The sequence below is a fragment of the Ranitomeya variabilis genome, chromosome 6 (genome assembly GCF_051348905.1).
Source record: "Ranitomeya variabilis isolate aRanVar5 chromosome 6, aRanVar5.hap1, whole genome shotgun sequence".
NCBI classification, from domain to species: domain Eukaryota; kingdom Metazoa; phylum Chordata; class Amphibia; order Anura; family Dendrobatidae; genus Ranitomeya; species Ranitomeya variabilis.
In genome coordinates this window covers 522,458,406-523,035,121 of record NC_135237.1, presented here as the reverse complement: position 1 = coordinate 523,035,121, position 576,716 = coordinate 522,458,406, and the positions used below count along the sequence as shown (strand labels likewise).

Sequence of the window (576,716 nt, the reverse complement as noted above, 5' to 3'; positions counted from 1 at the left end):
GAGTTGAAGACTTGTTTCTGCTCACATTTAAGTTCTTGGCCATTGGTTGTCACAATGGGGATTCAGATAATAAGGTACAGAAGGGTTTGTCTGGAGAAGCTTTTTTACTGAAGTTATATGGCTTGTCAGACATAACTAAGCATTTCATGGTCCAACAGCTGATGAAGGGATGGAAACGTGAGTTAATTTCAATTGATAGGTGGAGTCCAGTGTCTCTTTCTTTGTTCGGCAGGTTGCGGTGTGAGTTAAATGTAGTTGTAGAGACCGTTTTCGAAGAAGCACATTTTAAGACTGTTTTTAGCATTTTTTTGTGCTGTGATGAAAGTTTGAAAATTAATTACAGCTATTAAACCTAAGGCTGATGGTTTGATATTGTCTAATGTGGTTGGAATCAGTTGCTGGGGTCCTTATCATATTTGTCGTGTTTTAATTTAAACAAAATTTTAGCTTGAGTCCATTTTTGAAGCATGTATTAAAAATCTGGATTTCCACCCGATGGAATTTGGAACCCACGTTTTCAACATTGAGGCTGCAACATTGGCTATTGTCTAGGGTTTGTGTTCTGTCTTCATACACGTTGATACGGTGTGTGATCCGACATACGGCATAAACCACTTCTGTCTCCCAAATAAGCAGACTGTTCTCTGTAGTCTAACCTGTTTATTGGTAAACATGAGCGCGGTAAAACTATAAGAATACAAATGATATGGGTAAGTATTGGGCAAATAATAACATGACTGCAACTAACAGGGAAAGCATACAGGATGATGCAACTTCTACATATAACTACATACAACAGGTGACTGATAATCACATTTCCTGTGTACTGGCTGCTATACAGTTTATCACACTCTGTACAACACTACATTGCAAGAACAGGGATAATGATCTTACCGGATAAACTTAACCAGGATGGCAAGTAAGGTATTTCCAGCACAGCAGATAAACACGTGTGTCTCGGAAGAACACAGAGGGAAAATGGAGGTTCCTCTTCCCAAAATGCCTTGGTGCAACCCACAATGCAACACTCTAATTATTACTAAAAAAAACACAGGTTATAAATTTAACCACCACTGGGTGGTGCTATAACACAGCAAAACCAAAACACTAATAGTAGTGAAACTTTTTAATGGATAATTGGAACCATACTGTCCTATTAGAATGGACAGAACAGTTTGGCTGAAGACAGAGTCAAGAAGTTGGGGAGCTGGAAATCTGACTGTTTTAGGTCATATATCTGCTGTGAAATTTTGATATCTTAAACATGATAATTAATTTGCTTTGTCTGCAATTTTGTTTCAGGTACTTGCATGGTGCAGGTATGGATGGTTGACCATTTGTTTAGTTTTTTTGGATAACAGTTGGTATGTCCCTGCAGGTTGAGTTTGGGCCTGAGGTAGTCTGAGATTCACTGAAGGGGTGTCAGGGACTTATTATGGGTTCATATGTTGTCCAAAGTGGTAGCTGTCAGCAGAGATTGCAGAAATCAGTTTGTGCTAGTTTTACACTCCTTAGCAAGTTAAAAGTTAATGGCCGCACTTTACACATAAAACAGGATACTGCACATTTTTATCAGTTATTTCACAGTATGGTCTTATTGTAGTTGGATTTGGTACCCAGGAAGGTGTGGCGTAGAGCATGGGATCTCAAAATGGTTGAAAGACAAAGGAGGCTTCAGAATATTAGTCTCTCATGACAAGTTTGGCAAATTGGCTGTTTAATCGCTCACCATTGGAAACTTGAAGGAGATAATTGGAGTTTGATATTGAGCAATGTGGTTCGCTTGAATCCTACCAGTCTGATTATTTTCTTCTGTCTTTTGCACGTAGTTGAAAAAACTGTTGTTTTTGTTGTGTTGGGATGGTTGGAATGTGCTATAGGCTTAAGTCACCTGCTCCATGGCGATGTTTGTCCATGCTTGTATGAAGTTCTGTGGTCATCATGAACCATGTATATCAGCTGCTAGGCATTCAGGCAACAAAATTTTCTGGATACTTGTTGAGCCAGTCATGGAAAGTGAAATGTTGACATAAGAAACAAAGCTGTGACCATAGCCACTTACCACAACATAAACCTATGTGTTAACCAGGAAAGTGAATCATCAGAACATGGTATTTTTACTGGTCAGGTTATACCCCTGCAGTCTAGGCAGCCACTAAGTGAATAGTGAAGGGGCTTGAGGCTACAGGGATTGGGTTAAAATTCAGAGAAAACAATTTTTTAATAGTAGTAGTAATATTTTTAAGGAGGGATCTCGGGCTATTCAACGGCGGTCTACCTACTTCCAAATTGGAAGAAAGATGGACGCTTTCATTCCACCCATTTTTTTGTTTGGTAATGTTTTCAGAGTTGTTTTCCTTCTGCATTATACGGTTTTTTTCACATGATATCTTTCCTATGTCAAAGCTTTGTCAGTGTTTGTCCATTCCTCTTTGGAGTTCTCCAGTCTACTATGTAACATAGGTTAGGCATTCAGACTTCAAGATGGATAAAGGTTAAGTCAGGCATGCAAGGTTAAAGGGAATCTGTCACCAGTTTTTTCTACCTCATCTGACAGCAGCATTATGATACAATCAGAGATCATAGATGTAAAGTTGCTCAAAATGCTAACCTCGCCCACCAAGGGCTGGACTGGCCCACCAGAGAACTGGAGGATTCTCCGGTGGGCCCAGGCACTGACACTTGCTGACATACTGGCCAGCAGCTTCCTAGGGCCCACACTGCTCCAGGGGTCCCCAGTTAGTGGAGTGTCACTAATAGCAGCACATCACACAGCTGGTATGGGGGCCCTTGGTGCCAGCGGAGCAGCAGCGAGTGACAGGAGGCAGATGCCAGCTGCTGTGGCTAAAGCTGGTCCCCGCTGCTAAAGAAAAATCAATATTCACTCTTCCCCACGCCCCCATGGGTGTGGAGTGGGATGAATATTCATTTCACTTTAATAGCGGCCAGTGTTTGCCGCAGTCTGCACAGTGAACATAAGTCATGTGTGCCAGCACTGTGCATACTGACAGCTCTCCCTGTTTTCTTACTGGGTGGAGCAGTGACAGAAAAAGTCATCAAAATGCAAGAGCGCTCTGTTACTTACAAATAGTGTGCCGCTGTCTGCAGCAGGCGAGTGTGTCAGCTGTGTTATCAATGACGCCCGCACTGCTATCTGACTAGCTCTGGGAGGAGCCGCAAGCAGGACTTCCTCCCAGTGTGACATCACCATTACTCGCGGCTCCGCTCACAGCTACTCAGAGAGCAGTGCGGGCATCACTGATACCACAGCTGACGCGTTCGCCTGCTGCAGACTGCGGCTCATGATTGGTAAGTAACAGAGAGCTATTGCATCCAGATGGCTTTTTATTAGTGAGGAGCGAATATAATCGTTACTCGAGATTTCTCGAGCATGCTCGGGGGTCTTCCGAGTATTTTTTAGTGCTCGGAGATTTAGTTTTTCTTGCCGCAGCTGAATGATTTACATCTGTTAGCCAGCATAAGTACATGTGGGGGTTGCCAGGTTGCTAGGGAATAATACTCGGAGGACACCCGAGCATGCTCGAGAAATCTCGAGTAAGGACTATATTCGCTCATCACTACTTTTTATGTCACTGCTCTTCCCTGCATTGAACAAGCAGGGGAGAGTGGAGCAGGCCTTGGGGGCAGCCGTTCAGTGTTAGTTTTGTTTGTGTTCTCTTCTCCCCGGCTGTACAACACAGCTCAGGTAATGAGCTGTGCTGTCATCCATAATATAACTCCCTGCTACAGCTACAAAGGTTGAAGAAGGGCCCCTGCCAGCCTAATAGTGAGTAAGTGTAAATAGGGGCCTTTAAGGCCCCGTCTCACTTAGCGAGATCGCTAGCGAGATCGCTGCCGAGTCACAAGTTTTGTGACGCAACAGCGACCTCAGTAGCGATCTCGCTATGTGTGACACGTAGCAGCGACCAGGCCCCTGCTGTGAGATCGCTGGTCGTGTCGGAATGGCCTGGGCCTTTTTTTGGTCGTTGAGGTCCCGCTGGGTAGCACACATTGCTGTGTTTGACACCTTACCAACGACCTCGTTGACGACTCAGACACTGAATCGTCATAATAGCTCCCATGTGACATCGTTGTACAGGTCGCTGGTGAGATGTCAAACAGTGAGATCGCAGCAGCGATCGTTGGGAAGATCTCACTGTTTGACATCTCACCAGCGACCACATAGCGACGCAGCAACGATCCCTGACAGGTCGTATCGTTGTCGGGATCGCTTTAGCGTCGCTAAGTGAGACGGGGCCTTTAGTCTGTGGGAGGGGCTAAGTTACTTAATGATGAATGAGAGCCCCATTACCTCATCTCTCCCTGCACACCTGACTGACTGCATCCTTTCCCTCTATATCACCCCTGACTGAGCCCCCTCCCACTATATGACCCCTGACTGAGCCCCCTCCCCTGTATCACCCTGACTGCACCCCCTCCCCCGTATCTCCCTGACTGAGCTCCCTCCCCCTGTATCACTCCTGCTGAACCCCTTCGCCCCGGAATCACCCTGGCTGGGCCCCTCTACACCTGTATTACCCCTGACTGAGCCCTCTCCCACTATATGGCCCCTGACTGAGCCCCCTCCCTTGTATTACCCCTGACCGAGCCCCTTCCCTTGTATCACCCCTGACTGCACCCCCTCCCTTGTATCACCCCTGACTGAACCCCCACCCTCTGTATCACCCCTGCTGAATACCCTCGCCCTGGAATCACCCTGACTGAGCCCCTCTATCCCTGTATTACCTCCAACTACACCACCTCCTTCTGTATCACCCCTGACTTAGCCCTCCCTGTATTACCCCTGCTGAACCTCTCTCTCTGTATCACCCCTGACTGCACCCTCTCCTCCTGTATCACCTCTGAATGCTTCCCCTCCCCCTGTATCACCCCTGACTGACTAAACCCCCTCTCCCTGTTTCACCCCTGACTGACTAAACCCCCTCTCCCTGTACCTTCACTAACTGCGCCACCTCCTCTTGTATCACCCCTGACTGACTGTGTCCCCTCCCCCTGTATCACCCCTGATTGAGCCCCTCTCCCCCTTTATCACCCCTGAGTAAAGCCTTTCTTTTCCTACTACTAACAAAATGAGGCCCTTCATAAAACGTTATGGCCTTATAGGGTGCAGAGAGATTTCTGTAAAAAGTGTATTGGGGGATGTGAGGGAAAGCTCTTTCAATATTACTCCAATGCCATACATAAGTGATCTAGGACCCCCACCACTATAAGAGGGCACATTCACATAATGCATTTGATGCAGAAATCAAACAGCAAATTAATAGCAGAAATATCCACCCAGACATTGTGCAGATATTGCTGCATTTACTACTACACAATGTCGCACCTTTACCACTGACCTGATTCTTTGTATTGCAAAGGATGAAATCGGTGGTGAATATCCACAGCATAAAGTGACACATTGTTCATGTTAAATCTGCATTGGTCAATTCCCGACGTGGATTTTCTCAGAGTATAGTTGAGATGTCATAAAATCCCCTCCTCTACACTGGTGCTATAACACATTGGATTAGTGGCTAATAAACATCAGGGGACATTTATCATTGAGTTTGAACCAAAATGTGGGTTCCAACCCCTGCTATATTATTAACACTTGTACTACCTCATGTTATGCCCTGATATTAGCGTGCTTTACTGCACAATTAGTGGTCTGGTATTATTTCTATTTAGCTATATAGTGGGGCACAAGAATGATTTTCTCTGGTGGGCCCAATGTACTCCAGACCGACGCTGTGCCCACCCCAGGCTCTCTGTGTACATTGCATATTGACAGTGAGCTGCTAATCAGTGCTGGGAGCGTGGCTGGACCAGGTAGCACCTGATCTCTAGTCCAGGCAGTGATGATCTCCTGCTGACAAAACACATCCACCTATCTTTCTATCTATCCATCCATCTATCCCAACAATGTTTTAATACACTGCAACTAGTAAGGGTCACAAGGTTAGTTGCAGATTTTTCCAGTTTCGTTTGGCAAAATTTTCAAACCCAATGTCCCTGGAGCATATCCAGAATCAAAATAGAAGTTGTTGGAGCCTCCTGTACATGTTTCTTTATTTACCTCCTGTGATATATGGGCTGTTTTACTGCACTGGGCTGCATTTCAACACATTATCAGTTACCGATTGCTGCAGATCCTCTTGGTATAATTCCATTAATGAAGTCATGTAATCCTATTAATACTTACACTTCCTATATTTGGAATGCAGCATTAAGAGGATTTGCAGACTCATTTTTCCCACATTATTATCTCCTCTCCGGATAGAAAACGATTATTCTTCAATCATCCTTGAATCAGGGAGTGTTACACAAAGTGGTTTATCAGAATTTTGCTAGCAGTTACAATCAATGATGATCCCATGGTCCGGTCTGGGAAAATAAAACATGTTAAATGTTTGTCTCTGTGCTAAGATAACTTAGGATTCTCACTTGCAGTCCTATGTAATACCTCTAATATTCGTCTTGTGTCAAATTACACATTCTGTAAGGAACACTAAAATCACATTTCTAATATAATTACCATCCACTAGAGATGAGCAAATTTATTTGAGTGGAATTGAATTCTCCTTGAATTTCACTAAAATTCATATAATATAAAATTGTATGATTACTAAATCTGATTTTTAAGAAAGATCATTTTGCAAAAAAAATCCATTGTAATTTTTTTAACCTCTTCATGACCGGATCTTTTTTCGGTTTGGCATTTTCGTTTTTTGCTCCCCTCCTTCCCAGAGCCATAACTTTTTTATATTTTCCGTCAATATGGCAATGTGAGGGATTATTTTTTGCAGGATGAGTTGTACTTTTGAACAATACCATTGGTTTTACCATGTCATGTACTAGAAAACAGGACAAAATTCCGAGTGCGGTGAAATTGCAAAAAAGTGCAATCCCACACTTGTTTTTTGCTTGGCTTTTTTAGTAGGTTCCCTAAATGCTAAAACTGACCTGCCGTTATGATTTTTCAGGTCATTATGAGTTCGTTGACACCAAACATGTCTAGGTTCTTTTTTATCTATGTGGTGAAAAAAAATTCCAAAGTTTGCTAAAAAAAAAAAAAAAAAGCGCCATTTTCCGATACCCGCAGCGTCTCCACTTTTCATGATCTCGGATGTGCTGAGTGCTTATTTTCTGTGTGTAATTATACCACTTTTGTGAAGATACGATCTTTTGATCGCCCGTTATTGCATTTAAATGCAGCGACCAAAAAAAGTAATTCTGGCACTTTGATTTTTTTTGTTACTACGCCGTTTAGCGATCAGGTTCTTTTTTTATTGATAGATTGGGCGATTATGAACGCAGGGATACCAAATATGTGTAGGTTTGATTTTTTTTTATTGTTTTATTTTGAATGGGGCGAAAGGGGGGTGATTTAAACTTTCATATTTTTTTTATTTTTTTTGTATTTGTAAAAACTTTTGTTTAAAAATGTTCGCATGGTTCAATAGCCTCCATAGGAAGCTAGAAGCTGCCATAACTTGATCGGCTCTGCTACATAGGAGCAATGCTCAGATCGCCCCTATGTAGCTGAATTACAGCATTGCTATGAGCGCCGACCACAGGGTTGGCGCTCATAGCATTCCGTCATCAACAACCATAGCGATCTCAAGGAGACCTCTGGTTGTCATGCCGATGCACCACTGACCCCCGATCACGTGACAGTGGTCAGCAGTTCGCGTATTTCCGGCCCGATGGCATTAAATGCTGCTGTCAGAGTTTGACAGCGGCATTAACTAGTTAATAGGCACAGTCTTATCTTGTGCAAGGGTCATAGTAAAATCCATTGTGCAAATTGGACTGCATGCTGGAACGCATAAGGTCATATGATTAAGCACGGTATAAAGCCAGTGGGATAAGCTGGCGGCGTATGCACCCAACCACTAAGGACTGTATGTCTCTTATTTCACAGCATTCATAAGAGGAAATGTACATTCACTACAAAAGTGTTGACATGCATTACTATGCATGATCAATTTATAAATAATATTGCAAACAAAGTGCAAGCGCATATGTATAAATAATAATAATTAATAAATAAATACTGTATTGATGATTGGATATGAAATGTCGAGACAGGTCTCACATGTTGTTGCTTATTGGAGTTCCTGTTGTCCTTTTTACCATAGAACAATTCATCCTTAAAGGAGTCTTTTGCCCTTTTTTTAGCTACGTCTGATAAGCCGGCAGCTATACCTTCTATTTTCAAATCGATGTGCTAAAACCTCATATTGGGCATCAAAGGTTTTCTCTTGGCCCTGAAAAATTGGCCTATGGGGATCCCCCGAATAGTAGAAGCAGGATGTGAGGATTCTGCTTGAAGGAGTGAATTTGTGGCTGTTTGCTTTCTTTATGTATCAGTACTGATATATCCGTCTGTAGAGACAGGTATTTGCACATGCACTTTATATCCATCACTTAATTATACTTAGGTATGCTAATTGATTAATATGTTGAACATATATATGATTGTCATATGTACACATATACAAGCATTTATATTTCTTACACCTACACACAGTACATCAGTATTAATGTTTATCATAAATATTTATGTATATCTATCACATTATAGGTGCTCTGTCTAGGACACGCCCATTTGCATTCGCACTTTATTCAATTGTTTTTTCGTCTTACACATTTGGGTATTTTTTTTTATTTAGGCCCATGTTGATACAGTACTCAGTTCACAATCTTACCAGCTTCCGCCATCATCTTCACAAGGTCTTTTGCTTTTGTCCTTGGATTGATATGCACATGTCGGACCAAAGCACGTTCATCTCTGGGACACAGAACTCGTCTCCTTTCTGAGCAGTATGATGGCTGGACTTTCCCATCTTGTTTGTACTTGCGTATAATTGTTTGTACAGATGAACAAGGCGTCTTCAGGTATCTTGAAATTGTACCCAAGGTTCAGCCAGACTTGTGCAAGTCCACAATTCTCACCCTGATATCTTGGGGAGCGACCAGCCCCGGCCCTTCCTCTTTGCTTCTGCGCATGCAAAAGTTCTGCTCACAATGCAACACAAAAGCCGATCACATGACATGCTGCGCATTCAGCTTAATTCCAGAGCATTGGGGACAGGCGCCATGGGAGGAGGAGGTGGGTAGGCAATGTGTGAGGAGGAGACTGCTGAGCCTGTTGGGGGGAGTCTAGTCGGTGGAGGCTGCTGAGGGGAGTTTTGTGGTGGGCTGCAGAGGGGAGTCTGGTAAAGTAAGTTTAGTATGGGGAGTCTTGTGGTGGGCTGCTGAGGGGAGTCTGGTAAAGTAAGTTTAGTACGGGGAGTCTGATGAAGGGAGGCTGGTGAGGGGAGGCTGGGGAGGAGAGGCTGAGGAGGAGATTAAGGTAAGGGTAGGCTGCTGAGGGGATTCTGCTGAATGCATTCTGGTGAGGGGATTCAGTTGATGAGAGTCTGGCGAAGGGAATCTGCTGAGAGGAGTTTGCTGAGTGGAGCCTGCTGATGTGAGTTTGGTGAGGGGAAGCAGCTGAGGGGATTCTGGTGAGGGGAGGCTGCTGTGTGGAGGTTGCTGAGGAAAGGCTGTTGAGGGGAGCCTGTTGAGGGTAGGCTGAGGACAAGGAGAGACTGAGGACCACCAGGGTTAGTTGACAAGGAGCAGGGGCGCCAATTGCATTTCAACAAGGTGCAAATCTCCAAAGACAGGTAGAATGAACAAGAGTAGTTGACAAATATGGTGATCCCCTGTTTAGTCTTGACTACTTGATTTTTTTATATTATCACTTTTTGAGTTATGTTTTGGGGTGTATTTATATTCTAGAATTTATAGGTTCTTAACCCCTTCATGACCTTGGGATTTTTCGTTTTTCCGTGTTCGTTTTTCACTCCCCTCCTTCCCAGAGCCATAACTTTTTTATTTTTCCGTCAATTTGGCCATGTGAGGGCTTATTTTTTGCGGGACGAGTTGTACTTTTGAACGACATCATTGGTTTTACCATGTTGTGTACTAGAAAATGGGAAAAAAATTCCAAGTGCAGTGAAATTGCAAAAAAGTGCAATCCCACACTTGTTTTTTGCTTGGCTTTTTTGCTAAGTTCACTAAATGCTAAAACTGACCTGCCATTATGATTTTCCAGGTCACTACGAGTTCATAGACACCTAACATGACTAGGTTATTTTTTACCTAAGTGGTGAAAAAAAATTCCAAACTTTGCTAAAAAAAAAAAAAAAAAAAAAATTGCGCCATTTTCCGATACTTGTAGCGTCTCCATTTTTCATGATCTGGGGTCGGTTGAGGGCTTATTTTTTGCGTGCCGAGCTGGCATTTTTAATGATTCCAATTCGGTGCAGATATGTTCTTTTGATCGCCCGTTATTGCATTTTAATGCAATGTCGCGGCGACCAAAAAAACGTAATTCTGGCGTTTCGATTTTTTTCTCATTACGCCGTTTAGCGATCGGGTTAATGCTTTTTTTTATTGATAGGTCGGGCGATTCTGAACGTGGCGATACCAAATATGTGTAGGTTTGATTTTTTTTTTTTATTGATTTATTTTGATTGGGGCGAAAGGGGGGTGATTTAAACTTTTATATTTTTTTTTATTTTTTTCACATTTTTTGTAACTTTTTTTTTTACTTTTGCCATGCTTCAATAGCCTCCATGGGAGGCTAGAAGCAGGCACAGCACAGCGCCTCTGCTACATAGCAGCGATCTGCTGTTCGCTGCTATGTAGCAGAAAATCAGGTGTGCTGTGAGCGCCGACCACAGGGTGGCGCTCACAGCTGCCGGGGATCAGTAACCATAGAGGTCTCAAGGACCTCTATGGTTACAATGGAGAAGCATCGCCGACCTCCGATCATGTGACGGGGGTCTGCGATGCGCTCATATCCGGCCGCCCGGCCGGATGCGGTAGTTAAATGCCACTGTCTGCGTTTGACAGCGGCATTTAACTAGTTAATAGCGGCGGATGAATCGCGATTTCACCCGCCGCTATTGCGGGCACATGTCAGCTGTTCAAAACAGCTGACATGTCCCGGCTTTGATGCGGGCTCACCGCGGAGCCCTGCATCAAAGCAGGGGAGCTGACCTCGGACGTACTATCCCGTCCGAGGTCAGTAAGGGGTTAATGAATACCAATAAAGATATTAGTTAGATATTTTGTGGTTATAAATATTGTGAGGCTGCTGAGTTCAGGTCAAAAGAGCTGTGGCAAGTCAATGCACTGCATTTCGAGTGCAGACGGATATTCACCAACAGCTGAATGAGCCATAAAGGGGTTGTCCGGTCTAAATCCACAAACCTGCAGTCCATCTGTGCCACTCTGACTGCGGACTTGTGAATCCTCACATCATACGCACTGCTTGAATCCGCCGGTGTCAGAGCCAGAAACGTCGGTCACGTGGCTGCAAGGATGTGAAATGCTGTGTCCCAGCCAGAATCTGATATATACTTGCATTGAGCAAGGCTGCGCTCCTCTAGTCGGATTCTGACTGGGCGTCTGCATATCACACTCTTGCAGCCACGTGTTGTGAATTAGACTTTTTGGCTCCCTCTTTTGGTCACTAGTGATATGACACTTTGTTATTCCTTCCCTTGCTTGGCACCCACCTGGCCTCGTTAGTCCAGGGGTGTCGCTATTTGAACTTCCTGGATTTTCAGTCTGGTGCCTGGCATCGTTGTAATCAGATCCTTTTGTTTGCTCCTTCCTGCTGGTCCTGGTTCTATGCAAAATTAAGCTAAGTCCTGCTTTCTTGTTTTTGGTTATTTACTGTGCTCCTATTTTCGTCCAGCTTGTACTAAATGTGATTTCGGATACTGCTGGAAGCTCTAGGGGGCGGATGTTCTCCCCCCGTGCTGTTAGACGGTTCGGGGGTTCTTGAATATTCCGCGTGGAGTTTTTGAGAGGGTTTTTGCTGACCATATAAGTCATCTTTCTATATTCTGCTGTTAGTTAGTGGGCCTCTCTTTGCTAAAACCTAGTTCATTTCTTGCGTTTGTCTTTTCTTCTTACCTCACCGTTATTATTTGTTGGGGGCTTCTATCCAACTTTTTGGGGTATTTCCTCTGGAGGCAAGAAAGGTCTTTCTTTTCCCTGCTAGGGTTAGTTAGTTCTCCGGCTGGCGCGAGACGTCTAGAATCAACGTAGGTACGTTCCCCGGCTGCTGTTATTTGTGTGCTAGGTTCAGGTATATGGTCAGCCCAGTTACCACTGCCCTATGAGCTGGGTTTTATGTTTGCAGACTTCGCTATTTGTCTTGAGACCCCCTGCCATTGGGGTCACAACAGCCACGTGACCACCTGTTATGACCCCAATGGCGAGGGTCTCAGAGGTACGTGGAAGTCTGCAGAATACAAAAATCCAGCTCATAGGGCAGTGGTAACTGGGTTGACCATATATCTACTCCTAACGCCAACACTAGAAGTAGCCGGGGATCATTCCTACGTTGATTCTAGATGACACGCTCCAGCCGGAGAATCTAGCTACCCCTAGTAGAGGAAAACAAAAGACCTTTCTTGCCTCCAGAGAAGGGGACCCCAAAGCTGGATAGAAGCTCCCCACAAATAATAACGGTGAGGTAAGAGGAAATGACAAACACAGAAATGAACCAGGTTTAGCACAGAGAGGCCCGCTTACTGATAGCAGAATAAAGAAAGGTAACTTATATGGTCAACAAAAACCCTATCAAAATCCACACTGGAAATTCAAGAACCCCCGAACCGTCTAACGGTCCGGGGGGAGAACACCAGCCCCCTAGAGCTTCCAGCAAAGGTCAGGATATAGATTTGGAACAAGCTGGACAAAAATACAAAACCAAAACAAATAGCAAAAAGCAAAAGGCAAACTTAGCTGATATAACTGGAACCAGGATCAGTAGACAAGAGCACAGCAGACTAGCTCTGATAACTACGTTGCCAGGCATTGAACTGAAGGTCTAGGGAGCTTATATAGCAACACCCCTAACTAACGACCCAGGTGCGGATAAAAGGAATGACAGAAAAACCAGAGTCAAAAAACTAGTAACCACTAGAGGGAGCAAAAAGCAAATTCACAACAGTACCCCCCCCCTTAGTGAGGGGTCACCGAACCCTCACCACGACCACCAGGGCGATCAGGATGAGCGGCATGAAAGGCACGAACTAAATCGGCCGCATGAACATCAGAGGCGACCACCCAGGAATTATCCTCCTGACCATAGCCCTTCCACTTGACCAGGTACTGAAGCCTCCGCCTGGAGAGGCGAGAATCCAAGATCTTCTCCACCACGTACTCCAACTCGCCCTCAACCAACACCGGAGCAGGAGGCTCAGCAGAAGGAACTACAGGCACAATGTACCGCCGCAACAAGGACCTATGAAATACATTGTGAATAGCAAACGACACAGGAAGATCCAGACGAAAAGATACAGGATTAAGGATTTCCAATATCTTGTAAGGCCCAATAAAACGAGGTTTAAATTTGGGAGAGGAGACCTTCATAGGAACAAAGCGGGAAGAAAGCCATACCAAATCCCCAACGCGTAGTCGGGGACCCACACCGCGGCGGCGGTTGGCAAAGCGCTGAGCCCTCTCCTGTGACAACTTCAAGTTGTCCACCACATGATTCCAGATCCGCTGCAACCTATCTACCACAGAATCCACCCCAGGACAGTCAGAAGGCTCCACATGACCCGAAGAAAAGCGAGGATGGAAACCAGAGTTGCAGAAAAAAGGCGAAACCAAGGTGGCGGAACTAGCCCGATTATTAAGGGCAAACTCAGCCAACGGCAAGAATGTCACCCAATCGTCCTGATCAGCAGAGACAAAACACCTCAAATAAGCCTCCAAAGTCTGATTGGTTCGCTCCGTCTGTCCATTAGTCTGAGGATGGAAAGCAGACGAAAACGACAAATCAATGCCCATCCTACTACAAAAGGATCGCCAGAACCTAGAAACGAACTGGGATCCTCTGTCTGACACAATATTCTCAGGGATGCCGTGCAAACGAACCACGTTCTGGAAAAACACAGGAACCAGATCGGAAGAGGAAGGCAGCTTAGGCAAAGGAACCAAATGGACCATCTTGGAGAAGCGATCACATATCACCCAGATAACGGACATGCCCTGAGATAGCGGAAGATCAGAAATGAAATCCATGGAGATATGTGTCCAAGGTCTCTTCGGGACAGGCAAGGGCAAGAGCAAACCGCTGGCACGAGAACAGCAAGGCTTAGCTCGAGCACAAGTCCCACAGGACTGCACAAATGACCGCACATCCCTTGACAAGGAAGGCCACCAAAAGGACCTGGCCACCAGATCTCTGGTGCCAAAAATTCCCGGGTGACCTGCCAACACCGAGGAATGAACCTTGGAAATGACTCTGCTGGTCCATTTATCCGGGACAAACAGTCTGTCAGGTGGACAAGACTCAGGCCTATCAGCCTGAAATCTCTGCAACACACGTCGCAGATCCGGAGAAATAGCTGACAAGATAACTCCATCTTTAAGAATACCAACAGGATCAGCGACTCCAGGAGCATCAGGCACAAAGCTCCTAGAAAGAGCATCGGCCTTCACATTCTTTGAACCTGGTAAATACGAGACAACAAAATCAAAGCGGGAGAAAAACAATGACCAGCGGGCCTGTCTCGGATTAAGGCGTTTAGCAGACTCGAGATACATCAGATTTTTGTGATCAGTCAAGACCACCACACGATGCTTAGCACCCTCGAGCCAATGACGCCACTCCTCAAATGCCCATTTCATGGCCAACAACTCCCGATTGCCCACATCATAATTTCGCTCGGCAGGCGAAAACTTCCTGGAGAAAAAGGCACAAGGTTTCATAACAGAGCAACCAGGGCCTCTCTGCGACAATACGGCCCCTGCTCCAATCTCTGAAGCATCCACCTCAACCTGAAAGGGAAGTGAGACATCGGGCTGGCACAAAACAGGCGCCGAAGTAAACCGGCGCTTCAACTCCTGGAAAGCCTCCACGGCAGCAGGAGCCCAGTTAGCTACATCGGAGCCCTTCTTGGTCATATCCATCAACGGTTTCACAATGCTAGAAAAATTAGCGATAAAACGACGGTAGAAGTTAGCGAAACCCAAGAACTTCTGAAGACTCTTAACCGACGAGGGCTGAGTCCAATCAAGAATAGCTCGGACCTTGACTGGGTCCATCTCCACAGCAGAAGGGGAAAAAATGAACCCCAAAAAGGGAACCTTCTGTACACCAAAGAGACACTTTGAGCCCTTGACAAACAAAGAATTTTCACGCAAAATTTTAAAGACCAACCTGACCTGCTCCACATGTGAATCCCAATCATCAGAAAAAACCAAAATATCATCCAGATAAACAATCAAAAATTTATCCAGATACTTCCGGAAAATGTCATGCATAAAGGACTGAAAAACTGAAGGCGCATTGGAGAGCCCAAAAGGCATCACCAAGTACTCAAAATGACCTTCGGGCGTATTGAATGCGGTTTTCCATTCATCACCTTGCTTAATGCGCACAAGGTTGTACGCACCACGAAGGTCTATCTTGGTGAACCACTTGGCACCTTTAATCCGGGCAAACAAGTCAGACAACAGCGGTAAAGGATACTGAAATTTGACAGTGATCTTATTTAAAAGCCGATAATCAATACAAGGTCTCAAAGATCCGTCCTTTTTTGCCACAAAAAAGAATCCCGCACCAAGGGGGGAAGAAGACGGACGAATATGTCCTTTCTCCAGAGACTCCCTGATATATGAACGCATAGCGGTATGTTCAGGTACCGACAGATTAAACAGTCTTCCCTTAGGAAACTTACTGCCTGGGATCAAATCTATAGCACAGTCACAGTCCCTATGAGGAGGCAGTGCACTGGACTCAGACTCACTGAAGACATCCTGATAATCAGACAAATACTCCGGAACTTCCGAAGGCGTAGAAGAAGCAATAGACACAGGCAGGGAATCCCCATGAATACCACGACAGCCCCAACTTGAGACTGACATAGCCTTCCAGTCCAGGACTGGATTATGGGTCTGTAACCATGGCAGCCCTAAAACAACCAAATCATGCATTTTATGTAAAACCAGGAAACGTATCACCTCGCGGTGTTCAGGAGTCATGCACATGATAACCTGTGTCCAATACTGCGGTTTATTTGCTGCCAATGGCGTAGCATCAATACCCCTAAGAGTAATAGGATTTTCTAATGGTTCAAGAGTAAAACCACAGTGCTTAGCAAATGACAGATCCATAAGACTCAGGGCAGCACCTGAATCTACAAACGCCATGACAGGATAAGACGACAGTGAGCAAATCAAAGTTACAGACAGAATAAATTTAGGTTGCAAATTACCAACGGTGACAGGACTAACAACCTTAGCTATACGTTTAGAGCATGCTGAGATAACATGTGTAGAATCACCACAGTAGTAGCACAAGCCATTCCGGCGTCTATGAATTTTCCGCTCATTTCTAGTCAGGATTCTATCACATTGCATTAAATCAGGTGTCTGTTCAGACAACACCATGAGGGAATTTGCGGTTTTTCTATCACATTGCACCGAATTAGGTGTCTGTTCAGACAACACCATGAGGGAATTTGCGGTTTTGCGCTCCCGCAACCGCCGGTCAATTTGAATAGCCAGTGCCATAGTATCACTGAGACCTGTGGGAATGGGAAAACCCACCATAACATTCTTAATGGCTTCAGATAGGCCATTTCTAAAATTAGCGGCCAGTGCACACTCGTTCCAATGTGTCAGCACGGACCATTTCCGAAATTTTTGGCAATACACTTCAGCCTCGTCCTGCCCCTGAGACATAGCCAGCAAGGCCTTTTCTGCCTGAATCTCAAGATTGGGTTCCTCATAAAGTAAACCGAGCGCCAGAAAAAACGCATCAATATCAGCCAATGCCGGATCTCCTGGCGCCAGCGAAAAAGCCCAATCCTGAGGGTCGCCCCGTAAGAACGAAATAACTATTTTTACTTGCTGAGCAGAGTCTCCAGATGAACAGGGTCTCAGGGACAAAAACAATTTACAATTATTCACAAAATTCCTAAACTTAAACCTGTCTCCGGAAAACAGTTCAGGAATCGGTATTTTAGGTTCTGACCTAGGATTTCTGATAACATAGTCTTGTATGCCCTGCACACGAGTAGCCAGCTGGTCCACACTTGTAATCAAGGTCTGGACATTCATGTCTGCAGCAAGCATAGCCACTCTGAGGTAAAGGGGAAGAAGAAAGAAAAAAAAAAAAACTCAGAATCTTCTTTCTTATAATCCCTCTTCTGCAACGCATTAAACATTTAATACTGGCCTGGCAAACTGTTATGACCCCAATGGCGAGGGTCTCAGAGGTACGTGGAAGTCTGCAGAATACAAAAATCCAGCTCATAGGGCAGTGGTAACTGGGTTGACCATATATCTACTCCTAACGCCAACACTAGAAGTAGCCGGGGATCATTCCTACGTTGATTCTAGATGACACGCTCCAGCCGGAGAATCTAGCTACCCCTAGTAGAGGAAAACAAAAGACCTTTCTTGCCTCCAGAGAAGGGGACCCCAAAGCTGGATAGAAGCCCCCCACAAATAATAACGGTGAGGTAAGAGGAAATGACAAACACAGAAATGAACCAGGTTTAGCACAGAGAGGCCCGCTTACTGATAGCAGAATAAAGAAAGGTAACTTATATGGTCAACAAAAACCCTATCAAAATCCACACTGGAAATTCAAGAACCCCCGAACCGTCTAACGGTCCGGGGGGAGAACACCAGCCCCCTAGAGCTTCCAGCAAAGGTCAGGATATAGATTTGGAACAAGCTGGACAAAAATACAAAACCAAAACAAATAGCAAAAAGCAAAAGGCAAACTTAGCTGATATAACTGGAACCAGGATCAGTAGACAAGAGCACAGCAGACTAGCTCTGATAACTACGTTGCCAGGCATTGAACTGAAGGTCTAGGGAGCTTATATAGCAACACCCCTAACTAACGACCCAGGTGCGGATAAAAGGAATGACAGAAAAACCAGAGTCAAAAAACTAGTAACCACTAGAGGGAGCAAAAAGCAAATTCACAACAACCACCGTTCCCTGTTCTGATAATGGTGAATCCTCACAGCGCACAGTGTGTACAATGTGAGGATTCACAAGTCTGCAGTCAGTGACATAGAGGGACTGCAAGCTTGTGTATTTAGACCGGATAACCCCTTTAAGGCTCATTGCAGTGATTTATTACCTGTGATCAGGGGACTCTGTGCTGGTGCTGCAGGATCACGTTTCTCAGCCACACACAGCAGCGACCAGCCCCCGAGAGCTCCCCCCAAGCACAGTCACTAATCACTGCTTGTAATCTGTGACAGGGCAGCCTCCTGCATTACTGTCTTGTTATGCTGAGCTTGTGTACTATAGAGAAAATAGGTACAATAAATATCTAAGTACAGTATAATACATAAGGGTAAACTTTATATACACACATACTGTATAGTACAGCCAGGTGTATACTATATACAGTATATACTCTATGTTTTAGATAAAGGTATGTATTGTACTGTTTATGCTGTATTTGTGTGTTATATATAGATATATACTAATATTTTTGGTCTAGGCAGCAAAATCACTTTTCCCTTGAACTGGTTTTGAAAAATTCAACCAGTGTGTAAAACATTGGGGCATTGTAGCCAGTTTCAAGTGTAAGGAGGTGGTGGAGACCCTCATATGCTTCCCCCTTCTTTGGTCTACTAATTGTGTGCGGTTCTATAATGTTTATCAATGTAAATGTGTTCATGTAATGTTGCTGTAATATGAATGTCTTTGATGTGTGTCCTGTACAGGATTAGGGATAGAATAGGAACTAGCAGTAGTATAGGATAAAAGTGGGGTTAGAATAGAGGGGGTATATTAGAGATAGGAATTAGGAGTGTTAGTTTAGGTAAAGGCAGCCTAGGCGTTTTCTAGAGGGGAGGAGTTAACAGGGCAGTTTAGTTAGAGCCCAGGCAGCATTGCCCAGGGCAAGGAGTGCAGTCAAGATGCAGCAGTGAGAAAGGACAGTCTGCTAGCCATGGGGATAAGGCTGCTACATCAGGAAGGGGCCCCAGACCAAGCATTGTGCTGGCGGTCACCAACTAGAATAGAGACCAACCCGAAGAGGATCCGTGGTCTATGACTGGGGCAGAGGAAGCTGAGACAGCAAACTTGGCCCTTTTCCTATTGAAGCAGGACCAGGGAATGGTAGGAAGCTGATGGGCCTGGAGCACGGACGGGACAGAGATTGTCCAGAAGTGGGACAGAGATTGTCCAGAAGCCAGGCAGGGATTGCAGGAAGAAGAAGAGATTTCAGGAAAAACAGGGAAAGCTGAGGAAATGCCACTCTGTGCATATTGTGCTGCACGTGTGATGGATACCTTACTGCTCAGTAAAGTTAAACTGTTGAAAAAGGACATTGTCTCTGAACTAGTTTGTGGAGCTCGTGGATCAGGAGCCAGAGTGACAGAAGCTGAAGGCACTCTGACAGTAAACATGAGTGCTCTGCTGCGCATGCTGCACATGCAGCAAAAGGGACATTGCATTTCATCTGTAGGGCACCAGGGAGTGGGAACACTACAGCCCTTTGCCACGACTACCACCTGGCCACCTCACACAAGCACCACTCTAACTTTGGTGGAGTCTAAAGGAGACACAAATATTTTGACAGTATGGGACCTAAAATTCCTAGTGGCAGCCCTCTGAAGTCTCACAAAGCCTTGCCAGCATGTGGAGTGTGGCAGTCCAGCACATAGTGACATTGCACACCAGTAAACCACAGAAATAGTCAATTTATGGAACAAAAAAAATTGGTAACCTGGTGCAGGCAAAGCGGTTTTGAAAAAGTTCAAACCGCTGTAATTTCACAAAATGCACGTTAAACTGTATGGATGTTGATACAGTACATTTTTTCTTAAAAAACAATTTGGTCAACTTCATCATCCATATATGTAGCAATGGCCTGCAAAGTCCTAAATCCTGCCTTGAGTTCGTATTCAGCCACTATCTTTGCTCCAGCAGTTGACCCTAGGCTAAATGTAGACTGTATCACATAGAAAGAGAAAAAGAACAAGATTAGCCCTAGAAGGACTTTTAGTATGATGGTTCAGCATCAGCACCAGTATCACCACTAGACAACTCTAATTAATGAAACTGTGCACACAGGCCTGGACAACTACTCTCTCTCTCCAATTACAATTGCCCCTGAGCTGTGCAAGGGCATCAATATGCCAAGCATGGCAGCACCAGTCCACTTATAACCTCTGATGAGGTAATGCGGCCAGCCAATCACAGTGACTGGTGGGCAATCCCCGAATGTTTATTCGTGTAACAGGCACTAAACATGCGTGGTGGGATTCAAGCTTTACATCCAGCACCAGACAATGCTTGTCGAGTTCCGAGCACAACCGAGCATCCAGATACTAAGGTATCAATGAGCACGTTCACTCATCATTAGTAAGTAAGAATAATGGAGTGAACATGTAGGAGGGAGAATGGCTGCCAAAGATAAGACTACTCAAGGTATGTTTGTAGTCTGTATCCATAGTAAGTCTGCATAGGAGCTGTATACAAAAATTAAGGAATGATTTTTAAATAAAACTGTTTGCAAGGGTAATTTTTTTTAGATTTTAGATGCAAAGAAACAAAAGAAAATAGTAAAAAAGGTAATCATCATACCTTGCAAATAATTAATTAAATTAGCTTTCTACTATTTATTTCAAGAGAATCTTTGCAAAACTGATCTACACATGATTGTTCCTTTAATATTAGAGCATAAATGTATTTTTAAAAATGCCAATTATTTTCTGAATTATTGCTTTATATACTCAGGTCCTTATAAATGATTGCTTCCAAATGAACACTTGGGTTCAGTCCTAGTTCACAGTAAGTTCAGCTCCTCTGCTCGCAGCAAATGTTGGATCACCTACAGCACAATCAAGATTATTCGCCCAAATTAATTTCCCATTTTAAAAAGGCAAAGAGTCAATTTTCTTTAGATTTCATCTTGCCGCTTAGGGTTTTGGCATCAGCAATGCATTTGTTTTCCTCTTTTATTAGGTTGCTCTCGAAGAAAGTTTCTAATTTTATTTTTAACACAGGGAGTATAGATAACTTGTGCGAACTTAATCACACAGCACAGTATCATGTTTATCCATAAAATCATGAGGGTTAAGTAGCCCTCTCGGTTTACCTAAGTGATGACATAAGGCTTTATCTCTGGAGAACTTTTACTTTTTTATGAACTAAAGCCGACAAGCACTTTATTAATGTTAATTGAAGAGCGCCAACATATTCTGTAGCACATGCACCTCAGTCACTGTCCAATGAGCTTCTGCCACCAATCTATTTCCTCTGTCACATATACGTTTCACTATCTGCTTTTATTTTGTAGCAAAAAAATGCAGAATATGTATTTATTTTATGAAATAACCCCTTCACCCCCTGCCAATTTTCACCTTCATGAACAGGCAAAATTTAACAATACTGACCAAGTGTCACTTTATGTGATTCCGAGAATGTTTTCCGTGATATTTTGTACTTTATGATAGTGGTAAAATGTGTTCAATATGACTTGGGTTTCTTTGTGAAAATATCGGAAATTTGGGAAAAATGTAGAAAATGTTGTAATTTTCAAACTTTCAATTTTTATATCCTTAAACCAGTTAGCCATGCTGTATAAAATAATTTCTGAATAACATTTTCCATTTGTCAACTTTACATCTTCATCATTTTTTAAATATTATTTTTCTTTTAACCCCTTCATGACCCAGCCTATTTTGACCTTAATGACCTGGCCGTTTTTTGCAATTCTGACCAGTGTCCCTTTATGAGGTAATAACTCAGGAACGCTTCAACGGATCCTAGCGATTCTGAGATTGTTTTTTCGTGACATATTGGGCTTCATGATAGTGGTAAATTTAGGTCGATAATTTTTGCGTTTATTTGTGAAAAAAATGGAAATTTGGCGAAAATTTTGAAAATTTCGCAATTTTCAAATTTTTAATTTTTATTCTGTTAAACGAGAGAGTTATGTGACACAAAACAGTTAATAAATAACATAACCCACATGTCTACTTTACATCAGCACAATTTTGGAAACTAAATTTTTTTTAGCTAGGAAGTTATAAGGGTTAAAATTTGACCAGCGATTTCTCATTTTTTACAACAAAATTTACAAAACCATTTTTTTTAGGGACCACATTTGAAGTCAGTTTGGGGGGTCTATATGGCTGAAAATACCCAAAAGTGACACCATTCTAAAAACTGCACCCCTCAAGGTACTCAAAACCACATTCAAGAAGTTTATTACCCCTTCAGGTGCTTTACAGCAGCAGAAGCAACATGGAAGGAAAAAATGAACATTTAACTTTTTAGTTACAAAAATGATCTTTTAGCAACAATTTTTTATTTTCCCAAGGGTAAAAAGAGAAACTGGACCCCAAAAGTTATTGTACAATTTGTCCTGAGTACGCTGATACCTCATATGTGGGGGGAACCACTGTTTGGGCACACGACAGGGCTCGGAAGGGAAAGAGCGCCATTTTACTTTTTGAATGAAAAATTAGCTCCAATCGTTAGCGGACACCATGTCGCGTTTGGAGAGCCCCTGTGTGCCTAAACATTGGAGCTCCCCCACAAGTGACCCCATTTTGGAAACTAGACCCCCAAAGGAACTTATCTAGATGCATAGTGAGCACTTTGAACCCCCAGGTGCTTCACAAATTGATCCATAAATAATGAAAAAGTACTTTTTTTTCACAAAAAAATTCTTTTAGCCTCAATTTGTTCATTTCCACATGAGCAACAGGATAAAATGGATCCTAAAATTTATTGGGCAATTTCTCCTGAGCACACTAATACCTCACATGTGGGGGTAAACCACTGTTTGGGCACACGGCAGGGCTCGGAAGGGAAGGAGCGCCATTTTACTTTTTGAATGAAAAATTAGCTCCAATCGTTAGTGGACATCATGTCGCGTTTGGAGAGCCCCTGTGTGCCTAAACATTGGAGCTCCCCCACATGTGACCCCATTTTGGAAACTAGACCCCCCAATGAACTTATCTAGATGCATAGTGAGCACTTTGAACCCCAAGGTGCTTCACAAATTGATCCGTAAAAATGAAAAAGTCCTTTTTTTTCACAAAAAAAATTTTTTGGCCTCAATTTGTTCATTTCCACATGGGCAGCAGGATAAAATGGATCCTAAAATTTATTGGGCAATTTCTCCTGAGTACACTGATACCTCACATGTGGGGGTAAACCACTGTTTGGGCACACGGCAGGGCTCAGAAGGGAAGGAGCGCCATTTTACTTTTTGAATGAAAAATTAGCTCCAATCGTTAGCGGACACCATGTTGCTTTTGGAGAGACCCCGTGTGCCTAAACATTGGAGCTCCCCCACATGTGACCCCATTTTGGAAACTAGACCCCCAAGGAACTTATCTAGATATGTGGTGAGCACTTTGAACCCCAAAGTGCTTCACAGAAGTTTACAATGCAGAGCCGTGAAAATAAAAAATCATTTTTCTTTCCTCACAAATGATGTTTTAGCAAGCAACTTTTTATTTTCACAAGGGTAAAAGAAGAAATTGGACTCCAATGGTTGTTGCCCAGTTTGTCCCGAGTATGCTGGTACCCCATATGTGGGTGTAAACCACTGTTTTGGCATACATCGGGGCTCGGAAGGGAAGTAGTGACGTTTTGAAATGCAGACTTTGATGGAATGGTCTGCAGGCGTCACGTTGCATTTTCAGAGCCCCTGATGTGCCTAAACAGTAGAAACCCCCCACAAGTGACCCTATTTTGGAAACTAGACCCCCAAAGGAACTTATCTAGATATGTGGTAGCACTTTGAACCCCCAAGTGCTTCACAGAAGTTTACAACGCAAAGCCGTGAAAATAAAAAATCTTTTTTCTTTCCTCAAAAATTATTTTTTAGCCCGCAATTTTTTATTTTCACAAGAGTAACAGGAGAAATTGGACCCCAATAATTGTTGTCCAGTTTGTCCTGAGTACGCTGATACCCCATATGTGGGGGGGAACCACTGTTTTGGTACACGTCAGGGCTCGGAAGGGAAGTAGTGACGTTTTGGAATGCAGACTTTGATGGAATGGTCTGCAGGCATCATGTTACGTTTGCAGAGCCCCTGATGTGCCTAAACAGTAGAAACCCCCCACAAGTGACCCCATTTTGGAAACTAGACCCCCCAAGGAACTTATCTAGATATGGGGTGAGCACTTTGAACCCCCAAGTGCTTCACAGAAGTTTACAACGCAGAGCCGTGAAAATAAAAAATCATTTTTCTTTCCTCAAAAATGATGTTTTAGCAAGCAACTTTTTATTTTCACAAGGGTAAAAGAAGAAATTGGACCCCAATGGTTGTTGCCCAGTTTGTCCCGAGTATGCTGGTACCCCATATGTGGGGGTAAACCACTGTTTTGGCACACGTCGGGGCTCGGAAGGGAAGTAGTGACGTTTTGGAATGCAGACTTTGATGGAATGGTCTGCAGGCATCATGTTACATTTGCAGAGCCCCTGATGTGCCTAAACAGTAGAACCCCCCACAAGTGACCCCATTTTGGAAAATAGACCCCCAAGGAACTTATCTAGATATGTGGTGAGCACTTTGAACCGCCAAGTGCTTCACAGAAGTTTACAACGCAGAGCCGTGAAAATAAAAAATCATTTTTCTTTCCTCAAAAATGATGTTTTAGCAAGCAACTTTTCATTTTCACAAGGGTAAAAGAAGAAATTGGACCCCAATGGTTGTTGCCCAGTTAGTCCCGAGTATGCTGGTACCCCATATGTGGGGGTAAACCACTGTTTTGGCACACATCGGGGCTCGGAAGGGAAGTAGTGACGTTTTGAAATGCAGACTTTGATGGAATGGTCTGCAGGCGTCACGTTGCATTTTCAGAGCCCCTGATGTGCTTAAACAGTAGAAACCCCCCACAAGTGACCCTATTTTGGAAACTAGACCCCCAAGGGAACTTATCTAGATATGTGATATTAAACAAACAAAGGAGTTCTATACGAAATTTAAAATACGTGTTTTATTACAACAATTTTAAAAGACATAATAGTTCAAAAATTAACAATACAATCATGGAAGAAAGGAGACCCTAGTGCAAAAACATCCAAGTCACAGGCAAAAGAAAGTAAAAAACACCATGGTATAAATATATAAACGGGCACCAGTATTAGCACATAAAGATATAATATAGGTATTTATATAGTACTAATGTCCATGTGGACATATATCTACCAAAAAAAGGCAGGTTATAGTGCAAGTCTGATGCAAAGTTTCTTACCCATGATGAAGTAGTTGTTTGCCTGGGACTCTGAATACTCTGAATAAAGGGGGTATTCAGAGTCCCAGGCAAACAACTACTTCATCATGGGTAAGAAACTTTGCATCAGACTTGCACTATAACCTGCCTTTTTTTGGTAGATATATGTCCACATGGACATTAGTACTATATAAATACCTATATTATATCTTTATGTGCTAATACTGGTGCCCATTTATATATTTATACCATGGTGTTTTTTACTTTCTTTTGCCTGTGACTTGGATGTTTTTGCACTAGGGTCTCCTTTCTTCCATGATTGTATTGTTAATTTTTGGACTATTATGTCTTTTAAAATTGTTGTAATAAAACACGTATTTTAAATTTCGTATAGAACTCCTTTGTTTGTTTAATATTGAATATCCGGAGTATACGTTACCGTCCCTTTATATATACATGGGTAGAGGTAATTATCTGTCTACACATGCACACGTTGTGTGTGGGATCCATGTTGTTTCTGTTGGTTTATTTTCATTATCTAGATATGTGGTAGCACTTTGAACCCCCAAGTGCTTCACAGAAGTTTACAACGCAAAGCCGTGAAAATAAAAAATAATTTTTATTTCCTCAAAAATGATGTTTTAGCAAGCAATTTTTTATTTTCACAAGGGTAACAGGAGAAATTGGACCCCAATAATTGTTGCCCAGTTTGTCCCGAGTATGCTGGTACCCCATATGTAAGGGTAAACCACTGTTTGGGCGCACGTCGGGGCTCGGAAGCGAGGGAGCACCATTTGACTTTTTGAACGCAAGATTGGCTGGAATCAATGCTAGCGCCATGTTGCGTTTGGAGACCCCTGATGTGCCTAAACAGTGGAAACCCCTCAATTCTAACTCCAACACTAACCCCAACACACCCCTAACCCTAATCCCAACTCTAGCCATAACCCTAACCCCAACACACCCCTAACCACAACCCTAACCCCAACACACCCCTAACCCTAATCCCAACCCTAATCCTAACCCTAATCCCAACCCTAACCACAACCCTAACCCCAACACACCCATAACCATAACCCTAACCACAAGCCTAATCTTAACCCTATTTCCAACCCTAGCCCTAATTCCAACCCTAACTCTAATTTCAACCCTAACCCTAAGGCTATGTGCCCACGTTGCGGATTCGTGTGAGATTTTTCCGCACCATTTTTGAAAAATCCGCAGGTAAAAGACAATGAGTTTTACCTGCGGATTTACTGCGGATTTCCAGTGTTTTTTGTGCGGTTTTCACCTGCGGATTCCTATTGAGGAACAGGTGTAAAACGCTGCGTAATCCGCACAAAGAATTGACATGCTCGGAAAATACAACGCAGCGTTCCCGCGCTGTATTTTCCGCACCATGGGCACAGCGGATTTGGTTTTCCATAGGTTTACATGGAACTGTAAACCTAATGGAACACTGCTACGAATCCGCAGCGGCCAATCCACTGCGGATACGCAGCCAAATCCGCACCGTGTGCACATAGCCTAATTCTAAGGCTATGTGCACATGCTGCGGAAAATGCTGCGGATCTGCAGTGTTTCCGCAGCTGCGGGTGCACAGCAGTTTCCCATGAGTTTATAGTTCAATGTAAACCTATGGGAAACAAAAAACGCTGTGCCCATGCTGCGGAAAAAAATGCGCGGAAATGCAGCGGTTTACATTCTGCAGCATGTAACTTCTTTCTGCGGATTCCGCAGCGGTTTTACACCTGCTCCAATAGAAAACCGCAGTTGTAAAACCGCAGTGAAATCCGCAGAAAAAACACGGTGAATCCGCGGTAAATCCGCAGCAGTTTTGCACTGTGGATTTATCAGATCCGCTGCGGAAAAATCCGCAGAGGACCAGAATACGTGTGCACATACCCTAACTGTAACCCTAGTTCTAACCCTAACCCTAACCCTAGTTGTAACCCTAACCCTAACCCTAGTTCTAAACCTAACCCTAGCCCTAACCCTAGTTCTAACCCTAACCCTAACCCTAGATCTAACCCTAATCCTAACCCTAGTTCTAACCCTAACCCTAACCCTAGTTCTAACTTTAGTGGGGGAAAAAATTAAAAAAAAAATATTTTCTTTATTTTATTGTTGTCCCTACCTATGGGGGGATAAAGGGGGGGTTCATTTACTATTTTTTTATTTTGATCACTGTGATAGGTTTTATCACAGTGATCAAAATGTACATTGAACGAATCTGCCAGCCGGCAGATTCGGCGGGCGCACTGCGCATGCACCCGCCATTTTGGAAGATGGCGGCGCCCAGGGAGTCTCGGTAAGTATGAAGGGGGGGAGATCGGAGCATGGGGGGGGGATCGGGGCACCGGGGGGTGGATGGCAGCACGGGGGGAGCGGACAGGAGGACGGGGGAGCGGACAGGAGGACGGAGGGGAGCGGACCACCGAACGGAGGACTGGGGAGTAGATTGGGGGCGGTGGGGGGGGCAGACCAGTATTTCCAGCCATGGCCGATGATATTGCAGCATCGGCCATGGCTGGATTGTAATATTTCACCATTTTCATAGGTGAAATATTACAAATTGCTCTGATTGGCTGTTGCACTTTCAACAGCCAATCAGAGCAATCGTAGCCACGGGGGGGTGAAGCCACCCCCCCTGGGCTAAAGTACTACTCCCCCTGTCCCTGCAGATCGGGTGAAATTGGAGTTAACCCTTTCACCCGATCTGCAGGGACACGATCATTCTGTGACACAGCATATGCGTCACAGGTCGGATTGGCACCGACTTTCATGATGCATACGCTGTGTCACAGGTCGGGAAGGGGTTAAGGGCTCTACAAATGTGATATGATGCCCGCAGACCAGTCTATCAAAGTCTTTTTCCAAAACATCACTCCTTGCTTTCCAAGCCCTACCATGCACCCAAACAGTAGTTTTACCCCACATATGGGGTATCGGCGAACTCATGAGAAACTGCACAATACTTTTTGGGGTCCATTTTCTCCTGATAACCTTGTGAAATTAAAAAAAATGGGACTAAAACAACATTTTTGTGGGAAAAATGTGATTTTCTATTTTCACAGCTCAACATTATAAACTTCTGTGAAGCACCTGTTCAAAAAGTTAAACAGTGCTCCTTCCTTTATAAGCACTGCCATGCACCCAAACATTAGTTTTCCCCCTCATATGAGTTATCAGCATACTCAGGAGAAGTTGCACAACAAATTTTGGGGTCCATTTTCTCCTGTTACCCTTTTGAAAATAAAAAAATCGGGCTACAGTAACATTTTTGTGAAAAAAGGAAATGTTAATTTTTTTTCTTCCTACATTGCCTTAATTCTTTTGAGTGAGACACCTGAACGGTTAATTAACTTCTTAAATATGGTTTTGAGCACTTAGGGGGGCACAGTTTTTTTTAGAAAGGTGTCACTTTTGGATATTTTCTGTCATGTAGGCCCCTTGAAGTCACTTCAAATGTGATGTGGTCCCTAAAAAAAGAGCTTTTGCAATTTTTGTTGGAAAAATGAGAAATTGGTAATAAACTTTTATCCTTCCTAACTTGGCCTCTCTAGAATGATATAGCAGTATTGAGTTTGTGCAGAGGTGGGGAAAGGTGGACAGTGTGCTGGAAGAGTGATGAGGCAAAGATTTCTTTTTGTTATATTCAACAGAGATGCTTCATGGATAGAAAAAAAGCATCATGACAGCCAGGGACAAATAGAGGAGAAAAAGGACAATTAATAACTGATCAGAGATACATGACTTGTGAGTCATACATTATACCATAGCTCCCAACTGTCCCACATCCTGGTACATTAGAGCATTTGTCCCGGCTTCTATACTCACTTCTCTCCAAAGTCTTCATTGCTCCATAGATCCTCCTCATTGGGGGTGGGACCATTCTGTTAAGTGCATAAATTATATTATTAACTTCTCCTGTTTTCCAGTCTCCCAGGACACTAACTTACATCTCCATGTTCACATACAGCAACCGTTCACAATGGTGCACATAGGAGAATTTGGTAATCTTGACATGTATTGCAGGCACTGACCCCAGAAACAGATTATACATGTACATTGTATACAACAGTATTTTTCTTTGCACTTGTATACTGAGGTGAAGAAAAACTCAGGTTTTTTTTGTTCCTATAAAAGTGCTAAAAATAATAAAAAGCAATTACAAAAATGTCTTTTTTTGTGAGTCTCCCTGCTAATTAAACCCACAACCCACAAGCTTCAACATTACAAGCAGGAGCTAAACAATTTGAGACACGGGTTCTGGTGATGTAATGAGGAGAATTTTGTGTATTTGTTCTGTATTGCAGGCTCTGACTCCACATGCAGATTACATGGAGATAAATATGTACATAGCAATGGATTTTTATGTCTCTATACTAGAGGGAGAATAAAAGATTATTTTCATCCTATAAAATTACTAAAACAAATAAGGAAAACATTTTAATGTAATTTTTTTATTAATTATTTTTTTTTTTATAATAATAAACATCACAAATGTTCACACAACATGGACTTATTTGCTGTTGTTGTAATCGTAACGACCCGCACAAAACAGCGATCAGATTATTTTCTGGGATCGATAATTGGCGTAAAAAACAGCGTGATTGATATTTTTGTCCTGGAAACTGTGGAGAGGCCTGAATTTGGGTTTATGCCCTGAAGTCTCAGGCGTCTGTGGAATTTCCCTCACTGCCATCGCCCCTCTGATATTTTCTCCTGCCAGAGTAGAAATAAATTGTAAATTGGTGTGGATTGGGGTGTGGCAAGAGGCAAGGCCAAACTTTGCCATGGTGTGCTATGCGCAAAATTTGTCTCTCTTTCTGTCAAAAGTTGGGAGGTATGATTATAAGCATATATGATTTTCAGAGCATCGGTGTAGAGCTCGTGTCTACTGTAATAGTAGATACCGTACTTAATTTTGCAGGACAACAATTGTGTTATCTACAAAACCGCTTGGCCATTGCAATGTCATGTCATTTTGCAAGTGAAACAGATGTTGTTCTGCAAATTTAACAATCACGTATCATTCAATTATCAACATGTCCACACCAGGACTGCAACACGGTCTCTTTATCTATATCTCTAGTCATCTGATAAAAGTCCGCTGTCACTTTATGTGATTGTAAACTTCTGAATCCTGACAGCATGTGTGCACCCTTTCAGGATTGCCCTGTATTGCCTGTTTGAGCAGGCGGTCATGTGCATGCATATGATCATATGTCGACTAGAGGTGCTTGGCCTCTCTCAATTCACTTGTATTGAATACGGATAAGCATATCTAGTTGGTATGTGGCCAAAAGTATGCAAGGCACATAATTGCATTCACATGACTGCATGCTCCTTATGGTAATACAGGAGAATCCTGACAGTTTTGGCAGCACATGCTGGAAGGACTCAGAAATCTGCAGTCACATAGAGTGCCTGATGTCTTTTATCAGAAAACTGGCAACCCCTGTAAGTTTTAGATGGAAGGCGCCAAACTGAATCTCCATGTGGGTGCATTAAAGCCTAGATACACCTTTGTCCTACTGATCATACATTTATCTGTGAACCCATGGATAAGTGTTAGATCTTTATGAGAAAACCCTGTTTAAATATTTTATTCCTTTTCTAAAGTAGTAATGAATTTATGTTATGGCCCAGTTGTCACCTCTCTGCTGTCCAGAATCCCGAAGTGTCTGTCAGCCATATCCTCCTTCACCTCTCGCTTCCTAAATCTCAATGTAGACAAAACCAAACTCATCATCTTTCCCAGATCTCGCGTATCTCCCCTACCTGATCTGTGTATTATGGTAAACGGCATCACGCTCTCTCCTGCACCTGAAATCCGCTGCTTTGGGGTAACTCTCGACTCTGCCCTGTCCTTCAAACCGCACGTCCAAACTCTTTCCACCTCCTGTCACCTCCAACTCAAAAATATTGCCAGAATCCGTCCCTTCCTCAGCCCACAATCTACCAAAACTCTTGTGCATGCCCTCATCATCTCCTGCCTCGATTACTGCAACACCCTCGTCTGTGGCCTCCCCGCTAACTCTCTTGCACCACTCCAGTCTGTCCTCAACTCTGCTGCCCGGCTAATCCACCTCTCTCCTCGCTACTCCCCTGTTTTTCCCCTCTGCAAATCCCTCTACTGGCTCCCAATTCCCCAACGAATCCAGTTCAAACTACTAACAGTGATCTACAAAGCCATCCACAACCTGTCCCCTTTCTATATCTCTGAACTAATCTCCCAATATCTTCCCTCGTGTAATCTTTGATCCTCCCAAGACCTCCTACTCTCCTCCACACTTATCGTTCCTCACACAACCGTCTCCAAGATTTCTCCCGAATCTCCCCTGTCCTCTGGAATTCCACGCCTCAACACGTCCGATTATCCACCACCCTCGGATCCTTCAGACGGAACTTGAAAACCCATCTCTTCAGGAAAGCCTACAGCCTGCAATAACCATTCTGCCACCTAACCACCACCAGAGCTGCTGCACGCCGACCTTTTGTCCCTTCCCCATTACCCCGTAGAATGTAAGTCCGCAAGGAAATGATCTTCTCCCCTCTGTACCAGTCTGTCATTGTAAATTTGTTTACTGTAAATGATAGCTATAACCCTGTATGTAAGCCCTTTCTCATGTACAGCACCATGGAATTAAAGGTGCTATATAAATAAATAATAATGTTTTGCATGTACACTTCTGTTCTTACTTAGAGTAACCATTTTTATGCTTTTTTATGCTTTTTTATAAAGTGCATGCACTTTACATGTCTGAAGATTAGTGGGGTCTTGATTCTGAGACACCCACAGACCTCTCAAAAGATGTCAGAGAAGTGTGCAGCTCGAGAGGCAGGAGCACACATACACACAGATTGGAGTATGAACACAATATAACATGTACAACTTTCTATTGTTTCTGAACCCCGCTCGTTATGTGCACTTCTGCATTCTGAGCTGCACACTACTCTGCTGCCTTCTTAGCGATCACTGAGGGTCTCAGAAACCTGGACTCCCACTCATTTTTAGGCACGTAAAGTGCCTGCAAGATATAATAAAGTAATGAATAAAACAAGTTTAGCTACTTTTTCACTATGTAGGAATCCTCATAGTATGGCTTGTGTCGGGCATCAGGTGTGCGCCTTGATACCTGCATGTCTTCTCTCTCCCACTATGCTTATAATAGATTTACAAGCTTTAGTACAAATGTTGTGTCACAGATAGATGTGCGCCCTGAGAGAGGAGGAGAATTCCTCTGTGCTATACTCCATCTGCTGAGAGCTTTCTTGGCAGCAGACTCCACAGAAGAATAATATTGGAGGAGGAGGTTTAGAAAAAGCTGGGAAGCCATGATGAGTCTTCCCAGACATCGTTTTGCATCTATTAAAAATGTTTCCTCTTTGAATTCTTGCCATTTTCAACACATTTAAAGTGAATAACTATTTATCTTTTCGGTATGAAAATATTATTAATATTTTTGAACCTTTTTATAGTTGAAGTGTTCATGTGTCCACAGCTGTGCGCCTTTTCATACGGCTTCACAGGTCATGTAACATACATATTCAAAAAGACATTAAATACAGTTCCAACTATTAACTACTTGAAGATCTATGATGAGGTTTACATCCCAAATTGTCCAGTATTGAAAGAATGAAAACAGGCAAGATAAAAATACATTTAGGTTTGAAATCCTGCAGAAACAAATAAATAGCACTGGAAAAAAATATTTTTAAGAATGATCGATTATTATAGTAAGATATAGTGACTGTGTCATTGTTTCTAAAAGATCTGTCTGATTTGAGAAAAAAAAGAAAATTTCATATACACTATTGGTAAATTTGGGTTTGATAGCGACAGGTCCTCTTTTCAGGATCCTCATCTCTCAACCGGAATGGAGAGTAGTTACATAATAGTTGCTTAGTTACAGTTGAAACTAAAAGTTTCCTACACTATACTGTATGAAAAGACACATATGCAGGTTTTTCTCAATATCTGACATGAAATCAGAATAAATCTTTCCCGTTTTATGTCAATTAGCATTACCATAATTATTCATATTTGCCAAATGCCAGAATAATGAGAGAGAATGTTTTAAGGAATTTTTATTACTTACTGCAAAGTCAAAAGTCAACATACATTTCATTAGTATTTTGTACCATTTTTCTTAAACTGAATGACTTGGGTCATACGTTTGGCATCTCCTTCCACAAGCTTCTCAGAATAGTTGTAGGAATTTGGGCCCATTCCTCCTGACAAAACTGGTGTAACTGTTCTAGGTTTGTAGGTGTCAGTGCTCACACCTGGCTTTCAGCTTTGCCCATAAATTTTCAATAGGATTGAGTTCAGGGCTTTGTGATTGCCACTCCAAAAACATTGACTTTGTTATCCTTAAGCCACTTTGTTACCATTTTGGCAGTATGCTATTGGAAAGACCCATTTCTGCCCAAGCTTTAACTTCCTGGCTAATGTCTTGAGATGTTGCTTCAGTATTGCCACATGATCTTCTTTTCTCATTATGCCATCTATTTAGTGATGTGCACCAGTCCCTCTTGCAGCAAAACAATCCCACAACATGATGCTGCGACCCCCATGTTTCACAGTTGGGATGGTGTTCTTAGGCTTCCAAGCTTCTCCCTTTTTCCTCCAAACATAATAATGGTCATTATGCCCAAAAAGTTAAATTTTAGTTGTATCAGACCGCAGGACGTGTCTCCAAAGATTATGGTTTATGTTCCTGTGTGCATTTGCAAACATTAATCTGGCTTTTCATGTTTCTTTTCGAGTAGTAATGGCTTATTCCTGGCAGAGTGGCCTTTCAGCCCATGTTCATATTGTACTCGTTTCACTGTGGATATTAACACAATTGTACCAGCTTCCGCCATCATCTTCACAAGGTCTTGTGCTTTTGTCCTTGGGTTGATATGCACATGTTGGACCAAAGCACGTTCATTTCTGGGACACAGAACTCATCTACTTCCTGAGCAGTATGATGGCTGGACATTCCCCATCTTGTTAATACTTGCATATAATTGTTTGTAAAGATACAAGGTACCTTCAGGTATCTTGAAATTGTACCCAAAGATGAGACATACTTTTGCAAGTCCACAATTCTCTTCCTGATATCTTGGCTGCTTTCTTTAGACTTTCCCATGATGCTGCACAGAGAAGCAGTGTGTTTCAGGTGTGCATTAGAATGCATTCACAGGTGTGTCTTTAATTAACTCAGATGTTGCAAAAAAAAACTAATCCTAATTTACCTAAAACGGGAAAGCTTTATTCTGATTTCAAGTCAAATATTGAAAAAAACATGCATATGTTTCTTTTCATATAGTGTATGTAAACTTCTGGTTTCAACTGTACATCCTCACTTTGGAGGACTTGTCCTGTCCTTTATTACACAGACAACCCCATTTATTGGAATTAACATTTTGTAACACTTCTATCTCCATTCATCAACACGAATACACCAGAAATGTGGCATAAATCGCCTTAAAAATCAGAAACATTTTTATGCATCGAAGAGGTGCCAAACATTTTTACCACTTTAAACGTTTTCATGCGAGTTTTGCCCACTTCTGTCAATATGGATAGAGCTGGGGAAGGACTGGAACATGTAGCCACAGCTCGTCTAATTCATGACTTTCTATACAGTGGCATGTAAAAGTCTGAGCACCCATGGGCAAAATTACTGTTATTGTAATTTGTGAACAGTTTAGCAAGTTGAAGAGGAAATGCTCTCTAAAAGGCCTAAAATTAAAGATAAGAGTCAGTAGCAGGCGGATTCTTTAAGAGCACTGGAAGGGTAGCCCCAGTGGGGGAAGGGTGCACAGTCCCCCCGCAATTCCAGCCAAACACCTCCAAAGTAGGACAGAAACAGGAAAAGGGTAAAACTCAGTCAAAGGAGCACTGAAAGGAAACTCTGACACCAGAATGGGGTTAAGCCACAACGCATTTCAACGGAAGTAGCGTCTTCATCAAGTGGACATCTGATGTTTACCTGATGAAGACGGTGCTTCCGTTGAAACATGTTGTGGCTTAACCCTATTCTCGTGTCAGAGTTTACTTTCACTCCTTTGACTGAGTTTTACCCTTTTCCTAAAGTTAAAGATGACACATTTCTTTTGTAGTTTAGGTAAATATATATATATATATATATATATATATATATCTCCTGTATATGTATTCATCTTTTACATTTTAAACCGGTTGATATGCGATGTGCCGACACAATGGAATTCCACTCTGCACATGTTGCAGGGACTGTGGAAGCAGCGTTGAGCCCTGGTGCAATATGTCATTTTGCATAGCTTGGGTCAACGCAGTACGGACGTGTTGCAAATCATGCATGTGGAATGGGCACTTATGAAGGACCTCTGCACAGTTCTGCACAGTTTCTATTAAGATGGTTAGCACTAACGATGCCATCATCAGCATCACTATTTCGGTCCTCTACTTCCTGGAGCACACTTTGAATAGTCTGCAGGAGGAGGTGGTGGAAACACAGGAAGAGGAAAAAGCAGAGGATATGGAAGGGATAACAATATCTCTAAGTTCTGGACTGTAGTCATACAGGTGGGTGCCATGGGAAGGTGGATTACAATGATCGAGGGAGGCTCATGGTAACAGAAAAAATGTTAATGAAGGTGCAGGAGCCAATAAACAACTGGAGGAGGACAAGAAGAAAGAGATGACGGGCGCGCAAAAGTCATGAGATGAAGAGGATAATGATCCCCTCTCTGTTGTCCATGGTTAGAGGGAGGGGATGGAGAAAGCAAGCTTGAGTGTTACCCCACCATCAACACACCATGGAGTTGGACCTCATGTAAGGGCCTGACAATTGAGTGCCTTCTTGCTGTACTATCTGCAACATGATGCCCGTATTGTTGCAAGAGTATTAGTACAGTACAAGAGTAAATTTTGCAAGATGCTCCCCCCAGAAAGGGACGCACGCATGCTGGAGTATTGAAACATATTTATGTACAATCTGGTTTTCTCCAAGACAGCAGTGAGGCACACAGTGTGCATCTCAGTTATATACTTCCAACCCTGGGAACGCTGAGTCGTCAATACAAAAACACTTACAACAGCAGCAGTGTAAGTGGCATAACCAATTTCTGTGAGTCATTTCACACATTTTTAGACCAGCCTGTGCACCAGCAGGACAGAGTACAAGTCTAACATTTTGTGAACGAATGGAGAAGATGGTGGGTGCAGGAGTATCTTGAGCTCAATATCCATGCCATCAGGGGGGGGGGGGGGGGGGTTTGGACACTTTTGCATTTTTAGGCTTCAAAAATGGAAGAGTGGCCTGAGCTTGACTGTCATGCCTTTTCTCACAACATGTCTTCAGCACTGCTGGTGGTGTCCTGACAGTTAAGCGCATCTGGCTGTTCCCTCAAAGTGTTGACCACCTAACTTTCACCAAGATGAACAAGTCATTGATCTCCAATGACTTTTGCATTCCAGTCGCAGACTGGGCAGACCAGGCAATTGTGTAGTCTTTAGTGTGCTGCATTTATCTCGCATTATTGCAGTCTGTGGCACCTTTGTCATGGCTTCTGTGCCTGCTGTTGCTACTGCTGCTGATTAGGGTTGAGCGACTTTTATTTTTATAGGATCGGGTCGGGTTTCACGAAACCCGACTTTCTCAAAAGTCGGGTCGAGTGAAATCGGCCGATCCTATAAAAAAGTCGGGGTCGGGGTCGGCCGAAACATGAAACCCAATGCAGTGCAATGGGATACTATGGTTCCCAGGGTCTGAAGGAGAGGAAACTCTCCTTCAATCCCTGGGATCCATATTAATGTGTAAAATAAAGAATCAAAATAAAAAATATTGATATACTCACCCTCGGACGCGCCCTGGTACTAACCGGCAGCCTTCCTTCCTAAGAATGAGCGCGTGAATGACCTGCGGTGACGTCGCGGCTTGTGATTGGTCGCGAGCGGTCACATGGGCGGTCACGCGACCAATCACAAGCCACGACGTCATCTAAGGTCCTTCACGCGCTCATTCTTAGAAAGGAAGGCTGCCGGAAAGAAGCAGGGCGCGTCCGAGGGTGAGTATATTCCTATTAGGTATATACTCACCCTCGGACGCGCCCTGCTTCTTTCCGGCAGCCTTCCTTCCTAAGAATGAGCGCGTGAAGGACCTTAGATGACGTCGTGGCTTGTGATTGGTCGCGTGACCGCCCATGTGACCGCTCGCGACCAGTCACAAGCCGCGACGTCACCGCAGGTCATTCACACGCTCATTCTTAGGAAGGAAGGCTGCCGGTTAGTACCAGGGCGCGTCCGAGGGTGAGTATATCAATATTTTTTATTTTGATTCTTTATTTAACACTTAAATATGGATTCCAATACCGATTCCCGATATCGCAAACATATCAGAACTCGGTATCGGAATTCCAATACCAGATTCAGAAGATCGCCGACCTCATGGCCGACCCCACACAGGGGTCGGGTCGGGTTTCATGAAACCCGACTTTGCCATAAGTCGGCGACTTCTGAAAATGGCCGACCCGTTTCGCTCAACCCTACTGCTGATGTTACTAACAATTTTTTGAAAAGTGGAGACTCCTAGTTGTGTCTCCATCTGGTTGGTTGCCTGTAGTGGAAGTGGTGTCAGAGCTCCATTATACTATTTCTACTCTGGGGAAATTGATGCTACTTAGTGATATCTTCCCTAATTTTTGGAAATGTTTGGACTCCAATTACGGTCTCCTTCATGTATGTTGTCTGTAGCAGTAGGGCTCCCAGACCAGCAGGTCTGCAATTACTATCAGTCAACTACTTAGTTACTATCTTTAAATTTTGCAAGCAATAGTAGTTTATGAAGCTGATATTTGAGCCATCTGATTGTGGCTGAGCATAAAATCAGTTTGAGCAGTAGTATGAGATATCAGGGCTCCCTGCAAAGCAGGCCTACACCGCTCCCTCACCCACCTCTTAATTTGAACTTAAATTCAAAGCTGCAAATGCTGGCCCAGATCCTAGCTCATAAACGGCCCATTCCATACTGCTGTTGTGTCATTATGACATTTTTACTGTGGGTCAATTGATGACACATTTCCTTGCATCTGTCACTAATTTTTCTAAATGTTTGGACTCCAAGTTGTGTCTCCTTCATGTGTGTTGCCTGAATTTGGAAGGGCTCTTAGAGCACCAGGCCTACACCTGTCAATCATCCACCTGTTACTGATCAGTGTTTACGCTAGAAAAGATGGTCCAAGCCTTGTCCTGGCCTTGTCACAGGCATCCATGCTGAGCAATTATACTATTTGTACTCTGGGACATTTGGGCGCTTGGAGAGTTGTGACGCGGGGGGAAATAATGGTTATTGGGGGCCACCTCTGAGGACTCTACTGTGTGATGTTAAGGAGGAGGAAGAGAAGGAGCACATGCTCTTTCTGGCCCTCATCTACAAGGCATACTGCTGTGAGGCTGCCAAAGACAGGAAGTTGAGTAGCCGGTCCAGTAACAGAAGTTGTCAGTTGCCTTTGTATAGGAAGAGCCGGTGTTTGTTCAGAAGAGTTTTCAGTAACATTACCACCTATCCTATGTACACCTCGAACACCAAGCCTATTCCCCCTTCCACTATGACTTTGCTTTTTCCTACTCATGTTGGATGTACCCTTCCTCTCTTTTAACCAGCTGTTTCCCAACCCTAGGCCAAAATCTGTCAGTCACCTATCAGTAAATTAACAATTTGTATTTATTTGCTGAGAAAGTGTAGCTGGACTACAGATTTAGCACAAAAGATTAATTTGTTGAGATGTGGACTGATGTCTGGACCATGCAATTATCACAAAGGATTTAGATGCTGAAATGTGGACTCCTGGATGGACAACATAATTTGCAAATAGGAATTAGATTCTGAATTGCAGATTCCTGGCTTCACTATACTATTAGCCCAAACTATTTAGATTCTGAAATGTGGACTTCTGGCTGACCACACTATTAGCACAGACTATTTACATTATCAAATGTGTACTCCTGCCTGGACCACACTATTAGCACAAAGGATTTAGATTCTGAAATGTGGCCTGGTGTTTGGACAACAGCATTAGCACAAATGATTTAGATTATGAAATGTGGCCTGGCACCTGCACCATAGTATTAACACAAATGATTTAGATTAGGAAATGTGGCCTCCTGCCTGCACCACGCTATTAGCACAAATTATTTAGATTCTGAAATGGAGCCTGGTGTATGGCTCATATTCTTAGAAGAAACAATTTAATTTAGGAAGTGTGGACTCCTCGCTGGACCACACTATTAGCACAATCAATATAGATTCGGAAATGTGGCTTGATTTCTGCAGCACAGTATTAGTACAAACTATTTTGATTATGAAAGTGCCCTGGTGTCTGCACCACAGTATTAGCACAAACGATTTACAGTAGATTCTGAAATGCGGCCTTGTGTCAGCACCATAGTATTAACACAAATGATTTAGATTACGAAATGTGGTCTCCTGCCTGTACCACACTGTTAGCACAAATGATTTACATGCTAGAAGGTCAATTTCACACAGGATTCTATCTAGCTGCACTAGCTGAAAATAAACCACCAAATAACTATCTGACTACTTGCAGCAGCAGGATCATCCTCTCTGCGCTGTTACACTGACAAAATGGCACCAAAACAACATGTCCGCTTTTTATATGGAGAGGGACATGTTACTTTGGCAGCCAATGACAGAAGCCCTTGTGTCTGAACGTAGTGGATGTTTTTTCTGCGCCCTGATTGGCTGCCAGAATCTCCATCCATTAAGTTAAAAAAAAAAACTACAGTCCACTGATGTTACTCCCCCTCTCCCATCTCTCCCCACCTTTTCCCCTCATCAAACATGTCACTCCGTTCCTCCTGCTCATCTTACAGCATCACAATCCTAGCCAAAGTCCTAACAAAAGCTTAGTTTAAATGTGATCATTTACCGAAATGTGGCCGAAAATTGCTGACTTTGAGGTAAAATGCTCGGGAATCCAAACACAGGGCCGTATTTGCCATTAGGCACTCGAGGGCACGTGCCTAGGGCGGGGACAATGCTGGGGGGCGGCACCTGAGCAAGTTTAAAAAAAAAAAAATAATTTTTTTTTTGAAAGTCCGGGGTCGCCCCACCCACCCACCTCAGTCCCAGCTGCTGCGGGGGGAGGGGGTCTCGGGCGCAGGGCCGCCATCGGGGCATTACAGCCCTGACTACTGTATGGGGCAGAAATGGATGCTGTACCTTTAAGCAGTAGCAGGCCCAAGTGTATCATGGTCCTGACGCCGGTCATGTGACACGCTGCGCGCTCTTAATGTAGGAGCACTGGAGCAGACTGGACATGTGAGAGCCCTCAGGGATACTCTGCAGGTGACGGCACAGACAGTAAGGAGTTAACTGCTGTCAGCCCGAGGATTTCCTGTCTCCTCGGTAACAAGGAACCTTTCTGTGTCATCTGCGGGGGAAGTGTTTCAGTGCTGCACTTCTTGTGCTCTGCCAGTACTGTCCCCCATGTGGTGAGAAGGTGACTGTGGGGTTTGTACAGGGAGCATCAGGGGGGTCTGGTGATATTGGGGGGTCTCACTTCTGTGCTTGTCTGCCCCCCCAGATGTTGCCTGTCAGAGGGGGACCCTGCTAAGGTCCACGGCTGCTGTCTGCAGGTAAGAGCCCTTCCGTCCTGTCTCAGCTGCTGTGGAACTATAAGTCTCAGCATGCACATACAGGGGAGACACAGATTGTGGTGATTTACACTTTTCAAGCTGGAAGACATTTTGCTTTTTTGTAGAGTAGCAGGACATGTTTGTGGGAGAAGATACTGAAGTCAGCGGTGAGCAGGGAGAGGAGGCGGGCAGTGTGTGAGGACTCAGAGGAAGCTGCAGAGAGGAGTGAGGTGAGAGAGGAGACGGGAGTCTGCTGATGTGAGTGAGGAGAGGGGAGGCTGCTAAGGGGAGGAGATGAGAGGCTGGAAAGGAGAGGAGATGAGAGGCTGGAAAGGAGAGGAGATGAGAGGCTGAAAAGGAGAGGAGATGAGAGGCTGGTGAGAGGAGGCTGCTGAGGAGAGGAGATGAGAGGCTGGTGAGATGAGAGGCTGCTGATGTGAGTGAGGAGAGGGGAGGCTGCTAAGGGTAAGGATATGAGAGGCTGGTGAGGGGAGGCTGCTGAGGAGAGGGGATGAGAGGCTGGAGAGGGGAGGCTAATGAGGAGATGAGAGGCTGGTCTCATGCTATATATGGGGAGGCTGTGTGGGGCTCATGCAGTATATGGGGAGGCTGTGTGGGGCTCATGCAGTATATGGGGAGGCTGTGGGGTTCATGCAGTGTATATGGGGAGGCTGTGTGGGGCTCATGCTGTATATAAGGGGCTGTGGGGGGTTTAAAGATATATAGGGGGGTGTCAGCATACTTAATTCTGCTCAATACTAAGTGATACAATTAATATTAATTAATATTGAGTAGAATTATTTTCATGCTATTGGTTCGGCCTCCACAACAGTCATGGTCTTTCATCTGGCCCCTCAGGAAAATAAATTGCCCACCCCTGATCTAGAGACATGGAGTGAGAAGCCCACAGACGATAGCACCAGATTAGTCCGTTCTCTCACTAAATTACCCATCCAGCTCTTCACACTATTCTCTGTGAAACGTCCGAGCATTGCAGAGATAAACTTCCCTGTTTGCAGTCTGAGTGATACTGCACGTGGTTTTGGTAATATGAATCAACTGACAGGTTCCCCTTAAAAATCTGTCAGCCAAACCTTGCAACCGTGGCAGAATCAACTGACCATGTACAGTGTATGAGATCCACCAGATTCTCACATGACAACTAATGGAAAGATTTGCTAAGGCTACTTTCACATCAGCGATTTTCTCCGTTCGCGGCAGATACTGCAGTTTTTCCGCATCTGTCGTGTAACATATCACTTACGGGCCAGCAACTCTGCGTTCGGCCTCATTCATTCCCTATGGGACTTGCGGACATGTGCGGCACTTGAGGTGAGACAAAAAAAAACACTGCTAGCAGCATTTTTTTCCCTCTTGCTGCAAGTACCGCATTTGCCGGATTGCAGCAAAACCGCAAGTGCCATAGGGAATGAATGAGGCCAAACACAGTGTTGCCATAAGTGATCCGTTACGGATGCGGAAAAACTGCCGGATCTGCCGCAAATGTCAAAAATCGCTGATGTGAAAGTAGCCTAAGTCACTGCCGATAGTGTCTGCATTAGTCATAGTCGCCAATGGGGGAGGCAGCATGAAAAGTGCCTAGGGCAGCAGAAACTCTAAATACGGCCCTGTCCAAACACGAATCCGAATATGCTAGGTTCATGCCGAATTTGAGATTGTTGAATGTTTTCTGAACAAGTTCGCTCATCTCTACACCTCACCAATACCAAAGCTGCTGCAATCCCCGAAACTGTCTCCTATCCCATTATCCTGTAGAACCGGGGTCCTCAACCTGCAGCTCAGGAGCCACATGTGGCTCACGGTCCCATGAATTGTGGCTCGCGGCTGTCTGCCAGCTTGGAGCATTAGCTCCAGTTCTAGCAAACAGGTATGAAGAGCACATCTGAAAATGGTGAATTTGAAATTTGTGAGCAGCCCTGAACAGAAGAGCAGATCTGGGTACACATCTACTAGTCTTAGGGGTTTGAGATGATTTAAGTATGGTACGCTGGAGACAGGATGACACTACCTGTCAGAGGAGGTGTTTGAAGCTGGGTGTGACAGTGTCTTGGGAGTGCTTTATAAGAGAATACTGAATGGGGGTATTGTAGGAACCCCTAGATCTTTGTATACTGCTTTGGGGTGACAGATTTTTGTGGAAAAGCTTTGGTTACCATTATGCCTGTAATGGGGCTTTGGTTGCCACTATTGTGAGGGGGTGGGAGCTGAATGTGGCTCGCGACCCTCTCTCAAGGCTGGATGTGGCTCGTGACCCTCTCTAAGAGCTGAATGTGGCCCTCAAGGTCAGAAACGTTGGGGATCTCTGCTGTAGAATGTAAGGCTGCATGGGTAGTGTCCTCTTCCCTCTGTACCTGTCTGTCAATATTAGTTTGCTCATTGTAATTTCTATTTGTGTTTTGCATGCAGCCTTTCCTCATGTCCAGCACCATGGAATCAATGGTGCTCTAAAAATAAATAATAATAATAAACCCTCTCCTCATGTTCCACCCAATCTTCACCCTTGCCCTCCTTGCCGATGTACCCACAGCAGAAAACTGCAGCAGTTGGCACCTGTGTTTCTTCATCTGACTCATCAGAGATGTGCTGCGGTGGTCCGCTGACCGATTGAGCTACCCCTCACATGTACTCATCTTCCAACAGAACAAGTGATTGGCCATCAGTACACTCAATCTCTTCGAATTGTGGGGCAGAGCCAGATGGATAGCCCACAAAACCACAGCCAGCAGAGTCATTTCAAAGCAGAAGTGACTGCTGCAGGATTTGGTACTCAGACTGCTTTCCTAATTTGCAAGGGAGTGAGGTGGAAGACAGATGCACATGGGGCTCAGGTGCAAAATCTGTGAAACCCCTTAGCTCTTACTATGACCATTTTACAGTCATATTAAAGCACCAAAGTTTGGTTCCCCTTTGACTTTCTTTGGATTCAAGTTCAGGGGCAAGTTCGAACTGAAACCGAACTTTTAACTCTAGTTCTGCTGATCCCGCGAACCAAAACATCCACGGGTTCAATCATCACTATTTACTAATATACTTTATTTACCAATTCTGAAACGAGTGACCGTTTTCGAACTCCTTTCCTGATGCTGGACTCTCCAATACCACATTCTATACTTCCTTATTATAAGATTTCTGTCCAGTAACTTCAGACACTTATATTTTTAGGAATAGTCAGGTCATTTAGAAAAATTGATATTTATATATGGCCTTCTCAGCCCAGGACGTTTACATGACATTTAAGAAAACTTTCTTGGCAGCTTCTCAGCCACCTGTTCTGTATAGTCTATCTGAAATCCCCTGTGTACGTGTACAGTGCTTGTTACTACAGTACGAGAAAGTGAATGTCATATAGATTTTATTAGAAAAAGGATTTTATGCATCCATTTCATTACTCTGTAATATAATCACTAAGGCTACGTTCACATTTGCGTTGTGCGCCGCTGCGTCGGCGACGCAACGCACAACGCAAACAAAAACGCAACAAAACGCACGCTAAAACGCTGCGTTTTGCGACGCATGCGTCCTTTTTCGCCGAAAGTTGGACGCAAAAAAAATGCAACTTGCTGCGTTCTCTGCGCCCAACGCTTGCGGCCCAAAAAACGCATGCGTCGCAAAACGCAGCACAACGCATGTCCATGCGTCCCCATGTTAAATATAGGGGCGCATGACGCATGCGGCGATGCTGCGGCGCCCGACACTGCGGCGCCGAACGCTAATGTGAACGTAGACTAAGAAAGACAATAAACATACAATATTAAATATTAAGTGTAATGCAACAATCAAGATTGTATTTTTTATTCATATGTAACAAACAATGTGATTTTTCACAACACACAATGTAGACCACTACATAGAAAATATATTATGCAGTGAAGTCAAACTCTTTCTTAAAGCAAACCTGTCAGCAGAATTTTGCTAAGTAAACTACAGACACTATGAGGTTGGCAATGTTAAACTGAATAAAATGATACCTAGGGTGAAGAAATCCATATTTTGTTGAAGGAGTGAAACTTGTTTCTGAATATGTAAACCTCATTAATTTGTAGGAGACCTATTGATTGCTTCTCTGGCGTAGTTCTGAGGAGTTCCTTGCATGTATGTAATGTTTAGCTACAGTTCCTTGCGAAAGTATTCGGCCCCCTGGAACTATTCAACCTTTTCCCACATATCATGCTTCAAACATAAAGATACCAAATGTAAATTTTGGGTGAAGACTCAGCAACAAGTGGAACACAATTGTGAAGTTGAACAAAATGTATTGGTTATTTTAAATTTTTGTGGAAATTCAAAAACTGAAAAGTGGGGCGTGCAATATTATTTGACCCCTTTACTTTCAGTGCAGCAAACTCACTGCAGAAGTTCACTGTGGATCTGAATGATCCAATGTTGTACTAAATGCCTAATGATGATAAATATAATCCACCTGTGTGTAATCAAGTCTCCGTATAACTGCACCTGCTCTGTGATAGTCTCAGGGTTCTGTTGGAAGCACAGAGAGCATCATGAAGACCAAGGAACACAACAGGCAGGTCCGTGATACTGTTGTGGAGAAGTTTAAAGCCGGATTTGGATACAAAATGATTTCCAAAACTGTAAACATCCCAAGGAGCACTGTGCAAGCGATCATATTGAAATGGAAGGAGTATCATACCACTACAAATCTACCAAGACCCGGCCGTCCCTCTAAACGTTCATCTCAAACAAGGAGAAGACTGATCAGAGATGCAACCAAGAGGCCCATGATTACTCTGGAAGAACTGCAGAGATCTACAGCTGAGGTGGGACAGTATGCACAAATCTGGCCTTTATGGAAGAGTGGCAAGAAGATAGCCATTTCTCAAAGATATCCATAAAAAGTGTTGTTTAAAGTTTGCAACAAGCCACCTGGGAGACTCACCAAACATGTGGAAGGAGGTGCTCTGGTCAGATGAAACCAAAATCGAAGTTTTTGGCAACAATGCCAAAAGATATGTTTGGCGTAAAGGCAACACAGCTCATCACCCTGAACACACCATCCCCACTGTCAAACATGGTGGTGGCAGCATCATGGTTTGGGCCTGCTTTTCTTCAGAAGGAACAGGGAAGATGGTTAAAATTGATGGGAAGATAGATGGAGCCAAATACAGGGCCATTCTTGAAGAAAACCTGTTGGAGTCTGCAAAACACCTGAGACTGGGACGGGGATTTGTCTTCCCACAAGACAATGATCCCAAACATAAAGCAAAATCTACAATGGAATGGTTCACAAATAAACGTATCCAGGTGTTAGAATGGCCAAGTCAGAGTCCAGACCTCAATCCAATCGAGAATCTGTGGAAAGAGCTGAAAACTGCTGTTCACAAACGATCTCCATCAAACCTCACTGAGCTCGAGCTGTTTGCCAAGGAAGAATGGGCAAGAATTTCAGTCTCTCGCTGTACAAAACTGATAGAGACATACCCCAAGGGACTGCAGCTGTAACCGCAGCAAAAGGTGGAGCAACAAAGTATTAAGTTAAAGGGGCCGAATAATATTGCACGCCCCACTTTTCAGTTTTTGATTTTCCACAAAAAATTTAAAATAACCAATAAATTTTGTTCAACTTCACAATTGTGTTCCACTTGTTGTTGATTCTTCACCAAAAATGTACATTTAGTATCTTTATGTTTGAAGCATGATACAGTGGGGCAAAAAAGTATTTAGTCAGTCAGCAATAGTGCAAGTTCCACCACTTAAAAAGATGAGAGGCGTCTGTAATTTACATCATAGGTAGACCTCAACTATGGGAGACAAACTGAGACAAAAAAATCCAGAAAATCACATTGTCTGTTTTTTTTATCATTTTATTTGCATATTATGGTGGAAAATAAGTATTTGGTCAGAAACAAACAATCAAGATTTCTGGCTCTCACAGACCTGTAACTTCTTCTTTAAGAGTCTCCTCTTTCCTCCACTCATTACCTGTAGTGATGGCACCTGTTTAAACTTGTTATCAGTATAAAAAGACACCTGTGCACACCCTCAAACAGTCTGACTCCAAACTCCACTATGGTGAAGACCAAAGAGCTGTCAAAGGACACCAGAAACAAAATTGTAGCCCTGCACCAGGCTGGGAAGACTGAATCTGCAATAGCCAACCAGCTTGGAGTGAAGAAATCAACAGTGGGAGCAATAATTAGAAAATGGAAGACATTCAAGACCACTGATAATCTCCCTCGATCTGGGGCTCCACGCAAAATCCCACCCCGTGGGGTCAGAATGATCACAAGAACGGTGAGCAAAAATTCCAGAGCCACGCGGGGGGACCTAGTGAATGAACTGCAGAGAGCTGGGACCAATGTAACAAGGCCTACCATAAGTAACACACTACGCCACCATGGACTCAGATCCTGTAGTGCCAGACGTGTCCCACTGCTTAAGCCAGTACATGTCCGGGCCCGTCTGAAGTTTGCTAGAGAGCATTTGGATGATCCAGAGGAGTTTTGGGAGAATGTCCTATGGTCTGATGAAACCAAACTGGAACTGTTTGGTAGAAACACAACTTGTCGTGTTTGGAGGAAAAAGAATACTGAGTTGCATCCATCAAACACCATACCTACTGTAAAGCATGGTGGTGGAAACATCATGCTTTGGGGCTGTTTCTCTGCAAAGGGGCCAGGACGACTGTTCCGGGTACATGAAAGAATGAATGGGGCCATGTATCGTGAGATTTTGAGTGCAAACCTCCTTCCATCAGCAAGGGCATTGAAGATGAAACGTGGCTGGGTCTTTCAACATGACAATGATCCAAAGCACACCGCCAGGGCAATGAAGGAGTGGCTTCGTAAGAAGCATTTCAAGGTCCTGGAGTGGCCTAGCCAGTCTCCAGATCTCAACCCTATAGAAAACCTTTGGAGGGAGTTGAAAGTCCGTGTTGCCAAGCGAAAAGCCAAAAACATCACTGCTCTAGAGGAGATCTACATGGAGGAATGGGCCAACATGCCAACAACAGTGTGTGGCAACCTTGTGAAGACTTACAGAAAACGTTTGACCTCTGTCATTGCCAACAAAGGATATATTACAAAGTATTGAGATGAAATTTTGTTTCTGACCAAATACTTATTTTCCACCATAATATGCAAATAAAATGATAAAAAAACAGACAATGTGATTTTCTGGATTTTTTTGTCTCAGTTTGTCTCCCATAGTTGAGGTCTACCTATGATGTAAATTACAGACGCCTCTCATCTTTTTAAGTGGTGGAACTTGCACTATTGCTGACTGACTAAATACTTTTTTGCCCCACTGTATGTGGGAAAAGGTTGAAAAGTTCCAGGGGGCCGAATACTTTTGCAAGGCACTGTATGTGTATCGATGAATTTGTCTGCTTAATGATGGTTGGTCCACAATATGTTGAATTATTTTTAATATCCTATATTTTGGGGTTAATTATAATTTTTCTGACCGGTGGCCGTGCTTTATATATCTTATATGTTTATCAGACTGGTGGTCACATATGTGTACACACTTTAGCCTCTGGTTATACATAGGGTAGGTTTGACTAGGGCCAGCCACTGTTGAGAGGGAGCACCACTTATCATAGCCCTAGGATGCCAACTTCTGCGGCTGAGGCAGGGATTGCTTTCAGCGTTAGACTTTAATCCATTCTAGAAAACAAGTCCCTGGTTGCCGACATCCCTAGATTGGTGGACCATCCTATTTTTTCCACATTATCCTTCATTTTTATTGAAACTACAGCACACAGCCTAATAAGTGATACATCTCTGGAATCAGGATATTTTGCCCTATGTTATATTGCTCTCATATTAAATAGCAAAAACCAGCTGACTGATTTCCTTTAACACTATAAATGCTGCACATGTCTGATAGTTAGTAGGGTTGAGCGACTTTCATTTTTTAAAGATCGAGTCGGGTTTTGTGAAACCTGACTTTGTCCAGAGTCGAGTCGAGTGCAGTCGGCCGATTATCGCTAAAAGTCGGGGATCGACCGAAACATGAAACCCAATGCAAGTCAATGGGGAAGCATAGTCGGCAGTGAGTGGAGGCCAGGAAAACACCTACAGTGCCCATTTTAATGCCAAAAACATCCATTCTTGTTTCTGAAGCTTGTCAATCTTAATTAACTTTATAATAATAGTTGTTCAATGGAACTTGGGGGTCATTTGGCAAAAGTTGTGGGGGGTAGGGCTGGTTCAAGGTTTTAGTGGGCCCAGGAATCGTGGACTACGTCACGGCAGTGGAGCAGGGAGAGGTAAGTATTTCAACGTTGCAAGTGCTGTGATCCTGAGCAAGCAGGGGGGCACACTTGTTTGCATTGGCACTGGCACAGGGCCCCTCAAAGTACAGCGGTGTGTTTGCACGGCGGGGGCGCCTCCCACCAGCAGCGACACTTTTGCGTACTCTGAGGGGCCCTGTGCCAGTGACGTCGCCAACGAGTATGCCCCCCCCACCTGATGAAGGAACCTGCACTTTCATCTGCACCTTCCTCTTTGTCCCTGTGTAAGGTGGTATAACATGCGGGAAGGGGAACCTTACTTTCAGCAGGGTCAGATTCTGGCTGTGTAGAGTGCAAGGGGAATGTAGTGGTCTAGGTCAATGTACCAGCAGACTCATCTAGCAGTGGCTGGGCAATGGGCAGGATGAGGAGGAAACAGATATAGGGCCAAAGAATAAAGTAGGCTAAATGCAGTTCAAAGTTGGTAACAGGACTAAACAGGCGGCATTGCTTTGTTCAGTGGAGTAGCAAACCCAGGAGCAGCAGACACTGTTTTAAGGGCCCAAACACACTAATAGGCCAAATGCAGTTTAATATCTGATACTTTAGGCCAAAAGCCTAAGACTGAAGCTCAGCTTTATACAGTGGAGGACAACACCAGGGAGGGGCAGACACCGTTAGTAGGCCCTAACCACCAATTTTTAAAAACACAGCACTTAATGAGAGCCAGAAGGTTGAAGCTCAGCTTTATTCAGTTGAGGACAAACACCAGGCAGGGGCAGACAGCGTTAGTAGGCCGTAACCAAAGTTGAAGGCCAAATGCAGTTTTTATTTTCTGATACTATAGGCCGAAAGCCAGAAGGTGGAAGCTCCAATTTAGACAGTGGAGGACAATTTGAATTAGGGACTGCAGACAGACTTAGTAGGCTGTCCCCTGTGGACCAAGCATCCACCACATTAACCCATTGCGCCTTAATGGACACGTAATCTTCCGTGGCCATGCCTACAGGTCCATGCGTCTGTTGTCAGGTGCACCTTTGTACTCACAGATTGCCAGAGTGCATGGACAATGCAGTCTTTTACATGCTGGTGGAGGGTTGGGATGGCTTTTCTCGCAAAAGAAGTGTTGACTGGTTAGCTTGTAGCGTGGTACAGCGTAGTCTATCATGGCCTTATAAATAGTAAATAAAATATATAACTAGGCTCTATGAACTTTTAAATAGGTTCCAGGGGTACACGGGCAGCATTGGTGTGGTCAGTGGAGGAGTATTGGAAGTAGGGGCCGCAGACAGGCTAACGAAGGCCTAAAATAACAAACAATAGGCAGGCATGGCAGTTTTAAATCGGTTACATGGATACACAGGAGGCAGCATTGTGGTCAGTGGAGGAGTATTGCAGGTAGGGGCCGCAGACAGGCTATCAAAGGCCTAAAATAACAAACAATAGGCAGGCATGGCAGTTTTAAATCGGTTACATGGATACACAGGCAGGCAGCATTGTGGTCAGTGGAGGAATATTGCAAGTAGGGGCCGCAGACAGGCTGTCAAAGGCCTAAAATAACAAACAATAGGCAGGCATGGCAGTTTAAAATCGGTTACATGGATACACAGGCAGGCACTCCAGGCAGCATTGTGGTCAGTGGAGGAGTATTGCAAGTAGGGGCCGCAGACAGGCTATCAAAGGTCTAAAATAACAAACAATAGGCAGGCATGGCAGTTTAAAATCGGTTACATGGATACACAGGCAGGCACTCCAGGCAGCATTGTGGTCAGTGGAGGAGTATTGCAAGTAGGGGCCGCAGACAGGCTATCAAAGGCCTAAAATAACAAACAATAGGCAGGCATGGCAGTTTAAAATCGGTTACATGGATACACAGGCAGGCACTCCAGGCAGCATTGTGGTCAGTGGAGGAGTATTGCAAGTAGGGGCTGCAGACAGGCTATCAAAGGCCTAAAATAACAAACAATAGGCAGGCATGGCAGTTTTAAATCGGTTACATGGATACACAGGCAGGCACTCCAGGCAGCATTGTGGTCAGTGGAGGAGTATTGCAAGTAGGGGCCGCAGACAGGCTATCAAAGGCCTAAAATAACAAACAATAGGCAGGCATGGCAGTTTTAAATCGGTTACATGGATACACAGGCAGGCAGCATTGTGGTCAGTGGAGGAGTATTGCAAGTAGGGGCCGCAGACAGGCTGTCAAAGGCCTAAAATAACAAACAATAGGCAGGCATGGCAGTTTAAAATCGGTTACATGGATACACAGGCAGGCACTCCAGGCAGCATTGTGGTCAGTGGAGGAGTATTGCAAGTAGGGGCCGCAGACAGGCTATCAAAGGCCTAAAATAACAAACAATAGGCAGGCATGGCAGTTTAAAATCGGTTACATGGATACACAGGCAGGCACTCCAGGCAGCATTGTGGTCAGTGGAGGAGTATTGCAAGAAGTGTCTGACACAGTTAGTACTCCCAAAAAATAAATAGATGTTAATGTCTCACAAAACAACTATAAATAAAAAAAAGGGTGGCATGCTTAGGTACAGGGGTGGGCTCATCTGCAGAGTTTATGACAAAGTAATTTGGCAGTAAATTAGTATTTACTGGTGTCAATATAGGACACTGACCCAGACTACTGTAACTATCATCATAGATGTCAACAAATTGGTATTGATTGTCAGTGCCAGGCATTGAATGATGTCAGCGCATAGACTAAACATTGGTGGAGCTGTGCGAGATAATTTGGCACGTGGTAGAGCACAGTTTGAGCTGGGGGGGGGACTCTCTTGTGGCCGGCGGTACCGCCCCAGGGCCCCTCATGTTACAACGGTGTGTCTGACGTTGGGTGCGCACCACCACCGCCAGAGACACTACATTGTACTATGAGGGACCCAGTGGCAGTGCCGTCGACCAAAAGCGAGCACACACACCTCTTCTGACAAACAGCACTGTAACTAACGGGTGCTTGCGCCAAGTGTCGAGAGTGAGACAACGGCCCCGTGGGGGGAGTTTTCCCATTGGGGGATGTGTAAACATGTCGTATGCTGGTCAAACAGCTGCTGCAAATTAAGAGATTTTAACACTCAGTAAGACCAGTCCACAAGCAAGACCTTTTTATAGGAAAGCTAGGTGTCAGCCGGGAAAGGTGGGGCAAAATAATTTGAAATCCAGGAGTGGTTCATTTTAATGAAGGTGAGATCATCCACATTTTGGGTAGCCAGACGAGTCCTTTTTTCGGTTAATATTGAACCAGCAGCACTGAATACTCTTTCTGATAGCACACTAGCTGCTGGGCAAGCAAGCTCCTGCAAAGCATATTCTGCCAATTCAGGCCAGGTGTCTAATTTGGATGCCCAGTAATCAAATGGGAATGACGGTTGAGGGAGAACATCAATAAGGGCTGAAAAATAGTTAGTAACCATACTGGACAAATGTTGTCTCCTGTCACTTTGAATAGATGCTGCAGTACCTGTCCTGTCTGCGGTCATTGCAAAATCACTCCACAACCTGGTCAGAAAACCCCTCTGTCCAACGCCACTTCTGATCTGTGCACCTCTAACACCTCTGCCCTGTAGCCCCCTGCAGCTCGTGTGAGAACCATCACCGGCGCTGTGTGCTGGGAATGCCTGAATGAAACGGTCTACAAGAGTAGCTTGTTTGGTTGCTAATATTTGTTCGAGGTTCTCATGTGGCATAATATTTTGCAATTTGCCTTTATAGCGAGGGTCAAGGATGCAGGCCAACCAGTAATCGTCATCGCTCATCATTTTAATAATGCGTGGGTCCTTTTTGAGGATACGTAAGGCATAATCCGCCATGTGGGCCAAAGTTCCAAAAGCGAGCACACACACCTCTTCTGACAAACAGCACTGTAACTAACGGGTGCTTGCGCCAAGTGTCGAGAGTGAGACAACGGCCCCGTGGGGGGAGTTTTCCCATTGGGGGATGTGTAAACATGTCGTATGCTGGTCAAACAGCTGCTGCAAATTAAGAGATTTTAACACTCAGTAAGACCAGTCCACAAGCAAGACCTTTTTATAGGAAAGCTAGGTGTCAGCCGGGAAAGGTGGGGCAAAATAATTTGAAATCCAGGAGTGGTTCATTTTAATGAAGGTGAGATCATCCACATTTTGGGTAGCCAGACGAGTCCTTTTTTCGGTTAATATTGAACCAGCAGCACTGAATACTCTTTCTGATAGCACACTAGCTGCTGGGCAAGCAAGCTCCTGCAAAGCATATTCTGCCAATTCAGGCCAGGTGTCTAATTTGGATGCCCAGTAATCAAATGGGAATGACGGTTGAGGGAGAACATCAATAAGGGCTGAAAAATAGTTAGTAACCATACTGGACAAATGTTGTCTCCTGTCACTTTGAATAGATGCTGCAGTACCTGTCCTGTCTGCGGTCATTGCAAAATCACTCCACAACCTGGTCAGAAAACCCCTCTGTCCAACGCCACTTCTGATCTGTGCACCTCTAACACCTCTGCCCTGTAGCCCCCTGCAGCTCGTGTGAGAACCATCACCGGCGCTGTGTGCTGGGAATGCCTGAATGAAACGGTCTACAAGAGTAGCTTGTTTGGTTGCTAATATTTGTTCGAGGTTCTCATGTGGCATAATATTTTGCAATTTGCCTTTATAGCGAGGGTCAAGGATGCAGGCCAACCAGTAATCGTCATCGCTCATCATTTTAATAATGCGTGGGTCCTTTTTGAGGATACGTAAGGCATAATCCGCCATGTGGGCCAAAGTTCCAGTTGGCAAATCTGTGGTTGTGCTGGTTTGAGGGGCAGTTACAGGCAAATCTACGTCACTTGTCTCCCTTACAAAAACAGAACCCGGCCTTGCAACGCCATTAATTTCTGTTGGCCCAGGAGAAGCTTCCTCATTAAAAAAGTACTCATCCCCATCATCCTCCTCGTCCTCCTCCTCCTCTTCGCCCGCTTCCTCGTCCTCTACACGGCCCTGACCAGACAATGGCTGACTGTCATCAAGGCTTTCCTCTTCCTCGGCTGCAGACGCCTGCTCCTTTATGTGCGTCAAACTTTGCATCAGCAGACGCATTAGGGGGATGCTCATGCTTATTATTGCGTTGTCTGCACTAACCAGCCGTGTGCATTCCTCAAAACACTGAAGGACTTGACACAGGTCTTGTAGCTTCGACCACTGCACACCTGACAACTCCATGTCTGCCATCCAACTGCCTGCCCGTGTATCCTCCCACAAATACATAACAGCACGCCTCTGTTCGCACACTCTCTGAAGCATGTGCAGTGTGGAGTTCCACCTTGTTGCAACGTCGATGATTAGGCGATGCTGAGGAAGGTTCAAAGAACGCTGATAGTTCTGCATACGGCTGTAGTGTACAGGCGAACGGCGGATATGCGAGCAAAGTCTGCGCACTTTGAGGAGCAGGATCGGGTAACCCCGGATAACTTTTCAGGAAGCACTGCACCACCAGGTTTAAGGTGTGAGCCAGGCAAGGAATGTGTTTCAGTTGGGAAAGGGCTATGGCAGCCATGAAATTCCTTCCGTTATCACTCACTAACTTGCCTGCCTCAAGATGTACAGTGCCCAGCCATGACTGAGTTTCTTTCTGCAAGAACTCGGACAGAACTTCCGCGGTGTGTCTGTTGTCGCCCAAACACTTCATTGCCAATACAGCCTGCTGACGCTTGCCACTAGCTGTCCCATAATGGCACACCTGGTGTGCAACAGTGGCAGCTGCGGATGGAGTGGATGTGCGACTGCGGTCTGTGGACGAGCTCTCGCTTCTGCAGGAGGACGAGGAAGAGGAGGAGGGGGGGCGAACGGCTACAGCCAACTCTTTCCTTGACCGTGGGCTAGGCAGAACTGTCCCAATATTGCTGTCCCTTGTGGAGCCTGCATCCACCACATTCACCCAGTGTGCCGTGATGGACACGTAACGTCCCTGGCCATGCCTACTGGTCCATGCATCTGTTGTCAGGTGCACCTTTGTAGTCACAGACTGCCTGAGTGCATGGACGATGCGGTCTTTAACATGCTGTTGGAGGGCTGGGATGGCTTTTCTAGAAAAGAAGTGCCGACTGGGTAGCTCGTAGCGTGGTACAGCGTAGTCCATCAGCGCTTTGAAAGCTTCGCTTTCAACTAACCGGTAGGGCATCATCTCTAATGAGATTAGTCTAGCAATGTGGGCGTTCAAACCCTGTGTACGCGGATGCGAGGATGAGTACTTCCTTTTCCTAACAAGAGTCTCATGTAGGGTGAGCTGGACTGGAGAGCTGGAGATCGTGGAACTAGCGGTGGTGCCGGTGGACATGGGTGAGTGAGAGAGGGTTGGAGATGGTATTCTTGCAGGTGCCCTACATGCAGTGTTTCTTACTACTAACCTGGTGATTCCCTGACTGCTTTGGCCTGGCGACGAAAGCTGCACAGATACTGCAGGTGGTGTGGGAAATGGTCGGCTTAAAGGGAGGGAAGGGATGTAGCTTTGCTGACTAGCTTCATTGGCCGAGGGTGCTGCAACCTTTAGGGACGTTTGGTAGTTAGTCCAGGCTTGCAAATGCATGGTGGATAAATGTCTATGCATGCAACTTGTATTTAGACTTTTAAGATTCTGACCTCTGCTTAAGGTAGTTGAACATTTTTGACAGATGACTTTGCGCTGATCATTTGGATGTTGTTTAAAAAAATGCCAGACTGCACTCTTTCTACTATCGGATACCTTTTCAGGCATTGCAGACTGAGCTTCTTTAACCGGATGGCCACACTGTCCTCCAACTGGTTTAGGTTTTGCCACGCGTTTTTGGCCAGATACGGGCCCGGTAGATGGAACCTGTTGTGATGTTGATGCCTGCTGCGGCTCCTCCTCCTCCACTTCAGAACTACTGCCGCCTGCACCCTGTTCCCCCAATGGCTGCCAATCGGGGTCCACAACTGGGTTATCTATGACCTCCTCTTCTATGTTGTGTGCAACTTCGTCTGTGTCACCGTGTAAGCCGGTGGTATTGCGTTCGTGACGGAGCACCATAGTCTCCGCTGGTTTTGATTCTGCCTCAGTACACTGCGAGGGCAATGTTCTGGTCTGAGTCAAAGGAACAGCATAGTAATCTGGCTGTGGCTGTGCATCTGTGCACTCCATGTCCGATTCAACTTCTAATGGGCATAGCCTGTTAACTGTTTCACTGTGTAACCCAGGAACGGTATGTGTAAAGAGCTCCATGGAGTAACCTGTTGTGTCGACTGACGCATCCTTCACTGTTGTTTTTAGTGAAGGACACAAGGAAGCGACTTGTTCCTGACCGGGAGCATCCACTGACGATGCACTGCTCTGACATTTGGCACTTTCCGAGGAGGAGGCGAAAGAGTTAGAGGCAGAGTCAGCAATGAAAGCCAATATTTGTTCCTCCTGCTCCGGCTTCAAAAGTGGTTTTCCTACTCCCAGAAAAGAGAGTGTTCGAGGCCTTGTGTAGCCAGACAACGAACCTGGCTCAACAACTCGAGACTTAGGTGCTGTACTGCTTTTACCATGACCACCTGATGCTCCACCACCACTACCATCATTACCAGCTGACAATGACCGCCCACGGCCACGACCTCTTCCACTAGACTTCCTCATTGTTTGCAAAACGTAACCAAAGTAACGCTATTTGTTACTGTAAAACAACTTATCAGGTGAACTCAAACTTCTGTAGGATTTATATATACCTTTATAGGTGCCTGACACTGAAAGGAAAATCAGGCCCAATGTTACACACTAGGTTTTGTGTGCCCCAATAATTTGAGACAGATGGCACACACAGGACCAGCACTCAAGCAGAAATGCCAATCTTAATCTCCCACTATTTTTTTTTTTTTCTGGGAGAATTTACCCTAAAAAAAAAAAAATGGCCAAGTATTACACAGTGATTTCGGTGGCACACAATGAGAGACAGATACCACACACAGCAATGGCACGGAGGCAGACTTGCCAATATTTATCTCCCACTAATTTGTTTTTGGAAAAGGGAGAATGTACCCCCCCCCCCAAAAAAAAAGGCCAAGTATTACACAGTGTTTTCGGTGCCACACAATGAGAGACAGATGCCACACACAGCAATGGCACGGAGGCAGACTTGCCAATATTTATCTCCCACTCATTTTTTTTTGGAAAAGGGAGAATGTACCCCCCCCCAAAAAAAAAATGGCCAAGTATTACACAGTGTTTTCGGTGCCACACAATGACAGACAGATGCCACACACAGCAATGGCACGGAGGCAGACTTGCCAATATTTATCTCCCACTAATTTTTTTTGGGGAAAAGGGAGAATTTAGCAAAAAAATGGCCAAGTATTACACAGTGTTTTCAGTGGCACACAATGAGAGACAGATACCACACACAGCAATGGCACGGAGGCAGACTTGCCAATATTTATCTCCCACTAATTTTTTTTTTGGAAAAGGGAGAATGTACCCCAAAAAAAAAAAAAAAAATGGCCAAGTATTACACAGTGTTTTCGGTGCCACACAATGACAGACAGATGCCACACACAGCAATGGCACGGAGGCAGACTTGCCAATATTTATCTCCCACTAATTTTTTTTTTGGAAAAGGGAGAATTTAGCAAAAAAATGGCCAAGTATTACACAGTGTTTTCGGTGGCACACAATGAGAGACAGATACCACACACAGCAATGGCACGGAGGCAGACTTGCCAATATTTATCTCCCTGCAGTTATCTCAGAAAAGTATGGCAGGCAGCTATAAAAAGGACTGCTGCACACAAAAGTGTGGACAAACACACAAGATAGCTGTGCAGAAAGGAAGGAAAAACAGGATTTGTGCTTTGAAAAAAGCAGTTGGTTTGCACAGCGGCGTACACACAGGCACAGCAACACAGCTATCAGGGTCAGGGAGCCTTCTAGGGCAGCCCAATGAGCTACAGCCCTGAGGAAAAAATAATGTAGCTTCCACTGTCCCTGCAATCAAAAGGTGGTGCTGGACAGTGGAAATCGCTACAGCACAAGCGGTTTGTAGCTTTATGTACCCTGCCTATCACTATCCCTGCTTCCGAAGAAGCTGCAGCAACCTCTCCCTACGCTCAGATCAGCAGCAGTAAGATGGCGGTCGGCGGGAACGCCCCTTTATAGCCCCTGTGACGCCGCAGAAAGCAAGCCAATCACTGCAATGCCCTTCTCTAAGATGGTGGGGAGATCTATGTCATCACGCTGCCCACACTCTGCGTCCACCTTCATTGGCTGAGAAATGGCGCTTTTAGCGTCATTGAAACGCGACTTTGGCGCGAAAGTCGCGTACCGCATGGCAGACCCCACACAGGGATCGGCTCGGTTTCATGAGACGCCGACTTTGCCAAAAGTCGTCGACTTATGAAAATGAACGATCCGTTTCGCTCAACCCTAATAGTTAGTATTGTTTGTTGGATTCTGCAAAATTAGATTGATCAATCCGAAACCTATGAGCCTATGTCCAGACAGGTTGATTTACTCTGTTGTGCCGCACAGACTCCCTTCTAATGTAATTTTCTCTCATCAGTTACTAATAACTGGAAAACTTCTGATTTATGTAGCTGCTATCATAAATTTTTACACTGCTTTACTTTTCTAAATTTATTAGTGACATTTATTTTATGATAAACGTCTGCCGTCATTTGATTCCATGTAAAAAAATATATATTTTATGATTTTCATAGCCATAAAATAAAAAGATTAATTAAAGACAACCGTTGACAGGGTGATTGTGGGAGATTTAAAGGTTTCTATATAGTAAGAACATAAATCAAAAGCTACTAAAAAAAGATAAAAACATACAGAAAAAAACTAAAGCTAAACCTTTTCCTATACTTTTCTTTAGAAAAAACATAAAGATAAGGCCGGCGTCACACTACCGTGGAATACGGGCTAGTGCTATGCGAGAAAACATCACAGCACTCGGCCCAGTGTTAATCTACGGGGCAGCTCACATCAGAGTTTATTTTCTCAGGCGTATTCAGCGTGCGTGTAAAATTGCAGCATGCAGCGATTGTACGCGTATGTCATCCGTAATGCATTAAGGCAAAATAAAGATCGACTTTTATTTTTTCCACCTGGACTGGACGCTGTTCTCTTTCATTTTTGGTATGTATTTTCCAGTTGTGTTCATTGGACTCTGAAGGTGCATCCTTATTTTTGAAGTTCTGTCGGCTGCTGCTTTGTATTTACTTGCATTACACTCATGCGAATCTTGACAGGGAGACTCGGACCGATATTTCATAAGTTTAGAGTGACTCTGGCCTAATGGTCATAGTTTCATCTGGAATGGTCCAGACTTTAGAGATATTAAGTAAATATTCTAAATAAGAAACGAAAATCAATATAAACAACAACTCCAATAGTGCTGTTTTTAGTCACTTCCCTGCAAATATAAATTAAAAAATTATGAAAAAGTGGCATGTGCCCTACATGGTACCAATAAAAACCACAGGTTACCTCGCAAAATAACATATGATCATTGCTCTAGCAATATGTATGGCTTCTAGAAAACACTTTTTTTTCTTTTTCTTCATTTTGTAAAAGTAGTAAAACCAGGGCTGCCACTAGAAATTTCGGGGCCCCATACTGGCAAAATTTTCGGGACCCCCTTGAGACTCCGCCCAGGCTCCACCCCAGCCCCGCCTCCACGCTCCACCCCTCAAACTGTCCACTTCTCACCAATCACACATTGAGGGTACGTGTCCACCTTCAGGATGGCCGGCGGTTGCGTCGGAGCGGCAAACCCGCTCGGCGCTAAGCCCCGCCCCATACTGTGACGCGATGATGCCGGATGTGTTCATTGCACACATCCGGGATCATCGCACCCCACACCTAGGGCCCTGTGTTATAGCTTGCGGTGGCGCAGCTGCCGCAAGGAACACGGACATGCTGCGATCTTAAAAGAAGCGCCGCATGTCCGGAGTCGCAGGGCCGCCGGGTGCGTGCTACCACGCATAGTGGAGACGGGATTTCATAAAATCCCCTTCACTATGCTGGAACATCTGGACGCTGTGTGTTTGACGCTGTGGCCCCACGCAGCGTCAAACACGCAGCGTTTACTTAACGTGGACACATACCCTAACAGTTCCCATCACCAGATCACAAATATAGCCGGCAGCTTTTGTTTTGGCCAAAAGATTTTGTAAGCCGCCACCATAACACGGTAGACTCTTTTGGTGAGGCCCTACTCTGCTGTAACCTATTAAATATTTGTTAAAATATGCAATACAATTTAGGTATATTTTTGTTTATTTTTCAATTTTTAAAATGACCAATAATATCACATAAAAAGAACAAATACCGCTACACCATGACCAGATGACATATTACCACCACAGTGATCGAATAATATCACATACAAGGGACAAATACCGCTACACCATGACCAGACCGCATATTACCACCACAGTGATCGAATAATATCACATACAAGGAACAAATACCGCAACACCATGCCCAGACCACATATTAAAACCACATAGTTACTGAATACTATAATTCTGATCAGTAATAAAAAAAAAGCACCACACTATCACCATAAGTGCCATTATACACAGGAGATCTGTACTTAGTATGCAGTGTCTGTGTACAGATAATACAGTGATCTCTAGTGAAATTATATACAGGAGCTCTGTATATAGTATACAGTGTATAGTGTCAGTGTATAGGTAACACTGACTTACCAGTGACGTCTCTAGGTGAAGTCCTTCATCTTTCATCCAGCACAGACCGCCATCATGTCTTCCAGCCAGGACTCGTTTCTGCAGGAAATAACACAGTTATCTCGAGCTCCGCTTGTAGAACACATTACTTAATTTTTCCCAACTTCTACATTACACCGCATAAAGAAAAAGAGGCGACATAGTGTCACTCTACACAGTAACAGGACCGCCCCCTCATTTAAAACAGTGTCCTCAAAAAATAAATACATCACTGCAGTAATAATATCCCTTAATTAGTCCCTATGGTAATAATATTCCCCATCCTGGCCCCCGTGTGTCTCATTCCTGGCGTCAGCCATATGTTCTCCCATCCTGCCCTCATGAGTATCCATCCTGCCCCATATGATCTCCCCATCCTGCCCCATCTGTCTCCATCGTATCCATCTTGCCCCATGATCCTGCACAATCTGTCTCCAATTCTGCCCCCAGTGTCTCCAATCATGCCTCCTGTGTCTCCAATCCTTCCCCATCTGTCTCCAGTCATGCCCCCATGTCTTTCATCATACCCAATATCTCCATTCTGCCCCTGTGTCCAGCATCTCTGCCCCTGTGTCCAGCATCTCTGCCCGTGTCCAGCATCTCTGCCCCCTGTGTCCAGCATCTCTGTCCCTGTGTCCAGCATCTCTGCCCCTGTGTCCAGCATCTCTGCCCCTGTGTCCAGCATCTCTGCCCCTGTGTCCAGCATTCTGCCCCCTGTGTCCAGCATTCTGCCCCCTGTGTCCAGCATTCTGCCCCGTGTCCAGCATCCTGCAAATTGTCCAGCATACTGCCCCTTTGTCCAGCATTCTACCCCCTGTGTCCAGCATCTCTGCCCCTGTGTCCAGCATCTCTGCCCCCTGTGTCCAGCATCTCTGCCCCCTGTGTCCAGCATATCTGCCCCCTGTGTCCATCATCTCTGCCCCCTGTGTCCAGCATCTCTGCCCGTGTCCAGCATCTCTGCCCCCTGTGTCCAGCATCTCTGCCCCTGTGTCCAGCATCTCTGCCCCTCTGTCCAGCATCTCTGCCCCTGTGTCCAGCATCTCTGCCCCTGTGTCCAGCATCTCTGCCCGTGTCCAGCATCTCTGCCCCCTGTGTCCAGCATCTCTGTCCCTGTGTCCAGCATCTCTGCCCCTGTGTCCAGCATCTCTGCCCCTGTGTCCAGCATCTCTGCCCCTGTGTCCAGCATTCTGCCCCCTGTGTCCAGCATTCTGCCCCCTGTGTCCAGCATTCTGCCCCGTGTCCAGCATCCTGCAAATTGTCCAGCATACTGCCCCTTTGTCCAGCATTCTGCCCCCTGTGTCCAGCATTCTGCCCCCTTGTCCAGCATACTGCCCCCTGTGTCCAGCATCTCTGCTCCTGTGTCCAGCATCTCTGCCCTCTGTGTCCAGCATCTCTGCCCCCTGTGTCCAGCATATCTGCCCCCTGTGTCCATCATCTCTGCCCCCTGTGTCCAGCATCTCTGCCCCTGTGTCCAGCATCTCTGCCCCCTGTGTCCAGCATCTCTGCCCCTGTGTCCAGCATCTCTGCCCCTGTGTCCAGCATCTCTGCCCCTGTGTCCAGCATTCTGCCCCGTGTCCAGCATCTCTGCCCCTGTGTCCAGCATCTCTGCCCCCTGTGTCCAGCATCTCTGCCCCCTGTGTCCAGCATCTCTGCCCCCTGTGTCCAGCATCTCTGCCCCCTGTGTCCAGCATCTCTGCCCCCTGTGTCCAGCATTCTGCCCCCTGTGTCCAGCATCTCTGCCCCCTGTGTCCAGTATCTCTGCCCCTGTGTCCAGCATACTGCCCGTGTCCAGCTTTCTGCCCCAGCGTGTCCAGCGTTCTGCCCTGGGCCCCAGCGTGTTCAGCGTTCTGCCCCGGGCCCCGGACCCCACCCCCCTGGGATCGCCGCTCTCAAAAAAAAACAAAAACGAGTTCTTACCTGACCGTGCGCTCCTGTGGCAGGGAACCTCACTTCCTCCACGCAGGTGAAGGACGCACTCGCCGGCGGCTGACAATGACGTCAGACGCCGGCGAAATGCGACTGCGCACTGCGGCCGCTCAAGTCAGCTGCCAGCCTCCGACTGGCTGGCGGCGGCTGTTAACTATTGACGTGCGGGCACGGGCGGGCCCGCACGTCAATAGTGTCCCGCAGGCCCGCAGCGCCGGCAGGGGGGGGCCCGCAGCGCCGACAGGTGGGGGGCCCGCAGCGCCGGCAGGGGGGGCCTGCAGCGCCGGCAGGGGGGGCCCGGTGAGCAGATTAGATGGGGCCCGATGCGGGCCCCCTCTGCTCACCGGGCCCCATACGCCAGTCATGGCTGTCATGCCCTGATGGCGGCCCTGAGTAAAACATAGAAGCAAACAAATAAATTGTGGTACCAATGCTGAGTAACAACTGTTTTTTTTTTTTTTTACCGATGTGCATATAGTGTCCCCTAGTTCATGAATAGTCGCGGTTTCTCAGGATTCAATACAAAGCTGTTGTATGGTACAACACAGAAGAAAGAAAAGAGCACAAAAGTCCCAGAATTTATTCAAAATGATACATAATACAGACAGATCAATAGCAACGATAATTTAAAGACAAAGTTGAATAGCTGATGCCACAAGTGGAACCACAATATATGTAAGTGGATGGGAGAGCAAAGAATGGCAACAAAGCAGAAAAAAAGTGCAAGTGCAAAAAAAATTTTCCACATAGAAACCGCTGAGGGAAAAACAATACTGCTCAGAGTCTCTTGCACATATCTGCAATATATGTAAAGATTAATAATAATATGTAAAAATTATATGACAAGAAAGACAGAGAGCAATAAGAGTAATCCTATCGAGTTTAAACAGACGATTCCAAAAATATAGTGTATGTCACTTTAAGGGAATAGTAGTATCACTGAGAGTGCCAAATAAAGCCCTTACCCATAGTCTCCGCTAGCAGTAACCTGTGTGCGCAGCCCCAATATGCGTTTCGCCTTGGCTTCCTTGGGTTTTTCCTTCAGCGGTTTCTATGTGGGAAATTTTTTTGGCACTGGCACTTTTTTCTGATTTGTTGCCATTCTTTGCACCCCCATTCACTTAAATATATGATGGTTCCAGTGAGTTACACTTGTGGCGTCAGCTATGACACTTTGTCTTTCAATTATTGTTACTATTAGTGTTGAGCGATACTGTCCGATACTTGAAAGTATCGGTATCGGAAAGTATCGGCCGATACCGGCAAAGTATCGGATCCGATCCGATACCGATACCCGATACCAATACAAGTCAATGGGACTCAAGTATCGGACGGTATTCCTGATGGTTCTCAGGGTCTGAAGGAGAGGAAACTCTCCCTCAGGCCCTGGGAACCATATTAATGTGTAAAATAAAGAATTAAAATAAAAAATATTGCTATACTCACCTCTCCGACGCAGCCTGAACCTCAGCGAGGGAACCGGCAGCGTTGTTTGCTTAAAATTCGCGCTTTTCTTTCCTTACGTGAAGTCCCGGCTTGTGATTGGTCGCGTGCCGCCCATGTGACCGCAACGCAACCAATCACAGCAAGCCGTGACGTAATTTCAGGTCATTCAGTATTTTAAAATTACGCTCCGGCTTTGTGATTGGTTGCGTCGCAGTCACATGGGCGACGCAACCAATCACAGCAAGCCGTGACGTAATTTCAGGTCCTTAAGGATTTTAAAATTACGTCCCGGCTTTGTGATTGGTTGCGTCGCAGTCACATGGGCGACGCAACCAATCACAAGCCGTGACGTCACGGGAGGCTGGACACGCGCGCATTTTAAAATGCGCGCGAGTCCAGCCTCCCGTGACGTCCCGGCTTGTGATTGGTTGCGTCGCTGTCAACCAATCACAAGCCGGGAAGCCATTTTAAAATGCGCGCGTGTCCAGCCTCCCGGCTTGTGATTGGTTGACAGCGACGCAACCAATCACAAGCCGGGACGTCACGGGAGGCTGGACTCGCGCGCATTTTAAAATGCGCGCGTGTCCAGCCTCCCGGCTTGTGATTGGTTGACAGCGACGCAACCAATCACAAGCCGGGACGTCACGGGAGGCTGGACTCGCGCGCATTTTAAAATGCGCGCGTGTCCAGCCTCCCGTGACGTCACGGCTTGTGATTGGTTGCGTCGCCCATGTGACTGCGACGCAACCAATCACAAAGCCGGGACGTAATTTTAAAATCCTTAAGGACCTGAAATTACGTCACGGCTTGCTGTGATTGGTTGCGTCGCCCATGTGACTGCGACGCAACCAATCACAAAGCCGGAGCGTAATTTTAAAATACTGAATGACCTGAAATTACGTCACGGCTTGCTGTGATTGGTTGCGTTGCGGTCACATGGGCGGCACGCGACCAATCACAAGCCGGGACCTCACGTAAGGAAAGAAAAGCGCGAATTTTAAACAAAGAACGCTGCCGCTTCCCTCGGTAAGGTGCAGGCTGCGTCGGAGAGGTGAGTATAGCAATATTTTTTATTTTAATTCTCTCTTTTACACATTTTTACATTAATGTTGTTTCGATACCGATACCCGATACCACAAAAGTATCGGATCTCGGTATCAGAATTCCGATACAGCAAATATCGGCCGATACCCGATACTTGCGGTATCGGAATGCTCAACACTAGTTACTATTAATCTGTCTGTATTATGTGTCATTTTGAATAAATTCTGATATTAATTTTATCTGTGAGTTTTGTGCTCTTTTCTTTCTTCTGTGTTGTACTGCTGTTTTTGAGCGTCCCTTGCTATTGTAGCTCCCCTCACCACTTGGTTTAGGGTGATGTGGAATAAGAAGATGGTTTCTGCTCTGAAGTTGGTGTTTCTAAAGCTGTTGCATGGTGTAGCATCAAAAAATCAGCACATCAGCTGGATGGCCAACATTCAGAAGTGGACTCCTCAAATAAACCATGAATTTTTGTAAGGCACAAGCTTTCATGTCACGCTACAGGAGAGAGAGGAACCCACTGACCATAAGAGCTTACACTCTACAGGAGAGAGAGAGGACCCCACTGACCATAAGAGCTTACACTCTACAGGAGAGAGAGAGGACCCCACTGACCATAAGAGCTTACACTCTACAGGAGAGAGAGAGGACCCCACTGACCATAAGAGCTTACACTCTACAGGAGAGAGAGAGAGGACCCCACTGACCATAAGAGCTTACACTCTACAGGAGAGAGAGAGGACCCCACTGACCATAAGAGCTTACACTCTACAGGAGAGAGAGAGGACCCCACTGACCATAAGAGCTTACACTCTACAGGAGAGAGAGAGAGGACCCCACTGACTATAAGAGCTTACACTATACAGGAGAGAGAGAGAGGGCCCCACTGACCATAAGAGCTTACACTCTACAGGAGAGAGAGAGGACCCCGCTGTCCATAAGAGCTTACACTCTACAGGAGAGAGAGGGGACCCCGCTGTCCATAAGAGCTTACATTCTACAGGAGAGAGAGAGGACCCTGCTGACCATAAGAGCTTACACTCTACAGGAGAAAGAGAGGACCCCACTGACCATAACAGCTTACACTCTACAAGAGAAAGAGGACCCCGCTGACCATAAGAGCTTACACTATACAGGAGAGAGAGAGAGGACCCCACTGACCATAAGAGCTTGTACTCTACAGCAGGGGTGGGGAACCTTTTTTCTGCCAGGGCCATTTGGATATTTATACCATCTTTCGCTGGCCTTAAAAAATGATCAATTTGAAATTTATTCTGTCATATTTGGTCATACTATTAAATACCTCATCCCTAATGTGATGGCTGGAGCTGCTCTCTTTGGTGAGATGTGTGATGTTAGGTGGTATTGATGATGCTATTACTCGCTGCTGCTTTTCCAGGTTTGCATTGGTTCGGAGTCAACTATAAAGAACTCACAGCAGTAAGTGCTGAACACAGGAGACACTGGGGACACATATATCACAAGGGGGCTAAGTGCATATAGAAAAAACAGGACATGACGAGCTGTGCATGCCGCTGCTGTCATCATGAGTGGTGGAGACATTGTACAGGAGAGAGAGACTTACCCAGTGACCCTGGAGATGGAAAATGACTCTGCCGTTCAAACTGTGCTCTCCTAGGAACTGCTGACCTGTGATGGCCCCGGTACTGACCACCACTGCACAGGGTGTGATAATCCGCTAGATGTCATAGCTGCACAGCATTATGGGGAGACCTACGTGGCAAGTGATACTTCAGCAGTGTGGGAAATGGTATTGGGCAAGTTTTTCTTTTGTTTTTCCCTTGTGAACCATGAATTAAATCTCATAATGTTCGAATTCACATGATACCACAAATTTCTAGAAGTTCGATACAAACTTGATCCTCAACGGATCGATCCCCTAATCTCTAGGATGTAAAACAAAAGTTGCTTCTATAAATGGTTACAGCACCAAAGTATTACAAAATCCTACTGCCTAGATATTTTTGTCACGTACTGTACTTTTTATGTCTCCACTTGTGATGAGCGAGTGTACTCATTGCTCGGGTACATGTGGGGGTTGCCTGGTTGCTAGGGAATTCCCACATGTAATCAAGCTGGCTAATAGCTGTAAATCATTCAGCTGCGGTGATGAAAACTAAATCTCCGAACACTAACAAATACTTGGAGACCACCCAAGCGTGCTCGGGAAAACCCGAGCAACGAGTTTACGCGCTCATCTCTAGTCTCCACCTGCTGTTCCTTTGCTTCCATCTCAGGTCATGCATCCAATATGCTGGCGATGATCCTGCATGATTAAGATCAGAATTCCATTACCTGGATCATCCTCTTGTACATAGGAGGAGTTATTCCTGCTATTGAGTTTTGCTCATGTGACAAGAGATGAGCAATTTGACTTGCGCTACCCTGGTTCAGAGTCCAGTTTGATCCTCCATAGATATTATCTTCCATTTCTGCACCTGATATGTCATGACCATCTTGGGCCCTGTGTAGCCGAATATGTTGGGCCACCTTTGCCAAGCTGAGGAAGTCATGAACAGAGGTGAAGACCAGCTGCTAGGAAGGACTAAAATGGAAGACAGACCAGTGCGACACAAATCTAATTGCTCTAATGATAACCATTTTTAGCAAAAATACTTTTATAAAACAAAGATTTAAGCAAAAGATCCTTAGGATCCTACTTGGCGTTTATCCACCAAGAAGAATGTGAAACTGCCACGGAATAGGACCTCTATATTTCTTAGCATGGACCCACTGGTAATCATCTGATCACCTCAGGTCTGGTATTTGTAGCTTTGGGCAGGCACATGTTTATCCTTTAGCAGCCACTATAGGACAAATATGGTATTAAATGAAATTAATGGTCTCTTTTAGTCCTCCAAAGAAAGAAGACTACTTTGGTTCTTCATTCTAAACAAAAGAGGGGTGTCCTAAATAGGGGACCCCACTTTATGACATCTACGTGCCGGGACACTGGAATCATTCTACTATAAATCAGTATACATACTATTTTTACTAATCTTAATGTAAAATCTATATGGCGATGCTGTAATTAATTGAGCTTTGCCTTTCAGTGACTTGTCACAACTGCATGTTGTATATCAGAGGACACTCTTTGGGTAAAATTAACAAAGAGCACTTCATGTACCTTCACAAGAGCTCTATCACCGGCCGAAGTGTCAAAGCTATTTTCAGATTCTCAGTTACACGCTCGCTGTATCTCATTGTGATAACAGGGAAATAGAGGCCACTGATATATAGCACCTGTATACGGGGCGCTATGTGCGGCTGCATGGTAGATATCAGTCACACTCACTAAGGCAGTGCCAGCAATTCTGGGAAAATCACTTACAGCCAACGTTGCACCGTAGCCCTGTACAAGGATCTGACCCGGCTGCATGAAATATTTGGGTTTATTTTTGTTACTATGTTTTAGAGATAGTAAAAATGTAGAGAAAAATGTGGGTTGTACAAACATTTTTTACTTTACTAGACCCTACTAACATCATTTTTTTGCACAAACATCAGTAGGTTTTCTTGCTAAACACAACTTGGATCTAGTAACATTGCAGATCTCACTATTAAATGTTGTCAGCGTCCGACAGCTTGATATGAAAGGTTAATGAAGCATTAGCATCCCTTTCCGTGGGTAATTAAAACATTTTGCATAGTGATACAATTATGATCATGTCAACATCACCTCTATAACATGTAAGCAGAACTAATTTGGTCATTTTGGATTTTGGGCCTTTTATTACTATGTACGTAACAAGGGAGCTAAATAATCTGTCTCTATTCGTCTCACCCTGATCCATTTTTATCTGTTTTTTAAATGAAAGCCGAAATCATATAATTTTAGGGGAGTCTTGTGCTATTCTTCTGTCTGTACTGAAAGAATATAAGAACACTAAAACCTCCACAGGGTCAATGCCGCCTCTACGAGCCTGACTATTAATAAAGAGATAAAAAGTTCCTAATTCTGCCACAAAATCATAGTTAAAAATTAACAGTTTTTGTTGTTAAAATAAATTAATACTACAAGTGAAAATAATAAGCTTTGTAATATATTAAGAATAATCCACTTCTTTCTCCTTGTAGACTGATATTTCATTCTCAAATATCTCAATTTATGGGTAAAATTTGTCTTCAGTGAATACAGACTTAGATTTTCCCATTACTGAGATAGGAGATGACAGTTGGTGCTTACACCGCGTTCCAAATTATTCTATAAATTGGATGCAAGTGTCATAAATATGTATTCAAATCACTAGCCTTCGGCTATCAACACCTTCGACCTGGGACAGCTCATAGAATCCCACAGTATGCAGTACCATCTCTACGCCGATGACACGCAGATCTACCTATCCGGACCTGACCTCACCTCCTTACTTACCAAAATCCCGCACTGTCTGTCTGCTATCTCGGCCTTCTTTTCTGCTCGCTTTCTAAAACTGAACATGGATAAAACAGAATTCATCATCTTTCCCCCATCTCACTCTACCCCTCCACCAGACCTATCCATCAATGTCAATGGCTGCTCACTTTCCCCAGTCTCACACGCCCGGTACCTCGGGGTGATCCTCAACTCTGCCCTCTCTTTCAAGCCACATATCCAAGCCCTTGCCTCCTCCTGCTGTCTCAAACTCAACAATATTTCCCGGATCCGCACATTCCTTGACTGCGACACCACAAAAACACTAGTGCATGCCCTTATCATCTCCCACCTTGACTACTGCAAACTCCTACTTTCTGGCCTCCTCTCTAGAACTCTGGCACCACTCCAATCCATCGTACACTCTGCTGCCCGACTAATCTACCTGTCTCCCCGCTATTCCCCAGTCTCTCCCCTATGTCAAGCCCTTCACTGGCTTCCTATCCCCCAGAGACTCCAGTTCAAAACCCTTTCAATGACATACAAAGCTATCCACAACCTGTCTCCTCCATACATCTGTGACATGGTCTCCCGGTACTTACCTACACGCAACCTCCAATCCTCTCAAGACCTCCTTCTCTACTCCCCTCTCATCTCTTCTTCCCACAACCGCATACAAGACTTCTCCCGTGCTTCCCTCATACTCTGGTACTCTCTACCCCAACACATCAGACTCTCGCCTACTATTGAAACCTTCAAAAAGAATCTGAAGACTCACCTCTTCCGACAAGCCTACAGCCTGCAGTGATCCTCAACCTACTGAACCGCCGCCCAACCAGCTCTACCCTCTCCTAGTGTATCCTCACCCATCCCCTGCAGACTGTGAGCCCTCGCGGGCAGGGTCCTCCCTTCTTATGTACCCGTGTGCCTTGTTTTTTGCTCATGTTTAATGTATTTGTCTATATTTGCCCCATTTTTCACATGTAAAGCACCATGGAATAAATGGCGCTATAAAAATGTATAATAATAATAGTGGGCAGATTTGCAGTACTCTGCCAAGGCAACTTTTCCGTCGTCAAAGCCGTGCTATGCAGCAACTTAACAGGGCAGTTCTGGCTGCAGCCAACACCGGGACCAGCTGATCAGTAGGGGTACTAGGTTTCGCATCCCCATCGATCAGACATTGATGACTTATCCTAAGGACAGGTCATCAATGTTAAAGTACTGGACAACTTCTTTAAGTATTGTGTATGGTTTATTTTGTATAGGTCCAGCCTATACTAATTTCGGTTATTACATTTAAAGCAGTCTTATGCTTAGACATCATGTTGCATATTTCGCTATTGTTGGTAACTACTTCCATCCAAAGGAACATTTTGAAGATTCTGCTTATGTCTCTAAAAAATATGAAGTACAACATTGCGTTTCTTCAGAAACATCTGTGATTATAAAAATCTACATGATGCCCCAGCTGTGATGTTCCCCAGGTTCAAGGTCAAACCTGACGTAAAGGGCATTAATCATGTAGGGAAGTCATCATTAAAATGCGTATCTAGTCATCTGTTCAAGATTTAATGGAAAGAGGGTAATGGGTATTCTAGAAAAGCACTAAACAGTTTGTTAGATTTTTCTTACCCTATTATAATATTGATATTGTTTTTTTGTCTGCCTGAGTCTTTATTTAGAATTGAGAGTCCTCAGTGGTTGATACCTTTTAATGGCTAACTGAAAAGATGGTAACAAATTGCAAGCACGTATGCAGTCTCGAAAGTTTGCAATTTGTTACCATCTTTTCAGGTAGCCATTAAAAGGTATCAACCACTGAGGACTCTCAATTCTAAATATTTTTCTATCTACTGGCTAACACGGTACCAAGATATATTTCTTTCCTGAGTCTTTATTGAAATTAGTGACATATTATGTAATAGTATCAGAGTCCTCAGGCCACAGATAGAAATTAAATGGGCCGTATACTCCTTATACCCACTTCACACGTCCGTTTTTCATGTCCATATGTGGTTCGTTTTTAAGGACCACAAAAAGACACACGCACACCCATTGTATTCAATGGTGGGGCACACATGGCAGATTTTTCTCACGGACCGCGTGTCCGTGTGAAAAACCCGCAGACATTTCCATTTGTTTATCAGCAGCATGGGCCACAAAATGTCCCACACACGTGCACACTGATGACACACAGATTACTTAGGATCTCCCTATAAATTCTAACCAGCAAATGCTAAACAGACTGCTGTGGGCTGATATTAATAGCCAAGAAAGGCGCCATGTTGGCTACCAAGATAAGACCACAGATGCCCCAAAAATGGCGCATCCATATGATGCTCCAAATCTGGCACTTAACCTCGCTCCTCCCACTTTCCCTGGTGCGATGGCAAGTGGGGTGATAGGTGATAGTATTGGGGTTGATGTCACCTTTGTATTGTCAGCTGACATCACACCATGGGGTTAGTAATGGATGCTTTTTCTTAAATGCATGTATTTTGGGCAAAATTGAAAAATTTTGGGCAAAATTGAAATTTTTTTAACGATATCCAATTGCAAAAACAATTTTTATTGTTTTTGCAATTGGATATCGTTAAAAATTTTGCACTGTTTGGCTTTTACAGGCTCTTTGTTACTTTTCATTTCTGCCTTTTCCTGAGCTCCTTCTCTATTTCTACAGCACATTTGTGCAGATTGTTGGAGCGTGCTTATAGCTGTGCTCACAGTACAGAGAGCAGTGCTGTGAGCGATGACTGCAATCATTTCCTTCATCGCCACATGCATAAAAGCTGGCGGCTGCTGGGATGACATAAGTACTTTTTTCTTCCAGTAGCTGCACTTTCCAGTGGAGTGGACTTTTAATGCTACTTACCTGCACATTAATGCTATGTCTGTAGGTAAATTGCATTTTCTAAGGTGACAGGTTCCCTTAAATTTATTTTGCCACAAGCAACATGCAGGGAAACAAAAAATGCTGGTGCAACGCTTTTAACGAAACCCAATTGTAAAATAATTTTTCTCTCTAAAACATGCTTTTTCAAAAAAAGTCCCAAAGGTATTCATGTCATTTTAAAGGCGCAGTCTATGACACAGCGAATGGGGCAGCCAGTGCAATGGTAAAATATGGCATAGCCGCCATAGTAAGGGTACGCTCACACTGGCGAGTAGTCAGCATATAACTCAGAGGAATGCTTTCTGATATTTCATGTATGGAGCAGCACTGAGTAGCGTATTTTTTCATGCTGCAATTGGCAGTGTATTTCGGATGGCACGCACCCATACAAGTCTATGGGTGCATGTAAAACATCAGACATCAGACAAACATGCAAACATTGGACTGAACTTGGATGTCATCCAAGCGCAGTCTGATATATGTCAACTAACATAATGGAGAACATTAATAAATGTAGTTCTCCGTCTTCTCTGCACCTGATCCGATTCTTGCACATGACAGAATTAGATCACAGTAAATTGACACTCGGTTCACACTAGCAGCAGAGTTTGATCTGAGGGTCATCTCGCATTAGAGAATCATCGCATGCTATACACTAGTGTGAGCATACCCTTAAATGGACGATACGCACAATACCTAGGTGGCAACAGGGATAATAAAAAGATGCACAGAAGATGCAATACCAGCAGGCACAAGTACCAGTAAAGTAGGCACAGTACTGGAATGTTCCCGTAGCGGCACAACAGGCACAGTCCCATTATGGTGGACAGGAGCAAGAACTATATGGCAAAAATCAGAAAACATTTAAGTCATAAATGGAAGAAGCTTTGATAATGATCTGGACCAGATGTAGAGGAATAAAAGTTGAAGACACAGTGGATATAGATGGTGAGCCTTTAACTGTTTTGAGTGTATGGGGATCTAAGTTTTGATGTAGGAGTCCTGTGATGTCTATGTGCACCCAAAAGAAATGAAAAGAATGGAAACCAAATGAAGGAGTCCAGAGAAGACTTTTAAAAACAATATCAGTGCTACTGCTGTACCTTCTCCAAAATGTTGATATGAAAAGCATGTGCCCCATAACCAGGGCCGTCATCAGGGCATTTCTGCCCTTATTGGTGTATGGGGCCAGGTGAGCAGAGGCCCCCTCTCTTCTGCTCACCGGGCCCCAGTGGCAGGTTTCTGCCTGTTCAGTGTCTGAACGTGCGACCCTGAGGCAAACATTTTGAAATCTATACCAAGGTCTAGCACCACAATTGATTTAATTCTGACTTCCTGGCCCATTTTATGGTCATCTATGGACTATCATTAATGCTGTACTCTAGGTAACAGCTGATTACAAATGGTACGGACTGGAATGTCTAGGAGAAATATTAATGACCCAACCATATTGTAGAAGCTCTAGTGCTGCAGTTCACGTATCTCCATTACTCTGATTAGGTAATCTGCAGTGTTTCCTTTTTGGAACAGATCACAGGGCAGGGACAAGCGAGAACCAAAATACATTTACAATTCAATAATGTTTTTAATTTACGTTTTATAGCCGCTGTAACCCACCGGGCTTAGATTTCAATCATAATATCTATTCCATATGTGGGACATGCACTTTTTAACCATGGGATCTCAAATCATTAAACACAGACATTTACCTAACACTTATTTAATATTTTTCACACGTGCATGATGCCAGCAGGTTATTAGGCTGCATATCAGTATCTTCAATTAAATTAATTAATTTACATCTAGTAGTGATATCACTGCAAATATTAGAGACTCCACTATGAAATCATTTGTATGTTGCTATGACAGAAGCTCTAGGCATGTAGTGGATGTCGAAATTATTTCCTCAAGGTATTCATCTCCTCAGGTCCTTAGGCTGACTACAATTTCAAGACTTTTTGAAAGTGATTTGCTGATAAAAACAATGAATATTTACAGTACAGGTCAAAAGTTTGGACACACCTTCTCATTTAAAGATTTTTCTGTACTTTCATGACTATGAAAATTGTACATTCACACTGAAGGCATCAAAAGTATCAATTAACAAGTGTGACAAAGAAAAGGTGAACAGATGGACTCTACATGCCTGGTTCCCACCGTGAAGCATGGAGGAGGTGTGATGGTGTGGGGGTGCTTTGCTGGTGACACTGTTGGGGATTTATTCAAAATTGAAGGGATACGGAACCAGCATGGCTACCACAGCATCTTGCAGCTGCATGCTATTCCGTCCTGTTTGCATTTAGTTGGACCATCATTTATTTTTCAACAGGACAATGACCCCAAACACAACTCCAGGCTGTGTAAGGGCTATTTGACCAAGATGGAGAGTAATGGGGTGCTACGCCAGATGGCCTGTTCTCCACAGTCACCAGACCTGAACCCAATCGAGATGGTTTGGGGTGAGCTGGACCGCAGAGTGAAGGCAAAAGGACCAACAAGTGCTAAATATCTCTGAGAACTCCTTCAAGATTGTTGGAAAACCATTCCTGGTGACTACCTCCTCTTGAAGTTCCCAAGAGAATGCCAAGATTGTGCAAAGCAGTCATCAAAGCAAAAGGTGGCTACTTTGAAGAACCTAGAATATAAGACATATTTTCAGTTGTTTCACACTTTTTTGTTAAGTATATAATTCCACATGTGTTAATTCATAGTTTTGATGCCTTCAGTGTGAATATACAATTTTCTTAGTCATGAAAATACAGAAACATCTTTAAATGAGAAGGTGTGTCCAAACTTTTCATCTGTACTGTAGTTTCAGCAGATTTACTCTCTACTTTGGAATTGTAGCACCAAGAAAGAAAAATTGTGACGTTATGGAAATCACAGGATAGATAGATGTGATAATGAAATTATGAAAAATGTTGTGAATTCTGCTTTTGGGTTCCCTCCGGTGGTAGTAGGTGGTAATGCAGTTGTCCCTGGGTTGCAGTCCTGGTCAGGTGTGTCTGCTGATTGCAGTTCTGACTGGGGTATTTAGGTGTGCAGGATTCATTAGTCCTTGCCAGTTGTCAATTGTTGTTGGGAGGTGTAGGACCTCTGACTGGTTCCTCCTGCCTTTCTGCCAAATCAGCAAAGATAAGTGTCTGTTTTTTTTTCCTGTGGCACACATGTTGTGTGCTTCACAATTCAGTGCTATTCTTTGTGTTTTCTTGTCCAGCTTAGATTGTGTCAGTATTTTCTCAGTCTTGTTGGATTCTCTGGAGTGGCAGATATACATTCCATGTCTTTAGTTAGATTGTGGAACTTTTTGTATTATCTGTTGTGGATATTTTTGGAAGGGTTTTAATACTGACCGCCTAGTAATCTGTCCTATCCTTTCCTATTTAGCTAGAGTGGCCTCTTTTGCTAAATCCTGTTTTCTACCTGCGTGTGTCAATTCTTCTCCTACTCACAGCCATTATTCGTGGGGGGCTGCCTATCCTTTGGGGGGCTGCTCTGAGGCAAGATAGCATTCCTATTTCCATCTATAGGGGTATTTAGTCCTCCGGCTGTGTCGAGGTGTCTAGGGTTTGTTAGGCACACCCCACGGCTACTTCTAGTTGCGGTGTTAGTTCAGGATTTGCGGTCAGTACAGGTCCCACCGACTCCAGAGAAAGTTTTCATGCGGCTCCAAGGTCACCAGATCATAACAGTACAACTGGCCCATAAGCCCATAATGAGTTAAATGCATCTCAGAAGAAGGGAAGAAAGGTGTTGAGCCATTTTTTTTTCTGCAGTCTGTTCTGTCTTTTCTTCCCTCTTTATTTAAGAGTGGCTGAGGAGTCTTGTGCCAGCATGGATGTTCAGGAATTAGCTTCTCGTGTAGACCAGCTTGCTGCTAGGGTACAGGGTATTTCTGATTATATTGTTCAGACTCCTGCTTTAGAGCCGAAGATTCCTACCCCTGATTAGTTTTTTGGTGATAGGTCCAAATTTTGGGGTTTTAAAAACAATTGTAAACTGTTTTTTGCTCTGAGACCGCGATCCTCCGGTGATTCCATTCAGCAGGTTAAAATTGTCATCTCTCTGCTGCGTGGCGATCCACAGGATTGGGCATTTTCCCTGGAATCTGGGAATCCGGCCTTGCTTAATGTAGATTCCTTTTTTCAGGCTTTAGGATTATTATATGATGAACCTAATTCTGTGGATCAAGCGGAGAAAACCTTGTTGGCCCTGTCTCAGGGTCAAGAGGCGGCAGAATTGTATTGTCAGAAATTTAGAAAATGGTCTGTGTTGACAAAATGGAATGATGATGCTTTGGCGGCAATTTTCAGAAAGGGTCTTTCTGAATCCGTTAAAGATGTTATGGTGGGGTTTCCCACGCCTTCCGGTCTGAGTGATTCTATGTCTCTGGCCATTCAGATTGATCGGCGCTTGCGGGAGCGTCAAACTGTGCGCGCTGTGGCGTCGCCCTTAGAGCAAAGTCCTGAGCCAATGCAGTGTGATAGGATTTTGTCTAGAACGGAACGACAAGGATTCAGACGTCAGAATAGGTTGTGTTATTATTGTGGCGACGCTTCTCATGTCATTTCAGTCTGCCCTAAGCGGACAAAAAGGATCGCTAGTTCATTTACTATCAGTACTGTACAACCTAAATTTCTGTTATCGGTGTCCTTGATCTGCTCATTGTCATCATTTTCTGTCATGGCGTTTGTGGATGCAGGCGCCGCCTTGAACTTAATGGATTTTGAGTTTGCCAGGCGTTGAGGTTTTCCCCTGCAGCCTTTGCAGAACCCTATTCCTTTAAGGGGGATTGATGCTACACCTTTGGCTAAAAATAAGCCCCAGTTTTGGACACAGGTGACCATGCACATGGCGCCAGCCCATCAGGAAGATTGTCGATTTCTGGTGTTGCATAATTTGCATTATGTTATCGTGCTGGTTTTCCCATGGTTGCAGGTACATAATCCTGTGTTGGATTGGAAATCTATGTCTGTGACTAGTTGGGGTTGTCAGGGGGTTCATAATGATGTTCCTTTGATGTCAATCTCCTCTTCTTCCTCTTCTGAAATTCCAGAGTTTTTGTCTGATTTTCAGGATGTATTCGATGAGCCCAAGTCCAGTTCCCTTCCACCTCACAGGGACTGTGATTGTGCGATTAACTTGATTCCAGGCAGTAAGTTTCCTAAAGGCCGACTTTTCAACCTGTCTGTGCCTGAACATACCGCCATGCGGAGTTATGTTAAGGAGTCTTTGGAGAAAGGGCATATTCGGCCATCTTATTCACCGTTGGGAGCAGGGGTTTTTTTGTTGCTAAGAAGGATGGCTCCTTGAGACATTGTATTGATTATCGCTTCTTGAAAAGATCACGGTCAAGTTTCAATACCCTTTACCTTTGCTTTCTGATTTGTTTGCTAGGATTAAGGGGGCTAGTTGGTTTACGAAGATTGACCTTCGGGGAGCATATAATCTTGTTCGTATTAAGCAGGGTGATGAATGGAAAACTGCGTTTAATATGCCCGAAGGCCATTTTGAATACCTTGTGATGCCATTCGGGCTCACTAACGCTCCATCTGTTTTTCAATCCTTCATGCATGATATCTTCCAGACTTATATTGATAAATTTTTGATTGTATATTTGGACGATATTTTGATTTTTTCCGATGATTGGAAGTCTCATGTGGAACAGGTCAGGATGGTATTTCAGATCCTTCGTGACAATGCTTTGTTTGTGAAGGGGTCTAAGTGTCTCTTTGGGGTGCAGAAGGTTTCTTTTTTGGGCTTTATTTTTTCTCCCTCATCTATGGAGATGGATCCGGTTAAGGTTCAGGCAATTCATGATTGGATTCAACCCACATCCGTGAAGAGCCTTCAGAAATTTTTGGGTTGTGCAAATTTTTATCGCCGGTTCATTGCTAACTTCTCCAGCGTGGTTAAACCCTTGACTGATTTGACGAAAAAAGGCGCTGATGTGGCGAATTGGTCCTCTGCGGCTGTCTCTGCCTTTCAGGAGCTTAAACGCCGATTTACTTCTGATCCGGTGTTGCGCCAACCAGATGTTTCTCTTCCGTTTCAGGTTGAGATTGATGCTTCTGAGATTGGGGCAGGGGCCGTTTTGTCTCAGAGGGATTCCGTTGGTTCTTTGATGAAACCGTGTGCCTTCTTCTCCCGCAAGTTTTCGCCTGCTGAACGCAATTATGATGTCGGCAATCGGGAGTTGTTGGCTATGAAGTGGGCGTTTGAGGAGTGGCGACATTGGTTTGAGGGAGCTAAGCACCGTATTGTGGTCCTGACTAGTGTTGAGCATTCCGATACCGCAAGTATCGGGTATCGGCTGATACTTGCGGGTATCGGAATTCCGATACCGAGATCCGATACTTTTGTGGTATCGGGTATCGGTATCGAAACAACATTAATGTAAAAATGTGTAAAAGAGAGAATTAAAATAAAAAATATTGCTATACTCACCTCTCCGACGCAGCCTGCACCTTACCGAGGGAAGCGGCAGCGTTCTTTGTTTAAAATTTGCGCTTTTCTTTCCTTACGTGAAGTCCCGGCTTGTGATTGGTTGCGTGCCGCCCATGTGACCGCAACGCAACCAACCACAGCAAGCTGTGACGTAATTTCAGGTCATTCAGTATTTTAAAATTACGCTCCGGCTATGTGATTGGTTGCGTCGCAGTCACATGGGCGACGCAACCAATCACAGCAAGCCGTGACGTAATTTCAGGTCATTCAGTATTTTAAAATTACGCTCCGGCTATGTGATTGGTTGCGTCGCAGTCACATGGACGACGCAACCAATCACAAGCCGGGACGTCACGGGAGGCTGGACTCGCGCGAATTTTAAAATGCGCGCGTGTCCAGCCTCCCGTGACGTCCCGGCTTGTGATTGGTTGCGTCGCTGTCAACCAATCACAAGCCGGGAAGCCATTTTAAAATGCGCGCGTGTCCAGCCTCCCGGCTTGTGATTGGTTGACAGCGACGCAACCAATCACAAGCCGGGACGTCACGGGAGGCTGGACACGCGCGCATTTTAAAATTCGCGCGAGTCCAGCCTCCCGTGACGTCCCGGCTTGTGATTGGTTGCGTCGTCCATGTGACTGCGACGCAACCAATCACATAGCCGGAGCGTAATTTTAAAATACTGAATGACCTGAAATTACGTCACGGCTTGCTGTGATTGGTTGCGTCGCCCATGTGACTGCGACGCAACCAATCACATAGCCGGAGCGTAATTTTAAAATACTGAATGACCTGAAATTACGTCACGGCTTGCTGTGATTGGTTGCGTTGCGGTCACATGGGCGGCACGCAACCAATCACAAGCCGGGACTTCACGTAAGGAAAGAAAAGCGCGAATTTTAAGCAAACAACGCTGCCGGTTCCCTCGGAGAGGTGAGTATAGCAATATTTTTTATTTTAATTCTTTATTTTACACATTAATATGGTTCCCAGGGCCTGAAGGAGAGTTTCCTCTCCTTCAGACCCTGGGAACCATCAGGATACCGTCCGATACTTGAGTCCCATTGACTTGTATTGGTATCGGGTATCGGTATCGGATTGGATTTGATACTTTGCCGGTATCGGCCCATACTTTCCGATACCGATACTTTCAAGTATCGGACGGTATCGCTCAACACTAGTCCTGACCGATCATAAGAATTTGATTTACCTCGAGTCTGCCAAACAGCTGAGTCCTAGACATGCTCGATGGTCCTTGTTTTTTTTCTCGTTTTGATTTTGTGGTTTCGTATCTTCCGGGTTCTAAGAATATTAAGGCTGGTGCCCTTTTTAGGAGTTTTTTGCCTGATTCTCCTGAGGTCCTTGAACCGGTCGGCATTCTGAAAGAAGGGGCGGTCCTTGCTTCCATTTCCCCTGATTTACGGCGGGTTCTTCAGGAATTTCAGGCTGATAGACCTGATCGCTGTCCTGTGGGGAAATTGTTTGTTCCTGACTGATGGACTAGTAGAGTGATTTCTGAGGTTCACTGTTCTGTGTTGGCTGGTCATCCTGGTATTTTTGGTACCAGAGATTTGGTTGGTAGGTCCTTTTGGTGGCCTTCGTTGTCACGTGATGTGCGTTCTTTTGTGCAGTCCTGTGGGACTTGTGCGTGGGCCAAGCCTTGTTGTTCCCGTGCTAGTGGGTTACTTTTACCATTGCCGGTCCCTGAGAGGCCCTGGACGCATATTTCTATGGATTTTATTTCTGATCTTCCGGTTTCCCAGAGGATGTCGGTTATCTGGGTTGTTTGTGACCGGTTTTCTAAGATGATTCATTTGGTGCCTTTGCCTAAATTGCCTTCCTCTTCAGAGTTGGTTCCGTTGTTTTTTCAGCATGTGGTTCGTTTGCATGGTATTCCAGAGAATATTGTGTCCGACAGAGGTTCCCAGTTTGTTTCTAGGTTTTGGCGGGCCTTTTGTGCTAGGCTGGGCATTGATTTGTCTTTTTCTTCTGCATTTCATCCTCAGACAAATGGCCAGACCGAGCGAACTAATCAGACTTTGGAGACTTATTTGAGATGCTTTGTGTCTGCCGATCAGGATGATTGGGTGGCCTTTTTGCCATTGGCCGAGTTTGCCCTTAATAATCGGGCTAGTTCGGCTACTTTGGTTTCGCCTTTTTTTTGTAATTTTGGTTTTCATCCTCGTTTTTCTTCTGGGCAGGGTGAGCCTTCTGACTGTCCTGGTGTGGATTCTGTGGTTGACAGGTTGCAGCAGATTTGGGCTCATGTGGTGGACAATTTGGTGTTGTCTCAGGAGGAGGCTCAACGTTTTGCTAACCGTCGTCGGTGTGTTGGTTCCCGGCTTCGGGTTGGGGACTTGGTTTGGTTGTCTTCCCGTCATGTTCCTATGAAGGTCTCTTCCCCTAAGTTTAAGCCTCAGTTTATTGGTCCTTATAGGATTTCTGAGATTATTAATCCGGTGTCTTTTCGATTGGCGCTTCCGGCCTCTTTTGCTATCCATAATGTCTTCCATAGATCTTTATTGCGGAAATATGTGGTGCCCGTTGTTCCCTTTGTTGATCCTCCAGCCCCTGTTTTGGTTGATGGGGAGTTGGAGTATGTGGTTGAGAAGATTTTGGATTCTCGTTTTTCGAGGCGGAGGCTTCAGTACCTTGTCAAATGGAAGGGTTATGGCCAGGAGGATAATTCCTGGGTTTTTGCTTCTGATGTCCATGCTGCTGATCTGGTCCGTGCCTTTCATCTGGCTCGTCCTGATCGGCCTGGGGGCGCTGGTGAGGGTTCAGTGACCCCTCCTCAAGGGGAGGGTACTGTTGTGAATTCTGCTTTTGGGTTCCCTCCGGTGGTAGTAGGTGGTAATGCAGTTGTCCCTGGGTTGCAGTCCTGGTCAGGTGTGTCTGCTGATTGCAGTTCTGACTGGGGTATTTAGGTGTGCAGGATTCATTAGTCCTTGCCAGTTGTCAATTGTTGTTGGGAGGTGTAGGACCTCTGCCTGGTTCCTCCTGCCTTTCTGCCAAATCAGCAAAGATAAGTGTCTGTTTTTTTTTTCCTGTGGCACACATGTTGTGTGCTTCACAATTCAGTGCTATTCTTTGTGTTTTCTTGTCCAGCTTAGATTGTGTCAGTATTTTCTCAGTCTTGTTGGATTCTCTGGAGTGGCAGAAATACATTCCATGTCTTTAGTTAGATTGTGGAACTTTTTGTATTATCTGTTGTGGATATTTTTGGAAGGGTTTTAATACTGACCGCCTAGTAATCTGTCCTATCCTTTCCTATTTAGCTAGAGTGGCCTCTTTTGCTAAATCCTGTTTTCTACCTGCGTGTGTCTATTCTTCTCCTACTCACAGTCATTATTCGTGGGGGGCTGCCTATCCTTTGGGGGTCTGCTCTGAGGCAAGATAGCATTCCTATTTCCATCTATAGGGGTATTTAGTCCTCTGGCTGTGTCGAGGTGTCTAGGGTTTGTTAGGCACACCCCCCGGCTACTTCTAGTTGCGGTGTTAGTTCAGGATTTGCAGTCAGTACAGGTCCCACCGGCTCCAGAGAAAGTTTTCATGCGGCTCCAAGGTCACCAGATCATAACAGAAAAATGGATATATTACGAGAAGCTGAAGGGACTCACTAGATGAGGTGGATCCTCTAAGCCCAAGTTCCAGGAGGGGACATGGTACACAGGCATTGGTACAGCAGGTTGATGAGTAGAAGGGCTGGAAACCATAGGTAGACAGGTGGAATGCTGGAAAGCGTAGGCAGGCTGCGAACGTCAGGAAACTTCAGCCAAGCAAAAAACATCAGGAAACTGCAGGCAAGCAGAGGTCATCAGGAAACTGCAGGAAAGCAGAGGACGTCGGGAAACTGTAGGCAAGCAGAGGATGTCAGAAAACTGCAGGCAAGCATGTGGAGCGCAAGGAACCACAGACATAAGGCAGTTAGCACTCTGGAGTAGCAGTAAAGTCGGCAACCAAGGTAGCCACACACAGCCTGGAAGACATCTTGAAAACTGCAGGTGGACATAGAGAGGAGTTCTAGGAGGCCCGAGAAAAGGTAGCAGACAGAGCTTCGCAGTCACTAGAAGCTGCAGACAAGAAGGAACAGGCACTAGAAGCTGCTGGTCCACAGGAGATGAACTGCAGCCCACAGGCAGGTGTCTGTGCACACTCAAACTACAAGACAAGTCACAGATTCAATACCAAGGCCTGCAGGTACTGCAAAAAAGTGTACATTTTATAATAATGGGAGTTAATGGATTATGTGCACCTATAAGGAATAGTTACATAGTTACACACATTTGGCAAAATATCAGTAAATCATTTTTATAATTTGTTTTCGCATTTTTTTCAGCTCTACTTATATTTCTGATTCTTTTTCTCTAACAGATACTAACACCAAGAGACCTTTCGAGCTTCCAAGGGATTGGTATGATTTCTCCATCCAAAGCTTAAATTCCATTGAGTGTTCTCATCAGGGAGAAGTTTACTTATCCATCTGGAAGCACTGACATCACGTTGCATCTCTCAGTTCATTCATAAATCGGACTTCTACCCTAAATAATCAGATTTTCTTGTGTTCTTTTTTATTTTTTGCTCAGAATGCTCCAAAATTTACTTGCTCTTGATGTAGCTAGTGATTTATAACTGTTCTTCCAACTATACGCTAGTCATTCAGTCACCCGGGTTCTTACTAGCGTACACAGACTCATCTCTGAGGTCATTTACTTTGTCAATTTACTCAAATTCTCTATTCTACACCGAGTGACAAATTCTAGTTACCGTATATGGTATAAAATATACAAGTAATGATGTACCAGTATACTGAGAGCAGCTATATGTGCTGTATAAAATATCAAACATTTATCAAATCAAAATATTTTATTCTTTCACAATTGTTCTAATTTTAATCAATTTTTAATAATTTTTCAGATCTCCTAAATATTTTTTGGGCAGTTGCCATTTGGTTTCTTAGTCTTTTTATTTTAGAAAACTTTGCAAAAAAATTTAAAATCCCTATACAGTGTTTTTTTTGTGTACCCGTTTTAGTTGATGTGCCATTTTTGAGTTTTTTGCCTTCTTCATTTTTTTACTGACATGATTCCCCTAATATAGACTACAAAATCAACGATGCGTTTGGCTTTGCTAAAGGGTTGGAGTCTTATCGCACCACACTTTTTCCTATATTATTTCAGATTCATGCCTAACTATCGAAAAGAAAAAATGTCTTTGATGCCTCGCTTGTAGAGATCCGATATGCCACTGCTGAGAAATCAATTAATATACAAATAAGCCAGGAAGTGCAAATGCCCCCAACGCAGGCTAATTTCCGTGTGGCTTCCGTGCTTGTTTTCTCAGCTCTGACTATCCAAAATATGGCCATTGCACCTGTTTTTTTTTTCTTTTGTTTTAGGAATGACTTCACTCTTTTTACTCTTCTCCATTTGCTTTATGTGAAACTTTAAAACATGTCACACAATCCCTTTAAGAACAATTGGTGAAGAATGACTATTTGAAAGTAAAGAAACTTGTAAATTGTAAATCTTTGTAGAATTTTTTTTCGCAAAACTAGGATTTTTGGCCACTTGCTGTTGGGTTCCTATTGCTGAGAAAACCCATCTGACTTCTAAGATGACATCACCTTGTGAAGGTTCAGAATTGATTTATTACAACGCATCCATCTTCTATGTCCTCAGATGCTGAGAGTAGTCTGTTGGTCTGGAGGACTACGTTTTCCTGTAGAAAGCAGAATAATATGCAGTATCATTGCTAGCATGTACTCCATTCCCAGATGTTGATATTCTCATCTGTCACTTTCTGCTAGAGTTTGTGTATGGGCCATCCTTTCGGAGTGTTAATCTATCTTTTTATAACTTTACCACATGTTACATTGATACAACATCCCCACCATCACTATGAGTTACAATGCAAATATTAATGTAATAAGTAGTAAATAGTGTTGAGCGATACCTTCCGATATGGGAAAGTATCGGTATCGGAAAGTATCAGCCGATACCGTCAAAGTATCGAATCTAATCCGATACCGATACCCGATCCCAATGCAAGTCAATGGGACGAAAATATCGGAATTAAAATAAACCCTTTCTTTCCTTGTAGGTTAATTCTACATGAAGGAAAACAACTAAGAATAATGTAGGATGTATTGGGGGAGGTGGCGGAGACATTAAAGGCACAGAGGTTTAGCCCAAACAAATAGAATAGCAGGATTTCTTTTTTTTTTTTATGACGTTCGGCGTTAGAAAGGTTTTGACTATGTTATTTTTTTTTTTTTTTGTCAGATATTGATGTTTCACTACTTCCACGCCCTTCACCTTCTTTTTTACTTCTCCCACACTTTCTTCCTCATTATCCTCATCATCAGCTTCTTTGACATCAACTATCTTCACCTTATTCATCTTCTTCTTCTTCTACCTATAATTTTTTTTTTTACATTGTTCATATTCTTTTTATTTAACTATTATCTTCTTCATATTCAACTTCTTCATCATATTCTTATTTGTGACAGGCATTCCCGTAGTTGTTATCTATAAAAGTTTGAAGATTACACCTTCCGTTCTGCCTGTCACAAAAGAGTTACATTTGTCCGCGTTCAGTTTGACCTGCAGCATCAGGCTTTATCCAGGGGCACCACGAGGAGGAACGGACTCACCCCCATACACTGCTTAGTCTTCTTCTGCTTATAATTTAGATAATATCTTTTGCTCTGATATTTAGTGTTATGCTTAATGTTCTTCTGCTCTTTGTTCTGCAGCCTCTTGTTCTTCTGCTTCTCGGTCTCCCATGTCGTCGTCGTCTCCAGGGTCGTCGTCTCCGGGGTCGTCGTCATCGGGGTGGTCTTCAGGGTCATCGTCTCCAGGGTCGTCGTCATCTCAGTGGTCGTCGTCTCTGGTGTCGTCGTCATCTTAGGGGTGGTCTTCCGGGTCGTCGTCTTTAGGGTCTTGAACTTGGAAATGTAGCAGAAGGTACAAGAAGGCTGAGAAAATGCCGAGAAACAGCTGATGGAACTGGAACTCGGATGGCTACCCGAAGGTCCAAGAGCCAATGGAACTACCGAGGACCAGCTGACGTTACTGGAACCCGGTTACTAAGCAGGAGGTACCCGTGCCTGAAAGCACTACCAAGGACCACCTGACGTTGGTGGAACTCAGATACCCAGAAGGAGGCACCTAAGCCAAAGGCTCTGCCCGGAACCAGCTGACGGTACTGGAACCAGGATGGGGAGCAGAAGGTACAAGAGCAAAAGACACTGCCGAGTACCAGCTGACGGTACTGGAACCCGGATGGGTAGCCGAAGGTCCAAGAGCCAATGGAACTACCGAGGACCAGCTGACATTACTGGAACCCGGTTACTAAGCAGGAGGTACCCGTGCCTGAAAGCACTACCAAGGACCACCTGACGTTGGTGGAACTCGGATACCCAGAAGGAGGCACCTAAGCCAAAGGCTCTGCCCGGAACCAGCTGACGGTACTGGAACCAGGATGGGGAGCAGAAGGTACAAGAGCAAAAGACACTGCCGAGAACCAGCTGACGGTACTGGAACCCGGATGGGTAGCCAAAGGTCCAAGAGCCAATGGAACTACCGAGGACCAGCTGACGTTACTGGAACCCGGTTACTAAGCAGGAGGTACCCGTGCCTGAAAGCACTACCAAGGACCACCTGACGTTGGTGGAACTCGGATACCCAGAAGGAGGCACCTAAGCCAAAGGCTCTGCCCGGAACCAGCTGACAGTGCTGGAACCAGGATGGGGACCTATTCAAGCTTATCCTCCTAGAGCCCCAACTAGCGGTGTTGGAGCAAAGGGTCAGCAGGGGGAGCAGAGTGTAGGCCGAAGCCTGCACTGGCAGCAGCTTTGTGTCTGCGTGGCTGTTGCAGGACACGTTGCCGGCTACACAGCAGGGGAACAGCTGGCGGTGCTAAACCCCACTGACACATTGGCGGGTGTTTTTCTCTGTGCAGCCAGCACTTCGGGGCACCAACTGGCGGTGTTAGAGCTCAGGCTCTGCAGGGGGAGCAGAGTGTAGGCCGAAGCCTAATTGAACCAATTTTAAAGGTAACCTTTAACCCCCCCTCAGGTGTTACAAACTAGAAGAGCCACGCCTTATGCAGCAGTAGTGCTGCACAAGTCAAAGGTTGCTCTTTTAATTTTGTTCCTTGCACAAGCTGAATGAAACACGTACAACATTTTGGCCCTTATACAGTCAATCTGTCTTGAAGGCGGGAGTTCCCTTCGTAATGAGACGCAGCACAGCTGGCAAAAATACCACCTTGGTGCTTGGTGCGGCCTCCTGAGCATCGCATTTTGATGTACAGGAGTCTGTGTTGTTGCGTTATCCCTTGGCCATGCGCTGCCCGTCTTCTGACATCATTTCATGTCGGCTGGTGCGGTTCGCGATGCCCATGAATCCCAGCCCCGCAGTGTCTTTACAGTGTTTCACACTGCGGGGCTGGGATTCATGGCCTGGCGCAGTACATATGTTCGCCTCTCGCTCGTGTCCTTACACCTGCTACAGACTGTGCGGCGTCAGCTGATCCCTTATCGCATGCCACGGCCATGAAGCCGCACAGTCTGAAGAAGGCGGAAGGAGCTGAGTGACAGCCTGGCGAAGATATGCACTGCTCATGCCCGTCAATCACACCCTCGCAGTCAAAATAAATAAGACACCGAGGGGCGTTGTGTCGGGCAGGGCGGCCGCAGAGGCGCAGCCAGCCAAACAATGATGTCAGAAGAAGGGCTGTGCTACCAAGGGGGTCGTTGCGTGTCATTACAAAGGAAAGTCACACCTCAGGGACATTTTAATGGTCTCAGGGGACACATTGTAGACGTGTTCTGTTCCACATGTGCAAGGAGAATAAGTTTATGAGCCACCTTGCACACATGCAGCATTACTGCTGTACAAGGTGGCAGAAAAACATACAAACACCTGGGGGTGGGGCGACAGGATCCCTTCAATTTCAGTTTTTGTGTCTGCGTGGCTTTTGCAGGACACGATGCCGGCTACACAGCAGGGGAACAGCTGGCGGTGCTGAACCCCACTGACACATTGGCTGGTGTTTTTCTCTGTGCAGCTAGCAGTACCGGGCACCAACTGGCGGTGTTAGAGCCCAGGGTCAGCAGGAGGAGAGGGAACAGAGTGTAGGCCGAAGCCTGCACTGGCGGCAGCTTTGTGTCTGCGTGGCTGTTGCAGGACACGTTGCCGGCTACACAGCAGGGGAACAGCTGGCGGTGCTGAACCCCACTGACACATTGGCGAGGTGTTTTTCTCTGTGCAGCCAGCACTTCGGGGCACCAACTGGCGGTGTTGGAGCCCAGGCTCTGCAGGGGGAGCAGAGTGTAGGCCGAAGCCTAATTGAACCAATTTCAAAGGTAACCTTAAACCCCCCCTCAGGTGTTCCAAACTAGAAGAGCCACAGCTTATGCAGCAGTAGTGCTGCACAAGTCAAAGGTTGCTCTTTTAATTTTTCTCCTTGCACACGCTGAAAGGAACACGTATAACATTTAGGCCTTTACACAGTCAAACTGATTTTGAGGCGTGAGTTCCCTTCGTAAAGAGACGCAGTACAGCTGGCAAAAATGCCACCTTGGTGCTTGGCGCGGCCTCCTGAGCATCGTTATTTGTTGCACAGGAGTCTGCGCTGTCGTGTTATCCCTTGGCCTTGCGCTGTTAGCGCTGCCCATCCTCTGACATCATGTAATGTCGGCGGTTGCGGTTTGCGATGACCATGAATCCCAGCCCCGCAGTGTCTTAACATTATTAAAACACTGCGGGGCTGGGATTCATGGCCTGGCGCAGTACATATGTTCGCCGCTCGCTTGGGTTCTTACACCCGCTTCAGACTATGCGGCGTCAGCTGATCCCTTATCGCATGCCATGGCCATGAAGACGCACAGTCCGAAGAAGGCGGAAGGAGAAGAGGGACAGGCGAAGAAATGCACCGTTCATGCCCATCAATCACACCCTCGCAGTCCAAATAAATAAGACACCGAGGGGCGTTGTGTGGGGCAAGGCGGCCGCAGATGCGCAGGCAGCCAAACAATGATGCCAGAAGACGGGCAGCGCTACCAAGGAGCTTGTTGCGTGTCAATACAAAGGAAAATCACACCTGAGGGACGTTTTAATGGTCGCAGAGGACTTATTTTAGACATGTTCAGTTCAACATGGGCAAGGAGAATAAGTTTCTGAGCCACCTTGCACACATGCAGCATTACTGTCGTACAAGGTGGCTGTAAAACTTAGAAACACCTGGGGGAGGGGGGACAGGTTTCCTTCAATTTCAGTTCTTGTGTCTGCGTGGCTGTTGCAGGACACGTTGCTGGCTGCACAGCAGGGGAACAGCTGGCGGTGCTGAACCCCACTGACACATTGGCTGGTGTTTTTCTCTGTGCAGCTAGCACATCTGGGCCCCAACTGGCGGTGTTAGAGCCCAGGGTCAGCAGGAGGAGGAGAGGGAGCAGAGTGTAGGCCGAAGCCTGCACTGGAGCAAGTTGAAAGGGAACCTTTAACCCCCCCCCCAGGCGTTTGTAGCTGAAAGAGCCATCGTGTACAGTACTAATGCTGGAAAAGGTAAACTTAGCTCTTTTAATTATGGTCCTTGCACATGCTGAACCTAACACTTATGAAAAGTGTCCCCTCCTACCGTGATACCGTCCGGTAGGTGGAACTTTCCTTTGTGATGTGATGCAGTACAGCCGTCATTCTTACCCCCTTGGCGCCGTGCGCCGCCTCCTCAGCGTTGTTTGAATCAGTCCCGGAGCCTGCGCTGTTAGGTTAGCCCTTGGCCATGCACACATTTTGCGCTGCCCGTCTTCTGACATCATTTGGTGTCAGACTGGCTGTGCCTGTGCGGCTGCGCTGGCCGAGATCCCGCCTCGCAGTGTCGTCTAATGTAATCCCACCGCGGGCCTGGGATCCGTGGCCATGCGCAGTGCATATCCTCACCTCTCACTCCCCTCCCTACGGCTTCTTCAGACTGTGCGGTGTCACGGCCGTGGCATGCTATTAGGGATCAGCTGACACCGCACAGTCTGAAGAAGCCGTAGGGAGATGAGTGAGAGGTGGAGGTTCAGATATGCACTGCGCATGTCCGTGGATCTCAGGCCCCCAGTGGGATTAAATCAGAAGACACTACGAGGCGGGATCTCGTCCAGCGCGGCCGCACAGGCTCAGCCAGCCTGACACCAAATGATGTCAGAAGACGGGCAGCGCAAAATGTGTGCATGGCCAAGGGCTAACCTAACAGCGCAGGCTCCGGGACTGATTCAAACAACGCTGAGGAGGCGGCGCACGGCGCCAAGGGGGTAAGAATGACGGCTGTGCTGCGTCACATCACAAAGGAAAGTTCCACCTACCGGACGGTATCACGGTAGGAGGGGACACATTTCATAAGTGTTAGGTTCAGCATGTGCAAGGAACACCACAAAAAGAGGCACTTTTTCCCTTTGCATCATTACTGCTGCACAAGGTGGCTCCTTCAGTAACAAACGCCTGGGGGGGGGGACAGGTTCCCTTAAATTTAACTTGTTGTGCCTGCGTGGCGGTCGCAGTACACGTTGCCGTATACACAGCAGGGGAACAGCTGGCGGTGCTGAACCCCACTAACACATTGGCGAGGTGTTTGGCTCTGTGCGGACAGCACTTCTGGACAGCAACTAGCGGTGTTGGAGCCCAGGGACAAGAGGAGGAGGAGGAGGTGGGGGAGATAGGAGGGATTGCCACACACACAGCAGGGGAACAGCTGACGTTACTGAACCCCAATAACAGAGGATGGACTGTTGACTGTGCGTACAGCACTTCTGGACAGCAACTAGCGGTGTTGGAGCCCAGGGACAGGAGGAGGAGGAGGAGGTGGAGGAGATAGGAGGGATTGCCACACACACAGCTGGGGAACAGCGGACGTTACTGAACCCCAATAACAGAGGAGGGACTGTTGGGACTGTGCGTACAGCACTATCAGGCAACAACTAGCAGTGTTGGAGCCCAGGGACAGGAGGAGGAGGAGGAGGAGGTGGGGGAGATAGGAGGGATTGCCACACACACAGCAGGGGAACAGCTGACGTTACTGAACCCCAATAACAGAGGAGGGACTGTTGGGACTGTGCGTACAGCACTTCTGGACAGCAACTAGCGCTGTTGGAGCACAGGGACAGGAGGAGGAGGAGGTGGAGGAGATAGGAGGGATTGCCACACACACAGCAGGGGAACAGCTGATGTTACTGAACCCCAATAACAGAGGAGGGACTGTTGACTGTGCGTACAGCACTTCTGGACAGCAACTAGCGGTGTTGGAGCCCAGGGACAGGAGGAGGAGGAGGAGGTGGGGGAGATAGGAGGGATTGCCACACACACAGCAGGGGAACAGCTGACATTACTGAACTCCAATAACAGAGGAGGGACTGTTGGGACTGTGCGTACAGCACTACCAGGCAACAACTAGCGGTGTTGTAGCCCAGGGACAGCAGGAGAAGCAGAGGAACACAATGTAGGCCGAAGCCTGATTGGAGAAAGTCGAAAGGGAACCTTTAAACCCCCCCAAGGCGTTTGTAGCTGAAAGAGCCAGCTTGTGCAGCACAAAAGATGCAAAAGGAAAAGGTGGCTCTTTTCATTATGCTCCTTGCAAACACAGAACTAAACACTTATAAAATGTGTCCCCTGAAACCGTGAGACCGTCCCGGAGGTGGGACTTTCCTTCGTAATATGACGCAGCACACCTGTCATTCCTACACCCTTGGCGCCGTGCCCCGGCTCCTCAGCGTTGTTTGAATCTGTCACGGAGCCTTCGCTGTTATGTTATCCCTTGGCCAGGCACACTTAGCGCTGCCCATCTTCTGACATCATTTGGTGTCAGGCTGGCTGCGCCTGTGTGGCCGCGCTGGATGAGATCCCGCCTCGCAGTGTCGTCTAATGTAATCCCACCGCGGGCCTGGGATCCGTGGCCATGCGCAGTGCATATCCTCGCCTCTCACTCCCCTCCCTACGGCTTCTTCAGACTGTGCGGCGTCACGGCCGTGGCATGCTATTAGGGATCAGTTGATGGCGCACAGTCTGAAGAAGGCGTAGGGAGATGAGTGAGAGGCGGAGGTTCAGATATGCACTGCACATGTCCATGGATCTCAGGCCCCCAGTGGGATGAAATCAGAAGACAATGCGAGGCGGGCTCTCGGCCAGCGCGGCCGCACAGGCGCAGCCAGCCTGACACCAATTGATGTCAGAAGATGGGCAGCGCTAAGTGTGCCTGGCCAAGGGATAACATAACAGCGCAGGCTCCGGGACAGATTTAAACAACGCTGAGGAGCCGGGGCACGGCGCCAAGGGGGTAGGAATGACAGCTGTGATGCGTCATATTACGAAGGAAAGTCCCACCTCCGGGACGGTTTTACGGTATTAGTGGACACATTTTATAAGTGTTAAGTTCTGCGTGTGCAAGGAGCTAAACAAAAATAGCTACCTTTTCCTTGTGCAGCATTACTGCTGCACAAGGTGGCTCTTTCAGTAACAAACGCCTTGGGGGGGGGACAGGTTCCCTTACATTTCAGTTGTTGTGTCAGCGTTGCGGTCGCAGGACACATTGCCGGCTACACAGCTGGGGATCAGCTGACGTTACTGAAACCCAATAACACTGGGTCGTATGTTTTGACTGTGCAGACGGCACTTCTGAGCCTCAACTGGCGGTGTTGGAGCCCAGGAATTTAAGTTCAGGTGGTAGAAAGATGAACACAACAGGAGACCTGGATAACGTAGACAGTCACCTAATTATTTAATCAGGAAGAGGAGTGGCAAATTCCTGCGAGATCCAGGCCTTGTTCATTTTCAGGAAAGTAAGCCGGTCAACGTTATCGGAGGATAGTCGCATGCGACGGTCAGTTAGTACACCACCTGCAGCACTAAAGACGCGTTCCGATAATACACTAGCCGCAGGGCAAGCCAGCACCTCCAATGCATACTGGCTTAGCTCTGGCCATGTATCCAGCTTTGAGACCCAAAACTTGAAAGGTGAAGAGCCGTCTGGGAGTACAGCAAGAGGGCAAGACATGAGTCTGTCACCATCTGACGGAACCGTTGCCTCCTGCTGACTGGAGCCGTCTGTGATGGTGTTGACTTTTGTGGCGGGCACAGAAAACTGTGCCACAGTTGGGCCATACTGCTCTTGCCTTGGGCAGAGGCACTGCTTCTGCTCCCTCTTTGTGCAGAGCCTCCACCACTGCCTGGACGCACTGAGCTGCTTTGTAATGCACTAGCAGCACTTCTCTCACTTGGAATGGAGAAGATGATGGAATTCACCAGTGTGTCTTGGTACTCCCGCATTTTTCGCTCCCAGTTCAATGGTGTGATGAGGCTTTCTATGTTGTCCCGGTAGCGAGGATCGAGGAGGGTGAACACCCAATATTCAGACATGTTGAGAATGTGGGCGATGCGGCAGTCATTTCTCAGGCACTGCAGCATGTAATCCACCATGTGCTGCAGACTGCCAACTGCCCAAGAAACGCTGTCCCCTGCTGGAGGCGTGATCTCTGCCCGCTCGTCATCACCCCACCCTTGCTGTACACACTGAGTACTGGACAATTGTGCAACTCCCTCCTCTGGATGGATGTCTTCCTCCTCCATTGACTCCGCCTCATCCTCCTCACAAACTGTCCCCTGCCTACGTGTTTGTGAGGAACCACGTGGCGCTGACTGTCCAGAAGATGATGGAAATGCTGAATCCTCATCCTCCACCTCTTCCACAACATCATCCCTTAGCGCTTGCAGTGATTTTTCAAGCAGGCAGATAAGGGGGACAGTCATGCTGACTAGTGCATCATCTGCACTCGCCATCCGCGTGGAATAATCGAAGGGACGCAAAACCTGGCAGACGTCATTCATAGTGGCCCACTCTGTGGTTGTGAAGTCTGAACGGCGCGGAGTGCGACTTCTTTGCGCAAGATGCAGCTGGTACTCCATTACAGCTTGCTGCTGCTCACACAACCGCTCCAACATATGTAACGTGGAATTCCACCTGGTAGGTAGGTCACATATGATGCGATGTTCCGGCAGGTGGTGTCGGTGCTGCAGAGCTGCAATGCGCGCTTTTGCCGTGCTGGAACGCCGCAAGTGAGCACACTCTAGGCGGACCTTGTGCAGCAGTGCATCAAGATCCGGATAGTCCCTCAAAAAACTCTGCATGACCAAATTGAGCACATGTGCCAGACATGGGATGTGAGTGAGGTTGCCGAGGCCCAGAGCTGCCACCAGATTTCGGCCATTATCACACACTACCATGCCTGGCTGGAGATTTGTTGGCACAAACCACACATCGCTCTCCTGCTTGATGGCATTCCAGAGCTCCTGCGCTGTGTGGCTTCGATTCCCCAAAGAAATTAATTTCAAGACGGCCTGTTGATGTTTGGCCACGGCTGTGCTCATGTCGGTCGTAACAGGTAAACGTTCATCACGGGTCCATGTGGAGGTGGACTGTGACGGCTCCTGCAGCGATGATTCTGAGGAACTGGTGTAAGAGGAGGAGTCAATGCGTACAGAATGGATTCCTGCAATCCTTGGAGTGGGCAGGACACGTCCTGCGCCACTCGCATGATCTGTACCCGGCTCAACGACATTAACCCAATGGGCAGTGAGGGAAAGGTATCGCCCCTGTCCATGTTGACTGGTCCATGCATCGGTGGTGAGGTGGACCTTGCTACTGACGGCATTCAGTAGCGCGTGTTTTATGTGTCCCTCCACATGCTTGTGCAGGGCAGGGACGGCTTGCCTGCTGAAGTAAAAGCGGCTGGGCACATTGTACTGTGGGACTGCCAATGACATCAAGTCACCGAAGCTGTCAGTCTCCACCAGCCTGAATGACAGCATTTCCAGTGACAGAAGTTTGGCAATGCCTGCAGTCAGAGCCTGTGCTCGTGGGTGGTTTGACGAGAAAGGCCGCCTTTTCTCCCATGCCTGTACTACCGATGGCTGTACACTGGGCTGGGAGTGTGTGGATGACTGGGAACGTGGTGCTGCGGGTGGAATTACAGCGGGTCTCTGGACAACAGGGCCAGAGGTTCTTCCTCGGCGATCCTGGGAGGAAGCCGAACCAGCTGCGTGTGAGCTGAAGGAAGAGGCAACACGAGCTGAAGAGGTGGTAGCTGCCGCTGTTGGTTGGCCTAGCTCTTCAGTGTGTTTTTCTAACAACGCCGCGTGCCTGGTCCTCACATGTTTCCACATGTTGGAGGTATTGAGGCTGCTGACATTTCGACCTCTTTTGACTTTGTGATGACACACCTTGCATTTGACATAGCAAATGTCATCTGCAACTGTGTCAAAAAAGGCCCAGGCACTGCAAGTCTTGGGAGCGCCCTTTTTGGCTTTTGGAGGAGACATGCTCCTTACGGGTGCCAAAGCGGAGGCTGCAGGATCCGCAGTCTTCCCCTTCCCTCTAACTCTTTGGGCCGTACGGGGAATCTCTTCCTCAGAGCTGCTCTCACCACCTTCCTGTCCCTCACGCCAAGATGGGTCAAGGACCTCATCATCTACACTACCCTCTGCCCCCAACTGCTCCTCCTGGGTAGTCTCAGCAGCAGAGCACGCACCAGAAAGTGGCACCTGAGTGTCATCATCAGCGGATGCGGCCTGCGATGTGGTGACCGGAAGCACTGGCCCACCCGCCTCTTCAGAGGAAGAGAGAAAAAGCTGTTGGGCATCACTGCACCCTGCCTCTTCTTCCATTTCTCCAATGCTGCTTGGCTGGCCCCCTGTTTCCAAGCCAAGAGATTCAGAGAACAGAAGTAGAGACGGCTCCTGTCCTGGGCTCTCTGTCTGCCTGGGCAATTTGGCAGGTGGTGAAGAGACAGATGGCTGCTCTCCAGTGCTCTGTGTCTGAGAGGATGTGGCACTAATTGAAGTTGATGCATTAGCTGCCATCCATCCGACAACGGCTTCAATTTGTTCTTCACGCAGCAGCGGTGTACGGCGCTCTGCGACAAAGCTGCGCATGAAGGACTGTTCCCTGGTGAAAGTGGGTGCTGATGAGTCACCGGTGCCCGCAGCAGGCACAGAATCCCCACGTCCTCTCCCTGCTCCGCGCCCACACCCACGTGCCTTACTCACTGCCTTCTTCATCTTGGTTGACTGATAAAGATAAGCAGAAAAGTACTAACGGCTTTGTGTGCTTATTCCTGAACAGCTCCTAACAGGTATAAGAAACACTAATTTTATAAAGTGTGGACTAGACTTTAATATGAGCTAATGTGGCCTACACAAATGTTAAGTGGTGTCACTGGTGTGTTTGGTGAACTTTATTATTTATTTATTTTTTGGGGACTGAACTGACAACAGAGAGAGCTGCAGTCACACGGAGACCATGCAGACAGCCGTTGCCGCTGCAAAGCCCTGTGATATATGTGATGCAGTAACCCCTGTAACAGGTAGGGGGCGGTGCATGATCTCCCCAGTATGCGCTTGGAGCCGTGATGGTGAAGAGAGAAAGTTTGGCAGGATTGTAAATGGCCAATATGTGTGTTGCAGAGGAGGTTACTCTGCACTGTCAATCTGATGTGTTGTGGTTATGCTGGGACCTGTAGTCCCTCAAGAGTTTGTGTTATGTGTATAGTTCTCATGGGAGATTGGCAGGGCTAGTCATGAGAGATGGGAGGGTCAGACTAGCAACACACACACTCCCACCCAGGGGAGTGGTTACCAGTATGTAACGTGACCAGGGTGTGGGTCAGTGTTCGTTGTGAGCTCACTGTGTGTGGGGCTGAGAGGTGTGTCCGGTAGGTCCTGTGTGGTTCCTGTGTATGGACCTGACCGGTGAAGGTGCTGGATTGTCCTAGGAATGACTAGGGTCCTGTAAGCACCTGAGACCGAGGAACCTGGTGTACGGTCGGTGCTGGATTGTCCTAGGAATGACTAAGGTCCTGCAAGCACCTGAGACCGTGAGACTTGGCTTCGGGTGGCCTAGGTATTGGACGTTCCCGGCTGGGGAAGGACGTCCTGAAGAGTACCCGGACTAGGCCACCAGGCGGGGTCCTGGCTACCTGGGTGTTGGGAGGTCCTGCGCAGAGGACTGGATCCCTGAATAGCACGAGGTGAGGACCGGGATCTGCGGAGCCAGGGACAGTTACTGTGTGGGGAAGCTGGAGTCCTTCGGTGAGGTCTGGACTGACTACTGGGTGCCGACCAGGCAAGTTGGGGATCCCCATTAGGCAGCTTACCCAGAAGAGTGTTAACGGAGTGTGGGGAAGCTGGAGTCCTTCGGTGAGGTCTGGACTGACTACTGTGTATTGACCAGGCAAGTTGGTGATCCCCGTTAGGCAGCTTACCCAGAAGAGTGTTATCGGAGTGTGGGGAAGCTGGAGTCCTTCGGTGAGGTCTGGACTGACTACTGTGTATTGACCAGGCAAGTTGGTGATCCCCGTTAGGCAGCTTACCCAGAAGAGGTTAACGGAGTCGGCATGAGGAGCAGGAGCTCCCGTCAGGTACCAAAGAGATTGTTGGTGCCTGTTGTGTTCTATGAGATACAAGTAATGAACTGTGCATTACCCGGTTTATGGCACTTTAATAAACCGTATGGACTGTTTTGTTTATAAAACCCGTGCCGTGTGCTTGAATACCGCGGCCAAGTGAGTGTTCCCCAACACACTCAGTAAGAGAAACCTTACAGCCCAAAAACCCTCCTCTACTTTATCCTATGTAGTGTTTTTCCAGAAGTTAGCTGGAGACGGGTGGAAAGACACTAATAGGAATTTTTTGAAAAAATGAGCAGCAGACTACACTACTTGAAAAAAAAAAAAAAAAAAACAGTATGAGGCAATGAACCACCCTCCCTGAACTGAATACAACCAGCTATGGATGGCCTATGGCTGCACTCAGACTAGAGAGTGGGCTGCACTCACACACACACACACAGACCTTGCAGATCGCTGTGAAAACAGCGCTACAAGGCAAAAGCAAGGTGAATAGTAGGTGAACACAGCGGTTGCTAAATTAGCCTTTGAAAAGCACAAAGAAGCAAATCGCTATCTCTAAACTGGCCCTCAGTCAGCAAACAGCGTCCTGTCACTAACTGAATTCACAGCAGAGTGAGCGCAAAATGGCGCCAGCGACTTTTAAACTGCATCATGACATCATTTCAGCAGCCAATCACAGCCATGCCAGTAGTTTCATGCCCTCCATGCTGAACAGGATGTGCCCACACTTGGAATCATTCTCATTGGCTGAATTTGTGCAGTTTGAATCTGGGAACTTCCGATTCCGGTATCCGATACGCGGCAAGTATCGGATCTCGGTATCGGAATTCCGATACCGCTAAGTATCGGCCGATACCCGATACTTGCGGTATCGGAATGCTCAACACTAGTAGTAAATTATGTTTAGCATCATTCTAAACAAATAGTTAGCTATTCAAAAATGAGTCAGGCTGTTGTTTATAGTGGGTGTTGTACCATGTTGTCTTCCGTAAGATTGAAAGTCTAGCTGTGACGCTGAGTCACTTCTCACGGACAAACTGAGTGGCAGGGTAGTCAAGGAGGCCAAGGTCAAAAGCCCAGAGGGTATGTCATAGAAAGGGGGAAGAGACAAAGGTGTAGTCAGGTAACAGTCCGAGGTTAGAATACCCAGAGGAAAGCGAATAGCTGGACAATCACCTGGGGCAAAGAACACCTGAAGGCAGCCGAGAACCTCTCAATTTCAGATTGGACGGCCGAGCTGTCAGTCAAAAAACCAACAGCTTAGCACACCCCAGCACCAGACTTGCTGACTGAGCTGTCAATGAAAGTACTGACAGATTCAGCATGCCCGTAAACCAGATTGAAAGGGTCAGTAACTACATCCCAGACACATTCAAGGGTGGAATCGTGACATTAGCATCATGGTTGATCTTTTGGCCCAAACTGTGCTTTCTTCAATTCTGCAAGCAGAGGTGCTTTTTGCACCATTGGAGGAGAAATAAATTCTACAAAAAACATGGAGTCAAAAATCCACGAAGTATAATAAACAGTAATGTTTGCTAGAAATCACAAAAAAATTCAAAAGACATGTGTAAATAGTGGTAAAATCAGAGATGAAGACTCAGGTATGAAAAGGGGGATGAAGTCCACACACACAAAATAAGGGGGTCAGCAAAAGTGGAAATTGTGTAGTACTTACACTGATTACAACCCCCAGAAGAAGCCCATGTAAAACCCGTGTCAGGGTTGTGGGTGCATGGTCCAACACAGGGAGCAATGGGTAAGTTAATTGGTCTTATACACTGATTGTTTACTCTTTGACCTTTTACTCCTTTATTTGTGATCACCTTATTTTTTTACTATTGTTGATGGCTCCTTTCATAGTGTAAATATAGGAAAACTGACAGAACAGCAATCTAGTCTGGACTGGTGCATAACCAAAAAAAGTCTTACATAGCAAATAGATAATGGCTGCACTCAATTTTACTGTACTAAAGCAAGGAAATGTGCGATACATGAAATGTGAATAGCATACTGGCTTGTGAGATCTATGAAAAAACATGAGATGCTTAGCACAAGATTTGGCCCAAAATTGTGAGCCCATCCACCAAACGTCAAGGTAATCTCAGATCGGATGGGTACCTGACCTGTCTGCCTAGTGTGAACACTTACCTATGGCTAATAACATGGTAAAGCCTGCATATATAGGAAGGTTAGAACCAACTGTGTTTGGATGTAATTAAAATCACAGCATGGTGAAGGGCTGGGTGTTCAAGTCAGAAAAAATAGTACATAGTAAATATAGGAAAACTGACTGAACAGCAATCTAGTCTTAACTGGTGCATAACCACTAGTGTTGAGCGATACCTTCTGATACTTGAAAGTATCGGTATCAGATAGTATCGGCCGATGCCCGAAAAATATCGGATATCGCCGATACCGATACCCGATACCAATACAAGTCAATGGGACTCAAGTATCGGAAGGTATCCTGGATGGTTCCCAGGGTCTGAAGGAGAGGAAACTCTCCTTCAGGCCCTGGGATCCATATTCATGTAAAAATTAAAGAATTAAAATAAAAAATATGGATATACTCAGCCCTCCGGCGGCCCCTGGACCTTACCGATTGTAACCGGCAGCCTCCGTTCCTAAGAATGAGCAGTTTAGGACCTTCAATGACATCGCGGCTTGTGATTGGTCGCGTGCCGCTCATGTGACCGCTCACGCGACCAATCACAGGCCGCGACGTCATCGCAGGCCCTAAACTCCTCAATGAGGAGTTTAGGACCTGCGATGACGTCGCGGCTTTTTTGCGTGTTTTTTTTTCCGTTTGGATGATATTGATTTTATAGCATTGGAGGAGAGCAGTGGAACTGAAGCTTTACAGATCCAGCGATCCGAACGGTTTCAGAGCAGCACTTGAAAAATATATAGCAAACAGCTTGTTAGTGCTGAACTTCTTGCGAAGGAGACCAGCCACCCCTGAAAGCAGAGGCGTATGAAGGGGGAACATGCAGGGCATCTGTCCTCAAGGTGACAGCTGGCAGACAGAAGGTGCAGCGTTCCGGCTCCTAGTGCCCAATCTAGGCACAGGAACTGTTTGCAAAACCTGAAGCTGGATTTGGTTTTGGAAATTATAAGGTGCAAAAAGACAATGCTGCCAATTCCCTCTCATTCCATTGCTGCTGGACACAATGTTGCCTAACTCCGGTTTCAGGTTTTGGAAATGGTTCCTATGCCTAGATGGGGGTGTAATAGGATTCTCCAATTAAAACAAAGAAAAGCCTACTGGATTTACAAATTACAGACACTGGAACCTCTTTGTCTCAAAGGGGAGTATGAGAGCTTTTATTGATGTGTTATACTTAAGGTCATTTATTTGGTGTTCCATTGCGCTTATGTCACTTTCTTTTACACCTTTTATACTTTGCTTTGTTACAGGTTCCTTAGGGGTCCACAAGGTATTTGCATTTATGTTCGCTATGTTCTGTGTCCTTCTTTATGTCTTTGTTCCTTATGCTATCTGTCACTTGCATGTTAAACCTTTTCTCTCCTTTTTCTACTTTCCTTTTGTCTGATCACTGTGTTTCTTGCTTGTCTCTCTCGACAGTTTCTCTTTCACTAACCTGCTTTCTACTGCACATGTCTCCTTTCTCTGCTCGACTTTCTCTGGTTGTCTCCGGCCATTCCTAACACGATGCATGTGCACTGACTACCACACATGTAATTCACTCCTATTGCCCACTGGGATCGTACATCAACACTTCTGCCCATCTATTCTGTTCTTAAGCCAACACTTCTGCTCTGTGGACAAATACCAGCGTGCTTGGTCATGCCATTCTCACCGCACCAGGCTTTTCTGACGAGCACCGACAAACACAGTGAAAAGTAATGGCATGCTCATTATGGCATTTATCACATTGGCTCTATCTGTTTATAGCCATAGCTTTGTTATGGTATTGTTCCTGTATTTGGTCATCCCTTTTCTTCCCTTTCTCAAATACCAGTGGTTCCCCCATTTGGGCTTCATTACAATTAGGCTGCGTGATCATCAATTTTCCCTTTGTATTACAGAATCTTAGTCACTGGAATGAAGCAAAAGCCACTTCAAAATTTTATCCTTCATCTACATTGATTTAGCAAGTATTTAAAATGGATTGTTAATTTTTCATTTTTTGCTACCATGTTGGTATAATTTTTTGTTTATTGATCCAGTGAAACTATTCTCGTTTCTCATATTTATTTTGTTCTTTGATTGTATTACATGCAGATAACCTTGAGAAAGGCTTTGACGAGCCGAAACATTAGTCACTAAATCTTCCCTCACTGGTCACTCAAATCAACATATTTTGCAAACAATCTCACTCTTTTGCTTCAATATTGTGCCAAAGTTTTCCTCTACTTATTTATTATATGAATTTTCTGCGGAGTACAAAATTTTGGTTGTGCAAGTCCCTATTCCTGTATACCAAATAACTCGCTCAATATAGAGCTACTGGCACCGGTAAGGGTCATGACCGAGAAGTTTGCAGAATACTTGTCAGGATATGAAGTTCAGGTGCGGACTGATAACAACCCCCTCGCTCATCTGGAGAATGCGAAGCTGGGTGTGCTGTAGCAAAGGTGGGTTGAAAGGATGTCCAAATATCAGTACAAACTCTCATAGCAGTCAAGAGCTCAGAATACACATGAGGATGCGTTGTTCCAAGTCACCCCACTGGGTCCCAAGGACAGCACAGATGAAGAACTTGAGGGCAATGAGACTCCAGACTTTATGAGGTTCACAGCCGCTATCGTGGCTGTCCAAGAAGCGGAAGGAGAGCACAAGCCCGCTCAGTTATTGGGGTGCCCAAGAGATAAATGGGTCCAGCTGCAGCAGTCTGATCCTGAACTTCCAAAGATAAGGAAGAGGGTCATCCTGGAACAACGGCCTGACCAAGAGTTAAGAAAGTCTTTGCCAGTCAGCACCTTGCAGATTCTGGGGCAGTGGGAAAGGCTCTTCCTGAAGAATGTCTTGCTGTACTGGAGAATTCAACTGCCCCAAGAATTTGATGTCACCTGGCAAGTGGTGATTCTGGAGGGGATGGTAGACAGTCTGGCCAAAGATACTCATGAAAGAGGCGCCCACTTTGTTACCGAGAAAACTTTCCGATGGTCATGTACTAGCCTCAACTGTGCCAGACGGTAGAAGAAATCTGTCAAAAATTCTGCCAGTCTGGAATAACAAATCCTCCATAACAGAGGGCCACCGTTTAGGCCGTAAGGACATCTGCTCCGTTGGAAATTCTTATGGTAGATTATTTGATGATTGGGACATCTTACAAAGGTTATGAGTACAGCTTGGTGATGATTGACCACTTCACCAAATTTGCTGTGGTCACACCTGGGACCAGACATCAGAATCGGCGGCCAGGGCAATCTGTCTTGACTTGATTTGTGTGTATGAATGCCAAAGAGGCATTGATAAGCACCAAACCATGCCCTACCACCTGAAAGGAAATGTAGCTTGGGAATGCTTTAATAGAACCCTGTTGCAGATGCTGCAGACTCTGGAAGAGGATCAGAAGATGAGGTTCACTTTTGAGCTAGTGTGCGTGTACAATACTTGGGTTTGTGCAACCACTAGGTATATAACTTACTTGCTACTATTTGGACAAAGAGGACGGGAGATTACCGATTTGGAGATGGATCACAAAGACACTTACCCAGGAAGCAGCCAAGAAAACCTGGATCTGAGGGCACTGACATTGACTTCAGCTGATGAGGCGATTAGTCAAACAAAAGTTCAGAGATGTGGAGTACCCATACAAGACTGAGACACAAGAGAACCTCTTCGGGTATGAGATCGGGTGTTGATATGGCATAAGAGGCTCTGTAATAATTATAGGGGATAACTCAGGAGACTCTTTGCATGGAACAAGACAACTACAGGACACAGTTTTATAAGTGGTAAAGTCTATATTATCAAACGGTGATTCAAACAGGTGCAGAGAGAAACTCAAGTCCACAATACTTGGTGCGAATAATAAATGCAGCTTAGCAGTCTATAGGAAACTTCAGAGGAAAATGCAATCAAGCAGAAAGTCTATGAAGCACAGTTATTCTTGAGGAAACTTGACACGAATAAATCCTTGTCTTAGTCCAAACACAGATAGATATGCTTATAAGGCAGTTCAAATCATATCTTTAGCTCAACCAGGGAGGCCTGGTTAATAGTCTCAGGTTATTGCAGAGCAGCACAGCTTACATGTCCAGCAAATGCAGATGAAGTAAACACGAGCAGCAGAAGAAGGAGGATTACTGGAAACTTGTGCATGCAGCAGGAACCCAGAGCAGAGCAGCAGGATCACCACACAGGTTCACAGGAGCAGGTGTATAGCTAGGGAGTAATCAGAGGTCAGGAGCTGGATGCAAGGCAGAATACTCTAGCACAGACTGAAGGCTGGGGTGGAGTTTTATAGCAGGAAGACACAGTGCACATGAGACCAAAGACGCCATCTTCGAAAAGGGCACTAATGCACAAAAGGTAATAAAACTGTTCAGAGTCCTGACATTACTCCCTCCTTAGAAGCGGCCTCAGGACGATCCTGGACCTGGTTTCTCAGGGAATCTCTGATGAAAACGAGAAATCTTCTGTTGGGCATTGATGTTTTCCACAGGTTCCCAAGAGTCTTCCTCAGGGGGATATCCCTGCCATCTTATCAGATATTGGAGCCGATTCCTGCGAATCCTGGAATCAATAATTTCCTCCACCGCAAATTGTTCTTGCCCATCAATCACCACAGGCTGCAGAGGTGGCACAACACGTCCCTGGAAGGTATTAGGAGATACAGGCTTTAGTAAAGATACATGAAAAACTGGGTGTACCTTCATTGTCCTAGGCAGCTTCAGCCGGCAGGCCACAGAGCTCACAATACCGTTGATCTTGAAAGGGCCAATTAATTTCTGTCCAAGTTTTTGTGAAGGAACGTTTAACTTCAGATTCTTAGTTGCTAACCACACAGAATCTCCTACCTTAAACATGGGTGCCGGTTTACGGAATCTATCAGCCGATCTCTTATAACGTTCTTGAGCTGTGGTCAGGGATTCCTTCAGAACCTCCAGATTTTGTCTCATCGCAGTCAGCCTTTCCTCCACTGCCGGAACCAGAGAATTAATTGGAGACCTAGGTAAAATACACAGATGATAACCCAGATTGGCAAAGAAAGGTGTAAATTTAGTGGAGGCGCTCTGAGAATTATTATATGAAAATTCGGCTAACGGCAGCAACTCCAACCAATCATCCTGGAGATGGCTGACATAGCATCTTAGATATTGTTCCAGCGTCTGGTTGGTACGCTCAGTCTGACCATTTGTCTGGGGATGGTAAGCAGAAGAGAGACAGGCATTAATATTGAGTGCAGAGCAAAACCCCTTCCAGAATCTTGAAGTGAACTGTACTCCACGGTCAGAGATGATCTCATCCGGAAACCCCATGCAACCGAAAGACATTCTGTATAACCAAGTTCACTGTATCTTTAGCTGAGGGGAGGCCGGTGCACGGAACGAAATGAGCAGCTTTAGTCAGGCGATCAACTACCACCATGATTTTATGCCCCTCGATGTAGGCAGCTCCACAATAAAGTCCATTGATATAGAACCCCAAGGGCGGGACGGAACAGGTAATGTTGTAGAAGACCCGTAGGTGCCACATGAGGAGTCTTGTAACGGGCACATACCTCGCAAGAGAGAACATAGTCCTTGGTATCCTTCAGGCAAGTTGGCCACCAGAAGAATCGGCTCAGGAACTCTTGTGTCTTCTGTACCCCCCTGTGACCAGCCAACTTGGAGTCATGTACCAACTTGAGGATCTGCAGACGGACGACCTCAGGGATGTAGATACGTCGATCTCTGAACCACATGCCAACCTTAAAGACAAGATTAATATCCACAGGTGGGTTGGCCAGAAATACATCACATTACACAAGTCCTGATCGTGGATAACTCCGATGAAATTGGCATCAGATAGAATGGTCTTGGACGGGGCTCCAGGTACGGAATCCGCAGCATGGATTCGGGATAAAGCATCAGCCTTCCCATTACGAGAACCTGGACGGTACGAGATAACAAAGTTAAATTGATTTAAAAATAAGTTCCAACGAGCCTGACGAGGAGAAAGACATCTAGCGGATCTAAGGAACTCTAAATTGCGGTCAGTTAGCACTATGATCTGTTGTGCAGCTCCTTGCAGATGATGCCTCCATTCTTTGAAAGCCGCAATAATAGCCAGCAATTCCTTGTCTCCCACATCGTAATTCTTCTCTGCTGAGGTTAGTCTACAGGAAAATAAAGCACAAGGATGTAGTAGACCCTTCTCTCTAGTTCTTTGGGAGAGAATAGCCCCTAAAGCATTATCAGAAGCGTCCACCTCCACAATGAAAGGATGTGTTGGATCTGGGTGTATCAACAGCGGTGCTGATGTGAAACAGATCTTAAGCCGATCAAAAGCTTCTTGAGCCTGTGATGACCACTTAAAGGGCTTTTCCTTCTTTGTCAAGGAAGTAATGGGACGGACAATATCAGAGAAATTTTGAATGAAGCGTCTGTTGAAATTTGCAAAACCAATAAAACGTTGGACCTCCTTAACGTTCTTGGGTCGGACCGGCCAGTCAAGGATAGCCTGAATCTTACCAGATTCCATGTTCAGCCCCTGGGGAGAGATGATATAACCTAAGAACTATATCTCAGAAAGATGGAACTCGCATTTCTCCGGCTTAATATACAGATGGTTCTCTTTCAGACGTCTTAAAACAGTTTGGACATGTTCTTCATGTTCCTGTAGAGAGTCAGAAAAGATCAGTATATCGTCCAAATAGATCACTACAAACTGGTCCAACAAATCTCTGAAAATGTCATTAGCAAGGTGTTGAAATGTTGCAGGGGCGTTACAAAGCCCGAAGGGCATCACAAGAGATTCAAAGTGTCCTTACCGGCATCTGAATGCTGTCTTCCACTCATCCCCTGGACGAATATGCACCAAATTATAAGCCCCACGAAGATCCAGTTTAGAGAACACCTTAGCATGGCGGACTCTTTCCAGTAATTCGGGAATCAGAGGCAAAGGGTAACGGTTTCGTACGGTTACCTTATTGAGTTCCTGATAGTCAACACAGGGTCTCAGGGACCCATCCTTCTTCTTTACAAAAAAGATAGGTGCCCCTGCTGGTGAAGAAGAAGGACGTATGAAGCCTTTGGCCAGATTTTCATCAATATACTCCTTTAAGGCTTGAAGCTCAGGTGCCACCAAAGGGTATACGTTACCAAAAGGAATAGCTGCCCCAGGAAGCAGTTCAATGGGACAGTCATAATGCCTGTGTGAAGGAAGCAGATCTGCATTCTTCTTGTCGCAGATGTCAGAGAACTCTTTATATGCTGGAGGTAAAGAAAATACCTGTACATGTGGTTCCGTAGCCGTGGACTCAGGGACAGCTTCTGTTAGTGCTGAGTTGCTCCTTGTTGGGAAGATAATCTCCTTGGTCTCCCAGTTGATAATTGGGTTCTGAGAACGCAACCAAGGAATGCCTAAAATCACAGGAAAATGAGGAGAAGAAATTAGCAAGAAAGAAAGTTGCTCCTGATGATTAGGCTCCAACAAAATTTCAAGGGGTACGGTCTCCTGATCCACAGGCCCAGAGATTAAAGGTGACCCATCCACTATTTCCATGGTAATTGGAGAGGCTCTTTGCTGAATTTCAATACCATGTTTCTTGCCAAATGTGATATCCATGAAATTGCCACCTGCACCAGAGTCAATCATAGCTGCACTGGAAATCCACTGTCCTGAACACAGGATCTTAATAGGGAGAGAACAGTGAGAGTTCTTTTCCTTCAGCTCCTTGGGGGGTGAAGTCATAGAAAGTGAATGGAATTCAGCGTTTAAAGGCAGGCTACATTCAGAGATGTCAGATTCATCATCACAGTTGTCATACTCCCCAATTGCTGCTAGCACCTTGTTAGGCCGTCGAGGACACTTAGGACAATTGATCAAGAAGTGGTCAGACTGGCTGCAGTAGAAACATAGACTTTCACGAAGGTGATGCTCCCGGCGCTCATTGATCTCGCGCCTCTGAATGGAATCTATTTTCATGGGCACCTCCTCCACCTCCCGAGAGGTTTTACCTGCAAGCTCTTTGGAAGGAAGGGAAAAGTTAGAAACACTGTTATATGCAGCAAATTTCTCCTGCCTACGCTCAGTAAGGCGAATGTCTATGCGAACACAATGCTGTATAAATGTCTCTAGCTCTTGTGGTGACTCAGAGCGGGCTAGTTCATCTTTTACAATACTAGACAGACCCCTTTTAAAAATAGGCAATTGTGTATAACTGTCCCAATTGGTATCTACCGCTAATCTTCTGAATTCAGTGGCATACTCAATAACAGAACGTTTAGCCTGGCGTAAAGAAAGCAAAGCAGACTCAGCAGTTGCACGGCGATTAGGGTCATCAAACATTAATGCCATAGCGGCCAAGAAATCATCCAAGTTATTTAACTGTGGGTCACGAGACTCAATCATCGGATTCGCCCAGGCGAGCGCTCGTGAGGTCAGTAGCATTATTACACACAATACTTTGGATCTATCAGTAGGAAAACAGTCAGCATGCACATCAAAATATAGCATACATTGATTCACAAAGCCACGAAATTTGTCGCGATCACCATTAAATCTGAATGAGGGCAACTTAGGTGGGCTAGCTGGCGGCGGTTGCCCAGAGGGTAAAGTCACTTGTGCAGCTATTTGTGTGCTTATGTCCTGAAAAGCCTGTCCATACTGGGACTCTATGCCAGCAAGTTTGTTTTCCTGGGCTGCCATGCGGTTGCTTAAGTCCTGCAAAGTTTGTCCAAACACTTGTTGATTGTGTTCAAAGCTTCCAAACTTCTTTTGCAGACCTTCCACATCTTTGTGCAGTGATCTAATTATGGAAAACACCTGCTCTAATCTGCTTTCTGCAGTCATTGTTCCAGCAGTCTCCTTTTTTTATGGCTAGACTATCCTGTAATAATTATAGGGGATAACTCAGGAGACACTTTTTGCGTGGAACAAGACAACTACAGGACACAGTTTTATAAGTGGTAAAGTCTGTATTATCACACGGTGATTCAAACAGGTGCAGAGAGAAACTCAAGTCCACAACACTTGGTGCAAATAATAAACGCAGCTTAGCAGTCTATAGGAAACTTCAGAGGAAAATGCAATCAAGCAGAAAGTCTATGAAGCACAGTTATTCTTGAGGAAACTTGACACGAATAAATCCTTGTCTTAGTCCAAACACAGATAGATATGCTTATAAGGCAGTTCAAATCATATCTTTAGCTCAACCAGGGAGGCCTGGTTAATGGTCTCAGGTTATTGCAGAGCAGCACAGCTTACATGTCCAGCAAATGCAGATGAAGTAAACACGAGCAGCAGAAGAAGGAGGATTACTGGAAACTTGTGCATGTGGAGCGCCCCCACACCGCCGCAGGGCCGAGGGGTACCCGGAGCCGGGCCTCTGGGTCTCAGTCCTGGGGTTGTCACGGTGGCTAGACCCGGTCCGTGGCCCTGTCTGTCAGTGGGGGACGTCCGGTGCAATAAGTGGTGTTGTAACGGTGCAGTTGTGAGGTGCAGGTCGCGGTAAATAACAAGGACACCAGGTTGCAGTCTCTTTACCTCTTTACTGAAGGTTTTTGGAGACCTCAGTCCAGAGCGCTGTTAACTGGGTTGTCAGAGACCGGCCGGTCCAAAGGCACATCAGGAGTTCTCTTTACAGGTGGGAATCAGTGTCTACCTGCTAGCGCTGGGTGTTGTAGTTCTTCCCTGCTGAGCTCCCGGGATAGTCCTCACAACTGTTTCTGTCTGTCTCTATTGTTCGTTCTCTTCGTCCTCCAGGTGATATGGTAGGACGCACCCGTATGACGGGGTAGGCCTGGAGTTCTTCCGGGACCCTAGAGTCGCCCCTCTCCCACAGCTGCCTCCGTTGTCTGCTTAGGTGTTAAGTGAGACAGCCAACCTGTAATTAGCTGTCCGGCCGTGGTTTGCAGTGTACTTAAAGTCTCTTACTTGCTCGGCGTTCCGGCCACCGACTGTTTGCGCCTCAGAAGGATGTTGCCTCAGTCTAACAGCACGACTCCTTCTGGTCCCAATACTTCTTTACTGTATTCCCGTTGTGCACTGGTTAGTTCTGCTCTGAGGAGTCTGCCAGGATCCCATCCCTGACAGGTCCTCTCACTAGCTCTTCCCAGCTACTTCTCCCTGTCTTCCTGTCCAACCCCCAGTTTTACCAGAGTTGTGAGGAGTGGCCTACTAGATAGGACCACCCCCCCTGGTGGCCGGAGTATGAAGTGTGGTGTGAGTGTACCTGGTCAGAGAAACTCCTTAGTGCAATCAGATGTACCATAGCTCCCCATAGTGGCGGAGCCACAGTACTGCAACAACCAGGACTCTGGGGTGCTGCACTCCCCCCCGGTTAAATCCAGTACTCCGGGACTGGGAAAACAAGAACAATAATACATGTTAACAGGAAACACACAAATTTTTGAAATAGCATAACAATTGAACGTAACTATGCTTCCCTTTACGGGAGGTGAGGATTCTTGAACGTTGCAAAAGTTAGGTCATGCACAGTTTATGACTCTCAGTTCAGTGGTTGAAACAGCGGGGACCCCGGGTTAACAAAGGGGTCCCCCTTATGAAAGTTTTTGAGCAATTCACCGTCCATTACTCTAGTGTCCATTTAAAAACCTGTAACAAAAAGATATGCATACAAACATTTTCAATTAAATAGCAGCCCTTATCAATACCTCCAAGTTTTGTAGCGGAGGGGAGTTTGATTTTGAGTGCTGCGTGTGGACCTTCGCAGCGCAGGGGTTGCTATTGGCCTAACAGGACCCGCTATGCTTGCTACCGCTGGTGTAGTGCACTGTCTTCTAGCTACACTTCTAGTGAGTCTGGGTAGCACTGGCAGGTTGGGGCTCTCAGAGCTGCTGCTATCAACAGTGGGTACAGCAGATTCACTGACAGCAGAGGGAGGATTTGCTGGTTCAGCGGTCGGCATGGTGTCATCAGGTAAGGCTTGTTGAGGTAGCGGGGCCGGCTGATCTGATACCACCATTGTTTCTGGTGGGTCCGGCTGTTGGAACATTAGAACAGGCACCGCGATGGCTTGGTTTATCTGAGTCCAGGATTGGGGAAAGTCACCAAGGACGGTATGGAACATTTTCTCCTTTTCCACCGGCGGGGAGATTTCTGGGGCCGTGCCCCTCTCTTTCAACTTATCGGGGCAGACCTTAAGGTGATCCCTGGATACCGCTGTCGAGGTCTCCCCTCTGTCCTTGCTGATGAGACAGACCTTTGTGTTGTCGAAGTCGGATGGCAGGATGGTATACGGTTCCGCTTCCCATTGGTCATCGAGCTTATGTAATCTCCTCTTTCGTTTAAGTACTGGCTCACCAGGTGACAGGGGAATCGCAGGAGCGTGTTGATTGTAGTCCTTTTCTTGTTTCTGCCTAGCCTGGGCGAGACTTCTCTCTACACACTCCTGTACTTCGCGGTATCTTCGCTGCCTTTCTGTATCCCAATCTGCCTCCGGCGAGGTATCTTCGGGTACTACGACCCCCATGTCCAGATCAACGGGTAACCGACTAGACCTTCCTCGCATCAGGTAAGCTGGAGTACAGTTGGTGGAACTTACTGGGATGTGGTTGTACATATCCACCAGGTCAGGCAACTTTGTCGGCCACAGGTTCCGTTCCTCCACAGGCAAGGTCTTCAATAAATCGATCACTACCTGGTTCATCTTCTCGCACATCCCGTTGGTTTGAGGGTGGTACGGGGTGGTTCTGATCTTCTTACACCCGTACAGCTGGCAGAATTCTTGGAACACTTCTGCTTCAAAGGCAGGTCCCTGGTCGGTCAGTACCTTCTCTGGGTAGCCATGGGGTCTACAAAAGTGCTGCTGGAAGGCCCTGGCGGCAGTCCTGGCCGTTAGATCTTTAACAGGCACAACCACCAAAAACCTGGAGTAGTGGTCCACGATGGTAAGGGCGTAGATATAGCCCGACCGGCTAGGTGTCAGCTTCACATGATCCAGCGCGACCAGTTCAAGTGGCCGTTTGGTGATGATAGGCCGCAGGGGAGCCCGTTGACTGTCACGGTCCTTTCTGCGCAGACTACATGGACCACACTCCCGACACCACTTCTCAATGGTTCTCTTCATGCCAATCCAATAGAACCTCCCTCGGAGTAGCTTCTCCAGCTTCCTCCATCCGAAGTGTCCGGCTCCATCATGGTAGGCTCCCAGAACCATGGGCGCATCTCGCCTTGGCACCACTATCTGCCACACCAATTCATGAGTACGTGGGTCGATGCTCCTCCTACACAGCTTGCCATCATGGATAAACAGCTTGCTTCTCCCCTTCCACAGCTGTTGGGTTTCTTGTGGATCATCTGGGCCAGGGTGCAACCCAGCCTGCGTCAAGAGCTCCTTCACCTGACGGACCGCGGGATCACTATCCTGGGTTTCTGCCCATCCGTGGTGGGGCAGGGGATTCAGCGTGGCATCCGGTTGGTTCTTGTGCCTGTTCTTCACATGGTGAGAGTTCTGAGTGGCTTTGGGGCGATGGAAGGCAGGCAGCTCCACCTCTTCAAGTGCCTCTGGGTCTTCTCCCACTTATGGTAAATTGGGCATTCGGGACAGAGCATCGGCATTGGCATTCTGGTGTCCTGCCCGGTATTTGATGATGAAATCATAGTTGGACAGCCGGGCCATCCACCGCTGTTCCAAAGCCCCGAGTTTGGCAGTACCCAGATGCGTTAGCGGATTGTTGTCCGTGAAGACGGTGAATTTCGCGGAGGCCAGGTAGTGCTTAAACCTCTCTGTCACTGCCCAGACAAGGGCAAGGAATTCCAGTTTGAAGGAACTGTAGTTGTCAGGGTTCCTTTCCGTGGGACGGAGTTTCCTGCTGGCGTAAGCGATCACTCTTTCCTTGCCTTTCTGGACTTGAGACAGCACGGCTCCTAGTCCCACATTACTGGCATCTGTGTACAGCACAAACGGTTGGTCGTATTCGGGGTAAGCCAGTACCTCTTCTCCCGTCAGTGCCGACTTCAAACAGGTGAAGGACTCCTCCAGCTCTTCGTTCCAATCAAAGGGGTTGTTCCTCCCCTTGGTCTTCTTTGGTTGGCCCACCAACAGGTTTTGCAAGGGTGCGGCCTTCTTGGTGAAGTCCTTAATGAACCTCCGGTAATAGCCTACCAGCCCGAGGAACTGCCGGACTTCGTGGAGGTCACTGGGCTTTGGCCAGTCCTTAATCACTGTGACCTTGTCGGGGTCTGGGGCCACTCCTTCTGCGCTCACCACATGGCCCAGGTACTGCACTTTAGGTTTCAGCAGATGACACTTGGACGGTTTCACCTTTAAGCCGAAGTTGGATAGGGCTTCAAACACCTCGGCCAGGTGCTTCAGGTGGTCTTCGTAGGTCTTAGAGAAGACAATGACATCATCCAAATATAGCAGCATGGTTTCAAAGTTCAGGTGTCCCAGGCAGCACTCCATCATCCTCTGGAACGTTCCGGGAGCATTGCACAATCCGAAGGGCATGTAGTTGAACTCACAGAGACCCATTGGCGTCGTGAAGGCCGTCTTCTCTTTGTCCGCCTCCGCTACAGGAACCTGCCAGTACCCACTGGTGAGATCTAAGGTAGAGAAGTAATTAGCAGATTTTAAGGCAGCCAGAGACTCCTCTATCCTAGGCAGTGGGTATGCGTCCTTATGTGTAATGCGATTCAACTGCCTGTAATCAACGCACATCCTCATTGTACCATCTTTCTTTTTAACAAGGACTAACGGAGCTGCCCAGGGGCTACAGCTGTCTCTCACCACCCCAGCCTCCTTCATTTCCCGCAACATGTCCTTGGCACACTGGTAATGAGCTGGGGGTACAGGGCGATATCTCTCTTTTATGGGTCGGTGATCTCCCGTGGGGATGTGATGTTGGATCCCTTTCACCTGCCCAAAATCTGAGGGGTGTTTGCTGAATATCTGCTCGTACTCGTGTACCACCCTGTAGGCCCCCTGTTTTTGATGGGATGGGGTAGAGTCAGTGCCCACATGCAATTCCCGACACCAGTCCTTCGAGGGCTCTGCAGAACCTTTGTTCTCCACCAAGTTTGACGGGACCAAGGGTTCAGGTGTCTGTATCACATTATTATTGACAGTGAACAATTTGGCGAGCGTGGTATACTTGGTGAGGTGAACCTCTTCCTCCCCACAATTGAGGACACGTACGGGCACTCTCCCCTGACGGACGTCGACCACCCCCCGGGCTGTCAGAACAGTAAGCCTATGGTCTGAATATACGGGTTCTACCAAGGCCTGGTAGTCCCTACCCCTGAGGCCTATGGCTGCTCGACACCATATTAACATTTCACTCTTGGGGGGTATCGCGATGGGGTTTGAATCACTCACAGTGACACGACCAATCTCACCACCAGTCAGCTCTACCTGCTGTCTCTGCATCAGAGCTCTGATTTCCTTCTGCAGGGCACGTTGCTCACTGTGGCCAGCGGTTTCTGCCACCTGTTGCAACAAAACAATCACTTCTGCAAGACAATTTTCTATAACATTAGTACCAAGAGTCATCATGGGATTACATTCTCGACGATCAATATCAACAATCACAATCCCTTGGGCTTTCAATTCCACCCGCCCCACTTTGATGGTGACCTCCTTATACCCCACTTGTGGCAACGGCTGACCATTACTGGTGATTATGGTGAAATCATCGTCAGGGCCACGAGTAATATCAGCATCCTCCCAATACCGTTTGTAGAGCACGTAAGGTATAGTCGTCACCTGAGAACCGGTGTCCAGCAAAGCATTCAAGGGGATTCCATCAATCACTACAGGGAGAACTGGTCGTCCTCCAATATACTTGGTTCTCCAATGCTGCGGGCCTGACCGTCCTACTCCTGGTGGTTGGCCCTTTGCCCCAGGGGTTGCTCATTTAAAGGACAGTACCTTGCAAGATGGCCCACCTGGTGACAGCGGCGGCAGATGGGTCGTCCATCCTGGTGGAAGCGATCGTCGGGCCGGCTCCTGGTCGGCGGAGTCCTCCTCTGTCGCATCCAAGGGACATCCTCCGGGCTGGAAGCCAACTGGATCTTCTCTTTGGGGGCCTCCTGTAGGGACTGCACCGTCCGGGCCAGGGCAGCAACGCTCTTGGTTAGCTCTTGCATCTGGAGACGGAGTCCTGCAGGGGAGTCGTCCTCGAAGCTCTGGGCGTCGGCCTCCGCGGCAACTGGGGTATCCGATGCCACCTCCTGGTGGTATGTGAGAGCGGAGCGCCTGGGTGGTACTGCGCGGCTGGGCTGTCGCTCCTGCAATGCCTGGATAGCTTTATCTTTAAACTGCGCAAAAGTCAAGTCTGGATTTTGCATGGCCAGGAAGTGCAATTGGCCCCGCTGGTGACTGCACAGGAGCCCCTCAATGAACCGCTCCTTCAGGATTTTATCCTCATCCTGCATGCTGCCGGGGTCACTCTGCTTAATGGCCCGCATCGCTTCCTGGAGATTAAGGGCATAGTCCCGTAAGCTATCCTGTGGCCTTTGTTTGCATCCATAAAAAGTCAGTTTAATTTCTGTAGCAGTGCGAGTATCAAAGGTGGCTTTAAGCTTGGCAAAAATCTGTTGTGCAGTTTCTTTATCCTCAGCGGGCCAGGATTTCAATTCTCTCAGAGCCGCCCCAAAGAGTTGGCCGGCTATCATATGGACCTTCTGAGGCTCGGTTAGGGGATAGAACTCGAGCAGGCTGCAGAGCCCCTCTTTAAAGTCAGTGAACGTATGCGACTCCCCAGAGTATCGCGGAAGCCAAGCCGCTCCGGGCAGGTATGGCACAGAGAAGGGCATTATGGCTTTTGTGTTAGCGGCAGCGTCCGGCTGGTTGGGAGGAACAGCGGGTTCTGCGGCTACCGGTGGTGGTATTAGGGCCGCGGCTCCGTCCACTGCGGGGACCGGAGCTGCCCCTGCGTCCGCGGCTGCGACCGCCACCTCCTCTCCTCCCGACTCAGACATGGCTGTCCCTTCCTCCCCCGAACCTGCTGGAGGTCGGAGTTCCTCTTCCGGGATTGGCGCCTTACCGCGCTTTCCGTTCCGCGCTTCTTTCGGCTGATTCCGCCCACGTAGCTAAGGCTCCTCCCTCCGTGCGCGGCAATGGCGAATTTTGGCGGTAAATGGCAATACACAGTCTTTTCAATAAAGTACAATTCAAGCGCACTAAATCACAGTTCTAAGGCACACATGACCTGATTCTTCAGGCTTAAGTAGATCCTGTTCGTGACGCCAAATTGGAGCGCCCCCACACTGCCGCAAGGCCGAGGGGTACCCGGAGCCGGGCCTCTGGGTCTCAGTCCTGGGGTTGTCACGGTGGCTAGACCCGGTCCGTGGCCCTGTCTGTCAGTGGGGGACGTCCGGTGCAATAAGTGGTGTTGTAACGGTGCAGTTGTGAGGTGCAGGTCGGGGTAAATAACAAGGACACCAGGTTGCAGTCTCTTTACCTCTTTACTGAAGGTTTTTGGAGACCTCAGTCCAGAGCGCTGTTAACTGGGTTGTCAGAGACCGGCCGGTCCAAAGGCACATCAGGAGTTCTCTTTACAGGTGGGAATCAGTGTCTACCTGCTAGCGCTGGGTGTTGTAGTTCTTCCCTGCTGAGCTCCCGGGATAGTCCTCACAACTGTTTCTGTCTGTCTCTATTGTTCGTTCTCTTCGTCCTCCAGGTGATATGGTAGGACGCACCCGTATGACGGGGTAGGCCTGGAGTTCTTCCGGGACCCTAGAGTCGCCCCTCTCCCACAGCTGCCTCCGTTGTCTGCTTAGGTGTTAAGTGAGACAGCCAACCTGTAATTAGCTGTCCGGCCGTGGTTTGCAGTGTACTTAAAGTCTCTTACTTGCTCGGCGTTCCGGCCACCGACTGTTTGCGCCTCAGAAGGATGTTGCCTCGGTCTAACAGCACGACTCCTTCTGGTCCCAATACTTCTTTACTGTATTCCCGTTGTGCACTGGTTAGTTCTGCTCTGAGGAGTCTGCCAGGATCCCATCCCTGACAGGTCCTCTCACTAGCTCTTCCCAGCTACTTCTCCCTGTCTTCCTGTCCAACCCCCAGTTTTACCAGAGTTGTGAGGAGTGGCCTACTAGATAGGACCACCCCCCCTGGTGGCCGGAGTATGAAGTGTGGTGTGAGTGTACCTGGTCAGAGAAACTCCTTAGTGCAATCAGACGTACCATAGCTCCCCATAGTGGCGGAGCCACAGTACTGCAACAACCAGGACTCTGGGGTGCTGCACATGCAGCAGGAACCCAGAGCAGAGAAGCAGGATCACCACACAGGTTCACAGGAGCAGGTGTATAGCCAGGGAGTAATCAGAGGTCAGGAGCTGGATGCAAGGCAGAATATTCTAGCACAGACTGAAGGCTGGGGTGGAGTTTTATAGCAGGAAGACAGTGCACATGAGACCAAAGACGCCATCTTGGAAAAGGGCAGTAATGCACAAAAGGTAATAAAACTGTTCAGAGTCCTGACAGGCTCAGAAGTAAACCAGATCATTGATTGAAGGCAGTACCTTACCAAATCATATTATGAAGTGCAGCCTGAAGATGCATACAGAGCCCCGATATGAGTGCTGCCTAGGAACATGCTCCGTCCATGCCTTTCTAAGATGGAGATGGGCAAGAAGACAAATCCTCTTGAAGACTCACATGAAGCCAAAACGGGGACCATGGCTGAGCTGGAGTAAGGGGGGGGGGGGTTGCTGTGCCAATGGAAACACAAGAGTCAACACCCTCATCTCTAAGGCAAAGAATAGGTCAGAGGAAGATTCACTCAGTACGGTGACTGAAACCCCAGATCTGCAGGTAGAACCCTCATCAGACAAAATACGTAGAGCAGATCAAACCAATGCTGGCATCCTTCCTAATTGATATGGGCAGGAAGAGTTTGTCTTATCACAAATCCAACCATAGAATCAGGATTGTGCACAGCTCTTGCTATATCTTGGATTGTCCATGAAGAACAACTGATCAACTAGAGACTCTCCTTGCCCAGGGACTGGCGAGATAAAAGGAGGGTGGAATGTAGGAGAATGGCGCATAGGAGACAAAGGGTTGCTGAACCATGTGATCTCCAGAGTTGAACAAAATCCTATTAACTATTCCCAAGGAGAACCGTTGCAGAAGGGACAGATTTGGCAATCCCCCAGATCAAGTGACAGTGATAAAACCAGCCTTTGATATAAAAGGTCAGCACACCAAAAAGGAGGACACTTGGTGCCGAGAGAGGTGACAGACACTCTCCCTGCAGCTTCAGCAGTTGAGGTAGTACCAGTCAGGCCCGGACCTAGATAATAAAAGTCAAGCACCAAAGAGCAGAGCTATATCGGTCAAGGTCCAGACTGTACACATTGACGATCAAGCTCAGAAGACCAGAGCTACACCGGTCAAGGTTCCCAACCTAGATGGTGCTGGTCAACAGTCCAGGACCAGCCCTCACCAATGCAGAGTGTGGAGACACTCATCGACAATTAAGCACCGAAAAGGACTTGAGAACCACCGGCCAGAACCTCCAGGCCAATTATCGAAGGAAACTTGTTAGATGGGCCATCACTTCCTGCACAGACTTATCGTGCTGAGAGTGTAAGGGCTGCAGACCAGACATGTTCCGGCTGAAGCTAGAGTGGCCCAGAAAGCAATGATAGACTTTGTTAGGAAAATGTGCAGCTAGTGAGAAGAAGCCGTGGCCCTTGTCAAAGTCTAGAAGCCACAGAAGCTTCTAGAGACTGTTCCTGCCAAATATTGGGTTTGCCCTCACCCTATTAGAAGTAGTTTGGACTGTAATTTAGGAGCTAATCCTGGAGTGCCATTTTGCAAACAAGTATACCTTTGTTATATAATTGCTTGTCAAATACTCTGTAAATATTGTCTTTTTGATCTGCCAAATTCAGTATCGCTGCTACCATTTCATATTATTAATCCAAGAAATAAATTGTTGTTCCATCTAGTTCTACTGTTGCATGTAGTCACCTGCTTACATTTATAAGAGGGATCATTGAGTCTTTGGGCAGGTACAGATAACCGTTTTCTCCACATCCCAAAAAATCAGTCTGATTATGCTAATCACACTTTGATCAGAGTTTGATCAGAGTGTGATCTGATTTTCTTGGAGGTGGAGAGAAAAAAAAAAGTTTCTCCACTTTCTTTACAATTTTAAAGAATTGGGCCACAAATGGGATGTCGCTCAGATATCATCCAAGGGCTGTTCTATTAGTTTTTCCACGGACCCATAGAATTGAATGGACAAGTGATGCCTGATGTTTGGAGCATGTTGTGCATGCTGCAATATTTTGTGCACGGCCCTATAGAATATCATGGAGACGAGTGCTATCCATCAAAATGACGGATAGCGCTCATCTGAGTTATTTGGAAGTCTGAAAGAGCCCTTTGTGTGAGTGACTATTTTCTATACAGGTCAGGAGAGGAATACAGGAGATTTGGTGTTAGCTGAAGGTGGCATTACATTTTTGGTTAGAGGTTTTTTTTCATTGATATGGTTAAAGCAATGATGTGAACTACTCTAAAGGTCTTTTTCCATCTTGTGGAAAAATATTAACAACAAAAAAATTAAAGGGGTTGTCCACCTTTGAGGATATTTTTTTACCTAAATGTATTATGCAGGGCTTAAAATCGCTCTTGCAATTGAGTTTCAGTACTAATTTTGCACTATTTGACTTGTAGAGGCTGTTTGTTTCCATTGATATGCAATTTTATTGTAGTCTGTAGTGATAAATCCACTAAGAGGAGCTCAGAAAAAAGACAGATAAATGAGATTTAGAAACTCTCCCATCAGACCTTCATAGCGGGCTGCTGAAGGATTCTCTGTCACTTCTCTGCGGCCAGCAATACACAGTGCAACACGGAGACTATAGAAGGCAAACAGTGCAACATCTTTTAAGGTAGCAGAATTAAATAATGATTTTTAGCCTAAATTACATGCATTTATGTAAAGAAAAACCTTTATTAACAATATTTTTATTTTATGTTAAAGAAGTTGATTTATGACTGTGATCTAGGTCCTCAACATCAGATCAATGGGGCTCTGACATTCAAATCCCATCAATATCATAATCCTGAAAAACCCCTTTAAAGAAGTTATATGAGATTAGAAAACGTTTGACTGCTTTTTTTTTTTTTCAAAAACAACGCCCCTCTTGTATATAGTTTAAATCTGGTATTTCAGCTAAGTCCTATTTGTTGGAATGGCTCCAGACATAGTAAATGGACAAGACTCGACATTTTCCAGAGAAGTGAGCAGCACGGACTGTACGTCTTCGTCATCTGCTACATTCGAATTAAAACATATAGCAAGTGATAGGAATTATGAGTCCGTGTCCTAGGATGATTTTAGAAATGTTTACATTTATTCCGGTACAAGATATACATTGTTTCAGTGTAAAAGTTCTACATTAAACTATGGGTTGCAGAAATGCTTATTCCTTCCAGAGGAAGTGAACCCAAAGCCAACAAGATGTTTGCAAAGGCACGACTTGTCTCTGTAGACCTGCCAAGACTCATGGATCTAATTTATATCAAGGCTTAAACTATAGGATTGGCGCAAGAAAAGGAAAAATATGATTTGTTACCTCGTTTTTATACGTACGTTACAAAGTCTTAACACCTAATGTAGGACAAGGTAATGAAGGTTATATGCTACGAAAACAGGGCGCAGTATGGAATTAATACATAATGAATATGTGCAACGCTCTCCTCCAAATCTCACCTGATAGATTTCATTTTTAAATACAGCAATTATTTTTTCACATCAGAAGGACATGTGCGAACCACCAGCCTGTAAAAAATGTCTGACTGTTAGACACAGAACATTGCTACGTAGATGCATCAATACCAAATTACCAGTCAGTATCAGCCTATAGAGAGGACACCAACTTAAAGGGAACAGCAGGTTTGTGACCAAAAATTCAACAATATTGCTATGCTGGAAAGGGATTGTCTAGGACTATTTATTTTTTTTAAATATGATTATGCTAACAGAGGCAACACCTGCCTGTTCTTCACCGACTGCTCCTGCCAGCGATTATGCTGCCTAACTACAATAGATCATCTCTTCTTCTTCAGAATCAGCTGAATCGCCAGCAGGAGCGGTCTGTGATCGATCTGTGCCAGCAGAGATCAGGCAAGTAGGTAGCAGCTACCTGCCTGTCAGTTCTTAGGCCCACAGTAAAAATAATTAAATAGTCCTGAATAACTACTTTAACATTTCCAACAATCTGGCTGTTCTAGTAATAAAAATAGTACAGGGCTTTTTGCTACCTAACAGATGAGTTCAGCAGCAATGGGGGCATGTGCAATGCTCAGCTGTACATGTACAATGAACCAAGGTGTCCTGGCCTTGGCTTCACATGCGCAATATGCATGCGCTCACTGCTTCTAATTCTAGCATGGACAGTTTTTACATAAGTACCATATAGAAAAATGCCATCAATATAGCAGATGCATACATAAAGTAATCTAATAATCTAGATTGCTATGAAATTGATATCTGTGGAAGCTCTAATATGAATAACTCAAGAGTCAAGTTCATGTTTATCAGGTAGACAACCGGGATTATAATTAAAGTCTTCAGACTAGCACACTCAGTGACTCACTTTCGAAATAGATAATTAAAATATGTTGAGTATTTCCTCATGATGGTATCTGCTGAAATGGAAAACTCAATCAAGTAAAACATAACACTGTTCATCTGTGTGAGACGTCAAAAAACATATTCGCTTGAATGCAAGTTTCTAAGTAGGAATTAACTTGAATTTTGTGATTGTGCCGATTTAATCTGATGATTGTTCTGAAAACTTTACTTCTTTATTGCAAAACAATTTCCAGATGGACTTTTAAAAAATATGTATGTAGAAAAACTGAGGAACAAAAAAGTTCAGTAGGTTCTTATCTGATGACCAGAGACAGGAGATGCTTACCTGGTTCGGTTAGGTAATACCGAACAATTAAAGTAACCCAGAAATGTCAGCTGCAGCAGTCTTGGTTTTTCCCTAATGAAAAATTCTTCAAAAATATAATAATAGTGGTTGATAATAAACCACATCATTACCAATCCTGTCTTGTGGAATCTTCCTTTGGATCTTCAGAAGGAGTAGCTCCTGCTTTGGTGGGCTTGGTCTATCCATCTACAGTATTTACCCCTTGGGATCCTCTATCAAAGACCTTTCACTCAGCCAAACCAGTCCTCCTGCTTTGTAATGATGAGGTTTGACCTCTTGTGCTTCAAGACCCTTTGAAAAGTCAATATTAAGTTTTAGGATTAGTATTACTACCTCGAATAGTTGGCACTAGAGTTCAATTCCCAGGAGAGCCTATAATGACCTATAATTCACCCTATGTCAATTTGGCCCTCTCTGCAAGGAAAATCTTTAATCCTTAGACCCCCGGAATCTAGGCTTGATCCTATATATCTGATAGGTTTCAAAACTGTAAGTCCAGAAATATAAGTTTATATGCAAAGTTTTGTATCAGAACCATCTCTGGTGCCTAATGGAACTTTAAGAGGTTTTCTCATCTTCTAAAATAGGTAAAAGTGCTTGTAAAAACAAACAACTTAACAAGTTGCCTCTTGAGAATGGAGTGATTTTTACACTGTTATTTACTACATAGGTTTTTGGCCACAGCCGCAGTGTATCAGAGGTGCCCGCTCTCCTGGGTAGACAGCACAGTGCTTACAAGCTCTTTAGGATCCCTGTGCTTCTCTGATGCAGTAAAAGCAAAGCTTCCTTTTGTAGCAGAATTGTAGATAGCACAGTGCCGCTGGTCCGGATTCTCAATCATCAGGAGCACATCACGCAACAGCATGGTAGACTGGGAAAGAGTGTGCTCTTGAAAATGCATAATGAAACAATCCCTTTAAGGCCAGAGTCACACTAGCGTATAGCATCGGATGCGATATGTTAATGACCCTCGGCTCCAGCTCTGCTGTGAGTGTGAGCAGAGTGTCAGTGCTCTGTGCTCCGATCCTCTCGCATGCCATGGATCAGAGCACAGCTACGGAGATGGAGAAAGCAATTTCTCCATATCCTCTGCTGCCGGCGTTGATGGACATTGCACTGAACTCGGGAGATTTGTATGGGTGCGAGTGAGCCGAGTCTCGCTGCCCATCACAGCATGCTGCAACTGTTCTCTCATACCAGATCGGCATGAGAAAATAATCACAGATCTGAGGTCCCCATAGTATAACACTCGACTGAATGCCATGTGATGCTTTATCCCAAAGCACTCGACCATGTTATACAGTAGTGACTCCGGCCTTATATTCCTTCTACCAAAGACAAGAAAGACATTAGTAATACCATAAGTAACATTCAACATGCACCAGCAGGGGGATGCGTCATTGCACCCACCCATCAGCATGACTGCGATGTGATCGCGGGGCGCCGATGGGTTATCATGACCGCTGGGGGTCTGCTGAAGACATCCATGCCTGTCATTCTGATACTCCTGTGAAAGCCAGCATTTAGCTGGCATTCATAGGCAATTGTGATTTTCTCTATACAGTAGTAAAAAGTTAAAAAATGTAAAAAAAAATATGAATATAAAAAAAACCCACATAAGTACAAATCACCCCCTTTTGCCACATTAAAAATAAAACAATTAAAAAAATTTAAAATACAAATTAAAATAAATAACAAAAATCCTGTATTCGTAAAGGTCCGATCTATCAAAATATGAAGTAAATTAATCCGATCGATAAAAATTAAACTTGAGAATTAAATTTTTGTTGGCCACCGCAACATTGCAATTGCAAGCAATAAAAAGTGATCAAGATTCAAGACATTGTATGTACCACAGAATGGTATTAGTAAAAATGTCAGCTTGAGGCACAAAAAAATTAGCTCTCACCCAGCCCCAGATCTCGAAAATTTTAAACGATATGCATCTCGGAAAATGGCAACAAAAGCAAATTATTGGTTACCTACAAATTTCCGAATATTATTTCAGAACTTAAATAAAGACAAACTATACATGTTTGGTATCTGTGCACTCATCCTGATGTGGAGAAGTATATTGCCAGATCAGTTTAACCTTATAGTGCACATGGTATGTAAAAAAAATGAAACAATTGTGGACTTGAACTTTTTTTGCAGTTGCAAATCACTTGAAATTTTTTCCTGCTTTTTAGCGCATCACATGAAAAAATGAATGATGTGTTTCAAAATTAAAATTCATTTCACAAAAGAGAAAGCCCTCATACGGCTATGTTGAAATACAAAACAATTATGGTTCTTGGAAAAAAAGTAGAAAAAAAACAAAAAGGAACAAAAGGAAAATCACTCGGTGGGAAGGAGATAAGGGCTAAAAATGGTTTGTGCCACTTTTTGTCAAGAGCCATTTATATTTTTGTGCCGTTTAACCTGTATGAGGGCTTGGTTTTGCATACCAAATTGTACTTTTCAATGGCATTTTTGGGGGTACATACACCGCTTACATTTTTTAGCTGTGGGTGCAATTGGAACGCCAATTTTTTAATTTTTTTTACAGACATGACAATGGAGGATGTGCTATTTTACATATTTAACTTTATTTTTTATTTATTCTTAACTAACGGAGGCATAGTTTGATTGAAATGTTTATTTTTTTCTTATTAAAGCACCATTCCAGCCTTCCGTGGAAGGGTGCTTTAAATGTAATTCCTCGTCCCCTGTCTTTTACTCACCTGCCGTCACCTTCATCTTTTCCAGCGTCGCTCCCATCGGTCTTCGATGAAAAGTGACCTGCCGGCAGCTCCAGTGTTTCCAGAGGTCACTTTTCAATACATCTCTAAGAGAGCCTCGTTCTGGGTCTCATAGACTTGCATTTATCTCTTGTGACGTAACTTCTGACTTCCGGTAAGGTACGGAGCTGCTTCAGTAAAAGGTGGAGCCGCTGGAGCTGAGCACAAGAATGGGGGCAGGGTACTTACATTTAAAGTGCCACTTCAGCGCTGGGGAAAAAAAAAGAGTTGGAGTGATGCTTTAATATTTTTCAAACATTAACATTGTTTGAAAATTTCAAGTTCCCTTCAAATCATAGTATCCTATAAAGCCTGGGGTTGGGCTTCCCAGGAATTTCAACTTGACAACAATGACGACCTTCAGCAGGTCCCAGGCTGCCATGTTGTCAACCCATCGGCACCCTGTAATCATGTCCTGTGAGGCTGATGGGCAGCTAATCGTATGCCTGGACACAACTGCATCTTAAATGCCATTGTCTGTGACTAACAGCGGCAGATTAACAGGCAGCAGGCAGATGCCAGCAGTGTGCAGCTCCTGAGCCCGCTTCACACATCACTGCCTACTCCATGACTAATATTTCCATCATGGAGCATAATGGGGTTGACATTCCTAGGATTAAAAATAAGAGAGATTGCTTCTCTTTCTAAAATTAGCGCCCCTGTCATCTACTGACTGTTTCTGGAATTGCAATTCAGTCTCATCCATTTGAATAAAACTTGATTGATATACTAGAAATAACCCATAAATCAGAGAGGAGTAGTTTTTGAAAAAACAAAACAGTACACCTTTTTTATGTGCTTGATAATATATGTTAGGGTGCAATTACTTGTTTCTGGTTATTTAATGCAGTTTTTGAAGCCAAAACGAGGAGTAGATTAAAACAAATATGAAAAGTATCTGCCAAAAAAAGGCCACGAAAGAAATATTAGATCTTACAAGATTAGGATGACATGAAACCGGCTGCGTAGGTCGACCTCCATTACATCTGATGACGGATTACTTTACGCTCTTCTTCTGTAGCCCACCATCATGCTCTCCTTCTTCAGATAAATAAATGAAATATGTCATTGTGTCTCTGCCCACATTACATCTATATTCTCATTTTTCAAGAAACCCTCCCTCATCTCTGTCTGACTCCACGAGGTTCAATCATTGATGTAACCTCTCTAGAGATGATACTACATCCAAAAATATACAAAATGTCACAGCCTGATAGACAGGTACAGCTGTTAGGGCCGATTTCTCCGAGCTTCATCTGATATCTCCAGGAGAATATACAGTAAGTTTTAATGTCTTAACACAAAACAATAATCCACAAAGGGAATTAACCAAATGTCCATCAAGTGATTTCTCCAGTTATTTGCTAATCATTAATTCATCCCTTTACATCCAGGTCATCACTTAGTGAAAATGCATTTTATTCTTTTAAGTTGTATTTAGACTACTTCATTATACATTAATGGATATTTTCATGAAGGAATTATTAATTTTACTCTTCTGATTTTAAGTTTCAGCTAATATTTTCTACTTGACAAGCATTACTCTAACAACTAAGAATTAACTTTTACGAGGGATCGTCCAGAACCAGAACCATTATTATTGGAACCTAAAATGTACATTGTGCACTCCTTTCTAAATCCAGTGATCAGCCTATTGTTAAAGGGAATCTGTCAGCAGATTTTTGCTATTTAATCTGAGAACAGCATAATGCAGGGGCTCAGACCGTGATTCCAGCGATGTGTCACTTACTAGGCTGTTTATTGTAGTTTTGTGACACTAGTCATTTCTCCCACCGAGAGTCAGAATAGTCAAGGAGACCAAGATCAGAAGCCAGGAGAGTATGTTATAAACAGAAGGAAGAGACAAAAGCGTAGTCAGTAGTAACATTCCGAGGTCAGAATACAAAGAGGATAACAGATCAGAGCAGAAGGGGCTAAACAGATGGATGGTCAGAACAAGGCCCAAGGTCAGGCAATGAAAGATTGAGCACACATAATTCAAGGCACAGAGAGAACAAACCTCACTTAGCTGAATGTACATCTGGCAGAGGTCTGGGAGAAACAGCACACTTAAGTAGCATGGCAATCACCTGGGTTAAGGAACACTTGGAGACAACCAGCACCTCCCAGTCTCAGACTGGCTAGTCGAGCTGTCAATTAACACACTGACAGCTTAGCATGACCCTGCACAAGACTGGATGACTGAGCTGTCAATCAAAGCACTGTCAGCTTCAGCACGCCCCTGTACCAGATTGGATGGCTGAATTGTCAATAACTGCACCAAGGCTCAATAAAATCCCTATTTTATAAGCAAGAGACTATCACCAGAGGACTAGTTGTCTTGTGCCATGTGGTCCTCCTGCTCTGTGCAACCCTGCTCACCTCTACCAGCTTTCTGCCAGTGCACAGTGCACACAGAGAGCTGCCAATCAGTGGTGTGAATGGGGTTATAAAGCAACCAGCATTCAGAGAACTGATAGAACTGCAGCAGAGAAAACAGTGATTTAATTATAACTGCAGCAAGCAGTTGAGTAAGTGATAAATCCATGGAATCAGGGTATCTGCCTCTACAACATGCTGCTCTTATATAAAGAAATGAGCAGGAGTATAAGCCGGTATAATTGTTGCAATGTGTAGGAGTACATTCAAACTGGTCATTTCACAGACATATCCCAAGAAAAAAACAAAATAAGCATATACCCTATAGTAAGTAAATAAGTGCATACTAATAGTGCATGTAAATAACATAGGGTACTTAGTAAACACTAATTTGATTTAAAAAAACAACATAAAAGCCATCCCACCACGACAAGGTGTACCCATTCGACAGGACCATCTTGATTGGGTACACCTTGTCGTGGTGGGATGCCTTTTATGCTTTTTTGATCAAAATAGTGTATCCTATGTTATTGACATGCACTATTACTATTTACTTATTTACTTGCTATAGGGTATATGCTCATTTTTTTTTTTGTGCTTTCTTTGATTACATAGCAAAAACAGATTACCTTTAAGGTACCCTTCTACCCAGTAGAGATTGTGCAAAAAGGAATACCCCTATAAATTCACTTTGTAACATTAACATACATAGCTAACAATGGAAGTAGTGTAACCCTCACGTATTTTGTGTCTGTCTAGCAGAAACCTCAGGAAAAAGGATTTTGGGGGTTTTTCTGCTTGCCTACATCCTGCTGTGTGTCATCCATGTAGATGAGTACTTGGTTCATTGTAGGCTTCTGTGTGTGGGTGGAATAATTCTTAAGATTTCTTAGATGTGGACAGATCCTAACACTTTTATTCTCCGGTACTCAATATACCATAATGCCAAATTAAACTTTTTGACTACTAGTTGGCCAAGCTTACAAAATGAAAACATTGAGCTAAAAGTATTCCTATAAAAGCCGTATAGTTCCGATATGCAGGCTCAGAGACTTGATGAAGCACAGCTACTCTATGGGAATGTGTTGTTAATTAGTGTCAGCAGGTCGCTCACTTTACCAAAATTGCTGACGAAGTCGATTGCCAAGGTACATGTGACAATTACGTCTTTCTCCAACTTCTTACAAGTAATTTCCTGTCTGCAGGATCTTGGGACCTTATTACAAGTTGTCATAATTGATGACGAACAATATAAAAGTAGTAAAGAACTAGTAAAGGAATATGTCGTCTTCTTCTGGCTGTAAACTTGGAAGCAATGGAGAACACAAGGATTCTTCATTTTCATTGGGTTTAGAAAAAAATACTAAGATGTCCCGGGCTGTTCCTTAAATTGTAGCAACAATTATATATTGCTTGATGGGGATAAGTCCATTCTTTTGGGCTGAAAAAAATAAACAAATGTGGTTAAAAAGAAAAAAAATACTAATAAAGTTCAATGATGTTAGGTGCCCGCACCTGTCACGAATACGGCAGCTTGACTTCTAGTCCTGCGAAAGTTTCTTGTGTCGAAATATCATAAGTGTTGTGTGTGAAAGAGGATTTGTCATATCAGTAGCTAAGACTTACCCTCCTCTGTCTCTTCATCAGCTGTGATAAAGAAGGGGGCTGTCAGTCACAGCCAGTTAGCCAGCCCCCTTCATGCATAGCTCATGTGGTCATGAAACGCTAGAAACGCTTTTTTTTGGGTTGTACACAAGCCGGAAGTGGAGCACTTGGGATCTAGGAGCAGGGTAATACTGGGGCAATCAGGGAATATATTACAATGTTATATAACTTACTTTTGTAAGTGCATTTATTCAGGTGGGAGACACTTAGGCTATGTGCCTACCTTGCAGAATGTTTGCAGAATTTTCCTGATCAAAACCGGACTCCTTTCGCAGGAAATCCACTCGCTTTTTTTGTGCGTCGTTCTAACGTTTTTCTCGCGTTTTTTTCCGGAGCATCCCAATACAATTATATAGTGGCAAAATTGCTGAATTCCGCAAAATTAATGAACATGCTGCATTTTTTTTTCAATGATGCATTTTTTGCGGAAAAAACGCACCATGGGCGCAACAATGCGGAATTCCACAAATAATAATGGGATGCATTTAGTAAGCGTTTTTAAGCGTTTTCACAGCGAAAAAAAGTGGAAAAAATGCAACGTGTGCACATAGCCTTAAGCTTTGTCAACTAAAGGAGTGAGCATGTTTGTCAAAATCACAGTCATATAGTAAGGGAGACAGTAGACATAAGACATGCAGAGGAATCCATCATCCTGAACTGTTGATCCAAAAGATTAAAAAAATACAACAGTCATTTTCCTCTTCTTAATGAAAATTGTTCTTTCCTTTCAACATGCACAGACCAACTCAGCATCAGCAGAAATATGTCTGGGTATATTTGCTATTTGTATGCATCCAATCATTATAGTTGCTTTGAAGGCAGCTGCCTGGCACTGGTTGTTATATACTTCCACTTATCTTGCTCTATTATCACAGAATTATTTTCCAGGTACATTACACTATATCATTGCAACTATCCCAGTTCTTGAGCATAAAAAGAAGCCAAGGATTGTTTTTTTTTATGTTGATGTTGTGCTTTATTTCATCTTTATTCAAAAAGTTAGGCAGAGTTTAGCAGAAGTGTGTGACCTCCACAGTTTGACATATTTATTGGACTTTAAACCTGAAATTGGTGTTTTTTTAATGTAGAGGCAGCAACTATTTTCCCATCCTAAGACCATAACCTTACATGTACAGTATCTACTCTAAATTAAAGGGGTGTCTGGTTGAAAATAAGTTATCACCTGTCTGCTAGATAGATTATAATTGACTGATCTTATCCCTGACTGGGGTGCAGAGGTGCAGTTCGGATTGCCAACTGCCCCTTCATTCATTCTCTATGGAACTGCTGGAAATAGTCACTTAGAGCCCCATAGGGAATGAATGGTGGATAGGTGATTTTTCAGTGGACAATGTCTTTAACTGCAGGGAAAACGGAGCTACCTTTAAAGAAACTAAAAAATTGTCTCCAGGTTTTTGGCACGTAATCTGAGGGCAGCAAAATGTAGAGCCAGAGACTCTGATTCCAGTGATGTGTTACTTACTGGGCTGCTTACTGTAATTATGCTAAAATCTTTGTTTTATCAGCAGATTATCACTAGAAAACTGGTAAACCTGCTGCCAGGAAGTCCTCCATATTCATAAGCTCTGTATCACCCCGCCCCAATACTGATTAGCAGCTTTCTGCCTATGGACAGTGCACGTAGAAATATAACAATCAGCATTCAGAGAACAGCAGATAAAATAATAATTTTAATCAAAACTACAGCAGGCAGCGAAGTAAATGATACATCACTAGAATCAGGGTTTCCACCTCTTCATCATGGTGCTCTCTGATGGGGTAGACAGAACCTGGAAAAGTGAAAGCTCACTGAAAAAAAAAATTCAACGGCTCCAGTAAAATTCTAATTCATGTACAATGAGCTCTTTAGTGCTAAAATATTGTCTTGCTCTGATATCAAGGTTTCGGATATTTTTTAAATTTTACTTTTTACTTTTACTCTTTGTAAATCATGTTTCTGGTTTATTACTGTGCAGCCATATGGTGCACTCCTCGATCTATAATGCCTGTATTGTACTGGGATCACTGACATGACTTCCTCTTTGTGGGGTGGCAGCATTATATAAACTTAGCACTGTGACCAGATGTCTGATATTGTTCTAGTTTTCGTGAAATTCATCCACCGTGTCTACTATGAAACTCTTGTCTTGTCATGTCTGGTGAGAGCCGGCATTGTATCCTGTCTCATCTACAAACAAGAATCTGCTGTTTGCATCTCAAATATATCTATATGCCCCGAGAAGTTCCTTTATTCTACAAGACTCCAGCCTACTTATAAAAGGATAATGGGTTGTGTATACAGCTGCAAACATAAATCAGATGAACTTTTTGTACAGCAAAATAAATAATATTTGTACATGATAAAATTGAGAAAAAAAAATGGTTGCGTTTGCAAAGATTGCTCTACAGTTCATACAGCTCTCAATTTATGCTACACCCCATACAGCCTTGTTTATGGATTTTGCACAAAATAGTAGGTCTATTATGCAATTGCATCAGTGCTTTGATCCTCTTAATATATTGCACTTATCATATTATATGGCACTGTGTGCTTACAATTGCTCATTTTGCCTTTCTACCCAGCTAATTCTTCTCTTTTTCATTAAGTCTATGACCTCACGTGATTAAAAACAGACTAGCTGAATCCTACTAAGCTCTATGTAGAAACAGGAGGTCATTTTTCCCTGTGTAACTCATGAGTCACTGCAAAAGTCGCTGGTGGGGGGGAGGAGGAAGCAGCTGGGTCAAAAGCTGAACAGGAGAATGATTTTTGCTTGTAAAAGAGATTTCCTGTTTGTACACAGTGCAGAGATTTACTGGGTAGAAAGGCAAAATGAGCAATTGTATGCAGTACTCTATAATATGATGATTGCAATATATTAACCCCATCCTGACATTGGACATACCGGTACATCCTATTTTGAAGTGACTGTACCGGTACCTTCTTTTGCGGGAGAACAATAACCGAGTCAAAAAATATGGTGATTGAGTGAAGATGGCTGCTATCACCGACAGCTAGCCATCTTGCTTCAATGCCCAGGGCGGTTTTGTCGCCACCCGCGTCTGAGATCATTGCGATTGACCAGTCACATGCGATCACTGCAAGGACCACCAGTGATGTAGCGGTGGTCCCACCTGAGCGATCGTTGCGATTGGTCTCTCTGCGCAGATCGACCAATCACAGCGAAATAGTTACATTTAAAATGTTGCTACCGCTCAGCATGTCTCCACTCCAGTCAGGAACACCATGCTGAGCAGTTGCCTTACCTCCATCCTGCTGTTAGCCTGCCGGGATTTGTAGTCGACTTGCTGCTTGTGCTCTGTAGCACCTGCTGCTCTCCAATGCCTCCTGCTGCCGTTTTCTATATGTGATTCACTTTTGTGATTACCACAGTATCTTCTCCTAAATTTCACATCCCCTCCCCCTTCCTGCTTGTCAAGCTCCATTTTTGTGCCAAAAGGTCAGGAACGCAGAATTTTTTTGTACCACTTCAGCATGTGTGTTTCGTGAGCTGAGCACTGATCAGTGACTTACATCACTGATCGGCATCTGTGTTTCATTTTTGGCGCCCATGCTCATTTTTTGGACAGAAAGGTGTTCTGTTATTTTTACTCTTGCACCACTTCAGTGTGCGCAGTGTGTTAACTGAGCCCTTATCAGTGACGTTCATCACTGATCGGTATCTGTGTTTCATTTTTGGCGCCCATGCTCATTTTTTGGACAGAAAGGTGTTCTGTTATTTTTACTCTTGCACCACTTCAGTGTGCGCAGTGTGTTAACTGAGCCCTTATCAGTGACGTTCATCACTGATCGGTATCTGTGTTTCATTTTTGGCGCCCATGCTCATTTTTTGGACAGAGCGGTGTTTGTTCTGTTACTTTTACTCTCGCACCAATTCAGTGTGTGCAGTGTGTGAACTCAGCACTTATCAGTGATGTTCATCACTGATCGGTATCTGTGTTCAATTTTTGTAGCAGATTTTTTTTTTGTGAAAAAAATATAATTAGCTGATAGGGTTAAACATAGGAACAGCAGAATCTAGGAAAATATATTGTAGTAATTAGCTTATACTGCAGTATTTTTTACTAACATATATCATTCCAATTAGTATCAGTTAGTTGTGGGTGCTCAGTAATTATTTGGTGAATGCTATTGCAGCAATTATTATACTGTACGACAGTAATTTTTTATTAGTAAGTTAGTTGCGAGCTCTCAGTAATTATTTTTACAAACGCTCGATTAGTATATTTATTTTTAAAAATGTTCATATTCTCATTTTTTATTTTTTTTCTATTCTATCTTTGCTTCTATTATTTTTCGATTCTTTGTTTTTAATTTTTTTCTATTCTTCTTTTTCTATTTTATTCTCCTTTTCATTTTCTCTTCTAATCCAATAAAGTTTATTCTACTCAAATAAAGTGTACACCAAACATATCTGAATAAAATTTTGTTACACAATACATTGAAAACACTAGACTTACACAGACACACATACCTACGGCCCCCATGAAAAAAATTAAATGCCCTGCTCTTCCCAAAAGGCAGAGTTAGCCGAAGAGGCATATTCCTTCCTTGCCTCTGACACAGATAGTAAGGGAGATGATGCCACCTTCCTCTATTTTTCCTCCTCTTCCACCTCCTCTAGTGATAACGAACCCCCTCGCAGATGTACCAGGACTACAAATGAGCCAGTGCCACCTGTTGGTGACCCCCAATGGACCTCACATCCTGAAGATTATGAACTACAAATTACTGATTTTGTGGCATGATCAAGAATCCAATTTGCTACAGCTAGCCTCATAGAAATCGATTTTTTTTTCAAAGTCTTTTTCTCTGAGGATATTGTAAATCTCATGGTGGTCCAGGCAAATTTGTACACCCAATAATTTTGTTCCCAAAACCCCACTATATAATTTTCTAATGGGACCTCTGTACATTTAGTAGAAAGGATGATGTTTTGGGGCCTTCACATGGGGATAGTGAAGAAGGCAGAAGTTCGGCAATATTCGAGTTCTGATATCTTATACAACACTTCAGTTTTCCACATGGTTATGTCCTGGACACGCTTTGAGGCCAACTACAAATTTTTATATTACAATGATAATGCATAGTGTTTACCCGAGATGACATCAACTTTGACAGACTATTCAAAGTTAGGTCGGACATTAATCACTTCAGCAACAAATTTGCTGAGGTGCACATTCCCGTAAAGAGACATCTGAGTAGATAAGTCCGTATTACACTTCAACGGGAGGCTCAAAATTCCAGCAATACCTGCCTAGTAGGAGGGCCTGGTACTGAATTAAAAAGTACAAGCTGTGCGAGAGTACCTCACGATACACCGACAGATTTAGGGTTTATGAAGGGAAAGACACCAGGATTCAATCCCCTGAATGACCCCCTATCCTGGGAATGACTGGGTTATCACCTCAAAGTAGATAATTTCTATACCAGCACCACACTCTCCAAATCCTTCTCTGCCAGACCTACCACAGTATAAGGTACAATGCGTAGAGACCAGAGAGGCCTCCCAAGGTCAATAATTGGGCAGCTGCTCAGAAAAGGTAAGAGCAGAGCCCAATGTAGCAACAAACTGCTAGTGGTCAAGTGTAAGAACAAGAAGGAAAAGATTTTCTTGATCACAAATCATGGTGGTGGAAGCACCTTCATCATAATACAAGGTACCTATACACAGATCCCCAAGCCAGGATGTGTCCTAGGGTACAATTTGAACAAGGGGGGAGTTGATCTCACTGATCAAGTCATCCAGCCCTACATTGCCATGGGAGGTCCCCAGTACCTCTTGAACTAAAGGTGCCCGTATTGTACCAGGGCAACATTTCCCAGGTAAGGTTTCTCAATCTGCAAAGACAGAAAGGTCGCAAAAAAAGTGTTAAGTGTGTTACAAAAGAGGAATAAGAAGGGACATAACTTGGCAATGTGACACCTGCACCAAAAAACCTGGCCTGTGCATAAAAGACTGTTTCCATCGGTCACTGCATTTATCTCCGATTTACTCTAATTTATTGCACAACCTCATGTCCTCAACACAAGTCACATATACCAACCTGATGTCCTCTACACAACTCACATATACCAACCTGATGTCCTCTACACAACTCACATATACCAACCTGATGTCCTCTACACAAGTCACATATACCAACCTGATGTCCTCTACACAACTCACATATACCAACCTGATGTCCTCTACACAACTCACATATACCAACCTGATGTCCTCTACACAACTCACATATACCAACCTGATGTCCTCTACACAAGTCACATATACCAACCTGATGTCCTCTACACAACTCACATATACCAACCTGATGTCCTCTACACAACTCACATATACCAACCTGATGTCCTCTACACAACTCACATATACCAACCTGATGTCCTCTACACAAGTCACATATACCAACCTGATGTCCTCTACACAACTCACATATACCAACCTGATGTCCTCTACACAACTCACATATACCAACCTGATGTCCTCTACACAACTCACATATACCAACCTGATGTCCTCTACACAACTCACATATACCAACCTGATGTCCTCTACACACAGGGCCGGCGTTAGGGGCAGGCAGACTAGGCAGCTGCCTAGGGGCCCCCAGCCAGGGTTGGACATACTGCTGATGGCACTGCTCCGGGGTGCAGAGGTGGAGGGGGGGCCCTGGAGGTAGGCCCGGTATCATGCAGGATCGGGCCCCTCTCACTCCCTCCTGTAATCATGGAACGCCGGGGAGAGAGCGGGGCGCGAAGTGCAGGAGATCAAAAAGGGGGCGTGTCATGCAAGGAGGGATGCTGGCCAATGAACGCTTTCCTTACCTCACAGTGACCAGACTGAGGAGAGCGCTCACTGGCTGCCGTCTGTCCTCCTGCATGGCGTGTCCTAATGGTGAGTGCTCACCTACAGTCAGGGGCCCCACAGCACAGCACATAGAGCCATCATGGAGGAAGAGCAGGACTTAGTGTGTGTCTTCTGCTCCCTCCACTGTTCTAATCAGAGCAGGCTGCACCTCACAGAGAAGAGATGGGGGAGGAGGCTCAGTGCACGGGACAACACACAACGCGGCAGCACCAGGGGGCTGATATCAGTCCTGCCTGCTCTGTGCCCCTTCCCCCACAGTAGTGGGTTCTGCAGCCCTCTCCTGCTGAACTATGTGACCTCATCCAGGGCTCCTCTGATCACCTGTGAGCTGATATCACACATTGGTATGTGTGTATGTATATGCTTGTATGTGTGTGTGTCTATGTGTATGTTTCTATCTGTGTGTATCTGTGTATATATGTACGGTATATGTGTGTATGTATGGTATATTTGTATGGCTGTGTGTATGCATGTACAGTATGTGTATGTATGCACAGTATATGTATGTGTATCTGTGTATGTGCAATAAATTTGTATGTATATATGGTATATGTATGTTTATGTGCATGTACATACAGTATGTATATGTGTGCGGTATGTTTATACTATATGTGTATATACTGTGTGTATGTACGGTACATGTATGTGTATCTGTATGTACGGTATATGTGTGCATCTGTGTATGCACGGTGTATCTCTGTACGGTATGTGTATGTATGTACGGTATACTGTATTTATGTGTATATGTGTGTATGTATGGTATATGTATGTACGGTATGTGCATACAATATGTGTACATAACTGTATGTGTGTATGTACAGTACGTGTATATATATGTACGGTATGTGTGTGAATGTACGGTATATGCATGTGTATGTACGCTATGTGTATGTATGACAGTATATGTATGTGTATCTGTGTGTATGTATGGTATATGTATGTGTTTGCATATACTGTATTTATATGTGTATCTGTATGTATGTATGGTATATGTAGAGCAGATACCAGACATATCGTGGTTATGTAATCTACTAGATGGTGGCCCGATTCGAACGCATCGGGTATTCTAGAATATGTATGTATGTGTGTATATAGCAGCCACATAGTATATACTGTAGCAGACACGCAGTGTATAATACAGGCCACACAGTATATAACAGTGGCCACGCAGTGTATAACACAGCCCACATAGTATATAACACTGCCCTCGTAGTATGTAGCAGCCACGCAGTATATAACAGCCCACGTAATATATAGCACAGCCCACGTAGTATATAACAGCCCACGCAGTATATAAAACTGGCCACGTAGTATATAGCAGCGACACAGTATATAACATAGCCCACGTAGTATATAGCAGTGTGGGCACCATATCCATGTTAAAAAAAATAATTAAAATAAAAAAACGTTATATACTCACCTCCGGCGTCCAGCGAAGCTGTCCCGATGCACGCGCTGCTGCCACCAGCTTCCGTTCCCGGGATGCATTGCGAAATTACCCAGATGACTTAGCGGTCTTGCGAGACCGCTAAGTCTTCTGGGTACTTTCGCAATGCATCTCTGGGAACGGAAGCTGGCGGCAGCCGCGCGCACTGGCGGATGACGGAAGGTGAGAATAGCAGGTTTTTTGTTTTTTTTATTATTTTTAACATTAGATCTTTTTACTATTTCTGTGTGATGTGCAATATGTTAGTATTTGGGGCCCCATTTTAAACTTTTGCCTAGGGCCCCACTTTGCCTAAAACCGGCCCTGTCTACACAACTCACATATACCAACCTGATGTACTCTACACAGCTTACATATGCCAAACTGATAAGTTTACTCTTAATGAGCAGTTGTTATACCTTTTGCCCTCATTACCTCCTGCAGCACAACTATTGTGCTAATATCACCTGCCTCTACTTTTCCCTCTCCCTGCCTGGAGTATACCCCTGTTACAGTAAAGTTAACTTTAACCCTTGCTCTGCCTCCTGTCCATTACTGCATCCCGCAACCTGCTCACGCTCACACTGTTGAGTAGCCAGCGTATAACTCAGACCAGTCCTATCTGATGGAGCAGTGCCAAATAGCGTTTATTTTTTCATGCCGAGAAGGAGGGTGCGCATCTATTCAAGTCAATGGGTGCGTGCAAAGCATCAGACTGCACTCGAATGTCATGCGAGTGCAGTCCAATATATGCCTACTTACAGACTAGGGAAGATGGAGAAATTAAGTTCTCTATCTTCTCCGTACTTGTGATCCAATTCTCGCAAGCGAGAGAATTGGTTCACAGTAAAATGACACTCGGCTCAGCAGAGTTTGAGCCGAGTGTCATGTCATATAGCATCTGATCCTCTCGCAGGAGAGAATCATTGGATGCCACTCGCCAATGTGAGAGAGATCTAATTTTGATTTTCACAAAGTGTGCAAGATTAGTTTTTATAGCAGCAATTTGCATTCACTCTGGATTGTTATTAAGACTGAATGACGAATTGAACAAAAACCTGAAAAAAAAAAAGAACTGTTCCTTGCCATTAAAAGTAACTTCATGACAAAAACCCTATATTCACTAAATTTCAGCCCTGCCACAAAATGACTTGCATACACCTTTTCAGTGATCTTCTTTTTAGCCCAGAAGAAAGTGTTCATGAGGACAAGGCAGCTAATATCACTCTGTCTCGCCGGCTGAATTATAAGGGTAATAGACTGGTTGTTTTAAAAGGGTTTGGTGCTTGAAATCATAGATTTCTTTTGCTAAACAGGGATAGCAACAAAAAAATGTGCAGTGATTGTTGCGTTGCATATAAAGGGCTTTAGGCTATGTGCACACGCTGCAGATTTTGCTGCGGATCCGCAGCAGATCTACAGCAGTTTTCCATGCGTTCACAGTACCATGTAAACCTATGGAAAACAAAATCCGCAGTGCACATGCTGCGGAAAAAAATGCTCGGAAACGCAGCGGTTTATATTCCGCAGCATGTCAATCCTTTGTGCGGAGAAAAAATCGCATTCTTGCATTGAATATGGATCACTGTTCAGGAATTTTTCTGCGTATCTCGGCCGTAAAAAAACGGACTGTATTTTGATACATTAGGTCTGACCCCGGCCTTACAGTCAAAAAGAGCATTGCTGCTTTCTAAGATTGCTTGTAAATGAACCATTTATCAAATCATTAAGAACCTTAAAGAGAGAGGCTCCATTCTCGCTTCAGTCTGTCCAAGAAAGTCCAGAAAGTGCTGTGACCATTTCCTAAAGAGGACCCAGCTGCGGAACCGATTCATCACCAGTACAGAGCTTGCATAGGAATGGCAGCGAACAACTGTCATCTGCACACGATGAGGCAAAGGTTTGGTGATAAGGAGTGCTGCAAAGAAAACATTTCCGTCCAAGAAAAACATCAAGGACAGACTGACAGTCTACAGGAAGAACAGGGATTAGAATGCAGAGGAGTGGGGTAAGGTTATTTTCTCTGATGAAGCCCATTCTTTGGGACATCTGGAAGAATGATTGGAAAAGAAAAGGTGAGCACTACCACAAGTCCTGTGTCATGCCAATAGTAAAGTATCCTTACTCCTGAGACCATGTGAGGGCTGTCCCACACGTCCAGATAATTCCGGTACCGGAAAAAATCGGTACCGGAATTATCCGTGTCCGTGTGCCCCTGCGTTTCTGGTGAACATCAGTGTGGCACACGTGTGCTGCCCGTGTGCCCACTGGGTACCACACGCACCATGCTGGGTACCACACGCACTACCAGCATCTGGTGCTGAATCCGCGATTCATATGTTCCCTGCAGCAGCGTTTGCTGCAGAGAAAATAGGAATAATAGTGTTTAAAATAAAGATCTATGTGTCCCCCGCCCTCCCACCCCCTGTGCGCCCCCCCCCCCCCCCCCCGCTGTTCTGAAAATACTCACCCGCTCCCTCGTTGGCTGTCGCTGCTTCCTGGTCTGGCCCCATCTTCTGTATGTGGTCACGTGGGGCCGCTCATTTACAGTCATGAATAGGCGGCTCCACCCCTATGGGAGGTGGAGCCACCTATTCATGACTCTAATCGGCGGCCCCACGTGACCGCATACAGTAGAAGGGGCGGCCAGCACAGAACACTGCGAGGGAGGCGGGTGAGTATTTTCAGAACAGCGGGGGGGCGCACAGGGGGTGGGAGGGCGCGGGCACATAGATCTTTCTTTTAAACACTATTATTCATATCTTCTATGCAGCAAACGCTGCTGCAGGGAAGATATGAATGGCGGCTTCAGCACCATGTGGGGGGGACAGCGCTTACTGTAGCGCTGTCTCCTGCACGCCACACGGACTGCACACGGAGAAGGTCCGTGTGTGGTCCATGTTTTACATGGACCCATTGACTTTAATGGGTCCGTGTAATACGTGCGCTCCCACGAACACTGACATGTCTCCGTGTTTGGCACACGGAGACACGGTCCGCAAAAAATCAATGACATCTGCACAGATACATTGATTTTTATGGGTCTACGTGTGTCAGTGTCTCCGGTACGTGAGGAAACTCACCTCACGTACTGGAGACACTGACGTGTGAAACCGGCCTAAGGTTGTTTTTCATCCATGAAGGGGGCGCACTCACAATTTTGCCAAAGAACACTGCCATGAATAAAAATTGGTATCTAAATATCCACCAAGACCAACTCCTCATAATGATCAAGGAGCAATGTTGTGATGAACAACACTTTTTACAGAATGATGGAGACTATGTCACAAGAGAAAAATGATAATAAGTGACTTGGTAAACAAAATATTGATATTTTTGGATAAATGGTCAAGGAGCTCCCCAGATCAATCCCATGGAGAACCTGTGGTCAGTCCTCAGAAAGTGGATCGAGAAACCAAAACCGAGAAACTGTGATAAATAGTATTGAGCGATACCTTCCGATATTCAAAAGTATCGGTATCGGATTGGATCAGCCGATATCCAAAAAATATCAGATATCGCCGATACCGATACCCGATACCAATACAAGTCAATGGGACACAAATATCGGAAGCTATCCTGGATGGTTCCCAGGGTCTGAAGGAGAGGAAACTCTCCTTCAGGCCCTGGGATCCATATTCATGTAAAAAATAAAGAATAAAAATAAAAAATATGGATATACTCACCCCTCCGACGGACCCTGGCTCTCACCGTTGCAAGCGTCTGCCTCCGTTCCTAAGAATGCAGTGAGTGAAGGACCTTCGATGACGTCGCAGTCACATGAGCGGTCACGCGACCAATCACAAGATCTCGACGTCATCGCAGGTCCTACACTCACTGCATTCTTAGGAATGGAGGCTGCCGGTTGCACCGCTGATGTCCAGGGTCCGTCGGAGGGGTGAGTATATCCATATTTTTTATTTTTATTCTTTATTTTTTACATGAATATGGATCCCAGGGCCTGAAGGAGAGTCTCCTCTCCTCCAGACCCTGGGAACCATATGCACCGCACACGCCTGGGAACTTATAGGAACTTCTGATTCCGATTTCCGATATCACAAAAATATCGGAACTCGGTATCGGAATTCCGATACAGCGAATATCGGCCAATACCCGATATTTGCAGTATCAGAATGCTCAACACTAGTGATAAACGAAAAGCACTGAGCAAGAATGTGAATTGTAAAATTCTAGAAAATTAACGGTCAACGTTGTAAATATTGAGTTTTTGTATAAACGTCATGTATTTGTCAATAAGAATGTAAAAACTTAACAAATGTTTATAATTGTACTTCAGTTACCACAGACGCCTCTGGTTTATAGATCTGATAACACTAAAGCAGCAAATGTTTTAGAAGCCAAAATCTGTCAGTCATCTTTGGTCAAAACTGTCTACAGTGGCTTGCGAAAGTATTTACCCTTTTGGCATTTTTTCATGTTTTGCTAACTCACAACCTGGAATTTCACTGTTTTTTTTCAGGGTTTGCATCACTTTATTTAAGGAAGATTATTACCACTGTGAACATTAGGTTTTATTTTTAATGTGAAACAAACAACAAATAGGACAAAATAACTAAAAACTTTAGTGTGCATAACTAGTACCCTTCTAAAGTCAGTACTTTGTAGAGCCTCCTTTTGTGCCAATTACGTAAGAGAACCATCACTTGTACATGACTACATCTCCCCTTGAGAAATCAAAATGCGAAACGTGCATTGGGGCAGTGCTGGTTGGCTCAACTAATCCTCCCTCACCATGGGTAAGCAATATTTCATTTAACTAACCTCCCTTTGTCTCACTCTGTGTTTATAACCACTTGGCCAGCTTTATAATCTACTAGCTGAAGAGCCCAGCGTTGCCTGGGCATAGTAACTAACTGCCATCCCACTCTTTCCCTCGAAGCTCCACTCTATATCTACAGTCCCGCTGTCTCTCTCCACAGCCCCTGTCTCCACTGGCCATCCCGCTCTCTCCCTCAGCAGCCCCGCTTTCGCTCCACTGCTTCGCTGTCTCCCTCCACAGCCCCTTTCTCCACTGGCCGTCACATTCTCTCCTTTCGCAGCCCCACTCTCTAATCACTGCCCCGCATTCTCCCTCCACAGCCCTGCTCTCTCCCTTTGCAGCACCGCTCTCCACTTGCCATCCCACTCTCCAGTTGCCGTCCTGCTCTCTCCCTCCACAGCCCCTATCTCCACTGGCCATCCTGCTCTCTACCTCTGCAGCCCCGCTCCCCACTCGCCATCCCGCTCTATCCCTCGAAGCTCCACTCTACATCCACCATCCCGCTGTCTCCCTCCGCAGCCCCTGTCTCCACTGGCCGTCACATTCTCTCCTTCTGCAGCCCCACTCTCTAATCACTGTCCCGCATTCTCCCTCCACAGCCCTGCTCTCTCCCTCAGCAGCCCCGATCTCTACTAGCCGTCCCGCTCTCTTCCTCTGCAGCACCGCTAACCACTCACCATCCCGTTCTCCAGTCGCTGTCCTGCTCTCTCCCGCCACAGCCCCTATCTCCACTGGCCATCCCGCTCTCTCCCTCCACAGCCCCACTCCCCACTCGCCATCCCTCTCTCTCCCTCCACAGCCTCGCTCTCCACTTGCCATCCCGCTCTCTCCCTCGAAGCTCCACTCTTCATCCACCGTCCCGCTGTCTCCCTCCGCAGCCCCTGTCTACACTGGCCATCCAGCTCTCTCCCTCAGCAGCCCCACTTTCACTCCACTGTTCCGCAGTCTCCCTCCACAGCCCCTGTCTCCACTAGCTGTCACATTCTCTCCTTCCACAGCCCCACTCTCTAATCACTGTCCCACATTCTCCCTCCACAGCCCTGCTCTCTGCCTCGGCAGCCCCGGTCTCCACTGGCCGTCCCGCTCTCTCCCTCTGCAGCACCGCTCTCCACTCACCATCCCGCTCTCCAGTCGCTGTCCTGCTCTCTCCCTCCACAGCCCGTCTCCATTGGCCATCCCGCTCTTTTCCTTAACAGCCCCGCTCTCCACCCATCATCACGCTCTCTCCTTTCGCAGCCTTCTCTCCACCTGCCGTCCCGATCTCTCCCTCTGCAGCCTTGCTCTCCATGCACCATCATGTTCTATCCCTCTGCAGCCCCGCTCTCCATCCATGTCCCTCTCTCCCTCAATAGCCCCGCTGTCTTCCTCCACAGCCCCACTCTCTCCCTTCACAGCCTCACTCTCCACGTTCCATCCTGCTCTATCCCTCCGCACCCCTGCTCTCCATCCATGTCCCGCTCTTTCCCTCACAGCTCTGCTCTCCACCTGCATCCGCGCGTTTTCCCTATGCAACCTCACTCTCCACCCCCAGTGGGTGGGGCTATGTGGAGTGGGTGTGGCTTGATATAGACACACACATACATACACTCAGCTTTATATATAGATGACTGGGTGCTTTTGTGTTTTGCACATTGTGTGCTGCTTTATGCACAGGATTTCTGTGTAGCTCCCCATCTTCTTTCTTCCATTGTGGACTCATTTTATATCTAAGGGTAATAATTATTTTATGAATTGTTTTGATAAATGATCTTTTTTAACTTTTTGGTGGTTCACAGTTACTTTTTCTTTCTTTCTGATCCAATTGATTATGTTTTGGAGTGCTCCACCTTCTGATCTCTTACTAATAATGTACTAAAGGGGTATGCTAAACTCTAGGCCCATCCATAATTATAATTCTGTGCTATTTGAATTTTGTCTTATTGAACGTGTGACTATAGCCTTACAGTTCTAAGCTCACTGGTAACTTATTCTACAGTCAGCTATGTACAGTGACACATAAAGGCTGAAGAAGTCAAAAGGTTCAAATTGAAACCCTACTGCAAGAATGTTTTTAACCAAAAGTACATGCATTTGAGTAAAAGCTATAATGTCTATAACTTTTAAAACTATAATTGTTGTGTTTATGGAGAATTAAAATAATCGATAAACCTTACATTCCCCAATGTGGTTATGCAATATTATGTACAACAGTGGGTGAAGAATTTCTTTGTTCCTCACATAAGTCTTGTTTGATGTGGTTTAATTAATATTGTTCAAGGACGGAAAGGATGAATATGATTTGTAGGAATTGGCTGCCACAAATACATTTATTTTGCACGCTTCCTATAAACATTGATGCACTACAGCTGAAATGCATTATAGGACCAAACAGATCAAACACTCGGGAATTACAAATCTGTTTTGCACTACTAACATTGTCATGTCTTGGCTTTACAGCTTAAGACTGGCAGAAAATCTAATATGATTATCACAAAATTCTGTGGTGGAACTCATTATAGTCACCAAGGCCACAATGGATTTGACATGGAATTGTGGTTTGTTAATTAGCAATTTTAATCTTTAAAGTATTTGCACCAGTTTATACATAATGATCCACTGGAAGCTTCTAGCATAGTGTTCTTGTTACCAAAGTAACTTGCCATTACCGCTTTCCTAAATCCCAAAGCAAGAAATGTATTTCTTTTTTAGGGGGTTGCCTCACTACAGACATTAAAGGGATTTCCTGGTCTGCTCTTATAGTTGAAAAGGAACCTGTCAACTTGGATTTGCAGTGCAATTTGTTTGCAGTATGTCATAGCGCTGAACAGATTTATATATAGTTTTGTGGAGAAAGATTGAGAATAACTTAAATTTTAAGCTCTTGCTTTGCAGATAGGTCAAGTGGGCGGTCCAAATCAGTGACTGACAATCACGGACTAGAACTGCCCACTGGACCTGAGTGCCCACAAAGATCAGAGATTTAATTGCATAAAATACAAGATATAGTGAGTGTTTTCCCACAAAACTTTATATTAATGTATTCATGCTCTATGACATGGTGCTGACAGACTGCACTGTATTTACAACCTGATGGGTTCCCTTTAAAAAAGGTGAGCCAACCTTGTAAAAGAAAAAAATAAGACAACCCGACGGGAGGTGACAATGTTCTGAACATCAATCACCGGACCCTGCAGCCAATCCTTGGTCTCCACGGTCAGAACGCTTCATTACTTCCAGTCTGGCAGAAAACAGAATGAAAGCTCGGGAACAGGAGGAGGATTCCAGTGGTGAGTACTGATCCTTTTTTTCTTCAATAAGGATGACTGTGCTATAATAACTTTAATAAGAGAGAGTGCTCGGTTGTATTCAGAACTACCATCTGTTAGACATTTATGACATATTTAATGGATATACCAATAATGGCTCTCAAGAGACATCCCCTTTAAGGAGCAGCAAGCTCTTAGTGCCTAAGGAAAATCTGACTATAAATAATAAATTCATACCATAGACAGTTACCCCATAAGTGTGCTAGTCTTAGTTTCTTAATAGTGTCATCTGCAATGCCCGCATGAGATTGCCAACAGCAGTGCCTCCACAATAATGCCAGACTCAATATTTATTCATATCCATAGTTCTGTCCTTACCAGTGTAAGAGGAAGAACAAGATCAGGTATACCTTTCTCACACCGGTTCTCAACTACCGGGACTGTCACTAATGTTGCAGGGGGGAAGATTTTCAGACAAGGACCGACCCTTGCATGTGACTGCGGTAGACGGACCGTGTTATAAAGCGCTGAGCTTGGGAAAAGGGTCAGAGTCCAGGCAGGAAAGCTAAGTGGACAGTCGGGTGCAGTGTCTGCTGTGAAAGCAGAGCATCACTTGAGCGCAGACTAACTTAACAGATCCCCTGCGTACTGGTCCACTGTAGGTGGACGACAGACTGGAAGTTCCCTGCTATCCTCCATGCCAGGAAGTGACTCACAGTTGAAACCAGAGACTGTGACATGCGTGCAGTGCAGTGAGAAGCAGGTGATTAGGCCAGAGCCTCTTAGCCAAGTACCTGTATACACCGCGGAGCAAAGCCTTGTTCCAGAGGTTCTTTGTACTGGATTGAGCACAGTGTTTGGCGTTTGTGAGTGCGGGAACTCCCCGCACCCTTCAAAGACTCTTCACCTGCTCCATGGATTAGAACCCTGTCCTCTACAGACACCTCCGAGTTGGAGAACCGAGATGGTGCAATAAAAAAGACTACAGACTGATAAGTATTATTGCCTTTGTTTCCTCCTACCGAGCTATTGTTCATTCTTTCCCTACCCCGTCCTAACTCCCAGTTCTGCCCTTCTCCCTAATACACCTCCCGTGTCCTGCCTCTCCCTGCGCAGAGTATACGTGTTTTTAATAAACCTGTTAATTCTTGATCTGACTCCTGTCCATGACGACATCTCATGTTCCTGCGATTTCTACACCAGCGCTAGACCCAATGTCCTAAAAAAATTGGCAGCCGCAATCCACCCATAAAAGTGCCAGATACAAAGCTTAGAGAAAACAAGCCTTATAGGGTCTTATCCGATGGACAAATTTGCAAAGGTAAGGGGTAAACTGCTCACCATTTGGGGTTACAACCAAGGAATTAAGGATTGACAGCAGTGCCCTCAGGTCAAGAGATCCCGCCATATACGGCAAGTAGTGGGAGGATAAGAGTAGCGGTCTGCGCTGCTGATGTAATTCAAGAATCCAGAAGATGTTGTACAGGACTGACCATGCGATTTGTTCCCTACTTCTTTATCAAGAGAACCAAAATCTGAATTGAATTGTGGTTCTCCAAATGAAGAAGTTGGCCAAACATTGAAACGCGTTTAGAATACATAAGCAATGCAGAATACTTCTCCTATCCTCCCATTGCTAGACCCAGAGATTTATAATAATGGCAGCCACAGTCCTCGAATTACAAGACCTAGACCCAAAGCTTTATGCCAGTCTAGTCTTAACAATATCAGACCTAATGTTCTGTAACATAGCCCACCCAAAACAGAGCAAGACCAAAAGCCCTGTATTAGCGCCAACCACAAATCACCCATAACAGTGCCAGACCCAAAGCCGTTGAACAGTCCTACCCACAGCCCACCAAGAACAGTGCCGTACACATTACAGTAAAATGCTTAATGCTCTCCTAGTGCCTGGTAGCAAATATGGAAACTACTTCTTAGTTCTTACAGATGGAAAATAAATTATTAGTTTTCACCTAAATGATGATGAGGATCGTGTGGTGGATTTTTCGTACATCTAATTCTTTGCTTCTCAGAAATCTGCATTAACATCGGTAGTATAACATGTCATGTTCCAGCTTACAAATCTGCAGAGCCGGTCCATTTACACTACTGATTTTCTTTGTAGTGTGTGAATGAGATTTCTTGAAATCCTGTTCCCAAGGCTGCTGCCATTACATGCACCAGATTCTCTCTACACAAATCTGCAGCAGAAAATTCGGTGCATATCTGGATACCTGCACACATGATGGGTTTCTTCCAAAATGTGCGCTAAGACCTGAAATTGTTATATGTGGGTTTTATCCTATGCATTGCAATTGGTGAAATCCTAAATTAAAAGCCACAGGAAGAATTGACATTCTGATTTCCAGATCTGACCACATCGCACAGGACACTAGAAGAGAGGTAGTTTAATAGCTCAGGGTCAAGAGCCCGGAACATGAAGTCACATAGACAAAAGGAAAAGTTTAGACATATAGGTAGCAAAGCAAGAGGTAAGAAACAAGATGTCAAATAGACACCAAAGAGACGCATTGGTCAAACATGGGATGTAGGAAGAGAGAAGGTCATGACACCAAACGATTGGTCAATGACAGTGACTATGCCACAGCGTTTCAGAGTCAAACATGCCTGGCTGAAAACATGCAGCCAATGTCTGATACATGCAGCCCGTAGATTGCTCGCTATGTGTCAGGTTCCCTATAACGTGTCTTAAATACAGAAATAAAAGAGTTTAAAGGGTTAAAGGGAGTCTGTCAGTAGGATCAGCCCTTTTAAGCCGTCTATATGGGCATGTACAGTGGGGAAAATAAGTATTTGATACACTGCCGACTTGGCAAGTCTTCCCACCTACAAAGAATGGAGAAGTCTGTAATTTTCATCGTAGATACACTTCAACTGTGAGAGACAGAATCTAGAAATAAAAACCAGAAAATCCCATTTTATGATTTTTAAATAATTAAATTGCACTTTATTGCGTGAAATAAGTATTTGATGCAATAGAAAAATAGAACTTGATTGCAATTACATAAGTCAGATGTTTTCTGTAGTTCTTTACCAAGTTTGCACACACTGCAGCAGGGATTTTGTCCACTTTTCCATACAGATCTTCTCCAGATCTTTCAAGTTCCGGGGCTGTCACTGGGCAACATCGAGTCTCAGCTTCCTCCAAAGATTTTCTGTTGGGTTCAGGTCTTGAAGTGTACCTACGATAAAAATGACATACCTGTCCATTCTTTGTAGGTGGGAAAACTACTTTGTAGGTGGCGCAAATACCTATTTTCCCCACTGTAGGTCATAGGAAGCTTTATAAAATGATACTTTGATATCCAATGTTTTATTCTAGAGAAATCCACATTTTGCTTAATATGTAAATTTACTTGTAAGATCTAAGGGCCGGACATAGATCTCCCTGAAAATCTGTATTCATAGCTTATTTTAACTAAAAGGAGGCCATTCTAGGACCTTGAAATTCTTCTTCAGGAGCCACTCCTTTGTTGCCCTTACTGTGTGCTTTGGATCATTTTCATGCTGGAAGACCCAGCCATGACCCATCCTCAATGCTCTTACTGAGGGAAGGAAGTTGTTGGCTAAAATCTTGCGACACATGACCCCATCTATCCTGACTTGAATACGAGGCAGTCTTCCTGTCACCTTTTCAGAATAGCACCCCCAAAGTATGATGTTTCCACCACCATGCTTCACAGTTGAGATGGTGTTCTTGGGGTTGTACTCATACTTCTTCTTCTTCCAAACACTGCAAGTGGTGTTAATACCAAAAAGTTCTATTTTGGTCTCATCTAACCACATGACCTTTTTCAATACCTCCTCTGGATCATCCAGATGGTCATTGACAAACTTCAAACGGGCATGGACATGTGCTGGCATGAGCAGGGGGACTTTGGTGCCCTGCAAGAGTTTATTCCATGATGGCTTAGTGTGTTACTAATGGGTTACCTCAACAGGGCAGACAAAGTATGCCTACGCTGAAGCTGCAGTGTGAAGACCAGAAGAGGATGTCATCCTTTGAAGATGGGAGGTCCCGGACCGCGACGCCCACCGGATCGGACTGCCCACCCAGGTGAGTATAATCTAACCTCTTTTTCTCATCTTTTAGGTTACATCGGGGGCTTATCTACAGCATTACAGAATGCTGTAGATAAGCCCCTGTTGACGGTGAGCTTACCTCACCCTCGATTTTGGGGGTGACAGGTTCCCTGTAACAGCTCATTTACTTATAAAGAAAAACATAAATTTCTCTGGAATTAGACATCCGATAACAGATATCAAGGTATCATTTTATTTATCTTCCTATAATCTATATGCCCATATAGGCAGGGTTGATCTTACTGACAGATTGCCTGTAAACAATGGGGAGGCGGGTTATGTCAATGCCGTCCCAATGCTATACTATTTACGGCCACTTATAAAAACATTTTCTTTTCTATCTAAAATATCTTCCACCCGGAGGTATTATATATAATGATTCCTAATAGTACAGTGGTTACATGGGTTTTTTTAATTGACAAATAAATTGAGTTAAATTTAAAAAGCTGCTGGTTTTCATTTTATCCCTCAGTGGCAAAATATTTTTTACCATCGTCTGTTATTCCTATTTTACATTCCTCTTTACGGGTATGTCTTTTGTTCATATATATTGAAATATGACTGTCTGTGTTTCCGGTGTCTTTGAGGCTGGCAATACACGTTAGATGGCTGTCGGCTGATCGATGCTTCGGTTCACCGCTCGGCCTTACAATCATCTCAGCCAACTCTCCCATACAGAGTACAGATTTTACATTGATTGTAATAGTAAAAAAAAGGTTGGCTTTGGATGAAGCCTATATACAAAGTGAAGGACTTATCTTGCCGAAATCTATATCTAACTTTTTGCCATAAGATTTTGCCTACTATCGAGGATAGCAACATAAAGTAAATAATAAATAAGAGTAAATAGTAAATAAGAAAGCAAATAAAAAAATGGAACTAAAAAATAAATACCAGAAAATAACTAATGTAAACCATCATTTGTAAATGCTAATTATTACATGATTCCATGCAGGCATCTCACTTTAACACAAGTCAACAGCAATGAATGTAAAAAATGACTATTGTCCGCAGCACAGAAGGTCATACAAGGATGTTTATAGCAACTAGATATGAGAAATGATTCTATACATTGCCAGCAAGAGATCTGTGCTGTCAGAAACAAAGAACGCCTTGCTGCTACATTCCACAGACGCTCATTTGGAAATTATTAATGTCCTGGAAGAATTATTAAGAGACTCAAAAATTAAAAGAACTGATATTTCCATGTAAAGGTACAAAAGGAGATCCTCACCTTTATTGGCTGGGTTTGTGGTCAGGGGTCTCAGAGTAATTAACTGAACCTCCAGTGCTCACCGCTGGTTTACAGTTTGTGTTTTTAAAACATCTGGATTTTGTGGATTTTGTAGAATTTATAAGATCTACAATAAAAGCTTTGCATGTTCAGGTTATAGTTGTCCTCTTCTGTCAAATCAGTAAAAATTCAATTTAATCATTTTTATCTAAAAGTTTCTTCAGCTCTTGGCTCCCAAGGGTAGAAACAGGACAACATGGACATTACTCTCTTATATTGTGTGACTCATTTTTGGATAGCTCCTCACAATCTCTGTTCCAGTTAATTCCAAAAGTGGGTTTGAGTTCGGGACTCTGTACAACCGGCTAAGCTCCTCCACCCAAAACTCCCCCTCATGTGTGTATGGACCTTGTGCACTGGGCACAGTCATGAGGAAGAGAAAAGGACCTTCCCCAAACTGTTCCCACAAAGTTAGAAGCAATAATTGCCCAAAATGTCTTGTGCCAAATTATTAAGATTTCCCTTCACTGGAACGAAGCGGCCGAGGCCAACCCCTGAAAAAAACAACCCAATAGCATTATCCATCCTCCGCCAAAAAACACTATGCAGTCAGACAGATAACATTCTCCTGGCAGTCTTCAAACCCAGACTCATCCATCAGTTGACGGAGAAGATTAATCCGTCACTCCACAGAACACGTTTCCATTGCTCCAGAGTCCAGTGGAAGTGTTTTTAACCATAACTCCATGCTTGACATTGTGCTTGGTGATGTAAGGCAGCATGCAGCTGCTAGGTCATGGAAATCTATGTTACGAATTCACTAGCACACACTTTTTTTCTGCTGATGTTAATACCCGAAGAGGTCTGGACTGTGCAGTTATAGAGTCAGCAGAGGGTTGTTGACTTTTCTGCTCCTCAGCACTCCGTGACCCTGCTCTGTAACTTTATGTGTTCTCCACTACGTGGTTGAGTTGCTGCCGTTCCTTTCACTTTTCAATAATTCCACGCTCAGGTGTCAGTGGGTATCAATTAACACTTTACTACCAGCCTTTTAGTCTATATTATATATGTAGATTGGAAAAAGGTATGGTTCGCTTGCTAAACTGGAAGAAAAAGAAGTTTAATCTGACAGTTTAGTGTTTTGTACTGTGACCTTACAGCACTCGGATCTGGGATCACCCTGAAGAAACACGGGGGCACACTATTATTTTCTCCCGTTTTTGGTACTCTTCTAACTAATAGAACTTTAATCACAGAATAATTCTTGGTTGAGCACAATGTGGTGCCGCAAGGACTTTCTGTGATTTGGGGACTTTAACCATCACATGACTTTCCACCACAGTCTGTGCACCCCAAGACCCATGTCTATCACCTTTCTGTTTACATGAAGCACAATCTGTCAGTGCAGAACATCACAGCAGGGCCTGAGAGCATGACATGTGCCTAGAGTCTACTCCTCTGCGAACACGTGGGGCAAGTCCTCACAATGGCTGATACATCGTTATACACTGACGGAGCACTAAATAATAGTAAACTGGATGAGTTACGCAACATCACTTCTGGGTCACCAATCCATTCATTAAGAAACAATATCATCCACACATGGGTGCAGCAGGAGAGCCTTGTTCTGCTTTCTTAAATTACACTTAGTGGGGGGGACCCTAATTGTATGAGCTCCCACCAGCCATTCACCTCAGTCTTTGAACAATGGGGTTACACCCCTCTCTCACGGGTATAGCCATAGTGGCTGTAGGGGTTACAGCCCTGAGCCTTGAGGGATCAAATGAAATGGCTAATAAAAATAAAGACCCGTGATCATTGGAGCATCTAAGATTTTGCATTGGGGTCCACAAGATTCAAGCTATTCCACTGCTGTTCTTAATTTGATTGGACATCAAGGCTGAATTGTCCCCAATGCATTGGAGTAACTTCCTGTCACGATTCCACCAATCACAATGTCCAAGCGACGCTGTGAGTGACAGCTCTGCTGCCCTATGGGATTGACGGCTGGCTGAGCCGTTATGATTGTGCGTAATGGCTCTGCTGACCAATCTGAAGCAGCGGTGTTTGGGTATTAATTGACGGCTCTGCCATCATGTCTGGCTGGGTCTGTGGGATCTCCTCCAGGTGTCATCTGTTCTGAGTGATTACAGGGCTTTTTAGTACTCTGAAAATTGCCAGACCTTTGACAATTGTAGCTTTGCTCAAGTGGTGTGTGTGCTTGTCCAGTATTTGAATTTTTTTTCTAATCTCCATTGCCGACCTAGAATTTACCTTTTTACCTTCCTTTTGACTTAGGCCGGCGTCACACTGGCGAGTTTTACGGATGTATGAGTGCAGAAAATACACCCGTAAAATACGCATAACACACGGCCCAATGATTCCCTATGTCCCAGCTCCTATCTGCCGTATTTTACTGATCCGTATTATACGGTCTTGTACGGCCGTACAAAATCGCAGCATGCTGCGTTTGTCACCGTATTGCGCAAAAAAATCGCCAATGAAAGTCTATGGGGGCGAGAAAAATATGGATTACACACGGACCAGCAGTGTGACTTGCGAGATATACGCAGCAGTGTTCTATAGAAAAGCCGGTAATTCAATTGTTGAGTTTTTATTTTTCCTTTGTTACAGAACGAGGGTCATCAGCTGGATTACCAGTATAATAAAATATTACAACACCCTGTGTCTTTATTTCATTAAAATACTTTATAAAAATGTGTGTGTTTTATTAACCATTTCGTACTATTGGATTAATAATGGATAGGTGACATAATTGACGCCTCTCCATTATTAATCTGGCTTAATGTCACCTTACAATAGCAAGGTGACATTAACCCTTCATTACCCCATATCCCACCGCTACACGGGAGTGGGAAGAGAGAGGCCAAGTGCCAGAATAGGCGCATCTTCCAGATGTGCCTTTTCTGGGGTGGCTGGGGGCAGATGTTTGTAGCCAGGGGGGCTAATAACCATGGACCCTCTCTAGGCTATTAATATCTGCCCTCAGTCACTGGCTTTACTACTCTGGCGGAGAAAATTGCGCGGGAGCCCACTCCAATTTTTCCCGCCATTTAGCCCTTTATTTTACAAGCTACAGTGCCCACATTTTGCACATACACATTACTAACATTAGTAGTGTGGAATATGCAAAAGAAAAAGGGATATGAGATGGTTTACTGTATGTAAACCATGTCTCATATCCTGTCGGGTTTGTGAAGGAGAAGGAAAAAGCCGGCAATTGAATTACTGGCTTTTCACATATATCGCGCTGAATTAAATATAAATACAGAATATATATATATATATACCGTATTTTCCGGCGTATAAGACGACTTTTTAACCCCTAAAAATTGTCCCAAAAGTTGGGGGTCATCTTATACGCCAGGTACGGCTTGTGCAGGGAGCGATCCTGGATGTTCCCAGGGTCTAAAGGAGAGGAAACTCTCCTTCAGGCCCTGGGATCCATATTCATGTAAAAAATAAAGAATAAAAATAAAAAATATGTATATACTCACCCCTCCGAGAAGCCTGGCTGTCACCGCTGCAAGCGTCTGCCTCCGTTCCTAAGAATTGCAGAGCGTGAAGGACCTTCGATGACGTCACGGTCAGGTGACCGGTCACATGAGCGGTCACGGACCAATCACAGGACTGCGACGTCATCGAGGGTCCTTCATGCTCTGCAATTCTTAGGAACGGAGGCAGACGCTTGCAGCGGTGACAGCCAGGCTTCTCGGAGGGGTGAGTATATACATATATTTTTTATTTTTATTCTTTATTTTTAACATGAATATGGATCCCAGGGCCTGAAGGAGAGTCTCCTCTCCTTCAGACCCTGGGAACCACACGCCATATAAGATGACTGGGCGTATAAGATGACCCCTGTCTTATACAGTGGGCATATCCCAAATTCCATATTTTATATGGAAAAGTTGGGGGTCGTCTTATACGCCCAGTTGTCTTATACACCAGAAAATACGGTATATGTGTCTCAATGACATATATATATATATATATATATATATATATATATATATATATATATATATACACTCACCGGCCACTTTATTAGGTACACCTGTCCAACTTCTTGTTAACACTTAATTTCTAATCAGCCAATCACATGGCGGCAACTCAGTGCATTTAGGCATGTAGACATGGTCAAGACAATCTCCTGCAGTTCAAACCGAGCATCAGTATGGGGAAGAAAGGTGATTTGAGTGCCTTTGAACGTGGCATGGTTGTTGGTGCCAGAAGGGCTGGTCTGAGTATTTCAGAAACTGCTGATCTACTGGGATTTTCACGCACAACCATCTCTAGGGTTTACAGAGAATGGTCCGAAAAAGAAAAAAAATCCAGTGAGCGGCAGCTCTGTGGGCGGAAATGCCTTGTTGATGCCAGAGGTCAGAGGAGAATGGGCAGACTGGTTCAAGCTGATAGAAAGGCAACAGTGACTCAAATCGCCACCCGTTACAACCAAGGTAGGCCTAAGAGCATCTCTGAACGCACAGTGCGTCGAACTTTGAGGCAGATGGGCTACAGCAGCAGAAGACCACACCGGGTACCACTCCTTTCAGCTAAGAACAGGAAACGGAGGCTACAATTTGTACAAGCTCATCGAAATTGGACAGTAGAAGATTGGAAAAACGTTGCTTGGTCTGATGAGTCTCGAGTTCTGCTGCGACATTCGGATGGTAGGGTCAGAATTTGGCGTAAACAACATGAAAGCATGGATCCATCCTGCCTTGTATGGAGCATCTTTGGGATGTGCAGCCGACAAATCTGCGGCAACTGTGTGATGCCATCATGTCAATATGGACCAAAATCTCTGAGGAATGCTTCCAGCACCTTGGTGAATATATGCCACGAAGAATTGAGGCAGTTCTGAAGGCAAAAGGGGGTCCAACCCGTTACTAGCATGGTGTACCTAATAAAGTGGCCGGTGAGTGTATATATATATATATATATATGTGTATATACTTTATATATGTTTTAACGAACATTTGAGCACATAAATCCATTAGATGTCGGTTTTGCAAGCCTGCGAGAAAATATCGCAGTACGGATGCCATACGGATTACATACGGAGGATGCCATGCGCAAAATACGCTGACACACCCTGCCTACGGATGACATACGGATCACTATTTTGGGGACTTTTCTGCGTATTACGGCCGTAAAAAACGGACCGTATTTACATACGCTGAGTGTGACGCCGGCCTTACCTGTTTGTCCTGATCCACTACCTTCCTGATACTTTGACCTTGGACTGTTATCTTTTGTTTATTTCCTTTATCTATTATGAGCTCTCTTTGTACTGACCCCGGACCTCTTGATTACTCTGCCTCACAGGTAGCCTCACACTTCCTCTGTGTCTGGATCTTATGTCTGGAACAGTCCTTGAAGTAATGTGATTGGGCCACCAATTCTGCTGGACTGCTCTGTATCAGGACTACAAGGCTGCCGAGAACTTCCCTCTATTTTCTCTGTCTCCCAGAGCCCCCAGTTCTCTGTTGCTCTGGCCTTCTCTCGGGGTCTCATGGACATTATTATTATTTCTACCTCATTGAGCACCATTTCAGGTTCCACCCTATCAAGCATTGGTTGAGTCTATGTGTAGTTCTCCATACTTTGCTGTATCCTTTCTGTATCACTACAAGTGACTCCTCATTCTCTCCATGTTGTCCATCATACAGTGGCATGTAAAAGTTGGGGCACCCATGATCAAAATTACTGTTACTGTGAATAGTTAATCAGATGAAATGATTTCTAAAAGGCCTAAAGTTAAAGTTAACACATTTCCTTTGTATTTTAGGCAACAAACAAAAATAATTTCATCTTTTACATTATAAAAAATTAAAAAGGAAAATGGATACTGCAAAAGTTCGAGCACCTTAGTAGCACTCTCTTTTGAAAGTATCACAGCTTGTAAACACTTTTTGTAGCCAGACAAGAGTCCTTCAACAATTATTTGAGGGATTTTCATCCATTCTTCCTTGGAAAATTCTTCAAGTTCTGTGAGATTCCTGGGTCGTCTTGCATGTACTGCTATTTTGAGGTTTAGCCACAGATTTTCAATGATGTTCAGATAAAGGTACCGTCACATTAAGCGACGCTGCAGCGATAGCGACAGCGATGCCGATCGCTGCAGCGTCGCTGTTTGGTCGCTGGAGAGCTGTCACACAGACCGCTCTCCAGCGACCAACGATGCCGAGGTCCCCGGGTAACCAGGGTAAGCATCGGGTTGCTAAGCGCAGGGCCGCGCTTAGTAACCCGATGTTTACCCTGGTTACCAGCGTAAAAGTTAAAAAAACAAACAGCACATACTCACCAGCGCGTCCCCCAGCCTCTGCTTCCTGACACTGACTGAGCTCCGGCCCTAACAGCACAGCGGTGACGTCACCGCTGTGCTTTCACTTTCAGTTTAGGGCCGGCGCTCAGTCAGTGTCAGGAAGCAGAGGCTGGGGGACGCGCTGGTGAGTATGTGCTGTTTGTTTTTTTAACTTTTACGCTGGTAACCAGGGTAAACATCGGGTTACTAAGCGCGGCCCTGCGCTTAGTAACCCGATGTTTACCCTGGTTACCAGTGTAAAATATCGCTGGTATCCTTGCTTTTGCTGTCAAACACGGCGATACACGGCGACCTAGCGACCAAATAAAGTGCAGACCTTCTAGCAGCGACCAGCAATTTCACAGCGGGATCCAGATCGCTGCTGCGTGTCAAATACAGCGATATCGCTATCCAGGTCGCTGCAACGTCACGGATCGCTGGCGATATCGCCTAGTGTGACGGTACCTTTAGTGGAACAAATCATCCAAAAAATATGTACCTAATGATAGTAAAGGACTAACAACATTAATAATGATAAAAAGGTGGCTAGTGCCTTACTATATAGCAATACTATCTGATCCTACCTTGACGTGGAGGTTGGCACACTAAACCTGTACAAGTGGCGCCCCCGCTCACTGATAACTCACCCTTCACACCCTATTGCACACTATAGTGGCAAGACATGAGAGATAGGGCTCAAAAACCAAAGTAATTGCTTAGTTATTCTTCTCATCAAAAAATATAACAAAAAGTGCCAAGTGAATATACGCAAAATATTAGGAGAGGAAGATCCATCAGAGACCAACTTGTGCATAGCACATTAATGCCTTCTAAAAAAAAAAGTGGTATGTGGTTAGATAATAGAAGTCTTGGCACCTTCAGGTGTGGAGGTTCCAATTTTTGTAAAATCATTAAGGTGCGAAAACAAGAGTAAGGTATAAAAGCAAACATTTTGCAAATTTCAAAAGAACAGGGGTTATTTTTCTATTTCAATGTTCTTATCTATTAAACTATATTGGCAAAACTTGGATGGGGTTTAGGAGAGGGATAGGTGACCATATAGGCGATATTAGGCATGCCAGAGGGACACCTATCTCTAGGTATGTATGAGAAAAGCACCAGGGTGACCTTGAAGCTTTTTCAGTTTTTGTAATCAAGATGGCAACTCCCTCAATTAGAAAAGAAGATTGTTTTTATAAAGCTGGGAAATTTGCATCACCTGGCCTTTCCTACTGATGATAGTGAACAAGCAATAATCCCAACAGACTAATTAAGGTCTGAAACCTTGGTCAAAGTTATGTGAGCACAATCTCCGAGGGTGCCCAAAATTCTGCATCGGCCCATTTTCCTTTTTGTAATTTGTGAAATGAAAAAATGACAACTTTTTTTTAGCTTAAAAGGAAATGTGTCATCTATAACTTTAGGCCTTTTAGAGATCATTTCATCTTCAACTTGCCTCACTATTCGCAATAACAGTAATTTTGACCAAACTTTTGCGTGCCTCTGTAGGCCACATTTCTATGTTTGCATACTGTTTGCTTGGGTTTACGCTGATTACCCGGTTTCCACACTTCCTCTTTATATACATTTGGTCTTAGTATTTGTGTCTGAGAAAGAGAAATAATAATGTAAAGGACAACGACTCAATGGTGAAAAATCTCTGTATGAGCTGTGAGAAATACATAAAATAAACATTACGGGGCTGAATGAGGACAAGCAGAAAAGTCAGGAGTTGGAGCCTGGTTACCAAAAATGCAGAACACTGTACTTTGTTATTAAGATCACTGTCCATGGGAACGTGATAAGAGACACATAGGTCAGTAGGTTAAGTTTGCAACTTCTCCACATGTGTTTATATGGTAGAAAGGCCGTGTCACATGGAATCATGTATATGATGCTTCAACGCTTTCAACAAAGGCCGCATTCTTGGGCTAGTAATCTGGTAATCCTCAGACCACCTATGGGACATCTTTCTGAAACACAAGTTCTACACACCATAATTTCCTTTCAAGGATCAGGATAATTCCAAAGGATTTTCCAATATTGTATTTGCTCCCTATGTATGATAACAAAAAATTCTGAGAGTATTGCCTTCTTCTCCTCCATTCATCAAGGAGTTTGTATGTTCTCCCCATGTTTGTGTGGTTTTCCTCCAGGTTCTCCGGTTTCCTCCCACACTCCAAAGACATATAGGGAATCTAGATTGTGAGCCCCAATGGGGACAGTGATGATGTCTGTAGAGCGCTGCGGAATAAGATAATGCTTTAGTGCTATAATATACTGGTTACATACATTACCAGAGAGGACTACATGAAAGAGATGTCCAAATTCCAAAACTGTGCTACATCTGTTCTTGGGCTACGGGGAGTTCTGCAGTTATTCCACCAAAAATACCAAGACCTTCTTAACATAATTGACATTTCATTTAAAGAGGACATCTTTTCTTTGAATTCCAAATTCTTGTTTTCCTCTGTCACTCCTCTTGGATATTTAGTAATACATTGACAATTTTTTATTGCTTTGGGGAATACAAGAATGTACTAAGCCAGAAATGTCAGGAAAGCCGACAAATTCTCCTTAACGTATGTAAATACAGTTATATCAATTTTTGTTATTTGCCAGATGTTTAAAGAGAACCTGTCAGGACGAATTTGTAATGGAAAGTAAAGCCATGACTGTAATGGTGCTGCAATACTGATTACATTGGTACCTTTGGTGAAAAAGAAAGCTTGGTGGTTCTTCTTTAAACACCATTTATTTTGCAATATTTAGCCATTTTATTCCAGTAATTTTCGGTACTTATTTGAAATTATTATTCAGTAACTATATAAAAGTGACATTTGACCATGATATGGCGGTAATATTTATTCACTTTATAGTAATATTTATTCACTTTATAGCAATAATAGTTGGTATTTTTTGGGGATGTTATACAGTCACTAGATGGTCATGTTTGATCATTGTGTTGTGATAATATTTGGTCACTTTATGGAAGTAATATTTGGTGCCTATTTGTCGATACTGGAGGTAAGACATTATTATAAAGTGCTTTAATTGAAGTTATGTTAGGTCATATTGGTTATATGAGATATACCATGACTCCTTGATTCCAGTCCATATGTTGGAGGGGGATTTGGGGGGGGGGGCAATATACAAAACATAGCCATTACTATTGGAGAGCTTCATACTTATGTACAGTATATGGGCTATACTGAAAAAAAACCTAAATATATAAGTCATATATTGCGGTTCTGAAAGTGCTTAAATGGGTTGACTGACCTTAGAGTACAAGTCTGCAGACTGCAGTCACTCTATGTGACTGCAAACTTGTCAGCTCTGCATGCTGTGAGGATTCTCCGCTGCCAGCATACTTTTAGCCACATTCCGACTAGATGTTTCCAGCCTCACTCAATACACTTGCATTGATCGAAGCTACACACGTCTAGTCAGAATGTGACTGCATGTATGTAAATCACATATTTGTGGTCTCACACCCTCACTGGAACTGGAGATTTCTCACAGCGTACAGTGTGTACGATGTGAGGATTCACAAGTTTGCAGTCACAGATGGTTATGCCCAGCCGTGTTGCACATGGATTTGTGGACCCACCTTGCCGCAGGACTGGGCCTACCCAGGAAAGGGCATAACTAAGTGGTTATCTTGGTGTTCACCAGCGCCTCTAGTGGTGGGGTCAGGTTTTTGCGACAGGTAGCCATCAGGTACCACTTCTGAGCAGAACCCTGTATTGCAGCTGCTAACCCCAAGGATCAGGCATGCTGACACTAATTTAGGGCTTAGTTTAGACATGCTGGTCTAGGATTCAGGTGCAGGGTTGGGCCACTTACGGACTGGGTAATAGTGTTCATGCACTGGCCGCACTGAGATCAGGAGACTTTGGGAACAGGACTGGCCGCTCCAGGACCGGGGGACAATGTTCGGGCAATGACCACTCTGTGATAAAGGGACAGGGTTCAGGCACTGGCCGCTCTGGGACGAGGGGACAGGATTCAGATACTGGCCCCTCTGGGACCAGGGAATAGGTTTCAGGCATTAGCCGCAATGAGACTAGGAGGCACTGGTTGCTATGGGACCAGGAGACTGGGTTCAGGCACTGGCGGCTCCAGGACCAGGGAATGAGGTTCAGGCACTGTATGTTCCTGGTCCATGGGACCAGGTTCAGGCACTGGTAACTCCGGGATGAGGGGAAAAGTTCAGCACTGAGTGCTCCAGGACCAGAGGACAAGGATATAAGACTGGCCAAACCAGGACCAGGGGATAACGTTCAGGCCCTCGCCACACCGGGACCAGGGGACCTCACAACTAACTAGCAGTACACCTTACTAACTAATGATTAACTACCCCTACTCTGGAACTCTCTACCACAACATATTAGACTCTCGCCTACCATCGAAACCTTCAAAAAGAACCTGAAGACCTACCTTTTCCAACAAGCCTACAATCTGCAGTAACCACCGTTCGACCAAGCCACTGCACGACCAGCTTTACTCTCGTCTATTGTATCCTCACCTAACCTTTGTACATTGTGAGCCCTCGCAGGCAGGATCCTCTCTCCTCCTGTACCATTGTGACTTGTATTGTTCAAGATTATTGTACTTGTTTTTACTATGTATACCCCTCCTCACATGTAAAGCACCATGGAATAAATGGCGCTATAATAATAAATAATAATAATAACTATGTTGCTTGGTGATTTCCTGGGGAAAAGGGAGCCTTTTGAACAAAATGCCTCCCAGCTATTGGCTGGGAGCCATCTTGCAGGTGTACCGCAATGCTAAATGCCTCCCAGCAGCAGTTTGAGAGCATTTAGCATAATGCACGCACTGTCCCTTTGCACATGGAGAAGTGCAGGCATGTGCGTACTAGGCGAGCCGTCGGACTGCGGCATTCACACACCGAAAGCATGAAGTAACAGGGAAGCAGGAGGATGCCAGGGACCGTGCAGTGGGTCGGGGTGGTGAGTAAGCCGGCATCCCTGCATGGAGGGGGAAGGGGACACCATGCAGTGGCGCCAGCAATAGAGCTACAGTACACATTTCCTTGCAAAGTTTGAGGCAGGCACCTCTTTGCAGACTCCCATGATTTCTCTTCAGGACCACAACTTTTTCAGTCCACTAGAAGAAAAGTGACATCTCTCACCATCTTCAAGGCTAGGATGCTTTTCTCCATCAAGCCATCCTCATCATAAGACGATGGGGGCGTAGAGGATTCAAGGACCAACTGGAGTTCCTCCGCCTGGTTGGTGGATTGCAGAGACTTGGCAGATGCCACTGCCTTGATGTTTTCTCCAACAGACCTATTAGAAACTGAAGAAACCTGCTCTTGGTCCATCTTCAGCCAGGTCTCCAAGACGCTACTTCCCTTTTTTCGGAGACACCAGCAGCACATAGTGACTTGGCAACTAGCAGACCTGGTGGAGAAGATGGTGACATTGCTGGCTGACCTGAACTTATGGGAACCAGACACTTTTTGTGACTTGGCTGACCCCAATGAAGCAATAAGTGGGATCTCTAGACTAGAATAGGCACCTGAGTTCTCAGCTCTGGACAACCGATGGTAATGCCAGACAGCACATGGAAGGTGATCTTCTCCGTATATTATGCTCCTATCTGGAGCTTAAGCTGTTCAGACATGACTTGACTGCTTCTGAGTAGGGCTTGTTTTTCACCTGACAACACCAACACCAGATTCTGGAGCTGTCAGACGGGAATCTGATACCAACTCTTTGCAACTAGCAGCATGAACTCTCTCACTGATCCAAAGCCTCCACTTGCCACGGATACATTCACAGTCATCTGTGGAGAGGTAGTACTCCCACCAGCCAAGGGCAGCCTCTCCTACTGGCCCAAGGATTTGGAGTTTAAGCTTCACTGGACAAAGACCGTCAGGATGTTCCGCACAAGCACAGCGATACTGCAATCCCATCTCATGACTGAATTCCCGCTCCTGCTTAGTCTGCCAAACATGGTCGACCTTCATGGATTCTGCATGGATAGCTGCCTCAACAGGCTGGGGAATAGATGGTCTTTGAAAGCAAAGGGCCAGATGAGATAATTTCCTCATACACATCACACATCTGGTCTGCTCCAGAAAGCTCAGAAGGCCAGAAAGGGGAGCTCTGAACCCGGTTTGAGGGTAGCTTCCCTATAAGCTCTGGCCTGGAGGCAGGGTTAGTCAGAGTCAGTCTGAAGGAGATAGTGAAGGTGGAAGCAAGTGAGGAGAGCGTGGGAGTGGAGCTACAACTGAGCTTACCCCAGGACTGAGCGCAAAAGACCGGACACCGGAGTCCGTGGTTGTGTGGGGACTGCATGCCCAGCAACCAAATCTGGAGGGCAGGAGATTGCAGATCTCCTGGCCATAACTGACACCCGAAGGCACAGCAGCATACTAGAGCCCGGAGTCACCATGAGGGAGTGACACCTGGAAAAGGCTCGAGCTGCCAGCCATGTGGGTAGTGTTCCACTTTAAGGGACAGACTGAGAAAGGGACTTGAAGAGAGCTTAAAGTATCAAGATACTAGAGAACAGCCCAGTAGGGAGGCCTCCAACCCCACCTGGCTAGGGGGATTCTGAACTGCTTCCAGGCTGCCTGTATCTCCAATACCACCTGTTTCCTGTGCACCGGACTGCACCTACAATTAAAGGTAAAGAAACTACAGTCCCTGCGTCCTCCAATCATTACTGCACCCCAACGTCCTCAACCCTCATAGCCTGTTCTGGTAGCTCTGGGGCCCCCACTCCATCTGTGGGGAGCCAAACCATCTCAGCTGCAACACCACCAGCCACGGCAGTTTCCTTAAGCAGCGTCAGCCATCTATAGCCAAACACCACAGGTGGCGTCACGAAAATTCCCTTTCTTCCCTACAAACTTTATTTCCATCATCCATCTCTATTTCATTGTGCGCCCAGGGCCACGAACCAGGCCACTGCTACTGTGACCACCCCTTTAAGGACTGTCCGACCCAGTTCCGAGTACCCCACGGCCCTAGCAGGTGTCGCATTGGCACATGTGGATTTGTGGACTGGGCCTACCCAGGAAGGGGAATAACTTTGCAGCTACCTTGGTGTTCACTGGAGCCTCTAGTGTTTAGTTCAGGGTTGTGCAGCAGGTAGCAGTCAGGTACCACTCCTGGACACAACCTAGTATTGCAGTTGCTGATCCCAGGCACTCACATCAATGTAGGATTCAGGATCAGGTTTAGGCCACTCATGGACCAGGGAATAGTTATCATGCACTGACCACACTGGCACCAGGGGATTTCGGGAACAGGACTGGCCGCTCCAAGACTAGGGGACAATTTTCAGGCACTGGCCGTTCCAGAATCAGGGGACAAGGATATCGGATTGGCCAAACCAGGATCAGGGAACTACGGATACATGACTGACCACACCGGGACCGGGTGATAATATTCAAGACCTGGCTACAGCGGGCCCAGGGGACCACAAAACTCACTAGCAGTACACTTAACAATTCACTATGTTGCTTGGCCACTCCCTAGGGGAGAGGGAGTCTTTTATACAAGATGCCTCTCAGCTGTTGGCTGGGAGCTATCTTGCAGGTGTACTACTTTTTCTAAATACCTCTCAGCAACAGGCTGATAGCATTTAGCATAATGCACACGCTGCCCTTTTGAGAAAGGAGGAAATGCGGGAACCGGTGTATTAGGCATGCGCGCCATTGGACTGTGGTGCACACACACACAGAAAGCAGGAAGTTACAGGGAAGCAGGAGGGCGCCGGGGACAGCACCCAGGGCCAGGGCAGTGAGAAAGCCGCTGTCCCTACATGGAGGGGGAAGGGGACATCATTCAGGGGCACTACTCAAACATATAGCTTATGACCGGACATTACCTTTAAATTAACTTAGGTTCACATTAATAAAGTGCTCTCTGCTGAGCATTACATTAGGGTTTCTATTGGAAGCCTCAAAAAACTGTATCCCAATGGGAACTTCAACAGATCTCTGATCCATTTGCTTATATACACGGTCTACAGTGACTCCGCTGGCTTTATTTAAAGGGAACACGAAACCTGATCCATGCTTCTTGATCCACGGGCAGCATGTACTGTATCGGACATTGGCTGTACAATCTCAGCCAGGTATGTTTAATTTTAAAACTCTCTGACATTTCAGATAAAAATGCAGTTTAATAGACGCCCACTCCCTTTGAGTGACAGGTGTCTCCCCACTCATGCACGCAGGAAGAGACTTGTCACTCCATAGCAAAGGACATAGAGAATATGGAGACCTCGCCTGTCCACACTTTCTCCAGCACAGCTCGATCCCCAGGCTATTAAGATTTGTTTTAGTCAAAAACGACGCAGCGTCTCAGAGTTAAACAAACCTGACTGAGACTGTACAGCCAGTGTCTGATGCATGCTGCCCATGGACCGGACACCATGTTTCAGCAGTCAGGTTCCCTTCAAGTGAACGGCTCCACCAGGGTCACCGTTGGAATACATTTTTATGGGGATTCCTACAGAAACCCCAATGTAGTGATAAGTGGAGAGCGCTATTAATGTGAACCTAGCCTAACTCTTTGGGATCCTCTAAAACATATCTAGAAAAAAAAACACAATGTTTACTTATGGGGATTTAATGAAGTATCACAGATGAATGAAAGCTATTACTCTGACATTAACCCTATAGATGTTGGAGGTTACATAAGCGGATGAAACCGATAATTAAATATCGTTAACCCTTCCTAAGAAAACAATGTAGAAGTCAAACCGTTCCAGTTGTATTTCCTCCACTCTGCAGATCACATTAACAACAGGGTCGATATTTTGGACAAAGCAGTTGTGCAAATCTCTCAAATAGCAGGTCGCCTTTATTTGCATTGGGGTCAGTTGACTCTAGTTCCTGGCCGTTGATGGTAACGCTTTAGCTCCTTGTGACATTACTTTCTTTCCATTGAAGGCTAATTATTTAAGTAATGTGTTTGGAGTTTTTTTTTTTTTGACCAGTGATAAATGAGGGAAGGAGCTTAAGGTCCCAAAGTTAAAGCACCCTTGTACCTCCCGGAAAAGACAAACAAGCGACGTCCTGTGTCAGGTCTAAAATAGAAAGACTATAGAGAAGAGCTGAAGTGTTTTCCTGAGAAACACCACAAGGGGGTCTCGTCTAATAGCTTTCCTCACAATTACTCCGTAAGCCGCTGCCGTCTCATCCATCATCTGTTGCAGGACTGATTGCTGGAGGCTCAGCCAAAAAAAAAAGATTGTCAGTCGTCGTAGAACATAAACCAAATATCCCGCACTAGCAAACTCTGAGAACGAGAGGGCCACGCTCGGTAATCACATTTCTACGGATTCACTCATTAACCTACAAACAATAACAGCTTTTATATTTTCCGCCCAGTTATCGGCCAACACAATGAGAAGTATTTGCTAAAAGGTGTCATTTCAGGCACAAGAGATTAATGGCTTCCCCGGGGTGAGAAATGACTCTGCTGAGTTATTTCAGGCTCTTAGTAAATGACTTTGGTTGGATAATATTGGAAGAGGTTAAGAGCTTTGTAAACAGCGGCAACAACATTTGCTCGGAGAGAGTAAAAACCTTCCAACCTTCAGAAGTCCCTTTAGGCTAGGGCCGCCCGGTGACTCGGGTCGTATGATTGCGAGCCCAAAAACATTTGTTTGACTTGTCTGTGTCTTAATGACAAGCGAGTAGCGACTATTTCAGAACAGACAAATTGAAGACAGGTCAGATGTGTACATAAAAATCCGAGAAGTCAAGGTTGGCCATCACTTGTGGTAGTGATCGAAAATATTAGTGGGCTTAATTCTCTGCCATGGACATGTAGTAGTTGTAGTTAGTGATCACAGTGATAATCATTAGATGTTTTGCTACCGTGTTATTCCAGCATTAGATTAAATTAATTATATTTTTAAACCATTGTGGCCCCTGTTTTTCGCTGGGATTCTGTGACCTGAGACCCCCACTGATTGCTCTTACCTTAAAGAGTAGCTGTCATTTTAGTTTTTATTACATAACATGCACATGAAAGTAAGCAACTTTATAATATATCTTATAATAGATCTGCTTTTTTTCTCTTCGTGTATTGATTTTGTACTTTTATGATGTATCACTTAGTTTAGTGAGTGCAGTTGTGACACAGAGTTCTTAGCTATAGGATAAAGAAGAGGTGAGAAAGCTTCTCCCGCCCTCACCAGGGTATGTACATTGCCTATTGACAGCAAGCAGCATATCAAGGGAGGGGACGGAGTCGGACCAGTGCTCCTGTGCCAGATAGTCACAGCAATGATAACGACCTAGTGATAAACCCTTCATTATAAATAAACAGCACACAGCTTGCTAAGTTATACCTCCTGCTGTCCTCAGATTACATAGCAAAAACCTGCTGACAAATTTGCTTAAATTTATTGGTAAAATTTGTGTTTAGTAAAAACAGATTTTTCCATTACTAGGATAGGATTTGGCAATTAGTGCTATTAAAATTCTATGGAGAAGGAAAAAGCTAGACACAGAACAGATTCTGCTGAAGTTCTCCTGAAACAACAGTTATAGTTCTTCTTAGAACTTTATGAGCTAAAAGACTATTCAACCATTCTCTGCCCTGCTCGCATTGTACGATAAGTTCAGACTTTTACCCCTTGGTTGTACTGACAGGAGGTACAACTTATCCAAAATGTTTAATGGTTTAGTTGATACTTTTATGGTCTCACTCACAGTGGATTGCAGTTGGCTCCAAGTATTGGGGTCCCTTGAGTGTCAGAATCACACTGGCTTATCTTCCACTTGATGCAAAAAAAGAAAAAAAAATAACGGCACCAGCCATCTTTTAAAATTCCAATTCTTTATTTTGAAAACTTTAAAATATCACATGATTGTGATTGAATAGAAAACCACTTACGCATTTCTAACCTGACGATGACCCTTAAACAGATTGTCCGGTCTAAATCAATAAGTCTGCAGTCGCTCTGTGTGACTTCAGACTTATGAATCTGCCCAGTGCACACAGTGTGAGTTGGAGCGCCCCGAGACGCAGGGCCGCGGGGTACTCGGTACCGGGCCTCTCTGTCTTGGTCCTGGGGTTGTCACGGTGGCTAAACCCGGTCCGTGACCCTGCTAAGGGGAGTCCAATGAAAGGTGTGATGATGGTGCGTGGTGCAGGTCGCAATGAATAATGAGGACACAGGGTTGCAGTCTCTACCTCTTTACTGAAGGCTTCAGGATCCTCAATCCAGAGCACTGCTAACAGGGCTGGCTGAGACCGGCCGGTCCGATGGCACATCCAGAGTTTCCTTTGCAGGTGGAAATCAGTGCCTACCTTCTAGCGCCTGTGTGTTGTAGTACCTCCCTGCTGAGCACCACGGGATAGTCCTCACAACTGTTGTGTCTGTATCTGATGTTCCTTTCCTTTCTCTGATATTCTTTCTCTGTTCTTTCTCTGATGTTCTTTTCTCACAACTATCTGATGTTCTTCTCCGTCCCCCCAGATGATATGGACGGGACGCACCCGTATGACGGGTAGGCCTGGAGTTCTTCCGGGACCCTAGTGTCGCCCCTCTCCCACAATTGCCCCCTATGTCTGCTTAGGTGATTTAGGTGAGACAGCCAACCTAAAATTAACTGTCCTGCCACTGTTTGAAGTATTGCTTGGAGCCAAATACTTCCTCGGCGTTCCGGCCACCGGCTACGCGCCTCAGTAGGATGTTGCCTCGATCTTACGGCACGACTCCTACTGGCTTTATCTCCTTTTCACTGCGATCTCGTTTCTCACTTCTCCACAATAAACTTCTCTTCTTTTCCTTTCTTAGGATGCCACCGCGGCTCCGTAACGTTCTGTTCTGTTCGCTAGGCCACTGTCAGGATCCCACCCCTGACAGAGACCCCCCTGAATCTTTCCCCGCAACACCCTCTGCCACAGGGTGTTGCCTGGTTCCAACCCAGTCAGCTTCTGCCTAACTTCCTATCCAGCCCCCAGTTTTACCAGATTGTGAGGAGTGGCCTAATACATAGAACCCTTTGCTCCCCCTGGTGGCCAGGTGTGAAGTGTAATGTGTGACTGTGATACCTGGTCAGGTGAACTCCTTAAGTGCCATCAGACGTACCATCACTCCCCTTAGTGGCGGAGCGTCAGTACTGCAACGACCAGGACTCTGGGGCACTGCATGAGCTTCGAGGATTTGCCGGTTTCTGAGCTGGGACCGACGGGTACGTATGCATTATACATACTCCCAGACAGAGCCCACCTATATTGATCTAGGCTGCGCCCTGTATTGAGCAAGGCGGCACCCAGACCAGAGATGCTGCTGTCCAGTGGGCATGGCCAACAAGAGGGCATGGCCTCACTCCATCCAAGTGTATAGAGCGAGGTCGTGTCCAGAGGATGGGCAAGTATAGAGCATGTTTATCCAGATTGCCATTAACCAACAAAAGCCAAACCTAATGGTCATTGACCAAGACAAGCCCAATGGTCATTGATCACGACAAGTCTAGTGGTCATTAACCAAGACAAGCCCAATGGCCACTAACCAAGACAAGTCTAATGGTCATTAACCAAGACAAGCCCAATGGCCACTAACCAAAAAAATCCAAATGGCCATACATTTGCCTGGTGCTTTTGACAGTTTAGCTAGTACCCCTCTGGATTCTATGGATGTGAAATAGTACATTTTTCAATAAGCCTCTGCCGTTAAGACTACAAGCTTTCTACATCCCTCCCTGCTGGCAATATTACATAATGACATATCATTCGTAGATGGACACAGTGACCTTATGTATATATATCTTGTAGCATTGTTTACACAGTGTTTTGTTAGAGTGGTGAAATTTATTTTTGCAGTATTTTTATAACTTTTTTCTACAAGTCATAAAACCATTTTGAAGAGATTGGTTTAGGATAACAACCCCAATCTACATGATCAAAAGGATTTCTGAGTGCCATAGAGAGGCCTAGATAAAACTCTCTCTGGACTACCTGGCACATACATATGTTACATGAGCAGATATTCCTTATTATGACCACCAAGTAATATGGCAGTAAAACCAGGTCCAAACAAGGGAAGATCTAGGATTTAGTGATACATTGCTACCACACTGAGAAAACTGAAGAAAGTTTTTGTGATTGGAGAAGTAAATGTTTTTATATGAGGCGAAGGTGTTTCCGCATCGACTCTAATCGTCACAAAGAAACCTTACATTCAGCTGATGACAGGAAATATCGGACAAACCAAAAAAAAAATAAAATAAACTCTATTCACAGTAATGTAAATGTAAAGTAATATTTTCTATGTATTAATCAGTAACATCTGGCAGCTTCAGGGATTGAAGATGTATGTTTGGTGCATGTGAAACAGTTGTGTGAACAGATACCAAACACCATTCCTCTTCAGAAGTTGATTAGAACCTTTTCAACCTTTGGTTAATATTATTGCCAGAATTGTTACTGTTGTGGGTTAAAGCAAAGTTGTAATATTCTGTGTTTTAGATATCACTGGTGGGTAATTCCATGCACAGTGAAATCATTGGTGGAAATTTACAAGGTGAACTCATTTCTGGATGAAGAGATATTCCAGAAATACGTAAAGACGTTGTCCACTACTTGTACATTGATGGCCTCTCCTTATCCTGGTTAAACAGGTAAAATTCTAAAAGAGAACAAAGCCTTTGTTGCAGATCTTTTATTAACATTGTATTCTGTTTTTTTCTTCCCTGAGTGGTCGCTGTCCTTCCCGACTATCGATTTTATGAAATAATGTGATCAACAAACAATTTGCAAATCACTTTATTTAAAAATTATGCTGTATTTCTTCCAAAATCTCTCCAAATTGCTTAGTTAACCACTACAGTAGGTGTGTTCTTTCCGTTCTTGTTCTGTCTTCTGCCTGTTGCCAAGTGTAATCCACCTCAAGAAGCTGAGATGCCAAGATGAATCTATACCATATATATCATCTAAATAGCTTAAAATGGGCAGGTGTCTGAACAGTCGGACCTCTGTCCTGCTCTTCGCTTAACTACTTTTAACTTGAGGTTTAGTTGACAGAAGGTGAGGTTTTAATATTAGAGATAAGATAGGACCGTCCTGAAGGATACACCTTGTCGTGGTGGGATGGCCTTTACACTTTTTTTTAATCAAAATAGTGATAACTAAATTCCCTATGCTATTTACATATATTATTACTATTTATTTATTTACTTAGTACAGTATATATACTCATTTTGTTTTTTTTTCTTGTATTTTGAATTTCAGGAAATGGTAGCTTCTCTAGAGTTTGCGGAAACAGGTTTTTTTTCTTCTGCTCCTGCTCTCCTGACTGTCAAAGTGCACGCAGGTGTAAGAGACAAGTAAGCTTTCAGCTCAGGGCAGGGAAACCATTGGTCAGTTGTAGTATTATTACATGTAAGGAGAAAGGAAGTTCCAACACTTATAGTGCTTACAGAATGCCGATGAAGAGAAACTAAGCAGAGTGGATGGCAAGCTACAGCGAATGGGATTTGTGACAGTTCCTGGGCACGTTAGACTGGTGGATTCATCAAAAGCAGTGTTACCTTGTTTTTGGAGAAGGGGACAAGAAATGTACACTTTGAGATCCTCTAACTCTAACCTTTCCTTTATCACCAATGTCTGACAGTCCAAATTATTTAATTATCTATACCTTTAATGTCTAGGATTATTTTTCTAATTTCGGTTTCCATAGCAAATCCTTGTTTGCTTTCTGCGATGTTTATGCGCCGGAGCAATGTCACCTAACCGCCCTCATTGTCTGATAATTCGATTGTTTTCACAGCACCTGTCTGTAATCTCCTAATCTTCGTGTCCCAGAGGTGGAAGCGCCCTGCACCCGTCATTGTCCACAAAGTGGTCAGAAAACAACCCCATAGCCGCTCTAATTCTTCATCATTAACCTAATGAGTGCGTCACCTTCACTTCCATTGTGTCTGGATCCCTCCACAAACGTCTTGGTCCCTGCAAAAAATAATAATAATAATTTTACAGAAGGATAATGAGCCGTAATCCGCTGACAAGGACAAAGTGCCTTTTCTGGAGCTGTTAGTTGTGTTGTAGAAGGAGCCTGATTGAGGTCATGCATGCAGCCACTTTGTAAACTGATATCTTTCTCCTTAAACCACCAGCTACGCTTTGCATAGGGGCGCACTCGAATTCCTGTCAAGCCATCTCTTAGGCTGCTTCCAGCTTGAATGCCTTAATAAACTCTGAGGGTCTGGAGTGGAAATCACAGATCTGCTGCAGCCAGAGTGCAGGCGGAAAGGGGACCAGGGCTTTCCATGTGTTCAGCCGACTGGTTAATCTTTAGACTGCAAATGAGGATACACAATAGATCCTGGCACTAAATATATCTATTGGAGCTGAAGATATCACAGGGGTGACACCGAATTGTGCGCCTGGAGACTTCTCCTACAACGACTTGGGGCTTTGACTTCTTCTTGTTAGATCTGCAAAGGGAAACTTGACATTTTGGAAGGAGTTCTGCGCAGGGATGGCATCTGGAATAGTACTCACCCTGTGCCTCGCACTTATGGCAAATACAGAGGGCAACGTGCAAAGGAAAGGGGCAGACAGCAATGGACGAAGATACAACCGCATCCAACATGGCCAGTGCACTTACACTTTTATCCTTCCCGAACAGGATGGGAATTGTCGCGAGGGCACAACTGCGACTGACCAATATAACACCAATGCCTTACAGAGGGACGCGCCGCAAATGGATCAGGATTTCCCGTCGCAGAAAATCCAACATCTGGAACATGTGATGGAAAATTACACTCAATGGCTGCAAAAAGTAAGTGCCCCCCGTGAGCTGTGCTTCATTTTTATTATTTTGAAGAATGGGACGTACTTATGAACAGAGTTTCAGGTTTGTTGTAAAGTTTTGCTCCGCAGTTACTTTGTTTGTTTATTTGTTTACACTTGTCTGTCACTTTGTATCTTGTGCTCACACTCGTAATAAGGAAAAGAGCAGCGAGTATAAATAATGTGCTATCCTCTCTATATAGAGCAGCTTATCCCCAGCAAATGTCACCGAATATACCTGGAGGACAGGAGGAGGGCAGCAGCTAACCTCTCCAAGACCCACTGGTCAGGCTGAGCTCATTGTCATCTCCATCCTCTCGTTACTAGAACGTAGAAGAAAGCGGTGAGAATGACAGGGGGTGAGAATGACAGGGGGTGAGAATGACAGGGGGTGAGAATGACAGGGGGTGAGAATGACAGCGGATGGGACCTTCCAGGTCACAGGTTACTGGGGGAAAGCCGATCACACAAGGACTCCTCACTGGGACCTAAAGTGATCAGCTGGTGTCTCCAGCTGAGCTGTACAAGGGGTTAATGGAAGCAATGGAAAGATAGTGCCGGATAATGGAGGACTAAGGATGAAGGGTCTCCTAATAACCAGCAGAGCACAATAATAAATAAAGCGAGCCAGGGTCTACAGCAAATGATCCCTGTATGAGCATATCACACTGCCATAGGCTGCAGCGTAGTACAAAGTATCACGATTAACTCTCCAGAATGAGCAACATGGTGTACATATCCTATACAGTCTATGCATTTATTATCATCTTATACGTTACATGTATTATTTCATTTCATATATGATTATGTGTAATCTATGATCACAATGGGCACAGGATGAAAATGTCACAGCCTAAGCTATTGTTCTCTGGTATCAGGCCGGAGTGTTACATCCAGATCTCTCTATGAAGTTCTTCGGAAGGGGTTCATATCTAGTAAATTAGTAATTCTACAGAGGAAATGTATCCATCCACCTGATAACTGTCTATAATTTATCTAATGTATAAACTCTATTATCCCTTATCTATCTATTATCAATCTATTATCTATCATCTATCTATCTATCTATCTATCTATCTATTATCTATCTACTATCTATCTATCTATCTATCTTCTATCTATCTATCTATCTATCTATCTATCTATCTATTCTCTATCTATCTATTCTCTATCTATCTTCTATCTATCTATGCATTATCTATCTATCTATCTATCTATCTAATCTTTCTATCATCTATCTATCTATTATCTATCTATTATCTATCTATCTATCTATCTATCTATTTATTATCTATCTATTATCTATCTATCTATCTATCTATCTATTATCTATCTATCTATCTATCTATTATCTATCTATCTATCTATCTATCTATCTATCTATCTATCTATTATCTATCTATCTATCTATCTATTATCTATCTATTATCTATCTATCTATCTATCTATCTATCTATCTATCTATCTATTATCTATCTATCTATCTATCTATCTATCTATTATCTATCTGTCTATCTATCTATCTATCTATCTATCTATCATCTATTATCTATCTATTTTCTATCGATTGATCTATGTAATTATCTATCTATCTATCTGTCTATCTTACCCTGCCGGCCATGTATCTCTATGGTCAGTGACAGGTCATATGGAGTGAATGTCATTATGTGGCCGGCAGTGAGGTGAGCCTCATGCTCTGGTCCCCGGTTCTGCACAGACCTTTGCATGCAGCGTTCTCTGTTCTCTAGTTACACGTCCGTCCTCACGTGTGCCGGTGCTGTCGGTGCCTACGTTCCTTTACTCTCACTATGACGTTGCCCCCGGCTTGTCCCCCTGTAGTTGCTCTGCTGCCGGCCGCTGCTTGTTACATGGCTGTGGTCACCAGTGGCCGCCAGGGACTGGATGAGATGCCTGTAAAGTATGATGCCGGCCTCAGTGCCGGAGTCAGTGAGCGCTCAGGACGACAACACAATGGCCTCCAATACAGCAGAAGTGCAGAGTGTCGCAGCCCCTATGTAATCGCACAAGGTGACCCAACATGTCAAGAAAATATTTGCTTTCTCTCTCTGCAGCTGTGAACTTTTAAAAGACACATTTGACCTGTAAAATTAACTGTATCCAGATTATGTTCAGCGCGGCCGGGCCGGGGTGTAAGAGTGAGCCCTTTATAGGGTACATGCTAAAATAATAATAATAATAATAATAATAATAATAATATCATATTTTTATTTCTATAGTGAAAACCTCTCCTGCACTTTACAGATCAGAGGAGCCTTGTGCAGACAATACCAGACAGGACAGAGGAACAAGTGCCCCAAAACAGGTCATAGACCAGGACATAGGGGTATAAAGGTGGAAAGGCTTGTCCTAGGGTCCAGCCAGCAATATAATAAATAGTTAATGCTGCGGTACTTCATTTACTAATGATCATTCAGAGCAGCACCGTGATATTAGGGCAATAGAGAGAAATAGAACGTTTAGCTTCATTATCTGTAGGCTTATTCATCTATATCTGTCTATCTATTATCTATCTATTATCTATTATCTATCTATCTATCTATCAATCTATTATCTATCTATCTATCTATCTATCTATCTATCTATCTATCTATCTATCTATCTATCATCTATCTATTATCTATCTGTCTATCTATTATCTATCTATTATCTATATATCTATTATCTATCTATCTATCTATCTATCTATCTATCTATCTATCTATCATCTATCTATATATCTATCTATCTATACAAAAAAAACTGATCAGCACCTCCTAAGTGTGAATAGGTGCAAGCTGCAGTGACTGCAAATTTTGTATAAAAAAGCACAGCAGCACTCTGTGAATGCCAAGCCATATAGTGTTAATGGAAATAACTTCCAACCGTATTGTCCCTCAGCAAGATGTATTAATAAAAAAAGCGAAGTTTCTTAGCGGATAAATTGGCCAATTCATGTGTTCCCATCAACCACAGCAAGGTGACACTCTTCCCTATCCTACTGTACATGCCACTTTTGGGCTAAAATTTTTTAGAATTGATTGAGAACACCCGCAGGTCAATGGGAGGAGGGCAGAGTCAGAGCAGAGGTAGTCACACCCTCCAAAATAGCTATGCAAAAAATGTCTATCATGTATCTATCTATCTATTGATTATCTATCGACTGTCTATCTATTATCTATCTATCTACTATCTATTATCTATCTATCTATCTATTGATTATCTATCAACTGTCTATCTATTATCTATCTACCTATCTATTATCTATCTACTATCTTTTATCTATCTATCTATCTATCTACCTATCTATCTATATCTATCTATTGTCTATTGATTATCTATCGACTGTCTATCTATTATCTATTTATTATCTATCTATCTACTATCTATTATCTATCTATCTATCTATCTATCTATCTATCTATCTATCTATCTATCTATCCATCTATCTATCTACAGATGTTCTCAAAAGTTTACACACCCCAGCAGAATTTTTGCTCTCTTGGCCTTTTTCAGAGAATATGAAAGATAACACCAAAATGTTTTCTCCACTCATGGTTCGTGGTTGGGTAAAAACGTTTATTGTCAAACTACTGTGTTTTTGTCCCTGATCAAAAGTTTACATACCCCATTTCTTAATACCATGTATTGCCCCCTCTAACATCAATGACAGCTTGAAGTCTTTTGTGGTAGTTGTGGATGAGGTTCTTTATTTTCTCAGATGGTAAAGCTGCCCACTCTTCCTGGCAAAAAGCCTCCAGTTCCTATAAATTTCTGGGCTGTCTAGCATGAACTTTCAGAGTGGCTCAATGTTATTGAGGTCAGGAGACTGCGATGGCTACTCCAGAACCTTCACTTTGTTCTGCTGTATCCAATGACAGGTCGACTTGGCCTAGTATTTTGGATCGTTGTCATGTTGGAACGACCAATAACATCCCATGCGCAGCTTCCGGGCTGATGAGTGCAAATTTGCCTCCAGTATTTGCTGATAACGTGCTGCATTCATCTTTCCTTCAACTTTGACCAAGTTTCCTGTGACTTTGTAGCTCACACATCCCCAAAACATCAGTGATCCACCTCTGTGCTTTACAGTAGGAATGGTGTTCCTTTCATCATAGGCCTTGTTGCCCTCTCTACAAATGTAAAGTTTATGGTTGTGGCCAAAAAGTTCAATTTTGGTCTCATCACTCCAAATTACATTGTTCCAGAAGTTTTGAGGCTTGTCTCTGTGCTGTTTTGCATATTGTAGGCGAGATACTTTGTGGCATTTGACCAGTAATGGCTTTCTTCTAACGACTCGATCATGCAGCCCATTTTTCTTCAAGTGCCTCCTTACTGTGCATCTGGAAACAGCCACACTGCTAGTTTACAGAGAGTCCAGTATTTCAGCTGATGTTATTTGTGGGTTTTTCTTTGCATCCCGAACAATTTTCCTGGCAGTTGTGGATGACATTTTTGTTGGTCTACCTGACTGTGGTTTTGTTTTTACAGAACCCCTGATTTTCCATTTGTTAATCACAGATTGAACGCTGCTGACTGGCATTATCAATTCCTTGGATATCTTTTTGTATCCCTTTCCTGTTTTATACAGTTCACCTACCTTTTCCCGTAGATCCATTGACAATTCCTCTCCTCTACTCTCTTCTCCTCTCCTCTTGTCTCCTCTCTTCTCCCATCTAATCTCCCCTTGTCCTTTCTCCTCTCATTTCCCCTCTTCTCATCTCCTCTTCATCTCCTTTCCTCTTGTCTCCTCTCTTCTCCTTTCTTCTTTCCTTTTCTCTCCTCTCCTCTCTTCTTCTTTCCTCTCTCCTCCTCTCGTCTTCTCTCCTTTAGCCTCTTCTCCTCTCATTTCCTCTCTTCACCTCTCCTCTCCTCTCCTCTCATCTCTTCTCTTCCCCTGTCTTCCCCTGTCTGCTCTTCTCCTTTCCTCTCTCCTTTCTTCTCCTCTCCTCTCTTCTCCTCTCTCATCTCATCTTCCCTCCTCTCTTCTATTCTGTTCTCCTTTCTTCTCCTCTCCACACTTCTCATCTCCTCTCCACTACTCTAGTCTCCTCTCCTTTCATCTCATCTCTTCTCCTGTCATTTCCTCACTTCTCTTCTTTCTCTTCTTCTGTCTGCCCCTCTCCTCTCTTCTCTTCTCCTGTCTGCTCTTCTCCTCTCCTGTTATTCTCTCTTTTCCTCTCCTCTCCTTTCCTCTCCTCTTTTCTCTTCTCCTCTCTTCTCTCCTCTCTTCTCCTCTCCTCTCTTTTCCTCTTCTCTCATTTCCTCTCATCTTCTCTCCACTGTTCTCTTCTCCTGTCAGCTCCTCTCCTCTTCTGTTATTCTCCCTTTTCCTCTCCTCTCCTGTCCTCTCCTCTTTTCTCCTCTTCTCATGTCCTTTCCTCTCTTCTCCTCTCCTCTTTTCTCCTCTCTTTTCCTCTTCTCTCTTCTCCTCTCCTCTCGTCTTGTCTCCTCTTTTCTCCTGTCCTCTCCTCTCTTCTCCTTTCCTCTCCTCTCTTCTTCTGTCCTCGCCTCTCTTCTCCTGTCCTCTCCTCTCTTCTCCTGTCCTCTCATCTCCTCTCCTCTATTCTCCTTTCCTCTCCTCTCCTCTCATCTCTTCTCTTCTCCTTTCCTCTGCTCTTTTCTCCTTTCCTCTCCTCTCTTCTCCTTTCCTCTCCTCTTGTCTTATCTCCTCTCTTCTCTTCTCTTCTCTTCTTTTCTCCTTTCCTAACCTCTTTTCTCCTCTCGTCTCCTCTCATCTCATCTCCTCTCCTTTCTTCTCCTTTCCTCTCTTCTCCTTTCCTCTCCTGTCTTCTCCTTTCCTCTTACACCATTGAATAACTGGAGAACCTTTGCTTTTTTGACTTGTAGAAGTGTAGATGTCCTGATGAATGATGATGGCAGCTATGATTTTCTCACGACTTTTTAGAATTTTAGTCTGTGGGAATTTAAGCTTTTCTTAATAATAAAAAATTGCTTCAAAGTGTCAGGATTGAACCCCACAGCTGGAGCTTCACCCTGATCAATGGTGGTCATACATGAAGTTCCATTAGCATTATTCGCGTGTCGTCCTGTCTAAGCCCCCTATAATGAAAACCTCAATCTGACTTGTTATGAATTGAAAATGATCCATCGGGGTTAATACTTTTTGATCTGTTCTCTTGTGTTTATAAGCCGGGGTGATGAAACCTGCCACAACATTGCATGACTGGCACTTCAGGGAGCGGAGCGCAGGAATCTAGTGCCGCCGAGTTTATACAGAGTTCTGCAATGACGAGAAGTGAAGATTTGGCAAAACAGTAAATGGAAGTGTTGACTTGGTCCTGACAGCACATGGCGCGGGGAACGGCCACCACCCCGGCACTTCATAGGCTTCTTGCTGGTTGGGGATTGTCAGTCCATTTCACATCACGCTGATCTGCAATCTATGCTGCTGCTGGAATCGTTTCTGTACTAAACCCTGCAGTGTCTGGAGACGTCGGCTCTCCGGACAGCAGACGGATTTTTTTTTGGCTTTTTTTACTTTTTGTTTTGACAGATCTGAAATCATGATCATATCGAGGATGGAGTTGGGTGATCGAAACGTTCTTGAACATGATAACAATGTATCATTTATCTATCGCTCCTTATAGTTGACTATTTGTATCTATTCTTTGTAGTTATCGAATAATAAGTTATATACTTTAGTAAATATAAAATGGATACAATTTACGGACAAAAAAATACTTCTTTAATCCGGCAATATGCGTCATTTCGACAGATAGCACTCGTCTCCATGTTATTCTATGGGGCCGTGTACGCTTCTGATTTTGTCATTTTTTCCGTGGACTGAGTGGTCGGAGAAAAAAGTTGCAGCATGCATGATCTGCCTCCGAGAATCGGATGGCACTCGTCCATTTAAGTCTCTGTATTTGTCAAAAAAATTGGACCAAGCTCTGATGACATTCAAGTGCGATCCAACTTTCACGGACGGACAATATAGAGAAGGTGGAGAAAATGTTTATTTTCATTTTTCTCCGGATCCCAAAAAATCGGATTCCTCTCTGATCATACTTTGAGTGTGATTTGCGTCGTTAGTCCTATTCTTTTCAGATGAGAGAAAAATGGTTGTGTGACCCTAGCCTTATGTCTAAGGCCCCTTTCACACATCAGCTTTTTGCTATCAGTCACAATCCGTCGAATTTTGAAAAAAACGAATCAGGCGACTGATTCCGCAGGATCCATTTTTTTCTCATAGACTTGTATTAGCGACGGATTGCCCCACGTTTCATCCGTCGTTCACCGGATCTGTCAAAAATTGTTTGCCCGGTGGCTGGAGACAACGGACAAAGTAACGTTTTTTGTGTATGTCGAAAAAATGGACAGTGACAGATCTGTCGCCATCCGTCGCTTGCTCGAATGGAAGCCTATGGGCGCCGGATCTGTCAAATGACGGAATCCAGCGACGGATTCCATTTTTTTAAGCGGAGCATGCTCCTATTTTATTAGGATCCAATTAGCCAGATCCGCTAGTCAGATCCAGCAAAAAAAACTGGATCCATCGCATCAGTTTTTCACAATCTGGAACGGATCCATCAATCCGTCGAGCCAACGGATTGTGACTGACGGCAAAAAACTGATGTGTGAAAGGGGCCTAAGGGGTAACGTTTCTCCTTGTGGAGAGTGACATACCAGCTCTGACAAGCCAAGGTGAGGAGGCTTATTCGCCGCGCAGTGCTCCTCTGGGAAATTTAATGTGCAAAATGCAATTTGCACCATAGCCTGAGACACGTTATCATGTCAAGTGATCAATACTCTAGACAGACTGCAAATCTCGACCACTCCGTAGCCACATATAGATACTTATAGCAAAACCATCTCCTGACACAATGTCACAAATTTAGGATTGTTTTTCAAGGTAGGTCATTTTGGGATACGGTGAGATAGGGAAGGACAGATTAATATTTGGTAATTGATCATTTGCAGCTCTAACATAGGCTGTGCATTCTGTAACCAGAGTTCTGTGTCTCATGCCAAACTTTTTAAAGTGCTGTTTTGGGTGGTCAACTCAAGGGGTTGACTGTATTTTGTTTCTACCAATGGTCTGGTATTTCCTTAAGGTACCGTCACACTCAGCGACGCTGCGGCGATATAGACAACGAGCCGACCTAAACTGGATCGCTGGAGCGTCGCTGTTTAGGTCGCTGTAGAGACGTCAAACACAGCAACTCCAGAACGATGCAGGAGCGATCCAGTGACGTAACGGCGACTCACTTCTCGTTCTCGCTGGTTGATAGCTCCATGTCTGGCATTGCTGGCGTCGTTGCTTTTGATGTCAAACATGACGATACACGCCGACCTGGCGACAAAATAAAATTCTGGACTTCTAGCTCCGACCAGCGATGGCACAGTGGGATCCAGATCGCTGCTGCGTGTCAAACTCAACGAGATCGCTATCCAGGACGCTGCAACATCACGGATTGTTGTCGTTCTCGTTGCAAAGTTGCTGAGTGTGACGGTACCTTTACTGATTCTAGAATAATCTAGGATAATCTCTTGTTTGCTTTCAGCTTTAATTATTCCCTTCATTTAAAGTTAGAACAGATCTAAAGAATACGGAATAACTTGTGGTGGCGGTCCGATCCCTGTCACCATCACTAATCCGGAGGACATAGATCTAAAACCCTCTTTGGGAATGAAGCAGTGTCCACCAATTATGTATGAGGAATCCAGATATGCTAGGCGTTTCTGGCAGCCCTATAGGGAATGAGTGGATTGGTGGAGGGCATGCTCTAACGCTGCTCAGTTATGATGTCACTTTTTAGAGCGTCATACCTGGGATTGGTGGGAAACCTAGCGGTCCGACACCCTCTGATCCGCAAGCTACAACCTAGACTTTGGTTAAGTGATAACCTTTAAGGTTGGGAATAACTTTTTAATGTTTACACCAGATTGGATCTCAGATGATGTGAGCAAAAAGTGGGTCTCTATCCTCTTGTGCCAGTCGGTGACTCATTTTGTTCAAGATTATTGTACTTGCATTTTATTATGTACACCCCTTTTCTCATGTAAATCGCCATGGAATAAATTGCGCTGCTATAATAATAATAAATAATAATAATGAGACTTATGGGAGAGCTGTAGATGATACCAGATCAGGGTTATTGCATCAATCTTATTCAAAAGCAACTCAGGTTTTATTTACAGCTCTGGCAAAAATTAAGAGACCACTGCAGAATTGTCAGTTTGTCTGATTTTCTCTTTATAGGTATGTTTTTTAGTAAAATGTAAATTGTTCCTTTATTCTATAAACTTCTGACAACATGTCTCCGAAGTTCCATGCAATAAATTTTGTATTTTTTTTCTGAAAAAGAGAAATGGTAATAAAAAAAAGCCAGTGCTTTCAGACCTCAAATAATGCAAAGAAAACAAGTTCATAATCATTTAGAAACAACAATACTAATGTTTTAACTCAGGAAGAGTTCAGAAATCAATATTTAGTGGAATAACCATGATTTTTAATCACAGCTTCCATGCGTCTTGGCATGCTTTCCACCAGTCTTTCACACTGCTTCTGGGGCAAAAATGTAAGCAGTTCTTCTTTGTTTGATGGCTTGTGACTATCCATCATTCTCTTGATTACATTCCAGAGGTTTCCAATGGGGTTCAGGTCTGGAGATTGGGCTGCCCATGACAGGGTTTTGCTGTGGTGGTCTCTTATTTTTTGCCAGAGCTGCATTTTGTAATAATTTTGTGAAGCATGGACATTCTGCACATCCCATTATTAGAGAATGTGCTTCCATTCCTGTCAAAGAATCAATGTTAGTAGCTCCTGATCCCCTGCTTTTCACAGTCTTTTTGCCTTTAGCTGCATTTGTGTTGGAACGTACTCATTTGGAGTACAGATGATGCAAATGATGATGGCAGTGACGGGTCAGCTCAGCACCTGTGTCTCCGGGGATAAGCTGCGGCAGGAGATTGCTCTGCTAAGCAGAGCACTCTGAGGAGGGGATAGGGGCTTACTAGTGATGAGCGAGTGTACCTGTTGCTCGGGTGGTCTCTGAGTATTTGTTAGTGTTCGGAGATTTAGTTTTCATCGCGGCAGCTGAATGATTTACAGCTACTAGCCAGGCTGAGTACATGTGGGGGTTGTCAGGTTACTAGAGAATCCCCACATGTACTTAGCCTGGCTAGTAGCTGTAAATCATTCAGCTGTGGCGCTGAAAATTAAATCTCCGAGCAGTCATAAATACTCGGAGATCACCTGAGCAACGATTATACTCGCTCATCACTAGTGCTGACCCACCACTAGTGCTGACCCACCACTGCCATCATCTCTACTCCAAATGATTACATTCTGATATCAATGCAGCTAAAGGCAAGAAAATAGACCGGGGAGAAGCCACGTACATGCCATTTTATGTGTGCAGAAACTCTGCAGAAACGCACAAAGAATTGACATGATCCGCTGCGGACTCCGTGCGGAATTTTCCGCACCATTAGCACAGCATTGTTATTTTCCCATTGATTTACATTGTACTGTACTGTAAATCACTTGCGGTTTTGCAGCGTTTCTGCATGGAAAAACCGCTGCGGATCCGCAGGAAATCCGCAGCGTGTGCACATAGCCTAACTGCTCTTCACGGTTCTTATATGACTGTGTCTGATGTTTAGCATTTTGGATGTTGTAGAGGAGAATGTTTTTTATGCCTTTTTTATCCTTCATTGTAATATTAGAGGTGGAATAAGGCCCCACTGTCCGCAGAGATTTACCCATGGTTACGATATCCTTGTCTGGTCCTAAGTCAACTCTATTTCTGACTCACTTCCTTAGATGTTTCAATGGTTTTGTTCCAGATTTGATTGTATCCAAAATGCTGTTTGGCTGATTGTTTTCAGTGGGATTAGTTATTTTTCTGGAATCTACAAAATCTTAAGCAACAATAATAATTTCATCTTACAAACTGGTAATCATTCGACTTAGTTTTATACTTCCCCAGAAGAAGAAAATAAATTCTGATGAATATTAATCGATTGTGGGAAATGAGAAGGGAGAACACACAAGGAGATATTTCACGAATTTGAAAAGGAGAAAGAAAATCTAGAAGAGGCATAGTGTACTTTTTGTCACAGATAAGAGACATTTTCCATGTCTAGATCTGGCTGTCATCATGCGACAAGTTTGGAGGAACATTCTCTTGGAGATATGGTATGGTCTCACCACAAACCATAATAGGTCATGCTTCATGTACAGCACACACATAGCAAGTGTCTCATCTCCATGTCTTTGCATTCCTTGTATCGTATTTAGGCAACCAGACAATAGAGATGATAATGTTGTATATTCCTTACATAGTTAAATGAAGATGGAATTTCATACGAGACACAGACCTCGAAAAATAAACAGGGTACGCCAAAGTGCTTATGTGATCGTGGAACATGCTGAGGATCATTCATGACTGGTTCTGTACAATGTATGAAGGAAAATTAGGATAATATTGAGCAATTCACAAGAAAGTATGGATGAAAACCAATATTTTTACAATAGTTACGATGAGATCATTGTGATTAACTTTTGCTTTCATTGCCTTCTCCGTAAGCAATGGCATAATGCTTGGATATGCCTTCACTTATGATCGATGGAGGTCCAACCTCTAGGGCCCGCACTGATCCTGAGAATGAAAGGAACACAGCACGGAAGCAGCTCTGTGACATTCTTTCTCAGGAACAGTAGGTGTCTCATAAATCACACCTCAAGCAATTGTTAAAAGATGGCACATCGTGGTGAAATGCCACCAGTTACAAAACTGTGAATACCCCTTTAAAGGGACTATCCAGGACTTTTTTTTTTTTTACTATGAGCCTAAAAATTAACAGGTAATTAGTTGCTAAATGAGGTAGCTACCTGCCTGTTGTGCTTGGCGCCGGCACAGAGCGTTCACCGACCAGCCCTGCTGGCGGTTCAGCTGATCCAAGTCAACAAAGCAACTCTTTTTCCGAGCTGCTCTGTCGACGGGGTGTGACTATTGAAGACATGCTGATTGACAGCTTGCAACCTGAAGTTATGAGCCAGCTGTCAATCAGCATGATGTTGCCAGTCATACCTGTCACCACAACGGATTGGAAGATAAGTCGACATGACATCAGCGGAAGCTGCAGAATCGCCAACAGGAGCGGTCTGTGACTGCTCGGTGCCAGGAGAGATCAGCCCCAGGCACAACAGGCAGGTAGTTAGAAACTATCTACCTAAAACTTCTTAGACCCATAGTAAAAAAAGTTATGGAATACCCTTTTAAATAGGATGTTTTATCCAATACTACATAATAATATATACTCAATTATGTGCAAGTGATCTCTAGTTGTTTGTTGCTTAATAATAATTTTTCTTATATCAAGGTAAGACCTTGCTTTACCCTTGGCAAATTAAAATCTATTTTTGCTTTTGAATTGTATCTTACTATCCTGGCCTTGGCAGAGTAGACAACCCCTGCACTTGGAGGTCATATCCACCACTAGCTATGCCAATGGCCTCTATTGATGCAATGGTGTGCTGTTCGGTTACATTAGTAGAAATCGCAAAGATCAAGGGACAATTGAGTTACCAACCACCTTGTATAATGGGGCTGTCTGTTTGCATGATCCCTTTTTGTTATGAAATTCATCAAATAGTGATGAACATTTCTGCCTAAATGTAAATTTGTCTCGAAAGCTCGAATTTGGCCAGGAAATTTGATTCTTGACTAGACCTCTGGCAATAGAGGCTAAGCTTCTGGTGATGGCCAATGTAACATCGTGATGTGAAGAGGTGCCTTGTGATGGAGAAGAAGGTCATCACGTGCTACAGAGAAGGGAGCTATGCAGAGGACCAAACCTGGAGCTACAGTGGCGAAACAGATGAATAGAGAGCTGAATATTATTTATATGTTTTATTTTTTTTTTTTACTACTATCCTGTCCTTTTTCAAGGTGCCATAATGGTGGCCGGTGCAAAGCAAGTTTTAAAAAATTCTGATTTGGAAGAATCTAAATTTTTCCCAAAATTTAAGGAAATTGTGAGTAGTTTCAAACCAACTAGCTCATCTCTGTTACCAATAATTTGCTGATTTTAGAATTTCTGTGGCCAGAATCTTCAGTAATAAAATTAACTTTTTGGGAAACCCTAACAACAAGTGCTTATTTTTTCTGCAATGCCACTAAAAGTTAAATTAAACATTACACAGTCGATGGGCTGCAAAGACGTCTCGGGTTCTTCACAGCAAGAGACGCTCTTTGTAGGCATTCTCTGCCATAATCAGATATAATCCATCTCTATATAAATAATAGGATCACTAGGATATTATTTTTTTATGTAGGGTTTTTTTCTCGTGATGACTATATTACTCCGCCCCATGAAAAAATGATATTTCAGGAAATACAAATTTATATATAAAGGGAAAACATTAATTATCATCTTCTTGTTCTCTAATATGAAGAATAGTGTCAAACTCAAATACTTTCTAAATGAATCACTGATAAAAGCTGCAAGAAGTTGAATCAGACACTAAGGACTCCACCCTTCTCCAAGTGAAGGTGCAAAGGTCGGGTGGTGGGTTGCTCTGGTGTCAGCGTGACACACCCACTGGTGAACTCCAGATTGAGTTTCTTGGGATTGCCCACTAAGGTTCTTGTTGTCTTCTTTCCTGTTTGATATATTCACAATGGTGATGGCGTCCTTCCATTATGTTGCTGGCCATCCTCCTCCTCTTTTCCCATACGTTTTCTTACACATCACTGTCTTACTATAAATCTGCCCACAACACACCCAGAATAGGACGAAGGTTCAGATTTTTTATTTTCTTTCCAAGTGAAAATTAAGTCTTCACTTGGTTGAGTATCCACTTATTTGTTTTCCGTAGTTTCTCAAAGGCTTTTGCCAAAGTCATTGTCCCTTCCCATCTTCTTCATCATCTAGCTGTCACATCCATCAAGAGACATGAAAGAAGTGTTAATTGAAAACAATCGCTTTTACTCAGCTTCTATTGTGTATTTCTACCATATTATAAACTAGTAATGGTATATCCAAAAAAATGGCATACATGATATACCGGTAGACTATGGAGGCATTATAGAGAGATGGTGTTGCCCTGGTTGGGCCACTCCTTTTTGATAATGGGGGTAAAAAAACAGGGTTGCAAACTTAACTTTTTATATTTTCTGGACAGTTTTGCCAAAAATAATCAAGGACAGGCAATATTTTTTATGGACACAATATAAAACCATAATAAATCATTCTGATTATAAGTGATCCATGTCTACAGCCCATAATTCTGATATGAAGACATCAGCTGCATTTACTGTAAACTGTAAAATTATGATAATTACATAATAATCTGTAGTAGTTTCTTCAGCTTCAAAAAAAAAATCACAGACGCCATTTTTTATTTACGGACAGGATAAAAAAATGTTTTTTTATGGACTGTCCTGGAGTTTCTGGATGGTTGGCAGCCCTGCAAGAACCTTCTCTAATTGAGCTACATTAGAAGCAAGCAAGGTGGTGTGGTATGGACCTAAGACCAGAGAGGGAAAACCAAACATCAAACGCTTCTGTCTTTAGTTGAACAACATGACACCATATTTTAGCAACCATTTTGATCTTCCCCATTTGCACCAAAGATTTAACGTGTAACCATTGTTTCAATTTTTTTTTATTTTTCACCCTTCCTGGACTGATAATTCATTTTCAAAATTTTCAGTTCATGTATACAATGTCTTCAGTGAATACAGACTTTCCGATTACAGAGATAAGAGATGACAGTTGGCACTCCTAAAGTTCCATGGAGGGAAGAGGAGGAACCGGAAGGAGGAGCTAGAGGAAGAGCTCCTCTCCCTTCTGTCTACATAGAATCTTATCAGCACCAACTGCCATCTCCTATCTCAGCAATGTAAAAATTTGTCTTCACTGAATACAGAATTTACCTGGGAATTGAGAATTTTTTCGGGAAGATAAGGTGATTTGGGAAACTTTCAGTTCAGATGTAATACGCCATATCCAGAATTTAATGAATCCATTACCATCTGCAGCTTGCCATATACTCAGATCCATCAACTGAGCGACACATATGTAACACAGCCAATACTTCTGGCATTTCCAATTTTGGATGGGATGTTTATGAAGCACCATGCTGAAATATATGTGTTGTCTCCATGCAGATGTTGGTAATACATTTTTAATGATTTCTGTTTTTGTAAACAAATATTTCACATCAATGTTGTATCTACTTTCTGCAGACGGGATAGCAATAAATGGAGTCGTCTATGAACGTGATCCAATACTCTGAATGTTCTTTTATAATTCAAATACTTAGCTCTATTGTATTGTGTTTTCTCTGGTAACGATATTTACAAGTGTGGCTTTTATTGTAAGTGAATGCACATGTGCTGGTCGGCTAATGTTGGCATGTTGTCTCATTTAGCCTGGATATTACATTATTTTTGCAAATCAACATCCAGTTCCTGGCACACTGTTATCATGCCTGTAAATTATCAGGTAAATTATACTAGAGCCTTGACGAGGCTATTTCCTTACCTGCAGTAAAGGTTTAGTTTCCTGCCCAAGCCCTATATCCAAATTACTTGATCAAGGTAAAGTATCTTGTTGGCACCACCCCTGCAACTAGTTCTTGTGGTAAGTAGTTCTCGGGGCTCGTGTCCTGTTAGTACCTTTAAAGGCCACCGTAAATATTAGACTAAAGTTGACCAATCTATCCTTTTTGCCAAAAGTCTATTGTGAATGAGGACCTTTCCGACTCTAACATAGGAGACGATGTCAGGGGACAGGAGGATTCCGTCTGTTGGCTTTCCAACGATCAATGATTTTGTTTTCAGGGAGATAAGTTGCTCTCAGAAGAGTATCTCAGCTGCTTTGTCATGGTGAATATAGCAAAAATGGGCTAGTTTTACTGAATATGAAGGAATTAGGAGGGATGGATGTTGACTGAACCTTGATGGTGTTTCTTCTCTTTTTTATTACCTTTTGTGTTGCTTACTTCTCTCGACTCCAAGGCTGAGCTCTGATTGCCGCTCTTAGCTATAATCCGTGCTGGGTTTTCCAAGTTACCCGACAAACTCAAGTGACATCATTACTAAGACCTCTTGACTTGACTCTGACACCCATGTGAGTATGAGTATTAAGTAATCTTTGTCGTCAATTTCCTTGAGCCTTGGAGTTTGACAGTTTTTTCAACTGACAGTGACAACCATTTCAGAAAAACTCTTGTTTCTACAATCTTTATCTCCTTCCAGGTTCAGACATGTATCTTACCCTTCGTCTGTTGCAAGTATAATTAACTCTTCTCTGGACTTGTTCACATTACAAACGCTGCTGCATAAAAGTGTATCTTCCGTACAAACAAGTTTTCAATTGTTGTCTGAGTAACCCTTCATCTGCATTAAGCATAACAAACTCTTTTCTGTACTTTGCACAGCAAATGTAGCTGTTCTCCCTATTGTTATGTATACATTAGGATATGCTATATAATTCAAGGTCATGAGAGGTCATCAATATCAAAGTAGTGGACAACCCCTTTAATGCACCAAACGTGTAGAACTAATTAGATATTAATATGATACTAAGGTTTTTTTTTAATAGATGCATCGGAACAATTTTGTAGGATTACATACTAGGGATACAGTGTGCATTCATCTCAGCAGACCACGTTTTTGGTTACTTTCTCTGAAAAATATGTCATTAGCATAAAAACAAAAATAAAGACAAGACAAGTCTAGGCAAACAGGCAAGTGTACTAATCAAATTATAATAGTTAGAATTTTAATCAGGAGTCTTGGTTATTAAATCATTAAAATGGGATAAACAAAAACATGTCTCCCGAAGTTGGTTAGTCCTGTCTCCTGCTGATCTTGGCTCCCCACCGATGCAACACTCAATGAGCTTACGATCTTAATCCATTTGCCGTTTGCTGAAAAAAAATGCCAAGTCATTCCTGCTTTATTTTTATGCAAATAGAATTAGATTCAATAAACCATAAATAAGTCCCAACAAGCTGTTCACAAGCCATTAAGAGACACTGAAGGTATAATACATTTATTTTATTGAGTCATTCTGTTATCCCTCTCTTTAATACTAAAGGTGGTCCCACGTGTCAAAGTTCTTGTATAGGCTTTCGAATGACTTGTTACTACGTGAAGAAATTAATCAGGAAAGTCTTAACTCAATGAAGATTAGAAACCTTCTGAAGCTGTAAAGAAAAGGCGGCTGAGGGGTAGACACGTGTAGACAATTTTAGACCTATTTCTCCACAAGTCATCCCACTCCCTCAAGGTATTTTCACTGAGTATTTTCTAATTCAATGTTTCTCAAATTCAGGGGTAGATTTCACCAATGGTTTGCCCTATATTTCAAGATTCTTTTCGAACTCTCTGCCACATGATGTTGTAATGGTTGAGGCACTGCAAAAATTCAAGAGGGGTCTGGACGCCTTTCTTGAAAAATATAATATTACAGATTATTGTCACTGTATTCTGTGATGGGACCTGGATCTGGGGAATTTGTCTGATTGCCATACGTGGAGTCGAGAAGGAATTTTTCACCTAATATGGAGCTATTAATGTCTGTCTCGTGGGGCTTTAGCCTTCCTCTTAGTCAACATTTTAGGCTACAGATTGAACTTGATGGACTTTAGTCTACCTTCAACCTTAAAAACTTTGAAACTATGAAAGATTAGGCATGGCATGTTTCTAAAATAACTGTAGATAGTTACAGTATATCCCAGTAGTGGTCTAATGCGGGAATAGATTCTCTTTCTCATCAAGCACAGAAAAAAGATCTCCCAAGTCTGCAAGAGTTGGAGATGTAGCTGGATAAAAAGGTAAATGTATACTCTGCGGCAACTGTGGCTGTTCCTGTGACATAATGGCTCTCGCTGTGGTTGGCACTTTTACGGAGGCAATATTAGGCCTAAAGTATTGGTCACACTGTATGTATGTTTCCTTCTTTTATTTTATTTTGGCTTATGGGGAGGTAGAGACATCAACATGGTTTGGCTGGTAAGGAAAAAAATTGAGAAAATCTGTTGTAAATGTTACATATGTTAAGGTTTACCTTTATGACCTTCCTGTAGGGAGGCTGATTTACTTTTGTACTCATAGCAGTGACCTTATTTTATTTCTGGTGGTATAATTGCACTCCTGGTGAGCTCGTGCTTAAAAACAGTAGTCGATGTGAACAGGTAAAACTGCACTGTAGAGTTGGAATCAATCATAAGAACAAAGCAGTCTTAGAGTCCCACAAATATATTAACGTGCAAAATACTTTATTTAATGATAACAGGTAAAAAAACAGCAAGCGGGAAATACCCTGCGCCACAAATCAGCACACGCAAAAAGGGACAGGTAGTGACATATGTGGCATTGCTACTCAACAGTTAGCCATGCTTAGAGTATAGAAGATGTAGATATAAACATAATATATAGTTGTAAAATTACCAAGATGCAAGATGTCAAGCCACACATGAATACACTCCCATCCACCCCGATGCGCGTTTCTGCAAATACCTTCCTCAGGGTCCTGACATCTTGCTGCCTGGTATGTACACTTGTTGCACTTGCCTCTAATAGTATGTTACGAGTAGCCATGTTGTCTGTTTATGGTAATTTTACAACTATATAATATGTTTATATCTACATCTTCTATACTCTAAGCATGGCTAACTGTTGAGTAGCAATGCCACGTATGTCACTACCTGTCCCTTTTTGTGTGTGATGAGTTTGGCGCAGGGTATTTCCCGCTTGCTGTTTTTTTAACTGTTATCATTAAATAAAGTATTTTGCACGTTAATATATTTGAGGGACTCTAAGACTGCTTTGTTCTTATGATTGATTCTTAGTGAATATGCAGTTAGTCTGTTATTGTCCTATCCAGTCAATCTATTTCTAGCTTCCGATATTTATCTATGACATGGGAATCATTATGAAATTATTATAGACTGGTTATGTATTCCATACATCTTTTGTGGTTAACTGTAGAGTTGGAGAACAGTAGAAACTGAGAAAAATATGCGAGTTGAAAAATACTGAAACTGAGGCCGGTGTCCCTCTTGCAACTGCAATACGAGAAGCTCCTGCAAGTCTCAATACCCGGCACTGCTGGTGGTGGTCCGGACCGGAACTTTCAGCTTCATAGAAATACATGCAGCCGCACTCTCCGGTCCCGAGTGCTGGAGGCAGTGCCAGGTATTGAGGAGAGAGACTTGCGCCAGTTTCTTGCATTGCAGTTGCAAGTGGGATACCGGCCTAAGCTGCAGTTACTCGTCAGCACAATTTTGTAATGTAAAGTAAAGACATGGCTGTAATGGCGCTGTTATACTGATTAAATTGATACATTTGGTGAATAATAATAATAATAATAATAATAATAAGTTGACTCTGTGTATAAAGGGTAAAAGGACCATGAGCAGAACTGGACTTTTAGTGATAGAGAGAAAAATGAATCTTCAGAAAAAAGTCCTCCTAGTAGTCATAAACTTCTCCAAATGAGCTACACATATAAAGTTATACCGCTAATCCCGCTCTGGCACCACTTAGCCTTTACACATGTTTACTTAATGTAATTAGCGTTTCTTCCAATGATTAACAGCATTTCCTAAATTTAACTAAACCCCCCATTATATTATCGGTAACTGTAATGTGGTTTAAAATCACTGCTAATTTCAGGAATTATTTTAATTCCTTTCATGGGATTGATTGTTTATTCAGATGTACAAGCAATCACCCTGATGAATGAAACTATTGGTTTTCTATTTAATTGTTTTTTGCTTTAGATTTTTTTTAAAATCCTCTTTGTTACAAATTTCCTAGATGGAATTTTTACTTTTTCGTACCTTAAGTTTATTTTTTTTTTTTTTTGCAAATATTTTTTTTGGCCACCACAATAACTAAAAATACTAAAGTTGCAGCTGGTATGGCTAAAACGACTTCGACCACTAGTCACTACTGTTACTAATGCATTATTTTTTAATAATGGTTGCGTTATATTGATTTACTCGAGCTAGAAAGTTCTACAAAGAAAATCTAAGTTTCCAAACTAGATTGAGGTAATGGTCCAATTAGAATGCAATATAAATAAGCACAGGCATGCAGCAGACCAAGTCTAATTTGATCATATTTTCTTCTTCTACAATGGGACGTCACGCTGTGCAATAGTCAGGCAATGTTAAAAATTAAATCGACTGAATTAATCCTAAAAAGTGTTGTCAGCACATTATGACTACTAAATTGCATAGCTGCTACAGTTTGGGCATAGGAAGATGAGGTTGAATAGTATTTGTAAGGAAGTGTACACCTTTGGTTTAGTATTTACTTTCAATAAACTGGTCATAAAGGCATTGTGCTGAGTATATCGGAACTGCTATGGTCATTGTTGCAGAGAGCAACATCTTAGGGCCATAGGGCAGTATGTCACATTTAATGAGCACTGTTTTGTCAAAGAATAGGACTGTTTGAGCACTTATTGAATCTAGATTGGCAATATGTACTACTGTGCAAAAGTTTAGACAGATGTACAAAAAATGCTTGCAAAATAGAGGCGCAAATAGTTTAGTTTTATCAATTGACCGTTTTTCGCTTTTTCGCTCCCCTCCCTCCCAAACACCATAACGTTCTTACTTTTCTATCAATATGGCCATATGAGAGCTTATTTTTGGCAGAACTAGTTGTAGTTTTGAACGACTCCATTGTTTTTACCATGTCGTGTATTAGAAAAACGGGAAAAAAATTCCATGTGCGGTGAAATTTGAAAAAAAAAGTGCAATCCCACAATTGTTTTTTGTTTGGCTTTTTTTGCTAGGTTCACTCAATGCTAAAACTGACCTGTCATTGTGATTCTCCAGGTCATTACGAGTTCATAGACACCAAACATGTCTAGGTTATTTTTTATCTAAGTGGTGAAAAAAAAATTCCAAACTTTGTTAAAAAAAAAATTAAAAAATTAATAAAATTAAATTGCGCAATTTTCCAATACCCGTAGTGTCTCCATTTTTTTTTATCTGGGTCGGGTGAGGGCTTGTTTTTTGTGTGCCGATCTGTCATTTTTAATGATACCATTTTGGTGCAGATATGTTCTTTTGATTGCCCGTTATTGCATTTTAATGCAACCAAATGCGGCGACCAAAAAAATGTAACTCTGGCATTTTGATTTTTTTTATTGTTGCGCCGTTTAGTGATCAGATTAATTCTTTTTTATATTGATAGATCGGGCGATTCTGAATGCGGCAATACCAAATATGTGTAGGTTTGATTTTTTTTATTGTTTTATTTTGAATGGGGCAAAAGAGGGGTGATTTGAACTTTTATATATATTTTTATAGTTTTAAACACATTTCTTTTTTACTTTTGCCATGCTTTAATAGTCTCCATAGGAGGCTAGAAGTTGGCACAACTCGATCACCTCTGCTACATAGAGGTGATGGTCTGATTGCCTCTATGTAGTAGAATTGCTGAGTTGCTATGAGTGCCGACCACTGGGTGGTGCTCACAGCAATCTGGCACTGACGACCGTCATGCCGATGAACCGATGACCCCCGATCACGTGACGGGGGTCACCGGTGCGTGTATTTCCGGCCTGATGGCTGGAAGCGGGATTTAAATGCCGCTGTCAGAGTTTGACTGTGGCCTTTAACTAGTTAATAGCTATTGCAGGCACTTGTTCCCGGAAAGATGTGGGCTCACCGCCGGCGCCCACATCATAGCTGGGGAAACTGACATCGACATACTAATATATCCGATGTCAGTAAGAGGTTAAAATTGCCAAGTGAATGATCAAAAGAGGAATCAAAATCAACTAAATATTTGGTGTGACCATCCTTTGCATTCAAAGCAGCATCAGTCCTACTAGGTACTTGTACGTGCACACAGGTTTTGAAGGAACTCAGCAGAGGTTGTTCCAAACATCATGGAGAACTAACCACAGATCTTCTGTGAATGTCACTTACACAAATGCTTCTGTTTCTTCATGGAGTCGATGATGTTGAGATCAGGGCTCTGTGGGGCCAGAACATCACTTCTAGGACTCCTTGTTTTTCTTCATGCTGAAGATATTTCTTAATGACATTGGTTGTGGTTTTTGGGGTCATTCCCCTGCTGCAGAATAAACCTGGAGCCAATCAGACGCCTCCCTGATGGTATGGCATGATGGATAAATATCTGCCTGTATTTGTCAGTATTGAGGATGTCGTTAATCCTGACTCACCAGCTGAAAAGCTTTTTATTTTCCTTTGGAAGAGAATGCAATGCGCATACCTTCCCCATAGATCATTGCCAATATGACACTGCACACAAGTCACCTCATTAAGGAGAGCCAAATTAACCCAATGCTGCCATTTGTTGGTGCTGTCCAGCCTTGGAGTACAAGCCTGCAGTCACTCCATGTGCAGACTTGTAAATCCTCACAGCACTCAGTTTGCGCACTGTCAGGATTCTTCGGCGCCGGGAGCTGACGGACACAAGGCCGCAAGTGTGTGGTTTGCCGATATGTGTGGCCTCTCTCAATACAAGTGAAGTGAATGAGGCTGGATAAGTCTAGTCAGAATTTGGCTGGGAGTATGCATATCTCATACTTGTGGTCATATGATGGCCCGCCACCGGGGAATCCTCACAGTGCGCACTGTGCGCTCTATAAGGATTCTCAAGTCTGCAGTCATTTACAATAACTTCAGACTTCTACCCCAAGGCAGGACACCCCCTTTAACAGGTTATGTATATCCAGTACTAATGAAATGGAAAGTACTATGGCCATTGTTAAAGGCAGCAGCATCTTGGGACAGCAAGTCATGTGTAGATTAGGGTCTTCAACCAATAATTTTGTTAATCAGTAACTAAAATAATTTTTTTAAATTCTTCTCCAGGCATTGTGAAGATACTAGATTTTGCATTTCTGTTTCATTACTAGTGTTGATCGAGTTGCTCTGTGCTCGGGTAAAGCATGCCTGATGCTCAGACGTGCTCAACTCAAGTAGTGAGCATAATGGAAGAGAATGGCAAACTCTAGTCTCTCTCTTTCTCTCTCTCATTTCTCTCTCTCCTTCTCTGAGCTCAGCTCAGAAAATTCTCTTACGGGGATCTGAGCATTTGAGCATTAAATGATACTCGGCACTGCTCACTACTCGATCGACCACCCCAATGCTCGATCTAGTATCGAGCAGTGCCTAGCACGCTCGCCCATCACTATTCATTACTACTGCCTACTTCTTGCCCAAACACTATGCTGCATGGCTCTTTCAATGCTCAGTTCCTGCCTCTTTTGAAGCTCCTTTGAGCTGCTGCTCAGCAAAGATTTCTACATTAAATTCAAGCAATCAGAATACGGGAATACAGGTGTGGGAAGAACTGAGGCTCAGCCAGAGGAATTCCTGTATTCTGACAGTATATACTAGACCAATGTGTGCTGAGCAGTGCCAAGGGAGCAGAAACTAGGCATTGAAACAACACTGAATCATGATGTTTTGGGAATAAAATAGAAGTATATTGCAAAAAAATCATAAATTTGCAAACCTTTGACATTTCCTAATATTTTCTCACTATTTTGAAGGTCTTTGTTGTGTGAATGAAAACACAATTTTTCACATCCAGTGATTAAAAAACTGTATAGACCGGGACCTGTTTCATTATTGCATTTGTACCTTTTGTGGGCTAGTATTTAATGATTTTTCCCTGTTTTTAGTTTGTAATATATTATTTTTTTTATTGTCTTTTTAAAAATATTTTCCACTGTTGTTTCTTTTCTTATATTCGTCATTGTGGGTGGGATTTGGGGTTTTCAGATGTTTTTAGATGGTTCATCAATTACCGTATGACTGTTCATAAAGTCGCCAGATTTTTGTGCAAATGTCTGCATTTCTCCCCAACCCCCAGAGTGATATTATTTTTTTTTTTAAGCAAATTTTGTGCTATTTTAGCGGAACCTGCTACTTTTGGTGCTGAAAAGTAAAACAAAATTGACACAGACAAAAATGAAAAGCATTTTTTTATTTTATGCAAAATTCATGTGCGCCATTTTGGAGAGTTTGTCATTAAAAAGTCGAGGAATAACACAAGGCTGAAAAAAAGTGACTTCAAAAAGACCACAAATAATGAATTGGGTCCTGTGTTTGGTTGGGTCTGTGAGCAATGTGTGGCACAAACAAGACTGTGACTTATCCTGCTGCCAGCAACGACTTTAACTAAATGATTTGTGTGCAAATAGATGACGGACTCGTTTAAACAAGGAAAACCGCTTATTTTTCAATGTCTCTGTCTTAGTGAATATTGCAGGAGATTTCACATCTGGCTCGATTAAAAAAGAATGAAGGGAAATGTGTTGTGCGGGTATGGAAGAATGTTATGATCGCTAGCAAACATTTCTAATATACAAATATGTCACTTACTTTCCATTGTGGAATTAAAAATTTGCTTCAGATGCCATTAAGATATATCTGCTAGGGAATGCTAGATATGATATCGATGTGACTGCTGCTACCTTCCCCAGACCCAGAAAGCGACTATTTACTGAGAGATTGTGTGGTTAGTAAGGGAATCAAATAGAAGACAATATTTGGATGATTCCTGCTTGCGCAAAAACATTTTGTGAGGAAGTGAAAGCTTAAGTACTTCCTGCAATAATATCTATCTATCTATCTATCTATCTATCTATCTATCTATCTATCTATCTATCTATCAATCTATTATCTATCTATCAATCAATCAATCATTTATATATTATCTATCTATTATCTATCTATCTACTATCTATCTATCTATTATCTATCTATCTATCTATCTATCTATTATCTATCTATTTTCTATCTATTATCTATCTACTCTCTATATATATATCTATTATCTATCTATCTATTATCTATCTATCTATCTATCTATTATCTATCTATTATCTATCTATTATCTATCTATCTATCTATCTATCTATCTATCTATCTATCTATCTATCAATCATTTATATATTATCTATCTATCTATTTATCTATCTATCTACTATCTATCTATCTATTATCAATCTATTATCTATCTATTCATCTATCTACTCTCTATATACCTATCTATCTATCTATCTATCTATCTATTATCTATCTATCTATCATTTATATATTATCTATTATCTATCTATCTATCTATCATTTATATATTATCTATCTATTATCTATCTATCTATCTATCTATTATCTATCTATATACAGTTAAGTCCATATATATTTGGACAGAGACAACATTTTTATAATTTTGGTTATAGACATTAACACAATGAATTTTGAACAAACCAATTCAGATGCAGTTGAAGTTCAGACTTTCAGCTTTCATTTGAGGGTATCCACATTAAAATTGGATGAAGGGTTTAGGAGTTTCAGCTCCTTAACATGTGCCACCCTGTTTTTAAACGGACCAAAAGTAATTGGACAATTGACTCCAAGGCTATTTCATGGACAGGTGTGGGCAATCCCTTCGTAATGTGATTCTCAAGTAAGCAGATAAAAGGCCTGGAGTTGATTTGAGGTGTGGTGCTTGCATTTGGAAGGTTTTGCTGTGAAGTAAACATGCGGTCAAAGGAGCTCTCCATGCAGGTGAAACAAGCCATCCTTAAGCTGCGAAAACAGAAAAAAACCACCTGAGAAATTGCTACGATATTAAGAGTGGCAAAATCTACAGTTTGGTACATCCTGAGAAGGAAAGAAAACACTGGTGAACTCATCAATGCAAAAAGACCTGGGTGCCCACGGAAGACAACAGTGGTGGATGATCGCAGAATAATCTCCATGGTGAAGAGAAACCCCTTCACAACAGCCAACCAAGTGAACAACACTCTCCAGGAGGTCGGCGTATCAATATCCAAATCTACCATAAAGAGAAGACTGCATGAAAGTAAATACAGAGGGTTCACTGCACGGTGCAAGCCACTCATAAGCATCAAGAAGAAAAAGGCTAGACTGGACTTTGCTAAAAAACATCTAAAAAAGCCAGCACAGTTCTGGAAGAACATTATTTGGACAGATGAAACCAAGATCAACCTCTACCAGAATGATGGAAAGAGAAAAGTCTGGCGAAGGCGTGGTACAGCTCATGATCCAAAGCATACCACATCGTCTGTAAAACACGGCGGAGGCAGTGTGATGGCTTGGGCATGCATGGCTGCCAGTGGCACTGGGTCACTAGTGTTTATTGATGATGTGACACAGGACAGAAGCAGCCGAATGAATTCTGAGGTCTTCAGAGCCGCCATACTGTGTGCTCAGATCCAGCCAAATGCAGCCAAACTGATTGGTCGTCGTTTCATACTACAGATGGACAATGACCCAAAACATAAAGCCAAAGCAACCCAGGAGTTTATTAAAGCAAAGAAGTGGAATATTATTGAATGGCCAAGTCAGTCACCTGATCTCAACCAAATTGAGTATGCATTTCACTTGTTAAAGACTAAACTTCAGACGGAAAGGCCCACAAACAAACAGCAACTGAAAACCACCGCAGTGAAGGCCTGGCAGAGCATCAAAAAGGAGGAAACACAGCGTCTGGTGATGTCCATGAGTTCAAGACTTCAGGCAGTCATTGCCAACAAAGGTTTTTCAACCAAGTACTGAAAATGAACATTTTATTTAAAATTATTGAATCTGTCCAATTACTTTTGGTCCCTTTAAAAACAGGGTGGCACATGTTAAGGAGCTGAAACTCCTAAACCCTTCATCCAATTTTAATGTGGATACCCTCAAATGAAAGCTGAAAGTCTGAACTTCAACTGCATCTGAACTGTTTTGTATAAAATTCATTGTGGTAATGTCTATGACCAAAATTAGAAAAATGCTGTGTCTGTCCAAATATATATGGACCTAACTGTATCTATCTACTATCTATCTATTATCTATCTACTATCTATTATCTATCTATCTATTATCTATCTATATATCTATCTACTATCTATCATCTATTATCTATCCATCTACTATCTATTATCTATCTATCTATTATCTATCTATCTATCTATCTATCTATCAATCATTTATATATTATCTATCTATATATCTATCTACTATCTATCTATTATCTATCTATCTATCTATCTATCTATCTACTATCTATTATCTATCTATTATCTATCTATCTATCTATCTATCTATCTATCTATCTATCATCTATCTATCTATTATCTATCTATCTATCTACTATCTATATATCTATTATCTATCTATCTATCTATCTATCTATCTATCTATCTATCTATCTATCTATCTATCAATCATTTATATATTATCTATCTATTTATCTATCTATCTATATATCTATCTACTATCTATCTATTATCTATCTATTATCTATCTATCTATCTATCTATCTATTATCTATCTATCTATCTATCTATCTATCTATCTATCTATCAATCATTTATATATTATCTATCTATTTATCTATCTATCTATATATCTATCTACTATCTATCTATTATCTATCTATCTATCTATCTATCTATCTATCTATCATCTATCTATCTATTATCTATCTATGTATCTATCTATCTACTATCTATATATCTATTATCTATCTATCTATCTACTATCTATCATGCATCTCAGGGCTGAAGCATTGCATACATGGGTATGGAATAAAAAAAAATGTTTCATCTATAATTGATGGGAGAGCTGCCTTTGGGAAATTTGTTCATAGATAGATAGATAGATAGATAGATAGATAGATAGATAGATAGATAGATAGATAGATAGATAGATAGAAAAAAAAATGTTCAGGCAATTACCAAACCTTCAGATAGTTACAAACAAAATGAAAGCAGCATTCTATCAAGAATTTAGGAAAAACTGTGATTTAGCAATGTTTTGGTTCTGTTGAGAAAGGCTATTAAATCACAGTGTTTTAAATATATTCTCCATGCAGTGCTGCTTTCATTTTTTTAGATAGATATGAGATAGATAGGTAATAGTTAGATATTAGATAGATAGATAAATAGATAGATAAAGTTGAAGCCAGCAGTTTACCTACACTATATACAAAGACACATCTGGATGTTTTTCTCAATATCTGACATGAAATCAGAATAAATCTTTCCCATTTTAGGTCATTTAGCATTACCATAATTATTAATATTTGCCAAATGCCAGAATAATGAGAGAGAGAGAATGTTTTAAGACATTTTTATTTCTTACTGCAAAGTCAAAATTTGACATATATTTAGTGTTGAGCGATACCGTCCGATACTTGAAAGTATCGGTATCGGAAAGTATCGGCCGATACCGGCAAAGTATCGGATCTAATCCGATACCGATACCCGATACCAATACAAGTCAATGGGACTCAAGTATCGGACGGTATTCCTGATGGTTCCCAGGGTCTGAAGGAGAGGAAACTCTCCTTCAGGCCCTGGGAACCATATTAATGTGTAAAATAAAGAATTAAAATAAAAAATATTGCTATACTCACCTCACCGAGGGAACCGGCAGCGTTGTTTGCTTAAAATGCGCGCTTTTCCTTCCTTCCGTGACGTAATTTTCAGGTCCTTCTAGGCATTCAGTATTTTAAAATTACGTTCCGGCTTTGTGATTGGTCGCGTCGCGGTCACATGGGCGATGCGACCAATCACAAGCCGTGACGTCACGGGAGGCAGGAGACGCGCGCATTTTAAAATGCGCGCGTGTCCAGCCTCCCGTGACGTCACGGCTTGTGATTGGTCGCGTCGCCCATGTGGCCGCGACGCAACCAATCACAGCAAGCCGTGACGTAATTTCAGGTCCTTCAGGATTTTAAAATTACGTTCTGGCTTGTGATTGGTCGCGTCGCGGTCACATGGGCGACGCGACCAATCACAAGCCGTGACGTCACGGGAGGCTGGACACGCACGCATTTTAAAATGCGCGCGTCTCCTGCCTCCCGTGACGTCACGGCTTGTGATTGGTCGCGTCGCCCATGTGACCGCGACGCGACCAATCACAAAGCCGGGACGTAATTTTAAAATACTGAATGCCTAGAAGGACCTGAAAATTACGTCACGGCTTGCTGTGATTGGTCGCGTCGCGGCCACATGGGCGGCACGCGACCAATCAGAAGCCGTGACATCACGGAAGGAAGGAAAAGCGCGCATTTTAAGCAAACAACGCTGCCGGTTCCCTCGTGAGGTCCAGGCTGCGTCGGAGAGGTGAGTATAGCAATATTTTTTATTTTAATTCTTTCTTTTACACATTAATGTTGTTTCGATACCGATACCCGATACCACAAAAGTATTGCGGTATCGGAATGCTCAACACTACATATATTTCATTAGTATTTGGTACCAATGTCCTTAAACTGAATGACTTGGGTCAAACATTTGGGATCTCCTTCCACAAGCTTCTCACAATAGTTGGTCGGAATTTGTGCCCATTCCTCCTGACAAAACTGGTGTAGCTGATCCAGTTTTGTAGGTCGCCTTGCTCACATGGCCTTTTCAGCTTTGCCCATAAATTTTCAATAGGATTGAGATCATTGCTTTGTGGTGGACTCTCCAAAACATTGACTTTGTTACTATTTTGGCAGTATGCTTCTGGTCATTATCCATTTGGAAGACCCATTTCCGCCCAAGCTTTAACTTCCTGGCTGATGTCTTGAGATGTTGCTTCAGTATAGTCACATAATCTTCTTTTCTCATCTATTTTGTGAAGTGCATCAGTCCTTTCTGCAGCAAAACAACCCCACAACATGATTCTGCCACCCCCGTGTTTCACAGTTGGGATGGTGTTCTTAGGTGCCCAGGCTTCTCCCTTTTTCCTCCAAGCATAACAATGGTAATTATGCCCAAAAAGTTTAATTTTAGTTTCATAAGAGCACATGACATGTTTCCAAAAATTAAGGTCTTTGTTCCTGTGTGCATTTGCAAATATTAATCTGGCTGTTTTATTCTTCTTTTGGAGTAATGGCTTCTTCCTGACAGAGTAGCTTTTCAGCCCATGTTGATACAGTACTCGTTTCACTGTGGATATTGCCACAAGCTTACCAGCTTCCACCATCATCTTCACAAGGTCTTTTGCTTTTGTCCTTGGGTTGATATGCACATGTCGGACCAAAGCACGTTTATCTCTGGGACACAGAACCCGTCTCCTTCCTGAGCGGTATGATGGCTGGACATTCCCATCATGTTTGTACTTGCGTATAATTGTTTGTATAGATGAATGAGGCATCTTCAGGTATCTTGAAATTGTACCCAAAGATGAGCCAGATTTGTGCATGTCCACAACTTTCTTCCTGATATCTGGGCTGATTTCTTAAGACTTTCCCATGATGCTACACAAAGAAGCAGTGTGTTTCAGGTGCAGAAGCTTCCAAACTCATGACATCATCATACAGGCAGTCCAGAATTGTTTAAAGGCATAGTAATCTTAGTGTATGTAAACTTTTGACTTTGCAGTAAGTAATAAAAATGCCTTAAAACATTTTATCTCCCTTTCTCATTATTCTGACATTTGGCAAATATTAATAATTGGAATCCTAATTGGCCTAAACTGGGAAAGGTTTATTCTGATTTCATGTCACATATTAAGATAAGCATGCAGATGTGTCTTTAGATAGATAGAGGACTGACAGCAGGGCTGGCTCCAGGTTTTTGAGGGCCCCGGGCGAAAGAGTCTCAGTGGGCCCCCCCCCCTTTAACATATACCACGATTCATGATGCCCAGATACAGCGGAGAAATATAGGTATAGTACAATGCCAGATTTCACTTCTTACATGAGTGATAGCTATTGTAAATTCTGCAGTGTATATATACAGGGCAGGAGGAGTGGTACTGTGCAGTGTATATATACAGGAGGAGTGGTACTGTGCGGTGTATATATACAGGAGGAGTGGTACTGTGCAGTGTATATATACAGGAGGAGTGGTACTGTGCAGTGTATATATACAGGAGGAGAGGTACTGTGCAGTGTATATATACAGGGGAGAGGTACTGTGCAGTGTATATATACAGGAGGAGCGGTACTGTGCAGTGTATATATACAGGAGGAGTGGTACTGTGCAGTGTATATATACAGGAGGAGAGGTACTGTGCAGTGTATATATACAGGGGAGAGGTACTGTGCAGTGTATATATACAGGAGGAGCGGTACTGTGCAGTGTATATATACAGGAGGAGTGGTACTGTGCAGTGTATATATACAGGGGAGAGGTACTGTGCAGTGTATATATACAGGAGGAGCGGTACTGTGCAGTGTATATATACAGGGGAGACGTACTGTGCAGTATATATACAGGAGGAGCGGTACTGTGCAGTGTATATATACAGGAGGAGTGGTACTGTGCAGTGTATATATACAGGAGGAGTGGTACTGTGCAGTGTATATATACAGGAGGAGTGGTACTGTGCAGTGTATATATACAGGAGGAGCGGTACTGTGCAGTGTATATACAGGAGGAGTGGTACTGTGCAGTGTATATATACAGGAGGAGTGGTACTGTGCAGTGTATATATACAGGAGGAGTGGTACTGTGCAGTGTATATATACAGGAGTGGCACTGTGCGGTATATATATACAGGGGAGAGGTACTGTGCGGTGTATATATACAGGAGTGGTACTGTGCTGTGTATATATACAGGAGGAGTGGTACTGTGCAGTGTATATATACAGGAGGAGAGGTACTGTGCAGTGTATATATACAGGGGAGAGGTACTGTGCAGTGTATATATACAGGAGTGGTACTGTGCTGTGTATATATACAGGAGGAGTGGTACTGTGCAGTGTATATATACAGGGGAGAGGTGCTGTGCAGTGTATATATACAGGAGGAGAGGTACTGTGCAGTGTATATATACAGGAGGAGAGGTACTGTGCAGTGTATATATACAGGGGAGAGGTACTGTGCAGTGTATATATACAGGGGAGAGGTACTGTGCAGTGTATATACTTCAACAGCCGCCCAGCCCAGGCCCCCAGCACCTGTCCTGTATATATATTATATACACTGTATCTATACAGGCTGTGCTGGGGGCCTGGGCTGGGCGGCTGCTGTAGTATATATATATATCAGCTGCAGCCGCCCAGCCCATGGCCACCCCAGGTCACCCAGTCCCAGACTGTCAGAACATACAGCGATATAGCATTGCACTCACTCAGGTGCTGGTAGGAGCTCCGTCTCCTTGATAAGTTCAGCAGTACACACAGTCAGGAGATTCAGAGCAGGAGAACTCTCCGCCCACAATGTCACGCTGGCTGTGTCCTTAATTAACCCCTATGTGTGCCTGGCCCTGCACTGACAGTGAGAAGATGCTTGTGCCAGCGCAAATTGAAAGGGTAGAAAGGGTTAAAGCAGCCAGATGGCTCTATGACTGTGTGAGTGGGCCCCCCTGTCTCGTCAGGGCCCCGGCACTTGCCCGGCTAGGCCGGGTGTTGACGCCGGCCCTGACTGACAGTCTTTATTAGGGTACGTTCACACAGGACTTTTTTGCTGCTTTTTTTTGCTGCTTTTTTTTATGCTAATTTTCAGCTGTTTATAGGTGCGTTTTTGGTGCGTTTTTTGGGTGCGTTTTTTGTGCGTTTTTTGGTGCGTTTTTTTTCATGCTTTTTTTGTGGTATATGGTGAATCAAACATGTTTGATGACTACACCAAAGACACTCAGTTAGTACTCAAGCACGCAGGTATTTACCTACTACCTGGTCATTTAATTTGTTAGAAAAGGACACCTCACAATGGCTCTTCACACCTGACAATGGCTCACAATGGCTCTTCACACCTCACTACCAGGAACTCCCTCACAATAGATCACAATCAGGACACCTCACAATGGCTCTTCACACCTCACAATGGCTCACAATGGCTCTTCACACCTCACTAACCACACCCCTAAGCTCTTGGCTGTGAGATCCCTTCCTGCTGGCCATGATTTTCTGCACAAAAAAAGCAGCAAATAATGCTACATGCGTTTTTTCAGCGTTTTTGCAGCGTTTTTTTCATCACCCATTCAAGTCAATGGGTGAAAAAACGCTGCAAAAACGCAGCAAAAACGCTGAAAGAAGTGACATGCCCTATGTCCAAAAAAAGCAGCAAAGCAGAAAAAACTGATCAAACAAAAAACCAACGTGTGTGCATGAGATTTCTGAAATCTCATAGGCTTTACTGGTACTGTAAAAAGCAGCTGAAAATTAGCATAAAAAAAAGCAGCAAAAAAAAGCAGCAAAAAAGTCCTGTGTGAACGTACCCTTAGGATTTATAAATAATAGGATTACACATGAGAGTGCAGTTTTGTCTTGTTGTTATGTTTTCTCAGTGGGTGAGAGGTGACTTGCACCGCTGACGCTTTCTGTTCTGTACGTCGCTGACTACATGAACTCCTGCAGGGAACATTCTGACAGAGCAGAGTAATAATAAGGCTTAAAATAGCTCCACAAGAAATGACCCCCGGCCAAAATATCTGACACTTTCCTGCACTATATGCATGTAACAGTAACACTGGGAACCACGGCTCTTCGATTTCAGACACATGTATAGATTACATAATAATTACTTACCATGCACGCTTACTCGGCAAGGCCGTGTTACTGGAAAGTTGGCTGACATTGAAGTAATCAAGGAACTGAAAAAAAAAAGAGTAACAGAATCACCGAAGCTAAATCTTGAAGAACAATATACAAGCCGTACAACATGCTGCAGAAATATGTGAAAATGCAATTAAAAAAATAAATAAAAATTTGTCTACTTTTTTTGTGTGTCAGATCATTCCCTAAATTTACAGTAGTGACACTTTAAAATTGAAATAACCAGAGACTAACACAGAAGCATAGATTTACTGTAAGTCATGCCGTATAGACTATTTGGAAGGTTTGACCCTTTATGAGAAAAAAAACAGCAAAATATTTTGGACACTTTCAGAATTTAGAGATTTTTGTTAAAATCTTTTCAACTAATTTTGTCAAATGTATGAAAGACACTATCTATTCTGACACCGCTTGAAATTGTATATACTTGCTATTGCTCCCCTAACTATAGCATGCTATTCAGTAATTGGCGAGAGAAGAGACAATTGTGGATATATTTATTACCACCACGTAATTAATAGTAGTCAACATTTTTTTTTAAATTTACTTTCTGACAGTCCCTATTTGTGAAAAGGTTTGGACACTAAGTCACTACTCATGGGCAAGCCGTAGACAAGGGTATTAAAGAGTCCGGGGTCAAATAACATGAGAGCATGTCAAAGGCAAAAGGGTAATGTAAAAGAATGGCTAGAAGGCAAAATCTGAGGTCATAAAGCAAAGGTCAGAGTATGTCAAAAGCAAAGGGGCAATACAAAGGTATGGTCAAAAGGCAAAGTCTTAGGTCAGGAAACAAAGATCAGAGTAGCAAAACTCTAAGCGCAAGGCACACAAACCATGATTTCAATTAATCTAATTTAATTTCAATTATCCAAATAAAATATTAAAATTAATAGTTAATAGATGATAATATAATTATGGACAACCTCATGCCACACTATTAGAGATTTCTGAGTTCTACACTGTATTATCTATGATCTATGATAATCTATTCCATCCTGTGTTACAAAGGCTGGTCAGCTAACGATTCCCACTTTATCTTAGCGGCCCTATTGAATTATATCACAATGCCCGTCCTTCACAGTGATAGCTATTTTGCGGGTCTTCCTTAGAATTCCAGAGCTGAACTTTGATCCATCAATTGCTCCTTTTTTCTCCAAACCTTTGTTATCTTTCTTTTTTTTACAAATTGGTGGCCCTGGGGTCACACACTGGCACATTGGTATCTGCTAAAAATACGTGACAAATCTGATATCATGTAGCATTCTTAATTGTGATTAATAAAAATGATGGTTGAAAAATAAAATGTTCATCATTTTAGAATAAGAAGATTAGATTTGTTGACTTGTTGGTTTTGCAAGACGGTTAGATATTAAAGGTCAAAAAAAGTTAATTCTAGGATTAATCCACTCATACACTTTAGATGTCTGTTGGCCGAACCATGGTTTAACCAATCATTTGGCCAGCAGCTATCGCAGCCATCTCTCCCATACACAGGAGTGATTGTTCTCCTCTGTTCTGTGATGTGATCAGACATACAGTGCCTTGAACAAGTATTCATAGAGCGTGAACATTTTCACATTTTTTCCATGATGCACCCACAAACAAACATAAATGTATATAATTAAGATTTTCTGCGATATACCAACACAAAGTAGCAAGTATTTGCGAATTGTAAAGGAAATGATACATGGTGCTTTTAACATTTTAAAATTATGGATCTGAATATTGTGACATGCATTTCTATTCAACCCCCCAGAGTCAATAGTTTGTAGGACCACCTTTATCTGCAATTACTGCTACAAGTCTTTTCGGGTCTGTCTCTACCAACCTGGTTTCTACATCTATAGGCTGAAATTTTTGCCCATTCTTCTTTTCTCACTAGCTCTAGCTCAGTAAGATTGGATGAAGACATCTGTGAACAGCAATTTTTAAGTCTTGTCACAGATTCTCAATGGGATTTAGGTCTGGACTGGGACTAGATCATTCACACATGAATATGCTTTGATCTAAACCATCCATTCTAGCTCTGGCAGTTTGTTTAGGGTCGTTGTCCTGCTGGACGGTGAACGTATGCTCCATTTTCAAGTCTTTTGTGATGTCTGACAGGTTTTCCTCCAGGATTACAATGCATTTACCTTCATCTATCTTTCCACCATCTCTAACCAGCTTCCATGTCAATGCATCATGCTGCGACCACCATATTTGACAGTGGGGATGGTTTTTCAGCGTGATGTTCAGTGTTAGTTTTCTGAACACACATAGCGTTTTGCATTTAACCAAAAATAGTTCTACATTGGTCTCATCAGACCACAGCCCCTCCTTTCACATGCTAGCTGTGTACACTACATGGCTTTTTGCAAACTGCAAAAAAGACTTCTTATGGCTTCGTTAAAAAAATGGATTTCTTTTTGCCACGCTTCCATAATGATCAAATGTGTGGAGTAAATGACTAATAGTTGTCCTGTGGACAGATTCTACCATCTGAGCTGTGGATTTATGCAGCTCCTTCAGGGTGATCATGGACCCTTTGGCTGCTTCTCTAATTACCGTAGTGCTCTCCTTGCATTGGGATGTCAGTTTAGGTAGACGGCCATGTCTTAGTAGGTTTGCAGTTGTGTCATACTCCTTCCATTTTTGGATGATGGATTGAACAGTGCTCTGTGAGATGTTAAGAGCTTGGGCTATTTTTTTTATAACTTACCCCTCCCTTACTCTTCTCCACAACTTTATCACTGACCTGTCTGATGTGTTCTTGGCTATTACACACAGCTGGACTCAATTTACTAATTATGTGACTTGGGAGGTGGTTGGTCACTTGGAATTTTATTATGAGATATTAGACTACTGGAGGCTGAATAGAAATGTAAGTCACAATTCTCAGATTTATATTTTTAACCCTTTCGCGACATGCGCCGTACATGTACTGCGCATGTCGGGTCCCCTGCTTTGATGTGCGCTCCGGCGGTGAGCGCACATCAAAGTCGCGACTAGGGTTGAGCGAAACGGATCGTTCATTTTCATAAGTCGCCGACTTTTGGCAAAGTCGGCGTCTCATGAAACCGAGCCGATCCCAGCGTTGCATCGGCCATGCGGTACGCGACTTTCGCGCCAAAGTCGCGTTTTGATGAGGCTAAAAGCGCCATTTCTCAGCCAATGAAGGTGGATGCAGAGTGTGGGCAGCGTGATGACATAGATCTCAGTCCCCACCATCTTAGAGAAGGGCATTGCAGTGATTGGCTTGCTTTCTGCGGCGTCACAGGGGCTATAAAGGGGCGTTCCCGCCGACCGCCATCTTACTGCTGCTGATCTGAGCGTAGGGAGAGGTTGCTGCAGCTTCTTCGGAAGCAGGGATAGTGAAAGGCAGGGTACATAAAGCTACAAACCGCTTGTGCTGTAGCGATTTCCACTGTCCAACACCACCTTTTGTTTGCAGGGACAGTGGAAGCTACATTTTTTTTTCCTCAGCGCTGTCGCTCATTGGGCTGCCCTAGAAGGCTCCCTGACCCTGATAGCTGCGTTGCTATGCCTGTGTGTGTACGCTGCTGTGCAAACCAACTGCTTTTTTCAAAGCACAAATCCTGTTTTTCCTTCCTTTCTGCACAGCTATCTTGTGTGTTTGTCCACACTTTTGTGTGCAGCAGTCCTTTTTATAGCTGCCTGCCATACTTTTCTGAGATAACTGCAGGGAGATAAATATTGGCAAGTCTGCCTCCGTGCCATTGCTGTGTGTGGCATCTCTCTCTCATTGTGTGGCACCGAAAAAACCACTGTGTGATACTTGGCCATTTTTTTTTTTTGGCTAAATTCTCCCTTTAAAAAAAAAATAAAAATTAGTGGGAGATAAATATTGGCAAGTCTGCCTCCGTGCCATTGCTGTGGGTGGCATCTCTCTCTCATTGTGTGGCACCGAAAAAACCACTGTGTGATACTTGGCCATTTTTTTTTTTTGGCTAAATTCTCCCTTTTCAAAAAAAATAAAAATTAGTGGGAGATAAATATTGGCAAGTCTGCCTCCGTGCCATTGCTGTGGGTGGCATCTCTCTCTCATTGTGTGCCACCGAAAAAACCACTGTGTGATACTTGGCCATTTTTTTTTTTTCGGCTAAATTCTCCCTTTTCAAAAAAAATAAAAATTAGTGGGAGATAAATATTGGCAAGTCTGCCTCCGTGCCATTGCTGTGGGTGGCATCTCTCTCTCATTGTGTGCCACCGAAAAGCACTGTGTAATACTGGGCCTTTTTTTGGTAAATTCTACCTTTTCAAAAAAAAAATAGTTAGTGGGAGATAAATATTGGCAAGTTTGCCTCCGTGCCAGTCCTGTGTGTGGCATCTGTCTCTCATTGTGTGCCACCGAAAAGCAGTGTGTAATACTGGGCCTTTTTGTTTTTTTGGGGTAAATTCTCCCTTTTCTAAAAAAAATAGTTAGCGGGAGATAAATATTGGCAAGTCTGCCTCCGTGCCATTGCTGTGGGTGGCATCTCTCTCTCATTGTGTGCCACGGAAAAGCACTGTGTAATACTGGGCCTTTTTGTTTTTTTGGGGTAAATTCTCCCTTTTCAAAAAAAAATAGTTAGTGGGAGATAAATATTGGCAAGTCTGCTTGAGTGCTGCTCCTGTGTGTGCCATCTGTCTCAAATTATTGGGGCACAGAAAACCTAGTGTGTAACATTGGGCCTGATTTTCCTTTCAGTGTCAGGCACCTATAAAGGTATATATAAATCCTACAGAAGTTTGAGTTCAACTTATAAGTTGTTTTACAGTAACAAATAGCTTTACTTTGGTTACGTTTTGCAAACAATGAGGAAGTCTAGTGGAAGAGGTCGTGGCCGTGGGCGGTCATTGTCAGCTGGTAATGATGGTAGTGGTGGTGGAGCATCAGGTGGTCGTGGTAAAAGCAGTACAGCACCTAAGTCTCGAGTTGTTGAGCCAAAAACGTCGTCTGCCTACACAAGGCCTCGAACGCTCTCTTTTCTGGGAGTAGGAAAACGACTTTTGAAGCCGGAGCAGGAGGAACAAGTATTGGCTTTCATTGCTCACTCTGCCTCTAGCTCTTTCACCTCCTCCTCGGAAAGTGCAAAATGTCAGAGCAGTGCATCATCAGTGGATGCTCCCGGTCAGGAACAAGTCGCTTCCTTGTATCCTTCACCCAGAACAACAGTGAAGGATGCGTCAGTCGACACAACAGGTTACTCCATGGAGCTCTTTACACATACCGTTCCTGGGTTAGACAGTGAAACAGTTAACAGGCCATGCTCATTAGAAGTTGAATCGGACATGGAGTGCACAGATGCACAGCCACAGCCAGATTACTATGCTGTTCCTTTGACTCACACCAGAACATTGCCCTCGCAGTGTACTGAGGCAGAATCAAACCCAGCGGAGACTATAGTGCCCCGTCACGAACGCTATACCACCGGCTTACACGGTGACACAGACGAAGTTGCACACGACATAGAAGAGGAGGTCATAGATGACCCAGTTGCTGACCCCGATTGGCAGCCATTGGGGGAACAGGGTGCAGGTGGCAGTAGTTCAGAAGCGGAGGAGGAGGAGCTGCAGCTGGCATCAACATCACAACAGGTTCCATCTGCCGGGCCCGTATCTGGCCAAAAACGCGTGGCAAAACCAAAACCAGTTGGAGGACAGCGTGGCCATCCGGTTAAAGAAGCTCAGTCTGCAATGCCTGAAAAGGTATCCGATAGTAGAAAGAGTGCAGTCTGGCATTTTTTTAAACAACATCCAAATGATCAGCGCAAAGTCATCTGTCAAAAATGTTCAACTACCTTAAGCAGAGGTCAGAATCTTAAAAGTCTAAATACAAGTTGCATGCATAGACATTTATCCACCATGCATTTGCAAGTCTGGACTAACTACCAAACGTCCCTAAAGGTTGCAGCACCCTCGGCCAATGAAACTAGTCAGCAACGCTACATCCCTTCGCTCACTGTAAACCCACCATTTCCCGCACCACCTGCAGTATCTGTGCAGCTTTCGTCGCCAGGCCAAAGAAGTCAGGGAATCGCCAGGTTTGCAGTAGGAAACACTGCATGTAGGGCACCGGCAAGAATACCATCTCCAACCCTCTCTCACTCACCCATGTCCACCGGCACCACCGCTAGTTCCACGATCTCCAGCTCTCCAGTCCAACTCACCCTACATGAGACTCTTGTTAGGAAAAGGAAGTACTCATCCTCGCATCCGCGTACACAGGGTTTGAACGCACACATTGCTAGACTAATCTCATTAGAGATGATGCCCTACCGGTTAGTTGAAAGCGAAGCTTTCAAAGCGCTGATGGACTACGCTGTACCACGCTACGAGCTACCCAGACGGCACTTCTTTTCTAGAAAAGCCATCCCAGCACTCCAACAGCATGTTAAAGACAGCATCGTCCATGCACTCAGGCAGTCTGTGACTGCAAAGGTGCACCTGACAACAGATGCATGGACCAGTAGGCATGGACAGGGACGTTACGTGTCCATCACGGCACACTGGGTGAATGTGGTGGATGCAGGGTCCACAGGGGACAGCAATATTGACACAGTTTTGCCTAGCCCACGGTCAAGGAAAGAGTTGGCTGTAGGCGTTCACCCCCCCTCCTCCTCTTCCTCCTCCTCATGCAGAAGCGAGAGCTCATCCACACACCGCAGTCGCACATCCACTCCATCCGCAGCTGCCACTGTTGCACACCAGGTGTGCCATTATGGGACAGCTAGTGGCAAGCGTCAGCAGGCTGCATTGGCAATGAAGTGTTTGGGCGACAACAGACACACCGCGGAAGTTCTGTCCGAGTTCTTGCAGAATGAAACTCAGTCATGGCTGGGCACTGTACATCTTGAGGCAGGCAAGGTTGTGAGTGATAACGGAAGGAATTTCATGGCTGTCATAGCCCTTTCCCAACTGAAACACATTCCTTGCCTGGCTCACACCTTAAACCTGGTGGTGCAGTGCTTCCTGAAAAGTTACCCAGGGTTACCCGACCTGCTCCTCAAAGTGCACAGACTTTGCTCGCATATCCGACGTTCGCCTGTACACTCCAGCCGTATGCAGAACTATCAGCGGTCTTTGAACCTTCCCCAGCATCGCCTAATCATCGACATTGCAACAAGGTGGAACTCCACACTGCACATGCTTCAGAGACTGTGCGAACAGAGGCGTGCTGTTATGTTTTTGTGGGAGGATACACATACACGGGCAGGCAGTTGGATGGCAGACATGGAGTTGTCAGGTGTGCAGTGGTCGAAGCTACAAGACCTGTGTCAAGTCCTTCAGTGTTTTGAGGAATGCACACGGCTGGTTAGTGCAGACAACGCCATAATAAGCATGAGCATCCCCCTAATGCGTCTGCTGATGCAAAGTTTGACGCACATAAAGGAGCAGGCATCTGCAGCCGAGGAAGAGGAAAGCCTTGATGACAGTCAGCCATTGTCTGGTCAGGGCCGTGTTGAGGACGCGGTAGCGGGCGAAGAGGTGGAGGAGGACGAGGAGGATGATGGGGATGAGTACTTTTTGAATGAGGAAGCTTCTCCTGGGCCAACAGAAATTAGTGGCGTTGCAAGGCCGGGTTCTGTTTTTTTAAGGGAGACAAGTGACGTAGATTTGCCTGTAACTGCCCCTCCAACCAGCACAACCGCAGATTTGACAACTGCAACTTTGGCCCACATGGTGGATTATGCCTTACGTATCCTCAAAAGGGACACACGCATTATTAAAATGATGAGCGATGATGATTACTGGTTGGCCTGCATCCTTGACCCTCGCTATAAAGGCAAATTGCAAAATATTATGCCACATGAGAACCTCGAACAAATATTAGCAACCAAACAAGCTACTGTTGTACACCGTTTGATTCAGGCATTCCCAGCACACAGCGCCGGTGATGGTTCTCAGTCTCACACAAGCTGCAGGGGCCTACATGGCAGAGGTGTTCGAGGTGCACAGATCAGAAGTGGCGTTGGACAGAGGGGTTTTCTGACCAGGTTGTGGAGTGATTTCGCAATGACCGCAGACAGGACAGGTACTGCAGCATCCATTCAAAGTGACAGGAGACAACATTTGTCCAGTATGGTTACGAACTATTTTTCAGCCCTTATCGATGTTCTCCCTCAAGCGTCATTCCCTTTTGATTACTGGGCATCCAAATTAGACACCTGGCCTGAATTGGCAGAATATGCATTGCAGGAGCTTGCTTGCCCAGCAGCTAGTGTGCTATCAGAAAGAGTATTCAGTGCTGCTGGTTCAATATTAATCAAAAAAAGGACTCGTCTGGCTACCCAAAATGTGGATGATCTCACCTTCATTAAAATGAACCACTCCTGGATTTCAAATTATTTTGCCCCACCTTTCCCGACTGACACCTAGCTTTCCTATAAAAATTGCTTGCTTGTGGACTGGTCTTACTGAGTGTTCCAATCTGTTAATTTGCAGCAGCTGTTTGTCCAGCATACGACAGGTTTACACCTCCCGAAATGTGAAAACTCCCCCCACGGGGCCGTGGTCTCGCCACTTGGCTCAAGCACCCGTTACAGTGCTGTTTGTCTGAAGAGGTGGGTGTGCCCGCTTTTGGTCGACGACACTGCCACTGGGTCCCTCATAGTACAATGTAGTGTCTCTGGCGGTGGTGGTGCGCACCCAACGTCAGACACACCGTTGTAACATGAGGGGCCCTGGGGCGGTACCGCCGGCCACAAGAGAGTTCCCCCCCCAGCTCAAACTGTGCTCTACCATGTGCAAAATTATCTCGCACAGCTCCACCAATGTTTAATCTATTCACTGACATCATTCAATGTCTGGCACTGACAATACCAATTTGTAGACATCTATGATGCTACTTAAAGTAGTCTGGGTCAGTGTCCTATATTGGCACCATTAAATATTTACTGCCAAATTACTATGTCAGAAACTCAGCAGATGAGCCCACCCCTGTACCTAAGTATGCCACCCTTTTTATTTTTTTTTGTTTGTTTTGCGAGACATTAACATCTATTTATATTTTGGGAGTACTGGGTCAGACACTCCTTGCAATACTCCTCCACGGACCACAATGCTGCCTGCCTGTGTATCCATGTAACCGATGTAAAACTGCCATGAGCCTATTGTTAGTTATTTTAGGCCTTTGATAGCCTGTCTGCGGCCCCTACTTGCATTACTCCTCCACTGACCACAATGCTGCCTGCCTGCCTGTGTATCCATGTAACCGATGTAAAACTGCCATGAGCCTATTGTTTGTTATTTTAGGCCTTTGATAGCCTGTCTGTGGCCCCTACTTGCATTACTCCTCCACTGACCACAATGCTGCCTGCCTGCCTGTGTATCCATGTAACCGATGTAAAACTGCATTGAGCCTATTGTTTGTTATTTTAGGCCTTTGATAGCCTGTCTGCGGCCCCTACTTGCAATACTCCTCCTCCGCTGACCACAAAGCTTCCTGTGTATCCATGTAACCTATTTTAAACTGCCTTGAGCCTATTTTTAGGTATTTTAGGCCTAGTAAGCCTGTCTGCGGTGCCTCCTTGCAATCCTCCTCCACTGACCACAACAATGCTGCCCGTTTACCCCTGGAACCTATTTTACAGTGCATAGAGCCTATTTTTTTATTTTATTTAACATTAATAAAGCCATGATGGACTACGCTGTACCACGCTATGAGCTACCCAGTTGACAATTCTTTTGCGAGAAAAGCCATCCCACCCCTCCACCAGCATGTAAAAGACCGCATTGTCCATGCACTCTGTCAATCTGTGAGTCCAAAGGTACACCTGACAACAGACACATGGACCTGTAGGCCACGGAAGGTTACGTGTCCTTTATGGCACAATGGGTTAATGTCTTGGATGCATGGTCCACACAGGGGACAGCCTGCTAAGTCTGTCTGCAGTCCCTAATTCAAGTTGTCCTCAACTGAATAAAGCTGAGCTTCTACCTTCTGGCTCTCATTAAGCTTTTTTTTAAAAAAAACAAATTGGTGTTTAGGGCCTACTAACGGTGTCTGCCCCTCCCTGGTGTTGACCTCAACTGAATACAGCGGAGCTTCTACCTTCTGGCTTTCGGCCTATAGTATCAGATATTAAACTGCATTTGACCTTCAACTTTGGTTACGGCCTACTAACGGTGTCTGCCCCTCCCTGGTGTTGCCCTCAACTGAATACAGCTGAGCTTCAACCTTCTGGCTTTCGGCCTATAGTATCAGATATTAAACTGCATTTGACCTTCAACTTTGGTTACGGCCTACTAACGGTGTCTGCCCCTCCCTGGTGTTGCCCTCAACTGAATACAGCTGAGCTTCTACCTTCTGGCTCTCATTAAGTGCTGTTTTTAAATAAAAAAAATGGTGTTTAGGGCCTACTAACGGTGTCTGCCCCTGCCTGGTGTTTGTCCTCAACTGAATACAGCTGAGCTTCAACCTTCTGGCTCTCATTAAGTGCTGTGTTTTTAAAAATTGGTGGTTAGGGCCTACTAACGGTGTCTGCCCCTCCCTGGTGTTTGTCCTCAACTGAATACAGCTGTGCTTCAACCTTCTGGCTCTCATTAAGTACTGTGTTTTTAAAAATTGGTGGTTAGGGCCTACTAACGGTGTCTGCCCCTCCCTGGTGTTGACCTCAACTGAATACAGCTGAGCTTCTACCTTCTGGCTTTCGGCCTATAGTATCAGATATTAAACTGCATTTGGCCTTCAACATTGGTTACGGCCTACTAACGGTGTCTGCCCCTCCCTGGTGTTGCCCTCAACTGAATACAGCTGAGCTTCAACCTTCTGGCTTTCGGCCTATAGTATTAGATATTAAACTGCATTTGGCCTTCAACTTTGGTTACGGCCTACTAACGGTGTCTGCCCCTCCCTGGTGTTGCCCTCAACTGAATACAGCTGAGCTTCAACCTTCTGGCTTTCGGCCTATAGTATCAGATATTAAACTGCATTTGACCTTCAACTTTGGTTACGGCCTACTAACGGTGTCTGCCCCTCCCTGGTGTTGCCCTCAACTGAATACAGCTGAGCTTCTACCTTCTGGCTCTCATTAAGTGCTGTTTTTAAATAAAAAAATGGTGTTTAGGGCCTACTAACGGTGTCTGCCCCTGCCTGGTGTTTGTCCTCAACTGAATACAGCTGAGCTTCAACCTTCTGGCTCTCATTAAGTGCTGTGTTTTTAAATATTGGTGGTTAGGGCCTACTAACGGTGTCTGCCCCTCCCTGGTGTTGACCTCAACTGAATACAGCTGAGCTTCAACCTTCTAGCTTTCGGCCTATAGTATCAGATATTAAACTGCATTTGGCCTACTAGTGTGGTTGGGCCCTTAAAACAGTGTCTGCTGCTCTTGCGTTTGCTACTCCACTGAACAAAGCAATGCCGCCTGTTTAGTCCTGTTACCAATTTTGAACTGCATTTAGCCTACTTTATTCTTTGGCCCTATATCTGTTTCCTCCTCATCCTGCCCATTGCCCAGCCACTGCTAGATGAGTCTGCTGGTACATTGACCTAGACCACTACATTCCCCTTGCACTCTACACAGCCAGAATCTGACCCTGCTGAAAGTAAGGTTCCCCTTCCCGCATGTTATACCACCTTACACAGGGACAAAGAGGAAGGTGCAGATGAAAGTGCAGGTTCCTTCATCAGGTGGGGGGGGCATACTCGTTGGCGACGTCACTGGCACAGGGCCCCTCAGAGTACGCAAAAGTGTCGCTGTTGGTGGGAGGCGCCCCCGCCATGCAAACACAGCGCTGTACTTTGAGGGGCCCTGTGCCAGTGCCAATGCGAACGAGTGGGCCCCCCCTGCTTGCTCAGGATCACAGCACTTGCAACGTTGAAATACTTACCTCTCCCTGCTCCACCGCCGTGACGTAGTCCACGATTCCTGGGCCCACTAAAACCTTGAACCAGCCCTACCCCCCACAACTTTTGCCAAATGACCCCCAATTTCCTATGCCCAACTATTATTATAAAGTTAATTAAGATTGACAAGCTTCAGAAACAAGAATGGATGTTTTTGGCATTAAAATGGGCACTGTAGGTGTTTTCCTGGCCTCCACTCACTGCCGACTATGCTTCCCCATTGACTTGCATTGGGTTTCGTGTTTCGGTCGATCCCCGACTTTTATCGATAATCGGCCGACTGCACTCGACTCGACTCTGGACAAAGTCGAGTTTCACAAAACCCGACTCGATCTTAAAAAAATGAAAGTCGCTCAACCCTAGTCGCGACATGTCAGCTGTTTTGTACAGCTGACATGTGCTCGCAATAGCGGCGGGTGAAATTGCTATTCACCCTCCGCTATTAACCTGTTAAATGCCACTGTCAAATGCAGACAGCGGCATTTAACTACCGCATCCGGCCGGGCGGCCGGAAATGACGTCATCGCCGACCCCCGTCACATGATCGGGGGTCGGCGATGCATCAGGATGGTAACCATAGAGGTCCTTGAGACCTCTATGGTTACTGATGCCGGCCTGCTGTGAGCGCCCCCCTGTGGTCGGCGCTCACAGCACACCTGCATTTCTGCTGCATAGCAGCGATCTGATGATCGCTGTTATGTAGCAGAGCCGATCGGGCTGTGCCTGCTTCTAGCCTCCCTTGGAGGCTATTGAAGCATGGCAAAAGTGAAAAAAAAAAGTTTTTAAAAATGTGAAAAAAATATTAAAAATATAAAAGTTTAAATCACCCCCCTTTCGCCCCATCCTAAATAAAACAATAAAAAAAAACAAACCTACAAATATTTGGTATCGCCGCGTTCAGAATCGCCCGATCTATCAATTAAAAAAAAGCATTAACCTGATCGCTAAACAGCGTAGCGAGAAAAAAATCCGAAACGCCAGAATTACGTTTTTTTGGTCGCCGCGACATTGCGTTAAAATGCAGTAACGGGCGATCAAAAGAACGCATCTGTGCCAAAATGGTATAATTAAAAACATCAGCTTGGCCTGCAAAAAATAAGCCCTCACCCGACCCCAGATCACGAAAATTGGAGATGCTACGGGTATCAGAAAATGGCACTTTTTTTTTTTTTTAAGCAAAATTTGGAATTTTTTTTCACCACTTGGATAAAAAATAACCTAGTCATGTTAGGTGTCTATGAACTCATAATGACCTAGAGAATCATAATGGCAGGTTAGTTTTAGCATTTAGTGAACCTAGCAAAAAAGCCAAACAAAAAACAAGTGTGGGATTACACTTTTTTTGCAATTTCACCCCACTTGGAATTTTTTCCCTTTTTCTAGTACACGACATGGTAAAACCAATGATGTCCTTCAAAAGTACAACTCGTCCTGCAAAAAGTAAGCCCTCACATGGCCATATTGACGGAAAAATAAAAAAGTTATGGCTCTGGGAAGGAGGGGAGCGAAAAACGAAAACACAAAAACGAAAAAGGGCCGCGGCATGAAGGGGTTAAAGTAATTAGAAAACCATATACAATTTCCTTTACACTTCACAAATACTTGATACTTTGTGTTGGTATATCACATAAAATCTCAATAAAACACTTTTAAGTTTGTGCCTGACAAGTGAAAAAACGTGGAAAAGTTCATGGGGTATGAATACTTTTTCAAGACACTTCATCTAGTGTTGACTTAGTGTGAACAAAATGACCGGCAGTCTAAAATTGGACCACCTTAACTTCCCCAGCAATCTTCTGTATGGGGCTCCCATACACATTAGATGGTTGGCCGAACCTCAGAGGTTCAGCCAATGGTAGTCTAATGAGTATGGTGGCTTCGTTAACATCTAGACCGAACATCGGTGTAATCTTTACATAATTTTATGAATCAAATGCCAGTGTAATAAGAAAGTTTTTATAAGAAGCTCATCATTGCTCTCTTTGGAAGATCAAAAGATGCTTCATGGTAATCTAGGGAGCTACTCATCTCCATAGTTTCAAATCTAGAATCTTTAGTAAGTTTGTAGGGTAGGATGCCATCAAAATGGACTTCCCTTCAGTTGGTGGACTCCCATAACAGACATTTCTTTCAGAGGTGACACTAATTTTGCAAATGTACATGGTCAAACCTCAGTAAAAATGTTAAGACACCTCAACATGGTCTTATATGGTCACTAGTGTTGAGCATTCCGATACTGCAAGTATCGGGTATCGGCCGATATTTGCTGTAAAGGAATTCCGATACCAAGTTCCGATATTTTTGCCTTATCGGAAATTGGAATCGGAAGTGTGCGGTGCGTATGGTTCCCAGGGTCTGGAGGAGAGGAGACTCTCCTTCAGGCCCTGGGATCCATATTCATGTAAAAAATAAATAATAAAAATAAAAAATATTGATATACTCACCCCTCTGGCGGACCCTGGCTCTTAGCGGTGCCTCCGTTCCTAAAAATGCAGGGAGTGAAGGACCTTCGATGACGTTGCGGCTTGTGATTGGTCGCGTGAGCGGTCACATGAGCGGTCACGCGACCAATCACAAGCCGCGACATCATCGAAGGTCCTTCACTCTGCATTCTTAGGGAACGGAGGCAGACGCTTGGACCGGTGAGAGCCGGGGCCGTCAGAGGGGTGAGTATATCAATATTTTTTTTTTTATTCTTTATATTATACATGAATATGGATCCCAGGGCCTGAAGGAGAGTTTCCTCTCCTTCAGACCCTGGGAACCATTCCGATATTTTGTGTCCCATTGATATGCATTGGTATCGGGTATCGGTATAGGCGATATCCGATACTCTTTGGGTATCGGCCGATCCAATCCGATACCGATACCTTTGCATATTGGAAGGTATCGCTCAACACTAATTGGTCACTTTTTAGACAATCTTCATTTGTTGTATTGAATTGTATTAACGTGCTTACAGAGCCCACCATAGTATGTTGTGTTATCTAGAATTCTTTATGTGTGTTACATTGTGTCTACTCAGTTACTAATGAAATTCTATTTTGAGAGCACCCCAGTATGTATTGTCCAGGCTGCTGAATCATAGAAAGCTCTCCTTGTACTCCGGAGTATGAACTGTAGACCTGTCCCACAAGCAGGGGGTCTACTCATTGAAGAAAGTGAAAACTTGCTTTATGAATATCTTTCTTTTACTAAATTAATATTATTTTTATGCTTATATTATTTAGAAAATATATATATTCACATATATATGTGATATTTTTTTCTACATATTGTGCTGAAGATCAGATCAGAACATTTGTGAGCTTCTCAATGATGATCACTTTATCAACCCACTTTTTAGTCTTCACAAAGGATCAGAAGATCATATAAAGGAACTACATATCCAAAAACAGATTTATCAGCCAAAAATATAGATTTTAGTGAAACTGGCTGACTATCTCATGGACGAGGGTCTCCTGACTATCCTGTACCAATAGCTTTGGGGAAAGAAAGATCAAATGTGCTGGAAAAATTGCTTATTTACTTGTTAGGGGAAATAAGCTGCCACCAGAGGTGTTTAGTGACGCCTTACTCCTAACGTCCCATTGAAACCATAAGTCGAGCATGTGTTTAGGGAGGTTAGAAAACATAATTGTAGGCCGACAGCTATTGTAGCTGCATGGACAACTCTCTTTTTACTCATGTATGAAAGTCTCCTAATAAACTAAATTCACAATCACATCAAATATATTTTTAGTATATTATTAAAAAAAGCCACATTTTACAGATTTATGATTTTTTAAAGTGAGTCTCTCACCTACAAATCTTAAATTAAATCATTTATCCATTATTATTGGGGTCTTAGCTGCTATGAAAAAATTCTTACCTGTAGTATAGATTTCACTACTTTCATTTTACTTATTACATATACTCATTAGGGGTCCTTGGTGCACAGGTGGAATGGCCAAGGCTTTAATGCAAAGTTGTGCCCCCCTCAATTAGCATCCTTAGTTTCACAGTGCCACCTGAATTTAATCTCCAGCCCTGCACCTAGGATCACAAAGTATAAGCGGCCAATGCCAACAGGAGAGATGGATTAGAGCGCACTAACACTGACACTGTGTGTGTGCGCTCAGCTACCATAGTGTCAGTGTGGAGGCGCTCTCATCCCCCTCTCTTTTCAGCATCAGTCGCCCATACTGTATGATCCTGTTCAGCAAGCTACTGCTGTAGACGGGAGAGAGGGATGATGGCACCAGCAGCACTGACACTGTGTGTGTGCGCTTGGCACCTGTAGTGTCAGCGTGGGCATGCTTTCATCCCCCCTCTCTTATTACCCGCGAGTCATCCTCTGTGATCTGTGTTCAGCAAGCAGCTGCTGCAGACAGTAGAGATGGATGAGATCACCTGCCCTGACTGTGTGCGCTGTCAGCTCTCGTAGTCTTAGTCCATGCTGTGCTTGGAATTTATTTTCAGGCAACTCCTCAAAGTGAGCACACACAGAGAAGCCGAAGGTACCTGGCGTTCTCCTCACTTACATACGTAATAAAACATTTTTTATAAAAAATGTAAGTAATGAAATTTGTACTACAAATATGCTTTTTATAAGGCTGAATCACCTATATGAATATACAAGTGCTTCTCACAAAATTACAATATACAATATCATCAAAAAGTTAATTTATTTCAGTTCTTCAATGCAAAAAGAGAAACTCATATATTATATAGAGTCATTACAGAGTGATCTATATCAAATGTTTATTTCTGTTAATGTTGATGATTATGGCTTACAGCCAATGAAAACCCAAAAATCATTATCTCAGTAAATTAGAATACTGTATAACACCAGCTTTAAAAAATATTTTAAAATTAGAAATGTTGGCCTACTGAAATGTATGTTCAGTAAATGCACTCAATACTTGGTCGGGGCTCCTTTTGCATCAATTACTGCATCAATGTGGCGTAGCATGGAGACAATCAGCCTGTGCCACTGCTGAGGGGTTATGGAAGCCCAGGTTGCTTTGATAGAAGCTTTCAGCTCGTCTGCATTGTTGGGTCTGGTGTCTCTCATCTTCCTCTTGACAATAGATTCTTTATGATGTTAAGGTCAGGTGAGTTTGCTGTCCATCAAGCACAGTGATACTGTTGTTTGTAAACCAGGTATTGGTACTTTTGGCAATGTGGACAGGTGCCAAGTCCTGCTGACAATGAAATTTCCATCTCCAAAAAGCTTGTTGGCAGACGGAAGCATGAAGTGCTCTAAAATTTCCTGGTAGATGGCTGCAATGACTTTGGTCTTGATAAAACACAGTGGACCTACACCAGCAGATGACATGGCTCCCCAAACCATCACTGATTGTGGAAACCTCACACTAGACATCAAGCAGCTTGGATTGTGGCCTCTCCACTCTTCCTCCAAACTCTGGGACCTTGATTTCCAAATGAAATGCAAAATTTACTTTCATCTGAAAACAACACCATGGACCAGTGAGCAACAGTCCAGTTCTTTTTTTCCTTGGCCCAGGTAAGACGCTTCTGGCGTTGTATATTGGTCATGAGTGGCTTGACATTTAATTCTCCAGCAGGACTTGGCACGTGACCACACTGCCAAAAGTACAAAAACTTAATGAATTCAATACCACGTACTAAATGATGTAGCATGAGCGTGTGCTACGACATTCTTGATAATGACTGACCCCATAGTATATAGAAAAATTAGTTGATATTATTTTTTCAGAGGAGAATGGTCTTTAGTTGGTAATGGTTCCATTTCACCTTCCTATAATTTGACTTTAAAAATAGAATACTAATTCCGGATTATTTTCCTCCTAATTTTCTGATTTAATAAGTAGCATTGTTCAATAGTTTTATATTTATGAGTGTTTATAATTATATGGTCTCATCATGTCTTCATTATCAGTTGAGTAGTTCTATGCTTGACTGCTCTAGTTTTTCCCTGAATATAATTTTGAAATAATTCAGAAAGATAAGTGAATTTTAACTTTGGATTTTTTCCCATAATTATTAATCCTCGGATATGAAATCATACCTTTCATGTTCAGATGGAATCTTGTAAATATATTTAACTTTTCAGAAACTTAATACAATGACTCGTTTACTTATCCTCAGAATTACAGCGTGTTCTTGCTTGCTTTCAATATGTTTTACTGTACATTGCATCCGCCAGTTTGAACTTGGAAGTAGTATCCCACTAACTTGTTCTTACAGCCTCTGGACAGCATCCACTTGGAACTATTTTGGAACGTACAAGCCTGTTGAATATAGTTCTTATATTTCAGTCCAAGGCTTCAGATGCTTTCCAGTCAACATTGGCTTCATTATTTTCTTTTTTATATTTAAATGATAAAATAAACTAAAGTAAAATCTTTGTAATTCAGCAGATTCAGGATTTTACATGGGCTATGTCATAGAGACAAGCAGTAAAATCTATAAAGACATCTATGGAGAGGGGACATATGACCCTCAAATTGAACATGTGGGATTAATTACCTGGGAAGTAAGAAAGAGCTGACACTTCAACCTCCATTGAAGTAAGACCTCCTGCCGTGAACAGATAATTACAACAAGGGATCTGCTGAGAACCAGCCACCAAGTCTAGGATTTGGATCCTCAGAAGCAAAGAAGTACAGGGTCTTCCTCTGTTTAAAGAAGTTATCTCAGACACTCTAGAGCCAATGGTCAGTGATGAATATTGGGGTTTGCTTCAATCCGATATTTATGGGAGATATAGTTTTGCCATTTTAGCAAAGAGACGAACATAATGCATTCACTCACATCACCATAAACCCGGCAAAACACCTCCAACTTAATATCTCACAGATGGATGATGCTATCCATGCCATGTTTCATCTCTGTAGAAAGTTAAAATCACGATAGAAAAAATGACAACAATATCTCCCACCTGGGACCTCCAGGGGGAAAACATCCTGAAAGTTGGGGATCTCATAATCTTCTAAAGACCTAGCACATCCCATGACCAGCCCCCATATGAGCTCACGAAGAGAAGGTATGTGGGCATAACCTTGATCTAATAAAAAACAGAGTTTCGGATTTTGTCACTTGTCAGTATTGGAAGATACAGCTTGCTGTAGTTCTGTCCATTTTCCTAAATGGAATGCTTCACTTCGCTAAGCTCTGAGCCATTTCCGTAACACATGTTTAATACTTTTCTGTTGTTATTCATTTTATGTCATGTGATGGTATATACCGTACTGTTTTGTTCCCATTTTGCAACATCTTTGTGTAGTTTTTATAAACACTGCCTACCTTTCCACATTACATCTAAAAAATGTAATAGTTCTATTACTCTTGCTCTGTAAACTGCACTCTGAAGCCATATGCTATCTGTAATGTGTCCAATCGGCCTGCATAAACGATTGGTGGTGGCAGCAAGTTCCTTTTTTATTGTGGAATTGGCAGTGACCCTACTGGGATATATTTTTATATATATATTCCATGTGCTGGAATCGGAGGTGTACATACCATACGCTCACTGTGAGTTCCCCAATAACTGGCCTAGTAGAGAAAAAGCAGACGCGGCCCTTTCTGTCATTTGTCAGTCAATTGCGTAATTGTTCTGACAATTGTAGGCAGTGGTTTCGCTCTGACAGGCTAGATTATCAAATTTTCTGGTTTATTGGATGTACTACCTAATTACATTCATTTAATGATCATGAAAAGTAACTAAAAAGGATTTCTAGGTAAGCCAAAAATGTGTAATCAGCAGAGTATGACCACAAGGAACCCCACTGATCTACAGAAAGTCACAATTAGGCTACGTTCCCACTATAAATTTTTTATGAGTTTTTTACGCTTCACAATTTTACAAAATGGAGGTTACCTATTGCAGAAACAGTGCAGAAAATCTGCAACTTCAAAAACTCACTAAAAGCTCATCGTGGGAATGCGTAGTTATGGTGACACCTAGATATGAACAAATCAATTCACATCAAATTGGATTTGACAAAAAAAAAATCTAAATTCTGGTGAATCCGAAATTTTTAGGAATCGGTTTGGAGTTATGGAGCAAAATAATTAGCCACTATTTTGCTTTTTTTTTTTTTTCCAATATTAGGAATAGGTTAATAAAAATACATGATGCTTACCTGTCCTACGCATGCTAGGCCCTTACCATGGAGCCATTGTGTCTGCAGTTCCCTAGTCCTCTGCCCAGGCTTCTCGGCGCTGAAGCACTTGCAGTTATGTGGGGGTCAACATTCATATCAATGACATGAATCACCCCCCATAAGGTGTCATAAGCAGTCAGGTAAGGGCCTAGGACAGGTAAGTATAATGTATTTCTTTGCTAACCTTTTCCCTCCTCTTTGTTTATTATGGTCATGCTCCATTAATGCACTTTGGTTCCCATGTTTGGCTGATCGTGGGAGACCTGGAGGTTATACCTCAGTTGATTGTATGAGTCAAAGGAAAGGCAATAAACTTTTTTCCAAGTTGGGCTAATTACATCCTTGTGCTGAACATGCCAATATAGTTAATGGCTTTGGGGCTCCAGGTGGGCCCTTCAGAGAGTGGGGCCGGGGCGGCCGCATCCTCTTCCCCCCGTAGCTATGCTACTGCTCAGAATAGTCACATGTGCCACCTTATAAATCCACATGTGAATGAATAGAATAAAGGAGTGGTAAATAGTGTACCCGATGCAAAACCTGAGTGTGAAAAATCAGAACAGTAGTAGGAAATGAGTGTACTGCATAGCGGAAAAAACATCTTGCCAGTTTTAGGGTATGTTCAGACCTTTGAACTATGTGCATGCAGAGATTTTTGAGGGGGTTTCGTAACAGAAACAGTCTATGTGCACACGGAGTCTTTTAGACATCAGGGCAGCTAACAGTTTTCTCTCCCAATGCCGATTCAGGCAAACGTCAGTGGCTTTTGTCCTGAATCGGCTCCATCAATGGCTTTGGTGTCCTTTCCGTGGCGGTTCCGTAGCCTGCGTCTTTTTACAATATTTTCTATTAATAAAAAAAAGTGTCTTCCGAGGAGATGTTGCCCAAAGAATGAACCGATCAGGGGTTACGAATCCTGTAGCAGTTAAAAGATGTAACAAAAGACTGAACATATGCTCAGCAATATCATTTACCCATTGGCATGTATATGTTCATTCCTTTCACTCATAGGTTTTCAGGAGGTTTGCGAACAAAACACATTGCAAACTGTGCATATAACAACTGAGAGGAAACTGAGTGGAAATTCTCCATTGTACAAAGAAAAGAGCGATAATGGTGACAAGACACTCAAAAGACATCTGGTTGTTTTCCGGGTTTCTTTTGAGCGTTCCCATTGACTTTTATTTTATTGTAAAGAAGAGAGCAAAAAACGCCAGGAATACGGCATTTTTAGAATCTTGGAGCAGTTAAACGATGGTAAAAATCCTGAAAATATACACAGCGAGTCATTTTTTTTCATAGAAATGCGTATGTTCTTTTTTAAACGTTTTTCTACAATTTCTGCAGTCAAATCAGCCGGAAAAAGTAATTCTGTACACGTAGCCAGTTTCTTAAAAAAAATCCACCAAAAAGACTCCATGTGCAGAATGCCTTTAAATGGTCTAGAGCTAAATTTTGTGAATCTCTTTGTTTGGGACCTAATAGAGACAACATAAGCAATAAGATACAGTGGTGGGAAAAAGTGTTTGCCCCGTTCCTGATTTCCTATTCTTTTGCATGTTTTTCACACTTAAATGTTTCAGATCACCAAACAGATTTAAATATTAGACAAAGATAACACAAAAAAACAAAGACAGAAACACAATGATTAAATACCCTGCAGTAAATAAATAAATAGCATAGTGCGTGAAAATAATATATGGTATTTAGTTAAAATGTTTTTTGATCAAAAAAATGCGAAAGCCATCCCACCACTCCATGGTGACCATAATCGGGACAGTTCTAATTCTAATATTAAAAACTTTGCCATTTGTTAAGTGACTTGCATGTAGAGAAGGACTGAGACAGACTGGGCCTGACTAGTGGACACACAATCAAACTCAGCTTTCCAAATATGTGATAAACCACAGTTAATTTATGTTTTAAGGGTGAGGAATATTTTTTCACACAGGGCCCTATAGGTTTGGACTTCTTTTTCCCTTAATAATAAAGACCTTCATTTATAAACTGCATTTTGTGATCACTTGTGTTTGTGTAATATTTACATTTGTTTGGTGATGTGAAACATTTGTGTGTGGCAAACATGCAAAAGAATAGGAAATCAGGAAGGAGGGAAAATACTTTTTTATACCACTGTATGTTTTGTAGACCATTCCACAGCTCTTCTCTCTCTTTAACTTTTTGAACTGACAATCCACAAATTGATTTCTTTAATTTAAAATTCATACTGTTTTGTCAGGCTTCTCCCTTATGCATAACCTGTTGACCACCGCCTGTTGTCAAGCGTAATCTGTCTGTAGCTGCTGAGAAGCCAAGACAGTTTACAAGAAGTGGGGCTTTGGCTCTCCTACTCTACTGTCTATGAAACAAGCATATTAGAGAGGCGAGCTTTAACTTCAGAAGAGTTAAGCTATTGCAGAATAGTAAGAGCAATGCATGCTGTGAAGTGCAGGGAACAAATTTCCAGCACTTATAGCGCTGGCAGAATACTGAAGAAGAGGTAGCACCCACTGTGAAAGAGTGGATGACAAGTTATAGAGTATGAGAATTGAGGCAGTACCTGGACATATTAAACCAATATATGTATCTAAGGCAGATTTAACTTTCTATAGGTGTATGGATAAAGAAAACATGGTTTTCGTCAGGTTTGGTGTGAAAAGACAGGTATAATTTAAATTGAGCTTTATTGAGATATATTAAAAAATTAATCAAAACTGAGTTTCCAGTTAATTAAAAATATTTTGATTTTAAATGTTGGTCATGCCCTAAGTTGTGCACATGGGTTATACTTGAGCGAAATGCTATAAATGGCAGGAAATGTTTACAATGAACGTAATCTGTGAAATGTCATTACATAAGCATTGCATAATGTGGGAATCCTATAAGTTTAATTGAAATAATAGATTACTTACACATTAAGGGATTCAGGTCCTAAAACTGTGACCTGCCAAGGGTATTGCGCTTGTGTGGACATCTACTAAAGCCAATGAATGAATATATCTTCTGTGATACCAGCCTCATCTAATGCATTGTGATTAGTGTTGAGTAGTGTTGAGCGATACCGTCCGATACTTGAAAGTATCGGTATCGGAAAGTATCGGCCGATACCGGCAAAATATCGGATCCAATCCGATACCGATACCCGATACCAATACAAGTCAATGGGACTCATGTATCGGACGGTATTCCTGATGGTTCCCAGGGTCTGAAGGAGAGGAAACTCTCCTTCAGGCCCTGGGAACCATATAAATGTGTAAAAGAAAGAATTAAAATAAAAAATATCGCTATACTCACCTCTCCGACGCAGCCGGGACTTCAGCGAGGGAACCGGCAGCGTTGTTTGTTTAAAATTCGCGCTATTACTTGGTTACGTGAATTCCCGGCTTGTGATTGGTCAGGTCGGCCATGTTGCCGGGACGCGGACCAATCACAGCAAGCCGTGACGAAATTACGTCACGGCTTGCTGTGATTGGTCCGCGTCCCGGCAATATGGCCGCCCTGACCAATCACAAGCCGTGACGTCACGGGAGGCTGGACACGCGCTCATTTTAAAATGGGCGCGTGTCCAGCCTCCCGTGACGTCACGGCTTGTGATTGGTTGCGCCGCGGTCAACCAATCACAAGCCGGGAGGCTGGACGCGCTCATTTTAAAATGGGCGCGTGTCCAGCCTCCCGTGACGTCACGGCTTGTGATTGGTTGCGCCGCAGTCAACCAATCACAAGCCGGGAGGCTGGACGCGCTCATTTTAAAATGGGCGCGTGTCCAGCCTCCCGTGACGTCACGGCTTGTGATTGGTTGCGCCGCGGTCAACCAATCACAAGCCGGGAGGCTGGACGCGCTCATTTTAAAATGGGCGCGTGTCCAGCCTCCCGTGACGTCACGGCTTGTGATTGGTCAGGGCGGCCATATTGCCGGGACGCGGACCAATCACAGCAAGCCGTGACGTAATTTCGTCACGGCTTGCTGTGATTGGTCCGCGTCCCGGCAACGTGGCCGACCTGACCAATCACAAGCCGGGAATTCACGTAACCAAGTAATAGCGCGAATTTTAAACAAACAACGCTGCCGGTTCCCTCGCTGAAGTCCCGGCTGCGTCGGAGAGGTGAGTATAGCGATATTTTTTATTTTAATTCTCTCTTTTACACATTTTAACATTAATGTTGTTGCGATACCCGATACCCGATACCACAAGAGTATCGGAATCCCGGTATCGGAATTCCGATACAGCAAGTATCGGCCGATACCCGATACTTGCAGCATCGGAATGCTCAACACTAGTGTTGAGCATTCCGATACCGCAAGTATCGGGTATCGGCCGATACTTGCGGGTATCGGAATTCCGATACCGAGATCCGATACTTTTGTGGTATCGGGTATTGGTATCGAAATAACATTAATGTGTAAAAGAAAGAATTAAAATAAAAAATATTGCTATACTCACCTCTCCGACGCAGCCTGGACCTCACCGAGGGAACCGGCAGCATTCTTTGCTTAAAATGCGCGCGTTTACTTCCTTCCGTGACGTCACGGCTTGTGATTGGTTGCGTGCCGCCCATGTGGCCGCGACGCGACCAATCACAGCAAGCCGTGACGTAATTTTCAGGTCCTGAATGCCTAATTCTAGGCATTCAGGATTTTAAAATTACGTTCCGGCTTGTGATTGGTCGCGTCGCGGTCACATGGGCGACGCGACCAATCACAAGCCGTGACGTCACGGGAGGCAGGAAACGCGTGCATTTTAAGCAAAGAACACTGCCGGTCCCCTCGGTGAGGTCCAGGCTGCGTCGGAGAGGTGAGTATAGCAATATTTTTTATTTTAATTCTTTATTTTACACATTAATATGGATCCCAGGGCCTGAAGGAGAGTTTCCTCTCCTTCATACCCTGGGAACCATCAGGAATACCGTCCGATACTTGAGTCCCATTGACTTGTATTGGTATCGGGTATCGGTATCGGATTAGATCCGATACTTTGCCGGTATCGGCCGATACTTTCCGATACCGATACTTTCAAGTATCGGACGGTATCGCTCAACACTAATTGTGATCTAAACTTGTATATTAAAAAAAAACATCTGTTCCTATTTTTCGCAGAAACAATACCATGTGTGTCGCGTCTGGTATTACATCACAGCTCCATTCATTTGAAAGCTGCAATACCAGACACATCCTATGACATGGAGTAGTGCTGTGTCAGGAATAAAAAATGCCTTTAATAATGGACACTACAGACCTACTGCAGCTAGAATACGATATGATATTAAAGAGTTTGCCTGGCATTTTAACAAAGCTATCAAACATGGACATTCCGGTTCTCCTCTATTCTCCAGTAGTGATGACTAGGGTTGAGCGAAACGGGTCGACTATTTTCAGAAGTCGCCGACTTTTGGCAAAGTCGGGTTTCATGAAACCCGACCCGACCCCTGTGTGGGGTCGGCCATGAGGTCGGCGATCTTCTGAATCTGGAATCGGAATTCCGATACCGATTCCCGATATGTTCGCGGCTTGTGATTGGTCACGCGAGCGGTCACATGGGGGCCGCCCGACCAATCACAAGCCGCGACGTCACCGTGACGTCACCGCAAGGCCCTGGAAGGCTGATTCTAAGGAAGGAAGGTTCCCGGTTAGTACCAGGGCACATCAGAGGGTAAGTATAGCGATATTTTTTATTTTAATTCTTTATTTTACACTTAAATATGGATCCCAGGGCCTGAAGGACAGTTTCCGCTCCTTCAGACCCTGGGAACCATTGGAAACCCAATGCACTGCATTGGGTTTCGAGTTTCGGCCGACCCCGACCCCGACTTTTTTATAGGATCGGCCGATTTCACTCGACCCGACTTTTGAAAAAGTCGGGTTTCGTGAAACCCGACCCGATCCTATAAAGGTAAAGGTCGCTCAACCCTAGTGATGACATCATGTCGATCATTCATCCGACTGCTGCTGACAATCAGAGATAAACTAATTAGTTGGAAGCAAATCAAATTTATCTCAAATCTTACAAAAAAAATAAGTTGGATCCAATTTTTTTGTGATTCTCTACAGGCAAATACAGCAAAATGATTCTCAAGAGTCATATTGCTGAATTATTCAGGATCGAGAATGAAATAAAAAGATGTCAAAAGTTATTCTCAGCCAGTCCTCATCTGTTCCACCATGCAGCCCTGCTCCCATCATCCTTTTTGGTCCTGTGTAGGCTCTACTTTGGTTGGGTGAGGTCTCTTCATTTGGCATCTTAAGTGTCTCTGGTGCGAATTAGACCAAGAACCAGGACTAGGATTTCATGATGGCAGAAGGCTTTGTCGGTGCTGGAGGTGCCAAAGATGAATGGCGCCAGAGAACTAGACCACAGCAAACCAAAGAAGAAACGAAGAAAAGAATGAAACGGAAGACGGTGACTTCACTGATCGAAGAAGACTGGACTAGGAAGGGATGTGTGGTGGACAGGCGAGTATAGGGTGAGTGTTATTTTTTTTTTATTTCTTTTATCTGTACTTTTTATGGTTTAGTGTCTGAAGAAATATCAGAACATAATAATTTACATTCAGTTTGCATCCAAAAAATACAACAACAAGTATTTACACAAACCAAATCCCATCAGTTAATTTCCAGGGACAAAGAAGAGATCCCACATAAGTATAAAATCAATATTTTTATTAGGTCACATGTGACAATATATAAAACCACAATAAAAAGCAAAATACCGTCTAGAGGACGCCAGGTATACATTGGTCTGTATGTTAATTATAACACAGGCTTTTCAGGCTACTAGTAGTGCATGGTTTTTAGGACTTACAATTGTTTGTGACTTTTCTATATTGTTTACTCTGTGTGGGGAATTTTTCTTTATGTATACCTGGTGTCCTCTAGACGGTATTTTGCTTTTTATTGTGGTTTTATATATTGTCACATGTGACCTAATAAAAATATTGATTTTATACTTATGTGGGATCTCTTCTTTGTCCCTGGAAATGAACTGATGGGATTTGGTTTGTGTAGTTATTTGAAGTGCCCCCCTTAATTATTCAGGACTTTAGTTGATTTAACAACAAGTATTTGTCCGAAAGGATTTGTGAATCTATCAAAATTAGAATTTGGCAAATTCCCTGGAGGTAGGCTAGGAAAGTCGATTGTTGTCTCAGCAGTTATGTGCTCCTAAGCATCACGGGCTATGGTGGTCTCATCTGTGATGGTTGTTACACCATGACTGTAGGATTGGAAGAAACTAACATTAACGTTGGCATTAATGGTTATATTTTATTATAAACCGTTTCCACCTTTCCTTTAACATATATGCCATCCCATTGCTCTAAGACTCAGTAGGCCTATATTGGGAGCTAATACGAGATGCATAATATAGATTACAAGTAATGGCCTCCATAATGTTTTTGCAGACAGGCCATCTGTCCTTGATGCTGATCAATGATCCCCTTCTAAGCCAATCTGTATCAGCGAGTCGGGGAGAACCAGACATAATGCATCTTAGAAGTATTACATGCAGTTATTTAATGACAGCATCTCGTTTGCAGAAAATCTGTGGCCTTCACATCAGGACTCAAAGGTTTTCCTTCTCCTTAATTACTTAACTTACCTTGAACATGAAAACCCGACTGATTAAAATGAAGAAAGTTTGGCAAAATATCAGCGCTTCTCTCCGGAAAGTCATTAATAAATGTATCCTGTGGTAACTCTGCTCATCTGGTAGCATTCAGACAATTACCCTAAATGTGCAAGAACCGACTGAGTGGCTGACATTCAATCTAGAGAGAAAATTACCGAAATCTCGCTGGACAGAATGGATCTTACATAAGTTGTGTCCTTGGATATATAATAAGATATTTGTGGCCTGTTACGAGTAGTCGTTGGCCTAACTCCTGCGACCTCCACCACAAGAAGGGACCGCAGGACCTGGAAGGCTTCATGTTTTGTAGTGAGATGCCAATAATGTCTTCAATGAAGCAGCCCTTATAAGCGACTGATGTGTGGTGTATGCTCTTCACTCTTCTGCAATATCATCTTTTCTTATTTCCTTGACTTTTTTTTCAAGTTGTCAACATTTTCCATTATTCCTTTTGGTTCCTCATCCTTTTCTGGACAAATTATATCACCTGCATCAGTCGCTTCACGTCAATTAACAATGACTGATGGGGCTTTCATCTCTTTTAAAGGATTATCCCCATTTAGCTATTTTTAATTCAGTGAAATCAGTTATGTATAAAATAAGAGATTAAGCTTTGCTTACTATTTCCATGTCCACCGCCATTCCAGTCTTTGTTGATCGGTTGCAGCAGTGACGTCTGGCCAGTAACGCTGCAGTCCAACACTCAGCTCAGAGGCTCAGTCAATGTGGATGACGGGCTCAGAGATTGGCTGCAGCATTGTTAACGTGACATCACTACTGCTGCCCAGCAACAAAGACCTGAGCAGTAGCAGAGAGGTAGCACTGGACACTTGAAGGGTGAACAGTAGCTCAATAGCTTTATTATTTTTTACATCCCTGAGCCTATGGGCTAATTGAGCGGGAGCAACCTATTAAATGCCAACAGACAACAAAGGGGAGGCAGACATTACCATTCTCCTGTTGTAGACCAGTTAAGTTGGGAAGGGCTTCTGCAACAAACAGTTGTCTGACAGCCAGGTGTAAGAATGAAGAGGGAAAAAAGACAATCCTTTAGGACACACATAGTAAAAGTGTGTTTTGTTTTCAATATGAGGAACGCTAGGTTTCAATAAGAGGAGTAGATTCCCTGAGGATCTTGTAGATTTTTTGTTTTTTTAGCATTTTTTTTCCATTTTGATTAAAAATGGTTTTGTAGAATCATTGGTCTTCACTAGGCATAACACAATGTATCACTTTTATGCACACTGTTCCTTCAAGCGTATGTGCACACATTGAGTATTTTTCTGCACCAAGGGCAATGAGTGTTGGCAGGAAAAACTGCATTTTTTAATGCATTTTTCCGTGAGTCTTTTATGCATTTTTACTTGTGTTTTTCCCCCATTGCTTTGAATGGGAGAAAACTGCTATAAAAACACTGTGAAAAGTGATATGCTGCAGATTAATTTATGTAAGGAAATAATAAGCAGCGAGTGCATGAAATTTCAGAGATCTCATTGACTTCGTTCGGTACAGTAGAGATTTTTTACTCTTGAAAAATGTGAGGGATTATATCGGAATCGCATGAACTGAATGATTGCACTTAGCCTTTAACTTCTTATAATTTGCAATATAGAAAGCAATGCCCTATGAGTATACTGCCCCCTCATAATATTCCATGTTCATTTTTTCATGTGCAGTAGATGTACCCATGTTTCATAATATTTTAATTAAAAAACTGCGACAGATTTTCAATGTGGAGAACAACTTTAAAACTAGTAATAAGAAATGACAATATGTTATTTAGTTCTTCCCACTGAGAATGTGTTAATGATTAGTGATGAGCGAGTGTACTTGTTGCTCGAGATTTCCTGAGCACACTCGGGTGACCTCAGAGTATTTTTGACTGCTCGGAGATTTAGTTTTCATTGCCACAGCTGAATGATTTACAGCTACTACCCAGGCTGAGTACATGTGGGGGTTGCCTGGTTGAATCCCCACATGTAATCAAGCTGGCTAATAGTTGTAAACCATTCTGCTGAGGCAATGAAAACTATATCTCCGAGCAGATACAAATACTCGGAGCCCACCTGAGCGTGCTCGGGACAACCCGAGCAACGAGTACACTCACACATCACTATTAATGGTCATCATCCAGCTTCACCACTTTCCTAATCCTTAGGATCACAGTTGGATCTATACCATCCTTAATCTTACAAAGAGAGAAAGGAGTGAGTTCTCATCTTGGATGTAGAACTAGATGTTTAGGTTGCATGTAAGCCTTACATCACCAAGCACAATGCTAAGTGTCAGATGGAGTGGTGTAAAGCCACTACTACTAGACTCTGGAGCAGTGGAAACGTGTTCTGTGCAGTGAAAGATCACACTTCCGTATCCGGTGTCTGATGAATGAGTGTGGATTTGGTAAATGCCAGGAGAACATTATCTGCCTGACTGCATTGTGCCAACTGTAATGTTTGGTGGGGAAAGAATAATGATATGGGCTTGATTTTCAGGTGTCGACCTTGGCCCCTTAGTTACAGTGAAGGGAAATGTTAATGCTTCAGCTCAAGACATTTTGGACATTTCTAGCTTCGAATCTTGTGGAAACAGGGGAAGACCCTTTTCTGTTCCCAATGACTGTGCCCAGTGCACAAGGTCCATACAGACATGGTTGAGAGAGTTTAACCCCTTCACCACCGGAGCTTTTTCCGTTTTTCCGTTTTCGTTTTCGCTCCCCTCCTTCCCAGAGCCATAACTTTTTTATTTTTCTGTCAATTTGGCCATGTGAGGGCTTATTTTTTGCGGGACGAGTTGTACTTTTGAACGACATCATTGGTTTTAGCATGTCGTGTACTAGAAAACGGGAAAAAAATTCCAAGTGCAGTGAAATTGCAAAAAAAGTGCAATCCCACACTTGTTTTTTGCTTGCCTATTTTGCTAGGTTCACTAAATGCTAAAACTGACCTGCCATTATGATTTTCCAGGTCACTACGAGTTCGTAGACACCTAACATGACTAGGTTATTTTTCACCTAAGTGGTGAAAAAAAATTCCAAACTTTGCAAAAAACAAAACAAAACAAAATTGCGCCATTTTCCGATACTCGTAGCGTCTCCATTTTTCGTGATCTGGGGTCAGGTGAGGGCTTATTTTTTGCGTGCCGAGCTGGCGTTTTTAATGATAGCATTTTGGTGTAGATACGTTCTTTTGATCGCCCGTTATTGCATTTTAATGCAATGTCGTGGCGACCAAAAAAACGTAAATCTGGCGTTTCGAATTTTTTTCTCATTACGCCATTTAGCGATCAGGTTAATGCTTTTTTTTTATTGATAGATCGGGCGATTCTGAACGCGGTGATACCAAATATGTGTAGGTTGGGGGGTTTTTTTATTGATTTATTTTGATTGGGGCGAAAGGGGGGTGATTTAAACTTTTATATTTTTTTTATTTTTTTCACATTTTTAAAAACTTTTTTTTTTTACTTTTGCCATGCTTCTATAGCCTCCATGGGAGGCTAGAAGCAGGCACAGCCCGATCGGCTCTGCTACATAACAGCGATCATCAGATCGCTGTTATGTAGGAGAATTGCAGGTGTGCTGTGAGCGCCGACCACAGGGTGGCGCTCACAGCCACCGGCGATCAGTAACCATAGAGGTCTCAAGGACCTCTATGGTTACAATGGAGGAGCATCGCCGACCCCCGATCATGTGACGGGGGTCGGCGATGCGCTCATATCCGGCCGCACGGCCGGATGCGGTAGTTAAATGCCGCTGTCTGCGTTTGACAGCGGCATTTAACTAGTTAATAGCGGCGGGTGATCGCGATTTCACCCGCCGCTATTGCGCGCACATGTCAGCTGTAAAAAACAGCTGACATGTCGCGACTTTGATGTGCGCTCACCGCCGGAGCGCACATCAAAGCGGGGGTCCCGACATGTGACGTACTATTCCGTCACATGTCGGGAAGGGGTTAATGATGAAGACCATGACAGAACTCGGACCACAGCTCCATCCAACACCTGTGGGATGAGCTTGAATAGAGCTTTGGAGCCTGGCCCTCTCCAAAAATATCAGTGTCTGACCTCTCAAATGCTCTTTAAAGGGCAAAAATTCCCACAGATGCCTCCAAAATCTTGTAGAAAGTCTTTCTGGAAGATTGGAAGCTGTAAAGAGGTATCATCTCAAAGCTAATGCATATGGGTTTAGAATGGGGTGGTCAGAAAAACTCCCGAAGGTCTAATTCGCAGATGGCTCAACACTTTTGTCCATACAGTTTACTTTACAATGGAAGCTTTTTTGACTCTATAAAAATTGATTGAATGCTCCTTTCACAACGAATGTGCAATCCTGTCCAGCAGATAGAAACCAAAATTATAGGTTTGGGTGAGATGCACTGAAATTTTATCCACAATGAATTCTTTTATTCATATGGGGATTAGTAGTTTGTAGTGAAGAGGAAGAAGAAGAGGGGGTCATTGGGAAAATATGTGCCTGTCCTTAGCCGCAGACATGGACACATTCAGGATTATTGGTAAAAAGCTACGGTTTTGACAGCCACATATGATGTGGCTATATGTTGAGTTTGCTGCTTCGGTCCTTATTCTAGAACAGTGTAAGATAGGGTTGAGCGACTTTCATTTTTTTAAGATCGAGTAGGGTTTTGGGAAACCCGATTTTGTCCAGAGTCGAGTCGAGTGCAGTCGGCCGATTATCGCTAAAAGTCGGGGATCGACCGAAACACGAAACCCAATGCAAGTCAATGGGGAAGCATAGTCGGCAGTGAGTGGAGGCCAGGAAAACACCTACAGTGCCCATTTTAATGCCAAAAACATCCATTCTTGTTTCTGAAGCTTGCCAATCTTAATTAACTGTATAATAATAGTTGGGCATAGGGAATTGGGTGAAAGTTGTGGGGGGAGTAGGGCTGGCTCAAGTTTTTCGTGGGCCCAGGAAATGCGGACTACGTCACGGCGGTGTTGCAGGGAAAGGTAAGTATTTAAAAGTTGCAAGTGCTGTGATCCTGAGCAAGCAGGGGGGGGGCCCACTCGTTCGCATTGCCACTGGCACAGGGCCCCTCAAAGTACGGCGGTGTGTTTGCATGGCGGGGGCGCCTCCCACCAGCAGCGACACTTTTGCGTACTCTGAGGGGCCCTGTGCCAGTGACGTCGCCAACGAGTATGCCCCCCCACCTGATGAAGGAACCTGCACTTTCATCTGCACCTTCCTCTTTGTCCCTGTGTAAGGTGGTATAACATGCGGGAAGGGGAACCTTACTTTCAGCAGGGACAGATTCTGGCTGTGTAGAGTACAAGGGGAATGTAGTGGTCTAGGTCAATGTACCAGCAGACTCATTTAGCAGTGGCTGGGCAATGGGCAGGATGAGGAGGAAACAGATATAGGGCCAAAGAATAAAGTAGGCTACATGCAGTTCAAAATTGGTAACAGGACTAAACAGGCGGCATTGCTTTGTTCAGTGGAGTAGCAAACCCAAGAGCAGCAGACACTGTTTCAAGGGCCTAACCACACTAGTAGGCCAAATGCAGTTTAATATCTGATAGTATAGGGCGAAAGCCAGAATGTGGAAGCTCAGCTTTGTTCAGTTGAGGACAACACCAGGGAGGGGCAGACACCTTTAGTAGGCCGGAAAAGCCTATTGCATTTTTTAAAATGGTAATTTGGAGCAGAAGGTTGAAGCTCAGCTTTATTTACTTGAGGGCAACACCAGGGAGGGGCAGAAGCCGTTAGTAGGCCCTAACCACCATTTTTTTTTTTTAAACCACATAATGAGAGCCGGAAGGTTGAAGCTCAGCTTTATTTAGTTGAGGACAACACCAGGGAGGGGCACACAGACAGACACCTTTAGTAGGCCTGAAAAGCCTATTGCATTTTTCAAAATGGTAATTTGGAGCAGAAGGTTGAAGCTCAGCTTTATTTAGTTGAGGGCAACACCAGGGAGGGGCAGAAGCCGTTAGTAGGCCCTAACCACCATTTTTTTTTTAAAACCACATAATGAGAGCCGGAAGGTTGAAGCTCAGCTTTGTTCAGTTGAGGACAACACCAGGGAGGGGCAGACACCTTTAGTAGGCCGGAAAAGCCTATTGCATTTTTTAAAATGGTAATTTGGAGCAGAAGGTTGAAGCTCAGCTTTATTTAGTTGAGGGCAACACCAGGGAGGGGCAGAAGCCGTTAGTAGGCCCTAACCACCATTTTTTTTTTTTAAACCACATAATGAGAGCCGGAAGGTTGAAGCTCAGCTTTATTTAGTTGAGGACAACACCAGGGAGGGGCACACAGACAGACACCTTTAGTAGGCCTGAAAAGCCTATTGCATTTTTTAAAATGGTAATTTGGAGCAGAAGGTTGAAGCTCAGCTTTATTTAGTTGAGGGCAACACCAGGGAGGGGCAGAAGCCGTTAGTAGGCCCTAACCACCATTTTTTTTTTTAAAACCACATAATGAGAGCCGGAAGGTTGAAGCTCAGCTTTATTTAGTTGAGGACAACACCAGGGAGGGGCACACAGACAGACACCTTTAGTAGGCCTGAAAAGCCTATTGCATTTTTTAAAATGGTAATTTGGAGCAGAAGGTTGAAGCTCAGCTTTATTTACTTGAGGGCAACACCAGGGAGGGGCAGAAGCCGTTAGTAGGCCCTAACCACCATTTTTTTTTTTTAAACCACATAATGAGAGCCGGAAGGTTGAAGCTCAGCTTTATTTAGTTGAGGACAACACCAGGGAGGGGCACACAGACAGACACCTTTAGTAGGCCTGAAAAGCCTATTGCATTTTTCAAAATGGTAATTTGGAGCAGAAGGTTGAAGCTCAGCTTTATTTAGTTGAGGGCAACACCAGGGAGGGGCAGAAGCCGTTAGTAGGCCCTAACCACCATTTTTTTTTTAAAACCACATAATGAGAGCCGGAAGGTTGAAGCTCAGCTTTGTTCAGTTGAGGACAACACCAGGGAGGGGCAGACACCTTTAGTAGGCCGGAAAAGCCTATTGCATTTTTTAAAATGGTAATTTGGAGCAGAAGGTTGAAGCTCAGCTTTATTTAGTTGAGGGCAACACCAGGGAGGGGCAGAAGCCGTTAGTAGGCCCTAACCACCATTTTTTTTTTAAAACCACATAATGAGAGCCGGAAGGTTGAAGCTCAGCTTTATTTAGTTGAGGACAACACCAGGGAGGGGCAGAAGCCGTTAGTAGGCCCTAACCACCATTTTTTTTTTTAAAACCACATAATGAGAGCCGGAAGGTTGAAGCTCAGCTTTATTTAGTTGAGGACAACACCAGGGAGGGGCAGAAGCCGTTAGTAGGCCCTAACCACCATTTTTTTTTTTAAAACCACATAATGAGAGCCGGAAGGTTGAAGCTCAGCTTTATTTAGTTGAGGACAACACCAGGGAGGGGCACACAGACAGACACCTTTAGTAGGCCTGAAAAGCCTATTGCATTTTTCAAAATGGTAATTTGGAGCAGAAGGTTGAAGCTCAGCTTTATTTAGTTGAGGGCAACACCAGGGAGGGGCAGAAGCCGTTAGTAGGCCCTAACCACCATTTTTTTTTTAAAACCACATAATGAGAGCCGGAAGGTTGAAGCTCAGCTTTATTTAGTTGAGGACAACACCAGGGAGGGGCAGAAGCCGTTAGTAGGCCCTAACCACCATTTTTTTTTTTAAAACCACATAATGAGAGCCGGAAGGTTGAAGCTCAGCTTTATTTAGTTGAGGACAACACCAGGGAGGGGCAGAAGCCGTTAGTAGGCCCTAACCACCATTTTTTTTTTAAAACCACATAATGAGAGCCGGAAGGTTGAAGCTCAGCTTTGTTCAGTTGAGGACAACACCAGGGAGGGGCAGACACCTTTAGTAGGCCGGAAAAGCCTATTGCATTTTTTAAAATGGTAATTTGGAGCAGAAGGTTGAAGCTCAGCTTTATTTAGTTGAGGGCAACACCAGGGAGGGGCAGAAGCCGTTAGTAGGCCCTAACCACCATTTTTTTTTTAAAACCACATAATGAGAGCCGGAAGGTTGAAGCTCAGCTTTATTTAGTTGAGGACAACACCAGGGAGGGGCAGAAGCCGTTAGTAGGCCCTAACCACCATTTTTTTTTTTAAAACCACATAATGAGAGCCGGAAGGTTGAAGCTCAGCTTTATTTAGTTGAGGACAACACCAGGGAGGGGCAGAAGCCGTTAGTAGGCCCTAACCACCATTTTTTTTTTTAAAACCACATAATGAGAGCCGGAAGGTTGAAGCTCAGCTTTATTTAGTTGAGGACAACACCAGGGAGGGGCAGAAGCCGTTAGTAGGCCCTAACCACCATTTTTTTTTTAAAACCACATAATGAGAGCCGGAAGGTTGAAGCTCAGCTTTATTTAGTTGAGGACAACACCAGGGAGGGGCAGAAGCCGTTAGTAGGCCCTAACCACCATTTTTTTTTTTAAAACCACATAATGAGAGCCGGAAGGTTGAAGCTCAGCTTTATTTAGTTGAGGACAACACCAGGGAGGGGCACACAGACAGACACCTTTTGTAGGCCTGAAAAGCCTATTGCATTTTTCAAAATGGTAATTTGGAGCAGAAGGTTGAAGCTCAGCTTTATTTAGTTGAGGGCAACACCAGGGAGGGGCAGAAGCCGTTAGTAGGCCCTAACCACCATTTTTTTTTTAAAACCACATAATGAGAGCCGGAAGGTTGAAGCTCAGCTTTATTTAGTTGAGGACAACACCAGGGAGGGGCAGAAGCCGTTAGTAGGCCCTAACCACCATTTTTTTTTTTAAAACCACATAATGAGAGCCGGAAGGTTGAAGCTCAGCTTTATTTAGTTGAGGACAACACCAGGGAGGGGCAGAAGCCGTTAGTAGGCCCTAACCACCATTTTTTTTTTTAAAACCACATAATGAGAGCCGGAAGGTTGAAGCTCAGCTTTATTTAGTTGAGGACAACACCAGGGAGGGGCACACAGACAGACACCTTTAGTAGGCCTGAAAAGCCTATTGCATTTTTTAAAATGGTAATTTGGAGCAGAAGGTTGAAGCTCAGCTTTATTTAGTTGAGGGCAACACCAGGGAGGGGCAGAAGCCGTTAGTAGGCCCTAACCACCATTTTTTTTTTTTAAACCACATAATGAGAGCCGGAAGGTTGAAGCTCAGCTTTATTTAGTTGAGGGCAACACCAGGGAGGGGCAGAAGCCGTTAGTAGGCCCTAACCAAAGTTGAAGGCCAAATGCAGTTTAATTTCTGATACTATAGGCCGAAAGCCAGAAGGTGGAAGTTCCGATTTAGACAGTGGAGGACAATTTGAATTAGGGACTGCAGACAGACTTAGTAGGCTGTCCCCTGTGGACCATGCATCCACCACATTAACCCATTGCGCCGTAATGGACACGTAATCTTCCGTGGCCATGCCTACAGGTCCATGCGTCTGTTGTCAGGTGCACCTTTGTACTCACAGATTGCCAGAGTGCATGGACAATGCGGTCTTCTACATGCTGGTGGAGGGTTGGGATGGCTTTTCTCGCAAAAGAAGTGTCGACTGGTTAGCTTGTAGCGTGGTACAGCGTAGTCCATCATGGCCTTATTAATAGTAAATAAAATATATAACTAGGCTCTATGAACTTTTAAATAGGTTCCAGGGGTACACGGGCAGCATTGGTGTGGTCAGTGGAGGAGTATTGCAAGTAGGGGCTGCAGACAGGCTATCAAAGGCCTAAAATAACAAACAGTAGGCAGTCATGGCAGTTTTACATCGGTTACATGGATACACAGGCAGGCACTCCAGGCAGCATTGTGGTCAGTGGAGGAGTATTGCAAGTAGGGGCCGCAGACAGGCTATCAAAGGCCTAAAATAACAAACAATAGGCTCATGGCAGTTTTACAGCGGTTACATGGATACACGGGCAGGCAGCTTGGTGGTCAGTGGAGGAGTATTTAAAGTAGGGACCGCAGACAGGCTTCAAAGGCCTAACATAAGAAAATGGGCTGGCTGTAGGCACTTTATAATTGGTTCCAGGGGTACACGGGCAGCAGTGGTCTGGTCAGTGGAGGAGTATTTAAAGTAGGGACCGCAGACAGGCTATCAAAGGCCTAACATAACAAACAATAGGCTCATGGCAGTTTCACAGCGGTTACATGGATACACGGGCAGGCAGCTTGGTGGTCAGTGGAGGAGTATTGCAAGTAGGGGCTGCAGACAGGCTATCAAAGGCCTAAAATAACAAACAGTAGGCAGTCATGGCAGTTTTACATCGGTTACATGGATACACAGGCAGGCACTCCAGGCAGCATTGTGGTCAGTGGAGGAGTATTGCAAGTAGGGGCCGCAGACAGGCTATCAAAGGCCTAAAATAACAAACAATAGGCTCATGGCAGTTTTACAGCGGTTACATGGATACACGGGCAGGCAGCTTGGTGGTCAGTGGAGGAGTATTTAAAGTAGGGACCGCAGACAGGCTTCAAAGGCCTAACATAAGAAAATGGGCTGGCTGTAGGCACTTTATAATTGGTTCCAGGGGTACACGGGCAGCAGTGGTCTGGTCAGTGGAGGAGTATTTAAAGTAGGGACCGCAGACAGGCTATCAAAGGCCTAACATAACAAACAATAGGCTCATGGCAGTTTCACAGCGGTTACATGGATACACGGGCAGGCAGCTTGGTGGTCAGTGGAGGAGTATTGCAAGTAGGGGCTGCAGACAGGCTATCAAAGGCCTAAAATAACAAACAGTAGGCAGTCATGGCAGTTTTACATCGGTTACATGGATACACAGGCAGGCACTCCAGGCAGCATTGTGGTCAGTGGAGGAGTATTGCAAGTAGGGGCCGCAGACAGGCTATCAAAGGCCTAAAATAACAAACAATAGGCTCATGGCAGTTTTACAGCGGTTACATGGATACACGGGCAGGCAGCTTGGTGGTCAGTGGAGGAGTATTTAAAGTAGGGACCGCAGACAGGCTTCAAAGGCCTAACATAAGAAAATGGGCTGGCTGTAGGCACTTTATAATTGGTTCCAGGGGTACACGGGCAGCAGTGGTCTGGTCAGTGGAGGAGTATTTAAAGTAGGGACCGCAGACAGGCTATCAAAGGCCTAACATAACAAACAATAGGCTCATGGCAGTTTCACAGCGGTTACATGGATACACGGGCAGGCAGCTTGGTGGTCAGTGGAGGAGTATTGCAAGTAGGGGCTGCAGACAGGCTATCAAAGGCCTAAAATAACAAACAGTAGGCAGTCATGGCAGTTTTACATCGGTTACATGGATACACAGGCAGGCACTCCAGGCAGCATTGTGGTCAGTGGAGGAGTATTGCAAGTAGGGGCCGCAGACAGGCTATCAAAGGCCTAAAATAACAAACAATAGGCTCATGGCAGTTTTACAGCGGTTACATGGATACACGGGCAGGCAGCTTGGTGGTCAGTGGAGGAGTATTTAAAGTAGGGACCGCAGACAGGCTTCAAAGGCCTAACATAAGAAAATGGGCTGGCTGTAGGCACTTTATAATTGGTTCCAGGGGTACACGGGCAGCAGTGGTCTGGTCAGTGGAGGAGTATTTAAAGTAGGGACCGCAGACAGGCTATCAAAGGCCTAACATAACAAACAATAGGCTCATGGCAGTTTCACAGCGGTTACATGGATACACGGGCAGGCAGCTTGGTGGTCAGTGGAGGAGTATTGCAAGTAGGGGCCGCAGACAGGCTATCAAAGGCCTAAAATAACAAACAATAGGCTCATGGCAGTTTTACAGCGGTTACATGGATACACAGGCAGCTTGGTGGTGAGTGGAGGAGTAGTGCAAGGAGTGTCTGTCCCAGTACTCCCAAAATATAAATAGATGTTAATGTCTCGCAAAACAACCAAAACAAAAAAAAAAGGTGGCATACTTAGGTACAGGGGTGGGCTCATCTACTGAGTTTCTGACATAGTAATTTGGCAGTAACTATTTAATGGTGCCAATATAGGACACAGACACAGACTACTTTAAGTTGCATCATAGATGTCTACAAATTTGTATTGTCAGTGCCAGACATTGAATGATGTCAGCGAATAGACTAAAGATTGGTGGAGCTGTGCGACATAATTTTGCACGTGGTAGAGCACATTTTGAGCTGGGGTAGGGGGGAACTCTCTTGAGGCCGGCGGGACCGCCCCAGGGCCCCTCATGTTACAACGGTGTGTCTGACGTTGGGTGCGCACCACCACCGCCAGAGACACTACATTGTACTATGAGGGACCCAGTAGCAATGCCGTCAACCAAAAGCGAGCACACCCACCTCTTCAGACAAACAGCAGTCTCACGGGTGCTTGCGCCAAGTCGCGATACCACGGCCCCGTGTGGGGAGTTTTGCCATTTAGGGAGGTGTAAACATGTCGTATGCTGTACAATCAGCTGCAGCAAATTAGACATTAGAAAAGTAATTCACAGGCAAGAGCTTTTCATAGGAAAGCTAGGTGTCGGCCGGGCAAGGTGGGGCAAAAGATTTCGAAATCCAGTTGTGGTTCATTTTAATGAATGTTAGATCGTCAACATTTTGGGTAGCCAGACGAGTCCTTTTTTCGGTTAATATTGAACCTGCAGCACTGAATACTCTTTCTGATAGGACACTTGCTGCCGGGCAAGCAAGCTCCTGCAATGCATATTCTGCCAATTCTGGCCAGGTGTCTAATTTGGAGGCCCAGTAATCAAATGGGAATGACGGTTGAGGGAGAACATCGATAAGGGATGAAAAATAGTTAGTAACCATACTGGACAAATGTTGTCTCCTGTCACTTTCAATTGATGCAGCAGTACCTGTCCTGTCTGCGGTCATAGCAAAATCACTCCACAACCTGGTCAGAAAACCCCTCTGTCCAATGCCACTTCTGATGTGTGCACCCCTAACACTCCTAGTCTGCTGCCCCCTGGAGCTCGTGTGAGAACGATCACGTGCGCTGTGTGCTGGGAATGCCTGAAGCAAACGGTCAACAAGAGTTGATTGTTTGGTTGCTAATATTAGTTCCAAGTTCTCATGTGGCATAATATTTTGCAATTTGCCTTTATAGCGTGGATCAAGGAGGCAGGCCAACCAGTAATCGTCATCGTTCATCATTTTCGTAATGCGTGTGTCCCTTTTTAGGATACGTAAGGCATAATCCGCCATGTGGGCCAAAGTTCCAGTTGTCAAATCTCCGGTTGTGATTGGTTGAGGGGCAGTTGCAGGCAAATCTACGTCACTTGTGTCCCTCAAAAAACCAGAACCCGGCCGTGACACGCAACCAAATTCCTGTGCCCCCGGGAAAGGTTCGGCATTAAAAATATACTCATCCCCATCATCCTCCTCGTCCTCCACCTCCTCTTCGCCCGCTACCTCGTCCTGTACACTGCCCTGACCAGACAATGGCTGACTGTCATCAAGGCTTTCCTCTTCCTCTGGTGCAGACGCCTGCTCCTTTATGTGCGTCAAACTTTGCATCAGCAGACGCATTAGGGGGATGCTCATGCTTATTACGGCGTTGTCTGCACTAACCAGCCGTGTGCATTCCTCAAAGCACTGAAGGACTTGACACATGTCTTGTATCTTAGACCACTGCACACCTGACAACTCCATGTCTGCCATCCTACTGCCTGCCCGTGTATCCTCCCACAAATAAATAACAGCACGCCTCTGTTCGCACAGTCTCTGAAGCATGTGCAGTGTTGAGTTCCACCTTGTTGCAACGTCTATGATTAGGCGATGCTGGGGAAGGTTCAAAGACCGCTGATAGGTCTGCATACGGCTGGCGTGTACAGGCGAACGTCGGATATGTGAGCAAAGTGCACGCACTTTGAGGAGCAGGTCGGAGAACCCAGGATAAGTTTTCAATAAGCACTGCACCACCAGGTTTAAGGTGTGAGCCAGGCAAGGAATGTGTTTCAGTTGGGAAAGGGAGATGGCAGCCATGAAATTCCTTCCGTTATCACTCACTACCTTGCCTGCCTCAAGATCTACTGTGCCCAGCCACGACTGCGTTTCTTGTTGCAAGAACTCGGACAGAACTTCCGCGGTGTGTCTATTGTCGCCCAAGCACTTCATAGCCAATACAGCCTGCTGACGCTTGGCAGTAGCTGGCCCATAATGGGACAACTGGTGTGCAACAGTGTCATCTGCCGATGGAGTGGTTGGCAGACTGCGTTCTGTGGAAGAGCTGTAGCTTCTGCAGGAGGACGAGGAGGAGGAGGAGGAGGGGGTGCGAACGCCTACAGCCAACTGTTTCCTAGACCGTGGGCTAGGCACAACTGTCCCTAAATTGATGTCGCCTGTGGACCCTGCATCCACCACATTCACCCAGTGTGCCGTGATGGACACATAACGTCCCTGGCCATGCCTACTGGTCCATGCATCTGTAGTCAGGTGCACCTTTGTACTCACAGATTGCCTGAGTGCATGGACGATGCGCTGTTTAACATGCTGGTGCAGGGCTGGGATGGCTTTTCTGGAAAAAAAGTGTCGACTGGGTAGCTCGTATCGTGGTTCAGCGTACTCCATCAGGGCTTTGAAAGCTTCGCTTTCAACTAACCGGTAGGGCATCATCTCTAACGAGATTAGTCTAGCTATGTGGGCGTTAAAACCCTGTGTACGCGGATGCGAGGATAAGTACTTCCTTTTTCTAACCAGAGTCTCATGTAGGGTGAGCTGGACTGGAGAGCTGGAGATCGTGGAACTTTCGGGTGTGCCGGTGTACATGGCAGACTGAGAGACGGTTGGAGACGGTATTGTTTCCGCCGGTGCCCTAGATGCAATATTTCCTCCTACAAAACTGGTGATTCCCTGACCCTGACTGCTTTTGGCTGGCAAAGAAACCTGCACAGATACTGCCTGTGGTGCGGAAAATGGTGGCCTTACAGTGACGGAAGGGATGTTGCGTTGCTGACTAGCTTCATTGGCCGAGGGTGCTACAACCTTGAGGGACGTTTGGTAGTTAGTCCAGGCTTGAAAATGCATGGTGGTTAAGTGTCTATGCATGCAACTAGTATTTAGACTTTTCAGATTCTGACCTCTGCTTAAGCTAGTTGAACATTTTTGACAGATGACTTTGCGCTGATCAGTTGGATGTTGTTTAAAAAAATGCCAGACTGCACTCTTCCTAGACTCGGATCCCTTTTCAGGGATTGCAGACTGAGCTTTAACCGGATGGCAACGCTGTGCTCCAACAGGTTTTGGCTTTGACACGCGTTTTGGGCCAGATACGGGCCCGGCAGATGTAACCTGTTGCGATGTTGATGCCTGCTGCGGCCCCTCCTCCACCTCCGCTTCTGAACTACTGCCGCCTGCACCCTGTTCCCCCAATGGCTGCCAATCGGGGTCAATAACTGGGTCATCTATTACCTCCTCTTCGAGCTCGTGTGCAACTTCGTCTGTGTCACTGTGTCGGTCGGTGGTATAGCGTTCGTGGCGGGGCAACATAGTCTCATCAGGGTCTGATTGTGGATCTGTACCCTGAGAGGGCAATGTGGTGGTCTGAGTCAAAGGAGCAGCATAGTACTCTGGCTGTGGCTGTGCATCAGTGCACTCCATGTCAGAATATACTTGTAATGGGCATGGCCTGTTAAATGTTTCACTTTCTAAGCCAGGGACGGTATGTGTAAAGAGCTCCATGGAGTGACCCGTTGTGTCGCCTGCTGCATCCTTCTCTCTTGTTGTAGTTTTTGCTGAGGAGGACAAGGAAGCGACTTGTCCCTGACCGTGAACATCCACAAGCGACGCGCTGCTTTTACATTTACCAGTTTCGGAAGAGGAGGCAAAAGAGCTAGAGGCTGAGTCTGCAATGTAAGCCAAAACTTGCTGTTGCTGCTCCGCCTTTAAAAGCGGTTTTCCTACTCCCAGAAAAGAGAGCGTTCGAGGCCTTGTGTAGCCTGACGACGAAACTGGCTCCACAGCTCCAGACTTAGGTGGAATATTTTTATCCCCACGACCACCTGATGCTCCTCTACCACTACCATCATTACCAGCTGACAATGAACGCCCACGACGACCTCTTGCACCAGACTTCCTCATTGTTTTAAAATCTTAACCAAAGTAACTTTATTTGTTGCTGTCAAACAACTTACACGGTGAGCTATAACTTCAGTATGATTTCAATATCCCTTAACAGGTTGGTGAGACCACAAGGAAAATCAGGCACAATGTTACACACTCTGTTTTCTGTGGCACAAAATCACAGAGATGACACACACGCAGGACTGTCACTCAAGCACTAATGTCAATATTAATCTCCCACCTAATTTATTTTTTTTTTTTTCTCAGGGAGACTTTAGAAACCAAATAATATTAAAAAAAAAAAAAAAAAAGGCTTTCTATGGCCCACAATTAGAGAGAGAGAGGTGGCACACCCAGGAGTCAAGACTGGCACACAAGCTGAGAGGGCAATATTACTCTCCCACTGTTTTTTTATGTATTTTTTGTTTTTTCAGGGAGACTTTAGAAACCCAATAATATTTTAAAAAAAAAATAAATAGGCTTTCTATGGCCCACTGAATGAGAGGGAGAGAGGTGGCACACCCAGGAGTCAAGACTGGCACACAAGCTGAAAGGGCAATATTACTCTCCCACTGTTTTTTTAGGTTTTTTTTTTTTTTTCAGGGAGACTTTAGAAACCCAATAATATTTAAAAAAAAAAATAAATAGGCTTTCTATGGCCCACTGAATGAAAGGGAGAGAGGTGGCACACCCAGGAGTCAAGACTGGCACACAAGCTGAAAGGGCAATATTACTCTCCCACTGTTTTTTTATGTATTTTTTGTTTTTTCAGGGAGACTTTAGAAACCCAATAATATTTAAAAAAAAAAATAAATAGGCTTTCTATGGCCCACTGAATGAGAGGGAGAGAGGTGGCACACCCAGGAGTCAAGACTGGCACACAAGCTGAAAGGGCAATATTACTCTCCCACTGTTTTTTTAGGTTTTTTTTTTTTTTTCAGGGAGACTTTAGAAACCAAATAATATAAAAAAAAAAAAAAAAAATAGGCTTGCTATAGCCCACTGAATGAGAGATAGCACACACAGCAGTGGCACACAAGCCCTGACTGAGGCCAATATTTTTCTCCCACTGATTGATGTAGTGTTTTTGTGTTGAGGTAGAATTTAGAACACAAATCACGGAAAAAATAAATAGGCTTTCTATGGCCCACTGAATGAAAGGGAGAGAGGTGGCACACCCAGGAGTCAAGACTGGCACACAAGCTGAAAGGGCAATATTACTCTCCCACTGTTTTTTTATGTATTTTTTGTTTTTTCAGGGAGACTTTAGAAACCCAATAATATTTAAAAAAAAAAATAAATAGGCTTTCTATGGCCCACTGAATGAGAGGGAGAGAGGTGGCACACCCAGGAGTCAAGACTGGCACACAAGCTGAAAGGGCAATATTACTCTCCCACTGTTTTTTTAGGTTTTTTTTTTTTTTTCAGGGAGACTTTAGAAACCAAATAATATAAAAAAAAAAAAAAAAAATAGGCTTGCTATAGCCCACTGAATGAGAGATAGCACACACAGCAGTGGCACACAAGCCCTGACTGAGGCCAATATTTTTCTCCCACTGATTGATGTAGTGTTTTTGTGTTGAGGTAGAATTTAGAACACAAATCACGGAAAAAATAAATAGGCTTTCTATGGCCCACTGAATGAAAGGGAGAGAGGTGGCACACCCAGGAGTCAAGACTGGCACACAAGCTGAAAGGGCAATATTACTCTCCCACTGTTTTTTTATGTATTTTTTGTTTTTTCAGGGAGACTTTAGAAACCCAATAATATTTAAAAAAAAAAATAAATAGGCTTTCTATGGCCCACTGAATGAGAGGGAGAGAGGTGGCACACCCAGGAGTCAAGACTGGCACACAAGCTGAAAGGGCAATATTACTCTCCCACTGTTTTTTTAGGTTTTTTTTTTTTTTTTCAGGGAGACTTTAGAAACCCAATAATATTTTAAAAAAAAAATAAATAGGCTTTCTATGGCCCACTGAATGAGAGGGAGAGAGGTGGCACACCCAGGAGTCAAGACTGGCACACAAGCTGAAAGGGCAATATTACTCTCCCACTGTTTTTTTAGGTTTTTTTTTTTTTTTCAGGGAGACTTTAGAAACCCAATAATATTTAAAAAAAAAAATAAATAGGCTTTCTATGGCCCACTGAATGAAAGGGAGAGAGGTGGCACACCCAGGAGTCAAGACTGGCACACAAGCTGAAAGGGCAATATTACTCTCCCACTGTTTTTTTATGTATTTTTTGTTTTTTCAGGGAGACTTTAGAAACCCAATAATATTTTTAAAAAAAAATAAATAGGCTTTCTATGGCCCGCTGAATGAGAGGGAGAGAGGTGGCACACCCAGGAGTCAAGACTGGCACACAAGCTGAAAGGGCAATATTATTCTCCCACTGTTTTTTTAGGTTTTTTTTTTTTTTTCAGGGAGAATTAGAAACCAAATAATATTAAAAAAAAAAAATAAATAGGCTTTCTATGGCCCACTGAATGAGAGGGAGAGAGGTGGCACACCCAGGAGTCAAGACTGGCACACAAGCTGAAAGGGCAATATTACTCTCCCACTGTTTTTTTAGGTTTTTTTTTTTTTTCAGGGAGACTTTAGAAACCAAATAATATTAAAAAAAAAAAAAAAAAATAGGCTTGCTATAGCCCACTGAATGAGAGATAGCACACACAGCAGTGGCACACAAGCCCTGACTGAGGCCAATATTTTTCTCCCACTGATTGATGTAGTGTTTTTGTGTTGAGGTAGATTTTAGAACACAAATCACGGAAAAAATAAATAGGCTTTCTATGGCCCACTCAGTGAGAGATGGCACACACAGGGATGGCACTGTAGCAGAAATGCCAATCTTAATCTCCCACAAAAAAAAAAAAAAAAAAAAAAAAAAACTGTCCTACAATTACTATCTCCCTGCAGTAATGTAAGCCAGGTATGGCAGGCAGCAATAGGAGTGGACTGATGCACAAATTAAATAAAAAGTGTGGACAAACAAAAAAGATAGCTGTGCAGAAAGGAAGGAACAAGAGGATATGTGCTTTGAAAAAAGCAGTTGGTTTCCACAGTGGCGTACACACAGCAATACAGCTATCACGGAGCCTTCTAGGGCAGCCCAATGAGCTACAGCGCTGAGGGGAAAAAAAAAAAAAAATAGCTTCCACAGTCCCTGCACACCGAAGGTGGTGTTGGACAGTGGAAATCGCTGCAGCACAAGCGGTTTGGTGGTTAGTGGACCCTGCCTAACGCTCTCCCTGCTTCTGACGAAGCGGCAGCAACCTCTCCCTAAGCTCAGATCAGCAGCAGTAAGATGGCGGTCGGCGGGAACGCCCCTTTATAGCCCCTGTGACGCCGCAGACAGCAAGCCAATCACTGCAATGCCCTTCTCTAAGATGGTGGGGACCAGGATCTATGTCATCACGCTGCCCACACTCTGCGTTCACCTTCATTGGCTGAGAAATGGCGCTTTTCGCGTCATTGAAACGCGACTTTGGCGCGAAAGTCGCGTACCGCATGGCCGACAAGCACAGGGGTCGGATCGGGTTTCATGAGACGCCGACTTAGCCAAAAGTCGGCGACTTTTGAAAATGATCGACCCGTTTCGCTCAACCCTAGTGTAAGAATATTTTGTGGATCTTTTCTGTAGGTTCACCAAAAACATAAGAAAATTAATCAGTATTCTGATCACTTGGAAAATTAATGTATCGATGATATATGTTTTGCTTAACCAAAATTCACCGTCACCATATTCAATAAAAATATACTTTATTAAATAACTCTTAAAAATGAAACACAAATGAAATAGTTTTAAAAATTATAAACCAATGACATGCATCACATAGGGGGAGACATACCATATACAGATATCAACCACCAGGTAAGTATATTTTGGGTAATATCACCCCACTGAAAAAGGCTTGGATAATGGCCTACATGTGCAACCTACCTGTCAGTGGAGGTATGCACCCTGAGTTAACGCTGCTCAAAGGGTCACCCTAATGTTCCCTAGTATTCCCTGTACTTAAAGAAGTTGGACAACTTCTTCTCATACCCCTCGCTTGACCCCATAAAATAATGCGCTTATAATCACCTCCCGGGCTGGTGCCATTGCTGTGGTAACGGCACTCGGTCTCCTGGGGCTCCAATGCTGTTGTTGTGACGCCAACACTCAATCAGCGCTGGTGTCACTGGCCCCACCTCCTGTGGAATTGATCAAGTAGAAGAAGTCCAAGATCAGCTGCAGCCCGGACTTCCTCTTCATGAGCTGATTGGGCGCCAGTGCCACGTGTCACAACACCGCACGAGAGCCCCAAGGAGAGCGAGTGCCGACACTGAGGGAACTGCGCCGGCATGGGAGGTGAGTTTAGGCTTCATTGTTTTATGGGGCTGAACATTTTGATCAAGATGGGGTTGTTCTAGTAGTGGATGACCATTTTCAACGACAATTACAGGTATCCAAACGATTATTCCCCTGTCATTCTCTTGTTAAGCAGTGTAGCAAACTAGTGACATTATTCTTTGAAATCTCACAGACTACCTGATGGAAGTTTAGCCAGAAAAAATATGTATACAATGTACAGTAATCTGGTCACATTTGGAAGCTACAGTCTTTTAGATATAGTCAGTATAAAAAGATGAGTAAGTTTGTAAATAGCTTACTTTGCATTGGTCTCAAGTATGAGAATAGCTATAGTGGGTGCAGAGGTCGCACACGGGCCCTGGAGCCAAGGGAGTCCCAAAAGTACCTATTCCCAATTTGAGGATACCGATAGTATTAAAGAGCAACTCTCAAGCACCTCTGACTGTACATGTCTCCCAGCTGAATGGCATTGTGTCCATGCTAGAACCCAACATGTCAAATCTTGTTTCCTCTCATTCATCTCTAAGCCTTGTAGACTGCAGAATCTGCTGACAATTTTCTGATTTTATGTCAAGTTTGGAATGTATAATGCAACACTCTACTTTGGCTTAATGTTATATCCTAAAGACAAACACAAGTCTAGTTTTTCTCCTGGTAGTTTAACAGTTAAAGAGGACCTGTCACTTGCTGTAAGTACGCAAATGATGCTGTTCTCCTGAAAATGGCTTTGTTGTTTTTTTCTTCCTGCACCTCTCCATTCCACAGATATGGCCCCCTCTTGTCTATGTATAAATCTAGCCTGGTTTGCCAAGTGAGTGTGGTTCTTAACCCTTTCACAACATGGGCCTTACATGTACTGTGAACATGCGTTTATGTGCTGCTTACATACCAACTTAAACCAAGCTTAATTTTTGTGTTTTTTCATTGTATTTTTGCATTCTGTGGAAGCCAGGGTGTGGCCTCCCTCTCCTGAGCTGGAAATTAGATTTAAAGGCTTCCCCAGACTGGTGTCCACAGGTCGGGCCTGGTCCTTTTTTCTGCCCTATTCACACACTTAGGTCAACTCTGACACATGGTAAGGTTTTCAATATTAGACAGTGTAGGACCATCCGATCAGGGTCACCTTGTGAGATGGCTTTTATGGTATTTTTGATCAAAAACAGTATTACTAAGAACCCTGTGTTATTTAAATGCACTTTTGCTTTTTACTTATTTAGTTACAGTAGTTTAGTTAGTTGTTCATTTTATTTCTTGGAGGTTTTGCAAACGTGTGTAATGTAGAGACTCACCGGTACTGTGTTCATTCACTTTCCCTATTCTATTTCATTCTGCCCAGACCACCTTGACCAACTCTTCCATCCATGACTCGTCCCTACCCAGCGTAACACAATGACATGTTTTGCTTATCACTCTTTTAGCACCCACCTTACATTTCTCCACTTGTACGCAAACTAAATTCTGCTTTAACCTTCTTCCCCACTTTCATCCCAGGCCTGGCGCAAGCAGCACAACAAAGTTATGTAGTCTCTTCATGTAACGTCCACAGTGTGGCGAGACTGATTTCGGCCTACTTGAGTATCTGGCAGAGCAGGGAGCCCATGGCTCTCCACTCCGCTACAGTCATTAACAGTATCTGTGTCCTAAAGATGTGGATAATATTAAAAGTGGAGCAGCTGGCTGCTTGACCAGCCCATCTTGCATTTACCAGAGTTGCCAAATCGCCAGTCTGGTCCATACTACAGATGGAGTAAAGACCACATAAACATTCATTTCACAAAACATTGTTCAGTTTGTGGCTGGTGCGCTATGCTATTTAAGTACCTTGCCTGGGAGGATACAAAGTTTATGAACATCTTTGCTACTGAAATAGTGTAAGCGCGAAGCGATCATTCATTAGCTCAAAATGAAGATTTATTTGACTCTTGCTATATTTGCATTTTGATTAGTTGGGGGTGATCACTTTAGGATTAGTACAAAAAAAGAAAAATTCCCACTGATTACTCTTAATTTAAGGCACCAATACTTTAATCTAATTAAAGGTCGGTGCTCGTCTCCCATAGATCTGTGTTATACTTAAAAAAAGAGAAGACGCATAATAAGATAACAACCAAGCATATCTGTCAGAGCCAAGTCTGAGGAAGAGCAGAACCTTGGAAAATGATGAGAGGTCGTTGGACATTGAAACATAGCATTGTCTCTCCAAGTTTTCTATATCCTTAGCATATTTCTTTTGAATCTTATGAAATATATTATTGTATTTCTATGAGTGTTGAGCTGCCAGACATTTCTTACATTGTCTTCATGATATATATACTGATCTTAGCAATATACGTTAATATCAGAATTCCAAATACAATCCAGGCTTAATTTCTGAATAAGTAGATAGAAAGGACCATGAGTCGGTCACCAATTCATCAAACGTCATAAAAGTATAAGTTGTCCTTCTTATCTAGAATTCCCATTAATGGTCATTAGGAAATGCAGACTTTTCACAACCTTTGATGAACCTGTGCTTTATCTCTTTTTTTTTAAGTGATGGATTTGGGCCTTCATTTTATTTAAAACCTTTTCCCATGTATCACAATTAGAAAGCTGCCAGGAGAAATTAGGAAAAAGTCAACTTCAACAAATGACAATGTCGGTCAAGTATGCGGTGAAATGTTTACACAGATGATCAAATAGGAGGCTGTGCCCTCCTAGATATCTGGCAAAAATGGATTGAACCAGTTGTATTTTTTTTGCAATTTCTTTGTGATATCAAAGTTCACTTTTCTAGTGCAAAACTATTAGTTGGCTTCAAAAATGTATATAGTTTTTATGATTTTGCAGATGTTAGTAGAGATGAGTAAATCGATTCGATGCAAATGGAGTTTGTGTCGAATTTTAAGAAATTCACTTATTCTGATGAATTTAAACAAAAATAAAATTTGATTGCCACCATTTCACAAGCTTCAGAAGATTCCATCTGCCACAGAAGGCTCACATGACTTCAGATGTGACCATGGGGGCTGCTACATAATGGCTTACAGCTATCACATGGGATAACGTAGGCAATCAGGAGAAACTATGATAAACTGTCTAAAACCTAGAATAAAAACAAAATAAAAAACACCCTGAAGTAAGTAAATAAATAAAAAAGTAATAGGACATATGAAGAACACCGTAAAAGGCATCGCACCTTGACAAGGTGTGCCGAAATCAGGATAGATCCTAAATCGTGGTGGGGTGGCTTTTACGCTGTTTTGATCAAAAGAGTGTCAACTAAGTACCTTATGTTTTTTCATCTACTATTACTATTTATTTATTCACTTATTTCTGGGCATTTGGTCATTTTATTTTTATCCAAGGTTTTGTCTTTTAGATAGCCACAGTGTGAATGTGCACCTACACATAACACTTATACCAACATGAGTACTGGCTCATTTCTTTATTTTAGCCTATATAAAAGCTAAGGCAAGGAGTGCAGCAGGCATTTTAAGGTAATTTCGGATAGTAAGAGAACGTCACAGATAGGGAGAGAAAGTCCTGAAATATTGGACACATATTTTAGACAGTATGTGTTGTACAATTGCAGTTCTAATTAGATGACCGGAGTAGTCTGCAAATAATACAGAGCTTCAATTAATATGGAAAGAGATAGCTAGGACAGGTGCCAGCAGTACAGCCAGTATGGTTGGGGAGTGATATTGTGCAGTAGGTTGGAACTTGTCATGCTGCACTTTAAGTATGTTTTTTTTCTTAATTCTTTATGAGCTAGAAAGCCACAAGCCAGCGCTATTAAAAAAAAAATCTGAACGTATTGTCAGTCAAAGAAAGTATGCTTGTCACAAACAACTACATAGCTTTTGCATTTCCTGTGCTTACCACACTAATATAGCAGCCTATACTGTAGTGGTTTCTTGCTTTTGGGATGTACCCACCTATCTTCCATTTCTTGTTACATACTTTTTGGGAAGCGGAGGAAATTGCTTTAGGAAAAAAAGCAGAAAAAATTGTTAACAAATCTAGACTGTCGGCGTGTTTTTGCACACCTGCTTTACTAATCCAATTTGACACTAGATCAGACCACACCAATTCAGTGACCTGTTACAGAAAGTTGTTGGCTTTTCGGACATGTACATACCTATCTAGCAATTCTTGTTACATTCTTTTAGGAGAGGGGGCAGAGGGAGTGTTTTTTTAAAAATAGCCCAAAATTGCATCTAAAATTCATACATTTAGCTGTGTATGTTTCTTTTTGCATACCTGTTTTATTAGTCCAATTTGACACACAAATATACCACACCAATACCCCAGCCTGATGCAGAAAATTACTGGCTTTTTGCATGTGCATCTACCTAGCATTTCTCATTACATTTCTTTTTGTAAGAAGGAGGGATAATGTTGTTAAAAAATAGCCCCCCAAAAATTATAAAGTAGATGTTCAACTGTGCACGTCTGTTTTTGCAAAACAGTTTTACTTAAATTTGACAGCCATATACGCTACACCAAAACAGCGACATGTTGCAGAAAGTCGCTAGCTTTTTGGAGGTGTATCTGTCAGCCGACTCAGGCGTGATAATGATATTATCATCAGAGGAGGGGTTGGTATTGGCCATAAAAAGCAAAGTTAATAATAATAATAATAATTTTATTTATATAGCGCCAACATATTCCGCAGCGCTTTACAACTTATAGAGGGGACTTATACAGACAACAGACATTACAGCATAACAGAAATCACAGTTCAAAACAGATACCAGGAGGAAAGTTGATATTTTGTCAAATCTGCTTCTTCTGCGGTTGGTGGAGGAGGTTCAGCAGCATCTGAAATATTTGCTCATGGTCAGGGTTGGGGAAAGTCCTATGTGCGGTCATCTCGGGTGTGAGAATTCTTTTCCAGATGATCCTTCCAATGAATCTTTTGCAGTGTGAAAAATGAGCCATTTACATTCTGACTTGTATAGACTAGAAACTATGGCTCTACATTGAGTTAGCCGAGGCGCAGGCAAGGTAAGTTGCTGACAGTCATTTGAAAGTTGACAATTACAACAATGACCGTGACAACGAGCTGCTGAGGCAGGTAGGAAAGAGAGCCAACAGGGTCCTCAGTCATGCTGGCAAACACGGCAAACTGCATGCTTGATTGCTTGTGTGATAGCAGATATATTGCTAGCATCAAGCAAAGAGATGACTATTGACTATTCATACTTTTAGACCCTCAGTATATAAGCAAAATGAGAGACTTTTTTCCCTGTACATGAAAGGAAGTCAAAATTGGTGCATTTCTATGAAAAGCTGTTTTCCTTAATACTTTCACTGAGCAGACATCAGCCAATGCTTCCTCACATGTGCCAGGGTTAGGGCTGAAACAAGTAGCCAAGGCTGAAGTGATTACAGGTTAGAAGATATGATAGACCAAGTGTTTCATCTGCCGCTGCATAAACATGACATACTTCATTAAACTCACCACCTATACAGCCGGTCATACCTGGGCTGTGTCCTTTCTCAGGCAGATACCCTGAGCCCTGACCCCATGGATACCTGGGTCAGCAGATTTGACCACTGATAAGAGCTGGTCCAGCTTGCCATAGATTTACTGTCATGTCCAATATCCACTGTACCATCAGAAAGGCCATTTATTGTAGCTGGTGGCTTTGTCATGCCCAAGCAGACATAATTGTCCTCCACAAGTTTGGAAAACCTTACATTTGTGAAACTAAATCAGTCATGGGTCTGGGCCAATTTTCATTAATTTATGGCTGATGTCAATGATTAGATTGGCCATAGTATCAGCCTGCTGGCCCATTGTGTGCTGCACTATTTTACTGATTCACAGTGCTGATGTCACCCCCCAACCAGAAATCTCCTGCTTGTCCATTATGTTTCAGTATCTCAAAAAAGTGAGTACACCCCTCACATTTTTTCAAATGCAGGTGTTTCTCACTAAATTAGAATATCATCAAAAAGTTAATTTATTTCAGTTCTTCAATACAAAAACTGAAACTCATATATTATAGAGAGTCATTACAAAGTAATCTACAGCTCTGGCAAAAATTAAAGGGAACAGGTCACCCACCCAGGCGTTTGTAACTAAAAGAGCCACTTTGTGCAGCACTAATGCTGCATTCTGACAAGGTGGCTCTTTTAGTTCGTTTTCCTGGCACTGCCTCAATAATTGTTTATGAAATTTGTCCCTCATACCTTGAAATCGCCAGGGGGGCAGGTCTTTCCCCCCTAATCCAGATGCCCCACAGCCGTCACTCGGGGCCTCTGAATGCCGGGTGCCGCCTCCTCTTCCTCCATTAGCGTACCCGGTGCCTGCGCTGTAAGTTCGAAGGGCAGCGCAACTGCGCATGCCCGAGAAAAAACTTACAGCACAGGTGCCGTGGACACTAATGAAGGAAGAGGAGGCGGCGCCCGGCATGCAGAGGCCCCGAGTGACGGCTGTGGGGCATCTGGATTAGGGGGGAAAGACCTGCCCCCCTGGCAATTTCAAGGTATGAGGGACAAATTTCATAAACGATTATTTCAGCAGTGCCAGGAACAAGAACTAAAAGAGCCACCTTGTCAGAATGCAGCATTAGTGCTGCACAAAGTGGCTCTTTTAGTTACAAACGCCTGGGAGGGGTGACAGGTTCCCTTTAAGAGACCACCACATCAAAACCCTGTCATGGGCAGCCTAATCTCCAGACCTTAACCCCATTGAAAACCTCAGGAATGTAATCAAGAGGATGATGGATAGTCACAAGCCATCAAACAAAGAACTGCTTACATTTTTGCTCCAGGAGCAGTGTGAGAGACTGGTGGAAAGCTGCCAAGACGCATGAAAGCTGTGATTAAAAATCATGGTTATTCCACAAAATATTGATTTCTGAACTCTTCCTGAGTAGTGTTGAGCGATACCGTCCGATACTTGAAAGTATCGGTATCGGAAAGTATCGGCCGATACCGGCAAAGTATCGGATCCAATCCGATACCGATACCCGATACCAATACAAGTCAATGGGACTCAAGTATCGGACGGTATCCCTGATGGTTCCCAGGGTTTGAAGGAGAGGAAACTCTCCTTCAGGCCCTGGGAACCATATTAATGTGTAAAAGAAAGAATTAAAATAAAAAATATTGCTATACTCACCTCTCCGACGCACCGACGCAACCTGCACCTTACCGAGGGAAGCGGCAGCGTTCTTTGTTTAAAATTCGCGCGTTTACTTGGTTACGTGAAGTCCCGGCTTGTGATTGGTCGCGGCGGCCATGTTGCCGGGACGCGGACCAATCACAGCAAGCCGTGATGTAATTTCAGGTCCTGCAGGATTTTAAAATTATGTCCCGGCGTTGTGATTGGTTGCGCGGCAGTCACATGGGCGACGCAACCAATCACAAGCCGTGACGTCACGGGAGGCTGGACATGCGCGTATTTTAAAATGCGCGCTTGTCCAGCCTCCCGTGACGTCCCGGCTTGTGATTGGTTGCATCGCGGTCAACCAATCACAAGCCGGAAGGCTGGACGCGCGCATTTTAAAATGCGCGCTTGTCCAGCCTCCCGTGACGTCCCGGCTTGTGATTGGTTGCATCGCGGTCAACCAATCACAAGCCGGGAGGCTGGACGCGCGCATTTTAAAATGTGCGCGTGTCCAGCCTCCCGTGACGTCACGGCTTGTGATTGGTCGCGGCGGCCATGTTGCCGGGACGCGGACCAATCACAGCAAGCCGTGACGTAATTTCAGGTCCTGCAGGATTTTAAAATTACGTTCCGGCGTTGTGATTGGTCCGCGTCCCGGCAACATGGCCGCCGCGACCAATCACAAGCCGGGACGTCACGGGAGGCTGGACACGCGCGCATTTTAAAATGTGCGCGTGTCCAGCCTCCCGTGACGTCCCGGCTTGTGATTGGTTACGTCGCCCATGTGACCACGACGCGCCCAATCACAACGCCGGAACGTAATTTTAAAATCCTGCAAGGACCTGAAATTACGTCACGGCTTGCTGTGATTGGTCCGCGTCCCGGCAACATGGCCGCCGCGACCAATCACAAGCCGGGACTTCACGTAACCAAGTAAACGCGCGAATTTTAAACAAACAATGCTGCCGGTTCCCTCGCTGAGGTCCGGGCTGCGTCGGAGAGGTGAGTATAGCAATATTTTTTATTTTAATTCTCTCTTTTACACATTATTACATTAATGTTGTTTCGATACCCGATACCACAAAAGTATCGGATCTCGGTATCGGAATTCCGATACAGCAAGTATCGGCCGATACCCGATACTTGCAGTATCGGAATGCTCAACACTATTCCTGAGTTAAAACATTAGTATTGTTGCTTCTAAATGATTATGAACTTGTTTTCTTTGCATTATCTGAGGTCTGAAAGCACTGTTTTATTATTTTGGCCATTTCTCCTTTTCAGAAAAAAAATGCTAAATTTATTGCTTGGAAATTCGGAGACATGTTGTCAGAAGTTTATAGAATAAAAGAACAATTTACATTTTACTCAAAAATATACCTATAAAAAGAAAAAACAGACAAGCTGAACATTTTGCAATCAGCCTGTGGCACTGCTGAGGTTTTATGGAAGCCCAGGTTGCTTTGATAGTGATAGCAGCCTTCAGCTCGTCTATATTATTGGGTCTGATGTCTCTCATTTTCCTCTTGACAATACCCATAGGTCAGGTGAGTTTGCTGGCCAATCAAGCACACTGATACTGTTGTTTTTAACCAGGTATTGGTACTTCTGGCAATGTGGACAGATGCCAAGTGCTTTTGGAGAATAACACTTCCATCTCCAGCTTGTCGGCAGAGGGAAGCATGAAGTGCTCTAAAATTTCCTGGTAGACGTCTGCGCTGACTTTGGTCTTGATAAAACACAGGGCACCGACACCAGCAGATGACATGGCTCCCCAAACCAACAATGATTGTGGAAACTTCAGCCTAGACCTCAAGCAGCTTGGATTGTGGCCTCTCCACTCTTCCTCCAGACTCAGGGACCTTGATTTCAAAATGAAATGCAAAATTTACCTTCATCTGAAAACACCTTGGACCACTGAGCAACAGTCCAGTTCTTTTTCTCCTTGGCCCAGGGAAGATGTTTCTGGCATTATCTACTGGTCATGAGTGGCTTGACACAAGGAATGCGACACTTGTAGCCCATGTCCTGGATACGTCTGTGTGTGATGGCTCTTGAAGCAATGACGCCAGCAGCAGTCCATTCCTTATGAATCTCCCCAAAATTTTTGAATGGCCTTTTCTTAATCCTTTCAAGGCTGTGCTTATCCTGGTTGCTTGGGCACCTTTTTCTAGCACACTTTTTCCTTCCACTCAACTTTCCATTAATATGCTTGGATACAGCACTCTGTGAACAGCCAGCTCCTTTACCAATGACTTTTTGTGGCTTACCCTCCTTGTGGAGTTTGTCAATGACTAACTTCTGGACATCTGTCAAGTCAGCAGTCTTCCCCATGATTGTGGAGCCTACTGAAACCGACTAAGGGACCTTTTTAAATGCTTAGAAAGCTTTGAAGGTGTTTTTTGTTAATTATTCTAATTTATTGAGATAATGACTTTTGGGTTTTCATTGGCTGTAAGCAATAATCATCAGCATTAACAGAAATAAACACTTGAAATAGATCAATCTGTATGTAATAACTCTATATAATAAATGAGTTTCACTTTTTGTATTGAAAAACTGAAATAAATTAACGTTTTGGTGATATTCTAATTTAGTGAGAAGCACCTGTATTTCATTATATCTTTTCATGGGACAGCATTGCTTTAATATAATGTAAAGCAGTCAGTGTACAGCTTGAATAATAGTGTAAATTTGATAAATAACTGAACATACAGCCAATAATGTCTAAACCGCTGACAACAAAAGTGAGTATACCCCTATGTGAAAATGGCCAAATTGTGCCCAATTAGCCATTTGCCTTCCTGGGGTCATTATGACTTATTAGTCTTACAAGGTCTCAGGTGTGAATTGGGAGCAAGTGTGTAAAATTTGGTGTTATCGCTCTCACACTCTCTCATATACTGGTCACTCTCTAAGGATCTGAAAAAAATAATTGTTGCTCTAAATAAAGATGACATAGGCTATAAGAAGATTGCCCACACCCTGACACTGAGCAGCAGCACAGTAGCCAAAACCATACAGTGGTTTAATAAGCCAGTTTCCACTCAGAACAGGTCTCGCTATGGTCAACCGAAGAAGTTGAGTAAACATGCTCAGTGACATATCCAGAGGTTATCTTTTCAAAATAGATGTATCAGTGCCACCAGCATTGTTGCAGAGGTTAAGGTGGTAGGGGGCTAGCCTGTCAGTGCTCAGACCATACGCCACCGCACACTGCATCAAATTGGTCTGCATGGCTGTCATCCTATAAGGAAGCCTCTTCTAAAGGTGGTACACAAGAAAACACACAAACAGTTTGCTGAAGACAAGCAGACTAAGGACATTAATTATTATTGGAACCATGTCCTGTGGTCTGATGAAACCAAGATAAACTTATTTGTTCAGAAGGTATCAATCTTGTGTGGCTGCAACCAGGTGAGGATGTATGCTGCCTTTATATAAAAACAGGCACAACGATCAACTATTCCCATAGTGGGATCATTTTTTACTATTTTTACATTTAAAAATGCATTAAAAAATACTGTTGTATTATTAACCATGTTGTTTGCTACCACCAGATACCATCTGTTTATCCATAGTTATACTGTATATGTTGCTGTCATTTGGACATTACTAAGTCTGTTTGCTTTAAAATGATTGACTGCCGTTCCATATAGTCCTAGGAGACATCGGAGTGTTACACACATCTTTTTACACACATCTTTTTAGAGCAATTGAAGGATTTGCAGTAATGCAGTTTGAGGTGCATCGACTATCTGCAAATCTATTTTTTTTTATATTTGATGAAGGTGGCAAATTCTGATCTCCAAAGATTCACTCAAGGCCGTATGTTAGCTTAATGACTAGTCAACAAAAATTTTAAAATATTGCAGCAAGTGCAAGTATGCCCTTTTAGATTTTAATGACTTTTCCTGGATTTAACATATAACGTATACTGTATATGAATGTGTAAGGATTTGTTACTTCGAGTGCGGTCATCAAAATCTTAAATCACACACATGACCTTACATACTCAAATGATCTCGCCTGTTGTGTGTTTTATATAAATATGTGCTTCATAAATTTGGGTCACACGTGGGACAAATTAAGCCACAAGTATTAGCTAAAAACTGTTGCACATGAGAAACGCTTGTAGAAAATGAAGATCAGAGACTTTAGAAATGTGGCACATATGCTTGTTCCTTCATCTATGAATGTTTTTACAGGTTTGTGCCAATGTACTGGTTTCAAGTGTTGGATTTTTACATAAGCCATCAGAGTGCGACATCTGTTCATCCTTAGACCCCCGTAGACTCCCATAGACTGGTATCAAGATCTAACAGAACGGTCAACTCTCCATAAGACATCAGCATCGTCATATGACATTTTCTTTAATACTAAGCGCTTTTGAACCAACTTGAGATGTTTCATGAAGGAATTTCAAGTATTCAGGCAAGTTGTGATCACAGAAATCCTAATTTCCTTAAAATTGATTAGACATCAATGAAGAATCCAAAAACCCTGAAGATCCCTCAGCTTCGTATGCCACAAGATATCTTGTTATTGCACTACTTTGCTTTATCTACCATATTTTATCTTCTAGAGGTAGGTTTGGTTTTGACTTTCATAACCTTCAGATATAAAGTCACCCTATACATCACATTAAGTCTGTCATCCACTCTGTCCCTTTCAAAAATGATGATGCTGTATGTTCTTCTCATGTTATAACATATACAACTCTATGTTGTGCCGTTCCTCTGTTAATCCTTCTAGATTTTATAAATAAATTGGGTTCAATAAATGGAAACACTGGCAGACCCTTTAGGGACACATCCCTCTGACAAGGTGATTGGTAAAACACAATTGTCAATTATTTATGAATTTCAAGGTAGAATAACAAAAACACTGCTCAAAGTAGAATTACGAGAAAAGAGGTTTCACAATTCTTATTTCAGGGCCAACACAAGAGCTTATTATACCTGACAAGTCAGAGGAGGTGGCAAACTCTATTTAATGCTTCTAGGTTTAATGATGCTGAAAACTTGAAAGCCTTGTAAGGTGATACCTGTCTTTTAACTGAATCTCCTGTGGTTGAAGGAGAAAAAAGTCAAATCAAGCAAATGTCAGTATCTATATAGTTATCAAGACAACCCTTTTTAAAATTGAAGCTGCTCTTAAAGCTCTTAAATCTTGTTTTATTGGCACCGCACCGGTCGGCCTTCAATGCAAGTCTATTAGAGCCAGAACGAGACCAGAACAAGGCTCTCATAAACTTACACTGTGAAATTGTGACCGTTACTTGACTTTTCGTCAAGCAGAAGATGTGGTCACAAGATGGTGGATCGAGATTGCAGTGGTGCAGAGAATAGCTAAAGACAGCGGCTAGTAAAACTAATACTAGGATCAGGTACATTACATTGGTGGCGCCACTCCAGTGCTGAAATAAAAAAAATACACTGGAGCAGTGCTTTCAGTCTGGGTATTAGGAGAGTGGAAGATTCTTATCATGATGTCCATGATGTCCATGCATTATGTTTTAGGTATGAGTGAAGTAAATTCACAGATTCGCTCAAATTTGTTCAGGAAATTCATTCTACATTCAGTTGAATCAATGAGAAACAAAAGTTCCCTTGTTATGTTCTAGGGTCTCTCTCTATAAATAATAAATATAAAATAATACTCAACTTGCCCTCATTTTCCTTGGGTAGGTCGCCATCTGATCGTCATAGTTCCAGTCCGTTCTTCAGTCACAGCAGATGTTCAGTTTTCTTTTTAGCTCTGGCAGTCATAGGCACCTCCTGTTCTGACAAGCCTTTATTTTTGCTGGATTTGCACAAAGGAAATTGCAAATAATTTGGATTTCCACAAATCCAAATTTTTGGTGAAGTTCAAGACAAATTTATATACCAAAAGGAGAAAATTAGCATCATTCAATACCACTTAGGTGCTAATCTTTTATTCTGGCCTCAATAGACACACCAAGGCAGACAGAGAAGAACCTCATCACCAGTTTCATCATTTTGAATGGTGAAAGAAGACTTCATTATAATTGACACATACACATGTGATTAGTTGGGAAAATGTCACTAAACCATTCTATAGGTTATTCATGACTTGCCATCTGTCTACTGAGATTAAAGCCTACCAAATTGGAGAACATCTAACACAGAGGAGTCATTTAAGTTGAATTGGCTCTTAGTAACATAGAACCAAAACTTCGGCATTCATCCTTCATATGTTCTATGGATATACTTGAATAAACTCATTAGTTTTCCTTGTCCTTGTTTGATATTCACTATTTCACTGTCTCATCATTGTAGATCACTAGTGAGAAAGGAGCCACTTACACTCAATGGTATCTCATAAATGGAGGTTTTGAGGGTTAAGGTGCCATGCATACTGATTACTGGGGCAAGGCATAAGAGGAAATGCCTTGAAGAAGGTTGTCAGGCAACGTGACTATTAAAGGTGGCCTACAAGTAGAGTAAAATTATGTTGATCAATTTTGCAGTACTAAACATAAACATGTCAAGTCCAAATTATAGTAAATAGAAAGTCAGCATAATATCAATGTAATTTATTCGGGGTCATACATGAACTATCAGAGACCTCCTATGTCATGCTAAAATGTCCATATTGACCTCATCATCTTTATGATGACCTTGCTCATGATGCTCCACAAGAGATCATTAAGATTTGGCAGAAGCTCTCAGAGGAAACCAAAAAATCTGGCTTCATCATTCAACAAGAAAGATGCTTCTCTCTACTGTATTCTTTGGCTGAGGAGAGTCATGAAGCTCCCATACTCATTAATATCAACCAAACCTGACCAGTCTATGACCCAATGTGTATGGGGGTCTCCTGATTCTACAGTGACAGATGATGTCGGGGAAGAGGAGAATCTGGCATTTGAAATTACAACATCTGATCTTTTTGTTTCCGAAGGAGATAATCCACCACCAAAGGTGTCTTTTCATCCCTCTCTCCATTTAAACACATGCCTACTTGGCTGTGCTCGGCATTCATGTCTAGTGTATGGGACTGTGAGGAGAGAAAGCTGTTAGCTGACCGAACATGTGTTGGACAGCTATCAGAGCTGTATGGGCAGCTTTACTAGAAGGGTAGAGGACTGCATAGACAATAAAATTAGAGAGTAGTTTGTGTACACCCAGACTTATGAGCATTTACACATAATATCACTGGTGTACTAGCAATAACACAGACTTTTGCAGCCTCGCTAGGTTCCCACTGTGCAGTTGGGACTCTTTGTGACCTCTATTAAACGACAATGTTTGTTTTTTCCAAATTTATCACTAACTTTCTGATTGGAGACCTTAGTTCAGTATCCGACAGGAAATAAACATTTACATAAATTAATTGGGATGGGAAACCATCAGGTTAGAAATTTTCTGTAGTAAGTTCTGAAGAGGGAAAATTTAATCAGATTTTGGACTCTTTCCACACCGGAATAATTTCTTTGATCCTTCCCATAGACATTGAAGATCTTGGATGATCTTAGAATGTCCTTATGTCTTTGAGACTGTTAGACCTCCCTGTGCATCTGTCCTAGAGAGGTAAGGATAAAGTTATGTATTATACCTCACAAATAAATACCCAGACCAATATTTTTTTCTCCCTGCCACCTGACTAAACCACTTTGGGCCATCTATTTACCAGTTGGGCCGACAAAATGATCATGAGAATATCTCAGAATGAGTGCTGGGACTGAAATCAATCAGCTGTAACCTACAGAGAAACAAAATAGCAAGTGCTAAATTTTTCTACAGTGCCACCAAAGGAGAAATGAAGCATTACACATCTTTTATTTACATCAATGTGCTGTCCGAGTAATGCTGGGTCCTCCAACATGAGAAACAGTATGTAGAAAAGATACTTTCTGATCTGATGATAGATGATTTTCCTGATCCAAGTTCCCTTTATGAACTCACAAATAGGATATTTTAAAATTAGTTCCAAAACCAGACAATTTTTCAAATAAGTTCTAAAATTTTTCATATGGGGCTCACCTAACTTAGCAATGAATATAATCCATCCTCATGCAAATGGTATATCCTAAAGTTTGACAGATTTATTAAAATTACAACTTCAGTTGTGCTCCATCTGTGGAAGAGCAAGGGCAACTTTTCTACTCCTTATTGTTAAATCCGAGAAGTACTTATTGCCATCTGCTGCTGGATACCTTCATAAGTTGATAAATAGCAAATGACTTAGACTCTGTAAGAGTTAATTTAGTTCCCATGGAGCAGTGGAATTTATCACATCTCTGGAATTAATTGATAGATAAGCTCCCCTACCAATCACAGGTTTCCTAATCCTTCAGGAGATGGCACAATCCTCAGTGACAGAATGCAGAGCCTGGGCTTTTTCTTGCATTGTCTTAACATTTACAATAGGTTTAGGGTTCCCGGTTTTATTAGAAAGGACTGTGTATGATGGCCACATCTGGAGTTCTTGCCCAAACCGGCTGTATACAGTACCTATGGATCTGTGGAATGCATAGAAATAGCTTACATGTCCACCACCCAAAACTTTTCTGAAATACCAGGAGAGGCAGAAAAAATGTAAAAGGTAGATAAATTAGAAGGTTTATTATTTTTTTTAGGAGATTGGGACTTCTGGGGATTTTCCAATTTAAAAAAAGCTTGGTGACCTAATGGGTGCCGGAATAACTTTCTTTAGCATTTGTCATACAACATCATTACTCTCATAGGAGACCAAAATAACTGAAAAATCTTGACTCCATACAATAAATTCAGGTTTTTCAATTAATTAAAGCGATTACTGCATAAATAGTATCTCTTTTCATAGAGGTGTTAACTAGTGATGAGCGAACGTGCTCGGATAAGGTCTTATCTGACCATGCTCGGGTGCTAACATGATGTCGTCGGCATTCTTGAAAAATATTCTCGAGTCCCCGTGGCTGCGACAGCCACAACACATGCAGGGATTGCCTGTTTGTTAGCACCCGAGCATGCTCGAATTATGCCTTATCCAACTACGTTCACTCAGCACTAGTGGTGACCTACCTCTCTTCTCCAGAGCATAGATCCAAGAACAAAGAGCAGACCACCCTCTGAAGGACGTGGCGTGACCACTTTTTACATAATTGCATACCGATTGTATTGCCCAGCATGTAATATTATATGTCTCCTGTAGCGGTCAATGTAGAGAAAATGTGTGGTGAGATGATACCTCTGCCAGCAACACCGACTACTCCTTGGGGGTTATTTAAGCTATGACTGTCAGATTCATTGGAAAAAATGGGCTATATTCATAAGACACCTCTTGTAATGTAAATTTGTCACTGTTGCAATAAAAATGACATAAGATTATTATTGTGTGGAAAGAGATAATTTTGGCTCTAAATTGGTTGAAACTCTATAAGGAATTTGTGGATTGATTAGAATACCAGTTACAGGATTTTAATGGAAACTATTTCCAAACATGAAGTAAGGAAAGCTTTCAAATGGAGAGTAACCTAAAGCTCCTGGGCTCCAATATAAAATCTAAAAAAAGGGGCCCCCCCTGCGATGTGTCATACTTGAGTCTATTTACGTGGCACATGGAATACCCCCCATCACAGGCACCAGAGCACGGGGCTATTTTATTACTAAACTGTCCAGGCTCTATCACCAATAGGATCATTTGCTGTCCTTAGCATTTGCTTCTCTGCTCTTGTGTGCTTAGAGTTGCAATGGTAACCTGGCACTCACCTCTGATGTCACAATCTGAGGACTTTTAAGGCTGACTCTGGTGACTGCATGCCATCTGAGTATTCAGGTGGTAGGTACATGCTGCTACCATTTGCTTTCACTCAGCTTAGCCAAACCCAGCTAAACTATCACTAGACTCTGAAACAGTTTCCTTAAATTGTTGCTTTGCTGTTCCAAGCTACTGTCAGCACATTTAGCTGTGCTATACCAAGGCGACAGTCTGCCAACTCAGCTCTGTGGTTCCAAACTGTTGTGCACATGACAGGCTATACCACACTTTACTATTTAAAATTGCGGTGCCATCATAGCTTGGCTATTTTAAGGTGCTGTGCACACACTCGGCTTTGCTATACCAAGGTGCTGCCTGCTTACATACACAGCTGTAGTGTACCAAGGTGCTGTCCACACACTCTACTGTACCAAGGTGCTACCCACACACTCTACTGTACCAAGGTGCTGTCCACACACTCGACTGTACCAAGGTGCTGTACACACACTCTACTGAACCAAGGTGCTGTCCACACACTCTAGTGTACAAAGGTGCTTTCCACACACTCTACTGTACCAACGTGCTGTCCACACACTCTACTGTATCAAAGTGCTGCCCACACACTCTACTGTATCAAGGTGCTGCCCACACACTCTACTGTACCAAGGTGCTGTCCACACACTCTACTGTACCAAGGTGCTGTCCATACACTCTAGCACTCTAGTGTACAAAGGTGCTTTCCACACACTCTACTGTATCAAGGTGCAGTCCACACACTCAACTGTACCAAGGTGCTGTCCACACACTCTACTGTACCAAGGTGATATCCACACACTCTACTGTACCAAGGTGCAGTCCACACACTCTACTGTACCAAGGTGTTGTCCACACACTCTACTGCATCAAAATGCTGTCCACACACTCTACTGTACCAAGGTGCTGTCCAGACACTCTACTGTACCAAGGTGCTGTCCAGACACTCTACTGTACCAAGGTGCTGTCCACATACTTTGCTGTACCAAGGTGCTGTCCACACACTCTACTATACCAAGGTGCTGTCCACACACTCTGCTGTACCAATGTGCTGTCCACACACTCTGCTGTACCAATGTGCTGTCCACACACTCTGCTGTACCAATGTGCTGTCCACACACTCTGCTGTACCAAGGTGCTGTCCACACACTCTACTATATCAAGGTGCTGTCCACACACTCTACTGTACCAAGGTGCTGTCCGTACACTCTGCAGTACCAAGGTGCTGTCCACACACTCTACTGTACCAAGGTGCTGTCCACACTCTCTGCTGTACCAAGGTGTCTGTCTACACATGCCATGACACATGCAGTCCAGCATATTCATCACCACTGTTCCTATCTGTTACATGTGATGTCCATCAAATTCAGCTCTTATATTTCACATAGCTCCAGTAAATCTACCTCACCAGGTGAGCCATAACATTTATTCCTCTGTACCCCTAATAATTTTGCCCCTACTTCCAAAATAATCCAGTGACATAATAAAATGAGATAACTCTCATCTGCCATCCATACAATGTTCCCAGCATCCTTTGCAAGCTATACTATAAGCTATATATGTACTTCCATTGTAGATCACACCTTGTGGTACATTCACTTTGTAGTGGTGTTTATAGGTCAGAGGTCTCATTCCAGATATAAAAATATCTCTTTTTTTCCATGTTTCTACGCCCAGATTTGCATTAATTTTCATATGATTTTTGTTCTACCCCAAGGCTTGGATTGTATAGGAACTTTTGTATTCACTGAACATGTCATAACACATTAAAACCATATTGCAAGCTGTCAGTGGTCCAGTGTTCCTAAATCTATAACATTCCTATAAAGCCCCAAGGACTCTATAATTCTTCTTCCTATAAGGATATGGGCTACATAATCCCCAGTAATTTACAGAAGCCTTAGGATAAGCTGATACCCTATCTCTTTTATACGTCTCTTCTGGAGAATTATAGCGCAGAGCACACAATTTTCTTCATTAGCGAGGTTGAAGTATATGAACCCTCACTGATTGGATCCCTATAAAAACAACATTATCTCCGTAAAGAAACTTTTAGACTTAACTGGGATTCAGTATTGTGGATACATTCACAGATCTCAGCGGGAAATCTCTGTTTCTGGAGGGTCTTTGGCAGTGCGGAGGAGCCGTCTTCATAGACTTGATTAGCTCAAGCTGTGTGGTTTTGTTAGTTGGGAGTCCGAGGTGCTAAGTAATGGGCCGGTGGTTATGGCCTCTTTTAAAATTTAAAGCAAATGAATGAAAAAATAAATGAAACATTACTGTTTCATAGGGAAAATCTCTTTGGCGTCCAACTCTTCATCTATTTGTTCTTCATGCACTAGGGTGTGCTTGAGTAATGTATATAAATGAGGGAATCATCTTGAGATGAATTCAATTCTCCCTGAATGTCATAAAAAATTGAATTGGCCATAACCTGAACTTTTTCCACTTCAAACAAATCCAGAAAAATGGCAATCAGTCACATTTTTCCAAATTAACAAGCACCAGGAAAGGTTTAATATCAATACTCAACTCTCTCCTCTCTGCAGCCCTCACCTTATCCACTAGGCTGCCCACTTGGTTGTTCCTATCTAGTCTTCATTCTCAGTACGTTGGTCAATTTCACGCCATGGGTCCCATTGGGTGGTTGATGCCACTGGCACCCATAAAGTCTTGTTGAAGCCTGATGCACATCATTGCTTTAGGAGGCTTAGTAGCTATTGAAAGTGCGGAAAAATCCGAGGCATGAACAAAAATGGCAGAAGTGAGTAAATACCGGACCTGGAAAAAAGTTTTCATTTCTTTTCTTTTTTCACCTTATATCTCTTAAATTGAATTTCCTGGTCAAATTCAAACAAATTTGCAAATTGGTGAATGCACTTTTCTAATTTCACATATAAATAAGGATATCGCAATATGTCAGGTTATGAAGTGAAATTAGCTTTTACAATTTTTTCCATATGTATTGTGAGCATACAACCAATGAATTAAGGAGACAGAACATTTCCTAGCTAAACCTTTTTTGCTAAGTGAAGCATTTGTGACTTTAATGGGCTGTCCATTTTAATACAGGAATGGTATAGTTTATGCATTCTCCATCCAAATTCTTCCCTAGGACACGTGCTCGTGACTAATTGGTTTTAATGAGTGACCTATAAGGTGGCATGTCTCCCGTTAGGAAAATAAGTGTGGGCTGATTAGTTACCCCGGCTGATGGTGATCTCAGGGTTGCCGGAATAGCAGCTTGCTTAACAAATTAGGCATATTTTTTTGGCAGCCATCTTCCTAAGAAGCCCAAATTTAGGCAGATTTTAAGTATTTGAGCAGGTTGATTAGACTGTGGATGTTATATAGAAGACATATATCCATTAAAGCCAGCAGGGGAGCAGCATTACCATCACAGAGTCACCAGTCTTCTTTTACTGTAACTGGGGACACTATTTTTGTGACTATATGAAGGAGCACTATGCATAACACCATCATCATATCACCTGCTAATACCCTAAGGGACTTATTGGAAAGATATGAGAAGCCAAGAACAATAGACTATTCGCTGTTGTTGGTCATTGGCCATTTGCATTTTATGCCCACCACAACTGCTATAGGCCATGTCTGAGAATAAAATAGGGGGTTGCAGTGACTTTACTGAATCTAAAAAATTCTAAGACTTACCAAAGTCTAGTATACATGAAGCTGGAGCCTAATGAAGCACAATATGGCCAAGACATCGTTCACTTTAGGACTCTTAGAAGACTATAAAACTAACTCATCACAAGTAGATAGATTATTTGATGTCCTTCATATAATTAGTCACTTCCCTCCTGGAATATTTCTCATTCCCACCTATAAGCTCTTTGCCTTGTAGCATGCAGAGTATGACATCAAAAATTCACACCAATAAGACACCACCAAGTTTTGAGCACTGTAAAGAGCTATCACTTTACCCATGTTCTACCGATATATGTAAATCTTTATTGGACAGTAGGCAATGGGCTTGAGATATAGTAAATGCATTTTTCTCACCAAGGATAGACATTACATGTGCACTGCTTAGACTCAATGCGTGTTTATGTGTACAAGTCTACAGATTTTTGCACAAAAAATAAATTTTCCAAAATCAAAATAAGTCTTTTTCTGACTTATGTATTTGAATGTTGCCCAGGTCTAACCCATATCACTTTACTGATTGCTTGGTGTGAACTAAGACTAAGCAAAGGTCATAGGAGTATACTGAACCACATGTATGTGCAACCTCCTTGAAATCTTCATGAAACAAACACATCAGGAAGAAAGATAAAAGGTCCAGAAAAGCTCTTGTGTAAGTCAAGCACATGTTATAAGACTTTTGAGCTGTCGAAAGTTGTCACGTAAATCCCTAGCTTTATAATGATCCATGCTGCATGGGTGGCCTTAGGGGTCATCAACTCTCTAGCCTAAACATGAGTGAATGGTGGAAAAGAGTCTATAGGCTGGTAAAAATTAAGGAACTTTTTTATCCACATCAATGTCAGCTGTCTTAAATGGTTTGTCTTATCAGAAACAAGTGCTTTCAGCTTGGAGTTTCTACACAGATCAGTTGATCACTGTGGCTCCTATTCGCGGCTTTAGTAATCTGATATTGTGCCAGAAGAAGCTTTAGTCATCTGGGCTACAAGGCTGCTGCTGGGAATTGATGTATTGCTTGGACACTATATAGAAGAATGTTGTGAATTCTGCTCTTGGGCTCCCTCCGGTGGTTGTTGGTGGTAGTGCAGTTGTCTTGGGGTTGTAATCCAGGGCAGGTGTTTCTGCTGATTGCAGCTCTATTAGGTATTTAGGTGTGCAGGATCCATGAGTCTGTGCCAGTTGTCCATTGTACTTGGTGGGATTGCATCTCTCTCTGGCTCCTCATGCCCTGCTGCCAATTCAGCTAAGATAAGTGTCTGTTTTTTTGTCTCTGTGCACACATGCAGTGTGCTTTGCAATTTAATGCAATTCGTTGTGTTTTTGTCCAGCTTAGACTTTGTTTGGATTTTTCAGTCATGCTGGATTCTCAGGAGATGCAGATATACTTTCTATGTCTTTAGTTAGATGTAGAATATTTGTATTATCTGCTGTGGATATTTTTAGGATTTTAATACTGACCGCTTAGAATTCTGTCCTATCCTTTTCTATTTAGCTAGAAGTGCCTCTTTTGCTAAATCCTGTTTTTCTGTCTGCGTGTGTTTTTTCCTCTTATACTCACAGTCAGTATTTGTGGGGGGCTTCCTATCCTTTGGGGTTCTGCTCTGAGGCAAGATAGAATTCCCATTTCCATCTATACAGGTATTTAGTCCTCCGGCTGTGTCGAGGTGTCTAGGACATGTTAGGTACATCCCACGGCTACTTCTAGTTGCGGTGTTAGTTTAGGGTTTGCGGTCAGTACAGGTACCACCTACTCCTGAGAAAGTCTCTCATGTGGCTCCAAGGTCACCGGATCATAACAGTACAACTGGCCAACAATGAGTTAAATGCATCTCAGAAGAAGGGAATAAAGAGCCATTTTTTTTTCTGTAGCCTGCTTTGTCTTTTCTTCCCTCTTTTCCTCTGGGTGACTGAGGAATCTTGTGCTAGCATGGATGTTCATGGATTAGCTTCTCGTGTAGACCAGCTTGCTGCTAGGGTACAGGGTATTTCTGATTATATTGTTCAGACTCCGCTTTTAGAGCCTAGGATTCCTACTCCTGATTTGTTTTTTGGGGACAGGTCCAAATTTTTGAGTTTTAAAAACAATTGTAAACTGTTTTTTGCTCTGAAGCCTCGTTTCTCTGGTGATCCCATTCAGCAGGTTAAAATTGTCATCTCCCTGCTGCGTGGCGACCCTCAGGATTGGGCATTTCCCTGGAATCTGGGAATCCGGCCTTGCTTAATGTAGATGCCTTTTTTCAGGCTCTAGGATTATTATATGATGATGAACCAAATTCTGTGGATCAAGCAGGGAAGACCTTGTTGGCCCTGTCTCAGGGTCAAGAAGCGGCAGAATTGTATTGTCAGGAATTTAGAAAATGGTCTGTGCTGACTAAATGGAATGAGGATGCTTTGGCGGCAATTTTCAGAAAGGGTCTTTCTGAATCTGTTAACGATGTTATGGTGGGGTTTCCCACACCTGTTGGTCTGAGTGATTCTATGTCTCTGGCCATTCAGATTGATCGGCGCTTGCGGGAGCGCAGAACTGTTCGTGCTGTGGCGTTGTCCTCAGAGCAGATGCCTGAGCCTATGCAGTGTGATAGGATTCTGTCTAGAATGGAACAACAAGGATTCAGACATCAGAATAGGTTGTGTTTTTATTGTGGCGATGCTTCTCATGTCATTTCAGTCTGCCCAAAGCGTACAAAGAGAATCGCTAGTTCAGTTACCATCGGATCTGTACAACCTAAATTTCTGTTATCTGTGACCTTGATCTGCTCATTGTCGTCATTTTCTGTCATGGCGTTTGTGGATTCAGGCGCCGCTTTGAACTTAATGGACTTTGAATTTGCCAGGCATTGTGGTTTCCCCTTGCAGTCTTTGCAGAACCCTATTCCTTTAAGGGGCATTGATGCTACACCGTTGGCTAAAAATAAACCCCAGTTTTGGACACAGGTGACCATGTGCATGGCGCCAGCCCATCAGGAAGATTGCCGTTTTCTGGTGTTGCATAATTTGCATGATGCTATTGTGCTGGGTTTTCCATGGTTGCAGATACATAATCCTGTGTTGGATTGGAAGTCTATGTCTGTGACTAGTTGGGGTTGTCAGGGGGTTCGTAATGACGTTCCTGTGATGTCAATCTTCTCTTCCTCCTCTTCTGAAGTTCCAGAGTTTTTGTCTGATTTTCAGGATGTATTCGATGAGCCCAAGTCCAGTTCCCTTCCACCGCATAGGGACTGTGATTGTGCTATTGACTTGATTCCAGGCTGTAAGTTTCCTAAGGGCCGACTTTTCAACCTGTCTGTGCCGGAACATACCGCCATGCGGAGTTTTGTTAAGTAGTCTTTGGAGAAAGGTCATATTCGGCCATCTTCTTCACCATTGGGAGCGGGATTTTTTTTTTGTTGCTAAGAAGGATGGCTCCTTGAGACCCTGTATTGATTATCGCCTCTTGAATAAGATCAAGGTCAAGTTTCAATACCCTTTACCTTTGCTTTCCGATTTGTTTGCCAGGATTAAGGGGGTTAGTTGGTTTACTAAAATTGACCTTCGGGGGGCATATAATCTTGTTCGTATTAAGCAGGGTGACGAATGGAAAACTGCGTTTAATATGCCCGAAGGCCATTTTGAATACCTTGTGATGCCATTCGAGCTCTCTTTTAAGCTCCATCTGTTTTTCAGTCCTCCTTGCATGATATCTTCCGGAATTATCTTGATAAATTCATGATTGTATATTTGGATGACATCTTAATTTTTTCCGATGATTGGGAGTCTCATGTGAAACAGGTCACGATGGTATTTCAGATCCTTCGTGATAATGCTTTGCTTGTGAAGGGGTCTAAGTGTCTCTTTGGAGTGCAGAAGATTTCTTTTTTAGGCTCATTTTTTCTCCCTCATCTATAGAGATGGATCCGGTTAAGGTTCAGGCCATTCATGATCGGATTCAGCCCACATCTGTGAAGAGCCTTCAGAAATTTTTGGGCTTTGCTAATTTTTATCGCCGTTTCATTGCTAACTTCTCCAGTGTGGTTAAACCCCTGACCGATTTGACGAAGAAAGGCGCTGATGTAACGAATTGGTCCCCTGTGGCTGTCTCTGCCTTTCAGGAGCTTAAACACCGATTTACTTCTGCCCCGGTGTTGCGTCAGCCAGATGTTTCTCTTCCGTTTCAGGTTGAGGTTGACGCTTCTGAGATTGGGGCAGGGGCCGTTTTGTCTCAGAGGAATTCTGACGGTTCCTTGATGAAACCGTGTGCCTTCTTTTCCCGTAAGTTTTCGCCTGCTGAACGCAATTACGATGTCGGCAATCGGGAGTTGTTGGCTATGAAGTGGGCGTTTGAGGAATGGCAACATTGGCTTGAGGGAGCCAAGCACCGTATTGTAGTCTTGACCGATCATAAAAATCTGATTTACCTCGAATCTGCTAAACGGCTGAATCCAAGACAGGCTCGATGGTCCCTGTTTTTCTCCCGTTTTGATTTCGTGGTTTCGTATCTTCCGGGTTCTAAGAATGTTAAGGCTGATGCCCTCTCTAGGAGTTTTTTGCCTGATTCTCCTGAGGTATTTGAGCCGGTCGGCATTCTGAAGGAAGGGGTGGTCCTTTCTGCCATTTCCCCTGATTTGCGACGGGTTCTGCAGGAATTTCAGGCTGACAAACCTGACTGCTGTCCAGTGGGGAAACTGTTTGTTCCTGATAGATGGACTAGTAGAGTGATTTCTGAGGTTCATTGTTCTGTGTTGGCTGGCCATCCTGGTATTTTTGATACCAGAGATTTGGTTGGTAGGTCCTTTTGGTGGCCTTCTTTGTCGCGTGATGTGCGTTCTTTTGTGCAGTCCTGTGGGACTTGTGCGCGGGCCAAGCCTTGTTGTTCCCATGCTAGTGGGTTACTTTTGCCTTTGCCGGTCCCTGAGAGGCCCTGGATGCATATTTCTATGGATTTTATTTCAGATCTTCCGGTTTCCCAGAGGATGTCGGTTATCTGGGTGGTTTGTGACCGGTTTTCTAAGATGGTTCATTTGGTGCCTTTGCCTAAATTGCCTTCCTCTTCTGATTTGGTTCCGTTGTTTTTTCAGCATGTGGTTCGTTTGCACGGTATTCTGGAGAATATTGTGTCCGACAGAGGTTCCCAGTTTGTTTCTAGGTTTTGGCGGGCCTTTTGTGCTAGGCTGGGCATTGATTTGTCTTTTTCTTCCGCATTTCATCCTCAGACAAATGGCCAGACCGAGCGAACTAATCAGACTTTGGAAACTTATTTGAGATGCTTTGTGTCTGCTGATCAGGATGATTGGGTGGCTTTCTTGCCATTGGCCGAGTTTGCCCTTAATAATCGGGCTAGTTCTGCTACCTTGGTTTCACCCTTCTTTTGTAATTTTGGTTTTCAACCTCGTTTTTCTTCGGGGCAAGTTGAACCTTCTGATTGTCCTGGTGTGGACTCTGTGGTTGACAGGTTGCAGCAGATTTGGGCTCATGTGGTGGACAATTTGGTGTTGTCTCAGGAGGAGGCTCAGCGTTTTGCTAACCGTCGTCGGTGTGTTGGTTCCCGGCTTCGGGTTGGGGATTTGGTCTGGTTGTCTTCCCGTCATGTTCCTATGAAGGTTTCTTCCCCTAAGTTTAAGCCTCGGTTTATTGGTCCTTATAGGATTTCTGAGATTATCAATCCGGTGTCTTTTCGTTTGGCCCTTCCGGACTCTTTTGCTATCCATAATGTTTTCCATAGATCTTTATTGTGGAAATATGTGGTGCCCGTTGTTCCCTCGGTTGATCCTCCTGCTCCTGTGTTGGTTGATGGGCAGTTGGAGTATGTGGTTGAGAAGATTTTGGATTCTCACTTTTCGAGGCGGAGGCTTCATTACCTTGTCAAATGGAAGTGTTATGGCCAGGAGGATAATTCTTGGGTTTTTGCCTCTGATGTCCATGCTGCTGATTTGGTCCGTGCCTTTCATCTGGCTCATCCTGATCGGCCTGGGGGCTCTGGTGTGGGTTCGGTGACCCCTCTTCAAGGGGGGGTACTGTTGTAAATTCTGCTCTTGGGCTCCCTCTGGTGGTTGTTGGTGGTAGTGCAGTTGTCTTGGGGCTGTTATCCAGGGCAGGTGTTTCTGCTGATTGCAGCTCTATTAGGTATTTAGGTGTGCAGGATCCATGAGTCTGTGCCAGTTGTCCATTGTACTTGGAGGGATTGCATCTCTCTCTGGCTCCTCATGCCCAGCTGCCAATTCAGCTAAGATAAGTGTCTGGTTTTTTGTCTCACATGCAGTGTGCTTTGCAATTTAGTGCAATTCATTGTGTTTTTGTCCAGCTTAGACTTTGTTTGGATTTTTCAGTCATGCTGGATTCTCAGGAGATGCAGATATACTTTCTATGTCTTTAGTTAGATGTAGAATATTTGTATTATCTGCTGTGGATATTTTTAGGATTTTAATACTGACCGCTTAGAATTCTGTCCTATCCTTTTCTATTTAGCTAGAAGTGCCTCTTTTGCTAAATCCTGTTTTTCTGTCTGCGTGTGTTTTTTCCTCTTATACTCACAGTCAATATTTGTGGGGGACTGCCTATCCTTTGGGGTTCTGCTCTGAGGCAAGATAGAATTCCCATTTCCATCTATAGGGGTATTTAGTCCTCCTGCTGTGTCGAGGTGTCTAGGACGTGTTAGGTACATCCCACGGCTACTTCTAGTTGCGGTGTTAGTTTAGGGTTTGCGGTCAGTACAGGTACCACCTACTCCTGAGAAAGTCTCTCATGCGGCTCCAAGGTCACCGGATCATAACAGAAGAATGGCCAATCAATGCAATATATGGATGGCTCCACCAGAATGGGAGACTCCCTGTGGTAGTCATATCCCTAAATAAGGCTTATTCAAAAGGAGCTGCATATGAAATCAAAGGTGTTCAGAGGCCAGCAAGCGTGGCAGCATATTGTGGGTACTGTACAGTAGATCTGAGATTTTTGTAATACGGCCAGGCGCACGTGCCATAAAGCAGTTGACCTGATTCAAATTCTAAAATTCCATATGTTATAAAATAACAAACCAAACTATAATTTGCCCTTCTTGGGACGAGTAATGCCGACAAGCTACTGGTCGGTGTATTTTAATCGGCTGCCGCCAGCTGCTGAGTTCTCAGCACAGTAGAAGGATAATAAATATGAACTGCAAAATTACTGTGTGTAATTAGAAGAGCCAAGGCCCCATAGCACATACTGTGACTGTGCACGCCATGGCAAGGAGAAGAGTGGGGGAAAGTTCGGGAAGGGGGACCTGATGACATTTACAAGTAGTACTCACTAATGTACATGCCCATCTGCTGTGCACTACACAAGTCAGCATTAGGGCAAAGCATCACATGGGGGTGCCACCACTATATGGAGGGGGACTGTCACATGGTGAAAGGAGGCCCATTCAAGAGTTTGCTATGGGGCCTTGGCTCTAATAATTACAGATAAGTACACCTGCGCAGGAGCGCGATGCCGTGCCAACTGCGTGGAAGATGCAGGGTTGTGTCATCCACACGAACCAAGAAGGGGGGCGGCATTGCAAGAAGATGGGAGGCGCCAGACCAAGTAGAGCGACACCCTTCGGACCGGACCGCCCCACAGGTGAATATGATAAAAAAGTTTCTTCTCTTCCAGGTTGGGTTGGGGGCTTATTTACAGCATTATAGAATGTTGTATATAAGCCCTGAAAGGTGGTGGCCTAACTCATAACAGCCAAAACTGGTGACAGGTTCCCCTTACAGGGGTTGTCAAGGTTTGGGATGAAGGTCTTTAGATCTCTGAATCCTCACAGTGTGTATACGACAAGCTGTCAGGATTCTCTGGTGCTGGCAACAAGAGCAGGTGGTCAAGGATGCGAAATGCACATTCCAACTAGTTGTACGCAACCTCGGAGGATAATGTCCACAGTAATATTATAGTGTGTGGCTATGCTCATGGTGATGTCACAGTGCAGGGATAAGCACATTAATGTCACAGTGCAGGGATAATCTACTTAGTGAATTTACAGTACAGACATTATAGAAACAGTAGTAATATCAGAGTGTTGGGAAAGTATGCATGATGATATCCTTAACGTAGAAGTAACACACAAGACACATAAGAGATCACCTTGTGACCTCACAACTTGGGGAAAAAGTCTATATAGTAGCATGCGTCACTTTGAGATATAGTGCACACACATATAGTGTGCACAGGAGTGATGCAGAAAGTAACGCTGCAGAGAAAAATCATACAAATAGCAGATTAATCATAACTCATCATAAGGGCTCCATAGTATAACTTACATTTTGCACATCGATTTCCACAGTCATCTCTAAAAAATCTCAAATTGATTACAGCACAATAATCTCCTTTTGATAACCTTGTGTAATGTAAGAACACTTTATATTCCTTGTAGAAAAGAAGGAATGGTTATGACACGTTATCTATGTAAAATCTGTAAGATTTCTTGTGAAATCGGGGGCTTTTCTGCAGCCTCCCTTCAGGTATTCAGCCCCAGTGTTCCTTAAATATTTACATTGTCCTCATTCCAGCATTGAAAACTGCTGAAGAAAGCAAATAAATGAGCTTTTAGAGATTCCGATGCTTTGTCAATAATTACCAAAGTTAGGAAAGCCAGGGGATGTTTTTACTGAGTGCCATGTGTTCGACTTCATTACTGGAGCAGATGGAACCATAATTCCCGGCCCTGGGCATGCGTCTTAGGAAATTGTAAACAAGTCTTTTCTCTAATAAGTTTTGCTTCCTAGATGTTTAAAGAAAGTGCATTTCATGTATTAAGTAGGCCAAGAAAACATCTGCAGACAGTATCGAAGAAAGGTCTCCAAGTAGAACTATACTTGGAAGTGTCTAGCATTCACATGGAAATAGAATATATCTAGAAAAAAAGGGTTGTTCCATGAGTACATTTTAATTTTCAGGCTAGAAAACTGTATTATTAATTGGAATTACTGTTAAATAATGATTGTGTGTTTAAATATTGCTAATATATACTTGTAGTGGCGCCCCCTGATGTTCTCTTGACTCCTTCTCAGAATGTCCACACAATGTCTTCAGTGATGGGTGGTCACCCATAGCTCAGGACCATTGCTCTGGGCATACCATACATGGGAGGCAGAGTGATACTTGTTATTGTATGGCGATTTTCATATTGATACTGACCACATTAGGCTGAGCTCACTCATCATGGAAAGGATGCATTTATCATTCTTGAAGGATTATCTTCAAATATTTAGAGGATTTGAACAACAAAATTATTATCTACCCATAGTATAGGTAATAACTTGCTGATCACAAAGGGTCATGTCATTAGGACCCCCACTGAATCTGAGAACAAGTCTTTGGAGTTTAATATTTGAATAAAGCACTAGTCCCATATCACTACATTTATGGTCTAAAGCCGGCCATACACACTAGAAGCTTGTTGGCCAAGCGATGCTTAGGCCGATCTTTTGTCCGACAGCCTCCTCAGCTGCTTGTCCCATACACTCGTACCACTGAGCGCTCCTGTGTTCTTTATGAGAAAGTCACCAAATGATGAAATCGGACATATGTTATCTCCCTTCTATCAGTTGACGGTGCCCCCATACATATTAGACTGTTGGGCCGAACCCTTTGATATTGGCCGGTTCAGCAAACATTAGTCTAATGTGAATGTGGGAAGATAGCAGTGGTACCTCCAAAAATGAGAAGGTTGGAAAAGTAACTATATTAAGTTTCAGAGTCCAGGGGTCCCTTGGTTCGATTGATAAAAGTTATTAACTCCTGCAAAAAAAAATAGTTGAGGCTTGATGAATGATCCTTTGCGCCCGATGACTTAAAAAAAAAACGAGCTTTTAGAATATTTCAAGATTTCCCTTTTCTGCATCTTGTTTAATGTCTGTAGCATGGACTGTAGCGGGTAGTGTGACAAATTAATTGGCAGAACCATCAAAAATCAGCATATTAAACATTTCCACATTACCCCTGTTTTACTATCTCCTCTGCTGGCAAAATAATGACTTCCAAACAAGAAAACTGGTGTGTACAGGTGCATACAAACAGTCGCCATCTCTATACATAACTAATAAATAAAGTTGCACTCTGTAGCGCTATAGTATGTAAACATTAAATATATCACATTTGAACTACATTACTGCTCCAGATTATAAAAAAAATGGAGATACTTCGCACATAATTTGACCAATTCATGCATGTCAGCCGCCATCGACAAGACAATCTCCTGTTGCTGGGAATCTATCCTAATGTGAATCCTCTCCTTGGCTGAAGACCACAGTTATATGGGCAGGCAGGATCCAGCTGTAATTAAAACCATCATAGGATGCTGGGTGAACTGAGAACCCATTTATAAATATATATATAAATAACAAAAGCCAGACCGTCACTTACAAATGGAAAACAGGATCCTACCTACCTACATACTGTAACTGGAGGCTTCATTCTAGAAGAGTATTCACATTTGGATAGGTTCCCAGCAATAGGAGATTGCTTTGTCGATGGCTGCTGGGCATGCATGAATTGGCCAAGTTATGTGCTAAGTATCTCCATTTTTTCTTATTATCTAGAGCAGTAGTGCAATTCACATTTCATATATTTCATGTTTACATGCTATAGCGCTACAGAATGCTGCTTTATTTGTTAGTAATAGCTGATCGTGGAGTGGCCATATGTCAGACCCATTGCGATCGGTAAGATATGTCATCACTATTACTGTACTGGAAAACTCCTTTCAGTGGGCTCCAGAGAGGGAAAAATCTGGTAGGACCTTCAAAGAAGGCTTCCACCAGATTTTGTTGGAACTGACAATGCTTTGATTCCTTGCGTCAGTTCCTGATGGATTTTACCAAAAAGAAACATGTACAGTATGTCTAGGTGATAATTTTATTAAATATTGTACAGTATAAAAATATTGTTAATTTTTAGAAGAATCGGGATGCAAGAGTTGACCTCATTTATGTCTTCCCGACAGAGGACTTAATGTATCAGAATGAGCAGTGCATATTCAGAGAGCTTTCGTTAGAGGTTGATTGCACGCTTGAGTTCGGAAGGAAAAGATTTAGGTCTTGGATCATCTCAGTGTGAAATTTCCTTTAAATAGTAAATTCTATCTTTAGGGGTTTAGGTCAGAATATGGATAAAAGCAGCCTGGACTGGTTCCCACAATCACGCATCTCGTGCATAATCCAGGAGTCCAGGCTCCTCAACTATCACCACTTTTCGCTAACAATCAGGCAGTAGAAGAGATAAGACACCTTCAGGTCCTCTTTACAGGCTTAGTATCACTGATCTGCTATCTATAATTGATTGCTCCTGTGTTTTGACAATTGAAACCGTCTCACAATCCCAGTTCCAGTGCTATTCTTCAGCATGTTTTATAGAGCTTGGTTAAGTAAACATCCTCAAACAAATCAACCAGAGAGAGCCTAAAATAAACAGCGCTACTGTGCCAAGTTCATAATTGCTTGCACATTTAATGCTTTACCCCCCAACCCTTTCCATGCACATCTGAAATGGTTTTCTCCTTGTGACCGTAATTGTTTTGAAATCACAGCTTCCCAAGATCTGTAGGATATTTACATTTTTGGAATTTTTTTCGACAGATTGTACAAAACCCTCACTCTAAAAATACATATTTCCTGATACTGTGGATAGAGTAACTTAAGCAAAAGTTCTAAGAACTGGATGTTTCCTTCTCTCAACTACAATAAACCTTCAGTAACGAAACTAATGGTAGCTGTCGCTTCAAGCGACTGTTCAGAATAAGCTGTCAAATGTGTGTACACATGTAATGTCAGAGGACACCATGGCTGAGGGTCGTTACCGTGTCCCTGGATACTGCAGAAAAAGGGGTGTCCTGGTTGGGTGTATGCTGTTACCTTTAAGACAAACTGCTGCAAACCACATGCTGCAGCTTGACATGGTAGACCAGGACCCTACAGAGCAGAGAGATGAGAGAGCAAAAATAAACCTTTCTTTACTAATCAACTGGTGAAATGTATGTACATCGGATAGCAGGCATTACACTTAGAGAATACATCTACTGCACAATCCAGAGGCAAGAACTTCATTGTTACATGTGGAGGTTCATTTGTTCTGCTACGTGTTGCACTAGGCAAAGGTCTAGTAAGGTCCAAAACGCGCGTCGGGGTTCGTTGCTGCTATCCTGAACACTGTACAGCCTCCTGGTATGTACCTCCTCTTGGCACACATGTTCCATGCAGCACATATATGTTAGCCACTTGGCTCCCATCTTAGAGCTCAAATTGATAGGTTTCAATGCTCGATGTTACCTGTGTACAACACACGTCCTTAGCATCCTGCACTATGGTTTTCACAATCATGTACTTTACACCTATGTGACTACTTTACAATTGTCAACCATCATTCACTCTACCGTGGTATTGTCTACAACTTTACTATATATACTGCCACCCATAGCTTTCTGCCACATATATGCACTCTAACTGCTGCTTGCATTCCGCACTATATAGGTACTACTACCAACACTTTTTCATTTATTGTGAACTCTCACTGCCAATTTACTTTATCTGTTTATGTATATGGTAACACCAGTATAGATTCCTAATTAATATTGTCACAAGCGTTTTGATTGATTATTTGAGGCTGTGTGTTCATTTACATCTGACTTTCCATTTTAATAATAATTTTAATGTTTTAGTCATATTACTTTTTTGTTGTCCTTATAACTTGAACTCCCTTTTCAAACCCGTTCTCGGTCAATTGTTTTTCGGTTTTCCTTTCCACTCGGTAAACTTCAGTATTCTTGGGAAAAAGGTAATGTGACTCCTAAGTGAATAAAGAAGCTCATTATTTTTTGTAAAAATTTCTTGAAGTGACAATAACCTTTAAATATAGATTACCAGTGCCATAAAGATCCTAATAAATGCTAAATGTGGTCATATATCTGAGACGTGTCATGCTACTCTCCACTGCATGTCGTTAGGTACAGTTGAAGAAAACGTTATTGGTGAGTGTAGACTTTATTCCTTTATTTTTTTTTTTAATTCGTCACTTGCCTTCAAAGGCCCTTGGGCTGACAGCTCCTCTTCTGAGCCCCAATTGTTGTGAATTAGACTTCTTGGCTCCCTCTGGTGGTTATTAGTGATATGACTCTGGGATTTTCTTTCCTCAGTTTGCACCCACCTGGGTCGTTAGTCCAGGGGTGTTGCTATATAAACCTCCTGGATCCTTAGTCCAGTGCCTGGCATCATTGTAATCAGATCCTTTTTGTTTGCTCCTATCTGCTGGTCCTGGTTTGTGCAAAATTAAGCTAAGTCCTGCTTCTTTGTTTTTTGGGTTATTTGCTTGCTCTCATTTTTGTCCAGCTTGTACTAAATGTGATTCCTGACCTTGCTGGAAGCTCTAGGGGGCTGGTGTTCTCCCCCCGGGCCGTTAGACGGTTCGGGGGTTCTTGATTATCCAGCGTGGATATTTTTGATAGGGTTTTTGCTGACCATATAAGTTATCTTACTATATTCTGCTATTAGCTAGTGGGCCTCTCTTTGCTAAATACCTAGCTCATCCTTACGTTTGTCTTTTCCTCTTACCTCACCGTTATTATTTGTTGGGGGCTTGTTTCCAACTTTTGGGGTCTTTTCTCTGGAGGCAAGAAAGGTCTTTCTTTTCCCTTCTAGGGTTAGTTAGTTCTCCGGCTGGCGCGAGACGTCTAGAATCAAAGTAGGCACGTTCCCCGGCTGCTGTTATTTGTGGTGCTAGGATTAGATATATGGTCAGATCAGTTACCACTGCCCTATGAGCTGGTTTTTGTGTTTGCAGACTTAGAAACTATTTCTGAGACCCTCTGCCATTGGGGTCATAACAGTATGCCAGGCCAACATTGAATGTTTATTGCATTGCAGAAGTGGGATAATAAGAAAGGAAATTCTGAGTTTTTTTTTTTTTTTTTTTCCTCTCTTCCTCCCCTTTACCTTTGAGTGGCTTGTGCTTGCTACAGACATGAATGTCCAGACCTTGATTACAAGTGTAGACCAGCTTGCTGCTCGTGTGCAGGGCATACAAGATTTTGTTACCAGTAGTCCAATGTCTGAACCTAAAATACCTATTCCTGAACTGTTTTCTGGAGACCGATTTAGGTTTAGGAATTTCAGGAACAATTGTAAATTGTTTCTTTCTCTGAGACCCCGTTCATCTGGAGATCCAGCTCAGCAAGTGAAAATTGTTATCTCTTTTTTACAGGGCGACCCTCAGGATTGGGCTTTTTCGCTAGCGCCAGTAGATCCGGCATTGGCAAATATTGATGCGCTTTTTCTGGCGCTCGGATTGCTTTACGAGGAACCCAATCTTGAAGTTCAGGCAGAAAAAGCCTTGCTGGCTATTTCTCAGGGCCAGGATGAAGCTGAAGTGTATTGCCAAAAATTTCGGAAATGGTCCGTGCTTACTCAGTGGAATGAGTGTGCTCTGGCCGCAAATTTCAGAAATGGCCTTTCTGAAGCCATTAAGAATGTGATGGTGGGTTTCCCCATTCCTACAAGTCTGAATGATTCTATGGCGCTGGCTATTCAAATTGACCGGCGTTTGCGGGAGCGCAAAACCGCTAATCATCTGGTGGTGTTGTCTGAACAAACATCTGATTTAATGCAATGTGATAGAATTCAGACTAGAAATGAGCGGAAAAATCATAGACGTCAGAATGGGTTATGTTTTTACTGTGGTGATTCTACACATGTTATATCAGCATGCTCTAAACGCCTAACAAGGGTTGTCAGTCCTGTCGCCATTGGTAATTTGCAACCTAAATTTATTTTGTCTGTGACTTTAATTTGCTCATTGTCTTCTTACCCTGTTATGGCATTTGTGGATTCAGGCGCTGCCCTGAGTCTTATGGATCTGTCATTTGCCAAGCGCTGTGGTTTTGTTCTTGAACCGTTGGTAAATCCTATTCCTCTTAGAGGTATTGATGCTACGCCATTGGCGGAAAATAAACCGCAGTTTTGGACGCAGGTAACCATGTGCATGACTCCTGAACATCGGGAGGTGATTCGTTTTCTTGTTCTGCATAAAATGCATGATTTGGTCGTTTTGGGGCTGCCATGGTTACAGACCCACAATCCAGTCTTGGATTGGAAGGCAATGTCTGTGTCAAGTTGGGGCTGTCAGGGAATTCATGCTGATTCCCCGCCGGTGTCTATTGCTTCCTCTACTCCTTCGGAAGTTCCTGAGTATTTGTCTGATTATCAGGATGTATTCAGCGAGTCCAGATCCAGTGATCTGCCTCCTCATAGGGACTGTGACTGCGCCATAGATTTGATTCCAGGTAGTAAATTTCCTAAGGGAAGATTATTTAATCTGTCTGTACCTGAGCATGCCGCAATGCGTTCGTATATCAAGGAGTCTCTGGAGAAGGGGCATATCCGTCCATCCTCTTCCCCTCTTGGTGCGGGATTCTTTTTTGTGGCCAAGAAGGACGGATCTTTGAGACCTTGTATTGACTATCGGCTTCTGAATAAAATCACTGTTAAATTTCAGTATCCTTTGCCTCTGTTGTCGGACTTGTTTGCCCGGATTAAAGGTGCCAAGTGGTTCACCAAGATAGATCTTCGTGGTGCGTACAACCTTGTGCGCATTAAGCAAGGAGATGAATGGAAGACTGCATTTAATACGCCCGAAGGTCATTTTGAGTACTTGGTGATGCCTTTTGGGCTCTCTAATGCGCCCTCAGTGTTTCAGTCCTTTATGCATGATATTTTCCGGAAGTATCTGGATAAATTTATGATTGTTTATCTGGATGATATTCTGGTTTTCTCTGAAGATTGGGACTCACATTTGGAGCAGGTCAGGATGGTGTTTCAGGTTTTGCGTGAGAATGCTTTGTTTGTTAAGGGCTCAAAGTGTCTCTTTGGAGTACAGAAGGTTCCCTTTTTGGGGTTTATTTTTTCCCCTTCTGCTGTGGAGATGGACCCAGTCAAGGTCCGAGCTATTCATGATTGGACTCAACCCACGTCAGTTAAGAGTCTTCAGAAGTTCTTGGGTTTTGCTAACTTCTACCGTCGTTTTATCGCTAATTTTTCTAGCGTTGTTAAACCTTTGACGGATATGACCAAGAAAGGTTCTGATGTTGCTAACTGGGCTCCTGCAGCAGTGGAGGCGTTCCAAGAGTTGAAGCGCCGGTTTACTTCGGCGCCTGTTTTGTGCCAGCCTGATGTCTCACTTCCCTTTCAGGTCGAAGTGGATGCTTCTGAGATTGGGGCAGGGGCCGTTTTGTCACAGAGAGGCCCTGGTTGCTCGGTAATGAGACCATGTGCTTTCTTCTCCAGGAAGTTTTCGCCTGCTGAGCGGAATTATGATGTCGGCAATCGGGAGTTGCTGGCCATGAAGTGGGCATTTGAGGAGTGGCGTCTTTGGCTCGAGGGTGCTAAGCATCGTGTGGTGGTCTTGACTGATCACAAAAATCTGATGTATCTCGAGTCTGCTAAACGCCTGAATCCTAGACAGGCCCGCTGGTCATTGTTTTTCTCCCATTTTGACTTTGTGGTCTCGTATTTACCAGGTTCAAAGAATGTGAAGGCTGATGCTCTTTCAAGGAGCTTTGTGCCTGACTCTCCTGGAGTCGCAGAACCAGTTGGTATTCTTAAAGAGGGAGTTATCTTGTCAGTAGTGTTGAGCATTCCGATGCTGCAAGTATCGGGTATCGGCCGATACTTGCTGTATCGGAATTCCGATACCGGGATTCCGATACTCTTGTGGTATCGGGTATCGGGTATCGGAACAACATTAATGTTAAAATGTGTAAAATAGAGAATTAAAATAAAAAATATCGCTATACTCACCTGTCCGACGCAGCCGGGACCTCAGCGCAGGAACCGGCAGCGTTGTTTGTTTAAAATTCCCGCTTTTACATGGTTACGCGAAGTCCCGGCTTGTGATTGGTCAGGGCGGCCATGTTGCCGGGCCGCGGACCAATCACAGCAAGCCGTGACGAAAATACGTCACGGCTTGCTGTGATTGGTCCGCGTCCCGGCAACATGGCCGCCATTAACCAATCACAAGCCGTGACGTCACGGGAGGCTGGAAACGCGCTCATTTTAAAAAGGGCGCGTGTCCAGCCTCCCGTGACGTCACGGCTTGTGATTGGTTGCGTCGCGGTCAACCAATCACAAGCCGGGAGGCTGGACACGCGCCCATTTCAAAATGAGCGCGTCCAGCCTCCCGGCTTGTGATTGGTTGATCGCGGCGCAACCAATCACAAGCCGTGACGTCACGGGAGGCTGGACACGCGCCCATTTCAAAATGAGCGCGTCCAGCCTCCCGGCTTGTGATTGGTTGATCGCGGCGCAACCAATCACAAGCCGTGACGTCACGGGAGGCTGGACACGCGCCCATTTTAAAATGAGCGCGTGTCCAGCCTCCCGTGACGTCCCGGCTTGTGATTGGTCAGGGCGGCCATATTGCCGGGACGCGGACCAATCACAGCAAGCCGTGACGTAATTTCGTCACGGCTTGCTGTGATTGGTCCGCGTCCCGGCAACATGGCCGACCTGACCAATCACAAGCCGGGAATTCACGTAACCAAGTAATAGCGCGATTTTTAAACAAACAACGCTGCCGGTTCCCTCGCTGAAGTCCCGGCTGCGTCGGACAGGTGAGTATAGCGATATTTTTTATTTTAATTCTTTCTTTTACACATTTATATGGTTCCCAGGGCCTGAAGGAGAGTTTCCTCTCCTTCAGACCCTGGGAACCATCAGGGATACCGTCCGATACATGAGTCCCATTGACTTGTATTGGTATCGGGTATCGGTATCGGATTGGATTCCGATACTGTGACGGTATCGGCCGATACTTTCCGATACCGATACTTTCAAGTATCGGACGGTATCGCTCAACACTACTTGTCAGCCATTTCTCCTGATTTGAGACGCGTGTTGCAGAGATTTCAGGCTGGTAGACCTGACTCTTGTCCACCTGACAGACTGTTTGTTCCTGATAGGTGGACCAGCAGAGTCATTTCCGAGGTTCATTCCTCGGTGTTGGCAGGTCATCCGGGAATTTTTGGCACCAGAGATCTGGTGGCTAGGTCCTTTTGGTGGCCTTCCTTGTCACGGGATGTGCGGTCATTTGTGCAGTCCTGTGGGACTTGTGCTCGAGCTAAGCCTTGCTGTTCTCGTGCCAGCGGGTTGCTCTTGCCCTTGCCTGTCCCGAAGAGGCCTTGGACACACATTTCCATGGATTTCATTTCTGATCTCCCGGTGTCTCAGGGCATGTCTGTCATCTGGGTGGTATGTGATCGCTTTTCCAAAACGGTCCATTTGGTGCCTTTGCCTAAGCTGCCCTCCTCTTCCGATCTGGTTCCTGTGTTCTTTCAGAATGTGGTTCGTTTACACGGCATTCCTGAGAATATTGTGTCTGACAGAGGATCCCAGTTTGTTTCCAGGTTCTGGCGATCCTTTTGTGCTAGGATGGGCATTGAGTTGTCGTTTTCGTCTGCCTTTCATCCTCAGACTAATGGACAAACGGAGCGAACTAATCAGACTCTGGAGGCTTATTTGAGGTATTTTGTTTCGGCAGATCAGGATGATTGGGTGACCTTCTTGCCGTTGGCTGAGTTTGCCCTTAATAACCGGGCTAGTTCCGCTACTTTGGTTTCGCCATTTTTCTGCAACTCTGGTTTCCATCCTCGTTTTTCCTCGGGACATGTGGAGCCTTCTGACTGTCCTGGGGTAGATTCTGTGGTGGATAGGTTGCAGCAGATCTGGAATCATGTGGTCGACAACTTAAAGTTGTCACAGGAGAAGGCTCAGCGTTTTGCCAACCGCCGCCGTGGTGTGGGTCCCCGACTTCGTGTTGGGGATTTGGTATGGCTGTCTTCTCGATTTGTTCCTATGAAGGTCTCCTCTCCTAAAATTAAGCCTCGCTTCATCGGTCCTTACAAGATATTGGAAATCCTTAATCCTGTGTCCTTTCGCTTGGATCTTCCGGTGTCGTTTGCCATTCACAACGTGTTCCATAGGTCCTTGTTGCGGCGGTACGTTGTACCTGTGGTTCCTTCTGTTGAGCCTCCTGCTCCGGTGTTGGTTGGGGGCGAGTTGGAGTACGTGGTGGAGAAGATCTTGGATTCTCGTCTCTCCAGACGGAGGCTTCAGTATCTGGTCAAGTGGAAGGGCTATGGTCAGGAGGATAATTCCTGGGTGGTTGCCTCTGATGTGCATGCGGCCGATTTAGTTCGTGCCTTTCACGCTGCTCATCCTGATCGCCCTGGTGGTCTTGGTGAGGGTTCGGTGACCCCTCCTTAAGGGGGGGGTACTGTTGTGAATTAGACTTCTTGGTTCCCTCTGGTGGTTATTAGTGATATGACTCTGGGATTTTCTTTCCTCAGTTTGCACCCACCTGGGTCGTTAGTCCAGGGGTGTTGCTATATAAACCTCCTGGATCCTTAGTCCAGTGCCTGGCATCGTTGTAATCAGATCCTTTTTGTTTGCTCCTATCTGCTGGTCCTGGTTCGTGCAAAATTAAGCTAAGTCCTGCTTCTTTGTTTTTTGGGTTATTTGCTTGCTCTCATTTTTGTCCAGCTTGTACTAAATGTGATTCCTGACCTTGCTGGAAGCTCTAGGGGGCTGGTGTTCTCCCCCTGGGCCGTTAGACGGTTCGGGGGTTCTTGAATATCCAGCGTGGATATTTTTGATAGGGTTTTTGCTGACCATATAAGTTATCTTACTATATTCTGCTATTAGCTAGTGGGCCTCTCTTTGCTAAATACCTAGCTCATCCTTACGTTTGTCTTTTCCTCTTACCTCACCGTTATTATTTGTTGGGGGCTTGTTTCCAACTTTTGGGGTCTTTTCTCTGGAGGCAAGAAAGGTCTTTCTTTTCCCTTCTAGGGTTAGTTAGTTCTCCGGCTGGCGCGAGACGTCTAGAATCAACGTAGGCACGTTCCCCGGCTGCTGTTATTTGTGGTGCTAGGATTAGATATATGGTCAGATCAGTTACCACTGCCCTATGAGCTGGTTTTTGTGTTTGCAGACTTAGAAACTATTTCTGAGACCCTCTGCCATTGGGGTCATAACACCCAATACACATGCATGCTTAGTTTGGCTAAGGGTACATTCAGACTTGTTGATCTTGGTCTGCTAACGATCACTAATTGACTATATACGAGTAGATCTGCCTTTCACTGGCATCATGTAGTCAGCAGCGCTCTTTACACAGGACAATGTGCTGCCAATAACAAATATTTTATGCCAGCACAAAAGATCCAACCGCCCGACAAATGAGCGCATCACCGATTCTTAGATCATCTAAATATACCTTACAGAGGACCTTTCTTTGCAGAATTTCATACATTCCGGTTATATGCACACATTGAGTAATTGGTGCAAAAAATTCTGCACCATTTCTGCATCTCTTGGCAGGAAAAAGGCATAATAAAATAGGTTTGGTTTTTGCTGTGTTTTTTGCTGCAATTTTTACATGCGCTTTTGTTGCAGATTTTTCCCCACTTATTAGTATGGGTAAATCAGGACACCCTTCAGGTTTTGTGACAAATCTACAATGAAATAATGCAATGTGTGCACACAGCCTAAGGCTACTTTCACACAAGCGTCGTGCACTGCACGTTGCTATGCGTCGTTTTGTAGAGAAAACGCATCCTGCAAAAGTGCTTGCAGGATGCGTTTTTTCTCCATTGACTTGCATTAGCGACGCAGTGCGACGCAGTGCCACATGTCACAACCGTCGTGCGACGGTTGCGTCGTGTTGCGTCGGACCGTCGCCACCAAAAAACGTTGCTTGTAACATTTTTTGGTGCGTCGTGCCCGTCTTTTCCGACCGCGCATGCGCAACCGGAACTCCGCCCCGCCTCCCCGCACCTCACAATGGGGCAGCGGATGCGTTGAAAAACAGCATCCACTGCCCCCGTTGTGCGGCGCTTCCACAGTATGCGTCGGTGCGCCGCCACGTCGCATAGCGACATGCAGTGCACGACGCTAGTGTGAAAGTAGCCTTATACTGTTATGTAACAGAAACTCATGTGTGCACTGATATGCTCATGATAAAACTGGGTTAACAATATGTCGAACTGTTAAAGTGAGATGGTGTTTGCCAGGAAACTTCTAGAAACAAACTATAAATGAAAACCATATCAGCTCATTACATGTATACCTGCCCCTTAGGAGGGTGGAGTCAGTGAGTGTATGAAGTCTTCCTGTGAGGAGCAGACAGAGGAGTGTGTGATGGAAGATGCCTGACAGACGTGTTGTCACGGCACAGAGCTGAGCAGATAAGATATGTACCAAGGCCTCCATCTTTGCAAAAATACAGTTTGGAGAAGCAGATGAAGCAGGCAGGAAAGCGGCCATATCTCCCCTATGTAAGGAACCACAGCTTCAGCTGATGAATCACTGCATCCAAGGGTTTGCTCACATGGCCATTTATTATCTCATGTAAGAGAATCGGGATGAATATGCTAATGTATGCTAATGTCACTAGGATCAATCTCTGTCAGAGTTTGAGCCGAGTGTCATGTCAGTGTGATCCGATTCTCTTACGTGAGAGAATCAGTGCACACTTAGGAGAAGATGGAGAATTTATTTTCTCCATCTTCTCCATTGTCTGAGTCCACGGTAATCAGACTGCACTCAGATTACATCCAAGTGCTGCAGTTCAATGTTTCACAAGCACCCATAGACTAGGTGAGCGTGATCCACATCAGAGCCACTCACAGCATGCTGAGATTGTTTTCTCATGCCGTTTCTGCATGAGAAAACAGTCGTAGATCTGCACTGCCTAGTAGTATAACATTGGACCTAATGCTATTTGATAAAACTTCATATGTCCTAATATATATTTCCCTTTACAGTAACTTTGTTTGCTGCAACAGAATTACATAGTTACATAGTTACATAGTTATTAAGGTTGAAGGAAGACTGTAAGTCCATCTAGTTCAACCCATAGCCTAACCTAACATGCCCTAACATGTTGATCCAGGGGAAGGCAAAAAAACCCCATGTGGCAAAGAGTAACTCCACCATGGGGAAAAAAATTCCTTCCCGACTCCACATACGGCAATCAGACTAGTTCCCTGGATCAACGCCTTATCAAGGAATCTAATATATATACCCTGTAATATTATACTTTTCCAGAAAGGTATCCAGTCCCCTCTTAAATTGAAGCAATGAGTCACTCATTACAACATCATACGGCAGAGAGTTCCATAGTCTCACTGCTCTTACAGTAAAGAATCCGCGTCTGTTATTATGCTTAAACCTTCTTTCCTCCAGACGTAGAGGATGCCCCCTTGTCCCTGTCTCAGGTCTATGATTAAAAAGATCATCAGAAAGGTCTTTGTACTGTCCCCTCATATATTTATACATTAAAATAAGATCACCCCTTAGTCTTCGTTTTTCCAAACTAAACAGCCCCAAGTGTAATAACCTATCTTGGTATGGCAGACCCCCCAGTCCTCTAATAACCTTGGTCGCTCTTCTCTGCACCCGCTCCAGTTCAGCTATGTCTTTCTTATACACCGGAGACCAGAACTGTGCACAGTATTCTAAGTGTGGTCGAACTAGTGACTTGTATAGAGGTAAAATTATGTTCTCCTCATGAGCATCTATGCCTCTTTTAATACATCCCATTATTTTATTTGCCTTTGTAGCAGCTGCCTGACACTGGCCACTGAATATGAGTTTGTCATCCACCCATACACCCAGGTCTTTTTCATTGACGGTTTTGCCCAGAGTTTTAGAATTAAGCACATAGTTATACATCTTATTACTTCTACCCAAGTGCATGACCTTACATTTATCCCCATTAAAGCTCATTTGCCATTTATCAGCCCAAGCTTCTAGTTTACATAAATCATCCTGTAATATAAAATTGTCCTCCCCTGTATTGATTACCCTGCAGAGTTTAGTGTCATCTGCAAATATTGAAATTCTACTCTGAATGCCCCCTACAAGGTCATTAATAAATATGTTAAAAAGAAGAGGGCCCAATACTGACCCCTGTGGTACCCCACTGCTAACCGTGACCCAGTCCGAGTGTGCTCCATTAATAACCACCCTTTGTTTCCTATCCCTGAGCCAGCTCTCAACCCACTTACACATATTTTCCCCTATCCCCATTACTCTCATTTTATGTAACAACCTTTTGTGTGGCACCGTATCAAAAGCTTTGGAAAAGTCCATATATACTACGTCCACTGGGTTCCCTTGGTCCAGTCCGGAACTTACCTCTTCATAGAAGCTGATCAAATTAGTCTGACATGAACGGTCCCTAGTAAACCCGTGCTGATACTGGGCCATGAGGTTATTCCTCTTCAGATACTCCAGCATAGCATCCCTTAGAATGCCCTCCAGGATTTTACCCACAGTAGAGGTTAAGCTTACTGGCCTATAATTACCGAGTTCAGTTTTTGCCCCTTTTTTGAATATTGGCACCACATTTGCTATACGCCAGTCCTGTGGTACAGACCCTGTTATTATGGAGTCTTTAAAGATTAAAAATAATGGTCTAAAATAATTGAATCTTTGCACAGTAAACAATATGCTGGATGTGCATGTGTATTCTTACAAGTAAATGTTTGCAACTGACACTGTGTCATCCCTGTTTGCTGGACTATTTGGAGTGCACCACATTACCACGATTCAGAGATTACTTGAATGCACCCTTGTGTCATGAACTTACCCCTAAGAAAGAAAGACTGAATTAAGTGGGACATTTAGTCATGAGTCTTACAAGGATTTGCATCCACCTTCCAATCTGTATCTTACTTGCTATCCACTGGGTGGTGAGAGTCCATCCTCAGAGACCCCCACCCATTGAACTAATATAGCTCTAAAATACTCCATCAGAATGAATCCGTGGCCCACTGCTCCATTCATTGTAGTTGGGACTCCTGGAAAGAGGCGATCACTGTGCTCAGCGATCTACTGCAGTCCTATATAGAATGGATTTGCTGTGGCTTTCAGAGCCCCTTTCTCAGGATCTGTGGTGGGCCGAGCGGTCTGTCCAGAAAAGTTTCACTTATCCTGCAGAATGTTGGGAATGACCCTTTATGTCCCACGACATTCATCGCACGGTTAGTTGGAGAGTACTGGCAAAATCAGGACTGTTAGCAAATACGCACACTATTTTTTTTATTGCCATCTTTTCCTCTCCTTATTTATTAACGTAATTGACTAACACAATTAAATTGCAACGTTCACTGAGCCGCTAAATCATGACAGTCCTCAGGTGTACTTCCATAAGAGTCGCTGCAGCTGTCAATAGTAAGAGCTTGTCCACCTGTTTTTCATCTCTGCACCAACTTTGGCCATTTCTGTTGATCTGTAGCCAAAAACCTTAACAGCCAAGTCATAAAAACATTCAAGTTGCTGCAATTTTTCCAGGTAAAAATGATAAAGTTACAATCTAAGTGTAACTGGAGAAACAGTTTATTATACAGTCACTATAAGTCTACAGCCGACAGGTTGTAAAACAAAACAGTTTCAGGAAACAGGTTTTTGTATATTTGTAAGCCAAAATGTGACAGGTTACCATTTAAAAGGGGTTTATCACATCCAATACATTTATGGCCTATCTACAGCATATGCCAGAGGGAGGTGTTTCACCTCTAGGACCCCTGCTAGGCCTCATTCACAAGTCCAATTTTCCCACACGAGTGTTAACTGTGATAGTCTAGCAGTATTTCCCAAACTCCAGTCCTCACGGACCCCACGGGTCATGTTTTCAGGATTTCCATAGTGTTGCACAGGTGAGACAAGTCCTGAAGCCTTGATGATACTTCCACTACTTGCGCAATACTAAGGAAATCCTGAGAACATGACCCGTGGGGTCCGTGAGGACTGGAGTTTGGGAAACACTGGATGGGGTCAGTCACATTTCTGTGATTTTTCAGGGAACAAGAAGTCCATGAAAAATCATGGAGACATGTTTGATTTTTACCCGTGACACTGAATAAAACTGTAAATGCAAGTCAATGAGTGTGTGAAAGAAGTCGGGATTTCACGAACTGACAGAATGGAAAAGGTGGAGATTTTTCTTTTGATTCCTCCATGAACAAGGAAATTAATGATCTGTTTTTCTCGTACATGAAAAAAGTGTATGTGTGAATGAGGAATGAGTGAACCTGTCAGCGGGATTATGCACAGTAACCTACAGACAGTGTCAGGTCAGCGCCGTTATACTAATTAAAATGCTACTTGGTGATGAAATCTGTCTTGTGGTTGTTGTGTAATCTTTTCCTTCAGTTTTGAGTTAATGATATGCTTGTGCTCAGGGGAGGCCTGTGGGGGTCTTCATCTTGTGCTCTGCTTACATATTCATTTGTATGGCTTCTGACAGATCACTGATATCTCACTGACCTGCCCCCTAGTTTGCATAATGAATATTATACATACTTTAAAAAAATTCCCTTCTGCAGGTGGGCGTCTGCGCTGCACCAAGAGCTCATCCATATTGTGCATTTAATTATTCTTATTGATGTTACCCATAAATTTTTAAAAACAAAAAAAAAGTTTCAAAATGGCGCCAATCATGCCTGTGCAGTAGCAGCTATCAGCGATACGATAGCTGCTACTGCGCAGGTGCCGGCAGTGCGATCTTGCTTGAGAAAAAAAAGGTCTCCACTAAGATGGCGCCGGCCGCGCCAGCGCAGTAGTGTCTATCGGCAATCCATCTTGGAATAGGCTATTTTTTTTTCTCTAGCAAGATGATGCCGCCTGCTACTGAGCAGATGCAGCTGGCACCATTTTCAAACTGATTTTTTTTTTAGGAATTTATGGATACCATCAAAAAGAATGATTAAATTCACAGTGCCTGCCTGCAGAAAGGGATTGTTTAAAAAATATATATAATATTCATTATGCAAACTAGGGGGCAGGTCAGTGAGGGATCAGTGACCTGTCAGAAGCCATACACATGAATATATAAGCAGATCACCACATAAAGACCCCCCACAGGTCGCCCTGGAGGATGAGCATATCATTAACTCAAAACTGAAAATAAAGATTAAACAACAACCACAAGACAGATTTCATCACTCAGGTATCATTTTAATCAGTATATGTCTCTAGTTGGGTTGTCATGCTTTAAATAAAGCTGCTTTTTTATTCTTCCTGATTTTTGACTTTGACAAAAATTTATTGATGTACTTGGGTGCGGATTACATTCATTTGTGATATGTTTCCATAGTGGAAAAGCACTAAAAACGCATTTAACAGATTTTACGCTTCCAATATAAGTCTATGGGGAAAATCTGCAGAGGAAACTCTGCGTACACACAAAGGAAATTGACACGTTGCTTTATGTGAAACTCACACTGCAGGTCAGTTTACACAGCATAAAAAAAAGCTCAGCGGGAAGGAGATTTCTATAAATCCCATCCACTTTGCTGGAACTGTAAGACGTTACATTCTTGTCACAGTCAAAAACGCGCCAAAAGCTCCTAGTGAGAACATAGCCTAAATATGGGCACATAAAAGGAAATCTAAACAATTAATAGCAACATGCTGACTTAGGCCATGTTCACACATTCAGTGTTTGGTCAGTATTTTACCTCAGTATTTGTAGCCAAAACCAGGAGTGGGTGATAAATGCAGAAGTGGTGACATGTTTCTATTATACTTATCATCTGATTGTTCCACTCCTGCTTTTGGATTACAAATACTGCGGTAAAATACTGATCGTGTGCACGTTGCCTTATACAAACATGTTATATTGTACATCTGCTGAATATAGACATTATCTCATTTTATTATCTATAGAATATAGTATTTATTGCAGAATGGGCTGGTGTCAGACAGTACCGAGAAGACTTTCGAATGGCTAAGAAAAGCCCTACATTACATTGACTTGTACTCTTCCCATTTGTTCTGTTGTTCTAGTATTTCAGGCAGTAATTTATTACTTTTCCACAAAGCAATACTTGGTAATGATTTTTGCCCCATTTAGGGCTTTGTCTAGGTCATGTACGGCTGCTGTAGAGTGCAAACATATATTACCAAGTTTCACATTTGCAAAGATATAAGGAACAATAGGATTCAGAAAGTGCACGCCTGGACCTCCAGGCCGCCCCACACAGCGTGTTTACTTCATCTGCTGCGATCCATTAATCTGGGGAAGCTACGCTCAATAATTTAGAAGATGTCGGCCAGCTACTTACTGGTGTGTGTACTGGCCCCCGATTCAGTGATGTTGTAAATGGTTTCTGGTTATTTGTTGATTGACTATCTTAGGGAATGCAATTGCTGCCTGTTCTATGTGGCCAAACAGTCTACATCTGGAAGATTGTATGACCAGTGTCCACACGCTGACAGTGGTCTTAATGGGCCACAGTTATACAGGATTTACGAGAGGAATAACCGAATGAACTACTTAGAAATTCACCCTCTCAAACGGAATTGACCATTAAAACAACAACGAAATGTTCAAATCAGTTTTTGTGCCTCTTTAAACATTTTTAGACTCATACTTTCTGTCCTTTCAGGAAGAGTTTTCAGCAGGACTACTATGACATATAACACTTGTAAACACAGCTAATAACTTAGGAACCATCAATCACTATTGGCGATGTGTCATAGCTCACCACATCCCCCTACTGCCATAATGATCTGTGTACATTTTTTTAGATGCTTCAATATAAAAGATAGAGTCTATTGCTGATAATGTACATGTGGATTTCCTGTAAGAACAGGAAGTGGGAGTCTAGAATAGCCTCAGTGGCCAGAGTGAAAATTACAAGATTTTTTTTAATACATACTGTAGCTTGATATGAAAAAAAGAAAATACATTGCCCAACATTTATAAATAATAATCCTTTTTCTTTAAATAATACATTAAAAAAAGCTTACTGAAAAGTGTAGACTATTTTGACGTTTCTGACTACATATTCCCTTTAAAGGAAGAGAGAGATTTTTTAAAAAAAAAAAAAACTTGTTTCCTTGTGCCACACAAGGTAAGATATGTTGAGGCGAGATGAAAGGTGAGAAAAGACACATCTGTACTGCATGTCACCTCCACAAGACTGTTTCAAAGAGTGTTTAAGACTCCTCCGTAAACAAAAAGGAGTCTTCAATTGAGAGCTCTTGGACTGATTTGTAGCAAGGGAAGAGAGGAACATATCCTAAAACCTCCACAACCCTATCTTGCTAGGATTTAGGGGGCTCCAGGGTCATCGCGTCCAACCCCCTGCTCAATGCAGGATTCACTAAACCATCTCAGACAGATGTCTATCCAGCAACTGAATGCTTCCATTGAAGACGAACTCACCACGTCTCATGGCAGCCTGTTCCACTCATTGCTCACCCTCACTGTCAAAAAGTGTTTTCTAATATGTAATCTGAATATTCTTCCTTTCAGTTTCATTTCAATTATTCTTGTATTTCTATGTGCATGATCCCTCTAAACTGTGACATCCCTTCAGATATTTGTAGACAGCTATTAAATCTCCTCTTAGCCTTCTTTTATGCAAGCTAAACATTCCCAGATCCTTTAACCGTTCCTCGTAGGACATACATTGCAGTCCGCTCACCACCCTGGTATCTCTTCTCTTTACTTCCTCCAGTTTTTCAATGTCTTTTTTTAAAATGTGGTGCCCAGAACTGGATACAGTATTTCAGATGTGTCCTGACCAAGTGGGAGTAGAGTGGGATAATTACTTCATGTGATCTAGACTCTATGCTTCTCTTAATACATCCTAGAACTGTGTTTGCCTTTTTTGCTGCTGCATCACACTGTTGACTCATGTGCAGTCTGTGATCTATTAGTATACCCAAGTCTTTCATGCGTTCTGTTGCTTTGTTCTATTCCTCCCATTCTGTAGATGTCCTTTTTGTTTTTCTTGCCCAGAGGTAGAATCTTGCATTTTTCGCTGTTAAATATGATTTTATTAGTCGCTGCCTATTGTTCAAGCTTATCTAGATCCTTCTGAATCCTTTCTATCTTCTCTAGTGTTAGCTATCCCTTCTAGCTTTGCATTGTCTGCAAATTTAATTAGTTTACCTTCAGCTCCCTTAACTAGATCATTTATAAATATGTTGGACAACACAGGGGCTAGGACAGAGCCTTGTGGTACCCCACTTGAAAAACTCTTCCAATTGGATGTGCAATCATTCATTACCACTCTTTGAGTAGGATCACTGAGCTAGTTATGAATCCAGCTAACTGTAGCCTTGTCAATCCCATACTTGGTAATTTTTTCAGTAAGGATAGTATTAGATACTTTTTCAAATGCTTTGCTGAAGTTGAGATATAGTATAGATGCCGCATTTCCCTGTTCCACCCAGTCAGTGATTCCATTCTTAGAAGGAAATGCTGGCTCTAGTTTGTTTAGTTATTCCTCTGGCAATCCCTGTATATGAAGGTAATTATATATTTCTCACATCTGGGGATTCTACCTCTCAGGATAAGTGTGACAGCTGTATGGTGATCATATCCAGTAAGGAGTGGAGCGTCAGCTTAGCTCTACAGAACTCCTACAAAATTCAGTGGTGAGACATGTTCATGTGCAGTCTCATTGCTACTAAAAGGTGACAGGTAGGAGTCGGACAGTTTAGTATTTGAGATGGGGGTCCATCCAATCTTAATCCGACAATGTAAAGACCTTTTAGTCAACTGTTATCATCTATAACAGGTCCTGTTATTCTCTAACAGATCAAGTAGCTGTGAGCAAACATGCCATCTACCCCCATGTGCAACTCTATGCATGGTATGGAAAGCGCTGTTTGAATATTTTTGAATAGTTTCTAACAATAGTTTATAAATGTTAAAAGCTAAAATGCCTCCTTAATAGTTAAATTCCATCAACAGCTTGGAGGATTTTTACATGTAAGTGGTTAGTATTAGTTAATATTTTTTATTAAGCATCAGCCTGCACTCTTCATTCTTTTATTCATTCATTTTCAGACCAATTAATTTGCAGTTAATTTGCAGTTTACAATCTGTTCCTAGCTTCAGATTGCTTGCAGATGTGTTCTCCGCAGATATACAGTATAATCTCGATGTCAGTCAAGGATCCTGTTGACTACACTAGTTCTCATATTCAGTACAGCTTAATTGTTGTACTGTTTTTCCCCTTCATATACTTTATTGCCTATTTACAACCTGTTTTCTCTGCCCTCCCTGAGAACATAAATGCTTTCTCCACTCCACACCCTACTGCTAGCACTAACCCTGAGATGATTGAGTTGGCGAGTATAAAAAACATCATAAGCAGGAGCAGTGCTTTGTTGGATTTGTGTCAGAATTTACAGAGCAACTATCTGGGTGAGTGACAAATTTTTAATAAAGACAATTTGCAGAGTTGCTTAATTTTGCATTTAGGAAGCAAAACCAACAATACCATCCACATTAACAGTGAAGGCCTCTGAAAGGAGGCTCTGTGCAGACACCGATCAAGCAGGTAATCCTGTGAGCTTTGAAGTTTGAACTCAGAAACCTGCAGATCTCAGTCATAAGAAAACGTCTATACTTCAGGCTGTAACTCAGGATCAGCACAAGATAAGTGAAGCAAAGTCCTGTAATAGTCAGTAACTCGGCTTTTTCAGCTGATTATTTACTTAGTAAAATGATGCTTTAAGGCAACCCTTATGTTAATGATGAAGCATAAAGATCAGCCTAATCCTCGGTTTCTGTGTTATAATCCAGCTCACGGAGCGTCGAGTCCATGAGAACGTTCGTAGCCAAAATAAACTGGATTTAGATTTATTGAGTGCAGGAATTTCTTTTGCAATAAGAACATAAAATATAAAATGCTAAGTTTCTAAATTGATAAAATATACAGAAGACGTGATGTTTAATGTTTCAAGAATCAGTGTTAGCACAGAGCTTTTTTATATAATAAGTTTATTCTTTCTTCTTAGTAATATTTTTCAACCTGTGACTCTAAATGAGATTGTCCAGGCCTGGACTATAAGTCTACGGTCACTCTATGTGAATGCAGACTTGAGAAGCATCACAGCGCGCACAGTGTCAGGATTCTCCAATGATAGCGCCAGGAAGGCACCTAACCGCAAAAATATGCAATTTTCATATATGAGGTCATATGCCAACTAGACGTGTGCGGCCTGTCTCAATACAAGTGAGATACGTCTAGTTGGAATGTGGCCAGAAGTATGCAAATCACATACTTGCGGTCACATGACCGCCCGCTCCCAGTGTCTGTACTGGAGAATCCTGACAGCACGCACTGAGCACAATGTGAGGATTGACATGTATGCAGTCACATAAAGTGCTCTATGAAAACAGTCCTAATAGACTTGCTAATAGATGAGGCTCTAAGTTGTGGAGTCCCAATTTATTTCGGGAAGATTCTCGCGATTTGGCCAACAGATCTGATTCCGTTCAAAGGGAAAGTGCCCCAATTGTCATGAAAAGACGTTTATTGTGCACTGACATTTGTCCAGACCCCAAAGTATCATCGGAAGGGGTTAGGAAAATAATAAATTACAAGACTGTGCAAAGTTTTAGGAGGGTGTGGAAAAAAATTGTGCAAAGTAAGAATGCTTTAAAAAAATACAATAATGGAATGGTAAATAGTTTATTTTTATCAATTAACAAAGCACAAAGAAAATAAAACAGAAATCTAAATCCCATCAACATTTGTAATCGTCCTTTTCCTTCAGCATCACAACACCAATTCTTCTGGGTATACTTGTACTTGCACATAATTTATGAAGGAACTCTGTGGGGGCCGGATCATCACTTCCAGGACTTCTTGCACTTTTTTACCATGAAGATAGTTCTTAAAGGGAATCTGTCACTACATGTGACCTATCTAAACTATTACTATGGGTATACAGGTTCTAGAATGCTGGAAACAGCTCTCCCTGTATATCTCATAATGGACATGTTGTTGCTGAGAAATCATGTTTTATCACATTATATAAATGATTTTTTCCAGGCTCTGGGCAGATGGTGCCTGTAAGATAACTCTTTCTCCAAAGACAGTTGCAGTATATATAAGTCGGGAAGTACTTACCAACCAATGAGGTAAATATAGGGGTTCTCCAAATATGTCATGGCATCCGCCAATTATTCCAGCAAATGTTACATTTAAAGAGTGAAATTGTGCTCCTTCCCTTCCAATTGCCACTTATTAAGGTGTTTACACCAGATTTCTGGTTTAAGCGTCTTAATGAAACGTCCCCATTTGCCATATATTTAGATTCATTATCCTGCTGCGGAATTAATTTGAAGCCAATCAGGCGCCTTCCTGGAGGTAATGCACGATGGATAAGTATCTGCATTTACTTCTGTATAAATATCTGTATGTATTTATAAGTATCTCTATCGCTTCTCGGCCTTTTGGCTAAGATCAACGGTAGTATCTTTCCAAAATGCAGCTTTTACCTTGGCCACCCTAGTAGATTGATACATTATGCATAATGGATATGATGTACTGATTAGTATGTCAGGTGACTTATATAATCATCAATAGAAAACCCGGCCCTCTACGACCAAAGTCATTAGGTCAGGTAAGTTTGAAAGCTCAAGGTGCTCAGTGCCCCAGGAGTGGTGATACCGGGGTACTTAAGCTCATGGGGTATGGGTAACCCATTGAGTTCTATGGCACATGTGCACAGTACTTCTCTTTCACACTTATTTTGAGCACACACATGTGTCCTGGCAAGGATGGGGGAATTTTTAATTTCCAGCGAGGGGGGGGGGGGACTCATCAGTTTTACAATAAGAACACCTTGCACTATTTTTTTCAATTATTCGGCGTGTTATTTTTCCTATTTCCACATGTTTCCTCTATCGAGGACTTCTTTGGATGCGATTCCTTATGGGTTCCCTCCTGAATGGTTTATGGGAGGAGTGTGTGGCCTTCCGTTTCACCCTGCATAACCCCAGGCTCACCTACTTTGGGACAGAAGCCAGTTTAGATTGTTTCGTGCTGAGAGCATGTTTTGGACTTTCCTTGAGCTTCGGTAAAAGAGGAGCTACCAATGCCATTTCTTCACTGTGGCTTTTCGGCTCCAAGAGATAGGGATTGGTTTGTTGGAGGACTTCCTTCTTTTGGAGTGGGCTGAGGCATGCCACATTTTTTATGTGGCACCGATCACATTTTTCAGACCACCTGGGTGAAGAGAGCATTATTTTGACCTTTCAATCAAAATAATCTGAATGTATTTCTCAGCATTGAGGTCACCAAGAAATTGGCAACTTTGAGGACCGTAAAAACAAATTGAAATCTCATAGATCTTTCTTATTACTAATATCATCATTAGAGGGAAAGTCAGTGGATCTTATTTACAAAGTAGTAGAGTAGTCCCACCAAAATTAGTTGGCTTTGTCAACTTTCTTATGTGTAAACCTTAACTCAGACAATCCTTTAAAGACATCAGTAAATTTCCTAACATTCAGCTGAGCTGTGAATCTGCCAATGCTTTGTTTTGTAGAGGCCACAGGAATGGATCACTGTAAACATAAAGAGGCCAGTATGGAATTCATTATTTGCGTTTACCTCCGAGACACGTTGTAGAAAACCATTTATTGGAGGTTTTTTTTTACAAGCTGTTATTCTAATGGATAATGGAGATCAAAAAGCAGAAGATATTGCTTAATACTGAGTAAATATGTGCCGTGGAACCTATCGCCAATACTATGACTGTTGCTGGATTATTTTTCACAGTGTACACTCCAGCTGGAGGTCTGAGGCCTGGACGTGGCCCACGTGGGAATTTTATATGTCCAAGCTATTATTGCGTGTAGTCATTTTATTTTAGCCTTATCCATATATGACATAGAAAAATAACAAAAGCTTCCCCTACTGCCAGGAACTATTTATTATACAGCTAAGAGTATTATATTGTTATTTGCTTTTTGTTATACCTTGGTCTCAGTAGTAATCAGAAAATAGTATCTATCTGTAGAATAATAATAAAAATAGTAACACACTGTAAATCCTGAATATCATATAAAAAGTGGGTTTGCAATTGTCATACAGGAAAAAGGTATTTATACAGGACTCTGTATTAACGGCAATGAACAAAATAAATTTACTAAAATAATTGGAATCACTGAAACATATGCTATGGGTATGTTACACATGGCTTTTATTTAATATGCCTCATTATTTATTATGCTTGCGCATGTACAAATGTCTGACTTTCATTTGTTCATTTTCATAGATCTTTTATTTATTATTACTTTTGTCAGATTCAAGTTATTTCTGTGACCATTGTGGGTTTTTCGGTCATTAAACGAGGGGTACCAACAATTTTGAACACGTGTGTACATGATGGTAAACTATGCTTGCTTTTATACTGCCAACTATTGCTGCTTATACATAACGCCAAAATAGACTTGCTTATATTGTGCCAACATACTCCACAGCGCTTTACAGGCATCATCATCACTGTCCCCACTGGGGCTCACAATTTAAATTCCCTATCAGTTTGTCTTTGCGGTTTGGGAGGAAAAAAGAAGAAACCCTCACAAATAAGGGCAGAACGTCTAAATCCTTGCAGGTCTTGTACTTGGGGAGATTTGAACCCAGGACCCCAGTGATGCTAAGCTACTGTGCTGCTCACTCTGTATCGATATTCAAAAATTGACCAAGACGTCACTATATGGAGTGAAGAGATATAAATCATCCCTGAATCCTAGTGTCTAAGGAATCTTAATGGATCATCGAGACCCCTACTTTCACTAAAAGGTTTTTCTTGAGTTTCCATTCTAGAGGTGTTTGAATAAATTGGTGTTTAGGGGTAGAATTAGTGCAAATCGACTCACAGGACCCAGTTCAAGGGTCAAGTGGTGATTATCCATCTGACAAGAGCCTTGAGAAAGCCCTCCTACCTCAGCAGAGAGGACCCCACTGACCATAAGAGCTTACACTCTACAGGAGAGAGAGGACCCCACTGACCATAAGAGCTTACACTCAACAGGAGAGAGAGAGAGGACCATAAGAGCTTACACTCTACAGGAGAGAGAGGACCCCGCTGACCATAAGAGCTTACACTCTACATGAGAGAGAGGACCCTACTGACCATAAGAGCTTACACTCTACAGGAGAGAGAGAGAGGACCCCACCGACCATAAGAGCTTGTGCTCTACAGGAGAAAGAGAGAGGACCCCGCTGACCAAAAGAACTTACATTCTAAAGGAGAAAGAGAGAGGACCCCGCTGACCATAAGAGCTTACACTCTACAGGAAAGGTGGAAAATGACTTTGTTGTTCAAACTGTGCTCCGCTGGGAACCACTGATCTGTAGTGTCCCAGATGCTGACCACCACTTTACAAGCTATAATAATCCGCTAAATTTCACAGCTGCAGGGCATTATGGGTAGGCCCATGCAGCAGTGCAAAATGACATTAGACAACTCCCAGATGCTTCAGCAGTATGCAAAATGGTGCTGGACTATGTTATTTTTTTGAGAACCGCAAATCAAATTTAAAAATGTTTGGATTTGCCTGTAACAGTGAATTTCAGGAAATTTTATTCCATGTCGATCTTCTGAGAATGGATCCCCTCATCTCTAATCACCACATTAAATTGAATTGGCATCTTTCTCCTCTGTCAGTGCCCAATGTATCCTCAAAGTCCCCTTGCAGTTATTATTATCATGTGGTGGTGCCATGTAGACATTAGTTGGCCAGAAATGTCCTGTAATGGCAAAACAATGATCCTAGAATAATAATCAGTGGAAAAATTATTAAGAACCTACAATTGTTTAAAATGCAATGGAATGTTTGAGAATTATCATTGAGATAATAAAATTGTGAAGGCACTACTTAGAAAAGGAAAACATCTCTAAAGGTAACATTACACTAAACGACTTACCAACGATCACGACCAGCGATACGACCTGGCCGTGATCGTTGGTAAGTCGTTGTGTGGTCGCTGGGGAGCTGTCACACAGACAGCACTCCAGCGACCAACAATCAGGGGAACGACTTCGGCATCATTGAATCTGTCTTCAATGATGCCGAAGTCCCCCTGCAGCACCCGGGTAACCAGGGTAAACATCGGGTTACTAAGTGCAGGGCCGCGCTTAGTAACCCGATATTTACCCTGGTTACCATTGTAAAAGTTAAAAAAAAAAACAGTACACACTCACATTCTGATGTCTGTCACGTCCCCCGGCGTCCACAGGATTAAAACTGCTTTCGGCAGGAGCGCTGGTAATGCATGCGCTGCTGCCGAGAGCTTCCCTGCACTGAATGTGTCAGCGCCGGCCGTAAAGCAGAGCACAGCGGTGACGTCACCGCTGTGCTCTGCTTTACGGCCGGCGCCGACACAGTCAACCCTGTGGACGCCAGGGGACGTGACAGACATCAGAATGTGAGTATGTAGTGTTTTTTTTTAAACTTTTACAATGGTAACCAGGGTAAATATCGGGTTACTAAGCGCGGCCCTGCGCTTAGTAACCCGATATTTACCCTGGTTACAAGTGAACACATCGCTGTATCGGCGTCACACACGCCGATCCAGCGATGACAGGGGGTGATCAGCGACCAAAAAAAGTCCTGATCATTCCCATCGACCAACAATCTCCCAGCAGGGGCCTGATCATTGGTCGCTGTCACACATAACGAGATTGTTAGCGGGATCGTTGCTTATGTCACCAAAAGCGTGACGTTGCAACGATATCGTTAACGACATCATTATGTGTGACTCAGCCTTAAGTCTCCGACTAGCCTCAGTCAAGAGAGCTTCTTTTCATCAGCCTGTATCTGCTGTGCTTTTGGGTTCCTTTATCTTGGCCATATAATAGAGTCTATTTACACATCAACCTCCCATTGTATCTGCTGTCATGAATGGCAAAAGCTCAATTGAGAGGTTCCTTGTCCTTCTTCCATTGAAGTTGACCTAAAGGCCCATGAGAGGTCTATATTTGGACACAGGAAGTAGCAATTCTCACAGAATTAAGGATCTAAGATAAAACCCTGATTTCTGTTTGGATTTATCAATATTGGTTTTGGTCCGCTAATATGATTTTTACAGAGAAAAGACCATCCACAGCATCTCAGGGCTTGTAATGAATCTTGCCGACAAGCATTTTATTTAACTCTTGGTGTTTTGTAACATTTTAAGCATCACCCTTTTATCTCACACTCAAGGAAACGTGCTATTGGAAATGCTTTGACATTGCATTTATTGGGGAAGAAAGCTGTCTGGAGGAACATTTCTCCAAAGGGAAAGGTTTATTAATTTTCAATTAGTGTCCTCAAACCACTGGAGATCTCCTGAAGGATCCAAGATGCATATACAAGAGTAAAGGTACCATCACACTCAGCAACTTTGCAACGAGAACGACAATGATCCGTGACATTGCAGCTTCCTGGATAGCGATCTCGTTGTGTTTGACACACAGCAGCGATCTGGATCCCGCTGTGATATCGCTGGTCGGAGCTAGAAGTCCAGAACTTTATTTCGTCGTCAGGTCGGCGTGTATCGTCGTGTTTGACATCAAAAGCAACGATGCCAGCAATGTTTTACATGGAGCTAACGACCTGTGAGAACGATAAGTGAGTCACCGTTACGTCACAGGATCGCTCCTGCATCGTTCTGGAGCTGCTGTGTTTGACGTCTACAGCGACCAAAACAGCGACGCTCCAGCGATCGGCTCGTTGTCTATATCGCTGCAGCGTCGCTGAGTGTGACGGTACCTTAAGAAATGTCGTATTTCACTGGCTGAAAAAAGTAATTTAGACATGGTAAATCTAAAGGTCAGAAGTTAGATTAATTACATCTTATCTTGTTCTGCGTATCAAGCTAAGTACATATAATTTGATCCTACAATGAGGATATAAAGAACATAATTGCTGTATGGGTTTTAAGACTTATGGTTTTTAAGATTTATGACCTGAAAACTGCTGCCATTCCATTTTTATAAAAATGAAGCACCTGCTCAAACCCCAAAATAATAAGAATAGTCAGCTACATCAGTGTACTGTGGAATAATGTGGAATAAAAAAGGACTATCAAGGACTATACATAATGAGGTGCTATCAGCTTCCTCTGTCTGCAGTCAACATCCCATTCTTTCGATTATGGTTGGGCACTTTAGGACAGTAAAAGCTTCCTGACGATATCGATGAGTTTTGCTAACAATTTGAAGAGCCCCCCCCCCAGACAGACTATTATTTGGAAAGATAAGAATCCGACATGTCCAATTTCAGACTGCAGATCCTTTTGATTTCCCTGAGATAGGCTGCCACCAGATACGTCTGGCAACGATTCACTTATAGAGAACCCAGGAGCTCCTAGGTTCAGCTGACAGCCATCTAATATATAGGAACAGGGCTTAGCCATGGATACCTAAGCTATTGTAAGGCCCTACACATGGGGAAAGTGGCATAGCTAGTCAGAAGAATTATAATTTACTTCTAGTTGGAGGTATTTGTTATTATTATTATTATTACACCCACTAAATATTGTGATATGATCTTGAAGATGGGAATACCCATAATATTGACTTTTAAAAGTGCTTCTTCCAATAAGTGACAATAGAGTCCCTTCTCTATTCAGCTGCAAATATATATATACATTTATAACCAACAGTCCATAAACAAGTAGAAATCCCATTTTCAGTGAATAAAAAGACCCTTATCCTTGAAATTGTCATAACATTCCATAATTATGGAGAAATAGTGGGTTATTTTCCATGTTGGGGCCTGTCTTCTACAGTAAAACTATAGCATAAGCCTCTCCATAATACAGAAAGATGCCACCCCATCCAAGTCAATTGCACTGCTATGTAGAACATTTCATGGGCTTTGGGTTTCCCAATATTCATGTCATCTGTTACCAATAACAATCTGATAATTATTTTCCAGAAAAGTCCATACCTCCTTGTCAGAGTTAAGAGTGAAGAACCAATATTCCTTTAAGCCAATATCAAACCCTTTGGCATTCCCGCTGGTCCAGTTCTTTTCCGGGTCTGTGGCTACGGGTCTTTACATTTTCATGTTTCACCAAAACAAAGTCCAAAATTCTTAGTAAGGTTAATAAAAACATAAATGACAAAAAACGATTTGTTAACAGAAAAGAGAAAAGTAAGAACCTATTTTATTGTAACAGAAACTGTTCAGTACATACAGTACAATTTCCATAAGCTTTGAACAAGGATCATTTGCTATTTTTGGTCAATATGATTTTCTTTTCTAACCATTGAGTCTTGAACTCACAGGATCCTGAAACTTTTATAGTCCTAGGGAAAAAAATCAGAAGAAACCATGTCTCCTTCATGTATGGTCTGGTTGCTATATTATATTGTACATATGACAATTAATGGGTCAATGTAACATCTTTGGCCAGTTCATTTCTTCTGACTTTGCATTTCATGAATCTTCTAATATTCACAAAGGCCGTTATGATAACATGAAAATTGTAAGTTTACAGATACGAGAATATGATAATCGCTTGTTAAGTGCGAGCCGTCCTAATCAATGATACATGAAACCACAATTTAATTGGAAACAGTGTTTCGGAGAAGCCATTTAGAACTTATCTTGATTAATGTGTTTAATTATTGATAAGATTGAAAAGTTACATGATAGTGCTTGTTAATTGTCTACGAGTCGACAGACACAAACATGACCTTACGGTGCAATCACAGTGTTCGGATTAGGACTAAAAAAATTGCAAATAACAGAATGGTAATCTGTTTGTGATCATTGTGTACTCTATGCCTTACTGCAATTTGTTTTATTATGTGTTTCTGAAGCCCTAAGTAAGAACTAAATCACAAACTTGGCTGAGAAAAGCTTTTTTTCATATAATTTGTTTAAAAGGAACCTGTCACCAGAAAAAAACACTATAATCTTGCAGATATAAGGTTAATCTGCAGCTTATTAGCGTTACTAACCTGCCCGGGGTCAACATGTAGCCAAAGGCTGTGGGGAAAAAATGAACTTTATTCCCCCTGGCGGCATTCGTTTTCAGTTACGGGGGGTGGTGCCGGTTCAGTCACCACTCTGAGCTGCAACCGCACCCTCAGGCCTGACTGACAGCCAGCCCCCAATGCAGAGCCCAGTGGCGTATCCAGGGGGGCAGCCGGGGCATGTGCCCCGGGCGCAGCCGGCAGGGTGGCGCCGGCAGGCTGCCTGATGCGGTGGTCCAAGGAGGAGGCTCACCGTCGGCGGAATTCTGCCGCCCCCACACTGAGATGCTTCCGTTCTCTGAGCCGGCTGTCAAATTGACAGCCAGCTCAGAGAAAGTGCTGCGCGTCGGTTCCCAAGAATGTTTTTGATCTATGCCAGGGGTCTCAAACATGCGGCCCCGGGCCGCATGCGGCCCCTGAGGCAGGCATCTGCGGCCCGAGGTGCATGCTAGAAGAGAGGAGGCAGCACAGACCTCTACGACTTTTGCAGCTGCTGGAGAGCCCGTGGTGCACGCTAGAAGAGAGGAGGTGGCACGGAGCTCTGGGACTTTCGTAGCTGCTGGAGAGCCGCCCACAATGCTTCACCATGGATACGCAGAGTGGCTTCCGACTGTCCAGTGCCCAGAGAATGAGCCGCGCGTCGCCAAACAGGAACTTTGCAGCACCTGCCACCTGGAGCAAAGGATTGCGGGGGGATGCAGAGCCTGGCTGTGAGGACAAGGTGTGGGCTCTTATATACTGCATGGGCTGCTTTATACTATGTGGGCTGCTATATACTATGTGGCTGCTATTTACTATGTGGGCTGCTATATACTACATGGGCTGCTATTTACTACGTGGGCTGCTATATACTACATGGGCTGGTATATACTATGTGGGCTGCTATATACTACGTGGCTGCTATTTACTACGTGGGCTGCTATTTACTACGTGGGCTGTGCTATATACTACGTGGCTGCTATATACTACGTGGCTGTGCTATATACTACGTGGGCTGCTATTTACTATGTGGCTGCTATTTATTACGTGGGTTGTGCTATATACTACGTGGCTGCTATATACTACGTGGCTGCTATTTATTACGTGGGCTGCTATATACTACGTGGGCAGTGCTGTATTCTACTATGTGGGCAGTGCTATATACTGCTATGTGGGCAGTGCTATATACTACTGTGTGGGCTGTGCTATATACTACTGTGTGGGCAGTGCTATATACTACTGTGTGGGCAGTGCTATATACTACTGTGTGGGCAGTGCTGTATACTACTGTGTGGGCAGTGCTGTATACTACTGTGTGGGCAGTTGTTATGATCCTAATGGCAGAGGATCTCAGGAGTACCAGCTAAGTCTGCAAACACAAAAAACCAGCTCATAGGGAAGTGGTAACTAGGCTGACCGTATACCTGATCCTAGCACAAACAACTAGCAGCAGCCGGGGAACGTACCTACGTTGGTTCTAGACGTCTCGCGCCAGCCGGAAGAACTAACTAACCCTTTCAGAGAAAATAAGACCTCTCTTGCCTCAAGAGAAAAGACCCCAAAGTATAATACAAGCCCCCCACAAATAATAACGGTGAGGTAAGAAGAAATGACAAACGTAAAAATGAACTAGATTTAGCAAAGAGAGGCCCACTGACTAATAGCAGAAAATAGGAAGATGACTTATACGGTCAGCAAAAAACCCTACAAAATGTCCACGCTGAATATCCAAGAACCCCGCACCGACTAACGGTGTGGGGGGAGAATAACAGCCCCCCTAGAGCTTCCAGCAAAATCAGGAATCACATTTTAAACAAAGCTGGAACAAAATAAGGAAAATTCAAATAAACAAAAATAAGAAAGCAGGACTTAGCTTATCTTGCAAAATCAGGAGACCAGGAGACAGGAGAAAACAGACATGGTCTGATAACAACGAAGCCAGGCACAATACAGAGTATCCAGGAAGTTTATATAGGCACACCCAAGGCCAAACGAATCAGGTGGGTGCCAACCTGGGGAAAGACACTCCAAGTGCCATACCGCTAATGACCACAAGAGGGAGCCAAGAAATATAGTTCACAACAGGCAGTGCTGTATACTGCTGTGTGGGCTGTGCTGTATGCTACTGTGGGGCTGTGCTATATACTACTATGTGGGCTGTGCTATATACTACTATGTGAGGACTGAAGCATGGCCAGGGGGCTGGATGGGTGCAATGTCCCGATTTCTGCCCCCATAATGTGCTCAGATTTCTTCTGCCCCCCTAATGTCCTGATTTCTGCCCCATCCCCCCATATGTTCCTCAGATTTTTCCACCACATGCAACTGCATGGGCAGGAATCAGGACATTATGGGGGCAGAAGAAATCTGAGGACATTATGGGAGCAGAAATCTGAGGACATTATGGGAGCAGAAATATGAGGGGGGGGGGGGCGCCAAACTTATCCTTTGCCCTGGGTGCAGGAAGAGCTAGATACACCTCTGGCAGAGCCAGTGTCACTGAGGGCCAAGGGCACACTTGCAGTCGCTGCTCTGTATTCTCAAAGTGGTGACTGAACCAGCGCTGTCCCCACCCCCGTGACTGAAAATGAATGCTACCAGGAGGAATAAAATTCATTTTTCCCCCACAGCGTTCAGCTGAGTGCAGGCACTGGGCAGGTTAGTAACGCTATTAACATACAGATTAACCCCATATCTGCAGGTTAATAGCATTTTTTCTAGGGACAGATTCCTTTAAAAGAATTTGACTTAGTCTTAATGTAATGTTTTAGTCATTTATTTTTTGTGAGGGCTTTCTTAACATTGAAAATAATGGAAATCTTATGTGGAGAAATAGGTTTGGCTAGGTTCTAGAGTAGATATGGATTATCTGTTGGATCTGAATTCTATGCCACAGTCCGAGAAAACCTTGGGTTTCTAAGTTTTCACAAAAATCAAATAGGTTTTGTTGTAAGACAATGGTAGTGTCTGAGTAGACAGGCCAGGTGATCTACAGGTCCATGTAATTTTAATAGCTGTCAGGTGCCCGGTCATATTGGACATAGGATAGTATTTTCCATAACAATTGATGCTGATTTGTCCTTAAGGCCAGATTATAATTTCATTGAGCACTCGGAGTAGACTGACTGTGTGGCCTCAGTAACAGTGGTCCCTCAGTAACTAACTTGTTTTCCTTGGACAACCCCTTTGTAACCTATCCAAAGTGTAGGGTGTCTGACCTCTTGGGTAGGCCATACTGGAAATTTTTATTCTCGTTATGGCACTTTTACCCCTGTTACAAAATGGGGTGGCAGGTCGGACACCAGACAGCTGATCCATTCATTCTTTATGGGGCTTCCAAAAAAAATAAGCACAGAGCTCAGCAGCCCAAGGGAAATGAATGGAGGAGCGATCATCCTCCATTCTAACAGGGATAAAAGTCCCCCACTCCACCAGTCAGTTGAACCCCTACCAATCAATAAGTCATAACTTACCTTTATTCATAGGTTTAACTTGATAACCCCTTTAAAACTAGAGTTGCAGTGTACAAGGAACAATGCCATCACATCAGAGGACAATTAGTGTATTATGATACTGATTTTAAACCCCAAAGGGTGTCCAAAAATATAAGGTCTGCAAAAAATGTAAATGGAGCCTATAATACTTGATTTACAAAAACTGACCATCACATCCAAACATAAACTATGTCTGAACAGTTGCTTACCCAGAGTCACCAACTCATATACAATCAAAGAAATAAAGCAGCACTCTGTAGCACCATTTCATGCAATTATGAAATTGAATTGCATTGCTGCACTAGAAATATGAAACATTGAGAATGCTTAGCGCATAAATTGGCCAATTCATGTGTACCTGGAAGAGCCATGTTAAGGCGATTCTCATTTCCAGGACCTAACATAATGTACACATAAATTGACCAATTCAGAATGCTGCTTCATTTGTTTAATATAATATTTGATGACTGCTTACTCTTGCCTGCCCCCGCGGAGCAGCGTAATGATTATTTCCATGATAAGAGTCGATAAGATGAAGAAAGTATTAAAAGAAGACAACAACATTTTTCAATTTGGGAGGTAATGCTCATTAACTAGAAACAAAATTAGACAACAGCCATTATTGCATGCATTTAATTTGCTGTATTTTTTATTCTGCCTACTGAAAAACAGAAATGACAGAACTAATTTCCATTACTATACAGTGTTAGTCATTATGTTCCCCTGAACTGTTGTTCAGTTACTGTAAATGTCTGGACTTTCTATAAAAGTTTGTTCTATTCCAATGAATTAGTGATTAGATAAACACATAAACTGGTGTGAAACATAACAGATCACGCCACGACATACATTGAGCAATTCATTACTGTGTCAGAAGATTTCGGAAATAATTTAGAACCATACAAAACTTGAGGGACTTTAAAAAACAGAATATTTGTCATGCAGGAAATAGTAGCTGATTATCTAAAAGGGTTTTCCCTGTTGCTACTTTGTGGGAGACAGAGCGAGAGCTCAGAAGATGGTGTACCGCCAACAGAGAATTGTCTTATGAGCAGACACATAAGGAATGAGGAAATTGTGTGGAGGCATCTTGGGGAGTTTCTGAGCAAGTGCAATTAAATATGGCAATGTCGTATGGAGTGGCAGAATTTCTGGAGACAGAAGTGGCTCTGGAAAAAAAAAAAACAACAGTGCGCAATGTTGGACTTAGGGGAGCTTCAAAACAGAAAAAAAATATTTGACGAGGCTTTGTGGTGGCTAATTGGGCGGAGCAGAGAGTTTTACAGCATGATCATAAACCTGAAAAACCTCTGTAATGTCAATATGAATAGGTAGTTATATGCTAATACGCTATCACAATTCCCTCATCTCACACATGGCATAATGTTTTTAGCTCCTGGTATTTTTTTGTTTTTAATGGTCCAAAATAATATATGTTTATAGACACTCCTCAACATTGAAATTTTAAGGCCAAGAAGGAAAAGCTGTGGAATTATGGAAATCATTGGGTGGATAGACATGTAACTGAAAAGCAAATGATGGAAAAACGGAAGGAAATTTTCAAAACATCTTAATTTATTCAGTATGAAGTATAAGTGTCACATGCAGAAATCCCCACGTTTGCACATCTTGGCTGTGATCAATGGATGTTTGAAGATTCTTCTGCAGCGCTGAATGCACTTTGGCAAATCATCAAGATCGGCTGCTGGCAGCTCACTTTGCTATTGCTTCCCAATAAAGTCTGAGGTGTGCCAGATGAAAGAAAAGATGCTCATTTAGGCCATGCAGGCTTTTTACTATAGAACGCTCAACATCTGGCCTGGCCTTGTCAGGTTGACTAAATCAATGTAGCACTGAGATATTAATATACCTGGAATGGAGATTAGAAGGGTCAGTGTTGTGAAATTGGATTTTGGGCTCCCCCGGTGGCCACTGGTGGAATTGAACTGGTGTGCATCATCCTCTCTGTTCACCTGTTTCCATCAGGATGTGGGAGTCGCTATTTAGCCTTGCTCCTCTGTCACTTCCATGCCGGTCAACATTGTAATCAGAAGCCTTTCTGTGCATGTTCCTGCTGCTAGACAACTCCCAGCTAAGTTGGACTTAGTCCTTGTTTGTTTTTGCATTTTGTTCCAGTTCACAGCTGTAGTTTCGTTTCTGTGTCTGGAAAGCTCTTGTGATCTGAAATTGCCACTCTGATGTTATGAGTTAATACTAGAGTCTTAAAGTAATTTCAGGATGGTATTTTGATAGGGTTTTCAGCTGACCATGAAAGTGCCCTTTCTGTCTTCCTGCTATCTAGTAAGCGGACCTCAATTTTGCTAAACCTATTTTCATACTACGTTTGTCATTTCATCTAAAATCACCGCCAATATTTGTGGGGGCCTCTGTCTGCCTTTCGGGGAAATTTCTCTAGAGGTGAGCCAGGACTATATTTTCCTCTGCCAGGATTAGTTAGTCCTCCGGCCGGCGCTGGGCGTCTAGGGATAAAACGCAGGCTACGCTACCCGGCTACTGTTAGTTGTGCGGCAGGTTTAGTTCATGGTCAGTTTAGTTTCCATCCTTCCAAGAGCTAGTTCGTATGTTTGCTGGGCTATGTTCTCTTGCCATTGAGAACCATAACAGTTTGACCGGCCTAAAAGGGTTAAATTAATTGACAGAGAAAGGAGAGAAAAAAGAAGTCTGCTGAAGATTTTTTTTTTTTTTTTTTTTGTTTTTCTCAGTTCTGAGTGTGCTTGTAATTGAATCTCTTGCAAGTCTGCCTATATTGCAGCCTTTCTCTCTCTCTCTCCTTCTAATCCTGGAATGGCTCTGTGTTCACCTGTTTAAAATGGATATTCAGAGTTTAGCTGCAGGTTTGAATAATCTCACCACGAAAGTTCAAAACTTACAAGATTTTGTTGTTCATGTTCCTATATCTGAACCTAGAATTCCTTTGCCTGAATTTTTCTCGGGGAATAGATCTTGCTTTCAAAATTTCAAAAATAATTGCAAGTTGTTTTTGTCCCTGAAATCTCGCTCTGCTGGAGATCCTGCTCAGCAGGTCAGGATTGTGATTTCTCTGCTCTGGGGCGACCCTCAGGATTGGGCTTTTGCATTGGCTCCAGGGGATCCTGCGTTGCTCAATGTGGATGCGTTTTTTCTGGCCTTGGGGTTGCTTTATGAGGAACCTCAGTTAGAACTTCAGGCGGAAAAGGCCTTGATGTCCCTATCTCAGGGGCAAGACGAAGCTGAAATATACTGCCAGAAATTCCGTAAATGGGCTGTGCTTACTCAGTGGAATGAGTGCGCCCTGGCGGCGAATTTCAGAGAGGGTCTCTCTGATGCCATTAAGGATGTTATGGTGGGGTTCCCTGTGCCTGCGGGTCTGAATGAGTCCATGACAATGGCTATCCAGATCGATAGGCGTCTGCGGGAGCGCAAACCTGTGCACCATTTGGCGGTGTCTACTGAGAAGACGCCAGAGAATATGCAATGTGATAGAATTCTGTCCAGAAGTGAACGGCAGAATTTTAGACGAAAAAATGGGTTGTGCTTCTATTGCGGTGATTCAACTCATGTTATATCAGCATGCTCTAAGCGTACTAAGAAGCTTGATAAGTCTGTTTCAATTGGCACTTTACAGTCTAAGTTTATTCTATCTGTGACCCTGATTTGTTCTTTATCATCTATTACCGCGGATGCCTATGTCGACTCTGGCGCCGCTTTGAGTCTTATGGATTGGTCCTTTGCCAAACGCTGTGGGTATGATTTGGAGCCTCTTGAAACTCCTATACCCCTGAAGGGGATTGACTCCACCCCATTGGCTAGCAATAAACCACAATACTGGACACAAGTAACTATGCGGATTAATCCGGATCACCAGGAGATTATTCGCTTTCTTGTGCTGTATAACCTACATGATGTGTTGGTGCTTGGATTGCCATGGCTGCAATCTCATAACCCAGTCCTTGACTGGAAAGCTATGTCTGTGTTAAGCTGGGGATGTAAGGGGATGCATGGGGACGTACCTGTGGTTTCCATTTCATCATCTATTCCCTCTGAGATTCCTGAATTCTTGACTGAATATCGTGACGTTTTTGAAGAACCTAAGCTTGGTTCATTACCTCCGCACCGGGAGTGCGATTGTGCCATAGATTTGATTCCGGGTAGTAAATACCCTAAGGGTCGTTTATTTAATCTGTCTGTGCCTGAACATGCTGCTATGCGAGAATATATAAAGGAGTCCTTGGAAAAGGGACATATTCGTCCTTCGTCATCTCCCTTAGGAGCCGGTTTTTTCTTTGTGGCTAAGAAAGATGGCTCTTTGAGGCCGTGCATTGATTATCGGCTTTTGAATAAAATCACGGTTAAATATCAATATCCGTTGCCACTGCTGACTGATTTGTTTGCTCGCATAAAGGGGGCCAAGTGGTTCTCTAAGATAGATCTTCGTGGGGCGTATAATTTGGTGCGAATTAAGCAGGGGGATGAGTGGAAAACCGCATTTAATACGCCCGAGGGCCACTTTGAGTATTTGGTGATGCCTTTTGGTCTTTCAAATGCCCCTTCAGTCTTTCAGTCCTTTATGCATGACATTTTCCGTGATTATTTGGATAAATTTATGATTGTGTATCTGGATGATATTTTGATTTTTTCGGATGACTGGGACTCTCATGTCCAGCAGGTCAGGAGGGTTTTTCAGGTTTTGCGGTCTAATTCCTTGTGTGTGAAGGGTTCTAAGTGCGTTTTTGGGGTTCAAAAGATTTCCTTTTTGGGATATATTTTTTCCCCCTCTTCCATCGAGATGGATCCTGTCAAGGTTCAGGCTATTTGTGATTGGACGCAACCCTCTTCTCTTAAGAGTCTTCAGAAATTTTTGGGCTTTGCTAACTTTTATCGTCAATTTATTGCTGGTTTTTCTGATGTTGTTAAACCATTGACTGATTTGACTAAGAAGGGTGCTGATGTTGCTGATTGGTCCCCTGCTGCTGTGGAGGCCTTTCGGGAGCTTAAGCGCCGCTTTTCTTCCGCCCCTGTGTTGCGTCAGCCTGATGTTGCTCTTCCTTTTCAGGTTGAGGTCGACGCTTCTGAAATCGGAGCTGGGGCGGTTTTGTCGCAGAGAAGTTCCGATTGCTCCGTGATGAGACCTTGTGCTTTTTTCTCGCGTAAATTTTCGCCCGCCGAGCGGAATTATGATGTTGGAAATCGGGAGCTTTTGGCCATGAAGTGGGCTTTTGAGGAGTGGCGTCATTGGCTTGAGGGGGCTAGACATCAGGTGGTGGTATTGACTGACCACAAAAATCTAATTTATCTTGAGTCCGCCAGACGCCTGAATCCTAGACAGGCGCGCTGGTCGTTGTTTTTCTCTCGGTTTAATTTTGTGGTGTCCTACCTGCCGGGTTCTAAGAATGTTAAGGCGGATGCCCTTTCTAGGAGTTTTGAGCCTGACTCCCCTGGTAATTCTGAACCTACAGGTATCCTTAAGGATGGAGTGATATTGTCTGCCGTTTCTCCAGACCTGCGGCGGGCCTTGCAGGAGTTTCAGGCGGATAGACCTGATCGTTGCCCACCTGGTAGACTGTTTGTTCCTGATGATTGGACCAGTAAAGTCATTTCTGAGGTTCATTCTTCTGCGTTGGCAGGTCATCCTGGAATCTTTGGTACCAGGGATTTGGTGGCAAGGTCCTTCTGGTGGCCTTCCCTGTCTCGAGATGTGCGAGGCTTCGTGCAGTCTTGTGACGTTTGTGCTCGGGCCAAGCCTTGTTGTTCTCGGGCTAGTGGATTGTTGTTGCCCTTGCCTATCCCGAAGAGGCCCTGGACGCACATCTCGATGGATTTTATTTCGGATCTTCCTGTTTCTCAGAAGATGTCTGTCATCTGGGTGGTGTGTGATCGTTTCTCTAAGATGGTCCATTTGGTTCCCCTGCCTAAGTTGCCTTCTTCTTCCGAGTTGGTTCCTCTGTTTTTTCAAAATGTGGTCCGTTTGCATGGTATTCCGGAGAATATCGTTTCTGACAGAGGTACCCAATTCGTGTCTAGATTTTGGCGAGCATTCTGTGCTAGGATGGGCATAGATTTGTCTTTCTCGTCTGCTTTCCATCCTCAGACTAATGGCCAGACCGAGCGGACGAATCAGACCTTGGAGACATGTTTGAGGTGTTTTGTGTCTGCAGATCAGGATGATTGGGTTGCTTTTTTGCCTTTAGCGGAGTTTGCCCTCAATAATCGGGCCAGTTCTGCCACCTTGGTGTCTCCCTTTTTCTGTAATTCGGGGTTTCATCCTCGATTTTCTTCTGGTCAGGTGGAATCTTCGGATTGTCCTGGAGTGGATGCTGTGGTGGAGAGGTTGCATCAGATTTGGGGGCAGGTAGTGGACAATTTGAAGTTGTCCCAGGAGAAGACTCAGCTTTTTGCCAACCGCCGGCGTCGGGTTGGTCCTCGGCTTTGTGTTGGGGACTTGGTGTGGTTGTCTTCTCGTTTTGTCCCTATGAGGGTTTCTTCTCCCAAGTTTAAGCCTCGGTTCATCGGCCCGTACAAGATATTGGAGATTCTTAACCCTGTGTCCTTCCGTTTGGACCTCCCTGCATCTTTTTCTATTCATAATGTTTTTCATCGGTCATTATTGCGCAGGTATGAGGTACCGGTTGTGCCTTCCGTTGAGCCTCCTGCTCCGGTGTTGGTTGAGGGCGAGTTGGAGTACGTTGTGGAAAAAATCTTGGACTCCCGTGTTTCCAGACGGAAACTCCAGTATCTGGTCAAATGGAAGGGATACGGTCAGGAGGATAATTCTTGGGTGACTGCCTCTGATGTTCATGCCTCCGATTTGGTCCGTGCCTTTCATAGGGCTCATCCTGATCGCCCTGGTGGTTCTGGTGAGGGTTCGGTGCCCCCTCCTTGAGGGGGGGGTACTGTTGTGAAATTGGATTTTGGGCTCCCCCGGTGGCCACTGGTGGAATTGAACTGGTGTGCATCATCCTCTCTGTTCACCTGTTTCCATCAGGATGTGGGAGTCGCTATTTAGCCTTGCTCCTCTGTCACTTCCATGCCGGTCAACATTGTAATCAGAAGCCTTTCTGTGCATGTTCCTGCTGCTAGACAACTCCCAGCTAAGTTGGACTTAGTCCTTGTTTGTTTTTGCATTTTGTTCCAGTTCACAGCTGTAGTTTCGTTTCTGTGTCTGGAAAGCTCTTGTGATCTGAAATTGCCACTCTGATGTTATGAGTTAATACTAGAGTCTTAAAGTAATTTCAGGATGGTATTTTGATAGGGTTTTCAGCTGACCATGAAAGTGCCCTTTCTGTCTTCCTGCTATCTAGTAAGCGGACCTCAATTTTGCTAAACCTATTTTCATACTACGTTTGTCATTTCATCTAAAATCACCGCCAATATTTGTGGGGGCCTCTGTCTGCCTTTCGGGGAAATTTCTCTAGAGGTGAGCCAGGACTATATTTTCCTCTGCCAGGATTAGTTAGTCCTCCGGCCGGCGCTGGGCGTCTAGGGATAAAACGCAGGCTACGCTACCCGGCTACTGTTAGTTGTGCGGCAGGTTTAGTTCATGGTCAGTTTAGTTTCCATCCTTCCAAGAGCTAGTTCGTATGTTTGCTGGGCTATGTTCTCTTGCCATTGAGAACCATAACAGGTCAGGCTACTGTACATTATGCCATCCCAGACCATTATCTAGGAAGTAGGACCAGTGTAACGTTAACTTGTGAAGGCCTCTTTATGGCATTGTCCATGTGGTCTCGAAACCAATCTCCAACTACTGGAGGCTACAATGGAGGTCTATCGACTTCAGCGATAAGTCGCACTTTTGTCTTGGATGCAATAATAGGGGAGATTGGCTAGTTTTCATTTAAGGTGCACTAACAGCTCAGCATTATGTTGATTTGGTTGTGGAACCAGTATTTATGGTTACTTCTCCAACGTGTTCCAGCAGCCATATATCAACATGAGGTCTCATGTTGCTCGTGCTACGGTGAGCAGCCTGTGTGGCCTAATCCATAGACTACAGCATCTCCGGATGTACCCAAATGTATTCAATGTGAATGAACAAACCTCAGATTTTTTTTTTTACATCAGGATAATATAATACAAAGACAGATGAGTCGTTCTTTACCATTACTTTTGGCTTATCGAACCCTGATATGAGTGGCGTGAGATGACCATCCTTGAAAGAAGAAAATTATTTCTTGACATTTGTGCCTAATTTTGGTGGTTTTAAGCCTACTGAGGTTTTTGGGTATCATAATAATGTATTGAATTTGTATTGTGAGAAATTGAAGAATCACTCCCATCAGTATTTTTATCCTCTTAATATATTGTAGTCATACTCATATTACATAACACTCTGTACTTACAGTTGCTCATTTTTCCTTTCTACCCAGCTAATTCTTCTTTTTTCCACTAGGTCTATGACATCACATGAATAAAAACTAACTAGCTGAATCATTCTAGGCTCTACCTACAAACAGGAAGTCTCATTTTCCTGCATGAATCATGACTGTTAGGGTATGTGTCCACGTTCAGGATTGCATCAGGGTTTGGTCAGGATTTTTCATCAGTATTTGTAAGCCAAAACCAGGAGTGGGTGATAAATACAGAATTGGTGCATGTGTTTCTATTATACTTTTCCTCTAATTGTTCCACTCCTGGTTTTGGCTTACAAATACTGATGGAAAATCCTGACCAAATCCTGATGCAATCCTGAACATGGACACATACCCTAAAAGTCACTGACAGGAAAGAAGAGGGGGAAGCTGGGTCAGGAGTTGATGACAAGGTGGCACTTTGATGTCAGAGATTATGCAGTGATTTAAAATGGTAATTCTAATGATGACTCATGCAGGGAAAATAGAATTACTGTTTCTACATATATAATATAATGACTGAAATACAGTATATGGATAATAAAAACTTTGATGGGAATGCTTCTTTGACAATATTTTGGGAGGTTGGAGGGGCATGTGTGTGTATATATATATATATATATATATATATATATATATACATACATATACTAGCTGTTTCCAGCCAGCTAACGCTCGGCACGCTCATTGCTATCTAATTAACGCTGCTGGTGATTAAACTAAAGTAAATAATGACAACATTCAATAGCGCTTACGCAGGTGGTAATTTAACTTAAAATGAAGTTAATAACAATAATAATCATTAAAAATCTAAATAATACTAATAATAATACCATTTTATTCAGTGTCAAATCAAAAACAAACTGGATTCAGTAAGATGTGCATTTTTTATTCATTCCAGCATCTAAACAAGTTTCATAACGAAACATAAATTAAGTTAAAATTTCTCTGTAAACACAATTGAATGTATAGTCATTTTTGTCATTTTCAAAGACCTCGTGTGGTAATGTGCGGGGGGGCGGGATTATGTTTGGTGATGTGGTTGGGGGTCGGATTATGTGTGGTGATGGGGTGGGGGGGCGGGATTATGTGTGGTAATTGGGAGGGGGGGCAGGATTATGTGTGGTAATGTGTTGGGCGGGATTATGTGTGGTGATGTGGTGGGGCAGGATTGTGTGTGGTAATGCAGTTGGGGGCGGGATTGTGTGTGGTGATGTGGTGCGGATTGTGTGTGGTAATGGGGTGGGGGCAGAGCTACTGTGCAGGGGGCGAGATTAGCGAGTAATCACAATGCCTCATATATATATATATATATATATATATATATATATATATATATAATGTATTTATATTTTTTTTTACTTACACTTAAAATAAAAAGTCAGGATATAACGTGGGCGCAATATGAAAAAAGGTTTCAGCTCTAGAGACTTTCCACACAGATGTGCCTCCATGTCCCTTAGGTAATTCTTAGGTATTAAGCTAAGATCCAGGGGTCTTCCACTAAATGACTAGCAGAGAGTTGTCTGAGTAATGTAATGAGATCTTACATCTCTTACATGCAGAACACGTGTAATATCCTTAGAAATCTCCTTACGCTGAAGTATTCTATGTCGAGATGGACGGAATCGAGTTGGGTTTAAGAGTTTAAGTAGATGATCCATTAAGATCTAACAATCACAATTTTTCATGCTTGAAGACATTTTGCTGTAAAACACAGCTAGATCACGATCCATGTCTGTATAGTATTGCGACAGAGGCATCACATTCTCTAATTGGCGCGTCTCCATGCTGGCAGCCTGGGAATAACACTGGCATTCTAGAGCTGTGCACTGACCTTAAAATGGGCCATCATTCCCTGTAAGAGGGGTTCTGTTTTTCAGGGAACGTTGTATCAAGGCTATTTTTATAAATGTACATTATATTTTCTTGGGTTCATTTATTAGGCTTTATCTGGACTTAAAGGTTCAGTGTGAATGTTATTTTATATTTTAGAAGTTTTAGAAATTGTTGCTAAAGTTACAAAAACTTTTATATATATCCAGTGTTTTGATAACAGCGGTCCATTAAGTTCATCATCATTCTGCCAATTTAACTTTAAAGGCCCATCAGCCAATAATCAATAGTTCAATACATCCATGTTCATCCGTGATAAGAAAACTGTGGGGAAGATGTATCCAAACCTGCACAAAATGAAGTAATTGGCCATCGCATTTAATTAGGTTGCTGCATCGTTTTCCCAAGGGCCATCAAAGAATTCTACTTCACTTTCCCTGTGCTATAGCTTTGATAAATTTCCTTTAATTTTCTAAGCTTTATACAAATGGAATTTTTTTTCAGTGGTTATCTTCGCTGCCTGAGAATAGAAAAAGATATCACTTGTGTGTATGGGCTTAAAGGGAAGCTTCCATCCAAAAAATAACCTATTGTTTAAATAAGGTTTTTCTGAAACACATTTTTTTTTTTTTCATATCATGATTTTTTTAAAAAGACAAAATTTGTAATATTACACTTTTCACACTGGCTACTGGGGCATTTTTTTTAGACTCATACATCGTGTCCTTTGGAGAAGAGTTTTCAGCAGGTTCCTTATCAGCAGAGACAGGGATACAATATATATACAGTTTATAACACAGGATCAGCCAATCACAATAGCCCACATCACAGATGCCCTCCTCTTCACAATGACCTTTGCACATGCTCATTAGATGCATCAATACAAAAGATAACTTCCGAGTATATCCATTGTCGCTAATATAGCCTGTGTGTTTTCTGAAAGCGCATGTTAAAGTAAAAAAAAATCTATTTTTGTAATGCAAATTGTGATACTGAAACTAAGAAAAATAAATTTAACACAAAAACCTGATTTAAAGAAGCACCCCTCCTCTCATCAAAGTTTAATACATCGCATTCATTATATTATATATCACCGTGCACTTACAATTGCTCATTTTGCCTTTCTACCCAGATAAATCACCTGTTTTTCCATTAGTTCTATGACATCACATGTATAAAAACTGATCAGATGAATCCTTCTAAGCTTTGTGTAGAAGAAGGAGGTATATTTTCACTGCATGAGTCATCAGTCATTGCAAAAGTCACTGGCAGGTGAAGGAGAGAGTATCTGGGTCAAGAGTTGAAGAGGGGGATGATAAATGTTTTTACGTAGAGCAGAGAAAAGAGAAGAATTATCTGGGTAGAAAGGCAAAATGAGCAATTGTAAGTACACAGTGCCATATAATATGACTGCATTATATTAAGAGGATAAAAACTTTGATTGAAGGAGGAAAACAGGACACAAACACTAAATAAAGATTGCACTATATCTGGAGAAAAAAAAGCTGAACATTATTTTACATTTTGGCAACCCCTGCTAAGGACATTTGTCGCAAGAGCTGATCAGTTTAATTAACTGCATTTTTTAGATACTCCTTAGGAAATAACAACTGGGATGACTTGCACCTGGAAATTAATTTAAAGCTTCAACTCACATGCGTTTACCTTTAACTTTCTGCAAATTTTGTAAAAGGAGTCCAACTTTTCACATTACAAATTCAATCCTATCGCTAATCCTAGACATGTCGTAACTCACTCTACAACCAATGAGTGGTGGTGACCTATAGACACATGAAGAACAAACAATTCAACGATAAGAAGCAATTTAGTCTTTTCATGTCTTACGCAAAAAGAGTTCAGTGTAACACTCCTTCTCTATCCATGACATTGGACTAATATACAGAAATGAGGTGTTTGGAAATCGTCACCCTCTAAGTTGGGAAGCGAGAGGTCACCAGCAGATACAGCAATCAGAATATCAAGGACCTAACGGTGAATAAATGATCTTTTAAGCAAAACCAGGTTTTTTAGCTTTTTGGCATCAGAATGTTTACATCAGTGTACATTATCGACAACAGCATAAGAATAAGGTAAAGCTGTTTTTCATTATTCTTTAATTTATTGGCTAAAAGCAATGATGAAGCTGGAGACCTACAGCAAACAATGTCCTGCCAATAAGATGGTGTCACCTGACGTTCTGGAGCACATTACGGCTTTCATGTTATATAGATCCTGACGAGTTGACAGCACCTAGAAACATTTTTGTAATGTGTGTGCTACATTTTCAGAAAAAGTCGTCACAACATTTCTTTCTGTAATATTTACTGTGCTTTATCCAGCCTGCAGACCACCAAATTTCTATTTGTGAAATAATATTTCCATTTATTAACTTCAAGAACATATTAGTAAAACTTTTGATCAGTTTTGAACGTTTATAATAGGGGTACAAAGGAGCTGTTACTTCAGGTAAAGGGACCCATAGTGATCCCAAGAACCCTAAAAATGGGGTTCTGCAGCCCTGTCCTGAATAGAGCATAGGTGCACATACCCGACCTCCGCTTCATCATCTATGGGGCTGCCGAGTTCAGAGCTTAGCTGTTTCTGGCAGTCCTATAGGACATTTAATGGAGCCGAGGTTGAGCATGTACACCTCCACTCCATGCAAGACGGAACTGCAGAGTCTCGATCCTGGAGTTTTAGATCTAGATCTCAGGATCACTTGGGGTCCCAGTCATCAGACCTCCAGCAGTGACTGTTCAATTTTCCTGAAGCACCACCATAAGGAAGAATAAGCAATGCGCAATGTCCACTCAATTCAATGGGTTATCTAGGAATGGCAGGAGAGGTCATAGAAGATGGGAGACACTATGTGCAACTGCTTTTGCAACTACTCTCCGCTCTTACCAAAAGAGGAGGCTCCTGAAGAGAGGACTCCACCTATTAACTAAGAATTCCTTATTATATATGAAAAGGGTTGTTTCACTAGATAACCTCTTTAAGCTATCTGACCCTTAGAAAAGCATGCCAGCTGGTGATCTTGCTAAAATGTCTAAACCACAAAAAAAATCCTAGCCAGCGGCTTTTGTGTTTCAGATGCTATGAATAAGGATGACCATGCAAAATGCAGAAACTGCTGATGAAGTATTGAAAAGTACATATCACCTGTCTGGGGCTGTGCTTTTCTAGTTTTAGGGAATCTGTCAGTAGGATCATCCCTCCTAAGCTGTTTTTATAGGAATGTAGGTTATAGGAAGCTGAGTAAAATGATCCCTTGACATCTGTGATCCGATGTCTTATTCCAGTGAAATCCACATTTTTCTTGTATATAAATGACCTGTTAAAATTTGTGGGCTGGACATAGATCTCCTGAGGATCAGCCTCCAGAAATTATTTTAAATAAAATGGCTAGTTACCAGTGTGAGTCATGAAATGGCCGCTCTCTGCTTTCCTGATCTCACTGCAGAGCTGTGCGTGATTATAACTAACACATCTGCAGGTTTCTCATCTTCAGCTTCCATCTCACAGACTGTAAGAGCTGCAGCTTCTATTGTGTTTGTTATGAGACAAAGTTCAGTTCTACTGTTCTATGTTAGTTACATGTCTCACACTGGTAGCGCCCCAATTAATTTATAAGAATCTCTGAAGGCAGATCCTCAGGGATATCTATGTCTGGCCAATAGATCTTAGCAGCTCATTTACATATACAAAAACATGGATTTCTCTGGAATAAGAGATCAGATCAAAGATATAAAGGTATCATATTATTCAGCTTCCTATGATCTACATGTCCCTATAGACGTCTTAGTTGGGTTGATCTGACTAACAATGGGCAGCCTTAGACAGGTGTAATATTTATTTGAAACAATGTCTAAAAGTGCCCCTATTGCCACCATAATAGACCTGACTTTCTAGAAAAGTCGATTCTGAGTTCTGCCAGTGAGATGGGCCATGAGGGGTTGTGGGATCCAGCTCTGCATACCGGGATCTCACAGCCCAAAAGTTTTAACCAAACTTTTGCTAGGACATTGAATTATTTAGCTAGGCATTAAATGCATTTCTGGGTGTTCTTTCTAACTATTGTCATTTAGTAAAACCATCTGTCTATAGCTGGTCATTGTTTTCTTAAATAAAAAGGACAGCCCCAGATAACTGATGGGAACTCTGAAAGTTAAACAGGTCTATCCTGCCAAAGGCTATAAGGACATGCTAGAGTTGTAGTTTTGCAACAAGTATGAGGTGGCCATTAGTCTATAATAGCTATTATGGATATTACATTCGGGGAACATCTGTCCTGTATTTTACAGTTTTTCAATGGGAAGTAAAATTTTCAGTCCATTCTTTGTAATGAAAGTAACATTTTGTCTTTTTCGACATCGGAACAGACAAAGTTCTGTTCTTTCTGTGAAATTTACGGCTACTATTTTCGAACTTGCACGATAGAGCTGTAGATATAGAGCAATATCTTGCCAATGAACCTGCCAATGACCCTAATGAATCTCAGCGATATTCTCAGAAAGAACAGGAAATAAGCTTTTTCTGTAGAAACAATCATGTCTGATATCCAAAAAAGTTTACATCGATTCTCCAGAAAAGGATATTAAAACGTCCAGTGGTTCAGAGAACTTAATAGATTGATTACATTTGCTTCTTTTGAAATAAAACAGAAATTTCATGGATTACGTTTATAGTTGAGCTTGGCAGTGATACTTTTAATAAAAGATTCAGTTTATCATCATCATTTATTACGGTTTTCCAATGTGTCCATAAAAAATGTTGTCTGACTGGTAATTTTTTCTTAAGGTGTCCAGAAAAACCTGAAAAGTTGAGTTGGCAACTCTGCTTGCAATGGTTTGTTGTGCTCTTTCAGTCATGTTCCAGGCAGGATTCTGCATAAAAAGATGCTGTGTGCACATACCCTTATACAGTAAATAAAAGGAAGGCAAAAGGGATAGGAGGGAGTTGCAGCTGCAGTGCAACATCAGAAGAAAAGGGGAGAGTGATGCAAAAATAAGAAAAGATAGACTCGGAGCACAACGCGCCGTACATGAAGGGGTTGTACAGCACATCAATTTTAATCATACTTAATTATTTATTTATTAAATGAGTTATTCCCATTTGGTGGTCTGCATGCTCATCAACACTTCATTTATTGTCTATGGGTCTACAGGAGATGGCCCAGTGCCATGATCCTTTATCTTCAACAGTCCCAAGGATAAAAAATAATTGGGATGATTAGAGCCCAATTCCTAAAATCATTGGAAGGTCTCAGCCTCATGGCTCCAGCGATGGCTGACTGACTATTTCAACATTTCACCCAATTCCAAATTCCAATGTATAGACTGAGAAGCTGTTGACTTAGTCACTGAAATGAGCAGTCAACCAGCCCCCTTCACTCACAGCTCTGGTCACATAGAAAACATTATTCTGAGTTGGACACCATCTAGAGAGGGACCTGAAGGGACCCCAACCAGCGCCTTGTAGCTGAATATTGGGGCACCTTTCAGGCATATTGATAGGGAATTTTGGTTGTGTCCCTCACTAGAGTGACTTTATAAAGCGCTGCATTATATGGTAATGCAATGTTAGTGCTACTTAAATAAATAAATAAATGTAAGACATTTTTATGACCTATTCATTTTAGCACATTTAACTAGATTTTTCGCTGTACAATCCCTTTAAATTGTATAAAACTTATAATATTTGTGTGATATTCTGCCTTGGCCCCTTGATGTCAGATGAAATATTTTATTTGCAAAATATCACAGCAATTATATTATTTTTAGCTCTCGTTCAGTTGAAATGTTGCAGACTGATCTGTGTTCACCAAAGAAAATATTTGCATCTGTTGTTTTTGTACAAGTAAATATGCAAAATGTGCCTGGAATCATATAAATGATGAAAGACTACGGGGAAGGGTGACTCCGTATGTAAATGACGATATGCTGCGGATACAAATAAGATTGATCACATAAGATACTAAGAACACGGACAGAGTGATCAGTCTTTGATCATTTGCAACCAATGGTGACAAAGCAAAATCTAAAGCTACTTAGTAACAGATCTAGTTTATGTAATAATCCTGCACAACATCCTCCAAAGCCATTAAATAATATTCTCTAAGTCTGCTGCCAAAAGCCTTAGGTGCATATATTTTGGCTGTAAAACAGCACAGTCCTGTAGAGTGGTCTCTCGAGCCGTTGCTCTTGGATGACCACTTGATTGCTTTGAGTACACAGTCAATTTGGAAATTGTTCCAGCAACACCCATGAGTTTAGGTTACATAAAGCTGTATCAAGTGATCTAAATGTGTATGGAAAACCATGGACAGAGGAAGCCCTGCTAGAACATTGTCACATCTCTACCTAAATTTGATGTGTACTTCTGTCACCTGGCGCCTCGTTCTTGGTGCAGACTCTTTCCTGCAAAGGATGCTAGTGTGGTGGGACCTGATGTGCTGCCCAGTCTTGCAAAATGGGTGTATGTGCTGTCCATCAGGATTAATCAGCTCACTACTGTCGTCAATAGGATAGCATCGCAACTTATTTAATCTCCCAGCATACTATTGAGAGTTGCCGGTTTAGTTTACACTACCTCTGATTCACTCCTGTTTTTCAGTTCTTTGCTCAATATGTTTGATTCATATTTTCTAGTGCCTTCGACTATATTTTGACAATCCATCAACTTCATGCTTCTGTTCCTGTCTCTGGCATCCTGACATTGATGCAACTTCCTGACCCTCTTCAGCTATCCATTGGCCAAAAATTTGATTAATCGAAAAGTTACTCTCGGTTAATTGAATGTCCCTTAATAGGCTTCCAGGTCTCTCCAGACCCCACCGTATATCAAACATTAGATTTTAAAAAATAAAAATTATATTTAGACTCACCTCTCCTGCCCCTCTGCTCATCACCATCACCTGTCCAGTCCTTGTCACATCTTCTGATTACCTGTCATACAATTATGCTGATATTCTATGGAGACCGGTGACGTGGTTCAAAGTGAAGACAAAAACACGGTATATCAAGACTCAATAGAGTATATTGTAGGAAAACAGGCTAACAGGTTAACAGGTGGAAAGCAAACAGAGGCTCTAAGAATCAAGCAGCAGACATATGCAGACTCAGGAATATAAGGGTGTTGTCAGTACAGACTGATGATAAGAGTTCAAGACCGGGAATGCAGGATCCAGACTGGGCTCCTAGAAGAGAGCAGGCTGCAGTGGAGTTGGGTGCAGAGCAGATCCGGAGAAGTAAAGTCTTTCTGATGGGAGGCAGACCGGTAGCAAACGGGGTATCCCGATGAACAGAAGAGACAGGCAAGATACAAGTCCTTCTAGCTTGGCAGCAGGTGAAATACGAGACACACAAGCAAGGTATAGTGTACAGAGTCCCTTCATATATGCAGCAGACAGGAAACAAGGAATATCAGACAGGAAACAAGATGGCCCCCGTGAAGCCACTAACTCCATCTTAGATAAGTGCAAGATCCGGCAGAACTAAGGGCAAGACCAGGCAAAACAGGTACACAATTCAGATCCTTACATTACCTCTACTAGCCATTAAATCCATATGCAAGTGCACAAAAGGTCACAATATCATGACTTCATGACATTACCTTACACTGAACTGTATTGGGCCTCATCAAGGCTTGAAGTGCATTTTGCAGAATTTTCACAAAAGTGAATTACAAAAAAGCTGCATTTTGGCAAATAGAGATCTTCATAAAATTTTCAAGTAACATTTATTTCCACTCTAGTGCTTGAATATATTCGCTCATCTGTGCTTAACTTCTCTCCACATAATACACAAGACACAATTAAACAAATGTAAGGGTTGTCCGGCCTTAGGGCAGAAGTCTACAACATTAACACTAACATTCACATATTTTGCATAGAATCCTGCACTTGGAGTAGACAGAAACCAGAAAAAATCTTCTATTCAACTGACCCCCAAAAAATGACCAACATCCAAGATCTTAAAACCTGGTCTTTTGTTGCTAATCCCCACATCTTGTGATGTCACCTCTAGGCCAGGCAAGATAGTTATATTATATTGACGCAATTCTCGTCACTTCTAGGTTAAGATGTCTAACTTCCAGAGAATGCAATTTCTAGACCAAATGTGGAACAAAAAACAGTCCGCACCCTACTCCCTAAAATTAGAGGAGTTAGACCAACTTGAGGTTAATAAATTAATAGAATCATGACACTCCTGACAAGGGCTAATTTGCATATTTGCTTCACATGGGACATTGCCTAGTCCCTTAAGTCTCCCTACATCTTCTAGTGGTTTTCACAAGATGAAATTGTACACTCTTTATATCCTTCAATAGCCAACCAGTACCCAGCTCTGTACTGATGAGCGGGAAGAACCCTGAAATCGTCTGTGTTAGTGGCTTTTCCTTTTATAAAAAAAAAAATTCTGCTTTGCTAAATATCCTAAGTCATATGACTATGCTTGATAAAGAGTCAAACATTGACTTAACCCCTTCCCGACATGTGACGGAATAGTACGTCACATGTCGGGACCCCCGCTTTGATGTGCGCTCCGGCGGTGAGCGCACATCAAAGTCGCGACATGTCAGCTGTTTTTTACAGCTGACATGTGCGCGCAATAGCGGCGGGTGAAATCGCGATCACCCGCCGCTATTAACTAGTTAAATGCCGCTGTCAAGCGCAGACAGCGGCATTTAACTACCGCATCCGGCCGTGCGGCCGGATATGAGCGCATCGCCGACCCCCGTCACATGATCGGGGGTCGGCGATGCTCCTCCATTGTAACCATAGAGGTCCTTGAGACCTCTATGGTTACTGATCGCCGGTGGCTGTGAGCGCCACCCTGTGGTCGGCGCTCACAGCACACCTGCATTTCTGCTGTGTAGCAGCGATCTTATGATCGGTGCTGCATAGCAGAGCCGATCGCGTTGTGCCTGCTTCTAGCCTCCCATGGAGGCTATAGAAGCATGGCAAAAGTAAAAAAAAAAAGTTTTTAAAAATGTGAAAAAAATAAAAAAAATATAAAAGTTTAAATCACCCCCCTTTCGCCCCAATCAAAATAAATCAATAAAAAAAACCCCCAACCTACACATATTTGGTATCGCCGCATTCAGAATCGCCCGATCTATCAATAAAAAAAAAGCATAAACCTGATCGCTAAATGGCGTAATGAGAAAAAAATTCGAAACGCCAGATTTACGTTTTTTTGGTCGCTACGACATTGCATTAAAATGCAATAACGGGCGATCAAAAGAACGTATCTACACCAAAATGCTATCATTAAAAACGCCAGCTCGGCACGCAAAAAATAAGCCCTCACCTGACCCCAGATCACGAAAAATGGAGACGCTACGAGTATCGGAAAATGGCGCAATTTTGTTTTGTTTTGTTTTTTGCAAAGTTTGGAATTTTTTTTCACCACTTAGGTGAAAAATAACCTAGTCATGTTAGGTGTCTATGAACTCGTAGTGACCTGGAGAATCATAATGGCAGGTCAGTTTTAGCATTTAGTGAACCTAGCAAAATAGGCAAGCAAAAAACTAGTGTGGGATTGCACTTTTTTTGCAATTTCACTGCACTTGGAATTTTTTTCCCGTTTTCTAGTACACGACATGCTAAAACCAATGATGTCGTTCAAAAGTACAACTCGTCCCGCAAAAAATAAGCCCTCACATGGCCAAATTGACGGAAAAATAAAAAAGTTATGGCTCTGGGAAGGAGGGGAGCGAAAAACGAAAACGGAAAAACGGAAAAAGCTCCGGGGGTGAAGGGGTTAAAGGGTAGCTACCTGCAATAGACAGCGCTAAAAAGTCAACTTTTCTTCTCCTCCAAGGGAGCTAATTTCTATAAGATCTAATAATAGATGAATGTGGATAAAATCCGCGCTGCTGTGACAAATAATGGATCCAGATATAGTTATAAGGTGTTCGGGTGGTTTATTCAACGCGTTTCGAAGCTCATGGCTTTTTCTTCAGGAAGTTTCCACACAAAGATATCTTTGATATCTTTGTGTGGAAACTTCCTGAAGAAGAAGCCATGAGCTTCGAAACACGTTGAATAAACCACCCAAACACCTTATAACTATATCTGGATCCATTATTTGTCACAGCAGCGCGGATTTTATCCACATTCATCTATTATAACGTCTCTAAAAGGTCGCAGCGCCGACCTGTGTATCTGCAGCAGCTGACAAACTACACGCCTTTACTGTGTACCACCAGGTGAGCAGTTCTCTCATAATTGATTAGAAGCAATCCTGAGGATAAGACCCTATTTGCGCTTTTTTTGTCTCCTACTTTTCTATACTATAAGATCTAATAGTGATGACTAGTGTTGAGCGATACCGTCCGATACTTGAAAGTATCGGTATCGGAAAGTATCGGCCGATACCGGCAAAGTATCGGATCCAATCCGATACCGATACCCGATACCAATACAAGTCAATGGGACTCAAGTATCGGACGGTATTCCTGATGGTTCCCAGGGTCTGAAGGAGAGGAAACTCTCCTTCAGGCCCTGGGAACCATATTAATGTGTAAAAGAAAGAACTAAAATAAAAAATATTGCTATACTCACCTCTCCGAGGGAACCGGCACCTTACCGAGGGAACCGGCAGCGTTCTTTGTTTAAAATTCGCGCGTTTACTTGGTTACGTGAAGTCCCGGCTTGTGATTGGTCGCGGCGGCCATGTTGCCGGGACGCGGACCAATCACAGCAAGCCGTGACGTAATTTCAGGTCCTGCAGGATTTTAAAATTACGTCCCGGCGTTGTGATTGGTTGCGCCGCAGTCACATGGGCGACGCAACCAATCACAAGCCGTGACGTCACGGGAGGCTGGACACGCGCGTATTTTAAAATGCGCGCTTGTCCAGCCTCCCGTGACGTCCCGGCTTGTGATTGGCTGCATCGCGGTCAACCAATCACAAGCCGGGAGGCTGGACGCGCGCATTTTAAAATGTACGCGTGTCCAGCCTCCCGTGACGTCACGGCTTGTGATTGGTCGCGGCGGCCATGTTGCCGGGACGCGGACCAATTACAGCAAGCCGTGACGTAATTTCAGGTCCTGCAGGATTTTAAAATTACGTTCCGGCGTTGTGATTGGTCCGCGTCCCGGCAACATGGCCGCCGCGACCAATCACAAGCCGGGACGTCACGGGAGGCTGGACACGCGCGCATTTTAAATTGTGCGCGTGTCCAGCCTCCCGTGACGTCCCGGCTTGTGATTGGTTACGTCGCCCATGTGACCACGACGCGCCCAATCACAACGCCGGAACGTAATTTTAAAATCCTGCAAGGACCTGAAATTACGTCACGGCTTGCTGTGATTGGTCCGCGTCCCTGCAACATATCACAAGCCGGGACTTCACGTAACCAAGTAAACGCGCAAATTTTAAACAAACAACGCTGCCGGTTCCCTCGCTGAGGTCCGGGCTGCGTCGGAGAGGTGAGTATAGCAATATTTTTTATTTTAATTCTCTCTTTTACACATTATTACATTAATTAATGTTGTTTCGATACCCGATACCCGATACCACAAAAGTATCGGATCTCGGTATCGGAATTCCGATACAGCAAGTATCGGCCGATACCCGATACTTGCAGTATCGGAATGCTCAACACTAGTGATGACATGAATTCTAGCAAGGATCAAAGGTCTGGCTAAAGAAAATAAACATTTATTTGATACAACTAACTCTGGCTCTTCACTGAAACTACTATGGATAATAGTAATAATAGTTAAAGGGAACCTGTCACCTGAATTTGGCGGGACCGGTTTTCAGTCATATGGGCGGTTTTTCGGGTGTTTGATACACCCTTTCCTTACCCGCTGGCTGCATGCTGGCTGCAATATTGGATTGAAGTTCATTCTCTGTCCTCCGTAGTACACGCCTGCGGAAGGCAAGATTGATCTTGTGGAAGCCTAAATTGGGTCCACCATGGTCTTCTCCACCGTTATCTTGCTATTATTAAGTCATCAGTTTGCTGGTCTTCCTCTTCGCCCTGTTCCTTCTATTCTTCCCACCATGATGTCCTTCTCTAGTGATTGCTCTCTTGGTATGATGTGCCCAAAGTAGGCAAGCCATATCTTTGTGATCCTTAAAACGAGTGACATGTCTGGCTTGATTTGTTTCAAAATGTATTTGTTTGTTTTTCTTGCCATCCATGGTATTGATGACCTCTTTCTCCAGCACCACATTTTGAAGGCCTTCACTCTTTTTCTGTCTTGTTTTTTCATCATCCAGGATTCGCATCCGTATATTACCATTTAATTTTAATACATTATATTAATAGTATTTTCAAAGTATTTTTTTTAGAAACAGCACCACTCTTGTGGATATGCAATGTCTGGAATTGCATCTTTTGCTACATTTTTTTTTACCAATTTAGAAATCATGTTTTTCCATTTTTAATTTTTTTTTTAACTAATAGTAGGATTATTAACATATCAGAAATACAGTGATAGAAACAAGTCATGTGAGGAGAATTACAGTAAAGACAAGAGAAGATTCTTCCAAATCTGATTACGGAGAAAGTTATTTAGTTAGAAGTAAGAAAATACTTTCTGTTTTTAGATTCACTTGTAGATAAACATCTTGAAAGTATTTTGTTTTGGCAAAGGAGATAAGATAAAGTCGGAGTCTCTAATTCTAAGACACAAACAGATTTTCAGATGAAAGAAAATTCCTAAGTAAATGTTATTTAGACTCCCCGTCCTGACATGGAATGAGCACAGGTCGCCTTTTGTTAACAATTTATAGGTTTTTAACATTTTATCATAATTTGTATTCTATTATAATGGTAATGATGATTGTTATTAAATAATCCAACAAATATAATGTTAATTTATGCAGAGGAAAGCAACAAATAAACAGACAGCAATATTCATTATTGCATAAGATTATTACAAGGGGGTTTAGAAATCCCTTTTTACGCTTTACAATTCATCAGTGCGACACAAGGACGGTGAAAGACTCTGCAGGAGATTTTGCATCAGGTTCTACCTCTCGCTATCATGTAATCAGTGTACTAGAAAGGTACGGCACGTGAATTTACATCATAGACAAAATTACCAATTTATCTGTATTTTACCTTTTTATGTAGACCGTGATTTTGCGATAATGGTGCTTTGAAGTGAAGAAGAAAATGAAGACGAATAGTGTGATTAGATTTGATCGGATTTCATATGTGGGTCTTTCGATGGATTCCCTGTTGCCTCTTTTTTGACCTGCAAGTCAATCGTATTAGGGAGCAATGGTGAAGCGTGAAGAAAATAATAACAGAAAAGATTTTTCTAAGTTGTGTTAGTCGAAAAGTCTTTGAAGGAAGTGCAGCGATAAGTCAGCAAAACAACACCTCGGGCTATAGATGGACCTCAAGCTGGGTTTGTTCTGCAGAAAAACTTGTGCCTGTGAGTAAAGGAACTTAAGCTTAAAGGATAAGAAAAGTCACTCCTGGACTGTGTCAGGTGCTGATTAATAATGGGAATGGAAATTCAGGCCTTCTTACAAAAGTAAGAACATTAAATATACAGTAAGAACATTAAAATAAGTACATTATAATCTACATACAAAGTGGTACAACGCATTTCAGTTACAATTCCAAGATCGTTCTCAGTTTGTAAGAAACTTTTATTAAAGGATATATAGGTAATATGTGTGTTATCGCTCATTAATATTTATCTAATATCCAGAGGATGGGTGGAAAATGTTCGCTTAAGTAGGGTTCAATCATTGAATACTAAGCGTCCCAAAGGTCTGTCATGGTTAGTAGTTGCTGTGTGGAGCAATAGACGAGCGTTCATGGTACTGTTGGGTGTTGCTGAGTAACGGAAGAGAATATTGTGTGCCTATACACATGAGATAGGTGCTGACTGAGTATCTATTTCCCCCCCTGCACATGAACACTCAGTTTGGCAGAATATTCATATATTTTCAAAAGGGGGGGAGGAGAAAATCATTGTCAGATGATTCTGACGGTGAGTTAAAGGGGTGTCCAGAACTAAAATTTATTTTATACCTAAATAAATATCTATTTATTCTAATAATCTAAACTCTTTTCTAATATACTTTAATTTCAAATTCCCTACTGTTCCCTCCGTACACGAACTGCTTAATTTATTTATTTTTATTTACTACTTCCTCTTTGATAACACTTAGCTTGAGAATCTTAATGCACTTTAAATTCTTACCTTTCATGTAGAAATTCCTTTTGGCTGTTTTAGAGAAATTCATAGTTGAAACTGTATGCTAATCAGTTGCAAGTGCGGTGGGTGGGCACCTCACTTATAGCTCTCCTGCTTTTTTTTGCCTTTTTGACATCCATTTCCTGCCTCTTGTATTTGAATGACAGCTCACTAAAAAATGAGTGACATAGCAGTCCGAGACATGAGACAGGCAGTGGGCAGGTAACTGTGAGAGAACTGTAAGTGCAGCGCCCGCTTACTGCACTTGCAATTCATAAGCATAAAATTCAGCTATGGGTTTCTCTAAAACAGCAAATCAGATTTCTACAAGTAAGGTAAGTATTTACTTAGCATTAAAGTGCCTTTATAGGCATGTCATCAGTTTGGGGCATTAAATCCTGATCACAGGTTCCCTAAAATATCTTGCCCTGTGTTACAATAAGATAACCCCTTTTAATACATGGTCCTACATTTCTTTGAATGGGCAGCGGGTGATACCGCATTTGCTCTAATTAAAAGTGATCCTTGGACATTTCATCTGTTGAATCACCCGACTGGTCTGCATTTAGATAAGTCATGTCCTGATGGAAAACGCTTAAAAAATCATCAAATGCTAATAGATAATTATAGTTCTCTAGAAAAATATCAATCACCAGTATGCTTTGTGATACTTCAGAAAATAATTAAAATTCACTTTTTCACAGTCTGGATCTGTAAAGGTTCTACGTACATAGATGTGGTTTTCATATCACTGTTATTTTGCTTTCTCTGCCTACACCTGGTCAAATCTTGTATTTTTGCAACATTTCTGCCAAAATATGTATTAATTCAGTTCTATTTTAACATCTACAGTAAAAACGTCAAATAATATTGAGTAGAAAAGCAGATATTCTGTATGCATTTCAGATCACCTTCACCGAATATCCCCCAAAGTGCAGTGAGTGTTTGGCGGTCACTCCAGTTGGGGAAAGTCAAAGCTTAGAAGAAACCTAGAGTTCTCTCCTTTACATAACATTAATGGCGAAGTGTCAAAGTTTAATGAGACATGAGCCAAATGTGATTTCAATAGGAAAGAAAGGTTATGCTGCTGTAAGATAAATCACTGTGATTTGCATGACCACATATTTAGAGTCAATCCATCTGGGATTATCACTTCTCAAATGTAATAACACTTTTTTTTTAACTTGCACAGTTTTTTATCTAGTTTTTGCTGTTTTTGCTTGTTTTTCATTTGCGCCTTATTTTTTTTTATTTTACGCCATTTTTAAAGTCCATTTTATGCGTTCACTTGTATGTTTGCTTTTATGATTGGCATTGCGGATAGAATCTGGGGTTTCCAAATGTTTTTGCTGATTTATCAATGACGACTTTTTAAAAATTCACAAAATTTTCGTGCATAAATTTTGCTTCATTTTTTGCGCTAAAAAGTTAAAACACAAAAATATTGACCATTTTTGATTCTGCACAAAATTCAAGAGGTTCATTGACTCGCATCGTAACAGTATTGATGCAGGTTATGATTAGAGATGAGCGAACATCGTCGGCTGCCTCCTTATTCTGCAAGCTATAGCACTTACCGAAAAATCTGTCTCGGGAATCCGGATACCGGGAGCGCTTCCAATAATCAGCTATTCCGGGCCGCAGCTACATGTGCCGTGGCTGTGACAGTCACAATACATGCATGGAGAGCCTGTGTGTTGTGACTGTGACACAGCCGCGACACATGCAGCTGCGACGTCAAACAGATGATCATCGGGAGCGCTCCGGGTATACGGATTCCTGATGCAGCTTCTTTGGTAAGTGCTATAGCTTGCCGATTAAGGAGGGAGCCAACGATGTTCGCTCATCTCTGATTACAATATTATTTACTGTCCTCTAGGGATTTATAGCAATTTCCCTTTGTGTTTTTCCAATATTTAGATGGGTTTTTGCTTGACACGCTTCTTTTAAATTTGACTCAAGTGTCAAGTGTGTGACAATGAAATAAGATTGCAACTCCTATTAGTGACAGTGAGCAGTGGTAATCTCTGTACAACACAATGGAATTTGTTGGCGCCTTATAAGCAATGGGAAAAAAATAGATATTAAATCAATGAACGCTCCTTTTGGGAGATGCAAACTAATTTTGATATGTTGGAAAGTCTATCAATAAATCTTTTCACAAAAGGCTCCTGGGTTAAAGAGTAGACGTCCCAGAGTTTGAAAATCTGCCATACCTGTGTGAACCTTCAGAAAATCGGCATTTTTTATGGTCTTTCCTCTTAGTGTGGCAAGGCTAGAGGCATTTAGGGGGGTAGAGATTGGTTATGTAATTGGAAGAGATGAGCAAACCCAAACTGTAAGGTAAAGGGTGCGGAACTCCGAAAACGGACCTCTCCTAAAAGATTGTTTTACGTTCGGGAGTCCGCTGGCAGTCGTAGAAGAGGGGAGAGATAGAGTGACTAAACTTTGGTCAGGTACCAGAATCCGAACTTCCACCGGTACGCTCATCCCTAATAGTGGGCTATGATGGGTGCAAAGGGACAAGTCCTGTAACGTGGTATACCAGTACAAAAATAGACTGTACACTGCATGCTCCGCAGCTTTATTTTTCTCTTTTTACACTTTTCTCCATGTTCCACCTTCAAAATGTTGGCAAATAAACAGAAATCTATGCATTGCCTCACCACTTCACATGCAACCAACATTAACAAATCAAATAAAGGGCTCACAAAATCATTCTTCTCTTCAAGAGGTGGGAAAGGGAACCTAGGCAAACTCTTTACCGAAAGGGGTGCTCCACCTTTAGTTTTCCTCCTAATTGTTTTACCTAACATGCTTTTGAAATTAATGTTATCACACTATTCTTACTCAATGAAACTGGAACATGGCTACTACACAATGTACGAAGCTGCGGTTTACCAGTTCTTTACACTGTTTACTACCAGCTGCTACAGGACCTACAATAACTGATTGAGGGGGGGTGACGGATGTCGGCTCCAACAATCTCATATAGATTGAGATTGAGACATATCCAGAGATACAGCTCTGGCAAAAATTAAGAGACCACTGCAAAATGTTCAGTTTGTCTGATTTTTCTCTTTACAGGTATATTTTTGAGTAAAATGTAAATTGCTCTTTTATTCTATAAACTTCTGACAACATGTCTCCGAATTTCCAAGCAATAAATTTTGTGGGTTTTTTTCTGAAAAGGAGAAGTGGTCCAAATAAAAAAACAAAAACAGTGCTTTCAGACCTCCAATAATGCAAAGAAAACAAGTTCATAATTATTTAGAAACAACAATACTAATGTTTTAACTCAGGAAGAGTTCAGAAATCAATATTTTGTGGAATAACCATGATTTTTAATCACAGCTTTCATGTGTGTTGGCATGCTTTCCACCAGTCTCTGGAGCAAAAATGTAAGCAGTTCTTCTTTGTTTGATGGCTTGTGACTATCCATCATCCTCTTGATTACATTTCCAGAGGTTTTCAAGGGGGTTCAGGTCTGGAGATTGGGCTGCCCATGACAGGGTTTTGATGTGGTGGTCTCTTAATTTTTGCCAGAGCTGTATGTCATCAATATCTAAGATCTGAAAAATCTAGTTACTGTAATTGTGATAAAATCCTTTAATTGGACTAAATTCACAACCTTAATACTACAAGGCAAAAAAGTAAAAATGTTAAGCTCAATCTATATGAAGAATCCATATAAGGACTAGTACCATCCTATTGGGAGATGTCCTCTGCTGTATCGTGGAGATTTTTTGCATAATGTATAAAGAGCCATTAAATATCACAAATCTTCAAAAAAGCACTATCTGTAAAGGGAACCTGACAGCTTATACATGCGATCCACGGGCAACATGTATTTCTGCCAGGTATATTTAACTCTGAGAAAAACACACTTTTTTTGTTAGAAAGACAGGTCCTAGGTGGCTTCTCCCTACCCACCGCAAGTGACTGACAGGTCTCTCCCTGCATGTGCATGTAGGTAGAGATCTGTCTTTCCAGAGCAGTGAGCCATGAGAATCCACCTGGGACCTGCCTATCCTACAAGTCTCCGGTGTGGGTCAATCTCTGGCAGCTTTAGAACTATGTTTCTCTCTGAAACGCCGCAGAGTTAAACATATAGATCGTTAAATCATACAGCCAGCGACTGATAATTGCTTCCAGTGGCTCGGGCAGCATGCATCAGCTGTCAGGTTCCCTTAAACCGTCCAAAAAAGTCAATGAAAACCTGAGCTTTGCATTTTAGCCATGGTGTTAGTAGATTTACCATAGCTTTAATTCTGTGAGTCAGAATGTCTCCAGTTCAAAATAAAATGATTTTTTAATAGACCTTGCATTTGGCACTAATAAAGAATTCATATTGGATGAAAGGTTTAGGAATTTCCTTCACCATAAATAAATCAGACGGACATTTTCTATCATTAGAATAGTGAAGTGTGAAATATCTGTAGTGTAACTATACTAAGAGCAGCCGTAGCTCTGGACTGCAGAACTGTCTGCATTTATTAGGACATGATACACAGACCTGGGCACCACGGCATATTTACTTTATTGATATTGATTTTAATTTTTACTCTTTTTTTTATTTTACTCTTGAAATATACCTTTCCACTTTTGTTTCCAAATTTCACGTACACAACATTCCGTGATCTCTTTGTGTATAGTGAAGTTTAATGCCGTTTTGTGGCCTTTTAGATCCCATCTTCTGTCTAATTATGTGATCGCCTGAACAGAGGGATAAATAGGGAATGATTTGCCTCGTAAGCATGGGACCCCGTTAATATCAAATAATAAAATCTCCCTATTGGTCTTTTATAAAAAAAAAGAAAAAACACAGTGGAAAGGGTTTACAAAAAAAGAGGAAGAGTGGTGTAAAAGTGGAAAGAAAAAAAAGTATGAATAAAAATATATCCAAAAAAATAAAAATGTCCACTTTTTTGCCGGTTTTGGTCATTGTAATGCTAACTGTGTATAATAGCACAAAGCACTTGATATAATGAAAAAAAAAATAGAAATAACCTAAATAGCTAAATTGTGATTGGTCGTTACACCAAAATTATACTGTCCCAAGAAGGGATTGTATCATCATGACAATCTACACTTTGAGTCACTTGAAATAGGCTGAGTTGTCAAGAACAAGTGGTGCTGATTGTTATAGGGTTTTGACTGTGACTATAGAGGTAATCAATTTTCAACAAAGGGGCAGGCAAAAATACTGTAATGTAGTATTTGAGTGACTAAGTATCATTGTTATCAATCCCTTTAAGGCTTTTAGTAAACTTGGATCTGTAATGACACCCATGTAGGTTTAGAAAAAAATGGGGATGATTACATCCAAAATCCAATTTTATAAGACCCATTGGTTGCTGCCACCATGTAGAAATAAAACCTAAGATAGAAATAAAATGAGCATATACCCTGCATCAAGTAAGTAAATGGTAATAAAACATATAAATAACTTAGGGTACCTAGTGAACACTGTTTTTGATCAAAAAACGTATAAAAGCCACCCTACTGCGACAAGGTGTACCCATCAGAACAGTTCTATCCTGTAATACTAAAACCTCACCTTGTCTCAGATGATTTCAATGTAGATGGAGGCAGAACAGGATTATGGCCCGACTGTTCAGACACCCAGCCATGGACAGCTATATAAATGAAATGTGTCGCTCAAGAAATAGGACAACACTCCCGTTTAAACACTGTTCAAGAAACTACAGCAAAGCCAAAGAAATGAGCTCGAGTATCAGTTGGTACATATGTAACGTGTAGGAGCATGTTCACACTGTGGCCGTTTAACAGATAAAACTGGAGATTGAAAAAATGAACATATACCCTGTTGTAAGAAAAGTAAGTAAATAGTAATAGTACATATAAATAATCTAGGGTACTTTAGTAAACACAGTTTTTTATTAAAAAAAATGTAAAAGCCATCTCACAACGAGTATCCTCCTACAGTGTGAGCATGCTCTTATACTGTCAAGATGACAGTCTTCAGTAAGGAAGGGGGGCCTAAAACTGTCCCTGGAACTGGGACTCTAACTATCACTGTCCCGGGGTACTCTTGAAGGTACAGAGACCCGAGTCTCCGACCTTACTGTGCTCATGTTAAACCACGATCTGTCCCTTCCCCAACCCCATGAGGCATGGGACAGAAATGTAAGGTGAACAAGGCACAGACAAAACAGGGATAACAAAAATCAACAAACATACAAACACTCACCAAAGGTAGAGAGGTATATAGGAAAAGGTAGGAATGTAACAACCAAGTGGGAATAGGACAATGAGGAAAATGTAAGGAGGTAAAGCACAAGAAGAGTCCGGGGGCGGTTACCTTCTCGGCTCCGTGCCTGGAACTATTGAGCTGTGCTACAGGTTCCCCAGGGGGCAGACTTAGAGACTGGGACAGGACGGAAGCCGGGCAGAGAGCGGGAAAGGCGAGCGCGCAAAGGTCAGAGCAGCATGAGCAGCGGTCAGAGCAGGGAGCAGCTGCGCTGCGGGAGATAAACAGAGCTCCTGGTCAGAGTACAAATACAGGGAGATTACCCAGAAAGACTGCATCTTGTGAGTACATGAAAGCGGACTCTGCTGTGACTGGAGAGGGGTGCCTTTAGACCCTTGCAGAGACATTGGCCTGTGCAGAGACTGTGATTCCCTGGTACCCACAGTATCAGTGCAGAGACTGTGACTCCTGTTACCCACGGTATCAGTGCAGAGCCCTTGATTCATGGTGAGAGACTTAATAATAGACTGACCATCATTTTCCCGGGATAGGCTGTGCTGTAAAAGCTAAAGACTCAGAGCCTGTGCATATCACATTAACTCCCGAAACCCCAGGCAGCGGGATCCTAGAGACTACTCAGCCAACGGACAAAAGAGGGACGACAAGTGCCGCTGTTTCTCGGCTCCTATGTTGTAGAAGACGACCCTTCAAGCAAGTCCCCATCAGACTGATAAGTGTTCTTTTCTCAAGAAATTCTGCTTACTTCTGTTAAACTGTTTGACTCCCATATTTTTGCATTGTTTTATTGTTAGTTATATTCTACTGCTTCCTCCCTGCGAGGAGAACCTGATTCCTGTTAATAAACCCCTCAACTGTTGGTCTGTCTGTTCCGTGGTGACACACTCAGTACCTGCATACTATTACAAAAGCATACTTCCAAAAACAGCACGCAACAATCACCATTAACAACAACGGTCTGGAATTTAGCACAGCGTCTCCAAGGAGCTAGAAAGCATAACTTTCACTGACAAGACAGAGAGGGTCTGGCCAGATTTGATAGGAAGAGGTAATGACTAGATCAGAAGCAGCTGAAATGGAGCTGCAAGTTTCTGACCAGCATAGAAAGGGTCGTTAACCTCTTCAGCACCAAAGGAAACCAAATCCATTTAATATGGGACACAAACACACAGGCTAAATGGAAGATATGCGATTCACGATACATAGTGATCTTCTAACCCCAGATCTCCCAGGAGGACACACTCGTGACATATACATTGCATGTGTACCAACTTGTGCTTGGGCTCATCATGAAGAAATGTAACAAATATTTTTGAAAATACAGCATTTTTGTATTTTTCTATTAGTCTCACTATTATAGTTTACTTGATTGCTTATTTATTAAGACAACAAAATAATTGAGTAAAATAACCATGTGAAATAATCATGATATAATCGTATGTTGCATAAATTACTAATTAATTAGTAATAATTTTCCCACTGTTCTGTTTATTTACCTTGGTGCCATCTCCGTATTTTCAATTTCCTTCTCCCATCGAATGTTTATAATAAAGTCACGTGATGCCATTCGCTCCAACGCCGAGATCAGAAATGCTAATTACAATAAATGACTATTTGGAAGAAAAGTGAGACTTTCACATCATCAATAAGCATTTAAAGGAACATGGCCTCTGGATATGGAGTCAGCAAAGCTTTGATGATTTATTTTAGGGGGGGAAAGAGATTGACATGGGAAGTTTGCTCATTTAATGGCTGCTTGATTCTTTGCACCTAAGCACTTTTACATCTCAGCGATGTGGAATAATATAACATTATTTACGTTGTTCGAGGTTCTGCCCTGATTGTTAGATTCCTGTGGTGACTGTGTGAAGTTTCTCAGACACTGGGCACATTTATTAATCACAAGTCACACACTACGCGCTTTTGTCTGGGCTCACAACAAGCTCTACTGCATCAGGAATGTTTTGTCAGTTTTACTTCTAGTATACAATATTACACATTCTTGCTTTACATAATATTTGAAAGATTTTAATTAAAAAAATTAATTCATTTTTTGTTCTAGTACGCGACGACATGTTTGCGCAATATTTTTCAAAATTGCTCATTAGTTCATTAATTTTGTGCAAATTAAAAAAACTTTAGTAATTTTAAATATTTTAGTAAAAACTAATCGTTAGTGGTTATGTGAACAGATATACATCCTAACGTCTCAGTTGATATTTTCCACAACTGAAAAGGGTGTTTGCTTCCATAAATCTCCACCTTACTAACTGACTTACTGGAAGCTTAAAGAATTTTCTTTAGAATTCCCATCATTCATTTGTTTGCTGCACTTACAAGACTTTGGCTAATCTCTCTTTCACTTTAGACTTTTTTTCATTTGTTAAACCAGATGTCCTCAAGATGCAAGTAAAGTCTTTGGTGTTTCTCCATGGGCTTGAGCAAACAACAATGGCATATGGAACTGTTCCAACCTCTTTTCACGCATAAAAAAGTCTAAGAACTGTTCCAAATGTTTAAATTTGTCACGGTATGTTAATAATAAAGCCTTACCTGCATCCGGAGCTGTAAACTCTAGACGATGAGCCTGATTGTATGGTTCCGTTTGGTCGCCTGCTGCAATGAAACAAAATGTACCCAATATTTCATTGTCATTAAGAATTCCATTTGTATACTTGTATTGTTCTATGGTATAAAATTGATGAATGAGAATATTGAGAATTGTATTCAGGATGTTTTTATTATCAAGAACAAGCACTAAGGACATGCATGAGTTTGGCCAAAGGTTTACGATAATGGGGTCATCCAACAATTCAGTAGGGACTTGTAATATTACTATGGTATCACTTGGTTAAAAGATTTGATGTTCAACCAGCATAAACCTGACTATATGATGGATGGTTCATTTCTACCAAAGGATCTTCAAATTAAATGTAATATTAGACAAAGGAACCCAAGTAACCCAAGATGTTATAAAAATATTACAGCCTTGTTAATCCATCTGAAGCTTGGTTTAAAACACGTTTGGTCATAAAAAGCGGCATATACATATAGCAGTAAAAAGAACAAAAACATAAAGATAAACACTGCAACACTCCTTCAAGATTCTAAGGAATTGACATCCAAAACCTACAAGAGAAAAAATGAGCAAAAACCCTGCTGTAGCTAAGTAAATAAAAAAATAAAAAGCAAAAAGTGCATTTAAATAACACAGAGTTTTTAGTAATGCTGTTTTTGATTAAAAAAAATAGCATAAAAGCCAGCCCACCACGACAAGGTAGCTCTGATCTGGACAGTCCTACACTGTCTAATATTAAAACCTTACCATGTGTCAATGTTGACTTCCGTGTGAATAAGGGCAAACAAAAGGACCAGGCCCAACCAGTGAAACACCAGTCTGGGGAAGCCTTATATACAATATCTAACTCTGTTATTTAAAACTCTCAGATAGAATATTACAAAATCATGTTTTTAAAATAATGTTCAACTTGTGTCACACATGTCAGGATATCTTAATCAACATAAAGGGTAAAGAGACATATCTGTATGCCCCAGGAGCAGTAGCATGGCTACTGTAGGGGCAGAAGGTGCAGTTGCCCTGGGCCCCGCTCTCAGAGGGATCCACCTGGAGCTACCACTACCCTTAACTGCAGATTTAAACTGTGCGGTAGAGCAGGAAAACCATGTCTTCCCACACTACAGCTTTCTTTTCTGTAGACAGCAGGTCGCTTTAAGCCTGCGATCTCCAGAAAGGCAGGGTGATGCAAGGACACAGGTGGCGGAGCATGCACAGGACATCAGAGTCCCTGTATGGTGATGTTGACTCTGTCTTTTGCATGCATTGATTCAATTACATCAACACACTTTGCATGTGGACTTGTCAGGGTCCTGGATAAGGTCAAAATATGATGTTTTTTATTTTAACAAAAATGTGTGAAGCAACTGTAGGCATCATAAGGTATGGGGACCCTCTCATACAGTGTGGGGGCTACTGAAGGGGATCCCATATAATGTGGAGGCTATTGTAGGGGCCCTCATGCAGTGTGGGGATACTCATACAGTATGGGGTCCACTGTGGGGGGACAGTTGACCACAATGGAAAGCAACTATCACACCTGAATTTTCATTTCACTGCAGCCAAGCATCATAGAAATAAGGGCCAAATGTTCCCTGGGAAACTTCGTGGGCATTTTGTTTTTTAAAGGAAATCCTTTAAATTATTTTGAATGTGTGCAGCACATCTACACTAGGCAAATTACACATGTTCTCATGTTAAAATATACAAAATAATCTAAGAATATTGAGAATATACTCAATTTGTATTGTTTTTAACCCAATTTTTTTAAAGAAAAAATGTTTCCTGGTATGCTGGGATGTGACAGTACTTTGACATATAATAAATTGTGCTTTCACACAATACTAGGAAAACGTCTGACATCACCTTTAAAAAGACCCCTGATTCCTTGGAGAAAGAGAGGTAGTATTTCCTTATATTACTGGAAAAGAGATGGAAATATCTAATAAATTCAAAGCTATAAAAATAACCTAAATGTCATCTAAATATTATAGTAAGTCAGAAAATTACTTATGGACATCAAAGCCCGAGCAGCTCTACTTGTTCTCAAGTGTAATATATGATAAGATCTTCAGTGGGTGGGATTGTTGGGCCTTCTAGATCCATATTTCCAACTGTTTTAGTAACAAGGTCCTCCCCTCATCAATTTTATTCTCTTCAAGTTTCCCCCTTCGACGCTTATTTACATTATCTCTGATCAACCCAGTAGAGTCCAAGTCGATAAGATCTTGTTCCAGTGGTGTACATTTCCATAACAAATAAGCCAATGTGTTTTGAAGGCCAAGGTATCTGATGTAATCATGTAATATATAGCCCCGGGTTGGATATCTTGTGTTGTAGTGAATGATTCTTTAAATATGGAGCTTGTTTTATTATGTCTCACTATATTAAAGTCTCAGATCAACTTCTAAATGTTCTTGTAAGAATAAACTTGATAGAGAAGCAACATAGTCGAATTTAAGCTTTTGTTTGAGAAACCCTGTCTTTGTGACATTGACGTGTGCTGACACGCTGCGAATGAGCTCAATGTATTTATCGATAATGAAGAAAGCAGCAAATGGAACTAATCTGTGGTAAAACCTTATACAATGTTGAAAGTCTGCTCATGAACGAATACTGTAAACATTCTTGGATTACTACCAAAAAAATTCTATGAGTCTCAGATGGTCATTAATGTGATGACTGATAGCAGTGAATTGCCATCAGTCCACATTAAAATTGGTAAACAGCACAGTAAAATATGACCTAGGGTAAAATCATAGGGGGCACATAAAATTGTAAGAATGCCTTTTGGCCACTTAAATTGTATTACTTTTACTGAGTTTATAGAATACTTACATGTATACAGGGTGGGCCATTAATATGGATACACCTAAATAAAATGAGAATGGTTGGTGATATCAGCTTCCTGTTTGTGGCACATTAGTATATGGGAGGGGGAAAACTTTTCAAGACGGGTGGTGACCATGGCGGCCATTTTAAAGTCTGCCATTTTGAATCCAAGTTTTTTTTTTCAATGGGAAGAGGGTCATATGACACATCAAACTTATTGAGAATTTCACAAGAAAAACAATGGTGTGTTTGGTTTTAACATAACTTTATTCTTTCATGAGTTATTTACAAGTTTATGAACACTTATAAAATGTTTTCAAACTGCTGCCCATTGTGTTTGATTGTCAATGCAACCCTCTTCTCCCACTCTTGACACACTGATAGCAACACCGCAGAAGAAATGCTAGCACAAGCTTCCAGTATCCATTGTTTCAGATGCTGCACATCTCGTATCTTCACAGCATAGACAATTGCCTTCAGATGACTCCAAAAGATAAAAGTCTAAGGGGGTCAGATAGGGAGATCTTGGTGGCCATTCAACTGGCCCACGATAACCAATCCACTTTCCAGGAAACTGTTCATGTAGGAATGCTCGGACCTGACAACCAAGATGGTGCACCACCAGTGTTGCTATCAGTGTGTCAAGAGTGGGAGAAGAGGGTTGCATTGACAATCAAACACAATGAGCAGCACTTTGAACACATTTTATAAGTGGTCATAAACTTGTAAATAACTCATGAAAGAATAAAGTTACGTTAAAACCAAGCACACCATTGGTGAAATTCTCAATAAGTTTGATGTGTCACATGACCCTCTTCCCATTGTAAAAAATAAACGTGGATCCAAAATGGCTGACTTCAAAATGGCCGCCATGGTCACCATCCATCTTGAAAAGTTTTCCCCCTCCCATATACTAATGTGCCACAAAAACGAAATTCATATCACCAACCATTTCCATTTTATTTAGATGTATCCATATAAATGGCCCACCCTGTATAGACAACTACAATATTTTCTTTTATTTAAACTATTTTTGAATTTTTTATTTTGATCAAATTTGGTTATATGTGGTAAAGGGTGTACAACATTTTTGGACGATCAATTACCAGTTCTACAAAACTCTTTTCACAGTCCCATATTCATTGATGTTTTTCAACTATTGTTTTAGGTAACACATTGATCAACAGTTTTGCAGTACCATAGCCATGGACCTTACCTTGTGTTATTCTTTAGAGCTCTTGAAAAGAACAGAACCAATTGGTTTTGAGAAAAACATAAAAAGTATCAGTGGATGAAATTGTAAGATTTTGGTTGAATACATGTTATATTCATAAATGATTGCCCTCAGTATTACAGGAACAAAGTGATTACTCAAATTTTATGAAGTGCAAAATCTAATGAGAGTCTCCTCTCTACATCGGATTCTTAGCCGATTCTATGCAGTATTGGAATGATACTTGAGCTCAGATTGGACAGGATTTGGCATGTATTACCATCTTCTCGACTCACTCGTCTATAGAATACAATGTTTTACCTATTTTTCTTATAAATTTACCAAAAGAGAGTCCCAAACAGAGTTACTTAATTTGCCAATGCATCCTATGGCCAATGAACCTGTGACATGCAAATCAGCTGACATTTTCCCTCCCTTCCCACTAGAAGCCTGAATTTTACTTCGTTCTGAAAAATGTTATACAACATATAACAATATTGGCTGATAACATTGCATATCAGCCATGTAATAATATGTCCCTGCAAATTATACAGGCCAGATAAAAGAGGATACATCTGTTTCTAAGAGATTAATCAGCAAGAAGAGGACATAACTGCTTGTAAACGTTAATCTGAAAAAGAAGAGTTAATCTGATTTTGGAGCGCCCACTAGGACCATGGGGTACTCAGGCCGGGTCCGGCGGTACTTATAGGGGAAGGTCACGGCAGTGGTGACCCGGTCCATGGCCCTGGGCGTGCAATTAAAGGGGATGAAGTGTAGTGGGAAATAAAGTCTATGGAGAAATGTTCCAGGGATGGCCAACGCTGCTTAAAGGGGACCACTGGGGCTGATGATGTTGCAGCAGAGTTGGTATAGCTCCCCACAGGTAGAGCTTAGTCTTCAGGGCTACCGGTGCAGTTGGTAAGGGATGATATATGGTGGGGTGCAGGATTGAGGGTGCAGGAAATAATTGGAAGACACAGGTATTGCAGTTTCCTTTACCTTTTACTGGTGAAATTGCAGGTGCATTCCAGGGCACATGATACAGGTGTTGATGGGGACTGGGCAGCCTGAAAGTATCTTGAGATCCACCTAGCCAGGTGGGTTCGGAAGCCTTCCTTTTGAGCTGTGCTCTCTGCCCCTTGCTGCCTGAAGCTTTACACAAGTTTCTCTTAGTGTCTGTTTCTCTTAACCCGTATGGTTGACAGCATGGGCACTGTTTTCTCACTGGCAGCCCCAAGCTCCTGATTTGCTGTGGTGCCTCCAGGTTTCAGATGGGCCAGGAGACCTGCAATCTCCTGCCCTCCGGTTCTAGTTGCTGGCCCTTTAGTACCCGTGCAACCACAAACTCTAATGTCCGGTTTCTTGTTCGCTTAATCCTGGGAAGAGCTCAGTTATAGCTCCATTCCCAGTCTCTCTCCTCATGTGCTTCCATTCCCTTCAGTGTCTCACACAGAACTCACTAACCCGGCCTCCAGACCAGAACTTATAGGGAAGCTACCCTGTAACCCAGTTTAGAGCACCCCCTTCTGGCCTGGAGTCAGGAAGGTGTTGCATGTTTGTATTACCTGCTAAAGGGATCCCTCCTTACCTCCAGGCATGACATTATCCCCCCATTCCAACCCCCCTCCCCCCGAGAGGAAGGCAATGCCAATGTGGCATCCGGACTCCTGGAGTGCCACAATTTTCTAACTACATTCGATACACATAAAGTCTCAACACACTGACAGTATATACCTCAGTTGCTGTTTACAGCCTCCTGCTATTGCTATATACACTGGAATCCATCCTATTTTTAATTTTATATAATTGAGAAGTTTTATATTTGGATCCCTTTTACATCATGCAGGTTTTTAGAACATGGTAGGTCATCTTTAAATTCTTAACGTGTCATGTGATGACTTATTTCTAGAAAATGCCTTCACTTTATGATCAGCGTTGTTCTGACCTTTACAACTAATTCTGGAAACGATGGGGCCAGTGTTGGTCAAGCCCCATGTTGCCTTCACTGATTTTTAATACACCGCACATCCTTTCACAGGTAACACCCTGCTGCAACCCTTTATTCTCAAGATTGTTTAGAGGTCACAGAGTAACCATAAAGTGATCTCCTATGAATATAACATCAATAGATAAGACAAGATAGCACATGTTTAGGTTTAATATTACATTAATAATAGGATTTATGGTTTTCTCAATTCTTGATTGGGAACACTGATAACAGATTCCTTAACTCTTTACCCGCCTGTTAGCTTCACTTGCTTTTTTTTCACTTTGAAATCGTATGGGTCACTCATTTTAATCAATGGCTGGACACAGTGGTCAGATGTCTGCTCAGAGATGACTTTAATTAACAAATTATGCCAGGGAAGATGGAAGTATCCTGCGCTGCTGATTAACAATGTCGATCCAAGACAAGAATGGAGGAACGGTAGTTTAATGTCAACGCGTTTCAGAGTCACTCTGACTTCTTCTTCAGGATGACCACAGATAATAGCTCTATCTATGGTTGTCCTGAAGAAGGATCACAGTGACTCTTAAACGTGTTGACAATAAACCACCATTCCTCCATTCTTGTCTTGGTTCATCATTGTTATGCAGCAGAGCAGAATATTTCCATCTTCCCTAGCATAATTTGTATGCATCACTGTGGAAGCTGCAGAAGCTGGAATTCATGCACTTTTAGGGGTTGTGTCACAAACAATCTCACAAGGTGAGCACATTTTGTTAAGGCTGGCGGAACGCACCAAATAATAAAAGGATGGTAATAGCCCAGGATCCACCATGCAGAGATGTAACCTGCTGCTCAGTAATGGCAGACACTATATGGCGGTATAGTAATGAACACACACGGGTTAACATCACCCGGTATGTACTGAGATGGATTCTGAAGCCTCACAGAGACACAGTACTGCAGAATATGAATGCCATACCCTGTTAAACCTCACAGAGCACAGCTGAATGAGCGCTAGTGTACAGTCAGAGGACTCAGTCCCAAGGACGTGGGGTTAGAGTCCCTCTAGACCCAATAAGCATATGGCATCGCACCTGCGATGCCTAGACAATTCTAAATAATATATTTAGCGCACTGAGTGCGTGTAGCATCGTGCTGGCGAACGCCACTAACCACCCTAACTAGGAGAATAAAGCGCACTGACTGTGCACGACGTTGCACTGGCAAACGCCACTAGTTGACGTTGGTAATCGCGCACTGTGCTGGTATGCACTAACTGGCGCTGTACTAGCTCCCAACACCCAGACTCAGAGAGCAATGCTAGGGAAGGGGATAATTAGGAGCTTTCACCAGAATAATACACGCATCCACACACACCACGATTTTGGATTATACTAGCGCATGGCCGAGCGGCCATGCAAACCTTTTATAGTCGCAGCCCTCCGGGACCTTACCAGTGGACTAACCAGAGACGCTTGAGGACCTGTGCATGTGACGTGCGACCACCAATGAGTGGTCGTCTCACGGGCATGCTCAGTAGGCAAAAAGCAGGACTTATTCCCAGGAATGTCTGCTCGCTGCTGACTAATTCTGGTTACAATATCTGGACCTGGGATGGCAGCAGTAACCAAACTCACAGCATCAGCTTGAGCAAGACGCTGGGACCGACATCTCTGCTGAGCAGGATCCCCTGCGGTAGAGGGAGAATAGGAGACCACAGAGGACATGGTTCCAGATTCCCCCTGTGCAGAGGTGGGAACTCAACAACTAACACATTTACCTTTGTTTCCTCTCTACTATTTGGATAAGACCCTATTACATTTTTGCATTTTTTACATAACTTTAACAGTTCTATAACCCTAATATGGTCCATGTAAAAAAGTACTTGCCACCTATTATTATTCCTTAATAGGGTATTCCTGTAGAAATATGTCATCAATTATCCACAGGATCCCAATGTGGATTGGACCCCACCAATCAACAGCGGTTTTGCCTAGAATTTCAATGCAGCAGTGGTCATATGCGCTACAGCATCACTCATTATCCATGGAACTGATGGAGGGGGTACATTCTCTATCAGTCCCAAAGAGCTCATGTGTAGCCACCACTCCATTCAAACAAGTCAACTATTTCGGCAGCCTGTGGAGGTCTCAGTACTCAGTTAACAATGTTTTCTTACAGGAAGACCCCTTTAAATTCATTTGTTCATTCACATCTCATGGCAGAGAAAATAGACATCTGGCATTATATGTTAAAAAGTATCCTAATTAATCTTTAAAAAAAATTAACGTTTTCTCACATTCATATATTTTCATACTTTTCTACTCCGGCAAATATCAGAGTAATAAATGGCTGAACTTTTTTTCAAGGACAAGTTCTACATTAAAGCGTTTTGTTTTGGAAACTAAAAATAATTTGGATTTAAGAATTAAACTGAATCCAAATTCTATTTCCCCAGAGATTTTTGAATGCAAGATACTTAGATTTGCTTACAAACTTGAATATTTTGGTAAGTTTATCATTAAATTGTACATATATTTATTTTACAAATACATAGAAACTTATTTCTCCATTATTATTATATTCATTAGGGAAGTGCTCCCCAAATTGCTACTCTTGAGGTTTTGCAAAACTGTACCTTCCAACATGTCAGGGCAGCACCTGCCATGCTCATCTGTTGTGGGTGGGTAACAAGAATGTATTTAGATTTTTCTAGAAAATTTATAGAAAATAAATGAAGCAAGGATGAGTGCCCAAGCTTTGACCACTGTATCTTTCCGACAGGGATCTTCTGAGTTTTTTCTCTTTAGCTACCATCGCCTTGATTGCATCTAATATCTTTGTAGGTAGTCCACCTATTTTGCTTTCTTGGACTTCCATCTGAGAAGAGTGGTAATATGGCAACAACAATGGGGACAGAAGTAGCTAACTTCTCATCACACTTCTATTTCAATAGAGGGCTTTTAAAAACATCCATCGATGGTCTAGCAATGGCCAATCTTACAATATGTGACTGGTGAAACTATGACCCGCTATGGCCAACAAGATTGTTGGCTCATTCAGTGTTTTAATATATCTGAACAAAGTAAGACATTTTGATGTTTAATGTAGTTGATCCCTTCCAGTGTCTTGAGCCATTTGGCGTTGTCTTTCTCAACATAATGGCACTTCTATTATGTGGTTGTGTCTTCGATTGCAGCTCGGTCAAATGGGGTCTCGCTCGAGCTGGAAGAGCAGTGAACAAAGCACAACATTTTAGCAAATACAACCCCTCCAATCCAACCTTTGGGACCCAACCAATCAGTGATAGCTTATCCAAAATTCTGCAGTAACTCATGCAACCGGTAACGTTCTCATAACAGTTACTAGATTATTATATGCAATCCTCCAAAATGTGATGACAGAAGTAAAATTGGAAACCTAATTATCATTCTTGGTAATCATTGATATTAATTGCAGCACTTATCCATTGTGACCCAAGAAGCAATTTGTTTTCTGGGAATTGCGGTAAAATGACATAAAATGCGAGTCAGAATTCTAAATTTAATGCTTGTGTTAAAAGATGAAAAATAATATTTGATAAAGGAAAAAGTCTCAACATATATAAATCAAGCTGGAAATGATTCCTCCGTCCATGCTGTTGTAATTGCTTCCTTGGATCTGAGCCTATTGAGCTGTAAAAAGCCCCAACTTTCCAAACCTTTGCTCTTTAATCCCCAAAGCAGTTCTTCTAAAGTCAAAGTGATCCAGATGAGAAAAAAAACAGTTTTCATGCTCTCCTTGCTCTTTTTTTCTTTTACAGCTTTTGAATTGTTTTGATTTTATAAGTATATTAAGTAAATGTCACACCCAGCAGATTATTAGTAGTGTCACATTTTTGGACTATATGTTTATGTCCCATGTAACCTGTCATGATCCACAGCCAAGATAAGAATGTGGAAGGCCAATACTACTAACTCCCATGCCTCTTTCTTAAGGTCTCTCTCGAGTCTTCACTTGGATCTGGTCTCTTTCGGGTCTTCACTCGGATCTTATCTTTCTCTCCGATCTTCTATATTCCTTTACTTGGGTCTGGTCTCTTGTAATGGCAGCTAAATTCCAACACGGCTCCTCACACAATCATCCTGCAACAAGTCGAGGTGCCATCTACTCCCTGTCTTGGCCCTCCCAGGCCTTTCGTAAGTATTAACTGCACCACAGCTGTCACTTGAACTGGCATCTCCTTCAATGCCTTCCCTGCGGGAGCAAGCACTTCACTCTTCAGTTCCTGCCAATGTAATTCTTTCTGCTTTTCCTTTCTCTATCATCTTTGACCAGCAAATGGCAGTGTTCTATCGCAGACACTCTGTTAGGCATTAACTGTGTGCATCTTCTCACTTGTTTATCTCCTTACAATCCCACTAATCAGAGCATGATCAGACTGTAATTTTCAGAAAAAAATCATTTCCCGGGCACTAGAGAGTTCTGTCATTTTGTTTATGCTTGAAAAAGCAGACTTGCCGGCCAAAATGTTGCTTTTATCACGCATTTTGGATGAATAAAGTAATAGAATCATCCCTCTGGTGCCTTGGAAACAATTTGTCTCTGAATTTGCTTGTAACTCTATGGGAAGTTTCCCCAAAGAAACACATAACCTGTGGAGTGGTGCAAAGGGAACTGCCATCACAGGCACAGAGTGTAATTTGCATTATCCACCCTATTCTTGCGGCTGTGAGAAGATACTGTCGTGTGACCCTAACCTAATAAGTGGCACTAGAGTTCTTATCCTTTTCGTCTCTGAAGAGAAAATGTGTGTATTTCCAAGAGGAATAACAGTGGAATGACATAACACACAGTTCCAAGACAACATGTTCTGCATTCAGTATTTCAGGGAGGTATACAAGTATTTAATAAGTCAGTAAGGGGATCTTCTTAATCCATAACAGTTCCTTTTTTTTGTAAAATATCTTAAAATACTAACTAGTAATAAAGTAAAATATTACATTTCTATATGGAGAATATATGAAACCATTTTGGATGATCTTCTCACCCTATATTATATTGTGTCTTGTTTGGGATCTTGATTAAATTGTTCAAGTTCTGTCCATTCTGCTTAGAAACAATGGCGGCAATAGTTACATCCCATGCACCTCTATAATGCTGCTATACAGTAATGGGACAGGTGACACTGAGCATTTCCTTCCAATCTGAGAAATTGTTGTAAAATGTCTTGCTTTTTAAGAGCTCAATGTTGTGATGATAGTTAGGAAAAGCTTTCTCCAAGTTATTACACCAAATTCCGTGAGCTAATGTAACCTAAACACATGTTCTGCTTATTTATACTCTTAAGTCCGTGTTTTCCTGTCCAGTCCTCCTCACATATGTGGCTCGTACCCATCAATCATCATCAGTACATGATGCTGAACCATTGTATGATATGTTATACAATTTCTTAATATGTCATTATTTTATATCAACTCTTCTTGTTTTTTAAAAAAACTCTGCTTGCGGTATTTGAATGGAAACATGAATTATTTACTAAGAGATAGAGATCTGTCCTGCTATTTCCCAGTGGTTACAGAATGGTGGTAATCATAAAGCTCTTCCATCAAAACAACAGTAAACCTCCCAGGACATTGTTAGGACAGAAGATCATATTTTCTATGACCTGAGATTGGAGAAGCAAGAAAACAAAAAGATCAAAATCTAAAAAGATAATAATAAGATGCACAAACAATATGCCGATAGTGCAAAATATCTATAAATCTACAAATATTTATACTGTATGTATATATATATATATATATATAGCCATAGCATATGGATCTTTTTTGCAATGTCAGCACAGACATGAGTAAACATATAATTATGTAGCCAAAAAAACAACAAAAAAAACAAAAAAAAACAAAAAAAAAAACAAAAAATCAGGCGGCACTGTCCTATTGTATTCTGGCTCCTCAGTGGGGATCAAGAACATATGTCCTACTATGCCGTACTTTAGAAGACTTCAGGTGCTCCTTCAAGGAAAACAGTCACTTAATCCAAAATATCTTGTAAGAACGAATAATGAGGGCACTCACCCGTCTTCATTAAAATTATTCCTTTATTTGCAAAAATACATCCAGAGAACCGATATGGCCGGGGGAGAGAGAGGGGGCCTCAGCCCGTGTGAGCAGAGGAGAACGACGACGGCCGTTTCGCGCGGTCCTGCGCTTCTACGGGTCAATTTGTGTATGGGGCCAGCAGCGGATATAGTGTGCTATTCTGACACACCCCACTGCTAAAACCCTCCCACAAACCGGGCCGATACAATGAACACGTATTAAAAACACACATTTAAAAACAATAGCATTTGTTGGTAAACAGGCTTAGCGGAATATAAGTGCAAACAAGGGGTAACTTTCCATTCTGCAAAAGAAAAAACAGATAAGCTTACCAAATACCACATGTCTACAAAGCCGACACATACTTAAATACATTCGACCGAGTACTACAGTGCCCTCTATAGGTAGATGGACATATCTACCCTGTCGTTGAAGCCAAGCGGACCCATTGCATTACTGCGCAGGATCCACCTGGCTTCACATCTCAGCAACAGGTTATCCAGATCGCCTCCTTGGATCGGTAGAACCACCCTTTCAATTCCAGCAAAGGTAAGGCAATCTGTTCTGCCACCATGTACTTCTCTCATATGTGTGATGAACCGTGGAACTCCTTTACCCGACGCTACAGATCTGCAATGCTCACGAAAACGAACGTACATTGGGCGAATGGTTTTACCGATGTAGAAAAATCTACAAGTACAAAATATGACATATACGACATGATCCGTCTTGCATGTAATAAAATCTTTGACTATATGTGACACCGCTCCTATTCTGAGGCAGCGATCAATTAGGTGCTGTTGACAATACGCACAATGGCCACACTTGAAATTCCCCCTAGGGGAAGCCCCCTTAAGCCAATTAGCATTAGGTTGAGTGATACGGTTTCTCACCAATTTATCCCGTAACCTGATACTTCTCCTATTCGCTATAATGGGCCCTCTAGCAGCCACCTCGACCAAATCTTTGTCCCTCTCCAGCAAATGCCAGTTCTTTTTTATGGCCAGCCTAATCTGCTGGTCCATACTGCTGAACTTAAAACAGAAATTAAACCTCCTATTATTATTCTGTCTCCGAGGGGGCGATGATTGGACACTAGATTGTATGGTTCTTTCATTATGCACCCTATCCAGGGCTGATGTCAACAGTCTCTCCGGGTAACCTCTCTCCCTAAATCGACCCATCATCTCGCCAGTCTGACGGGTAAATCCTTCCTCTGTATTATTGACCCTACTGACTCTTAAAAATTGACTATATGGTAACGCTCGTTTGGTGTGTGCGGGGTGATAACTATTGTAGTGCATCAAAGTATTAGCCGACACCGGCTTACGGTACAGGGAAGTACAAACACTCCCTTCTCTGATCTCTACAAGGACGTCTAAGAACTCCAGACGTTCTCCCCCAAACACGGACGTAAAAGTCATATTGAGGTCATTAGTTCGATTAAGATGAGTCACAAAATCCTGAAAGACTGTCTGTGGACCGTCCCAAATTAAGACAATATCGTCCACAAAACGACGAAAATATTTAATGTGTTGCAGGTAATTATTACTCTCAGAGTACACATATCTTTCTTCAAATAGACCAAGGAACAAATTCGCAAAAGTGCATGCTACCGGGGTCCCCATCGCAGTCCCCTCCTGTTGCAAATACCATTTATCCAAGAAGGTGAAACAATTGTGAGTGAGCACAAAATTCAAACCTTCACAAATGAAATTGATAAAATTTTCACTTTTATCGGTGGTATTCAAAATAGTCCTGATAATATCCACACCTATGTCCTGAGGGATCCTGGTATATAAGCTCTCCACGTCTATCGACGCAAGGGAGAAGCCTTCCTGCCAGTTAAAATCCCGTATACTTTTCAGAAAGGAATTAGTATCTTTTAAATAGGACGGAATGTTTCTCAACATCGGGCGCAACAACCAATCAATATACTGGGACAGGGGCTCAGTGAGCGACCCTATCCCAGATACGATCGGGCGTCCCGGGGGATGATGAATGGACTTGTGGATTTTCGGAATGTGATACCAGTGGGGTCTGGTGGGGAACCCCGGTAGCAATCTCTCTGCCTTCTTCTGCGAAATCGTTCCCAGCTCCACATATCTCCTCAAATATGATGTTAATTCACCCTTAAATTTCTGTAAAGGATTCCTAGGTAATAATTTATACACCGTGTTGTCAGATAATTGTCTTTTAGCCTCAGTAATGTAATAATCTTTGGGGAGTAACACTATTTTGCCTCCCTTGTCGGCCGCCCTGACCACGGTGTCCTCCCAGGACATAATCTCCTGCAACACCCTTTCCTCTCCTGCCGTGATGTTATTGGCAGCTTTATGGTATAATATAGCTTCCACATCTTTTATGACTTGTGCTTCAAATAAATCGACCATATTACCCGGAGACACCATCGGCATAAATTTGGAGGAAATTCCTCCACTAAAGGGTGCTGAAATTCCAACTTCCTCACTGTCGTGTCTAGTCACCTCATCTGTCAATCCCACTACCAATTCAGCATCTTCCCTCATGTCGGCCAAAGCCCCTGTACCCGCCATAAAGCCTAAAGGGCCAATTTTGCAGGGAATTTCTCCTTCAGATACAGTATTAGTGACATTTTTATTTGCAAAATTTTTAAAAAGATGAATCTTTCTTATTGATTTAAACAAATCGATCTTAAACTCGGTCAGATCAAAGGTTTCTGGCATACTATAATTCAGGCCTTTAGATCTTTATCTAAAGGCCTGAATTATAGTATGCCAGAAACCTTTGATCTGACCGAGTTTAAGATCGATTTGTTTAAATCAATAAGAAAGATTCATCTTTTTAAAAATTTTGCAAATAAAAATGTCACTAATACTGTATCTGAAGGAGAAATTCCCTGCAAAATTGGCCCTTTAGGCTTTATGGCGGGTACAGGGGCTTTGGCCGACATGAGGGAAGATGCTGAATTGGTAGTGGGATTGACAGATGAGGTGACTAGACACGACAGTGAGGAAGTTGGAATTTCAGCACCCTTTAGTGGAGGAATTTCCTCCAAATTTATGCCGATGGTGTCTCCGGGTAATATGGTCGATTTATTTGAAGCACAAGTCATAAAAGATGTGGAAGCTATATTATACCATAAAGCTGCCAATAACATCACGGCAGGAGAGGAAAGGGTGTTGCAGGAGATTATGTCCTGGGAGGACACCGTGGTCAGGGCGGCCGACAAGGGAGGCAAAATAGTGTTACTCCCCAAAGATTATTACATTACTGAGGCTAAAAGACAATTATCTGACAACACGGTGTATAAATTATTACCTAGGAATCCTTTACAGAAATTTAAGGGTGAATTAACATCATATTTGAGGAGATATGTGGAGCTGGGAACGATTTCGCAGAAGAAGGCAGAGAGATTGCTACCGGGGTTCCCCACCAGACCCCACTGGTATCACATTCCGAAAATCCACAAGTCCATTCATCATCCCCCGGGACGCCCGATCGTATCTGGGATAGGGTCGCTCACTGAGCCCCTGTCCCAGTATATTGATTGGTTGTTGCGCCCGATGTTGAGAAACATTCCGTCCTATTTAAAAGATACTAATTCCTTTCTGAAAAGTATACGGGATTTTAACTGGCAGGAAGGCTTCTCCCTTGCGTCGATAGACGTGGAGAGCTTATATACCAGGATCCCTCAGGACATAGGTGTGGATATTATCAGGACTATTTTGAATACCACCGATAAAAGTGAAAATTTTATCAATTTCATTTGTGAAGGTTTGAATTTTGTGCTCACTCACAATTGTTTCACCTTCTTGGATAAATGGTATTTGCAACAGGAGGGGACTGCGATGGGGACCCCGGTAGCATGCACTTTTGCGAATTTGTTCCTTGGTCTATTTGAAGAAAGATATGTGTACTCTGAGAGTAATAATTACCTGCAACACATTAAATATTTTCGTCGTTTTGTGGACGATATTGTCTTAATTTGGGACGGTCCACAGACAGTCTTTCAGGATTTTGTGACGCATCTTAATCGAACTAATGACCTCAATATGACTTTTACGTCCGTGTTTGGGGGAGAACGTCTGGAGTTCTTAGACGTCCTTGTAGAGATCAGAGAAGGGAGTGTTTGTACTTCCCTGTACCGTAAGCCGGTGTCGGCTAATACTTTGATGCACTACAATAGTTATCACCCCGCACACACCAAACGAGCGTTACCATATAGTCAATTTTTAAGAGTCAGTAGGGTCAATAATACAGAGGAAGGATTTACCCGTCAGACTGGCGAGATGATGGGTCGATTTAGGGAGAGAGGTTACCCGGAGAGACTGTTGACATCAGCCCTGGATAGGGTGCATAATGAAAGAACCATACAATCTAGTGTCCAATCATCGCCCCCTCGGAGACAGAATAATAATAGGAGGTTTAATTTCTGTTTTAAGTTCAGCAGTATGGACCAGCAGATTAGGCTGGCCATAAAAAAGAACTGGCATTTGCTGGAGAGGGACAAAGATTTGGTCGAGGTGGCTGCTAGAGGGCCCATTATAGCGAATAGGAGAAGTATCAGGTTACGGGATAAATTGGTGAGAAACCGTATCACTCAACCTAATGCTAATTGGCTTAAGGGGGCTTCCCCTAGGGGGAATTTCAAGTGTGGCCATTGTGCGTATTGTCAACAGCACCTAATTGATCGCTGCCTCAGAATAGGAACGGTGTCACATATAGTCAAAGATTTTATTACATGCAAGACGGATCATGTCGTATATGTCATATTTTGTACTTGTAGATTTTTCTACATCGGTAAAACCATTCGCCCAATGTACGTTCGTTTTCGTGAGCATTGCAGATCTGTAGCGTCGGGTAAAGGAGTTCCACGGTTCATCACACATATGAGAGAAGTACATGGTGGCAGAACAGATTGCCTTACCTTTGCTGGAATTGAAAGGGTGGTTCTACCGATCCAAGGAGGCGATCTGGATAACCTGTTGCTGAGATGTGAAGCCAGGTGGATCCTGCGCAGTAATGCAATGGGTCCGCTTGGCTTCAACGACAGGGTAGATATGTCCATCTTCCTATAGAGGGCACTGTAGTACTCGGTCGAATGTATTTAAGTATGTGTCGGCTTTGTAGACATGTGGTATTTGGTAAGCTTATCTGTTTTTTCTTTTGCAGAATGGAAAGTTACCCCTTGTTTGCACTTATATTCCGCTAAGCCTGTTTACCAACAAATGCTATTGTTTTTAAATGTGTGTTTTTAATACGTGTTCATTGTATCGGCCCGGTTTGTGGGAGGGTTTTAGCAGTGGGGTGTGTCAGAATAGCACACTATATCCGCTGCTGGCCCCATACACAAATTGACCCGTAGAAGCGCAGGACCGCGCGAAACGGCCGTCGTCGTTCTCCTCTGCTCACACGGGCTGAGGCCCCCTCTCTCTCCCCCGGCCATATCGGTTCTCTGGATGTATTTTTGCAAATAAAGGAATAATTTTAATGAAGACGGGTGAGTGCCCTCATTATTCGTTCTTACAAGATATTTTAAACATATAATTATATACACACACGTCTCAAATATTTCAATTACACCACCAAGAAGTAAAATGTATATGGAAAATATATGGAAATCACAGCATGGGTAGACATGTTAATGATATGAATATGTGCATGATGACAAAATGGAAACAAAGTTTTCAAAACATCTCGATTTATTTAGTATTGAGTGTGAGTACAATGTTCAGAAATCCCGGCACTTACAGCCTTGGCTGCTGTTTTTGAGGTAATTAATGTTTGTCTGAAGAATGTTCCGCCATGTTGATTGCACTTGGGCAAATCATCAATATCCGCTGCTGGCAGCTCTGTTTAAAATTACTGACTGATGACTTCCCAGATGTGCTTGAGGAGAGACAACTCTGGAGACGCTGAATGCCAAGGTAGCATGTTTAGGACACATAGGCTACTCAAAGTAGCACCAGAAACATGTTGCCTATGGTTATGTTGAAAAATGACTCTCTGGAAGCTTTCACGTTGACAGTGATTGGACCCAAAGAATGGTCATAAATGGCTGCACATCCAGTTGGAAGAATGTCTCAAGTGGGGTACCACAGGTCTCTGTCCTGGGCCCTGTATTATTCAACATCTTTATCAATGATTTAGATGAAGGAATTGAGGTAACACTGATTAAATCTGCTGATTACACAAAGCTAGGAGGGATAGCTAATACTAGAGAAGAGAGAGAGAGGATTCAAAAAGATATAAATAAACTGGAGCAGTGGGCAGCAACTAACAGAATAGTTTTTAACAAGGAAAAATGCAAAGTACTGCATCTATGGAATAAAAATGAAAAAAGCATATACAGAATGGGAGGCATAGGGCTAAGCAACAGCCCATGTGAAAAAGACTTGGGTATACTAATAGATCATAAACTGAACATGAGTCAACAGAGTGATGCATCAGCAAAGAAGGCAAATGCAATTCTGGGATGTATTAACAGAAGCATACAGTCTAGATCACACAATGTCATTATTGCCCTCTACTGCTCTTTGATCAGACCTCATCTGGAATTCTGTGTCCAGTTTTGGGCACCACATTTTAAAAAGACATCAACAAACTGGAGCAAGTTCAGAGAAGAGCGACCAGAATGGTGACCAGTCTGCAAACCATGTCCTATGAGGAACGGTTAGAGGATTTGGGAATGTTTAGCTTGCAAAAAAGAAGACTGAGAGGAGACTTGATAGCTGTCTACAAATATCTCAAGGGCTGTCACATTGTAGAAGGATCATCTTTATTCTCATTTGCACAAGGAAAGACTGGAAGCAATGGGATGAAACTGAATGGGAGGAGACACAGGTTAGATATTAGAAAAATCTTTTTGACAGTTGGGGTGACCAATGAGTGGAACAGGCTGCCACGAGAGGTGGTGAGTTCTCCTTCCATGGAAGTCTTCAAACAGTGGCTGGACAGACATCTGTCTGGGATGATTTAGTGAATCCTGCTTTGAGCAGGGGGTTGAAGATGACCCAGGAGGTCCCTTCCAACTCTATAATTCTATGATTCTATTATTCATAGCGTTGCCCACATGGTATCCTCCAGACCAATCTCCGGCTATAATTTTGTTCAAGACAAAAGCATAATGCATTGCTGAAGGGCCTAGACCTTGTTTTCAACCTTAATTGACATCTTGCTCTGCATTATGATAGCAATGAAGTTTGGTGCTATGAGGTCAATGGAACTACTCAAGCTTAATGTTTGGCTCATAGCTCAAGATCATGCAAACATCTTCTGATAGTTTGTGTAGACATTGTTTAATTTTGAAGCCTTAAGTTCAATATATGATGTGCAATTACATTTGTGGTTCAGAATGGATCACTGCAATCCTTTCTTTGAATCTAATGAGATTAGATGAGCAATGCCATGTAGAGGCCTTCATAATGGACCATCATACTGGTCCTACTTCTTGGACTATGATGTAAGATGGCATAATATTTGGTAGCCAGACCCCTCTAGTCTTCTTTCCAGGTACACTCAAGATTACACTGAATAATTGTGAAACCAGTGGTATGGATATTTCACTGAAGTGTCCCAGGAGCTGTTTTTCAACATGAAAATGCCTGGCCTCATGTTGCTTATGCTAATGTGAGGAGTCTGTGTGGCTTGAATGTGTCACCACCATGCCCTGAAGCATCACAAGATATGTCTTCTATCAAGCTCATCTGGACGTCATTGGTCAGCAATTGGAAAGGAAGCTGTCAGCAGCGGATCTTTATGATTTACGAGCCTAAGTACATTTAATGTAAGAGAACATTCCCCAGAAAACCATTAAAAGGGTTTTTCCACAAATGGATATGTTTACAAGAAAAAATGTTCTTATACAGGGATGTAGTCTGACAATACTGTATCTTCTGAGCAGGGGAGGAAGCAAAAGAGAGTATACAGACAGCACAGCAGGGGATCGCAGCTGATTCTTTTTGGGAGGTAAAGCATTTCCCTGCCTGTTGCCTGGTTTTATAGAAAGTTTTACCTCAAAGAAATAATTATTTGTGATCCCATACTGTAATATCTGCATACTTATTTACATCCTCCCCTGCCTAGGAGATGTGGTATGATCAGACCATGTCTGTTTGGGGTCAGTCACAGGTATTATACAGTACACAGTAGGGGAATATTTATCAGATTATCTCAGCACATAATTTTTTTTAAAACGTATCCAATTGTGAAAGTTATTATTATACAAAAATCTATTGATTAAAGTGAACTTTGTTTGTGGGATAACACCTTTAACCTCATTGATGGCAGCCAAGGTGTGTAAAAGTGTGTATTTCTGCATGTGGCGCTCATACTCGATATTGAAGAAATTGAAATATTATCATTAAGGCCTCTTTCACATTTCCGTCTGTACGGGGCGGTCGCAAACCGTCGGCCCAACGTACTGACAGACGTTGTGCAAATAGTGCAGTTTTCAGACGCATCCGCTTCCCATTATGAGTTCTGGGGAGGAGGGGGCGGAGTTCCGACGGACGAAAAAAACGTTACATTGAACGTTTTTTCATCACGACGGGCCGCAAAATCACGACGTGCACGACGAATGCGACGTATGGCCATACGTCGCAATGTGTCACTAATGCAAGTCTATGGAGAAAAAACGCATCCTGCGGGCAAATTTGCAGGATGCGTTTTTTCTCAAAACGACGCATTGTGACGTTGGCCAAATGACGGAAGTGTGAAAGAGGCCTAACATGTCTATCAATCCTGCAATTTCCATAAGTCCACAAGTTTTCCCTGTTGTTATAATTTAATTGTGATGAGTGTATATAGAAGAAACAATGTCCAGAGTGACACACTGTGACTTACCGTTTACAATATGAAGGGCACTGTGACAGGCCATGTATGTAGACCACAATGTAGACACAGTCGGAAGATACATCAATATTATTAGTATCTCCAGTATTAGATCAGATAGACAGGATGGACAGCAGTGTGAGCAGCCTCTTCTTACCTCAGCACCCCTAGTATCTCCAGCATTAGATCAGATAGGCAGGGTGGACAGCAGTGTGAGCAGCCTCTTCTTACCTGAGCACCCCTGGTATATCAGGTATTAGATCAGATACACAGGGTGGACAGCAGTGTGAGCAGTCTCTTCTTACCCCAGCACCCCTGATATCTCTAGTATTAGATCAGATAGACAGGGTGGACAGCAGTGTGAGCAGCCTCTTCTTACCTGAGCACCCCTGGTATATTAGGTGTTAGATCAGATTGACCAGATGGACAGCAGTGTGAGCAGCCTCTTCTTACCTCAGCACCCCTGGCATCTCCAGCATTAGATCAGATAGACAGGTTGGAGAGCAGTATGAGCAGCCTCTTCTTACCTCAGCACCCCTGATATCTCCAGTATTAGATCAGATTGACAGGGTGGACAGCAGTGTGAGCAGCCTCTTCTTACCTGAGCACCCATGGTATATCAGGTGTTAGATCAGAGAGACAGGATGCAGGGTCAGAACAAGGTATTTTGTTGCCATAGGCAGATAAGGCACAATTGGTGCCCACTAGCGATGAGCGAGTGTACTCGTTGCTCGGGTTTTCCTGAGCACGCTCCGGTGGTCTCCGAGTATTTGTAACTGCTCAGAAATTAAGTTTTCATTGCCTCAGCAGCATGATTTGCAGATACTAGACAGCTTGATTACATGTGGGGTTTCCCTAGCAACCAGGCAACCCCCACATGTTCTCAGGCTGGCTAGTAGCTGTAAATCATTCAGCTGCGGTGATGAAAACTATGTCTCCAAACACTAACAAATACTCGGAGATCACCCAAGCATGCTCAGGAAAACCCAAGCAACGAGTACACTCTCTCATCACTAGTGCCCACACATAAAACAACCAAATAGTTTAAAGTTAAAGGCCATTTAGATGAGCCTATAATTATAATTGACAAACAACAATTGATGGCAGCACATTGTATCGTGCAAACAAGGAAAGTGCTGCAGCTGATATGATGTTTTATTGGGAATGAATAATCTTATTAACTATTCTAACAGTTTTTGTTTTCCATTATAAACAGGCTAATAAAGGTACCGTCACACTCAGCAACTTTACAACGAGAACGACAACGATCCGTGACGTTGCAGCGTCCTGGATAGCGATCTCGTTGTGTTTGACACGCAGCAGCGATCTGGATCCCGCTGTGATATCGCTGGTCAGAGCTAGAAGTCCAGAACTTTATTTAGTCGCTGATGACCCTCTGTCATCGCTGGATCGGCGTGTGTGACGCCGATCCAGCGATGTGTTCACTTGTAACCAGGGTAAATATTGGGTTACTAAGCGCAGGGCCGCACTTAGTAACCCGATATTTACCCTGGTTACCATTGTAAAAGTTAAAAAAAAAAACAGTACAGACTCACATACTGATGTCTGTCACGTCCCCCGGCGTCCACAGGGTTAAAACTGCTTTCGGCAGGAGCGCTGCTAATGCCGCGCTGCTGAGAGCTTCCCTGCACTGAGTGTGTCAGCGCCGGCCGTAAAGCGCCGGCCGTAAAGCAGAGCACAGCGGTGACGTTACCGCTGTTACCGTCGGTGCTGACACACTCAGTGCAGGGAAGCTCTCGGCAGCAGCGCGTGCATTAGCAACGCTCTTGCCGAAAGCAGTTTTATCCCTGTGGACGCCGGCGGGGGACGTGACAGACATCAGAATGTGAGTATGTAGTGTTTTTTTTTTACTTTTACAATGGTAACCTGGGTAAATATCGGGTTACTAAGCGCGGCCCTGCACTTAGTAACCCGATGTTTACCCTGGTTACCCGGGTGCTGCAGGGGGACTTCGGCATCGTTGAAGACAGTTTCAACGATGCCGAAGTCGTTCCCCTGATCGTTGGTCACTGGAGAGAGCTGTCTGTGTGACAGCTCCCCAGCGACCACACAACGACTTACCAACGATCACGGCCAGGTCATATCGCTGGTCGTGATCGTTGTAAGTCGTTTAGTGTAACGGTACCTTAAGCGAGCACTGATCACCTGATTGATTGGTGCTCATTAACGCTGACTAAATGGGCCTTAGAACTCATTTAGACGAGAGTATTATCAGTCCATGTTCTCTCAAAATGCGTGCGCATTTTCCTCCTGAGACACTTCCGGTCTTCCGGTGGGAACTCCCGACAATGGTAACTAACAATCCTCATTATTTCTCTTATATTTAAAGGCGACACATACCGCTGACTCTATTCCGTGACGAAGCTGCATAGTGGCAGTGATACGTGTGGAATCTCTCCCACCCCCTTCCCCTGGTATCTCGGCTTCCTGACACCCTGGAGGCTTTGGCAGTTTGACTCCTATCAGGGCATGCTTTGAGGCTTTACCTGCTCCTGGTCTATTCAGGCTTCACCAGGCAAATTCATGGGACAGATTTAGGATTTCTGGGGCTCATTATAGGTATTTGGCACGGCGTATATTGGACTCCCCCTTTTTCCAGGTCTTGGCAGGTTTAACCTTGTTCCTATTACCATGGTGCAGTTTTGGACTGCAATTTTCACTCTCTAACAGGGGCTCATCCACATCCACTTTACAACTTGGAGTTGCACCTTTTTCCTTGTTGCAATCATTTAAGACAATTTTGGGGACGCCCAATTTTTGCCTTTGTTATCATGAGAATTTATGTGATGTTTATAGATATCTATGGGCCATAGTTCTTTTGTATATGTCATATGCATGTCAACTATCTAGGTGGTATAATTTAAATTTTTAAATTGGTTGGTGTGTCTTTGTTACAATAAAGTTTGCATTATTTTCTTATATAACAGGTGCGCACGTATTTATGCATAGGCTTTCCCCCTTTCTTTTTGCTCTCAAAATGCAAAACGCGTAGCATGCAGACAGCACACTGACCAATGCAAGTAAATGTTTTTATACACAGACCAATAGTCTGTGTGAAAAAAGTCACCGCGTGCACTACACTAATCCATATTATGGATCAGAGTCACTCATTATAAGTCAAAGTGTCCATAGTAGATAGATCACAAACAAGTTAATATCCTTATATAATCTGTTTTCATACAATTTTAGAATATGGAGGACTATGGGGAGGGCATTATACTGTATGGATGACTATGGGGTGCATTGTACTATATTGAGGACTGTGGGGAGAGTATTATACTTTATGGATGAATATGGGGAGTGCTTTATATGATATGGAGGACTATGGGGTTTATTATACTCTGTGAAGGACTATGGGGTGAATTATACTAAATAATAATAATAATAATAATTTTTATTTATATAGCGCCAATATATTCCGCAGCGCTTTACAACTTACAGAGGGGACTTGTACAGACAATAGACATTACAGCATAACAGAAATCACAGTTCAAAACAGATACCAGGAGGAATGAGGGCCCTGCTCGCAAGCTTACAAACTATGAGGAAAAGGGGAGACACGAGAGGTGGATGGTAACAATTGCTTTAGTTATTCGGACCAGCCATAGTGTAAGGCTCGGGTGTTCATGTAAAGCTGCATGAACCAGTTAACTGCCTAAGTATGTAGCAGTACAGACACAGAGGCTATTAACTGCATGAAGTGTATGAGAACATGATGCGAGGAACCTGAATATGTTTTTTTTTGTTTTTTTAATAGGCCACACAGGGATAGTCAGGTTAATGCATTGAGGCGGTAGGCCAGTCTGAACAAATGAGTTTTTAGGGCATGCTTAAAACTGTGGGGATTGGGGATTAATCGTATTAACCTAGGTAGTGCATTCCAAAGAATCGGCGCAGCGCGTATAAAGTCTTGGATACGGGAGTGGGAGGTTCTGATTATTGAGGATGCTAACCTGAGGTCATTAGCAGAGCGGAGGGCATGGGTAGGGTGGTAGACTGAGACCAGAGCGGAGATGTAGGGTGGTGCTGAGCCATGGAGTGCTTTGTGGATGAGGGTAGTAGTTTTGTACTGGATTCTGAAGTGGATGGGTAGCCAGTGTAATGACTGGCACAAGGTAGAGGCATCGGTGTAATGGTTGGTGAGGAATATGATCCTGGCAGCAGTATTCAGGACAGATTGGAGCGAGGAGAGTTTGGTAAGAGGGAGGCCGATTAGTAGAGAGTTACAATAGTCCAGACGAGAATGAATAAGTGAGACAGTAAGAGTTTTTGCAGAGTCGAAAGTAAGAAAAGGGCAAATTCTAGAAATGTTTTTGAGATGCAGATAAGAAGAGCGAGCCAGTGATCGGATGTGGGGGGGTGAAGGAAAGCTCAGAATCAAGGATGACCCCAAGGCAGCGGGCATGTTGCTTTGGAGTAATCGTGGAACCGCACACGGAGATGGCAATGTCAGGCAAAGGTAGGTTAGTAGAGGGAGAGAACACGAGGAGTTCAGTTTTTGACAGGTTCAGTTTCAGATAGAGGGAGGACATGATGTTAGAGACAGCGGTAAGACAATCACTGGTGTTTTCTAAAAAGGTCGGCGTGATAACAGGAGCAGAGGTGTATAATTGGGTGTCGTCAGCATAGAGATGGTACTGGAAACCAAATCTACTGATTGTCCAATAGGGGCAGTGTTTGTCCAATAGGGGCAGTATACAAAGAGAAGAGGAGGGGGCCTAGGACTGATCCTTGAGGAACACTAACAGTAAGGGGAAGGTGAGAGGAGGAGGAACCAGCAAAACATACAGTGAAGGATTGGTCAGAGAGATAGGAGGAGAACCAAGAGAGAATGGTGTCCTTGAGGCCGATGGAGCGGAGCATAGTGAGGAGGAGCTTATGATCCACAGTATCGAATGCTGCAGAGAGATCCAAGAGAATTAGCATGGAGTAGTGACCATTAGATTTAGCTGTTAGTAGGTCATTAGAGACTTTAGTGAGGACAGTTTCAGTAGAGTGTAAAGAGCAGAAGCCAGATTGAAGAGGGTCGAGAAGAGAGTTATCTGAGAGATAGCGGGTAAGACGGGAGTGGACCCGGCGTTCGAGGAGTTTAGAGATGAAGGGAAGATTAGAGACAGGTTTATAATTAGCGGCACAATTTTGGTTGAGGGAGGGTTTTTTAAGTAATGGATGTATGATGGCATGTTTAAATGAGGAGGGAAAAATACCGGAAGTGAGGGAAAGGTTGAATATTTTTGTTAGGTGAGAGGTGACAGCCGGGGAAAGGGACTGGAGGAGATGTGACGGAATGGGGTCACTAGTGCAAGTCGTCGGGCGAGAAGATGCAAGGAGCCTGCTTACTTCTTCTTCTGTAACTGGTTCAAAGTCAGAGAGTGAACTAGATGCAGTGGGGGAGGGAGGACAGTGCATGGTATGAAGAGATTGGGAAATGATTTCCTGTCGAATGTGGTCAATTTTTTCTTTGAAGTAATTGGCCAGATCGTCAGCACAGAGATCTGTGGTTGGGGCCTGCTCTCTTGGGTTGAGTAGGGACTGGAAAGTGTCAAAGAGACACTAAATGAGAAAAATGCTGCCTATTCATTGAGTGATTGGATTGTTTATGCTGGAACAGAAATCATTGTTCTCAGCAGCACATAGCCCAGTGAAAACTGAAGATATGCTGCTGATAACATGATACTGTACGGGGACAGATTGATCAACTAGTGATCGTTTTGTGCCTATCATTCTTTCTCAGCCAGTCTAAAGAGGCCAGGAAACAATCATTGGGCGACTTTAATATTGTTGCTCACACTTGTTTAATGGCCTGAATAAATACAACCAAAGTGTTTCTGTGTGATGGTGCAATATGTGAGCATTTTCTGCCCCAATGTAAACTTTTGCCTAGGGCACGACTTTGTCTAAAACAGGCCCTGCTGATATCTCCAGTATTATATCAGAAACACTGGGTAGACAGCAGTGTGTGCAGCCTCTTCTTACCTCAGCGCCCTGGTATCTGCAGTATTAGATTTGATTGACAGGATGGACAGCAATGTGAGCAGCCTCTTCTTACCTCAGCACCTCGGTATCTCCAGTATTAGATCAGATAGACAGGGTGGACAGCAGTGTGAGCAGTCTTTCCTTACCACAGCACCCCTGGTAACTCCAGTATTAGATCAGATAGACAGGGAGGACAGCAGTGTGAGCAGCCTCTTCTTACCTCAGCACCCCTGGTATCTCCAGTATTAGATTAGATAGACATGGTAGACAACAGTGTAAGCAGCCTCTCCTTACCTCAGCACCCCTGGTAACTCCAGTATTAGATCAGATAGACAGGGTGGACAGCAGTGTGAGCAGCCTCTTCTTACTTCAGCACCCCTGGTAACTCCAGTATTAGATTAGATAGACATGGTGGACAACAGTGTAAGCAGCCTCTTCTTACCTCAGCACCTCGGTATCTCCAGTATTAGATCAGATAGACAGGGTGGACAGCAGTGTGAGCAGTCTTTCCTTACCACAGCACCCCTGGTAACTCCAGCATTAGATCAAATAGACCGGGTGGACAGCAATGTGAACAGCCTCTTCTTACCTCAGCACCCCTGGTATCTCCAGTATTAGATTAGATAGACATGGTGGACAACAGTGTAAGCAGCCTCTCCTTACCTCTGTACCCTTGGTACCTCCAGTATTAGATCAGAACATCTACTATGAGAACATCTTCCCTTGCATTAACAACAGAGCTTCCTACTGCACATGCTTACAAGAACCTGTGCTATTAGTATTCTTCTACAGGTCTCTGTCAGTATAAGACCACATTCACAGTATTTGGTGTATTTGATCAGTATTTTACATCAGTAGTTGGAAGCCAAAAACCCGGAGTGGTTACTGTTACTGATTTGTCCACTCCTGATTTTGGCTTACTATTACTGATATAAATTACTTACCAAATACTGAGCGGGTGAAAGTGACCTAACAAGACTGTAGTCTTTTAAATGTGTAACAATAATTACTACTTTATATAAAACAACTGTGGTTAGCTAAGTTTAAACAAGAATTTATTTATAATAAAAATTTATTTTTTCTATTCCTGGACAAACCGATTAAATATCAGACACAAAGAAAAATTGCCTTTCATTGTGAATTATTTTTTTTTTTTAGATCTGAAATAATTTGTGAAAAAATAATGGCAGTGACTTCTAAACTTGAAAACTAAAGTAACATGTTTTATATATATTTAGATTACTATTACTATTCATTTACTAATACTAGTTCTATCATAATTATCATCACTTTTATTGCTATTATTCCTTTTTTTTGCTACATTTTTTACTTTTTGTCTTTTTTTTAATATGAATTTTAGCCCACAATTTGTTAATAAAGGTAAAATCTGTTGTGTATATAATATATTTTAGGTAGCTGTGTATTTTTTAACGTGAAGCTTGTAGAAAAGAAAAAAAAAGAAGGAAAAGGAAATCCATTAAAGAACCCTCATAAGTCAGAGAGGGGCAAACCATCTGTAGAATAAATGTTTACTTTTCCCATGGGCAGATTTCGATCCGACACTTTTAAATAAATAGAAAACCCTAAATGTAAAGTCACAAGTTATTTCATGTGTGACTTTGGCAACAACAATACATGCCTGATACTCACGGATGTAGCTTTAGTCTGGATCATTAGTTTAGAACTTTAATAAACCTTTATTTTCGTTCAGGACACTTCTTTATCATTTATTTAGTTTCTTATATAGCGTTGACATCTTCTCTCCCATCCCTCCCCTTCTGTTCATTATACTTTCTTCTCTCCCACCACCATTTCATTTATTTTATTGGAAAAATAAAAAGTTTTTAATACTTACTTCTGCATACGATCCCCGGCAGCTGCTCTTTAGCTTATGGCCAATGTGTAAATGCGTGTCGATGGCTTAGACATTGGCTCCGGCTGATGATGTCATTGCGCCGACACGTCATAGAAATGGAGACCGGAGCTCCACTGCCGTTCTGTTTTGCTGGTAGCAGAGCTTTAGGAAAACACCATGCCCAGAGATGTGCACTGCCAATGGTGGCAAACAAAACAATCTGGCCATGGGCCTCCCTGGGTGATTGCCCAGATTGCCCCCATTATAATCCATACCTATACATGTTCTACAACTTTCATGCTTTATATTAACTAACAGATGAACCGATCATCAATAATGTTTTAGGAGCGCTGTATCTGCTTTTTTTAGCTTTTCCAATCACCCCATTTTTATAGCTAAGTGATTCGGCATTCAGTTTTAAAGGGTAGTTTAATATCCCGGGCACCATATTTAATTTACCGAGACTAGTCCGAGACGCTAATTAGTGGCAACGTCTCAGATTAGTAATGTAATATAAGGCATGCTGGGATTATACTGTACTTTCAGACTAACTGCTGTATCCATGAAGGAAATTTTGCCAAAATTCTGGCATAAATCGCTTTAAAAATACAACATAATTGTGGGCAACTCAGAGTTGCACCACAAAAATGTTGGCGTTTTGACACCAGTTTCTCCCAATTCGGCCCAAGTGTCCAGAGCTGTGGCAAGACCCGGGCGTGATGGCACAGCTAATATAATTCAAGGCAAGCTGTGGTGTTCTTTACAATACCAGAAATCTTACTCCAGTCCCTTACTGAAGTAAGATGTGGCCTGGTGCACGGAGGTGAACCCCACCTGTGAGACACACTGGACTGATCAAAAGGAGTGCAGATCTTTGTGCATCTGGAGCGTCTGTCTCAAACACGCCCCTTCATCAAGACCAGCATGACAATAGCTGGTTTTAATAAATTGGGGCCATAGAGGTCGATTTATTAAGACTGATATAGCACATGTTCGCGCTACAGCAGTCTTGAAAGAATATAACGCGCCAAATTCATTAGGAGGCACACAGTAAATGAATTTGGCACAATTTCTAAGTGGTGGCAGCATCAGAAATGCTAAAAGACTGATGTAGCATTTCTGGCGTACCAAACATCGTCACTTTTAATCAACCGGACAGGAATTGTCCTATCGAGGCTTCTTCCCAGCTCAACCTATTTTGTCAGAGTTACTGCAAACTGGAGTGAAAACCACTCCACTCATGTTCACATGAGGCTTTTTCCATGAATTTTACTGGCAAGGAAATCTGCAGTGGAAAAAACGTCCAAAAAACCACACACACTTTTTATGCTTTTCTTATCAAAGACACCTTTTTAATGGCCAAATTCAGCACTTTGCTACACGGAAAAAGCAAAAAACAAAAGACATGATGTTTTTTTCCATGCAGAAAACAAATGCTCCATGTGCATTATCGCTGTGTAAAAGTTTGCAAACTTATATTACCGTAATCATATTTTTTGCATGGATTTTAGTGCAGAACACACTTAAACCTCTTGATTTCTGCAATCAGTAGTCACACACTTCATAAGCAAATGGGGGGCATCATTTCGGGATCTCTGCTAGAATAAAGCTCGGCAGCCTGGGGCAATGAAACCATATAGCACGTTGTTCGGGATGCCTAAATATAACGACCTATGCAGATAATTAAATACTGATGTAGCAATTTTTAAACTAACGATTTAAAATGCTAACAAAAAAATTTGAGAAAAGGCCTAAAAAAGGGTATATTTTACGCTAGAGCAAATAAAATAAATGCTTAGTATCCACGATAGCCTTAATCATGAACAATAAACTGAGCATGTTATGTACAGTGGGTAGAGTAATAGTTAAAGTAGATCTGTCAGCAGATTTAAAAATTCAGACTGCATACAGGTGCTCCTCACAAAATTAGAATATCATCAAAAAGTTAATTTTTTTAAGTTTTTCAATACAAAAAGTGAAACTCATATATTATATAGAGTCATTACAAACAGAGTGATCTATTTCAAGTGTTTATTTCTGTTAATGTTGATGATTATGGCTTACAGCCAATGAAAACCAAAAAGTCATTATCTCAGTAAATTAGAATACTTTATAACACCAGCTTGAAAAAATGATTTTACCATCCGAAATGTTGGCCTACTGAAATGTATGTTCAGTAAATGCACTCAATACTTGGTCGGGGCTCCTTTTGCATCCACTACTGCATCAATGCGGCGTGGCATGGAGGCGATCAGCCTGTGGCACTGCTGAGGGGTTATGGAACCCAGGTTGCTTTGATAGTAGCCTTCAGCTCGTCTGCATTGTTGGGTCTGGTGTCTCTCATCTTCCTCTTGACAATACTCCATAGATTCTCTATGGTGTTAAGGTCAGGTGAGTTTGCTGGTCAATCAAGCACAGTGATACTGTTGTTTGCAAACCAGGTATTGGCACTTTTGGCAGTGTGGACAGGTGCCAAGTCCTGCTGGAGAATGAAATTTCCATCTCCAAAAAGCTTGTCGGCAGAGGGAAGCATGAAATGCTCTAAAATTTCCTGGTAGACAGCTGCGCTGACTTTAATCTTGATAAACCACAGTGGACCTACACCAGCAAATGACATGGCTCCCCAAACCATCACTGATTGTGGAAACATAACACTAGACCTCAAGCAGCTTGGATTGTGGCCTCTATGCTTTTCCTCCAAACTCTGGGACCTTGATTTCCAAATGAAATGCAAAAATTACTTTCATCTGAAAACGCCTTGGACCACTGAGCAACAGTCCAGTTCTTTTTTTCCTTGGCCCAGGTAAGATGCTTCTGGCGTTGTCTATTGGTCATGAGTGGCCTGACACAAGGAATGCGACACTTGTAGCCCATGTCCTGGATACGTCTGTGTGTTGTGGCTCTTGGAGCAATGACTCCAGCAGCAGTCCACTCCTTGTGAATCTCCCCAAAATGATTGAATGGACTTTTCTTTAATAATCCTTTCATGGCTGCGATTATCCCGGTTGCTTGTGCACCTTTTTCTACCACACTTTTTCCTTCCACTCAACTTTCCATTAATATGCTTGGATACAGCACTCTGTGAATAGCCAGCTTCTATAACAATGATATTTTGTGGCTTTCCCTCCTTGTGGAGTGTGTCAGTGACTGCTTTCTGGACATCTGTGAAGTCAGCAGTCTTCCCCATGATTGTGGAGCCTACTGAAACAGACTACGGGACCTTTATAAATGCTTAGGAAGCCTTTGCTGGTATTTTTAGTCAGTTACTCTAATTTACTGAGATAATGACTTTTGGGTTTTCATTGGCTGTAAACCATAATCATCAACATTAACAGAAATAAACACTTGAAATAGATCACTCTGTTTGTAATGACTATATAATATATGAGTTTCACATTTTGTAGTGAAGAAGTGAAATAAATTCACTTTTTGATAATATTCTATTTCTGTGAGAAGCACATGTACATATATTAAACACATCTCTTAGACTTGAGCAAACTGAAGCACTTAATGGCGATGTAATGCACAAATTAAAATGAGCATTTCATTAATCCAATCTCATATTATTATGATGGAGAATATATCACAGTGGATTAGACGGCCATTTTTAAATGGATTTCCAAACTAAGTACACCAGCCTCATCAGGTTTAAGATTTTTTTTTAGCAATCTATGAAATCATGCCCATTTTATAAAAAAAATAGACAATATCAGATCATATATGAACATGCACCATCGACATGGGATATGGTAACAGCAAGGTGTCAGTTTCTACAAACATTTCCAGGAGGAATAACAGAATAACGGCTCAAGGCAGCGACCAGAGAAAAATGTTCCAGAACTGATATTTATATAGAGATTACAATAATTGCCGACATGTCAGGAGAAATGACAACTCCTCTTTACATGATGAAATGATTAAGATCTGAACACGCAAACATTTCCATACTAGGTCACCGCACCGGTGTATCTATGGGAGAACGGACACAAAAAGGCACAAATAAAATAAGTGGTGAAATCACAGCAGATAATGTTTTATGCATGATTTCTGAGAGTTCTGGTAAAATATTATACTCCATTGACATCACGTTGTAATTTGTGGAAAATAAAACCTTGTGGTAATAGATCTAATCATGAAAATTCAGAAAGGAACAGTCTACAATCCCTGGCAGAGTCTCCTCCACCAGAAGTGAAGACCGATCATGTTCTTCTTACAAATTTAGAGTGTTGAATTCAATTTTCTCTGTTTTGGAAACCTTCAGAATGAGTAAAACTGAAGGCTCAACTAAAAGAATGGAAGATGTATGTGCCACTAAAGAAAGGGATAATGTGGAGAAAACAAACACTAAATATGCACAAGGCGGGGGTTAGCAACTTACTGTATATACTCATTCTCACCTTCTATAGGATCATTAGAGTATTTAAAAATGGTAGAAAGATAGATAATAGATAGAGATAGATAGAAATAGATAAATAGATAGATAGAGATAGATAAATAGATATAGATATATAGATAATAGATGATAGATAGATAATAGATAGATGATAGATAATAGATAGATGATAGATAATAGATAGATGATAGATAATAGATAGAGATAGATAAATAGATAGATATGAGATAGATAGATAATAGATAGATAATAGATAGATAGATAGATAGATAGATAGATAATAGATGTTATTATTTATTTATAGAGCACCATTAATTCTGTGGTGCTGTACATGAGAAATGATAATAGAAGATAGATAGATAGATAGATAGATAGTTAGATAGATTATAGATAGATGATAGATAGATAATAGATATATAGATAATAGATATATAGATAATAGATAGATGATAGATAGATAATAGATAGATGAACATAGTAAAGTGAATCAATCGGTTTCTAGTCTGTAACAATATTACCTTTATAATTCTTCAATCATTCCAAACAGAAAAATCTTTGCTTCATTAGGTTTTTTTGTTCACAATCTTTTTTTCAAAAAGCATCCTACAAATTCTAAGCTGGTCACGAGTTGTAAACTGAAGGACAATCAGCTGTAAGTGTTAAATTCCTTTTTTTATTCTCTAGAAGGGAAATAAGACATTAATGAACTCTATAGAAGAACATATAGAAGCTACCGGTCCACGCAGAGAGTCAACTGCTGAAGACAGATGATCATCTGTAAGAAACAAAAGTTGCAGATGGTTTCTCTTGGGAAAAGAACATATATTTGTTTTTCAAACTTCTGATTAATTCCAACAAAATACAAATTATCAGTTTCCTTTGCCCTTTAGTTCTTGTTTCGGGATGACCTTTCTGCAATAAATCAAGTAATTAAACCTTACTAGGGAGTTAAAGAAAATGGCGAGTATGTCTAATATATTCATGATTCATATACAATATCTCGTCTGATCTTATATTTGTACTTGTTGTTCCACAGCTGGAGAACTACATTGTGGATAACATGAAATCCGAGATGGTTCAAATACAGCAGAATGCAGTTCAGAACCAGACGGCAACCATGTTGGAAATAGGAACGAGTCTTCTAAGCCAAACAGCAGAGCAGACGAGGAAACTTACAGATGTGGAGACACAAGTAAGTGAGGACACAACTGTGCTGAAGCTATAGCTCATAAAGGTTAAAAAAACCCACAACTACTTTCTTCCAAAAATAGCATTCTATATTATATACACTATAAAAAGAGCTAAAATATCCTCCCAAAATGCATGACTGTTTTTTTATTCTTTTAAATGACTGAACAGTGGAAATGAGCAATTCAAATTGCACTGACAAGCTGGTCCTTCAGTGGTGGACGGTCTTCACTTTGGCTTCTGGCAACCCCAGGCTGACATCCTGTGTGCCTTATGCTCCTACTAGACGTCACACCACGTCATCACATACATTATGCATTAAGACATGATGTCACAGGATTTAGTGTTTGATAGAGGTACCCAGGATGCCAGGCCAAGATTGCTGGGCATAGAAGTGAAGACTAGCCACTAAAGAAGACCAGACTGGATGTGGAACCCTGTGTAGATCTCTACGGGATAGGTAACCTTTTAGACATAATATTTATGACAAGGTTTTATATATTTTTTTTAAAGAGTTGAGCTACTAAAGGTTAAAAAAATACATTTAAAGTTTGGAAAGAGCAATTCGTATCTCATAAACAAACATTGAACTTGAGAATCTAGAATGAAAATACACTGAGAGGATCTGACTACACTGGTGTGTAAGTAGTCTTTAATCATGGAAACACGTGGGTCTGTAGAGGAGCTGTAGCCTATGGGTTGTTTTGATTTAATTTTATGATTAGGAGCAAGAAATAAAATATCTCATTCAACATGTGACTGAGGCATTGGCTTTAGTCCATTTATTGTATGAGGACAAACATTCGTACCTTAGACACAGAACAAGCACTTGCTATGCTACCTCTCCTACACTGTAGAGATGGGGACAGCCCATTAAGCTTAAACCATTTATCCCCCCCCCCCCCAAGGTGGTTTGTACTTTCATAAACAGGCAAAATTTTACAATTCCATCCAGTGTAACTTTATGGGGTTACAACTGTAGAATGGATCAACCGATTCTGAGACTGTTTTTTGCGACATACTGTACTTCATGATAGTGGTAAAATTTCCACAATAAAACTTACATTTATTTGTGGGGAAAAAAAAACAGAAATTTGGCAAAAATGCTGAAGTTTTTGAAATTTTTAGACTTTGGATTCTTATGCCCTTAAATCAGAGAGATATGTCACACCAAATAGTTAATAAATAATATTTCCCATAAGTCTAGTTTACATTAGCAACATTATTTTTGTTGGGAAGTTATAAGGGTAAAAAGTTGACCAGCAATTTCTCATTTTTCCAGCAAAATTCACAAAACAATTTTTCTTTATTGACCACATTAAATTTGAAATTACTTTAAGGGGTTTACATGACAAAAAAATACCCAAAAGTGACATAATTCTAAAAATTGCACTTCTCAAAGTGCTCAAAACCATATTCAAAAAGTTTATTAACCCTTCAGGGGCTTAACAGGGACTGAAGCAATGTGGAAGGAAAAAATGAAGATTTTTTAAATTTTACTTTAGACCCCATTTGTTTTATTTTCACAAGGGTAGCAGGAAAAAATAGAACCCAAAATATGTAGCGCAATTTCTCCTTAAAATGCTGATACCCGATATGTGGTGGAAAACCACTGTTTGGGTGCACTGGAGGGTTCGAAATGGAAGGAGCGTCATTTGACTTTTTAAGTGCAGAATTTGCTGGAATCATTAGGAGACGCCATGCCACGTTTGGAAAGCCCCTGATGTGCCTAAAGAGTGGAAACGCCCCACAAATTACCCCATTTTGAAAACTAGAACCCTAAAGGAACTTATCTAGATGTGTGGAGAGCACTTTGAACTCCCAGGTGCTTCACAGAAGTTTATAACATAGAGTCTCGAAAATAAAAAAAACTGGAGAAATTGGACCCCAAAAGTTGTGCAATTTCTCCTGTGTAGTGTACCTCAGGTTGTCATACGTGAGTTGTGTTAGTCAGAATGTATTTAGTTGGCAATGCATGTGTGGTACAGTCTGAAGCATTCTTTTATACACAGGCCAGTTTTGTAGGGGCAGGTGTCGCATTGCCCAATTGTGTCCTTGCGTATTCCTCTTTTGTAACAGACTCTACACCTTTTCCGCGACCTTCCTTTCTTTGTTGTTTAAGGGACCTCACAGACGAAGTGTGTGGCCTGGTATGATATGAGCACCTTCAGTTCCGGAAGAATTGGGGCTCTCTTCTTCCTGACTGCCAAATATTAGGGCCTTGATCATTACCTTCTGGAACTGAAGGTTCAAGGTATTGGTTTGGCCTGCACATTGTGATAGCATGAAAGCATTGTACATTGCCATCTGTACGATGTGCATGGCCAGCTTCTTGTAGCACACCTTGGCCTTTCTCATGGCACTGTACGGCTGGAAGACTTGATCAGAGAGACAGAAACTTCTTTTTTTCTGACACTAACCCTAATCCAATGCAGTAAAAAATACTGTAGTAGAGGACGATTACTATGATATTTTTACTTCCCCTAATCTACTCCTATCAACTAATCTAAACTACTTTTTTTAAGCTTTACTTACTCAATTCAGTAAAAAAAATACTGTAGTAGATGATGATTACTACAGTATATCTTTACTATTCCAAATGTACACCTATGAACTAATCTAAATGATTTTTTACTTGATTCTTTTTCAGAAAAAAATAAAAATAAAACAACCGGAGGCCTTTCAGTGATGTTTGTCACCGACCAGCACTCGATCAGTGATGTGTTGCTTATCAGTGCTCGATGGCTGTAGGATGCATGCACGGATGTGGTGCAAAGAGAGGATAAAAAAAGAGACAGGAAAAAAAAGTGATGCAAAGAGGGGGGAATAGTTAGGGAAAAAAAATTGTGATTTGCACCACTGCGCTGCAGGATACATGAAAAAGAAAAGCACTGCCAAAAAAGAAGCAATCAAGTACTGATCAGCTCTCAGTGGCACAAGGGTGTGTTTGGGAGGTGAGGAGTAATATTAGTGAATGCCTCTATTTCGAAATATAGTATAGTTCTTTTGATTAGCTATGTTGTTACCCCATGTACAGGGCATTGAAGTAGCTTAGACATTCATGGTTATAACCATTCACTCTCACTTTGTAACGCACCATATGTACCATCATCATGGATGCCTAAGCTACTGTAATGCCCTGCCCATTTGGTAAGCAACATAGCTAATAAGAAAAACAACACTACGTTTCTATTTGTAATTATTTGCCAATATTATTATTACACCTACTACATATCGGTATAGGATCCTGAAGATGAGAATACCCCTTTAAAGCATTAAGGGTATGTTCACACATTTAGTTTTTGCAGCAGATTTTTCTGCATTAAGAACCAAAGAATTGGCATGAAAAATGCTGTGGAAAAAATATGCATGTTTATGATGTATTTTGGGGCATTTTTATATGCTTTTTTATTCTATTTTACTTGCATTTTTTCCCATTCATTTGAGTTGGCGATACACGCTAGAAAATCCTTAAAAATATTGACACACTGCAGATGTAAAAAAAACCCTTTTAATGGTTCAAATCTGAAAAAAAAACAGTGTGTGCATGAGACTTTAGAAATCTCATTCACTTTGCTGGTGCTGTACCCTTAAAATACATGTAGATACATGTATGAAGGGGGATGGCTTTGGCCCTGTTAGAAGAAAACAGAGCCATCACCCTTCTTTGTCTCAACATAGCCCTGGCAATGAAGAAAGCTGGTGTCACTAATGAACCAGAAAACCAGCCCCCTCATACACGCTGAAGGGAGAATTCCCAGACCAAGAGCAGAGGTCTAAAATTGGGCAGTCAATGCAAAGGATTTTATTAGGGGCAGTGAGATCCCCACCCCATGGTCCATACAAGCACCAAATCCTCCGGTCCCATGTGGTTGGGGGCTTGGTCTTTTAAAACCAGACTGGGCTGTTATTTAATCTTTTACCTCAACTCTATGCACGTCCCTGTATGTATATACTTGGCATATTGTATGCCCCATTCATCAGTAGGTTAAGGTCACCCCATAACCTAAATAACGCGGAAGTCCAAATAAACACGGGCACTAATAGCTGCGAGCAACGCACGTGGTATCTACATGCATTACCATTCACTCTTCTGTGAACTCATTAATTTCCTATTGACTCCTCTCGTACCGACATTTATTTGCTTGAGGAAAGACTACACTGGCTTCTGAATAATTACACCTGTGACATTGGCACTGATTCTAAGTACAAAAAAAAAAAAATAGATGTTTCTTGCTAAAAGAATTTTATAGAACATTAAGGCTGTGTGCACACGTTGCAGATTTTTCACGTTTTTTTTCATGTTTTTTCGCTATAAAAACGCGAAAAAAAAAACGCATACATTATGCATCCCATCATTTAGAATGCATTCCACAATTTTTGTGCACACCGCGGTAAAAAACGCAGCATGTTCATTAATTTTGCGGGGTTTTTTTGCGGATTTCCCACTATATTATTGCTTTGGGAACCTCCGGAAAAATCCGCAAAAAACGCATCAAAAACGCACTAAAAATGCGGTAAAAACGCTGTAAAAGCGCGAGAAAAACGCATGCGGATTTCTTGCAGAAAATGTTCTGTTTTGCTCAGGAAATTTCTGCAAGAAATCCTGAACGTGTGCACATAGCCTAAAAGATTACAACAAAAATAAAAGTCACAAAAGTCCTAACTACAATAGATCCAAATACATCCTGGATACAAAAGTGATATAATAATAGTAATAATAATGATAAAAGTAATACTACTACTAATAATAACAATAATAATAATAGTAATACTACTACTACTACTGCTAATAACAATAATAGTAATAATACTACTACTACTAATAATAACAATAGTAATACTACTTCTACTAACAATAGTAATATTACTACTACTACTAATAATAACAATAATAATAACAATAACAACAATAGTAATAATAACAATAGTAATACTACTACTACTAATAACAATATTTATACTACTAGTACTACTACTACTAATAATAATAACAATAATAGTAATACTACTACTAATAATAATAACAATAATAGTAATACTACTACTACTACTAATAATAATAATAGTAATACTACAACTAATAATAACAATAGTAGTAATAATAATAATAACAACAATAATAGTAATACTACTACTACTAATAATAGCAATGATAACAATAATAGTAATAATAATGATGGTAATACTACTACTAACAATAATAATAACAATAACAACAATAATAATAATAATAATAATAATAGTAATACCACTAGTACTAATAATAATAACAATAGTAATACCACTACTACTACTACTACTACTACTACTACCACTACTACTACTAATAATAGTAATACTACAACTAATAATAACAATAGTAATAATAATAATAATAACAATAATAATAATAATAATAATAACAATAATAGCAATAATAATGATAGTAATACTACTACTATTAATAATAATAATAATAATAATAATCATAGTAATAATACTACTACTACTACTAATAGTAATAATAATAATGGCCATGTTACAGGGGGTTTCTGTATTGCCCCAACAAGGCTGAAGTCACAAATCTGTCTGTCACTTCCCCTGATGATCCCATGACGGACGGGAGGCAGTTATCGTTTCCTACTGACATCATCAAGTAGCCTTTGAATGTGGCTGGAGCCATAACACCAGCGATGTGTAAAGCCACCAGGACTATCGATTGGTCAGAGGTCCTTCTCCAGCCTGACGTGGGTGAGATCACTCCGCTGAAGATCATTGCTAGCTTGATCTACCTTTTATACAAACCTGAATCAGATTACAGATCACATGATTGTCTGACATGTTGTATTCCAGTGCATCCTGATCAGGTTATGTCAGGCCCTATATGCAAATGTGTTTCATATCAGTGGTACTGTCATGGGCAGCCAATCCTCCATATTGGCACTTTATTTGGCCTGCAAGTGTGGGAAGCAGGCCTGGGTTTTTGCACCATTTTTACAGGCTGGTGAAAGCATTCTCGCTTTTGTACCATTTCAGGTTGTGTTTTTCCTTTCAATGAATGTAATAAATGTTATGTTTTAATCCCTATCTATTGCTATATCATCTACACTTTCTTGAGAAAGGTTCACACCTTGAGCCAAAAAGTTGCAGGAGACCACATGGGCTAATAAACCACTATATTTTTTTTCAAAAAAGGAGTGCTGTCTTCATCTTTTTTAGTACTATATCGAGGACCGGTCTATGCCTGGAGGGTCTGGCACCCATTTTTCACATACTGCTTGCTAGTGCTGCTTTTCAACTTTCTTTTATATTTGTATAAGAAAATTAAAACATTACTGGACTATGGAATAAAGGACTAAAAGGTCATGGAGGTCGTGTAAAAGCAACTGGAGCCTGACAGGTTTCCTTTAAGCACTACATCATTTTCGTTAACACCAATGGGCCGTCTATGTAACACTCAGAAATGGCTTTATTACAGAACGGGAGATTCTGGTCGTAAAGATTCCTGAATTTCTTTAACTTTTCTGAACTTTTTGGGGGGCTTTTATCTCCCTCTTTGGTAGGGTCAGTGTACATGTCTGTTTGTAACCCAGTAGAATCTGTACGGTAATCTAAATTAGATTTTCTTTATTAAAGGCCTTTTTGATCCATTTTGGATTTCTAGGTTTTTATTAGGAAGATTTAGTATCTTGACCGGAGGTAACGGGATACAAGATCTGCGGGTCCAGTAACGGGCACTGCAGCCATGCTGCATCAGGATTAGCAGATGCAACATGAGTCACCAAAGAGCAGGAAGGACGGTGTACAGGGAGGGGGAATAAAGACATACAGTATGGGGGAGAAGGACCAGTATGCAGTAGCAGAGGAAGTGCTGTGGGAGCAATCTAGTCTTTATAGAGCTTTATAGACCACTATTACTAACACGACCAACCAAACAGAAATGCAGTGCAACTGACAGTAGTACAAAGAGCAGGTTAGGCAGATTTATTGGGCACTACTTTATTAAAGGGAACCTGACAGTTGATATATGGTGTTTGATCCACGGGCAGCATGTAGTCGAACCTGACAGTTGATATATGGTGTTTGATCCACGGGCAGCATGTAGTCGAACCTGACAGTTGATATATGGTGTTTGATCCATGGGCAGCATGTAGTCAGTCCTTCTGGGGCCCGAGTTACATGGAGGACTAGTGGACTCTTTGCTTGTGTGAGTAAACCTGTGAGTCACTGAAAGCAGGCAGGGAGGAGCTGCCGGAGAACCGCCTTTTTGATCAGTCTCCAGTTCGGGTCAGTCTCAAAAGTATTTATTTTTTGTGAAACACCACAGCGTCTCACCGTCAAACATTCTTGGTTGTTATCGCCCAGCCAATATCTGATACATGTTGCCTGTGGATCATCCGGCAACATATATCATCTGTCAGGTTCGCCTTAAAGCATAATCGTCATTTTAATTTTTTGTTTCATAAGTAATAGAACGCTTGAATAAGCACCTTTGTAATATATGCTCAACGAAAGTGTATTGAGTGTGGCCGAATGCAGTCTCGTTGTATGTGGCCGTAAGTATGCACATCGCATACCTGTGATCACATGACCGCGTGCTCCCGAAGTCGGCATCTGACAACCCGCACAGCGCGCAGTGCGCACGATGTGGGGATTCAGAAGTCTGCAGTCACATAGAGACTGCAGACTTGTAGCTTAAGTCCAGACAATCCTTTAAGTAAGGCACAAATACAGTTTACCTTAGTGGTCCACAAACCCGTATTTAATAGAATGTACAAAGCTACAAATGTCTGACGAAAAGTAGATTTTGGACGCTATTGTAACTTATTTGATTTCCAAGCAAAATATGGGAAATCTTTTATTAAAACATGGAAAGTTTAAGCAAAACAATGAAAGTGAATGTAGGTCTCAGAGCACGCCGTATGCCAAGGACAATCCATGCTACTTCTGACTTTTCCACGCGTTTCGGTCTTCTTTCAACATTATGGTTCAGTTTCAAATTGTAGCAATTATTTGATCGTTTCCCCAGGTCCCACAGCTACACCAGTTCTTCTGAGCCGAAGCTTTAGCTGTACCAAACCCGCATGCAAAATAAAAATGGCTGTCAAACCTCACAAGTCTCATGGGCCAAAATGAACTAGCCCTGTCATCAAATGAAGCTTTCTGTAGGACCACCATGAAAATACCAGGGGAGATCTATAACTACAGGTTTACAATAACATTTACTTATGGTTCAGTGACATCCATCCATAGCACAGGACTGCCGCGACACATCCTCGCACTATCACACTGAGCTTATTTGCTTTTCGTCCCGTTTTGCAACACAAGGTTACATTTTTATGTTGCTGCACTAATGAAAAATGACATTTTGATATATCGCAGCTATTTTTTCCTCTTTATTTTTCTAGGTTCTCAACCAGACATCCAGATTAGAGATTCAGCTGTTAGAAAACTCATTGTCGACGTACAAACTAGAAAAACAGCTCATTCAGCAGACTCACGAAATTCTAAAAATTCACGAAAAAAACAGGTAAATCAATCTCCGCCGTGTTGTTCAACAGTAATTAATATTATTTATGACAGTGATTAATATATAGTTATTAACATCAGTCTCGGGCTGAGGCTCCGTAAAGTAAATATCCGTCTTTTATCATTGGGTCATTTTGAGGTCCAAATTATGTGCTCGTTAATTTCTTAATAAATCTTTATAGGAGTCGTAGCTTCATATGTCTGATACAGAGCTCCAGCTTTCCTTGTACACTGCAATCTCTTAGACCTGATAACACTGGCATACTTACTTTGAAAATCCATTTTAGAATTGCTGTATATTCCTTTTTAAAAAGTTATGTAGGAAAATCAGAAAAAAAAATGGGGATATTCTGGGCACTTCCTGTGGATAAAGGATGACCAAAATCAGGTAGATAAAGATTATTGTATTACGCAGAGTTGATCCTACTCCTTCCCCGCATACTAAGAAGTTGGATCAACCCTGAAAAGTGCAATACCATAAAAACTCTTCATATACCTGATTTTGGATGCACAGATTTACACAAGGAGCGCTTTCCTCCTGTTTTATTTGGGTTTTTTAAAGCTTAATCTCAATCTCCTTCCATTTTGTCTGCCTATAGCTCCTCAATGTCCCTCCTCCCTGCTGTCGCCAATATCTCACACTGCTCAGTACAAGCTGTGGCTGTCAGGCTGGGTGTATGGGCACAGAGTGAATTCAATTGGACTCTTGACTTTACCTGGACTTTTAAAATACTCCTCTTAATATTGTGATTATACAGCTATTCTTAAAATGGGTTTTCAAAGTAAGTACACCAGCCTCATCCGCTCTCATACATCGATACAAAAATGTGTATTTTGAAAAATCTGGTGAAAAGCTTGCTTTAAAGACAATCTGGCACTAGGTTAATGCCTGATTCTAAAACTGTTACATATACATTTTTTTCTTGCAACCAATTTTATAAAATCGTTAGTTATCTACTGCACCGCTGGAGTCCTTGTGTTTATGAGCTGCAGCTATTGACTTTCTCACTCGGATCATTAACAGTTTTCTCACCATACTGGACAAGTGAAGATGCCTGTCAATCTGCAGCAAGTAGGCAAGGGAACTGCAGCTCCCCAATATTACAGAGTCTGCAGCACGAGCACAAAATGGAGATGGCTCCAGCTCTGCAGCTGATAACCAAGCATAAAAACAGCTTTGGAAAAAATAAGTAAAAATAAGTAAAAATAAAAGTCAGAGTCACTGTCCCTAATTTATGCTTTTCTCAAGTAGCTGGGAAAAGGAAGGAGACTGGACTCTGTAAAGACTGTTTGCTGCTAGTGTGGCGCCCCCACTGCCGCAGGGCCGAGGGGTACCCGGTACCGGGCCTCTGAGTCTCTGCTCTGGGGTTGTCACGGCGGCTAGGCCCCGGTCCGTGACCCTGCCGTGGGGCGCACAGTGAATAGTAGATATGGATGGTGGTAGTGACGCTGTAGTGGTGCAGTGCAGTAAATAACGAGGACACCAGGTTGCAGTCTCTTTACCTCTTTACTGAAGATCTCTGAGTCCTCAGTCCGGAATACGGTTGACCAGGCTGCGCAAGTCCGGCCGGTCCAATGGCACCTCCAGAGTTCCCTTCACAGGTGGAAATCGGTGCCTTCCTTCTAGCGCTATGTGTTGTGGTCCTTCCCTGCTGTGCTTACGGAAAGTCCCCCACAACTGTTGTGTCTGTTTCTTAAGTTCCCTCACAACTCGATTAGATGATGTTCTGCTAATCCTCCGTCCCTCCCTGATGTTCTGGTTGGGACGGCACCCGTTTGACGGGTAGGCTCGGAGCTCTTCCGGGACCCTAGAGTCGCCCCTCTCCACAGGTTGCCCCCCAAGACTGCATAGGTGATTTAGGTTAGACAGCCCGCCTTAAACTGACTGTCCTGCCGCTGTTTAGAGTATTGCTTGAAGCTGAATGTTATGATACTCCCTCGGCGTTCCGGCCACCGGTAGTGCGCCTCAGTAGGATGTTGCTTCGGTCTTACAGCACAACTCCTACTGGTATTTCTCCTTTTGCGTGATCTCGTTTCTCACTCAGCACAATCTATCTCGCTTCTAGTCCTTCCTTGGGCACCGCCGCTACCCGGAGCAGGCACGGTCCCGTTACGTTCGTTCAAGTTGCCAAGCCTCTGCCAGGATCCCACCCCTGACAGAGACCCTACTGTATCTTCCCCTACAACACCCTCTGCCACAAGGTGTTGCCTGGTTCCAACCCAGTCAGCTTTCTGATCTAACTTCCTGCCTGACCCCCAGTTTACCCACTATGGTGGGGAGTGGCCTAATGAATAGCACCCTTAGCTCCCCCCGGAGGCCCGGCTATGAAATGTATTGGTGTCTGTGATACCTGATCAGATGAACTCCTTCAGTGCCATCAGACGCACCATAGCTCCCTATAGTGGCGGAGCCACAGTACTGCAACGACCAGGACTCTGGGGCGCTGCACTAGTGTGTGTGTGAAGGTGTTAACCACTTCATCCTGGTAACCTGTGGTTTCTGCTGTGGAACTAGGACAGAGCATTCTTGAGAGCTGAGTGACTGTGGAGCTCTATGGAATCCTTTTGGTGGTGAGCTGATGAGCAATAGAAAACATCCTGTGCAGATTCAGGCAGTTTGCGCTCAGGAGAATTTGTGAGTGACTGCTGGAAGAGAGACGGTATCCTGTACCTTCATGTTGAGAGCCCCGTTCAAGTGCTATCCTGTACTGTATCTTGAGGCTACAGAACTGTAAGCCCCAGAGTGTTCTCTTGGCATTGGCCGTCAAGATGCGGAGCTTTGTTTTTCTATAGCTGTTTTAGCGCCAAAGATCTTGGGATTGGCTGCAGCCAGCTGGAAACACTACAGATTTGATGTAGATTTCCCACCACGGGTGTCCCTTCAGTTTCTGGTAGAATTAATGCTAAATATTCTGTCCCATATAGACATATCCTAATTTTACTAGAACAAACTATTTTTTTGTCTCTCAATCCTTGTATGTAGAATATATACATTCTTATGAGTGCATTGTGAGCTTATTTGGCATTAGAGTACATGCAGGACATATCATTAATAAAATAAATATTAAAATAGACACTTGTGGTCAATGATAGGTTCTAAAGTTACCTCCGAATAGGGTTGTCTTCTTCTGGACCTTTGGAGCTCATAACTGTTTCAGAGCCTGGGCGTAACAGAGGATCCTCCGTTGCTCCAACTAGCCAGTCCAATCTGAATTATCACAATTATTACCTTTACTTATGAAATTGGATCAAAATGGCTTTTTATATAACACGTCTGGTTATTTCCCTTTAAAACTCTATGTTCAGCCCTATTTTTCTCGAGTGTCAATCATTGTGTAATATAATAAGGAGTATTATTAGAATTGATTCTGTTACACGTCTGGCTTGTAATTTGTAATATTTCCTTTACAATTTATTTGGCCCCGTCATACAGTTTTCTTTCAATCCCCCTTGGTACGCCTAGTATTGAAATCTGTATTGCGGACTGACAGACATGCAGACAGTCCCAGATTAATATAATAAAGGAGTGATTTAGTGAGATTGTTTGGTTCCGTAATGGCAGGAATAACAAAACTCTTAATAAGATTTCTCATGAGGAATCCGCCTAACTGGAAATGACACAAACAAGTGAATTTCAATAAGAAAAATTAGCACGCAATTATAAAAGACAAGGCCAAGTATTTGCCTGCCCTCAGTCTTATCCAGCCAGTTCTTTCTTTATTCTTCGCTGTAGTCTTGGTTTTTTGAGCCCCCGGATCTCTGTGTGAGCAGCACCTTGAACTATCAACATGATGCTGATACACTTGGATCGTGTAGTAGATCAGCGAGTCATAGGCTCCCAACCCCACCACTGTTGGTCCTCCAGACTGCTGTAGACCTACGTCCTACAAGACATCATTGGTCCTCCAGACTGCTGTAGACCTACGTTCTACAAGACATCATTGGTCCTCCAGACTGCTGTACACCTATGTCCTACAAGACATCCTTCCTATCAGGGGCGGACATATCATCGGTTTAACATGTGCAGTAGCACAGTAGCCCAGGAGATAACTGGGCCACTTCTACCTCCCAACCAGGAGCCCTCATCTGTCTGTGTCCACCATTGCTTCCTTTGATATTAATGCATCGTACCACCTGTGCCTCCTACTCTATGAGCAGGGAAGAAGAGGACCTGATCGGAAAGTAGCGAAAAGGAAATTTTGAGTCAATCATTCACAGATTCAGTGAAGATCCCTACAGCCAGACGCCCAGAAATTATATACTTAACACCCAGACTGTAAAATAGTGATTATTGCTTTCCTTATAGGACAAAAGGGTTATTCCCATCTTTTAGGGTTTTTATCAGCTAGTGCTTGTAAAAACAAGAACTTTTAGACTTTACTGCTACTAAAAATTTGCTGCCGATGTTGAGATATTAACTTTGTTTTTTGCTTACGGCTTGTTGTCTAGGAGACCGACCACCTCTGCTGTCTCGCTTGTAAGCCCTGTGCTGATGCTGGCCTGGGATTAGAAGGTAACTTTGCGCTAAAGCGATCCTGGCCAGCTTCAAAACAACGCTTACAAGCTCCATAAAAAAGAGCACTGCACATGTTCTGCTATCTAGAAGAGGCGGTCGATCTCAAAAGCAACGAGCTGTAAGTAAAAGAAATGAAAATTGGTAATATCTCTAATCAATGCCTGAACATTTTAATATGCAGTAAATTCTAAAAGTGCTTGTTTTCCGAAGCCCTTATCGAATCCGACTCCTTAGGGTTGAACTTTGCATTTTGTAATTCACTCTGATAAAACAATGGCTTTCCATGCATATTTCCATACTGCCCATAAGAAATCCAGAAAATGGCTGAATGAGCACGTCTGCCCTACAACCAGACAAAAGCCGGGCAGACAAAAGATTGACAGCTGCTCACACTAGGCGCTTTGTCTCAGGGAAGTGTAACCAGGTCGAAAGAGAAGGATTAAAGCAGGAAATTCACTCTTGCAGAACTTGTCAGCAATTTTTTTTTCTACCACTCGGTTTATTGTGTCTTGTCACTTGCTGTAAGTGACTATGACACAATTTGTCAGTGAAATGTGCCGCTCCAGGACCGGTGACCTTGGTGCATGACTGGGAGGCACATGGTGATCTCAGGCTTTTGTGCATTTGTAGCTTCCAATGTGAAGATCTTGTGCTGATGTCACTCCTAGAAGCAGTTTATTATAGGTGTAACTGCAGTGTCAGACTAGGGTGCCAAGGGCCCACCAGTACCCAACTCCAGGGCCCCACTTTTCAGCTACATGCAAATGTGACATTATCCTCAATCACAAACTTATAGAGCAATGAACTGGTTAGATTGATAAACGAATGAGATGACGCCTTTGTCTGTACATAGTGATTAAAATATATGGTGCCAGGTACTGCTTATATGAGAGAGTGGTGTTTCACTCCTGTACAGCGGCCCACCAAAGGATTCTCCTGTTTACCTGTGGGCCAGTCCAAGCCTGGGTGAAAGTGATGCAACAGAGGATAGGAGGTTTTTACACTCCATAACTATAAATAATAAGCCATACAATGAGATTTTAGTGGTATCGTCCTTTGTGCTGACAACTAAGGGCCAATATTGTGAATCATTTTGTTCTCTTTTTTTCTGGTGGTGACCTTCAGGTACACTGTATGTATGTACAGCCTTTCTATACTGCTGGCTTATTATCAGTATGTACTTAACGTAATATAGTTCTGCCATATACAGAAGTACAGAAGTCTACTAGGTCCTTCCAAGGATGGGGAACACTTTTCATTTTTACATTGAAATTGTTGAAATATAACAATATTGTGATGTATTTTACGAGTGCCTAAAAGTTGGAATAAGTTTTTTAGATGGAACAAATGAAACAATTCAAAAAAGTTCAAAAGGCAAAAAAAAATCTTTCTAAAGTACTTTAAAAAAAAAATAAAACAAAAAAGCTAAGCCCAATAATGTCTACAAAATAACAAATGATTTATCTTACACATTGAACACTTAAATTAAAAAGTGCTGTGTTTTGTTAATGCCTCCCACCAAAAAAATAGAATAAAAAAATGATCAAAAAGCTTGTCCTGCATTAAATAGACCCTCCTAAATCAACTGAAAATAAAAATGTTATAATAAATCCAAACAAAACAATTTTGCACGATGTGTATAGAATGTATAAAGTGTAGTCATTGAGCTGAATTACAAAAACTAAAACAAAATTATATTGTCATACAACAAGTGAGCCGCTAAAAACAACCCACCCCCAACAAAAAAGTGAAATTGCTGTTTTCACCCCTATATATATATATATATACATATATATATATATATATATATATATATATATATATATATATATATATATATATATATACACAGTACAGACCAAAAGTTTGGACACACCTCATTTAAAGATTTTTCTGTATTTTCATGACTATGAAATTTGTACACTCACACTGAAGGCATCAAAACTATGAATTAACACATGTGGAATTATATACTTAACAAAAAAGTGTGAAACAACTGAAATTGTTCTAGGTTCTTCAAAGAAGCCACCTTTTACTTTGATGACTGCTTTGCACATTCTTGGCATTCTCTTGATGAGCTTCAAGAGGTAGTCACCGGGAATGGTCTTCCAACAATCTTGAAGGAGTTCCCAGAGATGCTTAGCACTTGTTGGTCCTTTTGCCTTCACTCTGCGGTCCAGCTCACCCCAAACCATCTCGATTGGGCTCAGGTCTGGTGACTGTAGAGGCCAGGTCATCTGGTGTAGCACCCCATCACTCTCCTTCTTGGTCAAATAGCCCTTACACAGCCTGGAGGTGTGTTTGGGGTCATTGTCCTGTTGAAAAATAAATGATGGCCCAACTAAACACAAACCGGATGGAATAGCATACCGCTGCAAGATGCTGTGGTAGCCATGCTGGTTCAGTATGCCTTCAATTTTGAATAAATCCTCAACAGTGTCACCAGCAAAGCAACCCCACACCATCACACCTCCTCCTCCATGCTTCATGGTGGGAACCAAGCATGTAGAGTCCATCCGTTCACCTTTTCTGCATCGCACAAAGACATGGTGGTTGGAACCAAAGATCTCAAATTTGGACTCATCAGACCAAAGCACAGATTTCCACTTGTCTAATGTCCATTCCTTGTGTTCTTTAGCCCAAACAAGTTTCTTCTGCTTGTTGCCTGTCCTTAGCAGTGGTTTCCTAGCAGCTATTTTACCATGAAGGCCTGCTGCACAAAGTCTCCTCTTAACAGTTGTTGTAGAGATGTATCTGCTACTAGAACTCTGTGTGGCATTGACATGATCTCTAATCTGAGCTGCTGTTAACCTGCAATTTCTGAGGCTGGTGACTTGGATAAACTTATCCTCAGAAGCAGAGGTGACTCTTGGTCTTCCTTTCCTGGGGCGGTCCTCATGTGAGCCAGTTTCTTTGTAGCGCTTGATGGTTTTTGCCACTGCACTTGGGGACACTTTCAAAGTTTTCCCAATTTTTTGGACTGACTGACCTACATTTCTTAAAGTAATGATAGCCACTCGTTTTTCTTTACTTAGCTCCTTTTTTCTTGCCATAATACAAATTCTAACAGTCTATTGAGTAGGACTATCAGCTGTGTATCCACCAGACTTCTGCTCAACACAACTGTTGGTCCCAACCCCATTTATAAGGCAAGAATCCCACTTATTAAATCTGACAGGGCACACCTGTGAAGTGAAAACCATTCCCGGTGACTACCTCTTAAAGCTCATCAAGAGAATGCCAAGAGTGTGCAAAGCAGTCATCAAAGCAAAAGGTGGCTACTTTGAAGAATCTAGAATATAAGACATAATTTCAGTTGTTTCACACTTTTTTGTTAAGTATATAATTCCACATGTGTTAATTCATAGCTTTGATGCCTTCAATGTGAATTTACAATTTTCATAGTCATGAAAATACAGAAAAATCTTTAAATAAGAAGGTGTGTCCAAACTTTTGGTCTGTACTGTATATATATATATATATATATATATATATATATATATATATATATATATATATATATATATACACACACATGTGTGTGAAAACCAATGTATTTTAGAAAATATAAAATAATTGCATAAAAAATGTAACATGGCTCACAAAAAGGCCTCTATTTAAAGCCACAAGTTTTCCCTATATAAACAAATGCCCCACCCTTGTGCTGGTTTTTATGGTGGTCCTACAACTTCTTGAGACTCCGGCTGCTCTGAGAAAATATCTTTAATAATTGTCCTGCGATACATGCTAATCACAGCATTCCGATGCTGCAAGTATCGGGTATCGGCCGATACTTGCTGTATCGGAATTCCGATACCGGGATTCCGATACTCTTGTGGTATCGGGTATCGGGTATCGGAACAACATTAATGTTAAAATGTGTAAAATAGAGAATTAAAATAAAAAATATCGCTATACTCACCTGTCCGACGCAGCCGGGACCTCAGCGCAGGAACCGGCAGCGTTGTTTGTTTAAAATTCCCGCTTTTACATGGTTACGCGAAGTCCCGGCTTGTGATTGGTCAGGGCGGCCATGTTGCCGGGCCGCGGACCAATCACAGCAAGCCGTGACGAAATTACGTCACGGCTTGCTGTGATTGGTCCGCGTCCCGGCAACATGGCCGCCATTAACCAATCACAAGCCGTGACGTCACGGGAGGCTGGAAACGCGCTCATTTTAAAAAGGGCGCGTGTCCAGCCTCCCGTGACGTCACGGCTTGTGATTGGTTGCGTCGCGGTCAACCAATCACAAGCCGGGAGGCTGGACACGCGCCCATTTCAAAATGAGCGCGTCCAGCCTCCCGGCTTGTGATTGGTTGATCGCGGCGCAACCAATCACAAGCCGTGACGTCACGGGAGGCTGGACACGCGCCCATTTTAAAATGAGCGCGTGTCCAGCCTCCCGTGACGTCCCGGCTTGTGATTGGTCAGGGCGGCCATATTGCCGGGACGCGGACCAATCACAGCAAGCCGTGACGTAATTTCGTCACGGCTTGCTGTGATTGGTCCGCGTCCCGGCAACATGGCCGACCTGACCATTCACAAGCCGGGAATTCACGTAACCAAGTAATAGCGCGATTTTTAAACAAACAACGCTGCCGGTTCCCTCGCTGAAGTCCCGGCTGCGTCGGACAGGTGAGTATAGCGATATTTTTTATTTTAATTCTTTCTTTTACACATTTATATGGTTCCCAGGGCCTGAAGGAGAGTTTCCTCTCCTTCAGACCCTGGGAACCATCAGGGATACCGTCCGATACATGAGTCCCATTGACTTGTATTGGTATCGGGTATCGGTATCGGATTGGATTCCGATACTGTGACGGTATCGGCCGATACTTTCCGATACCGATACTTTCAAGTATCGGACGGTATCGCTCAACACTACTAATCAGTGCTCCAATAGGCATCTCCGGACTGTGCTCAGCACTTCCGCTGTCCTCCAATAGCTGTCTTTCTGCCTTGACTGCCATCCCCACAGCTTGATGTGCACGCACCGGTCATGCTCCTAACGGAGCAGTCAGACGGCCATATAAATCGGAATACGTAATGTGCGGCCTGGACTGCGGCTCTCCTGACCTGAGTGTGACAGTGTGTATTTATATGCAGATGTCATGCTCCTGTAGGGAGATCCACCGGCCAATCCAGACACTGGGTTCCTTTCTTGCTCCAATTTTTATGATCGCCTGACTGCGCCCTTATTGTGCAGGTGCAACAGTAAGGGCAGAGACAGACTGCCATATTTCTCGTGCAAGAATAGCATCGCACTGCACGGACTGGCCTGGCACCTCTCCTGACCCGAGCAAGACAGTATGATGTATTTCTATGCAGCTGTCAAGTTCAGGTCAGGATGGAGAGCCGACAGCCAATACGAGGTTTAACTATGCGATTCTCACACAAGAAATATGGCAGTCTGTCTCTGCCCTTAGACAAAATCTGTGGATGATGTAAGACATCAATCAAGGCAGGAGGACGGAGATTGCGGGGAATGAGGAGGCACCATGCACTGTCCAGAGATAGTCATCAGAAAGCTCAACTGACAATTGTAATAGACACTTTCTTTTATGAAGAGGTTGCAGGATTGGTGTTAACGACAACCGGTAGGTGTTGGATATAGATTACATAGGGCAAACCGGATGGCAGGTTTTCTTTAAGTCGATGTAAAAATAAGAAAGCTAGGGCTTTTAAATTTTGGAGAAACACCCAAGAAACACCCAAAATTACTGTGTGGTTAAGTAGAAGACTATAGGGTTAATTCTCTTAGGGCACAAGCTGCTAATGAAAATGAGATCTGATTGGTTGCCGTCGACTCGCCAGGGCTGATTTTTTTTTTTTCTTAAAGCAGTTCGTATTCCTGAGACCACTTGTGGTTTTGGCGTCTGTTCTCATTTTTTATCTGCTCATCTACCAAGTTTCCAGATTCCTTGTGGTCGTTCCTTGCAGCACAACAGCATTCATGCTATGGTGCAGTGCTATTAAAAACTTTAATAAAAGATATGGAAATATAAAACTCGTAAAAAAATTATATTAAAAGACTTAGAAAGTTACGATATATAAGAATTAATTTTCACACAAAAAAATCATCAGAAAAAGGGACAAAAGCAGTTTGAGGAACAATGTACAGAGATTGTCCAAGATTAGAAACAGGTCGGCACCATTCCCGTACGTAGCATAGGTCGGATATTGCAGCTAGACCCCATTCACTTAAATTGGACTAAACTGCGGTACCAGCTATAGCCTGCAAACAAAAGTGGTGCTCTTTATAAAAAAAAATGAAGGTTTCATTTTTTTTTTAAATAATGATGTTTTATTGGGAACAAGAATAATATATTCCGGTTTGGATGTCAGGATTCAGCAGCTCATGACTTCATACATTTGGTTAGGATCTAGATGTCTATCATTTTAATTTCCTAATACTGTTTTCCTAAATGATATTGAATTCCTAATACGTATCACATGGTTCCCTGACGTTTCATAATCACATTTAGCTTCCATGGAAAAATAACATTGGGATCTGGAGCTTTCAGGGAGTTGGACCCTTCAAGGCCAATGAAAATATGATTCCGAGTCCATGAACTAAAATAATTCCTGTTATCAACGATGACTTCAAAAACTGCTTTCATCTCCATCCAAATCCCCTGAAGGCACCCAGATAAATGTGCATTATTTCTACACAATCGGGGACTTGTACGTGGCGCTGTCTGATAAATTTCTGCTCATGAAAAATGATTATGTCATAACTTGGTCTATAATATTTCCACTATGGTTATTTTGGCAAATCATACGACAGCTCACGTTCATCAAACCGTTAGTTTTGGAAAAAGATGAACATTCAATATTTGGTTTCAGAATTAGAGTAGAAGTCATTTAATATGTAAAATGTCTATCCACCCTTAAAGAAAACCTGCCATGCTGGAAATTGCAGAATGTTATAGAGCAGAAAAATTATTACATTAATATACATTTTTGTGCAAAAATGTTCAGTAAAAAAATATTTTATTCATTGAAATGCCTGGGGTTTTTAAGCAGATGGGTCCAGTGGGTTGTCCTACTCGGTGATTGACGGTCTTCCCTGTATGACTGTGCATGCAGAGATAACTGTCAATCACTGGGTAGGACCGCCCACTGGAATAATCTGCGCTTAATCACCAGGGAGTTCAATGAATAAAATACAAGTTATACTGAATCTTTACTACAATCCTATATATCATTCTGCTCAACTTCTCCTCTATATCCTGCTGTCCACAGGTTGGACAGTATGCACTATGTGACAGGTTCCCTTTAAAGGGTTATTCTCATAAATAATCATCAGGAATGCACCACTCCCCTGTTTCCCACCTTCCTGCTCAGCAGGGGGATGGTGTTCTGAAGATTGACAGTACGGGCAAGTGTTATGGCTGAGCCACTAGCATGAGATTTGTGCCTCTGCAGCATCGGAGGAGCAAAGTACCACTGATCTCTGGATGTGGTCAGCTTCAGAAGTCCAAGCTCTATAGCAAAGAGCTCACAAGCGTTGCGATCACTGAGGCCACCACTGTTTGACTGCAGAAGTAGCCAGCTACCTAGACATTAACTAGTAATGCCTAGTAATCAATACTAGTAGCCAAGGCATTGATCAGTGCATAATAAAATAAGACAACCCACCTTTCTTTAGAATGGAGGTAATATTTTATATAAGAAAAATATTGCAAATGTGCTTGCTTTTACACATTTTCTTTATTTCATAAATGTCATATGTTGTGTATGAGAAACAGCATCTATCAGCCCTTAGAGTGGTTGTCCAGGCTTGCTATTCATGTTGGCAGTCACTCCATGTGACTACAGATTGTGAATCCTCACATCACGCACACCGTGCATACTGTCAGGAATCTCCGGTGAAGGGAGCGGGCAGCCACGTGACTGCAAGTATGAATGTACTTAATAATGATAATAATAATAATCTTTATTTATATAGCACCAACATATTCCGCAGCGCTTTATAGTTTAACAGTTTCAAACACAACAGTCATAGGTAACAATGTTAACAATACAATAATAAAGCACAATAAGACGACCCTGCTCGTGAGAGCTTACAATCTACAATGAGGTGGGGGAGATACAAAGTACAGGTGTGTATTTACAATGATGTATTTACAATGATGGTCCATCCATCTTCAGGGGGTGCGGGGTGGATGGAGATAGTGAATGGGCTACACACACAAACATAAAATGACTTTGATTAGTTAACATGATAGGCCGCTCTGAACAAATGTGTTTTGAGCGAGCACCTAAAACTATGTAAGTTGTGGATGGTCCTAATATCTTGGGGTAGAGCATTCCAGAGGATTGGCGCAGCACGGGAGAAGTCTTGGAGTCGGGAGTGGGAGGTACGGATTAGTGCAGAGGTTAGTCGAAAGTCATTTGTAGAGCACAGCGGTCGGCTAGGCCGATAGACCGAAATGAGGGAGGAGATGTAAGGGGGTGCCGCACTGTGGAGAGCTTTGTGGGTGAGAACAAGTACTTTGAATTGTATCCTGTAATGAATGGGCAGCCAGTGTAACGACTGGCGAAGAGCCACTTCCTGCCACATTACTACTAGATGTATCCAGCCTCGCTCAATTGATTTGTATTGAGTGAGGTCGCTCACGTCTTGTTGGCATGTTACCACAAATATGCAAATTGAATATTTGCCGTCATGCACCTGCCGTTTTCCAGCGCCAGCAGTAGAGAATCTTGACAGCGTGCGCTGTGCACGTAGTGTGAGGTTTCACAAGTCTACAGTCACACAGAGTTACTGCAGACTTGAACCTCAAGTCTGGACAACACTTTTAAGATAATTCACAATAATGTGTAATATGAATTACTTGATTCTTTAAGAAGTTCATTTAGGTTTAAGACAAGTCATCAATTAATTGGTTACATTTCCCACTTCTGACACCTCCACCTATCAGCTGCATGAAGTGAGGATGAATGGTTTCAACTCGTTCTGTGCCATATCTAGAGTGCCTGATACTGCTGCTCGCTGTTTCTCAGTCACATGCAGGAAAATAGGACTTGGCTGCAAGACCAGGCACAGTCACCATTGTATGTATGGATCTGTGTCTGGGAAAACAATGGAAGGAGTGCTACAGCCCAATCATTCGGCTGATCACAAGGAATCCTGGAATTTAGACAAAAATTAAATACTCCTATGGGTAAGCCTGAAGTGACTGGCATGCGAAAGCCTTTTAGACAATATATATATACAGTATAAAAAGTGTCCTCCTTTATCTTTTCTGTTGGCCCAACATGACTGACACCAGATGACAAGCTGAAAAAATATAATTTTGTGATACTCTGTCAGGAGGTGTTTACACTATATGTGTCTACCTTGGTTATGATGCCTATTGCAGCCTGTCTACGGTTTTTGCCAGCATCACAAAATTCAAGGTAAGGTAACGATGGACTCATATACACTTTAATTTTCTAACTAAGGATTATCAAAGATACTATTAAAACTAGTTACAAAAAAAACTTACCTAAAGCCATTGAAATTGTATGCCCATCTACCAATTTGCTGGCGGTATGTTAACTGCTGGTGGTCTGTGCTAAAAATGCACCAACATAATTAACCAGAGCCAACAGTAATTTTGAAATGTTAGCGTCAAAATCCAGAAATCAAAGAAAACAGCACACACACAGACAGCTGGACGCCACAACTGGCCAGTACAGGCCCAGAAGACAATACAAGGCCTTGGGGAGAGGCCACCCAAATATCCTAATCCAAATTCTTCCATTGAATTTATCAGAAGAAAAATGTAGAAAAAGTTACTAATGTTTTGCTCAAGTACAATAAATTCCTTAACGAATCCACAGCCACCTCTTTGGCTTTGGGCGAATAGATCTCATACAATTTCTATGAAATATAAAAATACCTCCATCGTGAAAAGTAATTCTGCAAAGCTGAAAGTCTGGTACCTAGACAGCCCACATTGCATTTTCAGAATGCTCGGGACAACTCGCAACTTGTGTGTTCTCGAAAATCTGTTTCCTCTTACACAGATTAATAAAGCAAATACGAAGTAACCACTGAGACAGGAGAAGCTTTCATAAATTTCCAGACCATCACATTTCAAGTTATACTTGATGTCATATGTCACAGTCAGATGATAATATCTTATATACTTACAGGAAATAATGCTTGTCCTGAAATCATTGGGACAAGAAAAAAAATATAGCATTCCTCATGTAAGTCAAAGATGTAAGTATAAATCTTACAATGGGCTTCTCAGCTTGTTTTTATGGACATTGAGAAATGCATGTGACGTAATACAATGCTGCAGGTTCTTTATGGATAAGACTTGCCCCAAAGATGACCATGCCCCAGGGATATATTTAAGGTGGGGTACTTGGCAAAGCATATTCTCTGGGTAGCAGGAGTGGGAGAAGGCATCAACAAGCTACTTTATCTTGTCCACAGCATTTAAATACAGGGTCAAGGCTTTTCGCAACCTGGGGCAAAAATACAACATTTGCCCACATCTTTAAATATAAAGTTTGGTGAACATTTTTGGATCAATACCTTTTGGGATAAAATTAAAATGATTGAATATAAGTTTATCACCTATCCGCAGAATAAATGACAACTTATTGATCAGTGGGCGTCCACCAACTGGGATCCACACCGAATGGTGAGACAGTGTGAATTCTCAACCAGCTGCTCAGCTTTTTCAATGCATAAATGGAACATGGTCAAGATAAAAGTGCTCCACTGATCAGCAAGTTATCACCTATCCCATGGCTAGGTGATAAAGTGTGTTCTTCAGAGAAGCCTTCAAGGCTTATTCTGCCTATTCTGTTTAGAAAAATGAAGCTGCATTGAAGGATTCATCCTACTTTGTAACTTTGTGACTCAGGTCAAAAAATCAGTCCTTCATTTTTGAGGCAAGGGATAGAGCATAGAGGATCAAGACTCATTTTAATTTTGCATATATGGGCCATCTTCTAAGTTACACTTGGAGGAAGATGTAGCATGGACCCTGAAGTGTTATGAGGGATCTGGAAAACTTTTCACCACCTTCAGTACTGCATTACCCAGAGATTAAGCAATAGGGCAAAAAAGGAAAGCTGCCCTTGGGTTCTAGACCACCTTAAAATGTGTACTTGGAAGAACATGTGGTTTAAGATAGATCACAAAGTAACTCAGAAGAACATCTAAATTTGTTTGATTAAACAATTGCAAAAAAAAAAAAAAAAAACGGGCATGAAAGAACAAAAATATAAGTCATTAGACAACTGAACATTCCTTGTATACCGGCAGATATTACTGTATAAGGGATATTCATATGTAAGTAGGGGCCGGGTAGCTCTAACTTATTAATGGCAGCCCCATAAAAAGACTCAACTCTCATAAAAAGACATGATTTCATTATTTCTCCATATTGTATTTCATTTTCCAGAAAAACCATGTGTTCTTAGGGTTATCGTCTGCTGGAAGAAATTTCTGGGTCCCTTAGTCATGGCTTGCTGTAAAGTAGATAGGAAGTCCTCACAACAGGGGGCTTACCGTATAATTGTCCTTTACGACTGAAGATTTATAGTCACCAATGTAATGGGGTTATTCTGAAGAGCAGGTGGTATTACATGATGCCCCATAAACCTGGAAATTGTTAAGTATGGAATATGAGTCTCTTTAAGTAAGTGATGCCCCTGCTGGGATTGTAAATGAAGAATGAAATGAATGTCTGGTTATGGCATGATGTGAGGATTTGGTGTCCATTGTTGTCTTTTTCCTACTGAGATATTGTTTTGGATGTCTGGATTAAGACTTGTAGTAAAGGAATAGTGAACCCGTGGATTAAGCATGATGCCTGAAGTCATTAAACCATAAAATATTTCATGGTCTCTGTGTTTTTGCTTGTATGCAGGAATCAGTAATCTTACGTCAGTCACATTCTTCCAGTCATTAGATTTACATAACTAAGGTCTCGAATTGTTGACAATCTGAAGACTCCAATCGCTGTCCTTGAGAGTTTTTATGCTAATCAAATTCCACAATTTTTCAAATTCACCAGAACGAGTGAATTTCATAAAATTCAAATCAAACATTTGATTTACATTGAATCGTTTTGATCATCTCTATTTTTAGGCATATGTTAAACTTTAGGAGTAGGATCCAACCCATGTAGCCTGTTCAAATACCAATGGGTCATGAAGACTAAAAACCTGTAAGTAGGGTTGCCAATTTGGCTTTTTATTTTTTTTGTACAGTTTATCAAAAAGTCACGGACATACAATATTTTTTACGGAGGCATTGGAAAACCATAATAAATCATTATGACTGTAAGTGATCCATGTCTACAGCCCATAATTCTGGTATGAGACATTGAATGCTTTCACTGTAAACTGTGAAATTATGATAATGATCTGTATAAGCTTCTTCAACTTCAAAAAATTCACAGACATCTTGAAATATTTTGAATGACGGGGCAAAAAAGTGCCCTATTTTTTTTACCTTTCCTGGAATTACATGTAACTTTCAGCGCTGCTCGTATTTGCAAAGACCAAATGGTGCAGCTTCTGACATGATAGTGACATCATCTGGTGTCAGTTGACATCATATATAATAAAACCCAATCAAAAAACAAAATGAGCATATACCCACTACAGCACATAAATAAGTAACTAGTATTAGTACTAGTACTTAAAATGTCATAGTATTAGAATCTTGTCATGTGTCAAACGACATCAGTGTGAATAAGGGCAGAGCAGGTCAAGGACTCAACTGAGACACCCATCTCTGGGCAGCTATACAGATGAAATACTTTGCTCAGAAATGGGGGACTAAGTTGATAAAGCGGGAAATTGATAAAGGTAGCATTCTGGAGCTACAGGCACATATGGTAAGCACCCTTGGGGCTTTCTAATTTGAGGGTACTTATGGGCTTTTGTAGGTACCACACACAGAGACCGTTTCATCAAAGCTTTTACATCAGAATTCTGCTGTAAACAAAAAATGTGAAAAATTGCAAAATTTTGGCTCAGTGCGAGCCTACGCTAAATGTTTGCCACTACTGGCGTTCTCACGCTATTTTCACCCAGCTCCGACAAAGTGGGTAGAGCTGGGGCTGGAAGAGTGGCAAAAGCCTCTCGTCTAATTCATGGCAAGCAGCAGCATTCCTTACACCACAAATCTTACTCTAGTCCAGGGAGGCGCACACCACTTTTCAGATGTGCCAGATTCATTAAGAGGTGAGTACCTCTTAATGAATCAGAAGCATCTGACTCCAACACTACTCATCATGAAGACCGGCATGAATAATTCCGGTCTTGATGAATCAGGGCCACAGTGTCAAAATCTTAATGAGAAAAATTCTCAATGAACCGAAAAGGTGATTTGTACTATTTTATTTTTTAATTTGCTGAAGTTGTCTATGACAGAAGGAACAACGTATGAAATTTGCGACAAAAATGTTAAAACGACCCTGATCATTTCAAAACTTGTGTCCACGTACAATGAGTATTCAAAAAGCCGAATCTTTCTGTGAAATGTATTTCATTATCTGAAATGTCGCTGTACGTCTGTGCCCTAAAGAAGATCCAGTAGAAACAAATATTGCCAAGCTCATGATATGAGAGATAAACGCGTTCATTTATGACCAAGCAGATCTGTCATCAGATACAAACCACATACATCATTGGAAATCTCTAGGATTTTATAAATATGGGTACAAGGAAAATGGATTCTTTTATGCTGTGCAGAGGTGTAAAAAGCTGATGATGGATGTCCTGTAAAGCAGATTTGTCATCACCAACTTTCACAATACAAGCTGCATACTTTATTACATGCAGATTGTATCTGTTATTTTACGTATGCAGCTTTCATTATGAAATTCTGATATTAACAGTATCATTTTATGAGGTCTAAAGGGTGAAAGAGCTCATATGTCCAAGTGTATTCGGTCTCTGCTCACCCAGCCTGACTGACAGGTGCAGCTTGTACTGAGCAGTGTGAGATCTCAGCAGCAGCCAGGAAGTGACACTGTGGATCTGTCAGTAAGACTAGGTGAGACTAGTTTGAACAGAAGCGTGAAGGAGGGATTCTGACAAGCAGTATTTCAGGCTAGGTGAGTGGAGATTCAACAGTAGCAGGGAGAAGATGCACTGAGGATATGTCAATCTGACCAGGTGGACTTTGATAGAGTTTGAACTTTCAAAAAGAATTATATAGTCATTCCTTCATGAATTGCAAAGTAAGTACACCAGGTCTAAGACAGGTACTGTACATGCAGTTAGTAATGTGAAATCATGTGACAGATCCACTTTTATTAGGATCTTGTAAGATCAAATATTGATAAACTTTTCAGATCAGAGACAAATGTATTCAATTATGGTCAACTTGCTGAACTTCTCAAGACAAAACCATTATCTTGTGTTATGGCTATTGCAGGGCCCGAGGGGACAGATGTTTCACCCTGCAAAAGGCGTAAAATGGTGAAAAATATTGACATGTATCATTTAGTTAAGAAATATCTTTACAGGGTGACCAAAGAAAGAGAAAGTAGCACATGGAGCAGTATTGCCTGTTAGTCTTCATAAACCACAGGGATCTCTTCAGGAACAGTACCCCCTCCAGAGCAGACAGATTGAAAGGTATAAAGCAAAGCCCCGACAGAGCTGGGAATAAAACAGCTGGTTTTGATACTGTATGTGAAATAAGGGAGGAAGGGTGAGCGATCGTGTAGAAAAGTTACGGGGTGTCACCACCTCACAGACTGCTGTGACGGTCCTCTGACTGATGCCATTGGAGTTGGCTCCAAGAAGTAGCGGTCGGTGAGAATCTTACAAGGCACGTCCTGTAACTTCAGGAATGAAAGGTAATATGGATTGCGTTGTAATTGTCAAATTCTAGAAAACATAATAGAGGATGATAGCAAAGCCAGGAAACTAATAGGACCCAGGGGGAACCTAAAATATTTAACTTGGAATCGAAGGAAAAGAGCTTCCAATCCAAGAAATAAATTCAAGGTCTAAAATAAAAAAGAGTCTTTTACATTCCAGTCAGAAACATATCGAAGAGTTGTCAATGAGTAGAGGGACATGATATTGCAGCTCCTCTCATTCAGTGTAATGGAACTGAGATGTAGTACCAGATATAAGCTGTAGGCAGGTCAGGGGTGGCCCTGTTTCTAGAAGAAAGCAGCCATACTTTTCTGACAACTCTTTTATCTTGCTGCCTCTAATGAGTAAGACATATAACCAGTACTATAAAGTGGTACCCCATGCTTCTGATCCATTCTATTGGCCAGAGAAGAGATCTGCAACCTGGGCTGTGGTGGTCTGTGGTCCTCAACATGGTCACCCATTCATTTTAGGAGAAACTTCTAGATCAGAGTTGTCAAACTGCATTCCTCGAGGGCCGCAAACAGGTCATGTTTTCAGGATTTCCTTGTATTGCACAGGTGATAATTTAATCACCTGCACAGAATGATTCCAGCACCTTGTGGAATGCTAAGGAAATCCTGAAAACATGACCTGTTGGTGTCCCTCGAGGAATGCAGTTTGACACCTCTGTTCTAGATGCTACTCTGACAAATTGTAGGGGACTGGCATTTCCTAGCTGACCGCCATGACAATGCTATGAGGGAAAAACCTCTTTAAAGGGAATCTGTCAGTAGGATCAATCCTCCTATGCTGTCTGTATGGACATACAGGTCATAGAAAGTTGATTAAAATGACACCTTTATATCTGCGATATGATGAATGGTTTCCGAGAAATCCACGTTTATCTAAATATGTAAATGAGCTGTTAAGATCTATGGGATGGACAGAGATCTCCCTGAGAATCTACCTCCAAAGCTTATTTTAAATAAAAAAAGGATGGTACTAGAGTGAGATGTGTAGATCAGGAGACAGACGGTCAGTCATTACATGTCTCACACTGGTAACACCCACTATCATTTAAAATAAGCTCTGGAGGCAGATTCTCAGGGATATCTGTGTCCTGCCCATAGATCTTAACAGCTCATTTACATACTAAGAAAAATGTGGATTCCTCTGGAATAAGACATCAGCTCACAGAGGTCATGGTATCATTGTATTCCGCTAACAATGACCTACTTGGCCAAAATAGATGGCATAGTAGGTTGATCCTACTGACTGATTCCTTTTAAAGAAGTTGTAAAAAAAAACATTGCCATTTTTTCTGTAATGACCGTGTAACAAATGAAAGGGGTTCTTCAAAGAAAGTAAATTTGGGGAGCTTTCAACAATAGAACCACTTGTAGAATATGTCTTAACAGCTGTTGATAATAACAGTCCTGGAGGTCTTCACTAGACCTTGAACTGTCAAAATAAAACAGGCATCTCTAGTTTTATATATACTGTGGTGCTTGAAGGGTTTTACCACGATTAGAAAGACATGGCTGCATCACATCTGTCCACTAGTTGTGTCTCGTGTCGCGACTCAGTTCCATCAAAGCAAATGAAGTTGAGCTGCAAAATCACACACAACCTGTGGGCAAATGTGGCACTATTTTTGGAAGAAAACAGACGTGTTTTCTAATCCCATAATAACTTTTAAGCAACACTTTTTGCCATCTCTTTTCTTTCCCATACATTACAACATTATTATTCTTTCAAACAGTTTGCTGGAGAACAAAATTTTGGAAATGGAAGTCAGACATAAGATTGAACTGGATACATTGAAGATAGAGAAGGAAACATTACAAGGTCTGGTGTCCAGACAGAACTACATCATCCAAGAGCTGGAGAAGCAGCTGAGCAAAGCCACCACTAACAACAGCATGTTACAGAAGCAGCAGATGGAGCTGATGGACACTGTGCACAACCTGGTCAAACTCTGCTCAAAAGAAGGAGGTCAGTAACATTTCATTTTTGGATCTTACAGCAGAAGGTCTAGTGGTTGCATATTTGGGATTTGCACATAATAAGTTATAGACTGCCTATCCTTGGCTGTAGCGGGACATGTGCCTTAGGCAGGTGCCAATAAACTACTCTATCTTGCCTTGGACATATTGCCAGGGCATCAAAGTCAGGAAAATCTTAGTTACGATTTCAGAAAGGATTTTTAATGGAAAATATTCCCAGGGTTGAAAAAGTAGAATCATTGAAGGTTGTCCTTGCACCCCTCATATATAAAAAAATTAAACAGGGTCAATATCTTTCTTAATATCCATTATTTGCTTCTTCTTTCCTCCATGATCAGACAAATGACCCTTGCACACAACTGTAAAAAATCAGATGAGTGCTAGCTGTCATTTTTGGCACTCTTCCCCATATTATTCTATAGGGCCATGCACATGTCCAAACTTTCTCAACCATTCAACTCAATCGATCCATGGAAAAAATAATAGCTTTTCATTGACGGACAATATATACAGTAAAATGTAGAAAAACTTACTTTTTTCTCTCCAACTTTGAGAAAATTGGATCCCACTCTGATCAAACTCTGATTAAAATGTGACTAATATAATAAAACCAATTTTCTCAGATGAGATAGAAACAGTCGTGTGACCTTTGGCTAACACTGATGCATATGATGTATGAACCAAGAAATGTAATTAATATATCAGTACAGTATATGCACACATAATGAAATGTGAGGCTCGGTGGTTCCCCTTGTACTACAGAAATTTTACAGTAATGTTTTACCGCCACATCAGAAGAAATAGTAGACCTCAAAGCATAACACTGGTAGGTGTGGACCCACTGCGCCACTGGCTGGACTTACCCTGAAGGGGCGTGACTAAGAGTCTACAGGGTATTCACTATAGCCTCTGATGATGAAGATAGGGAGAGCTGCCAGTAGACACGAGACACCACCCCAGGGCAGTCCCCGGGAGTGCAGCAGCTGACCGGAGGGTCAGAAATGCGGATAAGAGTTACAGGAAGGGGAGACAGAAGAGCAGTCAGATGGCCCGAGGTTGTCAGGCAGCGCAGGTTCAGAATTCGTAGCCAATCAGGACAAACTAAAAAGCAAGCCAGGTCAATAACAAGTGAGACAAAACAGGAATAGGCAAATACAGGGAACTAGGTGCTAACAGTGAACTGGAACTTAAGTTCAGGTCAGGTGTGGAGGGCAGCGCTGCCTGATTTAGCACCTGCTGGTTGGTGATTGGCTGGGGAATCCAAACCCTGCAGCATACAGCAGGGTTAAATTCCTATAGGATCTGGCCTCGTCCCCCTATAGCCCTGTTGAGACATCAGGGATATGTAGCAGAGCTGGAAGTGCAGCATGAACTGAGGACAATTGTTATGACCCCAATGGCAGAGGGTCTCAGGAATAATGCTAAGTCAGTAAATACAGAAAACCAGCTCATAGGGCAGTGGTAACTGGGCTGACCATATAACTAATCCTAGCACCACAAATACCAGCAGCCGGGGAACGTTCCTACGTTGATCCTAGACGTCTCGTGCCAGCCGGAGAGCTAACTACCCCTAGAAGGGAAAAGAAAGACCTTTCTTGCCTCCAGAGGAAATACCCCAAAAAGTTGGATAGAAGCCCCCCACAAATAATAACGGTGAGGTAAGAGGAAAAGACAAACATAAGAATGAGCTAGGAATTTAGCAAAGAGAGGCCGACTAGCTAATAGCAGAATATAGAAAGATAACTTATATGGTCAGCAAAAAATCCTATCAAAAATATCCACACTGGAAATTCAAGAACCCCCGAACCGTCTAACGGCCCGGGGGGAGAACACCAGCCCCCTAGAGCTTCCAGCAAGGTCAGGAATCACATTTAGTACAAGCTGGACAAAAATGATAGTAAACAAATAACCCAAAAAACAAAGAAGCAAGACTTAGCTTAATTTAACACGAACCAGGACCAGCAAACAGGAGCAAACAGAATGTGTCTGATAACACCGATGCCAGGCACTGGACTAAGGTTCCAGGAGGTTTATATAGCAACACCCCTGAAGTAACGACCCAGCTAGGTGCAGACAGAGGGAAGGAAATCCCAGAGTCATATCACTAGTAACCACTAGAGGGAGCCAAAAAAGTCAATTCACAACAGTACCCCCCCCTTATGGAGGGGTCACCGAACCCTCACCAAGACCACCAGGGCGATCAGGATGAGCAGCGTGAAAGGCACGAACCAAATCGGCCGCATGCACATCAGAGGCAACCACCCAGGAATTATCCTCCTGACCATAACCCTTCCACTTGACCAAATACTGAAGCCTCCGCCTGGAGAGACGAGAATCCAAGATCTTCTCCACCACGTACTCCAACTTGCCCTCAACCAACACCGGAGCAGGAGGCTCAGCAGAAGGAACCACAGGCACAATGTAGCGTCGTAACAAAGACCTATGGAAGACGTTGTGAATGGCAAACGAAACCGGAAGATCCAAGCGAAAGGACACAGGATTAAGGATTTCCAATATCTTGTAAGGACCGATGAAGCGAGGCTTAAATTTAGGAGAGGAAACCTTCATAGGAACAAATCGAGAAGACAGCCACACCAAATCCCCAACACGAAGTCGGGGACCCACACCGCGGCGGCGGTTAGCAAAACGCTGAGCCTTCTCCTGTGACAACTTCAAGTTGTCCACCACATGATTCCAGATCTGCTGCAACCTATCCACCACAGAATCTACTCCAGGACAGTCAGAAGGCTCCACATGTCCCGAGGAAAAACGAGGATGAAAACCAGAGTTGCAGAAAAATGGCGAAACCAAAGTAGCGGAACTAGCCCGATTATTTAGGGCAAACTCAGCCAACGGCAAGAAGGTCACCCAATCATCCTGATCTGCTGAAACAAAACACCTCAAGTAAGCTTCCAGAGTCTGATTAGTTCGCTCAGTTTGTCCATTAGTCTGAGGATGAAAGGCAGACGAGAACGATAAATCAATGCCCATCCTAGCACAAAAGGATCGCCAGAACCTGGAAACAAAATGGGATCCTCTGTCAGACACAATATTCTCAGGAATGCCGTGTAAACGAACCACATTCTGAAGGAACACAGGAACCAGATCGGAAGAGGAAGGCAGCTTAGGCAAAGGCACCAAATGGACCATTTTTGAAAAGCGATCACATACCACCCAGATGACAGACATACCCCGAGACACCGGGAGATCAGAAATGAAATCCATGGAAATATGTGTCCAAGGCCTCTTCGGGACAAGCAAGGGCAAGAGCAACCCGCTGGCACGGGAACAGCAAGGCTTAGCTCGAGCACAAGTCCCACAGGACTGCACAAATGACCGTACATCCCGTGACAAGGAAGGCCACCAAAATGACCTAGCCACCAGATCTCTGGTGCCAAAAATTCCCGGATGACCTGCCAACACCGAGGAATGAACCTCGGAAATGACTCTGCTGGTCCACTTATCAGGAACAAACAGTCTGTCAGGTGGACAAGAGTCAGGTCTACCAGCTTGAAATCTCTGCAACACACGTTGCAAATCAGGAGAAATGGCTGACAAAATAACTCCATCCTTAAGAATACCAACAGGTTCTGTGACTCCAGGAGAGTCAGGCACAAAGCTCCTTGAAAGAGCATCAGCTTTCACATTCTTTGAACCTGGTAAATACGAGACCACAAAGTCAAAACGGGAGAAAAACAATGACCAGCGGGCCTGTTTATGATTCAAGCGTTTAGCAGACTCGAGATACATCAAATTTTTGTGATCAGTCAAGACCACCACACGATGCTTAGCACCCTCGAGCCAATGACGCCACTCCTCAAATGCCCACTTCATGGCCAGTAATTCCCGATTGCCCACATCATAATTCCGCTCAGCAGGCGAAAACTTCCTAGAGAAGAAAGCACATGGTCTCATTACCGAGCAACCAGGGCCTCTCTGTGACAAAACGGCCCCTGCCCCAATCTCAGAAGCATCCACCTCGACCTGAAAGGGAAGTGAGACATCAGGCTGGCACAAAACAGGCGCCGAAGTAAACCGGCGCTTCAACTCCTGGAACGCCTCCACGGCTGCAGGAGCCCAGTTAGCAACATCAGAACCTATCTTGGTCATATCCGTCAAAGGTTTAACAACGCTAGAAAAATTAGCAATAAAACGACGGTAGAAGTTAGCAAAACCCAAGAACTTCTGAAGACTCTTAACTGACGTGGGTTGAGTCCACTCATGAATAGCTCGGACCTTGACTGGGTCCATCTCCACAGCAGAAGGGGAAAAAAAAAACCCCAAAAAGGGAACTTTCTGTACTCCAAAGAGACACTTTGAGCCTTTAACAAACAAGGCATTCTCACGCAAAACCTGAAACACCATCCTGACCTGCTCCACATGTGAGTCCCAATCTTCAGAGAAAACCAGAATATCGTCCAGATAAACAATCATAAATTTATCCAGATACTTCCGGAAAATATCATGCATAAAGGACTGAAATACTGAGGGAGCATTAGAAAGCCCAAAAGGCATCACCAAGTACTCAAAATGACCTTCGGGCGTATTAAATGCAGTCTTCCTTTCATCACCTTGCTTAATGCGCACAAGGTTGTATGCACCACGAAGATATATCTTGGTGAACCACTTGGCACCCTTAATCCGGGCAAACAAGTCCGACAAGAGAGGCAAAGGATACTGAAATTTTACAGTGATTTTATTCAGTAGCCGATAGTCAATACAAGGTCTCAAAGATCCGTCCTTCTTAGCCACAAAAAAGAATCCCGCACCAAGAGGGGAAGAGGATGCACGGATATGCCCCTTCTCCAGAGACTCCTTGATATATGAACGCATTGCGGCATGCTCAGGTACTGACAGATTAAATAATCTTCCCTTAGGAAATTTACTACCTGGAATCAAATCTATGGCGCAGTCACAGTCCCTATGAGGAGGCAGAGCACTGGATCTGGACTCGCTGAATACATCCTGATAATCAGACAAATACTCAGGAACTTCCGAAGGAGTAGAGGAAGCAATAGACACCGGCGGGGAATCAGCATGAATTCCCTGACAGCCCCAACTAGACACAGACATTGCCTTCCAATCCAGGACTGGATTGTGGGTCTGTAACCATGGCAGACCCAAAACGACCAAATCATGCATTTTATGCAGAACAAGAAAACGAATCACCTCCCGATGTTCAGGAGTCATGCACATGGTCACCTGCGTCCAAAACTGCGGTTTATTTTCCGCCAATGGCGTAGCATCAATACCTCTAAGAGGAATAGGATTTACTAACGGTTCAAGAACAAAACCACAGCGCTTGGCAAATGACAGATCCATAAGACTCAGGGCGGCACCTGAATCCACAAACGCCATAACAGGGTAAGAAGACAAAGAGCAAATTAAAGTCACAGACAAAATAAATTTAGGTTGCAAATTACCAATGGCGACAGGACTAACAACCCTTGTTAGGCGTTTAGAGCATGCTGATATAACATGTGTAGAATCACCACAGTAAAAACACAACCCATTCTGACGTCTATGATTTTTCCGTTCATTTCTAGTCTGAATTCTATCACATTGCATTAAATCAGGTGTTTGTTCAGACAACACCACCAGAGGATTAGCGGTTTTGCGCTCCCGCAAACGCCGGTCAATTTGAATAGCAAGCGCCATAGAATCATTCAGACTTGTAGGAATGGGGAAACCCACCATCACATTCTTAATGGCTTCAGAAAGGCCATTTCTGAAATTTGCGGCCAGAGCACACTCATTCCACTGAGTAAGCACGGACCATTTCTGAAATTTTTGGCAATACACTTCAGCTTCATCCTGACCCTGAGAAATAGCCAGCAAGGCTTTTTCTGCCTGAATTTCAAGATTGGGTTCCTCGTAAAGCAATCCGAGCGCCAGAAAAAACGCATCAATATTCGCCAATGCCGGATCTCCTAGCGCTAGCGAGAAAGCCCAATCCTGAGGGTCGCCCCGTAAAAAAGAAATAACAATTTTAACTTGCTGAGCAGAATCTCCAGATGAACGGGGTCTCAGAGAAAGAAACAATTTACAATTATTCTTGAAATTCCTAAACCTAAATCGATCTCCAGAAAACAATTCCGGAATAGGTATTTTAGGTTCAGACATAGGACTACTGGTAACAAAATCTTGTATACCCTGCACACGAGCTGCCAGCTGGTCAACACTTGTAATCAAGGTCTGCACATTCATGTCTGCAGCAAGCACACGCCACTCAAAGGTAAAGGGGAGGAAGAGAAGGAAGGAAAAAAAAAAACTCAGAATTTCCTTTCTTATTATCCCACTTCTGCAATGCTTTAAACATTCAATATTGGCCTGGCATACTGTTATGACCCCAATGGCAGAGGGTCTCAGGAATAATGCTAAGTCAGTAAATACAGAAAACCAGCTCATAGGGCAGTGGTAACTGGGCTGACCATATAACTTATCCTAGCACCACAAATACCAGCAGCCGGGGAACGTTCCTACGTTGATCCTAGACGTCTCGCGCCAGCCGGACAGCTAACTACCCCTAGAAGGGAAAAGAAAGACCTGAATGTGTCTGATAACACCGATGCCAGGCACTGGACTAAGGTTCCAGGAGGTTTATATAGCAACACCCCTGAAGTAACGACCCAGCTGGGTGCAGACAGAGGGAAGGAAATCCCAGAGTCATATCACTAGTAACCACTAGAGGGAGCCAAAAAAGTCAATTCACAACAGACAATGACCAGACTTGAGGATAAACAAGGCAGAGAATGCAATGAGTAGCATAGTGGAGGGACCCATGCCAGTTACTGCTGTGACAGTACCACCTCCCCCTTATGAGCCCCCTCCTCCTTTTTCAGCCAGACAGTCAGATACTCTTCTCAAGAATGACAGAGTTGCAGCTGTTTTTGGCAAACTCTCAAACTCTCTTCAAAGCCAAAGTACTTCACTTCAAACACATTTGAGGGAACAACAGAGACCGGAGGAACCGACAGATGCAAAAGAGACCCAGCAAGCTGGTTTCTGGAGGACTTGTGTGTGCCCGCATAGCTGATCAGCTTGGATTTGTGTTCCCTGGACAGACATCTCCTCCTGGCCGAAGGAACAAAGATTGTACTCAGACAAATGTCCATTTGAAAATAAGGAGCCAATTCTCCAACCCTAGCTGGGTAAGGGATGTGTTGTGGTTCCTCCTCCTAATCAGTGGTATAAAAGGATCAAGACAAGACATGGCATAGAAGGTGTAATTTTGGGCCTAACCTTGGAAAGGCAGTTGTTAACACAATATGATCTCCATTGAAGCACCTTGCCCGTGGACCAGTCAACAATCGGCAAATTTCAACACAGCCATGAGAGAAATGTAAAAAAATGACTTTACAGGCTTAGGTATCACATAAAAATATATATTTTTTGGAATGCTGAGTTCCAATCTGCAGGGTGGCTGGCAGCGTGATATAACTCATAAGTTCTGCCTGGAGTTGGCCTTTGGCAAGGGGTGATCCAGCTGTTGTGTAGGGAGCTGAAGATGATGGACCAGATCCATATGGATGAAATTGCCCACTGAGCCATAATCCATATGTGCAGCCGCGAAAAGGGATCTTTCCTGCCAGGACAGGTTAACTTTGGTCACCAGATTTGGAGACTAATCTCTCCTACCTAAGGTCACCTCTCTAACCAACCCTCTCTGGGCTTCACTGGGCACTGATGATCATAATGGCCTTTGCAACCACGATACATGCACACATTGTCACGATTAGTGTTGAGCATTCCGATACTGCAAGTATTGGGTATCGGCCGATACTTGCTGTATCGGAATTCCGATACCGAGATCCGATATTTTTGTGATATCGGGTATCGGTATCGAAACAACATTAATGTAAAAATGTGTAAAAGAGAGAATTAAAATAAAAAATATTGCTATACTCACCTCTCCGACGCAGCCTGCACCTTACCGAGGGAAGCGGCAGCGTTCTTTGTTTAAAATTTGCGCTTTTCTTTCCTTTACGTGAGTCCCGGCTTGTGATTGGTTGCGTGCCGCCCATGTGACCGGGACGCAACCAATCACAGCAAGCCGTGACGTAATTTCAGGTCCTTCAGGATTTTAAAATTACGTTCCGGCGTTGTGATTGGTTGCGTCGCAGTCACATGGGCGACGCAACCAATCACAGCAAGCCATGACGTAATTTCAGGTCCTTAAGGATTTTAAAATTACGTCCCGGCTTTGTGATTGGTTGCGTCGCAGTCACATGGGAGACGCAACCAATCACAAGCCGTGACGTCACGGGAGGCTGGACACGCGCGCATTTTAAAATGGGCGCGTGTCCAGCCTCCCGTGACGTCCCGGCTTGTGATTGGTTGCGTCGCGATCAACCAATCACAAGCCGGGAGGCTGGACACGCGCGCATTTTAAAATTTTAAAATGCGCGCGTGTCCAGCCTCCCGGCTTGTGATTGGTTGACCGCGGCGCAACCAATCACAAGCCGGGACATCACGGGAGGCTGGACACGCACCCATTTTAAAAAGCGCGCGTGTCCAGCCTCCCGTGACGTCACGGCTTGTGATTGGTTAATGGCGGCCATGTTGCCGGGACGCGGACCAATCACAGCAAGCCGTGACGTAATTTCGTCACGGCTTGCTGTGATTGGTCTGCGTCCCGGCAACATGGCCGCCCTGACCAATCACAAGCCGGGACTTCACGTAACCAAGTAAAAGCGCGAATTTTAAACAAACAACGCTGCCGGTTCCCTCGCTGAGGTCCAGGCTGCGTCGGACAGGTGAGTATAGCGATATTTTTTATTTTAATTCTTTCTTTTACACATTTATATGGATCCCAGGGCCTGAAGGAGAGTTTCCTCTCCTTCAGACCCTGGGAACCATCAGGAATACCGTCCGATACTTGAGTCCCATTGACTTCTATTGGTATCGGGTATCGGTATCGGATTGGATCCGATACTTTGCCGGTATCGGCCGATACTTTCCGATACCGATACTTTCAAGTATCGGACGGTATCGCTCAACACTAGTCACGATACATTTGCTGTCACTCTTGTACATAGTCTCTGGCTATCTCTACCTTCATTTACTCTATAGCAGGTGTAACTTCCGGCAGCAAGGACACTGAAAGGTTAAAGCGAACCTAAGAGGTTCCCAAACAAAAGAAGACACTTCAGCCTTTTCAAGAGCTTGTTCAAGAGCTTATTCATGGAAAGTGAGATCAATGTTAGTAGGGAGATGTATAATCTCATCCATTGAAGATATTAGGTCTCTGAATGCCAACTCATCCTTAATTTGACTCAAAAGACTCTGCCAGAAGGTCCCAAGCAAGGTCTCTTCATTCCAGACCAGCTTTGCCGAGAGGGTGTGGAAGCTTAAGGCATACTGAGCCATGGTATCTGTGCCCTGTATTAGAGCCAGAAGTGATTAGGCAGAAGACGAGATGTGGCCAGGTTCCTTGAATCCTACCAAGAACTTCTCCAAGCATCTCCGGGTATTGTGAATCTCGGCACCGTCATGCTCCCAAATAGTTTTTGCCCAAGCCAGGGCTCATTCAGATAGAATAGAAATCATGAATGTAATCTTGGTCTGGTCCAAAAGGAAAGGATGAGCATGTAGAGTGACGTGGATCTGGCACTGGTTTTTGAAGCCATGGCTTTCTTTGTGGTCTCCATCAAAGTGAAATGGTAGTGGACGCTGAAGCTTAGCTGTTCCACCAGCTTCCTGATGTTCACTATCCAGACATTTTGGTATTGGGGCATCCTGTTTACTATCATTTAAAGATGTGATGACGTTCCAAAAATTAAAACAGACGCATGTCAGATAATAATGCTGTCAGCCATCTGAATCACTATATATTGTATAGCTGATATATATATATATGTATATATATATATATATATATATATATATATATATATATATATATATATATATATATATATATATATATATTTATATATATATATATATATATATATACACTGTATATATATATATATATATATATATATATATATATATATATATATATATATATATATATGAATATATAATCATCTGTGGAGGATATCCACTATTAAAACATAACTTTTAATAATACATATAAAATATGGCACACCCAAAAATAAAGACACACACAAATACAATTAAGATGCTCAAGTGAACCAGTGCTCAAGGTTAAAATTTGGATTGATCTCACCAAAGATGACGGACAGCCGAACACTTCCAACTGTGGAAATAGGGTCCAGAGTTGTGGGGTGGGGGCCGGGCTGAGAAAGCGCTGTATACCCTGTGTACCCCTGTGTAACTCCTGTCCTCACAAGGACAGGCCCCACATGGACCTCACTATGGGAACCCGCCACACCAGTATGTACGTGAAGGCAGAATATTTCTTCTCCCAGACATAGATCCTTTTCTCTCTACGCGTTTCAACTCCAGTCATGGAGAATCATCAGGGGAGTTTGCTGAAAATATATGCCAATAGGCCAAAAAATAGTCCAAATATAGTCAGAATGGAGGACCGTCCATATAAGGGGTCATGCAGTGGCTTGAAACCCCAGAGAAGCAGAGTGACTGTCTGTGTCCGCAGTCTAAAGTAAATCCTCTATTGGCTCACAAAAGTCTCTCTTTATAAAGATATATGCCTGCCCCTAATAAATGATGTCAGTATATAGGAATGTAGCAAAACCCAGGATAGACCCAGATTACGCCATATGGGGATGGATCATGAGCTCTCCTAGTATAGGAAATACCACAATTTTATCGAAGCTGGAGTATCTACATGTATAGGAAATACCACCTGATCCGATCCGGTAGTTACATATGAAACAGGCTGCTCCTCTAGAGCGTCATATTAGAAAGCATCAGATAAAGATCAATGACCGGCCCCCACCTTAAGTGAGACTCCAAATACAGGATGGGGCGGGGTGAAGTATTACCGTGGCTACTACGGAGAATGCCAGGCGGCCATGCGCACCAACACGTGGAGCGCCCGTGGGCCGGACGTTGACGCGCGATGTTGTACGCGTCACATCCTGGGCGGTATTCAACCTCAAGGTCAGGTTATGCGTTCCATAACCTGACCTTGAGGTTGAATACCACCCAGGATGTGATGGCCCCCTAAGGAAGCCCAAAGCGAAACGCGCGTTGGGGCTACGTTCAACCACGTGCACAGACCTATTTGGGTAAGATACCACCATATTGATATATACTACACTGGGTTTTGGATACCTAGTTTTGGACCACAATTGTGGTGATCTATGTGAGTTTGACCCTTGATCTTTTTCTACAACCGGTGTTAGGGGTGGAATGCACATTATATTACACCTATATGGTCCTATTTACACTATGTAACTTGGTTGATCTCTGTTTGTGTCCTTCACATTTTTAACTTGTTTGTCCATTGTATATTCTCTTATTGAGATTATTGGTACCTTGTTGTTACATGCTTTTATATTTTATATTTGTTACTAATAAATATTAGATTTTGTTTATTGGTGGTTTGGTACTCCTTTCTTTTTTGTGTTTATAGCTGATTATACTTGTTGCCCAGAGGGTATGTGTATGGTGTGATTGTTCCGCACCGCTGCTATATATTGTATAGCTGAGAAACAACCGAAGTTAAGAAAGACCGGGTGCTCAATGCATTATATGGAAAATAAAGAAAGTAAATCTTTTGAAATTCAATTTGCCAGCTTTTCTGGATTCTACAAGAAATATGATTTGCGGAAAATATTTTCTTTTCTTTTCACACTAATCTTTATTTATGTACTATTTGCACATTTTCTTCATCGTTTTATGGCTTTTTCTAATTATCTCTATGGTAAAACTGTGAGCTCTGACATCCTCTTACTATCCAGAGTCACTACAAAATGGCTGCTGCATTTCCTGCCTGTGTTTTTATACTGGCTATGATTGTTCCTCCTGATTGGCTGTGCTATACCATGTGACATGCTAACTTTATGGAGAAGCGCATCTGACCATACCCAAGGTCAGGCGATCTGGCTGGTGCAATCTTCTGCAATGTGTAAGATGGCTAAGTGCAAGATGAGTATGATTCACCAAATTCCAAAAATTTCAACATGAGCTCAATTTGCATCAAATTGATTTAATTTTCTATGAATGACAGTCTTTTAAGGTAAATAGAATCAATGCAATAATGTATTTACCTGTGGGAGTGCAGTATGGTATTTAAACACTTATTTTCATAGCTTAGAACTGATTCTTGGAGTATACCTTGGTAACATTTTTGTCCAAATTGAGCAACTTTTTCACCTCTTTCACTTCAGAAAGATCATTAACCCTAGGCCTCAGCATGCATGCCCTGTGTATGGGGTTCTTCCTCCTTATTTGACCTGCATCCTCATATCTTATATATAGTTCACGCTGACTAGTTCTCACCATGTATAATACATCTAAAGCCATAATGCACAGTACATATGAAAGAACAGACTAGAGCTGTGCGATTTATTTGGACTAACCTTAGGTCAATTGCATAAATTCATATACCCCTTATCTCAAGAAATAAAGAATTATAAATAAGATATGCCATATAACATAGTAAAAATAATATCTCTAGGTCACCACCTACAAAACAATAACTCAGCAGACGCAAGTAGCCAGTTCTTCGACATCTTTTGTTCTAGGAACTCATCCAACTCGCTTATGAAAGTATTACCATGTGTTTTACATTGCATTTGATAAAAGCAAATTGCTCATTTTCTGCTGTCACAGTGATAGATTCATTCAATCAAACCATGATGAAACACCCCACAAACGTTTATAGGGCATTAGTTCTGTAACCGTTATAGGCTGCTGGTCAACAACAATGCATGTGATTGTCTATGGGAGCAATTTGTATAAACAGGCATCACAAGCCGCACTACCGAAAGACATGACTGAAAGCTGAGGTCACAGACAGAAATCTTCATGCTTCCAGGACATTTAGATAGAAATAAAGCAGATGATGGATAGATAGATAGATAGATAGATAGATAGATAGATAGATAGATAGATAGATAGATAGATAGATAGATAGATAGATAATATATATATATATGGATATTAGATATATAGATAATACATCAATATAATAGATAGACAGATAATAGATAGGTAATAGATAGATATGAGATAGACGATAGATTGATAATAGATAGACAATGGATAGATAATAGATAGATAATAGATAGATATGAGATAGATATGAGATAGATGATAGATAGATAGATAATAGATAGATAGATAGATAGATAGATAGATAGATAGATAATAGATAGATAGATAGATAGATAGATAGATATGAGATAGATGATAGATGCCAAAAGTTTTGAGATTGGCGCAAATTTTGGTTTCTATAAAGTTTGCTGCTTCAGTGGTTATAGATGTTTTAGTCAGATGTTTTTACGGTTATTTATAAATATTTATAAGGTTTTTAACATTTATTGATAAATACTTCAAGTTTATGCAAAGACTTAATATTTACCTTGGCAACCTTAGTTTTCAAGAATACCTTTTGCCCTGTTAATTTGCATATCAGCACCAGATTGACGACAACCCATTCTTACCTAATCAATACTTGAAGTTGCTCTTGGAGGATGCTTAGATCCCATTCTTTATTCATGACAGTGTTCTTAGGCAAAATTGTGAGAGAACCCACTCCATGGGCTGAAAAGCGGCCCCACACAGGAATGGTTTCAGGATGGTTTACTGTTGACATTACTTATGACTCATGGTAGCACTCATTTATTCTTCCAGATATCTGTAGGGGGCTTCATCGGAGAAAATAGCTGTATCCCACGCCTCTGCAGTCCTACCCCTGCACTTCCTGCAGATTGTCAGTCTGTTCTTGATGTTTTTCTTGATGAGAAGTGACTAATTTGCTTCCCTTGTTAACACCAGGCCTGCCTCCAACAGCCTTCGCCTCACCGTGAGTGCGGTGACACCTGCCTACCGCCATTCCTGAGCAAGCTTTCTACTGGTGTTATTGTTATACTTGATCATTATGCATCTACAGCTCTTTTTCAGTCTTATGTGTCTCCGCAGTAACAGACCAAACTTAAGATAAAAATAAAATAAGCACATACCCTGCACTAAGTAAGAAAATACATAAATCAATAGTAACAGTACATGTAAATCCCCAATCCCCACAGTTTTAAGCGTGCCCTAAAAACTCATTTGTTCAGACTGGCCTACCGCCTCAACGCATTAACCTAACTATCCCTGTGTGGCCTATCATAAAAAGCATAATCAGGTTACTCATATCATGTTCTCATACACTTTATGCAGTTAATAGCACTCTGTGTCTGTACTGCTACATTATTATTTATTATTATTTATTTATTGTTATAGCGCCATTTATTCCATGGCGCTTTACAAGTGAGGAGGGGTATACATAATAAAAACAAGTACAATAATCTTGAACAATACAAGTCATAACTGGTACAGTAGGAGAGAGGACCCTGCCCGCGAAGGCTCACAATCTACAAGGAATGGGTGAGAATACAGTAGGTGAGGGTAGAGCTGGTCATGCAGCGGTTTGGTCGATCGGTGGTTACTGCAGGTTGTAGGCTTGTCGGAAGAGGTGAGTCTTCAGATTCTTTTTGAAGGTTTCGATGGTGGGCGAGAGTCTGATGTGTTGTGGTAGAGGGTTCCAGAGTAGGGGTGATACGCGAGAGAAATCTTGTATACGATTGTGGGAAGAGGAGATAAGAGGGGAGTAGAGAAGGAGATCTTGTGAGGATCGGAGGTTGCGTGTAGGAAAGTACCGGGAGATGAGGTCACAGATGTAAGGAGGAGACAGGTTGTGGATGGCTTTGTACGTCATGGTTAGGGTTTTGCGCTGGAGTCTCTGGGAAATGGGGAGCCAGTGAAGGGATTGACAGAGGGGAAAGGCCGGAGAATAGCGGGGAGACAGGTGGATTAGTCAGGCAGCAGAGTTTAGAATAGATTGGAGGGGTGCGAGAGTGTTTGAGGGGAGGCCACAGAGCAGGAGGTTGCAGTAGTCAAGGCGAGAGATGATGAGGGCATGGACTAGGGTTTTTGCAGATTCTTGGTTGAAGAATGAACGGATTCGTGCAATATTTTTGAGTTGAAGTTGGCAGGAAGTGGAAAGGGCTTGGATATGTGGTTTGAAGGAGAGATCAGCATCAAGGATAACCCCAAGGCAGCGAGCTTGTGGGACTGGGGAGGGTGGGCAGCCATTTACTGTAATGGATAGGTTCGTTGGGGGGGTCACGTGAGATGGGGGAAAGATGATGAATTCTGTTTTGTCCATGTTAAGTTTCAGAAATTTAGCGGAGAAGAAGGATGAAATAGTGGACATACATTGAGGGATTCTGGTTAGTAGGGAGGTGATATCTGGTCCAGAGATGTAGATCTGTGTGTCATCAGCATAGAGGTGATACTGAAAGCCATGAGATTCTATGAGCTGTCCCAGGCCAAAGGTGTAAATGGAGAAGAGCAGGGGCCCAAGGACTGAACCTTGTGGGACTCCGACAGATAGGGGGCGAGGTGAGGAGGTGGTGTGTGAGTGGGAGACGCTGAATGTCCGGTCTGTTAGGTATGATGAGATCCAGGATAGGGCCAAGTCTGTGATGCCAAGGGATGAGAGGGTCTGTAATAATAGGGAATGGTCCACTGTGTCAAAGGCAGCCGACAGGTCAAGGAGGAGGAGAACAGAGTAGTGTCGCTTGCTCTTGGCGGTTAAGAGGTCATTGGTGACCTTAGTTAGCGCAGTTTCAGTGGAATGGTGTGACCGGAAGCCAGATTGTAAGCGGTCAAAGAGGGAGCAAGAAGAGAGATGGGAGGACAGTTCAAGGTAGACGTGTTGTTCCAGTAGTTTTGAGGCATAGGGGAGAAGTGATATAGGGCGATAGCTAGATACAGAGGATGGGTCAAGAGAGGGCTTTTTGAGGATAGGTGTGATGGAGGCATGTTTAAAGCTTGAGGGGAAAACACCAGTTGTTAGTGATAGGTTGAAGAGATGGGTTAGGGTTGGGATGAAGATTGTGGTGAGGTTTGGGATGAGGTGGGATGGGAGCGGGTCAAGTGCACAGGTGGTGAGATGCGATCTTGAGAGTAGAGTGGCGAGTTGATCTTCTGTAATGGTGGAGTAGTTGGTTTTGGAGGTGGAGGGTAGGGAAGTTGGGAGGAAGGGCTCTGGGGCTTGTTGACCAAAACTGTCTCTGATGTTATCAATCTTCTGCTTGAAGAATGAGGCAAAGTCTTCAGCAGAGATAAGTGAGGAGGGAGGAGGTGCTGGGGGACGGAGGAGAGAATTGAAGGTGTTGAATAACTGTTTAGGGTTGTGAGACAGGGAGGATATGAGAGATGAGAAGTAGGTTTGTTTAGCTGTGGCGAGTGCGGTCTTGAAAGTAGTGAGGGACTGTTTGAATGCGATTAAGTGGTCGTTGGAGTGGGATCTTTTCCATCTGCGCTCAGCAGCCCTGGAAGCTCGCCTCAGTTCTTTGGTCAGGCTGGTGTGCCAGGGCTGTCTGTTGATTTTGCGAGCTTTGGTATGTGTAAGTGGGGCAGCAGATTCCAAAGCTACAGCTATTGTGGTGTTATATAGAGCGGCAGCGTCATCCGCATTGTGTATGGAACTTATGTCTGTGAGAGGGAGGAGGGATTCAGAGAATGTATGTAGGTCAAGATGTTTAAGATTTCTGCGAGGGTGTGAAAGTTTGTGGGGTGGGGACTCTAGACATGGAGTGGAGAGAGATGAGAATGTGAGAAGGTTGTGGTCAGAGAGAGGAAGAGGTGAGTTAGAGAGGTTAGATAGGGAGCAGAGGCGGGTGAAGATGAGGTCCAGTGTGTGACCATCTTTGTGAGTGGCTGCAGAAGACCATTGAGTGAGGCCGAAGGAGGAAGAGAGAGATAGAAGTTTAGTGGCAGCTGAGAGGGAAGTGTCAATGGGGATGTTGAAATCGCCCATGATGATAGTGGGGATGTCTGCAGAAAGGAAATGAAGTAGCCAGGTGGTGAAGTGGTCAAAGAAGATGGTGGCTGGCCCTGGGGGGCGGTAAATGACAGCCAGTTGGAGGTTGGAGGGGGAGTAGATGCGCACAGAGGGCACCTCAAAGGAAGGGAGGGTAACAGAGGGTGGCAGTGGGATTGGGGTGAAGGAGCAGTTATCTGACAGGAGAAAACCAACTCCTCCACCATGCTTGCTGCTGGGGCGGGGTGTGTGAGAAAGGTGGAAGCCACCATAAGAGAGTGCAGCAGGAGACGCTGTGTCAGAAGGGGTGAGCCAGGTTTCGGTGATGGCGAGGAAGGAAAGTTTGGTAGTAACAAAAAGATCATGGATGTAGGAAAGCTTGTTACAGACAGAGCGAGCGTTCCACAGAGCTCCTGTTAGTGGGACTGGGGAAGCGGGGGCTGGGCGAATGGGTATAAGATTAGAGAGGTTACGGAAGTTTGTGATGGAGCGTGGATGGGAGGTAGAAATGACTGTGGGAATGTGGTGAGGAGGACCAGGATTTGGAGAGATATCACCAGCAGTGAGAAGGAGCAGAGATAGTGTTAGCAGGTGGGAGCAGGAGAGAGCGTGAGGGGGCTGCCTGTGCTTTGAGACAGAGGATTGTATGTTAAGGAACAGTTCTGAGGAGGAGGTGAGATGGATGGGGAGGATTGAAGAGGAGATGAACAGTTCCTTACTTGGTGTGGGGATTGGGGGAGGTAGCAGAAAGTGAAAGATTATAGGGGTTAAAGTGACAACAAACAGAAACATTGTTTGCAATGACTGACCAGTTACCTTCAGTTCCCTTCAGGTTCAATTCAGGTTTTAATTCTAATGTAATCCACACTTTTAGAACACACTTCTAGAAATCACACTGCAGACTGAAGTCTAGCAGACTTGTGCTATGCAATATATGGAAAACTAAGTGCGTTCAGGTGTGGAGCAGAGAGGAGTGGTCTCTGCTCATCTTGGTCAAAGAATTAAGGGTGGACCAGATGCATACAATCAAGACTAAGTAAACAAGGTCATAAATATCACAGAGTAAGTTGGGGGTTAGCTGAAAGGCATCCCATCACAATGCTAGGAGCAGAGGAAAGTCTATGCGCAAAGCTGGGTGATGTACTATGTGCACTTCACAGACAGACAGCAGGAGAGCTGGGTGGACTGGGTGGGTGAACATACCATCACAATGCTAGGAGCAGAGGAAAGTCTATGCGCAAAGCTACATACTTAGGCAGTTAACTGGTTCATGCAGCTTTACATGAACACCCGAGCCTTACACTATGGCTGGTCCGAATAACTAAAGCAATTGTTACCATCCACCTCTCGTGTCTCCCCTTTTCCTCATAGTTTTTAAGCTTGCGAGCAGGGCCCTCATTCCTCCTGGTATCTGTTTTGAACTGTGATTTCTGTTATGCTGTAATGTCTATTGTCTGTACAAGTCCCCTCTATAATTTGTAAAGCGCTGCGGAGTATGTTGGCGCGCTATATAAATAAAATTATTATTATTATTATTATGTAAATAACATAGGGTATTTAGTTGACCCTGTATTGATCAAAAAAGCATAAAAGCCTTCCCACCTCATCAAGGTGAACCCAACTGGTCCGACCTCCAGTAATAAACCTCATAATGTGTCAGCAGACCTCAATGTAGATGGGGCAGAGCAGGACCCAGAACGGAGTCATTTAAGTACCCTATGTTACTTCCATGTACTATTACTATTTATTTATGTATCTACTTATTGCAGGGTATTTGCTCATTTTGTTTTTATCGTTTTTATCTTAGGTTTTGTCTGTTAGGTGGCCACAGTGTAAACATGTAACTACACATTGAACTTATACCAACACTAGCTATTGAACCCTTTCTACGCCTGAGTGGCGAGCATTTATATTGGTATATGGTCTCCATCCTGTCATGTGCAGCCCCCATCCTGTGCCCCTTCCTGTCATGTGCAGCCCCATCCTGAGCCCTCATCCTGTTTTGTGCGCCTCCATCTTGTCATGTGTTACTCTCTTCCTGTGCCCTCATCCTGTCATGTGCTCCCATCCTGCGCCCCAATTCTGGTATGTGCTGCCCCATCCTAGTATGTGCTACTCCAATTCTGCGCCCTCATCCTGTCATGTGCTGCTCTCATCCTGTGTCCCCATCCTGTCATGTGGTGCTCTCATCCTGTGTCTCCATCCTGCGCCCCCATTCTGTCATGTGCTGCTCCCATCCTGTGCCCCCATTCTGTAATGTGCTGCTCCCATCCTGTGCCCCATTCTGTCATGTGATGCACCCATTCTGCACCCCCATTCTGTCAACTCTATAGCATAAGGCAGCCCCCATAGTCAGACTCTGTAGTACAAGGCAGCCCCCCACAGGCAGACTCTATAGTATAAGGCAGCACCCCATAGGCAGACCTTGTAGTATAAGGCAGCACCCCATAGGCAGACTCTGTAGTATAAGGCAGCACCCCATAGGCAGACTCTGTAGTGTAAGGCAGCACCCCTTAGGTAAACTCTGTAGTATAATGCAGCACCCCCATAGGCAGACTCTGTAGCATAAAACAGCCCCATAGGCAGACTCTGTAGTATAAGGCAGACCCCCATATGCAAACTATATAGTATAAGGCATCACCCCATAGGCAGACCCTGTAGTATAAGGCAGCATGGTGAGGTTTAATACTAGAGATAAGACCAATAGTTTCACATTTCCACGGCAGGATTGGCTTTTATGCTTTTTGATCAAAACAGTGCCATTTAAGTACCCTATGTTATTTTCATGTACTATTATTATTTATTTATTTACTGCAAGGTATATGTTCATTTTTTTGATCTTAGGTTTTGTCTGTTAGGTGGCCGTAGTGAGAACGTATACCTAAATATTGCTCATATTTATGCTTTTCCTCCATAGTGACAGACAACAAACCGTGTGTAGTCGGCAGTCACACTCCATTCTCTCTGTCCCTTACGTCTTATTAAACTACCAAATGTATGTATCCTAGAGTAGAGAAGAAATGTAAGAGTCTGGCAGCAGAATCAGACCGATAAATATGAACAGTCCCATTTAGATCCTATAGCAATCATAGGATCTAACATTTTTTTGGACTCACATTGAGCATCACCAGTAAAGAATATTACGTGATCCTTTTCGTAGTCTAAATGACTGTAAACTGGGACTAATAGCTTGAATTAAAAAAAAATGGAAGTAGAAAGAGGTTGGAATTTAGGTGAAGTGCCCCTTCAAAACCAAGAGGCCCCTCAATATGGTCAGAGTTTCACAAACATAGCAAGAGTGAAGACAAAATGAAATGTGAATATCAGAGCAAGTTTGGTCTCAGTCCAAGTGTGAGGGTCTCCACACTTCTTCTGGAGAGATCTTCTTGTGGACACAGTGTAGGGACAAGGCGGTGATTTACTGTTTATATTATGGCCTGTGAAATAGCTGGGCAGACTTTACACATTTTATTCATTGGGCCCAAAGGAATGTTTTGTATTATTTTTTTTTACTCACAAAACCACAAAATATTTTTTTAGTCAGACTCAGTCCCTTTATCTGGAACAGCCGATCTTCCTCCAATATCCAATACCCATAGCAGTCATAAACGGACGAGGATCCAGTTATGACTTACATATTATACTTTCCAAGAGGTACCTAGTTTACACTCTCATTTTCATTTAGAGATCTACCCTGTGCAGCGGGAGAACCCTGGTGCCTAATATTATTTATGATACTTGCAGGCCAGGTTTATTGGAATGATTAGGAGTAGTGATGAGCGAGTATACTCTTTGCACAGGTGATCTCCGAGTATTTATGACTGCTCGGAGATTTAGTTTTCCTCGCCTCAGCTGAATGATTTACAGCTGTTACACAGCTTGAATACATGTGGGGATTCCCTAGCAACCAGGCAACCCCCACATGTACTCAGGCTTACTAGCAGCTGTAAATCATGCAGCTGAGTCAACAAAAACTAAATCTCCGAGCACTTACAAATACTCAGAGACCACCCGAGCATGCTCGGGAAAATCCGAGCAACGAGTGTACTCGCTCATCACTAATTAGGAGGATTTAGTGGTGAGACTCATCACTCCCAGTCCCTCTCCAGTACCGGTTTTGCTGGAGACTTAGCCAACTTGGCTGAGTGAGGTTATTAGAGACACAAAAAAACTGAAGGAAAAACTTCAGAGGGTTACAGCCTCCTGACATGGTGTGTTTCTGAGGAGAATATGCACAGCGGTTAATGTGCTAAATGATGAATGGCGGGAGAGCCAAGAGCCGCATACATCCCTGGTAGCGTGTGTCAGTGGTATGCTATGCTAGCTAGCGCCTAGACGGACAAGTCTATCTTGTTTTGGTTTCTTTACTGTTTGTTACATTTTCGGCTGAAAATAAAGCCCCATGTTTTACGCATATGGACTGTGTCTGCCTATATACACTAGTGTATATACACTCACTGGCCACTTTATTAGGTACACCTGTCCAACTTCTTGTTAACACTTAATTTCTAATCAGCCAATCACATGGCGGCAACTCAGTGCATTTAGGCATGTAGACATGGTCAAGACAATCTCCTGCAGTTCAAACCGAGCATCAGTATGGGGAAGAAAGGTGATTTGAGTGCCTTTGAACGTGGCATGGTTGTTGGTGCCAGAAGGGCTGGTCTGAGTATTTCAGAAACTGCTGATCTACTGGGATTTTCACGCACAACCATCTCTAGGGTTTACTGAGAATGGTCCGAAAAAGAAAAAAAATCCAGTGAGTGGCAGTTCTGTGGGCGGAAATGCCTTGTTGATGCCAGAGGTCAGAGGAGAATGGGCAGCCTGGTTCGAGCTGATAGAAAGGCATCAGTGACTCAAATCGCCACCCGTTACAACCAAGGTAGGCCTAAGAGCATCTCTGAACGCACAGTGCGTCGAACTTTGAGGCAGATGGGCTACAGCAGCAGAAGACCACACCGGGTACCACTCCTTTCAGCTAAGAACAGGAAACTGAGGCTGCAATTTGTACAAGCTCATCGAAATTGGACAGTAGAAGATTGGAAAAACGTTGCTTGGTCTGATGAGTCTCAATTTCTGCTGCGACATTCGGATGGTAGGGTCAGAATTTGGCGTAAACAACATGAAAGCATGGATCCATCCTGCCTTGTATGGAGCATCTTTGGGATGTGCAGCCGACAAATCTGCGGCAACTGTGTGATGCCATCATGTCAATATGGACCAAAATCTCTGAGGAATGCTTCCAGCACCTTGTTTAATCTATGCCACGAAGAATTGAGGCAGTTCTGAAGGCAAAAGGGGGTCCAACCCGTTACTAGCATGGTGTACCTAATAAAGTGGCCGGTGAGTGTATATATATATATATATATATATATATATATATATATATATATATATATATATATATATACAGTATATCTTGTGAGTATATATCTTGCGGAAGCTCACTGCAAATCTAACACCAGCTGCACTGTTCATCAAGACTGGTGTACAGAATGCCCATCTTGAAGAATCGGTGTCAAAGTTTTAGCATGTGTAGGTTTACAATTAATTTTTTTATTGTTTTTCATGTACATGTGGTTATTATCTTTAAGGAGATTTTACAAAGAGGACTTTTGTTGTTCCCCATCGTATTAATGTTGGGAACCGTTGGTTTAGTTAATACCATGGAGAACGTCTAAAACTCAAGATGAAGCCCCAAAACAATGCTAAGGATGTCAGAGTTCTGTCATTGAAACCTTGACCGGTCACATATGACAATAAGCCTGTGTTGACAAAACAGACTCCCTTTGTCGACCACAGAATCAAATGGGAATGGCGTGAAAAATACACATGAATGAAAATGACAGGAAATGTTGGGGTTAATGCCACGCATCACATCTGGATATAGGAGTACGGCTATACAGCCTTCAGGTGTGCCGTCATGGCACCCAATACACATGAATGAAGTCGGGGGGGTCTTTTGTCAAACAGTTTAAAAGACACAATGGTAAATGATGAAATCGAGCATAACAGATGCAAGGATAATTATTATTTTTTTTTTATTTTACTTTGCGTTTTTTTTAAATGTTTTTAAACATGTCAAATGGAGTAACATGAACAGATTGTTTATCAAGGTAGTATGTCATTTAATAGTACATTTTCCCCTGCCATCTGCATAGGCTTCTGTGTGACCGGACTCACTTATTAGCTTTCGAGGGCCATAGCGCGTTGGGATACGTGACAGCTTACAATTATCTGCTCCATTGCTATTGAAATGCTCTTTTACTTTCCCACCAGGCAGTGTTGACTCATGTCAGCTTAGAACATCCACATTTTATTATAGATTCTCATGAGGGGTTTCATTGTAAGCAATGTCGTAGCATCCCCAAATCAGATTATATTGTTTAAAGATCTAGATTAATGTACAAACTGGAGCTGATTCAGCACAGCTGGGTGGACTATTTTATGCATTTTTAATTCATTGTGATAACTTTGAGATGACCTTGTTTTAATATGCACTGATTCAGTTTATAATATACCATTATAGGGATTTGAGATCCACGATCTCCATGACACTATGCTCTAATTCCGCTGAGAAGACAGAAAATAAATTATTAAAATTCTGCTTACATATACCCCCACTAGGGGGAGCTAATTAGTTTAGTGCATACTGTTTCATTATAGAATTCAATAAATAAACTGTGAACAGTAAGGGACTCCCTCTAGTGGTGGTTAAAAGCAGTCAGAATTGTATCATTTGCCAGTCGAGTTCTCTCTCCTTTTAGTGAATGGCTCCCCCTCTCTTTCTCCCTCTCTCTCCTGTAAAGTGTAATGTCATGATCTCCATGGCCAGAGAACTAGCATAAGCCTCTATAGGAACAAGCTCTTGGAAGATGTAACTGTACTGACCATGAACTAAACCTACCGCATCATCTAGAAGTAGCCAGGTAGCATGTCCTACTTTTTATCCCTATATGCCCAGCGCCGGCCGGAGAACTAAATAATGCTAGCAGAGGGAAATATAAGACCTGACTCACCTCTAGAGAAATGCCCAAAAGGAGACAGAAGCCCCCCACATATATTGGCAGTGATATGAGATGAAACAACAAACGCAGCAGGAAAATAGTTTTAGCAAATTTGAGGTCCGCTTTCTAGATAGCAGAAGACAGAAAGCATACTTTCATGGTCAGTAGAAAACCCTAACAAAACACATCCAGAAATTACTTTAGGACTCTGGCATTAACTCATAATACCAGAGTGGCAATTCCTGATCAACAAGAGCTTTCCAGACACAGTAACGAAACTGCAGCTGTGAACTGGAACCAAAATACAAAAACAAAACATGGACGAATGTCCAACTTATCTAGTAGATGTCTGGGAGCAGGAACAAGCACAGAGAGGCTTCTGATAACATTGTTGACCGGCAAGCATCTAACAGAGAAGCCAGGTTATATAGCGACACCCAGATCTAATCAGAACAGGTGAACAGGGAAGATGATGTCACAAGTTCAATTCCACCAGTAGCCACCGGGGGAGCCCAGAATCCAAATTCACAACAGTACCCCCCCCTCAAGGAGGGGGCACCGAACCCTCACCAGAACCACCAGGGCGATCAGGATGGGCCCTATGAAAGGCACGAACCAGATCAGAGGCATGAACATCAGATGCAGTGACCCAAGAATTATCCTCCTGGCCGTATCCCTTCCACTTGACCAGATACTGGAGTCTCCGTCTGGAAACACGGGAGTCTAGGATTTTTTCCACAACGTACTCCAACTCACCCTCAACCAACACCGGAGCAGGAGGCTCAACGGAAGGCACAACCGGTGCCTCATACCTGCGCAATAACGACCGATGAAAAACGTTATGAATAGAAAAGGATGCAGGGAGGTCCAAACGGAAGGAAACAGGGTTAAGAATCTCCAATATTTTATACGGACCGATGAACCGAGGCTTAAACTTAGGAGATGAGACCCTCATAGGGACAAAACGAGAAGACAACCACACCAAATCTCCAACACAAAGCCGAGGACCAACACGACGGTGACGGTTGGCAAAAAGCTGAGTCTTCTCCTGGGACAACTTTAAATTGTCCATCACCTGCCCCCAGATATGATGCAATCTCTCCACCACCGCATCCACTCCAGGACAATCCGAGGATTCCATCTGACCGGAGGAAAATCGAGGATGGAACCCCGAATTACAGAAAAACGGGGAAACCAAGGTGGCAGAGCTGGCCCGATTATTGAGGGCGAACTCCGCCAATGGCAAAAAAGCAACCCAATCATCCTGGTCAGCAGACACAAAACACCTCAGATATGTCTCCAGGGTCTGATTAGTCCGCTCGGTCTGGCCATTAGTCTGAGGGTGAAAAGCAGACGAAAAAGACAAATCTATGCCCATCCTAGCACAAAATGCCCGCCAAAATCTAGACACAAATTGGGTTCCTCTGTCAGAAACGATATTCTCAGGAATACCATGCAAACGAACAACATTTTGAAAAAACAGGGGCACCAACTCGGAAGAAGAAGGCAATTTGGGCAGGGGAACCAAATGAACCATCTTAGAAAAACGGTCACACACCACCCAGATGACAGACATCTTCTGAGAAACAGGCAGATCTGAAATAAAATCCATCGAGATGTGTGTCCAAGGCCTCTTAGGAATAGGCAAGGGCAACAATAATCCACTAGCCCGAGAACAACAAGGCTTGGCCCGAGCACAAACGTCACAAGACTGCACAAAGCCTCGCACATCTCGTGACAGGGAAGGCCACCAGAAGGATCTTGCCACCAAATCCCTGGTACCAAAAATTCCAGGATGACCTGCCAACGCAGAAGAATGCACCTCAGAGATGACTTTACTGGTCCAATCATCAGGAACAAACAGCCTATCAGGCGGACAACGATCCGGTCTATCCGCCTGAAACTCCTGCAAGGCCCGCCGCAGGTCTGGAGAAACAGCTGACAAGATAACTCCCTCCTTAAGAATACCTGTGGGGTCAGAGTTGCCAGGTGAATCAGGCTCAAAACTCCTAGAAAGGGCATCCGCCTTAACATTCTTAGAACCTGGTAGGTACGATACCACAAAATTAAACCGAGAAAAAAATAATGACCAGCGCGCCTGTCTAGGATTCAGGCGCCTGGCGGTCTCAAGATAAATCAAATTTTTGTGGTCAGTCAATACCACTACCTGATGTCTGGCCCCCTCGAGCCAATGGCGCCACTCCTCAAACGCCCACTTCATGGCCAAAAGCTCCCGATTCCCAACATCATAATTCCGCTCAGCGGGCGAAAATTTACGGGAAAAGAAGGCACAAGGCCTCATCACGGCGCAGTCAGAACTTTTCTGCGACAACACTGCCCCAGCTCCGATCTCAGAAGCGTCGACCTCAACCTGAAAAGGAAGAGTCACATAATCAGACAGGAACTCAGGGATTTCAGAGGGAATAGATGATGAAATGGACACCAAAGGTACGTCCCCATGAGTCCCCTTACATCCCCAGCTCAACACAGACATAGCTCTCCAGTCAAGGACTGGGTTGTGAGACTGCAGCCATGGCAATCCCAGCACCAAATCCTCATGTAGATTATACAGCACTAGAAAACGAATAGTCTCCTGGTGATCCGGATTAATACACATAGTCACTTGTGTCCAGTATTGTGGTTTATTATTAGCCAATGGGGTGGAGTCAATCCCCTTCAGAGGAATAAGAGTTTCCAAAGGCTCTAAATCATACCCACAACGATTGGCAAAGGACCAATCCATAAGACTCAAAGCGGCGCCAGAGTCGATATAGGCGTCAGTAGTAATAGATGACAAAGAGCAAATCAGGGTCACAGACAAAATAAATTTAGACTGTAAAGTGCCAATGGAAACGGATTTATCAAGCTTTTTAGTACGCTTAGAGCACGCTGATATAACATGAGTAGAATCCCCACAATAGAAACACAACCCATTTTTCCGTCTAAAATTCTGCCGCTCGCTTCTGGACAGAATTCTATCACACTGCATGCTTTCTGGCGTCTTCTCAGTGGATACCGCCAGATGGTGCACAGGTTTGCGCTCCCGCAGACGCCTATCGATCTGAATGGCCATTGTCATGGACTCATTCAGACCTGCAGGCACAGGGAACCCCACCATAACATCCTTAATGGCATCAGAGAGACCCTCTCTGAAAGTAGCCGCCAAGGCACACTCATTCCACTGAGTAAGCACAGACCATTTACGGAATCTTTGGCAGTAAATTTCAGCTTCATCTTGCCCCTGCGATAGGGACATCAAAGTCTTTTCTGCCTGAAGTTCCAAATGAGGTTCCTCATACAGCAAGCCCAAGGCCAAAAAAAACGCATCCACATTGCGCAACGCAGGATCCCCTGGTGCCAATGCAAAAGCCCAGTCTTGAGGGTCGCCGCGGAGCAAGGAAATCACAATCCCAACCTGCTGTGCAGAGTCTCCAGCAGAACGAGATTTCAGGGACAAAAATAGCTTACAATTATTTCTAAAATTCTGAAAGCTAGATCTATTCCCTGAGAAGAATTCCGGCAAAGGAATTCTCGGCTCAGATACCGGAGCATGAATAATAAAATCTTGCAAATTTTGTACTTTCGTGGTGAGATTATTCAAACCTGCAGTTACACTCTGAAGATCCATTATTAACAGGTGAACACAAAGCCATTCAAAGATTATAAGGAGAGAGAAAAAAAAGAAAGACTGCAGCATAGACAGACTGGCAAGTGATCCAATTAAGAGCACAGAGGAAAAAAAAAAAAAAAAAAAAAAAAAAACTCTCAGCAGACTTCTTATTTCTCTCCTTTCTCAGCCAAGGATTTTAACCCTTTAGTAGGCCGGTCAAACTGTCATGATCTCCATGGCCAGAGAACTAGCATAAGCCTCTATAGGAACAAGCTCTTGGAAGATGTAACTGTACTGACCATGAACTAAACCTACCGCATCATCTAGAAGTAGCCAGGTAGCATGTCCTACTTTTTATCCCTATATGCCCAGCGCCGGCCGGAGAACTAAATAATGCTAGCAGAGGGAAATATAAGACCTGACTCACCTCTAGAGAAATGCCCAAAAGGAGACAGAAGCCCCCCACATATATTGGCAGTGATATGAGATGAAACAACAAACGCAGCAGGAAAATAGTTTTAGCAAATTTGAGGTCCGCTTTCTAGATAGCAGAAGACAGAAAGCATACTTTCATGGTCAGTAGAAAACCCTAACAAAACACATCCAGAAATTACTTTAGGACTCTGGCATTAACTCATAATACCAGAGTGGCAATTCCTGATCAACAAGAGCTTTCCAGACACAGTAACGAAACTGCAGCTGTGAACTGGAACCAAAATACAAAAACAAAACATGGACGAATGTCCAACTTATCTAGTAGATGTCTGGGAGCAGGAACAAGCACAGAGAGGCTTCTGATAACATTGTTGACCGGCAAGCATCTAACAGAGAAGCCAGGTTATATAGCGACACCCAGATCTAATCAGAACAGGTGAACAGGGAAGATGATGTCACAAGTTCAATTCCACCAGTAGCCACCGGGGGAGCCCAGAATCCAAATTCACAACAGTGTAAGCTCTTATGGTCAGTGGGGTCCTCTCTCTCTCTCCTGTAAAGTGTAAGCTCTTATGGTCAGTGGGGTCCTCTCTTTCCTGTAGAGTGTAAGCTCTTATGGTCAGTGGGGTCCTCTCCTTCTCTCTCACCTGTATAGTGTAAGCTCTTATGGTCAGTGGGGTCCTCTCTCTCTCTCCTGTAAAGTGTAAGCTCTTATGGTCAGTGGGGTCCTCTCTTTCCTGTAGAGTGTAAGCTCTTTTGGTCAGTGGGGTCCTCTCTTTCCTGTAGAGTGTAAGCTCTTTTGGTCAGTGGGGTCCTCTCTCCTGTAGAGTGTAAGCTCTTATAGTCAGTGGGGTCCTCTCTCTCCTGTAGAGTGTAAGCTCTTTTGGTCAGTGGGGTCCTCTCTTTCCTGTAGAGTGTAAGCTCTTATGGTCAGTGGGGTCCTCTCTCCTGTAGAGTGTAAGCTCTTTTGGTCAGCAGGGTCCTCTCTCTCCTGTAGAGTGTAATCTCTTATGGTCAGTGGGGTCCTCTCTCTCCTGTAGAGTGTAATCTCTTATGATCAGTGGGGTCCTCTCTCTCCTGTAGAGTGTAATCTCTTATGATCAGTGGGGTCCTCTCTCTCCTGTAGAGTGTAATCTCTTATGGTCAGCGGGGTCCTCTCTCCTGTAGAGTGTAAGCTCTTTTGGTCAGCAGGGTCCTCTCTCTCCTGTAGAGTGTAATCTCTTATGGTCAGTGGGGTCCTCTCTCTCCTGTAGAGTGTAAGATCTTATGGTCAGTGGGGTCCTCTCTCTCCTGTAGAGTGTAATCTCTTATGATCAGTGGGGTCCTCTCTCTCCTGTAGAGTGTAATCTCTTATGGTCAGTGGGGTCCTCTCTCCTGTAGAGTGTAAGCTCTTTTGGTCAGAGGGGTCCTCTCTCTCCTGTAGAGTGTAAGCTCTTATGATCAGTGGGGTCCTCTCTCTCCTGTAGAGTGTAATCTCTTATGATCAGTGGGGTCCTCTCTCTCCTGTAGCGTGTAATCTCTTATGGTCAGTGGGGTCCTCTCTCCTGTAGAGTTTAAGCTCTTATGGTCAGAGGGGTCCTCTCTCTCCTGTAGAGTGTAATCTCTTATGATCAGTGGGGTCCTCTCTCTCCTGTAGAGTGTAAGCTCTTATGGTCAGTGGGATCCTCTCTCTCCTGTAGAGTGTAAGCTCTTATGGTCAGTGGGGTCCTCTCTCTCCTGTAGAGTGTAAGCTCTTATGGTCAGTGGGGTCCTCTCTCTCCTGTAGAGTGTAAGCTCTTATGGTCAGTGGGGTCCTCTCTCTCCTGTAGAGTGTAAGATCTTATGGTCAGTGGGGTCCTCTCTCTCCTGTAGAGTGTAATCTCTTATGATCAGTGGGGTCCTCTCTCTCCTGTAGAGTGTAATCTCTTATGGTCAGTGGGGTCCTCTCTCCTGTAGAGTGTAAGCTCTTTTGGTCAGAGGGGTCCTCTCTCTCCTGTAGAGTGTAAGCTCTTATGATCAGTGGGGTCCTCTCTCTCCTGTAGAGTGTAATCTCTTATGATCAGTGGGGTCCTCTCTCTCCTGTAGCGTGTAATCTCTTATGGTCAGTGGGGTCCTCTCTCCTGTAGAGTTTAAGCTCTTATGGTCAGAGGGGTCCTCTCTCTCCTGTAGAGTGTAATCTCTTATGATCAGTGGGGTCCTCTCTCTCCTGTAGAGTGTAAGCTCTTATGGTCAGTGAGGTCCTCTCTCTCTCCTGTAGAGTGTAAGCTCTTATGGTCAGTGGGGTCCTCTCTCTCCTGTAGAGTGTAAGCTCTTATGGTCAGTGGGGTCCTCTCTCTCCTGTAGAGTGTAAGCTCTTATGGTCAGTGGGGTCCTCTCTCTCTCCTGTAAAGTGTAATCTCTTATGGGCAGCGGGGTCCTCTCTCTCTCCTGTAAAGTATAAGCCCTTATGGTCAGCAGGGTCCTATTTCTCTCTCTCCTCTACACCACGTGTATTTTCTGAATTACAAGCTTTCCAATGTTGAGATTCAAGTTATTTTATTATCTACAAAACTAATTTTTGGGAAAAATTTGGCAAAATTGATGAATTTGAATTTCAAAAGGTCCAGTCATCTCTAATCAATAGCCTCTAGATAAATTGCATCAAAATTTTCTAAGGTTCCTTAATGTCTTTCAGTATGTATACCTGCAATCCTAGGTTGTGCCACATAACAACATCAACTCTTAAACATGTAGCTCTGCTACATCTATAAAATTATTGAAAAAACTACCCCTTAACAGTCAACCACTGCTCAAAACTATGCAGCTGCTATAAAAAGTGGAACGTATGAGAATCTTATAGTGTATTAATCTCCAGTAGATCCACAAGTTGGGTATTTTATGAAGTCAACAACAATTTCATGTGAATAGAATATCATTTTACTTTTCCCCGGTGCCTCAGCACGGAAGAAGAGCCCATAAACCAAGTGGGAATGTAACAATCCAATAAAATACTAAACATGTATCAGTTCTTTATGTTATGTGTAATTCAATCCTGACATGTTAACATCTACTCGTTTCTGAGCAGAAAAATCTAATTTCGAAATTATTTCATAGGCTTACCCCACTATTCTTACAGCTTTACTAAACCACCCATGAACTTTGGAATGAATTCCTAATTTTTGCAGGCTGCCTAAAAACTCCATTACACTGGGCTTTGGGCAGATCCCTTGAGCTGTAGGTGTGTGGTAGGTATTTTTGGTGTTTACGGTGGTCTATTGACACCCGGTCATCATTTCCATGTATGAATCTGATAGATGTGAAATTCCACTTGTAAGAAGCAAATAAGATAGGACACATGTCTAAGAAATGCTGCAATAAAAAACAGATGCTGAGAGTCTGGATGCAAAGAATGTATCCTTGTATATTCACAACTACTGAGCCGTAAGGCATGAACACCAGCATCTCTTAAAATTACTCACACTTGACTATGATCCTGCACTTAAATGGTCAACCTTATGGAACATAAAAAATTTGGTTCAAATTCTGGGACCGTTACAAAAGGTGTGGCAGGTCGGATGCCCAAACACCGCTCCATTCATTCTCTGTGGGGTTGCCGGAAAAAGTCACGTGCAACTCACAGCAGATGCCTAGGGAATAAAAAGATCAGAGGTCGATCATGTGAACTGTCCTCCAGTCTAATGGGAACAATAGTTTGCTTATCGGGTGATTGACAGCATGTTTCCTCTGGCCGATTATTGGGAAAAAGGCATTACTAGGAACATTCAGTCCTGATAATTGGCCAGTGTAAGTATATCCTATACGGCTGGCCACACAAATTAGATGGCGTCGGATGATTGTTTGGCTGGCAGCCATCTAAGCCGACACTCCCATACACAGGGCTACTCACTCGGCCGAGAGCTCCGGTGTTCATGGAGAAAGCCACCGAATGACACATCATCTTACAACTTATCTCAAGGAGAACAATGCAATTGTCAGTACAACATCGGACATGCGTCATCGACATCTCTCTTGACCATCAGTTAACCCGTTGATATCATCAGGTTTAGCCTACATTAATCTAATGTGTATGGGAGCCTTTAAGGTACCTTCACACTCAGCAACTTTACAACAAGAACGACAACGATCCGTGATGTTGCAGCGTCCTGGATAGCGATCTCATTGTGTTTGACACGCAGCAGCGATCTGGATCCCGCTGTGATATCGCTGGTCAGAGCTAGAAGTCCAGAACTTTATTTGGTCGTCAGGTCGGCGTGTATCGTCGTGTTTGACAGCAAAAGCAACGATGCCAGCAATGTTTTACATGGAGCTAACGACCTATGAGAACGATAAGTGAGTCACCGTTACGTCACTGGATCGCTCCTGCATCGTTCTGGAGCTGCTGTGTTTGACGTCTCTACAGCGACCTAAACAGCGATGCTGCAGCGATCGGCTCGTTGTCTATATCGCTGCAGCGTCACTGAGTGTGACAGTACCTTTAAGGATTACTACTTTGAAGATGTAGTTGTTAAGCAGTAGGCTGCCCCTACCATGTAGGGGGTTGGACACAATACTCCTTGAGGTGCCTTCCAACTCTAACATTCTATGATTCTATAATTCTATGTACTGCATTTCTCCTGCATTGATTGTTTCTGGAACTTGAAAGAAGTTATTCAATCTAAAAATTTGTATTTCTGTTGCCTCCTTACTCATTTCTTGGTTTAGAGTCCTGACATTTTTTGCCTTGTCATTTTATATCATCTGGGATGTGAAAAGCTTCCTGCCATGAGCAGTGATTTCTCCACAATTTATGACTTGCTTATTGAGAAGATGTATTATTATTTGTGCTGCTGCAAAAAACAAGATCAATCACCGAAACAGTAAAACATTCCGGTAACCAAGAGGTAAAAGCGGTAATACAATACAGGAAGTGCATCATCCTGATCTACATTTATAGTAAATGCGTTATATCAACCAGACACTTGGTCAGAATTGCAGAATGCATGGTCTGGAGATGACCATGGTATGACCTTCAGAAAAAAAAAGAACTGGACTGTTGTTAACTAATTTAGTGTCTTTTCTTTCTATTCTTTCAATGAGTCATTTTCATCTCAGTCATTCTCGTCTCATCTACTGACAGATGAACAGTGACAACCGCTAATTTGCAGCCATAGCTTTGCCAAAGGGGGCTGTGGATCATGACCCAGCTTTTTACAGAAGGAGAATGTTGCGTAAAATCACTTTTTCTCCCTTGCTGCCTGTCTGAGGACAAACACATTGATTCTCTCCGAGTGCATAAACAGCTTGAATTAAAGCAGGAGATTCTTCTGTTCTGGCTCATAGACTGCATTGGATTCCCATCTCTGAAGTCCATGTGCATTAGAAGCGGTTCTTATGCTCGAAGCAAACTGAATGCACAAAACGGTAGGACATTTTAAAATCGAGATTTTATGCATATTTGCTTCCCTATAAGTAAGAAGCATTGGAACAATCAAAGTATTAGGCATGGAGATAGCCTTTAAAGGGGTATTCCAGTAGACATAAATGACCACTCATCCACTGGTTAGGGGATGATTGTGATACGCTTGCCTGAGTCCCGCCACTTTGGATAACAAGAATTAGGAATTGTGTCTCCTTCTCTCTCCTAACTGCAAGACCATAGCAAGTTGGAGGTGAATGGATGAACTGGTCCCACGTGTTCCTTGCCACTTTATTCAAAATCTATGGCACCGATGAAGACAGAAGACAGCAGCATTGCACCAGACTATCTTTCTGTGTTCAGTACCATAGAGTTAAAATGAAGAGGAAAATGTTCACGCATGATCGTAAGCTCCATTCAGTTGTTCCTAGACATCATCTTCTAAATAGCTAATGATAAGCAAAACAACTGGATGGGTGTCATGTCTCCACCAGGACCTGTCCCTGCGACTCCTTCTTTTGTCGGCAGGCACAGCCGTATTCATTCTGTGAGCAGAGTTGATGACAGAACAGACAGTGGAACCAGAAGGTCTGGACGGCACAGGCTCTGTGCAGCCATTTAGATTAGAGTTGCTGTCTGACAGTACAGTTGTGTGTGCTGTCCAGCTGGAGTTACCAGCTCCCTGCTCCAGTCAATTGGAGAGCACCCCACGCCCTACTTAAGCTTCCAGCCTACTTCTGGAAGCTGCCAGATATAGTCTTGTGCTCCTCTGGTTCAGTCCTGTCTGTTTAGCACCTTGTTGTATCATTGTTACTTGTTTCGACCTCGACTTGTGTTTCTTTCTATTCTTACGGATTCTGATTTTGTACTTTTCCTGCCCTCTTGGTTCTCAGGTTCTGACCATTCCTGCAAGCATGTACCACCAAACAGTAGCTGATTTCGTGGCCCCTGTTAAAGTCCACATTCCTTTACAGGTATTAAAGGGTTAAAGCCAAGGCAACCCCTGGGATCTGGAAAGATGAGTGGCTTGCCTAAGCCTGTCTGTGGTAGCCTTTTTAGACAGAAAGTCCTTACAACAGAACCATAATTGGATTATTTGTTTTTATTAGATAGTCAGCGTTTTATCTAGTGGGAAAGCAAAGTCTATAATTGTTATCGTATAGTTTCCAATTTTCTAATAACATTTAATGTATATTTTTTTCCTATAAATATTAATGTTGGAATGGGAAGAAGACAATATTTTTAATTCTCCTTGTCTGGACTTCCTCTTCCCATGATGTGTTATTTATTATTCCTGGTGAATGTAAGGTGAAGCTATCTTTTTTTACCCTGCTTTGTGATGACTTGTCGAGCGTCCTATCATGGATAAAGGCATTGAAAACATTATAGTGACACCTGATGCTGATACTTGTATCATCAAATAGATTGTCTATGGGAACGATGTTACTTTATGTTATTATACTGCAGAAATTTACAAAAGCTTCCTTATGGCAGATGATTCTTCTCTGTTGTCTATTTGATACATTCTTGCAATACATCAACCAATACAGAGACAGACACTGACAAAGCATCTATCTGTCCCCTATTCATAAACCACCCACTTACGCAAAAATATCTACATATTAATCCATCACACACGCATAGTGATGGGCGGAATCGTGGATGTCTGGGTCTGTCGGGTTTCGTCAAACATTAGAAAAAACAAAGTTTGGTTCAGATACCAGAATGAACCCAAACTCAAGCCCGAACAAACCCGGACACCATTCAATTGAATAAAGAGCCCGAACATCCAGCATTTCCCATCGTGTCTTCTGTACGACAGCGTGAGAAACACCGACTCAGTGGTTCCCACAATGTCACACAGATGACAGCATGTGAGCCAGCAGCTGTGACCGGCAGTGAAACGGTTATCGTAGGTCACAGGCCATCAGGAAGAGTAGGATCAGCCATGTTCAAAGCAAGGTGGCTCTCAGAGCAGCACACAGGCATCACCAGAATGTGACAGGGGGGATAGTGAGGACCCCTATGGTACACCTCCCACCGAGGACAGTTTATCATTGGCTCTGGGCAGCCTGGAATCAAGTGTGGATCACACAGGACTTGTCCGTACCTTTGGCTGACTAGACCATTATACCAGCCACACCCAGCAATGCTTACACTCTATTTTGCATTTGTTTCTTTTTGATGCGTCCTCAAATTTAAACAAAAAAAAAACAGTGCTGCCCTCTGCCCCCTCTTCCGCGTACACCACCATGTCCACCTCCACCCCCTCCTCTACTTGGACCTCTGCCTCATGGTTCTATTTTTTTTATTTTTTTTATTTACTTTGTCTGTTATTTAACATCATTTGCCTAAAAAAGTGTTGTCCCTTTTTCACCTCCACCACTACGTCCACCTCCACCCCCTTCTCCACTTGGATCTGTGCCTCATGATTCTATTTTTTTTATTTATTTGTTTTTTGGTCTCAGTAATTTTCAGTCTTTTCCCTATAATCAACTTTTTGCAAGGCTATTGTCCTGATGTTACCCCCCATTTTTCTTCCTTTTCCAGCTCCCTACCCCTTACTACCAATATTTTATAGCCATTTTATAGCACAGAATTCTGCTCTACAGTCTTTATTTATTAATTTTTTATTAATAAATAAAAAATAATGAAAAACACACATAAGATCCCCCTATATTTAGTAACCAGCCAAGGTAACCAAGGGAAAGCAGAAACCTGGGGGCAGCTCTTAGCTGCTTACTTTTCCTTAGCTGGTTATTAAAAGTAGGAAGGAACCTGCAATGTTTTTCTTCATTACTAATAAATAAATACATAAATACATGAAAAAAAGACATGTGGTCCCCCAGATTTCGATAACCAACCAGGGGAAAAAAGACAGTTGGGGGCTGCAACCCTCAGCTGTCTGCTTTTCCTTGGCTGGTTATTAAAATGGGGGAACCTATGCCTTTTTTCATTTATTACTGATAACTAAATAAATGAGAAAAAAGATGTGGGATCCCCCCTATTCTTAATAACCAGTCAAGGGAAAGCAGACAGCTGTGAGATGGTGTTCTCAATCTGGTATGGGGCCAATAGCCATAAATGTCCCCAGGCTATTAATAACTGCTCACAACTGTTTGCTTACCTTTTACTACTTAGTAATAGGGGTACTCAAAAATGTAGACCCTCCCCCTATTATTACTAATAAGGTTAAACAGACAGCCGTGGGCTGATCTTAATATTCTGGAAAGGGGCCATGGATAATGACTCCCCCAGGCTAAAAACAGCAGCCCTCAGCTGCCCCACAAATGGTGCATCCATTAGATGCACTAGTTCTGGCACTTAGCCTCAGCTCTTCCCACATTCCCTGATGTGTTCGCAAGTGGGATAATAGATTTTGGGTTGATGTCAGCTTTGTAATGTCAGCTGACATCAAGCCCAGGGTTTGGTAATGGAGAAGCATCTGTAAGACACCTCCATTACTAACCTCATAGTCAAAAGCAATGAAGACACACGCAGAGAAAAGTTCTTTGATTGAAAAAAAAACCTCCTCCATAATAACCCAATTTTACCAATTTATTAACCATAAAATAAAAAATCACAGTATTCCTCGCATGTCCATCAATAATCCACGACGTGATCCAAAGCTGCTACATTTGTATGCATTGCTGAGCAGCAGCATGATGCGACCACTTAGCCCTGCATCCAGGATACAATGACCAGACATTGAGAACGTGGCTGCATGAGACCGGCGGTGACATCATTAAGGTTATGCTGGAGTGGTGCTTTAGTAGAAAAAAAAAAAAGGTAAAGGTTTACTAAAGGAACAAAGACTTATCAAAGAATTAAGTAATCAACATTCTGAAAATAAATACTATCATAGAAAAATGATTTAATATAATGTTGCCCAATAGCAAAATATGTAGAAACTGAAATCTTCCATTTTATGCAGCTATGGTGTCATTTTCCTGCAGGACCATAAGAAAACCTTTTCCATTGATGAGTGGATAATAAAAGTTTGTTTACTCCACATTCTTCCTCAGTTTACAACATCCTCTGACTACAAAGATTTTCTTGAAAGTCCACTTAAGTTGAAATAAAGCAGAACCTGGGTCTTGTCATGTCCCGGATTGTGGTCAGTGTCCTCTGCATTCTCAGTCCCTCATGAGGTTTGCAGGACATGAATGGTCAGTATGGCCTAATGAGTAAAATCAACCCTCACTCCCATCTGGCTCTCAGATTTCACTTTGGTAGTTCAGTGTGGACACAATGACAGATGGTACTTGTATAGATTTACTCAGGCACCTGCAAAGTTTGCCAAGCACTTAAGTCATGAAAATATAACAACGGCCATAACAGAGTGTGTGAACTTTTTTGAAAAATCACCTTCATTGTCACGGTGACAAAGGGGAATTAAAAAAAACAAAAAACATTGTCTATTGGTCAGAATTAAGCTCAAAAATATTTTCAGCTACGAGATTTCAAGAAAATTAACTTTTTTTAATCTGGAGCATTTACAATGTCTTAGGCTGGTTTCACGTTTGCGTTTTTTGCCGCTGCGTTTTAGCGCAAAACGCATGCGTTTTAGCGCAAAATGCATGCGTTTTTTTTCCTATATTTAACATTAAAAACGCATGCTTTTTTTTGTATGCGTTTTGCCGCGTTTGACAACGCATGCATCGTTTCTATGCTTGCGTTTGGTTGCAGAAATGCAACATGTAGTAATTTCTAGAGGCTTTTTTTGCCGCAAAAAAAGCATGCGTTTTTTTGCGGCAAAAAAACGTATTGCTGTCTATGTAAACGCATGCGTTTTTAAGCACATGCGTTTGGTTGCGTTTTAAACGCATGCGTTTCAATAGAAAAAAACAAGACTACACACTGATAAGCCACCCCCCACCATCAAGGTGATAAAGGGATCCAAACCCTAACCCTAACCCTGACCCTAACACTAGGGATCCTAACCCTAACCCTAACCCTAGGGATCCTAACTAGGGTTGAGTGACTTTTCCTTTTTAGAGGTCGAGTCGGGTTTCGCGAAACCCGACTTTCTCAAAAGTTGAGTCGAGTGAAATCGGCCGATCTTCTTGAAAAGTCGGGGTCGGGGGATTGGCCGAAACACGAAACCCAATGCAAGTCATTGGGAAATCTATATATTTTTATATTTACTTCAGCGCGATATAGCAGAAAAGCCGGTAATTCAATTGCCGGCTTTAAATTTCTCCTGCCTAAACCCGACATGATATGAGACATGGTTTACATACAGTAAACCATGTCATATCCCCCTTTTTTTGCATATTCCACACTACTAATGTTAGTAGTGTGTATGTGCAAAATTTCGGCGCTGTAGCTATTAAATTTAAGGGTTAGATCGCGGAAAAAATTGGTGTCGGCTCCCGCGCAATTTTCTCCGCCAGAGTGGTAAAGCCAGTGATTGAGGGCAGATATTAATAGCCTGGAGAGGGTCCACGGTTATTGGCCCCCCTGGCTACAAACATCTGCCCCCAGCCACCCCAGAAAAGGCACATCTGGAAGATGCGCCTATTCTGGCACTTGGCCACTCTCTTCCCACTCCCGTGTAGCGGTGGGATATGGGGTAATGAAGGGTTAATGTCACCTTGCTATTGTAAGGTGACATTAAGCCAGATTAATAATGGAAAGGCGTCAATTATGACACCTATCCATTATTAATCCAATTGTATGAAATGGTTAAAAAAAACACACGCACAATATTGCACAGTATTTTAATGAAATAAACACACAGGTTGTTGTAATATTTTGTTGCTCTCTCAATCCACCTGAAGACCCTCATTCTGTAACAAATTAAAAATAATAAACCAACAATATACATATCTTCCGTAGATCTGTAACGTCCCACGATGTAAATCCATCTGAAGGGGTTAAAATATTTTACAGGCAGGAGCTCTGCTATAATGCAGCTGTGCTCGTGCCTGTAAAACCCCAGGGAATGAAGGTAATATAGGTCAATGACCTGTAGTTACCTTCACTCGCGGTGATGCGCCCTCTGCTGGATGTCCTTATGAACTGGAGCCTGGTAAAAGTTCCCAGGCTCGAGGTCATATGAGGACATCCAGCAGAGGGCGCATCACCGCGACTCAAGGTAACTACAGATCAAAGTGCTTTCCATGCAGTACCCGGGGTTTTACAGGCAGGAGCGAGTGCATTAGCACAGCTCCAGGCTGTAAAATGATTTAACCCCTTCAGATGGATTTACATCATGGGACGTTACAGATCTACGGAAGGTATGTATATTGTTGGTTTATTATTTTTAATTTGTTACAGAACGAGGGTCTTCAGCTGGATTAAGAGAATAATAAAATATTACAACGACCTGTGTGTTTATTTCATTAAAATACTTTGCAATATTGTGTGGGTGTTTTTTTAAACCATTTCATACAATTGGATTAATAATGGATAGGTGTCATAATTGACGCCTCTCCATTATTAATCTGAGTTAATGTCACCTTACAATAGCAAGGTGATATTAACCCTTCATTACCCCATATCCAACCGCTACACGGGAGTGGGAAGAGAGTGGCCAAGTACCAGAATAGGCGCATCTTCCAGATGTGCCTTTTCTGGGGTGGCTGGGGGCAGATGTTTTTAGCCAGGGGGGGGCAATAAACGTGGACCCTCTCCAGGCTATTAATATCTGCCCTCAATCACTGGCTTTACCACTCTGGCGGAGAAAATTGCGCGGGAGCCGACACCAATTTTTTCCGCGATTTAACCCTTAAATTTAATAGCTACAGCGCCGAAATTTTGCACATACACACTACTAACATTAGTAGTGTGGAATATGCAAAAAAAGGGGGATATGACATGGTTTACTGTATGTAAACCATGTCTCATATCATGTCGGGTTTAGGCAGGAGAAATGAAAAGCCGGCAATTGAATTACCGGCTTTTCTGCTATATCGCGCTGAAGTAAATATAAATATATATATATATGTGTCCCAATATATATATAATGAAACCCGACTTTGGAGCGAAGATCGCCGACCGCCGACCCGATCCCACAGTGAGATCGGGTCGGGTTTCACGAAACCCGACTTTGCCAAAAGTCGGCGACTTTTGAAATTGGCCGATCTGTTTCGCTCAACCCTAATCCTAACCCTAACCCTACCCCTAACCCTAACCCTAACCCTAGGGATCCTAACCCTAACCCTAACCCTACCCCTAACCTAACTATAACCCTAACCCTAACCCCAACCCTAGCTATTTCTATTTATAGTGGATTTTCTAGATGATTTTGATGATTGGCAGCTGTCACACACTTCTCAGCATGCGTTTCAAAAACGCAAACGCAGGAAAAACGCATGTAAACGCGTCAAAATGCCGCGGTTTTTTTACCGCATGAGAAAATGCATGCGTCTAAAAAAACGCAGTGTTTGCACGCGTTTACATGCGTTTTTTTCACCACCTGCATTTGCGTTTTAAACGCTGCATTTTTAAACGCAAATGTGAAACTAGCCTAAGGCTGGAGTCACACACAACATATAAAAAATTGGTCTGTTTTACACGGACTAAAATCCCAGAAATGTTCCCTGAACAGTGATCCATATGTCATCCGTGTGCAGTGCGAGGATGCGATTTTCTCACATGTAAGCATCCGTGTGACATCCGTATGGCATGGATTTTCTCACCGGCTTGCAAAATGGACATATAATGGGATCCATGGGCTCAAATGTTTGTGACAACATATATACAGTCTATATATACAGTCTATGTATATATATATATATATATATATATATATATATATATATATATATATATATATATATACTATATATATATACAATATAATGTTTTATAAAAATTGTTTTTTTTGCAACAGCTATTTCAGTTTCATATATCTAATAACTGTTGGACACAGTAATGTTTCTGCCTTGAAATGAGGTTTATTGTACTAACAGAAAATGTGCAATCTGCATTCAAACAAAATTTGACAGGTGCATAAGTATGGGCACCTCACCAGAAAAGTGATATTAATATTTAGTAGATCCTCCATTTGCAAAAATAACAGCCTCTAGTCGCTTCCTGTAGCTTTTAATGAGTTCCTGGATCCTGGATGAAGGTATTTTTGACCATTCCTCTTTACAAATCAATTCCAGTTCAGTTAAGTTTGATGGTCGCCGAGCATGGACAGCCCTCTTCAAATGATCCCACAGATGTTCAATGATATTCAGGTCTGGGGACTGGGATGGCCATTCCACAACAGTGTAATTGTTCCTCTGCATGAATGCCTGAGTAGATTTGGAGCGGTGTTTTGGATCATTGTCTTGCTGAAAGATCCATCCCCTGCGTAACTTCAACTTTGTCACTGATTCATGAACATTATTGTCAAGAATCTGCTGATACCGAGAGGAATCCATGCGTCCCTCAACTTTAACAAGATTCCCGGTGCCGGCATTGGCCACACAGCCCCAAAGCATGATGGAACCTCCAACAAATTTTACTGTGGGTAGCAAGTGTTTTTCTTGGAATGCTGTGTTTTTTGGCCGCCATGCATAACGCCTTTTTGTATGACCAAACAACTCAATCTTGGTTTCATCAGTCCACAGGACCTTCTTCTAAAAAGAAATTGGCTTCTCCAAATGTGCTTTTGCATACCTCAGCCGACTCTGTTTGTGGCGTGCTTGCAGAAACGACTTCTTTCGCATCACTCTCCCATACAGCTTCTCCTTGTGCAAAGTGCGTTGTATAGTTGACCGATGCACAGTGACACCATCTGCAGCAAGTTGATGCTGCAGCTCTCTGGAGGTGGTCTGAGGATTGTCCTTGACTGATCTCACCATTCTTCTTCTCTGCCTTTCTGATGTTTTTCTTGGCCTGCCACTTCTGGCCTTAACAAGAACTGTACCTGTGTTCTTCCATTTCCTTACTATGTTCCTCACAGTGGAAATTGACAGGTTAAATCTCTTAGACAGCTTTTTGTATCCTTCCCCTGAACAACTATGTTGAATAATCTTTGTTTTCAGATCATTTGACAGTTGTTTTGAGGAGCCCATGATGCCACTCTTCAGAGGAGATTCAAACAGGAGAACAACTTGCAAGTGGCCACTTTAAGTAGCTTTTCTCATGATTGCATACACCTGGCTATGACGTTCAAAGCTCAATGGGGTTACAAAACCAAAAAAAGTGCTTTAGTAAGTCAGTAAAAAGTAGGTAGGAGTATTTAAAACAAGAACATGATAAGGGTGCCCATACTTATGCACCTGTCAAATTTTGTTTGAATGCAGATTGCACATTTTCTGTTAGTACAATAAACCTCATTTCAAGGCAGAAACATTACTGTGTCCAACAGTTATTAGATATATGAAACTGAAATAGCTGTTGCAAAAAAAACAATTTTTATAAAACATTAAGCTTAAGATTAATAGGGGTGCCCAAACTTTTTCATATAACTGTATATATATATATATATATATATATATATATATATATATATATACCGTATATACTCGAGTATAAGCCGACCCGAGTATAAGCCGACCCCCCTAATTTTGCCACAAAAAACTGGGAAAACTTATTGACTCGAGTATAAGCCTAGGGTGGAAAATGCAGCAGGTACCGGTGAATTTCAAAATTAGAAATAGATACTCCATACCATTCATTATGGCCCCATAGATGCTCCACATAAAGCTGTGCCATATATAATGCTCTGCACCGTTCATTATGGCCCCATAGATACTCCACATAAACCTGTGCCATATATACAATGCTCTGCACCGTTGCCCCATAGATAGCTGTGCCATATATATAATGCTCTGCACCGTTGCCCCATAGCTGTGCCATATAGTGCTCTGCACCGTTGCCCCATAGCTGTGCCATATAGTGCTCTGCACCGTTGCCCCATAGCTGTGCCATATAGTGCTCTGCACCGTTGCCCCATAGCTGTGCCATATAGTGCTCTGCACCGTTGCCCCATAGCTCTGCCATATAGTGCTCTGCACCATTGCCCCATAGCTGTGCCATATAGTAATCTGCACCGTTGCCCCATAGCTGTGCCATATAGTGCTCTGCACCGTTGCCCCATAGCTGTGCCATATAGTGCTCTGCACCGTTGCCCCATAGCTCTGCACCATTGCCCCATAGCTGTGCCATATAGTGCTCTGCACCGTTGCCCCATAGCTGTGCCATATAGTGCTCTGCACCGTTGCCCCATAGCTGTGCCATATAGTGCTCTGCACCATTGCCCCATAGCTCTGCACCATTGCCCCATAGCTGTGCCATATAGTGCTCTGCACCATTGCCCCATAGCTGTGCCATATAGTGCTCTGCACCGTTGCCCCATAGCTGTGCCATATAGTGCTCTGCACCATTGCCCCATAGCTGTGCCATATAGTGCTCTGCACCATTGCCCCATAGCTCTGCCATATAGTGCTCTGCACCGTTGCCCCATAGCTCTGCCATATAGTGCTCTGCACCATTGCCCCATAGATGCTCCACATAAATCTGTGCTGCTGCAATAAAAAAAAAAATACATACTCACCTGTCTTGCTTGCAGCTCCTTGGCGCCATCTTCCCGGCGTCTCTCTGCACTGACTGATCAGGCAGAGGGCGGCGTGCACACTATATGCGTCATCGCGCCCTCTGACCTGCACAGTCAGTGCAGAGAGACGCCGGGAAGATGGTGCGACGCCCGGCGTGTGGAACGAGGACAGGTGAATATGACATACTTACCTGCTCCCGGCGTCCCGCTCCTTCCCCCTGCCTGTCTTCGGTGCCGCAGCCTCTTTCTCTATCAGCGGTCACCGGCACCGCTTCATTAGAGAAATGAATATGCGGCTCCGCCCCTATGGGAGGTGGAGCAGCCTATTCATTTCTCTAATGAGCGGTCCCACGTGACCGCTCAGGGGAAGAGGCTGCGGCACCCGGAGACAGTGGGACGTGCAGGGGGGGCGACAGGAGCCCCGGAAGCAGGTGAGTATATGACAGTGCTCACCCGCCGACCCCACCACCGATCATGACTCGAGTATAAGCCGAGGGGGCACTTTCAGCCCAAAAATTTGGGCTGAAAATCTCGGCTTATACTCGAGTATATATGGTATATATATATATATATATATATATATATATATATATATATATATATATATATATATATATATATATACTGTATATGTACAGTGCCTTGCGAAAGTATTCGGCTCCCTGGAACTTTTAAACCTTTTCCCACATAAAGATACCAAATGTTAATTTTTGGTGAAGAATCAACAACAAGTGGAGCACAATTGTGAAGTTGAACGAAATTTATTGGTTATTTTACATTTTTGTGGAAACTCAAAAACTGAAAAGTGGGGCGTGCAATATTATTCGGCCTCTTTATGTTCAGTGCAGCAAACTCACTCCAGAAGTTCATTATGGATCTCTGAATGATCTAATGTTGTCCTAAATGCCTAATGATGATAAATATAATCCACCTGTGTGTAATCAAGTCTCCGTATAACTGCACCTGCTCTGTGATAGTCTCAGGGTTCTGTTTGAAGCACAGAGAGCATCATGAAGACCAAGGAACACAACAGGCTGGTCCGTGATACTGTTGTGGAGGAGTTTAAAGCCGGATTTGGATACAAAATGATTTCCAAAACTTTAAACATCCCAAGGAGCACTGTGCAAGCGATCATATTGAAATGGAAGGAGCATCATACCACTGCAAATCTACCAAGACCTGGGCGTCCCTCTAAACTTTCATCTCAAACAAGGAGAAGACTGATCAGAGATGCAGCCAAGAGGCCCATGATCACTCTGGATGAACTTCAGAGATCTACAGCTGAGGTGGGACAGTCTGTCCATAGGACAACAATCAGTCGTACACTGCACAAATCTGGCCTTTATGGAAGAATGGACACACCTTCTCATTTAAAGATTTTTCTGTATTTTCATGACTATGAAAATTGTACATTCACACTGAAGGCATCAAAACTATGAATTAACACATGTGGAATTATATACTTAACAAAAAAGTGTGAAACAACTGAAATTATGTCTTATATTCTAGGCTCTTCAAAGTAGCCACCTTTTGCTTTGATGACTGCTTTGCACACTCTTGGCATTCTCTTGATGAGCTGCAAGAGGTAGTCACCGGGAATGGTTTTCACTTCACAGGTGTGCTCTGTCAATTTTAATAAGTGGGATTTCTTGCCTTATAAATGGGGTTGGGACCATCAGTTGTGTTGTGCAGAAGTCTGGTGGATACACAGCTGATAGTCCTACTGAATAGACTGTTAGAATTTGTATTATGGTGAGAAAAAAGCAGCTAAGTAAGAAAAACGAGTGGCCATCATTACTTTAAGAAACGAAGGTCAGTCAGTCCGAAAAATTGGGAAAACTTTGAAAGTGTCACCTAGTGCAGTGGCAAAAACCATCAAGCGCTACAAAGAAACTGGCTCACATGAGGACCGCCCCAGGAAAGGAAGACCAAGAGTCACCTCTGCTTCTGAGGATAAGTTTATCTGAGTCACCAGCCTCAGAAATCGCAGGTTAACAGCAGCTCAGATTAGAGACCAGGTCAATGCCACACAGAGTTCTAGCAGCAGACACATCTCTACAACAACTGTTAAGAGGAGACTTTGTGCAGCAGGCCTTCATGGTAAAATGGCTGCTAGGAAACCACTGCTAAGGACAGACAACAAGCAGAAGAGACTCGTTTGGGCTAAAGAACACAAGGAATGGACAATAGACAAGTGAAAATCTGTGCTTTGGTCTGATGAGTCCAAATTTGAGATCTTTGGTTCCAACCACCGTGTCTTTGTGCGACGCAGAAAAGGTGAACAGAAGGATTCTACATGCCTGGTTCATACCGTGAAGCATGGAGGAGGAGGTGTGATGGTGTGGGGGTGCTTTGCTGGTGACACTGTTGGGGATTTATTCAAAATTGAAGGCACACTGAACCAGCATGGCTACCACAGCATCTTGCAGCAGCATGCTATTCCATCCGGTTTGCGTTTAGTTGGACCATCATTTATTTTATCTCTAGACTATTAATATCTGCCCTCAGTCACTGGCTTTCCCTCTTTGGCGGAGAATATTGCGTGGGAGCCCAAGCCAGTTTTTTCTGGAAATTAATCCTTTAATTTAAAACCTACAGCTCCAAACGTTTACACACACACTACAAACATTATTATTAAGGGGCATATAAAAATCTAACAGATATGCAATGGTTTGCTGTATGTAAACCATGTCTCATATCCTGTCGGGTTTTGCAATGATTTTACAGAACCCGACAATTGAATTATCGACTATTCTTCTACCTAACTCTCGATGAAATATAAAGATATATATATATATATATATATATATATATATATATATATATATATATATATATATATACCGTATATATATATATATATATATATATATATATATATATATATATATACGTATATATATATGTCAATGACATATATATATATATATATATATATATATATATACAGTATATATATAACTCGTATATATATACATATATATACCTATTCAATGTGTAGACATATATTTCATCTGTTCTATTTTAACCTGTCAGTGTGATTTTACATTACACCGCACTGAATTGCCGGCTTTTCTAAAGGACACCGGTGCGTATTTCTCACAAGTCGCACTGATGGTCCGTGTGGTGTGCGAGTTTTTCTCGTACCCATAGACTTTCATTTGGGAGTCTAGGCCGATATTTCTCTCGCACGTATAATACAGCAGAGAAAAAAACTAATGATGCAAGCTGCCCCATAGATTAACATTCGTCCGAGTGCTATGAGATTTTTTCTCGCTTAGCACTCGTCCATATTCCTCTCTAGTGTGACTCCGACCTTGGAGCCTGATTCATCATTTATATTTTTATTTATCAGTCCCTTTACTTTTTTTTTAGATTGTGTTGTATTTGCTGATGTTTTTTGCCCCAAATTAATGAAAAATTGTCATTTATTTTCTTTTACCACTTTTGCAACTTTTTTTTTTTTACCAAAAAAAAGTTTTTCAAAATGTTTGGAAAAATCGCTGAAAAATTTGGGGTTTACATAAAATCACTCCATTAGGGAGACTGAAGAAAATTTACAACTGTCGTAAATTTGTTACTTTTTAGAAAGTTGCAAATGATGAATCAGGCAAAAACATCTATCTGGGAAGCACGGTGGCTCAGTGGTTAGCACTGCTGCTTTGCCACGCTGGGGTCCTGGGTTCAGATCTCACCATAGACATCTGCAAGGAGTTTGTTTGTTCTCCCCATATTTATGTGGGTTTCCTTTAACACTCTAAAGACATACTGATAGGGAATCCAGATTGTGAATCCCAATGGGGGCAGTGATGATGATGACATCTGTAAAGTGCTGAGGCATATGATGGCGCTATATAAGTAATCATAATAAATCCGTAAGACCACATCCATGCCCACAGTGATAAACTAAGGAAAACAAAAGCAGGGTAAATTATGTTAAATAGACTGCAATTGGAAAGATGAATTTGGTACGAAGAAAAATGCAAATTGTCTATTTCCCAGAGGAGCATTGCGGTTTTAAGTCTCCTCATCTCGATATGCTTAACATGTCACTTCCAAAAGCAAGAAAAAAGCGAATGGCACTGAGTAGCGCACTTTAATTACTATTATCGCAGAGTAGATGCGGAATCACGGACACAATACAGTGGTTGAATCACGCTGTTGAAGGTGCTTGCTGGAAAGCCACATGAAGAAATCCCAAAATGAAGAAATGTTGGTGAAAAAAATCCTTAGTCCTTTATTTTACAAAGAATTGCATGGACAAGGTTATGCGGGCAAGGACAAGTGCAGATTATGCAGAAAAGATAAACAGGATGACGGCCGTTTCGCGTTATTCACCCTTCCACGGGTCCAGATATCTGCACTTGTCCTTGCCCGCATAACCTTGTCCATGCAATTCTTTGTAAAATAAAGGACTAAGAATTTTTTTCACCAACATTTGGAGTGTTGCTGCTATTTTTATTCATTTTGGGATTTCTTGACATGTCACTCTCCACAAGGAGAAACAATACTTCTTGGATCCCGTACAAAGAAAAAAAAGAGGACAAAAAACTTAATGACCATTAAAAGCATGTTTTGTGTAAAATTTGCTAAGTTTTTTTTTCAGAACATTTATAAAAATAACATCCAACAATCTACAATATTTTTTTATTTCTTATGTTTTTTTTGCAGTTTCTATAAAGACTCCAAAGAGAGAGGAGGAGAAACCGTTCCGAGACTGTGCGGATCTGTATCATGCAGGGTTCAACAAAAGTGGCGTATACACAATCTATATTAACAATGTATCAGAACCCAAAAAGGTAAAAGCATTTGCTCAACTATATGACCGACCCGTCACCAAAATACCTCACCTACATTATGCTAAGCCAGGCCATTTTGTATGTTTTGGCTGCAAAAACGTGACCCTGCTTCGATGTATGAACACTTTACGATAGCCATGCCTGGTCAAAGCCTTGGAACGTTTAGTTACAGGGCTTCCTATGTAGCTACCAAGCTTCTATAAGCTTCCGAGCTGTAAATTCTAGTAATGGCCGTCACAAAGGTATCAAGGTAAAAATTTAGAAAAAATTATAGTTTACATATCCAACTTTCGATTTTGTTTGAGATTTTGACGTTTTACCAGACTTCTGCTTTTCAATGTTTTATTATGCAGAATATATACTGGATGCGACGTGAAAAACAGCTTCTGCTTCACTTGTGTGGTTTGTACAAGATGATCCTTATCAGGTATCATTCATGAGAACTTTATACGGGTATGTGCACACGGTGTCTTCATCAGGTGGAATCCATCTAGAACCCTCCTTAAAAAGCACTAAAATAATAACAAAAAGAAAAATAGAGCTGGATCACATGCACCTAGAGTAGGCCCGAACATGACACAGGTTTTAAAGTAGGAGGCAACGTAAGGATTAACTCATAGTTTTGCATGTACACCAAAAGGGATAGTTAGAGGGTGTGGGTCAGAGGTTAGGTCACATGGGGTCACACTGGGTCAAGATTGGTTAATTCGACTATGGTTGGAGGAATATGTCAAGAACCTTATATGAAGAAGGGGATCCCAGGGACAATGGCTGCAATCAGGATACAGGACCAGTGAACATCCCATCCACCTGCTTTTCTTTTTTGTTTGGTTGGTAGCGGCCAGACTTCGATTGTGGGTGTAGGACTTTCATGTCATGCTTTGTTTATGTCATAGCAGTCAGCTGAGGAGGTCAAGGATGGCCTTGGATAATGGTTTCGTGGTCCCATCAGAGGTATGATGACCCCTCATTGTTATGTGTGGTTAGTTCTCGCTAGGACAGTTCTTGGGGAACAGGAAATTGTGGGCAGTATCATGACAGGGATGGAGTGGTGCGACTGGGGATCGAAGTCCGGTACTGTCCAGTGTTGGTGGGCCATCCAGGATCTCCTCAAGAAATTAATGGTGTTTTACTCTTGGTCATAGACATGTTGTATTCAATAAGGCTGCTGTGGCCATATTCCATCATCAGTCAGCATTACGTTGTTATTTATTGATGCCATAGAACACTTTTCAATATCCTAGTCCTGAACACATGCACAGCAATGTCAAAACCAATTGCTCTGCATATTTTCCATCTTTTTGCATTTATTTTAATTGCTTCAAGCTTCATAAGCTGTGAAGTGGCTAAAAGAAATTACCTGACCTGAATATCGTGCAGGTGGCTTCTGTTTGGAAGCCACCACTATCTTATGTATACCACAAAAATGACTCAAAAGATGTCAAAGAAGATGCTTCAGGAAAAAACACTGCCAGAGTTTAATTCAAGCATTTTCTGCTTCAAAAACGATGTGGGTATTCTGGGACTAAAAGACACTGTGTTCACATATCCTTGTGGTAACATTGGCTGCATTGCCGATAGCAAACATTCGGAGCTCATCTTTCATTCTACCAAGAAATGAGTGAAGTCTATGGCATTCTCCTCAGCCAGTCATAGGGTTCCCTGCAGAGGGCCGTGGACTTGTGTGTGTGTGTGAGATCTACATGCCATATTGTATTACTGGTGGCCAATGTAGGATCATTCTCAGAAGAGGACGGTTACTGGCCATTTTCCACATCTTCCAATTCTAGCTAAAAGAAGCATAGATGGTTTGGTGTTCAATAAGATCCATTACCAATGCCAGAAAAAAAAAAGCCACACATTTTAGGACACTAGTCATTGTGGAATACATGCAGGAAAGGATTAGGAAAAGCTCGAGAAAATCAGCATTAAAGGATCTTAAAAAAAAAAAGTAATACTCTGGTGACAAGTTTTGTTCAAGTAAGAAAAGAAAAATTCTCTGCAAAGGTGAAAAACCCATTTAAAATTATCCCAGCATGTTCAAATTAGTGTAATAACTAGTGATGAGCGAATATACTCATTACTCGAGATTTCTCGAGCACGCTCGGGGGTCCTCCGAGTATTTTTTTAGTGCTCGGAGATTTAGTTTTTATTGCCGCAGCTGAATGATTTACATCTGTTCACCAGCATAAGTACATGTGGGGGTTGCCTGGTTGCTAGGGAATCCCCACATGTACTTATGCTGGCTAACAGCTGTAAATCATTCAGCTGCGGCAATAAAAACTAAATCTCCGAGCACTAAAAAAATACTCGGAGGACCCCCGAGCGTGCTTGAGAAATCTAAAGTAACGAGTATATTTGCTCATCACTAGTAATAACATATCGATGTATTCAGATGAGTATCATCACCTGTCGACATATACTGGAGCAAACAGAATGGTGCGGTGTATTTATATTGGCAACAAAATATAATCATAGACACAACACGGAGCAGTTGCAATACGTGATGTCTGAAGAAGAAGTGTGGTTCCATCTAACCAGCTGTGGTCATTTACAGAACAATAGGTACTGGCACACACAAAATTCACACAGCTACACCAGCTTGGTATTACAAGTCCTTCCCTGAAAGATGATCTTAAACTGCAGGTGGGGGATTACTTATTGTGTATCGCATCTATTAAAGGACACATCCATACCATCCATTCCTCTGCACATACTTCATGCCCTTGTGAGTAACCAGAGACTTCTTCTGCTGCAGCGGGCTCTCAGATAATGATAAGAGCTCAGGGAAGGAGTATATTAGCAAATTAGCGCCTGTTTTGTACTTTCTTAATTGAGCTACATTTATGCACTTCCAAAGAGTTCCCTCATCTCGGGCATTCTAAAAATGGTTTCATGCCCATTACCACTTTGGGCTGTTGCATTTTCACACCTGCTTTATAGAATTCTGGTCCCCAAATAAGCTGTTACTTCTATAAATGATAAGTTTTCCAGATTCCAATTTCAAAGGATGACTATTTTGAATAAGAGGCCGCTGGTTTTACCATGTGTCCAATGTAGAAACTTTGATTGGTGCTTATTTTATATAATCTAAGAAAGTGTCAGGGGGCAGCGGGATTAGGGCAAAGAGCGTTTAGGGTCCGCTAGATTTGACACTGTACCAACACATGGACGCAGCCTATACAGAGGAGCAGCTCTGTCTACAAATTAGACCAACAAATGGAAACCAAAAACTGTGCATGGATTTAGTAAGTAAAAGATGGTCTCACGAAAGTGGAAAAAACTTCTCAGTCATACTTTGCACACTTTTTGTGTCATCCAACTCCTTCCGGAATCTGCCTGGATTATCTTCAGAATTGTGAAGAGATAAATGAGCACTAAATACCGAAGCTTCTTTATACAGCTCTGGCAATAATTAAGAGACCACTGCAAAATGTTCCGTTTGTCTGATTTTTCTCTTTATAGGTATATTTTGTAGTACAATGTAAATTGTTCTTTTAGTCTATAAACTTCTGACAACATGTTTCTGAAGTTCCAAGCAATAATTTTTGTATTTGTTTCTGACAGAGAAAAATGGTCAAAATTTAAAAAAAGATAATAATGCAAAGATAACAAGTTCATAATCACTTAGAAACAACAATACTAATGTTTTAACTCAGGAAGAGTTCAGAAATCAATATTTTGTGGAATAACCATGATTGTTAATCACAGCTTTCATGCGTCTTGGCATGCTTTCCACCAGTCTTTCTCACTGCTTCTGTCACAAAAATGTAAGCAGTTCTTTGTTTGATGGCTTGTGACTATCCATCATCCTCTTGAATACATTCCAAAGGTTTTCAATGGGGTTCAGGTCTGGAGATTGGGCTGCCTATGACTGGGTTTTGATGTGGGGGGTCTCTTAATTTTTGCCAGAGCTGTATACTGTGTGCATTGTATTGCCACTTCATTAGAGATGCCCATCTGGAAGCATCTTTGCGCTTTTTTGGCCTTCTCAGAACTGCAGCAATTCATCATGGAATAGATTCTTCTAGGTGATGAAACCATTCTACAATAATATTGGGCAATGGAGACAGGACATGGCATCATGTAGAGATAAATGCTGGCAAACTCCACCACAAGAAAAAGGTGACCACTTTCTGTAGCCCTTTGGTGATCAGCTTATTGTTGAGGAATCTTAAAGGGAACCTGTCACCTGAATTTGGCAGGACCGGTTTAGGGTCATATGGGCGGGGTTTTCGGGTGTTTGATTCACCCTTTCCTTGACCCAAAACCGGTCCCGCCAAATTCAGGTGACAGGTTCCCTTTAATACAAAGATAAATCTAATTGCTGGGAACCCCACCAAACACTAGAAGGGGGGTTCCAAAGCCACCATTCCCACTCCTAAGTACAGTGACGTGGCGTTTACATTTGTGCCCTGCAGTATGAATTTGCAAATGTGATGCCTCAGTACAAAAGATAGGAGTGGGGTCAGTTTACTGCTGCTAATGAACATGTGCATTTCCTGAAAGAGCAGGAAGTAGGAGTCTAGCACAGTCCCCAGTGGTCAGTGTGATAATTGCAAGACTTCTTATTTTTTAATATGGATCATTATATGAAAAATCATAAAAAATAAAAAGTTTAATACATTTCGCATAAAAACTTGATTTAAACATTAGGTCATTTTCTGATGTTACAAGTAGTAGGACACTATCAACACGGGAAGAACATTAGATTCTAGTTTTTCATGGATATAGTTTGCAATTACGCTGTTCAGCTGCTAATTTTTTTTAAAGGGGTTTACTTCGCTATGTAAAGTTTGGATTTGCTGCAATGAAACTGCTTTAAAATATAACAGAAAACCCGTCCCTCGTTCCCCCCACCAATTAAAGCTGCCTTTGGTGCACACACCAGTTGAATATGTCCAATAACCAGGGGTGCAACTTCAATATGTGCTGGGGTTATAATCACATCCGGGCTCTGGAGCCTAAAGTGCCCAAAATGTCCAATTGGCCTATATGAAAATACCACTACTATTAAAGACTTGTAATAATTGGGGGCCCTGTTGGATCTTTTTTTGCATTGGGGAAGCGATCTCCATGGAAAAAACGGACGACACTAGGATCAATGTTAATCGATGGGGCAGTGCGGATGAGTGATTTTTTTTTTTTCACTGAGCAAATTTGCGTGTGAAAGAAATAGCAGCATACACAGTTTTCTTCCATATATCAGATGAGACTCTTCTATTCAAGTCCATGGGCACGAGAAAAAAAATCTGATGCCAAACGGAGGCACAGTATAATATCTGTTATCTGGACACATTGCAGTTCTGTAAAATAGGAAACAGTAAATTATTAATAGGTGCTGCTGTCAAAAAATGGATTGTACATGGCTGACAAGTGAGAAAAAAAATGTTATAGAGTTTTCTGGATGAAACTCTGAATGATTTTTTATATGCTCGTGTGAACTTACCCAGAGGATGATGGCAGAAGGCAGTTGATAATGAAAATCCAAAAGTATTTTTCCAAAGGATTACTACATAAGATCTTTTTCACTTTTTTCTCAATGAATATACGTATCTACAACAATCTCTCATTGAGGGGACTATTTGGGTAGGTTCACACAACCATATAAAAAAACATAATTTCATCCAGAAAGACAGGATGATTTTTTTCCTCACTCCATATGCAATCCGTGTTTTTTACAGCAGCTATTAACCATTTGCTTGACTATTTACAGTTTCCTATGTCACAAAATTGCAAAGTATCCGTAAAAAATCACATGACACTGTGGCTTTGTATGGCATTAAATTTTTTTCCCAGATTCATTGGCTTATATGGGGGACTCGCATCCGATTTCTGGATAAAATCATGCAAGCTGCTGTTTTTTCACACACAGATTCAGCAGGTGAAAAAAAATACTCATTTGCATGGCCCCATTGAGTAATGACTGCGTCCCTCTATGACTTGTTTAATTTGTAGTAGGACAAATAGGAAGGGTAATTTTGGTGACATGCCATAAGCTTTTCATTTCCAGATTACAACTTGTAACTTCAGAAGGCTGAATCTTTATTTTCCTTCTTGATTTAAGGTTTACTGCAATATGGAAAGCGCGGGTGGAGGCTGGACGGTCATACAGCACAGGGAGGATGGCGCCATAGATTTTCAACGAGGTTGGAAAGAGTATAAGATGGTAAGTTCCACAAGTAGATAAGCAAAATTACAGAGTAATCACCATGGACATTGTATTTAGAGGGAATGTCCCTTTTGGGCCAATGTAAGCAAACCTGTCTAAAGTCAACCTCTTTCTAGCTCTGGCTGCCAGGTTCCTACATTAACGTAATCTATTGATTTTACCAAGAAGCGGAGAAGAGATCATTAGATGATAACTATCTTTTTCACTTGACTATAAAGGAGTGATATTGTTAGATTCATACTGCCATTACTATCGAAGGACATAGAGCAAATTTAGGCTCACCTAATAGGTGGATCTTCCAAGCTTCATGTCCAGGTAGGCACACAGTTCCCGGGCGTTGGTGCTTCAAGCTGGAAGGCACGTGGGAAGAGAGGACTTGGCACATTTAGGAATCTTGGTAGCAGCAGTGCAGATGCAGTGGAACCTAGCCGAGATTGAAGCAAGTTAAAGCATGGTGTGCAGAGAAGTTGGAGTAAACTAAACAGAAGCCTAGAGTCTCAATCCTAAGACACAGGTGCGTGGACCTTCAAATGGACCTTGAATAGGATTAGTAAGATGACGTCCAATGAGTCACACTGGACAACCTGAAAAACCCGAACAACAGAGGGCAGTGGACCGAGATGAAGGAAGCAGAGCCCAGGATACTCGGGATGAGTGTGAACGTTGACCATCTGCTTAGTCACTTTGGTTTTTGGCAATGGTCCAGTTTTAGGGTGTAGATTTAAGGGGTGCAAAGGTAGTAGCTGGACCCAGTGCCAGGTGATTAGGAAGCTAAATATCCCCTCTACCTCATAAGTAGTCATCAGTATTATAGATGGCACACACAGTAGTAGGTGGGTGGTCCTGATACAGATTTTGCATTGTAAAACCCAAGATTTAAGTTACGCCTCTGTAGTCCCTTTATCTTTACTGTGTGCACAGGATAATCTCAAATAATTCCCAAGTATATGGTCAGGAGTTGTGTACATGCCATGAAAACAATGTAAGATATCCGGAATAGCAATGATATGTTTTACCTGTATTGAAAAATCACTATAGGAAATTTACAATAGGTCATAAAATGTAAGAAAGTACTAAGAAAACATGGAAAAAGTGCAGTGCCAAGGACGTACTCCAGCATTTCACTCAGGAAATGTCTCAGGTTTCAATTTCTCAACTTCTTTTTGTTGAATAACTGGGTATATAGTGTTTTCCTTTGGTATAACAGTCAACCAAGTGTAAACTATTCTTTTTATTATTCCACCGCTTTTCAATGTTCATCCAGCCAATTATATACAGTATATTGTTGGTTAATTTCCAGATATATTTTCTTTACAGTCTGGTAATGGACTTGCTGGAGCTGAATTTCTCATCTGTTTCTTTTGTGTAATGTGATGTAACTCAATAAAATACCTCCAATCCCAAGTAAATAATGGCAAGGGACAAAGGCTCTGTTCTGTTCACATGCTGCTTAGCTTGGTAAGATTGGTGCTGCATGCAGAGCTACTGTGTTTTTGTCTCAACAGACCATATTTTAAATATGGGACAGTGGTATCAGTCTTATGGTTACGGTGGCCATGAAGCAACCTTGAACACAGCCTTACTCAGGAACAAGCACAAGCTTCCACACGGTTCTCTGCAGCTCCTACACACAGACTGCTCAGCTTTCTTAGCTGATCCATGCAGTCTACAATCAAGGCCTGCAGGGGTATGATTTAACCCTGTCCTACATGGCTTTGCTACAAGACATATAAGGCAAAAGATGGAATTTGTAGCAAATACTGCATCTAATACATTGAATGTGGATATGCCTGAACGCTCAGAATATTCTCAGATGTATATTTCCACTCTGGATGTTTCTGTGAATTCAGTGACTACCAAGGAAACATAGCAAGATTTAATACAGAGCAAATTTGCTACTGAGGTAGGCTGAAAATGATCTGAAAATCTGAATCCTGCCTTGAAGAGGACCTGTTTAGTGTAAATGCAGCTATTCTCCTTAATCCGATGTTTTTTTCTTATGTTCTTGCGCCTCTCCATTCCTGACATATGGCCCTCTTTTCCATGTATATAAATCTTATGTTTATAGCCAAGTGGGTGTGATCCTCAGCTCTTCTTTGAGTGTTTTCATGAGGATGTTCTGGTTACAAAGAGGATGTCCCATAGGTGACCCCTCCTTTAATACCCTCAAATGGAACCCTCCTTCTCATTAATCAGTTAGACCCACAAACCCCTTTTGCCAATATACTTCTCCCCCGAAATTCACAATCAAACAGCCAGTTCTCCCAAATAACTGCTTTGCCTCCAACGTTCTGGCCTATCAAACATCCTCAGCCTTATCATTGGGCCCTCCCTTAAGCCCTTGAGGACTTACAGTTTGGGCCATTGCTTTTTGGGCCTCCCTTGTCCATAACACAAATTCCCTTCTTCTTCCATAATAAGTAATCTTCTCTTACAGGATCCATGTCAGCTATGACAGATGCTATGAACCACTTTGATTTGTTAGGATCCTTTATTTCTATGTTATAAAGAGTCTGGCAGGGTTACTTCTTATTATTTTTTTAAATCAAAATGAACCTATAATGACAAACTCAACTCAGTAACATCTCTATTGGTTACATAGTCCTAGCTGATCACATGAAATAGCCGACACTACATTAATAACGTCTCCACATTCGTTTCATGTGAAAGCTGACTGATGGTTCCTTTGGGTTTGGGATGAGCAGCCGACAGCTGCCAAATCTTGGGCTTATTATCAAGTAAATTGACAACAGAACTTAGCAGCCTCTTGTTTATATATATATCTACATTTGCAGCCAATTCTTCTTGGGAGATTTTGTTCCGCAACAGCCCAAGTTTGCCAGTTGTTGGCTTACGTCATCTCCAGGCATCCAATTTTGTCATTGAGCTCTAAGTTCTCTGGTAATGTTTCATTTGGGATGACTTAATATGATGTCTTCCTCTGATAGCAGCTGAAGTTTTCTTTGGAGCCAGTTCTGTCCTATACCAGTCACTTTCAGAAGAAATAATGGCACTTTTAATACATCTGTTTTACATTATTTGATAAATTGCGCCATGTAATAGTACTTTTAGAAATTGTCATTATGGCTGGTATGCTGCCCTGATATACAGAACGGCTCTTTCATGCTTGAGGTGGAAACCTGACTCACGGAGAATAAGCAGATGTAGATAGATCTAATGAATGCCATGTATAGAAGTCATGGTTGACAAATCGCAGAACATTTCATAACTGAGACGTTGCATGTATACATATATTTACCAAGCCGAATATATACATGAATGTAATACTACAAAGAGAGGAGTCGGTTATTTTCATACCCAGCTGATACAATTTCTTCTTATTTGAGTACCCTAAAAAGTGGATCACAGTGTGTTCCTCTGCCGAGACCCCCCAGCAATCACTGGGATCAATGGAGCAGACTGAAAGCAATTGCCCCATAGTCCCACTACAAGGAAAATTAAGCATTACACGTTTTCAAGGTGTTTTCTAATATAAAATGTTACAGAATATTGCAAGGATTTTCCATAACATTAATCAGTGGTAGAGCTGAGGAAGTGTAATGGGGCTTTATAATAATAATAATAATAATTTTTATTTATATAGCGCCAACATATTCCGCAGGCTTTGTCAGTGGTTGCCTGGCAACTGTAAAATGGCTACCACAGACAGGCATAATGCAAGCCATTCTACTTACCAGATCCAAGGGGTTGCCCTGGTCTTCACCCTTTAAGCCCTGTACATGGATCTGGACTTAAATAGAGGTCATGGAATAAGCTTCTGTTCAGTGGTGCAGGTTGCCATGAGTGGTCAGGTAGGAGGGTCAGAACTAAAGGGGCAGGAGAGGTGCAGCAGAAGACACAGGACTAGTCAGTAAAATAAGCTGAGGAAAAACAGGAAAAATATACTGCAGAGGAGCTAAACAGACAGGACTGAACCTGAAAAACCCAAGACTACATCTGGCAGCTTCCAGCAGTAAGCTGGAGGCTTAAGTTGGGTTTGGTCCTCTTCAATTAGCTGGAGCAAGGAGTTGATAACTTCAGCTGGACAGCACACACACCCATAATGTCAGACCGGACAACACTGCAGGTCCCAGCCAACCTGATCTTAACAAAAGGACAGAATCTGTGCTGTCGAGAGCTTCTGATTCCAATGTCTCTTCTCTCACCATTGCAGCCTGCAGAATTAATACAGCCGTATCTGGTGACAGAAGCAGACATTGCAGAAGTGTGTCCTGGTGAAGATGTGATAGGAAGATGATTTGCAAGACCCTAGTTCAGCTATCATATTAGTTATCTGTAGCTGCAGTGCCTGCAAAGCTCCTTCTACCTGGGGCATCATGTCAAGTGTGATTTCATGAGTTTCGAACCACAATATAATGATGTTACGAAGCCTACTAATCAGAAAAGGTGTTGGAGATGTCCCAGGTGGTAGAAGGTTCATAGGGCTCTGGTCTGGCAGGCATGAACTAGCTACACAGGTGCTTGACTAGGATCCTAATCTGTTTGCTCAACATCAATCTGTAGTATCCTGACTTATCAAATCCCTGGAGATCAAAGAGACAAGACAATTCTGCTACAGAGTGGCTCTCCTGGTCACTTGAATGGGTCTGTGTTACCGTTTCCATCCCTATTCAAAGACAGGTTATACACTAGCCTCAGTCCATAACTAGTGCTAAAGATCAGTAGAGAACCAGAATACTAGCCACCCCATCAATCAGTGATATCACTTTTTTGGAAAACCTATTTACAACAGGGAACTGTCTATACAATGCACAGGTATGTGGCTAATACAGGAGAGAGATAATCTTTCACCTGTTCTCTGCTTCAGAAAATTGATATAGGACCTAAATAAGAGAATCCCCTACTAGACAATACATTATTAATGAAGGTAGAATAAAAAATATGATACTCCCCTCCCGGACTGGCGCCATTCCTCTGAATACAGCACTGCATCCCCAGCCAGTCTGCTGGGATTACCATCTAGTGGGGCATCACATAAGTACTGCAACCAATCAGTGGCTGCTGATCACTGCCCAAAAAACACATTTTCGCAAACAAATATATAGAATTTCTACTGTGAAAACCTTCACTAGCTGGAGCTCTAGAGGTAGTGCCTATAGTTCTCTGGCACACTGCATAGCCTTGGTCTGCAGCTAATACATGAATGATGGTAGTGATACTGTATATTATGCATGCGAACAGATCTATTTATATTCCTAAATACCTTATATTAGTTTTATTACTATTTTTTTCATTTCCAAGACTACCAGATTTACAGAGGATTTACTGAGATCTTCTTTTAATGAAAAGCTCAACAACACATGTATTTTTATTTCAGTAACTCAACGTTTTTAATATATTTGCTGCCAGTGAATGAGGCGTTCTTGTTAGTACACAGAGACTTACAACTGGCAAACTCAGCTTTGCAGACTGGTAAGAACTTGATATTCCTGTATCACCTCTACAATAAGCGATACTCTGTGTACGGTACACTTGCCACATTTGGATTGGAGAACTTGTTTTTAGTTTTTATCTCAGATTATGTCCAAATTATTGGGGTCTGTCAAGTGTCGTTGGGGTTGGCCATGTGATGGATCAGGTGCTATTGGTATTTTTATTTTTATAATGAAAAAGACCCAACAGTGTACAGCTTTGTGCAGATGATGCATTTAGTTCTCTGGGGATTGCCTAGACTGTACAAACTTTTTATTTCAAAAGAGGTGTTTCAGCCGACCTCAATGTAGACAGGTATAACACACTTGTTGGTGCCCCTGCACGGTTCCCCTTCCCCCTCCATGCAGGGATGCCGACACACTCACCGCCGCGGCCATGTTATCACCTCTCCATCACTAGGCACGTCTTCGGTGTTCTCCCTGCTTCCTGGCTCTGTATCTTGGTGGCACACCTAGTGCACACGTGCCTTGCCCTGTTCTTATAGAGCCCCAGATGTCCCCAGCCAATAGCTGGGAGTCATTTTGTATAAAATGTGCCTTTCTTAATAGGGAGGTGCCTAAACGATGTGGGTTCATTAGTTAGTTTGAAGGGAATTAGTGAGTTGTTAGGTCCCCTGGTCCTTGTGTGGCCTGTTCCTAAACTCAAACCCCTGGTCCTCTGCGTAGTCTGAACTGAGCCCGAGTCCGTGTCAGGGTACCTGACCCTTGGGGTCAGCAGCTGCAGTACCGGGGATTGCCTAGGAGTAGTACCTGGTGGCTACCTGCATTTCAAGCCTGACTCCACCATCAGGAGCTCCAGTGAACAGCAGGCAGCAGCTTAGCTATGCCCTTTCTACTTAAGCCTGGCCCTGTGGCACAGTGGGACCACAAACCACATGCTCTACCTGCGGGCATGACAGTAAGGTGCAGAGCTCTGACACAAGCTAAGGTTTTAATACTAGAGACAGGGGAGGACCATCCCGATATGTTACACCTTGTGGTGGTGGGAAGGCATTTAGGCTTTTTTGATCAAGGTATTTTTAACGAAATATCCTATGTTCTTTACATGCACTATTACTATTTATTTACTTAAAACAATGTATATGCTCATTTTGTATTTTTGCTTGGGTTTTGTCTGTGAAATGGCTACAGTGTGAACATGCTCTCACACATTGCACAGATACCAACTTATGCTCCTGCTCATTTCTTTGGTTTTGCTAATGTAACACAGCCGACATCTGCCAGTTATGGTGTAGGCTGAACTCTTGAGCCCACTCCAGACACCCGCACCCAACTTGCGCCGTACATGTACGACAAATGTCGATAAGGGCTTAGCAGTTAAAGATTTAGGATTGGAGTGCTGTAAAGCCACCACCACTAGACTCTGGAGGAAACCTCTCTATCTGGCATCTGATGTACAAGTTTGGACTACTTGGCAAATGACAGGAGTCCATTACATGCCTGACTGCGTTGTTCCCGCTAAAAAGTTTGGTGGAGGAGTGATAATGTTATGGGGTTGCGTTTTAGGATTTGGCCTAGTCACATTAGTTCCAGTGAAGCTAAATCTTAATGCTTCGGAATACCTAGAAAAAGAAACACAAGAACCCCTCTGAAGTCATAATCATGTGAAAAGAGAACAAACAAGAATGTATTCATTCACAGATATTTGAAAACAGCAAGCTATTGGCTACATGCTGTATTACAGAACAGCACGGTACACATTAATTTTGCGCTATCTTGTATTATCTAGTATTCACCCTTACATATCAGTAATTTCCCCAGAAACAGATACAAATTAGAAAGTGCTTAATATATGGTAATTTTTTGTAAAGGAGAAATCTAATAATCATCTGATGAGTCATTGTAACAATAAACCGTTACATCAAAGATATTTCAAACAACTTTGTAATAATTGACGAGAATTTGTGTTACAATGTAACTGATACAATCTGATGAAAGATGAATACATGTTTTATAGGAGGAGTAATTACTTTAATGGTCTGCACATAGACTCCCATTACAGGGAACTAAAATGTCAGGCTGTCTGCTCTAAAGCTGATAAGCACTTGTATTCATAAAATAACACAGAGGATATTTTATCGCTCCCAATTCTGGAAAATTACGTCAGCTTTTCAAGGAAAACATTGGCCGCCTTGTACAGGTGGTAACTTTCATGTTTTGTCTTGCAATATGAAAAATCATATTATATGACTGCAATTTTCATTTATTACAGTAGAGTCAATGAGAGGATACAAGGGAAACCTACAGGGTCATTTACAGCTGACATTAAAGGAGTGGTCTGAAATACAAATTAATTTTCCTCCTAAATGCTTATCTATTTAATGCCATAATCTAGTCTATTTTCTAATATGCTTTAATTAAAAATTCCCTATCCTTCCCTAACTACACTATCTAATTGCTTTTCTTTTTTTTCACAACCTCCTTTTTGATTACTCTTTGTTTGAGAATCCCAGTGCTTGCTGCAATACTCAAACGAAGCATCATTAGGGGGCAGATCCTGAGGTTAAGCCTTGTAATAAAGCAACATCAGTGACCTAGTTTCAGGGGCGGGCTAGTCCCTGCTTTGTCACTGCGTGATGTGCCCAATGACAGTGCGCTCTTTCATCGGCTCAGATCAGAAGTATTGAGCTGGCAACAGAGCGCACTGTCAGTGTGCATTGTTTGATGAATTATCACCAAGTGACATCATTTACAGGGGTGGTTCTGGTTTCCGAACATCATGTATTCTTAGGAAGTCTCAGGAAGTTGGAAAAGAAAAGTAGTTAGATAATTTAGTTAGGGAATTATGGGAAATTTTTAATTTAAGTATATTAGAAAATAGTTTATATTACGCATTAAATATATAGACATTTGAGATGAAAATTAATTTGTATTTTGGACCACCCATTTAGGGCAGGAGATACATTGATAATGATAGTCAAACATACTGTACATCAGATGGGCTCCATGTACAACCATAAAATGGTCTGCACTGTATTACCAATGTATGGGTTTAACCCCTTCCTACCACAGCACATATCCATTTTATGTTTTTATTTTTTTCAGAAGTCAGAATTCAAAACTATGTAGAAAAAAATTGGGGGATTTGTACTGCCATCTTCTGAATCCATTAATGTTTTCATTTTTCGGTTGATTTAACTTTGTGAGGCCTTGTATTTTACAGGGTAAGCAGACGTTTTTAGTGATACCAATTTGGAATACAATATTTTTTGCAGCATTGCAGCTACCCAAAAAATAATTAATTTTGTCATATTGAATTTTTTTTCTGTTTACAGTGTTTATTGATTGCTTTAACTCATTTTCATATATTGGATGCAGTGATATCAAATATGTGCATTTTTTTAATTCTTTTATTTTTAATGGGAGAAAAGGGGATGATTTGAATTTTTAGTTTTTTTTATATTTTTAAAAACTTTTATTTTTACTTTTTACTGTACTTTTTGATCTCCTCAGTGTTGTTAGAGGCAGATCCTGGCTGTGTATCACAGCTATTTCCTGTGCTGGCTCAGACTCTGAACGTATTTCAGAACCTAAGACAAAGACAAAAATATAAAACATGACTGTTGCCACAATTGAATTGACAGTTACACATTAAGTCTACATTTGGGTGGGGTTTACATAACCCCTTGCCACTTCTGGTTATGGCATGCCTAAAATTAGTCAGGATTATTTCACTCATTTTGGGATGTTCTAGAAAATTTGAAACGGTTCTCAACTATACATATTGTTACATCTCCACCTGGACCTGCTTCTGTGACATCTGCTTCTGTCACCAAAGCCAGAGTATTTATTCTGGCAGTGGCCCTGATGACGGAGTAGATGTTGGAACTAGAAGCTCTAACCATCGCAAGCTTTGTCCAGAATCAGAGGCTAGTGTCGCTGAGCTCTGTGGTGGCATTCATTCAGGTAGTATGGGTTTGTGTTTTGTCCTGCTCCCTGCTTTGGCCACTGGGACAGTACCAGACCCTACTGAAACTTGCTGCTTACTGGTAGTTGCCAGTTATAGCTAATACTTGCTCTGGTTTACTCCTGTTGCTCTGCTCCTGTTAAGCTTCTGTGATTCTCGTTTTGATCTTGGCCCGTTTACTGACTATTTTTCCAATTTGTGATTTTATCCTTTGTTTGCCCTCCTGGTTCTGATCTGGTGTCCTGTCAAAATCTTCCAACCCTCTACTCCAACTAGCAGCTACTCCAAGGACTCCACTCATGACCCCTGTATAAGTATATATCCCTTTACAGCAGATAAAGGATGAAGGCCAGATGAAGGTCAGGGCTTCCATGGGACATGAGTTAGAGTAGCTACCACAAAGCCTATTGGTGGAAGTCCTACTTGCCAGGCGACCATGGACAAAGCCACTTTACACATATCTGATATAAAGCTCACATGACAGCATGAGCATTTCCTTACTGGGCCTGATTTAAGAAAACAAAAAACAACAGCAACTCTGGGCAAAATTGGTACAATAGACCTAATTTGGTAAAAGAGTTAGCGATAATTACCGGTATTGTTTCCTTTAACAAATAATAGCGGTTTTCATTTTTCAAGAAAGCTGTATAAAATAAAAACTGCACTATGATTGGTTGCTGTAGGCAGCAAGGCCAATAATTCTGCCTGACAGGTTTGACAAATGTGGCCTACAGGGTCTAGATGTGTATTGTAGGATCCAAAAAAGATGAGGCTTGACACGCCACAAGGAAGACCCTTTGACTCACGCTAGGCATAACGTGAATTCTTCTGAAAGGAAAAACTGTCTTTGTTGCCCAAAACAACCAATCACAGCACAGCTTTCATTTTTCAAAAGCACTATAGAAAATAGAAGCTGCCCTGTGACTGGTTGCTACTGGCAACAAAGACAACTGTTCTTTCAGACTATTTTATAGATGTCTGTACAGCTTTTCCTCTATGGGGGTTGTCCCATAGACAACATTTATCAAATATCCACATGAAAGCTGGTTTTAGTATAATTGATTGGAGTCTGATGGCTTCGACTCTCAAGGATCCATCCCGAGTATGGATTCCCAAAGTCCCATTTGAATGAAGCATTACTGAGCATGTGCAGTCACCATTCATTATCTTTTAATGGACAGTTACTGAAGCAGTGGTCGCATATGTTCACGATTCATTCACAAAGTGGACTCCAGGACTCCTGTTCTTGCAGTTGTGTGAATCGGTACAAGTAGGACACACAGGGATTATAGAGTTGTCACCTATTCTGAGGCTAGGGCATATTTTTTGGTTATGGGACAACCCCTATAAGCCCCTTTAAGGCATATAGATATTATAAAGAGGATCCTCTCCTCCAGATCCCAACTTCAAGAGCCAATTAAGATGTCATTAACAAACTGTTGCTTTGGCAGACTTGAACTGTCCATGTATTACTTAGAGTATAGCCATCAGGGACTTTTCCTGGCACTTTTACGATTTGTTTGGAGTATCCTGCTAAGGCAGGTTCTTTCTTTAAAGGTGTTTTCTTCATGATGCAACCTCCTTAATGGTCAATCAAAGAGATTTATAATGAGCAAGGATAGTTAAGGATGCATTGCTAGCCTGGCAGCTCTTAAAGGGTCTTCCAAGTACAGATTTTTCACTAGCTACTCCACTTAGTAGATTCCAGGGGAACCTTGGCATTCACACTATCACTCACATAAAGGGATTTGGACTCATACATCTGTGATGTGGCTGCAGGCCAGTGAAGCGAGCTGGAAGAAGAGGGTCATACAAACCGACCAGCTCAAATGCAAAGAGAACAACAACTAAGGCAGAGCAAGGGCCAAAACACTCTGAGGTTAGCAACAGAATATAGCACAAAGGATTACAAAAACAAGAGAGATAGGAGCAGAAACAGGTCAGGTATAATGGGAAAGAGCCCTACCCATGGCTTCCAGCAGTAAGCTAATTACAATAGATAATAACTCTTTGCAGGAAAACAGGTGGAACAACAAATCCCAGCTATATTAAAATTAAATCTGAAACAAGCTTGCATCACCCAGCAGCAACTGTTAAAATACGGCATCACATGGCTAAATATATGGAAGCAATAGGACCAGAGTGGTAGTCATAACTAGAGATAAGCAAATTTGATCGGGTCCCTGCTTATTCGGCAAGCTATATCGCTGACCGAATAAGCAGCAGAAGGAACCCGGATACATGGAGCGCGCCGGCTGATCAGCTGTCTGGTGCCGCAACTGCATCTGTCGCGGCTGTGTCACAGTCACAACACATGCATAGAGATCCTATGTGTTGTGACTGTCATACAGCCGCGACACATGCAGCTGCAGAGCCGAACAGCTGATCAGCTCAGCCGGTGCACTCCATTTATCCTGTTTCCCTCTGCAGCTTATTCAGTAAGTGCTATAGCTTGCCGAATAAGCAGGGACCCGATCAAATTCGCTCATCTCAAGTCATGACGGAGCTGCTGTCCGGTTACACTCCAGCACTTTACAGGAAAACAGTGTCCCAGTGAGCTGTCAGGTGTGAGATGCGTTACACTCACTTGTGGGTCTCAGGACTCCGCTGTCTCCAGGCTCACATCTTCAGGAACCACCGCACTCAATCCAGAGGGCACCAAGTTCTTCACAACAGGCAAAGGTTTACTGGTCTGTTCAAGTACATCAGGTTCCTTTCTTCCTTAGTACAACTCCTCTTCATGCCTATCACTCATTTGTCCTGAACCATCCCCAAGTACTTGACTCCATCAGCCTAAGGTATTTCCTCAGCAGTAGACCTGGGATCCTTCACCTCCCATCTACACGGGACTCTGTCCATCTTCCACTGCACTCCAGAGGACACAATGTGTCCGGTAGCCCCTTTTTCAGGGTTTCCAAGCTCCCAACGTGACAGAGGCATCTGCTGGGGAACCCAGTAGGGATGCCCATTGCTCTGAATGACTGGTACATGCTGCCCCTAGCAGCCCACTACACCTGAACTTGACTTTTTCACTGCACTTCTCTAACCACCACACTATCAGGAAGTGCCCACCTTTTATTAAAGCTAGTTCCCACCCACTGGGCTAGTTCTATTATTAACTATGTCCTATCAAAAAGACTAATCCTAAGGTCCTTAGCCTATATCCTACGCTGTTGGTAAACGACTTAAGTATATGAACCGTACCTATGCGATCCCAAAGCTTATGCTTAACCTGCACTGTACACTACTCACATTATACATTAACACCTTATGTGCATCACCATAACACATTATATAAGACGCACATCACTATTCACATTACATGTAAAACCACATGACACTGTACACATAGCACGATTGTTGTCTTCAGGGATAGGAACACAGCAGAGCAGTCCATCATTATTACACACAGATTTGACGGGATGTTTATGAAATTATTTTATCCATGGATATTTATGGAAAAAAATAAACTGAACAGGATGTTTGCCTTTAAAAATGTGCAAATAGATGTAATCCAAAGAAAAGTTGAGTACCGATGTAAATACTTTAGAGCCTGATTTACAGCTCCAAGATGATTTTTTAATTCTGACAGTTACTTCTGCAGCTTGCCACAGTTAATTTCTAAAGAATCACCGGCCAGAAATTACCTAAACTTCTGTAATGTTCTGCTCTACTACCTTCTGGGGACACTTATAATTACTACAGTGCAGCGCTTGAACTAGCATTTTACAATGTCAATTCAAACCAATGGACTGTCAATGTAATGCAGGACACATAGGTCCTCCAGAGTGGGAGACACTTTTTGTAACCCTGTTATACTATAGCCAAAAGATGAGGATCCTTAACAAAGGTTACCCATTCTCGGAAAATTTCTGCAGCATATCCTGAGGATTCCACAAGTAAGTTGCAGCTGCAAATGTGAACCAAACTGAATATTATGATGCAAATTTGATGGAGAACACGAAGAATAATCACTTCCTCAGGGACTTCCATGGTAACTCTACATCCAACCCTGTTTGGACTTCATGCACCACAATGATGACTTATCACATCTTCCCTGGAGGCTGGGTGTAGAGGGGACCAGAGAAATGACCAGTGCCGGACTGGAGGGCCAAAGGCCCACCAGTAACCAAATCCAGAGCCCCACTTTTCAGCTACATGCAAATGTGACATCATTTTTAATCACAAATTTATATAATAATGAACTGGTTAGATTGTTGCATTTGAGGCGCCCACAGGGCCATGGGGTACTCAGTACCAGGTCCTGCGGTTCACAGGGGGATGTCATGGTGGCGACCCGGTCCGTGGCCCTGGTCATCAACGTTTAGGGAAAGGTATTTAAAGGGAATAAAGTCTGTGTTCGTGACGCCACCTGTGGTATTCGGTCAGTGGGGACCGACGCTGCTTTAAGGGGTCCTCTGGGGTGATGTTATGGCAGCTAGATGGTATAACTTCCCACAGGTGAAGTGTATCCCTAGGGCTCCCAGTGTGTAGATGGAAGATGGTGAGGAGTGCAGCAAAGAATGAGGACACAGGTTTGCAGTCTCTTTACCTTGGTTTACTGAAGACTTCAGCATCCGCAGTCCAGGGCACCAGATCACAGGGCAGGCAGGGTCTGGCCAGCTTGAAGGCAAGTTAGGAGTCCACTTACCCAGGTGGAAATCAAAAGCCTTCCTCAAGCGCCATGATGGTGTAGTCCCTTACGGCTTAAAGCGCCACATAAGGTCCTCACAGATGTTCTCTCTCTCTCTGTCCCCCAGGTAGGATAGGACATAACCCGTATGACTGGTGGCTTGAGGCTGTTTATAGGGGCTCTAGCACGCCCCGGCCTCTGAGGGTCACCACCGTGCCTCCTGGGTGTTAGGTCAGACAGGTAACTTGGAGTTCAGCTGTCCTGCTGGTCTCTGATGTAAGTCATAGAGGTCCTTACAACTTTGGTGTTCTGGCTACCGGTCTCTGCGCCTCAGAAGGAGGCAGCCTGCTCAGGGCTGGTCTCCCCCTGATGTCCTCTCCTGTGCTTTGATCTCCTGCACGTTCACTGCAATCAATTTGGCTTTCTCAATGTCTCTCTCCGGGAACTGCTGCACTGCGGCTACACAGCTCCGTAAACCCTTCTGCTACCTCAGACTGATCCTGACTGGACCTTCCTGGAACTGACTCTCTTTTCCTACAGACTTCCAGTTTTATATATATATGGGGAGTCACCTAGTAAGTACAGTAGGATCAAAAGCTCCCCCTGGTGGCCTGGAGTGTGAATGTGTTGCATGTTTGTGGTACCTGGTTGCAGTTATCCCTTCTTGCCTTCAAGCGTAACATCACTCTCCTCATGAGGAAAGCAATGCTACTGTGACAACCAGGACCCTGGGGCGCCACACATTCCTTTGTCTGCACATAGTGATTCAAGTATATTGTGCCAAGTACTGCTCATATAAGAGGGTGGTGGTCTACTGGAGGTTTCTCCTGTTCTCCTGTGGGCCAGTCCAAGCCTGGAAACAACGTTATCACAGAGGTGCCAGGGAAGATGGCTTTAGTGTTTCATTTTTACTTTTAACTTTTTGAAAACTTTTTTTTTCCTTCATTCTGGACTTGCAGATTTTTATGCTGAACTGTGATTATCTTTAGGGTTTTTTTTTTTCTACTCAATGGGAATTATTTGCAACAAATCCACAATTATCATTTCCCAACATAAATTGACATGCTGCTGATTAAAAAGAAATCTGCATTGGTCAATCTCTGCATGTTGGGCTTTCTCAACCTTTGGATGAGATTTTTTTCAAACCTCGTCCACTTGGCTGCACCTGTGTTTTACTGTAGATTTATCATCTGAAAATCTGGATGGAAAATTGGCAGCAATTCTGTTACATTTGAACGTATTCATAGGGTATATTGCATTCGGTATTCTAAAACCTACAACTCATTTATAGCATGTGTTTAAGGGGTTATCCAGGCTTGAGGGCCAAGTCTGTAGACATTCCATGTGACTGCAGACATGTGAATCCTCACAGCGAGCACAGTGCACACCGTCAGGATTCTCCAGTGCTGGCACTGGGAGTGGGCAGTTATGAGATTCTCATGCATGCAGTCCCTTGTCAACTAGACATGTGAGGATACATGTGTAAATACGTGTAGTCACATGACCGCCCACTCCCAACATCAGAGAATCCTAACAGCTCGCACTGTGCTCGCTGTGAGGATTCACAATTCTGAAGTCACATAACGTGATTGCAAACATGAGCCCCGAACCTGGACAAGCCTTTTAAGATCTAAAGCATGTTCCCACATGCAGAAGTGCTGCACATCATTTTTTCCTCTGTGCTTTTCTTTATGTTTCTGCATCAAAATATTCAATAACAAACTGCTTATTTTATTTAATTGTTTTGTGATTTTTTTAATGCATTTTTGATGCAGAATTGATGCAGGACTTTTTAAAATGTGTTTCATTTGTTAGAGCAAAAACACTACTTTCTGCACCATTCTGCACGTCAAAACTCAGTTGTGTTTTTTTCAGGGTACCTATAGACTTCTATGAACCAAAAAATGTAGAGGTCTGCAAAGTCTTTAAATGCACAGTTGTTGTGTATTTTCAAGAAATCACATCCACCTGAACTTGTTTGAATGTTCAAAAATTGTGGTTTTTCTACACAAAAAAAATGTCTGCGGAAAAATTGCAAAGTGCTTAAGCTAGTGGGAACATGGCCTAAGTCTGAAAAACAACAGGTAAAATAGATGGATGGATACATATATAGATTTTAGATAGATAGCTGATAGATAAATAGATAGATAGATAAATAGATAGATAGATAGATAGATAGATAGATAGATAGATAGAAAGTCAATGGATAGATAATGATTAACTATGGTTATAATCAGAGGTACAATAGGAAGAGCAGCTCTGGAGCACAACACGCTGCGCCAAAATTTATATTGTTAAAGTCTGACCTGTCCAACCAATGAGGAATACACATATAAAATAACTCATAATGACCTTGTAAAAAAATCATTAAAATATTTTGTACTCAGAAGATAAATGTGTGTTTTCTCCCTCTTTGTCTCTAGGGGTTTGGCAGTCCATCTGGTGAATTTTGGCTGGGGAATGAGTTTATATTCGCAATTACCAGTCAGAGGCAGTACTCGCTGAGGATTGACTTAATGGACTGGGAAGGCAATCACGCACATTCACAGTATGACAGATTCCACATAGGAAATGAAAAACAGAATTACAGGTAAGAAACGTGATGGTGCGACCACGTTATATATCAATCCAGAAAACTGCTCAAAGTGCTCACAAAATTACTCCAATAAAACAGGAAACCTCAGGAGGAATGAGACTTACAGGATAGAAATTCATTAAATGTACATGACATAATTCACAGGATAAAGAGAATGTATTGCAGCAAATAGAGACCGGAGCGGAGGGAAACTGCACATCCTAATAACATCACATAGGTACTTATATCGGCAGAGCAAGAGGGAGAAAAGCCAATCGTACCACCTTCTGACAGTGATATTATGCTACATCCTTTCTTTAGATGTTTAAATACATGCAATTTTCTATTTTAAAATATTTTCTTAGATAGATATGTAGCATTCAACATTTTAAAGGGGCTTTCCGGGGCTTTGAAGGCTTATCCTTAGCTGCTACAATATTCTATGGTGGCCAGATGCACACAGTGTATGGAGTTGGAGCTACTTATACAGTGTAGTGACCATTCTCAGGCGTCTGCAGCTCTGCTGATATTAAAGGGAATAGTAGCTGAGCTGCAGCACCAGAAAATGGTCATTACGCGGCTGTGCTATTCTGGCGGCTCTTTATACTGTGTACATCCAGCAGCAATGGATCGTTGGGGGAGAGGCTGCTGGATGTCTAACCTCACTGATACGTCTTTCAAACCCCTTTATCTGCTGAGATGCTGCACTATAAAAAGTTTGTCCACCCCCACTCCCTGTCTGCCTCGCCAGATCTGTAAGTAATCCCTCCCTTCTTCCTCTCTCTCTGTATGTCAGCCATTTTATAAGGCTCATGTTTTTGCATCTCTGAATCAGAACAGTCTTTTTACCTACTATAATTGTGCATAACTACAAGAATTCAGCTTGGAAATAAACCTTCTTCTGTAATCGTCATATGTGCCTCTGCAGTCGAGTCAAGCTATCTGATGAAATCTTTTTGTGTGAGCACTGGTACCTAGAGACATCCACAGAAACAGTCTCAAGCACCCCACGCTCACAGTGTACTTTTGGAGGCAGAATAAGTCAGATTTTCATAGACTGACACAGAATTTTTTTTCTGAGAAAATCAGATCATACTGTGATCAAAGTCTGATCAGAGTTTGATTAGAGTGTGATAAGCATAATCAGCCAGATTATCTCGGATGAGAGAAAATACGGTGGTGTGACCCTGGCCTTACAGTAACTGCACAGTAATCAGAGCTGTGCCAAGTCATGTCGTGTCAAGGTCTTCCCTTCTCTCTTCTTGTACTGCTGTCTTTATACATTTCTTTAGGACTATTATAAGCATCATCAGAGTAAGTTACATTTGATTTATCATTATACACAAACCTGTCGCTACAGGCCACGTATAAAAATAAGCTGTCATGTACATGTAGTTGAGGAAAAAGCAATTTTTGGCCATTTGCAGTTAGTTTTATCAGAACTAGTGTGTAAAGACGAGCTGCTATGAAGTCTTTTATACACAGTGCGCAGAGACATGAGGGATTTCTGCTCTCCTTTCTCTATGTAGCACAGATTCAGCACCATGGGAATGTTACCCAGGAGTAATGAGCAGTGTGGTTGTGATTCCAGCTCTGCAATGTGTGCAGAATTATTATGTAAGTGAGTATTTTGATAATATCCTCATTTTTATGCAGATTAGTTTATCTTTAGGCTACTCCCCCTTATTACATAATTACACATCGCCTAATCTGCTTCATCCAATAAGCATTCAAGTTTAAACAACTTGGAGTTGGAAAATATGCAAATCTTCTTCTAAGAGCTATAACTTTTTAATTTTTCTGTTAACATACCCATTTGAGTACTTTTTTGTGGCTGAAAAAATCTAATAGGGATAAAATGGAAAAATATATGCAATTCCGAAATTATTTTGGGGGTTTTGTTTTTACAGCATTAATTATGAGGTAAAACAGGAGTATCCTGGTCAGTGCAATTATGGTGATTGCAAACTCACATCCATTTTTTTCTATATTTAAGTGGTGAAAAAAATTCAGAATTTTGTAAAATATATATATATATATATATATATATATATATATATATATATATATATATGTATATATATATATTCAATTTGTGTTTCCCTTTTCTGATACACATAACATACTTCCTTTTTTTTTCGTTGACAGCTTGTTTTCTGCGTGGTAAGCTGAGGATTTTATTGATTTTTATTTGGGGTACATGAGACTTTTTGATCACTTTTTATCACTTTTTTTAGGGTATGTGGTGCCCAAAAATAATGTAATTCTACGGTTCAATTCTTTTCCACTTTTCAGCGCTTACCATGCGGGTTAACTAATTTTTACATCAGACATTTATGGCTGCATCAATACCGACTGTTTATTGTTTTTTTTTTCCTTTTTTAATTTTTAGTTTTTGCCTTTTTTTTATAATTTTAAATAAATTTTAAGTCCCCACTGCTGGTTTAAACATACGATTCCTTGATCTCTTGTATTACCGTATATACTGCAGTTGCAGTATGTAGGAAAAATCATGTAGGTATGGAGCTCAAGACGGTATGTCTGTCAAAGGTTGGCAGCAGCATCTAAATGGTTAACAGCTGTAGCCAACGCTCCGTTCAGCTCTAGCCGCTGCTGTAAGGACACAAATCCCGGCTATGTAATATCTAACATGCGTGGGGAAATCAAAGCTCCTCTACCCCCACCAAATGTGCAAACCCCTGCCCTGGATGTTTGTGTCCTAACTCAAGGAGAGGTTACGGTTAGACATTCACGTTTTGGATGATTTTTCTCTTTAGAGAGAGGTGAAACGCCTGCTCATGACCTTGGTGATTCCTCGACCTGTGGCCTCCTGTCTTACTGCCCTACAAGCCTCTTCGTTGTGTCAGACATGACTACATCAATTGGTGCTTAAAAGGACCAAGCCGTCAAGTTCCCCAAGTCTTTATTTACCATCCCCTTTACTTATCTGATCCTAAGCCCTTTCATCGAGGTATCAAGTAACAGTCACTTGAAAACCAATAAGCCATTTCCCTCGTGACGGGTTTACATCTCCCCTTTAATAATGTCGACTTTAAAGACAATATATTATCCAGCCTATTCTCACACATAATGCCTTTCCCTTGTGAAAAGGTTTCTATAGGGACCCAAATCTCCTGCCTTCTATGAAAGAGCAATTTTTTTTCCTCTTCTCATGCCTAAAGCTCTAATGGTTTTTAAAATGATGTTTTTTAGAAATCATGGCACGTCCGGAACCTGGATGTGAATTTCTAAATATCTGCCCCTTTTGAATGAGTATTTTTTTTCTCTGGCTGGTTACTAAGAAACCGCTGTAAAGAATCTTTGGGGGTTATCGGTGCAAACAAGATGGTTGAAAAGCTGACAGTTTTGTGATTATGGTGGTCCTATGTTCACTTCCAATGTCATGCTACTGAATATTAAACATGTGCAATATGGATGTCTCACCCTGCATGTGGGTTATTAAATTATATTAAGAAAACTTACCTAGACAGGTTATGTCTGAGTAATCTGTTTTTAGGTTTCCTTGTTTCACCCCTATGCAACTTTTCTGTTTCTATGGGTAGCATGGTCCTGGAATTGTCACTTTCAGCAGCCACACTGCGATCATTGGGTCCCATAGTCACCCAGGTATTAAAGAAATTGTTACACACGTGCGCCGGTCCATTTGATTTTCTTTTGTCCACATCAGACTTTGCAAGTAGCCAGGCGTTCTCCCATGTTTTGTATTTCCTAGGCATATATAAGCCCTCCCAAAATGTACACCTGTGTCTTGGTATTGCTCTAAGACTTGATAGTAACTCATTTAGTTGCCTGTGCACAATTCCAGTGCACAATCATCAGGACATCTCCTGTCTGTCTATGGTTCCCAGTCTATGTGTTACTTGTCTGTGGTTTCCAGTAACATTCCTGCCTATCAGTGGAGGACCTCACCTGATTGTCTGTGGTTTCAAGTAAACTTGCTAGTGGTCATCACCGTACCTGCCTGCAAATTCTGGTATTGCTACCTACTTTCCTGCAGATTCCACTATTGCAACCTGCCTGCAGTTTTCAGGATGTCTTTCTGAGTCCTGACCTGACTCTTTGTGGCTTCCAAGTTATTCAGACTTTGCAGTTTCTCTGGAGTTCTGTCTGCTACCTGACCCCGAACTTCTATGAGTATGACCCATTCTACATGTCCACCTGTAGTTTTCAGGACGTCTTCCGGGCTGTTTGCTGTTTCCATGATATTACACTTTCTTGTAACTGTGGAGTTTTCTCTGCTACCTGTCAACGTCTCCATGATGACTCCTGCTTGTCTGCAGTTTCTAGTAACTCTGCAATCTGCCTGAGGTCTTTAGTAATTCTGTAATCTGCCCGTGGTCTTTAACAACTCTTCAATCTGCCTGGATGTCTTCCTTCCAGCATCCTGCCCGTGGTCTCCTGGATGTCTCCCACCTGCCAGTATTTTCCAGCATCCCTCCTGCTTATCTGTGGTCTCTTGGATGTATCCCACCTTCCAGCGGTTTTCATCAACTCACCAGCCTGCAGTCTACTGTATGGTTTTCTTCTTGCCTGCTGATTCCAGCATCTCACCCACTTGCATGCGGTCTCCTGGACTTTTCCAGTCCGGCAGATGTCTGTATTCTGCGTGTTCCTCCTAGCTGCTGCACCTACGCCCATTGCCTGTCTGCCCACATGGACCTTAGGCTTAGCTATCCACCTCACCTAGTGAGCCGCTTTGTGTAACAGAAATGAACAGTACATACTGTCTTCACCCCTTTCCTTCTTCTATCTATGGCACTTGCTGTTACATTTTACACTAGATTCAATGTGATTCAAAGCCTATTGCAGCCCTAGGTTGCACACAGCCATCAATTATTGGGCAGTAGTTTACATGGGTGAAAAATACTGAGGAATAACCACAGACACTATAGAGATGAGTGAATCAATCCACAAATGATGATCTTCGGGTTGCATTTCCGGAAATTTGCAGTTTCATGTGATTTCAAACATTTTGAGATTCGATTTGTAGTTTTACTTGGCTCCATTTCCCACAATGCTGAAGCAGTGAGTGGGCTATCATCTTTTTGCATTGCTATGTGGGCCTCCCCATAATGCCCTATAGCTATGATATCTAGCAGATTATCACACCTTGTACAGTGGTGGTCAGTATCGGGCCATCACAGATCAGCAGTTCGCAGAGGAGCACAGTTTATACAGCAGAGTCGTTTTCCATCTCCAGAGTCACTTTGTAAGTCTCTCCTATAAAGTGTAAGCTACAGTGTCCTCTCTCTTTCCTTTAGTGTGTGAGCTCTTATGATCAGTGGGGTCCATTATCTCCTGTAGAGTGTAATCTCTTATGGTCGGTCAGCAGGGTCTTCTCTCTTCTGTAGAGTGTAACCTTGTATGGTCAGTGGGGTCCTCTCTCTTTCCTGTAGAGTGTAAGCTTTTATGATCAGCGGGGTCCTCTCCTGTAGAGTGTAAGCTCTCATGGTCAGCAGGGTCCTCTCTCTCCAGTAGAGTGTAACCTCTTATGATCAACTGGGTCCTCTCTCTCTCCTATAGAGTGTAAGCATTTATGATCAGTGAGGTCCTCTCTCTCTCTTCTGTAGAGTGTAAGCTCTTATGGTCAGTGGAGTCCTCTCTCTCCTGTAGAGTGTAAGCTCTTATGATCAGTGAGGTCCTCTGTCTCTCTCTTCTGTAGAGTGCATTCTTTTATGGTCAGCGGGGTCCTCTTTCTCCTTTAGAGTGTAAGCTCTTATGGTTAGCAGGCTTCTCTCTCTCTCCTGTAGAGTGTTTTATGGTCAGTGGGATCCTCGCTCTTTCCTGTAGAGTTCAAGCTCTTAGGGTCAGCGGGGTCCTCTCTTTCTCCTGTAGAGTGTAAGCTCTTATGGTCAGCAGGGCTCTCTTTCTCCTATAGAGTATAAGTTCCTATGGTCATCAGGGTCCTCTCTCCTATAGAGTGTAAGCTCTTATGGTTAGTGAGGTCCTCTCTCTCTCCTGAAGAGTGTAAGCTTTTATGGTCAGTGGGGTCCTCTCTCTCTTCTGTAGATTATAAGCTCTTATGGTCAGCGGGGTCGTCTCTCTCCCTCTCTCTCTGTTTCTCCTGTAAAGTGTAAGCTGTTATGGTCAGTGGAGTTCTGTCTCTCTTTCTCGTCTCCCCAGTTGTATTTTTGTAACTTTTTCAATATTGAGATATGTGTGAATTTGTATGCCGCAAATCAAATTTGTAGGGAAAATTTGGTGAAATTGACAAATCCAAATTTCAACAGATCTGCTCATCTCTACAGTCTATATACATATATAAAAAATGCTAACACTGTCCTTGTCATTTTCTTTATATCTCAAGATTTTTCTTTTGATATCGGTATTAGGGACCTATCTAAAAGCCATGGGACATCCACAATATATTGACACAGATGTCCTGGCATCTATATAAATACCAGTGCACATATATATGCCAACCACTCTTCTGGGCCTCTGCTATGATTCCAGTCCATTGATGCCAGTAGACTGAGTATTTATTCTGGAGCCATTTCCTCAATATTTGTATTATTTTTACATAGAAGTATTTATTTTAATTTCTAATGGGCATTAACTCAAAAGACTAAAGTTTGGATAAACAATTTCCTCCAACTTATCACAATAAACCCTTCATATAACATCTTTGCTGAAGGTTACGAAGTTGACCCAAAAAATGTTTCTTTATGAACTCACGCTGCTTGCTACATCGCCGTTTTCCTGTTATTAGAATTTATTCGATGTGATTTTCCATTAGTTATTACAAAAATCTCAGGATTAAAACTGAAGTATTTGTTTTAAGGCCAAGTGAAGTATTAAAAATCTTGGGTTCTAATCAAGCTAGCAAATGTGTTCTAAATCTGATATGTTGTTCTATTGTAGTATTACATTCATGGGGCAGCACCATATACAGTATTTTACTATCATCCAACCGAGGCACTTACACTGAATGTCTCAGGAACACTTAAAGTGGATCTTTGGTCAAAAATAATTGTCACAATGACCTTAGAATCTCATGCGTGGATGATTACCTTTCTAGGCTTGGCTATTTGTGCTCTTGCTAATTCTTCAAAAGACATTTTGATAGGGAATTTAGATTGGGAGCCCCAATGGGGACAGTGATAATAATGAAAAGAAGGTCTGTGGAATATGATTGCGCTATATAAGAAAGCATAATAAATAAGTAATGTTCCCATCAGTCTTTCTTTCCACAAGCCTGCAGGCTCATATTATAAATATTACTCCTCCTTTCCCTCTTCACACGAGTACACCTCTACCTGCTGCTTAAAGAGGTTGTCCTCTACTGATCTGGAGCTTAGGACACTTTTATCCTTGGTAGAAAGGAACAGGAGTAGGCATGCCACTTTTATGTGTAACAACTCACAAGGGGAAATAGGTAAAACAGTAAGAAAAACTGCAACTGACCCATCCGGTTACTGCACAGACAAGAAATTCTGACCCTGCAGTCACTAGTCATTCCTGCATGAGATGGAATAGCCCTAAACAACTGACTGAATGATGGCAGCTTGGACCTATGCTCCTAAGGAACCGAAGGGCAGAGCAGAGTGCACGTTACCTACAAAAGGGAAAAAGTGCTGAGGTGGAAAGAGATCTCAGAGTGAGTTAAAACAAACCACGAAATACAAAATGAAAAAATAAGGTACGCTCTGCTAGAGAGTATGATGCCTACTTCCTAAACAAGAAACAGAAGATAAGTGCAGGGTGAAAAGCATAATCAGCAGAGAGATAAACCCTGGCTGGTCTTCACTGACTGGCATAAACAACGGCAGTATTGCTGGACATCCAAATGAGAATATTACCAGCAGGAAACACCAGCGAGGGAAAGTATACAGATGAAACCAGAAGTTTACATTCACTATATAAAAAGACACATCTGCATGTTTTTCTCAATATCCGACATGAAATCAGAATAAACCTTTCCTGTTTTAGGTCAATTAAGATTATCAAAATTATTAATTTGCCAAATGCCAGAAAAATGAGAGTGAGAGAATGTTTTCCGTGAGATGTCCATGTTCAGACTCCGTGCACAGACCCCGAACTTTGGTGTTCTGGTTTGCCCAACACTAATTATTATATATATCTGCTATATAGACATATTATTATTATTATTTATTATTATAGCGCCATTTATTCCATGGCGCTTTACATGTGAGGAGGGTTATACATAATAAAAACAAGTACAATAATCTTAAACAATACAAGTCATGACTGGTACAGGAGGAGAGAGGACCCTGCCCGCGAGGGCTCACAATCTACAAGGGATGGGTGAGGATACAGTAGGCGAGGGTAGAGCTGGTCGTGCAGCAGTTTGGTAGATCGGTGGTTACTGCAGGCTGTAGGTTTGTCGGAAGAGGTGGGTCTTCAGACTCTTTTTGAAGGTTTCGATAATAGGCAAGAGTCTGATGTGTTGTGGTAGAGGGTTCCAGAGTAGGGGTGATACGCAAGAAATCTTGTATGCGATTGTGGGAAGAGGAGATAAGAGGGGAGTCTATGTCTGTATCTATATCTGATCCTCTAGCTGGTAACAGTAGGGAGGTAATAAAGGAATGCCATAAATCAACGTGTGCAGTATTCAAGTGAATTAATCTACTAAACAGCTGGTCAATCATGCACAATGCCACTTGATGCCATCTAATTCATTGTCTTTAGAACTGATATTGATAGTTTACCTCAGGTATCTGACATTCCCATTGATAAATAAATGGAGCAGCATCAGGCATGCTCAACCTCAGTTCCGTGAGGAAGAACATGGGAACAGCACTTCTGTACTGGTAATTGGTGGAACCACCAGCAATGAGACACTTATCACCAATCCGGGATAAATGCTAGATATTCAGCATTTTTGTGATAAATGCCCATTAAGAAGGCTCTAATGCTTTATATCCTTAATTTTATCAGCAACATCCATATTTATCTATAATCACTGTCATAATCACTCTGAATTATTGACACATTTTAGTAGGGTCATATCACGAAGACATTTGGACTGTATATACTACTGATTCTGGGCAAAGGCACAGAACCACATGGCATATTAATGCCAGCTGGCCAACCATGGTATTTAGCAGCTAAAGGGCAAAACGTAAGATAAATATGCAACAAATATGCTTACCATGTGTGATAATTGCTAAATAATAAGATTTGTACATACCAAAAGTCAAGAAGTGAAATAAAGGGTTTGTCCTTAAGAGTCTGGCAGCGGGAGCAGAAACTTGGCTTGTATATGGACGGTAATCAGGATTTCACTAAACGATTCAAAAGTGATGCCAGGGGACCTGAAATATGTGTAGTCTGTTTACATTTTATTTAGTGGCACATAACTCTGCTGAGCACATGGATCAACATTGTGTAAAACTGAATAAGGTCCTGAAAATTTGGACCTGAAATAAGCAAAATAATAATAATAATAATAATAATAATAATAATAATACATATTTTTATAATTATTATTATTATTATTATTATTATTATTTATCAAATTTGGCATATTTGCTCTAATTAGTCTTTAGAATTAGATTTTTATTGAATTTAATTGATGCATATCAAATGTCAATTATTATTCTCAGAGGTCTCATCAGACCATAAATCACAATAAACATAGGCAAATATGTATAAATCAAAATAGAAATAAATACTTAAATGCTTAGCAAGTCCAGAACTGCTCCGCTATGTAGTCCGCACAGTCTGGTGACTCTGGTCATCTTCTTCTGACTGCTCATTGGAGCGTTCTCTTCAAAGGCAATGTCAGCACCTCTGGCAGTCATCATGAAGTGCGGTCGCCTTGTGACATTGTAAGAAACTACATTAGTGACCAGACAGAAGAAGGAAACTGGACTGCAGCTTGGCTGCGCATGAAGACATGTGAGGGCCATGAAATTCATTAATTTTATCCTCCTTTGTGGCCGACTATAATCCGGGCATAATTGATCCCGGTCGCCATTTTATTGGATTCATCCAAAGTGAATTCAGATGAATATGAATTTTTGCCAAATTCAAGAAGAATTTGGTTTCGAACCGATTCACTTATATCTGCCTCCTAATGTAATTATAATAATTTTGCAAGAAAATGTCACAAAGGAGTTCAATATAAAAGCACAAGATCACAGATCATTCTCTTTTCTCTGCTCTATGTAGAAACAGGAGCAGGAAGTCTCTTGTCCCTACATTTATTCCCCCTCTTCAACTCCTGACCCAGCCGCTTCCTCCTCCCCGCACCAGGGACTATTGCAGTGACTGATGACTCATGCAGGGAAAATTGACCTCCTGTTTCTACATAGAGCTTACAAGGATTCAGCTAGTCAGTTTTTAATCAAGTGGTTTCATAGATCTAATGGAAAAGAGAAGAATTAGCTGAGTAGAAAGACAAAATGAGCAATTGTAAGTACACAGTGCTGTATAATATGATCACTGCTTCTTTAAGCTGCTGCAAAACCTCTTTTAAAGAATAAGGAGTCAATTTTTGTTCACATTCACAAATATAAATTGCTTTCATCCTTTGTATAAAAAAGGACTGCAACGTTTGAAGTGGCTAAGTGGTTAGCAGCACTGTATGGTGGCTCAGTGTTTAGCACTGTTGCTTTGCAGCGCTGGGGTCAGAACAACATGTGCAAGGAGTTTTGTATGTGGTGTTTCCTTCCACTCTCCAAAGACTTACAGATAGGGAATTTAGATTGTGAGCCCCAATGGGGCAACAAGGATAACGTATGTAAAGTGCTGCGGAATATGATAGCGCTGTATAAGTGAGTAAAATGAACATTCTGATGTCCTACATCGTACATATTTAGCTTTATTCTATAGTTGAATAATAATGTGATTTTTGTCTTGCCATCCAACACCATGGCATTGCAGATACTGACTGGCACGGCTCTATTTCCTGATGTGTGCCCGCTGCTCTCTTGACCAGCATATTGCGGAGGTATTATTGGGTGCAGCTTCTGTGGTATGCTGTAATGAAGGCAGCGATGAGAGAAGGATATGGTAATAGTTGGGATATTTCCTGTGTCATGTCTTAGGTTACATGTCCATATTATGTTACATGATGCAGCGTGGACACTGAGATGGTCACACAGCACAAGAAAACGATAGCGATAGCCACAGCAGAGTAAAATAAACCTTCAGTGTTTGACAGAAAGTGCGATTTACAGATGTAGCGGAGCTCAACTTTTCCAACTTTAGTTAGAATCTTAAGTAATCTTACTTTTTTTAAACCCTATCGTATTATGTATATCTTCTAGTGATACATATCTGCTGGCCAGGTTCACCCCAGACCTAATCATATCATCCCGGCCACACAGAGATCTGGCTTTGTGTTTCACTCCTCATTCTGTTTATTGAATTTTATGATGACTCTTAATTACTCTCCGTGTTTAAAAGGGCTGTTCGGGTATAGGTATTTGACGATCTACCGACAGTACTGTACGGCAGAAGCTGGTAATGACCAGTAGAGGTCACTACATTTTGAATGGAGGTGTTGCCCTCGCCAGCCCTATTAAAGGAGTTGCCTGAACAACCCCTTTAAGGTCTTGCTTGGTGCACTTATTCAGTTACTCATAGAAAGGTTTTGGATGAAGGACCCAGTCTCCCTGCATGGTGAAGACCCCAAATAAATATCCTGGCGATACCCCCTATAATGCAGCTCTTTTTCCAATACTAAATCCATATATTTAAAGTCACATGATCTTAATTGATAGCTAATGTGAAAACTAGACAATCCGGAAATCACCTTATACCACGAAATGTTGTCTAAACCCCCCAAAAATGTCTCCAGTGTTGCAGCCGCTAGATGTTTCCCTACTGTCTAACCTGGTGTCCACTGCTCATTGTTAAGTATAATCCATCTCTAACAGCAGAGACGAGTGTAATGATTATGGTCACAGAGATGGCAACTGCGACTGGGCCTGGGCAGGTGAGGGGTCTGCCGATGCAAGCACAAACTTTAACTGGATATGCGTCCTCAGATGTATATTCAACTTAAGTGAATTGTGGAGCAGAGACCCATCGGGTCCGTACGCTGCAATACATACTGTCGTCAATGTGCACGTAACGTCATGCGCTCTCCTCGCTTTCACACTGAAGATGGGAAGTGGTGATAGAACAGTGATAGAATGGGGGACATATACCAGGATGGAGCCAAGGATCATGGCCATATATACCAGGATGGGGTATGTATACTGGGATGGGACATATGTATACCAGGATGGGGAGCATATATACCAAGATGTACCCAGGATAAGGGGCATATATACCATGATGGGGAGCATATACACCAAGAAGTACCCAGGATAAGGGACATATATACCAGGATGGGGAACATATATACCAGGATGGGGCCCAAGATAAAGGACATATATACCAGGATGGGTAACATATAAAAGGATGGGGAACATATGTACCAGGATGGGTAACATATGTACCAGGAAGGGGTATATATACTAGGATGGGGCCCAGGATCAGTGACATATATAACAGGATGGAGAACATATATACCAAGATGGGGAACATATATAACAGGATGGGAAACATATGTGCCACTATGTGCCAGGATAGGGGATATATACCAGAATGGGGATCACATATACCAGGATATGTACAGGATAGGGGATCATATATACCAGGATGGGGAACATATATGACAGGTTGGGGCCCAGGATGGGGAACATATATACCAAGATGAAGATCATGTACACCAGGATGGGGCAAATATATATCAGGATAAGAGACATATATACAAGGATGGGGAGCATATATAGTAGGGTGGGCTCAGGATGGGGGACATATATACTAAGATGGGCCCAGGATGGAGACCAAGGTGGGAGACATTACTACATAATGGGGGAGGGGGTGGAACTCATATGTCCTTATATGATTTCAAACTCTGCAAGGGTCCATACATCTGACCAACATGCAGAAGGGGAGCACCGGGTCCCAATCTTGCACCGAAGCGAATTGGACTCTACTCATGCCACTGAGCAGAGACCAGGATGATAACAGGAGTTGAGGGTGGGCAGTGGGGGTGTTTGTCTCTCTGCTCCCGCTCTCTTGTATATCAAATTGCGCACAGTCATAACAGAGAGGTGGGCTTTCAATTCAGGGCGTAAATACTCATTTTGCAATGACAGGAAGAATATATGCTGAAACATACGATGAAGGAGGTTCCTGTACCTATAGTGGCATGGAATGCTGATGAAAAGTATGGCAAGTTACAAAGCTGGAGAATCAGGGCAGTTACTAAATATTTTAGACTGGTTTGTGAACAAACCACAGTTTTATTGTGGTGTGGGGGTTGAGGGCATAAATAACATGCTTTTCTGCCTTTCATACAGAATGTGGATAAAAGGCAGGTACTCTTTAAATAAAGGTTCAACTTCATGAGGGAGTTTGTGATATGGGATATTAATATATTGTGGCCATTTTGCTACCTTTATGAGTAATAATGACTGAGATCTGGGTTGAAGCCTTTGCGTCTTCTTTCCCTCATCCAGACTGAGTGATTGACAGCTCTGCCCGCATGTATCGGACTGCAGGGAGGTGTGGTACAGGACTTACAGACTTTCTCTGAGTCCGGGCGGCATTTCTACATCCTTTTACAAGAAAGCACTATATATCCCTAAGCCCGGCAGTTATTCTATGCTGCCCTCATATTGGTCAATGTAGCATAGTAGCTGTGACAGTGGAACTTGCATTACGTTTTTAACAATTTTGGGGCAATGTTCACAGATGTGTCATATAGTCTGTTAATAATTGGAAGCCATAATGCTGTGCTAGATCTGTTCTACAGCTGACACAAGTGACGTCTCACAGACCCTGTGGATTTATAGTGGGGTCCATCTGGGTATTGTCGAAGCTTCTATCATTTTGATGCCTTCTGTGTTATTATTGTCATCAAAAGTGACAGAAATGTCGATGGACCCCCCAAACAGCAGTATGAGCGGAGACTAAATGACACCTTGGTTCAGACATTGCTTTCTGTGCCTGACCAAAGAAGTCATAGATATCTCAAAAAAAAAACAATGATTAATGACCTAATTACTCATGTGTGGCTTTAACTCTCATGTACCCGGCTGAGCCTGTAAGTCGTACTGAGTGATGTCTCCATTAAATGACAAGACCAAATGGGCCACATTTATATCCGTGACAGCTCTTCAGGGTAAGAGGTGCGCGCTGGATTGCGGACTTTTTTCTAGTTGCAAACATTTTTTGGATTTTACAGAATCTGATGTCACAAGGAGACATTTCTTCTTGACAGATGTGATTACTTAACTCCTCAAACTCCATCATTGGATCCGATTATATGGATGTTATAATGTCATGAAGATACGACTTATTCAGATTTGAAGCCCTTTCGGGTTCCACTCATCAAAAAAAAGTCATCAGAAAGCCCATTCATTTCCATTATATTACAATAAAAATATTAAGAAGTTTTCTGCCTATAGAGAGGAAATGGTTCAAAAAAGACAAAGTTGTTTTAATTTCAATCTGTAGTCTTAGATTAGCCTAGAGCTGTCCTGTAAATTAAATTCATGACCACCAGCTGTGTAGAGAACTATAATACAGCTTATTTAATATGTATGGGGTCAAATATCTATAATAATAGCAATAATCACTGAGTGCCATTGGTTGGTTTCACACATCCGACATTTACGTTTCGTGTATGACTGGGATGTCCAAACCGGCCATTGTTCTCTTGACGATATAGGGCTGTATGTTTTAAGCTTTGATGCGTTCTGTAGGATGGCCATTAGAAATGGGTGAATTAACTCTCTGGATACCAGTCCATCAGCCAGGTCAGGGTTGCCAACTGTTCAAAAGTTCCAAGACAGTTCGTAAAGATAGGGCACTTTTGCTGCCCTGTCCGTAAAAAAAATGAAGGTGCCCATGATTTTTTGGAGGCTAAAGAAACTTATACAAACTATCTTGACTGTAATTATTATAAGTTTACAGTTTACAGTGAATGCATCCGATGTCTCATGTCAGAATTATGGGCTGTAGACATGGATCACTTATAGGTAAAATCATTTATTTTGGTTTTCCAATGTGTTCGCAAAAAAATATGATTTTTGGATAAGCTGTCCAGAAAAAATAAAGCTTGCAGATCTCTTACCTACCAGGATCTCCAACGGGCATTTGATTAGCAAACATCATCATTGAGGTGTGTTGTACAAAAGACCTCATGCCAGGCTAATCAAAGGTCATCTAGGGATTCCTGGAATGTATGATGTCATCCAGAGGCCAGAGACTACTGACCTGCCCAGGGTTGTCAACTTGCTTTTGGCAACCCTCTGGCACCAGATGTCCAGTGGCCTGAGACTAATGACCTGGCCAATGGGCTGGGGTAAAGCAAATCAATCAGCTCATATCTAATATCCACCACCACCCAATACATAGGACAGACATAATGTAAAATACACAATGGATGTATCATCATCATTATTGTCTTGTAGGTTATTTAAGGTTAATAAGAAATAGACCCTGATCACAAGAGATTGTCTCTAAAGTCATGTCCAAATGGGGTTGTCTTCTGCTGGACCTTTGGAGTCCATTATTGCATGAACCTACTGACGGGTACTTTTAAGGCTAGAATTACACTACCATGTAGCATCTGATGCAAAAGCATCTGATGTGATATGCTAATGAAAAAGCTCAACCACCGATGTGAGCGTGAAACGAGTGTCAGTGCAATGTGCTTTGAGACACATGAGAGAATTACAACAAGGGTGCGGAGGAGCCTGAGAAAAAAATGTCTCCATCTAGTCCATTGCCTATCTTGGTGTATATTGGACTGCACTGGGATGACATCTCTGATGTTTCTCTTGCACCCATAGACTTGTATGGGTACATGTGAGTCGAGTCCCGATGCCAATCGCTGCATGCTGCCATTGTTCTCTCACGCCGAATCGGCATGAGAAAATAATTACTGATCTGCCCCATAATATATGATTGGGCCGAGTGCTATCTGATAAAACATCAGAATTTGGCTATATTATACACTGGTGTAAGCGAGGCCAAAGGCTATGATCCCATATACAGTAGTTATTTCTGTTTGGATGGATCTGTTTTAGGCTGATAAAAATGGAAATAAAATGATCCAGTATCAGATCCATTCATTTGAATGGAAATGGAAATGTCCTTAAATGTCTGCAATCCATTTATTAGCTGAATCAAAAAATACAGTCTTACAATTTTTTAGCTGGCCCAAAAAAACAATTGGAAGTAGATTAATTTTTATTTTTTTTTAACATTGAAGTCTATAAAAATGGAGCATACCATATGGTCTTCTGATATGTCATCTGTCACAGATCCATTTTAAAGCACATCAAATGCCCAGGGCACAAGAGGGATTCAGAGACTCCAATAGCAAAAATGGACGCTTTACAAACACAACAAAAACTCATGCAAATGGAAAACAATATGTGCATCTTTTTTTACGCCTTTTGTAATGGATCTAGTATTTTTCACACTGGATCTGTTACACATGGATGACAACTGGACGTGTGAATAGTGCCTTACTCTGGTGAGTCAGTCCAACAGCGCTTAGACACAGAAAGTTAGCATTCATTGCAGAACAAGCTACTTTCCGTCTTCACCCCTCCTAATGTAGTTCTTCGACATACTCAGCTCAGCTGTCATCGGCCGGCATTAGTGAATAAATGAGTTTGTCTTGGGATAACAATGATTCACATTTCCTGTGTTTGTTTGTATAAATTCCATCTCATTTGATGAAAATTCAAGTGTTTAAAATGAGAGGTTTCATCAGACATCAACAAGGCATCACTTAATATCATGTTAACAACACAGTAGTATTACCACGTAATAAACCATGTCATAACAGAAGAGCGACCCTGGGGAGTGGAAACAAGCTGGTCACATATGGTTTAACTGGGTTCGTGTTTATTGTTCTTAGACGGTATAATCCTCCATCTACACTACGGCAAAAAGAGACTGGTACCAGGAATCAGGAGTATAATGGGTTCTTTACATTCACAGCTCTTTAAATGTAATACACTGTGGTATCTCATTGTCTTACTTAAAACTAAATTTAGCTTAAAAAAAGATATCCTAAAATTTTAAGGCTTGTTTCACATATTCGACATTCACGGTACGAGTACAAGCCACGATGTTCAGACTGGCCTATGGGGCTGTTGAGTTCAGGTCAGTAGATCGGTAGCTTGGCTGGACAGTTCTGTCCATATGGTTGATATCCACTTCAGCTAAACCCTGACTAAATTTCTTTTTATTAGGCTATGTTGACACTATCAGTATTTGGTCAGAATTTTCCATCAGTATTTGTAAGCCCAAACCAGGAGTGGGTGAAAAATGTTCCTCATCTATTTTTTGCTTACAAATACTGAGGTGAAATACTGACCGAATATTGATAGTGTGACCATGGCCTTACTCTTCAAAGCTCACGAGAGCCAAGCCAAGTAGCAATGTATCAGGCACAATGCTGAGAAAAAGACACAGTGGGTAAAAAATATAGAGGCCATAATACAAATCTGTACAATAGGTATGGTATATGGTAAACGATTGCCAGTAAGGAGGCTAAAGTTACCAAACTTCTTGTACAGAACGTCTGGCGCAGGAATGTCACTCGTCTTCTATTGTCTCGTCTGCACTGGCTCCGGTAGTATTGTGGTAACTGTCTACATGGGAGATTTCTGTTATTTCAGCTCTTACACCAGAAGGACTGTACATTCCGTAATAACAGAGGGCATGAACACAATCACTAATATGCAGCTTCAGCTCTTTTGATCGGTCCCATAATTTCTTGTTATGTTGATACGGTAATTGTAGCCAAACTCTCGAGGTGTTAAGTGCCTGTTATCATTTCCAGACGACTACTGTAAGGGAACAGGATAATTCCTCAGTGACTGTAAGCCTCGTAGCAATTCTGCAGTAATGACATGTAATGCTTTTCAGCAGTGTTAATTTTTAGCTTACTTACTGTATGTGTTTTGTAATGACTTGTGTTTCTGCTCGTGATCCACAAGGTCATGCTTAGAATAAAAAAGACTGCTAAGTGATAAACGTCTTAATCAGTCTAATGCTAATGATAAAAGCAGTGGATGCCCATAAAGGTTAAAATGTGTATTGGATTGACTAGAACAAGGGATTTTGAAAAGGAGACATTGCACATTTTCACCATGGGCTGTGTCTGGTATTGCAGTGCATCCCTATTGGAGCTATAACGTCAGGCTCTGTATATGGACAATAGAGAAACCAAAAGATCAAAAGGACCCCATACATATTAGACTAACAAAGGCTGAACCTGGTCTAATCTGTACGAGGGCCCCCAAATCTTTTCCGATAGATGATGTTGGGGGAGATAAAGATCCTGTATGTTTCGATTCCAGACTTCTGATCCTTTTGTTCTCTTAAGAGAAAAGCCACCACTAGAGATGTTTCATAGTCTTATGGAAAGTATCTAGAGCCATGTTCTCTGGATCTTTCAGGGTCAAAGCTGTCAGACCCCCAGTGAAGAGTACATTTTGCCTTATCCTGTGGCTAGGGAATAACTCAAGGTTTTGGAAATTACTCTTTAACTTTGAGAAAGCTGCATTTTGTGCCAGCGAAACGCGCGTCGGGGATGACATCCGTCCTTGGGGTGACCACCTCTCTATCTCACAGACCTGTGTAAGCTTGTTACCTTGCATTTTTTAGGGATTATTCTGTGTGATGTGTGTTTACTTAATTAATATGGGGGCATCCTTTTCTGTGGTCTTGTTTTTGCATTATGACCATAATATAATGCCTGATGCTTTGCACTGCTGACGTGGTTACCTCTTTTCCAGTGTGTACCTCCGTGGAGTATGGGTTACTCTATTTAATGTGGTTTATTTGTTCTTTTTGATATTGAATAAAGATTTATACTGTTTTTTAGTAAAATTATTGGCTGGCACTCCTTTTTCTCCTATTTGCCGCCTTTAACTTTGTTTGCTGTGCCTCCTTATAGTGTTTCGGGTGCTTCCTTATGCCTGCTGCCCCTTCTGTTGTGTCTGTTGTATGTATTATGCCTGTTGTTCCCCCCATATTATTTCTGCTGTACCTCCCCTTATCAATAGATACTCACCTCTGGTGCCACCCTGAAGTATCTGGATTATGCGAACTTGTTGGGTCGGGGGCACCCTTGTGGTATCACCCCGCTTAGCCCAGTTAAATAGTCTGCTGCCATTGGAGATGCACCATTGGTATAAAATATAATCGAATATATTCTTATATTTTATGTTATTGGAATCTGTAAATTTCAGCATTCAGTTTTCTACAACTTTATATTATACATTTTACATTTAGAATTCATCAATAGAAGTATTAATTGTAGCATTTGATAATGTGAATGATTGCAGTCTATCTTTATAGGGAATGGGAGACACTCGTAAATGATATTTATGACTATATTCAAGCCCCGTTCCAGACTCTAAGCAAATATTTTAATGCTAAAATAAACCAAATGAAAAATAAACAGATATATTCTATAAAGAGTAAGTAAAACAAGCAGCAATGCACCATTAAGTCCCTGTGTATTCAGGTGATTTTTTTTAAGACTGTTCTGAGACATTTGCAGTAAAGCTCTCAGAGTAAATCATGTCACATTATATTTTTTGTACTCTAGTCCTATTGGCATTAAAAGGGTTCTTTGGTATTGTGGCTTCCGGCTCCACACCTCAAGTAAACAATCAGGCAGAGGTAATGGGCTCCTGGGGCCAATTTGTAAATATGTGCATTGCGGCTCCTGATACATAATTTGCCATTTAACAATATGCAAACAGCTTCTTCAAAGAAGAAAAAGAAAAAGGGTCTTCGGTGCAAGGTATTGGAGCAATCCAAGAAGTCAAAATTGACCCTTACACTCTAAGAGAGAGAGCATGAGAGAATCCCACTAATCATAAGAGCTTACACACTACAGGAAAGAGAGGAACCCACTGACCATAAGAGCTTATAGTCTACAGGAGAGCGAGGACCCCACTGACCATAAGAGCTTACACTCTACAGAAGAGAGAGAGAGGACCCCACTGACCATAAGAGCTTACACTCTACAGGAGAGAGAACCCCACTGACCATAAGAGCTTACACTCTACAGGAGAGAGAGGACCCCACTGACCATAAGAGCTTACACTCTACAGGAAAGAGAGGAACCCACTGACCATAAGAGCTTACAATCTACAGGAGAGAGGACCTCACTGACCATAAGACCTTACACTCTACAGGAGAGAGAGAGAGGACCCCACTGACTATAAGAGCTTACACTCTACAGGAGAGAGAGGACCCCACTGACCATAAGAGCTTACACTCTACAGGAGAGAGAGGACCCCACTGACCATAAGAGCTTACACTCTACAGGAAAGAGAGGAACCCACTGACCATAAGAGCTTACAATCTACAGGAGAGAGGACCTCACTGACCATAAGACCTTACACTCTACAGGAGAGAGAGAGAGGACCCCACTGACTATAAGAGCTTACACTCTACAGGAGAGAGAGGACCCCACTGACCATAAGAGCTTACACTCTACAGGAGAGAGAGAGAGGACCCCACTGACTATAAGAGCTTACACTCTACAGGAGAGAGAGGATTCCACTGTCCATAAGAGCTTACACTCTACAGGAAAGAGAGAAACCCACTGACCATAAGAGCTTACACTCTACAGGAGAGAGAGGACCCCACTGACCATAAGAGCTTACATTCTACAGGAGAGAGAGAGAGGACCCCACTGACTATAAGAGCTTACACTCTACAAGAGAGAGAGGACCCCGCTGACCATAAAAGCTTACACTCTAAGAGAGAGAGAGAGAGGACCCCACTGACCATAAGAGCTTACACCAATGTACATGGGACAAAGTGCAGTGTGAAAGCACCCAGAGGCTAAATTCCCACAATGACCTTTTGACAAGTTTTTTACACTGCGTATTTTTGAAATAATGAAAGTAACCTGTTTTACTTAATGGGTGCAGAGATGGTACAGATAGTCTACAACATTTAACACTCACCAAAAGCTCATTGTGGGGGCATAACCTTAGCCTTCTAGTATTTAAGAAGATTACTCGGTGAGACATTTTAGGGTAATGACTACTGTCTAAAAGGACTATGTGTCACGGGTGTGTCGGAGGCTGCAGTGTCAACCTTTCTCCAGCTCTCATTAACACACCTGGACCTGGTTGTTTATAGACTTCCAGCTTCTGCTGGGACTTTCCGGGGATATTTTCATTTCCCCCTGTTGAGGCTTGGAGCTATAGTACGGTAGTCAGCTATCTTACTCTTTGGTGTTGCTGGAGGACATCTGTGTACATCTCGGAGTCTACTTGTTTGTCCATCCCAGCTGTCTTTAGTGGTAGTGGGGATTGACTAGTTCACACCCCTATCATTCTCTAAGTAGGGATTATCAGCAGGGTCAGGCAGGGATTAGGTTCCTGCTCGTCGATAGGTGCAGAACCTATATAGGGACATTTAGGGCAGACAGGGTCACTTTAGATCTGCCTAGGGGTCTCCGCTCCACCCTTCCCTAATGTTGGGCTCCCTTCCCCTCATCCCTTCGTGTTGCACTTAGTCTTTCCTCAACTGTGCATGACTCTATGACCAGACAAGCCTATGATGTGATGTAATGGGACAAGTGAGGGTATTGCAATATATCTTGTAGGTTGCCTATATGTTTACTTTTATTACATGATGGATTTAATTGAGGACACTCAGATGAATATATCATTTTGGAAACTACCAAGTTCATGACTGCCTTTCTGGCAAACTTGCAATCTCAATGTCACTAGATGGGGCCTCCCGGTGTGATTACCTCCATGTTATTGAGACTTTGTTTCAGCCAGCTGGCATCTATCATCTTTTGGAGTTCAACTAAGCATAGGCTGTGAACTGATAATTAATCCCCAGTACTGTAACTGCTCAACAACCATGACCTCTGACTAATTAATTGCATTAATGACACATTGCATTCTATTGTGTTTCTTACATCAGGCATGCTCGAAATATCTGCAACCCAAATAGATGTTGGAAACAAAGAAAGCAATACATTGATGGCTCCTATTATGCTATTAAAAAACTTTCACAACAATATTTTTAATTGAAATATGGATTTTTTTTAATTTTAATGAAAAAAAATGTAAATTCTTCAGTTTGGAGGGAAAAAAATCCCAAACTACATTGCTAATTATTTTACTGGTGATGTAGACTTTGTGGCTTCTATAGAATTAGCAACGACTTCATTAGAGGAAGTATGTTGTGTTTTATATACTTTTAATTAAGAGATGTCAAGAGGAGCCATAAACGTGAAGCAATTACTATACCATCTAATTAGGCTGTTAACGTAAAAGATATAGTATTCTGTATGATTAAAAGGGCATTTTATGGCAGTTCATGTGTATTGTGGAATTTTATCTAATGATATAGAAATAATATATGACTGTCCTGTCAAAGGGAGAAATATTACAGAAGTAAATAGTACTTTACTATGTCATTTGGAAGAAAACCAACCTTTAGCAGAAATATATTTTCCTTAAATATATTTAACAAAAATTATAAATTATTGCATTTCAGAATTTATTCAGCATTACTCTTTTTAATTTCCTTAATAATCGTCATCCAAAATTAAACTTAAAAATCCTTCTTGTTATTCATTTTAGACATTGAACTCGAATATAAGGAATTGTAGATTTCTAAATGTTTTACTAGAGGCATGAAAGTGTTGTTTCCATGATTGATATGCAGGAGCACTCAGCTCCCCGGCCTCGTGACTTCCTGCTTGCTGAGGGGTGTTGCACTCCTGAATGATTGAGAGTTTGGATCAATGGCATTGATGTAATGCCGGCCCAAACTGTTCTCTCTCCCTTGCTGAAAGCAGAAGCAGTTTTGCCACTGTGGCAAAGGAGTAACAGATGATACACCAGTTTCAGGGCAGCACTTGCAAGCTCTAGAGCAAAGAGCTTGTAAGTGCTGCCCTACTTGCCTAGGTAACTGGCCACCTCTCTTTGATAGCAGAAGTAAATTTTAACCTAGACCATAAGCAATATAAAAGAATCAAACATCTCTGTTCTTAAGAGGATTTTTGATAAAAGGTAAATTGTAAAATTGATTGTTTTTTTTACAATCATTTTGCAATTTTACCCATTTATGATGCTGAAAAAACGTCTTTGAAGAAATTATCACATTTGGAAATTTCTTTCCCTGTGCTTTATTTAGTCATATGAAGGTTGATCATCTATGACATCTATGAACCAGAATATACATTGCAGTATTACTGGCAAAACCTAACATAAAAATAAACTGATCATATACCCCGTAGTAAGTAAATACGTAAACAGTAATAATACATGTAAATAACATATGGAATTTATTTAATATTTTTTTGATAAACAAAAATGCAAAAGTCATCCCACCACAACAAGGTGTCCCCAATTGGGAAAGTCCTATCTCTAGTATTAAAACCTTACCTTATCTACGCCAACCCCAATAAAGGTAAGGACTGAGCAGGACCCAGGACCGACTGGTAAGACAGACATCTGCCCATGAGAAGCTATATATACATGAAATGCCTAGCTCAGAAAAGGGAGCCACGTCCCTGTTTGTATAAAGTACAAGAAACTATAACAAAACCAAAAAGATGAGCCTGAGCATACATTGTACGTATACCAACTTATGTACCGGCTCATTTCTTTAGTTTTACAGTATTACTACAGAATGTTTCTACATTTTTTAGCCTGGAAGTGAAACGTATAATCTGCAATTTTCTCAATCTTGGAGGTTTGCGACTTTTGATTTGTAGTGAAAATGATGGAGACCTAAGATGCTAAGCTAGCATTCAAAATTAATATGGTCTCCATTCCGATGCAAATTACAAACCGTAGGTTCATGACTTCCTTTCTAATCGGAAGCCATAATGCCAATGTGAACAGAGCGTCCATTCGTTCCTAAAACATACAATTTGTGAATTGGACCCAAAATTAGATTTGAATCGAGATATTTAAATTAGATGGTGAATTTACAGAGAGCCGGCCCTACTGTAAGTGTGGGGGTTGACTAGCTAAAGTATTAGAAATAAAACTATAATATCTATATGAGGATCCTACAGAAGTTTATTTGCCAAATTCATGTAGAGGTAGCATGCTCAATAGCACGATGTATTAGGAGGAAATGCTTCTAGGGGAGAGACAATGCTGAATTGAAGCTCCATAAGGCAGCACAAAATTCCTAATACTCGGTAATACAGATTTATAAGAACTAAGTAGGGTTTGCGTGCTCCTCTTGATTGTCTAGATGAACCATTATAAATCTTTACTGAGCCTACCAGTTAAATTCATTTTAGCAAGAAAAAAGAAAAAGGGGAAAATGTACAGTAGGTGGGGGACGAGCCCAATAACAACAGACTTCACGGATCCTGAAGCACTTTGGACTGCAGTTTTGCCTTTCAACAGTTCATTTTTTGTTTTTGTAAGTTTGATTGTCCGCAGTGTTTGTTTTTACTTGTACTATAGATTTACAATCAATTAATTGCAAGCATCTGTGCACTGAGCAATCATTTCAATTGGCCAGATAATTGACCTGCATGTGATCTGTTGTGAGCTGGGAATATATCTTTGTAGCTTTCAAAGTTCTTTCAATTAGCCTTGCTATACAATTTCCTTCTTTTGAGGCGAAATTGGGTTCTGGTTTAAACAGCGTCATAGTATGGCTACCTTTCAGGTTGTTGCCTCTATTGTACCATTGTATGTTTATGATTTTATATGGAGGCATCCTAAGGCATCCCCGATATCAGAAGTGCTCATGCAGCCCCACATAAGGACACTGACCCCACCATGTCTGACTGTAGGCACCATGTATTTAGAAAAATGAATTTACAACAATGCTGATGTCAACAGTGAAACATAGTGGTTGTAGTGTCATTGTATGGTGTATCCTGAATTCACAGCTGCACTTTTCTATATTGAAAGAGAATATTATACCATCACTCCGTGCCCTTGGTAGACCTGCACTTTTCCAACATGTCGATTTTCCAAAGTACACACCTGTTGAATTTATTTTTCTCTTATAAAGCAGCACTGAATGACCGAAAGTCAGATCTAATGGTCACAACTTCTCAATGTAAATCTGTGAAAGCCTTGCTCTGGCCTCATTCTGGCTCTCATAGACTTGTATTGAGAGGTTTCTTCTGATCCACCAAACAAACACTGGAGCGATCTGGCAGCTCACAACTAGAAGACGACTGAACCAGCGCTGAGAACAGCAGAAGATGGCAGCTGGTAAATATTTTACTATGGGCAGGAAACTTGTATTAGTGATACCACTCCGGTAGGAGAAAAAACAAGCAAAAAAATGTTGGTGTGGTGCTTTGAGTTTGGTGGAAAGACAACCCCTGTAAGTTACCTATTTGTGAGGTATAAAGAGATGATGATGATGTTTCCAATAGCAATAGGCAGCTACTGAACATATGACTCAGGTGAAGGAAAGTCAAGCCATTGCATTGACTATCGATACAAATTGCATTATTGTTTTTTTGTGACTTTAAAGGAGTTTTAAAGCAATGGAAAAAAAATACTTTTTTTTGTCAGCGCCATTTTTGTTTTTTGATTGTTTTTAGAATTGCAGCTCAGCCCCATGAATTGGGCAATACCAAATATAATCTGTTAACCAGTGTGAGGGTATGTGCACACGTCCGGATTTCTTGCAGAAATTTCCTGAAGAAAACCCGAAATTTTCTGCAAGAAATCCGCATTTTTTTTTTTGCGTTTTTTTTCCGTTTTTTTCGCGATTTTTTTAGCATTCTGCGAGCGTAATTAGCTTGCAGAATGCTAAAGTTTTCCAAGCGATCTGTAGCATCGCTTGGAAAACTGACTGACAGGTTGGTCACACTTGTCAAACATACTGTTTGACAAGTGTGACCAACTTTTTACTATAGATGCTGCTTATGCAGAATCTATAGTAAAAGATAGAATGTTTAAAAATAATTAAAAAAATAAAAAAATGGTTATACTCACCCTCTGCAGACAGCCAATCTCCTCAGCGGCGTCCGTTCCTATAGATGCCGGTGTGGTTCAGGACCTTCGATGACGTCGCGGCTTGTGATTGGTCGCGTGAGTCACATGAGCGGTCACGCAACCAATCACAAGACAGCGACGTCATCACAGGTCCTGAACCACACCATCTATAGGAACGGAAGAGAGAGCATGCATCGGAGAGGCGGGAACACTTCGGGGGCCATCAGAGGGTGAGTATAGGACTATTTTTTATTTTAATTCTTTTTTTTTACCAATTATATGGTGCCCAGTCCGTGGAGGAGAGTCTCCTCTCCTCCACCCTGGGTACCAACCGCACATGATCTGCTTACTTCCCGCATGGTGGGCATAGCCCCGTGCGGGAAGTAAGCAGATCAATGCACTCCTAGGTGTGCGGAATCCCTGCAATTCCGCATTTTTAATGAACATGTTGCTTTTTTTTCCGCAATGCGATTTTTTCGCGGAAAAAAATGCAACATTTGCACAAAAAATGCGGAATACCCTGTAAATAATAGGAGGCATATGTAAGCATTTTTTTAGCGTTTTTATCACGTTTTTATAGCGAAAAAAACGCGAAAAATCCTGAACGTGTGCACATAGCCTCAGTTTTCTAGGACGAAAAGACCATTAAATGTACATTTAAAATGTAAATTGAGTTACAGTGTTATAAACTATCTATTGGTTCAATCACTACTTATCTGCCATTGATGCTATATGTGTTTTTCTTAAAGGAGACTAAAAGTCTCCCTGTAACGTGGCAGTAGAGAGGAGGACATATCTGCGGTGACTAGAAATGTGTTGAGGTTACATAGTAATGTTGTTTTAAATATCATTTTCTATGCATTTTATAAATCTTACTGAGAAGAATAATTGCTTCATAATTTCATTTTGTATGTTGACAGCAATTCTTTAAGTGGAAACGTAAGATTTGGTTCAGTTGAATTTGTTCTTGACCACAAAACTTGGGAAAGAGTTACACAAATATCTTTATTTTTATAAGACTTTTTTTTTATTATTTCAATTTCATTGTCAATGATGATTTATAGGCTTGGACTTTTTATTCTTAAAATAAAAGTCAAAAGTCAAACGTTGTTAAACTGTTTTATTTTCCTTCAGAAACATGCAAGTGTGACGGCTTATTCTGCTCTAGAACATGCACTATGGTTGAAATATTAACATAACTCTTGTAATATTACGATGCTGAACTCTTAAGGAAAGATGTGCAGAATGGATATTTATATTTTGGTCTCAAAGAATTAAAGAATCATTTAGCATAATTAAATGATGGATATAAAGTATAGGATGAAATAAAAGAAAAAACAATATTGATGGAGACAGACCTTTAAATACCTCTCATTGATACCCTATTTTTCGGATTATAAGATGCACTTTTTCCCCAAAAAATTTAGGGGGAAAATGGGGGTGCGTCTTATAATGCGGATATACCTTACCGGCCGCAGGGTGGGATGAGGGGGTGTTCAGATGTTTGGTGTAGCACGCCGCTGCGGGTGTTTGGTCCTGCGGGTATTCAGTGCTGTGGGGGCTTTGCCGACATTTTGTGAAAGCCTAGAGGCCCCCGCAGTTACATGGTTTCCTATGCGGTGGACTGGAATCTTGGAAAATGGCTGCAGGCTGGGGGCAGCGCATGCATAGATGGAGATCTTGGCACCAAGATCTCGGGAGATGAGATCTCAGCAGTGTGGACAGCAATGTGAGCAGCCTCTTCCTACCTCCCTGGTATCTCCAGCATTAGATCAGAAATAGAGGATGGACAGCAGTATGAACAGGCTCTTCTTACCTTAGCACCCCTGGTATCAACAGCATTAGATCAGAAATACAGGCCAGACAGCAGTATAACCAGCCTTTCCTTACCTCAGCACCCTTGGCATCTTCAGTCTTAGATCAGAAATACAGGATAGATAGCAGCAGGAGAAGCCTCTCCTTACCTCAGCATGCCTGGTGTCTCCTGGATTAGATCAGATCAACAGGGTGGACAGCAGTATGAGCAGCCTCTTCTTACCTCTGCACTCCTAGTATTTTCAGAATTGGATCAGAAATATAGAATAGACAGCAGTGTGAGCAGCCTCTTCTTACCTCTGCACTCCTGGTATCTCCAGTATTAGATCAGACAAGACAGGTGGACCGCAGTGTGAGCAGCCTCTTTTTATCCTAGGCACCCCTGATATGTCCAATATTAGATCAGATACACAGGATGGACAGCAGTGTGAGCAGCCTCTTCTTACTTCAGCACTCCTGATATCTCCAGTATTAGATCAGATAGACAGGGTGGACAGCAGTGTGAGCAGCCTCTCCTTATCCTATGCACCCCAGATATATCCAGTATTAGATCAGATACTGTACACAGGATAGACAGCAGTATGAGCAGCCTCTTCTTACTTCAGCACTTCTGATATCTCCAGTATTAGATCAGATATACAGGGTAGACAGCAGTGTGAGCAGCCTCTCTTACCTCAGCACCCCTGGTATCTCCAGTATTAGATCAGATAGGGTGGACAGCAGTGTGAGCAGCCTCTTCTTATTCTAGGCACCTCTGATATGTCCAGTATTAGATCAGATACACAGGATGGACAGCAGTGTGAGCAGCCTCTTCTTACTTCAGCACTTCTGATATCTCCAGTATTAGATCAGATAGACAGGGTGGACAGCAGTGTGAGCAGCCTCTCCTTATCCTAGGCACCATAGATATATCCAGTATTAGATCAGATACTGTACACAGGATAGACAGCAGTATGAGCAGCCTCTTCTTACTTCAGCACTCCTGATATCTCCAGTATTAGATGAGACAAACATGGTGGATGGCAGTGTAAGCAGCCTCTTATTACCTTAGCTGCTCGAGGAGTTTTTCAGCAACTTTTCCCTCTCTCCCTGTTGCAACATGTCCTGAACAAGTTTATTTAAAACTTGTATAGGGGTTGTACTCACTCGGGGCCACAGAGAAAAGAAACTCAATGAATAATGCACACTCCAAAGGATGAAACATTGAAAAGGCTTTATTGAAACTCAGTAGCGCAAAAGACATTAAAACCATTTAAAAACTAATACAGACCGACATAAAGAGGCTCATGATAAGAGCATCAATAAACAGGCAAAAATGGAACAAATATCCAAAAAGACTCCAATTGAATTTAAAAAGAACCTGACACCCCCAAAATCGAAGGTGAGCTAAGCCCACCGGCATCAGGGGCTTATCTACAGCATTCTGTAATGCTGTAGATAAGCTCCCCAATGTATCCTGAAATATGAGAAAGAGGTTAGATTATACTCACCCAGGAGCAGTCCCGCTGCGGTTCTGGTCCAATGGGCGTCATGGTCCGGTCCGGCACCTCCAATCTTCTTACGATGACGTCCTTTTCTTGTCTTCTCGCTGCGGCATGGGCCCTCAACAGGGCATGCAAAGTACGCCAGTGCCGGAGCCGCAGCATGAAGACAAGAAGAGGACATGATCGTAAGAAGATGGGAGGCCCCGGACCGGACCGCAACACCCATCAGACCAGAACCGCAGCAGGACCGCACCTGGGTGAGTATAATCTAACCTCTTTTTCTCATCTTTCTGGATACATCGAGGGCTTATCTACAGCATTACAGAATGCTGTAGATAAGCCCCTGATGCTGGTGGGCTTAGCTCACCTTTGATTTTGGGGGTGACAGGTTCCCTTTAAATATATAAAATATATATTGAATACAAAAGATGTGTGTGGTGAAGGCTTTTATATGCACATGAGCACTGGTATGCAAACAATTGTTGTAAAGATAATCAGTGCAGAACCCAAGTACATGATAATATGCAAAAGGTATATAAATATATACAAAATTAATAGCACCAGCCGTTATATGCACATATGCACCAGTATACAAGAGATACACTGTCAAGATGATAAATTTATATTTCACATATATTGGGATCTTAATATTTACAACATGTCAGAAAAACTCTGGACATCGTACAAGAACAATCAATTATCAAAAGTGTTGGTGTGTGATGAAACACCAACCGCAATATAGTGCAACAACAAGCCATACAGTGCAGAGTAATGGAAAGTGCAGAGTTAGTGTTGAGCATTCCGATACCGCAAGTATCGGGTATCGGACAATACTTGCGTGTATCGGAATTCCGATACCGAGATCCGATACTTTTGTGGTTTCGAGTATCGGTATCGAAACAACATTAATGTGTAAAATAAAGAATTAAAATAAAAAATAGGGATATACTCACCTCTCCGACGCAGCCTGCACCTTACCGAGGGAACCGGCAGCCTTCTTTGCTTAAAATGCGCGCCTTTATTGCCTTAAAATTATGTCACGGCTTGCTGTGATTGGTCGCGTCGCGGCCACATGGGCGGCACGCGACCAATCACAAGCCGTGACGTCACGGAAGGCAGTAAACGCGCGCATTTTAAGCAAAGAAGGCTGCCAGTTCCCTCGGTAAGGTGCAGGCTGCGTCGGAGAGGTGAGTATATCCCTATTTTTTTATTTTAATTCTTTCTTTTACACATTAATATGGATCCCAGGGCCTGAAGGAGAGTTTCCTCTCCTTCAGACCCTGGGAACCATCAGGGATACCGTCCGATACTTGAGTCCCATTGACTTGTATTGGTATCGGGTATCGGTATCGGATTAGATCCGATAATTTGCTGGTATCGGCCAATACTTTCCGATACCAATACTTTCAAGTATCGGACGGTATCGCTCAACACTATGCAGAGTGCAATAGGCTGCAGATGTCAAAAAAGAAATAGCAATCTAAAAGTCAAAGCATACTTGCCACAGTCTGTAGCCCACAAGTGCCTGTCAGATGCAATGCTTGTCGCCAATGGAATTGGCTTCATCAGGGAAAGTCCTCAGTCGGGTGCAACGGGAGGAAAACAGGAGGCACGTTCCTTTAAATGTTCATGTGGGTTTATTGCTTCACAAACCCAGAAGCAAAAACAGAAAGTAAACAGCCTTTAGATCAGGCTAAACAAAGTATTAATGTCCGTGGCAGGGCTCTGCTGCACCAAGCCTGTGGGCACACAGGCTGGAGTAATGTCTAGTACTCAGGCTCGGTCTGGAGCCACACACAGGAGGCCTTCGCCCTCCCAACACACAGACCATGTGCCAAACAACAGCCTCCATTATATAGGCTGTAACCACACCCAGAGGTGAGGTATGTGGGTAGCCAGAACCGCCCATCTCTCATAGCTACACACAACCCAGACCCAGGTGCAACAAACAAATCTCTTAGTGCTTTCATGCACTAGAGAAAATACTCCGGCTTACATCACAGAGACTAGCCATCTCTGTGACACATACCTCCCATCGACTATGCGACCATTAGCCACACTACACTTGATAGTGATTCACCCAATGTTATGTATGTAGCTGAATTTAGGGCATCAGTTTGTGCTTCAAATAGGTTTCTGTTTTTGTAACTACAGTCAGACATATTAGCAGGTACATCACTATTTATTTGCTATCTAGTCCAGTGGGTTGGGTGCGACTTGAATAATAGCGATCACAAAGTAATACATTTTTAATACATTTTCATAATTCCTTTATTAAGATGTATAGCAGAGAGGCTGCAAGGACACTAGACTTCAGAAAGGCGAATTTCCAATGGCTGAGAGATGATCTTAGTGCTATTAGCTGGGACAATGTTCTGAGAAATAAAAGTACACAAAGCAAATGGGACACTTTTATAAACATCCTGAATATATCCTGTGCACAATATACTGTATATGTATATGTATATGTATATATATATATATATATATATATATATATATATATATATATATATATCTCCTATGGGAATAAGCAAGCTGGAAATAGTAGGAAACCACTATGGCTAAATCGAGCTGTAGGGGACATAATACAAGACAAAAAGAAAGTGTTTGAAGCAAAGCAAATGGGTAGTGATGAGGCATTAATTATAGAAAAAAAACAGAGATACTGATTGCCAAAGAAAGCAAAAATAATCCAAAACTATTCTTCACCTATATAAACAATAAGTATCTGAAAAATTATATTGATGGTAGAAATTCGCCACTAGAAGTCACCTGCTTAACCCACCAGGAAGTACGCCTCTGCCTCAAAATTACTAAAGTAGACAAATTCCCGGTCCGGATGGCTTGCACTTCAGGAATTAAATACAGTTATAGACAGACCGGTATTTTTAATATTCACAGATTCAATAATAACAGGGTTTGTGTCACTGGACTGGTGCATAGCAAATGTTCCGCCAATATTCAAAAAGATGACAAATTCTGAGCCGGAAAATTATAGGCCGGTAAGTTTAACTTCGGCTGTGGGTAAAATCCTTAAGGGTTTCCTAACAGATGGTTTCCTGGACTATCTCAATAATCTTGTGATCCAGCATCAGCATGGTTTTATGAGAGAGCGGTCCTTTTAACCTAATCTGATCAGCTTCTATAAGGAGATAAGTTCCAAACTGGTCCAAGGAAATACAGTGCACGTTTTCTATGTGGACTTTTTAAAGACGTTTGAAAGGATGCCATACAGAGGATTGGCATATAAAGTGTAAAAAATGGGACTAGGGGAAAATATGTGTAAATTATTTAATAACTGTCTCAGTGATTGGAAACAAAGGATTATTATTATTATTATTATTATTATTATTATTATTTATTTATATAGCACCATTAATTCCATTGTGCTGTACATGAGAAGGGGTAACATCAAAATGCAAATATCACTTACAGTAAACAAAACTAACAATGACAGACTGATACAGAGGGGAGAGGACCCTGCCCTTGCGAGCTTACATTCCACAGGATTATGGGGAAGGAGACAGTAGGTCGAGGGTTGAAGTAGCACTGATGGTGTTGAGGTGGCCGTGTGGTCGTTACAGGCTGTAAGCTTCTTTGAAGAGGTGGGTTTTCAGGTTTCTTTTGAAGGATCCAAATGTGGTGGATAACCGGACATGTTGTGGCACAGAATTCCAGAGGATGGGGGATATTCGGGAGAAGTCTTGGAGGCTATTGGGTGAGGAGCGAATAAGCGTGGAGGAGAGAAGGAGGTCTTGGGAGGACCGGAGATTACGTGAGGAAAGATATTGAGAGATTAGTTTGGAAATATACGGAGGAGAAAGGTTATGGATGACTTTGTAGGTCAGTGTTAGTAGTTTAAACTGGATACGCTGGGAAATTGGGAGCCAGTGAAGGGATTTGCAAAGAGGGAAAGCAGGAGTGTAGCGAGGAGAGAGATTAATTAGTTGGGCAGCAGAGTTAAGGATGGACTGGAGGGGTGCGAGAGTGTTAGAAGGTAGGCCACAGAGGAGGATGTTGCAGTAGTTGAGGCAGGAGATGATTAGGGCATGCACAAGCATTTTGGTAGAGTGAGGGTTGAGGAAAGGACGGATTCTGAAAATATTTTTGAGCTGGAGGCGGCAGGAGGTGGCGAGAGCTTGGAAGTGCGGTTTGAAGGACAGGGCAGAGTCCAGGGTTACTCCGAGGCAGCGGATTTTGGGGACAGGGGAAAGTGTGATTTCATTTTTTTTGATAGATAGATCAGGTAGGGAAGATATGCGAGATGGAAGAAAGATAATTAGTTCCGATTTGTCCACATTGAGCTTGAGGAAGCGAGAGGAGAAGAAGGAGGATATGGCTGATAGGCACTCCAGGATTCTGGAGAGCAGAGAGGTGACATCTGGGCCAGAGAGGTAGATCTGAGTATCATCAGCATATAGATGGTACTGGAAGCCATACGACCTGAGTTGTCCCAGGCAGAGTGTATAGATTGAGAAGAGTAAGGGCCCAAGGACAGAGCCTTGAGGGACACCAACAGAGAGGGGGCGAGATGAAGAGGTGGTATGGGAGTAGGAAATGCTAAATGTGCGGTTGGTAAGATATGAGGAGATCCAAGATAGGGCAAGGTCTTTGACCCCAAAGGAAGAGAGGATCTGTAGTAGGAGGCAGTGTCAACTGTGTCAAAGGCAGAGGACAGGTCTAGAAGGAGGAGTATAGAGAATTGCCTGTTAGCTTTGGCTGTAAGTAAGTTGTTAGTAATTTTGGTCAGGGCACTCTCAGTGGAATGGTGGGGACAGAAGCCAGATTGTAGGTTGTTGAAGAGAGAGTTAGTTGCAAAGTGAGAGGAAAGTTCAGCATGGACGTGCTGCTCAAGGAGTTTGGATGCAAATGGGAGCAAAGATATGGGGCGATAGCTGGACATAGCACTTGGGTCTAGGGATGGCTTTTTGAGGATAGGTGTGATTATGGCATGTTTGAAAGCAGTGGGGAAGGTACCAGAAGTTAGTGATAGGTTGAAGAGGTGGGTTAGGGATGGGGTTAGTGTGGTGGTGAGGTTGGGGAGAAGGTGGCATGGGATGGGGTCAAGTTCACAAGTGGTGAGGTGTGATTTTGAGAGAAGATGAGCAAGCTCGCCTTCAGTGATTTTGTAGAGGGAAGTTATGGGGTTTGGGCATTGGTCTGGTATACAAAGGGGTTGTGGTGGTTTGACCACAAAGATTTGCCTTGTTTGGTCGATCTTATTTTTGAAGTGCGTGGCAAAGTCCTCGGCCACGATTAGGAAACTCGGAGGGGGCAGTGGTGGGCGGAGGAGGGAGTTAAAAGTGTTGAACAACTGTTTGGGGTTATGGGATAGGGAAGAAACGAGGGTTGTGAAGTAGGCCTGTTTAGCAGAGGTGAGAGTTGATTTGAATGCGAGTGTTGCTTGTTTGAGTGCAGTGAAATCATCTTGTGAATTAGTTTTCTTCCAACGCTGTTCTGCAATTCTGGATGCTTGCCAAAGCTTTTTAATTATGTTATTGTGCCAGGGTTGTCTATTGGTACGTCACGCTCTGCTATGCATGACAGGGGCGACCATGTCAATAGCTGATGCAAGAGTGGCATTGTAGAAAGCAGTGGCAGTGTCTGTGTCGTGGAGTGAGGATATGGATGCTAGTGGTAGGATAGAGTCAGAGAGTGTGTGGGTGTCTAGGTGTGCGAGGTTCCTGCATGGGTGCGCATGTTGCTGGACATGGGTGATAGGTGAGGAGGACAGGGATGAGAAAGTTTGTAGATGGTGGTCAGATAGAGGGAGAGGGGAGGTTGTGAAGTTAGATAGAGAGCAGAAATGGGTGAAGACAAGGTCTAATGTGTGTCCGTCTGTGTGGGTGGCTGAGGAGGACCACTGAGTAAGTGCAAAGGATGAAGTAAGGGACAGGAGTTTGGAGGCTGCTGACTGGTGGGTGTCAATGGGGATGTTGAAATCACCCATGATGATTGTGGGAATGTCAGCAGAGAGAAAGTGAAGGAGACAGGTGGAGAATTGGTCAATAAAGGCAGTGGTCGGGCCCGGAGGTCAGTATATGTATGACTGCCATTTGGAGGTTGTAGGGAGCGTAGATGTGGACAGTGTGGACTTCAAAAGAAGGGAGGATAAGGGAGGGTAGAGGTGGGATTGGGTTAAAGGTACAGTTGGAAGAAAGGAGAAGACCCACTCCTCCACCATGTTTATTGCTAGGGCGAGGAGTGTGGGTGAAGTGGAGGCCACTGTAACATAGTGCAGCAGGGGAGGTTGTGTCAGAGGGTGTCAGCCATGTTTCTGTGATGGCAAGAAAGAAAAGATTGCGAGAGGTAAAGAGGTCGTGAATCACATGGAGTTTATTGCAGATGGAGCGGGCTTTCCATAGTGATCCAGAGAGAGGGTTCAGGGGGGTGGGCGTCATGGGAACAGATTTGAGGTGGGCAAGATTTCGGGTGTTTATAGTGGGTTGGGAGTGATAGAAGGGGGTAGTAATGGGAGATATGAGCTGTGGGGGTCCAGGATTGGGAGATATGTCTCCAGCAGTGAGGAGAAGCAGAGAGAGAGCAGGTGGGAGAAGGAGAGTGGGCGGCTTGTTTTGTGTTTTATTAGGAGAGGTCTGAGGTTGAGGAGCAGCTCAGCAGAGGAGGACAGGTGGGGAGGCAGGAGGGAAGGAGAGATTATTACTTGGTTAGAGGGTGCTGGGGTTTGGGGATAGCGAAGGAGGCTGAGGAGTAATGGAGCCAAAACTGTTAGAGCATATGTCAGCATGGTGAGAGTAAGTGTGGTGGAAAGGAAAATAAATTTAGTACATTTATTAACAGTGGATAGTCTTTCCTTCTGTTCATTTCTGGCATATTTCTGCTGTCATACTTGCTGTTATCCTTTTAGAGACAGACCACAGTCCAGACAGAACTGTGTCTCTGAATTTATAACAAGCTAAGTAGTGCACATGAAATAGGCCAGGTGTGATCAGGAGGGAGGGGCAGCAGGAAGACTGGTCACAGACACAGGAGGGGATTAATTAGAAGTCAGAAGGGAAAATGCAAGGGGAAATAGATCCAAATGGAAAGATAAAGCCAACTGTGTATTGGCATCAAGGAATTAAATGAGAAAACATGCAGGGGAAGGAGAAAAAAACAAAAAAAAACAGTAATAGCAGCCAGTGGACATAGCGGGAATAGTTGGGTGAGGAAGATCAGGATAGTTGGGTGATGGTGATGGGATTTGGGGTGCAGCCAGCGGACATACCAGGAATAGTTGGGTGAGGAAGATCAGGATAGTTGGGTGATGGTGATGGGATTTGGGGTGCAGCCAGCGGACATGCCTGAGGATGAAGCAGATCGATTGTCAGATTGATAGCAATAACGAAGCATAGTAATAATAATAATGAAGCATCTATAGAAGGGGGTTATTTTTCTGGCATATTTCTGCTGTAATATTTGCTGTTATCCTTTTAGAGACATCCTTCTAGAGACAGACCCCCAGGATGATTATTAATGGAGCACACTCGGATTGAGCCACAGTTAAAAGTGGGGTACAATAGGGGTCAGTATTGGGCCCTCTTCTTTTTAACATATTTCTTTATGATTTTGTAGGGGGTATATAGAGTAGAATATTTACAGATGATGCTGAACTCTGCGGGATCAACACAGAGAAGGATAATTTTTCAGAAGGCAAATAGAATAATTGGATGCATTAAAAGAGGCATAGTTGCTCATGATGAAAAAATTGTTTTGCCTCTATACAAGTCACTTGTGCGGCCACACTTAAAATACTTTGTACAATTTTGGTTTCACTTAGGCCTGCGACAGGGTCAAGGGGCATCCTCTACGTCTGGAAGAAAGAAGGTTTAATCATAATTAGTGCAAAAAGAAAAAAAAAGAGCATGAACCGCACATCCCAAAATCATACGTTGATCTAAAGCCGCTAGGCAAAAATTTAAATACTGAACATGAGGTTTTCAGTTTAACATTCTGATCAGACTGTATGAAGCCCACTGCCCCTTCACGGCAAACCTCGTAGTGGGTCCTAACGCCCTAACGGAGCGGAGCCATGCGGCGACCACCGCCGCAACGGCCATGCACCAGCATAATTAGTGTTGAGCGATACCGTCCGATACTTGAAAGTATCGGTATCGGATAGTATCGGCCGATACCCGAAAAGTATCGGATATCGCCGATACCGATACCCGATACCAATACAAGTCAATGGGACACCAAGTATCGGAAGGTATCCTGTATGGTTCCCAGGGTCTGAAGGAGACCGCCCACGCGACCAATCACAAGCCGCGACGTCATCTAAGGTCTTTCAAGCGCTCATTCTTAGGAACGGAAGCTGCCGGTTACATCGGTACGGTCCAGGCTGCGTCGGAGAGGTGAGTATATCAATATTTTTTATTTTTATTCTTTATTTTACACATTAATATCGATCCCGATACCGATTCCCGATATCACAAAAGTATCAGATCTCAGTATCGGAATTCCGATACAGCAAATATCGGCCGATACCCGATACTTGCGGTATCGGAATGCTCAACACTAATCATAATCACAGATGCGGATTCTTTACTGTAAGAGCAGTGAGACTATGGAACTCTCTGCCGTATGATGTTGTAATGGTTGATTCACTACTAAAATTCAGGAGGCGTCTGAATGCTTGTCTTTATAAATATAATATTACAGGCTATGGGCACTAGATTCTATGATAGGGCTTTGATCCAGGGAACTAATCTGATTGCCATTATGTGGAGTTGGGAATACATTTTTGCCCTAAAGTGGAGCTATTAATGTCTGCCCACAGAGTTTTAGCCTTCCTCTGGATCAAAATTTTAGGCTATAGGTTGGACTTGATGGACTTAAGCTTCAAGCTTAAAATCTATGAAACTATGAAACCATATCCGGATACAAATAAGCACAGATTATCCACTGTTCTTTTCTTTTCATCTCCTCTCACTAAAGTATTCTAATAGATTTTGTTCCCTTAAAATAGCAATACATTGACCCCTGTTACCGTACAGCATCCCCTTACCCCAAGACTTTATTTAGAAATATATTATTATGTATATATATTAAGCTGTTATATTTATACACATATCTGACTCGCTTGATCTCTATTGGAAAAATAAACAAATTAACCCTCTTAAGAGGCGACAGCACCGCTAAATACCGCTAAATACACAATAATGAAAGGAGCTGCTTTTTCTCAACCTGACGTGAGCTGATTTGTGAATTATTTTGTCTGGTTTTGTGAATTGGTGATTATTTTTCTTTTACGTGAAGTCTTCGTGTAGTTAATAAAATGTCTCGGCCACGGTCTGAATGGTGTCAGAGCCTGTGTCAGTAAAAATAAATGGAGGGTTGGACATGAAAGGCCGTGAAGCACTAATGCCCTACTACTGCTACCAGTACATCAGATTCTATAAACATTTGGGCTTATCCCGCAGTCTAATAATACGCGCTCCTGATTAGGGCGCCTACAGCTGCTCCTTACTGATGTCAAAACACAGCATGTTACTGATCAGCTCCAATCTCCGCTAATAGCCATTGTCAGCACTCCCGGCTCTCTACCTGCCATCTCTCACCACTTACTGCATTGCCTCTTACAAATGAGCTGCAAAGTCTGTTACTTCCTCAGCCTCACATGGGGGGATTAGTGCGATGCGGAGCTTTAGTTAGGATGTTTTCTTATTGTGTCTATGGTAGTCGTCAGGACGGTCTTTGATTCTTCTTCGAAATGTCAAAAAGTGAAATAAGTATGAATAAAAAAAAATAACTAGTATTCTGTGCACTCATACACTGATATAGACGCTGTATTTGCAGAAATCTATATTCTTGGTATCAATTAATTCTTTATCTCTGGTATCTCTGTAAGGCCTCATTCAGACGTCAGATTTTTGCATACAACTGCCAGCCGTGTTTTTCACAGATAGCACTCATACCTATGATATTCCTATGGGCAGGGGCGTAACTACCGCGGTCGCAGCGGTCGCCATTGCGACCGGGCCCCGCAGGTCAGGGGCCCCGGGTTGGCAGGTCAGTGCAGGGCCGGACTGGCCATCAGGCACTTCTGACAAATGCCAGAAGAGCCGGTGCCAGTAGTGGGCCGTTGCACTGTTCCCCCCCGCCCCCCGCCAGTGCCGCCGCCGCCGCATTTAACTATACCGGCGTCTATGACACCGGTATAGTTCAATGCAATAATGGAGGAGAGAGCATCTGCTGACGCCCCCTCTCCCATCATTCCCTGCTCTGCCTCTGACAGTACACTGCGGGTGCGCGATGACGTCATATCATCGCGCACCTGCAGTGTCCTGGGCAGACTGCAGCCGCCGGGAGCAGCGCGGGCAAAAGGAAAGGTGAGGAGAGTTTTGTTTTTTTTCTTTTTAACTGGACTGTGGGGCCATTATCGGGGGGGGGGGAGATGAGATGTGCGGGCTCTGCTGTATATATCCCTGTGCGGGCTGTGCTCTATATACCCCTGTGCAGGCTGTGCTCTATATACCCCTGTGCGGGCTCTGCTGTATATACCCCTGTGCGGGCTCTGCTGTATATATCCCTGTGCTGGCTCTGCTGTATATATCCCTGTGCGGGCTCTGCTGTATATATCCCTGTGCTGGCTCTGCTGTATATATCCCTGTGCGGGCTCTGCTGTATATATCCCTGTGCTGGATATACCACTGTGCGGGCTGTGCTGGATATACCACTGTGCTGGATATACCACTGTGCGGGCTGTGCTGGATATACCACTGTGCGGGCTGTGCTGGATATACCACTGTGCGGGCTGTGCTGGATATACCACTGTGCGGGCTGTGCTGGATATACCACTGTGCGGGCTGTGCTGGATATACCACTGTGCGGGCTGTGCTGGATATACCACTGTGCGGGCTGTGCTGGATATACCACTGTGCGGGCTGTGCTGGATATACCACTGTGCGGGCTGTGCTGGATATACCACTGTGCGGGCTGTGCTGGATATACCACTGTGCGGGCTGTGCTGGATATACCACTGTGCTGGATATACCACTGTGCGGGCTGTGCTGGCACCCAACACCATGTTGCAGTGCAGGAGATTCCTGCGACAGTCCAAGGCGTATCTAGGGGAAAGTGGGGGGGTGGGGGGGTTGAGGCGGGGGGACCCGGGGTGGGGGGGCCCATTTGGAAGTTCGCACCGGGGCCCATAACTTTGTAGTTACGCCACTGCCTATGGGATCAATCACCTCTAATCTTTTCCTCAGATGAAATGGTCCCTGGAAAATATCGGAAACATGTCAGATTTTAATCCGAGGGTCGGATCAAAATTAGCAATGCATGTCAATTGGTCTGTGAAAAAAATCGGACCACACACAGATGACATCCGAGTGCCGTCCGATTTTCATGGACTGCCAAAAAAAAGGTGGAGAATTTATTATTTTAATGTCTACATGTATGAGAAAATCGGATGATTCTCAGACCACACTCTGATCAAACTCTGAATGGAATCTGATCAGAATAATTGGTCCGATTTCCTCGTATGCAAAAAAATCGGACGTGTGAATGAGGCCTTACACAATATTACATACTTCCTACTAGAGTCCTTAAAGATAGACAGTCAGACAGAGAGACAGACAGACAGACAGACAGATAGATAGATAGATAGATAGATAGATAGATAGATAGATAGGTAAATGATAGATAGATAGATAGATAGATAGATAGGTAAATGATAGATAGATAGATTTTTCATTCTAGAGTCCTTACAGATAGATAGATAGATAGATAGATAGATAGATAGATAGATAGATAGATAGATAGATAGATAGATAGATAGATAGATAGACAAGCATGCAAAAAATACTTTTGGTGTCAATTAATGTTCTTATTTCTAATTTGTCATAGAAATTATAATATATCACTAATGTAGTAATCAAATAACATGGAAGTAATAATTATAAAAATCATATAAAATATTTGATACCTAATAATATACACTGTGTTCCAAATTATTATGCAAATTGGATTTAAGTGTCATAAAGATTTAATTGTTTTGTTTTTCAAATAAACTCGTGGATGGTATTGCGTCTCAGGGCTCAATGAATCACTGAAATCAATCTTAAACACATGTGATAATTCGTTTTCCAGGTGATTGTAATTAAAGGAAAACTACTCAAAAATGATGTTCCACATTATTATGCAGGTCACAGGTTTCAAGCAATATGGGAAATAAAAGGATCTCTCTGCTGCTGAAAAGCATTAAATAGTGCAATGCCTTGGACAAGGTATGAAAAAATTAGATATTTCACGAAAACTTAAGAGAGATCATCATACTCTGATGAGTTTTGTGACTGAAACAAAGCACAGACAGAGTTCATGCAAATAAAGGCATCATGAGGAAGTTTTCTGCCAGACAAATTCATTGGATTAAGAGAGCAGCTGCCAAAATACCGTTACAAAGCAGCAAACAGTTATTTGAAGCTGCTGGTGCGTCTGGAGTCCCTCGAACCTCAAGGTGTAGGATCCTTCAAAGGCTTGCTGTGGTGCATAAACCTACTATTCGGCCACTCCTAAACAGTGTTCACAAGCAGAAACGGTTGCAGTGAGCCCAGACATACATGAAGACTAATTTTCAAACAGTCTTGTTTACTGATGAGTGTCGAGCAACCCTGGATGGTCCAGATGGATAGAGTAGTGGATGGTTGGTGGATGGCCACCATGTCCCAACAAGGCTGCGACGTCAGCAAGGAGGTGGAGGAGTCAAGTTTTGGGCTGGAATCATGGGGAACCAGCTGGTAGGGCCCTTTAAGGTTCCTGAAGGAGTGAAAATGACCTCAGCAAAGTAAATAGAGTTTCTGACTGACAACTTACTTCCATGGTCTAAAAAGCAGAAACGTGCCTTAAGGAACAAAATCATCTTCATGCATTACAATGAATACCTCTGAGTCATTGGCTGCTATGGGCATAAAAGGAGATAAACTCACGGTGTGGCCACCATTTTCCCCTGTCCTCAACCCTATAGAGAACCTTTGGAGTATCATCAAACAAAAGCTCTATGAGGGTGGGAGGCAGTTCACATCAAACCAGCAGCTCTGGGAGGCTATTCTGACTTCATGCAAAGAAATACAAGCAGAAACTCTCCAAAAACTCACAAGTTCAATGGATGCAAGAATTTTGAAGGTGATATCAATGAAGGGCTCCTATGTTAACATGTAACTTGGCCTGTTAGGATGTTTTGGAGTTAAATAGCTTTTTTGTTCAGTGACTGTGACCTCCTAATGCTGCAAATTCCACAAATGAGCATTTTCAATTCTTTAAAACATATCAAATGTTTAGAAATACTACTGTGCCTAATAATTTGGAACAGTGCATTTTGAGTTTTTATTCATTTTGGAGATTATACTGTTATCATTGGGAGGTTTCTTCAATAAAATTTGATGTATAATCTAACGGGTGATGACTTTTATTAGACTGACTGTCATTTGCACTGACCATTTAGGAAAATCCGAGAAAAATGTCATTTGCATAATAATTTGGAACATAGTGTATACATTTAGATAATCTAATATATAAAGCTGAATGTGTGTATGTATGTGTGTATGTGTGTATGTGTGTATGTGTGTATGTCCGGGATTGGCATCTGAAGCGTCGCAGCTACAGCCACAAAATTTTGCACAGTCACACGTCTGGACCCCGAGAGCGTCATAGGCTATGTTGTGAGGTGAAATTTTAACCCCGCGCTTTCCAATTCACCAAACAATTTTGCCCCTATCTACATAATGGGGGAAAAATGAAAGGAAAAGTGTTGGAGGCAAATTAACAGCTGCCAGATGTGAACAAGGGGGACTTAAAGAATGAGAGCGATGGCGCCAAAGAGTATATACTGTACAGTTGCTAAGGTGGGGCCCCGACATGGGATAATCACCACACCACCACGGGGATATGAACACACACACAAAATACGCCACACACTACCACGTGCTCGAACACATATACCAACCTCAGCGCACATTTCACCACACATACACCAACCTCGCCACATAAAAGTTGAAACACAAAAGTCGCCGCTCAAAACTCACCACGCGCAAAACTCTCCACATGCAAAACTCTCCACACGTGCAAAACTCACCTCATGGAAAACTCGCCACACGCAAAACTTGCACACACTGAAAAATTGCCACATGCACAAAAGTTGCAACACATGCAAAAGTTGCCTCACACAAAACTTGCACATACTCAAAAGGCACCACACATAAAACTCGCCACGCGCAAAACTCGCCATGCGCAAAACTTGCTGCACACAACTTGCTACACTAACCTGTCACATGCAACTCGACACACAAAAAGTTGCTACACGCATGTCGCCACGCAAAACTCATCTCACAAAAGTCGCTACATGCATGTCGCCACAGGCAACTCAACACACACAACTTGACACACGAAACTCGCCCTAATACACACACAAGTCTGGTATTATCCTTCAAAAATAAAAATCTGATTAATAAGCTGACAAACTACAAGAGCAACAAATGTACCATATAGGAATCCGGCAGCTGTCAGTCACATGACCAGTCTATTATGTGTATGTGTGAGCTAATATATACTGCCAGGGGGTGGGCTTACTGTTGGCTGGGGATTTATCAGGCTGCCAATTTAGCTTACAAATACTGAGGTAAAAATACTGACCAAATAACGTGTGAACGAGGTCTAATACAGGAGGAGATGACATACAGATATATACTATATACAGGAGAGATGACACACAGGTATATACTATTTACAGGGGAGATGACACACAGGTATATACTATATGCAGGAGGAGATGACACACAGGTATATACTATATAGAGGAGGAGATGACATACAGGTACATACTACATACAGCAGGAGATGACATACAGGTATATACTATATACAGAAGGAGATGACACACAGGTATATACTATATACAGGAGCAGATTACCTACAGGTATATAGTATATACATGAGATGACATACAGGTATATGCTATGTATAGGAGGAGATGACATACAGGTATATGCTATGTATAGGAGGAGATGACACACAGGTATATACTATATACAGGAGGAGATTACATACAGGTATATACTATATATAGGAGGAGATGACATACAGGTATATACTATATACAGGGGAGATGACACACAGCAGGTATATACTATATACAGGGGAGATGACATACAGGTATATACTATATACAGGAGATGACATACAGGTGTATACTATATATAAGGAAGATGACAAACATGTATATACTGAGGTGAAAATGAGAGGTGTGAGGTGAAAATGAAAAGGTGTGAGTGCAAAATGAGAGGAGTGAGGGAAAATAGTGGAGTGATCGGAAAATGACAGATGTGAGGTCGAAATGACAAGTGTTAGGGGGGAATGAGAGGAGTGAGGGGGAAAATAAGAGGAGTGAGGGGGAAAATGAGAGGTGTGAGGGAGAAAATGAGAGATGTGAGGGGGAAAATGAAAGATGTGATGGGGAAAATGAGAGGCGTGATGGGAAAATAAGAGAAGTGAGGTGCTATAACTAACCACGGATATTTACTATGCCCAGGCAATGCCGGGCTCTTCAGCTAGCTTAGATTTACAATCTCCATGCTTTTCTCATGGTCAACTTTATGTGGCCTGTTCAAGAGTTGGAACAGCCAAAAATCTGTTTGTCTTTGCACCTGAAGGAAAAACTAAGAATGTCGTTTATCAAAAGGCTCTCGAATAAGTAGTAGAAGATTACTTCACATTACTTGGCCAATTTAGTTAAATCTGTATGGAATATCTCTGGTGTTGAAATATATGTTGTAAAATGCTTCTATTAGCTTAGTTTTTGCCTTTTAATAATTACACTTCTATCTATTTGTTTTGTGGTTTTTTTGTGCAGAATAAATTTTTGTTAACACATTCTATTTTGCTAACAGCAGTTATTACCCCGGGCGAAGCCGGGTAGTACAGGTAGTAGTAATATAAAAAGGTAGAGCGACATGAAATAGCTATGAAAAAGAAAGATATGAAATAGATAGATTGATGTATAGCTGCATATTAGACATATCTAATATATAATTGCCTAGAATACTACTTCCTGCAATTTGTGCCAACTTCCGTGGCTTTGTCCGGAGCTAATGTCCGGAGCTAATGTCCGGAGATAATGTCCGGAGCTAATGTCCGGAGCTAATGTCCGGAGATAAGTGACGTCACCAGTGTCGTACACCCAGGCAGAGCACAGGGGCCCCAGGCAGCATATGGGGCCCCAGGCAGAGCACAGTGACCCCAGGCAGAGCACAGGGGCCCCAGGCAGCATATGGGGCCCCAGGCAGAGCACAGTGGTCCCAAGCAGAGCACAGGGGCCCCAGGCAGCCTATGGGGCCCCATGCAGAGCACAGTGGCCCCAGGCAGAGCACAGGGGCCCCAGGCAGCATATGGGGCCCCAGGCAGAGCACAGTGGCCCCAGGCAGAGCACAGGGGCCCCAGGCAGAGCACAGGGGCCCCAGGCAGCATATGGGGCCCCAGGCAGAGCACAGTGGCCCCAGGCAGAGCACAGGGGCCCCAGGCAGAACATGGGGCCCCAGGCAGAGCACAGGGGCCCCAGGCAGAGCACAGGGGCCCCAGGCAGCATATGGGGCCCCAGGCAGAGCACAGTGGCCCCAGGCAGAGCACAGGGGCCCCAGGCAGAACATGGGGCCCCAGGCAGAGCACAGGGGCCCCAGGCAGAGCACAGGGGCCCCAGGCAGCATATGGGGCCCCAGGCAGAGCACAGGGGCCCCAGGCAGCATATGGGGCCCCAGGCAGAGCACAGTGGCCCCAGGCAGCATATGGGGCCCCAGGCAGAGCACAGTGGCCCCAGGCAGAGCACAGGGGCCCCAGGCAGCATATGGGGCCCCAGGCAGAGCACAGTGGTCCCAGGCAGAGCACAGGGGCCCCAGGCAGCTTATGGGGCCCCAGGCAGAGCACAGTGGCCCCAGGCAGAACATGTGGCCCCAGGCAGAGCACAGTGGCCCCAGGCAGAGCACAGGGGCCCCAGGCAGAACATGGGGCCCCAGGCAGAGCACAGGGGCCCCAGGCAGCATATGGGGCCCCAGGCAGAGCACAGGGGCCCCAGGCAGAGCACAGGGGCCCCAGGCAGCATATGGGGCCCCAGGCAGAGCACAGTGGTCCCAGGCAGAGCACAGGGGCCCCAGGCAGCCTATGGGGCCCCAGGCAGAGCACAGTGGCCCCAGGCAGAACATGGGGCCCCAGGCAGAGCACAGGGGCCCCAGGCAGAGCACAGGGGCCCCAGGCAGCATATGGGGCCCCAGGCAGAGCACAGTGGTCCCAGGTCGAGCACAGGGGCCCCAGGCAGCCTATGGGGCCCCAGGCGGAGCACAGGGGCCCCAGGCAGCATATGGGGCCCCAGGCAGAGCACAGGGGCCCCAGGCAGCATATGGGGCCCCAGGCAGAGCACAGTGGCCCCAGGCAGAGCACAGGGGCCCCAGGCACAACATGGGGCCCCAGGCAGAGCACAGGGGCCCCAGGCACAACATGGGGCCCCAGGCAGAGCACAGGGGCCCCAGGCAGAGCACAGGGGCCCCAGGCAGCATATGGGGCCCCAGGCAGAGCACAGGGGCCTCAGGCAGCATATGGGGCCCCAGGCAGAGCACAGCGATATTTTGGACCACTGTGCGGTGTTTCAGACCCACTGTGTGATGTCTGGGGCCCTGTTCTTAAGTATATTAAGGATTAAAGTAACGTATATTAACCCCTTCCCGACATTTGACGTACTATCCCGTCGAGGTGGGGTGGGCCCGTATGACCGCCGACGGGATAGTACGTCATAGCCGATCGGCCGCGCTCACGGGGGGAGCGCGGCCGATCGCGGCCGGGTGTCGGCTGCATATCGCAGCTGACATCCGGCACTATGTGCCAGGAGCGGTCACGGACCGCCCCCGGCACATTAACCCCCGGCACACCGCGATCAAATATGATCGCGATGTGCCGGCGATGCAGGGAAGCATCGCGCAGGGAGAGGGCTCCCTGCGGGCTTCCCTGAGCCCCCCGCAGCAACGCGATGTGATCGCGTTGCTGCGAGGGTCTTACCTCCCTCCCTGCCTGCTCCAGACCCGGATCCAAGATGGCCGCGGATCCGGGTCCTGCAGGGAGGGAGGTGGCTTCACAGACGCCTGCTCAGAGCAGGCACTGTGAAGAAGCCTGCACTTCTCTCAGATCGGTGATCTGTCAGAGTGCTATGCAAACTGGCAGATCACCGATCTGTATTGTCCCCCCCTGGGGCAAAGTAAAAAAGTAAAAAAAAAAATTTCCAAATGTGTAAAAAAAAATAAAAAAAAATATTCCAAAATAATTGAAAAAAAAAAAAAATTATTCCCATAAATACATTTCTTTATCTAAATTAAAAAAAAAAACAATAAAAGTACACATATTTAGTATCGCCACGTCCGTAACGACCCAACCTATAAAACTGCCACACTAGTTAACCCCTTCAGTAAACACCGTAAGAAAAAAAAAAAAAAAAACGAGGCAAAAAACAACGCTTTATTACCATACCGCCGAACAAAAAGTGGAATAACACGCGATCAAAAAGACTGATATAAATATCCATGGTACCGCTGAAAACGTCATCTTGTCCCGCAAAAAACAAGCCGCCATACAGCATCATCAGCAAAAAAATAAAAAAGTTATAGTCCTGAGAATAAAGCGATACCAAAATAATTATTTTTTCTATAAAATAGTTTTTATCGTATAAAAGCGCCAAAACATAAAAAAAATGATATAAATGAGATATCGCTGTAATCATACTGACCCGACGAATAAAACTGCTTTATCAATTTTACCAAACCCGGAACGGTATAAACGCCTCTCCCAAAAGAAATTCATGAATAGCAGGTTTTTGGTCATTCTGCCTCACAAAAATCGGAATAAAAAGCGATCAAAAACGGTCACGTGTCCGAAAATGTTACCAATAAAAACGTCAACTCGTCCCGCAAAAAACAAGACCTCACATGACTCTGTGGAGCAAATGTGGAAAAATTATAGGTCTCAAAATGTGGAGACGCAAAAACTTTTTTGCTATAAAAAGCGTCGCTGGTTTCACACTTGCGTTTTTGTCTGCAGCGTTTTTTGCACAAAAAAACGCATGCGTTTTTTCCCTATATTTAACATTGAAAACGCATGCGGTTTTTTTGTACGCGTTTGGTCGCGTTTTCAAACGCATGCGGGTTTTTTCTGCATGCGTTCATTTTCAGAAATACAACCTGCAGTATTTTCTTGCGTTTTTAAGCACATGCGTTTGTTTGCGTTAAAAACGCATGCATTTTTATCGAAAAAAACAGAAAACACACTGAAAAGCCACCCACCACCATCAAGGTGATAAAGGGATCCAAACCCTAACCCTAACTCTACCCCTAACCTCACCCCTAACCGTTTAATGAACATTTTCTGACAGTCATAGTGCCACGTATTTCAGTGCCACGTATTTCAGTGCCACGTATTTCAGTGCCACGTATTTCAGTGCCATGTATTTCAGTGCCACGTATCACGTATTTCAGTGCCACGTGTTTCAGTGCCACGTATTTCAGTGCCACGTATCACGTATTTCAGTGCCACATATTTTAGTACCACGTATTTCAGTTGCACGTATTTCAGTGCCACGTATTTCAGTGCCACGTATTTCAGTGCCACGTATCACGTATTTCAGTGCCACGTGTTTCAGTGCCACTTATTTAAGTGCCACGTATCACATATTTCAGTGCCACGTATTTCAGTGCCACGTATTTCAGTGCCACGTATTTCAGTGCCACGTATTTCAGTGCCACGTATTTCAGTGCCACGTATTTCAGTGCCACATATCACATATTTCAGTGCCACGTATTTCAGTGCCACTTATTTAAGTGCCACGTATTTCAGTGCCACGTATTTCAGTGCCACTTATTTAAGTGCCACGTATTTCAGTGCCACGTATTTCAGTGTCACGTATTTCAGTGCCACGTATTTCAGTGCCACGTGTTTCAGTGCCACGTATTTAAGTGCCACGTATCACGTATTTCAGTGCCACGTATTTCAGTGCCACGTATTTCAGTGCCACGTATTTCAGTGCCACGTATTTCAGTCACGTTTAGGGTTAGGGTTAGGGGTAGGGTTAGGGTTAGGGCTAGGGTTGGAGGTAAAGTTAGGGTTGGGGCTAAAGTTAGGGTTGGGGCTAAAGTTAGGGTTAGGGTTTGGATTACATTTACGTTTGGATTAGGGTTGGGATTAGAATTATGGGTGTGTCAGGGCTAGGGGTGTGGTTAGGGTTACCGTTGGGATTAGGGTTAGGGGTGTGTTTGGGTTAGGGTTTCAGGTAGAATTGGGGGGTTTCCACTGTCCAGGCACATCAGGGGCTCTCCAAGCGCGACATGGCGTCCAATCTCAATTCCAGCCAATTCTGCGTTGAAAAAGTAAAACAGTGCTCCTTCCCTTCCGAGCTCTCCCGTGCGCCCAAAAAGGGGTTTACCCCAACATATGTGTTATCAGCGTACTCGGGACAAATTGAACAACAACTTCTGGGGTCCAAGTTCTCTTGTTATCCTTAGGAAAATAAAAATTTGGGGGGCTAAAAATCATTTTTGTGGGAAAAAAAAGATGTTTTATTTTCACGGCTCTGCATTATAAACTGTAGTGAAACACTTGGGGGTTCAAAGTTCTCACAACACATCTAGATAAGTTCCTTGGGAGGTCTAGTTTCCAATATGGGGTCACTTGTGGGGGGTTTGTGCTGTTTGGGTACATCAGGGGCTCTGCAAATGCAACGTGACGGCTGCTGACCAATCCATTTAAGTCTGCATTCCAAATGGCGCTCCTTCCCTTCCGAGCTCTGTCATGCGCCCAAACAGTGGTTCCCCCTCACATATGGGGTATCAGCATACTCAGGACAAATTGGAAAACAAATTTTGGGGTCCAATTTATTCTGTTACCCTTGTAAAAATACAAAGCTGGGGGCTAAAAAATCATTTTTGAGAAAAAAAAAAAAATTATTTTCACGGCTCTGCGTTATAATCTGTAGTGAAACACTTGGGGGTTCAAAGCTCTCAAAACACATCTAGATAAGTTCCTTAGGGGGTCTACTTTCCAAAATGGTGTCACTTGTAGGGAGTTTCAATGTTTAGGCACATCAGGGGCTCTCCAAACGCAACATGGCGTCCCATCTCAATTCCAGTCAATTTTGCATTGAAAAGTCAAATGGCGCTCCTTCCCTTCCAAGCTCTGCCATGCGCCCAAACAATGGTTTACACCCACATATGGGGTATCAGCGTACTCAGGACAAATTGCACAACATTTTTTGGGGTCCAATTTCTTCTCTTACCCTTGGGAAAATAAAAAATTGGGGGCGAAAAGATCATTTTTGTGAAAAAATATGATTTTTTATTTTTACGGCTCTGCATTATAAACTTCTGTGAAGCACTTGGTGGGTCAAAGTGCTCACCACACATCTAGATAAGTTCCTTAGGGGGTCTACTTTCCAAAATGGTGTCACTTGTAGGGAGTTTCAATGTTTAGGCACATCAGGGGCTCTCCAAACACAACATGGCGTCCCATCTCAATTCCAGTCAATTTTGCATTGAAAAGTCAAATGGCGCTCCTTCCCTTCCAAGCTCTGCCATGCGCCCAAACAATGGTTTACACCCACATATGGGGTATCACCGTACTCAGGACAAATTGCACAACATTTTTTGGGGTCCAATTTCTTCTCTTACCCTTGGGAAAATAAAAAATTGGGGGCGAAAAGATCATTTTTGTGAAAAAATATGATTTTTTATTTTTACGGCTCTGCATTATAAACTTCTGTGAAGCACTTGGTGGGTCAAAGTGCTCACCACACATCTAGATAAGTTCCTTAGGGGGTCTACTTTCCAAAATGGTGTCACTTGTAGGGAGTTTCAATGTTTAGGCACATCAGGGGCTCTCCAAACGCAACATGGCGTCCCATCTCAATTCCAGTCAATTTTGCATTGAAAAGTCAAATGGCGCTCCTTCCCTTCCAAGCTCTGCCATGCGCCCAAACAATGGTTTACACCCACATATGGGGTATCAGCGTACTCAGGACAAATTGCACAACATTTTTTGGGGTCCAATTTCTTCTCTTACCCTTGGGAAAATAAAAAATTGGGGGCAAAAAGATCATTTTTGTGAAAAAATATGATTTTTTATTTTTACGGCTCTGCATTATAAACTTCTGTGAAGCACTTGGTGGGTCAAAGTGCTCACCACACATCTAGATAAGTTCCTTAGGGGGTCTACTTTCCAAAATGGTGTCACTTGTAGGGAGTTTCAATGTTTAGGCACATCAGGGGCTCTCCAAACGCAACATGGCGTCCCATCTCAATTCCAGTCAATTTTGCATTGAAAAGTCAAATGGCGCTCCTTCCCTTCCAAGCTCTGCCATGCGCCTAAACAATGGTTTACACCCACATATGGGGTATCATCGTACTCAGGACAAATTGTACAACAACTTTGGGGGTCCATTTTCTCCTGTTACCCTTGGTAAAATAAAACAAATTGGAGCTGAAATAAATTTTGTGTGAAAAAAAGTTAAATGTTCATTTTTATTTAAACATTCCAAAAATTCCTGTGAAACACCTGAAGGGTTAATAAACTTCTTGAATGTGGTTTTGAGCACCTTGAGGGGTGCAGTTTTTAGAATGGTGTCACACTTGAGTATTTTCTATCATATAGACCCCTCAAAATGACTTCAAATGAGATGTGGTCCCTAAAAAAAAATGGTGTTGTAAAAATGAGAAATTGCTGGTCAACTTTTAACCCTTATAACTCCGTCACAAAAAAAAATTTTGGTTCCAAAATTGTACTGATGTAAAGTAGACATGTGGGAAATGTTACTTATTAAGTATTTTGCGTGACATATGTCTGTGATTTAAGGGCACAAAAATTCAAAGTTGGAAAATTGCAAAATTTTCAAAATTTTCGCCAAATTTCCATTTTTTTCACAAATAAACGCAAGTTATATCGAATAAATTTTACCTTTAACATGAAGTACAATATGTCACGAGAAAACAATGTCAGAATCGCCAAGATCCGTCAAAGCGTTCCAGAGTTATAGCCTCATAAAGGGACAGTGGTCAGAATTGTAAAAATTGGCCCGGTCATTAACGTGCAAACCACCCTTGGGGGTGAAGGGGTTAAAGTATATTATAGATCAAATTTGACACGTTTATGAGCACCATTGAGTGATATACTCAAGAATGACATAATTTTTCAACATTTTATGGTTTCAAACTGTAAACACTCAGAGTTTTTTTTACTTCAACCAGAAAACCTTAACGGTTCATAAAAAACTTGACTGTTCAGGATATGATAAAAGTCATAGTATTCTGAATCTTTAACTTATAAAGATACCTTTACATGGGGTGATTATTGGTTCCAGAGAGGCTTTCGGCTGATAATCGTACACATGGCTGGTGACAGGACAATACAATATAAACGTTCAAAGGTAAACACTGATAACATTAAAATCTAATATATAATTGCCTAGAATACTACTTCCGGCAATTTGTGCCAACTTCCGTGGCTTTGTCTGGAGATAATGTCCGGAGATAAGTGACGTCACCAGCGTCCTACACCCGCTCAGGGTGGACAAAGATATATGCCTTCGTGGTGCGCGGCACTTTTCTGATTGGTTGCCGCCTGCCGCGAGCGACCAATCAGAAATGTGCCGTACTGTCAAGAATTGTCAAGAGCTGGTGAGTGCAGCCATTTTTTGTTTTTTCTTACTATTATTTATTAATTGTATTATTCTTACATTTGAATAAATAAAGTATATATGGATTCTAGACTCCCGATTCTTTAGAATCGGGCTGCCATCTAGTAGATATATAAATACTTAGTCCACTTGCTAAAATTGTGACATCATTAATCTTGGATACCACTTAATTTTTATGTACGTTACAGACAGTTAAATTCGATTGTGACATAATTCTTGTTTCATTCGATGTGGTTTCAGGATACACCTCAATTAATCACAAAAGGTTTATCAGTAATATGTGATATTCTTAACAAGTCCACAAGTACTTTGAACAGTGTTGAGTTCATTATGAAAACTGTACTTAATAATTATTTTGTATTCTGTGGTGATTTCTACATACAGCAATGCGGGACAGCGATGGGTGCCAACATGGCACCCGCGCATGCTAATTTTGTCATGGTCATTGGAGGAGAGCCTAGTCCATGTGTCCGTGGGAAGGAGGTTGTTGGGATTAGTGTTCAGACCATAACATGTAGGTCTTTCCTTTGTATGTGATCCCCCCATGTTCAATTTGTCTCTGACCTCTATGGAGTTTTTAATGATGCAATAAATGTTTAGATTTATTACCTCCCTGGGACCACAATAGATTTGCTTCCATCTATGCTAGTCTATGTATCCCACCACTTGCTCATGTGCTCAGGTGGTAGAGATACATAGACTGGCAGTGATGTCATGGAGGTTGCTGCCAGTCAGCAAGGCTGTGTTCCCTCCCAGACTGAACTGCCGTGACCATGGTGAGATCCCTGCTAGCACCGTGAGAGTTCCCTGCTGGGCTGAACTGCCATGACCATGAAAAACTCTCACAGTGCTACCGGGGATCTCACCGAGGTCATGGCAGTTCAGTCCGGGAGGGAACGCAGCCTCACTGACCGGCAGTAACCTCGATGACATCAATGTCAGTCACTGCTCGCAGCAGTTCAATCACCAGTGGGTCTCAGCCTTGACGGTCGCATCTTGGCACTTTCCAGGTTGAAAACTATTTATCCCCAGACATGGATTACGGCATGGGACAGAACGATGGAGAGTTGAAGAATATTGTTGTTTTTATTATTTTTGACTTATTACTAGTGTTGAGCGATACTTTCCGATATCGGAAAGTATCGGTATCGGAAAGTATCGGCCGATACCGTCAAAATATCGGATCCAATCCGATACCGATACCCGATCCCAATGCAAGTCAATGGGACGAAAATATCGGAATTAAAATAAACCCTTTATAAACTTGTAGGTTCATTCTACATGAAGGAAAACAACTAAGAATAATGTAGGATGTATTGGGGGACGTGGCGGAGACATTAAAGGCACAGAGGTTTAGCCCAATGTAATAGAATAGCAGGATTTTGGGTTTTTTTTATGACGTTCGGCGGTAGAAAGATTTTGACTATGTTTATTTTTTTTTTTTTTTTGTCAGATATTGATGTTTCACTACTTCCACGCCCTTCACCTTCTTTTTTACTTCTCCCACACTTTCTTCTTCATTATCCTCATCATCAGCTTCTTTGACATCAACTTCTTCACCTTATTCATCTTCTTCTTCATCTTCTACCTATTATTTTTTTGGTTACATTGTTCATATTCTTTTTATTTTACTATTATCTTCATCATATTCTACTTCTTCATCATATTCTTATTTGTGACTGGCATTCCCGTAGTTGTTATCTATAAAAGTTTGAAGATTACACCTTCCGTTCTGCCTGTCACAAAACAGTTACATTTGTCCGCGTTCAGTTTGGCCTGCAGCATCAGGCTTTATCCAGGGGCACCACGAGGAGGAACGGACTCACCCCCATACACTGCTTAGTCTTCTTCTGCTTATAATTTAGATAATATTTTTTGCTCTGATATTTAGTGTTATGCTTAATGTTCTTCTGCTCTTTGTTCTGCAGCCTCTTGTTCTTCTGCTTCTCGGTCTTCCAGGTCGTCGTCGTCTCCAGGGTCGTCGTCTCCGGGGTCGTCGTCATCGGGGTGGTCTTCAGGGTCGTCGTCTCCGGGGTCGTCGTCATCACGGTGGTTGTCGTCTCTGGTGTCGTCGTCATCTTAGGGGTGGTCTTCCGGGTCATCGTGTTTAGTCTCTTGAACTTGGCAATGTAGCAGAAGGTACAAGAAGGCTGAGAAAATGCAGAGAACCAGCTGATGGAACTGGAACTCGGATGGCTACCCGAAGGTCCAAGAGCCAATGGAACTACCGAGGACCAGCTGACGTTACTGGAACCCGGTTACTAAGCAGGAGGTACCCGTGCCTGAAAGCACTACCAAGGACCACCTGATGTTGGTGGAACTCGGATACCCAGAGGGAGGCACCTAAGCCAAAGGCTCTGCCTGGAACCAGCTGACGGTACTGGAACCAGGATGGGGAGCAGAAGGTACAAGAGCAAAAGACACTGCCGAGAACCAGCTGACGGTGCTGGAACCCGGATGGGTAGCCGAAGGTCCAAGAGCCAATGGAACTACCGAGGACCAGCTGACGTTACTGGAACCCGGTTACTAAGCAGGAGGTACCCGTGCCTGAAAGCACTACCAAGGACCACCTGACGTTGGTGGAACTCGGATACCCAGAGGGAGGCACCTAAGCCAAAGGCTCTGCCCGGAACCAGCTGACGGTACTGGAACCAGGATGGGGAGCAGAAGGTACAAGAGCAAGTGTCTGCGTGGCTTTTGCAGGACACGATGCCGGCTGCACAGCAGGGGAACAGCTGGCGGTGCTGAACCCCACTGACACATTGGCTGGTGTTTTTCTCTGTGCAGCTAGCAGTACCGGGCCCCAACTGGCGGTGTTGGAGCCCGGGGTCAGCAGGAGGAGGAGATGGAGCAGAGTGTAGGCCGAAGCCTGCACTGGCGGCAGCTTTTGGGTCTGTTGTGCCTGCGTGGCAGTTGCAGGACACGTTGCCGGCTGCACAGCAGGGGAACAGCTGGCGGTGCTGAACCCCACTGACACATTGGCTGGTGTTTTTCTCTGTGCAGCTAGCAGTACCGGGCCCCAACTGGCGGTGTTGGAGCCCAGGGCTCTGCAGGGGGAGCAGAGTGTAGGCCGAAGCCTAATTGAACCAATTTCAAAGGTAACCTTTAACCCCCCCCTCAGGGGTTACAAAGTAGAAGAGCCACAGCTTATGCAGCAGTAGTGCTGCACAAGTCAAAGGTTGCTCTTTTAATTTCGCTCCTTGCACACGCTGAATGAAACACGTATAACATTTAGCCCTTTAAACAGTCAAACTGTGTTGGAGGCGCGAGTTCCCTTTGTAATGAGACGCAGCACAGATGTCAAGAATCCCACCTTGGTGCTGGGTGCAGCCTCCTGAGCGTTGTTATTTGCTGTACAGGAGTCTGCGCTGTCGTGTTATCACCTGGCCTAGCGCTGTTAGCGCTGCCCATGTTCTGGCATGATTTAATGTCGGCCGGTGTGGTTCGCGATGACCAAGAATCCCAGCCCCGCAGTGTCTTAACATTGTTAAAACACTGCGGGGCTGGGATTCAGGGCCTGGCGCAGCACATATGTTCGCCTCTCACACTCGGGTCCTTACACCCGCTTCAGACTGTGCGGCGTCATCTGATCCCTTATCGCATGCCACGGCCATGAAGCCGCACAGTCCGCAGAAGGCGGAAGGAGATGAGGGACAGGCGAACTGATGCACTGATCATGCCCGTCAATCACACCCTCGCAGTCCCAATAAATAAGACAACGAGGGGCGTTGTGTGGGTCAGGGCGCCCGCAGAGGCGCAGGCAGCCAAACAATGATGCCAGAAGACGGGCAGCGCTACCAAGGGGGTTGCAGCGTGTCATTACAAAGGAAAGTCACACCACCGGGACGGTTAAATGGTCACACAGAGGACACATTTTAGACGTGTTTTCAGTTCCACATGTGCGAGGAGAATACGTTTATGAGCCACCTTGCACACATGCAGCATTACCGCTGTACAAGGTGGCCTTTAAAACGTACAAACGCCTGGGGGAGGGGGGACAGGTTCCCTTCAATTTCAGTTCTTGTGTCTGCGTGGCTTTTGCAGGACACGATGCCGGCTGCACAGCAGGGGAACAGCTGGCGGTGCTGAACCCCACTGACACATTGGCTGGTGTTTTTCTCTGTGCAGCTAGCAGTACCGGGCCCCAACTGGCGGTGTCGGAGCCCGGGGTCAGCAGGAGGAGGAGATGGAGCAGAGTGTAGGCCGAAGCCTGCACTGGCGGCAGCTTTTGGGTCTGTTGTGCCTGCGTGGCAGTTGCAGGACACGTTGCCGGCTGCACAGCAGGGGAACAGCTGGCGGTGCTGAACCCCACTGACACATTGGCTGGTGTTTTTCTCTGTGCAGCTAGCAGTACCGGGCCCCAACTGGCGGTGTTGGAGCCCAGGGCTCTGCAGGGGGAGCAGAGTGTAGGCCGAAGCCTAATTGAACCAATTTCAAAGGTAACCTTTAACCCCCCCCTCAGGGGTTACAAAGTAGAAGAGCCACAGCTTATGCAGCAGTAGTGCTGCACAAGTCAAAGGTTGCTCTTTTAATTTCGCTCCTTGCACATGCTGAAAGGAACACGTATAACATTTAGGCCCTTACACAGTCAAACTGATTTTGAGGCGTGAGTTCCCTTCGTAAAGAGACGCAGTACAGCTGGCAAAAATGCCACCTTGGTGCTTGGCGCGGCCTCCTGAGCATCGTTATTTGTTGCACAGGAGTCTGCGCTGTCGTGTTATCCCTTGGCCTTGCGCTGTTAGCGCTGCCCATCCTCTGGCATCATGTAATGTCGGCCGGTGCGGTTTGCGATGACCATGAATCCCAGCCCCGCAGTGTCTTAACATTGTTAAAACACTGCGGGGCTGGGATTCATGGCCTGGTGCAGTACATATGTTCGCCTCTCGCTTGGTTTCTTACACCCGCTTCAGACTATGCGGCGTCAGCTGATCCCTTATCGCATGCCACGGCCATGAAGCCGCACAGTCCGAAGAAGGCGGAAGGAGATGAGGGACAGGCGAAGAAATGCACCGTTCATGCCCATCAATCACACCCTCGCAGTACAAATAAATAAGACACCGAGGGGCGTTGTGTAGGGCAAGGCGGCCGCAGAGGCGCAGGCAGCCAAACAATGATGCCAGAAGACGGGCAGCGCTACCAAGGAGCTTGTTGCGTGTCAATACAAAGGAAAATCACACCTGAGGGACGTTTTAATGGTCGCAGAGGACTCATTTTAGACGTGTTCAGTTCCCCATGGGCAAGGAGACTAAGTTTCTGAGCCACCTTGCACACATGCAGCATTACTGTCGTACAAGGTGGCTGTAAAACGTACAAACACCTGGGGGAGGGGGGACAGGTTTCCTTCAATTTCAGTTCTTGTGTCTGCGTGGCTTTTGCAGGACACGATGCCGGCTACACAGCAGGGGAACAGCTGGCGGTGCTGAACCCCACTGACACATTGGCTGGTGTTTTTCTCTGTGCAGCTAGCAGTACCGGGCCCTAACTGGCGGTGTTGGAGCCCAGGGTCAGCAGGAGGAGGAGAGGGAGCAGAGTGTAGGCCGAAGCCTGCACTGGAGCAAGTTGAAAGGGAAACTTTAACCCCCCCCCCAGGCGTTTGTTGCTGAAAGAGCCATCGTGTACAGCACTAATGCTGGAAAAGGTAAACTTAGCTCTTTTAATTATGGTCCTTGCACATGCTGAACCTAACACTTATGAAAAGTGTCCCCTCCTACCGTGATACCATCCGGTAGGTGGAACTTTCCTTTGTGATGTGACGCAGCACAGCCGTCATTCTTACCCCCTTGGCGCCGTGCGCCGCCTCCTCAGCGTTGTTTGAATCAGTCCCGGAGCCTGCGCTGTTAGGTTAGCCCTTGGCCATGCACACATTTTGCGCTGCCCGTCTTCTGACATCATTTGGTGTCAGGCTGGCTGCGCCTGTGCGGCCGCGCTGGCCGAGATCCCGCCTCGTACTGTCTTCTGATTTCATCCCACTGGGGGCCTGAGATCCGTGGCCATGCGCAGTGCATATCCTCGCCTCTCACTCCCCTCCCTACGGCTTCTTCAGACTGTGCGGTGTCACGGCCGTGGCATGCTATTAGGGACCAGCTGACACCGAACAGTCTGAAGAAGCCATAGGGAGATGAGTGAGAGGTGGAGGTTCAGATATGCACTGCGCATGTCCATGGATCTCAGGCCCCCAGTGGGATGAAATCAGAAGACAGTGCGAGGCGGGATCTCGGCCAGCGCGGCCGCACAGGCGCAGCCAGCCTGACACCAAATGATGTCAGAAGACGGGCAGCGCAAAATGTGTGCATGGCCAAGGGCTAACCTAACAGCGCAGGCTCCGGGACTGATTCAAACAACGCTGAGGAGGCGGCGCACGGCGCCAAGGGGGTAAGAATGACGGCTGTGCTGCGTCACATCACAAAGGAAAGTTCCACCAACCGTACGGTATCACGGTAGGAGGGAGCACTTTTCATAAGTGTTAGGATCAGCATGTGCAAGGAGCACCATGAAAAGAGGCACTTTTTCCCTTTGCATCATTACTGCTGCACAAGGTGGCTCCTTCAGTAACAAACGCCTGGGGGGGGGGGGCAGGTTCCCTTAAATTTAACTTGTTGTGCCTGCGTGGCGGTCGCAGTACACGTTGCCGGCTGCACAGCAGGGGAACAGCTGGCGGTGCTGAACCCCACTAACACATTGGCGAGGTGTTTGGCTCTGTGCGGACAGCACTTCTGGACGGCAACTGGCGGTGTTGGAGCCCAGGGACAGGTGGAGGAGGAGGAGGTTGGAGGAGGTTGGAGGAGGCAGGAGGGATTGCCACACACACAGCAGGGGAACAGCTGACGTTACTGAACCCCAATAACAGAGGAGGGACTGTCGGGACTGTGCGTACAGCACTTCTGGACGGCAACTGGCGGTGTTGGAGCCCAGGGACAGGTGGAGGAGGAGGAGGTTGGAGGAGGTTGGAGGAGGTAGGAGGGATTGCCACACACACAGCAGGGGAACAGCTGACGTTACTGAACCCCAATAACAGAGGAGGGACTGTCGGGACTGTGCGTACAGCACTTCTGGACGGCAACTGGCGGTGTTGGAGCCCAGGGACAGGTGGAGGAGGAGGAGGTTGGAGGAGGTTGGAGGAGGTAGGAGGGATTGCCACACACACAGCAGGGGAACAGCTGACGTTACTGAACCCCAATAACAGAGGAGGGACTGTCGGGACTGTGCGTACAGCACTTCTGGACGGCAACTGGCGGTGTTGGAGCCCAGGGACAGGTGGAGGAGGAGGAGGTTGGAGGAGGTTGGAGGAGGTAGGAGGGATTGCCACACACACAGCAGGGGAACAGCTGACGTTACTGAACCCCAATAACAGAGGAGGGACTGTCGGGACTGTGCGTACAGCACTTCTGGACGGCAACTGGCGGTGTTGGAGCCCAGGGACAGGTGGAGGAGGAGGAGGTTGGAGGAGGTTGGAGGAGGTAGGAGGGATTGCCACACACACAGCAGGGGAACAGCTGACGTTACTGAACCCCAATAACAGAGGAGGGACTGTCGGGACTGTGCGTACAGCACTTCTGGACGGCAACTGGCGGTGTTGGAGCCCAGGGACAGGTGGAGGAGGAGGAGGTTGGAGGAGGTTGGAGGAGGTAGGAGGGATTGCCACACACACAGCAGGGGAACAGCTGACGTTACTGAACCCCAATAACAGAGGAGGGACTGTCGGGACTGTGCGTACAGCACTTCTGGACGGCAACTGGCGGTGTTGGAGCCCAGGGACAGGTGGAGGAGGAGGAGGTTGGAGGAGGTTGGAGGAGGTAGGAGGGATTGCCACACACACAGCAGGGGAACAGCTGACGTTACTGAACCCCAATAACAGAGGAGGGACTGTCGGGACTGTGCGTACAGCACTTCTGGACGGCAACTGGCGGTGTTGGAGCCCAGGGACAGGTGGAGGAGGAGGAGGTTGGAGGAGGTTGGAGGAGGTAGGAGGGATTGCCACACACACAGCAGGGGAACAGCTGACGTTACTGAACCCCAATAACAGAGGAGGGACTGTCGGGACTGTGCGTACAGCACTTCTGGACGGCAACTGGCGGTGTTGGAGCCCAGGGACAGGTGGAGGAGGAGGAGGTTGGAGGAGGTTGGAGGAGGTAGGAGGGATTGCCACACACACAGCAGGGGAACAGCTGACGTTACTGAACCCCAATAACAGAGGAGGGACTGTCGGGACTGTGCGTACAGCACTTCTGGACGGCAACTGGCGGTGTTGGAGCCCAGGGACAGGTGGAGGAGGAGGAGGTTGGAGGAGGTTGGAGGAGGTAGGAGGGATTGCCACACACACAGCAGGGGAACAGCTGACGTTACTGAACCCCAATAACAGAGGAGGGACTGTCGGGACTGTGCGTACAGCACTTCTGGACGGCAACTGGCGGTGTTGGAGCCCAGGGACAGGTGGAGGAGGAGGAGGTTGGAGGAGGTTGGAGGAGGTAGGAGGGATTGCCACACACACAGCAGGGGAACAGCTGACGTTACTGAACCCCAATAACAGAGGAGGGACTGTCGGGACTGTGCGTACAGCACTTCTGGACGGCAACTGGCGGTGTTGGAGCCCAGGGACAGGTGGAGGAGGAGGAGGTTGGAGGAGGTTGGAGGAGGTAGGAGGGATTGCCACACACACAGCAGGGGAACAGCTGACGTTACTGAACCCCAATAACAGAGGAGGGACTGTCGGGACTGTGCGTACAGCACTTCTGGACGGCAACTGGCGGTGTTGGAGCCCAGGGACAGGTGGAGGAGGAGGAGGTTGGAGGAGGTTGGAGGAGGTAGGAGGGATTGCCACACACACAGCAGGGGAACAGCTGACGTTACTGAACCCCAATAACAGAGGAGGGACTGTCGGGACTGTGCGTACAGCACTTCTGGACGGCAACTGGCGGTGTTGGAGCCCAGGGACAGGTGGAGGAGGAGGAGGTTGGAGGAGGTTGGAGGAGGTAGGAGGGATTGCCACACACACAGCAGGGGAACAGCTGACGTTACTGAACCCCAATAACAGAGGAGGGACTGTCGGGACTGTGCGTACAGCACTTCTGGATGGCAACTGGCGGTGTTGGAGCCCAGGGACAGGTGGAGGAGGAGGAGGTTGGAGGAGGTAGGAGGAGGTAGGAGGGATTGCCACACACACAGCAGGGGAACAGCTGACGTTACTGATCCCCAATAACAGAGGAGGGACTGTCGGGACTGTGCGTACAGCACTTCTGGACGGCAACTGGCGGTGTTGGAGCCCAGGGACAGGTGGAGGAGGAGGAGGTTGGAGGAGGTTGGAGGAGGTAGGAGGGATTGCCACACACACAGCAGGGGAACAGCTGACGTTACTGAACCCCAATAACAGAGGAGGGACTGTCGGGACTGTGCGTACAGCACTTCTGGACGGCAACTGGCGGTGTTGGAGCCCAGGGACAGGTGGAGGAGGAGGAGGTAGGAGGAGGTAGGAGGGATTGCCACACACACAGCAGGGGAACAGCTGACGTTACTGAACCCCAATAACAGAGGAGGGACTGTTGACTGTGCGTACAGCACTTCTGGACGGCAACTGGCGGTGTTGGAGCCCAGGGACAGGTGGAGGAGGAGGAGGTTGGAGGAGGTTGGAGGAGGTAGGAGGGATTGCCACACACACAGCAGGGGAACAGCTGACGTTACTGAACCCCAATAACAGAGGAGGGACTGTCGGGACTGTGCGTACAGCACTTCTGGACGGCAACTGGTGGTGTTGGAGCCCAGGGACAGGTGGAGGAGGAGGAGGTTGGAGGAGGTAGGAGGAGGTAGGAGGGATTGCCACACACACAGTAGGGGAACAGCTGACGTTACTGAACCCCAATAACAGAGGAGGGACTGTCGGGACTGTGCGTACAGCACTTCTGGACGGCAACTGGCGGTGTTGGAGCCCAGGGACAGGTGGAGGAGGAGGAGGTTGGAGGAGGTTGGAGGAGGTAGGAGGGATTGCCACACACACAGCAGGGGAACAGCTGACGTTACTGAACCCCAATAACAGAGGAGCGACTGTTGACTGTGCGTACAGCACTTCTGGACGGCAACTGGCGGTGTTGGAGCCCAGGGACAGGTGGAAAAGCAGAGGAACACAATGTAGGCCGAAGCCTGAGAAAGTCGAAAGGGAACCTTTAACCCCCCCCCCAAGGTGTTTGTAGCTGAAAGAGCCAGCTTGTGCAGCACAAAAGATGCAAAAGGAAAAGGTGGCTCTTTTCATCATGCTCCTTGCAAACACAGAACTAAACACTTATAAAATGTGTCCCCTGCAACCGTAAAACCGTCCTGGAGGTGGGACTTTCCTTCGTAATGTGACGCAGCACAGCCGTCATTCCTACCCCCCCGGCGCCGCGCACCGGCTCCTCAGCGTTGTTTGATTCCGTCCCGGAGCCTGCGCTGTCATGTTATCCCGTGGCCAGGCACACTTAGCGCTGCCCGTCTTCTGGCATCATTTGGTGTCAGGATGGCTGCGCCTGTGCGGCCGCGCTGGCCGAGAGCCCGCCTCGCAGTGTCTTCTGATTTAATCCCACTGGGGGCCTGGGATCCATGGACATGCGCAGTGCATATCCTCGCCTCTCACTCCCCTCCCTACGGCTTCTTAAGACTGTGCGGTGTCACGGCCGTGGCATGCTATTAGGGACCAGCTGACACCGAACAGTCTGAAGAAGCCATAGGGAGATGAGTGAGAGGTGGAGGTTCAGATATGCACTGCGCATGTCCATGGATCCCAGGCCCCCAGTGGGATTAAATCAGAAGACACTGCGAGGCGGGCTCTCTGCCAGCGCGGCCGCACAGGCGCAGCCATCCTGACACCAAATGATGCCAGAAGACGGGCAGCGCTAAGTGTGCCTGGCCACGGGATAACATAACAGCGCAGGCTCCGGGACGGAATCAAACAATGCTGAGGAGCCGGTGCGCGGCCCCGGGGGGGTAGGAATGACGGCTGTGCTGCATCACATTACGAAGGAAAGTCCCACCTCCGGGACGGTGTTACGGTATCAGTGGACACATTTTATAAGTGTTAAGTTCTGCGTGTGCAAGGTGCTAAACAAAAATAGCTACCTTTTCCTTGTGCAGCATTACTGCTGCACAAGGAGGCTCTTTCAGTAACAAACGCCTTGGGGGGGGGGGGACAGATTCCCTTACATTTCAGTTGTTGTGTCAGCGTGGCGGTCGCATGACACATTGCCGGCTACACAGCTGGGGATCAGCTGACGTTACTGAAACCCAATAACACTGGGTCGTATGTTTTGACTGTGCAGACGGCACTTCTGAGCCTCAACTGGCGGTGTTGGAGCCCAGGAATTTAAATTCAGGTGGTAGAAAGATGAACACAACAGGAGACCTGGATAACGTATACAGTGACCTAATTATTTAATCAGGAGGAGGAGTGGCAAATTCCTGCGAGATCCAGGCCTTGTTCATTTTCAGGAAAGTAAGCCGGTCAACGTTATCGGAGGATAGTCGCATGCGATGGTCAGTTAGTACACCACCTGCAGCACTAAAGACACGTTCCGATAATACACTGGCCGCAGGGCAAGACAGCACCTCCAATGCATACTGGCTTAGCTCTGGCCATGTATCCAGCTTTGAGACCCAAAACTTGAAAGGGGAAGAGCCGTCTGGGAGTACAGCAAGAGGGCAAGACATGTAGTCTGTCACCATCTGACGGAACCGTTGCCTCCTGCTGACTGGAGCCGTCTGTGATGGTGTAGACTTTTGTGGGGGGCACAGAAAACTGTGCCACAGTTGGGCCATACTGGTCTTGTCTTGGGCAGAGGCACTGCTTCTGCTCCCTCTTTGTGCAGAGCCTCCACCACTGCCTGGACGCACTGAGCTGCTTTGGAATGCACTAGCAGCACTTCTCTCAGTTGGAATGGAGAAGATGATGGAATTGACCAGTGTGTCTTGGTACTCCCGCATTTTTCGCTCCCGGTTCAACGGTGTGATGAGGCTTTCTATGTTGTCCCGGTAGCGAGGATCGAGGAGGGTGAACACCCAATAATCAGACATGTTGAGAATGTGGGCGATGCGGCGGTCGTTTCTCAGGCACTGCAGCATGTAATCCACCATGTGCTGCAGACTGCCAACTGCCCAAGAAACGCTGTCCCCTGCTGGAGGCGTGATCTCTGCCCGCTCGTCATCACCCCACCCTCGCTGTACACACTGAGTACTGGACAATTGTGTAACTCCCTCCTCTGGACGGATGTCTTCCTCCTCCATTGACTCCTCCTCATCCTCCTCACAAACTGTCCCCTGCCTACGCGTTTGTGAGGAACCACGTGGCGCTGACTGTCCAGAAGATGATGGAAATGGTGAATCCTCATCCTCCACCTCTTCCACAACATCATCCCTTAGCGCTTGCAGTGATTTTTCAAGCAGGCAGATAAGGGGGACAGTCATGCTGACTAGTGCATCATCTGCACTCGCCATCCACGTGGAATAATCAAAGGGACGCAAAACCTGGCAGACGTCATTCATAGTGGCCCACTCTGTGGTTGTGAAGTCTGTACGGCGCTGACTGCGACTTTTTTGCGCCTGAAGCAGCTGGTACTCCATTACAGCTTGCTGCTGCTCACACAACCGCTCCAACATATGTAACGTGGAATTCCACCTGGTAGGTAGGTCACATATGATGCGATGTTCCGGCAGGCGGTGTCGGCGCTGCAGAGCCGCAATGCGCGCTTTTGCCGTGCTGGAACGACGCAAGTGAGCACACTCTAGGCGGACCTTGTGCAGCAGTGCATCAAGATCCGGATAGTCCCTCAAAAAGCTCTGCACGACCAAATTGAGCACATGTGCCAGACATGGGATGTGAGTGAAGTTGCCGAGGCCCAGAGCTGCCACCAGATTTCGGCCATTATCACACACTACCATGCCTGGCTGGAGATTCGCTGGCACAAACCACACATCGCTCTCCTGCTTGATGGCATTCCAGAGCTCCTGCGCTGTGTGGCTACGATTCCCCAAAAAAATTAATTTCAACACAGCCTGTTGACGTTTGGCCACGGCTGTGCTCATGTCGGTCGTAACAGGTACACGTTCATCACGGGTCCATGTGGAGGTGGACTGTGACGGCTCCTGCAGCGATGATTCTGAGGAACTGGTGTAAGAGGAGGAGTCAATGCGTACAGAATGGATTCCTGCAATCCTTGGAGTGGGCAGGACACGTCCTGCGCCACTCGCACGGTCTGTACCCGGCTCAACGACATTAACCCAATGGGCAGTGAGGGAAAGGTATCGCCCCTGTCCATGTTGACTGGTCCACGCATCGGTGGTGAGGTGGACCTTGCTACTGACGGCGTTCAGTAGCGCGTGTTTTATGTGTCCCTCCACATGCTTGTGCAGGGCAGGGACGGCTTGCCTGCTGAAGTAAAAGCGGCTGGGCACATTGTACTGTGGGACTGCCAATGACATCAAGTCACGGAAGCTGTCAGTCTCCACCAGCCTGAATGACAGCATTTCCAGTGACAGAAGTTTGGTAATGCCTGCAGTCAGAGCCTGTGCTCGTGGGTGGTTTGACGAGAAAGGCCGCCTTTTCTCCCATGCCTGTACTACCGATGGCTGTAGACTGGGCTGGGAGTGTGTGGATGACTGGGAAAGTGGCGCTGCGGGTTGAATTACAGCGGGTCTCTGGACAACAGGGCCAGAGGTTCTTCCACGGCGATCCTGGGAGGAAGCCGAACCAGCTGCGTGTGAGCTAGAGGAAGAGGCAACACGAGCTGAAGAGGTGGTAGCTGCCGCTGTTGGTTGGCCTACCTCTTCAGTGTGTTTTTCTAACTCCGCCGGGTGCCTGTTGCGCACATGTTTCCACATGTTGGAGGTATTGAGGTTGCTGACATTTCGACCTCTTTTGACTTTTTGATGACACACGTTGCATCTGACATAGCAAATGTCATCTGCAACTGTGTCAAAAAAGGACCAGGCACTGCAAGTCTTGGGAGCGCCCTTTTTGGCTTTTGGAAGAGACATGCTCCTAACGGGTGCCAAAGCGGAGGCTGCAGGATCCGCAGTCTTCCCCCTCCCTCTCCCTCTTTGGGCCGTACGGGGAATCTCTTCCTCAGAGCTGCTCCCACCACCTTCCTGTCCCTCACGCCAAGATGGGTCGAGGACCTCATCATCTACACTACCCTCTGCCCCCAACTGCTCCTCCTGGGTAGTCTCAGCAGCAGAGCACGCACCAGTAAGTGGCACCTGAGTGTCATCATCAGCTGATGCGGCCTGCGATGTGGTGACCGGAGCCACTGGCCCACCCGCCTCTTCAGAGGAAGACAGAAAAAGCTGTTGGGCATCACTGCACCCTGCCTCTTCTTCCATTTCTCCAATGTTGCTTGGCTGGCCCCCTGTTTCCAAGCCAAGAGATTCAGAGAACAGAAGTAGAGACGGCTCCTGTCCTGGGCTCTCTGTCTGCCTGGGCAATTTGGCAGGTGGTGAAGAGACAGATGGCTGCTCTCCAGTGCTCTGTGTCTGAGAGGATGTGGCACTAATGGAAGTTGATGCATTAGCTGCCATCCATCCGACAACAGCTTCAATTTGGTCTTCACGCAGCAGCGGTGTACGGCGCTCTGACACAAAGCTGCGCATGAACGACTGTTGCCTGGTGAAAGTGGGTGCTGATGAGTCACCGGTGCCCGCAGCAGGCACAGAATCCCCACGTCCCCTCCCTGCTCCGCGCCCACGCCCACGCCCACGTGCCTTACTCACTGCCTTCTTCATCTTGGTTGACTGATAAAGATAAGCAGAAAAGTACTAACGGATTTGTGTGCTTATTCCTGAGCAACTCCTCCTAACAGGTATAAGAAACACTAATTTTCTAAAGTGTGGACTAGACTTTAATATGAGCTAATGTGGCCTACACAAATGTAAAGTGGTGTAACTGGTGTGTTTGGTGAACTTTATTATTTATTTCTTTTTGGGGGGCTGAACTGACAACAGATAGAGCTGCAGTCACACGGAGACCGTGCAGACAGACGTAAACGGCGCTGCAAGGCCCAAAAACCCTCCTCTACGTTATCCTATGTAGTGTTTTTCCACAAGTTAGCTGGAGACGGGTGGAAAGACACTAATAGGATTTTTTAAAATAAATTAGCAGCAACCTACACTACTTGAAAAAAAAAGAAAATTGATTTGGCGGTATGACGCAGTGAACAACCGTGAGCTGGAGACAACCAGGCTATGGCTGCTCACAGACTACAGGGCGAGCTGCAATCACACGGAGACCGTGCAGACAGCCGTAAACGGCGCTGCAAGGCCCAAAAACCCTCCTCTACTTTATCCTATGTAGTGTTTTTCCACAAATTAGCTGGAGACGGGTGGAAAGACACTAATAGGATTTTTTTAAATAAATTAGCAGCAGACTACACTACTTGAAAAAAAATTAAAATTGATTTGGCGGTATGACGCAGTGAACAACCCTGAGCTGGAGACGACCAGGCTACGGCTGCTCACAGACTACAGGGCGAGCTGCAGTCACACGGAGACCGTGCAGACAGCCGTAAACGGCGCTGCAAGGCCCAAAAACCCTCCTCTACTTTATCCTATGTAGTGTTTTTCCACAAATTAGCTGGAGACGGGTGGAAAGACACTAATAGGATTTTTTTGAATAAATTAGCAGCAGACTACACTACTTGGGAAAAAAAAAAAAAAAAAGAACAGTATGAGGCAATGAACCACCCTCCCTGAACTGAATACAACCAGCTATGGATGGCCTATGTGGCTGCACTCAGACTAGAGAGTGGGCTGCACTCACACACACACACACACAGACCTTGCAGATCGCTGTGAAAACAGCGCTACAAGGCAAAAGCAAGGTGAATAGTAGGTGAACACAGCGGTTGCTAAATTAGCCTTTGGAAAGCACAAAGAAGCAAATCGCTATCTCTAAACTGTCCCTCAGTCAGCAAACAGCGTCCTGTCACTAACTGAATTCACAGCAGAGTGATCGCAAAATGGCGCCAGCGACTTTTAAACTGCAGCATGACATCATTTCAGCAGCCAATCACAGCCTTGCCAGTACTTTCATGCCCTCCATGCTAAACAGGATGTGCCCACACTTGGAATCATTCTCATTGGCTGAATTTCTGCATTTTGAATCTTGGAACTTCCGATTCCGGTATCCGATACGCGGCAAGTATCGGAATCCCGGTATCGGAATTCCGATACCGCAAGTATCGGCCGATACCCGATACTTGCGGTATCGGAATGCTCAACACTACTTATTACTAGTGTTGAGCATTCCGATATTGCAAATATCGGGTATCGGCCGATATTCGCTGTATCGGAATTCCGAGACTGACCTCCAATATTTTTGTGTTATCGGAAATCGAAATCGGGATCCATATTCATGTAAAAAATAAAGAATAAAAATGAAAAATATGGATATACTCACCCCTCCGACGGACCCTGGACCTCAGCGGTGCAACCGGCAGCCTCCGTTCCTAAGAATGCAGTGAGTGTAGGACCTGCGATGACGTCGCGGTCTTGTGATTGGTCGCATGACCGCTCATGTCATCGAAGGTCCTTCACTCACTGCATTCTTAGGAACGGAGGCAGACGCTTGCAGCGGTGAGAGCCGGGGGCCGTCCGAGGGTGAGTACATCCATATTTTTTATTTTTATTCTTTATTTTTTACATGAATATGGATCCCAGGGCCTGAAGGAGAGTTTCCTCTCCTTCAAACCCTGGGAACCATCCAGGATTGCTCCCTATTACGTTCCGATATTTGTGTCCCTTTGACTTGTATTGGTATCGGGTATCGGTATCGGCGATATCCGATATTTTTTGGATATCAGCCGATCCAATCCGATACCGATAATTTCAAATATCGGAAGGTATCGCTCAACACTACTTATTACAGGAGAGCAAGGGCTTCAGTGGAATAGGCATTTGGTGAGTATACCTGTGTTTATTTTAAAATAAAAAAGCAAAATAGTGTTTTGTTTTATTTCTAATAATGGACTTCTTTTATTCTGGCTGTGTCTTTATTTATCATACCACTGTAGGATTAGTAATGGGTAAGTGTCCTATAGATGCCTCTCCATTACTAATCCATGGGCTTGATGTCACCTGACAATACTAAGGTGACATCAACCTCTCAAATATTAACGCCACTTGCCACCGCTACAGGGCAAGTGGGAAGAGCTGGGCAAAGTGCCAGAATTGGTGCACCTAATAGATGTGCCTTTTCTGGGCAGCTGCGGGCCGCTATTTTTAAGGCTGGAGTGCCAATATCCATGGCCCTTTACAAGCCTGAGAATACCAGCCCCCAGCAAGGCTTATTGGCAAAAATAGGGGTGACCCCACACCATTTTTTTAAATTATTTATTCAAACAATTAAAAAAAACAGCGTGGGGACCGCTCTATTCTTGATAACCAGCCTTGTTGAAGCTGACAGCTGAGGGTTGCAGCCCCCAGCTATGAGTTTTTGCCTGGCTGGTTATCTAAAATACAGAGGAACCCATGCCGGTTTTTTTTTTAATTATTCATTTACAGCGCAGGAGCTGGCTAATGAATACACCCATCAGCTGCTCCTGCGCTCGCTGTTATTAGTGGCAGCAGGTATTGGATGATGGGAGCAGTTGTCCCATCAGCTGACACCAGTGACTGTTGGTAAATTTTATACCTCTGATCACAGCTGAGCGCTTACGCTGTCATTTGACAGCGTGGGAACTGCGGCTCTCTGACTGGCAGGGATGATTTCACCGCCGATCAGAATTGGTGTTTGTTCATGACAGCACAACAAACACCCGGTGTTTGGGCAGCCGAACCCGAACAGTAACACAGACTTCCTGGTGAAGTCCGTGTTCGGTACCAATGCCAAACTCTACTGTTCGGGTTCGCCCATCTCTAAAAGACAGGCAGAATAAATGGGCACGTGCAAGCTGTTGTAACAACTATAGTATGCAAACTAACAATGCCGAATATGGAGCTCACTAACGTGAATGTGCAGGTAAGGCTGGGTTCACATTAGTGGCATCCGTTAGACGTACTATGTTACACCGTGGCATAAACGCAGTGTAGCGTAGTCTGTTACGTGTTATGATCCTTAATGGCTGAGGATCACAAATAGACCAGCAAGTGAATAAACTTAAGACTAGCTCTAGGGAGATGGTAACTGGACTGATCGCAAATCTGAACCTATCCAACACAACTAGAGGTAGCCGGTGAACGTGCCTAAAAAATTTCCTAGACGTCTCGAGCCAGCCTGAGGAACTAGCTACCCCTAAAGAGAAAGAAAGACCTCGCTTGCCTCCAGAGAAATAATCCCCAAAGATATAGAAGCCCCCAACAAATATTAACAGTGAAGTAAGAGGAAGGCACATACGTAGGGATGAAATCAGATTTAGCAAAAGAGGCCCACTAGTACTAGAAAGCAGAAAATAGAGCAGGGGTCTATGCGATCAATAAAAAACCCTTACAAAATATCCATCCTGAGATTTCAAGAACCCACGCACCGACTCACGGTGTGTGGGGAGAAACTCAGTCCACTAGAGCAACCAGCAAGGCAGGGAATCACATTTTTGCAAGCTGGACAAGAAAACATAATAAACACTGCTGATCAAAAAAAATGAGCAAACAAAACTTAGCTTGTCCTGGATGGACTGGGAGCAAGGTAGTCAGAAGGAATCTGAGTAGCACTGATTACATCGACAGCCGGCAACAAGTGAAAGAAAAACAGAGCTATATAGGAACCTCCCAGAGGATAACGAACCAGCTGATAGCCAGAGACCAGCAGGATAACAAACAAAGCCACCAGGGGGAGCCCAAAGCAAAAGTCACACCATACCGCCAGTGACCACAAGAGGGAGCCTGAAAACAGAGTTCACAACAGTTACTGCCGCCATTGACTGCAATGTCGGATGCATCGCTAGCGCACGCCCACAATGGGCGTGCGGTAGGGATGTGCCGTCATTGAGTGACGGACCCGGAGACGCGGGCTGCAGCGTTTCCGGGTCCGTCACTGCTAGCACAGATAGAGCTAGCAAATGCTCTATCTGCGCTAGCGTGCTGCCAAAGTCGGCACTTGCGTTACAGCAGCCCGTTTAACATACTGTATGTGTTGAACGGGCTGCTGTAACGCAGTGTGAACACGGCCTTATCAATTCCATAAAATATTGGAATCAGTGACAAGTAATACCTCCCCCCAATCTGTGAACAATATAAATCTCTTAATTTCTGGACTGTCCAATCTGAGGGCATCATATTATAGAGCAGGGGAGCTTGAGATATAGTTTTGATTTTTAACCATTTAATACTCTGCTTTTTCTGGGTTTTTCAGTATCTGCGCTGCTCTACAGATCACGTACAATGGGTAATAATTGTCAATACAATTTGTAATACACTGTATTCTGTACCTGATGATTGTACTGTGGTTCTGGGAGCACATTGATCTCTGAATACTAGATACATAGACCACATAATGGTAGATCTTGCCTCCTGTTACGTGTTTATATTGTAATTACAGCTTGTGTAGCACTCGGTGACATGTTATTTATTATGTTTGGTGCATGCAGTCATGCGGTGGACAGATGATGGTGACTCCATGCTGCAGGATTATGACTTTCTGTACACGATTCTGAGAACACCCTTCAGTCAGCGCCACAAAAGCTGTTTGTTTTGTCTTGGGTGAAAAATGAGTGTTGCTAAACCCTCAATACACAACATGGTCACCGAAAAACACATTAATCGTCACGTTGTATCTTTATACATATCCAAAAGGTCAATGCACACAGCAGGCAATGTGTGAAGAGCTTAAAAGCTGAGTTGCCCTATTGTAGAAAATATGCAGACAGCTTTTTGCTTTGTGCATTTACATTAAACACAAAAACTTTATATAATTAAGTGAAAATAGATAGGAAAGATAGTAGTTACAAAAGAAGGAACAAGACCAATTGCAAGAGATTAAGATAGACGGCTACCCTTACTTATGCACACTTTTATACAATTATTATATTTATATTACAATTATCATATTCTATTTTTTAATTTTCACATCATTAGTATTATTTTATGCATCAGATTACTTTTTTTATAATTTCATATTATTTGTGTCACAAATTCCCCTGAAAAAGCCACACAAGGCAATGGCGAAACGCAAGTCCTCCACAACATTTGTCCGCCTGCGTGGCCCCTATCCACCTTTCCTTTATCCTGGCATATTTTGATTTGACTCCAGTCACTTTAATTAGCTGTTGTTTGCATCATTCACAGTAGGGACAGTGTTCTTTTCTTGATCTGCTTCATTATTCCGTCTATGAAAATATAGCTGATGTGCCTTGCCAAAAAGTTCCATTTTTGTCTTATCTGTCCGTAGGACATTCCCCGAATCTTTGTGGCTTGTCAACATGTAGTTTGGCAAATTCCAGTCTGGCTTTTTTATGATTTTTTTTTCAACAATTACCACGTGTGTTTGTGCCTGGGTATAAAATACCAACATTTCTTGTGGATTATCATCTTGATTATTATTAGGGGTCAGCACTTTTTACCATAATAGCAGTTAGAGGGGGTCAAAATTGTTGGTACCCCTCGTTTTAATGATGAAAGGAAAACCCACAATGGTCACAGAAATAACTTGAATCTGACAAAAGTGGAAGCATGGTTGAAAAGCAATGTCTGACTTTCATTTGTTCATTTTCATAGATTTTTTATTTATTATTACTTTTCTTAGATTCTAGTTATTTCTGTGACCGTTGTGTTTTGTTTTTTTTTAGTTTTTAAAGTCTTTCATTTTGTCTGTTATTTGATATCTCAATAAAATGATCTTTTTTGTATTGGTCATCCCTTGTTTGCCCTTGTTCTTTCCTCTTTTTTTTCTCCGGATCCCTGCGTCTGTTATGATCTGCAGCGCTGAGGTCATGTTGACTGCACTGTAGCCAGCGATTGAGCTCCGCGCCTTTGCCCGAGCTGATGGCACAAGGCTCTCAGAGCCGCTGAGCTCAGTGATTGGATGCCGCACTGTGAATGTGTTATCAGCGCTGCAGACAGTTACAGACAACAGGAGCAGGGGCGGAGAATCAACTTCGGACCCAGGGAGGATGAGTAAAGCCCTGTTTGTTTGTCTTTAAAGGAATCTGTCAGAAAGAGCCACCTCTAGGCGGTTTATTATGGTCATGCTGCTGTCTGAAAGATAATGCCATTATATTCTTTACCCATAAAATCTTTTTCTCCCTGACTATTAAAATCACAGTTTTAATTTATATGCAAATAAGACTTAAGTGCTTTGGGAGTGTCAAAGCATTTCCCGAATCCTCTGTTTCCCTGGCTCTATTTCCCGCAAAACCCCTCAAGCAGCACCAACTCCCATCAAAAACCTCCAGGTGGCATAATACAGACACTTTTAGCATAAACGTTTCCCAACAGAGTATCACAAAATGTTGTTTTTTCTTTTAAAGCTGATTAGCTCACATCACTTATCTAAAGACATGTTCAGCCAAGAGTAAAAAGAAGGAAGGACAGATTTGTACATTTTTATGTCAGGAAATATACTAAAATGCCTGCTGTAGAAAAATGGGATCGGAATGGTAATCATGAGTAAAGTCTCCATTTTTTCAACTGCACTGGGTTTTATAAATGAGGCCTGGGTGATTTTATTAATTCTTATAATATTACAATAAACATCAACTATTTTCCTTATTTAATTAACGATGGGTTAATCAAGCCCAAAACTAAATTACAAGGTCCATTTGCATTAATACAAGCCATTGCTACATACAATTTGTTCTTGCTCTAATGCCAGGTTTATATGTCCGGTGTGCTCATTTATTTTACCAAGAGTCATAATTAGGGTAAGAATCCATTATTCTCTAATTATGCAGCAAATAGGTTATCTTTTGTCTTCTGGTCTGTTCTAGATTATACTTGAAAGGTCACAGCGGAACTGCAGGAAAACAAAGCAGTCTGATCTTACACGGGGCGGATTTCAGTACAAAGGATGCAGATAACGACAACTGTATGTGCAAGTGTGCGCTGATGCTAACCGGAGGTGAGTAGAGTATGAGACTAAAGGAATTTCTGACTAAAAGAAAACTCTTGTGAAAAGTAGCCTCCTCTGTGTATTCTGATGTGTAATCGTGATGTCAGATTCCACTTCAGTCCCTTGCAGGTTCCTCAGTGATAAAATGTCAGGCAGAATGGACCTGGGTCATTACATGGCAATGATTCAGTTATGTGATGGCTGACAATCACAAGTCTAGCTCTTACATAGAACTATAGAATGTTACAGTTGGAAGGGACCTCCAGTGTCATCATGTCCAACCCCCTGCTCAATGCAGGATTCACTAAACCATCTCTGTTGTCTGTCCAGCCTGTTTGAAGTCTTCCATTGAAGGAGAACTTACCACCTCTCGTGGCAGCCTGTTCCACCCTCACTGTTAAAAAGTTTTTTTCTAATATCTAATCTGTATCTTCTCCCTGTCAGTTTCATCCCATTGCTTCTCGTGTTTCCTTGTGCAAATGAGAATGATGATTCCTCTACACTGTGACATCCCTTTAGATATTTGTAGACAGCTATTAAGTCTCCTCTAAGGCTATGTTTCCACTGTCAGGAAACCTTCAGGATTTGCATAGTGGAGGGGATTTTTTTGAAATCCCATTTCCACTATGCGTACAGGGCCGCATCTGACGGCCCTGCATAACCGGACATGCAGCGTGTCTTTACAGACTGCAGCATGCCTATTTATCTTGCGGAGATGCTCCATCTCTACAAGATAAATAGCCCAATCTGTGAAAATGATGCGGTGATTCCGCATATGTTCAATGAACACATCCGGAATCACCGCGCATACAACAGGGGGCAGCGCTTTGGGCAGAGCGGGGAATCCTGAACTTGGAGACATAGCCTTAGCTTACTTTTTTGCAAGCTAAACATTCCAAGATCCCTTAACCCCTTTCTGCCATCGAACGGAATAGTATGTCCGATGGCAGTACCCCAGCTCTGATATGGGCTCCGGTGGTGAGCCCGCATCATGTGCCCGCAATAGGTGCTGGTGGAATTGCATTCCACCCACGCCTATTAACTAGTTAAAAGTTGCTGTCAAACTCTGACAGCAGCATTTAATGCACGCTTACGGCCATCGGGCTGGAAATACGCACACTGCTGACCCCCATCACATGATCGGGGGTCAGCAGTGCATCGGCATGACAGCAAAAGGTCTCCTTGATACCTCTATGGTTGTTGATGCCGGATTGCTATGAGCGCCACCCTGTGGTTGGCGCTCATAGCAATGCAGTAATTCTGCTACATAGGAGCGATCTGATCATTGCCTCTATGTAGCACAGCCGATTGGGTTGTGGCAGCTTCTAGTCTCCCATGGAGGCTATGGAAGCATGCCAACATTTTTAAAAAAGAATGAAAAAAAATAAAAATATAAAAGTTTAAATCTCCTCCCTTTCGCCCCATTCAAAATAAAACAATTAAAAAAAAAATCAAACTTACACATATTTGGTATCGCCATGTTCAGATCTATCAATAAAAGAAAGGATTAACCTGATCGTTAAATGGCGTAGTGAGAAAAAGTCAAACCGCCAGTATTACTTTTTTTGGTCGCCACAACATTGCATTAAAATGCTATAACAGGCTATCAAAAGATCGTATCTGCACCAAAATGGTGTCATTAAAATCGCCAGCTTGGCACACAAAAAATAAGCCCTCACCCGACCCCATATCAAGAAAAATGGAGACGCTACGGGTATTGGAAAATTGTGCACTTTTTTTTTTTAGCAAAGTTTGGAATTTTTTTTCACTGCTTAGATAAAAAAGAACCTAGACATGTTTGGTGTCTATGAACTCGTAATGACCTGGAGAATCAAAATGGCAGCTCAGTTAGCATTTATTGAACCTAGAAAAAAGCCAAACAAAAAAAGTGTGGGATTGCACTTTTTTTGCAATTTCACTGCACTTTGAATATTTTTCCCACTTTCTAGTACGCAACATGGTAAAACCAATGGTGTCGTTCAAAAATACAACTTGTCCCACAAACAATAAGCCCTCACATGGCCAAATTGATGGAAAAATTAAAAAGTTATGGCTCTGGGAAGGAGGGGAGCGAAAAATGAAAATGCAAAACCGAAAAAAGCTTCGGGGAGTGAAGGGGTGAGCCGTTCCTCGTAGGACTTACTTTGCTGTCCGCTCACTATCCTGGTCGCTCTTCTCTGAACTTGCTCCAGTTTTTCAATGTGGTCCCCAGAACTGGACACAGTATTCTAGATGAGGCGTGACCAAGGAGGAGTAGAGGGGGAGAATTACTTCACGTGATCTAGACTCCCTTAATACATCCTAGAACTGTGTTTTCCTTTTTTGTATTCCGCTGTGGTCAGTTTCTATCATATCGGCTCTTTCCTGTAGTTCCTTGTTGGTGGGTGCAGCGCTAGTCATACACATGCTGCTGCAGAAGCCGTCCTTGAGTTTAATACTTTCATCTTCGCTCTCCATCATCCTGTCCTCATTAAGAATAATATTTAGAACTCGAAATTAAACTATATGTGATCAGACTATAACTAGCTACAGTATATGATGCCTCTGCAAAGCATCAGAGGACATTTAGTTATCAGACCTATTAATCTTTTCTAAAGAGGAAGTTAGTAGCTGCCTGGGAGGAAAATAGAACGGTGTCGTAATACCGGTATTGCCTAGAACAGAGGTGTCAAACTGCATTCCTCGAGGGCCACCAACAGGTCATGTTTTCAGGATTTCCTTAGCATTCCACAAGGTGCTGGAATCATTCTGTGCAGGTGATTAAATTATCACCTGTGCAATACAAGGAAATCCTGAAAACATGACCTGTTGGCGGCCCTCGAGGAATGCAGTTTGACACCTCTGGCCTGGAAGGTACCAGACATTTCATACTCCTTACAGAATATTTTGTATTCCAGTTTTGGATTCAGAGTCCAGGCAGATAATTTATTACTGCATGATTTGCACCATAAAAAGTTGCAGGGCGAAAAAAATAACCAAGTAGTTCTCAGGAATAAAAGGTGGCAGTCCATATAGTATCATAGGACCTACAATAAGGAATTTGGGGTAGGTCTTTATCTGTCTTTCCCAGCTAAAAATTTGAAGGTAAATGAAGTTCCAGAACCTATAGCGCTGGCAGAATTTTAATTTAACTATCAACTAGGAAATGGAATACATGGTACATAACAGAGAATGAGAACTGGGCAGTCATTAGACTTAAAAGGGCAAAGGCAGTTTCAACTTCTTGACTAACCAGTTTCAAAATCCAACACCTCAGATTGCACGTAGTCCAATGAGGCATGACAGTCCCAGCAGAAGGGTTCTCATGATCAAATTATCTTTAGAAAAAGAGATTATTCAAAGGAGACGGTCATGTTAAATCACTGTTCCAAAAGACTTTTTTACCTTTAGCCAGAAAGTCAATAACTTAGTGATACGCATTGTCCATTAGTGACGATTTGGTTGTGCCGAGCAGTGGAAACCTCAATACCGGTCCCAGGCTGCTATCGAGCGGCAGGTAAATCATTACTGTCTAGTACTCATCTGTGTCCACGCATAGAAGGAATCTGTACGTGACACTCGCCTTCTACAGAGGAGCTGGACAACAGTCCTTTTGTTCCCCGTAGACTTCATTCTATGTTTTCGTTGGCCGCTGTCATGTGCCATTAACAGTTTCCATCGTTCATCTGGAAGAAGTACTTTGAGAAATGTCTTTGGAAGGAGCGAGTAAACATTTACATTATTACTTATTGTGTTATTCATTCCCCAGGATTTGCTTTGAAGAATAGATTGGCTTTAATATTATGGCAGAAATGCGGCCATTTGTAGGGATTTTCCTACAGTCATATGCCACTGACATGAACTCACTCGCTTCCACCAAAATCATTATTTAAGCGTTTCCGATAGCTAATTCCCTTGATCCCTTGCTAGTCCGTCCGTCTGACATACTACTGATGTAGTTGGCGAAAGATGCGAGTGTGAGCAAATATACACTGCTAGCAATACAAATGTTCCTCGAAACCCAAAGTGGACAGAAAAGGAAAACAGAAATTCCATTTAAAAATACATCGATATTTTTGGAGCACATCAATAGATTTCAGCAGTATAAAATGTGGATTTTATAATGTTTAGTGAAGGGTTGCATGTTAAGTTTAAAAAAAAAAAAATCTCCCAAATCCCTAATTTTCAAAATGAAAAACTGTTTAAAAAAACAATATTTCCTTAAAAAAAATGTATGCGTATTTGGTATTGCCACATCTATACAAAAGTATTTCAATATTTATCCCATATGGTTAATGCTATAATAAAAAATATAACAAAGCAATGACAAAATTGCTGATTTTCTTCATTCTGCTTCCCAAAAAAATAATAAACACAAAATCTTTTATTATAAATTGTTTAAAAAGAAATATTGATTAATATTTGATATTGTCACAACCTTAACAACATGTAATATAAAACTATTTCAATATTTATTTCCCCCCATGGTGAATTCCATAAAAAATTGTGATTTTTTTTTTGTGTGTGTGCAAAAGTAATTAAACTTAAAAAAAAAAAAAAAAAGCCTACATAGTTTTGGTATTGTTATTTTACCTGCAGAATAAAAATTAACATACCAAATATACTGAATATTGAAAGGTATTTTAAGGGAATATGTCACCAGATTTTTGCTACCCCATCTGAGAGGAGCATCATATAAGTGCAGAGACCCAATTCCAGAAAATTAGTGCTGCAGCTTTGATAAAATCTTGATTTTATCTACCAGTTCTCTGAATGCTGAGCTGTGTATAACCCCGCTGACACCACTGATTGGCATCTCTCTATGTACACTATGCATAGGCAGAAAGCTTCCAATCAATAATGAAGGAGGAGCTCATGAATATGTAACTACATGACTGCAGGTTTACTAGCCTTCTAGCAATAATATCCTGCTGATAAGATGGCGATTTTACCCAAACCACCAAAAGCAGCCTAATAAGTGACACATTACTGGAGTCAGGGTATCTGTTTCTACATTATGTTGCTCTCAGATTAAGTGGTAATAACCTGTTGACATATTACTTTAAAAATATTTATATAGAATTTCTGTTTTTTTTGCTCATTCCACCTCTCAAAAAGATAAAAAGTTGTATTTAACACGAAATGATACCAATGTCCCCCAAAAAATAAACCTTCGCAGCTCTGTTGACCAAACTATAAAGCATATTGTTCAAAGAATATGGTGACCGACAATTTTTATTTCAGCGTATTAATTGTACAAGGGTAACAAATCATAAATAAAACTATATAAATTTGGTATTATAGTGATCGTCCTGACCCATAGAATGACGTTAACACTTTATTTGTGCAGTAAGTGAATAAGTAAAGTTTAAAGCGTAAAATCAAATGGCAGAATTGCTGCTCATATTGGCGCATTGCATCGTTTTGGCACAAAGTATCTAGGCGACATGAGACAGCAGAGAGATGAGGATGTCTAACATGTCTAGAAAGATGCAGGATCTCATTTTTATGCCTGTATGAAATATATCAATGTACCTGATACTTTAGATGAGATGTTTTAAGTGTTTCGTTTTGGTTTTATTTAGTGCCTACAAGTCCGTAGAAGAGAAATAATGAGATTGCTCCATTTCTTAAATTTGGCTATTTTTTTATTCTCAAAATCTTCCCTATGGATTGCTATATTGCAGAAAAGTACTGCACTTCCTTCCTCTATTGTATGACTAGTGCCGCAGGGTATCTGTACTTTATATCAGCTGTATTTAACGGGAGTGAATTGACAGAAAAGTGAAAATAATAATAATAATTAATAATAATGATAATTAAAGCCTTCATTAAAGGGCAATTCCAGGTTTAACAAGTCATCTTCTATCACCAGTATAGATGATGACTAATAAGTTTGCTTACACCCCCACTGATTGCCAGAACGGAGGAATGTGCCTTCGGTTTGAATAAAGCTGCAGACACGTGTGCTTTTTTCTGTTCAATCTTTATGGGACTGAGATACTCTACAAGTCCCCTATTTTCCAGGCCCACCACTAATCAAGTAGTAATCACTTATCCTGTGGATAGATGATGACTTATTATAACTGAAATTCCCCTTTACTGCTAAGTGATGACATAAAGCACTCTTGACCAAAGAGTGGCAGACGATCGGTATACACACCATTGTGTTGTCGGCCATTACGTCTCCTTGCCTCTAATTCTAATGAAATAACTCTGCTGAATCTGTCTCAGTCTACACAGCAAAACTAAAGTGATCTATGAAAAATAGGAATTTTTATCCTATTGTGTATCCTTTTTATTTGGATGGTCACATAAAAAATGAATACCCAATGAAGAATATTCTGAAGATAACCTGAAAAGATTATAAATGTGATGGTGATAAAAGTTCAGACCTTACATCTAAAATTAAAATGAATGTCCCGCACTTGAGAAAGTCTTTGATTTATTTGCACTGGTCAACTCTAATACACATGATGTTATCCATGTGTCTGGTTTAAAGTATGTTATGGCATAGAACAATTAGCATACGCAATTCTAAAAAAAAGTGTTCGGTTGTGTAATTAGTGAACTGTTCTGGACACAAAGTACTGAATAACAAACCCTGCGGAGGAATAACTATGGGTATTGATGGACGGAGAGCAGGCGTGCGTCATATCTACTTAGATAGAGCTTGACATTTGGCAGAAATCTCTTTGATGTACTGTATGCTAATTCACAGCTTCAGCGTTTTCCATCAGGTTCCTTACAGTGATGTATGGTGTTATGTTAGCGGCTCACAGATAGCACTACATTATATTGAGCACACTAGGCATCACAATATTACATCACTGGACATATTGTGTAATCGGGCGTCATGATGTAGACTATTATTTTACAGATCATGGATCCTAAGGATCGGTGGAAGGACTTTTGTTACTGCAGCTGGAAAAATGGAGAATTGTGAAGCTTCATAACACTCATGAATTGAGGGAGTGGAAGCTGAAAAAAGAATAGACAAAAAAATACAAGTCTAAGAAAAAATACATAATATAAAAAAATAAATGTATAAAACCTAAGAGTTATACCACTGCTATTATTATTATTATTATTATTATTAATAATAATAATAATAATAATAATAATAATAATACAACAAAAAATGCCTAATTTAATAACACATAAAATGCAGTATTTGATATCAGAATTTTAAAAGAAATAATAGTGGTAGGAAGAGAGGGGTGAATGAGATCGAGTAGAATTGAATGCTACAAAAATCCGCCCTTGCTAAAATATAGATTTTTTGCAATTCGCCTACGCGAGGATTAGGGAAATTAGTGGCCATAAAGGGCCGTCAAAAGGCTAAAAAAATCCTTAACCTTAATGTGCAGACAGACGACAATTACATCGCAGTTCTCGGACTGACCCGCAGTTCTCCTGACCCGAGTGTTAGAGCATGTACTTCTTTGCAGCTATCACACTCGGGTCCGGAGAGACGCCCTCCAGTCCGTACATTTCGATGCAGTTGTTGTCTGTGTTATATGGCTGTGTGACTGCGCCCTCATACTCACTATACCGCTCTCTCCAGCCCCTCTGCTACTCACCGCCACCTCTGCACTCCTTGCGGCATTTTCAGACTCCCCACCATTCACATTGGAATACCCGGGCCTCTCACACGCAGGTTCTGCACATGAACGTCTAAGATCACTGCACAAGTCATGATGTCATGACGCCGTGAACTTCCACATGCTTATGTAGAACCCTCCAGAGGGAGTGGCAGGGAAACAGAAGATGGAGTCAGGTCTAAGCGGGTGACGGTGAGGAGCGGACGGGCCGGAGAGATGAGCAGTGACATGAATTTAAGTTTTTTTTACATTTTTTAAATACCACATTCAGTATGCTCTAGGGTCTAGAGAGACCCCATAATAAGGAACCTTACATTTGCAGAGCATAACTCCTCCTCTAAACAAATTGTGTGCTGGGAGGATTCACAAGTCTGCAGTCAGATGGCGGACTTCAGCCTCAACCTGGACAACCACTTTAAGCTGCTGCCAGAGGTGGTTGCCAGTGCCTTATACCCATATCCCTATTAAGAACACATGCACGCTCGTCTGAGCCAAGTGTGCATGTGTATGAATGAATAGCTGTTTGACAGGTATTTCATATGTCTGACCTAGGTGCTATACTAATGAGGAGAAAGGCTGCTGGTGACTTTCCGCTTTTTGGACAGATGGAGATTAATGGCCATCAGATACCATTTGCACCACTTGTTCTTCAGAAAATGCCCCAAACAACCCTTCACAACCTTTCCAATATGTTTTAATCCCTTTGGAGACAGGCCTGGCTCTGATAGACATGACATGAAGGCGCTCAGAAATCTGTAAGCCAAAAAAATATCCAACATCTATCTATATCGGCTTAATCTCTTAACTATGTTCACTATGAGAAGCTGTAAACTGAGGTCTTCACAGCTCTGAAGGATTAAGCTTTCTTTTTCTTGCTGGCGGTCCAATCGCCATTATTGTGCAATCAAGACATATTGAATTAGAAGAAAACAAAAAGATGCCAAATAATGTGATACAAATCTTTCTCCAAGGATTTCACTGTGAAGTGTTACCTTAGAAGATGGAATCCAAACCGGATTACCCAGGAGATCCGTGCCAACATGTCCAAATGATATTTCCCTAACACATTGGGTACTGCTCGCCTACAGTGCACACATAAATTAATTTCCACAGCAGACAGCCCTTTGTCATTGCCAAGGAAATAAATCATATTATGTCAAATTAGATGAATTAGATTGAAATAAAATTCCACATGAAGGAGTAGAGACTGGGATCCTGGATCTTGGGGTTCGAATGAGGTCCCTTTGGATTTAGAAGAAACATTATGACTTTTTTCATCAGTGTTTAAAAGCAGTGACATGCTCATTCAGTATAAAATAAAAGATGTCATCGGCAGAGACAGTCGAAGCGCAGGGCCCGTTTCTTTTTCTGCTGTGTTGATATCTGCTTATGATTGGTCAGCATCATACTTATGATTGGTCAGCATCTCCCTGTATGATGCTGACCAATCATAAGCAGATATCAACAGAGCAGAAAAATAAACGGGCCCTCGCCATAACTTAAAACAGGTTTCACACTGTGAGATGTATGACAGAGTTTTGTTCCCCTGGTCTAACCTCCTGCATAATTAGAAAGTGCTGTGAGTAGAAAACAGATGACTCAAACATTTCAGATAAGGCGCCTGTGTTGGGACGAGAAGCACAGCTGAGTTTAGAAGTGGAAACAATTGTGGAAAAACTCAGCAACCACAAAAAAATATTTTTTTACATATAAAACATCACATTTATTTGGATATGGCTAAAAACAAAAAAATGAAGATAGTATAAAACAACATGGTGGATACCAGGTCTACGCTTTACGAGCCTTAGTCTTGACTTAGAGCCTGTATAATGGCTCTCACTGTGGTTCGCTGTTGTCAGAAAGCTTTAGAAATGCATTTAAAACCTTTTCCAGACTGATAGATAGCAATTACTTTGTCTCTTATTTGTTCCAGAATTTCTTTGGATTGCCGCATAATATCTAGCTTTTGAGGATCTTTTGGTCTAGTACACTTTGTCAGATAGCTCAAATTTAAGTTATGTCTTCAATGACAACTGTTGTGGCAGTAATCAGGCCTGCATATAGCTAGGGGATTTGAACTCAGCCTCCAAAAGATGTGATAAACCACAGTTAATTTATATTTTAAGGGGGGCAATCACTTTTTCACACAGGACCCTTTAGGTTTGGATTTCTTTTTCCCTTAATAATAAAGAACTTTATTTAAAAACAGCGTTTTGTAATTACTTGTGTTATCTTTGTCTAATATTTCAATTTATTTGGTGATCTGAAACAGTTAAACTTTTTCACACGACTGTATATATACGACTGTACATACGCTGTACTGTATATACAGTCGTGTGAAAAAGTGTTAAATATTATAGGTAGTTGTGGTCTACCTTTTATGTCAATTACAGGTCTCTCATCTTTTTACGTGGGAGAACTTGCTCAATTGGTGGCTGACTAAATACTTTTTTCCCCACTGTATGTATGTATATATATACATACATATATATTACATTCTGCCGCCACTATTACATTGCGTGTCTAGTTCAATATGAAAAATTCTGGGGATTGTTAATTCAGCAGAATTGTGGATCAAGATAAAAGTAATAATTTCAAGGATGTTGTCACCTTGTGTAACATTTATTTTAGCTAAAATTAATTGTTTCAATCAGTCTTCATTGCATAATCCCCATTGGGCTTTTTTTTTCACTGCACATGTCAGAAGCAGAATGGGTTCATTGAGAATCAATAAGTCTCGCTGGTTCTAACGGGATAGTTGGTGGTAGCTTGTTTCTGCCTTTTTTTCAGAGCTGCTTTCAGCTTCTTTATGTTCATCTCCACTTTGATGTGGCTTGTGATCACTGATCATTTGGGAGGAGCTCAGAAAAAGACAGTTACAAACTCTCCTGTCAGTATAAACTCACTGATGAATTTTCAGGTAATTCATTCTGTGACCAGTGATATTTAGTGCTATCAATATTGAAGCTAAAAAATAAAGTAAACAGCAAAATTGGTCATGAAACCCAATCACACAAATTTCTTTTAGCCAAAAATGCATGCATTTAAGTCAAAACATGCCTTTGAAGGTATCCATATCCTTTAACTAAAGTTGAGAAAATAAATTGGAGTGGAATTGAATTCTATTCGGATTTTCTAAAAGGCCTCATTCCTCAAAAATGATAATTTTTTTGTACTTAATTTCCGCATGATTTCAACCACTGGACAACATTTTTCTGTATTGTATGAATTGGTCCTCGTCGAATCTTCTTCTGATTCCCACCACAAGTGATGAAAGCCCCATGCCTCTCAATGACTTCGGCCCAAATCAAAATTTCCTGGGAATAAAACAGGCAAATTTGAATTTGGCGTAATCCACTCATCCTCTACCGTTTCAGTTTTGCACTTTTAAGACTATAATGCATTGACTTATGTGATAATGTTGTCTCTTTACGTAGGTTGGTGGTTCGATGCCTGTGGACCTTCCAATCTTAATGGAATGTATTACACCGCTGGTCAAAATCATGGGAAATTGAATGGCATAAAGTGGCATTATTTCAAAGGTCCAAGTTACTCATTACGCTCAACAACGATGATGATTCGACCATCAGACTTCTAAATTCAGAAGGGCAAAAGACTGACATGGAGAGACGGGAAGTTTTTCTTTTCAGTTAAATTTCTGAAGTAAGATGTGACCTTCAGTATATCCACAGCTTGGAGCGGTTTAGTATGGATTGCCGATCCCATGTTATAAGCAGGACTTCACTACTGGAGATGCCGGGATTTCAGCAAACGACTCAACATTTGGTTGATCCAATAAGGACGTGTTCTTCATGATCATCATCACCATTTTCATTGATTTATCCAAGAAGTTGGCATAAGCAAACATGTATTAAGTATATTGCATGGACAATAAGTTTTACAGACGATTTGATCGATATAAAGACTCAACTATCCCGATAATCAAAAAGATGTGGGGTAAAAAAAAATGTACATAAGAAAATTCTGGATTTTTCTATGGATTTTTACAGTAAAGCATCGACATATTCAGAAAATGTTACTGTACACCTACCATTTAATTTCAACCTAAAATGTGTCACAAAGGTGATATTGAACAAATGAGCAATGTGGCAAGAAAAATCGGAAACCTCAAAGGTTTATCTTTAGCCATTTGTTAAATCACAGATAAAACAATGTGATATCACACTAAGTAGTGAAAAAATAAGTAAAAATAATCTCAAAACGTATCTTCTCCTACTCTTGGTGTAGGACATATATGTTTTAAGGAAAACTGCACCATATTGCAACTTTAACCTCTATTTACTAAAAACAGTCAAGACATCCTACTATTTCTGTAGTTTACATGTATTTTTTCATCACAAAATTTAGTTACACAATTTTTTTAGCACAAATAATTCTCATTACACAAAGCTGCAGTATTATGCTACCGACGAAAATTATACAGAAAGTGGTACGCAAAGAAAATTCTATGTAAAGACATGTTTTATCCGTTAGTGGTTTCATAGCTTTGTTTGCTATTGTTATGGCTTAGTATCCTTGTATGAAGTATGGGTGTATGATGTATTTTATGAATATTATAGGTACAGATACATAAAAAAATGTGACATTCAAAACCAGCATTTTCTGGAAGTATACATCTTCTAAAGTAACCATGTATTCTGAAGGGTTTTTATTTTCAAAATTTTCACAATAAATTAAGAAATGCTTTTGTTATAAAGATGTTTTTGTTTTTTAAGACACTTCTTATCACCTTTAATATACAGTACTTCTTACTTATGTATAATATGTAACAGATTGCAAAATAAATCCATTTAGCTCTAAACAGTGCGAAGGCCACTAAAAAGGATACAGGTAGGGATGAGCGTATCTATTGGTAACGAATCAAATTTGTCACGTGTTTTACCAATAGATCAGATTCACTAGTATCTGAATTTTTCATGGTTTGATTTGTAGAAATCCAACAAATTTACTGGATTATTTTGAGAGCCAGGAAGAGGTTAAAAAAACAATACAAAATTCCATCATCTGTCTTGCTGCTGTAGCTCCCAGCACAGTCTTGTGATTTTCCCTTGGGATCTTTTTGGACTTTGTAGTCTTTAGTAGAGATAACCAGATAATGCACAAATCGAATTTGCCTGTTGCTCAAAATTCAGACCACACAGGAGCTATTTTCTCCAAATTTGATATCCCTTATAGGGATGTGCGAACCCGAACAGTAAAGTTCAGAGTCCATCCTGAACACTTAATGTCCATGCATGGACCCCAAACACAGACTATTCACTGAAATCCATGTTACTGTTTGGGTTTGGCAGCTGTTATCTATGTGACACCTCGAGAATCACCGCCTCTGAACAGTGGTTACCGCTGGTCAGAACGCTGCGGTTCCCACGCTATCATACAGATGACATCGTGTGAGCCAGCAGCTGTGACCGGTGGTAAAAAGGTTACTGGCAGTCACTGGAATTTGCTAATGAGAACATTACTCTCATCATCGTATGCCTGGTCTTCTTGACAGCAGTGGGAGCAGGCTTAGGTTAATGAGCAGTGATGAGCGAGTATACTCGTTGCTCGGGTTTTCCCGAGCACGCTCGGGTGATCTCAGAGTATTTGTAAGTGTTCAGATTTAGTTTTTGTCACCTCAGCTGAATAATTTACGGCTACTAGCGAGGCTGAGTACATGTGGGGGTTGCCTGGTTGCTAGGGAATTCCCACATGTAATCAAGCCGTGTAGCAGCCATAAATCAATCAGCTGAGGTGACGAAAACAAAATCTCCGAGCACTTACAAATACTCAGAGATCACCCGAGAGTGCTCGGGAAAACGCGAGCAACGAGTATACTCGCTCATCACTATTAATGAGAGTATTCATCAGCCGCCGCCTGTGCATTAAATAAGTAAATAAATAAAAATAGCATGGGACCTATGATTTTAACTAGCCACGTAAAGCTGACAGCTGCTGGCTGCAGCCCCCAGCTGTCTGCTTTATATTAGCTGGTCATCAAAAATAGAGGGGTCCCACGTCATTTTCTTTAAATTATTTAAATAAATATTAAAAAACGGCATGTAGTATGCTCCATTTTAGACAGCCAGCCAAGCTAAGGCAGATAGCTGGGGGCTGATATTTTCAGACTGGAAAGGGGCCGTGTGCATTGGCACCCCCCCAGCCTAAAAATAGCAGTCAGAAGAGCCCCAGAAAAGGCGCATCTATTAGTTGAACCAATCCTGGTGCTTTGCACAGCTCTTCCCACTTACTCAGGTGTTGTGGCAAGTTGGATATTACCCCCATTACCATCATTACTGACAGCTGACATCGAGCCCAGGGGGTAGTAACAGAAAGGCATTTATAAGATGCCCCCATGGAAGTGGCCATGGATATTAGCCCTCCCCAGCCTAAAACAAGCAACCAGCAGCCGCCACTGAAAAGACACATTTATTAGATGTGCCAATTCTTACACTTTGCCTGACTATAACATACAAATAACCAAAGTTATTTGAAAGTTTAAAGACAATTAAAAAGGAAGGACAACTTAAAAAAGTGGAGCAAAACGTATAGAGAATAATATGCAAATACTAAAGCCACTAATAAAGAACAAATTATTCTAGAAAACTGGAGAAAAAACAATGAGTAGTTTGGAATATAAGTGTTGTGTCATTTGGGGAGGTAACCGCCTTCTTCGTGTATATTAGGTGCATCTATATTGATGTTGGGATTTTGTTGTGTTAAATGTGAACTCTATGTAAGTTTTCCTTTTCTTAGTGGGACAGTTTTTGTTTATATTGTAATTGGAGAAACTGTTAACATCTGTGCATTGCAGAGTTTTTTTTTTTCTATTTAGGATGGCTAGTATATTATCCAGCGGGTCGGATGTATGCTAACAAGAGGAATGAATGATCTTTACAGAAACGAATATTCCTAGGCTATATTCTATGCATACTATGTATAATGTATAACGGTGTATATGTGTGCAAAATGACACTAAAAGCACTACTCTGGGGTGTTTCTTTTTTAATTTCACCACTGCAGTGGTATCATTAATGTCTGTTCCCTGCCCCTAGTAAAATACATCAGAACACGGCAAAATTGTGCCTATTTTTTGCTGCGTTTTTCCTGCCAAAATTTGCAGAAATATCTGTAGCACATACTTAGCGTGTGCACCTACCCATAGACTTACATTGAGAAGTGACTTCTGAAATACTGACGCATTTCAGAGAAAAACATACCGGTCTGCAATCGCTCAGCCAGGCTCTAATTCATGCTTCCTGAGGTTTGAACAGCCTGAATTGAGCAAGAGGTTTCCTTTAGGTTTATCTGTTTCAGGCTGCTCGAGCCATGGAAGCGCGAATCAGAGTCTGGATGCATTATGTCATGCTGAAAAGCCTGCGTTTGTGTATCTCACTTTGACTAGTCCAAGGCAGGTTCTTGGCAGTTTCTCCCTGCCACAATGATAGGTCTCTCGCTATGCACACATAGGGAGAAATCTATCAGTCTTAGGGAAGCAGAGCTTGGAGAGTCTACCGGAGACCTAAATTGGACTAGTTATCCAAAATGAATAGTCCCTGCCCAAATTTTCTAAGTATATTTTCTCTGGAACGCCATAGGTTACCTTTAATCTCTTTATTATATAGAGGACTTTGGAACATACTATATATGGTTTTTTAATTGAGTTCAAGGTATTGACTGTATCTAGCAAGATCATAAGCATCCATCTGGGCAGCACGTCAGAGCTAATGGTCAAAGCGCTGGGGTCCTGGGTTCAAATTCCACCAAGGACAACATCTGCAAGGAATCTGTATGTTTTCCCCAAGTTTGCGTGGGTTTCCTCAGGCTTCCCCGATTTCCTCCCACATTCCAAAGACAGACTGATAGGGAATATAATTTGTGAGCCCCAATGGGGACAGCGATGATAATGTATGTAAAGCGCTGCAGAATAAGATAGCGCTAAATAAGAAATCCAAATAACTAAATACTATCCACTAGCTGACAAAATATAAGTTTATCTTTGTCTAGGTCTATACAGGGGGTTTGCTGAACCGTATCAGGCTATTAGAACTCTGACTAATAAAGATATTTTAAGAATATACTGAACATCAGCCAAGATTCATTAAGAGTAAATTATATCCAAGGGCGGTCATTCACTTTACAGGATAACGTTAAGCTAATAAAGAAGTTTCACTCTTT

The 576,716-nt window shown here is 43.0% G+C and overlaps 1 protein-coding gene across 1 annotated transcript; it reads left to right on the top strand.

Annotated features, from left to right (window-relative positions):
- Positions 1–171,212: 171,212 nt before the first annotated feature.
- Positions 171,213–573,255, top strand: ANGPT1 (angiopoietin 1). Its single transcript, XM_077271069.1, has 9 exons — positions 171,213–172,052; positions 384,564–384,719; positions 393,106–393,227; positions 414,343–414,575; positions 463,097–463,224; positions 469,292–469,393; positions 485,813–485,979; positions 560,834–560,964; positions 571,976–573,255. The coding sequence occupies exons 1-9, from the start codon at positions 171,750–171,752 to the stop codon at positions 572,134–572,136; spliced, it is 1,503 nt and encodes a 500-aa protein (XP_077127184.1). The 5' UTR covers positions 171,213–171,749; the 3' UTR covers positions 572,137–573,255.
- Positions 573,256–576,716: the final 3,461 nt, after the last annotated feature.

Bases quoted from the DNA above. Each gene is read 5' to 3' on its own strand.
- ANGPT1 (XM_077271069.1), top strand. From the start codon at position 171,750: ATGGCATCTGGAATAGTACTCACCCTGTGCCTCGCACTTATGGCAAAT. The intron at 172,053-384,563 runs GTAAGTGCCCCC...GTTGTTCCACAG, and splicing joins ACACTCAATGGCTGCAAAAA to CTGGAGAACTACATTGTGGA. The intron at 384,720-393,105 runs GTAAGTGAGGAC...TTATTTTTCTAG, and splicing joins TTACAGATGTGGAGACACAA to GTTCTCAACCAGACATCCAG.